Here is a 548,866-nt window from a genome sequence, read left to right as displayed (position 1 = left end):
ACTTCCCAATTTCTACGTGACTTTGTAACCGTAACAAATTCTACCATTTCCCCCCTCTGCTATTTAGATGTGATCAACCCATTTCCAGACAAGAGTAAAGTTATTTAAACAACTTTTTTTTTTTTTTTTCACAATGCTGTTGGTGTTCTGTAAATTAAACTTTTAAAATTAAGCTTGAGCAGAATAATTTAACGATTTGCGAAAAGACACGGTATTTAGAATCCTAAAATGACTGCGTTCAATACCAGCACAGTATGTCTGAGAGCTGCAGTTCTCATGCGAGTCCAATAAAGGGCAATGAAGCTGGTGAAGGGGCTGGAGAACAAGTCTGATGGGGAATAAGTCTGACGGAGAACTGGTCTGGAGGAGAACTGGTCTGGTGGAGAACTGGTCTGATGGAGAACAAGTCTGTTGGGAAGTGGCTGAGGGGCTGGGGCTGTTCAACTTGGAGAAAAGGAGGCTCAGGAGACACCTCAGGGGACACCTCATTGTACTTTACAATGACCTTCAAGGAGGTTATAGCAAGGTGGGGATTTGGTTGTTCTCCCAAGCACCAAGCGATAAGATGAGGGGAGATGGCCTCAAGTTGTGCCAGAGGAGGTTTAGGTTCAGTATTAGGAGAAATTTCTATACCGAACGGGTTGTGTGGCGTTGGAATAGGCTGCCCAGGGCAGTGGTTGAGTCACCATCCCTGGAGGTCTTCAAGAGACGTGAAGATGTAGAATTCAGTAGCATGGTTTAGTGGTGGACTTGTCAGTGCTAGGTTAAAGGTTGGACCAGATGATCTTAGAGGGCTTTTCCAGCCTGAGTGATTCTCTGATTCTCATACTCCTCCACAAAAATCAGAGGACTGATGAGACCATTACAAGTAAAAACCGAGGCACACAAGAGGGACCTCTTGTATCCATCCCTTCCTCATAATTCGAAGCATCTCTAAGTTTCACTGGATGAGGATCAGACACTACTTACTGCTGGAGACGATGAATGCAGAGTGTTGCAGCACTTAATCTGCAGGATTGTAACCCTGGTAGTGGTGGTACCAGCTCTGACTTTAAACACTTAAACTTCTTGTACTTGGCAGAGGGCACAGAGGAATCTCTGTAAGCGCCAGGTGCTTGAGGATGGGATTTCACAAAGGCCCAGCAGAGCAGGGGCAGTTCTGCTTGCCTCATCCGTCTCTCATGCCAGTGCTGCCACGGCCTCCTATGCGGAAGCTTTCAGAGCTGTGTGGCTACATCTGCAAAGATCTGCCTGAAAACTAGCAACACGGACCGAAAAATTTAATTTTCAGGCAGATGAACTCACAGATCTAGTTTAGAAGGAAGTTCATGTATAGGCTATAGCTATGCTCAAAATATCTGGAAGCAGAAACTGGAGTTTGCTTAAGGGCACTGGAATCTCCGAGTAACTCCTTTTTATCAGCAATAGCACCTCTGGAAATGTACAGCTTGTGAAAAGGCTAAAAAAAACCCTGTAGGACACCCAAGCTAATCAAGTAGGAAAGATTCCTCCTAAGTAGATCCCAGATTACATTCATGTATGTGGAGGAAGGAACTGAGGAATGACTTGCTGAAGCAGACGGAAGCAAGGGGAATTATCAATTGCCAATGCAGGAGGACCACCATTAGCCTTTATTAGAACAGCCCACATGAAGATAGCTAAATAGCTCAGATTATACTTCATGGCTAAAGACACTGCCAGCTAAGAAACCTAATAATGTTAGATTCAGTATCTGAAATGTGCCTGCTCCACTGAAAACATCCTGCATTGAATAGAAAGTAACTTATTGTACAGGATTTAAATAGTGACGATAAAACTTTGCTGTCTTCAGGCTGTAGAGAAAAATCTAGCTTCACTGAACTTGCAGGTTCTGTGTGTTCAAGGGCTTCTTGTTGGCAGTGATCCACAGGTTTCGTGATGTTGTACTGAAATTGCATACTTTTGTTTGGGGACAGGAGTCTCTATTGCTTGTGCATAAGAAGACAGGTGAATGACAGGGGTCAGCTTTTTCTATCCTGTTTTAGTGGTGAAGGTCCAAGTGGAAATTTGAGTGGACCCTATAGGAGAGAACAGGGACGTAGGTAACAGTTCTTAGGCGAAAATGATTTAAAAATGAAGATGCATTGTTTAAAAATAAAATATTATGACCTGAAATTTAAATGTGACTTTCACATAAGCTTAGGTTTTGGTTGATAAAGACATTAATTAGAGGAGATTTGCCTGCATCCTTGCTTCATGGCTGTCTTGCTGCATCTATTGAGTGACACTGATGTGGCTGATCTGGAGGGGCTCAGAATAAAGTTATGATGCAAACAAATCACTGTGTAATAGGAAAGAACAGTGTTGCCGCTCCCCAAAGCTTTTTGAAGCCTAGCTATCCAGTCAGCATTGCCAGTTAACAAAGCTCAATTCCAAGGCGGACCGAGGGATAAAGTCTAGGATCAAGTCCGTGTGCTTTTCACCTCTGAGCCTGTCAACTGTCCATACGTCATACAACCTATTTAATACTTCATCATCCTCTTGGAGCAGAATAACTTCCCTTTGAGATGGCTCTGTAGAAAATACATTAGGGTGTTTAAAAAAAAATAAAAAATGGAAAGAAAGTATATATGCTTCTGCATATTCTACAGTTCTAGGATCCTGAATTACTTCCAGAGTGATGAGTTAGTAGGGCTTGCTCCAGAAAGACAATGCTCTGATGTAGGGTGATAATACAACTGTGCTGATATTTTCACCAGATAGCACAGGAGTGTCTTCACGATAAGCAAAGCAAAGAGGTTGGGTGTGAAAATTTCCCGAGGTGGGTGTTTTACACGTGGAGGATGGTAAAGGGCAGCAGCAGAGATTTGGCTGAATACACTTGAGCTCTACTTACCAGCCAGGAAAGGAAAACATCAGGAAGGAGGGGATGAACTTGTTTCAACATACGCTGTCACAACTGATATATATTTATCTGTGCATATATATGTATGTATATATATGTATACATATACACACCATTTAAAGAATTAGAGATTGCTGGGAGCGCTAACACTGGTAGTTTTAAATTTAAAACAGAACTTTAATACTAATATTAAGTAAGAAAACACTGTGCTAGTAATTCTCACAATTGTAATCACTACAGATTAATTCTTGTACTTTATCAGTCATTATTGCTACATATACAAAGCGCTCAGTCCTTAACACTTCTTCCTAAATTATATGTGTGTACACAGTACTACAGAGCTGGCGCTGTAGAGTAAAGCATGACTTTGGGTATTGATAGTCATCAAGGTGGCCAAACTCAAGAAGTCTTCACCAGGGAGACCTGAATCACACATTTCTTTCTCTTTCCCTGACCTTGCTTAACTGTTTTGTTGTTTATAACCTTCCTGAGCTGATTCTTCCTGTGTTAAACAGCCTTTTTCCAGCTCTCAAGTTGCACTTTTTCAATAATTAGTAGTTGACCACAAGTTTGGGGAGGGACTCTTTGTCAGGGAGTGTAATGATAGGGCCAAGGGGGAATGGCTTTAAACTAAAAGGGGGTAGGTTTAGATTAGATATAAGGAAGAAATTCTTCACTCAGAGGGTGGAGAGGCTCTGGCACAGGCTGCCCAGAGAAGCTGTGGATGCCCCATCCCTGGAGGTGCTCAAGGCCAGGCTGGAGGAGCCTTGGGCAACCTGGGCTGGTGGGAGGTGTCCCTGCCCATGGCAGGGGGTTGGGACTAGATGGGCTTTAAGGTCCCTTCCAACCCAACCCATTCTGTGATTCTGTGAAGTTAGTAATGATTTGGGGGCCTCTTCTTTCAAGGCCTTTCCCATTATCCCACATTCAAACCTCACATAGCGTGACACCTGGTACCAAGTTCCAGTTCACACGGCAAGCTCTTGCACAAGTTGCACAGGTCTGACAAACTAGGATCAGGGCCTCTGGCCTGTTAGTGTTGCAGGACAGCAGTGTTTTCATCGGGCATTGGGTACGGAATTTCTATATATTTACGCTATAGTGGTATGCTTGTGTTTGGGGTCAGAAGAAGCTAGCATTGAAGTCAGCACAGTGATTGTTGTGAGGTTCTAGAAGACTGCATTATATTGTGAATCGACACCGGGGAAGCAAGAATAAGAAGTGTAAAATGGCAAAGTCTTATATCTGTGTCTTGAAGGCAGTGTTTTAAAACATGAAATAATACATGAGCTGGCCGCTCAGCCAGGTGTATGTCCTGCAGGTAGGGAAGTCATCTGCAAGAAGGAGAAAAGAGATGACTGCTTGCCTGAAAGCAAACAAACAAAAACCAAACCAAACAATAAATAAACACAATTCCCTGAGCCACCGAATATGCTTGGGAGATGCTGTAGCTGCCTAAAGGCAATCCCTGTGTCACGGTGAGAGGACCTAAAAGCAGATGAGCCCTTTTAGGTTGTCTTTCTTACCGCAGTCCACTTTAATCTCTCTACAGTTCCCTTTCTTTCCCTAGTAGAAGTTCATTATTTTTTTCTACTCTAAGCTGTTCAAACAATCCAAGTTGTTCACTGGCCCTGGGAGGATCCTCATTTGGCTCGACATGCCTCCATCTCCTGGTTTTAGCAATTAGCCACAGCAGTGAAGTTCAGGTTGTTTACCATCACGCCAACACCTTTACCCAAAGGGCCGAAGGCTTTCCTCCTTGAGAGAGGGAAGGAGCTGGCGGTTAATTGGGGTGCCCTGTGTTTGTTGAGGCACGTTTGGGTGCGGTTAACCAGGACAGTTATCCCCCCCACAACTGTTTTCCAATGGTGGTACCAGCTTTTCCTCTGTATGGTATGATTTTGATTTTACAGTTGCACTTACTGGGCTATATTGACACTAAGTCCAGGGCTTTTATTATTATTGTTGTTGTTATTATTAATATTATTATTTTATTTTGGGGGCAGGAGTGGATTTGACAAAGCAACTATTCACCATTAAATTGTTGTTGTCTTCTCCAACTTTGTTCATTAATAGTATCAGTACAGTATCTGCTTTTCTTATCCTCTTTCTGGAAACAACTTGTTCCTTAGCTGATTTTTTTTTGTGTGTGTGTGTTTTACCCTTTCTCATAACTGGGTTCAAACCCAAGAAATATTTCCAGGCCTGAGTCCATGGCTGTAGTGGGAAGTCCAGCTCAGAAACCTGCCTGGACAGGATGCTCGTTTGGGCTCACAACAAGAACAAAACTCTACTGCTACTTGCAGTGGTAATAATCAGCACACAGCACATCCCCAATAGGTGGTGCTGCATCTTTTTGATAGTTTTTAATTGCTGTAGTGTTTGCTCTGATCACCTACAAAAGTAAGTCCTTCTTGAGTCCTTCTTCACTTTTTTTTCTGATCTCGCTGTATATTTTTATTATGTAAAGCAAAATATATATATTATTATGAAAAGGACATAGAGTATGTGAGAAATCTAGTGAGCACACTCCAGAATAACAGCTTAAAGTCAGGCCAGGTGAGAGCTGGAATAATGTAAGCTTGAATTCCCTCAGTCAAGAATCAAATTTACATCTTTCTTCTCCGAGTAAATTTTTTTGCCATTTTATCATTCTTATAAATGACTAACAGAAATTATAAACTGGTTTTTAGATTAATTTAGTTTAAAAAGAGAAGGGTTGTGCTTAGTGAGATCGAAATATGTTCTCTCATCAAAAGAAAAGGCATATGTTCTGCCACTAGCTTATTTGTATATAAACTATTTACCCCCAATTACTTCTATTTATATAAATGATTCTTAAAAGCCATTCATAAATATTATCTTTACTTCAAAAAATATTAGAAAATGCAGTTTTTCCAAAACCAGTATTTCCTTCCTTGGGAGATACCAGTTCTAGGAAATTTCAGCTTGAAATCTAGCAGTTATGATAGGGTATTCTGTGCAACAGCCAGTCAATTTTTTTTTCTAAAGAAACCTGATTTTGAGCATTTCAGCAATTCTTAATAATACTTTGTAATTTTTAATACAGTTTATTAAGAGCATGTTGAAAAGAACGCTTTTATAGAGCTTTCAGACCAATCTGACCACAAATCTTTTCAAAAATAGAGGGTTTTCTTGTGTGTAAGGGGGAGTGAGGGGGTTGGTTTTTGGTTTTGCTTTTTTGGGGGATGGGGGGTGAAATTGCCCAGTAAAACATAACTAGGTTTCACTGTGCTCCAAAACATCATTTGTCAGTGACAGAAAGCATTAGAAGTAATGCAAGTGACGTGGACCAACCTGTGTGTGCCCTGTTACTACAAGAACAGGGGCAGACCAGAGCTGTAACTCTCCTCTCCTCAGTAACCCAGAAATCTTGCTGAGAGTGTACAGTAGCATGAAAACAGCCTGCAGGAACACCAGGATTCCTGCATGAAAGAAAAAAAACAGTGTTTAAATACAGCTATTTAACTGATTTACTATTTAACTGATTGTGCAAGTCCGCAGTCATGTATACACAGCGATAAGCCCTTTTGCTTATGAAGTTCTAAACCCACAAAAATCAGCTCGAAATCAATACAAGTATATTGCACTCTAGCCTGTTCCAGATATTAATTGCTGTTCTCCGGATCTATATTTTCCAGAGAATTTCTGAAATCAATTGCAGAGTGTTCTTCAGAACCCAAAAGTAGCATGGGATATGTCTTTACTGTCTTGTGAAACCTCCCCTAAATGTCAGCTATCTTCTGTTGCTTGGGAGCTTGTTAATTTCCAACTGATTGCTGAGTACCAAAATGAACTCTATTTTTTTTTCTTCTTTGGCAGCTGGGTGAGGTATCAGATGAAGTTTCATGTTGGCACATCCTTTCAGCATGCAAGCTTCAATGACTGTTGTTTTCAGTCCGGTATTTCACAAGCAGAATGATGTGGAAAGGTGAGATGGGATTATCTGTGTTTATGTATCCAACAGTCAGTCCGTTTGTTTTTTGTCCACCTACAGGACAGAGATGGTTCTTTCCTGGAAGTCTGGATTGAACTCATTCCACATGCCTACCAACACGAGGAGCTCTTCCTTCAGGTGGAAAAATATAACACAGTAATCATCGCTCCTGTCCTGTTCCTGTTCACGCTGCCAGCTCCAAACTCGTGAATGTCCTGATGGAGGAAAGCCTCAGTGCTAGTCAGGGTGATCAAATTAGACAAGAATAAATTACCAAAGCCTTTTGCAAATGTGTTGTGGGTTTTGGTGGTGGTGGAGGCTTTTAGGAAACCTATGCATGGATTATTTGTTCTCCCCCCCAAGCAGTTGTGTTTGGAGTTATAATTAGGCAGAGCTATTCTACTATATCCTGCAGTGGGGGGCTCCGAGGTCCTGTTTACCAAATCCTCTTAACCCGACATATAGCCCTCTTAACCTAAAATCTGTGTGTTGTGTGCTAGAATTTTTATAACATGAGAGCTGTTTCTCACAAAATACCTTTAAGTGCAGTCTTATGACTGAAATGTTTATGTTATCATTTTTGACTGAAGTATATAAGCTTTGCCAATTCTTTTGAGTACTAATGGACCTGGTATTAAAATGCTTGACATGCTATTGGTGATGTATGTTAACTACCACATCACATCAGGTGCCAGGGATTAAAAGTCACAGATTTTGAAATGCCTTCATTACTTGTGGCGATGGCTTATTTTCATCTTCTATTCCTTGTATAGCAAACATAAGCCATGTTATTTCTCTTGCTAGAACAGTAAACAAACTGCTCATATGATGGTAGCCCTACTACATTTTTTCCCCTGGCTCTTTCACGTGTAATTTTTAAACCTGAGTAGGCAATGGTAGGTGCCAAGACAGGCATGTAGCTACATTGTTCAGCTGGTGCTGATGTGAGGCAGTAAATCCAGACTTAGCTGGGTGAGATGAGGTGGTGGGTACTGGATGCTAACTTCTCCATAATCGCCCCTTTCAATGGACTTTTCTAGAAACCTATCTGTGTATTTTTATGTTCTCTTGTACTTAAATGCAGAAGGTCTAACAGGCACGGAGCTATGCATAATGTTAGCAGGAGTTATCCTCCTAATCAGATTGAAGAGATTGATTTAAATATAGTATCAAAAACTCAGATGCTGATATGGGGACTGCATGATTTCCCACTGTCACCTCAGCATTTAGCACTGTCTGATACAGCAGAAAGGTCAAAGTTGCCTCAGATAACTCTCTTCTGAGTCTGGTTTGGGGGGATTTTGTTTCCTGTTTTCAGCCTCACCTAACCTTATTTAGCATAAACCAATAAATTATGGGTATTTGTGCAAAAATATTACCAAATGCTCTTCACAGAGGGGACGGCAGCAACCCCTTTGCCAGCTCCCTTGGCAGACCATCTTCAAAGTCTCTCTTTATAATTGTGCTCCAGCCACTTGGCTTTTCTCTAGAAATAAATTTTACCCGTAACTTTGTCCTTTAATTGTTCATAGTTGCTGCTAAATCTTAACTTTCCAGCAACATGAGGAGCCTGGAATGCAGACAAATCCAAAATCACTCCAGTGGAAACTAGCGGTGACAAGGTTTTCAGGAACAGTACACTTGCAGTGACAGATGAGCAGTTAATAGCAATCCCTGAATATCTACCTACAAGTATGACCCAAAGGGGAGAGTAAACATCTAGCTGATGTAAATTTGGAATAGCTAAATGCTTCTATTATCACTTCAAATACAAACTGATGAAGGAGGATATTAAATGGTTTGAATAACTATACCAAGCAGTACATTCACCGTGTCCCCTAGCACGTAAAATTAACTGAAGGAATTTAGTTGACTTTGAAGGGGCTTGACTGTTCTGGGATGTGATTTTTTTTAAAAAGTCATCCACATCTAAATGGCGCCGCTGAAGGAAAGCATGGATCATAGCTGATGTAATGTAATTAATGTTTTCTGGTGGAAGTGAGATCATGCTTTAACTCAGTCTCCTTAGCAGGTTTGCTTTTTTTTTTTTTTTTTTTTCCTATTTTCTCCTCCTGAAAGGAAGAACCACCAATGAGGTAATTACCAAGGGATGAAAACTCCTCCAGGAATCATCACAGATCATCTCCTGGGCCTCAGTACATCACACTGACCAATATTATGCCTCTTTCACATTATGGCAATTGGTAATTTGCATTCTCCCGTACCAAACCTCATATACGTATGGCCAGGAATGATCTCATTTTGCAAGACAGTAAGGTACCACAACACAGCTGCGATTCCTAGATGGGACAAAAAGTGGATGTGGCATGGAGGTGTGAGGGAAGCGAGGTGACTGATCTGAGGTTTTCACAGCAGAGAGGGAGCCTGAAGTACTTTGCATTTTCCAAAGCCCTCTAACAGCCACCCTACACTTTATTTTTGCACAACTGACGATACCACACCTGCCTAAGCCAGAAGCTAAGGCAAAACACCCTTTGTTTCACCTTAGCGGCTCGCTTCGAGCCTTAGAAACGCTTCTCCTACAAACGCTCCGCGCCTGCTCGGCCACACCGGCAGGCGAAGAGCAAAGCCTGGCGGCATGGCTGAGGAAGAAATTCGTCAGGGGGGAGGAGGACGAGGAGGAAGAGGAGAAGGAGGAGGGGAATCGGCGGCCATTGGCGGCACGCAGCCGGCCCCAGAGCCGGGCCGCGGGGCCCCTCAGGCAGCGCCCGCCCCGCTTCCCGCTCGCCGCGGGGGCTGAGAGAGGGAGGCGGGCGGCAGGCGGGCGGCAGGCGGGGCGCCCCTTCCCCGTGACCCCGCGGCTCCTCCCTTCTCCCCGCTCCTCAGGGCCGCCGAGTAACCTGGTTTTAACGTGGGCCCTCCTCCTTTTTTTTTTTTTTTTTTTTTTTTTTTCCCCCCCTTTTCTTTTCCTCCTCCCTTTCCCCCCCACCCTCTCCTCCAGCGTTAACCGCGGCTCGGGCTGCTCCCTCCCTCCCTTTCCCTCCCCTCGGAGCCGCCGATCCGCCTCGCACGGAGACATGTACCCGGGAGCCACCTCCGCCGGACCCGGTGAGGCTCCGACCGCTTTCGCCTCCCTCTTGGGGCTTTCTGGGGCTTTCAGCTCGGGCTCGGTGCGTGCCTGAGGGACGGGGTCGAAGGGGAAGGAGGGGACGGCTGAGGGGAGGCGACCGCCGGCGCACGAGGCGCCCTCAGGCGCTCCCCCCTCCCTTCATTTTTTTACCCCCGACGGGGCCGTTTTGGGGGCTTTAGGCCCGGTTGGAGCCTCTGAGGCCGCGGGGAAGGAAGGGGCAAAGCCTCGGTGCGTGTCCTGAGGCCCCCGGAGGGGCGGCTCGGCCCCCTCTGCCGTCCCCTCCCGGCCGCCGTGAGGCGAGGGGGCGGCGGGGAGCCCCCCGGCTCGGTCCCGGGGTCGTTCCCCGGGGCTGGGTGAGCTCCGTGCCGCCTTCCTTCCCCCTCCAGGCCGGCTGTGCTGCCAGCTCAGCCTCCTGCTGGTAGCTCTGGGGTCTCCATTTCCTTCCCTCCCCGCTGCCGGCAGCGGGCCGCATCCTCCTGGCCTGCCCCGGGCTGAAGGAGGTCGGAGGGCGCCCGCTTGTCATGGGCCCTGCCTCATTTTTGGGTTTTAGGTGTTGGTAAAACCTGCCCAGACCCTACCCAGGCACCAGGTAGGGCTGGAAGAGGTTACTGGCTTCCTTAGGTGTCCTCAGGCTCCGTCGTGTAATGAGTGCCGTGAGCTGGAAGATAAATGTGGGCAGAAGAAAGGTTGCCAACTGCCTCAAGGACCCCCGATATTATTTAAGAGAAATACATTAATCATAGAAGCGTGTATTGTTACTATAGGACAATGCTTTTTTGAGTCTGGGCTGTTTCCGTGAGGCAGTTTCTATTTTAATGTAGGAACTACAGTGTTTGGATGGCTGGTGCCTCATAGTTGTTTTTTTTTTTTCTTTTTCCTAGAAAAGTTTCAGAACAAGTCGAACTTCCTGTATTTTAATTTACTGTTCCTAACAGCTTTGCATAACATCTCTCTCCCTTATTCTCAAATTCCTTAGCAAGGAACAGCACAGTGAAATACGGGACCTGTAGCTGAGATGTCTTTCCTGCTTCCCATGAACTGTAAGAGCGTTCTCATCCTGGGACCCGCGGCTGGGTGCTGGCTTCTTTTTTCTTTGATTTCCCCTTGAGGGGACGAGAATCAAGAAGGACAGCCAGGAGGATTGCTGCTGTGTTAGGAAAAGCAGAGGAGCTGTACTTCTTGCTTTTCTCCCTACGGTGCTGAAGGCCTTTACTAGAAGCCCTGGGAAGATAGGGCTCTGCAGCTGAGTGGGGTTCAAGGCTTTGGCTTTCGCACACTTCAGTACCAATAACTGTGGGTAAATGTTGATTTAATCATTTCCTTTGCTTCTAGCATCAGGTTCCCTTGTTTCCACGTTCAGTGTACAGGTATTCGTGGAGCTCAGACTGTGCTGTTGTTGCTAAGGCTGCTCACCTCCTGTCAATACATCTTGTTCAAAATTGGAGAGCCAAATTATTGAAAATATTGCCAGTGTACGGACTGAGAGTAGTTTCACGTATGTGGGGGATGATTGCTGGAGGTGACTTAGAAATTAAACTGGTACATCTTAAATAAAAGGTACGGCATTGAAGAGGCTTCCAGGGTGGAAGCTTTTTGTAGCTGCACTCTGTAGAAGTTCCCTAGGCCTCCGACCCTAAATGTTGGGGGGGAACAGGGGGAACTTGGTGTGCTGACTCCGAGAGGAGCCGTGCGGAGGGTGGAGCGGAGTGCAGGCACCGCGGCCAGGCTCTGTGATAAGATGGGAACTCGAAGGTACATCGGAACCGATAAGCTGCGTATTTGCTAGCCTGGGCCAACGGCCTGCCATGTTTTTGAGAAAACGCTGTCCTTTTGGTGAACTTTGGCCATTATAATATCATAATGATACCGAAACACACCTCCGTCCAAAAAGCTACATGTATCCAAGGTCTAACCATGCATCGCTGAGCTCGTGCTTTAAGTTCTTCTACCCTGTACCTTTAAAAGCAAGGTGAGAATGTTTCACACCAACTGTAGCACAGGTTTGTGTGCCTAGAGTCAGTCAATCTCCACGTGCAGGTAAAAAATGATAAAAATTAGCTTAAGGGAGAGAGGATGTTGGGGGAGATGCCATCGAGTAAGGGAAGATGTCTTCTGACAAGTTGGGCATCACTCCCAATTACTTTAACCTGTAACATAACAAGGTGGAAGTCCCTCTAACCTCCTTCCTTTGCTCTCTGGCCCTCCTGCTCTCCCTTTCACTCAGAGTGATCTTTCCCCAGCACCAGATTCGGTGTGTAAGGGTATTTTCCCCGCAGCAGCAGATCCCTTTCTGAGCCCCGGGCTTTTGGTACCACAAACACTACGCTTTTGCCGAGTCCCAGGTTGCTGTTCCCCTCCAGACATCACCGCTGTGTGTCGGGCTCCTGCTCCCTCCCACCAAGCTCATCTTCTGCCTTGTTTACTTCCGAGTTTATCTCGGAGGCTCAGCCCTTTCCCCCGTGCAGAGCTGGGCAGCAGCAGTGTCCGTCCTGGGGTACGAGCTGCGAGTTGTTCTCCACACCGTGAGGTTCTCTGCTTCCTTCCTGTGACCCCATCCCCAGCCAGGCTCCCAGCAGTCCCAAACATCTTCCCGCTCCCCATCAAACAGTCCGGCAGGGCATTTGGTTAGCGTTTTATATTTTAAGAGAGCAGTGAAGCGGCGTGGAAACGGGGACTGTCAGCGGGATGCTCGGCCGCCTTGCGCAAGGTGTTCCGTGCGGTCTGCTGCCGCCAGTGAAAGTTCCCTTCCACACGCTCAGCTGCTACCTGAGCACATGCTGAGATCCGGTTCAGAGGGATGAGCAAGAGCTGTGGTTTGCAAACATGCGCTGAGACGCAGCTGCTGCGAGTGCACGAGAGCTCCAGCCCCTACATGTCTGTCAGCACATCCTCGGCGCCGCGTAAATGCTCCATTCATGCGCCTCCTGACTTAGGTCTCGCTGCTGTTTGCTTCTCTCCAGCCCGTGGACGCATCCGAGCTACTTTACTCCTCCGGCTCCCCTTGCCAAAACTGGCCGCCGCCGCCAGCCCCGTTCTGTCGCGTTGGCCCCCTGCCAGCGAGCTGGCTCGATTTGCCCAGGGTTTGCTATTTTAATCTGAATTCTTTCTTTCTTTCTTTTTTTCCTGGAAAGGGTAGAAAGCAAGCTAGGAGGCCGTATCCGACTGATTTCACAAAATCGCTGCTGAACGTGGAAACTTTGTTCAAGCACGCTGTTACGTTGGGGGGAAGATGCTTTTAGTACGAGAGCGGGACTTCATAAAATCGCTGCTTCCATGTTGAGCCAAGCTGTGATCCCTGTTCCTTTTCCCCAAGTACTGACTTCTTGACTTAGCGTTTAATTTGCTGCGTTTTTCAATCCCGACGCTTTTTTGCCTTCAAGAAACTGTTAAGGGTAAGAAATGTGAATGTATGGGTGAGATTTTTGCTTTGCTTGTTTTAACACAAGAAGCTTGCATCTTGTGTTGTCTTTTCCAGGATGGAAAAATGTAGAAGTGGCATAAAAAGAAAATGTTTGGGGCTGGAAGGGACCCTTGAAGATCATGTAGTCCAACCCCTCTGCCTTGGGCAGGGTCATCGCAATAAAAACTCTGTCCTTATATCAATTTGGCTTGAAGAAGTGATTAAAACTTACATAAACTTCTGTAACTCCCACTGCAGAGCATTTCTCTATTTCTAATTTCTCACCTTGGCGTGCTGTAGGTTCCTTTCTGAGTCTTGGGAAGGGCGTTTGATTTTGTCTGCTACCTGAAGTCTTAATTTGTTGTCGAAGCAGCAGTTGTCTGAAAAACTGACTTTGTGAAGGGGGGTTTGGTTTCCGTGTGAAACCCAGGCTTTGTTTCTTGTGCTAGAAAAAAAGTTGGAGTTCTCTGTATCAAACCAGTGAAACTAAGGCTATTTTCTCAGTTGCTGTTTGGCTGAAAGTTCCCTCTCTAAAAGTTGTTAATAGACTTTTGAAACTCTTAAATCTTTCTTGAGTTTCAACGTGTGTGTGTACTCGTTTTTAGCCCCCCTATATTTCCTTGTTGACATGCCATGGTTGCATATTCTCTCTCTTTAGTCCCAAAACATGCAGGGAAGGGTGTGCTGCTGCCCCGCGCGGGGTGCTGGAAATGGCAGCACCTTCATCTTGTGGATCTGAACTCCACCTGCGTCCTCCCAGCATATGCCCTGAGGGCAGCAAGAACGCCCGGCACCTCCTGTCGCTGCTCTTTGCCTTTTGGAAAGGCTTTTTGTGTCCCGGGCCTGCTCTGAATGTGCCAGCTCGGCTGGTGGCACGGAGTTGTGTGGTTTCTTTGGCTTCATTTTAGACAGCAAGCTGTGTTGAAATCCATCGTAAGCTGCCGTACATAAAAGAGGAGATAATTTCATGTGCACCTTCAGCTCTGCCTTTCCGCATGAGAGTTTTCCTTTAAGCTTAAATTCCTTTCATCAACCGTACCCACAAAACACAGTGAGTTTTTTTTTTCAGGAGCAGCGTCACCACGGCCGGGGTGTCTTCCTAAAGAAGACGACTCCTTACTGTGTTGGCTGAGCCTGCTGCGTAATCGTAAGGTATCTTAAAGATGAGGCAGCGATTAGGTGCAGAGACAAGTGATGAATGAAACCTCCTCCTTTTCCTTAGCGAGCCAAAGTACACAAAGATTCACGATGTGGGACGTGGAAGTTGTTTTTCAGCAGTGGTTCTCTCATTGGCTGTGCAGAAACGTGGGGTTTAGTACGTACGATTTTCCTCCCTCTTGAAATATTTCATTTTGGCAAAAACGTCTCGTACTCGACTCCTCGGTGGTGTGTTGTAGCGCTCGCAGAAGGCCGTGTGGGACATCCAAACCTCCTCGCCTTCCAGGAAAGTCCCGCTGGCACGCGTCGTGCTGCGCTGCTGCCTCCAGGCTCGGCCCCTCCAGAATGGCTGCGAGTCACGTTCCCGAACGCCCCGAGAGTGAGTTTGGGTTCCTAAATCCTACTAAATTAGGTTACCGTATCACTGCCTGTCCTTCTACCCTCTTCAAACAGTCTAGGAGGGAATGTCCGTTCCCAAAAGCAGCCCTCCTGAGTTCTTCTGGCCCCCCCCAAAATTGTGGGGATCGGGCCGATGCGTGCAGTAAACGTCTCCGTGTTAAATTGGCGTCGCGAACGGCCGCGCTTCTTGCTAATTAGCAACTTCGCACGCGTAATGAGAGTCATCCCTGGGTGAGCTAAGCATGTGCCGACAAATAGCTTTGCAAAGCTTGCAAGACGTGTCAAAAAGGGTGTCGTGGGTTATCGCCTGCCTTACTGCAGGCCTTAGCGGAGCGCTTGGTTGTATTTTTAGTGGTGGGGTTTGTAGTGTTCAAACTACCAGAAAACGCTGCTGACTTTTAAATTTGATCTCTGGCTTCAGCGACGATCAAGAAAAGTCAGCCCTGAGTAGCTTACTGTTGGTACGTTAAGACACAAAGTAGCTGCTGGGAAATATTAAATCCATTTAGCTGTAGTGTCAGTGGGTAGGGATCCGCTCCGTGCATTATCGAGTGAATTTCCCTTACTGCCCTGCGTCCTTTCTGATGTACGCACAGAGCAGCCAGCTGCTACGAGGAGCCCTGTCCTGTTGACTGGGGAAGTACTGCACTTCTTAACTTAATGCAAGGTGGTTTTTTTCTTTTCCCGTTTATGTTAACGCCCAAAGATGGACTGAAACGTTTCCCTGTCAGCTTTATGCCCTCAAGATTAGGAAAGTAAAAGACAAATCCGAGTAGCGTCGTCCCCAGATACGTCACGCAAGTCCGGCCTTTCCCAAATCTTACACCAGAGCTGTAATTTGTTAGTGTGCTAATTTTTTAGTAGCCGTTTCTAAGAAGCAGAGCTCTGAAGAGACCTTTTAGAACCGTTCAGGAAGTGTTGCTGTGACCCCGAGGCAGAGCTGATGCCCCTATTTCTGTATACTCCCGGCTCTTTTGGTAGGTGGTGCCTTGCAGCGCGCTCAGTGAGCCTCAGAGGCTCAGAATAAAGTTCTCGTGTGAGCCTTTTTACAGGTTTCCGTGGTCTCTTGTTTCCCTGCATGAAGGAAGAGCACTTCTCGTAGATATCCTCACAGCGTTGCTGCAGCTGAGAAGCCAAGCGCTACCTGGTGACCGGGTGCTTTTTTTTTTTTTTTTTGTTAACTGTGGGACTTTACAAAATGACGCAGCCAAGGCAGTAGCAAACCATCGGCTCGGTGTGGTAATGACATAATTAAGTCCCTCATTAAGTTGGCTTTTTTTCCCCCCCCCCCCTCTGCTGCCGTTAGTGCTGTCTTTCGGATTCAGTTCTCACTGAGCTTTCCACAGAGCTGCCAAATCTTGGTCGCGTTTGGGTTGTGAAAGTGATTTTTAACCACAGTGCCGGCGAGAGCAGTTCGTTCTCTCCCCTTGCCGTTTGCTTCTCCTTTTCCGTTTTCGCCAGCGCTTCTCGGCCGCGTTTCGTCTCTGCTGCAGCTTTTAGTCGTCTTTCAGCCTTCGCCAAACAGGCACCCGAGAAACAAAGCTCCTCGTTGCTGAAAGCAGACTTAAAAGCTGCCCGGGTGCAAGCCAGTGAGTTTACCTACACCTCAAATTAATCCCGCAGTGCTGTGGAAGGAAACGGTCGTGCTGGCCCTAGCGTGGGAGGCTGCGCGGGGCACCGCAGGGCGAGCTGATCCAAACTGAAACCAAGGCTCCCTCGTTCGTTGCCTCCACCTCCTGCCTCGGGAAGTTCTTCCTGCTCCGCTCCTCTCCAGGAACGTGCACGATAACGCAGCCTTTGGGACCCCGGGCGGGCCGAGCAGCTCGGCCCCGCAGAGCTTTCTGGCCTAGCAGGGCTTTTTTTTTGTGCGGCTAGTTAACGCGAGAAAATAACGAAACCTGAATTTTAAGTTAGCTCTAGGAAGCGCGTGGACGGGCCGATTTTGATGTATTTAAAACAAGCTAATTTCAGAAGAATTCCCAAGAAGGGAGGTTTCGCTGGCTTAGCTGGATCAATCTAAGAATTGTTTGAAGTTAAACTTGTCATGTAGATGAACGAGGCTTTAAAACATAATTATTTCTGGGGCCTTGTTGTGCACCTTTTGAAACTTGTTTAGCAAGCGTTTGCTATTAAAGGACAGGCGTCTGTTCGTGCAGTAAACTCCTATCTAAATGTTTCTGGGTTCTTGGCTTCGCTTATCCTTCGATAATGAACTTATTTCATTGTCCTTTCATGCGACCGGGGGATTGCAGGGAATGCCCCCTTTTTTTGCTGTTTTTTTTTTAATATTTTTGTCTGTTGGTTGTCCTCTCCTGCCCCGTCATACTCCTGCATCGCTTCTGAAATCTTCATTTGCTCCCATGTGGAGGACAAGTCTGAGGATGTAGGAAGAGCAGGGGGTCTCTTGTTTGTGTGATTTGTGATTTATTTTTTTAACCGCTGGTGAAATAGGAGGTTTCTCAAACAATAGGATGTCTCACCTTCAGCTCTTCGGGCTTGCTAGCTTCCTCAGTAGTAAGATTAATGAGACATAGGTTTAAAAAAAAAATCAACCAAACCCACCAGCCCTCCAAACCCCAAACAAAACAAAAATAGACTGGAAGACGCTCGGATGCAGGTAGAGAAGCCAAGACAGAATGGATGTCGTGGTGAACCAAATGCATTTCTTCTGGAGAATCGTTTCGTCCTTTAGTGCAGGGCCACTCAGGAACGGTTTGTACTGATTCAGGCGGAGCAAGGGTGCGTTCCTCAGAAAGTGAGAGCTTCGCTCGCAAGGAGGAAACTTCAAAAAGGAGTTCCCGCTGGGGCGGGGAAGTCGGAGCTTGATTGTTTGGATTTTGTTGTGTGATTAGAATACAGTAGTGGTATTTTTTTTTTTTCCCCCCAACTGTTTCTAATTTGCAAATCCCCGGTAATGTAAAATTTCAGTGGAGGTATCGGCCTCCTGGTAGCACTTGTACTTACGCCTTTTCCTTTTTAACTTCTACGCTTTTTTTTTTTTTTACATTTACAGAATCCTTAGAAGAAAAGGACAGCCCCCAAATGGAAATTTGTAGGAAATTTATAAATATATATTTATAAAGATATATATATTTATAATTTATAGGACTGGGTGCGATGTTGAGTAAGGTTTTACTAGTGACACTGCGGGAGAAACTGAATAACTTCACTTTTCTGCCGGGATTTGGATCTCCCTGTAGTAAAATGCCATTATTCGTGGTCTCCTCCCTTGCTTTTGCTGTCACGGCTGGGGTGGCGCGGTGCCACGGCCGAGTCTGAATTTGTATTGACTGCTAGGAGAACTCGAGATGGTTACAGGAAGCAGGTAGAGGAAAAACAAGCTGTAACAGGGTGTGTGAGGGGGAATATCGTAGAGGCATCCTGCTTACAGCCTACACTCCTGTCACATCGCAATTCTTCCATTAGTACAAACCTGTATTTTACCACTCTCTCCAGCAGCGCTGAAAACCACAGCCCTATCTCTTGAAACCGCATTATATGCTGCTGGATCTCCTATTAAAGATGCTCCTGCAGCTGCTTTCACTACCAAAAATGATAAATTAACTGTGAATTTTCTGCTTTGAAACTAAGACATGAGTTGTTTTCTTAAGATTAATCTGGTGCGGGTTTGGGTGAAGATTTCTTTTCCAAGGAAGGCGTGACTGCTTCTGAGTTAGAGCTTAACAGCTGAGTTTTGTAAAGTAAAAAGATTTTAGGCATGAGAATAACTCTCAAATCCATATTTCTAGACTTTAGACTAAACTACTGCTATTCAAAGCGTGGGGTGGGTGCGAATGTACTTGCAAAAGGACAGAGCAAATGTGTCCATCCTGGACTATTTCTCTAATAAGCTGAGGACAAATCACTTCTGTGTTTCATTAAGTTGCACACAATGGGAATTACACTGGGGACGGAGGTTTGGGGCCTCCGTGGCACCAGTCTCCAGCTGGCGAGGCACAGCTCGCCACAAAGACGTGCCAGGGGCAAAAGCCTGAGCCTTTAGAGCTTGTTGGGCTGAGCGGCGCTCGTGTGCGTGCGGACACTGATGCCTCTGATAACACGCAGCAGGAGGGAAGGAGCCAGGATAACCAAGGCTCTAGATCTCTAACTGTTTATTCCAGGCAAAATCATACAACAGTGGACTTGAGAATTAACATAGTTCGAGTTCTTTTGCGGTGAGTGACGATTATTCCATAAAAGTTGCGTTTAAGTCTACTGAACGTAAGGAGATTGATTACAGGTTTGCAGGCGATGCTGTTTAACCAAGACGTTCTACTCTTCACCTGAGTACTGGATTCCGTACGACAGCTCTAAGAAATTAGAAGCAGTGTGGCCTGGTGGTGGCCCTGAAGTTCCCAATAATGTTCTACAAGGGTCTTAAAACGTGCCCAAATTTTCAGACAGCCCCTTCATTTTTGCTCGTCAGCATTGAAGCAGTCAGGGGCGTGAAGGCATCCCGTGGTAGGATCTGGGCACTTTCTGTGTGCTGAGAAGAAAGAAACGTAACGCATCCAGAGCGAGGAACGGAGCTCAGCAAAGTTTCTTCACGGCTTGGGTCCGAGTGGAGATGGAGACGTGGCGCCCCCTTTCTTTTTTTCCTGGGGGGACCTCTGGTAATCTGTTTGCCCTCCACCCACTTGAACACTTGCCCTAATTGCTGTAGCTAGGACAAGAAGTGGTTAAAGGAGCTACCCGAAGCAGTCCTAGACGTGCTTTATTTGCATAAAAGGCTAGGAAGAATTGGTTTTTACCCTTTGCTCCTTACCTGTTCCCATTCCTTCCAGATGCTTATCGGGTTGTTTGCCCCGCTGAGCCCTGCAAAGTGCTGCTTTCCAGAGGAGGTATCAGCAGAAAACCTCAGGAAATCTCGGGGCAATCACACCTTAGCGTGGGGCCTTCAGGAGGTGATATTTAAGATAATGCTGTCACGGATGCTGGATTCAAATCCGCCTGCATCATCTCGCCTACTTCCCTCCAGCACTTTCCTCGTGGTTTGCTGAATTCCTAGGGTTAAGGTTAAGCCCGTTACCTTCCCTCCTTGCCTATCCTCTACTCCAACAGCACCGTACCTTGACTGAGGAGCTTTCTGGACGCCAAAACACGCTCAGCGAGGAGCAGAGACAGACGTATAGATTCCTCTGCCCTCGTAGTATCAAGGGACTGTGAGCTGCAGCTTGGAGTTTTCCTTATCTCTTACAAAAGACTGCGAGCCTTTTCCCTATCTTCGTCTAGCGGTGCTTAACAGACAGTTTGAAAGTTGAGCTTCTCTCTAAAACACGGACTGTGAAACACTTGAAGGTGGTCCTAAGCCTTTTTAGTTGGTTTGGGGGGAAAAAGGAAAAAGCCAAAGCCCCTCTGACACACAAATACACGAGAAACTTACGAGTGAGGTGGTCTGCGGGTGCTGAAGGGGAAGAGCTGGGGAAGACAGGGCCAGACTTAGGGCAGGCGTACCAGAACGGGGCAAGAGGCAACGGACAGCAGCTGGAACGTTAATTACAAGGCAAGGTTATTTGGCCGTGAGGGTGATCAAATACTGGAATCAGCTGTTTTGGAAACTCTGTCCTTAAAGATACTCGAAACTCAACGGGACAAGGCCCTGAGCAAATGTAATCGGACTGCCTTTGAGAAGGGCAAACAAAACTCGGGTCTCCTCCAAGCTCCGTTATTCTCCGTCAGCTTTAGAAGCCTTTTTCATCCCTTCCACGTCTCCCCTTGTGCAAGGGATGGAGCCAGCCCACCTGGAGGCAGCAGAACTCGATTCAAGAAGTGATGTTTGCAGTCATAGGGTCTGTGCTGCCTGCAATGTGGGGTTGACAAGCAGGGCACATCAAACCAAGCGCTGCAGGGGAACCAAAATTAACATTAAATTGCAATTCTTTATGCAGGCTTTGAAACTTGGACTTCTTTTAATAAATACTTGGGTGTCAAGTAATTAGTTTATCTGATATCCTTAAAAAAAAAAAGTGTTTGTTGTGCCTCTTCTGTTGGTGCAGAAAGACATTAATTGTGTCTTCAGGTTAAGCTTTGTTGCCTGTAGCTCGCTTCGTTTCAAGTCCTGCTTAAGCTGAGTAAAACTGCACCAGAAAATGTTTTCGAAGGGCTTAAAGCATCCTCTTCAAACAGCAGCTTCAATAGCTGCAAACGCCCGTCCCAGCGATCCGGGGGAACTGCCCCCCCGACGTCTGCTATCAGCGACTTCGACCGAAAGCAGAGCTGCCAAACAAGGCTCCCGTGCTTCACGTGGGTTCCTGTGAGTTGTACGGAGGGGCTGTGTTTTTAGAAAAGTGGTTTGAGAGCCACTTCCTGTCGACAAACGTGGGCTACGGGAGCCCGACGCTAAAACATTTTTGAGTTGTGAAAGCATCACCTGATTATTAAAGATGTGTCAGGACTTGCTATGCCAGGAAACTTATTGATATAATTACGCTGGTCTAATTACGCTCAGACGATCTCCTGTGTCGACAAGCCCTCGGATGCAACCAGCTTGGCCCCTTCTTATTTAGTAACTCGTTAGGCCCTGATGTTATTACCAGGGCATAATTCGCTGCTGAAACTCTGTAATATCCAAGCTTGGCGCTGACCTGCGGGACCGAGCAGCCCGGCAGCGAAGCTTTACAGCATCAGGAAGGATGAAGGATGGTGCTGGAAGCCTGCAAAGTGGTTATAAATGAGCGAAATGGCCCCGAAAACTCAGTTCCACGACCGGCTGGATGTCAGAGCCACGTTCAGAAGCGCGGCTCATTCACCCCTTCTGTGCGCTGGGAGTGTCTTGGCCAGGTGGCTCCCTGAGTCACTCTTATCTCGGGGTTGGTCGGCGTTATTTGGATGGAGTGGGAGCTGCACGCAGGCGGCCTTGCGCTGCAGGCAGGTTGTAAATTTGCAAAAACACCTAACTTACACTAAAGTAGCATTTCTGTGCTCGTTCCTGCGTTGGTGTGTAGCTCCTCTGCTCCTCCTTCCTCCCGCTCTTCCCTTTTAACAGAGCAATGCTGCTCGAGGTTTACTTCCCTTCACGGGGATGTTATTTTTCTAATATCTGGCTTTTCCCAGGTTTCTTTCTTCTTGTAGAAATCACATTTCTTAAGAGTGATAACATTTGGTCCATGTAAATTGGATGGGTTATAAGAGGAAGTTACTTCGTAATTAAAATTAAGCCTCAAGATACTCTGTGTTGGCACCTCGCTACTGAATATCCTTACTCCAAACCTTTAAGACAGAGCGTGATATTTTCGTGACGGCCTCAATCATCATATCAAGGCTGAAACACCCTCGGTATTCAGGGTTTTGCGTAGCAAACGAGTGAGGAGCTTCTGATAGCTCTCTCTCGGATGTTTCACGTTTAATAACTCTCTCATCTTCCAGTTCATTCTCCCCCTGACAGCGCTTTAAGAGTAAGATCCAGGTATCCACGCGGAGTTCTTGAACGCTTTGCGGTGCTGCCTGTGCTAGGGAAGGAGCCTCTGGAAAAGCAGGAAAGGAGAAATAGAAAGAAAAAACCACGGCTGTGTTTGGAAAGCTGCCAGCGGTGGCCCTCTGGGCCCCAGTGGGTGGGTTTGGGCAGCTTTCCGTGGGCAGAGTCCAGCTGTATCCTCCGACACACCTCCCCACGCTCCAAAACGTCCCCGGCGGGAGCTCATACACGAAGAAGAGCCTTCCCCTGCTGGCACCTTTCCAAGGGTGCAGGGAATTACTCGGGAGCGCTGCAGCCGGGAGCTGGGGCAGCGTGTCGGGGCAGCTTTGAACACAGCAGCTACGTTTTACGATTCAGGTTCGTGGGTTTTCTTCAACGAAAAAGAGTAATAACGCTCTGAACTCAGCGTGTTGTGACTCCGAACTTCACAGATGGTCGCTGTAACGCGTTTCACACGAGGTTATCTTGCTGTTTCTTCGCATTCTTAATGTGAGGTGGTAGTCCCCACAGTGAGTTCACACCACCAGTTGTCATTTCTGGTTTAACTTCGGGTTTCCCCCCGCAGTGAAGTCGGCGTCCCTCAGTCCTCCAGCTGCAGCGTGTGGCCGCGATGGAGGCTGCCTGCTTATCGGGTCAGCGCTGCTGTTTAATAAACAGGACTTATCTCCTTGAAGCACCACCCTGCCCTAAATAAGTTGGACTTGGTGAGCTGAGCCAGAAATAGCTTTTTTTTTTTTTTTTTAATTGGATCATTAAAAAAAAAAGTTTAAAAATACACGGTGCAGGTGTGCTGTCAAACCGCCTTCGCATCTTGCCCAGCAGGCTGCGTTTTTCTCTCCTCCAGCCCTCTGAGCATCTCCGTGGCCTTCTTCTGGACCAGCTCCAACAGCCCCACGTCCTTCTTGTGCTGAGGGACCAAGACCTGGACGCAGGGCTCCAGGTGGGGCCTCACAAGGACAAAGCAGAAGGGGAAAACCCCCTCCCTCCCCTGCTGGCCACCCTTCTGTCCCACTTGGACTTGTTGAACCTCATGAGGTTCACGTGGGCCCACTTGTCCGGCCTGCCCAGGTCCCTTTGGATGGCGTCCCTTCCTCCCTCTGTGATGCTGATCCTTGGCTTGCCAAATCTTAAAAATTTGGAAGTACTTTTCAGAGAGATGAAAAATGCTGCATCAAATCTGGCACAGAAAAAAGGAAGGGCAGGGAAATAAGGCTGGGGCAGTAGATACAGAAATGTCAGAAAGCGTACAAATTGGGGGCGAAGAGAAGGGAAACGCTTAATATGGATGTGATAACAGTTGAACAGGTGCTAGTGGTAAGGCAGCGCATAATCCAGCTAGGATAGAGTGTGGGTAAAAAGAGCAGAAATGTTCAAAGACAAATGCCGGGAGCCCGGGCAGAAAATGGAAACGATTTTGGAATGGCTGCTGCTATGGAAATGATAGGGAACAACACAAAAAATACAGAATAATGTCAGTGCCCAGGCCACTGTGGTTGAACGGGGATGTTAGGGAAAAATGGAAATGAAAATAACGGCTTTAATGCAGTAATGAGGTGTAAGCAATAAAATGGCTGAAATCCTAGGTGGGAGCCAGATTTTTTGGGGGGAAAAGTTGGTAAAGGAGAACCTGTTGGAGGGGAGTTGAACGCTTGCTGCGGAGCCTTCTGGTGGGGTTTGGAGTTGAGTAGTAGAAAGCTTTGAAATGTTGCAGGTCTAAAAGATTGTGGGAGCAGTTTTCTCACCTGGTCCTGCAGAGGAGGGGGAATGACAGAGCAGCTTGGTGCCACGGTGAGCCCGCCACGAGCACGAAACCAAAGGCTGTCAGAAAGGGGCATCTTGCCCGCATCTATCCAGTTTGGCACTGGAGAATCACCGTTGTTAGTGGTGATGCTTACGGAAGGGAAGCAGGAAAGAAGACTGGACTTCAGTTGGACTTTAAAATAAGTAAGGAGAGACTGACAGGGGGAAACAGCCCTGGGGGTTGAAGGGTCAAGCGGAGAAATGATGCTGCTGGGGTCAGGAATGGTCTTGTTTGGGCAGAGATCATTTAGGAAATGATTGTTAGGGATAAGTGTGTGAAATTCCGTGATGTATGGGAAAGGGAGGACCTGAGTGTTGTGCAGAAGGCAGCAGGGTAATGAATACAGAGTAAAATCTGTGCAAAGAGAGGATCACACACCTGGGAGTGAGTAGGGAGCTGGGAGAGGATCCGTCATGAACAGCCGGGATGGATGTGAACATCGTGGCTGATCACTGGGTGCCTGGGATCACTGTAAGGCATAATGGGCAAAAGCAGCTTTGGGTTGAGTAGCACGACAACTCCAGCTGAGAGATGAAAGCTTTGGTGTGCTCACCCCAGCCCCTGATGGGACCTCGTGTAGAAAAGTAGTCTGTGGTGCTCGGGTCAGCCTCGTTCAGGGAAGGTGAACTGAAAATCCGTGTGCTTGAAAGGCTACGGGATGAGAATAAAGGCAGTTCTGTGAGATTAATAGAAAAAGAATAACGTAGGTTTGAGAAATAAATGGGTATTTGGTTTAAATCTGAAACCACAGTCGGTGCTGAATCTAAAAGGCAGCGAGAATAACCCGACAAGGACTAAATCAGCCAGAAAGCAGGAGGGTATTTCTGAGCGTTACCGTTCTGGGAGCACTTTCCAGCAGAGAAGGTGACGGACGTGCGGATGGAAGGACACGCGTTGTTGAGGACCGAGCTGGGTGATCCCGAAACCCCAGCTGGGTGCTCACACGTAGCGAGGAGCCCGCTGGGCTCTTTCACACCTGAGCATTTTGCTGCGAGTTACTGCAGCTCTAGACCTCGGGCAAACCGAGCACTGCTGTTTCAGGAGCTTTGGATGCTCAAATTGTTATCTTAGATCCTTTTTGGTGGATTTTTAATGGAATTCCTAGGTTAAAACAAGCAGCTATTGCGCTTCGGCTGTGCCTTGCCCGATCTATAGCAGACGGCTGTTGTTTGAGCTCAGTAACGCGGGACAACAGCCGGAGGCTATTTGCTCTGTTTGCTTCCCGCATAAAGGAAACAGCAGGGTATAGCTGAATTCTAACACGCCGTGTTTGCCAGAGAGCAGAGATGTGCAGGAACGACTCCTGGGCTTCGTTCCTGCTCTTGGCAGGCTGTGGTGATCAGAGCAAAATGCATACAGCTGAAATACGCCTGTGGTATTTGCTTTATGTGCATACAAGCCTTTCAGATACGACTTCAAAGGTGGCTGAAGTAGTGTAAACTCCATCTTACAGGTGTTTGCTCAAATAAAAGTGGTTAGGTGATTTGCTTCTGTATCTCTTTTGAAACTGTGATCTTCCCTGCAGGGAAGTAGTGATGCTCTAGTTCTCACTTTTCCAGCAGTGCGTGCTTAGCATCTCAAAATCCTGTCCAGGATAGGGAAATGTAACTGGTTTTAAGATTTTGGTCAGTAATCAGGACTAGGAAATACAGCGAATAATGAACCAGCATCGGAAGAAGAGATTCATGGACTCCTGTTGGCATATTTTTCTGTTTTGTTCTTAATTTGGGTTACCAATTTGAGTGTGCTCTACTTCATTGGTCAAATAACCTGTAAATTCGCTCAACGGTCAGTTGAATGTAGCTCACAGGGCTGAATTTTTTGCTCTTTTTTTTTTCCAGTGCTCGCGCCTCCTCCACCAATGCCACCACCAATACAGGGATATGCCTTCAAACCTCCTCCTCGCCCAGATTTCGGTACTTCTGGGAGAACAATCAAACTGCAGGCCAACTTCTTTGAAATGGACATTCCTAAAATAGATATCTACCATTATGAGTTGGACATAAAGCCAGAAAAATGCCCTAGAAGAGTTAACAGGTAATGGCGTGCTTTGCTTTTCCTCTGTTTGTTACATTCCTGCGGTGATTTGAAAATGCTGGAGCCGTGTGCTGGGTTTTGTGGACAGCTCAGAGGAGTTTTTCTATCTATTCATTTTCTGCACTGACAGCTTCTGGCTTTGCATGTTCATCAACAGGAGTTATTTCTGAGAGTTTTTCTTCCTTTCTTACCAACTCAGCGCTAGTGGTCCCTTATTTCGATGGAGCTTGCCAGCTTGTGATTAAAGCCACTGTGTTAACTCTAGAGGGGTCAGGTCAGTATAAACCAACTGGATAAATACGATTCTTGGTATTGCTTAAATATTGGAATGCAGCTGGCTGGCAAGCTCTTCAGCAAGAAGAGCTTCTTGTTTTCCTACCTTCCCCTGTGGAAAAAGAGAGGTAAAACCCATTTGTTTGTGCTGCTGTGAGAGGATCGCGGAGGGACTGAATTAGGTAAGAAATTATCCTTCATCAGGAGATTCTATATAAGGGAAAGATATGCTCCTGAAACAGATAGCGAGATGAAAACACGGATCAGTTGGCCAAGGAAACAGGCAATTAGGTCCCGCGTTTTGCATGTGTGCCCTATTAGTCACAGTGTGGCAACCTCATTAACTTGGAGGAGAGTGGTGTTGCCAGAAGTGAAACTGAGAACAAGACTTGGCACCGACTCGAAACCGCAAGTGTCTTCATCGTAACTACCTACACATCTTGACTGTAGAGGATCGGAATGGCGTGTTTATATATTCAAGAGCAAAAACTTTCCGCATTAAAAAAAGGTCACATGGGTGGAACATGCAGTCATGAGCGAAGTGTGAAGTCAAAAAAAGCCACCTGAAAGCCAAAGTTTTCCTAACATGAAGTAATAAACTGGAGTGTGCTACCCATCGTTACCCTGACGAGGCCACTAATGGTAGGATTTCCATAAAGCGGCACTGCTAACCTTTGCAATTCTGTTTTATTTTTTTTTCCCGTGGCTAGCTATTAGAAATTTAATTTTGAAGCTCGTTGAGAATTGGGTCTAGTTTTGAAAGCAAACACTCTTTGCTAAATTCTCTTCAGGAGCAGGTATAAACGTGCATGGACTAAATGCCTTTTGCAGTAACCAGGGCTGTCGTAAGCGCATTTCATGATGCTACAGTATGTGTTTCTGGTGCGGTGTGGGAAGAATACAAATGGGATTCCCTCAATGAAGGGTGTGTTTTACTTCTTTGAGCACTTATTCGTGCTTTTCTTACCCTGTAGATGTACATGCCTTTGCCCACGCCTGGGTTTTTGTTAGGCAGAACCTTTCAATCCTACGTGTGTACCTGTGTTTGTGTATGTATTTGGGTATATATGTAGGGTTTTGTGGGGTGCGTGTATAGTCCAGGACTAAACTGTACTTTTTTTTTTTTACAACTGCATTAATACATATATTTATAGTAAATAGCTTGTGTTACTTTATAATCCCTAGAAAAGATGGGGGGACATCTTATTTTCATTTACACTGCTCCCTCATCTGTCCTGGCTTCCTTCGTCAGTTTCGTTCTAGGATTTGCTATGGCTTCGACAGATACGTGTCCAGATCTATTTTGGCTGACGGTCAGGATGGGCAACGTGGCATTGGGTTCTGTGCCGTGGATGCCCTCAGTTTAAGTTGTGAGAATAGCTGGGGCTCACAGGGCTCAAAATGAGCTTCACTTCTGGTCAGCGGCCTCGAGTTCTTGTGTGCACGCATGGTCTCTGTGGAATAGTAGTCCCAGGGGGCTGAAGTTGGAGAATCAGTAAATAACTCTACTTTTAACTTCAGATGGAAAAAATGCTTTCACTTTTCATTTAGATGTCTCGACCCACCGCTGAGAAACACGGTTGCTAAATGTGGCTTAAAGTTTGAAAACCTTAATTAAGTAGAAGCGTTCATTTTCGTACAGAGTAGTTTACAATCAAAGCTTGCTTAGTAGGAGAATGGATTTTCTGTTACTCAAAACATTTAACTTAAGGTTGAAATATATTTTTCTCCTCCCAACCTTGAAGTATGTACTTGTTCAGTCAGATATTGCAGATCCAAGGCAGAAATTACTGGGCCAAGTTTCGTTCCTACTTCTCACAAGGTCAGACAAGTTTCTTTTAATGGTCTCATCTTGTCTTAAAGCCTTGGGACACAGCAAAGAAATTGTCAGCTAAAAGTCTTCATTGGTTACAGCACTTGAATGAACTCGGCGTTTCTTCTCAGAGCTTTGTGTCGCTCCAGTATCCAGCTAGGCTAATTACCTGTCCAAGAAACGGTGTTTAAAACAGCCGTCGCAGCCTCTCTGGGCTAGTTGACAGTGGTACTGAAGAAACAGCATCCCGTGGCTTTCCTTTCTGTGTCAGCTCCACTTCTTCATGCCCTTTTGCTCCCAGCCATGCGTTAAGGATCTTCTAGGCAGCGTGCTGCAGGCTGCTGATGGGTTTCTAATTTTCCAGCCGTGTGATACAGATGGCCCGAGGATGTCTTTTTGGGACGCTCGGACCAAAGGCTTTTGGCATCAAAGGGCGGTGTTATTCCACCAGGCTGCTCGTCTGCTGGTGGACTGCATGGCCAGTGTGTAACCACTGTGGTTTGACAAAAAGTTGGGGTGGTTGCTTCGTTCATACTAACAACCCATTCCAGCTATGCTTTATGAATGAAGATACATTTTTAATACGTGTGAGTCCCTGTGAACGCGAGTTTTGCTGCTTTTGTGGGGGAAAAAAAAGGCATTTAAGGCATCCTTCTTAGTGTTATGGAAAACGTTTGCTTACCACTGTCGTCGTAGGAATATCGTGCTGGTGCAACCCTAAGGCTGCAAGGTTGGATAGTGGTTCTTTGAAAGCTTCTCAGTCTGCTGGGCTTTTGGTCCACCATCCTCTGGTGACATGCAGAAAGAACTGTAGGACCGGGGAGCGGGAGCCCCAGAGAATACCATGCACCTTCTGTTTAGAGCCTGAGCTAGCACGTTCTTCTGGTCTGCCAGTTCTAGTAAATCACAGAAAACAGGAAGGAAAGCTTCAATCTGAAAACGCTAAAAATAGCTGCTTTGAGAAAACCGTTTAGTCTGTGAAAAGGTTGCTTTCGTTCAGGTCAGCTAAACAAATCGTAGCTTTAATGCCCAACGGTGGACATCCCTTTAATTTTCTTCATGCTTCTGCTCGTAAACGTTAATGTTCACTTGCTGCTTAACATCAAAAGTAAAAAGTTGAATTAACGTCATCTTTTTGTGTTTTCAGGGAAATAGTGGAGCATATGGTTCAGCACTTTAAAACACAGATCTTTGGGGATCGCAAGCCAGTGTTTGATGGAAGAAAAAACCTTTACACAGCTATGCCGCTTCCCATTGGAAGAGATAAAGTAAGTTTTAAAGAGAAGAGTTTCTAGCGGGTGATTCCAATGTAACATTTGCAGAGCCTTTCTAATAACTGATCGCAACTGTTTCGTGTGTGTGTGTAAATGTGTTCTGCTGCCTTTAGATGCCACTTTACTCAGGGTACGGTTTCGTAGAATCACGGAATGGTTTGGGTTGGAAGGGACCTTGAAGATCACCTGATTGCACCCCCCTGCCGTGGGACACCTCCCACCAGCCCAGGTTGCCCAAAGCCCCATCCAGCCTGGCCTTGAGCACCTCCAGGGATGGGGCATCCACAGCTTCTCTGGGCAGCCTGTGCCAGGGCCTCACCACCCTCTGAGTGAAGAATTTCCTCCTAACCTCTAATCTAAATCTCCCCTCTTGTAGTTTAAAACCGTTTCCCCTTGTCCTGTCATTGTCTGCCCGAGCAAAATTTGCTGGCCATCTTTTTTGTAATACTTTTTAAGTATTGAGAAGCTGCAGTTAAGGTCACCTCAGAGCTTTCTCTTCTCCAGGCTGAACATCCCCAGCTCTCTCAGCCTTTCTCCACAGGAGAGGTGCTCCAGCCCCCTGACCGTCCTCGTGGCCTCTTCTGGACCCACTCTAACAGCCCCACATCTGCCAGCTGTAGTGTCGGCTCATTTATGTCATCAAAGCCTACTGAGAGCTGATTATTATTATCCACTAATTGGAAGAAGCTCCTGCATCACTTGGTTGGCAGTATGGAACCTCTTCTCTTGTCTTTTGTGATGTGAGAGCCAAATTAGCTTTAATTGCCCAGGCAAAGACCTGCTAGCTGAGCACTGGGGCAGGCGAAGACCGCTCGAGTGTTTTGTTTGCCAGCTCTGTCCTGGGGAAAGTGACCTCTTCAGTCACTCTGGCTGTGTATACCCACTGATGACAAATCTATACCCACTGATGAATCGTTACGCAGGAAGAAAAGAAAAAGAACATGCTAACACACAGACCCTGTAAAATAATTTAGCCTACACTTGCTGTGGTCTGATACCAGATTGAATTTTCCGCGACCTTTTTTATTTATATGCTAAATACTTGAGGATAGAGTCATGCTCGTTATTCATTTGTGCTGCAGTAGTTTCTGGAGGCCATTCCACCCTTCTGCTGTGGGTGCAAGGTGAGGCATGTGCAATTAGGGACAAAGCCTGTTCTATCCTGTTGACTACAACAAAAGAAGACAAAGTAAAATGCAAATGAATTATAGAGGGATATGGAAACTTGCTGTGTGCTACAACTGGGAGCAGAGCTCAGGTCTTCCTGAATTTGGTAAGTGTGCTGTAACGCAGTTATACTGACCTTCTGTGTCTCCTGCTGTGTGCCTGGGCAGTGCTGGACGTGGTTGATAGTTCTACCCAAATCAAGCTCTTGCTCTCCTAGCTGCAATTTATATTTCCCCAAAGTGTGCTGAAGTGAGTACAATTCAGTAAAGGTCAGTCTCTGCTCCAGTCTTAGTTATTTTTCATTAACGGATAAACTGATGTCTAGGAAAACTATAAAGGAATCATTTAAGATTATTAGAGACTTTTTTTTTTTGGCCTTCACATATGGTGTCCAAGTTCCTACAGGTTTGATGCAGAAAGTTGCAAAGTATTTGCCAAAGCTAGAATGATATTTGGTGCGTGTCTCTGGGGGTGGTTAAACAGGTCCTGTGGACACACAGGCTGAGCTTGTAACTAAAATGCCATCTGAGCTGTGCATGAATAACTCTACACTTTATGACAAGCGTGAAGTACGGCATTTAAAAAGGAAAAGTAAATGAAAAATGGTCCTTCTGTGGAAGAGAAAGGAACGTGGGATCAAAGTAATCCTCTGATCTAGTGCGAGCGTGTGAGATGCAAGGTGACCTTCACTTGGCGCAACTGGGTGGGATGACCTCCAGCTGCTCTGCTCCTCTTTGTTGTGTGTCTGAGTATCTGCTTCCTGAGCACAACTCTGCTCGAGATGCTCTCGGATTTTAAAACCCACTTGTGCTAGATCATAGATCTAGCAGAGGAGAGGTGTTAATCTCCAAAAACAAACGAACAAACAAAAAAAAAGCCACAAAAATGGTTTAGATCGTTTTATTTGTGTGACTGGCTGACATTTAGGCTCAGTTCTAACAAACTGCTCTTTTTCCCTTTTTCCCAGCAGATACAGGACTTATGCAGTTATTAAAGTTATTACCCTGGAGGAAAGAGCTAATAGAGATAAACCTTCAGCTGGTTTAAATCAGGTGTTGGGAAATTTAGCTTAATGAGGGACATTTTTTACATGGACCTTAATTGGTTTAAGCATGGTTTAAACCAGTATAAAGCTTGTAGGTATTCAGACTTCCTCCAGGGCAATTAGATTAGGTTTCTTTTTTTTTTTTCTTTTGGCTGTTCTGTACAGAACAAACGCAGCAAGTTTACAGCATGTTTGATTTATATTTATGATCATGTTGAAAAAATTCATGAACGTACAATGATTAATAGATGGTCCTTCATCTAAATGGGCGAAGACCTTGATTAACTTTTGATGTATGTCGGTAACGGAAGAATTTCTGCTAACCAGAAGGCTGACACTAATTTCCCATCATCTTTCACCAGTTGCTCTTTAACTTAATTTACTGTTCTCATCTCTTGTCAGTGGTGTTTTTTACCTTTTTTTTCCCCTTGCTGATAACGTGCTTCTCTCATAACTTTCTCATGTACAAACACTTTTCATCTTTTCTGCTTGGCCTTCATGATAATTATACCTATTTTCATTCATTCCTTACACCACATTTTCATTCTTCCGTTCCTTTGTTTCTTTAGACCTTTCGGAACAGATAGGGAATAGGTAAGTGCTAACAGAATATTTTCTGAGTTTTTACTTACACATTCAGAAGCAAGAAATGTATAGGACACCATCAAGGCATAAAAATATAATAGCCTCCTGTTTGCCATAGGGTTCTAATAGTGAGCCCAGTTCACCTCTAACTTCTTGCTTTTGTCCTTTTGAAATATTGCTAACAACACTGTGTGTGATAGCTGACCTCTTTCGTGAATCCTTAGCTTGAATTTTCCAGCTGAGGCCCTGGGAGGTAGGCACCCAAGTATTTGATTGGAAACTGCCTATCTGTTTTCCTTGGAATCTGTGGGAAGGAAAAGCTGTAGATTAATAGATCATTATGCGATCTATTAATCTAGATTAATACGTCATATACTCAAAACATGACAAAATAATCACATAGTGATGCAAGTTTTATGGAAAAGAGAACAGAGAATTCCCCACAATTGTGTGGCTAGGTTTTAAGAGAGCAGCAACACCACGAAAATTAAATCCTGCTACGCCGATTTGTATGCATAAATCAGATGAGTACCTCAGCTACAAGCCCTGTTCTTTTTAAGAACGACTTTCCATTTTTCCACATCACTACAGTAACATCCCTTTCATTTGGGTTCTTAGCTGTCAAGTGAGGTTAACTGCTAACTGCAACACAGTGTCTCGAGCAGGACAGGTTAGTGATCGAGATTGTGAATTTTTATTTTCAGGCAGGTTATATTTGGAGAAACTGTAGGCAATCAGCTGTTAAATTCAGCTTTGCAATTTAGTAAGTTATGTAGCAAAATTCCCATGTAAAACTACTATTCTGAATTCCTCTACTTGAAATACTACTCTACTTCTCTGCTATGAAATACTACTCTGCAGTAGTATTTTATTCAGTTGAGATATTAGAGGAAGGAAACCTGGAATGATGGATTTAAACTTACTTGAGCAATGACTCTAAATTCAACTGTTTTGAGGAGGGTTTAGATCCAACAGCAAGAACTGGACTAAATTCAGCAGCGCAAATTCACTGTTAGGTCTAAACTAAGCGTGGTGGGTATTTGGCTCAGGTACTGCTCTGATCACTGGTAGGTTTGTCGAAGGTAGCTGAGCATATCTGTGTGTTAGGGTGTCGTTGCCAAAAAAGGGTAAAGTTCTTTCAAATTATGGATTATCTACTTTTAAAATTAAAGATTCGGAGAGTGGGACGGACACAAGCTTGTGGTCTAGTCATTGGCATAGAAATTCTTCAGTCCTGTGGCTTTTATATCCACTGGGGACATGGATACCTCAACATGAGTAGTCCAATTCTTTATCTTTTTCCATTTCATGGTGGTTAGGGAGCTTTGTAAACTGACATCAGGAAGGGGAAAAAAAAAATATATATATATATATATATTTAGATTAATGTACCAAAGCCACTACTAATCAGATTAGTTATGTTTTAACAGTGTCGGGAATAACAGAAATGATGGAACTTTATTTGGAGGAGAGAAGTTTACAAGAAAAATGCATCTCATCAGTCTTCTATCTGCTCTAAATGGTGTTGAAGACCTTTCGATGGCACAGTTTTTAAAGTAAAAACAAGCAAAAAGGCTTTATAGAAAGCTTCCAGCCTGTGTCAGGTGAAAACCTGTGCCTTTGTTTGCGTTTTTGGTGGAATAAATAGTCTTGGCCAGATTCAGACCAGTGATCTCTGCTTTCCATTGCTCTCTCGCGGCTGTATGGCTCCTTCCTCTACGCGAGTCTTCTGGTGAATAATGTTTGTACTGAAGGAGAGATGAGGCTGCAATTTTAATTGTGATTGTCTACTGTAAATTGTCAACTTGGGGTTTGGCTTATAGGGAGGCTTATTATTCGGGCTTTATCATTGCTTCCTATTTTTGACTGCAGAAGCTAAGCGCTGTGAAAGATCAGCTGATTGCATATATTAGCTCACTGTTACCCATGTATTGTCTTCTGTAGCCCGCTAATTACAGTTTGTCTGTAAGTGGATGCCTTTTGTAGTCAAAAAGTAAGCTCCCTAGGACAGGAAAATGCAACGTGTTTGTTTATAACCAGCACAAAGGATATTCTTCTGATCGTGTTATTTCTTGTAGTCACTCCCACAAGTCTTAATTTCAGACAAGCCTTAATCTTTGTTGGTTTAAGAATTGTGCTCAGACTTTTTCTTTTAATAAAGATGAGAAAACAGCGTTACAAAATACTCCACAGGTAGAGTAATTCACGATAATGTAGTTTGGTTTTGGATGTAAAATTCAAAGTAGAGCCTAACACAGCGAGGAAATGCGCCTGTTTCCCACATGCTAATATCACCAGTATAAGGAAGAGTACCTGAACTATGTGAATCTTGGCAGGTAATTGCAGACCGCGTTTTATTTTGGGCACGCAGAAGCTGACGTGCGTGTTGCTGCATTAGTTTGTGTTGGGTATCTGAAATCGAGTTATCAGATCTTCACGGAGACCTCCCTGTTTGTACACAAACACTTCCAAAATACAGTTTTGTCTCGGAGGTAGATAGATGCCAGTTGGGAAGGCTGCCAGTTTTCTGAAACACACCTTTGGAAAAATCTAGCCATAAAAAGAGGTTGTAGCTAATATAGGTCGTTTCTTCATCATTGCTCTTTGTCTTCTCCCATGTTTTACAACATTTTTCAGCGTGGTCCCTTGTAAGTCCCTCTCATTTTTCCCTGTCAATGGAAAGAATCATCTTGGTTTGTTGTTTGGCATTGTTGCAGGTGGAGCTGGAGGTCACGCTGCCAGGAGAAGGCAAGGACAGGATATTTAAGGTGGCAATCAAGTGGATGTCCTGTGTGAGTTTGCAGGCTTTACACGATGCTCTTTCTGGCCGGCTTCCGAGCGTCCCGTTTGAAACCATCCAGGCTCTGGACGTGGTGATGAGGCACTTGCCTTCCATGAGGTAAGCAGCAGACACTGGCATGGTTTAGAAAATTTGCCTTGTTGCTTAGGAAATTGCCTTATGGCTTAGGAAATTTGTCTGAATCACTTCAGCAGCTGTTTTGAGTAGGTGGACACAGATCAACCCAAATAATAGCTACCTATTGGGGCCAGGCAAGACGCAGTATGGCACTTTTCTGCTCATCAGGAGAAGGGAATAGCCTCAAGCCTGGATACAAGTCCCTTTCCTCACTGATTTTCAGCCTCATTCCCTGCTGGTGTGCTCTCTGGGGTGCCCTCCCATCTCAGCAGCGCCCTGTTTCTTTCTGGGCCTCAGAGAAGGAAGCCCCCTGAGCTGAAAGTCCTCGGAGGCTGGGAGACGTGTAAGGGCAGTTTTAAAACTTTTTGCCCTATTCCTGTGTTTTCTTTGGCAGATGTTAATTGCTGATTTTGTATATCACCGTGCTAGAGAGACATTAGTGTCACAAGTACAGCTATTTTTGTAGGAGAAAAAAAATTATCCTTCAAAATACTTCCCCAAGCCAGTGGGATCTATGGCGTTTGTAGTTAACGCGAGACGCTGCGTTTCTTTAAATCTGCTGCAATGAAAAGACTCGCTTAACAACACTGTTCAAATTAAATTCAGCTGGGAAGTAAAGAACAAAGCTTAATAGGGCTGAACTTTCCCATTTTAAAGGACTAAAGAGAGACAGTGAGAATTAAATTTATGCAAATATCTTTAAGCAGCCTTATATCGCGTTGACTTTATCCTCACATTAAGGATTAAAAAAAAATCACTTCAGTCAGCTTTTTCAGTAAATAAACCAGCCAAGACTAGTTATTCATGCATCTGTGTTCAGAGAAGCATATTAGCACTGGTGTTGATTAGTTTGATATTAAATATATTGTACCGAATTACCAGTGCAATGATTTTGATGCGGCTGAAAGATGTGTCAGAAATACTTAGATCGGTTGTTCACCTGCACAAAGTTTCCATGGATTTTAGAGGAAGCCATGCACAAATACAGGGAGAGATTATTACTGTGCTGTTTTAATAGTAGAGTTCTTTAATTATTCTCTTACTGAAGCATGTCTGAATTGTTAACAGAGTACGAAAAAGTTATTAATACCCACTAATTCAACCCACGAAGTATAAAAAGGGAGTATACTGAAAATAAATGTAAAAACCAACCTGACTAGTAGCCAATTGTTTAATATAACTAAATGGATTTTAAGAAGTATAACCTAGAGTCCTGACAGGGATTTCAGATTATTGTTTGAAACACTCATAGTTCTGTGCTTTCAAGTAGGAATTTTTATTAGTTATGTCTTTATTGCTGTTTTTTCCTTCTGCTTTAATTTTACGATCTGAATTTATTTTATTTCAGATATACTCCTGTGGGGCGATCTTTTTTTACAGCATCAGAAGGGTGCTCAAATCCATTAGGCGGTGGCAGAGAGGTTTGGTTTGGGTTCCATCAATCAGTCAGACCTTCCTTATGGAAAATGATGTTAAATATTGATGGTAGGTCGTGTACAAATTCCTTCTTCCTCCTTTTCTCTCTTTCAATGGGAAGGCCAAACTCTTATTCCCTCTGTTGGGTTTCTTTTAAAATTTCCTCAGTATTTTTGTAATACAACCTTACTGTTTTTGTCTACAGTATCTGCAACTGCATTTTACAAAGCACAGCCAGTTATTGAGTTTGTATGTGAAGTTTTGGACTTCAAAAGTATTGAAGAACAACAAAAACCTCTGACAGATTCCCAAAGGGTAAAGTTTACCAAAGAAATAAAAGGTAATAATTATATATAAAGCTGTTTTATTCTGTCTACTCATAGATTATCAACACACATTCAAAAGATTTTCCTTAGCAGTTGACTATTTGGGAGACAGATTATCATAACGAACAGTGAACATGCTTTTTGAGCAAACTAAGAGGCAAGAAACATTTTATTGCTTGCATATGTTTCAAGACTTTGACAGAGTTTCTTGAACTACAAGCAAAATTGGGTCAGTTCAGAAAAGTCTGTGGCTTCAGACGTGATTCAGTCGTGCGAAAGGTTAAGTGAGGTTTTTGTTTCATTTATTTTTGAAGCAGGAACATTTAGAGCTTGGGTATGTATAAGTAAATTATCATACATTTGAGAATATTCGGCAACTATACATGCATGTGCATTTAGCCTGTGGCAGAGAGAGTAATTTCAATTAGCTTTGTCCTTCATGAAAGTGCTGCAGTTAATCCATGAAGATGACAGATTTTAGTCTCTAAGTGTTGGGATGAACTCTTATCCTAACAGCAGATGGATTGTAACTTAATTACTGAGATCAGTTACTGGCTTGTATAAGCTTTTCCTCCTCCTTTAAGCGTAGGTTCTCTTGACATACCTTCCTTTTATCGTGCCTCACCACCACCCAGTCACTTGATCAAGTGTCAGGTCAAAGTTACTCGTGCGTGCAGACGTCTGAGAGCATCTCAGTGTAGAGGAACTGAGATCCTTTCAGTTTGTGCAGCACCATCCCTTATTATGTCAGTCTACTTAAAAAAAAAAAAAAAAAAGTTACCTTCTCAAATGAATTTTGCTTTTTCACCCTGTATTTAGAACTTAAATATTACTTTATGCTTTGCTCTTCTTAAAGTAGTTGCATCTCTAGAGTAAATGCAAGTTACAATTAGACATGCGGAAGTGTTGCGTTATTTTCTGTCTCTAATCCAGTCATTTCAAGTTGTTTGTAAAGACTGGGATTTCATGGTTTTCTTGTTTTTTGTTGTGTGGGTTTTTTTTAATTACTCAGTCTCATTTTTTTAGAGAGTGCTGCTGTAAAGATTTTCATATTCCAGCTTTTACTAATAAATCGGCAACGTGTTTTTGCATACTTAAGTGTAGTTCGTATGTATAATTTCCTGGAAGTAAGTTACAGTTATTCAAATAAGGAATGACTGAATCAAAGAGTAGGAGAGGGGAATCGTGCTGTTCGTGTTGTTCACTGAGTCCATACCCAGAATGTTTCTTCTGGAGAATCAGGCTCACTCTGTTGTGGTTTAACCTGGCAGGCGCTAAGCACCACACAGCTGTTCCTTCACTCCCTCTCATGTGGGATGGAGGAGAGAACTGGAAAAAAGTGACTTTGTGTAGACCTGTGGCTTGAGATAAAGGCAGTTTAATAGGAAAGAAAAGGGAGGAGGAAAAAAAGAAGAATAAACAAAACAAGTGACACATAACATACACCACCTGCCGACACATGCACAACCGCTCCCTGAGCAGCGGCAGCCCTCCACCCCAGCCATCTCCCCCCAGTTTTTTTATTGCTCAGCATAACGGTGTGTGGTGTGGGACATCCCTTTGGTCAGCCTGGGCCAGCTGTCCTGCTTCTGTCCCCTCGCAGCTCCCTGTGCACCCCCAGCCCCTCTCTGGCAGGGCAGTGTGTGAGAAGCTGAAAAGACCTTGACTTATTAGTGTGAGCACTGCTCTGCAATAATTAAACCCAGTTATCAGCATTATTCTCATCCTAAATCCAAAACACAGCACCATACCAGGCACTACGAAGAAAATTAACACTATCTTGGATGAAACCAGGACACCTTCCTTCATGATATGCTAGTTAAAAAGTAAGTTAGGCAAGAAAAACAAGCTGCATAAATGTGTTTTGTGGTGAAAGCAGCTTTAGGTCTTCTTTATTTCTACAAAATCATCTTGAAATTCATCATATATTTGCCCAATGAGAAGTTTGCAAGAAAAGTATAAATAATTTGAGTTTGTACCATTCGTAAGTGTTTTGGAAAAATAGCTAGCAATTCAGCACCTGGCTATTACTGTCATTCTTTTCCATGAGGATTTTCAGTCGTCAGGAAGTAATAGTTATCTCAATTTGCAGCAAAACTAGTTGTAAATTGGGGTACTGCAGTCAGTTGATCTCTTGATTAAAATGCTGCGATGCAGACTTCACAGATCCTTTTGAAAACTTGATATTTATTGATGGTTTCATAATAGATAGCACTTTGAGCTCCAGCAAATTACGTGGGAAGATGAGTTTGTTTGGCAAGCGAGTGCCTTTGACGGATAGGGTAAATATGTAGTGTTACTCAGCAGCAGCATGAGTTTATACACGTGTGCAGATATAGATGGAATTTGTATTTACAGCCCCCTCTTTCCTATTCCCACACATCCAACTTCCTAACTCTTAATTGTCCACCTACACCTGTTTCTGTCTGAACATGCAAGTAATACAAATAAAAATGCTGCATCCAAGCTTATATGCGATTGTAGTGGTAGATCCGAAATACTTCTGTGCAGGTAGCAATTTTGTGCTGATTTGGGGTGGGTAATTTATTCTTTAGGGATGCACAGAGCGAGGAGGGTTCCACTGTTACGGTGAGTTTTCTCTAAAAGTCGCTGGCTTTCAGGTAGGCTTAGTTTTTTGTGCAACTGGGGATTGCAACAGATGTTTGTCTTCAGTAAGAATAAAGCCCAGCAGCCTCATTCTCATGGGCTCCTGGAGGCTGTGTAGGTGTCTTTTGTTTCCAGATTCATTAGGTCAGGGTTGGTTGTGCTAGCTGGAGGTCTCACAGACACTGTGTGTTTAGACACAGAGTATAAACAAGCCTTTCATTTCATGCCCTTTTTGTCCTTCCACCACCCCTGGCTTCCTTAGAAGTACAGAACTAGAATTAATTGAGTATGTCCAGCTTTGTCTTTCAAGTCTTGGGCCTTTAAGGTTTTGCCTTGTACCTAAAAGTCTTTGTTGAACTTTGGCTGAAGGTCAGGGTTTTTGAATTTTAAAACTAGAAATTGTTTGAGTTCTAGCTGAGATAGGTATCGTCAGTGCTCTAAGAACACGCTAACCACTGATTAGCTCTACTATACAGAGTAGTCTTGTTTAGTAGCTGGGGGGGCTGACACCTTGTTTTTAAAGAAATGGTGGTACGTGTTTTCCAATTTTTAGGTCTGAAGGTGGAGATAACACACTGTGGACAAATGAAAAGAAAATACAGAGTGTGCAACGTCACCAGACGACCAGCAAGTCACCAAACGTAAAGTATTTTGCTTCTTAAGCATACGTTTAACTTTATGCTGGAAGAGTGACTTCCTTACTAAGCTAGGGAAAGTTATCTTGCAAAATGGCACTTTTCTTTGCTCAATACATTTAAAATACACCTCAAAGTATTTTCCCAATTTTGTTGTTTCTTTTGTTCTGTTTTTATGCTGTAATGAAATTCATAACATTTGAACTAGTCTTTTCATTTTAGATCTGTGTTTTTTTTTTTTTTCTTTTTCCTTCACGGATTTCTTCAGCATTAGAACCGAACACCCTATTGGTAGCATAATGCTTCCCAGAGCTGTTAAGCAGAGAAGTGAAGGCAACTGGGATAAGGTTCCTAATCCTGCTTATTGCCAATCCATTTTTAGCCTGGAAAAATATTCATTCATAATCACTGTTGAAGGTTTTTCAGATAGCTTAAATAGGCAGGTGTTTTACCCATTTTTAAGAAAGCAGTATAAGAAACAAAGCCGATACCAGCTTTTTTTTTTTCTTCAAGAAAATAACTCATTGATATTTAAATACAGTATTTAATTGACTTCATTTCCTACTCTTTCAATGACACGTTATATTAATGAAAGGACTGTTTGTGCCAGCTTGATATAAGCCTATGCAAATGTGCCTGCATATGTGGTAATATATTTGTAATACAAAGAGAAGTGCATTAGTGGAAACAATAGCTGGTTTTGTGTGCCTCACAATAAGCTTACAATCTTCTGTGCACGGCACATCCTGAAATGTAGTACTGCAGGTATCATAAACAAGCAAAAAACATTAGCTTTTGCCTCTAAGTACCCATTCTTAGGAAACAATCTGTAGCTTCAGGTGTCGAGAAAGTTATAGAAACAGCTTCTGTGGTACTACTGAAAGACACACGGTAGTGGCTGTGATGGACTCCTAATGGCAGAAGTACGCTTACATAGTTTAAACAAGATAGTTTAAATCTCCAGCGAGTGTAACTTGTGCCAAGAAGTGTATTGAGCAAGCGTGGGAAAGTAGTTTGCGTGAAGTAACGGCTTGTTTTCATGTTTGATTTCCAATAGATTCCCACTTCAGCAGGAGAATGGACAAACAGTTGAATGCACTGTAGCTCAGTATTTTAAGGATAGGCACAAATTAGTTTTACGCTATCCTCACCTCCCATGTTTACAAGTTGGACAGGAGCAGAAGCACACGTACCTTCCTCTGGAGGCAAGTAAACTTTTAGATAATACTGTATTCTGGGAGTGGGGGAAGGCAGGCAGAGGGAAAAAAAAAAAGAACTGCTGTCAAAATTATGAGTAGCCAACTTAGACATGTTGTTTTTCTTCCTGCTGCTTTACACACGGTTGCATTTTGTTTTTTAACTAGCTTTGTGTGCGGGTATTTTAGGTGTGCAACATAGTGGCAGGACAAAGATGCATAAAAAAACTCACTGACAATCAAACTTCCACTATGATTCGAGCAACTGCCAGATCAGCACCTGACCGTCAGGAAGAGATTAGCAAATTGGTAAGTGTTCTGTCAAAGTTGAGTCGAGTGTAGCAGAGGATTTATTTTTTCTCTTACCGTTAGCAGGTACTAAGTTGCTTGTGCACTACACACAGGTTGTAAACTTGTTTTTCTAAAACTTTCTTAACCATTAAGAAATGCATTCTCTCAACAGGTTTAAGGGTGGTTGTTTGGTTTTTGGTACTTTATTTTGAATTTGGAGGCATCCATGTATCCAAGAAGAATTAACTGAGGCTCTGAATGCTTGACTTCACCCACATATAAGGGATATATGCCCAGATACAGTTATATCAGAAAAGTTATCACCTTTCCTGAAAGACCTCTTTTTCTTCAAGTAATATCTCAATCCTTTTAATTTCAGATGCGGAGTGCAAGTTTCAATACTGACCCTTATGTTCGTGAATTTGGGATAATGGTCAAGGATGAAATGACAGATGTGACTGGTAGAGTCCTACAGCCTCCCTCAATCCTCTATGGAGGCAGGGTATGTTAAACATACGCTGTACAATTATGTGATTGCTTTGATTACTAGCTGTGGTAATTTTTGTGATATGCTTGCTTGAAATGAATGATGTTGGGCATAACGGGATGAAATCATCATAGGTACAATATTTAGCACTTAAATACTATTTTTAGAAGTCCTTCAATTCAGTGGCCATGTTGTGTGTGGCAATGCTTTCTTCAGCTCTCCCTTTTTCTTTCTGAAAGTAAAGCTAGCGTAAAATGCATTTGCATAAACCAGAGGAAGATGTTTGCAAGCTGTTTTTTTCTTTGACGTGCTGTTTTACTGTGTGTTGCAAGAAGAAACCTGCAAGTAGTGGTTCAAACCCGCATGTATTGAAAAGAACAGAGATAAGGAATGGTAATAACTGAAGTTATTTTTGCCTCCCTCACTAAAGCTAAACTTCTGGGTGGTTTTGAGTGTTCTGAGTAACGCAGCTCTGTTTAGGACAACTATATTAAGGTATTTTCTCTCTCTCTCAGCACGTTACTCTCTAGAGACTCCTCTTCCTGTTGCAGTATTTATTTGCAGGTTTTTCTTTACAATGGGTTCTCAGATGGCCTCTTTCTGACATAGTCATCCTACTTCATTGTCTTTCAAAAAAAAAAAAAGGTTAAAAGTGGCATTTTCTATCAATTATATAACGTTTTTCTGGAAGACGAAAGCCTTGATGTTTAGGATGACTTAATTTGTGGAGGCTTCTGATGAACCTTTCCTACATCATGCATCATTGGCTGCAGATAATTCTGTTCCAATGCACTGTTACCTGCCATAAACCCGAAATGGGCAAGGATCTCATGCCTTCTACCTAATGCTCTTCAGTCAAAATCAGACAGATTAGCTCAAACCTTTCTTCAGTGTCAAGTTAAGGTAACCCAGCTGCCTTTGGCTGATCTTGATGAGGGAGAGTGCTCTTAGGAACTATTCTGGTGCAAGAACAGAGGGGGAAGACAATGGCAGATGAATGATGAAGAGTCGGAGACGGGGAGGTGCTGCTTTCAGCAAATAAAATTCTTTGCAAAATGAATCATCAGATTTGTGTGTGTGTCTTGAAAAATGTTGGCCTTGTCTGCTCAGTGAGAAGGCAGATGTCGTGGTAACTTGTCTGAAACATCTACTAGATACTGACACTTATTAAGGTAATTAATGTTACCAGAATTAGTTTGTTGTCTTGTATCCATTATCCTCCATCCCTAATGGAGATAATCCATCACAGTAATATCCACTTGATGGGAGAAAATGGTTGCAGAGGTCAGAGTTCAATAACTAGTCATCATTTGTCATCTCTTTTAGGTCTTTTCTAGAGTTGAGTTGACACTGAACCACTATTTTCCTCTACTTAGTGATAAAATACTGATAGCACTTGGATCAAGTGCTTGGAAAGTTCACCCAGCAATTGTAAAGTTACTGTAGAAATGTACATTCCTGTTGATTTATATACCAACTGATAGTATCTGTCTTAATATCCATATGTAACTTCTGACTGTTGCTGATTTATCTAACCAAAGAAAACCATAAACAGTAGAAATGAACAATGCCTGCTTGATTTTTTTACAAGCCTTACTTTTCACCAGCCTAGCCAGCTGTCTCGTTAAAGTGATCGAATGATCTTTATAAGGTAGGATAGATGTTTAAACAGTAGAGAAGGACCTCAGACTATAAATAGTCTGCGGGTTGGAGGGAAGCACAAACGTAACTGATTTTTGTTACTGTGAATCATTCTCTACATTAGTGTTACTTTTTTTTTTTCTTTCCACTTCCAGAACAAAGCAATTGCTACCCCAGTTCAAGGAGTTTGGGACATGAGGAATAAACAGTTCCACACTGGAATTGAAATAAAGGTTTGGGCAATTGCTTGCTTTGCTCCCCAGCGCCAATGCACTGAAGTTCATCTTAAGTAAGTGTGCTGCATAAGATGGTGATTTTATTACTTACATGTATGGAAATATCACAGTTTAATTTATTTAGAACATATAGTTTGTTTAACACACGGCAGTACATCTTTAACAGTGCTTTTGAAGTTTTCTGCCTTAGTGTTTTGAATGATGACAATGTGATTTCACTGTTGGCATGATGAAATCCTCAAAATCAGACTTAGCAAAACCAACGCACATTGAATGGCAAGGTTCCTACCACAATGAGGCCTTAAGATTGAGTTTAAGATGATCAAAGTGATTTAATGAAGGGTGTTCAGGGCTAAGTATTTGTCAGGACTGAAAGCTAGCTTCTATGTTGTCTTAGTTTTTTTTCCTGGTTTTAATGGAGGAATTTGTGCAGAACTCATTCAAAGGAACATTTTAACGTTCAACATCTGAATTGACTTCTTGGATGTCGTTTCCCTACCTTTTGTCACAAACAAATGGAAGACTTGTTAAAAGTGACCTCAGCCGTTCTTAGATCAAGGAAAGCGTGCGTGCCTGTGTAGGTGGATTTGCCTAAGTCTTTTGTACGCTTTCCCTTCGTGCACGGGCAAGTGTGGCTCTCAGCTGCCCTGGCAGGTGACTCAGCTGCTCTTTGTCAGGTGAATGCAGGGCCGTGGTTATTCATCGCAGCGGTATTCCCGTAACAAGGCTCTTGTAGATAATTTGCCAAATAGCTTGGGAACGTTTCCCTAAGAAGTGGTGAGAAAACAGTGGAAATGTTACCTTTTAGTTCACATCCTATTTTTTAAAGCTAAGGAGTTGTTTTTTTCCCAGGCATGTGGCAGGAACTAAGCTGCCAGCAGATTTTCCCTTACACGCTGTTGCTTCTAGTGGAACTCCTGCGTAGGAGAACTCAGTTTTTGGGAGGGTATGAGACAGATTAGAGGGATTGGCAGGTTATTAAGATTATTACAGTTCAGATGGAGTTTGTCCTTGTTGTGAAAGGAATTTCCTTCATACTGGGAAAGTGGCTGCATCCAGTTGCATCTTGTTACATCTTCAGTTAATTGGAACTCAACTGCTGTAGATCCATCAGAATAAACACCTTTAAAAACCCTAAAGTCTTCAAAATCATCCTGTTTTTGCCTTTTGGGAATGGTGCGTGCGCCTTTCGTCTCAGGCGCCGTACCTACAGACAGAATTCTAAAATGAAAGGCTCAAAACCTGCAGCGGTGCAGACTTGCATGTTCTGCCACTGACTCTGCTTAGAGTGGCAAATACTCGTTTTGCCAGGGAAAATGCTTAACGTGCATATTTTCTGCAAGAAGTCACAAGCTGCAGGGCTGAACCTCACACTCCTTTTATGATTCATGAGACTAGCAACGGGTTTGGAAAAAATCTTTGTGCCCTCTGCGGGCGAGACAGTGTTATCTGGCACCTCTTGGTGAAGGGGAGCAATTTGTTGGGCACCTCTGGAGACATCCACTCCAAAATAATAAAGGTGGCTTCGTTGGTGTTGATGTCGGTTAACCTTTGCTACCTAGGATCATGTGTTACCAGTGCTTCAGCACGGAACGGACAGTCAGACCAGGTTACAGCTGCTCTGAAGAAAAATGATAGAAGCACATATAGTATGGCTGTTGGTCTCTCAGCACCAAACTCTCTGCTCTACAGATCTGCAGTGTCACCTCACTGCTTGCTCGTCTTGCCTTTGTTTGTGGGACTTACAGACTGTTGGCTCCAGGCATCAAACTAGGACGAGCTTGGACTTTGAACACGATTTCCAGACTCAGTGTGCTTTATGGAGCCCTGTACTCCCACACTGAAGTGCTTTCTGTTGTCTTGCTTGCAAGAGGCACAGTAAAAAACTTGGAGAAGGTTTGACTTCACCTCCAGGGTACACCATTTCTCTGGTGATCTAGCAAGGTGTTTTTTTGTGTGTTATTATTGATGTTAGATTAATTCTCCGAGATGCAATTGCTGGTAAATTCTGTTGGTCATTTTTCTTACCAGGACCAAAAAAAAAAAAAGTGTGTATCACTATATAAGTTACGGGAACGAGTTTGGTAGAGCGGGCTATCTGAGCTATCGTCCTTGTAGTCTGTTTTGCAAAAAGCAGCTCATGCTCTTTCTCCCACAGAAAGATCAAATACAGTGGAATAACTCATTTGCTTTGGAAGTCAAGTTTTCAGTAATGGCACACAGTCTACGCAGCGTATTTCCCTATCTTCCCCTATCTTTCCTTCAGTGACTGTGTAGGCAGAGTAAACTAAAGATGCGCTTGGGTTAAATTCCTAAATATTTTGGACAGTAAAGCTCTGCAAGTCTAGAGACCACTCCGTCAAAAATGAGAACAAAAGTTTTTTTCTAGCTGAGAATCTAATGCGTTTCCATCCTTGTAGGTCCTTTACGGAACAACTGAGGAAGATTTCCAGAGATGCAGGAATGCCAATCCAAGGGCAGCCGTGCTTCTGTAAATATGCCCAGGGAGCCGACAGCGTGGAGCCCATGTTCAGACATCTCAAGAACACTTACACCGGCCTGCAGCTTGTTGTAGTGATTTTGCCAGGAAAAACGCCCGTCTATGGTCAGTAAGCCAAACCCGTAAGCATGTTCTAGTCACAATTTCATGTAATTTTTTCTAAGCATTTGAAAAACAAATTTAATTCTGGTTTAATTGTATAAATTCAATTTAGAAATAGGCTATAAATTAAATTTATTCCTCTTCTTGTGCTGCCTGATGTTTTATATTAATACTTTAATTCACTTCATTATTTTTGGCTATGCTTTTAATTTGCTTTTGCATGTTCATCCTGTTGGGTTGCATTTGAGATGCATTTTTGTGAGTGAGGAAGCTAAAATCGGGGCTTTTGTGAAATTGATTAAAGTGTTATGTTGTGGATTAAAATGTACTTACTGTAATTGGTGTGCTAAAAGTTTCAAGGGGTCGAAGTAACGAACTCAGAAGCTGTGTAGCTTTTAGGATGTCTTTGCTTACTCATGCCATCAGCCTTTGGCAAAAGAAGTTGAATGAAGTAGAAAATTTCTGCCCTGTGGATTTTTCCTATTCCAATTTTTAACTCTTGAAACACGAGGGCACAAAACTTCAATTGATTTTGGAAGCAGGTTGACAAAAGGAGCATTTTACATAGCACATACACATAAGTTTTAATGTTTGAGACAAACCACGCGTCTTGTTTTTAACTAGCTCTTCCTATACACAGGACTGCTCTTCTTGCTGTCCTGCCTTCCTCCGTTTCTCACTTACCCTGCCTAATTGCAGCACCGTCCACTGTTTTTCTCCCATAACTTCAAGGACTCTCTTTTCTCACAGCCCTGATCTACCAAGCAGCTGCAGATTTGTTTTCCCCAAGCCATCTCTCACCAATTTAATACAGTAGAAAATAGGTTCCTAATTCTTTCTTTTCCCAAGATTATCTGATATAAACTAACAAGTGAGAGAGTTAAAAAAGTCTCCACAAAATAATACTTTTTTTTTTTCTTTTTTTGTTCAGCCTTGCAGAGAAAGCTGTTTGTCTCTAGGTTGTTCGGTACAAATCCAGTGCAAAATGACATCTTGCAGTTTTCTTGCTTGGCATTAAGAGGGGATTCTTTCCTCTCTCTAGCTACAGAGGGGATGTGGTATCACTCTCATCTGCTTTCCTTCTCATTATCTTCAATTATGGTTCTCTCTGCGCCCTCTAATTATCTCTTATTTTCTCCCTGTGCTCTTCCATCCTCTTGCACGTCTATACACACAGTCTTGTCTCTTCTCCTTCTCTCCCCCTGCTCCTCAGAAAGTCTCTTTCCCTCTCCCGATGCCAAATGGTGTTGCATCTTCTCCAAGAGTAGTATTGATTCCATTCCTTTGGGATAAATGGATATCTGCTGTCTTGGAGCCTACGTTTCTTCTCCTGAGTGTAAGATTACAGTTCCCTTAAAGCCTTTAAGTCTCAGTGTTGCTGTTAACAATAGGATTCGTTTTAACCTTTGAGGTGTGTGGCTCCTAATGAGTTTGTTTTGGAGCTTTTATGGGCCGTCCTTTGCTAAAATGGCTGCTTTTTATGCGAGTCAGGGCTAAAGCTAATGAGCTGATAAACTGGAATGACGTGACCATGATTGTCTCAATGTTATTTAGCACACTAATACTAATTTTGTGTTACTAGTCCAGTGTTTAATAATAAAACTGCTCATCATCCTAATATTACCCATGTTACCTGACTCCATTAGCCAAAGATTCTTCCATGCTGCTAAAACACTATAATTCTGAAATTACAATTAGTCTCATTTAAAATAATTTGTAGTTAAAATAAGCCAGCAGTGCCTTTAGTTATGTCTAGGACTGAGTACTGTGTTGTCAGCTGATGGGAGCAGTACAGAACTGGGAGCAGGATTTTTGGAGAGCACAGGAGGGAATTAAGGTTTTTTTTTTTTTCATTTTTTCTCTTTAAACAACCATTTTACTAAAACTCCAGGTGTCACTGAGTCAATGTCTCCTACATTATTTGATTTGTGATACACAAATATATATATATATATTTTTTCTTTGTTTTGCAGCGGAGGTGAAGCGTGTTGGTGACACCGTGCTGGGAATGGCAACGCAGTGTGTTCAGATGAAAAACGTGCAGAGAACAACACCACAAACTCTGTCGAACCTTTGCTTAAAAATAAACGTCAAATTAGGAGGTGTAAATAATATTTTACTGCCACAGGGAAGGTAAGCCATCTTTCACAGAGGAAGAGGGCATTGTATGGTAAAAAAAAAAAAAAACATATCATATAAGATAACTAAGTGCTTTTTTCAATAGTCAATAGCACTGTAATTTAAGTGAGTCTTTAGTCAGACTGTATTTTTTGGCTTCAAATGCAGTCTTGCAAAAGCTGGGTTACAGAGATTGTAGAGGAATACCTACTCCAGTTGAAATTTATTCAAAAAATATATATATATTGCAATCTGACCATTGAAATACACAGCTTTCATTTGAATTGGAAAAAAAAAAGCATAATATTTTGTTTGTTTTGAATTTTCAAACAAATAGAAATCATCTTAAATAATAGTGCCTTTTCCTTTACAGTTTAATTGTGGTCAAGATTCTTTATTTTGTTGTACATCTTAACTTCAACAGACATCTAAAAAAACAGAAGTTGGGAGCAAGGAACTAATTTATTTCCAGGGTTTACCTTGCAATTTCTTATTAGTATTACAGTGAGAAGCTTTAGTTCTGTAAACACACACAGACACTGTTACTAAGAGTAACTTTAGTCAAAATGAACAATTGGGTTTCTACTTCAGTGAAAACATGGCATTTTTTACAAACATTGCATTTCAAGTTATGGAGAGCCCACAGAGTAGCCTGCTACATCATTCTTGGGATCCTGTATCAAAGAAGCAAACGCTGTTTTGTGTAGATAAGCAAATTTTCACTTCATATTTAGGCTAGTCAGAGGGCAGCTGCTGAAAAATAATCCAAAAAGTATCTGGGGGGGGAGAGAAGGGGGCACATTATGAGAAGGGGTGGGATATATGTTTTGTTTATCTTGTCAAATTCTGTTTATTGCACTAAGTATATGAAGCCTTGGCAGTATGGACTCTCAATCAACCACTATTAAAGCAACAGAGAATCTTTGTATTACGGAGAATGCGTTTAAAAAGGCACGGTGGTTTTTAGAGCAGAGTTAAGATACTGCAGTGGAAACAAAACAGAAAGAGCAGCATAACATATAAGTAGGCTTCATAAACAAATTCTCTGTTAAGTGCATGTGTTAACAGCAATAATAAGCAATAATAAAAGTTGAATTCTGCTCCTCATACCAATAAACTGTGCATCCATGAACATGGAGTTAAATAAAGGGGAAAAGGCAAAGCAGCACAACTGCACACAGTGTCTAGATGCTCCAGAACAGTATGTTTTTGGAGTATTTGGAACAGACCGATTCCATAATTACTTTCTGCTGGTTGCAGGGGCAGGAATAGAACAGTTCTTTCTAGAATAGAACAATTCTCTAATTGCATTGTAGGTTACATTGTTATAATTGCCTTCAAATTCCTTTTTAGAGAATGTCTGAGAACAGTTGAGTCTGTCAACCTGCCTAACCATTCCTTCGTACATCCACAAGCACCAAAAGTACTGGTGGCCTAAAGTCTCCCATTTAAAATCCTTTTGTTAAGGAATAGAGCTGAAGCTTCGCATTTCGAGCACAGTGTTTTGGAGTTTTACTTCTGAGGCAGCAGACTAATACCTTAAGGGTTTAATTAGTCTTTGAAGCACAGCTTAAACATTCTAGTTTTAAAGCAATACCTCTGATAACCACATTTTTCCTTACCAGTGCTGTCTTTTCATTTGGAAACAAAATCATAAGCTTTTGCATGTGTGCAGTTGTTTAATTTTCTCTGATGCTGAAGAAGCAACTTTTAGTCCTTCTTTGTGGTTCGATTAATAGAGGTGGTGACTCTACAAGTTAGAAAAATCTTTTTTTCTCATTTTGAATGAAAATGAACCATCAGTTATGCTTTAAAAATACGCCCAAGTACTTTGTTTGTAGCATGAGAACCCTGATCAGGACCAAGTACCGTCTCATTACTTGTGACCACCTCTGATTAAGTTGAAATTATTGACTAATTCACGGCAAGAGAATAGAGTGCTATTTAGTTGGCTTCTAATGTGCTTTATTAGGCTTAAGCCATGCTGCTTTTACATACTTGCTTTCTCTTTACCAGACCGCCAGTATTTCAACAGCCTGTCATATTCCTTGGTGCAGATGTAACTCATCCTCCAGCTGGAGATGGGAAGAAGCCTTCCATTGCTGCAGTGAGTAAACTGTGTAGTTATCTTGAACCCCTGCTTTCTCCCACTGCTCAGTTCTGAAGCGTTTATTACTTGCAATTCTTTAGTGGTCTATTTCTTCTGATTGCCTAGTTACAGCATTACAAATTATTTTTCTGCAAAATTTAATGAAACTTCGGAGAGAAGGCTGATACTAATTACTTAAATGTGTGTATTGCTTTGTAAAATGCCCGAGATGCTAATGCACAGAGGAGTTTTCCTATTAGCTGATATTTATCAACCTGTAATAAGCTGGTGTGTGTCTAAATCTGCTTTTTAAGATCTTTTAAATCTGCAGTTAAGAATGTTAAGAATTTATCATTGTTGAATAGGAATTTGAGAGCTTCAGTTGTGTTTTTTTGGGGGGATTCAAGCTTTCTGATGACACTCATTGTGCAGTAATCTCCTTAAGTATAAGGAAAGGCATGACTTGCATTATGTCTGACACCTGTAATAGATGCTCTGGCTTATTTGATAATGAGAATCTTTGCAGGCAGTATGTGCAGTATTCATCTTAGACTTAACTCTGGTGCTAAATAAACAAGTATCTGTTTTAAAAAGCTGCACACGTGTCCTGGAAAGCCAGGTGGAGATGTGTTGTGATTTTTGATGTGTAGAGTTTTTGTTTGTTTATTTGTAACTCCAATGGCATTCTTAAAATGTTAACTTTAAGCTTAAATAAACAGAAAATTGCCTGTTTGAAAAGGCAGTTCAGTTATTTTTCATCAATTACCATTATTAAACTGCTCTTAAGTTTGGTGTGATGTTAAGCCTTTTTTCCACAGGTTGTAGGAAGCATGGATGCTCATCCTAATCGATACTGTGCCACTGTTCGGGTCCAGCAGCACCGCCAAGAAATCATCCAAGATTTGGCTGCCATGGTCAGGGAGTTGCTTATCCAGTTCTACAAATCAACCAGATTTAAACCAACTCGTATAATTTTCTACAGAGATGGCGTTTCCGAGGGACAGTTTCAACAGGTTACATTTTTTATTTTGAGGTTTTTATTCTGTCGGTTTCTGGTAGTGAATGTAGCTTTATGTGGATGGAGTTATGAAAAGCAGTGTACCCTCAACAAATTTGTTGCGTTCTGACCACGAGGAGCAGGGAAACAATTTCACTTCTTTCATGAGCTTTTTTTAATACCTGATCACCTTAAAATACTTAACCTTTGTAAAAATATAAGCAATAAAATACGGTTTTAGAACTCAAGTCTGTTCAACATCTGTGACCTACTCAAGATATGTTAGTCAATTTGGATCCCAGAGAACATGGACAGTAATGAAAACGTAAGCGTAAGCTCATTTTCCTGTTTTTAACCAGGTGTAATGACTTCTCTATTTTTACAGTCACTTTTCATTCATTCTGTATAAAATTCAACAAATGTATTTATTTTGTGCGCTTACAAATGCCATGCTTTATGAAATATTTTTCTTTATATTTTAAAGATATTTAATATGCTTTCCTTTCCGATATTCTTATGTGTAAACTTAAAGATATAGAACTTGGTCTACTTCTCGAAATCAAAGGGGAAGGAAGGAAAGGTCACTTAGTAAACATCAATTAATAAAACTCCTCTTTTCTTTTTTTCCATTTATCACTGTTTTTCATTGAATTTTTAGTTTATAATTAACATAAATCCCAAATTATTGTTCTGTTTACTGCATTTATCTTTCAGTTTTTGTTGATCCCTGTAGCCATGCTTTACAGAGCTGGGAAAGCACACGCAATTGAGCAATTCTGGATTTTTATCCCTTGTACTAGCCTAAAAAATAATGAGGCTGTTGTATGTTCAACAGCCTAATTAAATGTTCATTGGCAGTTGAAAAAGATTTTGACACGCAGCTGTAGTAGTCCAAGCCTCATGCTTGGAGCTCAACAAATATGGAACCAGCTCTGGCCTGGCTCAGGGAACTGGTGATCTAACTTGTTCTCATTAAGTGGAGAAATTAAGGTTTGATCCTGAAAGCTTTGACATCTCATTGCTCTGAGTGACAGTGCAAGACGGAACACGATATAAGAGTACTCTGTAAGCTGTCTTTCATATTCATCACCTATCTTTATTCTTATGATTCAGGTTCTCCATCATGAATTGCTGGCTATCAGAGAAGCATGCATTAAACTAGAAAAGGATTACCAGCCTGGAATTACATTCATAGTTGTGCAGAAAAGGCATCACACCAGACTCTTCTGTACGGATAAAAACGAACGGGTACGTTCTAACTGTGACCAACAAGTATCCAGCGCGCAGCCAAACTGCTTGGGTGCTATATGGAAAACTTGATATGTTTAAAGAGCTACATGATGTATTGGGTGACATATTTGTGCCTGGAAAGAAAGCTTTTGGATTTTATCCCATATAATAACTGGCAAGAAGATTTTATCAAACGGCAGCAGTATGCATCCTTGAACAAGTCTGTGCACCAATTTTTAAAGTTAATCGAATTGTTCGTGTTTCTTTTCAGTTTTTCTCCCGTCTGGAGATTCTTAAGGGTTGAGATTGACCTGAGTGCTGTAAGGCTTATGATGCAGATGTCTACCTCTGAAATAGTTCAGGCACTTTTTTTTTTGTAAACAGAGGTCTGATTGATATTTCCAACGCAGTTTAAGGTATTGCTTCCTCCGATTCTAAAGTAGTGTTAGCAAGTTCACTGATTTGATTCCTGTTGACTGTAGAGTGACTCTTAGGTAGGCAGCTGGGATGTAGACACGGAAATTGTTAGGTGAGATGAACTCTTTTCCTTTAACGCTGTGTGTAAGATGTCTTAGGTATCTAATGCCTTGGATACCTGGAATTTGGTTTGGGCATATGGTGTATCACAACACGTTATTTGTAGCAGTGTATATTTGTAGGTGTTATTTCTGGAAATGGAGACTTCTGAGCTGCAAACCTCTTTTCACAGACAGGGCTTTTCTTGTGTTTGTTTTCCTGCTGTCAAGCTGCTCTGTGTGAGCAGAGAATTACTTCTAAGTCTGACATGCAGGTGGTTTTGTATATTAATAATGTGATATGATTGCCCTTAAACTGCTTTTAGAGAGTATTTCTAAGTTCTGCTTTCAAGTAGAATATTTTTAAGGGAAGGTGAGGCCTGTCTTACAACCATGGGTTGTCCTCTTTCAGGTATAAACAAGAAAAGTCGCAGAGAAATAATCTGTCCTGGAATGGGGGGTGAAAAGAGATTGACAAATCAGTTGTGGGAAAGTCTTTTTGTATTAATCAGAAAAGCTAATTATTATACATAAACTCAAAGAAGGTTTTGCAGCTCATCTCTTCCTTTTTTTTTCCTTCATTGTAGAGACGCTCCAGGTTTTCATATGAACAGAATTTCAGTTGTACCTGGTCCTTTCTGGACTTTTTGTTTTTACAGATATTTTTAAATGTTTTCTTTTCTTCCTTACTGTACAGCTGGAAAGAGGAGGAAAAAAAAAGTTTGTGCACCTTAATATATTTACGTTTACTGTTTACACAGGTTGGAAAAAGTGGAAACATTCCAGCTGGCACCACAGTGGACACAAAAATCACGCATCCATCAGAGTTTGACTTTTACCTGTGTAGTCATGCTGGTATTCAGGTACAGCATTTTGTGTGGGATGAGAACTTTCAGTGATAACACTGGCTGTTGGTATTTCATGTGCTCTTTACACCGGAGACAAAGGACACAGCCTCCTTCTATGTGTTTCTGCTTTTTCCTGTGCTGTCTGTAATGCTCTTCCATCACTGTTAACATCTAGAAGAAATAATGAACCTAAACAGCCAGTAAGCACACGCTGTGCAATTAGTTTAATGTGTTTCTATCCTGCCTGTGTGCTGCTTTGAATGGTAGCGAGGTAGTTGGGCTGTTTTTCCGAGCTGCCTCATGCGTTAAATTCTCTTGAAACGCGTACAGGAAATCTCCAGTACGTTCAGACAGCACCATTATAGTTTCACTTTTTCTTGTGATTTCTTCTGAATCAGAAATGGAAACTATTAATCAACAATGGCACTGAAAATGTAATCCTCTTTAAAATTCAGTACTCCCTAAAAAGAAGTGTATGCAGTGAAGGCACGAGTTAGGTTACTGTTAGTTGTGAATGTTTTGCATAAAGCTACTTTGCCTGGCTTCTTTGTAAGATCTAACTTTCACAAGGTCAAAGTGCACTTCAGTACAATCATTTAATTTCAGTAGCGTGGATGAACTTCTAGGCAATGCAATCCTTTCCAAAAATGCAAAGGGATTTGTTACACAAGGAGCAAGGAGGGAGGTTCTTTGCCTTTTTAAAGGAAAAAATTGCTGAAGTCTAGAATTTCACGCGTGTAATTTTGGGGAAGTTGCAGTTCACCCGCAGAGGTGGAAATTTAAAGAGGTGTTTTTGAAGCGCTGACATCCTGTGTGATCTGCCTTCAGGGAACGAGCAGACCTTCTCATTACCACGTCCTCTGGGATGACAATCGCTTCTCTTCGGACGAACTGCAGATTCTCACCTACCAGTTGTGTCATACGTACGTACGCTGTACTCGTTCGGTTTCCATCCCTGCGCCTGCGTATTACGCGCACCTGGTTGCCTTCCGAGCCAGGTACCATCTGGTGGATAAAGAACACGATAGGTGAGTTGCATGGTTTTGAATTACTACCGTATTTCACAGGAAGGAAACGGGCTTGTTAATTCTGGGATCAGTGGCATCCTCGCTTAGCAGTTTGAGGGCAAGTTTGTTTGCTTTTTTCCCAGTGAATTACATTGTGGGTGGGGAAAAAATAAGGACAAACAAAAACAACAACAACAAAACAACCAAGCAAAAAAACCCACAAACCAAAAATAAACAAAAGAACCAAAGCCAACAACCAGAAGATCTGCCTGTATGCTTCTGTGCTGTTTTTCTGTTTCAGAACTTCAATAATATTTTAGGGGCAGTGAACTGTTTTGACTGTTCAGAAGAGATGAATGACATGAAAACCTTATATGCGAGGAGAGGCAGATTAAATAGGGTTTCTTTTCGCCCTCCCTTTTACCCCCCCCCTCCCTTCTCTTTCAGTGCCGAAGGCAGCCACACTTCGGGTCAGAGTAATGGCAGAGATCATCAAGCACTTGCTAAAGCAGTTCAAGTTCATCAGGACACGTTGCGCACTATGTACTTTGCTTGACATGTTTTAATGTTTAGCGACTCAGTACAATAGAGAGTTGGATTCACATGAGACCAGCTGCACTTAGACCAACAGTTGCCCAAGCTACAGTGACAGCCAGCAATGAGGGACGCATCTTAATTTCTTTCCCATTTGCAAGAAAGCCTTCCGTCCAGAATTTCAGACTTGATTGTGAACTGCATTCTTGTACAAAACCCCACGATTGTTGGAAATGTGGTTTGCCAAAATCTCTAAGCTGTCTGTTATAAAACAGACCCATATTTTATAATTGAATCAAGAGCTGCGATCTCAGGGCTTAGGGAAAAACAAAACAAAAAACAAAAACACAAACCTCTTCATTCAGTTTGCTATTCATTTAACTGCTTTTAATAATTTGGAGAGATCTAATTCATACTAAAGTTGGTGGGCAAAAATGCTGTGAATTAGCTTTTAATACAAAGGAAAAGCAAAGCGTTTTTTGGCTCTTTATGAAGCCTTGATTATTCTAGATGCATTTACAAATTTTTTATTTTCAAAAGAGTGACAAAATTCTGGTTTTCAACTGTCTTACAAAGATTGTTCTCTCTGTGTCTAAGGGCAAATGTATTTTCTGAAGCTTGTTCTTGAATGTTTTTTATTGTGCTGCATTTAAAAATGTTTTTCATAGACTAAAGAAGAATTTAAAAAAAAAAAAAAAAAAAAGGAACGAACTTGTACCTAAACTTTTAATAGGTCCAGTTAGATTGGCAAAAGAAGATGTGCCATTTTTAAGAAACAAATTGTAAAGGATTTTTTTAATCACACTGACAGCTAACTTTAGAATTTGTCATACAGGACTGTGACACTTACTTTCCAAAGTCTCTAAGGAATACGGGTCTGTGGTGATAAAATACAGTACAATCCTCTTTCACTGTTATGTTTGAATTTAATGTAAATTTTATATATGTTTCACAGTATTAATGTGATAGACTAGATGCTATTATTTATTTTTATTTACTAAGGAGTGCTCATTATGCTTCTGTTAACATATCAAGACTGCTTTGGATTTAGAAATTAAAACCTTATCGTGAGGATATTACTCTTCAAATGCAAAAAATATGCAACTGACTTTGTGAGAGCTCAGAGATACGTACAGAGTGTATTGTGGAGCTTGTAATTTGTAGAAAGGCTTTTCAAGCGTGCACGCAGCAGAGCAGGTTTTACCTGTGCCGTTCAGAGACGCACACGAGACCAACATTCTACATTTGCTCAAGCACAAAACACTTGTATTTTATTTATGTGTTGATTATTGGCGAAGCGGGCGCTCTGGTAGAGGAGAGTGGTTCACTGTTTGTAATTTAGACAGAAGTCAGAGAATCTATGCAGTAAAGATAAATCTTAGGAAACTGAAGTTTACTTTTGAAGGGAGGTGAAACTCTCTTCATTATGCATAAGGTCAATGGTAAATGTGAGAGTTTTGCCATTCTCTTAGGAGAAGCATTAATTAAAACTGATAATTGTTAGACAAACGCTTCTGTTAGTTTGCACACTGGGTTCATAAGAAAACCATAATACATATGTAAACCATTGCACTAATTACGATGCCACAAGCAGGTTTAGGAGAAAATGGTAAAAGCCCAGGAAATGTTTATGTTGACTTGATTTTGTTCGTTTTCATAGGATAACTTAAATACATGTTAAGAGGCAGGTTTTGAAAATGTCATTCTCTTCCATTTTGCGTTGTCTTTTTCCCTTTTCTCTTAGCAGAAGCTCAGTCACTGTTCTGAGTCCGTTTACCTCTAGCCACTGAGGCGGGCGCGTAGCTTTAACCCACGCGGAGGTCTGTGCCATATAGCAGAGGGACTATACCTGGTTGCTGTCGAATAAGCTAGAAAATGCCCAAGCTGTGCTGCAAAAAGAGCTGTAGGTACATAACTTTGTACACCTCGTAGCAGTGTGTTGATTGTCGGTGTTGTTTAGGTGAAATAATGTAAATCCTAGTAACAGATGAATGGTGTTTGTGTTGTTCTGATTCGTTGATTAGGCTGCTGGGTCAGATTTTCTTCTTGGTCAGTTTTGTAAATCTAGATTTTTTTTAAATGACGCTGGTGTAACAGAAAGCAAGTTCCAGGTCGCATCATCTGTCTTCCTGTTTCCCAGCCAGGTTGCACATACCTCCCTCGCAAGCACTGCTGAGCTGCAGGAGCTTTTCCGTAACGGACACGTTGCACTTCTCCGTGTGCTTGCTTGAGAAGTTTCAGATTTCAGCGAAGATTTTAATTTGGCAGAGTTTTATATAAGATTTATTTTTGTACGGATTATTCTTAACGAATAGGAGAGATCGAACATTTTAAATAAAACGCCAGTTATTTTGTTTGCTGTTCTTTATGCAGAGACCTCTTGGATGTGAATTTCATCCTCCTCTTCCCTATCCGTGCAGGTCTGGAATAAAGGACTTTATACAAGGACTTTATGGTGGTCAGGTCAGGCTAAGAGGGCAGAATCTGTCTTGACCCTCCAAATCTTATTTCTGAAGCAGACTGTGCGACTTCCCTGCACCCGATTTAGGATGCATTCTTTGGGCTGACATAGCAGTTGCAGAAGGGATATTAGGCAGACCCTTAATCTCAGCGTAGCTGTCATCTCTGTATCCTCTTGGAACGAACAGGAATTTTGTGTAGCTTTCCTTCCTTGAGGATGAAGAACTTGGGATGGTTGCATGCATTTCAGGCTAGGCACATTTCTACCTTCCACAGATTTTTAAGCCTCCAATGCCACTAAGTCGACAGCTTGATTTCTCCCTCCTTTCCACTGCTGCCCCTGCCCCAGTGGTGGATTAATGAATAATTTAAAGCATTTTTCTAAAAACTTTTGATGAAGTATTGTACTTTGAAAAGCAGCGTGCTATATAAGGCCAGAAGCTATCCTTCTGGCAATATTTTTAATACTCAAAACGTCTCCTGCCCCCCACAAAAAAGGGAGGGGGCGGACAGACACCTAAACCCCTACTCTTATTTTACCCTCCCACCTGTTTTGTGTTTTGTAAGAGCAGCAATATCTCAGGTAAACGCAACGCTCAAGACGTCTCCATCTCTCACGTACTCCTGCTGTCGAAGTTGTGGCTGAGGCAGGCAGTTATAACCACTAAGTCACTGTGCAGCTCAGGCCAGCAGTAACCAAAGGTGTTTTACCCTCTGGCAGTTGTTCCCTGAGGCCGTGCAGAGGAGTTGCGTGACTGCAGTTGCAAAAGGGCACTGGGCAGGACCTCTTCCATTGCATTCCTCTCGCTCTCCGTTATGTCCCTGGCAATGACCTTTTGCTTGAATTCAGCTGTTGGCGCAGGCTGTCCTGGCGCTCAGCGGGCTGAAAGCTGATCCTGATTGCACCCTGGTGACAAAAATATCTCCTTCCCCTTCCAGGCGTCGGCGCCGTTAGGGACAAACTGACCGGTGTCAGTACTGCAGTGTTTCTTTTGTTTCGGTGCAGCTCATCTTTAAAAGAGCGTGCTCAAGAGGTGAACAGGTATTATTGAGTTGCCTGCTATGGATTGCTTTTCTGGCTTTGTACTGAAATGGTAACACTATAGAAACAGAAATATCCAAATACCGAAGCGGGTTGTGAACCTCTGTCCTTGGAAAGGCTCCGATCTGCTGGACCTGCTTTGGGCAGGGAACTGGCGTTCCCAGAGAGCCCTTGCAAAGCGTGTGGTTCTGTGACAATCACAACATAGTAACAAAGATTAAAATACTTAAAAGTTGTCTTTTTTAATGTACTAGCTATAACACAGTATTGCCTGGTTTTAGAAATTTCTGCTCCGTTGGCTCAATCAGATAACGTCCGCTCTGCCTCTCCTTCAGTCAGTCCTTAGGAGGAGATGCCCCACTGTGAAACGTTGGAAGTAGGGGGATTTGTCCCAGCCTTACGTGAGTTTGGCCTTCCAGATAGCCCTATGCAACCGTAACTCTGCTGGTTTGACTGCGTGCACTGATCGCTTGTTTTTATTAGGGCTCCTCCTGGCTTGGTTCAAGTTAGGCTGCTTCAGTGTTTGGGTTGCTGACTTAAAATCAATGATCTTCCACGTTACAGCAGCTCTGGCATATTAATTTCCTTGGGTTTCGATCTGTCAGGTGGAAAGGTTTGGGATTAGTCGCTGACCTAAGCTGTTAGGGAAGGTCTTGTGTGTTAATCTGCCGCAGCCAGCACGGAAAATCTACAAGTACCTAAGTTTAAAGCAAGAAATCCATACTACACGTTTCTGATCTTCATCCAGGCATTACGTTCCCTGATTGTTAAAGCCAAAATGTTGCTAAGGTTTAGCTTGAATTCCGACTATCAATAACTCCTGCGGCCCCTGTCCGTTTTTATCATCTCCTGTTCAGACGTGAATAGACCACTTGTATAACTAAGGCAAGAGGTAACACCTCTGCAAGGATTTTGAGTAACTTTTGAAGGTCAGGTGTGGGCTCCTAGGTTCTTGCGTGCTCAGGTCACTTTATAAAAGATTGAGGTTTCTAATGGAGTTCAGATGCTTTTGAAGCTTTTATCAGCAGCCTGATGTGTACCTGCACAAAGAGGCTTTGTGCTGAGCAGCAGATCGTGCTGCCGAGTGCTGCCAACACTAGTCACTGCAGCGGCAGCCTCCTCAAACCCCAATCTTTCTCGTGCCGGTGAGCCTCTGAGATTTAACTGAGAGCAAGGGCAGAAGGAAGGCCTGCATTAGCACCCCCGTGCGTGTTTAGTGGGCTGCTGTAGGTTTCCCTGTATGTGCAGACTTTCTTTTTGAGGAAGAATGTTGTCGTTTTGAAGTGAGAACAGGTTGGCTCTGCAGCTCGGTCCAACACAAAAGGACACCTACTACAGGAACAGGACTGGGACTTGTGGAGACGCAGACGGGGACGTACGTGCCTCTAGATGTCATCCAGTAAGCATTTCTGGTGGCATAGGTAGCCCGTAAGGGATTGTTTTTTCTTTTAAATACCTTTTACACCCAAAAAAAAAGAACGTAAAAAAATTCTTGTTCTGTTTTTTACACTCAATACCAATGTAAGAAAATTACTTTTTTTCCTGTTTTTTTAATACTCTTTTACAGTAGCATCTGTTTTTGTGTTGTTTTTCCTGACAGTGTGGCTTCCTGTATTTCTAATACAGGACAGTACTTTTTTTTTTTTTTTTTAACTTTTATATACATTTGGCAACATGCTTCTTGTTGCATACATGCAGTCTTAAGGAAAACTTCAAGTAGAAGGTAATTGCACTGATTGTTTTTAAACTCCCTTTTTACTGTAAGACTTTTTTTTTCTTCCCTTCTGCCGTAGCTCTTTAAAAATACTGTAAATAGTGCTACGGATAGCAAATACTGCAATGCTGTGGATGCCATTCCTTGCTCTTACGTTGTAGGAATGCTGCCATATTTTACAGTGTTGAGGCACGAGCTTTGGTTCTAAATGTTGTTGTGCTTCGTTTGCGTTAGGGCGTGAATCCGAGGGCACAGTTGCTTTGTTAAGGTGCGTTTGTGTTTATAAAATATTTCCTCCCTCTCTCCTCTATGCACATTTCTCCCGCACCATAAAGATGCTAAGTCAGGTTTTTAAGCCACCACCGTGCTTGTTGTCCGTGCCACATTTAAATGCCGATCTTGGATTGAAGTTAGCTGATTAATTAATGCAGTATCTGTACTCTCAGCTCCAGTCGCCCCGCGTCTTCCTGGCTTCCTTCAGCATTTGATTCCCGTGTGGTATTGAGAAGAACCGGTCTGCGGGGCAGAATTAGTAGGGTAACAGGGATATGGGATGGAGTTTATGATGTCCTGTTCTCTGTCCCTCCGTGGCTGTGGGACAGTTGGGTGCAGTCGATGTTTTAGTGCTCTGAACTAAGAAGTGGTGTGTGATGCTCTGCGAAGCCATCAGCAACGGCCTTCTGTAACCATCGGGACAGGAGAGACCCAAACTCCAGCCCGTCGTGTATCATTAAGGTGCAAAACCCAAGTTTTGCCTCCGGCGGGTCAGTGACTGGAAAGGTGCATCCCTCCGAGATGTTGTGAATCCCAAGGAGCGGGGGCTTATTTTGTGTGTGCGTGGCACGTAACCAGTTTTATCTCGTTTTGTGTGTTTCAGTTGCTTGTTCCGTGTTGTTTCTTTGCCTGCAGTGTTAAGATGAATGTAATGGCTTGGCCAAATCACTACGGAAGGTGGTTGTGTAGTACCCGTTAGTTAGCAAGCAGATGCAGTTCAAGGCTACCTCCTCTATTCCTCCACAGATAAATTAATTTGTAAAGTGAGCCTACTACCTAAGCAGCCAAAACGCTCGCCGGTGAACTGTATTTTTGCTCTTTTGTTCCGTGCTGGAGAACCAGCGGTGCCATACTGTGATCCCGGACAGCTCCTTTTCGCTCCTTCTGTCTTCCAGAGGTGTCGGCGTGGCTCGTGCTCGTGCAAAGGTGGCTGTTGAGATTTCAGAAAGAGCTTGGCACGTCACGCCTGGCACGTTTGTTGTTGTGCGGGGTCACCTGGTAGCAGCAACTCCTGTGTCACCTCTCCGTTCACTTGCTGGGTTTGTATACCGTTGTTTCCAAATGAAACATCTCTTCATATTTCAGCTGTTGGCCGACAAATGTCGTGCTTTCATTGCAAGTGACATCAAGGTGCTTGGAATATATTTTGAATCTGAGGCAAAAAAAACCAACGTATTGGAATATTTTTAAACCTATTTTTTCGATAAGTTGATGTGAGACTGTAATGTTGAGTATATTAACTATCTTCCCTGCTCAGCCCATGACTGATAAACTTTAAAATGGATTAAAAAAAAAAATCTGGAGTATTTTTGTTGTGAATATTTCACGTGTCAGTTTTGCGTGAAGCCTTGGCCGTAACTCAGTCTTGAACTAAGCGCACGCCGACTAAAGGTGCTTTAAATGGCCTGAAGTGAAACTGTAGAAAACCACGTTAATTCCTTGTTTTGTTTACAGTGAATCCAAGCGAGCTTCCCTGTTTTATGCTTAGCCACTCTGCTGACAGAAATACTACCTGCCTAACCACGACGCGCTGGGGTGGCTTCATGGCACTGCGGTAGCTTTTGGTTTGGAAGTGACCGGGCTTTATGCTAGGAGCTGGCACCTCAGAGGCAAATCAGCCAGGATTATGTTATCTGCAATTTCATCACCTTACTCTTTGGCCGTAGACACTAAAGAAGCCTATCGATGGCAGGGATGAAGTTCTGGCTTTTTGGAAGAATTCTTGCTGAGCGATGGTGAGTGACTGAATAAATGAGCTCAGCAGTGATTGAACAGGGTAAAATCCTGAACATTTCGTTCAGTTCTTCATTCTAACTTCACAACCCGCCCCCCCCCGCCCCAAAGCATGAAGAATAGGATTTTGCTCTAGGGCAAATAGCTGCTTTTAGAAAATATTTCACTACATCCTGGTTTTATGGATCCATAGACACTATTGATGTTGCTGTGGCCTGGAAGAGGTTTCCCTGTGCAGGCAGGGGATTGTGAGCACATCCCCTTAAAATGATGAGAGTAACTAGGGAGGCAAGGTGAACCGTTTTTATCAGAAAACTGCCAAATAAGCACTTGTTGAGGCGACAGTAAGCAACATGTAGTTTTCCTTCTGGCTTCCTGCACAGCCCCACAGCCCCTGGCAGATCCTGCTGGCAACTTCCAGCCCCTGCCCCAAAAGGGAAGGCTGTTGGGCAGCTCCCCAAAGCTGCCTTCTGCTCTCGGCATCGCAGAGCACCTCGGATTTGGTCGGAGCGAGGACAGGGACGTTCGTTTGCAGGTGCGAGAGGCTGGTGGGAGCTGGTCCGGGGGTTTTGCACGTGGCAGCGCCAGAAATGTAAAAGATCCGCAGCATCTGGATGTGATGTGTTGCTGTACCAGGTTGCTTTAGTTTTGCTCTATTTTTTTTCCCCTTTAAGAACTGAAATACCTGCTGGAATAGCTGCTCTACCCAGCAGCAGCAGTTACAGATTCGGCTAACCTAGGAACGAGCCTATTAATAGTCCCTGAAGCATTAATTTAAACATTTCCGACCATTTTATGTCTGCGTGTGCTTGGCAAGCATGAATTGTGAAAAGGTCAGCAAGCAACCATGGGAGTTCCTACTCCCCTGGCTGGTCCTCTTTGCATTTACTTTGTTAGCTTACATTTCCTAGCAGGAAAATAAAAAACCCCACACCATATAATGGGGACTCTATTCTTTGCCTATCAGCTTTTCCTGTTTCTGCACCAACAGAGGAAGCTCCCCTCTTAGCAGCGCACGTAAAACTGCCTGGGTTTGCTTGGCTCCGAGCAGATCTGGTCATGCTGGGTGGGCACCCCAAAATCTCGGCTCTGCGGCGGACACTTGATCGTGTGCTGCGGGTAGGGTTGGGCCCGTCGTGTATCAGCAGAACGTGCAGAGAAGTTTGTTTCCAGGTTTCATTAACATTAATCCTGCATCAGCTGGGAGATGCTCAGAACCCCACTGTTTGTGCTATAAAAAGGTGGGATTGACCCTAATTTTTTTGTTCCTTGCTTTCTCCTGAGACTGACCCCTTAAACTCCTCATCTCATCTGCAAGTGACAATTGTGTCATCTTGTTTTGAAGTAAATACCGTGTTTCTAATTGCCTGGCCGACTTGAATCTTGAACTGACCTGAAATTGCCTCTCAGTGTTTAATCCCCAGAATGTCTCCAGCTTAAATGAAGATTGTTGCGTTTTCCCCATCCTTTATTACCGAGTTTGGGGCAGCAAAAATAGCGTTTGTTTTTTTGATTATATGGGGCTGAAGGGTAGGATAATATATGGATTCGCAGAAGGAAGATATACTTAAGGGGTGATTACTAGTGAGCATCTGGGAAAGCTGTGCATTTTTTTTATAGGGAGATGCAAAAAAAAAAAAAAAAGAGTAAGGCTTGAAATTATCTGTGAAAAATCATCAATTAGATGCAATGGCAAAGTATATCTGGCGAAGCTGTGGGTTATCCTGAAGTGCTGCCATTCAGTTTGTCATTTGTTGGCAATGGTGTGCGTGTGGACGTACACGTGCGTGCGTGCACGCGTTGGTGAAAGCGGAGTGCGACTGCTCAGACATGAAGGTGCGAAGGCAGAGCTTGGCTGGGAATAATAAGCACAATATGACTGGCTTCCGTAGTCCTTTGTTAGTTTGTACAATCACAAAACCTCAAGTTTTTGGGGCAGTTTGTAAATAGAGATCTCACCCCAGGTTTCTGTGTGGCAAAGTGGTTAACTTGGTCACGGAAGGGTGACGTGGAAAAGAGAATGTATTGATTAAATCCCCCCTCCCCCCTATTTTTTTCCTTAAGTTTGGTATATTGCAGATTTAACTGACATCTATTAAAATCCTTTCTTTGAATATTTTTGTTTCTTTATTTTTATAAAATAACTAAAAACCAACCAAAAAGGAACTCAGAAGTTTCCCGTTGTACATGCTCCCTCGAATCAAAATGTTTTTATGACCACGTAGAGTTTACTATTTTTGGAAGAAGAAGAAAAAAAAAAAAAAAGAAAAAGCTAAGATGTTAAGGGCTTCATTTCAAGTGGTACTAAGGGTGTGTTGGCGAGTTTGTGTGTTGCATCCGTATTAAAACGTCTCGTGCTTGCGATGTATAAGCGATGTAGTGCTGTTTGGGTAAGACTAGCACGTGTAACACAAAGCCCCCTTGACTGATTTTTAAACGCATCAGTGGCATCATAGAGTTGGTGGCGTAGATGAAGTGTTGCTTTATGTTCCCCAGAGCCGGCGGGGCTCCGTGTAGATGTGTGTAGGGTAAATGCTGTACCTTGCTTACGTAGCTTGATGTTTGCATGACGCTGTGTGGCAGCGCCACTTTAAATTAAGCCTTAACAAAAGAGATAAATTCGTCAGATTTTCTCAGAGTATGCAAAAATACTGTTTAACGAGAGTAGGATCTTCCTATAAAGCTAAACTCGTAAAAAGGAAGGCTCACCTGAGAACGAAAGGGAAAAACCTGTAGATCTCTATACTGTGACCGACCTCCTCGGGCGCTGGCGTCACCGTTGCTCTACAGAAGCCGGGCTCTCTTGCGTTTCTCAGGCAGTCTGCCCCAAAACGGGCTTTCTCAAATCTCAGCTCCTTGCGTTGGACGTGTTCTCCTCCCTCCCCCTGCTAGGAAATCTCTGCCTGAAGGAGGATCGCGACTTAGCGCTGAAATTTTACATTGAAAAATGAAAAAACAAACAAACAAACAAACCAAAACAACAACAAAAAAACACAACTGTTCTCGAGTTCTGTGCTTACTTCAGATAGTGCCATCATTTTCGCTTCTCCGACTGACATCTAATCCTTAAAACATTAGGAATAGGGGCAAATCACGTGGCGGGGACCCAGCTTTCTTTTTGGATTTGGATCTACCTCATTTCAACAGTTGGGTGCTATGAACGCAAATTGTCGACAAGATGGGCAAAAAGCGACCAAACTGCATGTGACGACTGACCTCGGCGGAGGCGGTCCTCTGCAAACCAAAACCTTTGGGTTTCTTGTTCGGAAACAACAATATTGTAGTTCAGTTTTATTCTTTGTGCCTTTGTGTTTTTTCCCAGTGCGTAACAATCAAAAGTCATGTTCTTGATTAAAAACAGCAAACGAATTTTAACCGCAGAGTTTAAAAAAGAAGAGAAAAGCAGCATATTTTTAGCAAATTTTAAAATATTTTTCGGTGTATCAAATCGTAAAGTGTACAGTATCAGAGCAGAACTAGGCAAAGAGAAATACCCAATAAAGAACTTTTTGAAATACGTAATCCCAACCCTAGATATATACATCTCTGTGTATCTATATATATGCATATATAACATACATACACATACAGAATACAGCTGTGTGTGTATATATGTGTGCATATATATATATATATATATATAAAACAAAGGGATACATGGGTAAGGGAATAAAATGTAATTGACTTTTCCACACAGTTTTGTATTTAACAGTTTACAACTATGTATAAGTTTTTCTACTACGCAAGCCTTTTTTACTTAAGAAGAAAAAATCCTTTTTGGAAAATTTAAGTTGTGATATACTATCATTTTTTGAAGTTAAAAAAAAAAAATAATAAATTGACTTTCTACCAATACTTAATACAGAGGGGGAAATCTTTTCTGTAGACTTGTATTTAGTTTAAATATTAAAAAAAATATATATGTATGTATGGAACTGTAAAAGTGCTGACAGTCCGGGGTGGCAGGACTTCAAAGCTGTTTCCTAAGGCTTTCAGCTGCAGAGAGACTCGAACAAAAGGAAGATGCCTCTGTTAGATGTTTTTATAAAACTGCTCCATCAGGTCTATACTTAAGCTATATTTTCTAAAGCCTCTACTCATCCTTTAATATGCTGCATATAAATTATCAGCATGGTTGCACTTTCTCAATAATAATGTATGCCCTGCAATTGGCTCGAGATAAGGACTTTAGTTTTATAACAAAACAGATAGTACTTTGGGCAGAAGGTAATATTTATATAGGTACCTCAAGAAAAAAAAAAGAGCCTGAATATGCTGCATTTTGTTCCTTTAACATTTTTCATGTAGCATTTGTTTGCTTTTATTTTTTTTTAGTAGATTACTAGCTACCTGTTTTGCTTCGGGGGACCCCAGTAGCATTTTAGACCGGTGTTTTCTGTTGAGCTCGTTAGGATGTAGTATCCGTCCTTGGTTTCATGCAGGAGTTCGGGGTGGGGTTTGCCCTGCATCGTGTACGCAACGGGGAGGGGGGACCACGAGGAAATTCGCTTTACGTAGACTATCAGGAAAAGGATACTATACTCCGAAAACAGACAATACGTGTTCCTAACCGTTGGCGTGCTCGTACCGCTTTCTTGACTCTTTTCTCAGTACGGATGGGGAGAGGGGCAGTGTGATGATAGAGGAAAACCAAAGGGACCAAACTTCCCCTGTTGGTCGATGTTTTGGGGGTGGCTTGGCCACGCTGTGTGCCGAGCTGCCCAAATTAAGGCTTGGTGAGCATCGGGCCCAGCACGGAGCAGGATCCGACCTGTTCCCCCGGCTCAGCCTCTTGCTGGTGCGGGTACGTCTTCCACTTCTGCCTTTCCGAGCCAGTGGAAACCGAAAAATGTGCAAAGATGGGGAATTTCTGTTGAGAACCGTTGAAGGAAGCTTCAAAGGCTGTGAAGTCGAGCATTTATTGTCGTGTTTTTAAGCTTAGGTCGGTCCTTTTCCAAGTTTGTTTTACAGCTTGCAAGGTAAAATAGTTTGCACTACTTTTGCAATAAACTCATGAAAAACCTAACAGTTTCTGTTTTGGTTTCTTACTGTATATATACAACTAATACTAAAGATTTAGCGTAGTGTTTCTCACCTCAAAACATAAGACTCGTAACAAGCTCAGAATGCTGTAATTCCTGACAAAATAATGATGTGAATGATATTTTATAAAGTTATTTTGTATGGTGTCAATTTTGTTTTGCCTCATAGTATGTCAATAAAATAAAATTCCTCATCTTTACAAGCTTGTTTGCTGTCTTTCTTTAATTTGACTCTTTTTTTTTCCCCAGTTACTTGTGCACTGTGAAATCTAAAACTATTGATTGCTGCAGTCTGTAACTCAGGTAAAGTCGTGGTGGCTGATTCAAGATCATACCAGAGCAGACATCCTTATAGTATACCTCACTGTGCTTTGCCAAATCATAATTCTGATTTAAATGTGCTGGTTTTGGGGCTTTTTTGTGAGAAGAGAGAATCCCTCTGTCGCCCGAGTGCTGTGAAGTTCTGGTCCGTGCTCTGCCATGTGCCCATTGGGCGCGTTTCCAGAGCCATTTTGTGCTGCTTTTCAAGAAAGTAACTTACAAGGGACTCTCAAATTATTTATGGCAGGTTGGCAGTTTGGAAACCACTTGCCTGAGATCCTGCCTTCTGTTCCTTTCTGTGTTTACACCTGCAGTTTTTAAGCAAAAGAAGCGAGCTCTTCATGCTTACCATAAAGCCTCAAGTCAAGGTGATATCAGAGAGGTACGGTGAGTTCCAGCCCTGCAGCCACAGACAGGTTTTACTCAATAGCATGAGATAAAGTCACAACTGTCCCTCCCCTTTGAGGCAGAAGTCACGTCCCTTGTAAGTCACATCCCTCGTTTTTGAAATACGATGTTGAATTGGGCACACTTGCTCTGTGACAAGCAAGATTTGGGGAAAACGAGTGCTAGTTACCAGTTTTGATGGCAACAAGCTTTGGTAGCTGCAAGGCCTGGAGTTGGTTCTGGCAAATTTTGGCAGCTCTGAGGTCTCCGGTTGAGGACTCCGAACACCCTTCTGGATTAATTCAACCAAGTTCTTGTGGCCTCACGAATTGCCTATGTTCATCGTCCCACGGGAAACTTCTAAGAGGGACGAAATGCGGTGATTTATGTGTGGTTACTGCAGTCTGTTTGTCATTTTTGTAAGCTTGGGGAGATGGGAGCTTCGTTTTCTTTGAGCAGCCTTGGCTTGGTGGGGAGGATCCCGCAAGATAATACTGTAGGAAGAAAACAAAGACATCTAACAACAGATTCGTCTTGGTAAGTTTGTCCACTGTGTGCTGCTGTCAAAAACCCCCGGCCATGGGCAGGGACACCTCCCACCAGCCCAGGTTGCCCAAAGCCCCATCCAGCCTGGCCTGGAACACCTCCATGGATGGGGCATCCTCAGCATTTTGCAGCCTGGCTGCGGGGAGCCAGCGGTGCTGGGGCCGGCACGAGGCCGTGGGTCGTTGCCAGCTCTGGTCCCAAGACTAATGACTTCTGCGGCAGGATTTCCTATCACAGCTCTCTCGAAAGTGACCCTCACAGAGCTGGCCAGCATCTAACACGGCCCCAGTGAACTTTTTTCCTTCAGTCCTAAAATACCAACGCTCCCCCAACGCTCCCTGCTCTGTCAGGATGGGTGCACAACTGTCTCATGGTGTTTTGGACATAGTGATTGTGCTGAGCCAGGCTCGCGATCCACTAGCCCGTAGAGCAGTGACTGATGAAAGCGGCGGGGATTTGTTTATTTGTGGTGTCTAAAAGCAGTGTTTCCGTGCCACTTCCCAGCTGCCAGCAGTAGCTCGCAGCTGACGAGCCGGGCAGCAGCTAGGCCGAAGTGCCAGAATCCAGCAACGCTCGGCTCCTGTCAGTGACGACTGGTGGGAGGTAGGTATGTGGGGCTGGGGTCGTTTTGGCACCTTTAATGAAGTCAGTGCTATCATCCTTTATAACATAGCCTGGCTCAAAAAACCCTTTTCAGCATTACAGACAGTTGGATCAGCTCCGAAGGCAGAACTGCTGATGGAAAACGCAATTCTAAAACTAAGCCCAATGGCAACTTCCATAAGCATGTATATGACCTAAAACTGATCACACCTGATGTCTTTACCTCAAAATACATCTGCCAGCACACAGCCCTCCTTGCTGAGGCTGTTTCGGAGCTGTCCATGCTTTAGTTGTGGCCTATCTGAGGTAACTGTGGGCCGGGTGGTGTTGGGCCTAACCATGGCTCCAGGGAGTTACCCTGAGGTGACAGCCTGGTGCCTTGTGACTCTTTAAGGTAACTCATGTGGTTTTGGGGTTCCCTAGTGATATATTTCATTGCCCTCTACCTAGTTTATGCTATAGAATGACCATTTTGTTTTTTTCTAGGCTGCAAGAGGCTTTTTTTTTTGTCCACCCCCACCCCCCCCCAAAGCAAGCAAGTACCAGACACACCAAGTGTTGCGCAAAACGCCCCACAGAATTCACACATCTTACTGTGGGCGACCCCTCCTACCCCAAACACACAGCGCCCAACCCCATTCCCACAGCTCTCCGTGCACTTTTAATAATTAAAAAATAAAATAAACTCACAACACTATAATTCTGTATGGACATTTGGGAATTTCTCTAGGGCTGAAGCATCCCTTCGCACTCACTGCAGCATTCCTGATACAATGCAATGTTTATGGCAATTTAAGGAAAACAGTTTATAGTGCACCAGTCTTTGATCTTTCAGAGTAAGAACATTTCTTTCATGGTTCAGCAGCTTAACTCTTCTGCCAGTCTCTGATCTTGGCTGTCTAACCCCTGTTTTTGCACTCTTAGAACAAAATCTGGAGTGTGCCAAATGATGGAGTAGCTGCAGCCTTGTGTTTCAATAGCCATTTAGTGTAGTTCTGCCTTCAACTTAAGACAAGCCATAAGTATCGTCATATAATCATAGAATATCCTGGGTTGGAAGGGAGCCACAAGGATCATCGAGTCCAACTCCTGGGTCCCCAGACAACCACCCAAAAATCAGACCCTGTGTCTGAAAGCATTGTCCAAACGCTTCTTGAACTCCAGCAGGCTCGGGGCCATAACCATGGCCCTGGGGAGCCTGTCCCAGTGCCCAACCACCTCTGGGTGCAGAACCTTTTCCTAACACCCAGCCTGACCCTCCCCTGTCCCAGCTCCATGCCATTCCCTCAGGTCCTGTCGCTGTCCCCAGAGAGCAGAGCTCAGCGCCTGCCCCTCCGCTCCCCTCATGAGGGAGCTGCAGGCCGCCATGAGGCCTCCCCTCGGCCTGCTCTGGGCTAAACAGACCAAGGGCCCTCAGCCACTTCTCATGTGTCTTTTTTCCCCTCCAGACCCTTCACCATCTTTGCAGCCCTCCTTTGGAGGCTTATAGTTTTATGTCCTTATATTTTGGTGCCCAAAATTGCCCTCAGTCCTTAAGGTGAGGCCACCCCTGCACAGAGCAGGACCACACCAGAAGTGTCTCTCCCTCTGAGCATGACTTAACACAATTCTATGGTTGTGCAAGTGTTAAGCTGTGTATCCTCAGAGACTGCTGGTTAACACAGCTAAGACTCCCACAGCAGGCTAAATCTAATTCACGTTACCTAGTGGGAATATTCAAAACATGCCTTTGCGCCTTTATTTTTTCCTTCCTGGAAGGATGAAGGGTGAGCACGCTAGGCTCGTACGTTAGTCATGCACACAACAGAAGCTGGAAAGAACTGTAGAAAGTCTCTGCATCAAGTGTCACTTTTCATTAAAAAAACATTTATTTTAAAAAGTTGCATATAAAGTTGTACACAGGAAAGTTATTTTTATAGTGTAAAAAAAAAAAAAACTAAATCCAGCTCTCACTTAAACGGTGAATGCGTTGTTCATTCCCAACAATCCACATTTAACAGACCTCAAACAACGCGCATTTTGTCAAACACCACAGACACACTGCAGATGTGGAGAGCTGAGTACAGAGCAAGGTTCTGGATGTACATATTTACATCATTATCTAACACCTACTTTGTTACCACCAGAGCCACCAAACCACATCAGCTATTGGAAGAGCTCTCATCCTCTCCCCGTTTCTGTGCAGGCATGCCCACGGAGGCTGCACTACAGCAGCAGTTTTACAGAACTCTTTTCAGATGGGCTTGGACCACTGCTACTGCCCTGGCGCTATCCCAGACAGCTGGGGGAGGGTTTGATCAGTTACTGGCTCCTAAGGAGACCAGGACAGCAGATATTTGAAGATACTGTATAAAACACCTCCCCTCCCCTCATTTGCCACTCTGAGGAGAGACACAAACTGGGGTAGAACCCCCTTCTAGAGAGGGGGTGAAACAGCTTTTGGACTGAAAGCTGCCCTGAAGGACTTTTAGATTTGGTAACGATTGTCCGAAGAAGTCACATTTTGGATCGCCTCAGCGAGTTCTGCCGTCAAATTTACATGAGCGCTTCTCTCCCCACCGTGTTTTCCGAGGGAAGAATTCCATTCTTCAGCAAGGACAAAGTTCAATTTTTAAACTTCTTAAAGCAAAACCAAATGGCTCAGTACATAAATATATCCAGCATCTGGAATCTCAGTCACAAAAATAACATCCTTTATACAACAGAAAACCGATCAACTATGAAGTAGCTCTCCTCTAGCCTTAAGATCCCACATCTTCACCAACAGCCCCATCTTCGTCATCTTCCTCCTCATCCTCTTCTTCACCTTCCCCCACTTCTCCATCTCGCTTCTCTTTTTCAAGCATTTTTAGGTATTTGCTGGCTAGGATCTTCTTTGGCAAGATATCTGGAAGGCAGAATTGCTTCTTTTATAGTCAGTTTGAAACTTGTTTCATTCATACTGTTGTATTCATACCACTAATTAAACAGCCAAAAAGAGGCCTTTTTTGTTTTACATCGTTATTTTAGTGAATAACCAGATGAATTAGTCTGACCTAAACAGCTATAATAAAAGAAGGGAATTACCCATGTGTGGTACAAGTAATGTTATTTGTTTGATGTAAAATGGAGTGCTCAATTACTCAGCCACTTCTGATGGATTCGCTAGGACAACTATCTTATTTATTTCCTATAGAAACAGGTTTTCTCCATTCAGGAGAGATATTCGGGACAATAAAAAGGGCCCTGAGAAAGCCCAGCCTAAGAATGTCTCATTCTCAATTTATATCCTATGCTGATAACTTTTCTGAGCCAAGTGTTACAACAAAATTGCAAGTTAAAAGTGTGCACGCGTGTGTATACCTTATACATACACATTAAAATAGGGAGAGGAACCATATGATGAGTCACTCTGCGAAACAGGACTCCCAGATTTAAAGGTGTAATTTCTGAGCCATATAATTTGTAACAAAGATGTACACCGATCTTGTTTTATAGGCTGAGTGCTTTCAAATGGAGCTGTGGAAGGCTTATGGCAATACGCTGAGCGCTAATTAGCCGTGTGTAAATTGGAAGCACCACAAAAATCTCTATTGCCAAAGAAGGGTTTTCAGTGACGTAGCTTATGAGTTCCATTTTAGTGTGATATAGAAGATAAACGACCAAGCAGGAGGCTTGTGCTCCCATTGAATTGTTTCTGTGAGGACAAGACTTCATTTTCCCAACTACATACTGGATTTACCGTCACTCCATAGATACCTGCAAGGAACTGAAAGGTTTCACACTCTTCTGCAGTATGCGACAGGTCACTGTAAGTTAGAGCATTCTTCTCCTTGCCTCGGCCATGTTTGTAGGAGTACGATGCCAAATATTGGACAAAAAGCTCCTAAAAAGTTAAAGTGAATAGTAAGAATTCAGATACAGAGCTGGCAGCAGTTTTCTTTAATCCCCAATCAAAGACAAAACCACCACATTTAACTGTACACAAACAGGGCACTCCATGCAAGATCCACTCATTTGAGAAGGGCTTGATACATTTCACAAAGTCAGGATATGGACTCATAGTATTGTTAAGGTTGGAAAAGACCTCCAAGATCATCTGGTCCAACCATCCCCCTACCACCAATGTCACCCACTAAACCATGTCCCCAGGCACCACGTCCAACCTTTCCCTGAACACCCCCAGGGACGGTGACTCCACCACCTCCCTGGGGAACCCGTCCCAATGCCTGACTGCTCTTTCCGAGAAGAAATGGCTCCTCATGTCCAACCTGAACCTCCCCTGGCACAACTTGAGGCCATTCCCTCTAGTCCTATCACTAGTTACCTGTGAGAAGAGGCCGACCCCCAGCTCCCCACACCTTCCTTTCAGGTAGCTGTAGAGAGCAATAAGGTCTCCCCTGAGCCTCCTCTTCTCCAGACTAAACAACCCCAGGTCCTCGCAGGACTTGTGCTCCAGGCCCTTCACCAGCTTCGTAGCCCTGCTCTGGACATGCTCCAGGGCCTCGATGTCCTTCTTGTAGTGAGGGGCCCAAAGCCGAACACAGCACTCGAGGTGTGGCCTCACCAGAGCAGAGTACAGGGGGACGATCACCTCCCTGCTCCTGCTGGCTGCACTATTCCTGATACAGACCAGGATGCCGGCAGCCATCCTGGCCACGCTGCCGGCATCTTCTTGGAGCACCGGCTGGGCTCCTGACACGCACCTCACCCTGTGCCGCCCCGCAGGGCCCTACCCAGCGGCCCTGAGGACCAGAAGGCAGCAGGCTACCACTCCCCCTGGGCTAATTTGAACCAGCTGACAGCGGTACAAGGCTGCAGGAGCCCCCAGAGCCCCAGGAGCCCAGCCGCAGGGAGGACACCGAGCCGTCCCTTGGCGCGGCGGGGCAGAAGCGCGGCGCCTCGCCTCACGGAGGAGGAGGAGGAGGAGGAGGAGGAGGAGCGGGCCCGGACGGCCGGGAGGGCACGGAGAGGGGGCAGCCGGTACCGTGGCCTTGGCGGTGAGGAAGAGCGCGTCCTGGTTGATGCTGGAGACCTCCGGCGAGCTCTTCATGATCACGCGGATGCGGGACAGGGGCAGCGACACCAGCCGGTTCTCCCCACCGCCGCCGCTCAACCTCGCCGCCATCTTATGCCCGCCCCGGCCGGCCCGGCGAAGAAATGGGAGGCCGCCGCCGCGCGGCCCCCTGGGAGTTGTAGTTTGTAACGGCCACTGGGGAGCGGCGCGGTGCCGGCAGCAGGCGCCGGAAGGACTACAACTCCCATGAGGCCGCATTGCTCTGCCCGCCTGCTCGCCGAGCGGCGGGAGGACTACAAGTCCCGTGGTGCACCGCGCTCCTCGGGGCTGCCGGCAGCGCTGAGGAGATGGCGGCGCCTCGCTGAGGAGGCCCGGGGATGGCGGACTCCCCCGCAGCTCCCTCAGCGCCTTGGGCGGGTTGCCCCGGACCTGAACTGGCCCCAGCACGGGCAGGAGCGGCCCCGGAATCCCCCTTGTCAGCTTCTCTGTGTGGGCCGCAATACAAGTGTGGGGAAGTTGTATTTAATGGCAAATAGGCTCATCCTGTGTATAACCCAATTACAGGCCAGTGGCTACACAATTATTAACCTAAACCGTAATTACAAGCCGCTAAACACCTCTTTAGCTGCTGGTGTACGGTAGTAGGGAATGCTGTCTGGTGATCCTGACACCTGTCAGAGCTGTGTTGGGGTGTGGAGGGCACCCACACACCACTAACTCATTACGGGGCAGTGGCTTAATTAATATTATTAACACATTCCCCACATGCACGGCATTCACCCTTGTGTTTCCTGAGTGTCCTGAAAGTTTTGCTTCTGATGCCATTGGAGCCAGGAGTCCCAATGGAAAAGAGCTGCTGTGCTCCCACTGAGTGGCAGAGCAGTTGGTTTCATTAATGGCTTTAATTAAGGGTTTCCAGTGTGCCTCACAAACGGTATGCCTGATCACTTGTGGTGAGAAGTCTGCTAAGACCACTAATTTGATCTCTACTTAGCATGAGAAGGATCCATGGGAGCTTATCCATAGCATGCAGTAATTGTTCACGTGGAATTTAGGCAGAAAGGGATGCACCTGCAAAGTATCATATAACATGGAAAATACAGGGAATTTTTTAACTTAATATTATGAGCTGATAGAGAATTTGGCAAGTACATAAGGACAGGGCTTTCATACAGACGACACTGGATTATTAATGGAAGGTAGCACCTTTAGCAGCTGCCAGCACCTCAGCGCAAGGCTGGTGCAGCGATGTGCTCGTTGGCACTGGTTCCAGCACTACTGTATTTGGAGACAACTACTACAGTTAGTCTGACAGTTACTGACAGTCAAAATCTCTTAGACTGCATAATTGCTTTGAGGTTACAACTTTGGTGAGGCTACTCTGTAACTTATACCTGAAGTGAAGCATAATGTACAGTGATGCTATATGGATAGCAGGCTCTGTTTGATCCTTATCGTCTTGTGACATCTTGTGGAAACAGCTGACATTACTATGACAGTGAATCTTTTACAAATACTAGTGGGCTGCCCACAGGCAGCAGCTCTTCAAGAACGGCTCCCACACTGCTCCGTCCCACGGGGTCCATCCATCCCCCAGGAGCAAACTGCTCCAGCACGGGTCCCCCATGGGTGGGCGGCAGCTCCCCCCAGACCCCCTGCTCCTGCGTGGGCTCCTCTCCATGGGCTGCAGCTCCGGCCCGGGGCCTGCTCCTGCGGGGGCTCTCCATGGGCCGCGGCCTCCTCCAGGCCACATCCACCTGCTCCACGGGGGGCTCCTCCACGGGCTGCAGCGTGGAGATCTGCTCCATGTGGGACCCATGGGCTGCAGGGGGACAGCCTGCTCCACCAGGGGCCTCTCCACAGGCCGCAGGGGAACTGCTGCTGCGTGCCTGGAGCACCTCCTGCCCTCCTGCTGCACTCACCTTGGGGGCTGCAGGGCTGCTTCTCACTCCTCACTCTCCTAGCTGCTGTGGCACAGAAAGTTTTTTTCCCCTTTCTTAAATCTGCTTGCACAGAGGTGCAACCGGCGCATATCCCTGGCCAGCAGAGGGTCCCTTTTGGAGATGGTTGTAACTGGCTCTTCTCTAACATGGGGCAACTTCTCACAGAGCCCCCCCACTACCAAAATCTTGGCACATAAACCCAGTACATTCCATCCTACACCTCTGTGAAAAACGTATTTATGAAAGAGAACTCTTTCTATAGCATCACCCTTTTAATGTGAGGCAGTGTGCATGAATTCCAGGTTACTGGTATGAACTGTTACTGCTCTGAACCTGAACTACCCTGGAACAAATTTATTCATGGGCTGAATCTGAAGTGGAACCTAACTGAGGAAATGTACTGATTTGATTCCCTAATTGACTGATTTTACTTGTACAGCTCTGTATTGAGTGGAGGTACATCAGCTGTAGCAGTAAGACTTGCTGCTCCAATAATAAATAGTTGGCTCAAATGGGGACAACTCATTGAAATGTAATGAGCTACCTGAAGGAAGAAAAGAATGTTGAATCATCAAAAAGTACTTCGCTGTATCGCACCTTTATAGCATGGCATAATATGGTAGAAGAAAAAATCATGATAAAGCTGATATAATCAGAATTCCCCAAGGAATGTATTCTGGAGAAAGTGTCTGTTCCCTCGATTACTAAGAGAAATTAGAGTACTATTAGAGAAAGAGCAAGAGCTTGAGGCACTTCTAGCTGCACTGAAGATCTTCCATTTATTCCAGAGAGAATATGATGAAGACTGTAAATTGTTTGGCAGAGCCAAAACAAAACAAAACAAATCCACCAACCAACCAAAAACCCAAAGGATAAATTTTCTTTATATGAAAATAGAGCACAGCTTAAAAAAAAAAAAGTCCATGCACATTTAAGAAGATAATAGACTAAAAATAGATAATAGATTTTTAATTATTTATACTCTGTAATCACACACACAAAAAAAAGAGTCTTGAAATTCACCATTATTGTATAAAGAACAGCGGTAAGTGCTGGACTGAGGAAACATCTGCCTGCATCAGCAGTCAAGGAGAGGAGCTGAAGTCAGTCTGACAAAGCATAAATGCAAGGTGTGGATAAGTAGCTGGCACTGACAATAAATGTAAGGTTATATTAAAAGAAAGAGGTGTTTAGCACAAGATGCATACTGTCACAGAGGAAAACAACTTCTGTAGTAGTGTCCTCTAAACTTGAAGCACAAATATAAAATACAATACAAAACAATAAAAAAGCAACATTTACAAACAATGGAAACAGACAAGTTCTTGATGAAGCAGCAGTACTGTCTTGTACAAGGCAAAAGAAGTATTCTGAAGGGATTTGATGAAATGTTACACAGTAAGGAAAAGAAGGTTGTGTTGTTCAAAATGTGAGATGAGTCTGAGCAGTTGGTAAATTAAATGCTAATACACAAATGCAAGCAGAAAATAACTGGATTGACAATGGTCATAGGATATATACATATTTGTATAAATATACGAAGTAAAACTTACAGAAGAGGAGTATGGTTACTGAGTGTTTATTTCTCTCCCCATAGCTGTAGATTACCAATGTGCAAACAAATTTGTAATATGTCCCTTGTGTTTTCACATGTATCTGTAAATCTAATAAATGCTGTGCATTTTAAATAGAGGCATCCAGCTGACAGCTCCATTTCTTTTTAGCAGAGGCTTCTGACCTGTCAATGAGAAATATATTGCTTACCAGGATATTAAAGTAATTATTCTCCTAAAATGAGTTAAGACCATTCATTTATCTACTTTTATATTTAATAATTGTGTGTTGGAGGTAGGTTTGTGATCGAGTGACCCTTCCCAAGCACTTTAATCTTTTCCCAGCAATGTACCTGTAACAAGTGAGCTTTGAGGGAGCTCACTATTATTTACCAGCTCAAAGCTGGTATTTGTTATCCCCCAAATTTTTGTGTGGGAACTAGTTTTAAAATTGTACATTTTAGGAAATTTAAAGACTTACACTTTCTAAACACAGAGGTAACACAACACATTTTCTTCAGTTTTCTTTTTGGGAAGAGTGCACTGCTTCCATTAATTGTTCATAAATGAGATGGCAACGCTCCTTGGGCTGCCCTCCTGAAGATTTTCCCCATATCAACAATGAATGCTTTATCAGACCACCTCAGTAATAGAAGCTCTCATAATTTAGTATCATAGTTAAATTGATTATCAGGGTTCTGGATTACAGAAAATCCCTCAGGGTGCAGTCACACACAGTGGATCTCAAATGGGAAGAGATGTAAATTCAGAGGCTTGGCATCACCTGAGAGGTTTCAGTTTGGAGAACAATTTGGGAAGGGAAGGCTGGTATTTGGGGCCAGAGGTGCCAAGTGGCAGGGAACTCCTGTCACCTCTTGCCTGAGTGGAAAACAGACAATTCTCTGGGAATTGGTCCTACAGATCTGCTGTAATGAGGTGTGCCAATGTTCTGCTTTCTTCACCAAACCTAGGAGCCAGTTTCAAACCTAGGATCTGGGGGTGTTGGTCAATGCTCGCCTGAACATTAGCCAGCAGTGTACCCAGGTGGCCAAGAAGGCCACCGGCATCCTGGCCTGTATCAGGAATAGTGCAGCCAGCAGGAGCAGGGAGGTGATCGTCCCCCTGTACTCTGCTCTGGTGAGGCCACACCTTGAGCGCTGTGTTCAGTTTTGGGCCCCTCATTACAAAAAGGACATCGAGGCCCTGGAGCGTGTCCAGAGAAGGGCTACGAAGCTGGTGAAGGGCCTGGAGCACAAGTCCTGTGAGGACCTGGGGTTGTTTAGTCTGGAGAAGAGGAGGCTCAGGGGAGACCTTATTGCTCTCTACAGCTACCTGAAAGGAAGGTGTGGGGAGCTGGGGGTCGGCCTCTTCTCACAGGTAACTAGTGATAGGACTAGAGGGAATGGCCTCAAGTTGTGCCAGGGGAGGTTCAGGTTGGACATGAGGAGCCATTTCTTCTCGGAAAGAGCAGTCAGGCATTGGGACGGGTTCCCCAGGGAGGTGGTGGAGTCACCGTCCCTGGGGGTGTTCAGGGAAAGGTTGGACGTGGTGCCTGGGGACATTGTTTAGTGGGTGACATTGGTAGTAGGGGGGTGGTTGGACCAGATGATCTTGGAGGTCTTTTCCAACCTTAACGATTCTACGAGTCTATGACAGCTGTTTTATTTTCTCAACGATGTCACAGCCTCTGTAGCTCTCAGTCACACAACAGGGACATCTACCAGCAGCTGTGATCCCCCTGCCAACCGACGAGGGCATCATTTGAACAACCCCCCCTTGGAAGACTCTCTCCTTTTTCCCTCCGCCACCACATCCTACGGGGAGAGCCGGGGCTGAGGCACCGGGGCTGAGGCGCCGCCACCTTCCCGCCGAGCCCTCGGCGCCTGCGCCGCCCTGCCCGGCTGGGGGCGGCCATTGCCGTCAGTTCCGTGCCGGCGGCAGGAGGCGGCGGGGGCGGCTCCCGGCCCGGCTGTGAGTGCCACCCCCCTCCCCCCCCCCCAAATCTCCTCAGCGCGGTGCCCCCCTCACAGAGCCGGCAGCTCCTCGGCACCCCCCCGTTACACTCTCAACCTCCAAAAAAAAAAACCAAAAAAAAAAAACCACAAAAGCTGTTTTCCGCCATCTGTTTTGCCTCAAAAGTCTTTTCTTTCCGGGTGTGTGTGTGCGGGGTCAGCCTGCTGCTTGGTTTTGGGGTGGGGGGGTGCTCGGGGGCAGAAAGTCCAGGCACAGAGGGGTTTGGGCCCCCCCCCCCCCCCCCCAGCGGAGGGTTTGGGGCTGTGCCTGCCTGTGAGACGCTGAAACTCATTTTAGGTGGCTTGGGGAGTGCTTAATGTTTACGTGCAAATCCAGAACTGATGGTGTGGTGTCCCCCCCCCCCCCCTTCCTGCGTGGGCTTTGAGAAAATGATGATTTTGCTTCATTCACCCAAATTTAGGAGTTCAGAGCTGATTGTCCTTGGCCTGGGCTGTGTCAAGGCAGTGCCAGGTTGGCTCATCCCCACCTGGGCCATCCCCACTCAGGTTCCACCCCAGACGATTCCCCGTGGTTCCCCTTGGTGTGAGGCTGGAGACAGAGGCCAGGAGAAAGCCGTGCGGAGGTGGTCGTGGTTCAGGAAACGTTTAATCCGCAGCCCTGGTGGTGGAGACCCTGCTGCCCCGAGCACGATGTTGGCTCGTGCAGCTTGCACCGTGTAGCTGCACCATGAACGGGACAGGGGAACAGAGCCAGGTGGAAAAAACCCTACAAGTATGCCTTTAAAGTAATGCACAGGGTGCAGAAGTGCTTAGGAGCAAAGTCCTGGTCTCATTCGGCAGCCGCGCGTGCTTCTGAATGTTAAAAGAAATAATGCACTTGTTTTTTTCTTTTCCTAGCCTGCAGTTGATGCAAAATGAGCGTCCCTGACTACATGCAGTGTGCCGAGGATCACCAGACTCTCCTGGTCGTGGTTCAGCCGGTCGGCATCGTACCCGAAGAGAGCTTTTTTAGGATCTACAAGCGAATTTCAGCAGTGAGTCAAGTTAACGTGCGCGACTCGCAGCGCGTGTTGTATATCCGTTATAGGCACCATTATCCCCCCGAGAACAACGAATGGGGGGATTTTCAGACACACCGGAAAGTTGTGGGCTTGATAACTATCACAGACTGTTCTTCTGCAAAGGACTGGCCTCAGACTTTTGAAAAATTCCATCTTCAAAAGGAAATGTACGGTTCCACGCTCTATGATTCCCGCTTGTTTGTCTTTGGCCTTCAAGGAGAGATTGCAGAGCAGCCCCGCACGGATGTGGCGTTTTATCCCAATTATGATGAATGTGAAACCGTGGAGAAGAGAATAGAAGATTTTATCGAATCCCTCTTCATTGTGCTGGAGTCTAAGCGGCTTGACAGAGCCACTGATAAGTCTGGAGACAAGATTCCGCTCCTCTGTGTTCCCTTTGAGAAGAAGGATTTTGTAGGTCTGGACACAGACAGTAGGTAAGCAGCTATTTTTGGCAGCTTGCAGGTCTTGAAAAATCTGTGCGGCAATTGCTAGCCTCTAGAATAAGACTATTAGAAAAAACAAAGCATGCTTTTTCACGACAAAGGTCGCGCCCCTATCTTCATGTGTGTGTCTGCTGTAGTTTAAGAGAATTTAATTAGTAGTCTGACCGTATTTGAGACTGTGAGTTTATATATATATATAAATCTTTAATTTATGAGGCAAATCAAGTAGCAGGAAGTATTCACAGGAGAGGTTTGGTAGATTTCACTGTAATGAGACATTTTGCTGGAAAGATTCAAATGATTTATAGATATACGGTGTTAAAAAACATTAAATTAACATCAATTAAAGTAATTCCATGTTATGTTGAGGAGTAGTAGACTAATCCTTATTTTTTTTCTAAGCCTCTGTTGTCTTTTTCATCCCACGAAATAGTGACCGTATTTTGGTGTCTAAGTTCAGTGTCTTTCCCTGTCTCTTTAATTATTTGATATTCCTGACCCATCTTGTTTTGCTGCTGTTCCCTTTTGTTTTGTCTGTTACTTTTTTTTTTTTTTAAATTTTCCTCCTCGCATTGCATCTTTCCTTCCTAACCACGTGCACGCGTAGCTTTCAGATTTGAGTGTTAAATATTTCTGGTGTTAGGAATTGGTAGTTGTGGCCTTTTAGCTGTAGACAGGTGCAAAGCCTGCTTGACTCGGCTGCTTGAACTCAAGTCCATCTTCCTTTATTCTTTCAGAAGATAGAAGTGTGGAAGTCCTATCAAAATACATAGAGTGCATGAAAATAACATCTTTCACATCCGTCTTGTACGACTAGGGATGCCAGTAGCGGTTCTTGCGTGTGGAAGCTGAAGCATCCAGGCCGGGCTGTCAGGAGCTGTACAGGCATGTTTGCGAAGCTTCCTTATCATGTTCAACAGGTCTGCCTGCCTGGGTCGTTAATCCCAGCCTTAGAATTTCTGTGTAAGAATGGGATGTACTAGGAGAAAGTGTTCTAAGTTTCTAAATAGTTAGAATTAAAATTATTAAGTTATCCCTGCTTGCTCTTTGGTGGTGCACAGCTGAACTTGCTCTGTCTTGAGTGTGCTGGTTAGCTCCTGCAGTACTCTGCTTTCATGGGCAGGAGAATTTATTTTACTGTTGTTTTTTTTTTGGATGTTCTGTGGGCAGTAAGGTTTTGTAGACTAGGTGAGCCCTTTTAGTATCTCGGCTTTGATTACTCGGTTTGGATGAATTGTGGATGAACGTAATCACCAAGATTTCCTGTGTCCAGTTAACTAAGAAAACTATGAGTTTTGGCCCCCAAAATCTTTGCCTTAATATCCAAATTAATTATGTTGATGGTGTCTTTTAAGTAACATCCTTCCATGTGGTGCTTGGGAAATCAACCCCTTGTTCACACCCATTACTTTTTTAGGAGCAGGGTGTGTGCGCAACCAATGGCCAAATAATTCCTGTGAGATTCTGACTAGGTGGGGAGCTCAGTAACAGGCAGGATGTTTATCCCTACCTGTCCAAGAGGTTACTTTATGCTGTTGGACTGAAAAGTTGCAGCAGACCTAGTGTTGTACCTGAATTCTTTGCAAAATGGAAGGTGTAGGAGCCTTACCCCCCAACCTGGTTCATTTAAAAAAAAAAAAAGTTCTAAAAATAGTTAAGCAGTGGTTTGAACACTAAATAGGTTTTCAGTGAGTCTAAGCTAATGGATATGCTTTAATTAAGTGCTTGCTGTGCTTTGCTGTTCAGAGAAAAGGTGATAAATGTTCTAATCTTTCCTCTTTGGTTCAGCAGTAAGAGCATTTTTCAGCTTTTATTTTGCTGCGGAGTTAGCGCTTCTCATTTGACGCACCAAGTTTTAAAACTTGGGATTTATTTATAAACAGGGCAAGCGAGCTGAATAAAGAGATCCTTCCAATCAGTTTGGTATTTTGTGAGACTGAGGAAAGTAAGGAGGTAGTTTAAATGCCTGGACTTTTTTTTTTTTTTTAAATATTTTTGAATTTTGTAACAGAAAGGAGAAATCTAGTCCCAAGTAAAGATCAGTTGTACTGACAAAGCACTACGGAAAAAGGGAGCTGCCCTTCGCTGAGTTCGAAGTAAAGGTGTGTGGTGTGCGTGAGCTGCTCTGCACAGGCACCTTTCATGCAGCAGGACAAATCTCAGCTTCTGTGTTCTCAGCAGAAATTCAAGACCGTGAAGTGTTTTTGAAGGTCAGTTTATTAAAGTAATATATTCTTGCCAGCGTAGGTTTTGAGCGGTGAAATGCTGGCGTATTTCATTTTATTACTTGGGTTGCAGTGAAGCGTTTTTATTTTATCACGTTCTGTTTTGCAGTGACAGATTCCACAATTAAGGGGAAAGTGTTGCGTGAGGCCCTGATAGGGGGATGCAGGTTTAGGAAGGACCTTCCTCACCTGAGTCCAGTTTCTGTTTGTGAGATGCCGTGCTGTCTAATTCTGTTGGGTGAGGGATGAAGGCTGTCTAAACGTGCAGGGTGTACGTGAGAGCATCTGGCAGAATAGCTTTCTCCACGCTGCTGGTTTTGAGTCTAAATAAAGAATTTAAAGAATGAAATAGAAATGAAAATTATTGAGGTAGACAAGCAAGTGAAACAGCTTTTGTTAGAGTAGGTGAAAATGGTTAAAGGGTTAGAGATAAAGGTTATCCCTCTTAGAGATAAAGGTTATCCCTCTATTTTCATCCTCTCCCCCTTCTTACTCTATTTATCCTGACCTACCAGCTGGTGTGTAACTGGTTAAAAACAACAACACAACAAATATTCTTTATTAAATTGATGGAAGCTAGCTTATAACAGAGAGAACATGTTTCTGCTGCTGTAGCTGAAGATGCCTACTTGGACTAAATAAGTATATATTTTCCTGCAACATCCAAATTTAAAGGTAAATTTCCCGGTGTGTAGCGAAGGTCTCGTTAGGGCTGGAGTGCAGCTGTAACACTCAGCTAACGAATGGGGCTGATATGTGGAGTGAAAATACATTAAGAAGTTACATGGGACATGCTAATTATGATGGCGTGGTTTGAAAACAAATTAAAACAACCAAACCCTTTTAGTCTCTTAAAGTAGACTCTCCTCCAGCAATTTATTGTGAAATATTAGGGTTAATACTTACGAGAAGGACTAGGTGGATAGGATCGATGTTCTCTCTTGCTCAGTTAGGTGACTAGCAGTAATACCAGGAATTAGTATTTGTCTCTAATTTGCAAAATAAGTGCAACATTGTCAGCTTGTTTTAAGAAGCAGAGTTCATAAATTAGGAACAGGGATTATTAGGCTGAACTTCAAGTAAAAGAATTCTCCGAAAAAGGGGAGCTGCTCTTTGTCTTCTGCAAGGTGCTTGTATGATGAAAAGATGAGACAAAGTGCCTGGGCTTTGTGCTGTGACCATAACACCCGGGAAAACTCGGTGTGGCTTGTGTAGGCTACCTTTTTTGGTTGGTAGAAAACTGTTTATATGGAAAATAGCGGGGTTAAGTCCTAAGAAGTCTTGAAGAAAGCTTGTCCTGTTACCTAGAACTGTAGGAGTGGGAGGCTGAAGTAGGTGTAATTCCTGGAGCAGCCAGCCAGCAGGTCATCGTGGCAAACCTGTTGATTTTTCCAGTTTCTCATCCGTAAATTAGGTAAAGTATTTGTGGTCTTGGAGCTACTAAGGATAACTGTAAAAGTTTCTGAAATGAGATGTACCTGATAGTTGTTTGTAAAGGTCGGGAGAGCGATCAAAGAGAATGGAATTGCAATTTCTCGTGGTGACACCGCAGTCCTACAAGCTTCAAGCAGGGAAACACTCATCAGAAACGCCAGAAAGCGTCTGTTTAATTTTCCTATTATTTTGCTATTTCCTGTTTCCAGCTAACAAATGAACCATGCTCATTTTAATGTATTTTATAGCAGTTTGTGTCTTAGGACCTTTTTTTGTGTTTCCTACTGGTAAGGCTTCCATGTAACACTGTCGAGCAGTGAGAAAGCAGGGCTCTATTTACAGATGTGCATTTCTCTGTACTGTAGTAGATGGGATCTGTTCACTGATTTGCCAGCCTCTGTGATATCTCGGGATGTGTATGTGGCTGTTAATTTTGTTTCTGTTCTCTGTCTTTCTAATTTTTGTTCTGTTCCTTTCTTTTTTTTTTTCCTTCTTCTCTCATACTGCCCTGTGAGTTTGTTATTGGGTCTAAAAAGGTAGGCTGTGATTGCGTCTCTTTAAAAGTAGTTAGCTTTCTTCCATGAACTGCCTTTCCACTCTGCATTCATTGCATAGTTTAGCGTTGCTTTTTTATATTTGTTTTTCAGTACACACAAAAATAATTGCTGCCTGGAGCCTCACTATCGTGCTTGACACTTTTGGGCACACTTGGCAATTATCTTTTGGTAGCAATGCTGAGTTTTTTTGTAGGGCACACATGATTTGCTTAGGCGGCTGCTGGCCTCTGGAACTTGCTTTCTTTTTTAAACCCCAAAGCCATGAAGCTGTTGCTGCCCGTGTTTCGTTTCCAAATTGAAAAGTCCTGGCAGATGATGAAATGCTGTAGCTGTTCCTTAAGTCCGGACACTGGTACGATTGGTGAAGTCTCTAGTTCTGCATGCTAACCGGAATCGGCGGAATTGGATGGAAATTTTCGTTGAAGCATTCTGCATGAATTTTGCAAATTCATTTTGCATGTTTCCTGTTCTTAAATTCAGCCGTTTCGAAACGCGGAGGATTCAGAAAGTCCTGCAAACTTGTTACTGGATGCTTTGTAGTGAAAATAAATTCTGTCTTGAAATGTATTACTCTGACTTTCCCATAAAATGATGCTGGTAGCCTAGAAAAGAGTTGAGGACGCAGGGGTAAAGCCTGCATCTTATATAGCAAATGGAGTAGAAAGGGACATGAGTAGGGCTTTCTGGGTCCCAGAACAGGTTCACTGCCTCCAGCTTGAAGCAGCAGTTATGGTTACTGGTGCTGATGCTGGTCAGTATTGTTCTGAAGAGCATGTGAAGAGCGTGTTAGGTACCAGCTTAACACAACCGAGCCACTTCAGAGAATAAGAATTTAAATTTTGTAGTGTTTTTTGTAGTAATTTGATTTTGTGTCCAGGAGAGGATCTTTGGAAGATGGGTTGGCTGCCCGCATGCTGCAGGATCCCACGTGCAGCCCTACGCTACGGGGTGTTACCTTCTCTGAGGGCATTTCCAAGTGTGTCACACGCTCCAGAAGAGCTTTTGGGGTGTTTGGGTGAGCCGTAGGTGTGTCTGGGGTGAGACTTCACGTCCTAAATTCTCCTCTCGAGGAAGAAAAGAGAAATGGCTCTTGGCAGCAGGGTACAAGAAGGACCTGACCTTGCAAAAATTGTCTTACTCTAGAAGAAGTACCAATTCTTGCTTGTGAACTTCCTGCCATCAAATAGAGTCAGTGGTGGAGAGCCGAAACAATTAACCAAAGCTCTAATCAAAATTAAATAAGGGAGAAAATATGCAGAAGCTTCTTGCTTTCAGCTACGTGGCCTGATTCTTCAGGTGAACCTGTGAAGCAAAGCCAGCTAAACGTTAGAATGAATAACCATAATGTTCTGCCGGGATAAATATGCATGTATATTTTTTTTCAATTAAATTTGCAATCCAGTGTGGATTGAAAAAAGTATCAGTCAGTCTCCTCATGCTTTTAATGACCTGATGTTGTAGACATGGGAGTTCGAAACCAGCTTCCCAAATATCAACTGAGTTGAGTTTTACTTTCTGTGGAGAGCGGGTTTAATTTTAATGTGATCTTTGCCTTTTATCTTTTTTGGACACACTTAAAGTAATTGAGAAATGGTCAGAAGTCCTTGTTGTTGATTGTGAGAGCTAAATGAAGTTGAATAAATTTGGATTTTTAATAAATAGTGGTATATTTCTTCATCGTCGGGAGTAAATTATCCTTTTTGTTTATAAACAGGAAGAGTTCCTAAAAGGGAAATGTTGTGAATGAGCAATGCTCGCTGACACCCAAGTTTGACTGTAATGAATAGATGCATTCACGTTTTGAATATATTGGTGTGCATACATTTCCAGCAAAATTAGGGGTTGGTCAGGAAGAGCTGTTGGTGAGGCAGTGCTGTCGAAATAATTTGGGTATTAGGCTCTGGCTTAGGAGTCTGGCAATATCCCTTTTGCTGTCTGACTCGTATTTGTGAAGTTAATAATAGGCAAGGTAGAAAATCTGGAAAAAAACACACCTTAAAACCTACAGTTTTGAGAGAATAGGGAGTGTGGTTTGTTCATAAAAGCACAGAACACTTGAAAATGTAGGGAGAGGAAATCAGAAGTGTTAGCATCTTCAAAAGGAATTGTAGCTCTGGAAAGAAACCGGTCCTTAATTCCACTACTTACTTGGTGTTAAAATTTAAAAATTATATGACACTGATGCTCTTTGTTTCGATCTGAAATGTAGAGACCAGTAAAACCCGACACTAATCAGGGTTGTGTATGAGAGTGTAAATTGTTTACGAGTTTACAAAGCACATTTTTGGCCACCTTATTTCTCTGTAACCTAAAGCTCAGGCTGACATCTTGCTAAGGTTTGATGTTCTTCCATAGTTTGTGCAGAGCACCTCTAGTTTTCTTCCTTTTTTGTCTTAAAGATGATGCTTGATGAAAAACGAAAAGATAAATACCTGAATTCCTTGACGTATTTGAAAGATGAAGAACAACCGTTGTATTTAGTCTTGTCTAATGTCACCTCCACATCAATTGTGAACATGACGTGACGGATGAGAAAAGTGGGATGTACGTTGATACTGAATTACCTTACAACATTTTAGTTGGAGAGGAGCAATAGAAGACAGACTTCTTGTCTCCTTTTAAAATTTCCACATTTTCTTCTAAACAGTGACACTGGTTCTGACTATTTTTCTGTTTGATTTTTATATGGACAGTGCACGTGTCCATATATCTTCTCTTTTTAGATTGCCGTTCTCCGTCCGTCCATCCAAATCAGTTACTTTCTTTGTCCTCTTGAACTTTTTCTTTTATTTTTGAACCAGCTACAAGGAGTAAGACATTGCTTGACGGCTGAATGCAGGGGCTATCCTTAGCACTTGATGGCTGTCTTTGGTATAAAAACAAACAACACACCCAAACCCTCAAAACAAAAACCCAGTAACTTGCGATTGTTCTTATTGTTCCCGTTTCTTCTAGCCTTTATACCTTAAAATCTGAAGGATATAAATTAATATGCCTCTTAGCCCTTCCCTTAGGCTTCATATATTCTTTTACTTTTTTCACATATCAGACTTCATAAAGACAGCAGTCTGTTGAAATCGCAGTGAGCGATTATCGCAGTCAGACGGTAACTCAGCTCCGGGAAGCTCTGCCTGGCAGGAAAGCACCGCCTCGAGCCCCATTTCATCGCCTAGTCGTGACGTTTCCTCGTATTTCAAGTGTGCTGTAGGGTATAAGAGAATGGATGTTACCTGTTCGGTTTCTGTTTCAAGTTGCTAGAGAGGTTCAAATATGCTAGGGAATTTTTTTAAAAAAAATATTCTGCTGGGCGTTTTTCAAAAGAAAAAAAAGTTTAATTACAACTATTATAAGATAAAAACGTAAAACCATGAGTCAGTCTGAGGTGGTCTTTTGTAGTTTTGGAAACCCGTGTCATCCAGATTCTTTGGCAAGCCGTCACGCATATAATGAAGAATTGACATCTACGGGAATGCTTTTAATTAAAGCTTCATTCTCAGATAATTTTATTTTAGTCGAGACAAAAAAAAATCTTGGTGTGAAGTTTGGAACGTCAAATATACCGTGTGTACGTAGGTATTTACATCTTCATATCCTTGGAAGGCATTGTTAGAACAGAAGGATACGCTATTGCAGTAATGTAGAGAAAATAATAAATTGCCTAAGCTGAAGTTCAGTTCTTTAGGAAAAAAGTGAGGTCGAGCAAGGCTCTTCTTGCTAGGGAATACTTCTGCAGAAGGGGAGATCTGAAGCATTGCTGACTAACTTGAGAGTAGCGTTGCCCTCAACCACGACTGATTTCTCTTGTCTTAAGCCATGGGGTGCTTTGGAGGTATTGCGTGTCTTACATTGCACCTGTTACGTTGCTTTAGCTGCCACTTAATAATAAATACAAAAAAGTAGGGTTAGTGTCTTTGTCATGCTGATTGATGTCCTGATTCCTTTCTAGTTCCACCTTGTCTATTGATTTTATTTGGGAAAGGAAAGAAACTATTGCTGGTGCTGTCTCAGCTTTTATTCAAATAACTAAAAAAGGGGTAGCAAGAGAAACCCAGTCAGTGCTTGCCTGAAGTGGCAGTGGTTTTGTTGGGTCTGTAAGCGTGGAGTAGGACAAAAATGGAAAGGAGATGAAGGCGTCATCAATTTCTTTCACTCACCATTGCTTTGAAAGAAAAATGTTCTGTTCTCATGAGCCATAACATTTCTGAACAGGTAGTATTTCTTTACAAGCGTAAGCAATTCTTTACTTTTTACAAGTGCGTGTTTATTTTCTTTCTTTTGTGGCAAGGCTGTTAAAGCACCCTGAAGGGCAGTCTCCTAACTTCACCTGACTCCATAAATTCTATCTAGCCCAAGTTTGCATTGTTTTTTTCAGTGTCTCCTCAAAATGTTGGTTCTTTTACATCTGCGTACTATGCTGGTTAGAATTCATACTGAGTATTTGCTCAGAGAAACAGAGTAAAGAAACGTTGATCTGCTATTAAGGAGGAAAGAGCATTGACTTTACCTCAGATAGTTGCTTCTTGGAAATAACTGCAAACTGCACTTTTTATTTTGCAGACACTACAAGAAGCGTTGCCAAGGCCGGATGCGGAAGCACGTTGGTGACCTGTGTTTACAAGCTGGGATGTTACAGGATTCCTTGGTGCACTACCACATGGCGGTGGAGCTGCTGCGGTCTGTAAATGATTTTCTGTGGCTCGGAGGTAGGATTAAGTGATGATAGTGAATCGAATAGTTAGTTGCTAAAATCCAGAAAATTAAAGTGTCTTCTATAACTTTCCTTCTGCATTATGAAAAGTAGGAGCAGCTTTGGCCAAAATCTGAATTTCAAGCGTGGCTAAGAATGAAGTCAATAAATTAGTAAGAAATGAGAAAGAAAGGTGTTTAAGAAAACCTGCAATACAAAATGTGTTACTGTAGTAAAAGGTTATTTATTTTTTTAAAGAAAAGTGTGACTTTTTAATACTTTTTTTTTGAAAATATTTCTTTTTTCAGTGGGTAGTACAGATGATTTTGAAATCTTTCCTGCAGGTATTACTGTCGACTGTTAGCAGAAGATTTTTGCCTTTACATCTACCAAAGCCACGAGTGTTTAACTTCCAGTGGCATATCTTCCTTCTGCTTTGAACTTTCCCATTCTACTTGGAAGTCCTTTTAGCTTCCTGTGTGCTTTGTGAATTACATACGAAAACTTTACCACCTTCTTCTTTCCTCCTTCTCTTGCAGAAGGTTAGGTGGCTCAGGATTCTTGAAGCACAAGAGAACTTTTCTACTTGTGCAGGGCATGAAGATATTTTAAGGCCCAACTGGTGGATTATAAGATTATACTCCTGGAAATTACAATAATTGAGGTTGGAAGTGACCTCTGGAGGTCCCCTGCTCTGACCTGCTCAAAGCAGCCCGGCAGTCCAGCCCGCTTTCTGCCTGCTTATTGCCCACCTCTCCACTTTGTATCTCATCAGTTTGGCTATAAAGATGCTATTGGGAGACTTGTCCTCATTGGAGGCAAGGAGGTTGCTGAGGACTGGTTTGTAAATCGATGTTTGCTGTTCCCAGACACCTTCTTGTTCTTCGTGGGCTTGAAAACTGCGTCCAGGATTTTTAATAGCCTCGTCAGGGAGCTGAGATTGCCCTGAGTGTAGACCCCAGTGCCTTCTTCTCGAAGACGGGTGTGATGTTTCCCTTTCTCTGGTCGTTAGAAACCTCCCCCTGCTCAAGGTGATAGAGGGCAGCTCCTCAGGTGCATCCTGTCTGGTTTTGTGGGTTTGTGGCCAGTTGGATTAAGTACTTCAGATGTCTTTCTTCCTGAACTGTGGGATAAGGCTCAATCCTACAGATTCCGCTGGTAGGCTTGGGGAAGCCTGAAGGCAAACCTTCCCACTGAAAACAGATAAAAAGGACGTTGAGCTTCTCAGCCTTTTCCGTGGCCTTTGTCACTCCTTTCCAATTAAAACATACTTTGTATTCATGTCAATAAACTCAGCTGCGTGGTACTTCAGTTCTTGAAAGTGTCTCTACTAATTTGCTTATTTTTTTTTTCTTTTATCTCTAGCTGCCCTCGAGGGGTTATGTTCAGCATCAGTCATCTATCATTACCCTGGTGGTACTGGAGGTAAAGTTGGATCTCGTAGGGCACAAGGAGGTTCTCTTTCTGCTGAGGCAGGCAACAGGCACAGACCAGGTAAGCACGGGATTTGGCTTTTATTCTGAGCCTCGGAGCCTGTTCCAGTTGTTGGCAGTTAGATATCCACACACAAATACGCACTACCCCCTTATCCCTCTATTTTTCCATGCTTGTTCCTCCTTAAACTGCTTCTGTCCCTCCTTCTCCCTGCCTTTGGTTCATCCCCTGTATCTCCCATAAGAAGTCTTGCGCTATCCCAAGATGTTTTTTTTCCTGTTGTCCTATAATCCGTACTCTGGTAGGCAGTAGCATCCCTTTGTCTGTTAAGGTGATGTGGAGAGCAGCTCATGAAACCCAGCGAGATGGGTTAACACCCCTGGACAGCTGTGTTGACTCCAGGTTATTGGGGTTCAGCTGTCATGGTTTCTCTGTGCTCTTTTGTGACTGTGGAGGTGAGCTTTTAATTGCATGACCTAACACTTAACAAATGCTGCTCAGGCTCCTGAAAGCTTCTGGGCCTTCCAGGAGAGGCTGGCTAGGGTCAGGAAAGCAAAAAAAAGAATGTAACAGTTACTGTAAAATATGTGAATACTGCCACTGGTTCACGTCTGAGCTATAAATTACTGAAATATCAAAAAAACTTGCTTTGTTTTTACACGCTTGATGAGAAATAGGATGGTAAACCAGCCAGGCCTTTGGTGTCAGCCAGCACAGCTGTTTGTGTGTGTGTTTAGCTTCTTACACAGTGCTGAAGCAAACAGAAGCTATGTTTACGGGCTGGTCTAAGTATTTGTGTGTGCAGTGTGATCAAAATTAAGTCCTTCTTTAAATAAAGAATAGTAACAAACCAAACTCCACCCAGTTTTATTCATCTGTAAATCACAATCTAGTAAACGTTTGCTTTGATTTACCTTTAATACGTACTGTGTGTCTTGACACCAGATGACCTGGATAATAAAAATACCTTATTTAAGGAGGGAATACTAGCTTTGCAGGAAATACCTAGTGGTTAAAATCTGTCCGTTTGGTCCCGTGACTTACGAGTGCATTTTATATATTGCCTGTTAGGGTAAAATTTCCTGCAGTTATTAATCTTTCTCCACTTTTAGACAAATATTTAACAGAAAGTATTGCAGTCCGTTCCTGAAGTAGGTAACAAATAAGCCACAGCTATCAGAGTAATCCAATAAAATACATTTGGGTATATTACTGCTGCTTTTGTGTAAGGTGTTTTATAGCTCATAGTCCTTCTGTCACTTCACGTGACTAGGTTTTTCAAAGGACTAGGAATCAAGCATTAGGGTCAAGAAAAACTGATTACGGACTTTTGGTTATCCCTTGCAGATGAAGGCGTTACTTCGTGGCCCCCTAGATCTTGTTCCCTATCACTAGTTACGATCTTTTAATGTTTTTGAGATCTGAAGCGCTAAACTCTGTCTAGGCAAACAGCTGCTGTTGTGATGCTTTTTTCCTCTACAGTTCTCTGAAAGTTTCTTTTCACTACCTTTTATTTGACCCTGCAGTGCCTTTCATTTAAAATCTCTGCAAACCACACCTTGGCTTATAATCTGCTTTATTTTAATTAATTTTTGGGGACAATGTTTAACGTGGAGAACTACTTCCAGTGTACCTGTCTGTAGGATCAGTCCAGATGCAAAACGGGTTTCCAAATTCTAGGCAAATCAAAAAAATAGCGTACGTGGAACGGGCATTCAACTTGTGGCTACTTTTGAGGGCTGTAGATCTGATAGGAACCTGTATTGCTTCCCGATGTGCCTGCCTGGCATCGCTCCTCTTCTTGTGCCCGTAGTTCAGCCTGGCCGCGACAGGGTTCCTTGGTACTGTCTTCGTGCCCAGACCTGGCCAAGAGAAGCATCTTTGTCTTGAATCTTGTGTGATTTCCACCATTTGTCCTTCTTAGGCTAAAATGCCAGATTTTGGCTGCTCAAAAAATGTTGTGGTGTTCCAAAAACAGCTCTGGAGAGAGAAGCATGAATATCTTCTCCTATAAAATAGAGCAAACGTTCAAGAGGGAGGTGACAGTGGCTTTTTTTCCTCTACTAAGCAGAGTTGAAGTATTTTTCGTACATAACTAGGAAGTGCTGTAGGCATCAGAATATCATCTGGCTGTTGGTGGTGCACCCTTCAACTTCTTTTGAAACTCTTTTGCTGGGAACAGTTCATTCAGAAGGGAGCTGGTCGGTAACAGAGGGTTTAAATGAAGTACTTGCCTGAGGGAGGGGGAGGGAAGTGGAGCCTTGGCTTTTCCAAAGGCAGCTTTTCTTCTGTGGTCCTTGTCTGAACCCCAGGGCTGCAGTATCTTGCTGGCTATGCAAAGGGAGCTGTGGCATTTCGATGAACTTGCCTGACTTTTAACATTCCCAGAACTTTTTGTTTGTAGCAGGGTGTGTGCACGGTGCTTTCGCACTGGTAGTAGCCAAGCATCACCACGCTGCTCTCACTCCCCCCCACCTCTGAAGGGCAGGAGGAGAAAATACGATGGAAAAAAGCTTGTAGGTTGTGGTAAGGGCAGGGAGATCGTCCACCAGTTACCATCATGGGCAGAACACTCAGCATAAGGGAGATTAATGTAATTTATCGCCTATTGCTAACAAGCTAGAACAGTGAGAACTAAAAACAAACTAAAACCACCTTCTCCCCATCCATCCTCTTCTACCTCCTCCCCCCGAGCAGCACAGGGGAATGGGGGCTGCGGTCAGTCCCTGACGCTTCATCTCCACAGCTCCTTCATGGCGTGGGCTGCCCACAGGCAGCAGCTCTTCAGGAACTGCTCCCACACGGCTCCGTCCCACAGGGTCCATCCATTCCCCAGGAGCAAACTGCTCCAGCACGGGTCCCCCACGGGCGGCAGCTCCCCCCAGACCTCCTGCTCCTGCGTGGGCTCCTCTCCACGGGCTGCAGCTCCGGCCCCGGGGCCTGCTCCTGCGGGGGCTCTCCATGGGCCGCAGCCTCCTCCAGGCCACATCCACCTGCTCCACGGGGGGCTCCTCCACGGGCTGCGGCGTGGAGATCTGCTCCATGTGGGACCCGTGGGCTGCAGGGGGACAGCCTGCTCCACCAGGGGCCTCTCCACAGGCCGCAGGGGAACTGCTGCTGTGTGCCTGGAGCACCTGGACTGTAAAAGCAGATTTTGAATTGCTTAGTTCCTTTGGCCAGGAACGTGGCCACATTCTGCGAGCTAGGCAATTTGTGTCTTCCATAACCGGACATTAGATTACTACTGTTTAGCTTATTGACTGTTTTGTTCTATTTTGTTTGAAGTACTAAGCTCTTAATTTTGTCGCCTGATCTTTGTTTCCCTAAGCAGAATTAATTAGGAAACTTCAGTGGAGTTTTGGAGTATCTTGTTGATCTGGCTCTAAATCTCTACTTCATCCTGAGACTGAGCAAATGAATTGGAGGGAGGTCCTTCCTCTCATAAAGCCTTGTTTTGAACCGCTTAACCCTCAGTCGTAATTTTACTGCTATGCTTAATCAGCAAGGTGTTGTCTGATAATCCTCGCTCCGTGCAGCAGTCTTGTCAGCTGTTTTATCAGAACAGCCTGGCTTGGTGGCTTTTCTGGCTTTACTCAGTTATTCAGACAATGTGCTGGAGTGAAATTATGGTAATCAAAACGGGATATGTTGGGTACAGCTCTTCGGAAATGTTATTACAGACTATTTTGTGAACTAAAGGAGCTCATACAGGGAGGTTTAAGCACTGCAGGACCTGAAATTAAAATACCAGTGGATTGAGACAGAAACTTGCCAACTAAAACAAGAATGGAGAAAAAATACGTGCCTTTAAACTGTACAATGAAAATTCTTCAATTCTTTACATGCTTTAGAATGAATTGTAAATTTACAGGATTTTTTACTTCGTTTTTTTTGACAAAATGAAATTTAACGTATTGTGACTACTTGAAGTATAATTGGTAGTCCTTCAAAATAGGAACGATGATTCTGATACGCTTTATAATTTTGTTCAAGCCTAATGATCGTTATAAAACATTATAAGAGCTTATTCTGTTGGCTTTATTGAAGGCTGAAAAAAAAATCATTTTTGTTCCTCCTTTTAGGGGCACAAGAAGTTCTCATTGATCCAGGTACATTATTTTCATGCATGTTTCCAAAGTATTTTCTTTTTATTACTTGCATTTGTTTTGTATTTGTATAACTAGCGGCTGCCACTTGCCAAAACTAGTCCTGATCCTCCTGCTTCAGGTTTTGACTCTAAATCTTGAGGGAGCAAAGAGATTGCGAAGGGTAACCGGTACAAAATAAACGATGGAATTCTATGGTTGTGTCCCTGGAAAGTCTGATCAAGAGTGTTCCTTCTCATGAGTAGTGAGGTTTTTAAAATTTTTACTGGCCTGAATGGTCCCGTTTAGTCTTACAGTGTCGTGGTACTCTGTCAATCATCACGAACAAAGATTTTGCAGATAGCTTCCATAAAACACCCTGAAGTTTTAAGTACAGGTGTCTGTGGTCTGATTCTTTTCAGTTTGACAGACATACAAAAAAGTTCTTTAGCATTTGAGGATATAAATAACATATCTCTGAACATACAGAGTGAGTAGAAAGTATATTTCACAGTTTTTAACAGTTCATTAAAAGTTAGGTCCAGCACTGAAACATGGAGATTTCTTTGCTGTCCTAGTAAAGAAGCCTCTCGGAGAAATAAATTACCGTATAAATGTAGGCGTGAAATCATCGAGATTAAATAATACGTAAGGAGATACAGAGTCTTTCTAAACCTTTGATGGATGTTTTCAATTTTATTGTTAACTCTGCAATAAAATTGAATTCTAGAAATAAAATCGTCATGTACTTATTAATACCCCAGATTTCCGTGGCTTCTACTTTAGATTCTTATCCCTTGTAGACGTGAAGATTCTCTCTGTCTCTTTCCTTCTTTCTTATATGAGAAAAGCAATTTCGTACTATTTTGCCTGAGCCTCAGGTAGTTTTCTGTTTTAATGTGGAAGGCTCAGATTGGGTGGCCTTCAGTTATGCTGCGGAAAGACTTGATTTTCTGGGATTGGACAAAGGGAAGAAAAACATTTATTTTAAATGATTGGAGGAGGAGATCTGTTCTAATCATTAGTTTATAGAAGAACTTGCACATTTTTTGTGTGTGCGCGTTAGAAATAAAATTTGTAAGTAAAACAGAGAAAAATTCAGATTAAATTTGCATATACGGATGTGGCTGTAATCTAATTTTAGCAACCTAATATTTTATTCATAGCCTAAATACTCGGATACTTAAAACTTTAAAAGATTGAATAATTAGGTTATTTCCCATTTGCTGATTTGTGATTGAATCCGTTTTTTTTGTTTGCCCTCTAACGTGACATAGTAAAACAGAGGCAGTATTTTCTAGGTAGGGCAAGTATTCTTTGTGTATGCTTTGGTCAAACCTAGAGCATATCCCATTTTTGTTGTTGTTGTTTTTCTTGAATATTTACTGCTTGCTAAACGTTCTTCTGCTCATTTCTTATCCTTGTCTGTTCTAGGTGCGCTGACTTCAAATGGTATAAATGCAGATACCAGTGCTGAAATCGGACGTGCCAAGAATTGCCTGAGCCCTGAAGACATCATAGATAAATATAAAGAAGCCATCTCTTACTATGGCAAGGTAATTCTATCTAGTTTTAAAATTTCACTGAAATTCCTGTGTATAATGAAGTGCTGTGGTTTTGGTTTGGGAGTATCTTCTAAAGCATTACAATTTTTAAAAATTGCGTTACAATTTTTAAAAGATATGATAATGGAAGCAGTAGTAATAATTTCTGCTCCTGCACTGAGTGCTTGGTTTAGAATCTGGCAAGATTCCGAAGAAGCTTGGTCAAAGATGACACGTGAAATAGCAGTGCACTGAGTGAAATATTTACTGTGACTGCTTGTACCTGGAGGTTTTGGATTAATTGTCTTACATTTTTAAAGCACTCTTAAGCAGAAGTATTGAATGTTGGGGAGGTTTGTTGACTGTTAGGTATGTTTATAGTTTTTATTACATACCTCAGCAACTTTATGGATGCTTTTGTGCATTGTGGGAGCTGAATGTGAGCTTATTTACTGTGCCTGCTGGAATGATCTCTGGGGAATTCAGGAGTTTATGAAGGGGTTGCTGATGATGTGATTTTACAGGACTGTTAAGGGAAGCTGGTATTTAAAGCGTGTGGTCATGAAGAAAGGACAAAGGAAAGGCCACGAGAAGGACAAACACTCATTTATGAGGATTTGGAAAATTAAATAGTTCTCAGCTCTACAGGAACTTTATTGGGGGATTTTTTGTGCAAATGTTCAGATCTTAAGGTAGTAAGGTAGCTTAATATTTGCATTGGTAGTATAGTATAGAGGGAAAAAATTGATTTCATACTGTGGTAAGAGCGGCTCAATATCCTCATCACCACTAAAGCTGAGTTTAATTGCATTACGATGTAGTTATATACGCTTTAATCACTTCTTCATTTCAGATAGTCTTTGATTTTAGAAGTATCTTTAACCATGAGATGTCATTCCCACACTTGTATTGAAGGGAGGCTCTCCAAATGAGACAAGATAAATCGTGTCCATGAGTTAATTTATGATCAGAAGCAAGAGAATGTGATCGTTTGGGGGGCAGTTTCATCAATATAGCAGGAATTCTCAAGCAGGCATTCAGCTTTTTATGTTACCTTAAGTTGCTCATCTAGAAAGGGTATGATTTCTTTAAATTTTGGACTTAGTTTTGGGGAGGTTATTTCTATTTTGATTATAATCATATCTGGTGCGCTCTCAGCAGGTAATAATAAGCTTCACTTGCAAATAACAAAGAACTTTGTCTAGGGACTGATCTGTGGCTGTTCAAGACAAGTACGTTTAGCTGTTGTCTAAGACCTACAGGCAGAATAGCTCTCAGCTGTAATGCCGAGGAAGCAGTACTTTGTACACATTTTTTGATGTCATCACTAAGCATAAAAAACTTTCACATCATCTTCTCAAATGGATTCGATCTCCCATACTTTGTTTTTGCTGATGTCTCAAGCACTTAGGAAAGGAAGATGGATCGGTGCTTCTCTGGAGTTATTTTTGCATTTCATTCGGGGCTTTATGTCCCCCATTAAGCTCCAAACATATAAGACTTTAAGTTAAGCAGGAGATTCAAACGTCCAATATCGGTATTGTTTGGGGAAATAACTAGATCAGATTGTTTGTCTGGAAGATTGCCTGTGATGCCTGAGCTCAAACAGATCAATGCACATCTGTGTTGTTTCTGGCCTTTCTTAGGCAAGCTGTGTAATGAAAATAAAACATTAATTTACAGAAAACGGTATCAGCTAGATATTAGAAAACTTGGAATGGTTTGTAATTCACCTGTGATCAATGATACTGGTTCAACTAAAGAGAAAATCGATGTAGTAAAACTACAGTTCTCTTGGTACGGCTTCCTGTGCTATATAATACGTTTTGTGATAAGTAGAATAGACAAAATAAATTCCCCATTTACCTTGTTAGAACAGTTTTAGGTGGTGAAGAATAATCGTAAAACTGACCTGCCTATTACCAGCCTTGAGCTTATATAGACATTATCCTGTGCAGGTCGAATTTATTACTTCGTTGTAGACATGCACCCGCACCCACCGTGTGTATGAGGTTGTCTAAAATGATGCTCGTATTCCCGACTTTTCTCCTCATCTGAACTCAAAGACTTGAAGCTCTGCGGTGTCTGAAAATAATAAACAGGAGTGAAGAGGATGAAAACGGTTGTTTTGCATAGTAACATTTCAGATGACACCTTAAGTGTCACTTGGGCACGTGCTGATAATTTAACAGTGTAGTCACTAGTGTTAGGGAATTGCTGGGGTCTGGAGGATGTGACAGCTGATTTACGTGTTAGGGAGAAATACTTATCAAATCTAACAGGTGCCATACTTAATATTATTTTAATTTTCTCTCTCCAAGTACAAGAATGCTGGTGTGATTGAACTGGAGGCCTGCGTGAAGGCAGTGAGAGTCCTTGCAATACAGAAAAGGAGCATGGAAGCCTCTGAATTCCTTCAGAATGCAGTTTATATCAATCTCCGTCAGGTATGTGCACAACGTCCCGTTACGTTTCTGTTCCTGTGTGAGAGATTACACTCAGATGTTAAAATTACTTAGATTTAGGAGACTCCAGTTTCTTTTCTGTATGTGGAAACCATCTACTACTTGCTTCTCACTAGGACTTCTGATGGTTTTCGCATCTCTGAGACTGCTTTAAGAAGGTATTCACAGCTCATTTAAAAATAGGAGGACTTAGTTTGAGATCAGAGACTCTAGCAGGTATTTTCTCTTGTGAAGACAAAATGTTCCATTGTTATTCTCTTGAGTTGTTGTGCTAGGGAAGAATAGCTGCTTAAGGCAGATCTCCTGCCTTGGTTTTTTTTCTTGATTGTATCTAGTTCAATGAAACAAGGAATGGCCTTTCACAGAGTGAGCTTAGAGTATAACTGGTATTGTTACTCAGTTGAATTTTTGTTGTGCAGTGCCGTGTCTGGGTGATGCCAAGTCAGAAGGGAATTCAGAGGGGGGGGGAAAAAAATATTTGGAACTGTGAGAAAAGTGGGGAACATGGGGAGGAGAAAACTAGGCATAGACCTTTTCACTTCAGGGAAGACTTGAAAATGTTCATTTGTAATCACAGACAATGTTTTAAATCGTTGCTGTACTTTATAGGCACATGTAACAGAATACTAGTGAAGCTTGTTAGCACTCGATGATACTCAATTCTAAGTTTTCAAAGTGGGGAATAAATCCTGTATTCATGTAGCTGCAAAATTGTCTCTGTACGCAATTCCTGCAGAGATTATCCAGAGCCCCTCTAGTCTGAAACGAAGATGGTGACTTCTGGTGATGTCACTCTCGAAGCTGGTGCTCTGTACCACCCCAGAACAAGATGTTATCAGTGTCTCATGCTTGGTGACACTGATTACCAGGAAAACCCGCAACAAAACCAAACCAAACTGGTGTGGTGCAAACGATTCATAAAAAGTTGTTACATTTCTTACCATTTTTCCTCTTTTGCTCCCTATGTCTCAGTAAAACCAGCAGTTGAAATCCACGCCACTGAGCTAAAGCCCAGATTGGGACAGCAAATTTATAAGGGGGGTAGAATAATTTCTTCAATTTGCAGATAGTCTGTTTTGCTTATTAATTCTGTACAGTGTCTCAATTTTTCTCACCAAAGAAGAATGAGAATTTAATTAGTTAATGAACTATCATATAAATAACCAATTTTGTCGCGGGGTGTCTTAACTGCTGCAATTTCTGGTTTTCCCTCAGTTTTCCAGTGGCTTACACTGGCAGCTCAGAAGCCTTTCATGCACGCTGCTGTGGCAGGATTTTTGTGAAGCTGCTGTGCCAGTAATTTTCCCTCGTTGTTGCGTTGTCATTTGCTCGGCCTGCAAACTCGAGTATTGCTGTTACCTTGTGTTGATTAAGGGAGCAATTATCATTAGGAGAATCACGTGTTCTCCTCCCCCTTCCCACTGATGCTGTAACTTGAAGTTTATATTAGAGGAAGAAAATAGGACTTATTTACTAAATGGCAAAGTATATAAGGCATTTAAATAGCTGCTAATAATTACCTTGTAATAAACATGCACGAAGCTCGGCAGCTGCTCAGGATGCAGCCCCTGTCCTGATCAAAGCTCGCACCAGCCGGCTCGGCAGTGTCACAAACAGAAACAACTCAGAGTTTGAGCAGGTCCTGATGAAAAGGACGTAGTGAGAAAGCATGGCAAGAAGGCATCATCGTTTCTGTCACCTGCTGCGATGGAGAGAACAATCAGAGAAGGGCATCCTGGAGGCCCCGCTGCTTATCTTACTAGCTAGCAGCTCTCTCCGTCTTTCTGCTTTATTTTTGCCCTAAAGTAACTTTGAACTTGATGTATGGCATCAGCTATTTGACCCCACAGATAAATCTCTGTGCATGTACACACTATCAGTGCCACATCTCCCACCCTCTGGGAAACCTTGAAATAAAAATTGAGAATACTGTGTATGTTTGTTGTAGCTCGGTCTGAATTTAGGGAGTTAATGCACGGAGTGTGTGCGTAATGTGGGAGATGAAGCAAGATGGTGATGGTACTCAGCAGGATATGTTCTAGGAGAGAAACAGGTTCAATTTTGATACTAAGGAGCATTATTATTATTTTTTCTTCTCAAGTGGTATTGGTATTCAGTGATTCTTTTGGAATCATGTTAGTTTGGGGTGGATCTTTTCCACTGTCTGTTCCTTTATGTCTGATGATCAGTTGGCCATCTCCTGATGTCAGCTGTCATATCGTGGTGATGCCAGTCTGGAAGTTCTGTATCTGGCTCGTTCTTCAACAACAACAACACCTCGCTGTGACAGTACTGGGCTGTCCGGTGCTGAGAACTACCCTTAAACTGCCTTGATTTCAATCAAGGATGACATAACTCACAATTCTTCATATGATCGTGTCTGCTATTTTGTCATTTTCTCAGGTGGAAGTGTTTCTGGAAAGCAGTATTAAGAGAAGAGTGAGTAACGGGATCTTCCCAGTGTTGGGGGGTCTGTTTTCCATATAGGATGGTGTGGCTGGGAATTATATTTCTGGCTCTTCAGGATTTATTGTGCACAGCACAGAAGCAGATAACAGTTGTACTTATAATTTGGGCAAACTTGAAGGAGGAGTCATCTTGTCGTAAGTTAGAGAAGCAAACCGGGGACTGTGTCTTTCTCTTGCAGGCAGGCAGAACATCAGTACAACTAACAGTAGGCAGCAGAAAAACACCTCACAGGATAAAGTGCGTGCCTCTGATGTGAAGGAAAACTGATTTCTTTCCACTTATATCCAGTCTCCTGAATTGTAAAAAATCAGGCCTGCCTGGTAGAGTTATGTAACTGGCGTTTGCTGATTACAGGAGAGCTCCAGGGTAGTAAGACTTATCTCTGCATCCAGTTGCGAGGAATAAATTGTAACTGCCAGTTACAAAGAAAGCGGGGTTACAGAAGCTTCTTTGAACGTAGTAAGGAATAATTAAAAATCATGTAAAAAAAGCTTCCCTCTTGAAAGCTTGTCTTCAGACTGTGGGCTCGGCTGCCTGGATAGCGAAGTACAGCCTTTCCAGTTGTGGTTGCTAACTCGGTTTGTTACAACAGTTAAATGAAGATTAACCAGGTTGAAAAGAAGCTGTGCCTCACGTGTTGGCTATCTCACATCCGTGCATTGTCTTTTACAAATCTGTAAGGCCAGGAAAGATGTTTGTGAGTGCTGCGCTGATAGTCTGCTGAACCCTGCTGCCATATTTCCCAAATTAATTATTTGTTGTGTCTGTGTGGGATTGTTTTCTTCTTTCTTTTAAGCCCCTAGGTGGTAACGCTGAACTATTTATGCTGAGGGAAAATGCAGCCTTGCTATCTTTGTTGCCAGGAGGAAACACAATTTCCTGCAACTGCAAGAAATGTTTGAGTAGCTTTATGGACACCCATTGAGCCACAAGCTAGGGACGTGTTAAAAACTTACTCAAACTGGACAAAAATGAAACTTCCAGAGAATTTGTTGTCTCTGGTAGCTGTTCCAGTTCGTGAGTGCTCATGTTCATCTAAAGAGCTATTGTGGCCCTTTTTCTTCCCATCTTAAACTTACTCTTAACTTAAAGACTTAACTTCCCAGCTTAAACTTACATCTTAAACTCTTGGTATGTGAACACGGACAGTATTTCATATTTGAGAAATCGTTTTGATAATTTATTTAAGCTTTTCTAACTGCAATACTTGATCTGCTCATGCCCCTTTCAACTCTACTGCCATTTTTTGATTTTCTATCTTTTAAAAATTATGTAAATAGGGAAAAGAAGAAGAAAAAAGTTGGAGTAGCTTCTTCTCGGCTAGAGTAGTTGAACTTAATGTAACACCTCGTGTTCTTTCCAGATGCTAGCTTTTGGGGATTCTGAAAAACTGTTTTTACATTGATCAGTGTCTTATTTTTGTGCCTTGTTTTCCTTCCGGCTGCATTTATTGATGGTGTTCAGCTTGGTGCAATTGCCTTTTCACAATTCCAGTTAAAGGATTGGTCTGTTATGTGGCCGGGCTTTGTTTTTGCATTGTGCATTGGCTCGTGTTGTCAGGTCTGAGGGAAATAGCAACTTCAGCTTCAAAAACTGGCTGAAACTGCCCCAAATCATTCGCTAGTCTGTCTGCATCTCTTAATCTTTTGACCTACTAGGATTTGAGCTATCAGATAAGGTCATGGTGTGTCCTGAAAACTCCAGGTCTCTTTGGGCCTTTTTTGGACCTATCCCTGTGCCCAAAATTAGTAGTGACTTGTGAAAACAGATCACGTTTTTGTAAGTATGTCAGGATTTACATGGCTAAAAATGTTTTGAAGCTTCATAAAACCTAATAATTTCTGCAAAATTTACTAGCGTGGCTAGTATTTTTCAACTTCACAAGTCTTGAAGTATCTGAAGATAAACACAATTCACCGACTGATGCTTTTGGTTTTGCAGTATGAGTGGCAGAAATGGTGTTTCTTGTCCATTAGTGCTATTTTTGTATGAACTTCATCACTGTACGTTCTTGTAAAGCTGATAACATATTTTGAGGAATAATTCTTCGTAATGGAAAATATTTTGTATTGCTTTTGGTTGTGCATGTTGGATGTTGTGCACTAGGTGTCAGCATGGATCCACTTTCAGGACTCATTAATGCTTGTTATCGGGATATAGACATGAAATAGTTGATAACTTTGAGACTCTTGCAGAAGTTTCTTCTTCTGCATAGAAGAAATACCGCACACCAGGGCGGAAGGAGTGATTACTTGGGACTTGTGCCAGCATATTTACGAGCTACAGTGCATGTTGGTAGTTCGTTACCAAGTTTGTTGGAACTTTAAGCTTAATGAGACTTAACCTTTCACTAAATTCTACCTCGCTAGTTGACAGTCTGCATTTGTATGGTATCATGGACTGCATATTTTGTGGTTTACAAGATTAGAGGCTCATAAAATCGAGGCGTTAAGTTTCTTTGCTTTCATAGCCTGAGATTTCAAGATCAGCTGCTAGGTTTTCTCTTAAACTGATGAAGACACTTCATTCGTTAAATCAGTTGAGTTTGGATGTGGTGTAGTTTGTGTTCTGACCATGCGCATGAGTATCATGCTAAATATCATCCATAAAATACGGAGCTGGTTAGGTATGTTTAACTGCTTTGACTACTTACTTGTTAGTACTAAATTAAGTTGATAAAGAAATGCATCTTCACTGTGCTTGGTAGCTGTTGAACTTGAAGCAAGTGTAAGTTTTCCTGGCAGTAGGAGCTGCCAGGACTGGCTGTATGCGAATTCGCTGGCCTTCTGGGGTGTTGGAGATGTCTGCTACATTTCCCCCTGCTTTTTCTTTTTTTTTTTTTTCCCGTTACTCAGATATATGCTTTCTTGATTAAACCCAATTCCTTCCTATTCTCCCCTTAAATTTCAGCTTTCAGAAGAAGAAAAAATCCAGCGTTACAGCATTCTTTCCGAGCTGTACGAACGTATTGGTTTTCACCGCAAATCTGCTTTTTTCAAGCGTATAGCAGCAATGCAGTGCGCTGCCCCGAGCATCCCAGAGCCTGGGTGGAGGGCGTGCTACAAACTGCTTTTGGAAACTCTCCCTGGCTATAGCTTATCACTGGATCCTAAAGATTTCAGCAAAGGTAAGTGTCTCTGGGAAAGTGTGTGTTTGCTTACTAGGTCGCTTAGTTGGATTTCTGTAACTAATTTCCTTGAGAGATTTCAAATAAACTCAAATCCTTTACCTATTTGTCACTAATTGTGGTGAATAACGCAGTTCTTTAAAGCAGCACCTTTACGTTTTGATGGTGTTGCTTTCAATAGTTCTGAATTTCTGAGAGCTGCTGTGTGTCTTGCTGAATTCCTCTGTTTGCAGCAAATGCATTTTATTAACGAGAGCTTCCCTTCTACTGTTTCAAAAATGTCTTGTGATGATACACTTCTCAGTACAAAAAAGGTCATATTTTATTTCTGAGTATTTTTTAATTAGCTGCCTTTGAAGACTTGTGTCTCAGAAATTGTATTCCTCGTGGTATTTGTTGTTGGCTTTTAATTAAAGAATGAAAGATTCTTTTACGTTTTTATATATAGACATGTACACATTATATACAGATATAATATAAAGTACATACATGCTTGTAATTATATATATATATATATATATCTGTATCAGTGTCACTTTCTTCCACAAGTTAAATTGGTGTGGTGTCATCTGTAAGACCAGCTTTTGGTTAAGACATTTAAGCAATTTTTAGATGCTATATATTTTTAAAGTTGCTATTTTTTTGCACTTATTTAAAAAAAAAACACACCCAAGCCATCCTGTAACAAGTGACTATTCTTGTTGCTGTTAAGTACTGTGTTCTGCAAGTTTTATTTACTGTCTGCTGCCCTTTTTTAGGTAAGCTATATTTGAACAGTTTTTAATTTGGCACCAACGTTATCCAAAGCTGTATATAAAGTAATCATTTTAAAAAATGTCTTTATTTTAATATACTGTGCTGCATTTCCCCTGTAAAAGAAGAGACAGCTAATATGCTGCTTGGGAACTTGGGAGTTTTGAGTAAACTTTCCTGGGTTTCCCGAAAACTTGAATTCTTTTTGTATAGTGGTGTTTTAGTGAACATTCACTAAATGATGTCGCTGCGGGAGTGGAGCAGCAAACAGTGGGCTGAACGTCAATGGAAAAGGCAGTGAGGTTCACCTGTAATAGGACTCTGAACTGGTTTAAATAAGAATAAATTGCAGCTGGAAGATTGTTCTCCCTTTTGTGAGAATGCATTGGCTATCTACTGTTGGGATTCCAGTTCGAAGACTGGCGTGGGACTGTGTTGGGAGGAGAGTTTGCAGAAGTTCTGCAAGAGCTGGCTGTTAAGGAAAAAAAAGATGATTGGCATTTATCTTTCATTTTTACCTTACCTTTATGTTGCACTGAAGTGCTTTGTCAGGTTTTACCCCTAAAAATTGTCAGATCTTACCCTGGCTCTTGCAGAGACACGGAAGGATCACTGTAAATTGTAAGCAGTGCTTGGTAAGAATGGCATTTCACGCGTGGAAAATAACCTCATGTTGATACCTGTGTGTGGGAAATATAAACTCCTTAACATTTGGTTCCAGGAATTGCTTCTGGAAAAGTTAGCCAACTGCTGAAGGGTAATACCAGGAAGAAGTCTGTTTAGAAGTTTATGAAGTATTGCACATCTTAGAATGTCTGTTATTTAACGATTACTGCTTTTGCTTGCTACTAATCGTAGAATCACAGAATGGGTTGGGTTGGAAGGGACCTTAAAGCCCATCTAATCCCAACCCCCTGCCATGGGCAGGGACACCTCCCACCAGCCCAGGTTGCCCAAGGCTCCTCCAGCCTGGCCTTGAGCACCTCCAGGGACGGGGCATCCACAGCTTCTCTGGGCAGCCTGTGCCAGGGCCTCACCACCCTCTGAGTGAAGAATTTCCTCCTTATATCTAATCTAAACCTACCCTTTTTAGTTTAAAACCATTACTCCTTGAATGACCTAAAAGCAGGTTAAGTTTCATAACGTGTACTGAATATTACATTTTCAAAAGAAAGCCTACATTACGATGCACTGTTTATTGTTCTGATAGAAACTTGGCAAATATGAAATAATTTGTAGTCTGAAACTTAGTTTTTAAAGACTAATAATAGTCAGGAGATATGCTTCGTGTCCTATAGTCTATTTCTTTTTTAACTGACTTTTAAAGGTGAGGAAAGTATCGGGAGAAAACATTTTGCTTGATCCTTGGAGAGATTTAAGAAGTACTGAATTTAGATGAAAGTGAAGTTTCTGTATAAAATCTTGAATGAATTTCTTGTTTGGAGAAGTTAAAAATTGTATATTGTATTATTTTTTCTTTATGAGAAGTGTTAACTTCGTTTTCTGAGTTCTAATGATAAATTTAGTCAATAGGCAAGCATATGAAACAAAAATTGCTTTACAGTCAAATATACAACAAACCCAAAGCCCCTATTTTTTCCACTGTTTTGAGTCCAAGCTTTGGGTTTTGTAATTATTGGTTCCGTTGGGTGATTTTAATCTAAGTATCATTAAATTACTGCTTAGAATATACAGAAAACCAAATTTGATCGTTTTTTGATGACTTCTAGCTTCAAAACATGTTTATTTTGTAGGAACTCATCGAGGATGGGCTGCAGTACAGATGCGTTTGCTTCATGAACTCGTGTATGCCTCCAGAAGAATGGGCAATCCTGCTCTGTCTGTCAGGCATCTGTCCTTCCTTCTCCAGACCATGCTGGATTTTCTTTCTGATCAAGGTATGATTTTAAAAAAGAGGAGAGTCATCTGCACTTTTTTCTGTCCTACAGTGAAATAACGTGACTTTGCTTTGAAGTATACTTAATTTGAGAAGTAGTGGAGAGGACAGAAGTTAGAGAATTGTGTGCACACTGGGTAGCTGTTTGATGGCAATCAATCAAGTATACAGCGTTATTAATTTTAAATATTGCAGTGTCCTGACCTTGATACGTAGTAGCTAAAATAAAACTTTCTTAAATGTTTTCCGTCTGCTGGTTGACTGCCTCAAGCCTAATGCTCAATTTCCTCTGTAAATTTTTGGTGTATGATTGGAGGGCTTAATTTGGGATGTGTGGATGCGGCGCTAGGGATGTAGCTTAGTGATGGGACTTGGTAGGTCAGCTTGTTGGTTAGACTGCGATGGTCTTTGAAGGTCCTTTCCAACCTAGAGGATTCTGTGGTAAAGAAGTCCTCTAAGGGAGTAGGCACAGTCCTTGTCCCTGTGTTTGTGACAATGAACTTGTAGCAGCTGAGCAAGATGGAATTTAATTCAGCAGTTGCTTTTCCTCCTTTCTTCTTTAGTAATGGGCAAATGTTGCTCTTTGGTGACTCCTGCAACCAACAATTTAGCTGGCAGGCTTCAGCTCTTTGCCTACTCACGAATTCCCTTGTTTGTTTAGTGGCTAAATCAGTAATGGAGGAAGGAGAGGAACAGAGAGGAGCTGGTATACTGGAATAAATAATCTGCCTCTCTGTAGGTCTTAGTTGCTGTCAGAAAGGTTTTCCAGATTTTTGGGTTTTCCAGGGCTCTTATGTGAAGCTTCATTGATTTACGTATGGAAAGCTTCACTGAAGAAAAAGCTTTGAGCTGTTCCACGTATGTCCACATGTTATTGCTAATCCCAAATCCTAAAAAGGTCCTAAAACCAACATATTTTTGTATTTGCCACTAGGTTTTGAATCTCCGTGAATGTTCTCTGTGTTTCAGTTTCCTCTGTATAAAAAAAATGAAAGCTGAAATTCTAGTCTTTCTTGTCTTCAAACCTTGTATGTCTGAGTAAAGCTTCCAGCATCATGAGACCTCTGATAACTCTGACGATTAGTGTCTTTGAAAAATTAAAACTCAGTGCTCTCCAAAGTGTTTGAAATGTAGCTGAATCTTTTTATCCATTTCTGCTGAAGGGGTCCAAAATAAAGCTCGCTATTGTGTTTGAAATCTTTTGCTGATAGTGTGTTGCTCAGACATGGTGAGTATTCCAAACTAGAGTACCAGTGAGTACTGGAAACTTATTTCTGAATTGTATTTTTTTTTCTTAATTCTTCTGAGGCTGTTCTTGTGTGCTCGTCTGCAAGGATTCGTTTAGCATAGAAAATTACTGCGCATTTATAGCGTTCTTTTTCCATTATTATCAGGAAAAATACAAACAAAGAACCCCCTTGAACCATGGATTGTGGTAAAGGACTAAAGCAAGATGCTTTGTATGTGTAAGGCTTTGCTACTTACTATTTATTTAAAGTCTGTGAACAGTTTCCATTATATTATGAACTTACAAAGTGTTATAATCTATTTGTAACTTCACACTTTTTAAGATATAACTAGTATTCTTCTCTGATAATCATGACTGAAACGTCAGGGTTTTCTTTACCAATAAGGGTTTCGTTATGAAATTGAAATAACACAGTAGCGCTGGAGTTTAAGAATGCTAAGATTTTATTATTATACTCTGTGGAAAGTTGCCACATTAGAAGTTAAGAGGTAGAGGAAAATTCACTCTTTTTAAAATAATTTTTTTACCCAGAACTATTTCTTTCTTAAATAAAGCACACTTCCTATTTTTAAAGCTTTTAATTGAGGATACATGTTAAATCCTGTGCTTATATTTAAAATTCAGACAGCTTGCAGGTCATCTTTAAAAATAAAACCAATGGAAGTGAAAACTCTAAACTGGAAGGAAGTTACCAGGCAAACTTTTGGTACTGGAACATAATCTAAGCCTTTTATGTCTCTGGATTTGCTTCTTGTAGACACAGAAAAGGAATATTGGCTCATTCTATCTTCTTAATCTAGTTCTGTTCATTTACTACTTCAGCTGAAGTTGAGGAACTCGGATTTCAGCAAACAGAAAAATTTGATTTTGCTTCAAGTCGAATTTAAGAGGATGAGATTTTGTATTTATAATGAAAAATCTAATTAGAAGCTCTTGCTCCTATTCACAGAACACAAAAGCATTGTCTAATAGTCTGTGTTTAAAACAAAACTTCCTTGTATTTGAATTAATTAAATGATGCTGATAATTATTTTAAGAACACAATTTTTGTGTATATGTACTGGAACTACAATTTCCAAACATGCAAAGCCAAATAACAGTGTCATCAAATACATGGGAGCTGTCAGTCGTCATTTTAATCAGAGTCTGATTTAAAATCAAGCTATTTAGTTACATAAATCTGTAAAATGCCATCTTCTGGTTAGCAAAAAGAGGTACCGAACTCTGCTTTAAAGCTCTGTGATCTCCAACCATTATGTTGTAATGTTAACAACCCCTCGAGAATCACTCCTCCTTTCAGAAAGAATTAAAATGCGCAAATACAAAGTTGCTTGGAATTAAATCCATCTCTTTTGCATAATACTTTTTGAAACATAACACTGCGTACAGCTCACGCTGAATTTAATTTGGGTAAGGTCAGATACTTGAAAAACAACATTTTTTTTTTATTGATAGTATCCATAGTTCTTAAAAGGACTGTAATTTATATTGCGAACAAATGATCCTGAGGGGGCTCATCTAGTAGGGCTTTTCTAAGCACAGAGTTACTTGAAAACAGCAGTTACTGGAGGGTGACCATCCGCACAGAACTGACTTTCAGAAAGCACGTGTGGCACCCCTGCACATTCGGGTTCTTCCAGATGTTCAGTGGGTTTTGAACTCCGTCACGCCTGATGCTTTGGTTACTTCCCTGGTGACAAGGATCTCGGTGCACAGAAGTGGCCTTTTCTCACTGTTCGTGGTATGGCATGAAACGAGGAATGCTTTGCTACTTCCTTGGACAAGTTCAGGTCATTAAATATTTTCCACGTTTGTCTCTTCAATTACTTGAGGAGATCATGTTCACCTTCCGGTGCTTCTTAGCGTCATTAAGATCTTCCTGCCCTCTGGCTGTTCTCCCGCTTTTCAGCGTTCTGATGAGGTGGTGGGCTGTACATCTGAGATCTCTGCTGATCCGCCTGTTGAGTCAGCAGTGTAATTACTCTGCCTTGCGTGAAACACGCAGAGGTTAGGCTTCGCCTGTTGACCAAGCATTCTGGATACCTTAATACTTAAGGTGAGTGACACGAGGTGAGAGAGAGAACAAGATCTGGAAGTGCTTCCTGAAACGTGCGAGGGTGCCTTTCTGTCATCCGTCTGCGTCACTGATTCTTCCTACATCATTGGATACAGCTGCAGCCTCCGCTGCCAAACTGCAGGACAGAGGTTGGTTCCCAAAGCAGCTCGAGATTGTGGTACTAAATATGAAGGTGCACGCTGACTTCTTGACACTAGTTCTATCTTCTGACCTTGGATAACCAGCAGGCAAAGGTAACAGGAGAAGTATTCCATATTTTCCTTCTGTCCATCGTAGTTACTGATTTTGGACACGGCCTGCGTGGCTGTCTGAGCCCTCTTGGTACCCTTTTGGTGCTTCTCTAGCCAACGGGATCGCCAGCACAGGTACACCTGCAGCGTTAGCATGGCCCTCAGTGTCTTAACGTGTCTGTTCTGCTGCTTTTACCCTCCCATAGATCAGCACGATAACTCTCTTCAGAAACAGAACAGTTTGAAAAATGATGGTGTGGCCTCATGTATGTATGTCGACCTTTCAACAGCAGCGAGAGAACAGTGGGCATCGTGCAATTCAGTCTTTCTGCGATGACCTTTGTCTTTAGTCTTTTCAGCAGCAGTGGTGACCAAAAATAAATAGGCTAACCTCCACAGCCATGGCCACAAAATGCCTGGCAGCCTGGCTGGTAAGATCCACTTGTCATTCCACTTCTGTTGATCTAGTTGTCAGGCTTTCTTTGCTCACTGCCTGTAAGATTTTGAACAATTTTGGCTTATTTATTTTTCTACTGAGTCATGACAAAATTTGTTTTAGCCCTAGCTAAACTACAAATGATACCCTGGGCTTCATTACAGATACGCTTTAGACGCAGGCGTGCCCTCTGCAGAGCACATCGTCATCACTCTAGCCACTGTCACTGATTCTCCGAAGGACATGAAATCTTCAGTGAAAAGAATGTTTTGACATTTCTCTTCACGCAGAGGTCAGACGAAGTCCTGCATGTGATGCAGGACTTTGGGGGGTCGCTCTTGCAGTGGCTGGGTGTTTTTTTTCTACAGAATCAAACCTTATTAACAGTTCTTCAGAGTCCTTTAAGAGGGGTTTTTGTGTGTGGAATTTCATTTGCAGTGTGAATGCTTTATACACCTTCCTACAGGCCTCGCACAGGAAATACCCCAGCATTGCTGAGATCATTCCTTGTTCAGACAGTGACTGCATGCCATGACTGCATCGGGTCAGTAGGATGAGCGAAACGTGGTTCTGTCTAAGGAAAAGGTCTTTGCTCTTTTCAGAGGTCCTCTGTTGATTTCCCAAAAATACCCTGAGTCATATAAATGTCACGGACATGACTCTGAGCCCCGAGGTGGCACGATTCTGTCCCTTCTGCAGGGCTGGCTGTTGCTTGCCACTTCAAAATCACACGGCATGTTAATCTGTGCCATTCAAACTTCAGGGTTTGCAAGCTCGGCTCCAGGCTGTTTTCTCATGCAGATAATTTCTCGCTGTCCAGAAGCTGCTTGTTCTCCGCCGGTGCTGAGATCATCCTCCTCGATGGGGAATTTCTGCCCAACCTTATGCTAAATGCTCTTTCAGTTCCCCTTGTCCTCTAGATGAGTCGTGACGGACTTGTCAGCGTTGGCTGGGCAGACGGCTTTGATAGCTTAGAGCTGGGGGTAGCTGGAGGACCACGGACTGCGTGACAATAATCTGAGATCACTTTCATACCCTTTTCTCTTCAGAATTTCTTTTCAGAACCTTTTCATGCTCCTTTCAACGCTGTCGTGTTCAGGAGATGGCTGGCATGTCAACTGCCAAGGGTGCGGTCTGTCCCTTTTTGCAAAGAAGCGATGGGCTTAATCTTGGAAAAAATCCCCAAACCTTGTTTACCTCTGGCAGTTGTGGTTAAACCTGGGTCGATCGTAATTTGAACATGTCAGACTCGGTATCTGACAGCTCTTAAAATACGCCTTTCTATCTCATAGCTTGAAAGAGGAAACTACGTAGTATTTTGCAGACATTTTTATTTATAGAACAACTTGCATATGCATCCGCTTGGCGATATTTAAATTTCAAATTGCTGTGTAGAAATACGGAAAAGAGTGAAGGATATTAAACCAAGCTCGTAAAAATTGACAGCTAGACCAAAACCAACTGTGCAAATGCCCTTAAGTGTGACCCTTCTGCCAAGCCTATATTGGCAGCAGTAGAGACCAGATTTAGTTTCTGGGGATCCTTACATAAAACATTGTCTTCAGTTTGCCCCTGAACGCTTGGGAAAGTTAAATCAAACTGCATCAGCACTTAGCGAATTATAGTTCCCCACACGGATTTGACTAATGGCATCTCACTGAAGAAAGGGATTCAGAATAACCTACAAACCTCTAAATAACTGCTGCTCCTCTTGAGCACGGGATAATTTAAAACCACCTTGTTTTGCGGGACTGTAGGAGCAACTTGTTAGTGTTTGTTCACCTCGCCGTGTCCTGTTCTCTTGTTTATGTCTTACTGTGATATTCTCACTCTTCCCTTTTTAGACTGCTTGTAGTAGGAGTTCTTAAGAGCTTCAGTTTGAGCCGGTTGTTTGCCATTTCCGCTGCCTGTTCCCAGTGTTCCTCTTTTTTTTCCCCTCCTCTCCATCATATTCAGGTCGTAAGCAGCAAGATGGTAAGTATTAGAAATAAAAATGAGGATAAACAAGAATGCTTGATTTTTAACAAAAACAGACAACCCTGTCAGTAGCATCGAGGAGCTACATAGAAGTAATGAAGCTAATTGGAAGAAATTGGGAGTGGTGTGCTTGCTGCTTGCATGGAGACCACTTAAAGATGTCATAGTAGATTCTCTGTAAGTGTATTCTCCCCCTTCTCCATTAAAACAAATCCAAAAATAGTGAAAAAGCAGGGCAAAATAAATACAAATGGAGAAAATTTACACTATAAAAGTGTATGTTGTGTCCAAACACAGAAAGTAAAGGGGAGCGCCGACTGTGACAAGTTAAATGGGGGGGGAAGGAGGGAATCATAAGCCCAAACCAGATTTTGTAGAGTAATTTGCTGAATGCTTGAAAGCTAGTAACTTCTTCAGATGCGCTGGAAACATGAAGCCTGCCTGAACTTTTGTAGAAATGAACCGTAACAGGCGTAAAACGACACCCTCAGGGAAGATGGAGCCATAGCAGAGAAGTTGATGAAGGTTTCCTTTTTAGGAAGGAAGATTTCAAGGCAAAGCCCTTCCTCTGCGGAGAGTAAACCTGATGAATTCTTTCAAAGAGTTAACTCGGAATGGTTTATGATGGGGAGTGATCTGACCTGTAAGATGAATAAAGTTCACCAGATAAAGTTCAAAGGTGCTAAAAGAATTTAAAAATTAAGTAATTGAACCTCTGACAGTTGCAATTAGTGGATTTCTTAAATGGTCCTTATTCTCCTTTCAAAATTGTAAGTGGCAAATGAATCTCTGCATCTTTTTTTTTTAGGACTTCATAGTTACTTCAGTAACTATCTTGAGAGTAGAAAGTAAGAGGTGCTGTACTGGAAACCTTCTCTGAGAAGGTCTGCTTACGCTGAAACTAGTCTCAAGTAATCCCCTGAAGTGTGTGTGGTGTAGGCACCAACTGATTCCCTCTATGGCCTCTCTCCTTTTGTGCTGTAGAACTTGCTAATACAGCCATGGCCTGTCAGCACTGTGCAGTGTTTTATAGCTATAGGGAACGTTGCTCCTCAATACTACCTTTCCATTAGGACAGCATTTCCCCATGGGTTCCCTACAGTACATAAATGAATTTTTAGAAGGATAGAAGCTACTGACTTCAAGGGCTCAGAAGAATGGAGCTTTAATCAGACTGAACAGAGAGTGTGGAAATTAAAATTAGATGCAAACTTCTGAGTTGAGGTGAGTTTTACTTAACTGACAGTACTGAACTGTTCTAATGCGCTGCGTTGTGTTTTGGTTGACAAAGTGCCTGCAAGGGGGTTTTGTGAAACCAGTAAATCTTTCAAACAGGAGCTACTCTGCTTGGGCTTGTAATGCTAAAATGAACCAATTTCTGGATGGAGACTGATCCAGTATAATTACAAAGGGAATATTTATAGCAGCATGGGAGGTTCTTAGCCATGGATTGGAAGCATTTTTACAGCTTCAGCGTAGTGCCATATCTTATCTATGTGTGTATATATAAAAGTGTGTGTGTATATACATATAAAAATATAATTGAGCAGGCTTAGCACCTTGTGTGTGTTAGAGGTGTAGTAGTGGCACAGTGTGTTTGAATATATTAAAAAAAAAAGCTTGAATGTAAATGCTTTCTGACATACTGTAATAAAAATCTTCTGAGTTTGGACTTGAAGTAGGAGGAAGTTTCTTAGAAGTCACTTAACTCATTCATCATGGTACTCTATATAATCAGATAAATGGAGAGGACCAGGAAATGCGCCATACACAAGCCCACTGGCTAAAGTTTTGTTTTCTTTTTCCTCCAACTCTTCCACCTCTCTTGCAGTACTGCAAAGAATGACGCTACATACTCATATTTAAGTTTTCCCGTACGAGGTTAATGTATAAAGGCATCAGTAACGTGGACGGTATTTAGGATTTGTAGATTTGGAGTTTAGATTTGAGTTTTGCTGCTTTTGTTCTAGTTCTCTTTTGTTCAGTTCTGTGCTATAAAACTTCAGCACAGTTACCTGCTCCTGTTGCTGGGAGTTGTTTATCTAAAACGCTCCTGCATATTTTAAAATCTTTTTTGCTTTCTTTTTATTATTATTATTTTTAATACAGAATAGTAGCAGCCAGGTAAAACTCTCTGGGTTTATAACATTCTTTTAAAACCTCACTTTGGAACTGGTGTTTTCTAGAGGAGCTGGCATGTTAAACAACTTCACTCTAAAACCACATTTAAAAAAAGACGTTGTTTATTTTCATGAAGTACATGTTTGGTAGACTATGCTGAAACTTAAGGTTGCTGAGAGGAAAACCAAAACGCTTATAGTTTACCTGTTTCAAATGGTGATCTGCTTATCCTTGTGTGGCTGGAGTAACTCTGGTTCAGCCTACAATTAGGTCAATTTATTAATTGTGGAGTAAATAAGTGAGATTGACTAAACTAGTAACAAAATCACCAACAGGAATGAGAGATTTAAATTCATTTGGATAACACAAGATATGAAGGCTAGCAGTTTGAGTCAGTGTTACATGAAAAAAAAAATGCTGTAATGTAAATAAAATGAACACTGACTCAAACTGCCTGGCATTACAAACAAAGCTGAATGTCTTTCACGCAATTTACCTTAGTTTAGACTTGTATTGGACTTGATGAGGCGCAGACAAAACCTCCAGCCTCTGCCTTATCCAAATTCTTATGTGAAACAGCAAATCCGGCATTAAAATAAAACGGTGCATTTCTTTATGACAGAAAGTTCTTACTAAGTTGTTTTAAAGTCATTCATGAATAAAATGAAATTTCCAAGCTGTACGTCAGAATTCCCATCATCATGTAGTTGCCTCTTGTTTTTTGAAGAAGCCTGATGTGATTGATTGAGAGAAGAGGTGTTCAAACGAAGACAACTTGCCAAGCTGTTGTTCCAGAAAAAAACTGCTTTGAGGAAGACATGCTTTAATTGACAATATGAAGACATGAAGAATTTGTGGTGTATTTGCTAATGTTTTGTGCTGAAGGAAGGTATTTTTATATTAACTATTTTACTAAAATCCAAATATATGGCCTTTATATGGCTTTAACAGACTCAGTGCCCTCCTAATCAAGGCTGCTACTGCAAGCAGCAGTTCATATGTAAATAGAAATACAGGTGTTTAAAAGATCATCCATCCGCTTTGGTGATCTCCCAGTATTATGTTCGTTTGAGTACGGTTGGGTGTGCTTTGAAAAGGACAAAAAGATTCAGGAGTGATACTGAAAAAATGCTTTTTCGAAAGGATTGGAAAACTCAAATATGTTAGCTGAGAGAGCTGGCATGTTTTCGTTATCAGTTTTCAGACAGTTGTCTTGTTCTTTAAACAATTAAACTGGCCTTTTCTCAGGCAAGAGGAGTCTCTTCTCTTTATTACCACTGATGGAAGCATCAAAACTCTGAATTATGTTAATTCTCTCTGGCCAAATTCCAGTGACTTTGCAGGACAGTATAGTGAGGAGAGAGCTCCTACAGAAATTACCATGATGTTCTTACCACCTTCTGTCTTTGTGTGCTTCCTCTACCCAAAACACCAAATCAGGTGTGTGTAACAGTGGGCCATTGTATCTGTACATTTTTTACAAAGCCTGCTTTGCTCAGAAGTGGCTTTGTAGGAGTTGTCTTTAACTTTTTTATTGTTTTGGAAGTTAGCTTTGCTTCGTTTGCTCCACTTTATGTAAAGATAGGTCTGCTGGTATTAACGTCAAAAATCATTAATATTGCTCAGTGGTTTACATACTGATTTTGTATGTACAAAATATATTTTGAAATGTTTTTCAGAGAACACAGACATCTGAAGTTAGCTCAGGTACAGTGGAGAACTAGATGCTGAAATTTTAACGGCGTTTTCCTGAACTCTCACTTCGGCTATCCCAATATTTTGAGATTCCATCTAAAAGTATTTCTGTGCTGGGTGTGAATTTCAGACTCACTGTGACATAATGTGTACACATTTTATATAATTGCTAAAAAATCTTGTAATAAAAGACCAAATTTCCAAAAAAACCCTTTGTGTGTTTAGGCAGTCTCTTTCCATTCTTTCTTTCTCTGTGGTGGTCTTCAGAAGCAGAGAGCATTATCCTGACACAGACAACTCCCCTATATTTCATCTATTTTGAAACCAGATATTTTCCTTTTCCCTCTACCCTGCAATGTTAGGAGTAAAGCCAATGATTGCTCTTTCAGAGATGAACTATAACTACTACACAGCAAATAACTGAATCCCCTCGTACTCATTGCCTCCTTGTAAGGATGGAGCCACTTTCTTTGCTGCTGTTCATAATGATCTATTCATGAAAGTGGGTCTTACTTATCAAGCTCTCTGGCTAGCACAGATAAATTATTTTCCTATCGTTCCTTCTCTTTTCCATCTCAAACTGTGAATTTTATTAGTTTTAGTCTCCGCTGTATTTATTTAGAGATTTATTTTGCTTGATTTCTCGAAGAAGCAGGGTTCATGTAATATAATGTCTGCCAGTCCTTTCTGGTTCTCCCCGTGAGAATATCTTTTAAGTCTATAGACAAAACGTGGTGTGGAGATGTTAAATTTGTTACGTTAAACGCGGAGATCAGAGATGTTAAGTTTGTTCCAGTTTCATGACACTTATTTATCCATAGAAAAGGTAAACGCTAACGGTGCCCTGAGAGACAAAGCAACTTGCTTGAGACCCATGAGCAGTTTGAAAGCAAGGTTAACTTGCTCCAAGTCTTTCTCTTCCAAAAAATATTAGAGGTGCAATTTACTACAAATGTAGAAAATGCTGTCATCGAATTCCTGCCAGACTTTATGTAATGGAAAAACTGGTGATGCTTGCCTGCAAATTAGAGGAGACCTGCTCTGTTCTGCTGAATTAAACAGCTGAAATACTGAATAAGTGGGTTGATCGGGCAAGTCTTGCTAAGACGCTTCGCTTACAACGTTAGCTTTCTTGTGGTAGTGGAGAGGGATGCACTGAATGTACAAATCGGATGCTTAACTGTCCCTCTGCATCTCTCCCAAACTAGAATTTGAGGGACTCTTTGAAAGGTCACGAAGAGCTCTGCACGCGAGCTGTAAGCTACGTGATTAACTTCAAGGTAAAAACAATTTGTAGCTGTTAGTTTATGAATACTCACTTACTGCTCCAGCTTTTGTTGAGGGTCTTAAAGTGTTTTGTGGCCTTTCTGAATTCCTTTTTTTCTTTGAAGGATGAACAGGATCTTGATGGCATGGTGGTGCAGGAGATCTCCACGGTAGCAAACACTTTCTATCTTCTCTAGTTGGAAGATGGCTCATCAAGCAATTTTCTATTTTGTGAAGGGAAAAGTTGATGTTTCCGGGTACAGAAATTACTGTTTCTCTTGCTTCTTCTGCTGTCAGACTGACTGTTTTCTGTCTTGTTACTAGTAATTTGTCAAGGAGATGTCTGACACTTTGTTCCTTAGAGAGCTGGGTGGGCCATCTGGCTGCCACTTGTTGGAGCTGACTGCTGCACGAGGTCTCCTCTGACTTCTCCTTCGCAGAGCCATTTGCTGTTTTCAAGGGGGAAGGAAAAGCTCAGCCAGTACAAACAACCCTGGGTACCAGCTTTTTTGTTAAACCTCTGATTCTGGGCTTACCACCAGGGGAAAATTGAAGTCAGAAGGCTTTTAGCTGTTTGTTTCCCTACTTTCTTTTTCAATATTTTAGCACATTGTGGAAGGAACCAGAAAGTCAGTTGTCTTTCAGTGCAACTGGCAGGTCGGACATAAACTGTTCCCTTTCCTCATTCTGCCTTGCTGCAGATTGCTCTGCAAGGGACAGAAAATCTTCATCAGTACAAGACCAACCATGTGCTTGCCAAAGAGCCAACACCGTATTTTTAATATTTGGCTCCTTTTTAAGGGGTAGTGACTGTGGCCGAGTATATTCTACATTTCTCGAGTTAAAGCAATTGTTTTCTTCTAATTTTCTCTGTTATCTGCCAAGGCATGAAATGCTGTTTGTGTGTTATGGTTAAACTGGTTACCAAAGTCCTTAAAAATGTTTCTATATAACCAACCTTCTTTCCTGCCCTGTTCAGATTTTTTCAGTGGCTCCATTATTGGGAAATGTTGCTTCACATTATTGTGAAACTGGCAAAAAGACTTTTTTTTTTTTTCCACATTCAGTGGCTTTCAGTCACAAATGGTTTCTAACTGTGCAACCGAAGCTTTCAGATTTTTGTGTTCTCATCTTAGAAAAAGGCTCCAAGCAGGCTTGGGACAAAACCCAAGTTTATTGTGTTGACATGAAGTAGTTAAGCAAAAAATTGCGAATAATATTGGCGGACTTGCAAAATTTTCAGTTATCAGAAGCAGCAAGAATATGGTAATGAAAATAATTCTGTATGAAATAGGGAAATTGTACTATGAGGGTATAATGAACAGACTGAGAAGCGTGTGCTCGAGTGGCAGTACTGACCGTGGCTTTGTGCAGCTTTATTTTGGTTGCAGCCATTTTATGACCCTGAGCTTTCAATGAGTCTGCAGAGAAATTGGAGAAAAAGATCGTGAATCGTTATTCCACATGAGAAAATAACCCGTCATTTCTCACTCAATAAATCAACCACCGTAAAACCTACACAAACCTACACAAGAGCATTCAGTTTCCAGATGCGGCGCGGGCTTTTAAAGCTGTTGAGGCTAATTCACAGGTCAAAGGATCAAGTGGCGATTGCTTTCCTGCTGACACACACAAGCATGAAGACGCTAGATGGGCAACGACCTCTAAGCGTAGCTGTTTTCCATCCCTTCTTTGCAAAGAGGAAGAAAACTGCAAATAGTACGTATCTTTCTCAGCCACAGATGCTCTTCTCAGTCAAGGTACTCAGTCAAGGAGGAGAGGCTCCAATGTTTGCTTTCAAAAGTGGCTCTCGGGAAAGATTGTGCAGCTCCTGCTCTTAAGTGGATGCTTCTCGCTGTGTCCTGTTGGTGGAGATTCCTTCTGCAGCTCAGCTGAGATGCAGTGCTGAGTGAAACGCAGTCGAGCTGCTGGCTCGGCTCAGCGTGTTACAAACTGCACTTCATACAGCAGCAGCGTGGAAAAACGTCTTGTTTTAGCCGTGCCTTTGCGGCAAGCACACCGAGCTTCTACTGTGAAATAAAAATGGGACTCTAAAATCCATAAACAGATCCCTTTTGCAAGTGGCAGCACGTTTGCTTTGAATGCAGTGATTGACAGCATTGCACACTAGGAAATAAAAGCTGGTGCTTCAGCATGACAGCCTTCACTCCTGGGCAGAATGAAGTGCGTGTTGTAGTGTCGTCTTCATCATTCTTGGTAGCTGTGATCCTTCCCATCTCAGCAGATTCAACGTTTATTATGTGCCCTTGCTCCTATAAAATGGCAAATAACATCCTGAATCCTATAGCCTGAAATTTTTATGAAAATAGTCTCGAACTGCTACAACTCCCGGCTCTGCTATGGCGTTCTGAGTGTCTGTGTATGTCTAAGACATGTTTTCTGGAATATTTCCTACTCCCCATTAAAACGTGGTGCGTGGCTTGAGACGGTTCAGTGGGACACAGACACAAGCAAGGCAATTTGTCAGGTGCATGAAAAAAAGCAAGCATGTGTATGGAATGGTATCAGTCATGTCAGCTGTAGCATCTCATTGCCTGGTCTGACAGGGAATAGACAATCTAGGAAATAAGTAATCAAATGTCTTCTAACAGTAAAAGGGGGTCCCACTGCTTGGTTCTCACTGGGATTTATGACTCTGCGTTGAAAAATCCTTGGATGAATCCTGAACCTTGACGTTGCCGAGCTGAGCGTGTGCTAGGGATCAGCTGTCTCACAGCAGCGCCTAGCGAGATGTGCTCTTCCAGAAACAGGTCCAGGACCTCCCTGGTAGTTTAACCTTAAAGGAGAAAATGATCTGATTCTCCCATTCCTCTTGTCACAGATGTATCCTTCAGCTTCTGATCTTTATTATTGAAAGTGCTGTTTGTAGTTACGGTGTTCCGCTGTTATTACAGGTCTTGAGAGAGATCAGGCAGGCAAAACCGAGCAAGTTAAAGAGTATTTCTTCCCTGCCATGCCCTGCTAAGGGAGAGCCCCCTGTTTACGTTGTGAAAGTTGGCGATTTTGTAGTTCCCGACAATTCGTGTTGGGCAGGAGCAGCCCAGAAGTCACGGTCTGTCCTGCCGTAAATCACCGCGTCGTTTTGCACAGCATCATAACTGGATCTGCATCCGTACAGGAGCAAAATTAACTGTTTGTAAATCTGTCAGCTCACCGTTGTTCTGTACTTAATGCTGAAATGAATAGTTCTGTATCCCAAGCTCCACGCTCCCTTTAAATGAAGCCCTCCTTTATCTTTTAGGGGGAAAAGATAAGAATAAGAGAATCCTTTGCATGATCTCCGTGGCGTATCTAGCTGCTTCTGGAAGTTGCTCTGATGCATTTTGCAATAAAAAGGACTGAAGTGGTAATAAATTGGAAGGAGAGTGAGGTGCTGATGGCCAGGAGGCAGCAGCAACCGTCTGAAATAACGGAATAGTAAAAATACCGCTCTGACTTCATCTCTGATGGTCACCTAGTCCAATTTAAGCCAGGACTGTCACCAGCTGCGGTTTTATTTAGCAGCATTTTGAAAACCTTCGGAGATGAAATTCTGCAGCCCCCGGGGCAGTTTCTCTGGCAGCTGCTCTTGCTCTGCTCTGCTGAACGTTTTCCTGATATCCAACGTGAGCCACCCAAGCTGCTGTCTGTGGCTGGTGCTCCTTGTTACACCAGCTGGCTCTGCAGGGAAAGGTTTGGATCCACCAGCTTCATGGTGGTGGTCATTAGTTTCCCCTGGGTTTATCTCATCATCGAACAAGGGCAGGTCTCTCAACCTCTCTTCATAGCCCACTTGCTTCAGATTACTGGTGGTAACCTTCCAGCCATGCCTAACTGCATCTGAAGCATCATTGTGCTTCTGCACCTGGGGATCTTTGGGACTTCTCATTGGGTTTGCCCCCGAAGGCACGCTGTGTTCCTCGTGGTGGCACAGAGGACGTGCTGCCCTGCTCGCGAGAAGCTCGTGGCTGATTCCCCAGCCTCCGTTTTCCATTCATACCGAGGTCATCAGCTGAAATTTTCATCCTTCAAAGCCGATTCTTGCTGGGGGAATGGGAGGGACCCAGTTTCGGAACGAGTCTGTCTTGAGTCATATCCCGAGGAGTGCTACAGCTAGCGAACAGCTAATGGCCCGAAACTGAGCAACAGTCAGTGGTTTCATGAAGCTACTTACAATACGAGAGAAAACTACAGGCAGTTCTTAAGAAATCATGAAACTTTGTCACTAAAATTTAAAACTTAAGCAATAATTATATCCAATCTTATGCCAGACCCTTCTTCTAAGTGTGCATGACTCTTTTTAGTGGTTTTGTTTAAACTTCCTAGTTGGTTTTTCACATCAATGTAAACAAACTGTAACTTTTTTTAACGTCCTAAGCAATTTTTTTTTGAAAGCAGTAACTGCCGTCACTCTCCCATTTTCTATTTTGTTTTCTCTTTGCGTATGTAGATCTCTGACTTATTTTCAAGAAATGATGTAGGTATTTAATAGTTATTTGTACTGCTAGCACATGTACAGAGGAACATGTACACTGTACCTTAAACCAAGGTAGGTCTCAGTCTTCAGCTACCTCATTCTTGCACACACTTTCAGGTTTGTTTCTGTTTGCAGACTCCGGTCTCAACAGACAAACACAATTTTGGACTCAGGCCACAAATATCCCAATAGACGTTTTTTTTTTTTTCTGGAGACGTATGAATTCTCGGAAATGACATGAAATTCAGAACCATTTATTATATATTATTGAAGGTGACATGCATAACGTATATTTGCTTGAATGTTCTTGTATTTTTATGTATAACAAAAGAAAAAAATCTTCCTGGCTGTTACGATTTAGCAGCATAGTGTAATAGTTTTAAAATTAGGGAGTTGTAACACAAGATAGTGTGAAAACTAATTTGTTTCTCCTTTGCCATTAGTATTGTTTCAGCTGGTGCTTCAGGACAGGGCTTCTTCACATAACATCATTATCAATGACCTTTAAGTGCTTGATGCCATTTGCTCTGAATGTTTAGATTTTCTATCTGAATTATAGAAATTGTTATCTTGACAATGAAAAAACTAACAAAGGGTAGGTATACGCTGATGCTTTAAAAATTCTGAAAGTCCATAAAACTATCTTGCTCATTAAAGACCATTTAAGTAGTTATGGACAAGAGACATCCGTTGAGGCTTTTGGTGCGTAATGTAAGCGTTGTAATGCAGACGTTTGCTGGCATTCCATTCGAGTTATTTTGTTAAAATGCAAAAAAAGCTAGTAAAACTTCAGGTTATAGCTTCATCTTTAACTTTTGTTGCATGCAAGTTGAAAGTATTTCTGACTCTATTTTAAACAAATTTATTTTCTAGAAAAGAAGGATGTCACGCAGAGCTTGGAAAGCTACACAGCAAAGTGCCCTGGCACAATGGAATTCATCACTCTGCCAGATGGTTTGAAGTTACCTCCTGTTCCGTTCACCAAATTGCCTATTGTGAGGTAAGACTCCAAAATGCAATCTTTAACTTTTCCACAGGACCTGTCAGATTTTAAAGGATACTGGAAGGATGTAGTCTTCTCAGTTTGCGTAAGCTGTTCACAATAACATGAAAAAATGTCAAAATGTCAAATTGTTTTGAGAAGTTCTTAAGCAAAAATAGAGCCTTTGAGTAGAAAATACTTTCTGTGGTCTTTAGTTTCAGAAGGAGAGAGATTTTTTTTTAAACTGTCATTCAAGAGTTTCTGACACAGTCTAAGAAAAAATATTGTATAATTGCAGCTGAGATTTAAGTTAGATACCCGACCACACTGAAAGTCCACTAGTTGGTTGCTGTCTCCATCCACGGAGCTTGGAATTTGGCTGGGACCGATGCCTTTTGTAGCTGTTCCTTTCCAGATGCATTTTAAGGCTGGGCCCTTCAGTGGCCTGTTCTAAATCCACATTGCATTTTGTGCCCGTGTTCCAAAGCCCATCACGCAGTCATTCCAGTGAATAACACCTGGTTTAGACTAAAGCCTGGTGTTCGAGAGAGACACAGAGAGGGAAGAAACAGCCATCTGGCATCACTAATAACAGAAAATCTTTGTCAAGAAGTGCCTTTTGGAAGGAAAGGTAATTGCTATTCAGAAAAAGTATGGGGGAAGTTCCTGAAAAGAGTTCTCGGAGAGATTTGAGTTCTCTGTGGGAAGTCATCAGTGTGTCACGAAGCAATGTTCTGGTATCACAAAAAGATAATAAAGTGTATAACCAAAAGCGTGAAAAGTATATTTATTTGCAGATTACATTCAGTAAATGTCTCTAAAATGAAATCAAGGTTTTACACCAAGACTGGTTTTCGTGCTGTAGCTAGTTTTACCAAATCCTCTCTAACTTCTTTACTGAAGAAAAACGTGCTAACTGTTTGCAGTTCATTTACGGTGATGTGTCTGCTCACACGAGCAATTTGCTGTGTGGGAGTTGCTCTCTGACAGCACAAATTTAACCCGAGCACGTACCTGAGGTTGGATGCACATGGGCAAAGCACCAGCGGTGTTCTTAAAAGTGCTTTGTCCCCTGCTGGGACCAAGTACAAAGCTGCGCATCGGTTTGCCACCTGGGCCATCCCACATTTCATGTCTGCTCCTGGGGGAAAAACGCAGCTTCTCCAAGGTCTTCCGGCTTTGTCCTCTCAGTGCCCGGGCAGGATTTGGTTGGCAGTGACCAGGTATCTGGGATGGCTTTGCAGGTAGCTGTGTGCTCAGTGGCACAGCACACGCTTCGGAGAGGCAGCTGGTACCAGCTTCTTTGCCACATAACACGCAGTGTGGACTTAGAATCCTAAACCTGTAACTGGCAGAACCACAGTTACACGTGAGAGTTGGGAAGTTGTACGATTAATTTATTTTCAGCTGACCTTGGGGTGGATTTAATTTCCCTGTAAATCTGTGGATAGTTCTAAACTAGTCATCCTGCATACTTGCAGTCATGAGGAAGGTGAGCACAGTTAGGTTTTTCTGCTCAAATTTAAATTCCTGCTTTAGGATGAGCTGAATTACTGAATCCCATTGCCTGTATTATTGGCTGGTTTTCCATTGACATTACAGATGTTTGATGGCAAGTTCAGGTACCTGTCTCTGTTAGACGATTTCCCTGTATACATTCTGAAAATATAAAATATATCCCTAAATACATCCTGAAGGAGAGTTTCTGAAGGCCAGTCAAAACTTTTGCCAACAGATTAACAATACTTCAGCGGGGAAAGACTCTGCCTTTCTCCCTTAAAGTGTTTTCTGCTCTGAGAGAAGCACATTTTCTATTTCGAGAACCACGTTACATTTCCTTGCTATTCCGATGCCTTGCATTAAGAAATTGCTCACCACCCAGGTACGGCGTTTAGTGTGAGCTTTTGCTGACCTGGCTGCAGTTGGAGTGCTGCTGCAAATAGTTCCTGCGGTTCTGCCACCGGGTGTGACACAGGCTGGGCTGAGGAGACAGACAGCAGGACTGCTTAACAGGGAATTGCTGATCGTTCTCCTCTTCCCCTGCCCCTTCTTCTTGTCTTCTGGAAGTCCTATAAAAGCCATAGTGATAAAAATCCGTTAGCTGACAAACTATTAAGTTGTATTTAAATATAAAGCCTCCAGTTACATCTACACAGCAGGGCTAACGTATTTTACAGCTGTCCAGCTTGTTGGAAAACAGCTCACTGCAGGACTGCAGCGCTCTTTGAGTTCAATCCTGCTAATTTTTGAGACACAAATGATAAATGTGTGGAAATGGGGTTTTGGCCATGGTTGAATAACCCAAGCTTATGATTCAATCTATGCTAGAGCCCTCTAGAAACAAACTTCTACTGATGCCGAGTTCTATTTACTGTTGGCATTTTGTAGTCTGTTAGTTTTTTATCCATTTATTGTGTGGTGCTTATTTTGGATGCAGATTTCTTGATCAAAATACTGTCAAGCATTGAAATGCCTTGGACAAGTCAGAACACAGTAGCACCGTTACCCTTTTCTCCCCCATACCTATAAAGCAATTGAAGAGATTTGGCTTGGAAAAGTCTTCATAGCTCATTATTCATGTTAGTTAGTATTTAAAGCCTAGAGCTGTCCTTTATTTAAGTATTTACTCCTGATATTCCATACAGTCAGATTCATTTCTATTTTTTCTGCCATGTCTTTTAACTGGAAACTTGGTGTATTATTGACAGACTTTAAATATGATAATATTTTTATATATTGTCTTGTAACCTTTGAACTTTTTTTTTTTTTTTTAACATTTCAAATGTTGTAGTGCAATATAGAAAGCTTTTTTTTTTGCATTTTTAATTGTTTTGATGAAGCTCCAGAAATTAAGAGCACACAGGATGGGAAAGTGTTCCATCGTAGCATACTATGAAATTATCACCTAGGATTTTTTCAAATACAAAATAGGAAAATTTAATGTTTTTCTATCGTAATAGATGCACTGTTTGCTTAGGTAGTGTGTTTTTAAAAGTATTTTCATTTCCCCTCTGAGCAAGTTTGTTTTCAATGAATACAGCTTTTTTCCAAATACAAGATTTTGTTCTTCTGGGTAGGTGTTGCAATTGTTTTGTAATTCCTAATTGTCACCCATCTGAATTCAGTAGGGCTGGGCCCAAGGCTAGAAAATGTACTTTATTCAAGCTTTTCACCCAAAGGAATTAAAAAAGTTGCTGTATTCTGTGTGTGACCTATGGGTTCTCCAACAGGTGGCTGAAGGACATTCCTTCCCCTGCTCTGCAGTAAGATAAAAAAAGCTTACCCAACGGTTTTTATGTAATAATGGTGGCTGAGACAAAGCATTTCTATATGGAAGATAAAATTTCTTTTTTAGCACTTTGTCAAATATAATGTTCATTTCCTCAACTAAGTATCATTCACATGTTTTGCTTTAAATTGCATTCTAATTTGAATTAAAATGCAATCCAAGAGGTATTGTGCTTGCTTCGAGGTGTGAAGTACTCAGCAATCTGTGATAGTTTCTCTTTATTCCCAAAGTCTGTTGTCTCTTATTTTGCATTTGACTGTGATGCTGACCCTAAGTGTTCCCAGCTGATAACGTGTATTACATTTCTTGTTCCAAAATACTTTTGCTGTTCTCCGGTAACTTCTTATCAGGCGTTCCGTATCACAGAGATAACCTGTCTTTGTAATATTCCTCTTAGAGCTTCGTCAGTTTTAGCAGTAGCACATCATCTAGGATGATTTGGGTTATTTTTAAAACAAATTGCTTTCTTGTATGTATGCACTTTTTTTTAGTGGGGATGTTGATTTGGTTGGTTGACGGAACCGTCCTTTGTTGTGCTGAGCTCCCAAACGTGCTGAGGACTTGAAGTAGTTTCGTGTTCTCAGTGGTAGATTATTGTTCTGAAATTCAGTGTAATTCTGTGACTGTGGTGGGTGACTTCAATTATCTTGTGTAAACGTTGCAAAATTGTTTTACATGTAAAAGAATGTGCTTTTCAAAATAAAGATGTTTGATTTTGTTTCTGTGACCTTTACAGCTGAGGATGGCAGATTTCTTTCGTAGTCCTCCAGTGCTAGTCGTTGTATTTGAAGAACTTTATAAAACACGAGAATGTAATCACATACAGCAACATTCATAACCTCTTGGGTTTATTATAGCATTATCAAAGACGTCCAGTGAGATAAATTTTACTGTGGCAGGTGAATGGGGGAAAGGAGGGAAGAGGGGAGCTCGTCTTTGAACAGGTTGGGGTTTTCTGGGATTCCTGTGCTTGGCTCCTCAACTGATTTCTGAAGTCTCCTAGGGTTTTGGCTGGGCTTTCTTCCTAGTCATGCCTTGGTACAAGCATACGATATCTTTAAGTACAGAATTGTACTTTAAAAGTTTACTGCTGGAAGGGTTTTTGAGGTTTTCACTTAATTCTTGGTTGTCTGCCTCACTGTGTTGGGATGCCTCTAGTAGTTAGCAAAAAAAATCAGTTTTATTTTATAGATTTTATTTAATTGGAAAACCAATTTTTTAGAAGTTGGAGATTAAATCCATGCATGATTATAAAGGGAGTATTATTGTCTCCTGTTGACTTTTTTTTTTTAAATTAAAAACACAAATACTTAAATTTTAACAGACTGTAGCAAAATAGCTGTTACAGTGAATGTTGTCTTTCTTCACCTTTTGTTTTTCCTTTCCTTGCTCCTTCCAGGCTCTAAGTAACAAGGAGTCGTATGGGCTCTTACGATGCTGCTACTTTTACTGAATATCCACTAACGTATTGCTTGTTCATATTTCTAATATTTAGTCTGTAATTTCCCATCAGCAGTGGAGGAGCAGTGGTTTCCTTGCTTAGTATCACAGGGATTTTGGTCTAGCAAAGAGATGGTCTAATAAATCACCCTCTTCCTGTCTATTTGTGATTGCTTTATGGGCCTTCAAGACCACTCCAATTCCTGTCAAATTTCCTTCCTTCCAGATGCGACTTGCACTTCGACTGTTTGAAAACCTGTTTTATTCACCTTGAGAAGTTCTTTACTTGTATTACATTGTCCACTGAAATTTTGTTTGGCTTCTGGCTCGGGTTTAAGTTAAATATTTGATTACTTTCTGCACTGGAGTTGTGGTGTATCTACCGCCATCAAGATGGTTTTCCTTTGGTATTGGTTTTCTGATACCTTTCTGAAGCCTTCCCTTTAGTTTTCTGGGATTGATGTTATTTTCCTTTTGTATTGTAGCTGTTTACTTCATGTTTTCCATTTTAGGTACTTTAATCACTATTTACTTAGTATGTCAAGGAATATTTATCAGCTCACTTTTAATACAACCTCCTATAAAATTATTTCTACTCAACAGATCTGTGAAGCTCTTGAACCTCCCCACCAGTCTCCGACCTCACAAAATGAAAAGTCTGCTGGGTCAGAATGTGTCAACCAAAAGCCCCTTCATATATTCTCCAATTATTGCTCACAATCGCGGGGAAGAACGAACTAAGAAAATAGGTAAGAGTAAGAATATTTTCCAGTATTTCTTATTGTTTTGGTAAATTGGAAATTCTTTCTTGGTCAGGGAAAGCAAACCTGAATTTTTATTTGATTTAATCAGCTTTTTTAGCCTGATGGGCTAAAGGAGCGAAGCTTTGTTCTCCCCAGTGATTTTGAGACTGTGGGACAGTTCAACCTAATTCAAAGTGGGGATCAAGTCACGTAGGTGACCAAATTCATTTTCAGAGGAGATAACTAGTTGTTTCCTTCTCAAATAAAAAAGAATTCAGACAAAGCTTAGTTCTGACAACGTTTTGTTTGGCAGTAGCCAGCTTGGCCAGTTATGTGTGTTGCCATGAACTAGCTGCAGAGTTGGGTTTTTCTCTTTTCTGATAAGGGCATCGAACACAATGACATTCAGATGAATAAGCTGCAGTTCTGGGGACAAAAAATGCAAATCAGCTGGACAGTGGTAGTTCATCACTCATATAATTTTTATTTTTGGTTAATAAATTGTTACTTTAATAAATAATTGATAATTGGGATTTTAAAATTGATTTTCAGCTTTTTTCTTTCAGGAGGAAAAGAGAGCATCCAGCTAATATCCTATTTTGATTTAACTTAAACACAGGACGCTTAACTGATTAGTCATTTTCTGCCAGAGGATTATTTAATTTATTATAAACAAACCCTTCAGTGCAGTAATTGTGTCACTGGAAGTAGATTAAACGGCTTGTTTCAAATCCTGGATTAAGTTACAAATATTGGTCGTCCTTTTTGTTGCTTTTGTGCATATCACAAATGCATGATAATTTTTAACACAGGCATTAGTGTCAGCAGAGGAGAGACTCGTGTGACTTTGGAATAGAACTGATTGTGAAAACCGGAATACAGAAATGTGCAGATGGGTGTTTATCTTAATTTTGGCTCATTATGATACTCTTTTCAGGACTGCGCAATCACAGTACTACTTTGATTTCAAAAAATTGCTAATAAAGGATAAGAAATTTTAAAAATGTCAATCAGAAGGTGCGTCTTATGTTATTTCTTTGGAAAACAGTTCGTATGATTTCTCTTAATTTGATTAAAAAATAGATTCAGATTTATATTTTCAACATTCAGTCTCATAAATATACCACTTTTTTTTTTCCATTCCTTTTATATAACATTTTATTGCTAATCCTGTCAAACAGGTGTTTTATGCAGTAGTCTTGTTCCTTGATGGATACAAAACAGAGCCTCCAGTTTTTGGTAGCAGTGCAGGTTGCTTTGTTCATGTGCTGTGGGTACCATAGGAGTGTTACATTATACAAAGTAGTTTCTCCTTTTAGTTTTTTATTTAGCGTAAGGAGATGTCTGAACTGCTCGTGATCCTGCAGAGCTTTTGTCTTTTGAAGTACATATGCAGTGCATTCACTTGTAAAAGCCTCTAACGTTTGGTTCTACAAACAAAAGAATACACAGAACAAAACCAGATACTTCTTCGTAAGAAGCAGAGGAATTTAATAAACTTTGAAAATAATTAAAATATTTTAAAGACATGTCTTTAATCTACTTGAATTACAAACAATGACAATAGCAAATGAACTGTTTTCTGTTACGGAAATAGGTAAGCCATATTTTGGATAAATCATTGTTACAGCAAAGGAAATCAAGTGGTGCTGACAAACCAAAGGGAAACAAAGCCCTTTTGAAAAGTCTTAAGGAAATGTGTTCAGCTTTTGAGCTTTCAGCCTGATAAGCTTTTCTGATTGGAAACAAGAAATTGGATTATTACATTCTGGTTAAATTGCTTTGATACTACACTAGTAATGAGAAATAAACCTCAAGATTTATGACATAAAGTATTTTTGTTGTGAAGTGCTGATAGTGTAAACAGTACTGCTTGTAGTATAACACAGTTCCAGTAGTAAATCTTGCAAGCAACCTGTCATACCTACATGAAGGTGGTTGAAATGCCGCTCTGAACCTAGGGCCATCTGCTGGGTTTTACCTGTCCTTTCAACAGCTTTTCCCCTAGGGAAGCAATTCTGTAGTGTTGTCCTGGTGTCTTTTAGGAAGATCTTCTGGAAAGCAAACCTGAGGTCGCTGGTGGGAGCCCTTGAAGTGGGGGCACCTTTTTGGTGCTGGTGGTGACCAGCGGGGTTTTTCTGCAGGAACAAGATCTCACAATGTGTCCTATTTGTTTGCCTGAAAATAATCAACAGTTTTGTAGGGAGGTAGCTCAGGGAGTATTTGAGGGGACAGATCTGCAAAAACAAAGAAACAAGCCTAGAATCCTTTCTCTTCTTTCTGGAGCGTGTCCAGAGAAGGGTGAAGGGCCTGGAGCACAAGTCCTGTGAGGAGCGGCTGAGGGAACTGGGGGTGTTTGGTCTGGGGAAGAGGAGGCTCAGGGGAGACCTCATTCTCTCTGCAACTGCCTGAAAGGAAGGTGTGGGGAGCTGGGGGTCGGCCTCTTCTCACAGGTAACCAGTGGTAGGACCAGAGGGAATGGCCTCAAGTTGTGCCAGGGGAGGTTCAGGTTGGAAATGAGGAGCCATTTCTTCTCAGAAAGAGCAGTCAGGCATTGGGACGGGTTCCCCAGGGAAGTGGTGGAGTCACCGTCCCTGGGGGTGTTCAAGGAAAGGTTGGATGTGGTGCGTGGGGACATGGTTCAGTGGGTGACATTGGTGGTAGGGTGATGGTTGGACCAGATCATCTTGAAGGTCTCTTCCAACCTTAATGATTATGTTATTCTATGATTCTCTTTGGAAGAAGGGAGAGATTAAAACATCAGACAAATTAATGGGTTTGTTAGTTTTGGGTACAACTTAGAAAGGTGAAATAATGAGTTTCCAACATATATACATTATATATATATATATATATATATAAAATTTATATATATGTATTTTTTTTGGTAACTGACCTTTTCAGAATCACTTTTTTAATGTGTTTGCATTGAATACATTTTCAAAAAAGGCATTCTGATTCTGTGGTAGCTCTAATTCAAAAATGACTGCAACTTCGAGGACCAAAGTGCCTCCTTCTGGTGATTGTAAACTGTAACGGGGGGTCAGTGCTCAAACATCTTTGCTGCTCTGTGCTCTTTGGGAGATTTCCTTTGGGGACTGCAAAATGCATAAGATTTTGGACACTCATAAGGAAGTTGATTAAAAAAAAATGTACAAAACATTCCATACAATTGTGCTTTTGAACATTTTGTTTTAATCGACTGTTTTACTTTGCAGGTTTCATAGTAATATAACCTGTTAATATCTCAGGATGTATGTTTTTAATTTCCCGTAGCATTAATTGGAGTTAGACATTTGCATTAAGTATGTGTCCCTCGAGCTATCTAATACTGCTTGCAAAATGTAATCAGATAGTGATTGTGAATGTGCAATTAGAGTACAGATGGTTTTAATTGTGAATTACAGTCTTAATAATCCTGTCTTTTTACAGGACTTTTTCTAATACCCTAGTAAAAAAGTGTTGAGATTGTGTTAAAATCACTGAGTAGACTAGTTAAAAGTTAATCAGTGTGTGTTATGGATTAGATTATGGTCATGATTTATTTAATCTGTGCAATGAATATTTGTTTGTGAGGACTGCAGGTCCTTGTATAGCAAATGTTGTCACATTCAGTGTAAGGTCTGAAGTGCATGTGGTTACTGCAAGAAATTTGGAAGGCAGACATGAGCACGTGGGCTGAAAAAAGTACAAAATGGTGGTGTAAAATAATCTTTCTTCATTGAGAAGCTCCTCAGAAATTGTATCTGTGCTGCTGACCTCACTTTGTTAAATTTCTCACCTCCTTAAACAGAATAAAACTCCCCAAAATTTCACACTTGGCAGGGTGAGATGTCTTTAAAGCCGAACCTCTGTTATCTGTAGTGCGATATAAACTGAAAGTGCAGCTTATTTCTTGGCCTGTTTACTGGTCATGTCTTTCCTAGGTATTTCCAGAGGTAGCTTAATAATTGGTGTTACTGCTTAAGAGTCTCCCTTTTGTGAACCTCAAAAAATAAATGAATAAAAATTGGTATCAAAGGATCCTCACGGTATCTTCCCCTCCTACAGCATTTCCCAAACTTCCATAGAAAATTAGGAGGAGGAAATGGAGGTGGCATCTTAGAATCCTAGAATCATTAGGGTTGGAAAAGACCTCCAAGATCATCTGGTCCAACCATCCCCCCTACCACCAACATCATCACTAAACCATGCCCCTAAGCACCACGTCCAACCTGTCCTTAAAGGAAATCATCTTGCTGGTGAGCAGATGCTTTCCCCATCCCTGGAGGTGCTCAAGGCCAGGCTGGATGGGGCTTTGGGCAACCTGGGCTGGTGGGAGGTGTCCCTGCCCATGGCAGGGGGCTGGGACTGGATGGGCTTTAAGGTCCCTTCCAACCCAACCCATTCTGTGATTCTATGATTCTCTGATTTCTTCTTAACGATCTTTTATTTATTCTTATTTATTTATTATATATCATCAGCTGTATGTAGATGAAGATTTGTTCCCGTTATTGTTAATATCTTTTTTCCCGTGGTGTTTATTTCTAATTTGGTTGCTTTTTAACCAAGTCTTGATGATGCACGGTGCTGCGTACCTTGTACCTGCCTCCAAGCATGGGAGCCTTTAAGCTTTCAAGTGGCTACCGTTAGGGATATGTTTAAGTACTGTTTTGAACTGATGCCTGAGTTAATTTTGTCGATGTAATGTTGGCATGCAGGGGCTCTGGAGCACTACTATTATTAATGCAATGAGTGTATTAACGAACACTTCCGGTCCTTTAACCCGTTGCTTTGCCTCTGATTTATGGCTTGTGTCCCTCGGTGCACTTGAACGGGACTTGGGCTGTGCAGATTATAGAGAGATGTTAATTTAGAACATAAAGCCAATATAACAACCTGACAGCTCAGCTGATGCTAATTTTTGTACCACTATGATTAGGCAATTCCTGCATTAATTTTGTAATCCTTTCTCATAGACTTCCAGTGGGTCCAGGGAGATGTATGTGAAGTTCAGTTGATGGTGTACAACCCTATGCCTTTTGAGCTCCGAGTAGAAAACATGGTATGTATCCTTCTGCTTATTTTTTCTCAGCTCTTTCCAAAGTCAGAGTTTCAAATATGGTTTTCTATAAGTCAAGTAGTTTAAAAACTGTTTAAGTCAATCCAACCTCAGTTTAACGGTGCGGTAGTGTCAGTTTTCTCATGTTTTGCAGTGATGATGAGGTATTGAAATGAAAATCTCTGCCACTTGAAGTGTTTAAATGCTTTACTGTTACTGATCTGTAAATTAATTCTGTATTTCTCTGCATTGACTAGAACCCATGCTAAAGACTTTACTGCTTTTCAAGTAATAATCATATCCTGAAACCTAATAATCAGTGTATTCTTCCTCCTGTTATTTAAAAAAAAAATGTATTTATCCTAGCTTTTTAAATTCCCACATTGATCACATCTTTTAAAAAATGAGGAATTAAAATAACTAGTTCCGGGAAGCTTTGATTTGTTAATAGAAGCTTCGGCTTATGGATCTGCTGTTCCCAGAGATGGATGTTATTTGAAAGCACCGGAAGCTAAAGCAATCAGAAGGGAGGACAAAAAAAAAAAAAGGCAAGAATACCAGAGAAGCATTTAAGGTTGGAAGGTTCAAGCCCAAGCTCTCTGCTATGTGATGCAACTGTATGATATTGTTTTTGTGGACTGCTTGCAGTGTGTACGAAACCAAGTGGATTGTTTTTTAGCCCCTTTATGCCAATTAACAGGAGTTTTTTCATTGTTATCCATTTAAAGGTTAAAACTCCTTTAACTGCTAAACCAGATTAATCTCCAGTCAGTCCTAATGCAGTGTTAGCCATTATGTTAAATATTTTCACCTTTTCTCCAGTCTTTAATATTGCATTAGGAAAGAAATCCTGTCTCACAGAGCCCACTGTTCTGTTGGGCTAAGTGAGTTAGGGTATATTTATTTGTTCTTTTTTAAATTATTATTATTATTATTATTATTAACAGGTCTCCTGCAGTGGCTAGTCAAACAATTTGACCTAAATTACTGGTAATATGCCATACATAAGATATTTTTTTCCACAGGAAACAAACACACCCAAAGGTTGTAGTTACAGTATAATAAAATTAATTCCTGGACACTAACACGCTTGGTTCCATCAGCAGCATTTTATCTAACACAGAAGTATTCCAGATTGTTAGGAATGAAAAAATAACTGTAAAGCTGTGCATCACAAAGGACTCTGTGTGGAAACCAATTTAAGAGCATTTTGATTTATAGTCTAATTTATATTGTGTAAGTAATGATGTAATTATATATTTCATTTTTTCGGATAATTTCTTAATGAGGAAATTTCTTGTGAGTGGTTGCATACCCTTAAGAACGTGGAATACAGTTATTTATAAGGGTGTGCGCTCCATCCATTCAGTGAGCAAACTAATTGTAGTAGCATGACTCCTTTTTTCCTGTTAGGATGATAGTTATGTTTTGAATTAATACTGAATTTCAGTTTTATTGGTAAGGATGAGAGGAAGGAGGCAAGCAGACTGGATGTTCAATAGAAACGACTAACGTAATTCTTTAGTCAGTGATCTATAAATGGATTGCTTTGAGATATTCTGCTGTGCACTGATGTCATCTCACCGGGGAGAGAATGTGGGATCTCCATCTCCTAAATCTGAGTGGACAGGAGAGTGAAAAACCTGCATGGACATGAAAGTTGGCACCGTTTTGAGCAGTGGGTTGGACACGAGGACCTCCAGCATCTCCTTCCAGCCTAACTTGCTCTGATTCTCTGATCTCGTCTGTGGGTTTTCTAGAGTGTGGGAATAATTGTTACTTTATCACAAGCATGAAATCTTTTGTTTTTATTTTAATAATTCAGGGTGTTTAATATTTTAAAGTATTTTATTTTATTATTAGTGATTTTTTTTATTATTAATGTGTACTTATGCCTCATGCCCCCTTTTTGTCTTTTTGCATGTCACATTCTTTCACATTATTTAACCTCAGAATCATTTGCATTTTGAGTGTATCTTTTTCTGTCATTTAATGTCAGTTTTAGCTCATCTGTCCCACAGCTTTTTTCCTTCGGACTCAGCACCTTACCCATGCAGTATGACTGCTCATTCAACCTTGTTTCCAACGCCTGGAAGTCCTTTGAGCTCTCCTTCACATGATTTCCTTTGGTCTTTCCCTTTATCATGGCTCACCATCGAAACGAAACTGTCTTGAAATCTATAGTCTCACTCCTTTTTTCTAATTTTCCCTTTCTGTCAACTGTCAGTTTAGTATCTTTTGTTCTTTTAGCTTACTCGCTGCATGTTAAATAAACCATGGAAGCATTGATCCAAACTTTTATCGGGATACTTTTCCTTGTGACATCAGGTAAACAACTTAGTATTGGATACAGCACAAGTTGTGAAGGAGCATGATTCTCCATTGAAAGGCTTCTCTAGCTTTTTTCATTATTTGAAGTATTAATGTAAAGTACATTTAGTTTATGAGACTGTGGAGGCATAACTTTGATCAGTATTATTCAGATGAAGCCTTGTGAGGTTGGAAAAGTTGATTTTTTTTGTTTTGTTCTTCAAAACTATTTGCCCATCTATCTTGTTCTTGCTGTTTATCCCCTGACATGCATATTCATGATTTGGGAATCTATTTAGATACCTATTTTTCATATTTTTCATATGTGTCCCATTTCTTCTTTCTTTCCTGTCTTCTGTATCCTGGTCTTCTTTTGGTCCATATAGTGGGAAGGCCAATCCAATGAAAGGTGCAATAGTGTTTGTGAAATGACAAATTAAAATGCTTACTCATGGAATATAGAGGTGGTTAGGTCCAACAACTGCATATTTTGGTCAGTAATGCAAAGTAGGAGAGATCAAAGGGATAATCAGAGGCAGTGTTTTTGTAAAACTTAGCAGGTACCTTAAATCAACATTGTGAGAGAGAAAAATGAGCCTAATTTCCTTTGTCAGCACTAGATTAGACAGAATATTTTTTGCCATCCTTGTGGTCTAACCCAAGTCAAGAGTAGATTTAATGTTCAGGTCTAAATAAGTATATACACCACTTTACTTTTTTCCGGGAATATCGATTTCTGTTTAGACTTGTTCAGGTACCTGAATGGTAGCCTTTATCTCTCGTACAGTTACCGAGCCCTTTTTCTATTCAGGAAAAAAATGACCTTTGGATTTCAGACCTTCAAATAAAAACCCACAAAACCAAGCTGGGAGATCTCTAGTGTATTTACTTCGTATCTTGGAAAAAAATGTTTAAAGCAGTGCGAAGTGTTTTAAGTCCTATAAGATTTTAACTACTTTTTCCTCTTTGTTTCTCAAGTTTCATTTTAAAAACAAATGTGCTGTCTTCACAGGCTGAGGATTGTTGTGGGAGTGTTATTTATTCAGTGAAAGCATCTTTTTACGTACTTTCTGTAGAAAATCTAGCCTTCTTACAACCACCATTGATACATACAGAGCAGTATAAGCTGTATTTTAGTAAGTCAGTATTGACAAACTGAAAAATACTGCCACAACACATAGGGTTAACATAATTTAGAGTATTTAAAGCTCATAACCCAAAAAGAAAGTCTTTATTCTATAGGTCTCATTCTGTTTGGAGCATTTAAAGACAATTTATGCATTTCAAGACAATTTAAGTATTTTGATTAATGACAGTATGGGAATAGCTTTTACTTTTTAATTTCTAAACTTCAAAACTATGGTATTACCAAGAACACTTTCTATGTTGATGTTTAAAAATAACATCTAAAATTTTGATCAATCTCTATGTATAATCAGTCCCTGAATTTAGCTCATGATCATTCAAAATATTTCCATGAACTGCTCTTCAGAGAGTTCATATCTTCGTACTCTCGAGAGAATATTTACTTACTGATAGGTTACATGTCATTGAAGCTGTATTGGGCAAGAAAATACACAGAAAAGGTTGGTGGAAGAAGGGTAAAAATGGTTGTGGTTGAAAATTTGTAGGTCTGCTTAAAACAGTCTCGATAGAAATACTGGGAGAAACTTCCTTTTAAATAAATATTTGGTAATTTTTGTGTAAAGTACTTGACAATGTTGTATAAAGTATGTTCAATGAGAAAACTAAGTTTGGCAGTGGTACTTGGGGGAAAAAAAACAGTGATTACGTATCAGGTTTGGTAAGTATAGCACTAAAAAGGCACTTACATACTCATAATGTTTTAACAGCATCCCCAAAAGCTACCATTTGCATACAAGTTGTTTTGTTTCTTTGAAACTAAATCTAGTTTGGAAGTGATTGAAGGGCAGGCTGTAGTAATAGCATACATATATGCTCTCTAAGACAGTTTAGATAGTTTTATAGGAATACAAGGAAGTAAAAATCTTTTTTCTTCTGATTCATATATTCCCTGGAGTAAGTCTTGCGTACGGATACATTTTTTCTATTTGGTCAAAAAGAGCAGTGATTACTAAATATTATTACTGAGATAAGGTACAAGACTCTAGGGAAAAGAAATCTGACACTTGCTTCCTTTTTCTTTTTCTTTTCTTCTTTCTCTGCATCAGATACCTTTAGGTAAAGGATATAACAGCACTTCAGCCTTGCTTTCATGTCTCTGTTAATTTAATTTTTTTTTAGGCACCAGAGGGCAATGTTGGGCAAATATTGCTGAATCCTGCATGTAGCACAACTGGAAATGTCTTTCAGATATTCTAGATACGTCACTGTCATGTAAAATTTATTTGTGTGGGTCAAGTTTTAAGAATAATTATCTTGATTTCAGTTTATGCCTGGAACACCGAAGACTTGTTGAGATTTATATTGCATTTTTTTTTTCATTTAATGAACTTTCATGCTTTCTTGATATCTTTATTCTTAACAGCTTGAAGTTTCACTGGAGAGTAAAACTCTCAGAATGAGAGAATTGAATTAATGATGTTTTCTCCTTCATGTGTTAATGGACTTGAGGCTCTTTAATTTTTAGCCCAGGAATGGTCTTTGCTTAGTGCAGATGTTTTGGCATTTCCATTGCATTTGTTCTCTAAAAATCTCTTCATTTTCATGTGTTTCTTTTTGTTTTTGTTGTTAAACAACAGATTGAGAATGCATTTGTAATCTATTATAAGAAAAATATATTGTGTTTTGCGTTATTGGTTATCCTGTGATCAATGTGGATAACATCAAAATTTTCCCCCTTTTTTCCCCCCATGGTTTCAATTTCTCCGTGCCTCAGCCAGAAAGGCAATTAGTTCCCTTTCCCCCTCGGCCCAGTGAAAACTGGGCTAATTAGGACCCTGTCTTAATGAGAAGCTTCCTGTATTTTGGAAAAGGGACTGGGCCATAGTTTTGCAATGGTGTTGTAGTTTCTTTGTGTTTATATGCATTTGGGGAGATAGCCAGGAGTGGAAGAATGCTGGTGTATTAATTGTTACAAGGTAGGTTCCGTGTAGTCATTAGGAGGAGGACTGAAGTGGGAAGGCTGCTGCGGCACTGCATTGTTTCCTAATCCCCTCCTAGAAAGTCCCAGTGAAGGAAATCCCAAAATACCCTGGACAAAGATGACAGGTTAATGTGGAGTTGGCTCTGCCTCAGAGCAGGGAGATGGATTAGGGAATAGTGAGGGGGCCCTGCCTCGTCTGTTTTATTTACTACAGCTGATACTAAACAAGACATTGGAGGGTTTTTTAATAATTGATTTTTTAGGATTTTAAGTCCCTGGATGAAAATATTTAGTTGAGGTGAATCCTAAATAATTCCTACCTATTTGAATATTTGGCCAAGCGATAGTTCAGTGCTTTGGAGACTGAAAAAATTTTTAAAATCCTTTTGTACCTGTTGTAAAGGTGAGTTCTGGAATGTGTGGGGGTCACCTTCACGTTGCAAGATTTGGTTCACTCAAAGCAAAAGCAGAATGATTGGGATGAAGAGCGAGCCTTAGTGTAAAGTGTAAATGTTCACCCCTCTTCTGGGATCTGAATCCCTCTGCAAGGATTCCTTCAATCAATTACGTTGCATCATATCAAAAATTAATTTGTATTGACTGGTTATTGCAACTATTATTTTATAAGCTTTATTATGAAATAGCGTAAAGAATACAGCAGAAAGGACTGCAAGCAAGGCCTGGTTACATTCCTAGCTATGTAAAAGCACCCTTTTGGAAAGCGGCGCTCACTCCTACGCTGATGAGGTGGGAATCACAAAGCATCGATGCTCTGCTAGACCAGCTGATGAAAGCATAGCGAGACAGAATTTGATTTCTGAGTTTTTTTTTTGTGGGGATTGTTTCTTAGGACATAATTCTATATGAGAAACTAGGGGAAAACTAAAATTCAGTAGAAATGAGGGTTCAACAGTATCTTCTTATAGCTCAAGTGAAATGATTAAATTGTGTGCAGTATCAGAGAAGGATACGGTTCTCTGAAGAACCCTTCCACAAAGCAAGGACAGCTTGGTTTGAAATAAGCTTTGTCCCACCAATGTATCGTCTACAAAGAAGTAATCGCTGGAATGAAGGATTTAAGCTTTTGGGTATATTAGGCAGTGTGTGAATCTTGGTTACTTGAGATGTTGAATGAAAAAAAATAATAATTGCCAAATCTGTTCAGCATGCTTTCTTAGGCTTTTAGCGTGTTGACAACTTCACTGTTAAGAATCTTAACTGCAAAGCTCTTCTTTAGCTTAACATAGTACATGCATTACATATGCACATTACATAATTGATAGTTAATTTTTCACATTTTCACTTTTTTTTTTAGTTAATTGATAGTTAATTTTTCACATGGCACACTGTCTTCTGAGGAGGGAAAAAATTCTGATAACAGGTTTTGGTTGAGTTCAGTTTTCCATTACTGGCTGGTTGGGTTTAGTTATTGTCCAGGAATTTCTCAGTGAAGACTTGGTGGTGGTTAGTCCCCGTGCAAGTCAGGTCATCGAGGACTAAAAGCAACAGGTCAAGACTCAGTCATTGGCTGGGTAATTCAGGTCGTGCCATTTTCATTTCCTTAAGGACGTATTGTATGAGTAGCAGTTAGGATAATTTCAAATTGAGAAAGAGAAACAGAAGAGTGCTAGTCTGCCTTTTACAGCAGCTGTGAACTGCAGAGGTACGCCATTCAAAAACCTATTGAACGAGAAAGTAGGCAATCAGATGTTTTCAAAGGAAAGCAATGCTAGTGCTCTGGCACTGTGCCCGTAACATTGCTGCTTCTTAACCTCCTTGTTTAGTCCGCAGTCTCTGTGTTTTTCTGTCTGAAAGTGCAAGTTTTTCATCTGTCTTTACAAAAGTAGCATCCACCTCTTATATAGACTCTTGACTTCCTATGAAGCATCTTAATGGAGTTGAAGTTTAATCTAGTTGTGCTTACTGCATTAATAGTTGGATATCATCACTTTTAATTAATAAATATACAGAAGCAGCCAGTAACTTAGACTCCTGTGTTTTACAGCAATATTTATATTACTTCTAAGTGCATACTGTGCTCAAGCATCTTAAAGTTGTTAACTGAGCTTAAAAAAAGCAATTAATTTACTCAGGAAAGTAATGCTGTGGTTCTTAGCACATTAAATAATTTTTTTTTGGTTGTACTTCTTATTTTGTCCCATGTTTTAATTATAAGGGTGCTCAGAGATTTCTCCATCATCAGACAGTCTAGCTGCAGGCACCTAGGCTTGATAGGTGGTCAACTGAAAGAGGTGAATGCCTTATTCTAACTCCTAATTTAGACTTTTAGGTTAGTTAATAAAACTAGACTTACTCTATTATCTGTAAATACTCCATTTGTTTCCTCCATATAGATAAGTCCTTTCTGGACAGGAACTTTAATTAAAGCTAAGCAAGCTATTGATGGTTGATTTCCACCGTCCAAAATGTATGTTGTGCAGGTGCAATTAAGTGTAGATAAAAAACAAAAACAAAACACCTTGCAGATAATATCACTTGTTCTTTTTACTTACTATTTATATTTCATGTATTTTTCCCACCTCAGAAAGATCCTGAAACACATTCATTTCTCTGTTGAAGACAAATGTTGCAGTAATACTCGAAGCATACTTAAGTCACTGGAACTTTAAACCAAAGCAACTGCTATGAGCAAATTTGAATAAACCATAAATGTTTGGATGATACAATGCAAGAGATTGTAAGTGTATATTATAAATGGATTTATCTGTGTAATGTGACTTTTTTTCAGGGTCTCTTGACTACAGGAGTAGAATTTGAATCTCTTCCTGCAGCCCTTTCTCTACCTGCGGAGTCTGGTCTCTATCCGGTAACTCTTGTTGGTGTTCCTCAAACCACTGGACAGATCACTGTCAATGGTAAGGGATGCATTTCATCACTCGCTTATTAGCAAAACAATACTTTATGTCTCTGTGAATTACATGTTTTTCTGGTCCACTTTAAATCGGTGTGCGTTATATATTTGCTACTCTGAATTCTCCTCAGTATGTAAAACAAACAAAAAGTCCCAAACAAATAGAGCTGTTTAATACACTAGACTTCATTAAAACCACAGCCTGTGATGCTGAAAATTCACTTGGTTGCGACAGCAGCAGTGAACACATGTTTTCAGTATCTCCAATATGAGAGGAAAAAGATAATGAACTCAAACTCCACCTTATTAATGTTTTCATTGGAAAGCTTCTGAGAAAAATGACGAACTTTTTCATGAGAATGCAGAAGATAATCTTGCAGCTCATTTTTCTTAATCGTGTTCATGTAAGATTACAGAAATTTTTGCAGATTGTTTGTGGAGAAACAATTTAGCTGATGTGTGTAGTCTGTTGCACTTGAGATGTCATTTCATTAATAAGCATAGAGAGAATTGTGTTCATAGTAAGTGGAGAGAATTAAAGAACTTTTTTTAGAAGACCAGCAGATCAGTCTCCTAGAAAAGGAGGAGATGATAGATTCAGAAAGCAGTAGTACTGAATCATATTAACAACATGCAATTTTAGGTACATGCTCCTGGAATATAGAATTTCAGGAAAAGAACTGTTTTAATAAAATCAAACACCAAAAGGAGATGTATTTGAACTTGAAGAAACTCTGTTCTCACTGTGTTTTCTGCTCATAAAAAGATTCTTCATTTCTGTTTTTTTTTTTTTTTTTTTCCTTCAGAAAGTATTTCAGTAAATACAGAATAGCATCAAAGCATTGAGGAACATTTGTGCTATAGTTGTCTGTTTTTATTTTCACATGCTAAAAATGTATTGCAAGTAGAGGAGTTGATTTCTGTATTTGGCCGTTACTTGGGTGTCAATGAATTAAATTTGCCTTCAGATACAAGTTGTATATATTGCTTGGCAAGGAATTGGTATTGAGGTATTTGCCTACTAAATCAAACTTTTAGAGGATGACCTGTGGACTTGTATGGCAGGGGCATACATATATACGTATTCAATAATGTATACATACCTGCAGTCTTTTATGGCAGCTGTATACATATGTAGATATTCAAAATTTTTTTTAAATCATCTGCTTTGGGATTTTTTTTAATAGCTTGTGGATACTGTCGATACTCTTTGCTATCTTTTTTTTGTTTTTGTTTTTGTTTTTTTGAAGAAATAAGGGACTCAACATATGTTGAAGGGTAGCAGGTTTATGTGCAGCGGTGGATTAGGTGATATGGTATTGTGAAATGTTGGTCTTTTTCATACAACTTGTAACATTGATCTTTTAAAGGATTCTACAGAATTTAACACAGTGCATAGTAGAAATTATGGAGTCTATTTTTTTATAGTTTTATATATCATAGATCCAAAGGCATAGATGCATGTTGTTTGTGTGATGTCATTTATTTTAAAAATGTATTATCTATAGGATACGGAAATCTTTTTTTAGCATATATTTTGTGTCCTGAGAAGATTCTTCTGTAGAGAAGGTGGTATTTTGCGTAGCAGAAACACTGGCAAGATCTGACTAGTAAGGTTAATGTATTAGAGATCTCAGAAAACAAAAAAAAACTTGTGCAATATTTGTGTTTTCTTCCAAAAATCAGGTTACCATACGTCAGTTTTTGGAGTCTTCAGTGATTGCCTTCTGGACAATCTGCCAGGAGTGAAGACCAATGGCTGTACTGTTGAAGTCATTCCAGCTTTGCCAAGGCTACAGATCAGTACCTCCCTTCCAAGGTGAGAAATTTAATAAAATCAGGATTTTATTTGGTTATATGTTAGTGTTCATAAATGTTTATGAAATGTTGAAGTAAAGAGGTAACCCATAGATTAATGTAAGTTGGAAGGGGGAGATCAGCTGGTCTAGGACCTTGGTTGAAGCAGGACCATCTTTGACAAGTGATACGTCTTTAATGTTAGACCAGGCTGCTCAGGGCATTATCTAGTTGACTGACCACACTCAGAAAAAGTTCCCTCTACCCTTCTCTTTTTCAAAACGAAACAAACAGCTTTGAACCTGTCCTGTGTCACGTTAGCCTCCTAATCATTTTGATATCCCTCTTCTGGACTTCCTCCAACGTGTCAATATTTCTGTTGTATGGGGAAGCTCCAAACTAGATACCATACTGCAAAAGCAACATGTTTAAGAGGTACAGGAAGGATTAATTAAAATAACTTCATTATACACTCACCAAACGTGTCACAATTGTTACATGAGGGCTAAGTGTTTTTTGGGGCGGGTTGTCGAGCATTTTTTTGGGTGAAGAATGAGACTGACTAATTCCATGTCTTTAGAGAAAGCTTGTAAGACACCAATTCAATTCATCTTTTGGAACTTTTCCAGGTTCAAGAGCATCCACGTTCCATTTTGCAAATAGTTATAAAATATAGAGTTTTGGTTTTCTTTTTAATATTCCTTTTAGCTATGGATCAGCAAACAGCCTTTTGTTTACTTATTTCTTTTGTTACCATGTTATTCAATATGGCTTAGCAATAAAAAAGGAACCAGTTTGGTTCTGATATTTCCATAAAGAATTCTACTTTTCTAAGGTGGAATAGCCTGTCTTGATGGCATTGTATTGCAAAGATATAAAAGAAATACCCTGGTGAAGACAGCAAACTAATGAAACACTATAGTTCAGTTGCATGTTGGTAAATTGTCTACAAAAATTTTGCTAGATAGGGAGTCTGGGTGGTTTTAGCTGTAATCAAAATTAGTATTTGGATAGCCAAAGTTATGAATATATTAAAGAATATGATGAGTTTGAAATACAGAGGGAATTGCAAATATTCTTAAATGAGCATAATATCTACTCTTTTTGGATATACGTTCTGCTGATAATGTGGAACAGTAACGAGATTTTCTTTGTATATTGGTGTGTTTTCCTTTTCATTGGTGTTAAATTTGCTCTTGGTTTCTCCAAATGCTTTAGTTTCAGAACTCAGTCTCAGTTCCTGTGACATCCTGGGAATTCAGATGCACTTCTGGCTACCTTTCAGTATGCCAGAGAGGCCCCTGATTACCATCACTTATTCCTTCTCCTGGCCTCTGTGATATCTGTAAATTGACTCCTGCAACTCCTGTCAACTCTGTTTTATCCTTTGGATCCTCTGGAGAATGATGTACTTTTAAAAGACGTGGTAAAGAAATGACAGAAAGAATACTCCTAATTTACAGGCAGCAGGATTAAATCTGAGTAATTTCTCTTCTTGCATCTTTACAATTTGTTTTACATTTATGTTTACAAGCCCTCTTCATAGGCTTGCCAAGCTGGTGAGAAGGGCTTTAAACAAGAGTAGCTGCAGGAGGGGAACCTGAATCCATCTGCCTCCTCCCAGTTTGATGCCAGTGTCAGTGGTAGATGTCCAGAGCCTAGAGAAAGGTCATGGGTCAGCAGGAGAGCACCTGAAGAACAGCCCAAAGGAATTCCAGGCAGTAATGCAGCTTTGTGAGAGGCCCAACTCAAAAGCCTTAATGGAAGAACCTGTGTTACAGCAAAAGATGTGCAAGCTGAATTAGCTGGATTTTGGTTTCATATGTACACTTGTACAGAAATTGAGAGTAGCCGTTATTTTGCTTTGTTAGTATGCAATTCCTACTTTTGTCTGAGTATGAGGAGGAAAAGAGATTAAGAAATTCTCGTTTTTATTTTCCTCCATTGCCACTCCAGATGCCCAAACTTCAGAGTGCTGCAGTGATAGCGATATATGTCTGTAGCATTTAAATGATCAAAAAGTGTGTTTTTCGTTGTCAAAGCTGCATTCTGAAAGACTAAAATCTGCTGTGATGTTTTTTTGTGGAGGCTGTTTATCTTGAATAAGGGAAAAATAGGGTATGAAGGAAGGATAGCAGAAATACTTGCCAAAAGAAGTTACTGACCGTGGGTTTACCAACAAATTTATCAGTCATTAATCTCGATAGCTTTTGCCCGCGTGTCCTTGATCCCTTCTGACCACTTTGCACTAGTGTGAAAAATGCAGTCAGAAACTAAACCTCTGCCCATCTGTCTTGTTCTGCAATGCTCCTTCCCTCGTTCACGTTCTAAAGAGTTCATTTATATTCACTATTTCACCTTTTGCTGAGTAAATTTCTTCCAGGATCCACTCCCATGAGGTTTGTGCTTCCTGCTGTCCACTAGAACTGCACTCTGCCAGCTCCCATATTACCTCTTCCTAGCAAAGTTCGAGGTTACTGCTCAATTCTGCTTTACCCATGTGTTGCCACAGCACTGTGAAATGTCTCCTATTTCGGTAATTGGCTGGTTTGCCACATCTGTTATTTTAAAATGGAATTTTTGATACTTGTGGAGATAAATTCTCATCCTTCTGAAGCTTTAGATATCTGTGCATTTTCTCTAGCACATATAATTGTGTAAAATAATTTTTGTTTGTATCATCTCTAAGTTATTTGTATGATATATTTTGCCGTTGAGTATATCTTACCTCATACTTCTGATACTGTTTATGATCCGTTAAGTAACCAGTTTCTATGGGCAATCAGCCGCTTAAAGCAGTCAGTGCTACTTAACTTCATCAAAGGTGTTTCTGTCTTCATATTGCACATGGATAATAAGTTGGTGAAGTTTGGGAATGCTTAACAGTGTAAGATAATGTATCCTCCCTTGTAAGTATAAAGGTTTCATCTCAGCTGAGGAATCTTCCTGGTTTATGGTTTTATTCTCATTTTGTAATTCTGATGGGCTGATCAGAAAGAGGTACGAACTTCAGGATCCTGCAGAGGAATTTCACCCTGGTATCTCCTATGTAGCATTCAACTTATTCTCCTTATTTATTTTTTTACATTTTAATTTTACATTCAGCTCTTGATACTCATTAGTATTCAACCCTAATGTTCAAGCTCTTGGTAGATCAGATGTCACTTTTTTCAAGTTTGCTCTTTCTGATGACCTGCTATTAGTTTTTTGCCCTGTTCCCTTCCTTATGATTTTTACAGCAATTTTTTAACAAGCTTTCAGTCAGGAATATATATCTCACATTGTTTGAAATCTGACTTGTATTATGCATAACATTAACGTTTGTCCTCAATGCTTGTTAAAAATGATCCTTGCTAAACTTAGAACGGAAACTTATGTCAAATATCTTCAGGATTTCAGAGGAGTGGTTTCTGAATCTTCAAAGAATCTTATATTCTGTTGAAGATTTATTGAATCTTCAAGATTCTATTGAAATCTTCAATAGAATATAATAACTTGGACAAGCTTTTACCATGTTTATTGTAATATTATGTTTTCATGTTTGTCACTTTTTGTAGGTCTGCTCATACACTTCAGCCTTCTTCAGGGGATGAAATCTCCACGAATGTATCTGTCCAGCTTTACAATGGAGAGACGCAACAGCTTATCATTAAGTTAGAAAACATTGGAACGGAACCACTGGAGACACTGGAGGTCACATCGAAAACAGTGAACACTAAGGGTATGTGTGCTGGTTTATATTTGGAAATAATCATGGCTTGTTCTTAGATAAAAGGGGGGTCTAGTTGTGGTATATTCATTTTAGGTCAGTTTAAAGTAAATATCATAATCCCCGCCAAAGAACTGGAATCATTCAGTTTGATTTTTTTTGTAGAAACGTAAAAACAAAAGAGAAAGTAAGAAAATGCAGAAAGAAAGTGAAAGAAATTGTAGTACCATCTGTGTGGCAAGGGATTGCCTGCTTTTTTGGACATCTAGGTTTCCTCTTTAAGTTCAGTGGAAAGCAAAATAAAATAAAAAAAAAGCAAAACAGAAGCAAAATAAAATAAAAAAAAGCAAAAAGAAGCAAAAAAAAAAAAAAGAAAAAAGAAAAAAAAGGCATGAATCATGGGTTTGAATTACTTTCTCCTTAGATATAAGTACAGTGATTAGTTAATTAAATAAATTGCCATTAGCAGTAATGTTCTGCTCCTTGAAAGAGTGGAAGTAAATAAGCCTACTTGTAGCTTACTCACTAATCAATAAGAAGAAGTGGGATAAAACACTAAAAAAAACACAACAACACAGCAATAGATGAAATGAGGTATTACGAATTAAAAGGTGGAATGGAAGGTACAAAAGAAATAAAGTACATCTCCTGCTTTCACTTACTTCTCCTAAAATGCTCCATACCTATTAATATTTAATAACTAGTCTGATAGGCGAATCTCACTTTTTCATGATGTGTTTTATTGTTTCTGGTTTTTCCTCTGGGGAAAAAACATTTCATCACTATCAAAATGATATTAACAGAAGAACTGCAGATGACAAGCAAGATAATCTTTACTTACAATAGAAATATCTTACTTGATTGTAGATCTTATTGTCAGTGCCAGAATATTAAAATGGAATGTGATTTTTACTCTTTTCAGTATTCAGGTTCTTTTTTTTTTTTTTTTCAATAGAATATCTTTTTCTCTGTAATCTGAGAGAAGAGGAGTTGCCAATCATCTAAGAATAGATTTTCTATCAGAGCCTTGTTACCAAGAATAATTTTAGAAGCTGAAGTAAAAGGACTTACTGTTCTCATTTCAGTAATTCCAAGGTGCTCCCACTGTGCTAGGTGCTATTTGTATGTTTTGGAAAGACCAAGTGGAGCATGTGTATTAAATGGTGGAGTTGTAGTGAAATGTACTCAGTGTTGGAATATATGGGCCTCTGAATCAAAGGTGTTTAGCAGACTCTCGGTATATAACATTGCGTGGTTAAAATAGTTCAAAATTAAAAAAAAATAGACTTGTCAACATTAAAACCTTCATAACATCACTGTTAGAACGTTTGTTAAAAACCTGGGGGGAAAAGGGGAAAAGTTGATGCGTTCAGCTGTGAGTTTTTACCCTGTTTCCTTACCTTCTGTTTCTGGGGCCACAACTTTTATAACAACAATCAGTGCTGTAAAGAGCTGCCATTCTCATTTTTTGGTGCAGTAGACAGGACGGAATTAGCTGTTGCAGTGCAATAACCGGACTTCCTTTTCCTTGTCTGCTGCAGCTGGTCACTTTTCCTGGGGAAGCCCTCTTCTCTGGCATTGTTTCTAATGGTGTCTTACTAATGAGAAGCTCTGGGGATCATATTTTCAAACTTGCTTCCTTCCGATTTCCTCTGTTTCTTTCAGCTGCATCTCTCTGACTTCCCCTCTCTAGCCCTTGGATTAAATGAGAAGAAGTTACAGCTCTCCCTGTGCAGTTCATAAAGGTCATCATAGGATTTTCGAGTCCTTTAGCAGCCACGCGTTCTGGAACAGATCCTGAGGCAAATCAGCAAAAGGGACTTGTCATACTGCCACAACGAACATGTCTGTCATTTCTTTTAATGTCTCATTGTACCAGTCTCGTCTACCAGGCTGTGGTATCTCTAAGTTGGACATCACACGCATCCCATCAAGGTCAACCGTGTGTCACCTCACGTTGTCCCTCACCATGTCAGATGGTCCGATACTTTTTTAGAATGATGACGTGCGAGGGGTTGCCTTTCCATCCTCCATCTCCAGCCAGCTCTTGTCAGAGCCTACATTGTGTCTGAGTTAGGGGGGTTCACTCTGAAAGCTTTGATAACTCAACTATTTAGTCCAAGCAGGGGTAAATGTGACCTTGATGTGTTTTTGAGGCTTGAAGCATTGAGAGGAGCGTGCCAGGTGTTCTCACCAGACTTGTAGGCTGTAGTAGTGAGCACCAGCTGCACGCACTGAATGAACCTGGATGATGAAGCAACAAATCCTCATTGGTCTTTCTTAGAAGTGATTGACCTCTGGAATTTAAACATAGAGAAATAAATTTACCTGTCTGGCTCTATTCTTTTCACTGTCTTTGAATGCATCTGCTTGTGGTCTCAGGTGTTTAACCATGCTAGACCACAAATGAGAAATCTACTCTGAGGTTCAGGTTTTAAGAACTGTGAGTATCCTAGAATAGATCTATTTACCTTTTTCCCAACCAAAACTGCAAAGTTTTTTGGATCTGGAGTTGTGCTATGGTCCTTGGAGAGCTGTGAATGTACACAGGCTTTCCACCAGTTAGTGCAAACGTCATTGCCAGGGAAGGAGAATGGGTGTTGGTAGTCCAGCCCCACTCTTATCTGCCAGGGTTTTACTATCAGGATTTCTCAGCTCAGGTCTCTTCCTTTCTGCCCACACTAGCTGACACAGATATTCAGGACTTTGTATGATTCTTACTAATAACTCTTTTTCTCCACTCATAGGATGAATGTCAAATGGTTCATGATTTTACAGCAAGTTTCGTCACCTTTTAAGGATACTTGTTAATAGCTCAGAAGAAGCTCTGCAAGATACATTTGCATTGTAAGGAATATAGCAACTCCTGCAAATCTATTTCTGTCTGCTAGGTCTGACTTCAAAATATTCTATTACTATCTCCTCAGTTTGAAAGGAGATGTTTTCCTCCAGTCTTAAAGGAAAATTAATAACAGTATTGGTTCTCTGCCTATAAGTGCATGAACTATTAGTATTTTTAACCCTGTAATTCTAATTTAAACACTCCACAGTTCCACGTTTTCATAAAAAACAGCAACTGATGCTGGTTACTCTGCAGTGGTAATACATGACTTCTATTTTTACTAGAATTTCAGGTTAATGTGTATGAATGCCAACGTCGATGCATTTCGAACTGATAGTTGCTTTGGGGTCCTGTGTATTCTGATGGGAATATATATCCCTCAACTGGTGAGGCATCAAGAAGCAGAGCTGCAGATTACCATAAAAGTCTGAAGAGTTTTGTTCCCTTGAAACAAAGATTTTTATCTTCAGGTGTCCGATCCTGCTTGTATTCAGTGTACCTTTGTGCATCTTGAGTTCTTATCAGAGCTATGGAGCACTTGTCTGACTCTTCTGTGCTAGCTGGTAAATGCTTTTGCATTTCCATTTCCTCTCAGCAGCTCAGCTTGAGGAGCAGCAGTTGTTCTGGCTGTGCTTTACCCAGGCTTCACCTTTCAGCTCTAGTCTGTTAGTTTTTTTCTTTGTACTTTGTTTTTCCTTTTTGTCCTTTAAACCTTTTCCTTGTCTGTTGCAAGTATTTTAATTAAATTGTCTGTGATGTTGTTAGGGACTCAATGGACCTCCAGGCTGAACTATATATTTTTATTCTGCCTTTTTTTTTTTTTTAATGAGTGTTTGTCAGGAATCCACAACTGTTCTCCACAATTCCACATACACTTTGATGCTTTAAGTTACTTGCAATTTCAAGGCTGTCTGCAGATCTTAAGGGTACAGTTAGTAGGGTTCAGTGCCCCCACCCACCTCCTTCTACCACAGAAAGACAGACAAAGGCATAAGAATTTAAGAAATGCCCTATTAGGGCTGATGGTCCAGCTAGCCAGGAATTCACAGGACTTTAGGAGATGCTGCTTAGAGAGAGAGCATGCAAGTCTGGCCATGGTTGTGTTTCTGTTGTGCTTGCTCAATATCCTTAGTTGCCCTACATCCCAAGGAACATCAGAGATGATCCTTTTTTAGTAGCCCATTATGGACTTGTCCATTAAGTTGTCTAATCACATTTTGAAGCCTCCTCTACTGCCTGCCTCTGTGGATTGGCATTTTATGGTTTTGTTAACTGGTTATAAGCAAATTATTTTGATAGAAATATTAGCAATCCTGATACAGGGTTTTTTAATATAGCACTGTGAACTTGTGGTGGTTGTAAGGTAAAAGCAGATAGATTATGACTCCTCGCAATGGCTTTAATATCCACTCAAATTTAGATGCCACCACCCAAAGTTAAATCATTTCAGTAAGGAATTTTATAGACATATTTGTCTGAAAAAAGTTATGGCAAAAAAACAGAATTGCCTGGGGGCTTAAGTTTGGAAAGAATTGAATCTCGAAAGACTTAGAATTGTATGGAGTTTGTGTAAAGTGCTAACATGGAATTGCTTCTACAGATCTTCAAATCAAAAGAACTTAGAGTGAACCCAAAATTAGATTGTGGGTGAACTGTTTTATGATATTTTTTATGATTTTAGTGATTTAGCCTCTAGTTAAAAGGTAAAACAAGTCATTAATTTATACTCTTTACTAGAAGTTGCTTGCAAATTCAATTGTTTGTTAAAGGCGAATTTTGGACTCTGGAAACAACTGAATGCAAGCCCCACACCAAGAGTTTTTACCACTCAGCTTAAAGGTTTGAATCCCCATGCAATAGTATAATTCATTGTAATAATGACTGCTAAACAAGGTAAAGAAAACAATATTAAACTATAAACAATGATATCTAAGTATTAACTTGATTTTTCTCTGCAGTTAAACTTCTAGCTTGAGCATTCAGACTTTGTCTTATAATTACAAATGTTAAATTAGAGAGGATCTGTTGGGTACCTTAATACCTGCAGGGGCTGTTTTCACTCAGAAAGTCTTTTCAGTCTAATATCTTCAGATAAATCTCCACCTTAATGAAAATACATTTTGGAAACAATTTGTTCATTACTCTAGAGATATACTGAAGTGCTTGGGATACGTCATTCTGCTTTGCTTACATTGGGGAAAAACATCCCTGTAGCACATTATGGTTTTACTTCTTTGAAAAGGGGGATAGAGATCGCTCTACTTGTTAAACTTCTTGAAAATAAAATCAGAACGATGATATGGTTACAACTAAATCATTAGATGAGGTGGAGGTGACTTTAAGGAAACAATTATTAGCAGAATTTTTTATTTTTTACCGTGTTGTTCTTATAGAGTGGTCTATAATATGGATTTGATGTGGGAAGAGAGAAGATCATTATCTCAAGCAAACCAACTATTGAAGTTGCAGTTAATAGAAAATATTTTTCTTCTAGATGCAGTCGTTTCCGGGCAAATTAATAATCTTTTGACTGGAATTGTAATTACTTTTCTTGCTAGATCCTTAATGCTAGGCTGTAGTTTATTGAGGCAGCCTTCCCACCCTGGTTTCTTGAAGATGAGTCTTAGAGGATGGTTTTGGAGAGGCTCTGAAGTGCTGACACCCTAACGTGCTGTTAGATACAGTAAGCTGGTATGAAGCAGAGATGAGCTCTGCGCCTTTCTGTGGTCCCCATGTTACCCAAAGCAGCACTCCAGTTGTTTTTAAATGAGCCTTTAGAAGAATTCTTCAGCGTACGTTGCAATGGTACGCATTGCTACGAATTGATAAGTATCTCTTTAGGATGCTCCCAATCAAACCATCATATTCATGTATTAATAGGCTTTTTTTTTTTGCAGTGCTTGTCATTGCATGGTCTTGCAAATGTCAATGAGGTTTTGGACGCGGTGGGTTGATCTCCGCTGGCAGCTGAGCCGCCACCCAGTCACTCACCTGCTCCCTCCTGCTGCTGCTACAGGATGGGGGAGAGAATTGCAGGGGCAAACCAGGAAACTCATGGCTTGGGATATTGTTTAATTAGAGAAGGAAAGAGGAAGGAAAAACAGGTGATGCAAAGGCAATCTCAACCTGCAACTGTGTTACTGTACCGTTCCAGTATTTAGTAACCTTTCCTGTCATTCTTAAAAAAAAAAAAAAATAAAAAAAAAATTCCCTACACAAACTTCATGGAGTAGCATGCATTGCTTTTGCTGAAGACGCTTAAAAGTCCATGACTTTATTTTTTGGCATACCGTGGAGCTTGAAATAGCACAACTTTACTCACCCCTCTTTCCGAAGTGGACTTGACTTCTGCTCTTCTTTCTTTCAAAATGGATCTTTGGATGTTACTGGAGCACTAAGGAGGCTGCAGAACTGGTTAATGGACCTCAATCTACTGATAAGCAATAAATAATATATTTTTTCCTCATATTATCCCTTCTGGCACTTCAGGCCTAGGACAGAGGAGCTAATAATGACGTATGTCGTATCTCATGTAGATCATTGGTAAATCATTTCTCAGATACATATGTTTTAAGGCAGGCTGTTCCTGCCTGGCAGCATCCTTAAGGTTTAGGTCTTGTGTACTTTATGTTTTTCAGTTTTGAGAAAGGACTTTGTTTTATAAATAACTGAAAGCCAGTGATCTTCCTAGTCTTCTCTATTGCTTGTTAAGTAATTGTATAATGATGTCACGGGTTCTTCAGAATGGTAACTGGTTTATTTTGGTGCAATATTTTGATGTGTTCTTGAGTATTCAAATTGTATATTTAATACTGCCTATTGTGCAATCTATATATTTTTTCTTGTTCTTCACCTAAGTTTTTATTTTCAGCTCTGTGATCTAAATGCTTTCAGGCCAGTCTCAGTAATCTCTCTGATGTCTTTCTAGCGCTATATTCACTTTTGATGCCTTAATTCTAAATATTTTAGAATTTAAACAGAAGATGGCAAATCAGTTAATACTCTGTACAACAGTTATAAAATAAAACGTTCTTAGTACAGTGGTTATGCTAATGAAATATTGGCTTTTTTTTAATACAGAGAAGCTGTATGGCGACTTCTTGAGTTGGAAGCTAGAAGATACTCTCTCCCAGTTTCCTCTAAAACCTGGGAAGATTGCAACTTTTACTGTAAACATCAAAGTGAAGCTGGACTTTTCATGCCAAGAAAACCTTCTGCAAGATCTCAGTGACGGTGAGTTCTTAATTTCTTCTTGCTTAAAAGGATTCTGTGAACTTCTGAGAAGCACTTATCCAGTTGCTGTACTGTTCTTTTTAAAATACTGTATGTGATGAGGCTACATGTTTTCATATTTGTGTCTTGTAATGCAAAGGCAACTCTTTAGTGAGGTGTATGGATTCAAGACTGAATTTTTGCGGCAATCAGTGACATGATAGTTTGACCAAACTTTTCTCATCGTGAGATATTATCTTGCTATCTTTTTAAATCTTTCTTGACAGGGATTGTTCTTGATGTCTCTTTGTATCCTGACCTTAAGAAAATAAAGAAAAATGGAGTTCGGAAACATCAGGCTTAGAGAGAAATGATCATCAAGTTGATTATTTCGTTATCTGAGCTTATAGAATTGTTTATAATGGCTGACTGCAGCTTTGCCAGAAGTGACGTACTATAATGTAGGGCATAATCCCTCTAATATTTTAGAGAAATCCCTCTCATATTTTAGAGAAAGTGTGCTTAAACTCATAGCTTCTTTTGAATCAAAAAAAAAAAAACACCACACCACAAAACAATGTTTGCTTGTATTAGAATTATCCACGATTACAAGTACCAGATACTTGTAATAAGGATTTCCTCTTTATGATGAACACAAAGTCTTACTGGAGTAATTGCTATTCTCTGTATTTTTTCAATTGCCTGATATATTTACACTAATTGAATTAACTTGCCAACACAAGATATTCCTGTATTTTAAAGAAAACCATATCATAATTATTATTTGGACTCTTTCCCGGGATTCACTTGCAGGTGTGCATTATTGGTGTAATTAAAATACAAATATTTTCAAAATAGAAAAAAAAGAACAAGAAGGTATGTATAGCTTACTCAAGGCTGAAGCGAGGTGGGGGTTGGTCTATTCTCCCACGTGCCTGGTGACAGGACGAGGGGGAAGGGGCTAAAGTTGTGCCAGGGGAGGTTTAGGTTGGATATTAGGAAGAACTTCTTTACTGAAAGGGTTGTCAGGCATTGGAATGGGCTGCCCAGGGAAGTGGTTCAGTTACCACCCCTGGAGGTCTTTAAGAGACGTTTAGATGTAGAGCTTAGTGATATGGTTTAGTGGAGGACTTGTTAGTGTTCGGTCAGAGGTTGGAATCGGTGATCTTGGAGGTCTTTTCCAACCTGGATGATTCCGTGATTCTGTGAAGGCAAAAGGGACTGAATTCTGAGTTACCTTGCAGATGCATTTAGACAGACATTTTATTGTGTTAATAAAGTTTAAAAGACTTCTTTGCTTTTAAACTTCCCTGGTGTAAAATGCATAAGTTAAAAAACAAAACAAAACAACAAAAAAACGCACACAAAAAATTAGGACTTATCAACACTATGGGTTTTGTGCAGTAACAATAAGATTTACTTTGTAGGACTCCGTTTTTTAATTATTTTTATGCTAAGGCTTTTGAAATGGTAAAGAAAATGGTATAGGCCAGTTGATTCAAAATTTTAACTGAACTTCAGAAACTTCAGTTTTATTTGTATTTGTCCTTCTAGCTGACATTAATAGGAAAGAAATCTGAGTCATGGAGATGAGAAGGAACTTGATCAATGTAATCAATATAATTAGAAAAATAATTATGAAAGTCAGTATCTTAAAAGGTAGACGTTATGCTCTTTAGTGCCAGTTCTGTTATTTCTCTTTAGTTTTGTAACTCTCAGAAAAAGAAAACAAAATCTGCCATTGACCCGATCTCCAAAATCTTTAAAGGCGTTGCAAAGCTACATGTTCCCAGCAGTTTTTTAGGTGAAATAATGTACAAATAAAATGTACTGTAGAAGGAGAGGGTAACATGCTTTCTTCTTGTTACTGACATCAAACAGTTGTGGAACAGTGGATTTGGGCGTCTTTTTTTTTAGGAAAAAAAAAAAAAGCATCTAACTTTTATGTGGCCAGCTATGAAAAAAATCTTGGAACAACATTATTACTTTGTTATTTCTGTCTACAGCTTCTTCACCTGGAAGAAATTCACCTGGAAGGAATTCAATGTTTTCTCATTCAGCAATGATAAAGGAGCAAGATCCATTGGTATTTGTTTAGGGCTCTGGTATCTTTGGGGGATGTGTACTGTGTGTCCATTAAAAGTATTATTAGAAATGCTAAGTACATTGACATTTTAACTTGCTACTGTATTTTTTCTGCATTTCTTGAACGAATATACATATATATTCATATTCTGAATGAATACTGTAATTTTTAAAGAAGCAGGTAGCATCCTGATATGAAGAACAATCGAGAGCTAAGAAAGTCAATGGCAACTCTGACGTGGCTTTTAATCATAGGGTAGCTATGGTACCTTTTTCTTTTGAGGACCAGATTTACAATGATGATCAAAATACTTCTGTCTTTTAAAAGTAATGTCCTTAGCAGGGCATCTGTTACTTTGATCTGTTTTCATTTGCTGCTGAAATTGTTTCCTTTTGTTTGTAATCTGAACATAGGACAGAAAGGATAAATTGCAGATGTTTGCGATGATACACTTATCCAATTGGAAAGTAAACTAAGTTATCAGTCAGAATTGCTGATCTAATTCTTGTGTGTTGATGGTATACTGTCTGGTAAAGAAAAATGTTAGATGTTCTTCTAGATTAAAGGAAGCAAAAACACATGAGATGCTGTACAGGATCAGATCAATGACCGTCTAGTCCAATATCCTGTCTGTGATAGTGGCTAAGAGCAGATGCCTGTAGGAGAATATAGGGAAAATTTTGAACATACATGCTCCTTTCCTTTAGGTGTTTGGTGCTGACTTGTTAGCTCTGGAACTTCCAGAGTCTGGCAGCAGTTTCTCTGTTTTCAGGCACTGTTACTCAGTCTCAGTGGGTTTCTTTGTCATAAAATTCCTTGCACTCTCTGCCAGGCTGGTACAACATGCTGTGCCGAGAAGATTCACAGTTAAATTACTTTTATCAGCTTTCAATCTACTGGTATCCTTCTGATATTACCTAGTGTCTGTATTGCAAGAAACAGCTAACAATCCATCTTCTAAACATCGTACCGACACTCGTGATGTTACACATTCTCCCAGTGTTATTTTCACAGTGGTCTTTTTCACAGTCTGAAGATTTCTATCTGGCTTAGCTGTCCTTGTCGTGGAAAGAGTGCCGTCTGTTTCTCAGTCTTGTCCCTTTTGAACACTGTCAGCTCTATATCCTTGAGGTAGTCTCTGTACACTATTTGAAAGGTGATCTCCGCACTTCTGTACTGACCTAATGATGCTCCTTACTTTGTTTTCTATTACTTGCCTTATAATAATGCAGTAATGCACGACTTAATTTTTTTTAAATTTTGCTCAATGTTGAATTGGTGGGTTCATGAATCTGTGAATCAGCTCCACGATCTTGCTTCTGTAAAATAATATTCACACTCAAGGTTAGGATTGTTTTTTGTTTTTGTTTTCCGTATATTTATACTGAATTTGATTTGACATTTATTGGCCAGTCACCAAGTTTTATAAGATCCTAGCTGTTAGTCAGGAACATGCCATTCTCTTTGTGTTGCATAGGCTTCCACTCTGAAAGTTGGGTTTGTGCAAATGCAGCCTAATAACACACAAGATTATAATGCAGAAGAATGTGCATCCCATTAAAACATGACATTTACGGTTCTTGTCACAATCTGGATTGTCTTGGCTTACTATCTTTGGAAATAATTACTTTGCAAACACTTTGAACAGCTGGGCAGATGTTCTAGAGACACTTGGGTTTGTTAATGAAGATTAAGAAGTCCAGGCTTATGTCTTGAAGGTACTTGCCCAAGATTTAAGGGTTCTCTGTAAGAATCCTGTTTGCTGCAAATACTAATGAAGTTTTGTCCCTGAGCTGGGTGTTTCAAGGTTCCTTCTATGTACATTCTTGGTTCTCTGGTCAAGAAATCTAGCATATGTATTTAATTTGATTCTAAGGTTGTTAGAATCGTAGAGTAAGACAGGAGGAAGCACAGCATTGCTTGGTACAGCCTGGCCTAAGGAGCTTCAGCAGTAAGGCCTCTCCCTGCTGCTAAATGAGAGAGGTCAACAGGATGTTCACATCATGAGGATAATTAATTCTTCCAAGTCATTATAGCGTAATTTCTGAAATCCATTTTTTCCCTGATGCTAAACAGGAAAAGAACAATAGCTGCTCTTTTTTGATTGTTTTATAATTGGTAGCTTGTTAGTGGGAAAGAGGCTTTAAAAAAAGCTTCTATCAAATGGGGATACTGTTTTGCAAGGTAAATTAATTAAACTGCAATGAGTGCTTCATTATGTAGAAATGTTAGTGTTCATTCGTTCTGTTTATAGGGAGCCTAAAGACAGATGCGAGAATATTTAAATTCATAAACTCATCAAAGGAACTAAGTAACTAGATGCTAAGAGAAGCAAAACTATGCCTTAAGTCTCTCCTTCCTTTCTCTGGGGGAGGAAGAATTGCAGACAAATAATAGCTTATTTCTAATGGCAGGGATCTTGAATGGTTTTAATATTGGTAGACAAGACCATTGTAAGTCTATTTCATAATTACTTTGTTGGTTTTCTGCTTAAATAAAATACTACAATTTCAAAGCTAGGTTTTATTCATTTAACATTCCTATGCTTATAGACAACATATTTCTTTGTTAGAACGATACCTGGTTATGAGTTTAAGTGGATTCTTGACAAGTCTGCAAACAACATAGCCTAGAGAATTCTATTAGGATGATATTTCTGATGATGATGGAAGTCCTCAGATATTTCAGTAGGATCCTTTGTGTTAGTACCTTTGGTTGCCTTTATTGCATTATATCATTCAGAATATTTTCTCATTTATTTCATTTCTAACTTTTTTGTCTTTACAGTTTGAAGATATCAGTTTTCATTTTAGTTGCACTGAGCTTTTTTTCTTTACCTACAAACTCTTCCGTCCTCCATAAATTAATCACCATGTTACTTTAAAAAAAGTTCTTATTTTTTTTTAGAATTTTTCTTACAGATTTCTTTTTGAATTCCAACTTTAGTGCTTACAGAAGGTGACTTTTTCTCTTCCAAATGTCTTTTAACCTGTCTTGTGTGATAATTTGACTGATAAGGATTTATTTTTTAAAATTATTTTTAACAATATATAAGCGCCATAGGACTTTAGCCTGGATCAGTTGTACTGGCTTCTACAGGAACATGTAGGAAGAAGTATTTTAGGCCTCAAATCTTTACAAAGTAAGTAGTAAGACAGACATGAGGCAAACAGTAATAGATTTATTATTGGGACTTACAGGCTATTTAACCCATCATCCTATTAAGTTTCCTGTTGTGCTGTTTCCTCGCTGAGGCTCTTTAATTTGGCATCTAATGTAGTGTGCATAAATAATCTCTAGTCTTTGACTACTTTTTTTTTTTTTTACACTTCACTTGCTTCCTTTGTCTGAGTTTAACTTTTTAGTACTAGTTCATCAACCTCAGGAATGTATCCTTACTTATACTACATTTTCTATTGTCAATTATTAGTAATAAACTCTTCAAATGCAGAGCTCACTCTGCTACGTGTCGTCTCTGCTCTGGCCCTGGGAGCCAGAGAGGTGATGCATTCCTAGTAGCATCACCTGGCGCACTGCTGTTGGCTCCCGTGCTTAGTTTTAAGCATATTTTTGAGAGAGGGAAGGAATAAGTACTCTTGTCTGCTCTTGAGTTATTGCCCTATTTGTTGTGGTTTAACCTCCATAGACAACCAATTGCCCCTCCACCCCCACCGAGTTGTTATTGTTGAGCACGATGCCGTATGGTATGAAATATCCCTTCGGTCATTTGGGGTTGCCTGTCATGGTTGTGTCCTCTTGTGCACCCCCAGCCTCCTTGCTGGCAGGGTGAAAAACAGAAAACACCTCGTGTGCATAAGCACTGCTCAGGAACAACTAAACCATCCATGTGTTGTCAACACTGTTTTCATCACAAATCCAAAACATAGCACCACAGGAGCTACTCTGAAGAGAATTAACTCTATTCTAGCCAAAAGCAGGACATCGTTGCAGTAGCCGGAGACAGCAAGGTCCTAGAGTTCTGCAGAATTTTCAATTCCAGCAGAATACAAGATCATTTGTTCTTTTTTTTTTTTCTAAGAAAAAAATGCACATTTGTGTTTGGCAAGCATTCTTTCTCTACCCTGTCATGAACTACTTCAGTCTTTTTTCTTTGTGCTGAAAGTACTCTGTAACTGTTACAATATTTTTAGGAGAGGCTTCTCGTACTGAAATTTCTATCAGACAATTGATAGACAAAATAAATACCTGGGTTCAGAGGACATTTAATTTTCATGTCTTATGTTTCAAGTTCAATACTTTTCAAGAATTCTGACAGATCCTCTTGGGTTATAATTTCATACTGCCAAAGCACACGTTAGAAAGTTGTTACTCTGTGTTTTTATAGTTTTTAATCTCTGGTGGGTTAACTTTGGCTAAGGGCCAAATATCCACCCAGCTACTTGTTTGCTGTTTTCCCTCAGCAGGATGGGGGACAAAAATAGGATGAAAAAGCTTCTGGGTTGTGATAAAGATTGGGAGATAACTTACTAATTACCAAAACGGGGAAAACAGACTTGACCTCAGGAAAATTAATTTAACTTATTGTCAATTCAAATAGATTTGGTTGGTGAGAACAAAAAATGAAAACGCCACCTTCTACCCCTTTCCCAGGCTGCAGCCCTTCAGGAACACCCTGCTCCCACTGGGGCTCCCCACGGCCGCAGCTCCCTCAGGAAATGTCCCCCTGCTGCGGCGTGGGCCCTCCCCGGGCTGCAGGGTGGAGATCTGCTCCAGCGGGGGCTCTGCAGGGCTGCCGGGGAATCCCTGCTGCCTGTGGGCCTGGAGCCCCTCCTGCCCTCCTCCTCCTGGGGCCTGGGCCCTCTGCTGCTTTTCCCTCGCCCTGGGCCTCCTCCTCGGCCTGTGCCTGCTCTGCCCTTTCCGAAATCTGTTTTCCTCGAGGTGCTGCCAGCCTGGGGCTGGGCTCAGTTGGGCCCTGCCCACAGAGGCCTTGCAGCCCTGCCAACACCTGCATACAGACACCCCATATGTTATTAAGTACCTTTCATGTATATTTAGAAAACAGCAGAAAGTGGGTTTGTGCTGCTATTGGGTTCCAAGTATTTCTTCTGCAGAGGAGAAGCGCTTTAACCAAAAATCTTGCTCTGGCTCATGTTTCACGTCACATTGTATTAGCAGTTACCTATAGACAGCCTTGGAATACCAACAGTAGTGTCCTGGCTTCAGTGGTAAGCCTGTTTAAGAGTTTCCTTGCAACAGAGTTTGCAGCTCCCATGGTTGTGATGTACCTGTTTAAAAGTCTTCGTATTTTTGTCACCTGGATCAGGCCAGTGATCACAGTACATTGCTGCATTGCCATGGGGCTGTGGATTTGAACAGGAGGGAAACTGCCCTGCGGCAGCTCGTTCTCTGGGTGCTTCAGTCACTGCCTTGTAAATTGAGAAGTAAAACCACCTTAGTAAACTTTCCCTCATTCAATTATAAGATTGTGTGGGATTTGTCTGCTCAGCGTACTGCGAAAGTGGCTAATGAAGTTAAATTGACAATTTACTTAACATTTGAGAGGAGAGAGGAAATGCTGGTAAGAGATTTTGCTCTGTTATGACAGAAACGACTGCGATGTTGGAAAAGCAAGCTGCTTTTTTGCAGTTACCATGGAAAAAGTGTTGGTCATGTGCTGTTACCATGGAAATGTTCAATGTGAATTCCAGAAATTAGAAAGATTTCTGGACCGAGTAGCAAGACAATTGTTCTTTTTATAGTGAAAGGCTGCTCAAGCTGCTTGACATTATGAATGTGGAGGATGTAGCATCTTTAAATCTCTAAACTTCATGAGAGAAAATAAAATGTATTTCCACTATGAAAACTCATAAAATATAAATATGAAGTAATTTAAAACTTCTGGTGAATTGCTTTAAAATTTTCAGTTTCCTTTTTTTCATCTGTAATCACCAAGTTCAGCAACCTACCAGTACTTTTGACAGAATTTCCCCATTCTGTGATGAGTGTTGAATGCATTGCAAAGGAGCACTTTGTGAAATAAGTAGCCAACTTTGCTGCCTGGTCAGACACCTGAAAAAGCTAAATAATCTAAAACAACTGGCTAGCAGCAGAACGTTAATTATTTTTTGTCTTCTGGCAGAGAAGTGTCCTTGTATAGTCAAAGTTGTGGAGGGGTGAGCCATTTAAAGTACAGTGCAGTGCCTTGTGCCGGACCCTGTTATACGCAATGCCACAGTGCCACGAACTAGAAACAAAAGTTTGAACACAGTGATGATTACCTTAGACTTTCCTTTTAGCCTGAAGCAGAATCAATGTTCTCTTTGATGTCTTACCTCCTTTTGCCCTGAGGTGCAATTTAGAGATAAAAAAAAAATCCACTTCCCCCTAGAAATGGTTTCAACTAACTTTTGTCATGACATTTTTCAAAGAAAATGAAAGTAAAATTATCTTTAGGAGACAAAATAGCTTAAAAAAGGCATTAGTTGCACGTCTATTGCATGTTTTAGGTATTATCTAGTCTTTTAACAAAGAAAGGAAACCTTGGGTCTTATATAAAAATGGAAGATAAGACGAGTGCTATGAGATATTTCATGTTTGGTTGTTTTCATGGTTTTGTGTGCAAATGTGTGCACCAGTCACCTTCACCTTCTGTTCTAAATATGTAACTGATGAAATTAATTCATCAGTTTGAAAAGAGTATTTTTCTTCAGGTAAAATTTCTTACTGCCATTGAAAAGGGGGGATTTCAAAGCTATCAAGTGTATTTATCATAAATGTTGCTGGAAAACTTAGAGTTATAGAATCATAGAATGGCTTGGGCTGGAAGGGACCTTAAAGATATCTACTTCCAACCCTTCTGCCAACTGACTTGAATGTTCTAGTGTATTATTGTCCCAAATCTTAGTCTAATAAGTAAATTTGCTTTGATATCACCTGGCTTTAAAGAGATGTTAAGAGCTGGTTTAGGATTGTTTTGTATCTTATTATTTCTTATACAAGTTAGAAATAAAAAACCTGTTAGCACATGCAAAATTCTTTCTTGTTTTCATGACCCTTCCTTTTCTCTGGTGTTCATGCGTTAGACTACTTCATGATGTAATGTAGCAATGTTATTAGAGGAAAGGATTTCTTTTGCTGTTGCTGAATATATATTTAAATACCGTTTAACTGATTCTGTTTTCAGTTTTCCAGGATTGTCATATAACAGCCCGTATGATTCTCTTCTCCATTTGTAGCTGTGCTAATCTGACTCACCCCTTCTGTTTTTTCATCAACTAGATGCTGCTGATTGATTTTCTGGAGTGGACCCATGTGGAACAAATATGTCTTTTAATTTGAGCATTTATAGAGATTAACAGAAGAATTCTAACAGTGAGGAAAACCAGGCTTATGGCGCATAAATTTCAAAGTAGTACAATGTGTTTTCCTTGCACTCTTGTTGCTTTGCCCACATGAAGAACGTCACTGCATGTGACATTTTTTTTCCTTTTGAGTATTTTCTCTCCCTTTAATAAAACAGACATAGATTTATTGGAATAAAATATAATATTTAAAGAGAAAATAATTTATTTTATTGTTTTTCTAGATGGAATCAGTGTCAGCGGACTTCCACTTTCCAGTCCTTTTCGGCAGGTTGTCAAACCAAGAGTAGAGGCTAAACCTGTTAATCCACAAGAAAGCAGCAAAGCTGGTGACTTCAGTCATGTGAAGGTAAGTAAGTGACATAAAAGTAAGTGAAAAATTTAGTTTTCATTATGCTACATTACGGTTTGTTCTGTGATTAAAAAGTAAAGGGTCAAAGGATCGAAGTATTACCTTACCACTTCCAGTACTTTGCCTTTTAGAGGTGCTCATATAAGTAACAGAATAACTGAGAGAGCCAAATGAAAAATAAATAAATGTAGCAGGATGAAAGAACAACTGTGTGGGTAGGAGCTGCACTGTGCTTACTGTGAGTCTTACCTGGAGTAAGCTACTGTTTGTTTTTCTTTTGAAAACAGAAGGTTCATACCTGTTCAAAATACAAACTTCTTGTTTTGAGCAGGGAAATAAGAACAGTTGCAGTTTACTGGCCTGGTTTGTAGGAGATATAATTTAAGACTAAGATAGCAAGGATTATAAAAAATGTAGCCTAGGACTTCATTGGTTTATTCCATAGTTTTGGTGCATGTTTTACATGCCATGTAGTATTTGATATGTTTCCTACATGGAACTGTGTTCTGCATTAGTTCATTCCCTCCGAATTTACCTCCAGTATTGTACACAGCAATTTTGGCTTGGCAAGTCTTTGACTGAGAAGCAAACCTGTTTTGCTTTTTTTCAATAACGCACTTTGCATCTGAATTTTACTTTTTTTTCCCAGTGAGGTTATTTACAGTTCTATTTGATGAATAAACAGGGGACACTATTAATTTATAAATATGTTTCTTTTGAACCATTAGTATACTAATTCGCTCTCATTTGGTTCTGCAGTACAAAAAGGATGATGACAGCATATGAGATGATTAAAAAAGCACACTAGTAAAGGCTTTCTTTGTATTTTTTTGACATAGTGAGGTACTTCCCAGTTGCTCATAAAGATAAATCACCATGATTGAGAAAACAGTTTGAAGCTAGTAAAATGTTCACCATTAATTTTCAAGCGTAGAAGTTTGTGTAAGAATTTATGTTCTGCAGAATACTTATGACTTATGCAAGCAAGGAGAATATTCTTTTGAAATGGGAATAAAAGTCCAGAAATGCAGAATTTCCATGTACCAAATACATGGAAGAATCCCTTTGGTGCACTTTCTGGTTGTCAGCCAGTTGTCCTGGCAACTGAGAAGTTGCAGGTTCACAGTGACCTTTGCGATGGTTTTGTAAGGACATTGGAGACCTGTAAAGCAAGAATGTGTTCTTTCAACAGTCTGGTGGGAATGCACGAATTTGATTCTATTGGTGAGCTTGTTGAATGCAGTTTGAATTTATTAATTGGTATTTTGTATGGAAGGACCTTGCAGGTAGCCAAAACTATGTTGAAAAGAGAACACAAATTCTGATAACATTACAGGGTTCCTTGCTTATTAAAGTTATCTGTGCATTGAGCCTGGTTTTTATATGACTGTAGTACAGCTCCCATAGCATGCTTCAAATTAACAATTTACTGTGTTAACATCTCTTCTAGAACTCTTTTAATGAGTGCATTTTTATGAAGTAAGTTTAGAAGAGATGATTTATGGAGAAGCAACAGGAAAAACAGAAAATCAGGTGTTAAAGTAGCCAACAGAATAAAATTCTGGAGGAAGTACAAAATTATGTCTAATTACCTAAATTATACCATTCTGATCATGTAATTGCAGGGGACATAAATGGGAGGAAAGATGTGATTTATATTTTTCCAAAATTTTTAAGAATGACATATTGTGGTTGAGGAGAGAGAAAACCACAGTAGGGTAACACCATCCATGGAGTGTATACTGACTGTCATGGCTAGTTCCATTTTAACTGATCACCATTTCTGTAACTTTCATTTGTATTTACCATGTTTTTATAAATAATGATAATATTATCTCAGCTTGTCCCTGTTAAGCCACTATAAATCAACCACTTGATCTACCTGGAGTAAAAACATCTATGTAGTTCAGAAGTATTTAGAATATCTCAGAAATATTTTTAGATTTGCCAGACTATCCACAAAATTAAGTCTCCGTGCATATGGACATACACAGGTATTGGACAGACAACCAGGAGAAATTATCTGTCACAACTGAATAGATTTGTGTCCCTCTGGATAGTTATGTTACATTTGTCACAGTCATTCTGTGATAAGGTGTTATATCCAGCTTTTTTCCAGCTGCCTACTACTTTTGTACGTTAGTGTTTACTTCTCTTTGCAGCAGCTCTCTACTTTGACAGAGTTCTTCAGCTGAAAAAAAATATTAATATCCACCCGTGGAAAATTCCAAATTAAAATATCAGGCAGTTATTTTTATTAATTGAGTCAATTAACTATTTTTATTTAAAAACATAATCAGAATGTATCTTGGCTGGGTTCTGAGGAATTTGCTGTATTTTTGTTTTTGACTTACTTGATTTCAGACAAGATATCTTTCAGAATACACAAATATAAGTTCATTGTCAAATGTAAAGGCTTTTCCTCGCTAGGAACATTGTTGTATACACTAGCAAGCTGGGGTATATAAAAGAGAGACGGTCCAAGATTCCCTTTGAACCGGAATCTTAAAAAATTTCATATTTCTGAATCTCTCTGAATGTCCTAGAACCTCCTTAGAAGGTACTTCAGGTTCTCTCAGTTGCTGCACAGCAGTTCAGTGCATGTGGGCTATGGCCACGTCCTGCACAGTGCCTTTCAGGACAATTGCTTGATTATGTTTTAAGGTTAATCTTGTAATAGTCTAGGCAATTAAAATGGTTTGACAAGGACTCTGGTAAGAAGCAAGTGGGAGCTTTTAAGTTAAGAAATAAGATAGATCTTAAAGAATTTGGATATGCTGTGGACGTACTCTGCTAGCATTTATTCATGATTTAGCAATAGGTGTCTGTTGTGAATATGCAGTAGCAGTAGTGATTTTTCAATCCTCTATGGCGTGCATTAACCAATCTTCATAAGACAGGTGAATTTTTGCAAATGAAAATTAATAGAAATCAATGCTTCTCAGGATGCTGTTTCTGAAATGTCATTGTTGGTATATTTAGAAGTCTTGATACTTAAATCTTCCCTTCGTATTTGACTTCCTTCCTTTTTTTTTTTTCTTCTGCTTCAATATTGGATATTGCCAGTATTGTGTTTGAACTTCTTTGCTATCTTCGTTTTCAATTTTGCTACAGGCTGTCTTCTAATAAACCAGTCACTGGCTTCTGGAAATGACTGTTATAATGATCTCATAAATTTCATACAAAAATTGCTTTATGATCTCATCATAAAGCTTGCTTACACCCTCAAGCTGAAAAGAGTATCACAGTATAATATTATGTCCAGATGTACACTTTCCTACTGTTCACCACTGAGTAATTTGGTAAGCATTGTCTTAAAATCCTTGGTCATTCTAGGGTGCATCTCTACTGCAGAGTGAGTTAGCTCATGCTTAGCTCTGCATTGCTGTGGTTATGCTGGTAGGTGAAATGGTCTGTTTTGTGGCTGGATCTGGTACTTTTTTGAATAACACTGCGGTTTGTTTAGATACTCAGCTGCTGAGTATCTAAACTGCAATTTAAAAATTAAAAGAAATATTGTCATCTCTCAGTAGAAAATGTGTTATTTTTAAACCAAGGAATTCTGTACTGGTTTTCTTGCTTGGAAGCTGAGATTATTTGGCCTAGACTGGTTCAGCTCAGTGATGGAAGAAGCACCCTCTTACTCAGCGCCACGTATTAGTGACCTGAGCTGTATACAGCAATCTGATCTGTGGAAGTTTGGTCCTTAAAGTCACAGTGATTACCATCAGGTAAAGATAATCCACTGGTAGTTCGTTTTTGTCACAAGGAGAAAATGAGAATTATCCATCAGGACATAGTAGTTCAACAGTGTCCCTGGTTTCTTTGGAAGAAATCTGGGATTAAGAAAGGCTACATGACCCTACTATTACAAAGGACTGAAACAGGAGCTGAAATGAAGTCTTAGTTGGGCAAAAGAAGACTTTGAATGCATTTTGTGGATTTTTTTTTCTTTAAAATCTTGATTTAAGCTGTTAATCATATACATCGATTAATGGTCAGTTGTATGGCAATCTGAGGACCACCTTATAATTTATAGAGCATTAGCTCACAGTTACTTATCTGTTTTGAAACTTGTATGTTCAGGAGGATTTGCTTCTGCAAACTGAACCTGAGCTGTAATTCTAGAGATTCAACTGCTGAGGTTTAAATAATCTAGATGTGTAATCTACTTAGTTCTTCCTGTACTGTCAGTAAATGGCACAAAGTGTTAAAATACGATATGTAGAGCTAATCTAATTTCATACACCATTTGTGGTGTCTCTTTTCTGATTTAGTCAGCGTGTATTAAAATAAGATACTGGACTAATTTTTCATGCCTTTCTCAGGCTATGTTCTTCGTTTTTAATGAAAGTATGCTGTTAATTGATATAAGGTTTATATTGTTAGTGCTTTAAGCTCAAAATCATTTTATGTATATACCTTGAAGCTATTCTAAGTTTAACCCTGTAAATAAAACTTTTGATTTTTCTCAGAATTTTTGAATAGTTCTAGACCCTGCTGAAATTAGTGGAGACGCTGAATCTGCAGAGCACTCTTAATATTTAGATTACTTCTTTCTATTTGCATAAAAGTGTATTTAGCAGTGTGATTTTAGGCACAAATGTATAACACAACTTAGATGTTCTACTTTAACATTGTCCTACATTGGAATTCAGTACTGTGCTTGTAAATTGTGTGCCTGTGAGTTCTCCTTTGGTATTACACACATCAGATCATACGAAGAAAAAAGAATGAAGGCACAAGTCTCTCTGTTTATTTGTCTAATAACTTTCAAGCCTGGTCAAAGCTCTTTCACTTCCCAAGTTAATTTGTATTAAAAAAAATATTTTTTGATTGGTTAATAGAAATTTGTGAGTTAAATACCAGAAAACAAGTCACATTTCCTGAAGTCTGCCCAGCAAGTAGCCATGGGCCAAATCAATGTTCCGCAGGTCAGCAGCATATTTTTTGTTTGCTTTCTGGCCAAGGATTGCCATTTCCCCTGAGATAAAGAGAATAATGACAGTAGATTTTTTCTGCAAAAATGAGTGAAATCTGAATTCTTGGTCATTGGTACATGGCTGACAAAAATCTAATTATGATCTAGGTTTGGATGAAAGCCTGCAGTTTTTGAGTAGTCTGGGTCTCATCACACTTAACTTTCCTTCCCTGCCCAGTTTGGCAATATTCCTTTGAGTGCTTTTCGTTTTATTAATAGTTGAATATTCAACACTATTTCTGCTCGCCAACTGTATTCTGTGAATAGTAACATCAAAAGATGAACACTGTTGGGCTCTAGAGAGGTTTGTACTTCAGAACACGGAGAAAGCATTTTACTAACGCTATTCTCTAGAGCCATGGGAGGAAAAAAAAAAAGCTACTCCCCCCTGGATTTGGATAAATTCAGTTCATTCATCTCATCTGGTGTTTTACATTCAGTATTGTCAGAGTAGTAGCTGCAACTTCAATTCAGAATGTTTTACAACTTTGTAAATGACTTCTGAATGTCTTATCTGAGAATGTGGAAGAGTCTTCCATTCTCGTCTAATTGGAGATGTTTTCAAGTATCTGATACCTAGATTTCAATTATAAAAAAACTTTTTAATAATTTCTTTAATTCTGAATATTATAGTAACTTTATGGCCAAATGTATTTCCACACCTTATCCTCACAAAAAATTATGCAGTATTTTCATGCATTAATTTATGGTTATTGATAAACATTTTGCTGTGATCATTTTCACTAGACTTGTCATTACAATTTCTAGCATTTTAGCTTAGCCAGAAGTGTGGAATTGGCTGGGAGGAAGGCAGCTGCTCTGGTGGGAAAATGTGGTGGCAGAAGCTAAAATGCACAAAAAAGTAGATTGGGAGAGACCAAGAAAGAGGACAGCTCTGATCTGCTAAAACTGTGAAGGTTCTCCAGTACCTAAATATACTTACCTAATATCCAGTGAAATTATTGTCATGGTTTTTTTAATCAAGATTTTAATTCAACCTATGTGAGCTTGAAATTAAATGTAGTGTGTTTCAAAATCCTATTGCCACTTAGTATGACACAAAATTGTCTCGTGTATGTGTTCTGTTTAGTAGCTTTCTATTTGTCAGTTGTTCTCTGTAATTTCACTTAAAATTCATGGCAGCTTTTTCATTTTCAGCTAGTTATTCAAATCTTAATCCGTTTAAGTGTGCTGTAATACAATCAGTATTCTAAGATCTTACTTGAACAATTTTTGTTTTACCGTAATTGAACTTCTGCAGTTCCAGAGGTGCCTTTACAACGCTAAGGGCCTTCTGTCTGCAGTTCTCTAGCTTGCCTTTCACCTACAGTTGAATTCATCTTTTTCTTCCTCCATTTCCTCTCTTATTACCTTGTAGCTTTTAGTTTATAACTCTATAATCAGATCTCTTCACCCTTGTCCTCATAGCTGTTAGTTTATAACTTCAGAGCCTGGTAAATAACATACTAGGCACATCACTTACGTACCAAATAAATACTACCTATATCTTATTTACTTCTTTCTATCTCTCTTCTTGTTCTGTCCTTAAAGTGAGGCAGACTTCTTTGTTACAAATCTGAAAAGCTCATACCTAGAGGAAATAATTTTTCTGACTTCTGAATAATTTAGTCAGAAAGGTAAGTTTACATGCAGCATCATGAACATGTTGTATTACCTATGACTTGGATACTAATAATGATGTTCTATTACTGCTATAAATCTTCCCTTAGAACAATTACAAACAGCCTACCTCAAAAAATCATTTTGATGTGTTAGGTGTAACCAAGTGAGCTTGTTAAACAATTGTTGAGGGTAAAAATGATGTGTTGTAATGATGAGTAGTTTTTGTAGAGCATGTCTTCTCTCTCACGTTACAACTGGAACAATTACTCCGTGAATGTAATGCATTCAACACCGCTAAGTGCTGGGTCCTGCACTTGGGTCATAACCACCTGATGCTGTGGTATAGGCTTGGGGAAGGCTTGTGAAAGAGTGACTGGAAAGTTGCCCAGCAGAAAAGGACCTGGAATCACAGAATAGGATCAAAGAAGATCCTGAGTTGGAAGGGACCCAACAAGGACCATTGAGTCCAATCCCTGGCTCCACACAGGACCACCCAAAAATCAGACCCTATGTTTGAGAGCGCTGTCCAAATGCTTCTTGAACTTCAGCAGGCCAGGTGCCGTGACCACTGCCCTGGGGAGCCTGTCCCAGTGCCCGACCACCTCTGGGTGCAGAACCTTTCCCTAACACCCAGCCTGACCCTCCCCTGTCCCAGCTCCATGCTGTGCCCTCGGGTCCTGTCGCTGTCCCCAGAGAGCAGAGCTCAGCGCCTGCCCCTCCGCTCCCCTCATGAGGGAGCTGCAGGCCGCCATGAGGCCTCCCCTGGGCCTGCTCTGCTCTGGGCTGAACAAATCAAGGCACCTCAGCTGCTCTTCATGCGTCTTCCCCTCTAGACCCTTCACCATCTTTGTTGACCTCCTTTGTACAGTCTCTAGCAGTTTTATGTCCTCCTTAGACTGTGGCGCCCCAAACTGTACACAGTTCTCAAGGTGAGGCCGCACCAGTGCCAAGTGGAGCGGGACAATCCTTTCCCTCAACCAGCTAGCTGTATGACCACAGTGCTGGTTCACATCCAACTGAACATGAACCAGCAGTGTGCCCAGGTGGCCAAGAAGGCCAATGGCATCATGGCCACCATCAGCATAGTGTGACATCAGGACTGGGGAAGGGATTGTCCCCTTGTACCCTGATGGGATCCCACCTGTAATACTATGTTCAGTTTTGGGTGCCTCACTAGAAGGATCTTGAGTTGCTTGAACGTGTGCAGAGAAGAGCAGCGATGCTGGTGAAGGGACTAGAAAACAAGACTTACGAGGAGTGACTGAGGGAACTGGGGTTGTTTAGTCTGGAGAAAAGGAGGCTGAGGGGAGACCTCATCACTCTCTGCAACTACTTAAATGGAGGTTGCAGTGAGAAGGGTGTCGGTCTCTTTTCTCAGGTGACAAGAGACAAGTCATGAGGAAACTGTCTAGAGGAGGCTTAGATTGGATATCTGGCAGAATTTCTTCACTGAAAGAGGGGTCAAGCATTGGAACAAGTTGTCCGGTGATGTGTTACAGTTACCGTCCCTGGAAGTATTTAAGAGACGTGTGAATGTGGCAGTAATGGACATGGTTTAGTGATGGGATTCAGCAGGTCAGGCTGAAGGGTGGGCTTTTGATGATCTTAAGGGTCTTTTCCAACCTAGATGATTCTGTAACACTTGGTACTGTGCAGGATTTGCATCCTGATTGTCTTACTTTACATCCCAAACTGCTTGTTTAGGCTTTCATTTCATTAATCACTACTGTTGGCAAGCAATGTCTGCATCCTAATTGTACTCATTTCTGTAGCTGCTGCTATTAGCACCTTTTTATTTACAGTTCTTCTTTGGAGCTTATTGCCAAGTGCCTTTAGCCTGTTTGAATGTAAGGAAGAAAAGGTGGAAAAGAAAGGGTAATCTTAGATTCTTTTCCCTGTCTTTGGAGCGTTCTTTTATGATCAGTAAAATTTATTTCTTACCTTATGAAATGGTCAAGTTCAAAATATAATAATCTAGAAATTTGCTGCTGAAGGTGTTTAAACCTCATGTTAGATTTTTGTTTAAATCTGAGCACATCTTGGAGATGATAATCTCTCTTTGCCAAATGGTCATTGGATCTTTTTTGAGATTTCATAAATGTTATCAATTTAGTCTTTTGCTGTGGTGTATTAACCGCAGCAACCCAGTGCATTGACAGATAATGAAGAAGAGCTTTTCTGAAGGCTGAGATAAATGCCATTTAAAATCCATGCAGGCCTTTCTTAGCCACATAGCCTTGATTAGTTTGAAATTGCTAAGGTTTTACTCTGTTCTTTTTTTAAAAATATAGATCAGTTTGCTTTTTCTCTGTTTGTGAATAAATAAATCTGCAAGCAAGTTCAGTTTCTTAAGCTTTGACATAACATTCTTCTAGAAATATTCTTGATATCTCCATCACAGGCGCAGATCATACTTATCCATGGAGGTCTGTGCTGTTTTTTGGCCAACTAACCAAAGGAGTTGAAGTGCATCTTAAGGGAAAAGTAGAACCTTCAGTTATACTGTTTGTTTCACTAAAACTTGCTTTCTTAATAGCTGTCTTACCCAGGAGTATGAGAAAAGGGAAAGAAGTTTAGTAATTTATCACTGTAGGGACTTCAAAAGAGTAGGTCAAATGCTGTAGCTTTCCGCAGAAAAAATTGGAAGCGCAGAATGTGATAGCTGTAATTGATGCTAAGCCATTTTTGAAAGGGCACATCAGAATCTACTTTACCAACTTTGTTTCACCTAGGGAAGCGACTGGGTAATCATCACAGCGAGCTCCACCTTTACTGCTTATGGAGCAATACAGGATTTAAATATCATACTTTGCAAGCTTTTAGCAAGATGCTTTGGATTAACATTCTAGTTGAGGGATTGCTTCACATAATTCCGTTTGTTTAAGTTTCTACTGCTATCAGTGAAAACAGGAATCAAACCAATAAATCCCAAGTTTTAATGCAGGCAATTATATCTTATTGCAGTGTAAGTACAATTATATGTCGGTATAGCACTAAGCATAACGTGTTAACTTTTATCATCAAGCAGTAAAGGCTGCCTTTGTTAGTGTGAAAGAGCAATTTTGGATTTAAAAGCCTTAAATTTCTGGGAAATGGAAAGGGTGTAAAATGTCCAGAAGTAGGGGAGAAGTTCTAGGACAAGAGGAAAAAAAGTGCCAAGTAAATGAATAAATGCATTTTTTAATGTGTTATATAAAATAGATCTGAATTATAACTCATGTTGTCAGCCACTGTATGAAACTGATTTCTCTGTGTTGTCATTAAACTGCTGTTTCTGCTGTGTACTGCAGTGACTGATGATGTGAGAGGAAACACAGTTAATGAAAAAAATTCTTATATGAAGAGGTGAAAGTGCAAGGATTTTGAGATGCTGTTTTGTTCTGGAATCAAATCACATTATTTCTTTGATTTTTTTCCCCACTACTGGTTTGGAACTAATTTTCCGTAGGTGTAAACTGATAATGTAATGGATTTCTAATGTTACCAGATTTAAATTGAATAAAAATCTTGTTCCCTGGTGGTGGAACACAGTGGAGAAGAACAGTATGACTACTGGTGTAGAAAAATTACTCCTTTGCACTGGTGCATGTTGCTTGTGCCTAGAATGTTTTTATGCCTCTTGACTTAGAGATCTGTGGTTTGATGATGTATTGGTATAAATATTACTGGTAACTGACTTGGCTGTGCATCAATTGTAGGCATTAAGTACAGAGAACACAATATATCATTCTCTGCAATTATATTTGTAAAAGTGGAAAACTCGTAACGACTAGCTAATTTTGAACCTGGGACTCTTAAAACATATTGATTTAGCTGAAATAGGACTGAGCAGCAGGAAAAGACAAATGGCAAGATGCAATTAAAATGCATGTTTTTTAATAGTCATTGTCAGGAGCAAGGAGGCTTCTAGATGACTTTGTAGCGGTAGCTAGTTTATATAAATTTTATGAAGTTTCCCTTCAGGTATGTTATATCTTCATATAAAACGACTAGCAAACTGGGCAGCACATTTCAAGTACTGTACAAGGAACTTTATTAGGATTAAGGCATTTCGTACAACTCCACTCATTTTTTGTTGGGCACTATGCAAATGCAAATAATAGACACTTTTATTACTATTGCTGTCATTTGACAGCAATATGCACCAGGGGAGGTTTAGGTTGGATATTAGGAAGAACTTCTTTACTGAAAGGGTTGTTAGGCATTGGAATGGGCTGCCCAGGGAAGTGATTGAGTCACCATCCCTGGAGGTCTTTAAGAGACGTTTAGATGTAGAGCTTAGTGATATGGTTTAGTGGAGGACTTGTTAGTGTTAGGTCAGAGGTTGGACTCGGTGATCTTGGAGGTCTCTTCCAACCTGGATGATTCTGTGATTGATACAGTGGCTGACAGACCAGAACAAGGAGTAAAGGACTTGCACAAGATCATACAAGGTGTGCAGTTAGGAATATTTCCATTATAACCACCGAATGTTCCTCACCATGAATAGGGTAAGAAATAGATGATGTAAGCCCATTTCTCAAGATATCCCCCCTCTTTTTACATCCTTAGAACAGTGGCATGCTCATATCCTTTATTTTACCACTAGTCTTGATTTGTTCACGTCCAGTTTCCACCATTGTGTTTTGAAGCAAGTAAAGGGCATCCTGTCCTAGGCATCTTTCTGCTACTTACTGTCAGGGAGTGTGTGTGAGACCAATAATTCTTATAGCCCTACTTGGAAATTCTGCATATGACGCAGATGTCATATCCAAAAAGAGGGAAAGCATTACCTTTCCAGCACTATTGTACAGCTCGTTGATGATTTTCCAAAAAGAACTATTTTTGCTATTTGGGTTACGTCTGTAAAATGACGAAACCAGTTTTACAAACTGTAATATATGTTTTTTTTTTTTTTTTTCCTGAATGTTGCAGTTTTGAAACTAACCTCTTGGGTTTCTCTTGTGTTGGTACTGTCCCAGAGGTATAAGGCATGATTTCCTTCTGATGATTTTTCTACTACAAAAGGAGTAAAGTGGTTGGATTATTGTAACTGTGCTTTGTACTTGATATCCAAGTGTGAGCTATTATCTCCCAGTGCAGATGGAAAGGAATTGGGAATGTTAGCTGCTAGTTAGATTTTTAACTGAAATAATAATAAAAAATACATACTTGTATTACCATATCCTGTGCCACTGAATTGGGTGTCATTCAGAGTGCTCGATAAGCCAGCAGAGAAGAAGAAATAGCTGTCCCCACATCTGAGCAGCTATAGCCCTGCGTTTAAGTGAATAATAACTTTGACTATGATTTCCACGCAGAGGAAAAAAAAACAAAACAATAATAAAAACACCCAGCCATCCCCAAACCAAGAGCCCTCAGATGATGTAGAAGCAGCTCTGCTTACCTTCCCTCTGTTTGGAAAGTCACTCACTCTGAGAAGTCCCTGCTGTGAAAGCCAGCTCCCGTGGGTATGTGAGTCACAGTTAACCAAGGGAGCCGTGTACCAGTGGGGGCTATTTCTCACACTTACCTCCGAGCGTTTTTTTTCAGTGCATATTTTTCAAGACATTTGAATTTAAAAGCGTGACTATGACTATATGGACATGGTCTCTGTATATACCATGTCTAGCCCAGGGGATCTTTTTTTCTTCTGAAAATTAAGGGGTGATGACATAACTGCCTGCAAAACAAGGCATAGCATCTCCGTGCACCGTGCAGTGCCAGGCAGAGTCCTGTTGGATCGCGTGTACATCACGTTAGGCTCTCCTGGCATCGGAGTTGTGTGTTGAATCCCCCCTGGACCAGCAAGGAATAAGATAAGGTATTTATGTTCCAGGAACAAAGTTTGAGGGGAAGATAAAAAAGGAGAAATCCAGACATCAGCTTGCTAATTTCACTCTGGGAGAAAAACACCTTCTGTGCATTCTGGACAAAATTTACAGGTGCTCCTCTAAGCGCTGGTGCAGTGATATCCAGCTCACAGCAGGGGCTGTGTCAGTGATGTGGGACCACCTTCCTCCACTTCGATACCTCCAGGTTTCTGTTCAGCACTTCATATACACCACTGCCTTCTACTTCCACTTGGCATTTTCCTCCTCTGTAGCACTAGGGCACATGCAACCATTTCTAGAATTGCTTATGCTGGGTAGGTTAGTATTTTGTAATTAAACTGGTTGTAGCTTTCGTAGCTTTTTGGCTTTTTTTTCCGCATCTCTCTTATAGTATTTTCTACTCACCAAAGTGCTTTGCCATGTACAAAATCCTGCCCTTCTTTTTCGGGAATCTTGCCATCTGTTTAGTACCTTGTAGTAGCCTAATGTGCAAAAGTTAGTAAGATTCAACTCGTGTTCTCTTTTCCTTGTTTGTTCAGCTTACAGGCTTGCCATCTTACTCAGAAAATCAAGCTGTATGAACATTAGGCTTTTTAAGGATATGTGAAAGAACATCAAATGGGAATAGAAGTCAGTCTGTAATTGAGATTGTTCTGCGTTTTCATTTTACATCTTAATTTTTGGCTTTCTTTCTAGGTTCAACAAAGTCTCCCTGCTTGTGTTTTTTTTTCTTTTATTTTTCCCAAAATGCTTGCAATGTGTACACTCCTAGACTACAACACAATGAGGCCATTCAGTCTGGGGTTGAAAATCAAAATTTTCTCATGTATTTGAACATGCTCAATTATAGTTGAAAATCACCTGAATAGGGGGTAAGCAAAAATGTACTTATTTAAACAAAAAAAATAAAAAAAGATTTAGATGAGCCAGCTTCTTAAAAATCTTTAGATGGACATCTAAATACTGCATATTTTTTCCTAGCTGGTGTAGCAGTGGTATAAAATATCTGATCTGGTGAATGTGGCGAATGTAATGCATTCTTATCAGGCTCATGTCCCTGCAAAAATGAACCCCAAAATAAAAACGTAGCTGGAATCTTCTCAGTGATTAAAAACGTGATTGACTTCACAAGAGTTAAAAAGCCATTTTTCATATCTCAGTGAAGAAAGAATCAGTTACTGTTCGTTGTGCTTTCCCTGCAGAAAATCTGAGATTTTTAAGAGTGAAACGTTCTTTTGGAAGCAGAAACCTTCAGGCCAGAGGATGAGGAAAACTGCGGAAAATGCTCTTTGTAAACGTGCTCTCTAAGACAAGAAGAGGGCTTTGAAGAGGGTGAAATTAACAACTCAGAATGCTGCAGAATGCGGAGCTGTTAGTGGTTTGTGCTCGAATGGTTGAAGCCTGCAGTGTAGTGAAACGCTTCATTACAATTTTGTCAGCCAGGCTGAAGTGTTAGTCTTGGACTAACCTAAACAAATGTGATGGATTGGCATATGAGTATCTTGCAATGCTACATCTCAACACAGTTTCACAGTTTCTCTAACCTTTTTTTTTTTCCTTTCCTTTTTTTTTCTTTCCTGCTGTATTCCTACTTTAAAGGAAGGGGTGTTTTATTTTGATCATTTAGTTCTTTTTTCCCACTTTTGGGTGACTACTTGTTAGGAGTTACAGACGACCTCTTAAGTTTCTGACCTAATATGCCTTGAATTTAGCTCATTTTACAGGATAACCTTGTTTTCCTACTTCTTTGTGTACATAGGTTGCTGGGTTTAGTTTTTATTGTTGTTTATGAATTAGAAAAACCTTGAAGAGCAGTAGCAGGTTCTGCAGAGATTTCTGTACCATCCTCTGTGTAACTGGAAATGCATTTCCTTGCACTTTTTCTGGGGGTTTTGTTCAGGGCTATATATGATGTTAAAGCAATTAAACAGAAGGTAGACATTGCAGTCTTCAAGTTAGTCTGCAGGTTTCTCTGCAGCGTTTTACTTCTGGAGTAGGTTTAGATCTGGAGGGGTTGGCTGCAGTGATGGCGAATATCAAATGTGGATTTTTAATATAGGGCATATGAAGCAGTGGGGTTTGGAGAGCTGAGGGTGTCTGGGGAAATCTGCACTGAAAGGAGTACGGGTTGAGTGAAGTCTGCCATTAAATGAATTCTAAGGTGAAGAATGAGGGATATCTTGTATGTCTTAATGAATGCTATACTCTATCTTGTGAGATTTTTTTTTTCAGTAGGAGAAACAGGAACTAAGATTGACAAGACAGGAAGGATAAGAAAGGGTTTTCGGGTTATTGTCATATTAAATAGGGTTATACCTTAAGTTTTGCTCCATATCTGACTCCAGTGTGTGCATGGTTACTAATTTGAGTAACATCTATGTATCATGAGACAAAGGTGCACCTTTTTTATTGAACTCGCAGTGTGGGGATGGTGCTTCCCATCTACTTGTTTTATTCAGTTCAGTTAATCTTTTGTTCTATGCTCATCCTTACTTTAGCCATGATTAACCCCGTAGCAATCGATTACAGTGTGGAAAATGATCACTGCAAAGCAAATAGAAAGGAAAAATACTGAAATCTGAATATTATTTGCCTTTTTCTTTTTATCCCACAGCAGTGTCCAAGTTCTTAGAATGACTGTGATCATTGCTCTTTCTCTTTCAGCAATTCCCCTACTTCCCTGCCACTGACATTTATTCAGGTCTTTCTTTCAGTTTATGTTCGTATAATCCATAGCAAATTGCTACCCTGCATCTTTATATTAAATATATTAATATTTAATATTTATATTTAATATATTAAATAAATATTTAGGGCAAAAAGTGAAAAGAAATCTCTGGTCTCCTAGAAAGAAGAAAGTTTATTGTGCAGCTAGAGGCTTTCATCTCTAATATAAACAAAATTAATTTAACTACAGATAAACATAACTGTGAATTGTCAACATTTCTCCTCCCTTTCCCCTGCATAATTTTGTTTGCTTTTTCTTGGGCAGGTTTTCATATTTCCTTCACTTTTTTGTTTAGGAACTTGAAGAGGTTGTGGCTCTGAAACTTACCTAGTTCTGTATCATTGTTGTGATAACAATGTCATGTTAAAAATACCAACGGTGTCAATACATGCTGGATAACTGTCTATTTATGTCACTGGCCTTTTGAAAGCAATCTAGTTAGAATTGATGTGTGTGTCAGTGCTCATTCTTGAAAATCCCTTGAAAAAGTGATGCACCTGCTCTGAAATTAATTCAAGAGGACATTTCAGTGTTATGGCAGTCCTGGCAAGTGTTAAATGCATTAATCCTTCTGCCGTACCAAAACTTGCATGCTATTTGGATAAAATTCAGCTTAAATTATCACAGCATCCCAGCAACTTCTGGTGTTTTTTTTTTTTTTTTTTTTTTTTTCTCTCCTGGAATCTGAGCCTCTTTTAAAGAAATCTTTTTGAAAATCAAGCCTCTTAGTATGTCCCCAAAATGCAATTTTCCCAAAGTTACCACAAAGTTAATAGTTTAATTGTTGACAGGCAGGGGGCAGGAATTAGATGGTCTTTGACATCCCAGCCAACCCAAACCATTCTGTGATTCTACACTTACACTTTGCAGGGAAAAAGCCCAGGGAAAACAAAGGTTTATAAGCATACAGTAGGAATACATGGGTAATTAAAATGCTTCGGTGTGTAGCAGTGATACTTGGACCTGCTGATATTTGGAGGGATATTCATGAAGGCTACCTGCTTAGTAAGCACAGATTATTGTTTGATGGAGTCTTCAGGATCTGTTGCTTTGTGCTTTTATTTTTGTCATATGCTTAGGTTGTGCATTCCCTGCAAAATCATGCTACTTTTAGTGAACGCATATAGCAGTGCCTTTGATGTTCTAACCTATGGCTGAGGTTTTGGGCCACAGAAGCTACAAATAATGTGAAAATTGCCAGATAAAGTGAATGAATTCAGCTTTATGAAACATACTTTAAAACTGATTAATGCCAGTTAAAATTGTATACAAGTAGGTAGATTTAAAATAAGAAAAATATAGCTAGCTTTTATAAATGAAACTGAAGATATTCCAGTCTTGTTTTATATTTAGAAAAAAATACTGAGTTCTACTACTTTCAGCTGTCACTTTTGTCAGTTCTTAATTTACTTCTTTCTGAGCGAGTTTACAAATTTGTTCATTTAAAATCGAAAGTTGGCTGCTGCTGTTTCTGTTTAACACATGCTTGAAAATGTGCTACTTTTGTAGATGCTTATTTAGGTGAAAGCTTTAGTCGAGCATTTTAATATGTTTATTTTCAGAAGTCTGTTTCAATTGTGTGCCTAACTAGGCCTGCCAGTGTTCCTATTTTCTAGTTTTAACTTGGTAGTGGAATTAAAAACAAATGAACAAACATCATTATTTGTTTAATGTGAATTTCGGGGACTGTTTTTTTTTTTACGGAGTAAGATAGTATGAAGTTTTACAGGTATATATTGTTGTACAGGTTATATATAGTTATGGATGGTTTCTACACACTTTGTACAGAGTAGAAGTATTGAGAACTGAATTTTGACCCTGTGCTTTTGTGTTGAGTGTTCAAAATCTGAGAGTTTACATGAGTCGTAGTCAGTGGTATGTGGCAGTAGCTTTGTGGTAAATTTCTTTTCTCAAAAGGGAGCTTTTTGTCTTAAGTTGACACCAATGCCTTGGTACAGTGAGTACGTTGGTAGTAATGGCAGTTGCTGGGAATGATTCGGTTTGAATTAAGCAGGAGAAGGATTTTGAATAGGTTTTCCCCTGCTATAAAAGTACTCTTCTGTAGGGTTGACTCAGCCAGTAGCTTCTGCTAATGGTGCTTTCTTTACACACATAGTTCTGGCGACAGCAGAAGACCCGTTGGCTTAACACCGTCAGCACAACAACAGGATCAAGAGTCTCACTTCCAAGACCATACTCACCCTGACTCAGGGCAGTACCCTCTTAGGAGGCCATTTTTCCATTTTAGTATGGGCTCCTACATGCCATGGCAATGCTACCAAGAATACCATAGGCCTTCTTAACGGCAAGGGCACCTTGATGGCTCATGTCCAGCTTGGTGCCCACCAAGCCCCCAAGTCCCTTCCTGCAGAGCTGCTTCCCAGCTGGGTGGCCCCAGCACATCCTGGTGCCTGGGGTTGTTCCTCCCCGGGTGTGGGACTTTGCGTTTCTTGCTGAACATGAGATTCTTGCCAGCCCACCTCTTCGGCCTGTCGAGGACCCTTGGGATGGCAGCACGGCCCTCTGGTGAATCAGCCACTCCACCAGCTTCATCTGCAGACTTTCCGAGGGTCTCTCAGCCCCTGAGCTGACTCTGCCCCGCCATCTTGATCATTAGTGAGGATGTTAAACAGGACTGGACCTGGTATTGACCCCTGGGTACACCGCTGCTCGCTGGCCTCCAACTAAACTTTGTGCAGCTGATCTTTGCCCTTGGGGCCTGGCTGTTCAGCCAGTTTTGGGTCCACCTCATTGTCAGCTCATTGTCTGCTCCTCTACCGCTTCTCTATGATGATCTTAATGGGCACAATGTTGAAAACCTCACTGAAGTCCAGATAGACAATATCTGCTGCTCTCCCCTTGTCTACCAAGCCTGCCATCTCCCCACAGAAGCTTATCAGGTTGGTCAAGCATCACTTCCCCTGGGCCTTGCAAACTCAGTGCAGTGCAGCAGAACTACAATTTCTGGCCCATTACCAGCCAAGGCAGTACGGTGGTCAGAGGACTCCACATTTACAGCGTAGATGAGATGAAGTTTATTGTAGGTAATCAGGACATGAAAGAGGTGGGCGTAGGTTCATCAATGTTCAATCAAGAGAATAGAAAATTATTCTCTGGCACTCTAGAATATTAACTTGAAAGAACAGATGAGTTGAATTAATATTCCTTCAGAAAGATGGGTTCTCCCCCCAATTCATCACGTAATTTTAGGATTACTAGGTTACATTACCCTTGAAAAACAAAACTTTTATCTTTGGGTGTGAACCATTTTCTAGAAAACATGAAACAATGTCAAAAAAATCAATAATTTGATTTACGGAAAGAAAATTTTATCAGAAATTACTGACCTGCATAGCATCCTCAAAATAATTCAACTTACTGGGTCAGTGTTTGGAAATTGAACAGCTCCTTGCACTGAAACCTTCAGAAGTAGTGGATTTTGTTTTTTTTTCAGAACAGCATTTCTGCATGACTGAGAATACTACTGAGAATTGAAGTAGTATTAATAACTGTAAGCACCAATGAAGCAAATTCATTTTGTAACTCATGAAGTACACACAGCTTGTTTCATACAAAGTTGAGATCTGATTATTATTAAAAAACTGAAATGTATTGTGTGGCATCTTTTTATACAAGAAGGAAGGAGAGAGAGAAATCTACTTGTATTTTTTGTTCAATAGCTATTGTCTTTTTCACATAACAGTTAACGATTGAAATGTTTCCCTTACTTGCCAATTAGGTATTTTTCTTGCAGCACATTTGTATTGTAGAAAAACACTTGAGGAAAAACATTACCGAGTATAACCAAGTATTTCCCTTCAAGGTCCTCTTTCATATACAGGTATGAAAGGACAAACGCAATATATTTTATACTCTTGTTGCTCATTCTGTTGTGGAAGGGGTGAAGTGTGAGTAACAATGGGAATATTTGTTGTGAGCTTGGGGAAGGGGACAAAACAGAGGTCAACACCAATATGAGAAGTCTTTCTCCCATGTTACTGTCTTCATCGAAGTGTCAGAACTGTACTCACAAGTTCTATAAATTGTTCTAAAAGAAATTAAATATATAATGAGCCTGGGAAGTCTATTTGATTTTGCATATGTGAACATAAACTGATCAATAAATGTTATTCTCATTAATCTTCACTAAGATTATTTATCTGCCGTAACTTTTTAAGTTAAAACTATGGTAATTTTAGCAATAGAACTTGAAAAGCAAGGTTCAGCAGTGTTTGTCCTTGCATAGCTGGCTCTTAGAGGCCAAATTCCAGGATATCTAAAGGATACCTTTCCATTTATCTCATTCTTGAGATCATGCTGTTCATTCTCATCAACAGAAACCTTATTATTTATAGCAATATTCATATGATTTAGTGGTTAATGTTTACTTTAACCATGTAGCGCACTATGTTCCACACTGTTAAGTTTTCAAGAATGTCCAAACTGGAAATTTTATACCTTTTGGGTTCATACAGAATTGCTTCTGTCCTCTCCTTCAGATAAAACTTAAGACAGGAGAGGTGTAGAGGATAACATAGGGTAATGGATGACAAGAGGTGGTTGGATGAGCCTAAAACATACCATCTATTTAAAATGTACGAGTATAAATAGTCACCAGATGGCACTGTGACTGAAATTTAAATCAGGCAACTGTAAATATAGTCAGCTAGATCTTGGAATAAATGTTAGCTGTTGTCTCTGAAGTTGTTTTATCGAATAGTGTTTTTGTTTTTTTTCCCTGTGTTGAACTTTAACTGTACTTTTTTTAGCTTCAGCAACTAGTGCTTAGGAACTGCTGGTTTATCCAAGCAAAACCATTTCTGTAAACTGAGCCATCCAATTGATACTTGCTGAGAATTAATTTGAGACTCTCTGATGAAATTATAATAAATTCAGAAAACTTCTGATCTTTTTCTTTTACTTCTCAGAGAATACACAGAAAAACCACTTGAGGAAAACACAGTCATTCTGCTCAGAGTCAAATGCTACTTGATCAAGGATTTATACCAGAACAGAGTCATACAGTAATATCGTAGTATTTGGTTTAAATTTGTGGCACAAGTTTAACTGGAACTTGTATCAAACCCTTTTTATCTCCATTGGAATAAAAGCATTATTGTAGTAGGCATTGAAGTTACGTGGAAAAGAAATTGCTTTATTTCACACACAGGTTTTGTCTAATTTTTATTGTACTTGTAAGACTGGGTTACCCAAATAATGTTTTAAAAGAAGGCTAGCAAGGTGTTGCTTATTCTAATGCCTTATTTTGTCATGATGTTTTCTGTTCGAAAAAATATCTAACCAGATCAGGCATTGCTTTCCTTCAGTCCTAAGCATCACACTTCGACTGGTTCAGGAAAAATCCTGGTGGCAGTAACGTCACTCGGCAGATACACAAATGTCCTAAACAGAGATGGAGTAGCAGTGTCAGTACTTGCATACATTTTCAGATGTTCAAAGTTGTAGTATACGCAATGTGTTGCAATTCCTCTGTGACAGATGCAGAAAAAAGATTGGAGGTGGTTTAGCTTTGAAGAGAGGACCAATGTAGAATTGATAATACAGTTGATAAAATCCATGTAGAAGTGTTAATGATATTTGCACCCTAAGTTTACTGCAATGATCAAGTTGATCTATATGCTTTATGAAAAAAGTAATTCTAATTATCCCAAGAGAGCAATCTCCTTGTCTGAATATTAGCCTCTTACTACAGTATAGCTTACTTTTCAGTATTTGAGTTTTCATGACAGGTTGTCTTACCAAAAATAAGGTTTTCAGAGGGACACAACTCATGGAAGTCATTCTGTGTAAACTGTAATTCATCCTCAAATAATCTTCAAAAAAGATGTAAAGAGTAATATAAACCTGCTCTAAAATATGTATTTCATTTTGGCTGAGAGATGCTTTTTCTTTCCTACTGTCTTGTTTTCAGTTGCATTTTTTGGAGTGTACATTGAAGGTGTAGCCTTTACCAATGAAGAAGACAAATTTAGTGGGCTTTCAACCTTGTTTAAATTTAATTTCTTATTTTGAATTTAGGTAACACCTGCTAAAACCCTATAGCTGAAACTTGATACTCAGGTAAACACTAAAATAAAATTAAATACTTACATATAAATTACTTACATAGCACTCCAGGCAATAGAGTTCAGTGCTTGTGAGACCATGGCTGGAGGACTGAGCCCACTTTTGGGTTCCCTGGTGCAAGAGAGACATGGACATGGCTGCAGTGATTCCAGTGGAGAGCACTGGAATCCATGAGACATGAAGAGAAAGATGGGTTGCTTCCATCTTCAGCGGTGAAGGGCATTGTGTGGTAGGTGAGTGTAGAGGTGAGGGATCCAGACTCCTCTCACAAATGCGAAAAAAAAAAAAGAGAGGATAGAAACAAGCTGGAACATAAGAAATTGCAGATGAATATTGGGAAGATTCTTATTCACAGTGAGAGCACTCGAACACAAAATGGTTGCTCAGAGATGCTGCGCAACCTCCATCTTCAGAGACGTGTTCAGACTTTCAGTGGCTGAGCCCCTCTAAACAGCTCTCATCTAACATAGCCCTGCTTTGAGCAGAGGCTTGCACCAGAAGACCTCCAGAGACGACTCCTCAGCTAAAATATTCTATGATATATGGCATTATGTACTCTGCAAACACGCTTTTATTTGTGGAAATCATCGTTTATTATTTTTTTTTTTGAACTTCAACACTCTCCAATGTACAGTTGCTCATGAGGAAATTAGCAGCCTCTGTTTTCATTTGATAATTTAAAGACATGTAAACATTTTCCTGAATACTAAAGGAAGCTTGTTTATTTTTTTTCATCAGCCCCATCATGATTTTGTTTTTATCAGCCCCCCTACACGGCCCCATTAGTATTACTGCACTGCTATCAACTGTGGGCACAAACATTTTATGGTAAGATGATTAAAACACTGAGAGGAGCAAACGAAAAATACCTTTTTTTTTTTTTTTTTTTGGACAATGCGTGTCTGACTTCATGACTACTGAATACAGAAATCTGTTTTCAGACAGTTTTCCCTGATTAATATTGAATGCTAGCTCATCCACTTGTTAGCAACAACTGTGTAACCATCATTTCCTTGTTGCAGTTATCTGGAAGTGTATGAGAACGAAGCCGAGCTCCAGCAGCTCCGACACGTGATTCGTGTGCAGTTGATTGCCACGTTTTTTTTTTTTTTTTTTATTTTTTCCCTTGTAAAATGTTTTTCGATTCTGCCCTAGCTTCGTGTGCTTTGAATTCTAGGCATTACTTCGTGTTTCGGAGCAGCCTTTTCAAGATTTCAGTGTGGTGCTTTTATTTGTAGCGTTACGGGGAGGAGGGAGGTCACGAAGTGTCATGCTGTCTGTCTCTTGTGTGCCACAGATGTTCATTTTCAGCTTCGTGCAGAAAAACATTGAAGTTCGCTCTGTGTGTGTGACAAAGTGTTTCTGAGGACAAGTGCTCAAATGCAATATTGTCAAGCTATTTTTAGCCAACTGCTGTCCCTATAGTGCTGTTTAAAGATTCAGCTCAGGCTGCTAATAGATATATTTATAACCATTCTGTCAACTGCCACAGCATGAGTGCTGTTACAGATGATAATTCTATTCTTGGAAGCAGCACCATGGTTACCATTCCCCTAGCCGCTCAAATAGAAGCTATACATCTGTATACGCTCAGTAACATTTCAATATACTAACACATTTTAACACGGCAAGGAAGAAGAAAGCTAGACATGATATTAAAAGAAATCATACATGCAGAAAAAGGCTCGAAAAAAAATGAAAATCAGTGTATTTACTTGTTTAGGCAAATACAATAGCTTCTTTCGTGTTACATGTTCTGAAGCCTGGGTATGGGAGGTACTCTATGAGGCTATGTTTGACCTGCATTTATTTTTAATGCCGGCGGTTTGGCTTTCCTGATTCTTGTTTCGTATCGGATTGCCAATGTATAGACACTGAACTGAATTATGAATGTGCATCCACACGCTGTCGGTTCTGTCGAAAGTGCTGCTGCTGAGGGTAGTGTTTTGCTTTCTAAGAAATTCAGAATCTTCCTAAATTTGAGGTCGGTGTGCTGAAAGGTGGAATTTGATATGCAGAGGTTCATATGGCTTTATCTTTGGGTGCTTTGTGTTTGGGAGGCGCTCTTCCCTCTGGACGCCTTCCGCGGTGGCTTGAGCGCGCCCAGGGGTTGAGCAAGCCCAGGGATCTCGCAGGACCCTTGGGTGCTCCTTTTGGACCTAAAACCCAAGCAGTCCAAGCTCCTGCAGCTTGCTTAGGGAAATATTTGCTGAGTGGCAACACAGTCTGGAACTCGACTGCGTTATTTGTTCTCTCTAAATACTGAAGAGGTGTTAAGTAAATACGACGGGAGCAATGGCATTAGGTCCCTGTTTGAACAAAGCTGTGTCCAGTGGCTGCGTGGTGATGTGCCTGCACCACGCCTGACAAAGACACTGGAGGAGAGAATGTAGAGCTCTATGGTAGGGGAGCTGCAAGGCTTTGGGTTAACTTGGCTTGGTTGGGTTTGGTTTTGCACATGGTTGGACCGTAGGGCCATAAATAGGAAGCAGTAAAAGGCTCCGAATAATGTCGGTGATACATTATGGGTTTGGGATGATGTGGTATCATCCACCCTGCTGGGAAAGAGATGGCTAGGTCTAGTTTTACTCTCTTACTTCTATGGAGCCGGGGAAAGAGCTTCTGTAATTCATGGACAGCAGCTGTGAATTTTTCTTTGCCCTTAAATTCGTTAAGTATGGATTGAAAAAAGCCATCTTGACTTTTATACGACTACTCTAATCGTACACGGATCAATATGGTTTTTAGTACGTCTTCATCGTCATTGAGCGCATCAGTTTTCTGCTAGGCATTGGCATGAATTACAGATCATTCCTGGCTGAAAAATTGAACATAAAGTGAACTTTGTAGGAAAATATGTGGAGAGATTAATATTTGGGGCTTTGAAAGAAGATAATATCAGCATTATCGATCTCTGTAGCTGGGGGAATTACCAGGTGAAGTTCTAAACAAACTTTGTTTTCATAATGTGCAGAATTTAAATTGTAAAATTCATTGCTACCAAATGGTAGGAAGGCAAGGAGAATAGACAGGTTCAACATGGAACAAGTGAAATGGAAAGCTAGATTTGATAGGCAGCTATTGTAAGGATCAGAGAAAGGCTCGGTTTGGAAGGAACCTTAAACATCATCTAGTTCCAGCCTCTAAGATGACCCTAATGCCATGTCTGTGTTAAAAACTTGGCTGAATATCGAGGAAGAAATGAGTAATGATCATTCTGTTGCCTTTCTTGTCACAATCTTACTTAAACAGGCATTGCTGCCCATTGCAGGATGCAGAGCTACTTGAATGTTGGGTTTGTTCCAGTAAGATAAGCCTCATATTAAGAAAAAGAGCGACAGGACTCTGTTGTAACAAATAGATGTTATTACAAAATAAGGAAAAGTTCACAAGATAGCCAGTAAATCTTAAAGCAGCTTATGATAGATATATCTTAGACACAAAAGCCGAGGTTGTTTGGTTTGGCTGCTTAGAGAAAACTTTCCATTTTTAAGGTTTTTCATAGTTTTACTTACTACTCGGTTAAGTGTTATTTGTCAAATCCAGTGAAGTTATTGAACAAGTTGAAAAAAAAAAGTCATGTGCTATGTTACTTAACATTTTTACTTTTTTCCACAAATTTAGTAGCACAGTTTTTCAGCTAAACGTTCAAAAAGTTTTGAAGTAATGTGGATGCTTTTACGGATGGTAACAGAACTATGTTTACCAGCGTTGTTGAGGATAACTTTTGTCATAATCAGTGCAGGCAAGTAGTCGGTGTCTTCTAATTGCGAAGTTGATGAGGAATGAACAAATACAAATCCAGATTCTTTTCACTGCTCAAATTTTGCACCAGAAATGTCAATCATACTGAAAATTGTCTTTCTAGTTTTATATTGGAATTGCGCTGTGCCTCATTGTGCACACAAATGAAGTAGTTATCCAGCTTATATTTGGGATGTAAATTAGTTCAGGGAAAATTATGTTTAAAAGAAAAGACTGAAATCCAGTCTGAGATACATTGAATATGGCTTGGTACGCTCAGAATGGTTACTCCTCACAATTTGTATGTGGTTTCTAGAATGTGCAATGCCCTGGGTAAGGCGTGTGAAAATCAAATAAGCAAACTGAGCACATAAGAACCTTATATCCTGTTTTTTGGACTTGCCTTCAGATGGAGGAAGAAGGAGCAGGAAAAATGTCCCGCCAGTGATTAATAGTGATTCTGCTTCGATGAAAAGAAAAAGTAATTGATTGGCAGGAGTAGAATTTTTGCAAGATGTATGTCTCAAAACATCTTACATCTGTGAGATTTACTACTCTTAATCATATAATGCCATCAAACCTATGTTATATATTAGAGTGAAGGTCACTGTGATTAAAGCTGCCCGTGTTCCAAAAGCGCTTGGAATAAAAGCATACAAGGATGTGCTGCAAAGTGAGGGGTCTGCGGGGCTGTAATGTCTGAACTGTATTGCAGACCTGCTGGGGCTTTTTAAATGAGGTGGGAATATAATAATGTGTTAACATCAATTAGTAGGACAGCAGGAAAGCTGGTATGAAGGAATGGTCAAAATGAACTTGATTGGACAGTGAAGAATGTCATTAGTTCTTGGCTTGTCATGCCCACAATTCTGAATGTATACATTACTGACTATATATACCTCTGTGTGTATGTGTGTACATAGGGATTTGGGTGTGCATGCACCTGTAAAGAAGTGGGAGAACTTGGTGTTTGGTCTTGGCACGTACAGAAAAAAAAAAAAAAGGAAAAATATCTGAAGTTATGGTAAAGACCAAAAAACTGTAAAGACAATGCCGAAAAGCATGAAAAATATGTTGGTAACGAGGAGAACTTTGAAGGAAAGAATTACTTTATTGTTGAATAACATTCTGTAGGTGGCATCCAGATGTGATTTTGAGGTGGCAGGCTGTTGGAGGACGTGGTGTTTTTCCTGTTAAAGGGACACAGAGAGAAACAAGATTGGCATTTCAAGAAGGTTCCTGATAACTGGAAGAGAATTAATGTGCCCCCCTAAAGGAAAGACGAGAAGCAGATTTGGGGTTTTGTAGGCTGTTTAGCCTCATTTCAGTTCCTGAGAAGATAACGGAGACTGTTCCAAGCACAGGAATGACAAGAAGCTAACTGAGCACAGTCAACATGGACTTATAAGTGCAGACCAAGACTGACCAACTTGATTGCCTTCTGGGATGAAATGGCTGGTTCTCTGATTCTAATGAGGCTGATAGTGTCCATTATCTAATCAGCAGTCCAGGTGGTGAAACAGAATCCATCCTCTGCAAATTTGGAGAGGTTGGGTGGATATTGTAAGGTGGAGATCAAGTTCTGAAGTATCTTGAGAAAATTCTTCTGATTTCTTCCTCAAATGATGTAGAAATCACACTGGTTTTACTGTTTAATAACATTGCGTTGATAATGGAAGATGTCGAGCACGAGTGCTGTGTGCAGTTTTGCTGGCCATAAGAGTTGGTGTTTGGTAGAGCCATGCTTTTTAATTATTCCCTTTTTATTCTCTCCCAGAAAACAGAGTTGTTTGAAGCAGTTGTTTCTTCTCTTCCAGAAGTTTTCCCGTGGAATTTTTGAGATTCCTGTCAACCTTGCCTTTCATGCGAGACTGCAAAGGAGATTGTGACAGATTGGTTTGCAGTTTCATCAATATGTTGCTAATACTCATTTTTACATCTCCTTTTCATGAAACACAGATGGTCAGGTTTTTTAGATGATCAGTGTGTGACTGAAATTGGGTTTTGGCTAAGAGTTTGTTGGCTAGAGCTCATCCTAACTGAAGCAGATGAAGCTAGTTGACTAGGGAAAAGATGAGAAGGTAGGAATTTGTTTCTTCAAGAAGGTGTAGCTGCCTTCAGTTGTTAAGGCATATGATGTTTGGCTTAGATTGCTTTTGCTTTTTTGGATATCAAGAAAGAAGAGGCATCCAATCATATTTCCTAATGTTCACTTAAAATGCAATTTTCTGCTTTAATTCTATGGACTAGATGCTGACTTTGATTACAACAAATCTCATATTTGTGGCTTTGTCTTCAGACGTATTGAATTCCAATGACTGAGAGTGTGTCTGTGATATGAAATGGATCTTCCTCTATTTAGTGTTCTGCATAGAACACATATAGCCTGTCAGAAAGAGCACTGTCTTTGAGATTTTTTTTCTGTTTGGAATCCTAAAAAAGCCTTCGTTTGTGTACCTCAGATAGAATTCTTAAGCTGTGCTTCACAGACTGAGGTGCTCTCATTCATCCTCTGCTTGGCATATTAGTTTCTTTCCATTTAAGAAATAATAATTTCCATAGCTCGGTTATTAGCAAATGTGGGTGGCAGACAACAGTGTTCTGACTCGCATTGTGCTGAGAGGTTCTGGTAGACGTAGTTTTTTTTGTAGCACTTAATTAAATGCCTACAAGTCTCTAGCAAATACCTGGGAGAATCCCTGGATTTGAATTAAAATTTAAAAGAGATATGAACTTATATAAAAAAAATAATAATCCCTGTAAGGCTAAAATCTCGTTTACTCTTTAAAATATGACTCACTTCATAAAGGGGTGTCCAGTTCCATTACTGGAGCTGCACATCAAAAATGCCACCTGTGTGTGCACAGCAATCATACATTTCCATGCAACTCTCACTTAAATGTGTTTTATATGTAATTAGACGAAGTAGAAATTTAATTTGCAAAATACTCCTTGGCAGGTGCCATCTAGTTTCTGTGGTGATTTTTTGGGATCTGTTTTAAAACCGATATACAACGTGCACAATTATGGACACAATTCTGACTTTCAAGAAACGACTTTTTAGTTCCTAACGATGGTTTTCTGGTCTTGTCTATTTAGAGATGGCCCATTCCACAAAAAATGCAACGTTGAGAAACGTCCACTGTATTCTAGCACTGAAGGAAAATTGGAGGGTGCTGTGGGGAACTGCAAGAGAGCGATAAAGGTGGGCAGGAGGATGCAGAGAGGTGATGTGGACAGCCAGCAAGTGCTAAGCAGTTGCAGTCGCCCTACACAGCCACAGCTTCCCTCTCGGGCTTCCATCGAGCAGGAAAGAAACAGGTTACATGTCCTTCAGATGAGAGAGAGATGTGTACTGTGAAGGGGTGAAGTGGCCTCTGCTGTCCTTTTCTCTGATTTGTATTATTTTAACAGCAGTTGGAATTTTTATTCTAACTGTAAATTGTATTGATATCTGTTAGCAATTATAGAGCGTATACAAATTTGAAAGCTTTCCTCTGTGAAAAATGCTGTTCTGGTAATCTGAATTGCTGATTTTTTTTCTGGTAGTCTGATTTTTTCTTTGTGATTTGATTTTTAAGAAAATATCAGTGGTGTAAGAGAAGACCGTTCTTTTTGTCTGTCTTTTTCAGAAAGTCTCTTTAAAGAGACTTTTTAATTTTTTTTTAATTTTATTTTTATTGTTATTCCGTAACGTAATGAATCATACACTAGTATTTATCACGGCCTTTCCTTTAAATTGGAACTGTAAGTCTTCTTCCAAGGGGCCAGATCACGTAAGTACCAGATGCTGCAGAGGAGGCTGCAAACCAATAACGCCCAGCCTTTGAAGAAGAAGAGCAAGGAGCAACAACTCTCACCCTGCAGGTATGGGCCATGCTCTTGGGTATTCTGCTCAATGTCCCAAAAGCCTTTCACTTTGTCCCGGTCTCCTAAAACAGACTGACAGACTGCCAGGTCAGATTTCTTTAAGGTCACTGCTTATTTAATGGTTTTTGTAAAACTTTTGACTGTACATCGCCTGATACGGACATTTACATTTTGACGTCCATATCCTCACTTCCAGAAACGTTGAGTTCCCTGCTACAGTGTTTTTCTTACAGAACTTGACGATGTTATCTAGCAAGAGAAATCCTGCAAAAGATCCGTTATCCCCCTGTCCCATGCTTGATAGTTTCAAGAATCCATCATTAGCAAGTTCTTGTCTGTCTGAAAATTTGTGGCCAATTCAGCATCTATCTGCTCCATCGATATTTAAGAGAAGATAATTGCTGCTAGGCTCCTTGTAAGGACTCATCATGGTTTTTTGACTGTCAGTTTTAGGATCATTAGCGGTAGCACTGGTGATGAAAGCTGAATGTTCCCTTATGAGAAAGAGGAGTAAGCTTCTGTGGAAAGCTGTGAGTCATAAGTACAAAGAACTAATTTTTATAGCCTTAACATAAGGACATCCATCTTTTTTTCTTGATAAAAGAGCTGCCAAGAATATCTATTCAGAAGTGCTGTGTAAGCAGATCAGTGCAAGAAGTATTTGTTTTACCAAGGTAAAAGTAATTTATTTGACAGAAAACAGTAGTGTTTTTTTCGGCAGACAAATTCTTACAAGGTTAGAGAAAGTAGGCCTGTCCACCACCTGTGTCAAAATACGATCCTTTTCGTACTCCAGAAATCTCTTGGGTTACTTGTGTAATTGTTTCCTTGCCAGCAGATGCTGGAAGTGTTTAGTCCTCCATCAGAAGAGAGACTGCAACTGGGAGACAGCTCGGCTTTGTCAGACAAGGCTTTGTCTACTCCTTGGTCAGGCAGGCTGTATTAAAACCTTCACATAACTCTAACTTGCAACTTTCTTTTGCTGCTCTGCCCTTTGCTGGCTGCTCATCCATTCTGTCTCATCCCATCTGTATCTGGGAAGGGGTTCTTGTTCCTCAAACACATCCTATGGCCGCAGAAGCTAAAGTCCAGCTGCCAAAGCCAGTTGTGCTGCTGCGTGGTGATCTGTTGGATCCCCTCCTGAGTGGCAGGATCCAGGGGAGCCCAAGTCCTATAACTGCCAGCGATCTCTGCTCTGACTCTCCCTTTGCAGCACAGTTTGTGCCCATGGAGAGGCAAACGTGGGGCACAGATTTAGCAGTACGTGAGCCTTAGCAATCTTTTTGGCATTCCCACTCAGGACCCTAAGCAAACACTCGGTTTCCAGGCTGATGGCTGCTTCTGTCCCTCACAACTACAAGTTCTGCCACCACGTGCACACTTAAAATCCAATAAAACCGGTTTGTTTCATTTACTAGGGTATCTAAAGCAGTCCTGCAGAGAGATGAGGGAGTTGCCATCTTGTGAATTGCCAAGCATGCCCTGAAGTACTCTCTCTGCACTTAGGTTGGGTATTTATTGGGTGCAGTAACAGATGACTGTATCTGTGAACAGTCAGTATGGAAGTTCATGTGGAACAAAAGGAGAAGCTGTGGAGGCTGCACACAGCAACCAGATTTCCAATTTAGAGATTATAATCTCGTTAGTATGGAAAATTTGTGGTAAGCAGTAACTTTTCAACAGCCTTTTCTTGCTCCTTGGTTTTCTAGGTTGGCAAGTAGTATACAAACACACACACACTTTATACAGTACTTTTTTAGGACTTGGTTTATGTCATTGGTGAGAATGTTAGGCATACCTTATTTAAATGTTACTTACTAGTTCATGTTTTATAAGAAAGTTTACACATCACAGAATCACAGAATGATTTAGGTTGGAAGAGACCTCCAAGATCACCGAGTCCAACCTCTGACCTAACACTAACAAGTCCTCCACTAAACCATATCACTAAGCTCTACATCTAAACGTCTCTTAAAGACCTCCAGGGATCGCGACTCAACCACTTCCCTGGGCAGCCCATTCCAATGCCTAACAACCCTTTCAGTAAAGAAGTTCTTCCTAATATCCAACCTAAACCTCCCTAGCGCAACTTTAGCCCATTCCCCCTCGTCCTGTCACCAGGCACGTGGGAGAACAGACCAACCCCCACCTCGCTACAGCCTCCTTTAAGGTACCTGTAGAGAGCGATAAGGTCGCCCCTGAGCCTCCTCTTCTCCAGGCTGAACAAGCCCAGCTCCCTCAGCCGCTCCTCGTAAGACTTGTTCTCCAGACCCCTCACCAGCTTCGTTGCCCTTCTCTGGACTCGCTCGAGCAGTTGATTATGCTATTGTTAAAACAGAAAATGGTAAACTAGAAGGAAATAACCATCCGTTTTCCCAGTTAATGAAGGCAAAACCACAAGAAAATGCTACTACCTGTGCAGCATTTTCAGGCTGGTTCCTTCCAGGGCTCTTTTTTTCATGCTAAGTTTTGGGGTTAGTAGAATTACTTAATTCTTAAATCATATATGAAGTTAAACTGAAGTTGGCAAGTTTTGAGAGGTCATTTTCTCCTGGGAAACATGACCATGAATTTCTAAAGACCAGTTTTTCAGAAAAAGCAGACATTCACGCCAAAGCATGGAGATTCAACTCTACTTTTATTTATCATTCCATATATCAGTCTGTTTGGTTGTTACCTACTGGTTTTGTGCTGTGAGTTGTGCATTGTCGCAAGATTACAAAAAAAGAAATTCTTTACTGCCATTATGTCACTTTTTTTTATTAATGGCTTGGCTTTTCTATGCCAAGCATCCTTGAAAAGAAGGTTGCTGTCAGGATGGTTCTGAAGAATGTTTAAGAACAGCTGGAATTAAGAAAACTCCACCTAGCTTGGCATTGCATCCTTAATACTGGCCACTAGTAATGTAAGTTATTCACAGAAAGCTTATGAAAAGCTGGGGAAAAAAAGGGATTATTTTCTGCTTCACTTTTTCAGGTTTCAGTGTTCAGTGGGCTGCTGGCTTCATTAAGCATAGGGTGTAGCCGATCAATCTTGTTTAAACCCTACCATTTTGGCTACATTGCTGTGAAAACTTCAAATCCCTTTTTGTTTTACAGCCTCTGAAGTATTCTGCTGAAATTGTTTTGTGTTGCAGGATCTGTTATCTGCCAAATAATTATATCAATTAGCCTCCTCCCCCCCCTCACCCCGCTCCCCAAACGGTAGCTTAGTCATTCCGTAGTCATTTTCTGCACACGGTTTATTATTTGACAGACTGCTTTCATACCGCGTCTCGATTGTCTCTGTCTACCTGAAGAGTCCCGGTCTGTTTAATTGCTCCTTTTGGAACTTGCTAGCTACCTAGTAGGTGTTTTCGGAGAGCTGCCCGCAATGATCAAGCTGTAATTTATAACCAGTAATTGTTTTTAAATACTTAATATATGTGTTACTATTTTCTACAGTAAGATGCTTTGCATTCATCATCACAGAATTTCCTCATTTGATTCATTCCTGATGTCATCAGTGGTGTTAGTTTCTCTTCTAAATGGCTGGTTTTCAGTTTATCTGTTGGGAATACTAAGCAACATCAACATATTATTGGTAAAACTTACACTTTTTGCAGCCCCGTTTTGTGACCACATGCCTGTATCGCACAGCATCCGATGACACAGGGCTGTCTTGACCCACACGGTTTTAAGAGGGCCTTTTTGCACCTACATGGAGTTCACTGTCTGTTGATCCAGGTTGCTGGGAGGAAAGCCTGTTCTCGTACCCCACATACCTTGGTTCCTTAAGTGCTTTTTAGGAAGCTATTGCAAAATTTGAACAGACTCATCCTTACTCATGTTGACAGTGACTTCTTTGGAGAACCAATTGGGCAGGCGTCATTTCTGCTCGCAGAAATAAGTTTGAGCATTTTTAGTATATCCCATTTCCAGTGTATTGCTTCGGTCCGTTCAGCTTGCATTTGGAGTCAATGACTTTTGGAGGTCCCTTCCAACTGGATTATTCCATCCTGTTCTATGCAACATTTGTCCACTGATTCTGTTTTCTGTTACGGTTCCTGCCCATTTGTCCAGTTAGAAGTTCTTTACGGATCTGTAATTTCCTTCATCATTTGCCCCCAAATCTCCTTCATTTAAAAAGAAAACAAAAAGGCACCTGGGCATCCTGTGTGGCAGATGGTTTATACTGGTAGGTCACCAGTTTGGAATGGGAGTTCATGTAGGATGTGAAGGAGTTGGACTCGATGATCTTTATGGGTCCCTTCCAACTCGGGATATTCTATGAACGTGGATTTGAATATCACGTAGGATATTCAAATGTGAATAACCACGGTGGCAATTTGTTACTGATCCCCTTATTTGTTCTAAATTTTCCAGTTCGGTTTGAAGGTAATTCTAAAGATTCATCCTTTGTAAAGGAAGCTGTATTTATCCTAATAAATAAATAAAAATGCTGCCCATCCACTGGGTGGTATGATACATTTATGTTGACAATCTTTCTTCCTATTTACCTTGGTGGAATATGAATGACTGCAAGAATGCTATTGAGTAATGTTTAAAGTGCTCTGTACTGGAAATGATAAAACCTTTTTGATTTGCAACTTGCTCAAAAACTGAGCTTAGAAATTGCAAATGTTATTGTGTTCTGGTTAGGCAGTGGCAAAAACTAAAGAGAAAAGGAGTATTTTTCAAACTTTTAAACATCCTCACGGATGCTTTGTGCTCAGAATTATCTGTAAAGAAGGTTATTTTCTGACCTAATTAAAAAGAAGGGAAATCACAGGAGCTAGTGAAAATTACTTTTTGCTTGCTTCTTCTTACATTTGTGTGTATCGCTCTACCTTTTAAGAGTATTTGTTTGCATACATTATTAGTAACAGCTATGGTAGTAGCACTTCTTTCAGGAAAGGCTGGAGGGAGAAATGCCACACTTGTCAGTGAATGATAAATGTATTGAATAAAGGTTAATTACTCTGCGAGTCACAGACCAGCTGAAAGCACAGATGAATGCACCATGGAGACAAACCTTAAAGTGAGATCAGAGCTGGCCTTAAATGCTGGAATGAAATGGTGAAAATGCAGTTTTTCTAGGCTAAGAACTAAGGTAACACTGCTGTGGTAACGTGCTGTTTGAAAAGCTCCCAATCTTTTGTATTCGAAGTAATATTTTTTGTCTCCTATTTGGGAACCTTTTGTGTGGGCCAACCAGCAGCTACATTTCTGTATTTATTAACAGCATTTTCATACTGCATCATCTTGAAAATTCTGTAATTTACTTTTCCACTGTGTAGGTTTTGATAGTAGAAATAATAAGACAGTGCTCCATATATATATATATATGTGTATTTATCTTTATACTGCTCAGAGCAATAATACATTACCCCCTTAGTCATTAAAATAATACCCATTTTGTGTATTTGATGAGAAAAACGTGCATGCTGGTTATATTAGGGTGGTTATATTAGTCATTCTCTGAGTGAAAGGTATAGGGCTGGTACGTAACACTATCAGTAACATCCAATTTTGCTGTTTAAATTTTAGATTCGCGAGATGTTTCCCGGTACTTGATGTTACTTTGATCTTATGAATGTTAAAGCACAGTAATGTATTCCAAGGTTAGAACTTGAAAAATTGCAGATTTCCTCACAAACAGTGGATTATTGATGTGGAGACTACTACTACAAAATGCTTCTCATTATACTTTACTCTGACTGTCTTCTTTCTTCTCCTGAAGAGGCAAGGTTATCTGCTCTGGAGCTGCTGAACGCATTGATGTTCTTTCCGTGGCTGACATCTGAAAGTCAGTAAAACCCAAATTATTTTAAAATTCCTGGTTAACAGAAAATGAATATGCTGTTCTTTTATCTGTGTGCCGTTAAAATAAAATAGCTTCAGTTATTAATGCTGCTTTATGATAAGGGCTTTTATAATCAGAACTGTTAAAAAAACCCTTCCTATTCTGTCTGAACAGAAAGTACATTTTTAGGAGAAAGTGGGATTTTAGTTAGCTTGTGCTCAGTTTTATTACTGACGTCTTAAATAAACATTCCAGTTGCAGATGATAAATTTTCCTGTCCATGTTTGTACAAGAAATGCTAAACAAATCGCAGAAAGGAGAGCTGGAAGGGGCTTTCAGAGAACATCTAGTCTCTACTTGCTGCCTCAAAGGTCAGGTTGCGGAGCAGCGATGTCTCGGCCATGCTGGAAGATGATCTACTGATGGAAATTCTGCAATCTATATTTAATCATCTCTAGCACTTTGCTGTCGTGGAAAGCTGTAGAAAAAAGACCTTAATTCTTTATTTCGGTGCTAACTCTTTTCAGTTTTCCTGTCCTCTGTGCAAAGTATTCCTATTCTTTGTGCATCAAACTTTTAATTACTTAAAAACTGTTGCTTGGTCTTTTCTGTCAAGTTTCTTAGAGTCTTGCTAATTAGTAGAAAAAGCCTATAAACAGGGAATAGCTAGAGTTTAATTCAAAGATGAATAACTACTTCATGTGATGACTTTTGGAGGGATGTCTCACTGTCATTTTGGGGAAGATCAGATTCTAGATGAAGATGCCTGCTCTGTCTGGCTGAGCACAGGTAGATTCATCTCCTGCAGTGGGGAGTGCTTCAGTTATAGTCACCAAGCTGTTTTCAGATGGAAAAAAACACTGAATTCTTAAGAAACAACGCTATAAATAAAAACTGAGGTCCATGGAAGGAGCAGGTTCAGAGTACTTCTATGGCCTAAAAAGCCTTAAACCAGCTTCTGGCATTCTGGAGGTGGATGGCTGATTCAGCAAGTTTTTCATGTCAGAATGATTTTAAGTTGAAACATATATAATTGTGTGCTTCTGTGCTGTTCCCTGTCAGCTGTAATGAACTTGTTGATGAAACTGTGGCAAAGTGATTTTAGCAATGGTAGCATTCTTTGTAAAATGCTTATAATTCCGGTGTTTCAGAAGCAGTAGCCATAAGAGAAATAGTCAATGTGCACTATGAGCATCCAGCTTGAGAGTGTGGGCAAACTCTTTGTTCGTCTGTGATGCAGAGTTTAGAATGGGTTTATTTTCTTGGATGCTATGTAGTTGCAATTTATTTTAAGGCTTTATTCAAAAGGCCATGTATTTGTTTTCTTTAGGCTTTTATAGACTGAAGTATCCTATGCCAGAAGGGTCACCAATCAGTAAAAGAACTGAGAGAATAAATACATGTTAAACTGAGTGGAGCTTACATAAAAATACATCATTTTCTTCTCTCCTTACTTTTAAAAAATTGTTTCACCAAACGGTGAGAGGTAGGAAATGTGGACTACTCTGCATAAAAACAAAACAAAATAAAAAACATGATAGACTGTGTTAATTACCTGGCGAAATAGCTCATAATGCTGATGTGCAATACTTGACAAGGATTGCACTGTGCATGTTTGAACTAAGAAGACTGATAACGGTATCGATTAGGGAATCTTAATTCAACATAGTGTCTTTTAAATATTTTGGTCTTGAATAGATGAATTATTTATTCAAAATTCCTTTTCATTCAGTGCTTTTTCTAACTTGCATGATCAGTTTCGACTGCATGAATTGTTTACAACTTGTAAAGCTCCAGAGCTAAACAGGGATATGAAGCTGAACAATACTTCCTCCCACTTTCCTTTCCCTTTCCCTTTCCCTTTCCCTTTCCCTTTCCCTTTCCCTTTCCCTTTCCCTTTCCCTTTCCCTTTCCCTTTCCCTTTCCCTTTCCCTTTCCCTTTCCCTTTCCCTTTCCCTTTCCCTTTCCCTTTCCCTTTCCCTTTCCCTTTCCCTTTCCCTTTCCCTTTCCCTTTCCCTTTCCTTTCTTTCTGAAGGTCCTAGGTATCATTAAAATGAAATGCTGAATGCACTGACTGTTACACAGAGCTGTTCCTTGCAGAGATGCAGGTGGCTAATAGGAATATACGTGATTCCTGTATATATTCGACTACCAATACTTTGAGCAAGGCCAAGTTAGAAGTGTTACATATACTGAAGATACGTGAAGGCGCAGGATTTGTTTTATTTATATGTGGTATATAAGTTTCCAAAATTGTTTTTTTTGCTACTTGTGAGAGATTTAATATACACTGAGCGCTGGTTCGGTTATTTTTGATAAAAATTGGCATATTGATGGAGACATTTTAATTCAAAGAAGACTGATTTTTTAAAATTTGAAGTAAGCGTGACACACATGGAGCTGGTTATTCAGTTTGCCTGAGCAGTTATCTTATTAAGCTGTCACCTTGGATGGAATATATTAAATGATTTGCTGCAAATGAAAACATTCTTTCATAATTACTGTTACAGTTATAAATATTTTAGAAGACACTATATGTTTGTTTTCTCTGTGGACCCGTGTACTCTGAACTAAAAGTGCCTTTGTAAGTCAGTTGTTTTTAAGTTGCAAAGATTGTGTATCGGTAGAGGATTTGAGGGGGACTGAAATAGAAAATGGGGTAATACATTCCTCAGCTTGAAACCTCTTGGTGAATTTGAAAACAGAGGAAGAAAAGTCAGTTGCTGTTTGTGAAGGCTTTGTCTGTTGCATATTGTCTTGCAGAGAAGAAAGAATTTACGTAATGCATCCTTTAGTGATGTTGAACTCCTCCAAGTATAACTGATGAGATCAGTGTTTCTGCGGAGTTTTGAGGCTAAGCTACGTATTTTGGTGTAGGTGCTAAGCCATTTACACGTTGTTAAACGTTTTTAACTTGGTTTGGGATTATATGAAGGCACTTACTGTCCTGTAAAGTCTCTAGGGTTGGTTGAAGTTACCATCCCAAACTTTAGCTGCCACCTGATTTGCTCATCAGTTCCTGATGTTCTCATGTATAGTTACACAAGATAACCTAGAAAAACCGAGAGTTTTTTCCTGTATGGTTATGTGTTTGCATTACATGCGCTGTAATATTAATGCAGCCTTCATTTGATATTCAGATGTAAAATGGTGATAGCTTGGCGGTTTCTAAGAACATATTTAGCTAGGTTTAGTGGACTCAGCTATAATACTGTGCTCATAATTGAGCAATGAGATTTTTCTTCTGGTTGCTGATATGATCAGGTAAACAGTTATTACCATGAAGAAGCAAAAAGTTGTTTTTTTTTTTTCCACTTATTTGCACGTGTAACAAATTGAAACTCTCTTGAGATTCTTGCTATTCTATAGAAAAAAATGATGAGGCTTTGAACAAAAAAGTGTAAATGCATATTTATAACGTGGGCTTCTAAGCACTGTGAAGTGCTCAAGGCTGGAGCCTTGTTTAGTCTAAGTAGTGTATAGAGACAATGAGACCCCATGTTCTTCCTGCTTGCATGCGTGGTATGTATCTGAGTGTTTTTATTCTTTGGGGCTTTGTACCTCTCAAAACAAATATTCAGGCCTTCTTTCGCTGAGGTTATTTTTGTTTGTTTGTTTGTTTTCTGAGACTGCATAGTAACGTACTATTTGCAGTGCAAGATTGCACGGTACTGCTAGGGTTCGTCCTGTAATATATTGCTTTAGGCTGTGACTTCTGCAAGGTACCATGACATGTCACAATTCTGCAACCTTAAACAGGTTTGGGACTTAGTTTACTCCAAGATTTCATTTTTTGGTAGACGTGAGAGGTCAAGCAAACACCAGATGTAAAATACAGGATTGGCAGTGGAAAAGCTCGAACCAAACTTGCTTTGAAGATGAATACCTTTAAAATAAGTGTGACAGAATGGCAGTATAATTTTGTTGAGTGAAGTAATTATAATTTTTCAGTAGCCTGCTTAATGATTAACTGTTACATCAATGATACTCCAGATATTGTTTTCTTTGCCTGAATTTTAAGTTTCCTAGCCATATTGGACTAGGAAATCCATCAGAAAGATGCTATGAAAGTGCCCACAGGCAGAAGATGAATTTCCTTCTGTCTTTATCAAAGCTCAGTGGCAAACACAAAACTGGTTTACAAAGTCCAGTGTTTTGTGAGCCTGTATCTGATTTTTGGAGTTGTACCTTTTTTTTTAATCAAGGTGAGCATCCCCAAATCATTTTGTGTTCATGTAAATATCCTATCAGAACGCACGAATTCCTTTCAAGACTTGAACAAAGCACTATAAAATTCATTTCTTTTCTAAGTGGTGCGTAGGTACTTCTTATGAGTCTCAGATGAATGAATTGCATTTACAGCAAATACGGCATTAGCATGCTTTTTAAAAATGGATATAATAAAAATGTAAAATGCTTATAATAAGAGATATATTGCAGAGCAATCAGTTTCGCTGTCATGCTGCAAATGTTTAATATAACTTGTTAGAAGTGTTAAGAGGGAGCTAAGAAATATATTCAAATTTTGTTTATAGTCTTTCTCTTTAACTCCTTCTTTACAAGTCAATCTAGTATGCCAGGAATAAAATGTGTTATTCATTTACTACTGAAATGTTTGACAGAATAAGGTGCTACTTACAGAAAATATAGGTAAGTTGTCGAAGGAAAAAGGTAAATCTTGTTTTTGATGGGGAGAGACCTTATCCAGCAAATAAAGATCAATTTTAGTGAAGTTCTTGAAAGGATGGCTTTATGTATGGGATGTCAAATGGAAGCGTAAATTTGAGGTGCATCGAGAATAGAGTACAGTCACAAAACAGAGAGATGATCTCTTCTCTACTAAAGGAAACCAACCTTTTGGAATATTACATTAGGTTTTAATTTATTCCAAAAGATAAACAGGACACCATCTTACTACTTCAAAGCGAACAACCTACCTCTAATACACCCTGGGATAAATGTATTAACTTCTCAGAGAGGGCTTTAGAAGCTTCTTCAGCAAAATGATTATAGCTTGAATAATGAGCATAGTGGGATGACAAGTACTGCAGCACTGGTTCAGTAGGTTACATGTGTTTTTCAGATGAGTGATGGGTTACTTTAGTAAGATATATCAACAATGGCAATGCAAGATGCAGCTTGAAAGTAATCTCAAGTAAACAAATTTATTAAGATTTTTTTTCTTATTCTCCTGGTGTACTCCCTACATGTCTTTTTCAGATATAGTATATCAAATCACTGATAATGTTAAGAATTGTGCTATAAGTTCTAAAATTTCCTGTTGTATTTCAAAAAGAGAAATTTGCTGTTACTTTAGTTCTTGCTTTTTTCTTTCCTTAATACAAATCCTAGTTTTGCCCTATTTATTTTAAACACTAAAAACATCCCTGTTCTGCTGCAGTGTTGATTTAAACTTATTGAATTCCTGATAGAAAAAATACCCGTGATGTGAAAATATTGCTTCCTATTTTGTCTCCCCTCAGATTTTTCTAATATGTCATTTTAACTTTGATATCATAATTTTAACTCTTCTGTGAAGCTAAACAGATTTTTTTTTCCCCGGTAGGTGTTAAGCAGCTGTGTTACTTTTAATTCAACGATTTTCAAGAATGTTCTATGTAATATTTTTCATTCTTGCTCCTGGTCAGTCTGTATAATTTTTTTTTTAAATGATTTGTCTTCTTTCCGTGAAAGAAGTGTAGTACTTCTCTGCTTGTAGTTTTTCTTGCAGTGCAAGGGAAATGGAAGAGAGATCCTTATTCCTGTCTCTTGTTTCTGAAAACAGAGATTATGCACATATAAGAGCATTTCCTTTGGCCAAACTGTAGAGGGCAACTACACTGGGAAGACAGCTTTTGTATCATGCGCTATTGTTAGTAAATAAATCCTGTAAAAGGAGCCACTGTCTAAACTAAAACTCAGATTTTCTGGGTTAATGAGTGCAGTCTACAGACTGTGCATAGGACTGATGGCAGGCATCTCATATACTTTTAAGCACTGTAAAAACATTGTCTTAGCTCTTCATTATTTTTTATTATCCTACACAAAATTGCTTTGCTGACACGTAAGATTGTCTGCCAGTCTATGGCTGTTATCTCAGTGACCTAGTTCCTTGTATTCTGGTCTCAGAGCTAAGGTGTAGCGTGATTTGTTTTGGTGACTCCTGGCCGTTTGAAATTACTGGAGTGGTTAGTTGGAATGTAATTATCCAAATGAAATTTGGCAAAAACATTAAAGTTAACACTTCTCTGTTTGTGAAAACTACCAGGTTTGAAGAGCAGGGGTCTGAGTTCCAGTTTTGTGTTTTCATCAGAAATAAAACGCTCAGCAATTCAGCAACGTGTTCACTTACTACATTAGGATATAAAACAAGTGCCTCGTCCAAAAGAAAGTGTGCTACCTTTTGAAAGATGGAGGATTTCCTTTCTTTAGACTGTATTTTACCGTTTAAACTATATACTATTTTTCCTGTATCTCAAATGCAATTCTAAAATCTTTCTGTGGCTTTGGCCCCTTTATACTTTTGTTTTCTGCCTCCTGCAAACTTCTGCTACTTGCAACGTGTAAAGCCTCCATTCCTAGCAAAAATATACAATGTCAATAGTTCCTTTAAAATTTGGAACAGGAAAAGGTGAGTACAATCCAAAGGCACATTTATTATGGCTCACCACCTCTATTTAACTGGGATTTGATGATGTTTTGGCCAAGCTGGTTGCCTTTAGATTGAGTCAGCAGGTCTCCATGAGGAAAGGGTCTGGAACAGGAGAACAAATGACCTGAAAAGGACAGAAAATAGAGGATCCAATGACAGAATATTAGGAAAGGCAGTCTAAATTAAATATTGGAAGCAATATTAATGTTAATTTTAATCCGTCAGTTTGAAATCTGTGAAGTACTGAATGCTTAACTTTTTTGTGGTCACATGGATACACAGCTGACTGGAATAAGCAATACTTTTGAAGATCCAAAAAGATTTAGTTCTTTATAATCTTTACAGTTACAAGAATACTGTTTTAATGGAGAGTTAAGGTTCTGCATGCTGTATTTTCTCGACCAGCCCTTTTGACTTCCTGTTGCCATTTTCAGTCAGAACTTCTCTGCTGGTTTTTCTGTTTTCTCCAGGATATACTTTATTAGTGAAGAAGTACTCAAGACTCTGTCAAGAATTGTTTAGAATTGTGACACCGAATGAATTTAATTCATAATATGAACAAATTAGGGGAGATAGAGAGTCTATAGCACAGTATTCTGAATTTCTGACTGCAAAGTTTTTATAAGGTCATTGTAAGAGAAAAACAAAATATCTTCTTTTTATGTCTGGGTGTCATGAAGATGTTCCTTTGGTTTCAGTCCCACTCCGGCGGGGGCTCCCCACGGCTGCAGCTCCCTCAGGAAATGTCCCCCTGCTGCGGCGTGGGCCCTCCCCGGGCTGCAGGGTGGAGATCTGCTCCAGCGGGGGCTCTGCAGGGCTGCCGGGGAATCCCTGCTGCCTGTGGGCCTGGAGCCCCTCCTGCCCTCCTCCTCCTGGGGCCTGGGCCCTCTGCTGCTTTTCCCTCGCCCTGGGCCTCCTCCTCGGCCTGTGCCTGCTCTGCCCTTTCGGAAATCTGTTTTCCCAGAGGCGCTGCCAGCTTAGGGCTGGGCTCAGCTGGGCCCTGCTGTGGGGCCGTGTCCAGCACGGGTCAGCCCTCTGGCACCTGGACATGGGCACAGCAAGCATCCAAAACCAGAAAAAGTAATGTAAAAGAACCTTCAGTCAGAACTTCCCCCCCAGTATTAGGTTTTCCTTCCCTCTCCCCCCTCATTGTTTGCTATTTTCTTGTCAGATCAGTCTGGTAACATTCCTGTCAGATTGAGCTGAGAGTACCACTGAAAAAATGGATCCTTTGGTAGATGACAGTGAAAAACATCAGAGGAACTCTACTAAATATGTGTGTAATTAAAACGTGAAAATATTGCTATGCAAAACACTTATTACAGTATCCATCATGATAATTCAAAGGAACTGCTATTTTAACAGCAGAACAAAATTTTACTTTCTGTAACTGTGAAATTAACAAGCAATTTGCTGTTGAAATATTAGGAAAATTTGAAAGGAGGACGTTTGCAGGTCGTATGTTGAATATTGGGCTTTTTATGAGAAAGAGGCTTTATCTTTAAATGGTACGATTTTTAAGTACTACACACAAAACCGAACTGCTGTCCTGTCTCTTGTTTCTGGTGCTCTCCTCCGTGTGGTGCTGTTTGTCTGCAGCAGTAGCAAGCTGGATTTTTTTGAGTAGCTTTTCTAATGCATTAAAACATTTGACACAGACTTCTCAGCTTGTTTGAAATAGAAGAAAATATTCTACATCTATAGAGAAATCAGCGACCTGGAACTTTGCATACATGAATTGTCTGTCACATCTCTTTATGTTTTGACTGATATAAGAGCTCATAAAAGTGCAGGTATATTTGTGGGTTCCATTAGTAACAAGTTTAAATGTATTAAGTTAATGATGTATTTGTGAGCTATTAATGTTGTTACAGGCTTATTGATGAACGCAGGTCAGATATTCCAGAAGTGAGGAGGAACAATCACTGTGCGGTGGTATTAGGAATTCTTTTAGCCAGGACTGCAGGTATTTGAGCTTTGAAGTCCAGTACTGCCCTGCACCAGATCATTCTCTTCAGCAGAACGTTACATATTTTGGTAGCATAATTTAAAATTTCTAAATATTTCCTCTGCATTACAGTGGTGGGCGCTTGAATGAATGCACAGTAGTTTTTTCTGATGGTGCTGTGGTGCTATGAATTAGGGAATGCTTTAAGCAAATGAGATTAGTGAATCAACAGTGCTGCTGAGTAACACGGAACTTTTTTGTCGGCAGCTGCAATGAATAGTATAGAATTCCAAGTCTGAATTTTCCATCCGAAGTAGGAAGAAGTTGTAGTGAATCAATACAGCAGACTGGCCAGCATGATGCTGATCTCAGGATCTTTGGCGAAATTAGGGAGGCTGCGAAGTTTGGATACAGCAGTAAGAGAACTGTAAGAGTTGCACTGGGACATGACAGACTAAATTCACAGACCTGTTGGTTTTATGGAGCAGCTGATTAGAAAGGCAGTGAGAGAAAGTTGGCCTTGACGTTTTCCTGGGGAGCATGTAGGACCCGGTTCAAAATGTTAAGTTGAAGTGCCGCCTGGAAGTGACTGTGGTACACTTGGCTACAGCAACAGCAGCTGATGAAATGGTGCACAGCTTAAAGTCATTCAAAGAGAATATTCAAGAAATGAGAAAAGTTGTTAAAAAGAAACAAAACAGCAACTGAGAGTTAAATATTAGTAGGTAGCCTGGAAAGCTTTGATGCCACCCTATCAGAAGCACAGAAAACAATATTTCTGTAAGAAAAGCCTTTTACCTCTCAGGAAAGACTTGAGAAGGGAGACAAAAGAAACTGCATGTCTGAACAGTAAGGCAAGGGAGCACATTAAAAGCAAGATGACATCTTTCGAAAGTGTCCTGGAAACATTTTTTGTTAGGATTTTCTCAGGTCCATTTTTTTTTGGAGAAAATAATGTGATAGGAATAAACAAAGTTAATAGTACTGTCAACAAGAGCGCCTTTGTGAACTGAAGGGTGTAATGGTTAAGTTGCCAACTGTAGTTTGTCACCTCCTGTTTCAAACCATCCTTGTGCTTGAGGATTGATAGATGGCAGATGTAACGCCAGTATATGAGTTCCAGATCGGAGGCACTGTGTACTGCTAAGCCTGATGTCTCTATTGGCCACTTGAATAGAAACTGTAATACAGAATTAGTGGATGCATGAGCATGTCTTATATACTGGGGACAAGGCTGTTTATTTTTCTTTTCAAGTCAGTGCTTCACAGTCCATATGCTTCGCATATTGGAGTTCTTTGAAGATGTGAAGAAACACTTGTATGAGAGAGACGGTAAAAGTTTTTCTGGATTCAGAGAAACATTGAGTAAGATCAAAGAAGAGAGGTTCAGTGCGGGTTACTAAACACATAAAATTCACCTTTGTTTCAAGGAATCTCATGCTATTTGTGACTGGGAGAGTAGGTTGGGAAGTACTTTGTGTGCTTCTTCTGTTTTGTAGGTGTCCTGTTTTGTTTACTGCATGGGGCTGCTCTTACTAGTATAAAGTCTTAACTTTTCTTTGCAGAGTGTTCCATCAATAACGTTGTGTCTTGGTTATGGTACAATTTGCATTTATATCAATTCAGTGAATTTCAGTAAATTCAGGTGAGCAGGTGTCCACCTAGGGAAAGCATGGGGTTTGCTACATAATGGTCTTGTTTAACTGAAAGAAGAATAAATAAGCGTTAAAAACACGCTATCTGAAATATTTTTTGAAGAAGATGTATCCTAGCAAGTACTGAGTGACAACCAGGAGCTGTTTTTTTTCTGATGCAAAAGATCTGCAATGGAAAAGTATCTACATTTTACATTATTGTACTGATCATTAACTTTTTAAAATGCATGTTTGTATCTGAACTGTTGGTGCAAACCAAGTTTTATTTGTGTTTTATATTTGAATGTTCACGCATTGGTTCTTGCATCAAACATTTCAAAGAAACACTTTAAAATGGGAGAGCACATATTACACGGTGTTAGAATTTTGAGAGAACCAGTGAAAACATACAGCTGCTTCTAGCACATTTGGTTGTTTAAGTTTATAATATTATCCCCATTATATGGAAAATGGCTAAAAAGCTACTTATTCTCTCTCTAGTTACCAAACTTAAGTTGTATATTGAACTGGCTTTTCTTTATGTTTTTAAACTAGCATATGAGAGAGTAAAACAACTTGATTTGTATGACATGGGAGATGAGAGAGCAAGGCCTGAAGCATCCGAGTAATGTGGATGGAGAGTGAGTAGCGTGTAATAACTCACCATATATTTGCTGCATAGAACAACGTTTTTTCTTGACGTCATTCATAAAGCTGTCATACCAACACCACAATAGAAAGATAGTTCCCTCTACAAATTTTATAATATCTTGCAGGCTTGTTTGACAGGGCACATGACAAGTCTATCAAAACTGGGAGTCTCCCGTGACAAGATTCAAGACAAGTGGCAATCCTGTAAATGGAGAAGGTGGAATTCTTGTATGTCAAAAGCAACCCCATTTTTATTTAAATTTCTGAGAGTCATCTTATCATTTTTCCTTCTCATTTTTCAGTGTATAGGATCTGAAATATTAAAATGAGAAACACTAAAATACTGCCTAGCTGTACCCTGCTTTTATGTAATCTTACTTGAACACTTCCTTCTCTTATCCTTAGATCTCTTCCTTTATCTTATGCTTAGATGTGGAGAATATATGTTTTGTTAGAAAGAAATAAACTAGAAGAGAGCAGAATTAAGACACAAAGAAAGTTTTCTGGTAACTTTTCCTCAAAATATGAGAGGCTTATGGTCAGTGAAACAGATGGCTCAAGCCTGACCTGCAGACTGCTGTGTACTGTCAAAGGCTTGCGAGTTCTCCAACCCGAGTGGGTGCCCTAATGAAGCTAACTAAAAAAGAGCAGAGAAGCAAAAGGCAGTGATGGACGAGGAATTCATAAATCAAGCACAAATGCTGTATTTCCCTGCCTGAGGACATGAACGATTTATTTTTATTAATTGAGGATATATTTAGAATGGTGCTGACTGTTTTCCGTGCCATTTTCATGGTGTAAAGTGGTGAGGTCGTAGCACATGTCATTTATAATCCTTAAAAATGCATAGTCATTTGCCTGTTTTACAAAACCCAGCACAAGTATATTCAGGTACGAGTAGCTGGAGATTTTATTGCTCTACAAGGGTCTGGCTGGGTCGGAGTGAAGAAGGTTAGAAGTGCCCTGCTTGCTGTGTCCTGCCTGCTGCGGGTTGGGTCGTCCTGAACTTTCTGGAGATGCAGAGGTTTTGTCCATCTGGGGAAGCCGGACAGAAGGCTTGAGACTGTTTTGAATCTGGTACTAAGGACTTGAATGGCTACTAGTAGATGGAATACGTCTTCCGATTTAGGTAACTGAAGCTCTGGATGACTTGTGGTCCCATCATAATTTCATGGTTAACTTTATCCATTGGCACTTTAAACCTAGGTATTTTCTTTTTAACGTTTTTAACATTTTGTGCCTACCGTGGTTGCATTTGCACAATTTTAGTACCAAATATTTTAAATATTACATATATCTATAGTAAACTGCATTTTTCAGAGCAACTCATTTGGACTTCTTATCTTCTTTGGAAAAGTTAATTTCAATTTTCTTTTTTAAATCCACGTAGCTTGATTTTTCTCTGATAAGTGTTGAATGCAGATAGGTTCCCTTAGGCGAACAACTACAAATCAACCCTCTAGCACAGTCCTTAGAGTAATTTACACTTTTCCGATATTAAAGCTGTGAGGCTTTTTATATTTAAACAGAGTTCTTTTGTGTCTTTATTTCAATAGGGAAAACTTACCCTCGTGTTACCTGGTAAAAATAGATTATAAATTGCCAAACAGATTGTTTACCATTTGGTGTGATAAAATTAAAATTTTAGAGATGGACAAGAAGGCCTCGATTCTTTATGATTTTATTATTTCTCAAAGCAGGGTGTGACACTTGTCTGGATGCAAGAACATGTAGTCCAGTAATTATGCTTCATGTTTGATTGACTTTGAAATCCAGTTTTGACCATAATTTATCTTCTATTAAAGAGAGAATAATACAGATTTATTGATAAATAATTCTTAACTTTAAATGTTAGAGGTTCTAACTGCATTCAGTAAAAACTTATGCATAATAGAGCATGGATGTGTAATATTCAGTGCTCATAATTCCTCTCAGTAGGCAATTTAAAGAAATGAGTCTCTGAATCAGAAGGGAGCAGGAGCCTATTTTTTAGCAAATATGAAATCGAACTACCATCTGATTTTAATCATTTAGCCTAAAAAAAAGGGATAGGGGCATAAGAGGACTTCTGACTAGCTGAAAATATATATTTTAGTACTCTAACCAAACCTAATTTTCATGTAATTATTCCTATATTTAAAAAAATATATATTATATATATATATTTTTTTCTTATTTGGTTTTGAATGAAATGAAGCACCATCATTCAGGTTGAATGAATTTGAATGATAAAAAAAATAAATCCCATTCATCACCATTCTCAGTCATAATTCTGTTATTTGCCACTTTTTATTTGTCTCAAAACTGGAATTGTTGGTTATTGGGTATGTTTTATACATTTTTAGAAGTATGGGGTAGTATCTGATCCTTTTGTCTAAAATTAATCCCTATGAATTTCCTTGCGTCACGTGCAGTAGTTTTGTCATTGCAGTGACAATCGGATGGATAGATGTTTAGATTTCTCCGATCGTGTGGTAATATTAATTTACATTTGTATGGTTTTACATTGTGCAAATATGAAGTTGCCTTTTGGTGAAACGATAACTAATGTTTCTGTATAAAAAACACACACAGTATTTTACCAAGATTTGGAAGGAAGAGGTTGAGGCGTTCTTGTTCATTTTACAGAACTCACTGTCTTTATAGTAATTACATATATTTTTAATACGGTTAAACTTTAAAAAGATGTTTCTTTTTTCATTTTGAGACCAAATAGGAACACTATGATGATATTTAGCAAGAAGCCATTAAACATTTATTCCAAATGAGCCAGCAGTGTGCCCTGGCAGCTAGGAGAGCCAACCACGTCCTGGGGCTAGGCCGTCAAGGGAAGGGATTGTCATGTACTGCTCTGCGCTGGTGCGGCCTCACCTCAAGTACTGTGTGCGGTTTTGGGTGCCACAATATAAGGAGGACATAAAACTGTTAGAGAGTGTCCAAAGGAGGACTGCAAAGATGGTGAAGGGTCTGGAGGGCAAGATGTATGAGGAGCAGCTGAGGTGCCTTGGTCTGTTCAGCCCAGAGCAGAGCAGGACGAGGGGAGGCCTCATGGCGGCCTGCAGCTCCCTCACGAGGGGAGCGGAGGGGCAGGCGCTGAGCTCTGCTCTTTGGGGACAGCGACAGGGCCCGAGGGACCGGCATGGAGCTGGGACAGGGGAGGGACAGGCTGGGTGTTAGGGAAAGGTTCTGCACCCAGAGGTGGTCGGGCATTGGGACGGGCTGCCCAGGGCACTGGTCACAGCACCGAGCTGCCAGAGTTCAAGAAGCGTTTGGACAATGCTCTCAGAAATATGGTCTGATTTTTGGGTGGTCCTGTGTGGACCAAGGAGTTGGACTTGTTGGTCCCTTCCAACTGGGATACTCTGTGATTCTAAATATCATACATCTATGAGAATATGTTGCTAGCTGGAAGATGTCAGTGCATTTTCTAACTAGGAACTACACAGGTTTGTCGAGCTGCACAATAAATAGATATGAATAGATTTCTATGGAGAAGAAACTTTAAGATTGTTGCATGTCCTCTGATCATGTTTCATTTTTCTCTTCTCTAGAGAAAAGTTGGTAAAATAATTTTTTCAGACCAGTCATTCAAAGTAAGTTGAAGACAAAATCCACCCACGCGTCAGTTGTAAGGGAAGGAATTATTTTCCAACGTATATTTATATGAAACAATCTTTCTATGTAAGCTGTTAAGAATTAGCAGTCATTTCCCAGTTACATGATTTTTGTTGCTTTTCCCAGAGGACTCTCATTTCTGTAGAACTTAATGGATGGTCAAGCAGAATTCACAGAAGCAGGATGATTTTGGCTTAGGATTTAATCAAGCATGACTAACAGTTGGAAATTTCATGATTATTTGTCCGTTTTAAACCTCTGAAGTTATGAGTCACTGTTGGGGAGTTTCCTGCTGCATATTTATGAAGTTCTCTGAGTGAGCTGAGTCAGTGTGTTTTTTAAATAAGCATTTGTAATCCTTTTAAGTGTATGCTAACCACTCAGATTGGAAATCAAGTTAGCGTCCCTAACAGAAACAAAATAATGATTTAAAGATCAGGCACCAGTTGCTTAAATATATATGTATTATATTTATACATTTTTAGTTGTATAGAATGTGAATATATAGGTTTTTTTTTTCAGGAAAACTTTTAAGTTTAAGAATTTGTTTAGGTCAGTTCACCACTGACCCTAGAGAAAGAAGTGCTATCCTGGCAGTGTTCTGCTGAATTTTTATATATGTGTGAGTAGTGCTTGGAAGGTGGAGGAGCGTATTTCTTTGAGTCTCTCAAAGAAAAAAAGAAAGGAGTGAAAGACTGATCTCTGCCTTTTCACACAGAAAGGAGACTTTCTGTTTCTTCTTCTCTTGGAAAGTGGAGACTTCTCCAGATTTGTTGGCGTATGATGGCTTTAGATGGTTTTACAGCTTAGATTCTAGAATTAGATTTGTCATATTTTCTTCAGGAAAGCTGTCTGATTCAGCTGATTAATTCTTTTGTTCACGGTGTTATTAAACCTACTTATAAAGACCTCCAGTTGACTTTGAGAAAGTATTTCTCAAAGAGGTAAAAAACCAAAAGCATCAACATACATTAAAACCTGTTTTTTATGTTATTTTCATAGGATATTCTATTACCTTTCAAGCATAACTGGACTGTGTGAATACAAATACGTAAATAGTGGCGGGTTGAAACAATGATGGTCCAGGTATTGTTTGAATTGCAAGATCATTCTCAGAAATCAGTAATAAACACATACTGCAGACTAGTCTGACACAGTGCTCAAATTGCTCGAAAAGGACCGTGGTGGTTTCACTCGGGTGGGCGGCCAAGCTCCACCACAACAGCTCTCTCACTCCCCCTCCTCAAAGAGGAACGGGGAGAAAATACGATGAAAAGGGCTCAAGGATTGAGATAAGGACGAGGAGATCGCGCAGTAATTATTGTGACGGGCAAAACAGACTCAGCATAGGGAGACAGTGAGATTTATTGCCTATTACTAACAAGCTAGAGAAGCGAGAAACAAAGGAAAGAAACCAAAAGCACCTTCCCCCCCATCCACCCTCTTCCACCTCCTCCCCCCGAGCGGCTCAGGGGAACGGGGGAATGGGGGTTATGGTCAGTCTATAGCGCTTCTTCGCCACCGCTCCTTCTCAGTCACTCTCATCCCCTGTGCTGTGGGGTCCCTCCCACGGGATGCAGTCCTTGCTGAACTGATCCAGCGTGGGCTGCCCACAGGCAGCAGCTCCTCAAGAACTGCTCCAGATACGGGTCTGTACTACGGGGTCCATCCCTCAGGAGCAAACTGCTCCAACCTGGGTCCCCCATGGGCAGCAGCTCCTGCCAGGTCACCTGCTCCTGCGTGGTCTCCTCTCCACGTACTACAGGTCCGGTCTGGAATCTGCTCCGGCAGGGGTCTTCCACAGGCCGCAGCCTCCGTCGGTGCAGGTCCACCTGCTCCACCGTGGTCTCCTCCACAGGCTGCAGGGTGGAATTCTGCTCCACCGTGGTACTCCATGGGCTGCAGGGGAACAGCCTGCTTCACCATGGTCCTCACCACAGGCTGCAGGGGACTTCTGCTCCGGCGCCTGGAGCACCTCACCCCCTCCTTCTTCACTGACCTTGGCGCCTGCAAGGCTGTTCCTCACTCCTCTCACTCTCCCAGCTGCTGTGTGGTGCAGCGTTTTTTTTTTTCCCTGTCTCAAATATGCTCTCACAGAGGCGCAAAACAACATCACTTATTGGCTCAGCTTTGGTCAGCAGTGGGGCCCTTACCTAACATGGGGCAGCTTCTAGATCCTTCTCACAGAAGCCACCCCTATGGCTCCCTGCTACCAAAACCTTGCCATGTAAACCCACTACACCAGTGACTAGCCCTTTATAAATCTGTGTTTCTGAGAAAACATTTTGTGATGCCTTTCATCTGCTTTAAGACCTTTGCCTTTGTAGAACTTTATTTCTGTTGTTGTACCATTCGCAGAATTTAAAGTTTGTGCTCAGCGTTCAGGAAGCTTTAGTGAAGATGGGACTTGGAGCGGGAAATGGTGCCGGAGCTCATTGGCCTCGACCCCGTTTACCTGGCTGAATTATGGCAAAATGGGATCAGTGAAGAGAGGAAATGAGTTTTAGTGTCATCTCTACTTCTGATTCATGTCTGCAATTATCTTCTAGTGTTTACTAAAGAGCTAAGTCCAAATGCCCTATATTGAAAAAAAAAAATGTGAGGAAGTCACGTAACACTGTGTTTGTTGAGAGAACTGTATGTTTTAATAATGTGAGTGAATGCTTGGTTGCTTGGCATATTAGCTGGAGGATAACATGCCCAGCAAAAGAAAGCAGATGGATTAGGATGGAAGGCATTGCCATTCTGCAACTCTGGGACCTGATTTCTAGCTAGAATATGGCATGTTTGATTTCTGAAGCTTTAATCTCTGAAAACAAGTTTCATTATGTTTTCATTTCGTTAGTTTTTACCACCGTATTAGAGTAGGAATTTGCAATATTCATTCCAGATAAAACTCATTAAATCAGTGATAAATTTAGCTCAATAAGTTTACAGATTTTGAAAATGATTGTGCTGCTAGAGCCTCTATTTCCAACCCGAGGAGCAGCTGAAAAATCTGAAGTACTCAGTCTTCCATATTTTTATGTTAATGGCTGTGCTGAATAAACAGATCTATTGATTAAGTTGTTCAAGCATTCCAGTTTTAAAATCTCTTTTTCACTTTTCCTACTTTTGAACAATCAATTAATTGGGCTTATCCCTCTTAATCACAGGAATTCCTGAAAAAATTGAAGATTGTTTATCACAAGCATACAGAAGAGCTCTCGTGGAAATCTGATCACTCAATTTCAAGGATCTTTTGTCGCAGAGTAGATTTTTTCTGATGTTCTAGATGTATGCATTCTTTTTAAGGTACTTCAGCAATTGCAGAAGCAATTTGGTTTGTCTTTCGAGGGTGTAGGTATCACTTTCATTTAGAGTACAATACAGCAATAGTCAGAATACAAAGTGAGTGTACGGATAGTGGATGGAGCTGGGTTCTTCAGACCATTCTGAGCAGCGAATGGATTTGACATCTTCAGGAAACCATTTGTACTTCTTGTGTGCTTTTTTATGGGGTGGATTTGTGTGTTGTAAAATAGAAACTCTAAATTTTGCTTGGACCTGTGTCAGGCCATATGCCCATAGGGGGATGCATGTAGCTATTCCTTCTTTGTCTGACATATTGTATTCATATCTAAGGTGTCTTGACAGTTTGTTAACTTGGAAAAGTTAAGTTTCATTGCATAGCAGCACATTTTATAATAATAAGGTATGTATGTTGGGATATTGTTAAGACATTTCCTTTGTGAAAAGCAGTACTGGTTATTGAATCTATCAGAATTCTTTGAAGCATAGGCTGAGCCCAAGAACAAAGGAAAAATTGTTGATTACTGCTTAGTTTGATTCCTAAAGTACCTAAAACCTCACAAAAGTCAGTTTGAGAGAAACAGATATTCTGTAAGGTAAAAGTGAAGGTCCCACCAGGAGTCAAGAGCTTGTTAAATAAATGGTCCATTTACTCACTAAGAAGTCGTCTCCAGCATGTTTCTAGGGATCATTATTTTGCCTTTGTCATTCAAATAATCTGGGTACTTTGGTGATGAGGATTTTATCACAGGTTATTAAGAGAAACATATATGAAAACTGACTTTTAAGGTTGCCAGGAGTATCCTGTGATAGAGGTGGGTTGTTAAAATTTGAGGTGAAGATCAATACTGATCCACATGTGCCTGGAGAAAATGCAATCTTAATCCAAATACACAATGATGGGCTCCAAGATAACCATTACCATTCAGGAAAGAGATCTTGGTGGGATGAGACAGTGTGAAAATGTGAATTTAATTTGTAATAGCAGTGGGAAAAGGTCTATGGAATATTAGGAATATCAGAAAGTAAAGGAATAGAGAGCAGAAGAAAAAGTGGCTTCAGAATGTACCCTGCTTCTTGTGCAGTCTAATTCCCATTTCTCACAAAGGACATGGTAGAAGTAGAAGGAACGGAGAAGGAGAAGGGATGGGCTAGTGTTGAGGAAGTGTGAAACAGTAGAAGTGTGCAGCTTGAAAAACTGAAAACTGCTTAACTTGGTAGCATTCCTCTGAGACTTGTGGGTGTTGCAGCCCAGGCGGGCTGGGTGGTGGCGTATCCATCCCCTGGCTGGTGGGAGGCTGGAGCTGCAACCCACACTTGTGAACAGTCGTACAACTTTCTAAAATTCTCATTTGCTTGGCCCAAAATCCACACTGAAAGTTAGTACTTGATGGCTGGGTCTGCAGAAGCAAGACGTGGTGGATGATAATTAAAAAAAAAAGCAAAGCGGCGTGCTTGGTCTCTGCGAAGTGAGAGGGAACTTGCTGGTGGGTGAGTAGCAGCTCAGATCAGATGTGTCACTCTTAACTAGGGCGTCAGTTGTGCAGCGCTTGTTTTCCTCCCGGTGCTGATGTTCTTTCTGGGGCTGGGAGTGTTTTTATCGCATCTTGTTATTTCACAGAATCACAGAATTGTAGGGGTTGGAAGGGACCTCGAGAGATCATCGGGTCCAACCCCCCTGCCAAAGCAGGTTCCTTAGGGCAGGTTGCCCAGGTAGGCGTCCAGACAGGCCTTGAATATCTCCAGAGATGGAGACTCCACAACCTCCCTGGGCAGCCTGTCCCAGTGCTCCGTCACCCTCACCGTGAAGAAGTTCTTTCGCATGTTGGTGCGGAACTTCTTGGGCTTCATTTTGTGGCCATTGCCCCTTGTCCTGTCCCCACAAACCACTGAAAAGAGGTTGGCCAAATCCCTCTGTCTCCCACACCTCAGGTATTTATACACATTGATGAGATCCCCTCTCAGTCTTCTTTTCTCCAGGCTGAACAGACCCAGGTCTCTCAGCCTTTCCTCATAGGAAGATGCTCCAGGCCCCGTATCATCTTTGTGGCCCTCCACTGGACTCTTTCCAGGAGATCCCTGTCTTTTTTTGTACCGGGCTCTTTCCAGGAGGAGTTCCCTGTCTTTTTTGTACCGTTTTATCCACCTCCCGTGGGTGTGTTCTTTCAGTGTGAAGTAGCTGCCGGCTTCTTGTACCTTTACATTTGGGGACCTGCTACAGGGCTTAATGGACAGGTTTCAGTCAGGAAATGCATTCGGTGATGTACTGTAGCTTCTTTACAGCAACTAACATCTTACATAGCCGTTGCTGGGAGAATCAGGCTGACTTGTGGGTCTTCAAATGAAAAGCATTTCCCTTTCAAAGGGTGTATGTGTGGGAAGCTGTTCGTCAGCATCCATCCCTGCACTTAACTCTCCTTTTGAACCTTCCTACTTTGTGTAAACACAAAACTCTCGGCGGGAGTGTTCCAAATAAAAATTATCCATATTTAAATTATTTCTAGTCTCTCCTCCACATCTGGACTGAGAAGGAGGCGCTGTGATAGTTGTGGTCAGTAGTCTTGTACCTAAGTTGACAGAGGTCAAACTTTTGAGGCAGTTGTGAACATGCATCAGCATTTGGCTGCCATTTTACTGCCCTGCAGGCCTGGCTGCAGGCCTCTTTAATTAAAGAGAACAGAATTCTGTGATTCATATTACAAGAAAAAGTAGGCATTATATTTCTTGAATGTTTCCAGAGGGCAACTGAGCTCTAGGAGGGAAGACTGTCCAGAGAAATAATGCTCTATGCTCCTATCTTTTTCCCGTCTTTTGGAAGTAACAACTCGTGTTTTCTAGCTAAAAATGCAGAGAAAATAACTTGGGGATGTGTAGCTGGAATAGGCAATTAGAAAGTGCACGTTTTAATGTGAGATGAATGCTCTTCAATAAAAGATGGTTGAGTATTATAGTTGGTCTGTCACTCTACGTATCTGTTTGTTAGGATGACCTTTGATTCACCCTATTAGTTAATGCAGAAAGGCTACAGTGTGCCTGCCTTTAAACTTCATATTATTCTGCTCACATCTCCATTCTCATTATAAACATGGCTATTTTTAGCTAGCACAGATTCAGAATATGCCTTGTAAGCTTAAGGGGGATTTATTGAGCTCCTGTGTGTATTCACCAGAGATTCCTTGCTGCAGTTTACTGATTTAGGATTGGGGAAGGGGAAAATGTACTGTTTAATTCCCGGCATGTGCCTGCAGGAGCTATATTTAGCTTCAGCTACTTGCTGTTGCCATTGTGCTATTTTTACAAAGGGATGCAGCAGTTTCATTGTTCAGGGGCTTAACTAGACATAAATGTAGATGGATGAGCTAGATAAACACTGGTGTACCGCAAAAATTGCTCCTGAAAGTCAGCGTGTATGCAGTAGGTGTACTTGAGTAAAACTGCACCAGAGCATGAACACAACAGGCAGCTTGTTTCATAGGCGAGCTGTGTAAATTCACCTGATTAACATGTGCAAAAAAAATTATACTTAATTTTCCTTTAGACTGAAAAAGTGATATAGCAGCAATAGCAATTTGGGCTGAGTTTGTATTTATACACATAAAGATCTGATTTACTGCAGTGGCGTAATTTGTTTCATTGCTTATCAGTTATTAAGAACTTTATCACCGCTTTCGTAATTGCCATGCATGTGCTTAATGGAATGCATGGAAAAAAATTAGTATGGAGACTGCTTGCTGCAGTTCAGTCCTACAGGCTGATTACATATGCACTACAAGATGATTACATATGCACATCCTTCTTATAATGCATGTATCAGGGATCTGGCTATCAGTTCTACTCGTTGGTGCTTTAAGGAACATCTCTTCTTCCCGTTTGGGGAAGATTAGGAATTCTGATTCGATCAAGTATTCCAGTAGGTTATGATTTGCTTTATCATTTACATTCAGAAAAATGGAGAGGTAGTTTCTTCCCTTTCATGGCTTTTTAATTTCTCCTTAAAGATACAGAATTTATTTATTTTTAGCTAAAAAAGGATAGTTTTTGTATCATCTAGAAAATACAGAAAAACATACAACAGCTATATTTTGTGTATCAGAAAATCAGACAGGTTCGACTAATATTCTCCAGAGAGAGAGCAAGCAATGAACAGAACTCTTGCTGCAAAGTTGCATGATATCACTGCACAGTCATCTCAGTGGTTATTTCAATTTAAAAATTCAATTTATGATAGAATGTAATTTCTGTGAACCATGGTACGGTGTTTTCTTCAGGTAGAAAGATTTCATATGTGGTTGTTAACGTATTCCATTAAGGATCTTCAGTTGTTCTCCTTGACCTTTCTCAGGTAGCCTCAGAATTGTGTTGCTGGCCTTGCTTCCTAAAGATATCAAGGAGGACTAACTTATTCCCAGTTTTGGAATAATACTCAGCTTGAAAGAAACCTTGTGAGGTAAAGGCTTAGTGCTCTCCGTATCACAAATAGCATACTCTACTTCTCCCCTCAAATTTCCTTTCAATTCCAGTATTTCAAGTAAAGGAAGATCTCAGTGGAGGGAATAATGTGGATTCCTGCATCGAAGAGGCTTTGAAGATACCAGCATCTGACCCCTTACTGTCTGCATCTTGCAGTAAGAGACAGGTCAAAATTGTGAGTGTTAAGAAGTGTATGTAGCTAAGAAATCATAAGGTATGTCACAAGAGCATTGAGGTTTCAGTAATGCCATTCTTTGCTTAGCTCCCATCGACAGAAATTAGCAGAAACACAACACAACTGACGTTCAGTTGGAGGGCTTCTTTTTTGATTTGATTTGAGATTGTTGTCCTGCCGATGAGAATTGCAGAATCTCACGGCTAGTCAGCACTCTGCTTTTCCTGTTTAGTGGTGTGCAGGTGAGTGTTTTTTTTTCCCCCTGAGTACAGGTGGGCAGGAGAATATTCAGCTTATGTACCTAAAGGCACCTGTCATTTCTCCCAACACTGCTGTTAAGTCTGACTTTTATACATTCTTAATCCTTTGCCAGGTTACCATGTGAAATCAGGGACTCAGTGATGGGAGAGAGAAACAAAAACTGACAAGTATTTGTCTTTTGTTAGACTACTGCAAATTAAAACTCAGAAAGTGCTAAGTTAGATTGATTCTGGTAATCAAATCAATACAGAGACAGAACTGGTATGCTTTCTGGGTGGCATCTAACTCGAGGGTTCCAGGACTGAATCTTTTCATCAGCCCAGGCCTAAACCTGGACATGGTGTTTGCATTCACCAACAGGTCCAAGGACTGGAAGCTTGATGTTTTTGGGTCCCATCTTACTTGGGTTCAGCTGCGTAGGCATCTACGCACCATTCCCTCCCAATGCTCACATTCTTGACTTTTCCTGAAAAAGATCCAACTGTGTTCAGTGTCTGCCTTTCTGTATGAATCGTGTTGGTGGAGCAGCATATCCCACGTGCTTGGATTCAGCAGCTAGTAGTCTCTGACTCTGTTTTCATCCAGTAATGCTTAGGCTAGGTAATTTTGATGGCAAAGATGGGAACGGTGCAGAAGAGGGCTTGAATGTGCGACTGGAAGCATGGAACCATAGAATCATTAAGGTTGGAAAAGACCTCCAAGACCATCTGGTCCGACCATCCCCTACCACCAACGTTACGCACTAAACCATGTCCCTAAGCACCACATCCAACCTTTCCTTGAACACCCCCAGGGATGGTGACGATCAGCAGCCTGAAGCACCACGGAGGCCCTGTGGGATGTGCAAGCATGACAGCCCCGAGGACCGCTCAGCCTCGCAGCCCAGAGCAAGGGCAAGCTCCAGGAGCTGCCCCCGGCTCTGCATCGCTGCCCTGGTGCAGTTGAGGACATGGGAACCGACTGTCAGCAGCGCTGCCCCCCCGAGCTTTCAGCTGGCCAGCTCTTTGCTCTTCCCACTTCATTCATTGCCAGGGACCTCTGCTGCTAGTGAAATGAGTGTAGTTAATTTGAGAAACTTGTTCTCTCTTTGTCACTGCCAGATCATTTAATTAGTTACACAATATTCTTAGGCAGCTGAAATTCCTGATACAACTCTGTTTAAGCAAAACCCAACAGAACAGAAAACAAAAGGCATCCAGGCAGCTGAGAAAAGGGGCTGAAAGTCGGGAAGAATGGCTAAGCAGTCGTGAATTCATCCTCTCCTTCTGGAGCATGTCCTGCTAATGCATTTGCTGATTTGGCTGAGATGCAGGAGATCAGGAGCATGATGGGATCCGGGAGGAAAACATGTTTACTGTTGTGCATGTAATTTGATTTAAGAGAGAGGAAGGTAGATTTGAAGATTGCACACCTAGAATATGTTACTTTTCAAATGTCAAGCCCTAATCCCGTGAGAAATTATACTCATTAGTAGGAGTTGTTTTCTATAATGAGTTCAGAAACCGAAATGGAAAGAAGATTATATTCTGAATTTAAATATTTTTAGTCTCCTCATGCTGCTTTTTTAAAATCTTAATGGGGAATCTGCGATGTTACATTCTGGTATTTCTTCACGGTTATTGCAGGCAGTATCTGCAGAGCCTCAGGAGCAAACTGCCTGTAGCTAAGTACTGGCATTTCATCTTGTATAAAATGTTAAGATCTGCGTCGTGTCATTTTTGCTATTCTAACGGAATTTAGAAAAGACCCGAAAATGCAGTGTATGTCAGCCTCTGTTATAAAGTTTGAGGTTTTGATTTAATTATGTAAAACATTGCTAATAAATATTTATAAAAAACATTAAGGTTCCAGTTTGGGAAAAAGAAAAAATTGACAAAATAGATCTTTGCTGTCTGAAACACAAAGTGCAGTATGTGTGGTGATGCAGTGCTGTGGTTAAGAAGTTATAAAACAGAATCCTCTGGTTCTTCTAGTAACAAGGTACAGGGGTAAAATCTGAGTTACTGCCATTGCTAGTAGAAGGGCTTAGGAATGAAGCTAAACGTTTGCTTACAAAAAGTGGGAAAGACAAAATCACGAAGCAATAGAGGTGATGGGAGATAGAAATCCAGGAGCTCCTGACCTGAACTGTTTCCAACTCTGTAAGTTTTACAAATCAAAATTTTACAGAATCAAAAATAAAGAATCATAAAAATGTTTTGCAACAGTGAGGAGGAAAGTATGTGAATTGTTTATTGATTGATTACTCATTGAAAATACATCACTATGGAATTGGGTTTCCTGACTACTCATTCACCTACTGCATATATCATTCTGATTATCGGTAATTTCCTTGTTGATTATATCTGCTGCTTCTGTTCAATAATGGTTCTTTTGTTAAAGGAAATGACTCTTTTAACATTTCTCATACCTTCAGGATTTTTCTTTAAACCAGACTAATTACGAGAGTTTCTAATACCAAGTTGTACTAATATTTTGTGGTCTTCTAGATAATACTTATTTTCATTCATGTGCAGCATGTAATGATTACATCTGCAAGTGGATTTTATGTCCTTGAGTTATATTTACCTTAACAAAGCCTTGGTCTGAGCTGATTTTTGAACTAAAGTAGTATTCTTCAGCTACATAGACCATGGAACACTTTTTTGGGTAAAACTTTTTGGTTTGGCTCTTTTTATCTTGAGTTAGTCAGTCTACCCCTCTCATGTGAGCTAGCATACAGAAGGATTCAGCACCATGTTTAGCTTCCCAGCACCGCAAATCCCTTTTATCCCTTCCCTTCCCTTCCCTTCCCTTCCCTTCCCTTCCCTTCCCTTCCCTTCCCTTCCCTTCCCTTCCCTTCCCTTCCCTTCCCTTCCCTTCCCTTCCCTTCCCTTCCCTTCCCTTCCCTTCCCTTCCCTTCCCTTCCCTTCCCTTCCCTTTCCTTTCCTTTCCTTCCCTTTCCTTTCCTTCCCTTCCCTTCCCTTCCCTTCCCTTCCCTTCCCTTCCCTTCCCTTCCCTTCCCTTCCCTTCCCTTCCCTTCCCTTCCCTTCCCTTCTTTTTATGGATCATCCAGGCAGAATTATGTGCATAGTGACACCCTGCCGTTCCCTGTTGGTTTGCAGCAATGCAGTTCAGAGAAATTGAATAAATTCTTTTATATTCATAAACTTTTAATAGGATCTGCAGCTCAGTCTGTTATCTGTGCAGGTTTGACAAGGCCGCTGGAGTAAGCATACAATGGTATTTAAATCTGTGGCTGTAGCGTTTAGTGCCTCCTTCTCTGGAGGTGCTGTGGGAGAGAATGGTAAATTGTTTTAAATTGGAGCTTTGTAAGCTTATGAAAGCGTAGGATTTTTTTTTTCTATCCTGGAGATAGAAAATCGATCTTTCATATTGTGTGTGGAGTTCTTTCCAAGCTGTGTGTACGTAGAGGAGTTTAAAGGAGATTTAAATTTTTTTTCTTTTACATCCTGTTGATATTATATGAATTCTAAGTATTAAAACTTTCTCGGATCACCTGAGGGCACCAGAAAAAAATGTTTTCCTCAGTCATGCTCCCCCTCTACACATCCATATACACCCCGGCCAGAGAGAGCAGGGGGTTCAGTGCTCTGAAGCTCTCCGAGAGACTCCAAATCTGTCGAGTGCCCCCACTTAGATCTTATATTTTGGGTGGGAAGAAATTCCTCCTGCTCTTGAGGTTGGTAGAAGACCTTTTGGTTCTTTTCCCTGTTCTCTAGCATGGGGTGTGAGACGCACCCAGGGTCACCAGCAAGGTTCTGCGACAAATTCCTCACTGCAGGAGGGACCGCGATGATGATAATGATGCCTTTGAACTCCTGTACTTACCGATGGCACATAATGGTTGTAATTTTTAGCCTTTTCTTGAGTGTTTTCAGTTGGTATGGGATGTTGGGAAGGGTTTTGCATGGGGAGTGGTAATACTCCGTGGCCTTTCAAACTAACCCTGTCTCTTTACCCAGTCTGATGTGGAATGAGCCATGGACCCAAACCATGGTAGCTTTCCAAAGCAGGATACTCTGAGTGTTACAGCAATAATACGGGGCTTTTTCAGAGAGTTTTCACAGAAGACTTCCTGATTAAACTTGAAGTCCATTCTTACATTACACTACTTACATCAGTAGTGTCAGATCCCTGTACCTGTGGACTGTAGGTCTGATCCGTAGGAAATAGTCCAGCTGGTTAATTGGAATGAAGCCTGTTTGAATGGGTTTGTGCTTTTTTTTTTTTTTTTAAATCTTTGTGTTTAATATTGATTAACTCTCCTGACATAACGTAAACTTGAGTTCATTAACTGCAAATTAGGAATTGACATAAACAGAGCAGACAGGTATGTCCAGAGTGCCCAGTGGATATTTTTGTTTGCGTTGTAAGGTGACTCTTGTGAATTTTAATCAAACTTAATTAGGAAGTAGAGTTAGTTCAAGTTACTTAAAAGCAAGCTGGAAACGTGCAAAACATTTCAGCCCTCGCGTGCCACAAAACATTGAATTCTTGATTTTGGTGTTCCTCAAACCACTGGATTATGGTTGTTTTAAGACAGTGATTGTGTTAGTGTTTCTGTTCCTTCAGCCAGGTTTAGAAATCCAGTTAACAGGTTTCATAAATGTTTAATAAATCTTCAATTGAAAGGGAAAGGATTTTTAACCATCTGAGGATTGATAGCATCTGGTAAATATGGTTTCCAGCAGAGCGTGTTGTCTTGGAGGGTTTGTTGGTGGTGGTTTTTGTGGGGTGTGTGTTTGTGTGTGTGTGTGTTCTATTTTTGTAAAAAACAAGCTAAGAGCTAACCAGGGAGGAGGTAGGCATTGTTCCTAAATCTTTTTTAGAAACTGCTGTCCTAGTTGACATAAACTTCAGCATGCCGTGGTAATGTCCGTGTTAGGTCTGTGCCCTTGCTCTGAGACTTGGCAATAGCAGCTGCCTGGGAACCAGAATAAGAGCAGGGAAAGAATCCAATGGCACTTTCCAAATTTTCGCCTTGCTTCAAGCAAGTTGTATTTCAGGAGTATAATAAAAGACGAGGTCATGTATGGTCCCCTCTGCATGAACCAAAGGTTTGTCCTGAGCTTGAGCCCTGAAGATGACATGGGGACTGGTATGCTGGTAAGCTTTACACATGCTGTTCATTAAGGAAAAAGACCCCAAAATAAAATTTAAGACACAGAAGAACTCAGTGCTAATGAGAGTAATGAGTACATAAGACTAACGATAGAGAATCATCCTTATTTTTTAACTTTGCTAACCAGTCGTTCTCTAAAATGAACATCATGGAAAGACGAGGTTCGTACGCTGCGTCAGGTCAATAGTTTTGTTGTAGGCTGTTACTTAGCGGAGATGAGTGAATGCTTACGTGTATTGAGAGCAGATGCTTTTAGTTTTGTGTAACTTCCCTCCATTTGTCTACAGTCAAAAACTTTACAAGTTACCCATTTGATTAAGAAGGTAATGAAGTGATGAATATTTTAAGGGTGTGAAAGAGCGGATCATTTAATAAACTCTAGGAGGAATTATGTCCAGCTGATTTTGTTCTGTACTTGTAAGCTTCTGAAAGGATTAAGGAAAAAAATCAACTTAGGGATGCAGTCATTTGTTTGATTGCCTTTTTTGGGTACAATAGAATGGGTGGATTAGGACGACAAATTCAAATTCTTGATGGCATAGAAACTTTGTTGCTATATCACTTCTATGGTGTAATTTAATTGTACTTTTGAAATGCTCAGCAGTGAAACATAGCTAATAAGTAATTTACTTATATTTTTCTAGACACTGGAAGCCATTCTGAATTTTAAATACTCTGGTGGACCAGGACACGTTGAAGGCTATTACAGGAACCTTTCACTGGGTCTTCATGTAGAAGTAGAGCCGTCTGTTTTCTTCACACGTGTCAGTACCCTTCCAGCAACAAGGTGAGCCTTTCTTTGACTCTTGTATATGAGACTTATCATCTCTTTTATGTTGGCTACAACTTAAAGGGCATGCTGGAAACTTGCAATGTCATCATCAACATGTGGGCAAAGAATTTTGTCAACCAGTTGTCAAAATTCCTCCACTTTAGGAATTTACCCTCATTTAACTGCAGACTGTGACCAAAGCACTCCATGGGAATTTGAAAATTTCTGATGTTCAAATGTTTTTTCAGTAATGTTTATTTTACCAACGACAGGATATTTCTTGTTTATTATAGTATCTGATGACTTCTTTCTGTATCTTTCCACTATTACAGTGTGGTCTGCATTACTGCATTACATAGTTTTGTGTTTGTCTGAGTCTTAAAAAAAAAAAAAAAAAAAAAAAAAAGTATGCATAAATGGTTGTCTTTAGATGTGAGGAATAAATTGCAATCATTCTCTCCTTCAGTGCTTTCTCTTGTAAACCACAGAGTAGTTTCACGTGTCCTGGTGAGTTTTCAAAAATTAAGGGTCAATTTACATGTTTGCATGTAAGTTCACACATGGTAGTCATTAAATACTCTAAAATCTTTAAATATTTGTGATGTATTAAAACTCTGGAAGTGCCAGAGATAGCTTTTGAATAGCTCTTGTTCAAAAGATGAATAACCAAGCTTGTTTTTTTTGGGAAGAAAGAAGAGTGGACTTTGTTTCAGTACATAGGTACTTCTGCGGTACAAGTATCGGTATGGAGTTAGTACATGAAGAATTTGTTGTATAGTGGACAAGAATGGCGTGAAGCAGCATTGGGGAGGGTCAGGCTGGGTGTTAGGGAAAGGTTCTTCACTGAGAAGGTGGTCGGGCACTGGGACAGGCTCCCCAGGGCAGTGGTCACGGCACTGAGCTGCTGGAGTTCAAGAAGTGTTTGGACATGCTCTCAGACACATGGTCTGATTTTTGTGTGGTGCTGTGTGGAGCCAGGGGTTGGACTTGATGGTCCTTGTTGGTCCCTTCCAACTCAGGATATTCTGTGATTCTGAGTTTGTTTGAGAAAACCTCTTCCAATATACCAAAGTAGCAGTACCATTGAAAAGCATGCCACCGTGCGTTGTAGAACTTCGTGTTTTAAAGTTTGAAATTATTTCAGTGCATTTATATAGTACTGCTTTAATGGTTGAGAGTGAACTTGATTGATCAAAGAGATTCATATTGGTCCCAGGACCTTTTTCATGACAGTCTTCAGAGAGAAACCCCAAAGGTAGGCAAGAAAGAACTACAAGTCTAGGAGATATTGGCGCCATATTTCATTTTTCCAAGCGGAGAAATGAGTCACCAGTATCATCCTAATGCAAAAATGTCAAAAGATGGATGGACTGCAACATAGCTTGCAAAACATGAAGTGTTTCTTTCATTCCTGTTTTGTTTTTCACAGGAGCAAAAGAAATGAAGTCTCAAGAAAAGTACTGAGTCTGGGTGGGGTTTTAACTTAGAGAAACTTGAAGCAAAAGTGGACAAGTTGGAGAAGGTGTAGAGCAAGAAGAGTAATAGGATGTGAATGCTAAACCATTGAAACTGTTGGTCTTAGTGGAGCTAAGGAGAAGGCTGAGTGTAGACTGAAATTTGTAATTATGTAAATGGCATTGCCAGCGGGATAGGTATCTGTTTTTCACAGCAGGTAGTAGAGTAAATAATGGGCTTTGCATGCAGCAAGGAAATTTTAGGTTAGACGAGGCTAAGGAAGCACTGAAATAGATTGTGCAAAGTATCATTAAAAATTAGACAAATGAGATTGTCTCAAACTGATTTTTTTTTTGACTAGATGTATTGCGTTCAGCTTTTGTGAAGGAGACCTAAAACTGCGTACCCTTACTGGTAATCAGGTCTGCCAAACATTTTGCTACTTGAAAATAGAGCACAATGGGCCTGAGTTTATTCCTTTAGGAACTGCTCTAGAAGAAGTAAATCTAATGCTACCTGCCAAGTCAGAGCATGGTATCTGGAGAATTCCAGGAGCTTTATTAATGACGGTCAGAGTTTTATACCTGCAGTGGCACACTGTTCAGTGTGCAAGGTTTTCAAGCGTTAATAAACGATCTCTGTACCATCCTGGAAGTATCACAGCGTCTACATTAAGTAGTTTTCAGGAAGATTCGGTATATAGGTTGAAATGCTTAGTTTACATTCATTATTTACATGAATAGTTTTTTTTTCATTCATTGTCAAAAATCTCCTTTGTACTCTGAGTATCCTATATACACTTTTATATGGACAACACGATGGCTCTTTGGGTCACTGCGCTTACTTTCCTTTAGTCACAGAGTAGGTTGGGTGTGAAGCTGTGAACCTTCCATAAAAGCCTGAAATACAACACGATGCTTTTATTTGAAACACCGTTGTCGGTAAGTCAGCTGCTTGTGCGAGGTGGCCCCAGCTGTGGTTTGTGTAAGACACCGTTATCCTCCCCCCTGCCCTGTCAGTCTCTTGTCAGGAATTTACTATGCTTGGAAAATGCTTAATCCCAAAATCTATAAAAATAGATTGAGGTCTTAATTCAAAGGTAGAGTTGCTGTGTTGTTCAGCTGTGTACGATTTCACTAGTCATGTAGCAGCAGTGCTATATATAGCAGCTCCACTTCAGCCAAATGCTGCAGCCCTTACTGTTTGCATTCACTTCATTCTTTGCCTGTCCGTCACACAGACCAGCATTTAAGTCAGTGGAAACTTTAAGTGATTTGCTGATTAGAGATGTGGTTAAAGATGTTATTGATTTTAATTCAGAATCCTCAAAGGTTTATTACTGTTTGGGGGCAAAATGCCTTAATGTTTAAATTTCTTTCGGAAATGTTTTATTGCAGGAGCTGTCAAATTGCCATTCAAAACTTTTTGTTGTTGCATAGGCATACACTGCCTTATCAGTCATGAATGCATTTTGTTTTTAAGTGCTTGTTATCTTGTGTTCTTGGTTTTAGTATACTAGTTTTAGGGAGCAGTAATGCTTTTCCTTCACTCTTCCAAGGAGGCTCTTGTCACTGCGTCCCAGCGGTGATTCTCCATCAGAAGTCAGGTACCGTTCAGTGTTATGCTGTAAAGTGACAAAGAGTAGAAGTGTCATCTTCCAAACTGCTGGGGATGAACGTTTATTATTAAATGAAACAAAGTTTCTTATTTGATTGTTGATCATCTCTGCCAATTTCTGAGACTCAGTGACAGCAAATTATAAGTCAAATTTTGTACTTTTCCTCGCTTTTAAAAACTTGAACCAAGTTTCCTCTTGAGTTGCAGCTGAGAAATCGTTGCTTAAATCCTTTTTGAGGCACTGAACTATTTTTGTTTAGTCATTATATGAGAAACTGTGTTTTATAACTTACCTTCTCAGCTGTCATTTCAGAATGAGTTAGCATTGTTTTCATTTTCTGGATTCGATTTTTTTTTCTTTTATGCTTTTGTTGTTGTTACGTTACATTTTACCTCAATAAAAATAAGAAACAATAGCTTAATAGCTGCTGGGCTTAAAATCAAAGTCAAATTTAAAACTTTAAAAATTGATTCTTCCCTTAGGCCTTCACTGGAAAAAAAAATCAACAGGAAAAATGTTAATGAAATCACTTTTTTCCCCCAATGTAACATAAAGATTATGGTTTATGTAAAAGTCTTCCAAACTCAGTTGGTATTCCTTTTATTTAGTTGCTTGAGCAGATATGCATAGGAGATATCACTGAAACAGATTTTTTCTTTTGTTTATTTTTGCCTTTTTTACTGTCTGTAGCCATAATTATGTCTTCTGCTCATGCACAGATTTGTGCTTTAGAGGGAGAAGTTTCATTAACTGCACCTTCACTATATCTTGAGATGCATTTAACTCTGACACAGCTCCTTTTAACCTCGACCTGTGCTAGTCCGTAGGGGCACCCCGGCTTAGCTTGGTGCAGCCCTCGATGTGCTGCAGTGTGCGATCTGTTGCCTACTTCTCGTGCAGATACCAGCCCTCCTCTCAGAAGGTGATGTTCTGTCCGTAAGCGGCCCTATTCTGCTCCAAGGATTTTCCCTGAGCATCTCAACCTCCGCTCACGGAGCTGCCTGCACCCAAAATGACTGGCGGGACGGCCTCGCGCTTGGAAATTGTATGCCTCTGGCCGTGTCACTTGTAATCCTTGATTCTGCTTGTTTGTCCTTGCCAGGAAGGGCTGGTCTTGTCATGCATAATGAAAAAATTAGGTGTTGGATGTAGCCCTGAAATAGGCTATGAGAATGTATTTATACCGAAAGTTTTCCCAGTATTTCCCACAGCTCACTTGAAGCCTTGAAGGGCTTCAGGGATCTCCTTGCTTGACACTATGTACCATAAAATTCTGGTAAATCTATATAATAATATTGTTTTCATTGTCTTCTGTAATCAGGTGTATCATGTGAATTGACTCCTTGTCAGGTCTTAGCCTCAAAACTACGAGGGTGATTCGAGGCCTCCAAAGAGCTCAGCTACCAGCAGGTTGTCTCCTAGACCGCCAGCAGAGCTGTGATGCTGATGGGTTAGAGTGAAGGAAATGTTTTGTTGCATGTGAAACACCTCTTCCTTTTCCCATCCTGGTAGCTCCAAAAAAGTCTGCTGTTGAAGCTTGTTCTAACTAGATTGTCTTGAACTATTCCTCGAAAGCGTTATCTGCCAGTTTTGGTGAGCACTGTATGTCCTCCCCTACCACCTTTGTCAAAAAACAACAAAGCTTGAAAAAAATGCTAGAAAAAATGCTGCTTTACTCCACGTGTTTGGTAAGAATTGAAATAAGGTATGCTCTGCATGCTGTGTAGGGTACTTCTTATTCTCTTTGCATCCCCTGCCATTGTGCCGCCTGTACGAAGATGTTTAAATAACAGCCATCTACAAAAACTGGAAACTCTTTGCCTTGCTTATTGCGAGGAGGCAAGCCACTCTGAATTTGTAGATGAAGTCAGTCCATAATGCAACAGGGATGCTGCAATTCCTTTGGAGCAAGGTCTGGAAATCTGGTATGTGAGAATATCCTTACCTTTCAATTCTACAAATTCACAATGATGAGCAAAGTGGTTTTTTTTTTTTTTTTAATTTTCTTGAGGCAGCCAAGTTTTCTTCCTGTCTTAAAACCACCTTACAACATCAGCTGCAGATCTTTTTTGGCAAGAGCAGAGGCTTAGACTCTCCTCTTGTAATTGAGTCAGAGAAGGAAAAATAAAAAAGGAACTTCAGCAGGTCTGAGACTGCTACTGTCCAGAAGTGCCAGTTCAGCTCACCGTAGGTTGAAGTCCATTTTCCTTTGTACTGTTAATGTATGTGATGTAATGAAATGTTTTAGTTCTGGAAACAAGGCATCAGCCTGCAGTGTGCTCCCTGGTCTAAGACCTATCGTTGCTTTGTGTGTCATGGTAGAATGCAGTTTTTCCAGCTTGGGTTTCACCTAAGTGTTGGGAGACAGAAAAAGGACAACCTTGACTATGTGTTGGGTTCTCAGGAGATCTCTGCTGGGTGGGTAGAGGTTTGGGTCTTAATGAAATCAGCCGTGGTTTTCAGAATTTCACTTCTGGTTTCCATGGTTGCCCACATTTTCAGTGCAATAAATGGCAACGCAGCCCCTTCAGCAGCCTGGTTTGGAGTAGAAAACCCTGATCCTTATTCACAAATGGCAGAGGGGGAGTGGCAAACAGTGTGGTTCTTTGGCCACGTTCTAACAAACGTTTTGGTCACGCAACAGAAAAGTTCTGTAGCATTTTCTGAAACACTTCTTGGTTTTCTGTAGCTGAATTTTTGAAGTAAATGTTCACACTTAGCACATTTCGAATGAGAATCAGCTACCTGCTGACAGGCAGCTGTTTCTGGTCTCGTGTTTCCCAGTATTTCAGTGCTCAAATGCCATGGATTCCTGAAGGGTGGAGGAAAACCTTTGAGTGGCTGCTTGAAGGGCAGTCATTTTAGTTCATTGGGAGGAAGGCCAGGATAAGACCTGGTTAAAAGGAATAGATGTCTCCACGGTGTTAAATTCACTCTTTTCTTAATGAAAAATAATAATAATAAAAAGTGGATGAAAGAGAAACCAGGCAAACTCAATTACACGTAAAGGTCTCCTTTTGATCAATTAGGCTGAATAACCATTTGTAAAACCTGTCAAGGAATGGATTTAGTAACTTTTTTTTAACGTTCTCAAGACTGGATGTCTTTGTAGAGTATATCCTTTCTTTATACATACTTTCTTTATACATACACCATTGAGTTCAGTATAGATTTCACTGAGGGAAGGCACATGGGAGGTTAGATCCAGTAGTTAAATCATCTCGCTAACCCCAAACTCTGCTAATCGTGTAATGTTGTAGTGGGTTCAGGGGAAGGGGGCAAGAAGGAGCTTACAGTTGGGGAGAATTGATTTTTGAGATCAAAATGTTAAATATGTATGGTTTGGCACATGAAGACGTGAGAACATAAATCTGCAAGTATTTATAGATGTGCTGGGAATATTTAGCATAATCGAAAAGGTTTACAACTAGGAGAAGTCAGATGAGGACAATTCGAGGAATATGTGAAAAAGGCCTTTTAACAGTGAGATGTGTAAACTTCTGAATTAATCATCTAGAGTTAGTTTGGAAAGCTTCATTTTTTCAAGGGAAAAAATCAAATGGAATTAAAGAAGCTCTATTCAAAACACAATAGTAATAGCAGCGATGCTGTAGATTATTGTTTTGCTGTACTGTATGAAGTGGTCACGTTCATCAGTGGATTTTGGAGAACTGAGTTGGCTTCTAGCATGCCACTGCCTGTCATCATTTCCAAGCGCTTCTCTTCACTTTCTGGTGTCTCGTTTTGAGCAGGGATGTTGGGTGTGCCTGGTTAAAGAAAGCATAAAAGAAGCAAACCAAAGTATAGGTGTGAAAACGCTCCTTGATGGGGAAACAGAGCTGAGTCAGGATGTGCATAACTTGCCAAACTCCCTCCAAGTGTTTCTTGTTTCATCTGATTTCAGAACAAAGCTAGAAACAGAACTGCAACACGATTATTCACTGAAGTGAGCTGTCATTAGAGCGTGATAGCTGCATCTGCTTTTTAATATTGTGTTAAATGTTACTGAAGTGCATCCTCTGATGTCATTTCAGAGTAGATTGCAATACCCCTGAAAGAAATTTCTAGATCACAGTATAATTGCCTCTTGTCTTAAGTTCCCACAGCCCCAGTTTTGTGACTATTTCTGTCATCAGAACAGACATTGGAAGGTTTTTAAAATACAGTTTGTCACTAACTTTTGTTTGTCTTACATCCTGGATTCTGTAATGGAGGATAACAGAAATTAATGTATGCAGTAAATCTCCAAGACACTGTAGAAATAACTCTTTTTTTCAATTAAAAAAAAAAAAAAAAAAGAATTCTTTTTTAGCATTTGAAATAAGTATTGACTTAATTTGGCATGTTACTCTGAGACCTTCAGATAATAAATCACCCAAGTGAAAATAACATCCTTTGTAATTCTAGTTTTGGCATGCACAGCCTCCTGAGCTACAGACTTTCATGTTAAATGTGAAAGAGAATCTTGAACCTGATATTCGTGATAGATTTTTCTAAAGGAAACACAATAGACAAACAAGGAAGGTAATTGAAATGGAAAATGTTTTCATGATGTGATTTTTAGTATTTTTCCACTTAGGCTCTGAAACTGTTTGTTTGACCCAGGCTTATTTCCTTTCCATTAGCAGTCCGAATGTTAGATGGAAACAAAAGTAAAATCCTTTCAAGCACTGATATTCTTTATCCTGGAGTCTATAGACAGTCCAGTCCAGCTTTAATTCATCTTTGTTTAATTTGGGCTTTTAACATAATGCAATAATTTGTATATCATTCTGTTCAGAAAAGATGCGTGTTGTATTTGCAGTGTCTGAGCGGCTTATTCGGGTTTTGCAGGAAAGGGAAGCTCTGTGCTCTTTTGTGCTGTTTTCCTACACTTTGGTATATTGTGCCCGTAAGTATATGGAATAAAACAAACCTAGATGAAGGTTTAATTGGGCGTGTTAATATGGGGTGATACCATGCTATCCATATAGATGTTCTGGAGGGAAAAAACAAGCAAAACCCAACAAAAGCATCCAAGCCCACCAAATGACTTGTAGATGTGTTTGACCCAAAGTTTAAGAAGTAATTAGTGTCAGCAGAATGATCCAAAACCTCTAGAAAGACTGGGACGCTACCAGTGACCCGTCAAGTTGTGTGACATCTTGCAAAGATGGTTCTCTCCCTTCTCTGGTAAGAAAGAAAGGTAACTCACCATTCTTAAGTAGATTTAGAGGACTCAAAGTAGCGAATTTTCTCCCAGTGACTCAGCCTGTACCTCCCTTCCTAATCCACTAACCTTTTAGCATAAACTACCATATGGTGGTACATGGTGGTGGATAGCTTGGAAAATGAAGAAGAAATTGGGTAAGTGTAGGATAATCTTTCCCAGGTCCAGGAAACATGGCATATGACTGTTTTTTCTCAGCCAAAAATTTCACTAGGCTACTATTGCCTGTAATTAAGTCATATTATATCATGTTTTTTGTTCTGTTTAAATTTTTTTATAAGCTTACAGACTTTTCTTTAAAAAATAAAATAAAAAAAGGGAGGCCATGGCTAATTTTCTCAATTGCCTTGAAATCCTTAAAACAATCTGACATTTGAAATTTCTCCTGTACAGAGCTCAGTTAAAGCAACAGATTACTGACTTGATTTTTATGTAGTAGTTCAGCAAATTCATGCTGAATTTCCTTTATCACACTTGCGTGAATACTATTTACTTCTAAAATCTCATTTACTGACACTGATACAGGTCCTTTAACTCCTGTCTTGCAGAGGACAGTCATCTCTAAGTTCACCTGTAGCAAAAATTGATATAAAGAATTAATTTGGCTTTCTTGCTACTTCTTTGTTTTTCTGAAACTTTCACCTTCACCCAGACTGTAGCTCAACATCATCAGTTCTTCTCCGTCCTACTGATTGTGACATGGTTAAAAAAAAATAAATTACACTTTTCAGGTCTTTAACAAATTGCTTTTTAACAACTTGTGTGTTTTTTTTCCCTTTGCTTTTCCTTTTTCACTTTATTATATCACATCTTATTTTCCAGAGTTTATGCTTTGTCCAGTATTTATTTTAGTTTTTTAGTTATTTATTAGTTTATCATTTTTCCAGTATTTGAAGCTTGCTGTTTCAATTCTTATATTTTTGTACCCTTAAATTGTCCTTGTTTTTTTTTTTGTAGTTGGTTTGGTACTGATACGTATTTACTCTGAACTTCTAATGCTATGTTTCCCTACCGTCTTAACGTTGCCTATAAGCTCTTTATACCTGTATCTTATTCTTATTTTTCAAATTACCATAATTATTCTGTAACTTTGATTTTTATTTTTATTTTATTAAAGATTTCCCTGGAGAGTTAACTCAAAGTCAACAAGGACATTCCCCTACGCACCAATTTTGTGTTGTGTTTGAAAAGGATGAAAAAAGTCTCAGGATGATGAATAATTTTCCCTGCATAATCTGAGTTCCTATTCAGAAATGTTAGTGTTAAGGGATGATGGTGTCCTGTTCTGAAGGACTGATGATCGTGTATAGAGCCTTTACATTCATAGCAATTGTTTTATTTACAAAACTTTGGTTCTCCTGCCAAAAATATCACACAGGGCTTGTCTGAGTGTTACTTCAGACAATTGTTTGATTTTTGCTATGGGGTAAATAAAGAATTCCTTCTGCATTGAACTTTGTAAACCTACTCAACCCTGGAAGTCTCCCTTGCAGGTTGTATCTTAGCATCTCCTCGAGAGGCAGAAGTTTCCTGCGTCTTTACAGGTCTCGTCCCACTCTCCCAGCAATGAGGTAGAAGCCAGGCTTCCTTTTCTCTCTTTTTCATGCCTGGCTGGTAACAGGTTAGCTACTGACTCGAATCCTGCCCTTCCAGTCATTTCTTTCTTGTGAGTTGTTAATTAAGGCAAGGAGTTTCTGCTGCGAGCTGGGGCTCCTTATCTGGTCGAAATTCTTGAGTTTTGATGTGTTTGCTTCAGGCACTCAGCTACCTTTGTGCATTCCTCTCTATACGCGGTATTCACTGGGGCTTTACCCCAAAAGAGTGAAAACCCTTAAAAATACTAAAAAAGCATCCCCCCCTTATATATACATATACATTTTTTTTTTTTTTGCTTTTGCTTAGAGGCACGGTACTGTCTGTTGGCAGCGTTTGCTTGCAATTGAGTGCCTGACTGCATGTGGGGCTTGTCAGAGGGCTGCTCCCATCTCAAGGGCTTGCCAGGCAGCAGCGCAGTTCCTCCTGTAGATGCTTTGGAAATGATCTCTTGATATTCACAAGAGAGTTGTGTTATGAACCGGAAAACCTGTAGAAAAGGAGATCACAGATCTTAAGATCTTAAGGTCTTGCACCTCTAGAGTTTAATTGCCTCTGGAATGACTGGTGTTGGGGTTGATTTGAAGTTATTATGCAGTAGCAGAAGTGTACGTGGTTACCTGAGACACACAACTGTGTCTTCTGGGGTTTGAGTACGTGTGTTCTTCTCAGAATGGCCATGACGGCTCTCACCTTACTGCTGTTTTCCTCTTTCTTTTTTTGGGGTAGCTCCTGAAGGACATGGAAGTATTAGGGCGAGTCCAGAAGAGGGCCTCAAAGAAGGCCTTCACCTCTTCTGTGAAGGCAGGCTGAGGGAGTTGGGGTTGTTCAGCCTGGAGAAGAGAAGGCCCTGGGGAGACCTTACAGCGGCCTGCCGGTACCTAAATGGGGCCTACAGGAGAGCTGGGGAGGGACTCTTTATCAGCGGGTGTAGGGATAGGACAAGGGGGAATGGCTTTAAACTAAAAGATTATAGATTTAGATTAGATATAAGGAGGAAATTCTTCACTCAGAGGGTGGTGAGGCCCTGGCACAGGCTGCCCAGAGAAGCTGTGGATGCCCCATCCCTGGAGGTGCTCAGGCCAGGCTGGATGGGGCTTTGGGCAACCTGGGCTGGTGGGAGGTGTCCCTGCCCATGGCAGGGGGGTTGGAACTGGATGGGTTTTAAGATCCCTTCCAACCCAACCCATTCTGTGATTCATGCGAACTCCCTCTCAAATTAAAGCTGCTGATGGCTTTTACTTCTGACATTCAATACAAGTTACTTTCCCCTACTTATTGATTCTGGTAGCAATTACATGGGTTGTGATGATCTGTAACCTTTGTGCAATGACTATACTACTTCATTCTGTAATTCCCAATGGCGAGTCACCTAATTCTGTTATACATGCATTTAAACTTCAGAGTCATTTATAGCTAAAGCTAAATTGTAGTGATGCTTAAGGCTACGATATTTCCCTGCTGTTAAATAGCTTCTGAGGAAGTTTTGAATTCAAGTGGTCTGATAAAACATTATTGGGGCTGTCTGGTTGTATTTGGCATTTTACTGTCTGGTTCTGTTCCTGATTTTTTTGTTGCATGTGTGTTATATTGTAATCTTCATTCAGAGCTGCTGTTTGTGTGTAGTTTCACAAGGAAGAACAGCTTACAAATAAGAATAAAAATTTTCAGCAAAGTTTATTTTCTGTAGCTTTGTTGGTATTATTTCCTAGGTTTACCAGAAACACGGTTGGTATATTCATAGTGAATGCTTCTAGGAAAATTTGGATTTGAAGGATGGTAACTGGTGAATATAAGAATTTCTGCTAAGCCTGCCTGTGTTTGCCTTTCCTACAAAAGGGACGAAGTTGTCTCTCTTGAAGTAGTTGGTGTAAGGGGGAGAGTACTTCAGTCACCAAAAAAGGGTTATTTCTAGTAAAAGAACAAGATACTCATGTAGTTGGAGTAGGGTATAAAATTTATGTATGTGAATATACGTATACTTATATGCATCTAAATTTTTATGTATACATGTTTATTCTGTTATATTGTGATATATATATATATATATATATATATATTGAAGTTGCAATATTCCTTTTTTCCCCCCCTGTCTGAACAGCACCCGGCAGTGTCATCTACTTCTGGACGTCTTCAATTCTACAGAGCACGAGTTGACCATTAGTGCTAGGAACAATGAAGATTTAATTCTGCATGCCGGGGAATGTCAGCGGTAAGTCCTTTCAGTATTAAAAGGGTCCTATTTGTAACAATACCATGTATTTCTACCCTAATGATGATATTTGGGGCCTGTTTTTCTTTGGAACATTGTGGAGCTGGCAAAGAATAAAACAATTAACAAATCAACTGGAAGGTATGCAACCGTGAAAAACAAATACAGAATATGTAATAGTACCAGCAATATCCTGACAAAGGGCAAAGTACATCAACTCAAAATAAGGCTGAATTTTTTCAGTTTTTATTTATCAAGGAATGGACAAAAATATCGGTAACATGCAGTTCTTGTTACTTTTTTTTTATTTTATTCAGAAAGAATCCGTTCTTTTCTTTTTCAAAATACAAGTTAAATACTCACCAAAATGTGCATATTTATTTTGTATCCTGTTTCCCATCATTTTTGTAGTTGGTAGACTGCTTGGAATTTGCTCCCAGTTTTTAGGATAGTATATAACAAACATAAATAGTGCTACAAATAAGGTTATAAAATTACTTTGCATCTCCTTGAATGAATTACTTGTTTTTTCCTATAGGCTTAATAATTGAAATTTAAATACCCTTAAATTTTTACATTGTAATGCATATAAACCTGTTCCATAAGTCTTTTGAAACAGTCATTTATCAATGTGGTTTTTGTAGCTTTTTCTTGCAAGGATAGTGAGTTTAATCTTAATGCAAAATATTTTACCATTTTATTCTTGCTTAGAAGTTGCACTGAGTTTTCTGTCACTTCTAAACTCATTTGTTATCTATTTCTTGAATGATAAGCACAGTTGTTACTATGTGTAACCGTGTATATAACTCCTGTCTTAGAGGTTTAATTTTTATTCGGATGGATCTGCTACAGTAACTTAGGTGGAACATACACTGAGCCTTAAAATTAGCAAACTATTTCTAGCAAAGGACTTTTATTAATCATGCAAAAAAAAAAGAAAGTAAATCAACGATCTTCCCTTTTTTTGGAGCAGTGGTTCAAGACTGGACTTGATGCTTAGGGACATGGTTTAGTGGGTGACATTGGTAGTAGGGTGATGGTTGGACCAGATGATCTTGGAGGTCTTTTCCAACCTTAATGATTCTATGATTCTGTCTTTCTTTTTAAACATAGAACTGTCATTCACAGGTGTTTGCTTTTGAACCAAGTTTTTTCAGTCCAGACGCACAATGTTTTTCCACAAGCCCTACTCTTATATTCTCTTTTTATCATTTTTTCCCAGCTTCTGACATTGATTTTTTGTTAATATTTGAGTAATATTTGAAGTGAGGCTGTTCAGACAAGTCCAGTTGTTTTTCCCCTTGCTTGTACCTTCTTGATACCTTCCTCATTCTTAATGCTTTCCCCATTCCACTTTTATTTAAATTGTAGCTTTTTCTCCAGCTCTTACTTTGGTCACTCACAGTTCCTTTTGTAATTTGCCATCCCTCCATTCATCACCATCATTTTGAAATCTCCTGTCCTGACAAAGTGTAGATAGCAGGAAATTGTTTTCTTCGTTCCTGTTCTCATTGCTAGAGCCTTTCATATTTTCTGCCAACAAACCCACAAAGAAGGATAATGCTGCATCCTGCTTACTGCTCGCCTCTTTGCTTCCCCCTTTGTATGTTTAGAAAGTAAAATAACTCGGAAGCCTTTGTTGTGTTGTTTCTGCTTTCTGTATTATGGAGCGGTCACTGTAGGATATAAGATTTGCACTCCTGTGCCTAGTGGGAAGGAATTTGCAGGGAATTCTCTTATATTTGCTATTGGAAAGTTCAGCTTTCTAGACCAGTGGAGCCTCCCAGCTGCAAAGCTGTTTCTTCAAGTAGTCGACTGCACACTGGTGATGGAGCTTTGCTGTAAATTAGAAATGTTTTCAATGCAATCAGCAGTAAAACTGAACTTGTTTATCAGGGTGATGTGGCATTCAGAAATGAAACCTAAAGAATATAGCAGGCAGCTCTGGGAGGGAATTGTATCAGGTACGTTAACAAAAAACTGTTGCCAGTAGCAGTGATTTTAATTTATTGAAAACCTTAGGTATGGTAATTATTGTGTTTCTTACTTGATTATCAAACCATTAAAATTAAATTTCATGACAACCCTCATTTATGCGTAAATCACTTCATAATTTATGGTAATAGATGTTATCTCGTTATGTGCCTCAGGATATCTCATTTTGCACAACATCCCCTGCATTACCTTTGCATTTCCATTCTGTGCACAGTATGTCTGGCAGTCCGGAATGGCAAACATCATCATCAGCGTGAGATTTATCAAGGTGATGGTCTGAGTTAGATGAATCCTCTCATATATCTTTGTGGTGCAACACAACGGAGGTTTGAGAGACTTTTATGTACATGCGACTCCACAGTTGGAGGCCACAGATATAACACATTTAGATGTTGGAGGTTTTGGATGGCTTTGGCCTTGGTGTGAGGGCTGTGAGTATTAAGGCTTTGAACTGCAGGGGAGTAGGACTGGGTGAGGAGTTGAGAAGTGAAGAACAAACAGCACCTGGGTAAGAACAGGCTGGGAAAAAAGGGTCAAACACTGCCAGTGATGGAGGAGCTGCAAAGGATCAGGCAACAGAACGAAATCCAAAAGTTTTTGAGACCTGTATTTCCTTGTGAATAGGAAATACCCCTTGAAGCTGTCGGATAGATGTATCACTGCTACAGGCCATCATAAATGAGGGCATCCTCGTATTGGTCATCCAAGTAGCAGAGAAATACTACAGCAGCAAAGTCAATAATCAGAAATTAAGAATTGCAAACCAGACTTCTTTTTGTGTAGCCAGTTCATGCCCTTTAGCAGGGCTATAGGGCTAAATGAGTGAGCTTTTGTGTAAATACTCACTAAAGTCAAGCAGGACTTTTATCAATTTTGATGAATGAACTTTTGTATGTATTGACTCAGCTATTTTTAAAAACTTTTTTTGTTAAATTCTATTGACAATCAAAAAATAAAAACGATTTTTATTTGTATACCCGTCATCATACAGTATGGTGGTTTTTGTCCATGAAAAATACGGTTATGTAAAAAATTCTTTGTGTGCATACTTAATGAGCATTGGCCATTGACTACTGCTTAGTTAAATACGTTGGTTAATTGAGCTGTGAAGTCTGTGAATATCTGATTAGACCTAATTCGCTAAATGTTGAGTTTGAGGAAGTGGCATTACTCTGGAAACGGGTTATCAGACTGGTGTTAAATACTTGCTGTCTTTTTTAGAACTGTTTATAATAAATGTGAACTAAGTTATCAATGTTTCAATGAAACCTTTCAGTTGAATGGAAGTGTTGTATATTGCATTTTCGGTAGAAAACATTTGGAAATAAGTCTTCTTCCAAAGGGTAGGAGAATTTAAAAATTCTTACCATTTCTAACCCGTCAGTAAGTTCCCTTAATAGATGTATTGTCTATGTGTAAGTAAATCATGCTTGTTATTACTCACAGCTGCTAAGTCAATGTTTAATTTGTGCTTTTGATTGTGACAGGGCATGTTTGTCTGTATGAGAGATTAATTATGTCTTCCTTATGTTGCTGTTATAGTTTGTTTTTTAAGGACAAAGCCACTATGATTAAGGCCTTGCTGTCATCAAGGGAAGCTAAAACTTCACAGCAGTTTCCCCAGCTCTTCACATTAAAAACAAGGCAAGCTGGAAGTTTTTGAGGACGCTTCAAGCTGATTTTAAAAAATACCAAAGGTTGTAATAGCCAAAACATAAAAAATCACCTACTGTTTTCAGGGTAATAGTTTTTGTTTCCTTGACAGTTGTGAAATACATAGTTAAGATGGTTAAGGCTTGCAATTTTTGTTTATTTATTTTTACTAATACCAAATATTAACTTGGGTAGGGAGCGGTGATGTGTTTAGCACTGCTCAGATCAATATCATGGTCCACTTTTAATGTTTATATTTATTTCAAAGCACAAAAATTGGAGATTTTACATAAAAGATCTGCAAAAATGATAGGTTGGCAAATAATAAGGAAATACAGAGAAATAAAGGGCATAATAAAGAGAAACTTAAATTTGGGTTGCTTTATGGTTAAAGCACTGAAGAAATCCCTTCTGTGAACGGGACCTGCTTCTCTGGTAAGGTGTGAGGGTGTGGTGGGTGATATCACACGATGGTTGCGAGTCCTCCATGGTGCTGCAAAAAAACAAATGTGATCAGAAAACAGAACAGGCAAATATAAATATGGAACCATAGTTGATAATTACAACATTTCTGGCCACACCTATGTAAGAAAGATGAGATCACTTAGAAGATGCAGGTAACTGGTCGAAGTGATGTAGACCTAGAATTCAGTTTGATAAAAGCAGTAAAAGTTAAAAGGCTTTATTAATGTGTTCTGCGAATCTGGGGACAAATACGGGCTTTCTTTTAAATGTCAGGGGAGGTGAGAACACCAGGAAAAACTTGGCTTTGAGCTATCTATGAATAAAGCTAGAAATGAAGAGACTTCCAAGCCTCAGACATCAGATCATCAACCAGTTTTCCTTGCTGAGAAGTAGAGGCAAAGGACCTGGCTTTGTCTAAGGTGTCCTCAGCTGAATGGCTAAAGACCTGCCTGCAATTGCTGCACCTTCCAACAGGAAGACTTTTTCAAGTGCTGTGTTCCCGTAATTGTCGATGAGAAAACATCGACATCTCTTTCTTAGGATCAACATTTGAATTTAGCATTTCTGTTTTTGTCAAAACCGCAATAATTTGGAACACAGATAAACCCCCTCTTGTCTAGTTGTTACCGAGAGAGGTACCTTTAGGTAGTCTTTCTTATATTTGTCTACTCCAAGGCTGTTTTCTTCCTTCAGCCTCATTTGAAAATCTCATTGTATTGACTTCAGCAACTGGAGGATGCTATGCTGGGTAGGCAACTGTTTCGGTGTTGTATGACTCCTCATAAGGTCTTTTTGCTATTCCCACTTTCTCAAAAGTAGGTGTAAGCGATTTGACTGCTTTTCTAAGTGAGCGACAAACCAGCTGTATCTAGCCTGCATGGCAGTTTTTCTAACATCTTTGAACATTGACTTGACCTTAAGAGACCAAATTTACGCTGTTTCTAATATTTTGTGTGTACTCAGCTAGGGGAACAGGAGGTTTGTGAGTGCAGGCTAAGTTTGTCTCTGACAGGATTTATTAACTTTAATATGGTATAGCATAAACATGGTTAGATAGGTTGGCCACTATACAAAATATCACTCAGGTATTGTATGAGTTTTTTATCCTAGTTTTAGATGATCTGTAAATTAATCCAAATCTGATATTTATCGTTATTTATGCCTTAAATCATAAGTAGGGCACTGGTTGTAGGAAACGAGGGTTCAGAAAAATCTCTCTTGAAAAAAGAACAATTGATTTCAGAATTCAGGTTTAGATTTTTATTTTTTATTTTTTTTGGTAAAGGAGCATTTTTGTAGGAGAAGCCAGGGTTTTTCCTGTCTTCGTTTCATCAATACTTGGGAAAAACCCTTCATTTATTGAAATTTGTGGATGCTAGATGCTTAGAGAGGGAAACAGAATTTGGTCCTTAGTAACTAGCATCTAAGTGGAGGCATCAAACAAAGTACATGTGTATGAAGAAAAAGACTGAAGTGCTAGTACTTTTTCATTTATTTTTCATTTTTGTGCAAGATATGTGGGGAGAAAAGGGAAGAATGCAAGAAAATTCGTAATTCGAAGTACTTCTTTTGGTAGATAAGAATGGATCAAAAAGCTAAACAGGAGAAAAATACTGCTTCCTGTAAATCAAATTGTGCTTGCTCTTAATTCGCACATGTTGATGCCTATAGGTTTGTATTGTGGTTTTAGAAAGACCATGTTTCAGCACTGAGGGATGATGGAAAAAAGTGGAATTGAAGGCTGACCATTATGAGCCTTTCACTAGAAATTAGTCCGCTCATTAAATGAAAAACAGCAATATCCATGGGAAGGAATGAATCCATGGAAAAAAACTGGGTTGTCTATTCTTGTTTTTTAGTGGATTTTCTACTTGAAGGAGAAGGGTCAGTAGTGTTAACAAACATTGTTTTTTCTACCAAAGTTTGTCACTAATTCTGTGAGATGGAAAGTTAATCAAAATTTGTATTTTGTCCTGAACCTACTCAGTAGTGAGCACAACTCAGATAGGTCGTTGCTGTCTCTCACCCTATAGTTCTGTGTTTTCACGCATCAAATTTTCATGCGTGTATTTATGTACTATTACAGTGAAGTCCAAGTTAGAAACCTAGGTGTGAAAGAAATGATGATAGACAACCATTAAGAAAAAAGAGACGCCATCTGGACGAGCCCTGATGGGTAGGGAGGTATGTATCTGCAGCTCTACTAATGTAGTTCACACAACCCCAAATCCTGTCAGATTTACCTTATGGAGTAAACTCAAGGTAGGCTGCAAATGTTGTTATTGAAGAGATTATTTCTTGATTCTTTCCAACCTAGTTGAACACAACACTACCTAAGCTATGATGGGCAAAGGAAACAGCCTGGATCAGAGCAGGTTTGTAAAAAAAAATAAGTATTTCTTGTATGCTGTTGGGCTGCAGACGTGAATCTTGTGGCCGATTTCCAGGTTAGCTGTGCTTTGAGTGAGGGTTTGAACCGCTTGTCCTCCAGAGGTCCCTTCCAACCTAAAATATTCTTCGATTTGAAAATCTGCCTGCTCATTGGAAACTTGCTTGTTCTTCCCAAAGCCAACAGTGTTATGTTGTTCCTGCCAGGCAAGCGCCCATATGACTTGGTTCCTCTATAACTTTCTCTTGTCCTCTACGACTTTGTCTTACCAACATTTGGCCTATTCTGTCATTATTATTATTGCTTCCAGAGGATTAATCCCTTTCCTTACCCTTTCTTCCTTTATTTTTCATCTGTAACAGAAGGCATAGTGCCAGTTTACATTTAAAGCTCTTGGCCTCCAGACCAGTATTACTTTAAGTAGTCTGTTATTGAAAGTAGCGTGCGTTTACACGGTCCTGCTTTGTATGTCTGATTACTTCTTATTTTATTTGGAGACTTGGAAATACAGAGGGAAGGATATCTTGATGTAGAACCTTTATAGGTTGTAGGTTCAAGCTGTGAAGGGAACTGAATAGTTTTTGTCCATTTCCTAATTAACCATCATATCCATTTTTAGGGGAAAACACATTTCAGGACATTTTTATTCTTGCTGCCAGTAGAGGAGGGAGCATTTGGGTGCAGGTACAGCTCTAGGTCACACCTAGCTCCAGGTCACATCGATGTCTATAGTTAAATAGATGAATTTAGCCTATGGCACTGCCTGTATTTAGGAGCACTTGCTGTGTTTTGTGGCAGTGGTGACATGGTGACTGCGTTAATGGGATGAAAGAAGATTGTCTTGAATGGCTGCCAGTTAGTCTGGTTTAACAGCCAAAGGATTTATTAAAGTTGCACTTCAGTGTTGCACTGATTTGGCTTTCTGCCTGCTCTCTGATCTTCTGCAAAAGATCACGATGGTATGGCATAGGCTTCCTGAAGTTGGAAATGAAAATACCCAATTCCTATTAATTTATTTTAGATGATCAAAAGTGTAATTAAAATAGCTGTTTTATGAGTCTTTCCTTCAAAGAGAAAAGTCAATCAGAATTAGTGCCTCAGTAGTTTGAATTTATTCTTCAGTCTTGACATCCATTTCCTTCATCCTTCATTATCTGGAGCCAAAAGCTAAAATAATAATCTGAAGAAGTCTGAAAGATGCTGTGTAAATGCTCTGTTGTATAAAGCCTCTTTTTTACGATGTTTCCATTTTCCTGTCATAGAGGTGTTTTCAGAACTTTGAAACAGAGTCTTTATTTTCTCTTTTTTTATCCTTTTAATGCAATTTTTACCCTTCAGAAAGTTAGAACAATCCTTTCTCACCCCACTGAAAAATACCCAGTGCTTTAAGAAAGAAGGCCAAAATAAGATCATGCAAGACAAAATAGCTGTCATGTTGTATCACAATATTTGCTTATGCTGATACTTCCACAAGTGAATTTGATTAAATAGCAGTAACAAAACCTGATTTCTTGGCTAAGAGTTTCAAATGCATTCATTTCAGGTACCGTCAGCTTCAGTATTAATCTGTCTGTAAGATTGCCGTCCCTGGCAGTCACTGGAGAAGCTACGTGAAGTCTTGGCAGGCAGCGGCGTGTGAAGTCCAATATCTTCCCTTATTTTTGTTCACTTAGTCTCTCCACTCCAGCTCACCCTTTCAGTGGCTGGGTCTTCCCAAGGGAGATGTCCCTCTTGGTGGCTTGGTACGCTCTCAGTCAACAACGTGGCCTTCAAAGCACATTTGCTCAGTTTTGGAAAATGCATACTGCTTCTAATTTGTTTCCTTACAGTTGGAAAGGGCAGTAAAAATGAAAAATTCTGCTCTAGCTTTGGATTTTTAAAGAGTAATAGTCGGTTCTCAAATTAAATCACTGGAGTAGTTTAATTTTCTGTCCCTCAGAAGGAGCGTTACTGAAGGTAGAGTAACTCTAAATCAGAATCCCGTGGTGCTGTCATTTCTGTCTAGTGCTGTAGGTGTGTTTAAAGCCTCCATATCTGCACTTTTAAAATTACTCCTTGTCTTACATAGTGCTTTCGGGCTATGAAAGATGGCAACATTTTGGAAACACTCCAGATTTGACGTGTTGAGTCGTGAGTACGTACCCTCGGGGAACTTGTAAAGAAGGTTAATTACAGGTTTCTTTCCATTTTTTCTGTGTACATCTGCACTGGATAAGTGTGCTGAATTGGAAAAGAGTAAACATGTTTTTAAGCATGGAAGTTGTAGCTCATAAATCCATTTAAGTTCTGTTAAGGCATTAACAAGCTTGTGGGTAAGAAAGATCTAATTAATGTAACTGTTGGCATATGACAACGTTCCTCACCAAAGGCTGATAGAGAATCTGAGCTGCTGTGAGATAAGAAATGAGAGTTATTAATTGGTTAAGAGAAAGGTGACAGAGGAGTGAATAATCGTTTTGTTAATTGTAGAAGTAAAGTCATCGTTGGAGTCCTTCTGCGATCCATGCTGGGCCCTGTGCTGCTCAGCCTTCGTGGAAACTGAGTGGGAAAAGGAGCGAGCATGGGGCTGGGAAGTGCCCTGCGAGTAAATCGTGGGCTGTAGAGTGGGAGGCCAGCTGCAAGGAATTACAGAAGGATGAGGTGATAAAATAGCAGATGAAACTCAGAGTTAATAAATCCAAAGTGATGAGCAGGGTGGAAAAAGAATCCAAACTTTAAATAGTGAATAGCTTCAAATAGCCCAGATGAGCTGTCTTTCACCTCTTAGGAACTGGATGTGGATTTTAATACATACATCTATGAAAACCTCTGCTCAGCATTCAGTAGGAGTTGAATACAAACCAACCATCCTTTTAAACAGACATTGTATCAGCACGTGCTAGGGTATTGTCACTTCTCTGGGAAATTATTTCCCACTGAAATTATATTTTTTAAATCCAGAATGCCTTTGTGTCGCACATAAATATTTCATCACCATTTGGAATAGAATTTTTTCTTGGGGGTTGACAACTCATGAACTGTACTGTATTTTTTTGGTTCCTTTCTTTAAAGTTTATAATCCTTCCAGTGTTAAGAAGCATTATCACATTGTCTCATTCAAGTATAAAAGCAATTCTTCAGCAGCTTCATTTCGTACTTTGGGAAGATTAAACTTTCTAAAAATTGTACTTCTTTCTGAAAATTGAATTTCACTCTAGGCCAGTTGTTCTTAATTTGAAAAGAAACATGGCTGAAAGCATTCATTGTATCTGTAATTTGACCTTGTTTTCTACACATTCTGCAATATTGTACCATATTCTGAGACTGTATGGTGATGATTGTCTTTTTGAAATTCTGTTTTCCTGGTATGAGTACACTAATCCTCTAACGTGTTTATTTATAAATAAAAACCTTTAATATACCTAAATGTTGGGTTTATAAAATAGGAATGTCCAGTCAAAGAGTTTAAACTAAATATTCATGCTTTTCTTTATCAATACCTCTTTTTGTAGTCTTTTCTTTATTCTAACATTTAATACCTCTTTCTTTCTGTTCTACTGATACCTCCGCTATTGGCATCTTAATAGTTCTTGTTTAATGCTATTTACAACTAGTGGATTGAAATGGGTGGAAATTACACATAGTCCCATGCTTATCTCAGGTTGCTGAGTATATTCGGGTGGATTAACCTGGTCGTTCCTTGGACTGGGACGTCCATCATCCATGCAGCAGAGGAGCACATCTGAGAAAGCTCACTGAAGTTAATGTTAACAAGTTCTTCGCCAGACTGCGTGGTAGGAAGAGCATAGAGAAGTGTAGATGCTATTAGACTTGAGAACAAAATAAAAAATAAAGCAAGCTGGCACACATCAGAAATGGAAGAATGAATTATAAAAGTTAATTCAAACTCAATACCGTGAAACAATTGGTAGTTTTTTTATTTTTAATTTTTACAATTGTGGGATTGAGGTTTTTCTGTCAGCTGTAACTGTTGGTAAGGTGGTTAAGTGGAAACTGGTTTAATGATTCTTACTCTCACAAACTAAATTATGTCTTGGTGAAGGTTTTGCTGTGTCACCAGATCTCTTCCTGACTTCTGCTCTGAAGCTTTCCGGAGCATTCTGACACATGCAGTTGATTCCAGATTTGCACTGCTGAAGTGCAGCTTTAAGGAGAGGAGCGGGGAGTGGGTTGGAGCGTATTTATATGAGATTATTTGGGGATGGAATAGAGATTTTTCTCACTGATGGCAGATATGCTTTCAGATTTTTCAAATATTCTAAGGTATTTCTGGTCCCCAGTTGTCTATTCTCTTCTTTCAGAGTCACCTTTGCCATGAAATGTGCTGTTGCCAGTCAGCTATTCACAAGTCTGTCCTTCAAGTGAGAGGGGAAAAGCAGTGTACAAACAGGAACAGCAACCTTTAACATTTTTTTGAATCGGTTGAAAGTATTACAGGTTACATGACAAAACTAAAAATTGCAGTTTGGATAAATTCAGGTATGTCTTGAAACTAGATCCACCTGGTATAACAGAATAGAGTTTGACCAGAGATTTAGTTTGGCTGCATGCCACAATTAAAATACAATTAAAATCATTTTTCCTCTATGTAAGTCTTCAGGAACGAATTTGGTTTTGGAAAGAATCTACTGAGTCATTGTTTGCAAGAGGTATTTTTTTTTTCTCTCTAAATTGTTTCAGCTTAACCGTTTACCAGGTCATTTGTATTTTTTTCTGAAATGTTTATTCTTTGACTATTTTTTTTTTCAGTTCCAATTGCAATGTATGTCAACTCCACAGAGCGCATGGCAGTATGTTAATTCTCTTAATAGGTTCTGTGAAGCACGTGTTATAAAATCCTGGCCATGGATGCATCTCAGCTAGAATCTTTCCCTTTGATTAATGAGGCCCCAGCATCTCAGGTGATCACCAAACTTTCCTTCCAGGTTTACATGCATCAGAGAACCTTTGTTGTCAGCCTTATCTTTTATATCAAAAAGGTGTTAACGAGTTTTACGTCTCCCAGTGAGTTGGCAGAGCTTTGGCAGCTTCAAGGAGGTCTAACACCTGCTAATGCCAGTGCAAAAGCTTGGCAGGACCACATTTAACCTACTTGAATCCCGTACTGCCTTTGATCAGTTCGTTGTACTGTGTCTTGAGTGCTTAATTTTAGGAGATTTATTACTTAAAGATTTTAGTATTTAATTCAAAATGTATAAAATGAAAGCTGCCTGTTTGGGATTGATAAATGATCAAGTACAGTTTGATAATGATAATTATGATGATAATGATAATTCACGGCACTTTCTGAGCTCTGAAAGAAGACCCTTGTAATAGGATTCTTCAGGTTGGTGTGAACGAAACCAGACTGGATCAAGAAGAAGCTTCAAATGGTGTAGAGAACAAGGTTTCAGGGAACATACCTGCATTGAAAGTGGGGTAAGAGCAGTAAATGACAGTTTGTATAAACCAGCTGCATCCGTGTGATCCTGGCGTAGCTGAAATACCTCTTTCAGCTGGACCAGGTTTTGAGAATGGTAGCGTATTAGAACAAGCCTTTCCATCCAATCCTGTAGTTAGTGATGCTAAATCAAGGAGTTGCGGCTGCACACACTTTGCTATTTCTCACAATCCTGAAAAATAAACTATTAGGATGATTTACTATGTTTTAAGGCCCTGATGCGAACTGTATTATTCCACGGGTGTTATAGTGCCAAGTTAGTGGAGGCTTGTCTTTAAGAAAGGAGTATGTGGTGGCAGTGACAGTCCACGTTTGTGATGGTTTTTCATACATACTGGAAGTGGAAGTGGACTTTGTGTATAAAATAGAGAAACCTCTGGTTTTAAAGCTGTTCACGCTGAACCCTTGTTTGTGTGTATTTGGAGAAAATACCAAAACTACATCTGAAATAATTTCCAACTATATTCTGTAAAAATAACAGATGAACAGTGTTAACAAAGCAGGCAGATTTTAATGAATGTATGTCTTAGTTTCACAACGCCTGTCTCTTGCAGACAATGGAACTGTATTTTTTAATTGTAGGGCCTGTGACTGTATCTTTGGGGTACCTGCGTGAAGCGTTTCACATCTTGCTGCTTTGTACACGTTGCGAGCGAAGTTTATTTTGCAAAAAGTAGGCAAAATGTGGGTTACGGCTGTAAATGCAATCTGTTCAGTTTGAATAAAGCTTACATTGAGGTCTTAACAGTTCAGTGACTGGAGGAGTGGTAAGAGAATACAAAATTAGAAAATTACACATAATAAAGCTACTTGAGTAGTAGTTTATTTTCCTGCTGCTCTTTGAAGAAAAGGGGGCAGGGAGGAAAACAGTATCTTTAAACAGCCTGCCAGGCTGCTGCTGCATCTAGTTCCTTGTGTGACAGATACTGCATTTCTCATTAATGGTACCTTGCAAGTGCCTCTGGTTGCCATAGGAACTATCTCTGAGCCCTATACATTAAATTTATCCTGACAAAGGTTATTGTGGCACTTCTTACTAATTGGCTTTTTTTTTTTTTTCCTGCTATTTTTAACTCGTCGCCTCCCTGTGTGTTTCAGTTACACATCCTAAATGAAATGAATGGGCAGAAGGGCTGCAGGTGAGGAAATGCTGTGCAGGGCAGGGCTAATGTGGCAGCCAAGCTCCGGGTTTTGGTCTTCAGTGCTTGGTCAGAAAAATCTAAATCACAACTTGCAGTGGGAAATCAAATGTTATCTGTTTTGTCCTTCAAATGGTTTGGTATAAAATAATCTAGCCGCTCTTGAAACATGGTTTTGGTGCGTGCAGGCTGCTAATATTGTTTATCACCAAATATTAGTCATGTTGTTTATTACCAGCTATTACGACCAGCAGAAATACAAGAAAGTAAGCCATATCCTGAAGAGCTGAAAAGCTAATTTAAAGTAAGACTCCAATAAACAGAAGATAGCCCAATAAGGGGAATTAGCCTTGTGCTATATTGGCACCTGGGACAGGTCCTATATTAGTACAAACGCAGTTACCTGGCGTATGCTGGTACAGCAGGTTGAATTAAAAGTTATACATAGACTGATGATATCATTGTTTAATTTCCTGTACGTGTTTTAGAAGACTACTGCTACAACGTTTTCAATGGCTAGGTACTCTCAAATTTAATTGCGTGATTGACTTCAGTTACATTTTCCAGGCTCAGTATTGAGACAGCAAAGAAGTGACTTGATGAGCAGTCCCACAGTATGCATTTAACGGGTACAGAGCATCAGAGAAGAAAAGTTGTAGGTAAAATTGGGGGGTTGTTAAGCACCGTGACTTTTTACAGTGTGGAAAGAATAGTCCAATTCTGCTGATCAGCAAGAAGTGTGATTACAGCTGTGATAAGATACAAAAACGTGGCCATAAAGAAGGCAACATGACAGGAGTGGATCACACCGTGCCATTAGAGGAAGGGGAGGGAGGGGCAGAGGATTCTAAACCCTTCAGTAAGGTGAAGGAGACGGATGCACATTCAGCCCACTTTTACACTCGACCGATTTCTGGGGCAGAGTTCACCCAGAGGAGCAGGCAGCAGTCATTTCACTGCCCGCTTTCTTTCCAGCCATATGAGAAGGAGAAACGTGCTTAAAGCTGCCCAGCCTTTAAACACTGAACTTTCTGGTGTTAATACATTTCAATACTGATGTAGACCAGAATTTGAGCTTAGGGCGCAGCAAACTTAAAAAGAGTTAGAAACGCAGAAGTTAGAAATGTTTGTTTACAATTGATTACTTCTGAAACATTAAGAGTAGTGCATTTAATTGCCTTGAAGCCCAGAAATACATCCACCTTTTAGAAACTTTAGAACTTCTTAGAAAGTTTTCTTTCTATGCTTTGTCAGAATGAATTTACAAGGACTATAAATTCATGTCTGGGAATGGGAATTTGCTACAAGAGCTAGTAAAGTCCCCATGGAAATCTGAAGGAAATGGAAGGACATTTGGGAATTATATCACAGAATCACAGAATCGTCTAGGTTGGAAGAGACCTCCAAGATCATCTAGTTCAACCTCTGTCCTAACACTAACAAGACCTCCACTAAACCATATCACTAAGGACTACACCTACTATAGGACTACACTACTATATACCTCATCAAGTGCTATGCAGGAGTATGTTTCATTCAGTATTGCTTTTTGTGATGTGTAACTTTGACCAGAAGCTTCTTGTTCCATATAAAAGCAAAATGGAAAGCTCTAGAAGATCGGCATTGACTTTCTTTTTTTTTTTTTTTTTTTAGTTTTCCTCCTTCAGCTTGAAGGAGAAGGTGGAAGACAAACCTCATTCTCCTAGGTGTTTGGTGCTACAATTCCTAACACTGTTGAATTTTCTAGATTTTCCTTTGTTCATCGCTTGGTCTGTCTGCACAGACTTCAGAACTGATATCTGCTGGTTTTCGGAAACTTCAGTCATTCAATGTAACAGGTAGTGAACTGAAGTAACAAAGTCTGTCTCACGTGTTTTTTTTTATCCATATGCTAAAGTACATTACAAAAGAGGTGTGTGTTGTGATTTGGGGCCCGAGAGACAGAACAGTAAGCGTTTTTCTGGCTGTCACTCAGCAGGAAAGTGCCAAGAGCAGAAACACAATCTGCCTTGCTGGGTTTGCTGTAGCCGTTGCTTTTCAGTGCTGAGTGCCCTGGCAGCAGCTGAGCATCTAATACCTACCTGAATATACGTATGCAGCGATTCCAAGCGCTGGGATGTATAAAGAGCAGCTTGAAGATTTTCAGAACTTTTTAGATGAAATACATCAGCACTAGTGGGCTGAAATGTAAATTGTAATTTTCTACGTGACTGTAAATCATAACAGCGGTAAAGACTTTTTTTTTCCCCTCTCCTGTGGTCAGCCTTGAAAATGCCAGAGCCCTACTGGAAATCTAAAATTAAATACGGAGGGAAGAAAACAGCATTCAAATGCTGTTATAATGTCTCAAGATTTTGAGGCATTTAAACCTAAATTTTATGTAGCAAATTACACTCATTTGCTGCGTAATTGAATTTCTAGCTGAACACCTACTGAAGAGTTTTTCTTCCCATGTTGACTTCTCTGTTGTGTTGACCATTAACCATAATTGTTGTTCCATCTCTTCTCAGTTCTACCCAGCAATTTTATATCTTTGTGTTGTTTATAAATTCATCGACAATGGGCTGTCTTTTTCCTGTGCGCATGTTCTCCCCAACACAAAGTGATTCTCATCAGTAATTAAGATTTATACTTGCTGCTGCAGGAATTACAAAAAATTAAGGAATAATACAGAATTAGGCAAAAAGAAGAAAAATATTAATTTAAGTTGCAGCAGTACATGTGTTCTCAGATCTTTCACTTTGGCATACCGAATGTATCTAATACAGCATAGATTTTTCATTATTGCAGGGGGGACTATAAAATATATTTCTGATCCTGTGGTAGAATATTTTATTGAATTTTGAATCACAGAATAATAGAATGGTTTGGGTTGGAAGGGACTTAAAGACCATCTAGTCCCAACCCCCTGCCATGGGCAGGGACACCTTCCACCAGCCCAGGTTGCCCAAAGCCCCATCCAGCCTAACCTTGAACACCTCCAGGGATGGGGCATCCACAGCTTCTCTTTTCTTCAGGAAAGACTGTTTCATCCTAAGATCACAGTCAGTGACTCGTGAAATACCACAGAAAAGAAGGAAATGAGAGAAACAAAAAGTTATCCATAGTAGTAATCTAGACTCTGGACTGGTTCCAGAAACGTGGCACAGTTTTGAAAGTACTGCTCTTTTCTTGACCAAGTAGGGGCTGGAGTATCTTAACTGGTGTACATACAAAACAGTGTTGGAGTTTGGATGTAGGGGGAGAGATTTTTAGCAAGAGTTGTGATACCACAACAGAAGACTGGGCTAGAGTGGAAACCTCATGAGACTACTTTTTACAAGAACATGGACCAAATTTTTGACAAGCTGAGGTGCTGCAGGTGGTGAAGAAAAATCTAAGGTAACAGCGAGTTTCAGTGGAGGTTAGTCATTTACCTGATTTTTAAAAGAATTTACATTTTAAAGAATTTAATTTTTTCAAAATCTGCCTTGCAGAGTGTATTAAATCTAAGTTCCAGATAACTAAGTGGACTTAGAAGCTGAGTGGATTACTCATGCAGTTAACACATTTCTCTGCCTTCTTGCCATCTGAATCCAATTTATGAGTGATTCACCATAAGAGGTTTGTGACAGCTCATGGAGGGTAATGGTCCAATAAAATCTGCCACCAAAAATAATTTGTTTGAAGTGACATTAAATTTTATCTTCATGCATTAAAATATAAATCACAATCTCATGACAGCTTGAGCCTTTCAATTTTTTTTTCCTTTGTATTATTAATGACAATAGAAATGGCTCAAATAATCAGGAAATTCATTTCAGACCATTTTGGGTTGGATGTTATTGCTCCATCAGAAATTTTCATGAAATATGTTTTCATGGAATCACAGGGTCCTTTAGGTTGGAAGGGATCTCTTGAGATCAGATAGTCCAACCCTACTGCTCAAGGAGGGCCACCCGAAACAGGTGCCCAGGATCGTGTCTAGTTGGCTTTTGAATATCTTTGAGGATGGAGATTGAACGACCTCCCTGGTTAACCTGTTCCAGTGCTTGGCTATCCTCAAACTGGGAGAAAATAAATAAATAAATGTTTTCTCATGTTCAGATGGAATTTCACATTTTTTAATGTGTCCAGTGCCTCATCCTGTTGCTGGGCACTAGTCGGAGGAGTCTGCCTTCCTCATCTTCATTTCGTTTTATCATGTATTTATACATGTTCGTGAGATTCTACCTGAACCTTCTCTTCTCCAGGCAGAACAGTCCCAGCTTCCTCAGCCCTTTCTTCATGTGAATGATGCTTCAGCCCCATGATCATCTTAGTAGCTCCATGCTGGACTTACTCCAGTAAGTCCGTATCTTTCTTGTACTGGGGAGCCCAGCAGCAGACCCAGTGCTGCAGATCCTTCTCAGCAGTGTTGAGTAAAGGGGAAGGATCATGTCCCTTGACCAGCTAACATGGAATTTGGGTTCATTTTCTCTACAGTTTTGTCATGCCACTGGGGAGAGAGCTCCTGTGACATATTGTGTGTTACGGCCTCTCCAAAGCACCTAAGTGGTGGGAAGAAAATCATGGATCTGGCCACCTCCAAAACACTTTACAAACCAACAGAATCAAGACTCAAGACTTAAATTAAAATTAGATCCAATTATTTTACTAAGAATTACCTAAATTCTGTAAAAGATAAGTAACTTTATGTGCTGTGAAGCAACACACGTGATTTTTTTTTTTCCTTCAGAAAGTTGAAAAATATTTCCAATATTATATTCAGTTTCTTTAAGCTGTTCTTCATCACTTTTTAAAGATGGCTTTGCTGGCTGTGCTGATAGGATATGAAATCTAGCCAGTCTTCCTGCCCAGATCCAGAAAATCAGGATTTCCTTTGCTTTTATCATGGCATTCATCTTAGTCACAGGTTTTCTTCACGCTAGCAAAGACACCTTACTGTTTTTCATCATCTAACGGGAAATTTTCATTGCGGTCATTTTTTCTAAAAATTTGTATTGGCATCTCGTGCAATTCTCCTTAATCCATTCTGTTCAGATCTGACCTGTCAGAGATTTGTACCTCACTGATTTGTAGATAATATGTGTATCACTTGGAGGTATGCTGGAGAATCGTAGAATCATTGAATGGGTTGGGTTGGAAGGGACCTTAAAGATCACCTAATTCCAACCCCCCTGCCATGGGCAGGGACACCTCCCACCAGCCCAGGTTGCCCAAAGCCCCATCCAGCCTGGCCTTGAGCACCTCCAGGGATGGGGCATCCACAGCTTCTCTGGGCAGCCTGTGCCAGAGCCTCTCCACAAATTTCCTCCTAATATTTAATCTAAATCTATCCTCCTTTAGTTTAAATCCATTCCCCCTTGTCCTATCCTCCCTGACAAAGAGTCCCTCCCCAGCTTTCCTGTAGCCCCCTTTATGCACTGGCAGGCTGCTGTAAGGTCTCCCCAGGGCCTTCTCTTCTCCAGGCTGAACAACCCCAACTCCCTCAGCCTGCCTTCACAAGAGAAATAGGAGAAAAAATCAGAAGTTAGTTGTTCAGTTCCGATTTTTTTTTAATGCTATACGGTAATCAGAAACTAATTAGAGGTTCGTAACTGAGAGATTTATTAAACGTGCATACATTTGTAATTTTCAGATAGTGGCTGCATTTGCGATTGATGTATGATCTGTGAGATCAAAAGTTATTAGGGTTTAAACTCTTTAAATTCTAGGAGATATTTTCCCTGCCTCAGTACTGTTAAAACAAAATTTGCTTTGGATTTAAATGGTTTTGTACCCTCTTCTCAGGAAAAATATTTTGCTTTGTTTTGTTGAAGAAAAATTACAAATAGCTTATGTCCATCTGTTCATGCATGAAGACTGAATAGATGCTGATCAAGAGTAGAATACATGGATCTAAAAGAAGTTAACAGGTTTTCAAAAACGCCTTGTTTGCTAGAAGATATTTGTGTTGCTTCCAAATTACAGCTAAGCCTTAAGGTCAGGATACTAGAGGAAATGCGAGCATTGGAGGTATATTTCCCTTTAGTGGTGGTAAAATAATACTTAAACATTACACAGTACCGGAGTGATCAATTCTGCATACCCATTTCTGAAGCAGAGGCATCTGTGCAACTAATTTGCTTCATTGCAACCCTACATACAGTCTGAAAATCAGTCCATCCGTGTTCTTGATCATAGGCAACTGCAAGAGGTTGTTTCGCAGGTGTACGTAGTTGAAATATGTATATCAGTATATAAAGTGGTTGGCTGGCTGCTTTTCCAACAGGAGGCAACCCTGTTTTTCTTCCACATCTGTCAAGATAAGGATCCTGATAATTAATGTTTTCCAGATGTGACTTCCCGACAACGTCAGCACGTTTCAGTCATGCGTGGCATTGCGTGAGGGTCTCTGAGTCGGTCACACATTTGATTTTCTTGGAAGATTGAATTCTGTACATCATAAGTTCATCACAAGAGTATGTATGTAAAGGTTTTACAGCTGTTTGTTACAAATACCTGAGTAATTACAGCAGTGTTACTAGCATGTGATTAAACCTGCTGACTTAAACTCATTAAATATGCTTAAACCCATTCAATTTGTTTCAGGTTACAATAGAGGTGAGCCCTTGATGCTTTGTCCAGTCTCTACAATATAACACAGGTTTTGCTTATGCAGCCTGTACTAAAATACATTTGACTTGGGGGAACAAGAAGCAGGTTTTAATATTTTAAAATCTTAATATTTAATTTTCTTCGTAAGTTTAAAAATAGTAAGTTTTTGCTTGATTTGGAACCTCTTGGTTATTTTAAGACCATTCAGATAAAGAGGTAGAAACTGCATGACAGATGATGAATTAATTAAATGAATTTCAGACGTTAAGACATAATAGAAATAAAACTTCTCTTGCACTTTATCCTTACTTGGGTGTGGAGAACTGTGAAAAGGTTCATAAGCAAAATGGTAGAAGCTGTAGGAATTATTCCAGGGACATGGGATTCTCTTCTTAACATTAGAAAATTGAGCCCAAACAGGTATTCTCGGTTGTACTTAAGTTAAAATAATGGCATATATAATGAAAAGTAAAAGGGTAGAAGATAGAATGTAATTTTTGTCAGCTCTTAGCTGTGTAAGATCCCCCCAGTAGCAGCAGTGTGCTTGGGCAGCTTTAGGAATTTAATGTGTGCTGACATCTCCCTTCATGTTCAGAAGAGGAAGAGGTTCTGCAGTCTGGATCTCCGTGCTGTCTTTTGGTGAAAGATTCAGCCTTGGCACCTCTTCTGCATGTCTCACAGAAACGACCAGGTCAGGTCCAATTAAATGCTGGTCTAGCCAATGTCCTGTGTCTAACTAAAGCCAGTAGGAAAATGCCTCAGTAGCATTTATAGCAGCACAGGGCATGCACCGAATCTGAGAAAAAGTTGAAGCTTTCTATTACCAGATGTTATTCTGATGAGCTAACTGAACAGTTAGATGGAAGCATGTTTAGCTTTGATTTAGGCTCCCAAAACTTATCAGTAAATGGCAAACCTAACAAGGGATCAGCAATGCCTTGCAGACCCCATGTGGGCTGCCTGTGGCATGTCATAGTTTCTCTTTTTATGTACTATCAACAACATTAATGCAGTGAAAAAGCACATAGTTGCAATTACGTGGTTGAAAATTCACAGCATTAAAGACTAACAGTGAATCAGATATTTTTTTCCGAATCTGTACTGCAAAACGTGCTGAGAGCTAATCACTTGCAAAGTCATCATTTTTCACACCTGGTTCAGGTCATACGAAGCAAACCTATTCACATTTAAGCTTAGTGTCTAATATATTTACACAGATGGAATGATTTAACACAAAAATAATCATTACAGGGTTTTAAAATCATTTGAAGTAAATAATATATGTTATGACAGTATTCCGTTGCTGTTTTCAGATTTTTTAAAGCACCATTATGCATATTTCAGTGCACTTTTTTTGTTTTTGCTTGCTTTAATTCAGAAACGCCTAGCAAGTTTCTGAACCCATACTTGTTCTATTAGTGTTGGTAGCAAACCTGTAAAGGTTTTGAATGACGTGTAGAACATGCTGATGAAGCAAATGATAGAAACTAGGAGAAACAATACTTCCAGAAGCAGTTTTAGAGAAGAGTAGCAACATGCACAAGACACAAAAGCAGTGATGTGCTCAGCCCAAGTTCTCTGACGAGCAGTACTGGAGCCTCAGCTGTCACCCAACTGCTTTGTACCAGCCAGGTAGGCGAAGATGGTACAGAACTGCCTTTGGCTAGCAGATGAGTAATGGCCTATTTTAAGAAATCCTAAGCAGACAGTGTCATCTCTGGGGTATTGTATCTGGGTGATAGATTAAAGGTAGATTAAAACCAATTTTTCATCCCAGTAGAAAGCTGAGATTAAGCAAGTGCCTGATCCAGAAGGGTGTTCAGGGCTGCTGGGCCTGATATTTAGAGAATCAGAGAACTGAAATGGTCTGCAGGCGTAGGAATGGGGGGTGAGTGTGGCCAGAAGCAGAGCTGAAGGCAGGAGCCCGGGAGGTTCATGCTGGAAGTTTGTGACAAGAGCAAGGACAGAGTTTGACTAGGTTGGGTGGCCAGATCAGAAGTAGAAACTGGAACTGGGACCAAACAAACAAGGCAAAAGTGTGACAAAAAACAAAGATGCTGCAAATTGGGCATTTTCTAATAGGAATTAAGCCCTGTTCTCTTGATTGCAATGTAAATAAAAAGGAGCAAGGGTCAGCTGGGTCAAACACAGCACAAATACGATAGATGATAATGATGTGGCCATACAGATTTGATCTCGATGAGGTATTTGTAATCCTTGTTAAGACTGTGAAATGGAAGAAACAGGGATTAGGTTGGAGAGCATCAAAAACTGACTGAAGGAAATGAATTTGAAATAATAAGTTGAGATTACATTCAGTGATTTCAGACCTAGGCATAGAGATTGTGTTTGGGGACAGAGAATATAAAGAGCGGGGATTTCTTGGGCTGCAAAAAATACATTGTAAGGAAAGAATGTAATAAACTAGAGAGGAAAATGAGAGAAAGTAGGAAAAGAAGTTGAGAAGGTGGGAAAAGAAGGATATGAAACAGGAAGGTAAGTGCTGGTGGAACAGCTAGAAGGTATCGGAGGAGTGGAGGATTCAGGCAAGAAGAGTTAATCTTTGTGTATAAAAACCCAAGACTCTGATTTCATAGTGTGTGTTGGTAAGGAAGAGAACCAAGAGGAGAATTATGCTCCTAGCCTCTCCAGTTCTCAATAGTAAAAGCAGTCTCTCCTGGCTGCAGATGCCCCTCTGACACCCAGCCTTTGTCTGTGCGGCTTGTGTTTGTCTGCTTCCTTAGACTCTGTGTTCCTCGGGGTAAGTCTGAGTCATCTTCAAGACCTTGGTCTGCTAAAGCAATAAAACAGCTTTCTTGTCTATAAAATAAAGGTCCAATTTTGCATGGTGTGCCAGAAGAGAGATTATATTTGACAGTTTCAATATTTTGATTTCACACCGTGCCCCATTTTGAATTGCATCTGTCAAGGTAAAGGAAAGGTTTGCTCTTACAGGGACTGTTGTCTATAAGGCATGATAGTCTTATTATGCTGCTCAGAAAATTTGGGTATTTGTCTTCGGCTTTGTCTTCAGAGGGCGAAGAATCAGTTTCACTTTGGGTATATTAAAAAAAGAAAGAATCAATAAGGAATTAAATAGTCATAAGTCAGATAGAAGCTGATTATGATGGAGAGCTGTAGTACAGGTTGCTAACTTTTTTTTCCTAGATAATAACATGAAAGTGCAAGAATTGGAAGTAAAAGTTACTGAATATAAATAATAACAAATTCCCAAATGAGCTGAATTATAGTGATTTGATGTTTGGGGTACGAGGCCTGTCATTAGTTCTGTGTTTTCTGCTTGCGTTCGCTAGCAGTAATTAATTTTAAAATAACTTGTTTTGAGAATATCGGCATAACCTTAGAAAATTGTTTCAATTGTTTTGCTAATTTGCTCCTTATTTGTATGATTTTAGGCATTTACATTGGAGAACACTTATTAATACATAACATAGTGCCTTTGAGATAAAAGCAATAATGTGACAGGTCAGGGACATGGTAGCCATGGCAAAGGCAGGACACTAATTAATTACTGTGACATTATTTAGACTCTTCAAACCTCTTCAAACCAATATAGACTCTTTCGAGTTATTGTGGAGTCTCTTCAAGATGCTGCTGGTTTGTCAGGAGCGTGTTAATGAAGGTCTTCTGGCCTGGTAATCCAGCAGGAGTGCTGCTGAGGAAGGAGCCCCAGGGCTTCTTTGCTACACATGGGTGTAGCAGGAGATGGACAAGGAGCATCAGGTACCATAACATGCACACCTTCATCTGATTTAAGTGCTGAGAGTACCAATGAACAGATGGGCACACTAAAAAATCTGCTTTTATGACTAATCTTTGAAATGTTTCAAACTGAGGAAAGTTGTATGAAGGAAAATGAAGTTAATGGAAACAAGAAGTGTAAAAATTGAGAAATGGTCTATTTTTTAAAAAAGATTTACAGCCATTTAATGTCATCCTGAAATATGTATCATTTCCATAATAATAGAATCTCGGATAGTTGCTCTTATGTCATGAAGCATTATCAAGACAAGCTTTATAGCTGGAGACTTTGAATTTCACTGAGAATCTGTGAAACTGTGGTTGAGGGCAAATGCAGTGATCATTGTCAATATTTTTGTGTTGCTAGAGTAAGATATGTGTTTAGGTCTCAAAAAGAGAACGTAAGAATGAGAAGCTTTACGATTGTGATGGTGGAAGGCTGTCTGTTAATGCAGAATGAATGGATATGACACACAATGTATTATTTTAAATTCATTTAAGTGTCTTATAAGCACTGCATGGTGATCTGTTGCATAGTAATGAGAAGTTTGAGGGAATAATCCAAGATTTTTTTTTTCTGAATCAAGCAAAAAGTCATCCCTGAGCCCCAGTTCAGGACCGTGCTGAGTCCTGAGTCTTAGCAATTCGAGATGCTCCTGGAAGATAAATGATGCTGAGCTTGGATGCACTAACTTCTATTCTTTTTTTATTTGAGAAGGTCATAGGACTTTTACTGTTATAGCAAATTGTTCATCTATCTGAAATTTAATGATGCGTGTTTCAGCTGAGCTATCTTGCTGTACTGTGGCTAGTTTTAGCCATGTCTCTGAACCATTCCCTCCTCCTCCTGGTGTGATACTAGCACTTAAGAGGTTCCCACTAGTTTCTTGGCATTATGTGCTCTGTAAATACCATTTAGTGTTGCTACAGAAAGTCGTTGAGTAAATGGGCAACCTTAAACAAAACTTGTCTTCATGTTACCTGTTTATTAGTCCCTGGATGTTAAAGTGCTGATTTCTGCAGCCTGTGTCCATCAGATGGACCTGGGGTACATCTTCAGGTGTTCACCTGGAATGTGCATTATGTCTGCCCCGTATCGCCCCTGGGTGCATGTATAGCCATGTATAAATGTCAGCATTATAAAATCCCTTACGGGTTCTCTTTCGCGTCTTGCTCCCCTTCTTTGTCTCACTTATTCCCATCTACTGTCCTTCTCCCTCTTCTTCTTAAACCCCTCCCACCTCAAATGAACAAATTTCTGAAGCAAAACAAGATTTTGCCTTTTTTCCCTCCCTCCCTTCAGGCAATATTTTCTGTAGAAGTTGATAACCAAAGGTTGGAGATTTCCTTACGGTGAATCCAGTTTTGTGAAATGAGTTGAAACAACGATACGAAATGTCTGTACAAGGAAACTTTCAATTTTTGTGCGGGCAGAGATAATGAGCAGATGATCCCACAGGTTCTTGTGTACAATTCTCCTCTGGTGCGTGAACATGTTTTCTGAGCTAACTATGCCTTATGTAAGCAATCTTTCAAGTACTTGAATATAAAAAAAAAAACAAAAGCAAACCACCCCAGCTCTGCGTAACTTCACCTGATAAGCAGAAATGCTTTTCTTCTGCATATGACATAAACATTTATTTCTGTAGAGCAATGTTTTGGTCTGTGTTTTTCAGACATTGATGTTTGAGAATATTTATTTATTATCAATTGAAATTTTTTCCCCTTTGCTTCCCAATTATTTATTAGTAAGCCTAACCTGGAAGCAGGAACTATTAGAGGACTGACATTCTGGAATAGCCTTCAGACAGGCTTTTTGCCCTTTCGGTCTTCCTAAATAGCCTGAAGACAGAATTAGATAATTTTATGAATAAGTTTGCAGAACCATGCACATCATCACGCTCTGCACAGAGACTGCACAGTCTCTCTAACAGCCTGTTCTGGTGTTTGACCACCCTCACAGTAAAAAAGGCTTCTGCTATATTTAGCTGGATTTTCTTGTGTGTTGTTCTGTGCCCATTGCCTCTCGACTTGTACAGGATGCCACTGAGAAGAGCCTGGCTCCACCTTCTCTCCCTACGCCCAGGTATTTAGGCACATGGTAAGATCCCCCTGAGCTTTCTCTTTGCCAGGCTGAGCAGTTCCAGCTCTCTCACCCTCTCCTCACATGACAGTCCAATCCCTTAATCATCCTCATGGCCTTGGACTGGGCTCTCCCCACTATGCCCAGGTCTCTCTTGCTTTGGAGAGCCTGCGACTGGTCCCAGTGCTCTCGACGTGCGTCACTGGTGCTGAGCAGAGAGGAAGGATCACCCCTCTCCACCTGCTGGTTGTACTTTACCAAATTCACCCAATTTTACCAACTTCAGAGGTTCTGTTTGCCTCCTTCTCTGCAAGAACACGCTGCTGGCTCACATGCAACTTCTCCACCAGGACCCCAGTGCCTTTTCTGCAAAGCTGCCTTCCAGCCTGACCCAGCCCCTGCTGGTGCCTGGGTTATTCCTCTTCTGGGGTAGGACTTTCCCTTACATAATAGACTGGTTTTTGCAGCTGGAAGCTGGACTCCATGCCCCTGAAGAATTTTTCCAGCAATAGGTTTTAATTAGGTTAAGGAAAAGAGTAATGTTCATATCTGCTTATTGTTTTTTTTCCTCTAGGAGTTTAAACTGAACCTGTTGCTTAAGGATTTTCTCCAAACACATAGGATGCAGTGGATCCACAGAAGCACACATTTTTGCATCTTGGGAAATAGTAGTGCAATAGGTCTTAATTTCAAAATCCCACTGTATTTACATTAGAGAAGGAATACAAAATACTGCACTTTTTGCAATGTGGTTTCCTTTATTTTGGTGCTTTTTTATTATTTTCAATGAAAAAATGAAAAATTGGTTGTTGATTTGAGATACCAGCTCAAACCTCATTCCTTTTTTTTCCTAGTCCTTGATACAGATCTTATTTTTTATAGGTCTAGTTATAGATATCATGTTTTTAAGAGCCTCTCATTAGAACATGACCGAGTATCTCCTTATCATGAATGTAATGATAGTCATCTCAAAACTATTTGCAGGGAGTTATTCACATTTCAGTTAAAGTTTCCAACTTAGAAGAACATCTTGACTTGCAGGAAGCACCGGGGAATTCGGACAATGTTTTCTGTATAGGTAATTCAGCTGCAGTTGGAAAGTGCTTTAAAGCTTGTCTGCGGGGTGCTGCAACTTACATTTTCTTCTCAGAGGCGATATTGTTTAAATTTTTCCTTTGTCCTGACTCCTGGTAGCATCGCTTTGATCTCACCTGATGTTTGATGAGTCTTTTCCCAATGAAGAAAACAAATGGAAATTTGACATCTTTTGGAAAGAGTTTCTTTCTGAGTTTCAGCTAGTGGTAAATCAATTCAGCTTTCTTGCTCTTGTCCCTAATTAGATAAGTATTCTACAGAGCAGAAGCCATTTATCTCTATTGAATCAAGAAAATAGATTTATTTGAAAGTGTATTTGCTCTTTTCAATATTTTGTTAAGATTTCCACCCACGTAAATATATGAATTTTCATATTTTTAATAAAGAGTCAGGCATTTTCCTTGAAACACTATCCTGACCAGTAACGAAAAAGTAATAATTTGTATCAGGTGTTATTAGGTGGGTGCTGCAGACGCTTTCTTCCCTGAAATGTGCTGGAAGAATTTTGTTATCTTACAGCAAAAAAACTAATTTATTTTGACATGCATCGATGTTTGACTGCATTGTCTTTCTTCAAAGTTGTACCCGCCAAGTTCCTCTCATTTAATGTAATACATGATTTTTAAAGCGTTTCATAATTTCTCCCAGGAAGCTATTCATCTGTCCAGTTGAAAAGAGATTCTTAAAACAGGGGGAAAGAAGCTGTTTTAGTGCTCATGACTTCTTTTAGGTTGTATTACCCAAACTTAATAAATCTTATCAGTAACAGTGAAACTGAAAATCAAATAGAACTGTTGAGGAAAGTAGGCTTTCTGCTCAATAGTTTTAGCTAAAAACACGAAAGAACCTCAGGACGCCATGGTGGTGAATCTATTTTTAAAAGAGAGCATTGCTATTTAATGAAATGCTGACCCCAGGGAATGCAGCAAAGAATAATCAGAGGCACTCATCACCTTTGACAGGCTACAGTATTTCTTATGGCTTTGTTGCAGCCTATGCCGTCTTTGTTTGGTAATCAAATACCTTCTGTACCAATTTCTAGGGAAAACATTAGTATTTAAGAAGAGCACAGTAAGAAAAAGAAGTATAACTGGACGTGTTGGGCAAATGCCTGAAACATCAGATTTGAAATATTTACGCTCCTTAAACCAGAGGTTCAGATCCCAGGAGGGTTGGCTTCGTCTTCTCATCTCTTTTCATCTTTCATCTTTTGCAAGTTAGGTAAAGTCAACTCGATGTGGAATCATTGAAGTCCCTAAATTGTCATATCAGTGAATCACTTCACTGCTGTTCAGAGTGATATTGATAGTCTAAGACTGTTCCTTAAGGGCTACAAATAGGAGCTTTCTGTCTTGTGATATGATATTCTACCAGGTGTAGACCTACCAAAGCCAAAACCAAGAAAAAACCTCAAGGAAATGTGAGCCCCAGTCATTGTTGCTATTTCCATTATACTTTTTAACTCTGAGAAACGTGAAGTATGTGAGAGTATAGGCTGTTGTGTGCTAAGGCTGATTTGACTTTCACCAAGGTCTTCTCTCCATGGAAAAGTGAAATTTTGTTTGGTTTCCTAGTAAGTAGCAGTGTGGATTGAGGTGTAGCAGACATGTGCATTGCAAGTTAACCAGGATTTGGGCAAGAATCATTAGAAAACCCACATGGACAAGGTTTCTGGTGTAGTGTGGTCAACATAGTTCATGCTATCTGCATTCATAGTGATGGGGCACGCTGGACTACGCTGAGTTGTTGAAAATGACTCCTTAATGCAGCTCAAATACATCTGTCTTTATTCTCCTTTAGTACATAATTAATAAAGAACAGAAAGGACACACACCAGAGTTTAATTTCAATGAAAGTTCAAGTAAGTATGCTCTGAACACCTGTTAAGTGGTTCGTTGGTGAGAACTGTATATTTGGGCTTACTTCCTACATCTCAAGTCATTTTAGCCTGAGGATAGCTCAACATAAATTGATGCTGAAGAACCGTATAGAAATAGCTGTGAGCTGCTGGCAACACCTTCACTTCTGTCAATAGTATTTTCTTTACTGAGAACTCTTTGTAGAGCCTCAGTTCTTTGTGGTTTGGAGCATAATTTTCTACTTTGACCTTGTGGCTAGGCAGCTTAAAGTTTTTTTTAGACCATTTGTGAGCATATTTATGTGACACTGACTTTTTAAAATTTGAAAAGCCAGGTAGCTTTTTATAGCATTGTTAAAGAGGCGGTGGTCATGGCTCAGTAGTTAAAGTTGAATTCTGTTTTGCACTTAAAAGCTGAGACTTATCCTTTTAAGCCCTATGCTGGCTTAATGATTCAATACAACTGTATGCTTGGCTTTTCTGGGAAGTGGTTTCTGGCTGCTTTGCTCTGGCTGTGTGGATTTCTGCCTTAAAAAGGACAGGTATGGCTTGTACTGTGAGTCTTCTTTATACCAGCTTTTCCTGTTTTAATGGATATTCATTGCTGACATTGCATTCGTTTTCAGAAATATCTACAATTTCAAGATAAAGCTAAACCCACAGCTATTCTTTAAATAGCTTAAAATTGGAATGAACAGATCAGCAACTTAAACCAGGAAAAAAAAAAAGATATCTTTATTATCCCCACATTAAACACTACAGTATTAAATAAATTCACAGTTAAAACTTAGCCCAGGGAAAGATTGATGTGTTGGGTAGTGGAACTCAATAGCAGCTTCACCATGCAATGACTTGCATTTTGTCTTATTATATATATTTATGTGTATATATATATATATATATATATTTTTTTTGCCTTGATGGAATGAGAGAAGCTTGTCTTGGAATCTCATCAAATAGCTTGCTTCTTCTGCACATGTTATTTGATCAAAGTCTAAGATCCTCTGGTATTTTTCTGCTAATGAAACCTGGCCATGGAAATAGTGCTATATAGCAACTATGTCTGTTCTCTTTGTGTACTGTTTGCTTTTGATGTACTTTTTTGTTAAAAAACTTTTTTTTTTCTTTGAGTGGTTGCACCACGTACACTTTCCAACAAGGATCTGTGCATTTCCAATAGCTTGTCAGCAAATACTTCAAGTTCTGTACATCAGGAATGAATTAAAGCACTTAAAATTTGTTTGTACCTCCTGAAGGAGGCTTCATCCACCTGTGTCACTTTTAGCATAACATTTCAGTTGCATTTTGTAGGTTTCCTTGCCATCACTTTCAGCATAGTTCTTTGCACAAAACACTAATAGGCAATTTTCAATTTTGGATGGGGACTTTGAAGCGACTGGGCTTTGAGGGTCTCACTTCTTTCAACCTGTTTCTTCCACTTGAGTAAATCTCGATTTTTGATGTCTGATCGTGCAGCACGTAGGTTTTATTTTCTTGATTTCCTCTTTTCTACTGAAAACAGAAAAAACAGCTTCAGAATACTGACTGTTCCATCTAGAGAAGGATCATTGGTTTGTACGCTGTCATGAATAGCAGAATTACGTCCTCTGTTGCCTAATAGCCACAGCATCTGCTCTGGTTGTGCCCAAGGCCACGAGCATTTCAGCCCTTGATCCCTTACTGCAAGCCTCTGTCGGGCCCTGGCGTTCATCAGTGAGCCACACGTTGCACAGTTCCAGGGAAATTTGTCTTTTCTGGAGCCTCCACAGCATTCAAGCGTCCAGGCCATCCCAGGAAAATCTTGGCAACTTCTTGTTGGTACTGCAGCTACCTTAATAGAGGTATGTGATCCGTCTGCCCCCCTGAGATGCCTGGCATTACTCCCATCCGTGACAAGCTGTTGGATATACCCACTGTTACAGTCCGTGTGCTGAATTAAGGCAACCTTTGTCATTACTTGTCACAGGCTGAGGCGATGAGCCTGTCTTGCAGCTCAGATACTATTTTCTCAGAAGCTTAAGAGATAAAGTGCTCTGTTGGCAAGGAACCATGCTGTGGAAGAGCTGGAGAACAGGGGAACGCAGTTCCCTGTGCTCAGAGGGTGCCTTTGAGGCTTGAACTGGCTTTACAGAGCTGTTGTTTGTTCTGGGATGCCTTAATCGAGCTCCAGAGAGGAGCTTTATCATGACAAGGGAGGGGAATTGAATCTCCCTTGCCTGCTTTGCCTGCAGTTATTGATAGACGCCAATAATTATCATCCTCATGGCATCCCAGATCTTCATGAAGGGCCCACTCTTTGTCTTTTCTGTTTAGAGTGATGGGAGTTCAGACATCTGTGCGGAGAGCAGTAGAGGTTTCCTTATTCTGAAGTACTTCCCACCTGTAGTTCCCTTGCCAGTAAGAATGACTTCTCTGCCCACCCACCTTTCTCCGTATTTTTTAGGATCATTCCTCATGCAAGCCTGCTTAGAAACACTACTAAATGCCTTCCCCACTAGCTTTCCTCTGATTTTAGAAGAGTGGAGCTTTACAGCAGCTGTTTTCTGACAATAAAGAGAAATAGAGGACAAACATTTTGAAATTCGGAAAATGGAGAACAGCTTTTGTGGTTCAAATTAAATATGGTAACTACAGCTGAAATAGAATTCTGTCATTTCATGAGGAAAACGATTTTGCTTCTGTCCATCTTCCAGGGGTGTGCTTTTCATATTTTACATATGTTTATTTAAAAATCAATTTGTTACAGGTCAAGAGTGCTGTCAGTGAAAGGATGCCAAGCCTGGATTCTCAGGAGCTTTAAGGCCTTTCCTGGGGTTCTGTGTACCCGTAGATGTGTACGCTTCCAGTAAAGTAGAGCTATTTTTTGTCATTTCCAAAGAGGTACAAAGATGCCTAGAGATGATTGTGCAGCTATTTCGCTCACTAGAGTTAATTTGAGCCATGCTTTTTGTCTGATGAGATGTGGCCAGCATCTATGGAGAGCAGCCTTTCATCTTCAGCCCCTGCCCTGTTATGTCTGGTCCCGGCTGGGGCACGAAGTCTCGGATGCGTGTAAGTGCACCGGAGCTCTGGGCTTCGTTTATATCAGCAGTGCTCGTGTTGCAGGTGCTGATGCTTACTAATGGGGCTGTGTGATATGTAGTCAGGAAATTAGCGTAAAACGATGCACAAAGGGTTTCGATTTGAGTAGTCTATCATGTCTGACTTCTGAATAAAGAGCAACATCAAAGATAATTTCTTTCAGTCAATTTTCAGCACCGAACATGCCAGGAATTTCATTTGTGTTGGGTACGAACAAGAGATGTGACTCTGCAGTGGGTGCTGCGCTCACCCAGATCAGATGATGTGTGTTCCTAAGTCACTGGTTGTAACTAACAGTGGATGCTTTTCCCCAGTTCCATATCTTACTGAACATATCTTAGGAAGAAGGCATTGAATTGTAATTATATTCATATTATAATCATTATGTTTCCAAGTGCTGCTTGTTTTTTTGAGTTATAAAATTGTCCCAAAGCTTAGGTCAAACATCTGTGGTCTAGGGAGCATGTCTGCACTTAACTGAGTACCTCACTGCACTACAGTGGGGTTACCCTAAACCAGCTAGACATATGTTCATTGATGGCAGGAAAAGACAAAATTTGTCTCTTCTCAAGGGTGGTGGAAAGGCCAGAGACTAATTTAACATGGAGTTGATTGCAAACTCTTTAAGACCTGCAGGTTAAAAAGTCAGCTGATGTTTTCCTTTTATCAGTCTCATTTTTGATGTTGAAGTGAGTCTGGACATTGAGGGAAACTCAAGGAGGTGAGGGAAGCACGCCGTCCTTTTTGGGCCATTTTCAAGGAGCAGGTGAATGGTTCAAGGCAGCAGCGAGCTGATAAGGCCAAGGCTAAAAAAAGTATCCCACGTCATGAAGGTGAGCGCAACCACTACATAAATACTCAAGCGGAGCAAGACATCATAAAAGAGCTTCCAATTTTTGGTGAATAATCTTCCTTTTCCATATCTGTTAATATTTAACACTATTTAGCCACTGGAGTGGAAGAGCATGATAAAGGGTTTCATTATTGTCTGGACCGTATATTAATCTACAGAAATGTTAACTGAATTCTAATTACTTGGCCAAATTCTGACCTTCCTTTGCACTTCAGTCTCTTCCAAGCATAGCAGAGACTTTGAAAAAGCTTGTTAGTGATAGTGATGAATGGGACAAAGATTATGAACATTAATAATCTGCGTGTTGGGGATTAGAAGAGTGGAAGGGGGGAATTAAACAATAAACTAAAATATGATTTGGAGTTACTGACCCCCCAAAAAACAGGATAATTTTTTAGAATATAAGTGCACATTAAACAAAGGATTATTATCCCCCAGGTTAACTTAGTTTAGGTAATGAGGATTTATAGACAGGGCTAAGGTTCTGTCTGAAGATTTGTCTCTATTGCTGAGAAAACTTACCTGTTACAAAAAATCAGCTATTAATACAACTGAGATGGAGAATAGATTGCTTCTTCACTGAAATAAGGAGGATACAGCGAAACACAGAATGTTGTTGCATCTTGAGATCGCTGAAGCTGCATCTCCTAAAGCCATCACACAACAGAATAATCTCTTTTTTTAATGAAAGGTTTATGACAATAAAAATCATGAAACAATAAACATTTTCAGCCTTAGAAAAGAAAGTGCATTATTCGGTCTTCTGAACTTTGGAAGACATGGGAGTAAAAGAATGCAGTAGCACATGCAGATGTAGTGAATATTTTATAAATATTACTTTCTTTTTGCAGCAAAGAACATATAATTAAAAACTTCAATGCACTTGCAAATTTTTTTTTTTTTTAACCATTATGGTTGTAAGTGTTGACCTTTTAGTTTCTTGTTTAGATCTCACTGTTCTGGACCAGAACATGAATGCAACTATTTAGTTGCGTTTCCCCTCCTGAATTCACTTTTCCTGGGCATTACATGATACATTGTACACTACTCATTATTCACTGCAAGGAAGAAACAAAGTACATAAAATGAAAATTACTGAGCTTCTAAAGCTAAAAGTTAAGAAGTTCAGAAACATTCATTTAATGATAGGAGAGCACATGCACCATGCTTGAAGTCGGAAGCTGAAGTCCTGTAGTTTTTCATTTGAATTTCTACCTGTAACTACTAAAGTAAACTTAGAAAATGAAGTTTGTCTTAAGTCATTGAGATGTTTTTAAAAGTATCCGTGGGCTTAAATAATGGTCTGTGCTATGTTGTACAAATAATGCTCTAAAATACTTATTAATAACGTGGTTTATATTAATCATGAGGAGCCTTTACCCAATCTCACCCTACAGCAGCTCTGCCATGCCCAAAGGCATCACGCACAATATTGTATCATACTTTACCAGGATTTCCCTTTTTTTCCCCATGAGTCTGTTGATGGAAAGCTTATTTTAAGGTGGCCATCACTAGCAGCTTGTTTCAGCTGTTGCTTATATTCCTTCTGAACGCACAGTGACTCGAGGAGGATGGGATTTACTAAGGAATATTCAGACTTGTGACCTCTTCAGTTTGAAATGGAGAACTGCACGAAGGAAACTTCGGGAGTGATTTACAAGCCCTGATAAAATGATGACAACAAAAGGGCAGTTAACAGGCAATAACTGCATATACACAGGCTTAATCATGGAATTTATATCTAGATGAGGAGCATGCTTACGTCAGTGCTCCTCGCTGTTTGTTTCCCAGGCTATTCTGTGTGTTCAAGTCCACTTCTTTCTTGTATTCACTCTTGTATTTTTATGTTAGGTCTCCTTTTCTGGAAAGAGCTGGTCTTCTGTAATTTCGAAAAAGAGTTTCTTGTCTATTATCTGGGAGTGTGTGCAGGCTGGACTCCTGTACAATGATATTTTCAAGCACACAGTGACATTAGACAGTTGGTTTCGCCTGTACTGCTTGTTCTGAATACATGCTCACCAAAACAAGCCCTGGTTTTTGTCTTTAGTATCACTGCTTGCTGTTTCAGGACTGCCGTCAACTACACAAACTCATTTACTTTTGAGCCTTTGTACACAAGCACTGATTTATACAAATAAGTAACATTTAAAAAATATTAGATTTTTTTAAAGTAAGCTGTTTCTTCTTGTGATATAAAGAGTTTTTTTTTCTTTTTTTTTCTTTTTTTTTTTTTGTAAACCATGTGGCTATGCTGTTTCTGCATTTCCATTTCAATTGAGAAAGCAAATCGCATTATTTCCATTCCAACTCTTCCAGGTTAGTTTATGTACATTTAAAAAATGTTCAATAAATGGTTTGGCGTTTCCAGTAACGAAATAATGGTAATGATTTAATCAGGGTTTCTAAGCCTGCTAGGCAAATGAATTCCAATTGGACAAGAACTTTCTCAGGACAGAAGGTCACAGATTTGCTATTAAAACGGTATTGTCTGAAGAAATATAAAAAGAGAGAGAGTGAGTTACTGGGAATTACTTGAAGGAAAATACTGATTTTATGGTATGGAGGCTGTCCCAGGTTTCTGAAAGCATTTGCCCACTCATTTGCAGAGGGATTACAGAATTAATTTAGTTCCAAAAAAGCAATTTGTGCTTAGAGGTGTTAATCCACATCTGAAATCATGATTATCAGTTTTATAAACAATTACTGGCTTAAATCAACTAAATCCTACTGGATTGTTCTCAAAATGGAGTGATGATGCCATAGTTTTTGACAGGTTGAGACAATTTTCAGGAAGAGAGAGGTTGGGAAAACACCATGGGAAAAAGTAAGTGTTGCTTCTCCTCTTCCTCTGGCTTCCCTAACCCTGGAGATTCACTCGTATGGCCCTCTGGAGTATGTTTTGATCCCAAGCTGGATTCCAACTCCTGAAATATCTGCGAAGGGCTGGACAAAGTACCTGTGCAGTAGCATGAGAGGACGGAGCAGCGGGTATTAGTTTGCTCAGCTCTGAGAATGGCTCGAGAGGAAGAGCCCAAAGCCTTGCAAATGAGAATTGATTGCACTGTTGGTTTCCCCCCTCCCCTCCCAGTGTTACTCGTTTTGATGGCGTTTGTGATTACGAGCCAAAACTATCATCCCTTTTTATTGTCACTCACATTACAGCCTGCAGTTACGGTGGTGATTTGATTTAGTGATTTCCTGCATTCTGTGTCGGTGTATGGGCTTCTGCAAGAGAACGGTCCGACCGACAAAATGTGTGTAGATAGCTAATTGAACAATATAATAGCTAGGAAATAAAAATAAAAATAAAAAATTAATAATAATAATAATAAATAAAAACAAACAAACCAAAAAAAAAAAACAAAAAAAACCAAGAACAAACCTCCTCTTTTATGACTTTATACTCAATTATTCATCATTAGAGTCTGGGATATATAGGAATGGAGGCTGCCATTTAGCACATTTCCTAACACCTGGAAGTAACTTGATTTACAATTAAGAAAACTGCTTTTTTTTTAGTAATGCCAAAACTCTTAATGTGCTATTTTAGTGACATGTCGTACAATGTGTCATGTGCTGATTAAAGTGAATTTTTGTCCTTTTTGGGATATTATTCTAATGTAGTCTAGTCAAAGAATTTCATTTAATTACATGTGTAATACAACTTTCTGCCTTTTACTTAATTGGTCTCGCCTACGTTGTTTCTGCCTATTAGATGATAATTTAGCAATTTCCAATTTGTATATCCCTGAGGGAGGCTCAATGGGAATAAATGGGAATAAAAAATCTCTGCAGCTTTCTTCCTCAATTTACTGCTTGATGGCATCTCCTTTCTAGTTGTATGGGAGAAGCAAAATGGGGAATAGTAAGCAATAAAAAAGGAAATCCTCTGTATAGAAAGCTTTGTATAAAGAACTTGCTTTCAGAACAAAGGAGATTATGTAATATTTCACACATTTTTTATATACCAGTATTATCCATATTTACTATTTTCCAAGAGGATAGAGGGCAAATTTCCAAGCAATTTCCATGCAATGCTGCATCTGAATGGCAGGCTTGGGCACGCTTTTACTTATAATAATGGGGCAGTTCTTACGTGTAGTCACCCAGTGAAAAGCAAATGCTAAATCTAAATGGTGCTGAACGCTGTGTTTGTTTACAGTATTAGACACTTAGTATAGTATATATAAACCCAATTTTAATTATATATACATATAAACTGTATAATTGAGTAACTGAGGGTAAATTAGTGCATCAGAAGTGTCAGGACTTCTCAGCTGTGAATGGGAAGGTTCGAAAAACTACACAATTCTGGGGTACAGTTGGTCTGGTAGTACTGGCCTGGTGTTTTGGGATTTGCTATGTTAAATGGTTGTTGGTAGATGGGGATAAATTTATATTTTTCATTTATTTATTTGTCCTAACATTGTGTGTGTGAGTGTCTGTGGCCTTCTATGTATTTGGTGTTTTTGGCTTCTTTACAGGATGGGGGAGCAAGGTGGGACATGATGGTTTAAGAAATAAAAATGTTGGTTGTATATATATACACAAGTGAATTTCAGCCCTCCAATTGAAAAGAATTGAAAACAATAATATATATATATATTTTTTTTCTGAACATGTAAGATGAGACTATGATTCCTGAACTGGGATTTAGTTTCAAATTGATGCCTGAATCTAGATATGCCTCCATATGTTTTTATTATATTCAGCAAAATCTTGTCAACAAGGGGAAAGTATATGCACTTTCCATAAAAGCGATCTTCAGTCATTTTTTTCTGTTTCAAAACCTTCGAATTTTACCTTGCAGTTTGCCTTTTTTTTTTTTTTTAAAGGAAAAATCTCTTGAAGAAATTTAAATAACATCTGCTTCTCAGCTTTTATCGTCTGTAAAGGAATATTACAAAGAAACAGAGATTCATGTAATTTTGATTAGAATGTGTTCTTAGTTCATAAAATTAAGATTAGACAAATGAAAAGACTTTGTAAACTTCTAGGTGAAAAGTAATGCTGAAAAAAAAATTACTTCAACATTTACATAATTTTTAAAATGTTACCAAAACTTCTAAATAACACCAAGATTATTTTTACTTGAAATAATTCTTTTTCAGTTTATGAAACATTGAAAAGATTAACCTAAAAATATACATATTTAAAGCTAGTCGTTTTTGAAAAATAAGTTGAAATGGACATGAATGAAATACTTAGATGGAAAACTCCATTATTTCTTAATCCCGATACTGTATTCCTCAGTTTAGGAAGAATACTTTCTCTTAAAAACTAATTAAATTTTTGAAAAAGCTTAATAGTGTACATAAAATGATGCCTTCTAATGAACTTTTAGTTGAAATTTTTTTGGTCTTTTGTTTCAAATTTGGAATTGTTCCTCATTGAAGGGCACTGCGCTGGCCATGGTAACATGGACGCTCTGGACGTAAAGAAGTTCTTCCTTAGGTTGGATATTAGGAATAACTTCTTTACTGAAAGGGTTGTTAGGCATTGGAATGGGCTGCCCAGGGAAGTGGTTCAGTCACCATCCCTGGAGGTCTTTAAAAGATGTTTAGATGTAGAGCTTAGTGATATGGTTTAGTGGAGGACTTGTTAGTGTTAGGTCAGAGGTTGGACTCGGTGATCTTGGAGGTCTCTTCCAACCTAGATGATTCCGTGATTCTGTGACGTCCGTCGAACCTGAAGGGCCCTCACATCCAACACCACGACTTGACCGTTCTCGACTTCGAAGTTGTGCTTTCCATTCCCTCCAATTCCTTAGTGAAGAAATCTGTTGTTATCTAAGAAATGTGTGCACCTGCAAATGGTCCCAAACATTGGTGTCGCTGCCCTTTCCCTTGGGGGCTGCAGCTCACGGCTCCCTGGATCAGAGGGCACCCGGCCGGGCGGTTTGATGGGATGCGGCGATTTCCCAATAGGAACTCACACTGGTTGAGTTTGGGCTAAAATAACAAAGATCTTCAGATCTGTGCTCATTTTCTGAGGTGCTAATAAGGCAAATCAGGTGACTTGTACCACACAGCAACGTGTGGGGCAAAATGCTCAAAGGCAGCTCGATACCAACATGTTGAGATACAAGGGAAGACAATCCCAGCTCTGGATCCAGGGCTGCTTGAGGCTGAGCGATATTAGCAATAGAAGCGGCGCCTTGCCTTATAAAACCTTAACTGCTGGGCAGAGGGGAAGCGCTTTGAGGCTCTGACATAAGCATTCATTAAGGATTTAAGTGTTGACAAGACTTGGTAAGGCCAGTGCGGTCTTCCAGGCTGTTGCAGTGCTCAGCGGTTGATGTTATTTTTTGAAAATAGCCTTCCTTCGAAGCCTGCTTCTAAATGCATGCGTAGGTGTTTCTGGGGGAGGAAACGTGGAAGGAAATTCTGATATATGCATTGTTTTCTGGTGGAAAAATACCGTTCATGTGCAAAGTGTGTGTGAGAGAGGGAGATGGGCATGCTTTTAATAGTGCTGAGCAATTGGCTGCCATGGCTTGCAGATCTACCCAGGTGAAACTTATTCGTGGGGAAGTAAGATTTAGGGATTTTGTGATCATAGAACCTGGCAGTAGTTATAAAATAAGCTCTGTAGGTCAAAACTCATAGACCTACAGTGTGAGATGTTCTCTATAGTACTGGTGGTTTGTATTCCGAAACTGGGTATGTGCTGATTTGTCCAACTTTTCTTTTTGGCAGGCTAGTGTAAGGATGGTGTCACCAGGAGACTTGTTTCTGGAACCTGAGAGTCTTTAATAAAATCGGTACAACTCCTTTATGTATCAAAAGAATCAACGAGGCTGTGGCAAAAGAAACATTTTGAAGTCCATAGTCTGGGCTGCCTTGCTTAGAAGAGTCTTCAAGGAGCTAACAGAGGAGTGCTCTGAAGAGCTGTTGTTGGTTTGTAAGAAATCCTGAAAATGTGCAGGCCACGCCTGTGATCGAAGTATGCAGGTTATAGATCTGTAAAGGGAAATGGCTTGGGAAAAACAGACTTGGAAAAGAATTTGGTTATCAGAGCAAATCATCCCAAGGTGAACTTTTATTGCAATGCTCTGCGAAAAAGGGCAAATGATAGCTTTGTATATTAATAAAAAAAAGACGAGAGTTGAATATAAATGAATAATTTACTATAAATGTGGAGTCTAGTTGTATCTTGAAGTGATAGTCCACGTCAAAATGTGTACACTTGCATGCTGAGCATTCATGCATCCTATCACTTTACCCCACAAATGTTTGAATCAGTTCCTTTATGAAAATCTGGCATGTAAAGCCATGCATCATTTCATTTCCTCTTATGTGTCACTGAGACGGACTGCTTCATGTGTGAGTGATTTCTCTATCGGTTTTCTGGTGTTCTGAGCACTCGGTTTCTCTCGGAGTTTGGTTTTGACTGGCGTCTCAGTATCTTCTCTGAAGACGACCTTTCAGGTGTGCAATGTGTTATGGTCACGTTCCTTTAGAAGAGGAATAATGCCGGCTGTTGTGTGACTTGCTGGGAACTTTTAAGCCTTTTCTCTGAAGAGAAAGTGAGTTGATGATCCAGTTACATCATGTGCAGGTGGCCCCGAGACTCCTCCGAATGTCTTGGTGTCCTGCACAGGTCCTACACCACCGTGTACCTGTGCTATGCCCTGGGACCAGCAACAACCATCAGTGTGGGGACAGGGCAGAAAGCAGGCTGTGAAGTGATCTGCTGGTGATTCCTGCTCACAGTACTTCTTACCAGTGTTGCTGGTTTCTTTGAGGTGTTCCAGAAGGAGAGACACCTGGCATTTTTGTCCCTTGTTCCTTATTGCTAGGTTTGTGCAGTGCTGGTAGGAAGACAAAGCTCGGAGCAGGTGAGTACCTGTACTCTGCAGTACTGCAAAACTCTCCTCTGCTTCAGGCTACAGGGAAAAGATGCTCTAAACATTACAGATACTTGCCTTATGCTAGTGTATTTTTTGCTTTACTTTTTGGAGTGGCCAATCTTCTTGATCTCCTGGGAGGAGAGAGGGAGCTGGAATGAGAAGTGGGCGCAATTGTAGAATTTTCTGGTCTCATGCGTTCTATCTGGCACAAAATTACATGCTTTTAAATTTACACCTTCTCTTTTAAGCCTTCTGCCCCAAAACAGCAGTACTGAATTATACAAATGAGTGACTGAATGTGAAAATACACCTTTTGAAATGTATTTCTCTGATTATTAATATTCCACTGTGAGAGATGTAGGAGGTACAGTATGATATTATTTTGGATAATGATAGGATGACAATCCATGCTTAGTTCAGATTTGATTAAAAAAAAAAAAGGAAGAATATTCAACCCAGTCTTTAAGCATTATCATGGTTACACTTTTCTAGATTACTTAACTGAGTAAATGGCTATCGATTATCAGTCTCTAATGCCCCCTCTGGAAGTTGGTGTATTTATAGAGCATGCTATTACCATTATTGTTATTCTAAATTTCTTATTTCATTACGTACCTAACAGTTTTGCTGCGTGGCGATTGCCACAGAAATCCAAATCATTTAAATGGGCAAGTGAAAAAAAAAAAAAAAGATGCAAGTTGAAGCTAATTGTTATGCCTCTTCATTTCCAGGTTATGGTTTTCAAATTCAGAGTTAGGAATTGAAAAGTGAGATTTGCAGCATGCACAGAATAATCTCATTAAAACAGAAGATTTATGTAGCTAACTCTCTCTTAACACTGTTCTATTTTCAAACATTAAATTATATACAGAGGAACTGTTCTTTGCCAGTTTAACTTTTTATCATCTGAAATGTTGTGGATCAGATAAGTATAAGCTGTTGAATTTTACAGACTTCAGCACTATAGTTTGACTTTCATCTCCTCTTCAATTATTTTAAATAAATATTTAAGTTCTAAATGCAAATTTTTTAATTTAATTGACCTTTCAAAGATTAATGGAAAAATTTATCTTTTGCTCTGCATAGTTCAGATATTAAAGCAATCCTTTTTCTTTATGAAGTCAGTTTTAGGCCAAGAGGAGAGATCATTACTTATGGGTCGCTTGAGCTACTTAGTTTTACAGTTGTATTTTATCATAACGTATGAAATATAGATGGCACTTGTAAAGCATTGAGATATTTAGAAGTAAACACAAGATATATGTTAATTTGGGTTACTTTCTCATGTTCAGCTGGTGATACATATGTATTAATTTCACGAGAGATTTGATACTTGAGGTCCCTCTTAGCCCATATCTTATTGTATACTGGGGTGTCACTACTCTGCCTTTCTTTATATAGAATAGAACATAGAATGGGTTGGGTTGGAAGGGACCCTTAAGGATCATCCAGTTCCAACCCCCTGCCATGGGCAGGGACACCTCCCACCAGCCCAGGTTGCCCAAAGCCCCATCCAGCCCGGCCTTAAACTCTTCCAGAGTAACACAAGAACACTAACATGCTTTAAACCTCCTTGAGCACATAACAGTACCATCAGCATGTGATGTACTAAGCAGAGAATGAATATTCCCTCTTTACTATAAAAAAGTGATGTTTTTTATTAAAAGAGGTGACTGTCAAACATCAAGATAAGGAGAACTGACTGTCCCTCTGACACATTAATTTCTAGGGTACCGTTACCTGTATACATGATCCAGTCAAAAACTGTCAAGCATTTGGCTGTAATTTTGATATGATATATACCACATTTGACTGCCTAGCTAAAACCAGGGATTTTTCTACATCATGCATAGGGTAAAAGTAAAAAAAAAAAAAAGAACTAATGTCAGCTAATAATAAATAATAATAATAAACTCCTAATATCTGCTGCAGTACTTTTATTTAGGGTGGAATTATGTACTCCTGAAACATGATGTTATAAAAACTGTTTTACTGAGATTGTACAATGGTAGAATCCTTTTTTGTTGTTGTTTGTTTGTTTTTGTTAAGATTTTTTGTTTGTTTTTGTTTTTTAATTTTCTCTTGAAAGTGAGAAGCAGTAGTATCATCCTTACTTGTACCTTTTCCTGAAATTTAAGGTCAGTGACAATAGAGGGACTATTCACATACCTATATATATATTCACATACTATATATATATAAATATATGTATGTATGTATAGAAGCATTTTGAGTAAGTAATAGTAATCTGGCGTGTCTCTGTGTCCCTACTGTCTCCTTTAAAAGTAAGGAGAATGAGCAGGAAGCATAATACTGAATAAGGTCTCTGACTGCCTCCTTTCAGCTTCATCACTGAAACAGCTTGCAAACTCATCTGTGGGCGCTACTATTTAAATAGGTAGTTAGCCACGAAGAAGAGTTTTTGTGTTCCTGTTACATCCTTTCTTCCTAAAGATAATTGAATAAGGGCTATCTCTAGATTTTTATTCTTCCAACCTCAGCAGCGATATTTTATTTATTTAATGGAAGCTGAAATCTAGTTACAGTACCAGATTGCTGCATTTCTTTTAATTCCCTATCTGCTTTTAACCCTGTTTTATTTGGTGAGCATGACAGATGTAATTTCACTTCAGATACTCGTCCTCTTACAAGAGATGAGGACATCAGCTCTGCTAGGCATCATCACTGCGGGTAGGGGACGGCTGGGACAGACCTCCATGGGGCAGGGGTCTGCAGCACTGCAGGCAACGCTCCCTTGCTGACTTCCCCACCTCTTAATTTCATCTGCTGCTTCTCTGAAACTGGGGGGGTTCCTTAATTTTAACGAGGGATGGATGTGTGCAGCACTGGCTCCGGAGTAGGCACGGTGGCGTTTGCAGGAAGTTTTCTTCTTTATATAAAGTCCTTTTTTGGTGTGCATTTTATCATCAGGACGGGGTAGTATTTCCAGTAAAGTTGTAACTCAGGATATGAGAAGTGGTGAAATGAACTGTCCGGTGCCTTTAGCAGCTCTGTGCTGGTGCTTTACGAAGACTTGGGATAACTGTCATTGAAATGGCTGCTGCGTATGGAAGGTTTGTCATTTTTCCCCGGTAAGTCATCCTGACAGGTGACGTGAGATGATACGGAGCAGACGTATCATCAGCATTGCCAATGAGCTGACCTTTTCCTCTTCGTTCGCTTAATTTGTATTTGAAAAATTTGCATCCCTGTAAGGATGCTTCCTTGTCTGAGTAGCTGTCACAACGGCTTGGGCTCGTTTCATGACAAGACCCAGTAGTTTCAAACCACGATTGTTTCATTATTCATGAAAACTTCGGTTATTTTATCCCTCCTCCCGCACCAGCAAGGTTAGCCAGAGAGAAACAAAACCTGATTTGCATTGCAGGATTGCCTATTAAATATTTCGATATAACGCAGTGTTTTTATACAAATAGCTCATGATTTATTTAAAACTCTCCTTGTAGAAAATGGGGATAGCTACCCATGAGGCAAAGCAGCTTAAAATGAAACTCCAGTCCCTTTTCCCAAAGCAAGTATATGTTTAAGCTTTTGGGTTTTAAGATCTTGTAAGTTTTCCCTCACACCTAATTACTGTGAAGGGCAAGGTACTGGGTATGCAATTACCCTTGCACAGTGTGAGCAATCGTTGTCATAGTTGTTGACAATAAATTGAATGCCTGTTTCAATCTCAATTGTCTTTTTTTTACTTTTCTCTGTAGAATCTCTAGGTTCTTGTACATTGCAGCAAGCAAGGACAAATATGGGGAGAAAAGAGGTGCAAAGAATTCTTGAAACATAGATTGTAGAGAACTGAAGACAGAAGTGAGAAAAGACTTTTACAGCTAAAATACGTTTTAGTTTCATTATTTTGATGCACACAGCACAGTGACAAAGTTGGATGATGTTCAAGACGTTGCCTTTCACTGCCTTCTGCTGCATTTGGGTTAAAACCCATGTGATCTCTACAGATCACTTAAAAATGAAAAAAAAAATCTTTTCTTATTTGGTGATCGTAACCCAATGTCCAGCTTATCTGTTTCTCCTTCAGTCAGCTGTCTTCAGGCATTGTTCATCCCTTCGTTCCTACTTCACCTGCATCTTCTCATAGGAGGAATCATCATATTAAAAGTGAAGAAGCTGGGTTTGTGTAGGGGTAAAGATTTTGGGATGAGTGACTGATTTAGGTTAAGGTATTTATTTTTTGTTTTGATTTTTAGGTAAAGCCTTCCAACTTATTACACATTCCATAGGCTGAGGAATAAATACTTGACACAAAATTCAGAGACAAAGCTCCATATGAATATTTTTTAGGGAAGAAGGAGAATACCAATTGTGAAAGGTGCATATGCTTAAGAAATAGTTAGGATATAATTTTGTCATGCTGCACCTTAAGCATAACCTTACTCTTGAAAAATGTTATAATTTCTGTTTATTGTTTTCATATATTCTGCCTACAGCTGTATTTGTAATATTGTTTAGTGTGATATTTTCTGTCTGTAGTTCTCTTTTACTCAGACCTCTCGCTTTCCAGCAGGCGGGTATGTTGGGGGCATTCTGCTATTTTTTTAAGTGACGTGAGATGTCACTGTGTTAAAACACTATACAAGGTATAAATAAAAACATGGTTTTTAACAAAAACATTGAGGAATTAGTTCTAAGTACTAGGGGCCCTATTTACTTAAGTTACCGTACCTTTGAGCTTAATACAAGCTATTTCAGAGCTTACAATGAAGTGTTATTAAGAAAAACCTAGCCTGTGTTCCTGAAGCTGATGTGAATTTGTTGTAGACTGTCGGGGCAAAAAGTGCTTACATGCATATTTCATTTCCAGAGAAAAAAAAATCCATAGTGCCAGTAATGATTCATTAACGGAAAAATGCAATCTCAATGTCTTCAATTAAATATTATTGGGCAGAAATGTTTTTCTAGTATACTATGCACTTAAAAGTGCAGCACAGTAAATAAATGAGCTGTTCTCCAGGTCCATCGGCTGATGCATTCTAAATATGGTTGACTGTTCTGAAACTATGATAATTTGTTGCTGAAATGCGAATATTGGTAACTACCTATGAGTATTTATGTAAGAATTTAAGCAATGCCGTATATGTAATAGAAATTAAGTGCTGGATTTGCATCTGGTCATTTACCACCAAGTGACAAAGTAATATCAGAAACAAATTTCCAGTTGGATCTCCATTTTCCACATGCATTGCCCATGCAAAACCCAGGAAACTCCACCAGCATTTTCAGATTCATATCATGCTTAAAAACAGTAAGAATTGTTGTTGTTTTCAGGTCTGATTTTTTTTTTTTTTTAAATGCACGCTACAGATTGTGTCTAGGTGTTTTTCATTACATTCTTTATTTCTGGCTTGATTCCTGCAGTTACTGTGATATACTTTTGGCAGCTCATTTTAGCTTTTTTTTTTTATATATGCCCAGCACTTGATGGTCTTTGCATGCAAATGAAGAATTCTCAATGATCTCTTGCTGGAGAAAAAATAGCCAAGACAAAAACACCCCTTAGAGGGGAATAGATTAATTCCTCTGACTTCTTTGATTTTTAAATGCAAAGATGAGCAAAGACACAGTCTGCAGAGGAGGTAGCTTATAGAAAGTAATTGTGCCACCTTCGTCTCAGTGCTGTATTTGTACTTTTTAATGATGAAGGTAGAGGAACATGAATGTCTTCTCCTGAGATGTCAGTTTTTGCTCAGGGTGAAGCATGATGGGCCTATTTTATTTCATCTTTCCACAGTAAACCTGATAAGCTTTAGATTATTCCTTGTTTTTTGTAATTACTGTATCTTTTCTCACTTTTTTTTTTTTTTTTAAGGTCAGCAGTCTCTTAAATTAATGCTAATTATAGAAAATCTCTTCTGGTCTGGTGGGATTTCAAAGTCCTTTCATGATGATTTCTGTGACTAGTGTTTTCCTTTTGGCGACATTTGGAATTTGTTTCCATCTTTGATATCTGCAGAAATAGAGAAAAGGAGTAATAATAACCCTGGGTGTTTTGTAAAATGCCCTTCTCATACCCCTTCTTTGATAGTAGTTGAATTTCCTCATGAATGGTTTTAAAAAGTAGTTGCTTGGTCTTGTGTTTTCCTTAAGAGCAAAGTCATCTCAAGAGCAATATATTTTAATTCTTCCCTAATTATTTTTCTATTTCAGATGATTCAGGAAATTAAAGCTGTTTTGGCAGCACAGTATATTAGATCCGCTATAACCACATTTCATGTGATGTGAGCTGCTCTAAATTCCCTTTTATATTAGATTAGTGATTCTAGTTTAACATATAAGTATTTAGTATGCATTATAGCATAATATATTTAATTTAATTTGCTTTTATGCCTCACCATACATTTAATAAAGCAATTATTTAACTATTTGCTACTGATGAATTAGACTACGATATTGAAATCAATATTGCCTATAATTCATTAACATAGATTAAGCAGGATTCAAGTATCTTCTCAAAGGAAAAGATAACGGTCATATTTGAGCCCTAGTACTGACACCATTTGGTCATTCCTTCCTGAGTTTTGTAACGAAAAATTCCAAGGAAAAATGGAGGAAATGGGCTTGTAAAACCAGTGAAGTGCACATGGCTTTCTAAGCGTGTCAATTTTCATGTCAGGACACACTTCTATATAGAATCATAGAATCATTGAGGTTAGAAGAGATCATGAGGTCTCCATGATCTTGTGGTCCAACCATCCCCCTACCACCAATGTCACCCACTAAACCATGTCCCTAAGCACCACGTCCAACCTTTCCTTGAACACCCCCAGGGACGGTGACTCCACCACCTCCCTGGGCAACCCGTCCCAATGCCTGACTGCTCCTTCCGAGAAGAAATGTCTCCTCATTTCCAACCTGAACCTCCCCTGGTGCAACTTGAGGCCATTCCCTCTAGTCCTATCACTAGTTACCTGTGAGAAGAGGCCGACCCCCAGCTCCCCACACCTTCCTTTCAGGTAGTTGCAGAGAGCAATAAGGTCTCCCCTGAGCCTCCTCTTCTTCAGACTAAACAACCCCAGCTCCCTCAGCCGCTCCTCACAGGACTTGTGTCCCAGGCCCTTCACCAGCTTCGTAGCCCTGCTCTGGGCATGCTCCAGGGTCTCGATGTCCTTCTTGTACTGAGGGGCCCAAAACTGAACACAGTACTTGGCTTGTGTGTAACTTTTAATAGTACATTCATCAGCATTTGGCGCAATTTTGTTATTTTTTTTTAGCAACTGTTAAGCACACCAGGAGCATTTACACACCAAGAGTAAAGGCAGATGGACACTTGCACAGCCACAGTGAGGTCAACTAGTTGCAACAGCAAGGCAGATACCTTCTGCACTACTCACAAAGGCATTAAGATGCTAATTGATGATTTTTTTAATCTTATGATCTTGAGTGGACGGACTTCTATTTTCAGTAGCATAAATCATGCAGGTTATTTATCAGTATATAGACCACATGCCCGTGAGACAAATACAGTATAATATTGTAGTGCTTGGTTTTACAACGCTCTGCCTTTTCTGCACAAGTAATATTTGTAAAATTGTCATAGTGAAACTCCTTTTTTCTCCTCTTTCTTTTCCTTTTGTTACAGTATGGCTATCCAAGTTGACAAGTTCAATTTTGAGAGCTTCCCAGAATCCCCTGCTGATGGGACACAGTTTGCGAACGAAAAGCAGCTGGAAGAAGAAAGACAACAGGCAAAAGGTCTGGAGATTAACAGCAAGCTGGATATTTGCTGGAAAATTATATCCTTTCATAAATACTTGCTTTAAAAATACATAAATAGATGCCCTATGACATTTTATTTTATAATTCAACTCACTTTGTAGCAGTGTTACTGAAAAGAAAAGTAATTAGAATGATGAAGCTTGTGATAATTATAGACTGTTTAAGGTTAATTGTGCTGTATATTATTTAGATGATGTTTGGGTCTTACTATAATGGCTTTGTCTGAATCATTGAGCCTGCCACAAACCCTGTGTGTTTCTCCCAACATTTAGGGAACTGAGGAAGCATAGTTAGGGTTGATGAGTAGTAGTTTCATAGGGTCAAATTTTTCTATTCTCTTCCCCACACCATGTAAGCGAATCATAAAGAGAGATGTGAAGCTGGTTTTAAGAGTTTTCATATGTTTAATTAAATTTGAGCAAATCAGAACATATTAGAATATTTTAGTTCCAAGTCCTTTTAATAGATGCCGTTGTATATCTTATCTTGGGTAGCTGTTTTAAGGCTTAGAAAGGACTTCAGTGATGACTTAGTCATCCTAAACATCAAATCCTCTTAATTGTTCTAAATGCAGTAGAATATTCCCTCATTATTAATAATAAGAATTTACATTAAGAAGCTTTCATATACATTCAGTTTATAGTGAGAATAAACCAATGGTGTTTCTGTAAATTATATTACTTCCCTAACTCTTAATGCTTTGCTTGTCGGAAATACGCTTTTTCATGATTGCCATCAGGGAAACATTCTCTGCAGCCAACAGCCCCCCCAGCCATGTGTTGATACTCGGCATCCTTCAGGAGATTTATGTTTTTCACTCAGATCATCCTCACATTAGTGTGGTAATGGTTGGCAGGAAATGAGAGAAGAGTGGCAGTCAAATCATGGTTTATCTTTAGAGATGTCTTTTTGTGCTTTTAATTGTACTTTTATCTAGTGATCTGCAATGATTTTTTTCTATTCCTCATTATTAAGGCTGCACAAAGCTGTACAGGATTAGTCAAAGGCAAAACTTGAGATATAAATGAGATTCCTAGTGCCTAGTTCCATCCAGGCTCCCTAAGCAACATTTCAGAAAGAATTCCATTTATGCAAAAATGTCAATAGTTAATCAGAACTCACTTAGAAAATTTCCCTGTTACAGAAAGATATAAATATCCTTTGATAGCATAGTTGAATTCTTATGTTGGAATTGAGTGCATAGTTTTAATAATTTTGTCAGGGTGTAAAACTACATTCTCATTAATTTCTGTTGCTGAGCAACACTGTTTACATCCATGCCGTGTTCTGTATTTGAACCCAGCTTTCGATACCCAAACCGTCATGGCTGGCATGTAAATCTGCCATGTAAATGCGTGAACTCTGTGTGTTGAATTCAGTGCAAGCTTTACTTTCTGTGCTCTTAAGATTTATTATGAATGTTTACTTTGTTCCTAGAACCAAAGCTATTCTAACCTAAGGTACTGAATTACACACAGGTCTATGCTTAAAAATTCTTGAAGAAACTTGTGTTTTTTTCATAGAATTACAGAATGGTTTGGGTTGGAAGGGACCTTATAGCCCATCTAGATCCAACCCCCTGCCATGGGCAGGGACACCTCCCACCAGCCCAGGTTGCCCAAAGCCCCATCCAGCCTGGCCTTGAGCACCTCCAGGGATGGGGCATCCACAGCTTCTCTGGGCAACCTGTGCCAGGGCCTCACCACCCTCTGAGTGAAGAATTTCCTTCTAATCTCTAATCTAAATCTCCTCTCTTTTAGTTTAAAACCATCCCCTTTGTCCTGTCATTATCTTTCTGAGCAAAAAGTTGCTCTCCGTTTTTATTATAAGCCCCCTTTAAGTATTGAAAAGCTGCAGTAAGATCACCCTGGAGCCTTCTCTTCTTTAGGCTATACATCCTCAGCTCTCTCAGCCTTTCTTCACAGGAGAGGTGCTCCAGCTGTCTGACAAACCTTGTGGCCCTCCTCTGGACCCTCTCTTAGCACATCCACATCCTTCTTGTGCTGGGGTCCCCAGACCTGGATGCAGTGCTCCAGGTGGGGCCTCACAAGGGCAGGGCAGAGAGGGACAATCACCTCCCTCCCCTGCTGCCCACCCCTCTGGTGATGCAGCCCAGGATGCAGTTGGCCTTCTGGGCTGCAAGCACACACTGCTGGCTCATGTCGAGCCTTTCGTCCACCAAACCCCCGCAAGACCTTCTCTGCAGGGCTGCTCTCAATGAGTTCTTCTCCCAGTCTGTCCTCCTGTCTGGGATTGCCCTGACCCAGGTACAGCACCTTGCACTTGGACTTGTTGAACCTCATGAGGTTCATGTGGGGCCACTTCCCCAGCCTGTCCAGGTCCCTTTGAATGGCATCCCTTCCTTCTGGCTTATCAACTGCACCACTCAACTTGGTGTCATCTGCAAACTTGCTGAGGGTGCACTCCCTCCCACTCTCCATGTCATTGATAAAGATATTAAACAGTACTCGTCCCAGAACAGACCCCTGAGGGACACCACTCATCCCCACCTCCACCTGGACATGGAGTCATTGACCACCGCTCTCTGGGTGTGACCTTCAAGCCAATTCCTTATCCACTGTATGGTCCACCCATCAAATCCATCTCTCTCCAATTTGAGATCAGGATGCTGTGTGGGACCTTGTCAAAGGCCTTACAGGAGTCCAGGTGGATGACATCAGTTGGTCTTCCCTTGTCAACTGATGCAGTGTTCTAGATTTCATGTCCCAGGTAGAATCAATCTTTCTGATCATTTTATTTCTTATGGCAACATTTAGGTGCAAACAGGTGAAAAAAAGAAAAAAAAAAAAAGAAAGCAACAAACAGTTCTCCTCTCACTTCTGCTAAGTTTGAGAAACTTAATTTCTCACATTTCTGAGACAGCTGTCCTTCCACCAGACTAATTTGATACTGGCCAGCAGATTTTATTTCAGACACACTTGTGGAAAGATACGCTGAGAAATGGACAGATAGCTTAACTGTGTAAGCTTTGTTTTCCTTCAGAGGCCTGCAGCCAAGAGATAAAAAGAATTTGCAGAAATGCAAAGGGATATAGTTGCTTTTATTCCTTACTAGAGAAGGAATTTTTGCAAAAGCCTTTAGAAAGGTAAGAAAAAGCAATCTCTTTGGTATCTGCCGTTATTGAACCATGTTGAGCTCTCCAGCTAATCTTTCTGTGCTAAATATATGCATGAGAATATATGTATGCTTTAGGGAACAGAGTTCAGACATTTTTTTTTACAAGCAGTCTTGTATTGTTTACGAGGGAAGGGGTATATTATTTAATTTATTAGAAATAAATAAAAACTGATGTGTGCTTCTGTGAATACAGCAAAGTGGAAAAATGAGTTGTCATGGTTAGAATTTGAGAGATTCAGTGTTCATAAGTAACCACAGAAAAGTTGGTAAGTGTCTCCTGCGTCAAGTGTTTTTATATTTAAAATATAATTTGATATGTGGTAGAAACAGTGTAGAAGGAGAGTAACTCAATTTCTTACACTTTTTAAGGAAACTAACGTGTTGGTAAGAAGCTTACAATTCCTTAAATTATTACAGCATTTGGTTGATGTTACATGAAATCATCACACAAACAAAGGTTTCAGATTTAAGTGTGTGGATGCCATTGAAAAGAGCAGAATAGCTCAGTTGGAAGGGACCTACAAAGATCATCAAGTCCAGCTGCCCTGGTGCAGCTTTCTGTCATTCTCACGTGTCCAACTTTGTTGCCCTCCTCTAGTTGCTTTCAAGGACCTTTTGTTCAGGATGTAGCGAAAAATTATACAGAACCCCTGCAGGACCAAAAATAGTTCCTAAATAATGAGGATTTCAAGTTGTGTCTGAATGTCTTGAGGAGCATCAGGAATATCTTCCAGTACGAAAAGCACATTTTATTCATTGAAATATTCATTGAAATATTTTATTCATTGAAATATGAAATACATTTTATTCATTGAAATATTCAGGGTTTCAAGTGATGTTTTTTTTTCAGTGCTTCATTTGTGAAAGTATTGTAACGCTTGATCAATTTTCATATACTTTTGGAGGGCTGAAGGCAGGAGGTAAAGACAACACAGTATATTATTCACTGTAACCTCTGTACATTTTTGATAGAATGAAAATTAGTAGGAAAATAGACCTTCTTCTGTGAAAGCTTGCTGCCATGCTGTTTCAATTAAGAAAAATTCTGAAGTAATTTAATGTAGAGTGTCATTGAGATTATAGGTGTATTGAGATAATTTAAATTAAGAACACGCTGTCTTGTTTTTTAGCATCTGGTAGATGGCATCTGGTATCAGCTTAACAACCAAGGTTTGTTGTTTTAACACAGGATTTGAACAGATGGAGCACATGTAGTATTAAGGTGGCTAATATTTTCAACTTATGCTTCTCTTCATGTTTTCTAAATATTTTTAAACAAAATTTATGTTTTCTGCAAGGAACTTCTATGCATTCTGTCTTGTGGATCAAGGCATCTGTACTAAGTGTTCTTTAAAGTTTTTAGTGTGCTGTGTCTGTTGCTTAGTGCTCTGTCTTTTTGTGTTTATACCGCTACTCTGTACCTGGTTTCTTCAAACCCCTGAGCGAAGAAATATCACATCTGCCCACGTGGAAGATGAAGGGTAGGTTAAATTTCTCTTTGTGCTCTTTACACAGTCCTTGTTAGACCCACCATAGATTACTGCTTGTCAGAATATTCAATTAATCTCTACCATCTACATTTTGACTGAAGAAATTCAGATATGTTCAGACTCATTTCAGAGAATTTGGTCATTTTCAAGTGATCCTTGTTTTTAGAAAAATATGCAAGGATTTATCAACGTTCAGCTGACTGAAGGGATTTTTCATTGGGATCACAGAAAGGTTTGGCTTGGGATAGCATCAAGGAGTTATTTATGCTTTAGTTTTATATCTAGTGTTTTTTGGCATAACTTGCTGCTGTTTTTTGAGTGGTCTATCTCCATCCTGTAGCTCTGGGTGCCCCTTTTTAACCCTCCTGATCAAGTGAGGTAAGAACACCTTTGTCAGCAGACTGGCTAGTCTACTGAGTCTGGATTTAAGCTTGGTACTTCAGAGGATGGACAGCAAAGTCTCTAAAGTAGTGGGAGAACAACAGAAAAGAAACAAGCATGTGTGGGAGAATGTGGATGCCTGAATTGCAGAGACGTGGAAATACCTTGGAGGGCACGGATGTCATTCAGAGCGTTCTTGACAAGGTGGAGAAATCGATTGGAGCAACCAAACTGATTTCAACAACAACAACAACAAAGGAAATTCTTGCACCTGGAGTGGAGCTGTTTTGTGCATCAATATAGGCTAGAAACTAGATGGCTAGAAAAAAATAACATTGGGTTCTGCTGGACATCATCATATGTGGCTCAGTGTTGCACCCATGTGTTGATGAAGGTTCTCTCTGTTCCGTCTTGCACAGATGAGAGTATAGCCAACAAGTCAAGAGAAATGACTGTTATCATCCCCTTGGCACTTCTGTGTCTGCAGCTGGAATACTTTGTACTGTTTTGATGTCTCAGTGTGATGGAGATACTGAAAATACGATGTAGGAGGGCACCAGCATGATGAGGGGGCTGCAGCACACGATATGTGAGAAGAAGCTGAGAAAAACAGACTCTTTGGCCTTTGGTTTCCAGAGAAGCTAAGACTGTGTTGGGATATGATTGTTTTCTTCAGGCACCCAGGGGATGGTTGTGGAGAAGACCGAAGCAGACCCTGCGAGATGCCCAGTGCAAGGATGAAATGACTGCAGCAAGTCGCAGCCAGAGAAATTCCAGTTAGGTACCAGGAAGAAATCTTTTCACAGTGGTGGCAGTCCAGCAGTACAATGGGTTGTCCAGAAGTGCTGTGGAATTGCTGTTTTTGACGATACTGAAAAACTCAGGACAAGGCCTTGAACAACCTGATGTAATTTTGATGTTTTCCACCCTTTGAGCATAGGCTTGGACAGTGACCTCGAAAACTGGCTTCCATTGTGTGATTTGTGCAGCCATGCAGTAGAAAATTCCTCTTCCTCCCCCTGTCTCCTGCTCCTCCCAGGTTTGTTTTCAAATGGAGAAAATTTCTGATCTTCCTGTGAAAAAAACACTATTTCAGTGAAATGAGACGGTAAGGTTTTGGATTCATATTCATGAAAACATTTGGAACCTCACCCTAACAGCCTATACAAATGAAACTTCCAGTGCTACCTTAAATATCAAGCTCCATTTTAGCTTCTCTAATAGTTAGACTTTTTTTTTCTTTTTTTTTTTTTACTTCAGCATTAATTTCTGTGATTTATATGAAGCCTGTCCTATTTTAAATGTTTTCTTACAGGTTTTGAAATTGCAGCCTATGTCTCCTCTGATTTTTCTTTTCTATATTTAAACCTAATTGCCAGCTTTTTTTTTTTCTTTCTTCAAACCACATTTTCTTTCAGTCATATTGCAATGTTTTTCTCAATACATGGAATCCAAAGCTGGAAGCAATACTTCAGGTGAGGTTTCTCATGAAATAAAAGCTACATCTTCCATGTTTCAGATATGATGCTTACTCTGAGAACAATATTTATCTTCTTTTCCAAGTGTCCTATATCTGATTGATTTTGAGCATATAGTCCAGCATAACCAGCTGAATAATTATCCCAACTTTCTTTTAAGAATTTGTTGATTCCTTCTAGTTGATACTTGGAAATTTTCTTCGTTTAATTTCATCTAATGGATTTTTGTAAGTTCCACTCATTCATTAGGTTTCTGAACACTGACGTCTTTTCCAAATACATAAATTTTATGAATGTTTTTGTATTTCATCATCTAAGTAGCCAATCAAAATTTTGAAATGGTTATGTATTGGACAGAAACTTGAGTCATCTCATTTGATATGCTGTCTGGGTTTGACAGCAAACCACTGGTAACTGTTACTGAAATTTACTTTTCTATTTGTCTGTTCAGCTTTTGATGACTTGATCATAATTATGAATTGCCAGTTATGAGAATATTGCATGTTGTGGCATTTTTAAATCATTATAGATAGATTTCCTAAGAAATACTTTATTTGGATGGAGCTTTACGTTCCCATACAGCTTCTTAGCATCAGCAATTGTTTGCAATAGTAACTTTTAAATTTAGGAACCTTAATAGCTGCATGTAATTAGTTTTAGTAATAAAGTACCACAATAATAGTAAAACAGCTTAAAATATGACTAAGGCTACTGCTGTAAGTAAACTGTGTTCATTAATCATTTAAATCTGTTTTTCATTAGTATAGTCTTATTTATGAACATGTGCTAATTTGTTTATGATTGTGAGCATGCTTCCACCTGTATTTATTTGCAAAAGAACTCAGAAATATGTTAGTGAAAATAAATCTTTGTAGAAGGATGCAAGGTGTGGAATGCTGCATAGCAGAGAAAAAAAAATCAGTAATTTTAATACGGAAATTGTTTTTAAAACTCTCTTTTATTTTTAAGCTGCAGGTTTTAGGTAACAATGTGGAGTTACAAATGTAGGCACCCAACTGCACATTAGGCAACCAAGTTGGTGTAAAAACCTAAGGTTTTCTTAGGGAAATAACTAATTCATTTGATTGTCATTCAGGTTTTTAGTATGAAACAATATAAATTTCATATGAATAGTATGAATCATAAATATAAAATTATATTTATTTAATATATATTTATAAATATAAATGTAGTATGAATCATATACAGTCTGTTTCTAAAAAAAAAGTGAAATAAAGGTATCTACTCTGTAAAATTATTATTATTATTTTTTCTCAATAGTATCTGGTAGCTGTGTATTCATTACATCCGAGGCCCGCATTGAAACTCATTTTATTGTCCAATAGACAAGGTCTTGAATTGCCAAGCGTGAGTAGTTGCAGTAGAAACTGGAAGTCATCTATTTAATTCCAGACTGATGCATGTGCTGTTAAAAACAAAGAATTTGCTCTTAGAATTGAGGCCTGGGTGAATGGTGAACGGAGGCTTTTCAAAATGGGACTTCTATGGAACAGCAGGTTTGTGATCGCGGTGGCAGGTCGTGAAAATGTGTGGAGGTTTATTTTGGGAGATTTAATCTACAAAGTCAGATTTGTGGCTCTTTGTGACCACTAGGCGTGCTCAGACCATCCCACCACACCGAGTTTCTCTGTGATTCTTTGGTGATTTTTGACTTTGAGGCTACCTGGCAGCAGAGTTTTACCTGGTCTGGATGCTTAGGGAACTTTGTGGGCAGTATCTTAAGTGCCTGCTAAAAACCAAGCACTTTGGGGATTTGCTGCCAAGGGAAAGCACGTTTTCTGAACCAGTCCGTGCAACTTGGACATCAATATTGTATTTGAGTCTATTTTGTCCTGAAGACGGTGAGGTTGCATGGATTATGGAGTAATTGAGGTTGGAAGGAACCTCTCCAGGTCTGGTAGAACACCCTGCCCTGCACCTTGTGTCTGTTGCCCCTCTTCACGCTACTGTGTTCCTCCAAGAAGAGTCTGGCTCCATCTTCTCTATACTCTCCTACTATGGCAGAGAGCAGTAAAATTTCTTCTTAGGCTTTCTTCTCTTCTGGAGACCAAACAAACCCCGTTCTCTCAGCTTTTTATGCTGTGTGCTTCAGCACTCCAATCATCCGGGAACTCAAGGGAACTTGATCCAGTAGTTTGGTGTCTTGTAGGTGTCTTGTACCCAGGAGCAAAAACAGGATGTGGAACTTAAAAAGTGTGGAAAGGTAATTTTTATTAGTTGATCTGCATATATATATTTAAATCACTGTAAACATTTGCCATAGGGTGGGAATAATGGCTTAAATATAGACTTTCTTCTGAATATTGTACTCACTTGGAGGAACTTGCCATATTTTTATTAGTGGTCTGTTGCAGGAGTATCACGTGCATAGCAAAATATTCTGCATCAAGTTTAACAGGTCGTTGGCTATAGAAATAATCTGTGGATGTGTTGAATTTGAAATTGCAAAAATGTGTTTTCTTTATGAATACATGGATCTGTTTTGATAGCATTTACCAATAATAAACTTTGGAGAATCACCTTTTTTATAGTCATTTTATAACGGTATCTGAGGCATTAAGCTTTCCATGGAGCTTTAAGCAGTAAAAATTTGTAATATTCCAGGCACCACTGTGAGCCAGTTGTAAGTAAATTACAGTTAAGTTAGCTTAACATTACGGGTAATGGCAACCGCTCTGTTTTAAAACTTCTTTAAAATACTGCCTTTTTATTAGTGCTTTCTCTCGCTTATATTCCTTAGATTAAAGATGTGATGACAGAATTATTTATCTGCTGTGTCTATAAAGCACTCCAAATATGTATTCTCTATCTTGGAGTTTGGTTTTTGGCAATTATTCTGTTGTGCTGGTGTCCTGGCTTTTATTTTTCAGCAGCAATGTTTTTCTGAGGTGGCAGTCTGCTGTCCTGAATTTTCCAAATAGGTGGGTTTCTGTAATGTTGTTTATGGCTTTCAGATTCGTTAGGGTTTGTGATTTCTTCATTCGTAGTACTTTTAGGGAAATTAAGGCTATTTAATACATTTTTTTCAGGCCATAATGAGGATTATTGAAAAAATTTTTGTGAGAATGCTATAAATTATTGATTTCCTCATTTATCATCTCCTTGAGCTCTCGAGTCTCAGCTATTAGCTGTTTTTAGTCTGAGGTTTCAAGATTTTTTTTTAAACCCTCTGAAGAATACATAAAATTATGTCCTGTGGTAGAAATTAGTTGTTTTCAGTACCTGTTAATTTTCTTTTAAATGACTCAGATGAGAACGTACTTCATCAGTCTGATGATGTGCCTCCCTTTTCAGAGTTTTGCAGAAAAAGAACTGATGGCTTTAAGGAGTTGTTTATAAAAACTCATAGATTCGTCTATCTTTGTTTATCTGTTTCTGGGAAAGATGGCTCCAGTTCTTTTTGGAGTAGTTGGATAATGCCTCGAGGAATCTTCCTGGGAGTTCAGCCTGTAACTATGTTGGGACAGCACTCCACCTGTGCTTATGATGTTTGAAGATTAAGAAGTTGAATAAGGAGAATTTTTGAGAAGCTCATGTGCTGAGCCCTGCTTGCTCCACGTCCGCCTCTTCCTGAAGGTGAAATACCTGAAGGGGGGGCACAAAGAAGATGGAGCCAGGCTATTGTCAGTGGTGCCCAGTGCCAGGACCAGAGGCAATGGGCACAAACTGGAGCTCTGGAGGTTCCCTCTGGACATCAGGCAGCACTTCTGTGCTGTGTGAGGTGATTGAGTGCTGGCACAGGTTGCCCAGAGAGGTTGTGGGGTCTCCTCCTTGGAGACCTTCAAAAGCCACCTGGAAGTGGTTATGGGCACATAGATGGTCCCTTCCAACCTCAACCACTCCGTGATGCCTCTCAACCTACCTGAGAGAGGAGCTTCTTGCAGTACAAAATTGTGCCAAAGCCAGTCAGTGCAACTTTGGAAAAATATGAAGAGGTTCTAATATCTGTATGTCCTTCAAAGCCCTTTGAATTCAGTGCTCTTCTGAAATCAGAGAATTAGAAAAAAGAAATCCAGTGCTCTTCAACAAAGACATGTTTCCTGATGCATCTCACATTACTGTTAATATTTACATTATATATCATTTTAATATATTATTTATAATTATTATTATGATTTTTTTTAAATGGAAAGTGATGTTTTTGTGTTCCATTGGATATTGCCTAACCTTTTATGTCAGTGCTTGTGTAACTTGTTTTGAAGCCCTTTAAACATAGAGATTCTGTTTTTCCCAACAGTTGATTTCAGTTCTCTGCTATCCTTAGAGTAAGAATATTTTTTCTCATTTCAGTCTGAGCTTGTCACTGAGTTCACACAGGACTGAGTAGAAGGGAAGCCTGCAGGTTACATGCCCATGCGATTCTGGTTTGATGTTTGCCCTTCATAGAATCATTGACTGGCTCGGGTTGGAAGGGACCTTAAAGATCAAATAATGACATGGTCACTAAATTCTCTACCATTCCTTGTATGTCCACCGAACTTGCACCAAGCCAATATTCAAAACTAACCTACCTCACATTTGTTCTGGTTTGTATTTTATCTCTTTTTGTTTCCAGATTGTCATTTTGAATTGTGATCCTGCACCACATACTTACAGATTCTGCATTTTTTCCAGATTTTTTCCCCTTGTGCTGTACTATTATTTAGACACTTTTTACCTTTGCATATTTATATTTAATGCTCCTCAGTGGAATTAAATTTTTATATTCCGGAGATACAAATTGCTCTAATTATTATTGTTAGCCAATTTACTGACTAATAAAACTTGAACCTTTAATGAATCTTGAAGTTGCAGTTTTGATTTGCAGTAATAAAATTCGTGTGTGCTACATGCTCTTTTTCTCTCTGAATCAAAGTTTTCCTTAATTCTAATTTACCCTTCCTTGAAGCGTGAAGGAGAAGCAAGTGTGGAAGGCGTTCTCAATCAACTGGTCCTGGAGCATCTACAGCTGGCTCCTCTCCAGTGGGGTGAGTAATGTCAAAATCTACTGATGATCTCTTCTGAGGACGTACTGGTTTGTAATTTCTGGCAGCATGAGAATGGTAATGTTTTCATTTACTGGTACTCTGTGATACAGAAGAATCTGCTAGGATTTTTTTTTCCCTTTAGATATTTTGCTTAGCTGAATATAAAAGTAAAATTTATATCAATTTTATTTTAAGTATCGCTGTTCAGTGATGGTATATATGAAACCTGAGTATGCACTTTTTCCTGTAATTTGCGGTCCGAGTTGTTTTGCAGGAGAGGTGGCTGCTGCTTAAATTTTCTCTTTGCCTGACAGTGCGTGTTTTTAAAGTAATTTCTCTAAAACGTTTTTATACAGAATTGCAATATTATTTGTGGTATATTTCTCATCATAATCTAGACATTTGCATTAGTATCTTTTTTAGTAATCTTAGTAAATCTTAACTTTGCATTTAGAGTGATGTTCCAACATTTTAATATTTAATTGATTTAATTTTGAAGAAGTGTGATAATTTGACTTGTGCCTGAGGTTCTTGACAAGGCTTGTGTAGAGGTTTTGGAAAGTGGGGTATTTTATCCCCAACCCTTCTATTGCAGTGATCGGTTACAGAAGTGCCATGTTTGTAAGAAAACTGTTTTCAAAGTCTTTGTTGTAAAAGCAAATTTAACTCTATGCTCCTTGTTCTAATTAATTTGATAACTCAGAGGGGACCACTTTTAAGGAGCAATGGTCCATCAGCGTTGTCTGAGTTAATTATTTAAACTTAAAAGACCGCAAATGCTATTATTTGCATACGTTTATTCTTTCAAATGTGTTTTTTTTTCAAGCATACAGACCATTGTCAACTCATATGCCAAAATGTGTATGCACCTGATCTATAGATGAGAAGGCTAAAACTGGTAGTATTTTGAATCTGTTGTGTTGTAAACATGTCGAACTTTAAACATCTGTCTCTGAAACCATGCTTACCTGGCAGCTGTTCTTCAGAGGATTCAAAGATTTGGTAGCACTTGCTTGAATGTCTGTCTTTGGCAATTTGGTCCTCATCAGTAAAACAGGCAGCTTGTGTCAGATGGGTGTTGTCAGCTCAGGTCACTTGGGAGTCATTTTAGCTCTACTGAGTGCCATTGACCTTCAACAGGTTTGTAGCCTGGGCTCTGGGCTTGGAAATCTTTCCTTGGCATTTTTGCATGGGAGATCATCTTAAGGATGAATTCTTATTCTTCTTAATTATTTCTTTTTTAATTTTCTTGGTTTTCTTTTTTGGTTTTCAGTTAACTGCCAAAGTCCACCTTACAGCGTCTAAGTAAAAGAGACTTTTAGAGGCATAGGGCTGCATTCGCTAATCCTGCCTAAATGGTGATTTTCATTGATATTTTGATGCATTATTCAGAAATCATGAATGTAGCACCGATTTACAATAAAATCCAATTGCCTGTGCAGTTGGTAATTTCTCATGTTGTCGCTTAACTCAGAGTTGCAGTTGCTGTAGTTGTCAGAACATATGAACACCAACCAACACTCTGTGATGTTCTCTGCCTCATACCTGTAAATTCTTCCGATTTTACTTGAAAACAAAGGCAAAAATGAAAATAAAAGGCAATGGAGAAATTTCAGTTTCTTTTAATCAGCTATAACTTTGAGTATTCAGTAGCTGAATCTTTGCTACCTGGTTTCACCACCGCATGGCCAGGTGAAGCTACCTGCAGTCATCTTGAGGAAGCTACTGGGGTCCTTCAGAAAGACCATGGCAGTGGCAGGCTAATTTTGATTTTATTAGTGTATGAAGGAGGAATTAAAAGATTGTCTTTCAGTTTGGTAGGTGGGAATAACAAGGATTTGTTGGAATGTCTGGACAATCAAGAATGAGTGTATGTGTACACATCTTTAGGCAGTGTGACACATTGTCCTTCAGACTCTAAATTTTAGCCAGATTGTTTCCTACTCAGCTGTTATAGGCAGAGTAAATAAAATGTTATGTTTCAAATCATCTAAGATGTAATGCACATTCTGTTTTCCTGTGTTTTTTTTCCTGTTGCTTTGAAGTGATAGAAACAGTGTTTGTGCTTGTGTATGGTTTATTATAGACCTTAACTATCTTGTACAAATCAGCTTTTTTTAGTGATGGTGGTCTGTACTGAATACCAATATTGAGATAATCTTATGCAAGCTATCTTAAACATTCTTTGACCGTTACCATTTCTACTTAAAGAACTGTCATCTTAATATGTATAATTAACAAGGCAGTATTTTACAAATGTTCTTTTATCATCCCGCCTCTCTTAATTTTTTTTGATGTTATTGATAAGTTACTTTTAAGAATAATGTAATATGGCAGTGTCGGCCACTTGAGTTTTTTTCCTCTTAATCATCATAATGTTTGTAGTCAGAACCTTGCTTTGCTTTGAGCTTTGCTTCTCTGTAAGAAAGATGAACTATCATTTAAATATGAACATTCTTTATATTAGCCATCATTGTAATACAACCTTTGAATATATTGGCTAAGAAATGTTGCCTTAGTGTTGTATAACAAAATTGATCCTATGATTATTCAAAGCTTTTCCTATATTGATGGTTACACTGAAGGGTTTACTTTATTATAAGGGCTCACATTGAAACACGAATGAATATTTAACATGGTTTTGATTTAAAAAAATGACTGGCTCTTGTTCAAAATTATAAAAGCCGGACTTCAAAATTTATTTTAAATTTGACATAATTTATATTAGAGTTAATACTGCATTTCTAAAATTATAAAAGCCTATTGAAATAATTTTTCATGTAAACTTGACAATCCTGTCTTTGTTTCACCAAATGCAAGGCAAAGTGTAGAATTAAAAGTTAGTGGCAGTGAAGTTTTGGTCTAAGGGTCAGAAGTCAGCTCTGAGGGTTGTCAGATGGAGGAAAAAAGTGGCTCTTAGTGGACACTGTGGGTTGTGATTTCATATGATTAAATGACCGGGGAAAGGAAAAGTGTTTAAAACACAAGGAATCGTAAAAAAGAAAATATGTCAAAGGCTAGAGAGGGAGAGTTCTTAATGTGTTGTTAAAATTGATTTTAAGATTTAGGACATCTCTGTAAAATGAAGTTGTCTATTAGCGAGGTTAGTAAATCATACGTAATTGAAAAACATGATCTTGCTCAACACCAGCAAGTTCAATGTTCTCTAAAATTTATGACATATTTTCTTTTTATTGCTGGGCAACAAACCAAGTGTAGGAATAGATGTGGTTTTAAGGTGCATATATTAATATGATCAAATCAAGGAAACATAGCCTGAAAAGTTTAATGAGAAGAACCAAGACTCCTCCAAGGCGTACATATGTCATGCAAGTCATGTGGTTTGATTTGAAAACGATCAGATGGAGGCAATTGTAATTGCTTGCAGTGAGATATTTTTTCAATCTTTATTTGATTTATGTTGCTAAGTTTTGCAAGCAAGCAAAATTTGGAGACCAAATACTTATCAGTTTGATGGTACTCTTCTGCATTTTATAGCAAAATAATCATAGGTACAAATGCCATGCACAAAATGCTGTTACCGAAGTTGAAATAGACTGAGTTTGAAATGGGCTTTTGATTGAACCTGGAATAGGTTGGACCCAGGATATTCCTACATGCAAATTTGAGAACTAAATCTAAAGGGAGAGGTTCCCAACTTTTTGCATGCTGTACATAAATTTCACAACAGAACGTTTTTTGAAATTAACGTCCTTTGTAAAGCAAAAGAAACTTAACTTCTGTTGCTGGCTGCAACCACAGGGTGAAGATGTTTTTCCTGCTGGTCCTTGTACATGTTAGAGTGAAGATTTATTGGAGAAGTTTGATTTAGGAATTTAGAATTGTAGACAAATATTGAAGTGCTGAATGTCATAATATATAGGGCAAACATTTAGCTTTTCCTTTCCTGTAGAAAATGGTTGAATAACTGAAAACCAGTGATTATACATAAACTCTAAAGACAGTATTTGCAATAATATTGTAGGAACCATACGATGATCAAGCATCACCACAGGCAAAGTCCAGGAATACCTTTCGCTTTCATTCATCCTTTTATTTCATTTACTCATTTCATTCATTTTTCACTTCTTACTTTCTAATAGATAGGAATTTCAAGACAGCTGATAACAATTACTTTAATTTTAGATACCTTTTCACAGTGCAATATATTTCATTTTCATGTTATTGAAGGGAAGACTAACAATATTGCTGTTAAATGTTTCCAGATCAGCATTAAGGAAAGTGATGGTTGATAGCCAAAGTTTTAGTTATTTACATATAGGTAGAGTATCCTACATTTCATTGTGAGTCCACAATAAATTGTTGGTCTACTTGCATCATGCGGGCATGTTGAGCTTACAGAAAACTCAAAACTTCAGAACTGAAAGGTGGTTTTAAATTTGCCCTTGCAGGTAGTCAGCATCAAGAGGAGGTAGATTTAAAAGTATTTTGTTGTGTTTTATGAGGATGCAATCCATGCCAGCTTGTTTGGAAGTTCTGTCTGGTTATGTTTCACAAAACATCTTACAAAGTATTACTTTTTAAAGAAATTATCTCAATAACATATCATTTATTTTAAAGAACATCAAATTAGAATAATTTTTCACAGCTTATATATTTCATGGATCTTAAAATTAATTACTGAAACTACTCGCCCATTTTATTTTGTATTTTCCAGTCTGACCTTAGACCATAATTAAATCTTCCTTTCCACAGTTTATGTGATTAACTCAGAGATTGCAGCAGTGTCAAATCACCATGTCCTGAATACAGAGGAAAATATTTTAAAGTATTTGTCAGTGAGTAGATGAGGAAGTCGTACATCTCTAAGCCTGTGTCCTGGATGCTATCTTGACACCCTGACAGCTTGTCCCCCCTCCAAGGCCTCACTTACAAAGAGCCAGATCTCTGCAGACGTGATCACTGCTAACAGTTTGGGTTTAGTTGGGGCAGTCCTACAGTGCTGCTCATCCTCCATCTTTGAATCACATCTTGGTATTTGTTAAAAGAATAGTTTTAAGAGGGAACTGCAAGGAAGCAGTTTTAATTTCTTTTTTAATACACAAATCACAGGATCATATGGATTATATAGGGATAAATTTGGGAATATGGAGAGATTGGGTGGGTATATCAGGGTATGTCCTTCAAAAATATAACAAATATTATTCTAGTCATTTATCAAACTAAAATACTCTTAAATGTTTTGTATTTCAGAATTACAGTAGACTGGCTATTACCATCAGAAGTTAAATTGAAACCAAGAAAATGATAGCCAGAAAATTTGAAGAGAAAGTTGTCTGTGAGATAGAGAATCACAGTCTGATTCATAGCAAGACAGAAACCGAGAAACAGTTGGGTGGTAAATGAATTTCACTAGGTAACCAACCTTTCTCATCCATTTAGAAAAACCTTCAGGTTTTTCATTTTTATTTTTAAGAATTAAGAGAGGTGGGAACACTTTCGTATCTTAACAGCTTGTGTGCAGGCTGTTTTGGAGGATATTTTGGCAATGTCAAATAAGCAACATGCTTTAGTTACTGGGAGGTGTTAAGGGACTGGGGTAGTACATTGAAAAAAAAGGACTAACTTGATGAAACTAGGGCATCTGGCACAAAAGTAACATTCTCACATGTCAAAACATGCTATTGTGTGAAATGCTTGGAATCAGCTGTTGCTTCTAATTCTTACCAAAGCCTTGGTTACTCTAAACTGAGGGGAAAAACTTGCAGGGAAAGGGTTTCAGACATAACTAGACTAGTAGCGATTTCAAAGAAAAGGTACCAAGAATAAAGAGAGCACCAAAAAGTGAAGATAAATGAACAAAACCTCCTAGATTAGGTAGAGAGCCAGTGGTTATGTCCTCGGATTTCTGAAAGAACAGGTAGCTGAAGCTGCAGGCCCAGCATTTCTATCAAAGCAGTGGGAAGAGGCTGGAGGGAAAAAGGAGTAATAAATACTAATGGAGTTGTGTAAGCATTGGTCTAGGACCATTCTTTTACGATCTTGCCAGTGTGAACTGATAGTGATTTTTGCTTTAAAAAAAAAGAAAAAGAAAAAAAAAAAGAGGAGGAAGAAGAACATACTGATGAAATATGCTGTTGGCTCAAAGACAAGCACCACAGTCTCTTCAAAAAGATCTGACTACCACACAGGAATCAATAGATAATCTCAAAAATCAAAGTACCATAAGCGAAATGGATGAAATGTAAGTCCAGAAAGGAAGATTATCTGTTCTGAGCCTAATAACACAGAAATCTACCAGAAGTTCAGCTGTCTGAAGTGACTGGAGAGGGATTGATTAAGTGTTGCTCTGAGCTACCGGTGTGATTCAGCTGTGAAGAAAGGTGCATGGGATGTCTGCACAATGTCTCTAATGAAACCTCCCATGGGGAGCTTCTTACGGAGGAGCTCTAATCAAACCAGAGTAGGAAAAAGTAAAGTTTTGGAGGTGATCAGCTAATGAAGACTTATTGTTGAGTTTACGTTTACGGGGTTATGTTACCACGCTGAATAAAATCTGCTCAGATACCGAGTTGAGTAAATCTAGCAGGTGGATTCTGTGTTCACTACTCAAACATCTGAGACAGTCTCTCTTGCTTTGAACTACACTTTCTCTGATACAGATTTCTTTAATTTAACAAAATCAGGGCATAGGAAATAAGTTGACTTATTGCTGGAAATCTGTCAGAGGACCAGTTTGTAAGAAGGGGAAGAAATTGCTTAAATCGGGCAACTTTTGGCATAAGAACATACTGAATAGTACCCGTCTGTTAATAAATGCAGTTTATTTTTTTATTTTTAAGGATTTTAATACAATCTTAGAGCAGGAATACTGGCGGAAACTACCACATGATGGTATTTGATCAGATATGAAAAGGAGGAAGAAACCCAGAACTTTGTGGTAGCAGGACAATTAACTCATTCAAGTTTGAATCAGGCATGTGCACCTAATACCTTTTGTTACGGTGAGTTAAGTGACTTACTTTGTTTTCGGTATTTTATTTTACAAAACTTTATTCTCTTTTTAAAGAAAAAAAGGCATATATAGGTTACTTCTTTGTGGGAATATTGCTTATGAGATTGCAGTTACGCCATAACTGGTGATTGGGGAACACTGTAAGGATGATAAATTGTTGCACAGTCAGAGCAAGGTGCTTAATTTTCTAGGTACTGTTAGAAGCAAATTGAATAATAGATTAATTGAACATCCAAATTAAAAAACGAAAAGCTATTGAAATAATCAAGAAAATGGGTTACATTTCCAAAAAGAGGTTCAAAGGCAATTGTAAGGAAGAAGATTGAAAAGACAAAGAAGCTGTCTTGTAAAGCAGTCAGTGAAAAGTATCACCGAATCTGCAGAGAAATAGATTTCTATTACTTTGATGGACACAGAAGATACCGTTTGAATAAAATTCAGAAAAATATAGTTCAGCTTGTGGACAATTTTTTTTGTGGGAAGCTTTGTGGAAAAAAAGATCAGAAGATGTATGTATGAACAAGAGAGGCAAGAAAGATGCTTTGATCAGACAGGATTTTAATTACCCAGCAATTAAATGAATTGTACAGTTAAGTGTGCAGAGAATGAGAAATGAAAAATAAGCTGATTCTACAATCAGGAATATTCTGAATAGCCTATGTAGGACAGGTTCATTGGTTTCGGGCAGTAAGCAGGAAAGGAGGCCTTGTTCCAGAAGGCATACGCTCAGCTTTCCTTATCTAGCTTCTGCTTTTATTCAGCTTTTATTTCTCTTTAAAAAATAAGTCATACACTTGGAACTGAATGGCATGAGTGCTGTAAAATGAAAGCAGTCTTTTCACTGACTACCCTGGACTTCGGATGAGACTCTTTTACGGAAAAAGGGTGTCCTTTGACTGGATTATGACATCTTCTGAGGAGAAGCGCATCTATACTCAGCTGTAGTTTAGAAGTTCGTAGTTGAACAAATTCAATGGAAGCTTTTTCTTTTATTTTTATCTTTTGCTAAAAGCAAAATAAAACTCCCATAAAACCCCCAAATAAAACCAAAATAAAAAAAATTGTGTGTGGGCACTCACCCCCACACCCTTAATGTGTTTTGACCCTTCACTTAAGGGCAGCTTGGTCTATGATCAGTAGAAATTTTCTGGGGAACAGACGATCTGGGGGGAGGCAAGGTGGTTTAATTTGCAGTGTTCGTTCTGAAGCAGTCCCTCATTTCATCAAGGAAGCAGAAGTGAATTAATGACTATAAAGAACATAAATCCACCTCAGTAAGCCTTGTAATGCTGAAATTAATAGCTTCCAACTGTCAAAACCTCAACAGTACGAGCATAAGACTAGAACAGACAGATTTGTATGAGGAAATACAAGCTTTGACTGAAGTCCCCTCTTTTTCATTTTCTCTCTTTTTCTCATTTTTAGTGTTTTTTTTTTCTCTCTCTCTCTCAAAATCAGCTGCTAATTGGCTATTTTCTAGCTTAAGAGATTTATTTTTCCATTTCCTTTTTTCTCCATTTCTTTCTTAGCCTGTTCCTTCTCCCCATTGTCTCTTTGCTAAAATGCTGTTGAAACTTCTTGATTTTACTTTTGTTTTTATTTTATATACCTGACCTTTGTATTAAGTGATCATAATGTGTTTATATATATATATATAAATAAATATATTATTAAATATATTGTTTATTATAAATAATTATAATTATTACTTATTATAAATGTATTATTAAATATTATATATATATATATATATATATATATATATATATATATATATATATAAAAGAGATATTAAAGTTTTAGACCAGGAAGAGGTTAATTTGATTTGATTGATTTGAATAATTAATTTGATTTTTACAAAGGAAGCCAGTCAAACAGAAAAACCTTCCCAAGCTATGATTGTATACTCAGTAGTGATCTTATTTTACTATGCGTTTTCCTTATCAAGCAGAAATTCAGACTCACTTCAGTATCATGTTTGATTGATTACCTTTGGATACATTAGTAAAAGTTACAGAAGGAGATGGGCTTTTTTTGTTGCTGTTTTTAATCTTACAGTATAAAAGAGCTGAGCAAATGTATTTTGAAGTATGGGTGCAGTAAGAGCTTTCATCAAAAGACACTGTATTTTTCTGTTACTCATTACATTTTGAGTGGTGTCATAGAAAGTTGTGGCTCAGTAGTGTCAGATGTACAGAGCTGTTATAGAACTTTCATATCAAGGCCAGAGACAAGAGAAGAAATAAGGAAGAATCTTAATTAAAAATGTTAGTAGTATATAGAAAGGGTAAAATGGCTCAGCAGTGTCTGGAATTACATAGAGAGAAATAATTGGTTGCCTCATGTGAAAACTTCAGGGAAAAAAAAGGCGGCAGCAGCAGCAATCCTCAATAATTAAAAGAAGTGTCAAGGGATAATTACATTTCTGTGCTTTGATAAACAGTCAAGTGTCAGTTATCTGAATCAATTATCTTGGGTTATTCAAGCTAAAGGAAAAGTGCAGGTATTAAAAGCATTGGAAACCTTAAGTAAAAAAACTTCAGAGCAGAAACAGAGGCCACCAGCCCCAAATGTTTCTGCCTGGGAGCCTTTGAACAGCACTCCCAAGCTGTGGGAGCAGTTAGTGAATTTATTATAGTGGGACTTGAGGGCTCAGAGCTGCAACCAAGCTCCAGTCAAGCACTGCTGAGTTGGGGACATCGGCAGCCCAGGGCTACCCAGCGGGGTCTTTGCCTTCCTCACACTCGGATGGGTAGGTGGGGTAAAATATGATGTTAGAACTGTATATTCCATCATTTGGATTCATTGGCCCTCCCAATTACTGCATCCCTACTTGCTTTTCTGTCACACTTTTCCCCATATATCCTTCACCTGCAGAAGGAAAACACGTTTTTTTGTCACTTACAGAATTGCAAACTAGTGGTTGTGAAACAAAGAAAATGGAAAATGAGTGATAAATGTAGTCAAAGGTTTGAGATTAGATGGAAATAAGACCAGTAAACAGCAGTCAATTGGAGTGAACATCCTGAACTTTGTCCGCTTAAAAAGGCAAAATGACTGCTTCTGGTTTCCCAGTGTCTATAATTTCTTATAACTTGTTGGAGCAACCAGTGAGTTTGTGAACGTCTGTTCCTAATGAAGGTATTAATCAGCAGTGCTCTCACTATTTGCTATTTACGAACTATTCTTGTTAACAGCTAGGATGTATTTGAAGGAAATTATTTCTGTTTATGGGTACTTAACAGATAGGGATTTGTATTGCCTGCATGTTTTTTAAATTAATATCATAACATGAAATACACATCTCGATGTTATTTAATTCAGAAGTAGATTGCAGAAAGTGTCTCAATGTAATGTTGTTTGGAGAGCCTTTTATAAACTTATCGAGCTGCATCTCAGAACCATACTGTGAGTAGGAATTTCAAGATTAAATTTATTTGTGACTCATTTCCAGCCCTTTTGTTCTCATGTCAATAATGTTCTTTAGTTTAAATAGCTTTTCTCAGTCTCTGAAGTTTGCCCTTTTTTACTCTAGCTTTTTATTTGGTTCATTTCAAGACAGCAGTCAGGGCTACCTCTCCTAGTCTCCTTGATAGCATAGTGCTATTTTATTGCCTGTCTCATGGTCATTTCAGTAGCCTTTATCTGTGTCTGTTGCAAAATATTTTTTTTTTCTGAGATCTGCATGACAAGACTAGCTCTTCAGAAGGATTATTCCTGACATGGATCCTCAATGATCTCTACCTTAAAAAAGTAAATCTGTGCTTTCCTTTTCAAGATTATCTATCGTTATCTCCTATTAGTCACTGGAATTGTAATGAATATTTAGTATTTCACAGAACATGATGTAGGCTATCAGACCAACATTGCCTCCCTCACAAATGTTAGTTTGAAATTGGTGAAGATGGAGCAAATCCAGCCTGTTAAACCTTCTGGCACTTTTCAAAGTTTATGTACTAAGACCAATGTGAATTTTGTTGATATCCAGCTACAACACAGTGATCAGCAAGTGGCTGCAGTCCCCTCTAGCCTAACAGGATCTTCAATGTTAAAGATGGATGATAATGTAATTCCTCTGAGTAAATACAAAATAATTAAACCGACAAAACTTTCAGATGAACATTTTAATTCCATTTCACGCTTTGGCTACTTAACTTCCTAACCAGTGCTATAGTAAAGCAGTATCTGGACTTATTTCTGTCAGAGATGAATGTAATGCTACAAAAAAAGTGTCTATATTTCAGACATTTTAAGGTTTATGAATTGATTTCAGATTCTCTTGTCACCAGCATTTTTCACCCCTTAGTCTTCCTTAGCAAACACAGGCAGATGCTCCATAGCTGACTAGTGAGAGCTGGATTGATGCCTGCAGCTCCACTGCTAAAGAGTCAGATATATAACAACTTCTTTCCTATTATCTTGGCTAGTGTTCCAAGTGACAAAATGGCATTTGTCTATCCAGGTGACTTGTGTTGTCCTTAAAAGCGTGGAATCAACACATGTTTCATGCAGTGTTCCTTCCCAAGCGCTTGGTGTTGCTAGCTGGAAGTTCAGCCATTGTTAGGAAACCCACATATACAGAGGAGTTTCAAGTAATAGGTTAGTTTTCGTTATAAGATAATTAAGGTTTTTATCACATTCATATGCCAAATCTTAGAAATCCAAATATATAGGATGTCCATGTCCAGGTGTTGGCAGGGGGGCTGCAGGGCTGCCGTGGACAGAGGCTGGGTACGGTCCCATGGCAGGGAGGAGGCCCAGGGCGAGGGAGAAGCAGCAGAGGGCCCAGGCCCCAGGAGGAGGAGGGCAGGAGGGGCTCCAGCCCCACAGGCAGCAGGGATTCCCCGGCAGCCCTGCAGAGCCCCCGCTGGAGCAGATCTCCACCCTGCAGCCCGGGGAGGGCCCACGCCGCAAAAGGGGGACATTTCCTGAGGGAGCTGCGGCCGTGGGGAGCCCCCGCGGGAGCAGGGTGTTCCTGAAGGGCTGCAGCCTGGGGCAGGGCCCCCGCTGGAGCAGGGCCCTGGGTGAGGAGGAAGGGGCGGCCGAGAGGGGCTGGGAGGGCTGAGCACAGCCCCCATCCCATCCCATCCCATCCCATCCCATCCCATCCCATCCCATCCCATCCCATCCCATCCCATCCCATTCCCTGCACCACTGGGGGCAACAGGTCAGATGAAGGGGGACGTTGGGACTGGGAAAGATGGCAGGTGGAAAGTGGTATTCTGTCTTGTTTCTTGCTGCCCAAATCTACTTCAATTGGTAAAAAACAAAATCACTTTTCCCCAAGTGGTTCATTTTACTCATGACAGTGATTGATGTCCCTACCTTTATCTCAACCCACAAGATTTTTCATCCTTTTTTCTCCCCCTGTCCTGTTGAGGAGGGGCAGGGAGACAGTGGCTGCGGGACATCTGGCAGCTGGCCACCAGCAGCCCACCAAAGCGTTACTTCAATTTCTCCTTCAATTTTTGCCTTTTTGAGAGGCAGTAGTGCAGTCCATGCAGTTCTTTGGAGCCAGTAATACTCAGATATCTCTGCAGAAGAAGTAAACACCAGACAAAGGTTTAAAAAAGAATGCTAGCTTGATGCAAGACAAGGAATGAAAACGAGAAGTTTGTGACTGTTTACTTGTGAGAAATATTTTGGCTTTCTGGCTGTCACAGCGCATAGTTTTGGTGCAGGACGTCCATTCAGAAAGCTGCACACAATTCAGCCAAGTAAAAACGGGAGGAGGCGGATGAGCCCTGTCCTGTGTGGCGATGCCTGCCTGCTAGGGAAGGCAGCTTGTAGCAGAGGTTAGAGATGATAATCTGGAAGCTGTTCTTCAAAAGGCAGAGTGGCACACAATGAAATTCTGTTATTTTGAGTGTTTGAAAAAAATCAGCTACTTGATTGTCAGGCAGGACAAAACCTTCCCAGGTTTTCTTCTGTTATTGTAATAAATTGTTTTGAAAACAATGTATTGTGTGAGATTAAGAACAGCTCTGAAGTGCTGTATAGCATCTTTCTTAACAAGAATGATTAATTCTAAAGTATCTTTTGCATTGGTGCTGGCAATTTGGTAATAATCCAGTAGCATTACCTAATTTATGGAAAGGCCACAGACAGCATTTACCCTTATCCTGTACCTGGAGTTTTAGTCTGCAGAGCTGTGGATGCCATACACTGTGCCATCAGTGAACCTTTAAGCAAATTAAGTTGGATAGTCCTATGGTATGAACTCACTATGGAGTTGCTGCATGGGTAAATTTAAAGATGAAGGGATCAACATTGTGCAGAAACCCACGTATTTCATTTGTCTGAGGAACTATGTTTTATTTACATCCCATTCTCTGTAGATACGAACTAAAATACAGCCCCATTGGATTTTTTAAACACATTGTCTGTTCCTTCAATTATCTCATACTGTTATTTTTTCTTCAAATTTGAAACTCAGAGTATTCTACACAGGATAGTGAATAGTTCTTAATGGCAGAAATTCTAGATGTGATCCTTGATCGATGCTATTTATTTATTTATTTATGTAGGTATTTTCATGAAAGTTCAAGCTAGCAGCATGTATATTCCCAGTATGCAAGTACCTTCTGGATATCATTGGGTAGTACTGTTTATACTGAACCTTGCAGTGATGAAGTCTTTGAACTAACTTGGGGAAGAAGCTTTAAACTCAAATACCGTAGTGATGACTCCTATACTTTTCGTGACATGCTAAAATCTAGAGAGGAGGCTGTAACGTAGGGCTGTTATATAGATAATGCTAAAGGAACAGGAGATATAAATGCAGGTTCAAATATTTTCAGTGCTGAAGTGGAATTGCCCTGAGCATTTCTCTAGAAATTAAATCTCAGTACATAGTATCTGGCAATTAATAGCAAATCAAAACTGTTTTATATGCGGTGATTAGTCAGTCTTTAATTGTCATTACTTCATATTCTGATGGCAAACTGAGTTTATTCAAGTTTGTAAACACTGAAATAAATAGAAGTAAATATTTTGTTCAGTAAAAATTTTACTGGTATATAATAATGTCTAGGTGAAAAGTCACTTGGGATTCTTTGTATTTTGAAAATGAATCCGAGTCATCTTGCTATTCATTAAGCAGTGCTCTCCTGCTCCATCATAAATAATAAAGGCTTTGATGGGAAGACTCATCACTTGTTAGTGAAATTTGAATATCAGCAAGTAAGTTAATGGATACAAATAAAAAGCAAGCTAATGTCATCACAAAATATCTTAAAACGTTTCTAAAGCTGTAGCATGAATGTCAGTCTTGGATACCATCTTCTGCCTAGGAAAGTGGAAATTAATCAAGATTATCTAGAGCTGTTTCCTGTTTTTATCTGTTCCCCATTCGAACGAGGCATAATTGGCATGAATGTAGAATATTTAATTTTATGTGCTTGCCCATGAAACCAGGTGATTTTCAAATGTTTGGAGAAGCTTATTCTGTAAGATCCCATGATGTCAGAAATAGCTTCATAGTTCTTCCCTTCAACCGTTGTTAGGAGTGGATCTTCATTATGGAAGGCTGAGGCGTTATATGTAGATGTCCCTCGTTACCACCACCATCCCCACAAAACCCAAACCCCATCCCTCACCATAACACCCCCCACAACCTCCCCTGCATTCTCTACCCCCATTTCTGGGGTCGGATATCTTAGAACATTTATGGGAGATAATGGGAATTGAAAAAGGTGCTCTAAGCAGAAATGCATCTTTCATTCTCCTTTCTCCCCATCCTCTCTAAGTCAGTGTTCCATGTGAGGAGGTCTCTTCCTGAAGATAAATCATGTTTGTGAATTTATGTGGATTAAAATATTTCCAAGATGTGTACAGTTAAAATATTATAGGCTCTGTTGGATGCCTGAAAGTAACAACCACACTAGGAAATTTATATTTTACCCCGCTAATTGTTGGAAAATATGAACCCTTGATTGGTATGCAATTAGAAGTGTAACATTCTGTTAAACATATCACACGGCATATGGCATGTTAGTAGCAAATCCTCTAATTTGAAATGAAAAAACTATGTAGTTCTGCATATTAGAAGTTTTTGTTGGGGATCAAAATTTGCCATTTGTCTAAATATCAGAGGGGAGACATACCTCCTTAGTTATTTTTGTCATCTATATTTGGTTTGTTGTATTAAATTTCTGTCCTCTAACAATAAACAAATATCAAAGTGGGAAACCCACAAAGTATTTAAATGTGCCATTAGTTCCAACTAAATCAAACTATGCCTTTTATTAAATAAATAAATACCAAATTACCTTATGATGTGTGCTTTAATGCAAACCAGTTAGAAATGCTGAGGCAAAAACATCTTTGCACGGCCACAGAATTAAAATTCAAAGGACTGGAGGTAGAGTTTATTGGGATGCATCGATAGCGATCCAGTGGTGCACTGTTTTGTCAGTTGAAGTCGTACAAGAGGTCCATAGATGGTCACAGAATCACAGATAAACCTCAGTGGTCTGAAGGCTTGATATATGAACATATAGTCTTTCGATATATATATTCTCTTATCCCTCTTTCTTGGTGTTGTGTTTTGGGGCCATTTGGGATAACATTGTCAACAAGTTGCCGCAAGCGAACCTTCCGGTAGTGGCTAAAGTCCTCGTATGGTTCCAGAACTAGCACTTAGAAAATGTTAGGCCGTTTGTAAGGCTAATTGTAAATGATGCTAATTGTAGGCATGGTTTATTGACAGATGGCTTGGGAGTGCAGGTTAGGGTGGGAGCAAGTAAACCACATCCAAGAACAGAATAGTTTCCTTTCCCTGTGCTTGTGCGGGGTTACTGTGTGTTTTCAGGTGCCGTTAATCTCGGAGGGGATTGCATTTCATTGATTGACTGCTTATACACCCCAATTTTAGTGCGTGTCGGGGGAGTTGAAGAGATCTTTGGATCCTTCAGAAGTGTTTTTGTTAACAGGGTACTTGACAAGCTTGTTATCTCTAAGAATTGGAAGTGCTAAATTTATGTCACGATTAGCAAGTAATATTTACCTTCTTCCTCAAAATTTCTGGCTTCCTCGTCAGTCTTTCTCTGTTGCTACGTTAGGATAACTCATCATTTAACAAATGTGCCTTCTTTCTTCGTTAATTTACATCTTGTCTCTGGTCTCTTTCCCATGGCATAGTATTTGTGAGACATCGGTCTGATGGTGTAAGTGCCAGCACATCTCAAAGTAACCTCCTAACGCCGGCTTTATTAAGTGTTTATCCCCAAATGGTGAGTAGGATCCCCATTCTGCTCGTCTCCTTGCCCCTGCCTTTGTCACTCTCCTCCTTCAGTCACCGAGATGACTCTTACCGAAACGTAGCTGAGTGCTGCAGCCCAGCCTTGTGAGAATTCGTGTCCCTATCTCAAATTGGGCAGGAAAGAAAATTTTTCTGCTCTAACAGATGACTGATCATTTGTTATGCTCAAGTACTGACATCGGCTTTGTTGTGACTTTGTGCTTCATTTTGACATTGCATTATACAGTCAATTTGGCATTGAACTGGAGAAAATGAGAATACTAGGAAGCAGATTCCTCAAAATATTAATTTTGTATCACAGACAGCTCTCCAAAATGTTGCATGGGGAAGAGAGAGCTCTTCTTCTTTCTGCTTTACTGACCAAATTACAGTTACTTTGGAAATCTTCAATCTAGTACATTTAAAATCAGTTTGTGCTACAAAGCCTGAGGTTTGGTATCGGTTGTTCCTGTTGTGTGTTGTAGTCACTAATCCTTTTAATGAAGAGCTTTTAGCATTGAAGAGATTCTATTTATAGTAAAACCATTAGAGCATAAAGCTCCTCATTGCTATTCTGCAGCATGTAGCTGTAATGTTTGTCAGCGGAGAAAAGATATTTTTAGCTGCAGCATTCAAAACAGAGGCTGAAAGGTCAAGAATCCTCGCGGGGATATGTTCTGCTACATCAGTGCTATCACACAGCTGCTGTTTACTGTCTTATCGTTCTTCAGTAATAAGAAGATTTCTTTATTGTGACACTAAAGGTATAAAGCATCAAAAGGATTTTGTGCATGAAATGAATACTCGGGGAAGGATGATGTATCCAATCACATTAAATGTTCTACTTCTCCTTAAGTGAATGATTTTATTTTCCCGAAGACTATCTCAATACCTATTCATCAAAAGATTCATTCTAGGAAAGTTTTTTATTAAAGGGGATAAGACCTAATGCAAGCAAAAGGCAATCTGCTGAAATAGGGAAGAATTTCAAGCACACGCTATTCGGCCTGACATCTCCACCATTCATTTTCTGAGCAGCGTACTGCATGAGCCGAAGACATAATATCAACGTGTAGTTTGCCAAGGGAAAAAAAGGAGTCTGGAGATTTCTATTGGTAATTTGAGGAGCAGAATTGTGGGTGGCGGTGATTATATCTGCTACAGGACAGCTCGGCGCGCGCTGGGTAGGAACTCGGCGAGCACAAAAAGCTCGCGTGGTCCTATTGAAGCAGGTGTAAAAGGGAGGTGTAAAAGGGAGAAGGGAGAAAAGAGGAGGGGAAAAAAGGGGTAATTATAGGAATACAAGGCTTGCATGTATCAGCTGAGTGTACAACGAGCAGCCTTCAGAAGGCTTTCTAATAGCTTTATAGAAAAATCGGGGGAAAGATTAATTGCCGCACTGAGAAAATTAGGGCTGTGTGATCAAAGGAGAGGCAGAGAAGAAATGGCCTGTTGACAGATGGCTTAGGGAAATGAAAAGATTTTTCAGAGCATCTGAGTGGAGCTTTTTGCTGCTTGGGAAGACACAAGCGGTGTCATATTTTAATAATAATAAGCTGCTGTGTAACCCTTTTTATTCAGAAAACATTAGGTAGCATAAGAAAAGCATGAGTAAAATAATACGCTGATAGGTACACTTTCTTCTCAGGGTATAATAAAATTAATTGTGCTTTTTCTCTAGGAATTTCTTCTAGGTCTTGCCGCTGGAGGTTGTTCTTATCTTCTGACACATAGAGGCCATTATCCCACACCTTTTAAAACAGGTTCTTTCATATCAGGAAATTATTTTAATTCTGCTCTTTTTGCATACCCCAAACAGTTTCTAATACCATTTTTCTGAGCTTTCTCTCTGGCTAGCAGTTGACTTAGTCCACGTGGGTATAGCTGAGCACGCGTTAGTAGGCTGCTCCTGTCTCCAGGATCTCGTAACATAAACCAAAAATTGAAAGATTGTCAAAAAGAAGAGGAAGGAGAAACCAAAAACATCTAAATTCTATATTTTTTTCTGTTGTAATTGAATGAGATTTAGGTAAATGGGCACTGGCTGAAGGGAAGGACAGACGAAGGGAGGCTATGGGTGTATTAAAAGACTCGTAGGGCATTAATGGCTTGTTCCTACCACAACCGAGCGCTGGTCCTTAGTCCTGTTATCTCCTTATCTCTCACTCCTATGTGAAAGAAATTCATGTGTTTCTGGCTCTGTCACCCACTTCAAGGCACAGTGACTCAGTTCAATTCACTAAAATAGCAGAAAAGAAACCTGGGGTAGGGGGGAAGTGTTTTTTGTTTTGTTTTGTTTTGTTTTGGCCAGATTAGCGAGCTGAATCAGCGTGCCTTCTAACTGGGATGAGGAGCCAGAGGTGGGCAAAAGGGCAGGGCGGGTGGGCGAGTCTGGGTCCCCCTCCCTTGTGTGGGGTGCTGAGCTTCTGATGGAATTTCTCTCCTATGAAATCCAGGAACAAGTCAGAAGGAGGTTTTAAGGTAAGGGGAGAGAGGCTGAGTTATGCAGGAGGAGTCGTGTGAGCAGCCAGTCCCCATGTGGAAGAGAACACCCTAAGAGGGGCTGTCAGAAGCCATCCTAATGCCATCCAAAGGCTCGTCCCATCCCTGCTCTAAGTCTTCAAACCCATGTTGGTGTCTGCTCCTTATAGCTCCAGGTCCCGCAGTGCCCAGAGATGTTTCTTTCTGTTGATTTGTTACCTACAAACATGCTCAGCTTGGAAAAAGGAGGGCATTACCTGGGGCTTCATGCTGACATGGGAGGTGGTTGCTTGTAGGGGTAAGAGGTACACGCGTATGGGTCTGGTGGCTCTGGCTATGAGAGGTGCACCAGCAAGGGCCATCTGTGCTTAGCCTCCTGGATTCTGAGTCCTGGAGTATTTGCTGAAGCTATTTCTGCGGTGTGGTTATCTGAACACAGAACCTGAGCTTCATCTTCCAGCTCACAGAGGGAAAACAACAGTACAAAGAAAAAGAAAAAAACTTAGAATAGAATCTATATGGGATGAAGGAATTTATCCTTAATTCTTCACTTCATTATGGATGTATACACACTTTCTTAATGAAAGAGGAACTTTATAAACATCAGTGATAGATTTAAGATAGTGGGAGAACAAGAAATGCCTGGGATTTTGATGGTAGAGGAAAGAATTCGGGATGTTTTTTCTTTCTATAACTGCTTGACTTGCAGAAGGGATCATCAGAGAGTATGATTAAAAATGATGTAAAATCATAATCAGTGATCTTAACTGCAAATCAAGAAGTTAGTTGTTCATAGCTTTTATAGCCTACAGAGGTGGTCAGGGTGTTGGTGGGAAAAAAAGTTCTTAGATCACAAACGGATAAAAGTCATCATTGAATTGAAATCCTGATGTATACCCTAGTTTTCCTCACCTTCCCTAGTTAATCTTGATGCTTTTTATACTGACTAGCCATGTGAAATCCTGTGTAGGTTTGCTGTCTGTATTCTGTCTTGCTTTTTCAGGCTGTTTAATTCTTATTTGGGCTCAGCCCAGCTGCAATTACTTTAATGGTGGTATCTTTGTTGCAATTTTGCAATCACTGTGACATCTATTTTTTTTGCAGCTGCTTTTTTTTTACAGTTAGCTGTTCACATACGACCTAGTTTGCTTTATTAGCTAAGCATTCTTGGGAGAAACAGAGGGTTTTTTGGTGTTTGTTGTTGTTGTTTGGTTATTTCTCTTGTTTTTTGTTTCGTTTTGTGTTTCTCTGGTGGCTTTTGTTATCATCTGTCACTGATGTTTATAAAGCTTCTCTTTCATTAAGAAGGTATATGTATAATGAAGTGAAGAACTAAGCTGAAGGTCAGTCGTGCGTTGGCTGGGGGTTGAAGACTAGTACATTTTGCTATTGATTGACATTCAACTTTGCTGTTAATTTGTAAAATTCGGAGCTAATCAGTTCCTAGAACTTTTTGTTTCCATTAAATTCTCCCATAGATCTCCTCTGTGGGCAGAGAGAGGTTAAAAATAATTGCAAAGTAGACTTGCATACCCTTACTGACATACATTCAATGAACACACAGCAACTGACAGTTGCCATTTACTAGTTTCATATTTTCACTTTAAATACATAGTTTCTGCGAGAGAGTGGAAATGTCAAAGCTGTATCGGTAGTGAAGACAAAAATACTTGCCTGTAATTACTGTTCTCTGAAAATGTACTTTGCGAGGGGTTTTATTTGTTCTCCTTTCTGCTGCATCTGAGACTTGTCTACCCTTTTCTTGATTTGCTTATTAAGCAAGGGGAATTTTCTTATTCTCCGGTGGTTTGAGATTTATTGTGTGATTGCCTGTAATTTGAAACTTGGCAAATTTTATAAAGTATGGAAATGTGACCCAGTTCTGACCTCATCTACCTCTGCTGCATTTTGTAGCGATGCCCCTAGCACGTTTGATGGCCCTGCAAGTCCTTTTATTTGCAATCTGTCATCATAAAATGTATTTGGCTCCTGGTTGCTGTATAAAAGGATTAACAATCCCTGACATGGCTGAAGTTTCAGTTTCGGAATCTCAGTGTAAATCTCCTCGCAACAACAGAAATATCAAGGGCTGTTGTTTGAGAAAGATTGAGTTGCTTTGAGAGATGTGTGGAGACTCGTATGGACATCAGAGCATCTCATCGCTGTAACTGCAGCTTCTCCAGCTGCTGCAGAGCGGTATCTGGAGAGTTCAGTTTATCTACTCGAGCTAATCCCTGCCTTCAGTTTATTGTATATACAGAGCCTACGCTGCAGATCCAGTCCAAATTAAAACGAAGCACTGGGTCTTAGCGGTTCACCTGAAGCAGTGGTTGTCTGATGGTAGCACTTCTGCAAATAAAGCTGCAGGCGGTGGCGAGCATTTTAATGGCCCTGTCCTTTAAGTTTGCTCAGCACAGGACTCTTGTCAATGCTAATGCTGCCTCTGTAATGCAAAGTTAGGATGACTTGTGATTCCAGACCTATTTGGGAAGTGGATGTATTTTCTGTCTAACTGGTGACTTGCTGTAGTGTCTGCTGGATGTGTAACTACTGACTTGTTTCCTTGTCTATTTAAAGCTCTCCAAGAGTCCTAAGACACATTTTTGCCCTGGTTTCCTACTCGTGGTTGGGTTCCTTGCAAGATTTGTAAGGAGTTAACAGTTGTAGGTAACCCTGTCATCTACATCTCTTTCTATATGCCATTGCAGCACTTGGATCCTGTGCAATTTTGTGTTAACAAAATCCTAACTTGGGGAACTCATGGGCAGAGTGTTCGTGGAAATGCACTTTGTTGTTCTTGCTGTCAGTTAAATGACTAGGTCTGAGCGTAAAATCGCCCTTTCCCGATTCTGTTCACGATTCTGACTTGTCTGCTGCTGACATGCTGGAAACACCGATGCGATAAAAGGTACTGTTATTATTGCCTGCCCACATGTTCCGTGTTTGCCACAGAAATACTCTTACAGGCTTTTTCCATACAGAAGTCTAAGTAACCACACAGAAACATATATTTGCTGTCTTAGTTCACTGGATTCTTCTATGATATGCATAGAACAATATACATAAACATAGATAAATAAGCCAAGACTTCATCAGAGAAAACCACATTTCTGCCAAATTGCATTATATTAGGCCAAAAAATTTCTTTCCAAAACATCCCTGGACACTTGTGAAGGGAATACCTCACGCAGTGCATGTGACTTCTAAAATCATCAGTCTGTTCTTAGGGAGTAAAAGCTGAAAAGTGAAAGAATAATTTTGCCTTTTCACCCAGTAATCTCTAATCTAGGACCTGGAATATAAATAATCTGAACTGGATTTAAACATTTGGAAAGAGAATGGTGTGGGGTAGCCAAGGCCTGTGAAGATGTCTAATTTGGCCATCGTGCACTGCGGCTAAGAACAAAGTGAAATAAGAGCTAGAAACATGACTACATAAGCAGATAGCCTCTTTAATAGCTTGTTTCTAACTAGTTCCCAGAAGAAAATGTTGCAAAATTATCATGCGGAGCTTCCAGAGCTCTTCTTTCAAACTGTGTGTATCTGAGGAAACATTGCATTGTTGGTCACTGAAACTGTATCACCCACCACGACTCCGGCAGCCTTTTAATAAAGAAAAGAGCAGGTCTGTTTAACTAAAGAAAGCAAATCCTACCTTCGTCAATTTATCTGTTTCTTTCCCTGGCCTCTTTCTCACATCAGCTTTCCAACTCAGCATGTGCCAATACGCTCTGCGGTGGCTCCTTCACTCTTCTTGGCTTCTGTTGTCCTCAAGCTGGCGGAGCTCAACTCTTGCTGATGCTGTTCCTGAGGGTTCACAGGATGACGTGGAAGATCTCATCCCTTCGGGCTCTAGATCAGAACTCCTGAAGAAATCAAGGGCCCCTCTTCCTCTGAGGGCAGAATGAGCTTCTGACTTCTCTGTTTATAAGGATGGAGGCTGACTTGGGAAGCTAATATAAATTATTTTTGAAAGAAAAACCTTGGAGGGCTCAGTACCTGAGGATGGTATATCTGTAGGTAAAAAGTTTGTTGTAGCTTTTTAAGTTGCCCAGCTGCACTGGTACGGGAAGGCAGTTGTTTTCACTGTTGCTTACCTCTCGTGAATTTATGATGCTATTTTTCTGAGAACTCTGAAATGCTTCTTATCATCAGTGAGCGGATCATATCCCTGTGAGAAGCATAATGTGCATATTACATATAGACAGGCTGAGAAAAGATCATTATTCTGCCTCAGGCTCCAGAATAAGACAGTAACGTAGTGGGAAGCTCGGTGTTTCAGCCTCTTGGTTTAACCAGTGAATGACTCATTTATGAAACTTCCCCAAAACACGCTAGGAACGGATGAGGGTGAATAAAGCTTGGAAAATGGTTGGTCTGAACCATGTCCCCTTTTGGGGTTTAATAACTTGTGACTTCCACACCAGTTTTGAAATTAAGCTAAAAATGTGAGACTCTGTTTTGCTTCTGGCAATATCCCTGATTAATAAGCAAAGCAAATGTTTTTCTACACTGAATTACTTCCAGTATCTTTATTTACACATCAGTGTGTCAGAATAGTCATTTCACTTGTAATTTGGCTGTTTTGCCAAACTTTTTTATTATTCCCTTTAGCTGCCACTGGCTTGGCAATGAGGTGGCTTATGTTCTTGTGAGCACAAAGCCTTCCAGATATCTTCCCCAGCGTCCCAGCAATATTTCTGTCCAAAGACCTTCCTTGTAATTGCAGGTATGGCATCCACAAATCTACGCTCAGCGTGTTCCAAGTGTGGTATCAAGGCTCAAAGGGACTTCAGGTGGGGTTTCAAATCTGTAGTGTCCTGGTCCTGCACCTCAGGGCTTTCCTTCTCCTTCGTCAATGTTTGGTTTAAAGATAGAGACACTAAAGCAAAATGGAGTTAGAAGGAAGAAATGAATTTATGATAAAAGGGGTTGCAATGCTCACAGTGAGAGAGCCATGAAAGGTTCAAAGCCCTCGAAAAGCACCAAACAGGACAGTATGGAATCAAGTCAATTTAGCTGGACCAGACCTCTGCCATCGTCTGGTCCAGACCCCACTCAGAGCAGGGCCAACCATAATATTGAATGAACTGCAAAGTCAGGGCAGGTGTGAGGGCTGTTGGCATCACTCTGCAAGTTCCCCTAGGGCACATGGGGATGTACTGGCAGATTTGCCCATGCCCTTCCACCCCAACTCCGTCTTCTGGTTAACTTGCTTATAAATTGCTGCAAAGGCCTCTTATGTGCACTGTAATTTTTCTTCAGTAATTATGTTAATTCGATTTAGAATTTAAGGTGAGATGAAGGACACAGGGATGTGATGAGGAAAAGGAAAACAAATTGGGAAGGTTGAGTAGCTTTACTAGAAGGGGAACCCTGAATCTGTTGCCTCAGATAAGATGTGAATAACGTGCAAGATTAATACAGAAAATCTTGTTGGCAGGTAACTGTTTTCTGTCCGTGTCATCTTTTCTTCTAAAAGAACGTGTTTAAAGTTGTGACTGGTTGAGCTTCTTAGCGTTTCTGTTCATCTAGATAAAGTATACGATATCGTCTTTGTTTGAAATGTTTTAGCGTGATCTTTTTCCTATAAAACCAAACAGAAAACCAACCACCAAATCAGCATGTATGTATATGCAATGCTTAATGCTCTGATCAGTGCAATGTGGAAGTAATCCAGATCTGCCTAAGCATGTTGGGAAGACTTGTGGTATTTACCAGTTACATGCTTGTATTTTTCTTCTCTTCCCCAAACTTTAGGATGGATTACGCTATTACAAGTAGGGTTTATTAATATGTATAAATAAACCACTGCTGCAAGTGAAAACCCTGGAAGATGCAAGTAAAACGCTGCAAGAAAGTTGCTCTCCATTCAGTTCTTGTGTTCTGCCAAAGATCGGATCCCATTGGGGTTAAAACACCTAGAATTGTTATTATTAAAGTGTCATTATTAAACTTCCATATGCTAGTATGATATGCTCAGGTTTGATAGCACTGACTCTTCGGATTCCTCAGTTTTATTCCTCTGTTTTATCTCATATATGATAAAACACAATAATTTTTCATGCATTTTCATTTATTTTTTTTTCCTGGGCACCCCAAGAATATTTCCTATCTCCATCTTGGAAATTTTAATGCTTTTTTCTAACATCTTTCTTTAGAGAGAAGGTTCTTTTCTGGAAGCTTGTTGCCAAGCTAATTTCATTATGCTATTATTATTTAGTGCTTTTTCTCCTCTAAAGAACAGCAGAACTTCTAAGAACTTAATTTTGGGATAGTGGCTGACCTTTAGTGGTCTTCAAAACCCACACACTTTCTTTGGGAAGATGGTTATATTTTATCTGTAGGACATCAGTCTGGAAAGAGACTGCTTGAAGAGAACTTATTTCAGCTACTTTTCTGTACTGATGCCTAAAATAAAATTGGTAATAATTACCAATGCCTCTTCACATGGCTTAATAATAGAACCTATGATATAACATCCTATCAGCTGAACATTTTAGATATCATTTCAAGAGATAACAGACGTGGATTTTAACAGCCTCAGGCCTTGTCAAAAAAGGTGATTTTGAAAACTTTAATTTTCTGTCGAAGATGGTTCATTTGCTTCAGAAATAGCAATATTTGGGTCACTGACTTGTGCATACAGCTGACTGTTCAAGTTGTTTGCAGTCAGTTCTTATTCTGAACCAACAGATACTCAGCCACTTAGTTGTTAGCTAGAGTTGAGTGGATAAAGTCATCTGAAGAGGGCTTTTGCCTCCCAAGTACGTACATTCTTCCATACTTTCCTGCAAAAATCATTTTTGGAATTGTTTATGCCCACCTTGTCCAGGAACATACTTCTTTTGTGTCTGTCCGGAGAAGGTGAAAACAAAGCGTGAGCCCAATGGGTATTGGACTTCCTTGGAAAAACAGGATTTTACTACATAATGAACAATTTATTGATACTAGTATTGCCCGTAATTGTCAGTTTGCAGCACAGATTTCTATTTCTGCCAGCTAAATCAGAGTGACCAAGGGAAAGGGAGTTAAATTGGGTATTTGCAGGATTTAGTGGTCTTTGCTCCTTCATACAAATCATCTTGGTATTCGTTCAAAGATGTTCTTATTTTTAGTCTCAGCGTTCACATTTTTTCTCCAAAATGTGTTTGTTGCTGTTGCTATTTCTAGACCCAGCTTTATGTGTTGATACAGCTAGCGTTTCTGCACACGTGTGTTTATGTGCATGTGCAAAGAGGGTGCCGAGGCTGTGTGAGGGTCACTCCGGTTTACACGATGAGCGATTCTGCCAAAATACAACATTTGCAGGAGAAAAGACAAATGGACAAGATTATGAAATTCAGGCTACAGCAACTTGCTAATTCGGTCTTTGAAGGCACAAGTGATATTTTCACCCTGGATCCACTTGCCGAATGTTCCACAAATAGACTTTATTCATATCCCTCTAGGACAGACGTGGCTGCAGTTTATGGAAACCTCATCATGCTTCATGAAAAAGCTGAATGCTGCAGTTTTAACCAAAGCACACTGGTTCATAAATGTTGCAATGCTAGGAGCAGTAGAAAAGCATGCTTTTTTTTTTTTTTTTTTTTTTTTCTGGCAGGCGATAAGATTTTATTGCTTGAAGTTGATTCCTACGGAGTTCAAAGAGGAAATAAATGATCTCAATAAATTTTGGAAAGAATTTGATGCCGGCTAGCAAAAAAAGGTTTTCAAAATAATCTCACAAGCCTCATTGGCAAGTGGACCATGTGCTTCTGTTTGTGCTTTGACCTGCATACAGTGTCACACTGTCCTCCTTACTTGCTTTGCCCATCAAGAACTGGTGTTCAGAGGGAAACCTGTGCTGGACGGCTGCAAACCCATGAGCTTTCCCATGCTAGTGGTGGTAGAAAAAAATGATCAATAGAAAAGCACCGTGCTGTGCAGTGACGCTTTCTTTTTCTGAAGATGAAAGCTGTTAGTCACAACAAATAATATTCTTGCCTTTTACCAACAAGTGCATGCATGCTGAGCAGAAATACTACCATGGCGAAACTGGTGCTTTTATTGTCCCTGCAGTGTCCTTGGCAAAGTGCTTGATGGATTACCAAGGGAGAGGCTCTATTATACAGATTAGGGGCCTCGTTCTTCATAGTAACTACTGATTATGTTGCATTGTTATTTACCATGCCCTGCATTCAAAATTGAAGTTTTAATGTAATCATATTAAATCCATATATTATAAAAAAAGGGAAAAAAAAAAAAAAAAGAATGAGATGGATTCACTGTAGTTCAAACTTGCTAAATTTTGAGTTTTGTGCAGCAGCCCCAGCTCTCTGGTGGGACCACAGCTCAGTACCTTTGGAGACCTGGAGGGACACTGAGGAGTCTCAGTAGCTCTCAGCTACTCGTGGCTCAGCTTTTCTGTATCTAGGTGTAAATGCCCCTATGTAAAGTAGACGTGAGAGTACAGATGGAGTACAGGGTTTAGCCTAATAAAGGCTATACCCTAAATTGGTTACAGCCTGTAACTGTCTTCCCTTATTCATATGACCTGACTCCCACCTCTGTTCCTTTCCGAGCTGAAAATAGCATTATGTACTCACTGCAAAGAAAACACGATGGTGTTGAATTTGGGCTTCTCACTAAACAGAACAGTCCAGACTATCAGGAAGATGTAAGGAAGCCCTAGAAAGCCCTAAAGAAATATTGAAATGAACAAAGATTTCAAAGGAAGAAACTTTTTTTAATAATTATGAATCACAAAGTTTTTGGTTACTCTGCACTAAGCAAATCCTTTAGGGATGAAAATGTGCTCTAACTGGCTGCTTTGCAAATGTCTAAAATTCACAGTGTGTTTGATTCCAACTTCTGTATTGCTTACTTAAGCTTTTCATTGAATTTTACCAACATTTCATAATGAGTAGTTCATAAATCTTATAAGGTATGCTTACAGGCTGTCAAACTCTGATGTAAGCACTGTTAAGAATTAAAAAAAGGAAGAAGAAAAAAAAAGTGTTCAAAACATAATAGGAATTTAGAAATACAGTAAGTAAATAATTGTCTTTTCTGTATTACTCAGACTATGGACAATGCCAGGACTTGATATTTTTGCTTAGAATTCCCTTGTAAATTTGATGTTTCACATACTCTGAAGAATTCTAGAGATGTCTAACAAATGATGAATGGGAAAGCAATGCAGAAAATAGAGCAAAATTATGGAGCTTCGGTTCTAAATTGGCAACAGACTGTTGAAAGGATTTCTACTTGTTTTACTTTAATATTTTTAAAATAGCAGATTTGGGGCAAATTTATTTTCCTTTCCTGAGAACCTTTAATAGGCTCACCATAAAATAAAGATTTTTTTCCTAGTTGTGAATCTGTGGGTGAAAAAACCAATGTGATCCTCTCAGTACAAACACAAATAAAGCCTGCAAATTAGCTTATACATTTTTCTGCTGAGTACATGAATTGCATAATAAATAGAGTTTTTAATCAAATCTTAACTAAAATGAGTTTATCTAAATAGTACAGGTGCTGCAAATGCTCTTTATCTACTGTTTTTCAATAAGTATCTGCTTCTTCAGTGATCATCTGTATGACACCTGAAGTACTCTTCTTGCCTCTTTCCTTGCTGAATTTTATTGTATTCCCTAGCAAGTTTCCAACTCCGAAATAGAAAAGGGCCATAATGACATTATTGCTGTGGCTTTTGTTGCTGAAATTTTCTCAAAGCCCTTGAGCAAAGTGAAACTGAACCAAAATTGGTGGCATTCATCAGCACACAGTGAACAGCCAGGATCACTCTTCGCATCAGAAAGAAGGATCGCTCTTCATGTCAGAAAGAATTTCTGTTCCATTGCAATCCATAATTATGTATCTGCTCTTTCCTCTTCTCCCTCTCCCCAACTTATTTACTTGGGCATTCATAATATTGACATTTATGCTGACCTCTGTTCCTGAAGATTATTTTCTAGGTCTTTAATTCCATTTTCCAGAGTGCCCTGAGGCGAGAGTTTTTGCGGTTCCCTTCAATGGCAAAGGCTGTTAGAAACACCAGCTAGTCTCCGTGTAGCCTTTATCTCAAAATTCAGTTCAGAAATCTTCAAGAAGAAGAAACGCTGAACAGAAAAAAAGGGAGGGTTGTATGAAACACAATCTATAATGTTTCAGTGCAAGAGAAAGAAAAATCAATTGGAGGTTTTCATGTGTTGCGATACCTGGAATCTGAGGTGGTGCAGAAAAAAATCACAAGTTCTATTTTGAGGAGATAGTTGCTCTTGTAAATCATACAAAGAAAGAAGGTTGACTTCCATAGTCATAAAGTCCCTGACAAAGTAGCAAATAAAATAAAAATCAATCTGCTTGCATTTCAAATTAAATTAAAAAGAGTAAAAGAGATGGACTTGAACCCAATCAAGCTTTTAGAAGTTTTTGAAAATCTTTGTAGTTAATTTTGATCATTTAGCATACTAATTCTACACTTTGATTATAATACAATCATCATATTTGATAAAATAAGGTGGTAGAAATACAGCAATTAATTTTTTATTCCCAAATGATGGTGTATTGATGGCCTGCAGGGTACTCCAAAGTGTCAAGGAGAAAAAGAGAAAAAAAAGTTTTTTGTTTTTCTCTTTCCCTGTTCAAAATGAATCATGGCCCTCCTCGCACACTGCCGAGCGCAGCACTTAGGGCAGCTGCTTCTGGTTTTCACTTCGGTGAATCAGAGCAAATTACATTTGGAAGCTCCAAACCTTACGTTCTTAATATAATTTAATGTGTGGTTCTCCTTTTGAGCCAAAGTATGACGAACAACAGCGCCGTGAGGACTTGCAAATTCAGGAAAGTTATGATGCAGATTTATGAAATATTTCTTCCACCCCAAGAGGATCACTATAGCTGCTTATTTCAAGTTACACTTAAAAATCTGCAGAAGCTGATGTTTGCCCAGCCACTTGATCACAGATTACAGCTAGAACATTCAAGACCTTTTAGGCTTACAAGTTTTTTTTTATTCTATGGCTATCAGCCTAAATAAAATCCGTCCATGAGAACAATTACCAGTTTCAAGCTATAGGGTACGTTTTATTTTAAGGTAAGCTGAGAGAGGCTTTAAACCCAAACTTTTCTTTTTTTCAGTTTTATGGTGATGCACAGAAGCTTGAAAAGAGGTTTATGCTAGTCAAGACATACATGCTTTCTTGACTGTAGCCTTTCAAGGCAATTTTAACTTTGTGTGATGCCTGCAGAACACCTTGCCTAGCACATCTCTTCTGGTCAGGAAACGAGGGATGAACTTGGTACTTGGGATTAGCAGACACCAGGTACGAAGAGTGATCTGGGCAGGCAGATCACCTGCAAAACCAGCACCAGTCTGATTTTAGTTGAGAAATGGCGGGTTATTCTTAACTTTAGAAACTGTGGTATTTTGATATTGTGGAAATTTGTTTTCATGTGTTCATACTTTTCTCCTTATGGTTCTATTTCAGCTGCACATTGCAGCTTTATGAGTTAACAAGTGTTAGTAGAAGAATGTGGAAAGCTATTAGCAATATGTGCCCATTTTTGGAACATTATCAATGATAATATATATTATCGATGATAATATATATTGGAATAATCCATTTTCTGTGTGTTAATTTTAAAAATCCATCTGAATTTAACTGTTTTTTTATTCCAGTTTGGTGATGCATCTGTATGTGATGGCACAAGTGTTTTTGAAAAGAAAATCAAATTGATTAACAAGCATTTAATCCAAGGGAGATAGTTTTCTGAACACTTTTTTATTTAAGTGATAGCTGTCAGTATTTTAACAGCTGTTCTCTTTGAGTGAAATATGTATGTTCTTGCTCTTAGTGAATCTCCAAAAAATAATTTTACAGTGCTATTTTTACAAAATCAAAATATACAGGGTTGCACGTAAGTATAGAAAGTGAAAATATTCCTTAAATTATGACATTGGAAAAGGGAGTTTGAGTAGATCATCACCCATTGCCAAAATTATTTTAAAATAAATATATATTTTCTTTTCTTAATGTGCTTTCTCCAAAAAATTTCAAGGCAAGGCTTCTCTAAGCACATGCTTTGAAGGTTTAATGCAGTTTATAGTTACGACCTAGTGTTTTGGCTATTCAGTGTTTCTAACGAATTTTATTTGTCACTGCTTTTGGTTATATATTCCAATTTAGTATCATTGAGCCTTGTTTTAGAAGAGCAGGTTAACTGCAATTTTCCCCGCTCACTATGTACTTTATATTTAACTTTCAACTAATTCTGGTTGAGTGAGTGGGCACTGCTGTTTGTTACAGTTCGATGTGTGGGTACAGGAAAGTAAGAAATGTAAAACTAAATTCAGCAAAGTAATTCTCAAGGAACACAATTTTTGAAAAGTGCATTAAAAACAAGGTGTGAAGTGATACGTGTACTGAGACAAACTGTTCCTCCTTGTCTTCACCTGCAACCTTCCTCCTCCAATGTTTTGTTCCTTTCCGTGGTTACTGTCCTACCGAAGAGGGAAGGCCATATAAAGCTGTTTTTCCTCAAAATACTTCCCCAGGCTAGACGTGGTCCTGGGCACCCTGCTGGAGGTGGTCCTGCTTGAGCAGTGCTGGACCAGATGGACCCAGAGGTCCCTTCCCACCTCAGCCAGTCAATAAGTTGCCAAACTCTTGTCTTTTTGTTTCTGCCTCCATAAACTTCTGCTCCATTGAATATCCGTGCACGTGCCTTACTGCCTGGTTGCTCAGGGCTTTTAGCACGACCTGGCAAAGGCCTTTTGACTCCTGACTGCCTATTAAGCAATAAAACCATCTTTTGTCTCTGCTCTGGGAGAAATGCAGTGAAGGTCTCTTCAGCAAAGGTGGATGCACTTTGACAGGGTGCCCTTCATGATGCAGCAGTTTTCGTGGTAAGAACTATTTAATAATTGCACAGCATCAGCCCCGTGCCATCAGAGAGTCTTTAGGTTGCACAGTGTCTTGGTGGGGCTCTTAAATAAAACAGGGGTAGCCAGACCCCAGTCCTCCTGGGGTTCTGCCGGTGTTTGTAACGGAGAATCCCAAGTTGGTGTGGCAGAAACTTCCCAAGAAATCAGGAGCACAGTAATAAAGTCTTTGTCTTCCGGCTCCTCCTTCTATGCCTTTTCCTGCAAGGCCAGCCCTTCTCTCGTTTTATTGGAAAAAATGCTTTTGCCCTTATATTTCTTGCAGGACAATTGACCTTTATGAAGTCTCCCACTGCTTGCCCGATTTATATATCGCTGTTTGACAGCGTAGTTCTTTCTGCTGCCTGCAGAAATGGGAAGGAAGTGGAGAGAGACCCCGAAGGGAACCTGATTCTTCTTTCTTAGGGATGCTCATTCAGGCATCTTACCCTGGTGCATGTGGAGCTGTTCTATGGCTGGTGTTGGCTTGGACGTCTTCGTAGGCTGCCTGTAGTCTGTCACTCTGCAGCAAAACTATCACGAAAAGTATTACTTTAAGCTGCTCATTTTCTATTTACCATTGCTTTCTGTGTCAATAGTAAAATAATTTCTGGGTTTAAATTTTTGACTGTTCTTCCTCCTATGGAAAGTCAGTTGACAGAAGTTGAGAGTGGAAATATGCATAATATCAAGAATCAGTTCTTCTTAAAATATGTTAGAAACAATACTGACTGCTTGGGTGTAGGGGTCGTAGGCTTGCAAAGAGCAGGAAGCAGTGGTCTGTGCCCTTCCCCACTGCCTGCAGGAGTGAGACAGTGGATAACCACGTCCAAACCTTAGTTTCTAGCCCAGTCTTGCTTCCTTTGGCATTTTTTCTGCTTTAGTCTTTGTCATCTGCTTCTCAAATGAAGTTCAGAGTAGCGGTTTAGTGCAGAGCTTAGATGTAGGCACCTGCCTAACGTGGGAAACTGGGGACAACAAAACCCGATTTATTATCTAAACGCTTCATGGGCAATAAGTTACTCTTTTTTCAGTTTCACATTCTGTTCTTTTCCCAATTTTTGAGTTAAACCAATAGCCTCCCAGATCCTGCTCCAGAACAAAGCAGTTCAGAAACCTCTTACTGCTGTTGAGAACCTTGAGGAGTGACCTCCGCTTCCTCCTGGCGTTGCCCGATGCACCCAAATCCGATGTTCAGGCACCGGCGAAATGGTCAGTCACTGAAAGCCCTGCAATGCCATGTGCTCGCGATGCCTGTACAAGCATAATGCTTTCAGGTTTTAACGTAAATGAAGGAAATGCAGGGGAATTACGGGGGGAATTTGTTGTTGACTCAGTCTTTATAACATATTTCTAAATGAAAAAAGTATATTGTAATAAAACAAGCTGTCGTAGAAACTGATGCCTATATTCAAATTGCAAGCTGGGATGTTCACTTCTCTGAGGGAAAGTGGGGCTGCCCAGACTTCAGATTTCATAATGTAGTTGGCAACTTCAAAATTAAGAGGGCTGCAAGCAAAGATGCCAGTTCACAGGGAATTAAGCAGTCCTAGAGGTGATGCTGGCTTTAGTATAGGTTCAGGATTTCCTAAAGTGGGGCCGGTATGTGGCTCTACTATGAAGTTACTTGTAGTATTGGTTGTAGGCTCCATTTGGTGAAGAGATTTTGCTGGACAGCAATGTGGAGCAGAAAGATGACTTCTCTTTGGGCAAGACCAGGTTCAATTTAGAGACTTTCCTCTTGCAGAGGGGAGCAGGGGACTCTCCTCTGGAAAGAAAGGACAAGCTCAAGCAGCCCCTATGGCTCGGATGGGAACCAAATCTGGTGGCTATCAGAGAAGAGCGATAAAAAGAGAAAACTTGGGAAAGAAGAGCAATTGGAGAAGGCAGCAAGACTTATTTTAAACTCTGTTTCCATTCTTTCTCATTTGGTCATTCCAAGCGAGCTCTATTTAAACTAATTTCTAGTCCTACTGTAGGAAAACGTGTTGGTGGTAATTGGACCAGAAATTCTGGGGGCTCAGGGTTGTGTCCTGTCTGGCTGCAGGGATGCATTTGCAGTTGTGTTCCTGCTTGCTTTCCCTGCCAGCTCTTATGGCAAGTTATGCTTGTATTCCTACAACATGTTCTTGCAAGCTTACAATTTTCTATAGTAATATTTTATCCATGACAAGAGATTTAACCTAAAGAGGCTTTTAGGAAAAACAAAGCAAAAAAACAGTTTCTCCTCTCTCCTGTACCCTTGTGGGTCTGTGTTCAGTCCATGTACAAAACTTTACATTAGCAACGGATTTAAGTGATATCTCTTATCTCGGTTTAATTACCATGGCAAATCTACAAAAGCATCCATCTGTTGTTCTCCAGTTACTTCTTACCCTCTTTCAAAAATGCCTTTGGTAGTGGCTCAATTTGTTGTTTTTTTGTCAAAACGTTGGGTGCTGAATTTTCCAGGCGGTCATCTTGTCCTGCTTCTTGCAGTAACATGCAGTGCAACGTGCGGGGGACTGCGGAGATGTTTTTTTCTTGCCGTCAAGTGACCGTCTCATTCTGGTTTGTTAGGAGCAATTCTGTACCCAGAAAAAAGGTACAAAAATACTGGAAACCATTAAAAACTGGCCGTATCTCAAACAGCGTATGTGTAGTCTGAGTGGCCGCTTGACAGTGTTGACAAATAGCATGTTTTTTTTTGCCAGGCTTTCTCTTCAAAATTGACGGTAGCAGCCCTGCGTGCAGCTGTGGCACGGATGTGTGCTTCGAAACTCAGCCGCGCCGGTGGCGTGCTTATGGCTTCAGCCCATGGCTCCCCATCGGAGCATCCCTCAGCTGTGAGATTGAGCTGTGATTATTGCCATACACCTGTGATTTACTGGTCCTTGCTCGTGGTGCTTGGCCTTCCTCAGACAATGTGAAAAATACAGGGATTTTCATAAAATATATATATAAATATATATAAATATATATATTTGGTTTAAACAAGCCTGACCATCAGAGAGCATGACACCATTCCCTGATCCATTGTCATGCTAGGGACATGCTAATACAACGTGTACGATGCTCTTTGGCAATGTCTGCAAAAATAGTTTGAGGATTTTCTTTAAAATTCAGAAATTTCCCCAATATTTGTGAGGTCAGCTTCAGATTGCTGTGCTGCACTGGCTAGCTTCCCTCATTCCTAGATTTATATGCTAGAAATCACCAGTATTAAAGGAAATTTTAGTTTTCAGAATTGGATTTGAATGTTCACGGTTTGTTAACGATAAGTGTGTGATATTTTATTTCAGAAAATAAAAACATTACTTGGAGTAAGTGTCAGTAGTAGTAAAAACGATGGTCCTACAAAGTCAAGGGAGGGGGGCTTGGTTTGTTCTCTGTTTAATGCATTCATTAAGCTTGTTTTAAGAGGCATCAAACAAAGGGTTACCAAAGCAAATGCCAAAATATTCCTGTATATAAAATATAAATAAGTCATAAATATGGTTTTGTACTCATCCCCATGAATGTTCCATTACATTATAAGAGTTCATCCATATTTTATTATTTATATCTTATATTTGTCAGTGTATTTGCTCCCAGGAAACATATGCTCTTGAAAGAGGAAAAAGAAAAAAAAATACGTTTTTATTCCAAAGTTCAAACATTGATGGCAAATAGAAATGGATGAGATGCCCATTAGTAATGGAAATAGTTTTTATTCAGCTGTTTCAGACCATGCTTCAGACCACCAATGAATTTACCAAGGATTTTGGTAACAACAGCAGTGGATAGTTCTGGAGCTGCACAACGTTGCTGGGGGCTCTGATGTAAGTAGAGAGATCTGGAGACACAAAGCAGGTGGTTCTTGTATGCATTAATTCAGTCTTTTACAAGCTACACGACAACTCATCAGCTCAGGGCTTGGTGACTAGATGAGATGGACCAGGGTTGCTGGGACTGCCCCTGGCTTTGAAGTAAATATCAGGTACTGACACTATTGTAAATATAGTAATTGCAGAAAAAAATTGTATCCATTTATCAGTATGGGGTGTCCCAGTGAACCTGCATTTGCTTTCTCATTTAAAAAATCAATTTTCAGAAGACCTGAAAGAATATCCTGTAATTTCAGCTTGTTTTCTGAACTATGAATTTGTATCAGTATTTTTAATTATGGGGAATTTTTACTGACAGCCTGTTACAGCCTGACAATGCTGGTGCCTGTTTCCCCTGGCGATAAGAATTCTTCTGGGAAAACAAGTGGTTCTGCACATTTTTCAGGTCATTTGGTAGTCTCACCTCCTGGAAGTCGTTAGTTAGCCTGGGTCAACTGGGTGTGCAGACAAAGGCAAGGTTAAATATGATGGTCTGTTATGTGTGTGGGTGAAGCCTAATCGCTTGTAACATACCCACATAGCCTCACTTGCAATAATCCCTCAGCAATTTCCAGGATCCCGAACCAGTGACTTGAAGTTGTCGTTTATAGGTACGATGAGAATGAGCTTAATCTGTAATTTTTATTTTACAAATGCTCATTTAGTATCACAAATTCATATTGGAAAAAAAAAAAGAAAATGTTGAATTGAGAATTTCCTAAGGTGGAAAAACAGGTTGGGGTTAGAAATATGGGCACTTTGTGTTTAGTGCCCATGAAAATATTATTGTTAACCTACTATAGGATGTCGAAGGAAGAAATCTCCAGTCTGCAAAGGGTATCTATCTAATACATTGGCAGAAAGGTCGCCATCAATCACAGTAGAAGGGAAATTATCAACGGAAAGTTCTGTAAGGTTTCTTTCCCAAATTCAAACAGAATGTTGGCAAATGTGAGCTCACTTTCAAGCTCTGCTTTCAGAAAAATGTGCCTGCTAGTTGTAGGCTGCTATTGTAACGAGCAGTATTGCATTTTCTTTAAGACTGCTTTAAAAATGTCCAGATTGCATTCATTTAGTAAAATAGCTTAGCTAAGTGAATTTATTTTGAAGTGTTTATCATAGTTCATAGCGATATGGGTCTAAATAAATGGGACTTTATCATGCTGAAATGACAAATGAAATGCAAATTAAATTTTTATTTTTTTTAGAGGCAGAAGAGATCATTGTAGTTAAATATGTTGATAATAAATACTTAAAAAGAGCCCCCAAATGAGTATGCAAGATGTATTGTTGATAACTACCAGAAGGTACCTAGTTAGTGCTCATTTCTGCACAGGAGGAGACAGCTGGCAGGAGGCTGGCAGAGGAAAACTTTCAAGTCCCATATTTCGTGTCTCTTTTTTTCTGTTGGTTGTAACGTGGAAGCTTCAACGTAGATTTACAAAGAAGATATTGTAGTATTGAGATGTTGATTTTTAAAATACCATAAGGAAGTATTTTTTTTTTCCTTTTGCTTTTTTTCAAAATATTCCTTTTCTGTTTCAGTTTAGTCCTGTGTGAGAAGAGTAAAACTGAACACCAAAGTTACCGGCCCCTATAAGCAGGACTTGCAGTGTTTCAGATCTGAACAGACTCTGCTATCTCCCACTTTTTTTTCAGTTTGCATGTTAGAAAACAAAACCAAAAGCCCACAACAGCTTTCATTTGCAGTCACGTAAAGTTACATTTGCTTTATCTTACAGCATGAAGCCGGAGTGCTCTGCACAAACAGTAAGGAGATGTCTCCTCTGGCCTATGTCTTAACATCACACAGGAACAAAATCCAGGTTTTTGGGATGAAATGCAGGTATTTGGCAGGGTGAGGCAGAGTGGAAGAGGTCTGGGACCCCGGTACTGTAAGGAACAAACTTCTCTGAATGTTGGGAGCCCAGCGAAACATTATGGTTCAAGTATGGTGCTGAAAGTAATTCTTAGTGAAATCTGCTTGCCAAAAATACAGTATGTATTTTGTTGACATGCATAAACCAACTTCTTTGGCCAGTTTTCTCAGGTTCATCATTCCCTGTCACATATATTGACTATTCTGGTATGGATCTGAGAGATATTGCACTCATTCTCCTTACTTGGGCGCAAAGGCAAGGGCAGAAGAACAGAATAAAGGCATTTTTCCCTGCCTGTGGCCTCCTAAAAAACCGTGCTGCATCTCTGCCCTGTGTTATCCCTTTCCAGACTCTGACCCTGCTGTTTCATTACCTACATTTATGTCATTCATTCACATCACCACAGCTATGACAAGAAAAGAAGTGTGGTCTGCTATTGAGTTTGAGGAGCTTAAATTAAAAAAGGAGAAAAAGGGGGACAAAAAAAAAAAAGGTGAATGATCCAGCTGAGCTGTTTTTAACTTTTTACCTTTTTGTATTAGCATTGTGAATTTGTTTTTTGAAACATCGACCAGCCAAATTTCTCAAATTTGGTTGAAATAATAAAAAAATACTAAAAAAAAATAATACTAGAAAGGGGACAAGTAAATATGGAGAGTGTGTTGAATAAACTTTATTTATTAAGAAACCTGGTACATGTGAGCAAGCCTGAGCCAGATGCACTGGGATTTTTGCCTTCCTTCTCTGCAAGCATTGTCATCAAACTCAAACTTAGCTGGATTGTCTCCATATTTTCCTTCAGCCAATCAATTAACAGAAACATTAATTTTTTATAAATGCCACACTGTTATGAAATTACCTTGTGTCAGTTGTTTTTCCCCTGGAACTAATTTTTGTAGCGCAGGGAGAAGTACTAAAGTACAATTTTTTGGATCCGAACAAGATTTGTTATAGGAGGATAATAACCGTATGCTTTTAAACAGATGGGGTATGATTTATTTTCTTTGGACCTGCTTTCTTTCATCACAAACATTTCATGAAAAACGCGACTGTTTATCACTAAAGGCTCTTTTCCCACCCACCCTGATGAGATCTCACCATCAGGTATGAGAATCGCATCCCTGTCACGGGTCATCCTGAGCAAGTCTCGAGGGATAAAATTGTCTGTATTCTTGCTAATCCAAGGCAGGATTGGTGTTAGGGCTTTAATGGTCTTTCAGCGTGTTAAGCTAATGTTACTTCTATTCTGCTGCAATTTCAGCTTTGGGTAACGGGAAGAAATGGGAGTAGAAAGGAAGGTATCTAAAGACGGGTCCTTAAGGCTGACTTCAGGAGATCTTTATCCACAAGTGACAAGTTTCGAGTTTTAACCTCTGAGATTCCAGCCAACATATTTAGCATTTTCTTATGGCTACAGTGAAATGTACTGATCTTCCTTACACCGTACCTAAATTCTTGTCAATTTTTACTGTTGCAAGGAGAAGGTGTTAAGAAGGTTACTGCTTTGCAGCCCTCTGGACTAAGTATGAGGACTAATACGCAAGTCTTGTAGACTAGGGAAGTGTGTTGCTTCCGTCAGAAACACTTGCCTTGAAGACAGACTTTCTTAGCAGCTTGCTCAGTATTCACTTACAAATGCTAAAGTTTCTTTTCGTCTTGGGTTTGCAAATCCTGTTGAGTGAGCTGTGTTATAGCAGACCTGTGCTTGTGATGTAAAACTATGAGTATTCCTGTTCTCTCACCTCTTAAATGTTTGGAAAAAGCAGGGAAAAATCTTTTACTTCTCATTTTTGTCATGTTTTTCTATCTCAGGAAGGAGACTGCACTTTCTAAAATCTCTGCTTATGGAGACGACCTGTAGATAGGCAGTAAGAAGAAAGTTCTGAATAATTCTGCTGTAACATTTCCAGTTTCTCTTTAATATTCTCATGCAAATTTTGCTCTACAGTGAATGTAGAGCTACACTCAAGATTTTTTTCTGACAATGGGGCAAAAGGGATCCCAGTTTTTGAACTAGAGCATGCTTACCTGTTTGCTTTCCTCCTGGTTCTCATCTCTTTGATTTTCTGTTTCAAACCAAGCAGCTAAAAGGCGTTGGATACTTGTGACTGAGAAGCTGGTAAAGATTAGAAAAAAAGTAGCGTTTCAAGAATGCTTAGCTGCTGTCCTGGTGCATATTTGCCTTCAGATAAGATAGCTGTATTTTGTTGTTATTGTTTGTTTAGAAAACATAAATCTGTATCCTTTTATATAGCAGTTTGTTCAGATATGGTGTATCGTGTTCTTTCTTTACGACAGCTATATCAACTTCGGCTTTTGGGAGGGTACATAATTGGAAAAGTAGGCTGTTAATTGTGCACTCAGTGGGTTTGATCTACAGTCATTGGCAGACAAGAAACATTGACTCACAGAAATACCAATGTTCCTACAAAGCCATTTATTACCACCTTTTCAAAAGAGACTCTTATCACAGAGCCATAATGCAGAGGCAGATGTAAATCTGAAGTCCACCAGGAATGAATGCTGTGCTCAAACTTTAAGGTGGTCAACAACTTATTTTCTGTGACTGAGTTGGAAAGAACATGATGTGTGCCATTTGTCTGCTCTTTACAACAGCAAATTTTCCTAGTGGAGTTGTTTGGCACTTCAAGTGAGTTTTGAATGCATGCTGCTCATCAGACTGATAGTGCTGATATATTGCTATATCCACTTCATCACTTGGAACTATTACAGATTATTATCCTTATTATTTATTATCCTTTAGAATTAAAGGAAAAAAAATCAAAGGCAGTAACATCCTCAAATGAGCAGATAAAGATCAATCAACAGGAACCAGTCAAAAAGAAATGGTGTCAAACCAATCTGATTTTTCAATGAGAAAGTGGCAAGACTTAATGAGAGAGAATTATTGGTGGCTGACATGTTTTGGGGTGTTTAGTAAGGTCTTGGACTTTCCTTCTCGTGACACTTCAAGCTGAATAAAGGTAGTTTAGGTCATAGTGCTATATGGTGAATACACAGCTCATTGGAAAACCATTTTCAGAGAGCAGTTATGAGTGGCTTGTTGTGAGACTGGGAGGATGTCGAATGGAGTTCAGCAAATACTTTTGCTGATTAGTTGTTATTACCAGCCCAGATGGTGGACTAGGAGGGATTCTTGTTAAACATGCAGATGTGAGGAAGGTGGGAGAGGTTGCGACTGTGTCAGAACACAGAACTAAAATTCCAAATTACTTCAAGAAATGAACTGAAAAAGTAAGATTTTTTATATGAAGAGCAGGCAGGAGGACTTTGTTAGTGCTCTGGTATGCCTTTCCAGCAGGGTGCAGATTCGTAATAGAGAATTCGAAGTACGTTCAAGATGTCATGGTTATGACATCTACACAGCACGATCTGAGGGAATAATGAGAGATTTGGGGTTACTTAACCTGAGAGTACACCAGGAGGAATACAACAGATCTCTGTTATGTCTGCTGTAAAAGACAAGAACAAAAAATAAGACTTTTTATGTTTCTGGTTAAAACAAATGCTGAAATAAAGTTGCAGGAAAAGAGATGTATGCAGGGTATTTGGAATAATAGTGACTTATTGCAAAATTATGGAAGAGATTGTAAAGTGAGGACCTGGTAGTTCTGCCGTGGAAGCCTGGGAGACCAAACGAAGCAGAAATGCCTCAGGAATGATTAGGTGTAGCAAGAGCCTCTCGTGGGAAAAGGAGATGGAGCAGATGTCTTCTTCAGGATCAAGATCTTCTAATTTTCATGACAGTCTCACAAGGTTGCCATATGTGGTACACCAGAAATTTATGTGATCATCCATCCTCACCATTTTAATTGGTGTGTGTGTGTTCAGGCATATAAACTTGTCAAACTATATCCTCCATTGCTGATGAGTGAATAAATTAGATCTTTTATTTTTACATTTATGAGACTATAAAGGCTTCCCTTGCCTATCAAAACAGAAACTTACACATTTACTAATGGCTTGTAGGAAGCAAATGAAGCTTGAATTCAGTTCTTTTCATTTTGACAACTGTTATTGATATGAAGTGTAATGAAAACAGCCTGTCTGTTGTTAGGCTTTTAGTTATTTGGTATGCTGTTTCCAGTCTTTAATTTACAAGGATGAAATAATTGACCTTGTATCCTTACAGGGCTGACTGGGAATTACCAACTACAGTTATATTTTATTTAACCAGTAGCGCTGTGCCATTGAGAATAAATAGACGTGTGTCTTTGGTAAACATCGAGGGAGGTCTGGTTCAGTGTTCTCCTAGAGATTGTTGGTACTTCATAGACTTCTGACTGCACAAATATGGGCTGAAAAAACCTTCTGGATGATAAGCAGTGATACATTCAAAGGCAATGAAGCAGAAAATATACATTAATATCACTACTGCTGAGTTTTCTCGTGGCAAATGTAGAATATTCTGCTTTACTCACCTACAATGAGCCCCAAGGTACCTGGGAAGTAGCATGCTATTTGGTTCAATAATTAGAATTATTTTAATGTAATTATTTCTTCCTGCAGCTGGATCTGATTACCACAAAAGTTGAAACAAATCGATTCTTGTTTTTTACATCATAGAAGTAAATATCCTTTTGAAATGAGTTTTAGGAGAGCTAATGAAAATAAGTAAGCATTGCAAAGCTCCGGAGTCCACATCCACGGCATCACAGCTAGTTACTGGTGTTTTTTTTACTGCAATTAGGGTCAATTCTGTCAGTGTAAGAAACTGTCATTGCATGTCAGTTGAATCACAGCTAAATTTTGGTGAGAAGATTACACGAGCTCCGTGATTGACGTAGTGAAGGGTCTGACCTGGAGAATTTGAGAGATCGTAAAAGGCAATAGCTTGACACCTCCACCTCCTCTGTACATTCAGAGCTGTGCCCCATCCTACTGCTCTGATGCACGTATCATATTTGGGTATGTCTAATCAGAATTTGTAATTATTTTTAATTATTAATTTAGAGAGTTACGTAAAGAACAGGTTTTCCTGAATGAGAAAGGTTATTGGTAACTGTCAGCAAAGAGTTTTGCTAAATTTGCTACCAAGAAAGCCTACTTTTTCACTTGGAAAGGAATAAACTAACGTAGATTAAAAGCCTAAAGATTTTGACTGGAAGCACCAAATTGGTTTTTGCTGTTTTATTACACCAGCATTTTCATACAGCTCTTTTATTTTGACTTGATATAAACCATGCCAAACTGTTCACCCTACAAGAGTTTACTTTCCTGTTTGAACAAGCGAAGTCGTATCAACAAATGTGTTGGTAGTTGTCTGCTGAAACTTCTTTTCCCATCTACTTCCCATGCATCCACTCTTCCTCTTGCTTCAAGTCTGCCTGGTCCCTTACATCCTTGCATAGTTTTGCAAACAGATTTATTGTTGAAAGTATATTATTAGTACGGTGCCGAACACAGAGCCTCTGGGTGGCACCACGACATGAATAATGATAATTATAATGAGTTGAGTCAGCCATTAAATCACTTCACCTTCAAATCTTGGCTACGTGTGGAAGCCTTTTTTATTTCTAGAGCTGACTTCTTCCAAATCTAAAATTCATTACTCTGTGCATTTTTCATCTCCACAGACGTGCTGCTGCTCAGTGAAAATTAGGCTGCAAAAAGAAACCGCAAAAGCTTTAATTAAAAAGCAAATAGCATTTTTCAGCAGGGAAAAGCGGTGGTGAGATCTCCCCCAGGCTTTTCTTACTAAAAAAAGACTTCTATTTCTGTTTCACTTGCCTTTTAAAATCCCCCACCTACCTTATTTGTTCATCCCCGCTTGGAGTTTACTGATCCAGTTGTAAGAGAGGTATTCAGAATTAGCAGCTGTGCTGTGGCAGCCTTGAGGAGTATGTGGCTTTCTTCTGTAAAACAGAAGTTGCAGCCACCGCACATTACCTGCACAGCGACTCAGCCAGGGGGATAAAGCTCTAATAGTGTCAGTATCTTTTATTTTCAATAGTTAATTGCCCCGTGTTTAAAAACAGATTATATTTGACAGTAAGTTAAGCAGGTAATACATGCTTTTTCACTTTGCAGAATAGACCAGGTTGGTTGGAGATGGCAAAGTGAAATGCTGTCATTATCACCCAATTTCTCATTTTCACAATTCCATTTAGTGTGCTATGAGTTAGCAATTGCACTGTTGAGGCTTTTGGGCACAATTAATACCTTTAGCATACGTATCTTTTACAATATCATTTGCTTTTTTGAATAAATACTGTGCTCACTACGTTTGCAAATCTTGCAGTTGGGCTGAATGGTGGTAGAGCTACTCGGAAAGCTTCTGTAGGCAGTTTATTCTTTTGTATTCAAAATCAAAGTGATGAAAGCCCTTTACAATATATTAGCTATCTGATGACCACTTTGAAATCAACTATGATCTTATTTTGTGCTGCACAAGAGCATATCTTGTTCTGTTGCATTTAGTTGTAATTGGCATCTTTATTGGCAGTCTTAAGAAGATGAGATGGTGAGTTTGGCCCTGGGAGCTGGTTAAACACTTTTAATTACTGAATATTTGTACTCCTGGGAGACACCAGAGGTAGCTGTGGTGAAGGGGAACTTTACCCTGCTGCTCCTTCATATCAGCTGCTCCTCACTGTCCTTCATATCAGTAAAACACGAGAATTATTTTCTTAAAATGAAACCATTCTGATTTCCTTTCAAATGTTGGCCGGTGTATTTCTAAGTGCTTCTGCAGCTGCTGGATGTTTCTGTGCACTGGAACATGTCTCCCATCCCATGGGGAGGTTTGATCTTCCCAAGGATGAAATTCTGGTTTTATTTTAGTTGGTGAGAGTTGGGTTTTTCGTTGGGTTGGCCATGTTAAGATGGCCTTGACATCACGCTGTGGTGAGTTGATGAAATGGTGTTTCCTGGATTTAGGGAATAAGATGTCTTTTCTTAATTGCCATCTAAAATTGTTAATGTTATACTGTTGAAAAGTACTATTCAGAAAATGTGTAAAACGTGCTTATTCTTGTAATGTGGGAGTTGCTCTGAACTATACTGACAGCATTACATACTTCTCTGAAACTGCCGTTGGTGAAGTTCAGAAGTGACATATAAATATTGACTGTAAAATGACTACAAGCTACAGCCTAATTGTTCAGAAAACTAAAGTGCTTTTCAAATAATGTTTGGGACTTAGAGGATTTTGTCATTAATAGGCACAATTTGGTGTCTGTGGCCTGTAGGAAACCTCTGCTCTCCACATGAATGTTTTAAATCGCTCTGTACTCAGTCTCTCAAGATTAGATTTGCCTGGTGGATTGTGCATCTTTAAGGTGTATTGAAATGGAGAATTCGCACATTTACATTTTCAAAGTGGCATGGACATTTGCGTATGAAAACTCCATTTTTTGTGTAGCATAAACACGAATCAATCAATTAATATTTGCTTCTACCTCAGGGCTTTTCTTCATCCTCCTAACTAAGAACTGACTTGATCCTGATGCTAACTCAGCAGATGCAGTATGATAAAAAGGCAGCTGGAGGTGATTTGACAGTCTATTTATTTTAATATCTTTTTAACTTCATTACTTATGATAGTCATATGTAAGAGACCTTCTTCTCTTTTGTCAGGGTGTAGGTATTAGGCAGTAATCCTTCAGAGCAGTCTCTATATATCTGGCTAGCTTGCATTTGAGGGAGTATAAAACCATGAAAGTTTGCAACTGTTTTTAACCTTCTGCCATCAGATGTATGCATAAAACTTTAAGACTTGTGTTTTAAAATCTTTCACTAGTATAAAACCTTTTGAAGTCATCAATTTTATTATAGACTTCTAGGTACCTGTTAACTCTTCTGAGAGACATTACCTTCCCCTTGTCTGGCATTCCTAAGTACCTCTTCATCTAGTCCTTTAGTACATAGTTATTAGTGGTTGCAATGAAATTTACGTTGTGATTGATCTTATTAAAGACTGCCAAAAAATGAACTCTGAAATTGTGTGATGAACAATAGCGACCCAACTAACCCAAGTTGGAAGCTATACGTAGAATTGTTGTAGTATTGGAAAATAGATACTTCAAAAAGTCATTTTTCTTAACCATGTTCTAAGTTGGTTGACCTTATTACCATATAAATATGCTGGTACAGAATACTTTGAATGATAGTGGGATTTTTATGAATAGAAGTAGATTTGCTATGTTACTAAGCTTAAATATTTGAAATTTCACACTTTTAAACACTTAGTGGAATTCTTTTGCAGTGAACTAGAACTTTGAAAGACTGTCTCAGCTTGAATCATGGTTATCTTCAGATGATTGGTTTTAGGTTTACAGGTGCCTATGATTTTCCTCCTTTTCGTTTTACTGCCTTATAGTTTATATTTTCTGGCTATATTATTTTTTCCTCATGCATCTAGGAACAGACTGTTGCATATCCTCTGATTTTTTGAGTCCCTTTGTTCTTAGTTTTTTGGGCAATGTCCATTGCCTTTGTTATATCAAGTTTCGCACCATTGTTGTTTTTTCCTTCAGATCCTTTCAGAAAATATATTTCCATTAGGATGCCAACAAAATTGTAAATAAATGCTAATAATGCATTTTAAAGGCATTTAATAAAAACAGAAGCATAACCACACTGACACACAGATATGGTACCATTATCCCTACTTCTTTTTTGTTATTTACCTTCTAAATTTGCACATTAATTACAAAGAAAAAAAAAGGGGGATTTGAGCAGTCTCCAAGTAACTGTCCTTTAATTGTCATCCTTCTGAAGTAGTTACCTACAAATTACCTACAGATTGTTTCAGCATCTGTGCTTAACTGCTACATCAGAAACAAATCCTGAAATCATCTGTAGAATATTGTCTGCAGACCTATTAGACATTAGCATAACTTTAAGATTTGAAAACTGATACTTTGAAATTGGCTTCCGTAATTAAAATACTATTAAAGAAAGAGAGGGGAACAAAATACTGTCAACAGAAGTTAATGACGTGTAAGGTGTCCATGTTACTGAATGTGTCTCACAGTTCTTACATTTACTTGGAAACTGGTTCCTGAAGGTGTCACAATGAAAGTGCAAAGCACCACAATGTTATAGCAATAGTTTAAAAAAGTATTTTTGACTTGTTGGGAACAGTGATGGTCTCTTATAGGTTTCAGCTGTTAGAGTTGGAGACTAATAACAGCATTTCTTCCCCATGATGAATGACCACTTAGATTTTCCTTTCAGTTAAAATTACTTTGGTGTAAAATGCTGTAAATTTTAAATTGGGAGAGGAGACTATTTATCCAGCCTTCACTATTTGTTATATTTATCCTTTAATATTGCATGGAAAAATGATCCCTCTACACAGAAACAGATTGTAAGCATTAGACAATTTGGTATCATAAACTATATTTCTACCCTTAAATATACTGTTGGGAAAGAAGAAGTGACCGTCTGGAGTTCTCCAGGAGGGGGAAGATATATCTGTGATATCTGAACTTCAGTAAATTGAATAGGAAAGTAAAGGGATTGTGCTGCACTTGAGTATTAAACTAGAAGGAACTCTGTGCTAACTACAAAGTATATCAAGTCAGGTTCTCCTTTGCAGGAGAACGGAGTGGGAAGGGGGATGGCAGTTTGTGTATTGTATCCTTTCCATTTTTCAGTAAATTGTGTTCCCCTTAGGATGCTCTTGTCTACCTTCTCTGTGGCTGCGACCTACATCAGGCATTTGCTCACCTGCACAGGCAAGCGATAGGAGCAGCCGTGCAGGACATGGACTTGTCTGGCCCACAAGTTGTCTTCTAAAATGGCTGGTGGCTGGGGAAGGAGTGCAAGGAGCCATTAAAGTCATCCTTCCCATATACATGTCCTGGATTTACATTCCTAGCTTCTGGGAACAAGCAGGACTTTCTCAGCTGCAGCTACAATGAGCTATTAATAGCTGCTAATGGTGTAATCCTACACAAATCAAGGTAAACTCCTTTTTAGCTCCTGTGCTCCCCTGCAGTATCCTGTGGTGGAAAGTCCTGCAGCTGGGCTTTCTGTGGTTTGCTTTACATTTCTTGCTTGGTACCTTTATTCGTGCCCCAGTTGTGTTGTGTGGAACTGTGAAAAAATTGTTCCCTCCTCATCTTTACCTTATAATTCATGATATTATACTTCTGTGTCAGATGCTTTTGTTGTCTTATTTTACCAACTGCAGTATCAAAATACTGTTTTTTTTTTCTCCTGTTAGATGTGCCATATTTCATCTTTTTTGTCACCCATTTTTCTCTTGTTCAGCTCTATTTGAGCTGGTATTGTCTGCAGAGCCTGAGATATGGGCACACCATGGAGTTCTGTGTAGTGACACACCAGTATTTTCTCTCTTGCTCTCAATCCCATTTGTTATTAATGTTTTACGTGCTGTTTTCTTTTGGTATTTCTTGCACTTCTCATAGAGCTGTCTAGTGTATATCTGAGATCTCTTTCTTGGGTGGTAATGACTAAGAACCTGTCATTTCTTACATTATATTTAATACCTATTTTCTTTCCTTTGAATTTCAGCTGCCATTTTATCACCCCGTCATCACTAAATTATGCAACACTACAATTTTTCCACAATAAGCTTTTGATTTTCATTATTCTGAAAAAAAACATTACGATGTCAGCCAGGCTCATCCCTACTCTAGTCAGGCCTTTCCCAAATATTGCGTTGCTCTTTTCAACTGCACAGGTCCCGTGTGTTTTTCTGCTGAGGAAACTGGTGAGCTGTACTTTGAACAATCTTAGTGTTTTTTTTTTTTTTTTTTTCCCCTACAGTATCCCAAAGTCATTCTATTTTAGAAGCATTTCAGTGATCTGTAGGTAAAGAATTTGTTCATTTTCTGTCACACCCATGAGGAGATCAGGGCCTTGATCAGGGGCTGAAGATGAAGACCTCCCTTCCCCTGCTGTAGGCTTCATCTTGGTTAGGCTCTATGAGGCCGCAGGTTGTGAGAGGTTTGTGTGGCCGTGGCCTGTCTGGTCCCTCTTTTGTGGATTTAATGAGGATTTAATGATGAATAGCCATCGGCCTTGAGATATCGCTCATAAATGCAAATTGACATTTTTAAGGAAAGTTTATGAAGCTGTGCAATGATTTTTTTTTTGCTGCAGACATTACTGTTATGAATCATTAGACAGAAAAATAGCAAACAAGTAACTATTGATCATCTGATATTCCCCATATTTAGATGCACATAAGAGCAATTTCCCTTTGTCGATTTGCTCTGTGGCCCTAGTCTGGCTATCAGAATGAAGTAATGGTGACATGTTTCAGTTTTATGATCCTTTTTTCAAAGCTAAAACTTTGCCTGATCAATGCTGCTGTATTTAATGTCCTTTGCTGTATTTCCTTAAGTAGGACAATAGTCCATGCTACTGTGGCAGAATAAAACTATAGATAATGTATCAAAAGTTCATATTGAAATAATTTTTAGTAGTATTCCAGCAACGGATTTTAATGGCTGTGGTGCAAGCTGTTTACCAGATACATCAACATAATTAGATTGCTATTTTATTTTTTTTAACAGAACAGCAAAATCTGTCAATCTGAGGAGGATTTGTATAGCAGTGCTCGTAGAAAGGGTAGGGTGTCCTCTCCTCTGAAACAGTGCTGCTTTGTAAGTGTGCCTGCTGTATGATACTTGCATTTTAAAAGGACAAAAAACTACTAGAATGTCCAAAGAAGGGCTACGAAGATGGTGAAGGGTCTGGAGGACAAGATAGATGAGAAGCAGCTGAGGTCCCTTGGTTTGTTCAGCCCAGAGCAGAGCAGGCCCAGGGGAGGCCTCATGGCGGCCTGCAGCTCCCTCACGAGGGGAGCGGAGGGGCAGGTGCTGAGCTCTGCTCTCTGGGGACAGCGACAGGACCCGAGGGCACGGCATGGAGCTGGGACAGGGGAGGGTCAGGCTGGGTGTTAGGGAAAGGTTCTGCACCCAGAGGTGGTCGGGCACTGGGACAGGCTCCCCAGGGCAGTGGTCACAGCATGGAGGCTGCCAGAGTTGAAGAAGTGTTTGGACAACGCTCTCAGACACATGGTCTGATTTTGGGTGGTCCTGTGTGGAGCCAGGAGTTGGACTTGATGGTCCTTGTGTGTCCCTTCCAACCTTCCCCATGATTCTTTAAGCTACCCACATACATTTTAAGTAAATACCTCATAATTTTTCTTAGCATTCCTACAAACTCTTAAAAAAAACCCACAATTTTGAATGAATGCTTTTCTATTACCAGGCAGAGTTTAGTATGACTCTGTAGGTGACCATGAGGAATATGCTGTTTAGAGCTAGACAGAGGTGTTCGTAGTACTTTAGGCTTATTTTTGTTAATTTCTGTGAAGCTTTGATAGGTGACAACAACAGGGGGAAGGTCCAGGTAGCCTTCATTTCAGTACAGGCTATCAAATGAATTCACACAGGCTTGCTACAGAGCTGGAGTTTGAAGCTTTGCTGGCCCTGCCTTTGCTTGCTGCTGTTACCCTTCCTTGCCAAACTACAAATTTACTGAATACAAGACGCTTCAGTAGTCCTGATAGATCAGGTGCAGTGTAGCAGTTACTCAGCAAGTTCTTTGCAAGCTAAGATACAGAAATGTATGGCAGCTATTTAATAATGTGTAGTTAAATTTAAGGAATCTCACTGAATATGTGAAGTTTGGCTGCCTGTGCTGGCTTTTCTTTTGTCGTTTCCTTTTTGTGCTAGGAAGATTTAGGTGGAACCCCTGGAGGTTCCACTTATTAGTTTTAGGACTTGAATTTATGTCATCTTGGAAGTAGTTAAAAGCAAAAATAACAAAAGTTGAGTGCTTGAAATATTGCTTATGCAAAAGATTGTTTCGTATGGCTATTCATTAGAGAAAAATCCACATTAATTTTGAAGGCTGGTACGTTTTTTAGGATTCTGGCACAGAGGAACTCCAGTGTGGAAACAGGTATTTTAATGTTTCACAGAATCACAGAATTGTCTAGGTTGGAAGAGACCTCCAAGATCACCCAGTCCAACCTCTGACCTAACACTAACAAGTCCTCCACTAAACCATATCACTAAGCTGTTTACGAAGGTAATACATCGTACCTAAATTTAGAGAGCTTTTCTGTAATGCATGATGACATAGAGTACTTAGTGGCTGTATGTTGAAATTTTTGGGGAAGTCTGATCTTAGTCGCATGCAGCTGTCGCATGCATGCACTTCTGGAAAATCCCAACTGGTATTCATGTTTCTAGCAAGGGTGTGTTGTTGTTAGCTTCTAGTAAGTACTTCTTACATTTACTAGCACTTAATTTTGGTTTGCTAATATACTTGGATGCTCTCACCAGCACTGTAGGTTAGAACTGTGGCATATTGAGTAAACTTGGTAGGGTTTTTGGGCTGATGAGCTGTAAAGAAGATTTTGCAGAACAATTTTGAATCCAGGTGGGCTTTATTCCACTATTTTATCTTCCTCTGGTACTGATGCTAGTTCAGTCCTCTCTCTTCTGGAAGCTCTGAGCTCCCAGCTCTATAGAGCTTCTGAATGAAGGGCCCATGCTGGTTTTGAGGAGGAAGAGTTTCAGCAGTACACCAAGAAAAAAGTAAACCTGTACACAAAGACAAGATTCCCTTTAAAGGTTAAATAGGAAGAGAGTGCAAACGTTGTATTTTTTTAAACATACATTAAAATTAAGACATAAATGTCTTATTAGAGAGGTGCAGAGACAAATTAGAAATTAGAACATTTCTGGCTCGGTAACGGTTGTCGCTTTGTAATGAATGATTGTAAGATTTATAGCTTTTAGAGCTCTTCGTTACTGTATAGACGAGACTTGTGAACTCGTGCTACAGGTCAGGCAGACGTGTTGCTGTGGCTGTGATTCCTGTTACAAATGCAGTTTGCACTTTCTTCCCGGTCCTATTAGCAGTTAGTTTCCAGCAGTTTCACTCTTCTGTTTACTCAGTTACTGGTAGCAGAGTTGGCAGCTCTCATTTCCCAGGACCCAGTGCAGCATTACGTGACTGCAGGATTTATTTCAGACTGACTTTCAGATGCTTTCAAGTCTTTTTTTTTTCTTTTTTTTTTTTTTTCTCACCAGTTGTCTTGCAGAGCCATGGTTAACAAACCTCACTGCAGATATGCCTGGCAAGTAGTCTTGTACTGAGAACAGCAGCAGTGAGGGAAGGGAGGATGGCCCTTGCTGGTTATACCTATTAATATATTTTTTTCCTCAGGTGGAAGACTGCTTGGAGTGATTTCAACACTTCTGGGGGAGGTTACTTATTTCTGGGTACTGCAGAATAATTCCTAAAGTGAACAGGATGGCAGGGAAGCATGCAATTTTCCAGAAAATGGCTTTTGAAAAACCCTTTGGCATGATCCAGATTGCACACAACATGGAAGAGGAAGAGGAGAGGAATGGAGGGGATCCTACTGTAGTTCCTTTCCCATCCTACAAATTACAAAAAATGAGTATTGAGCTGTGCAGTAACACACCACAAATATTTCCCATACACTGTGTCTCATATGCATTTGTTTGCAGAGCAGGTCCATAGCACTTTCTGTATGCAATGTGTTGGGCTTCTGGGGTACGAGATGCTGGCTAATTAAATGGGAGGTGATACAAAGTTTCCTTCTGTGAAACCCTGGTAAAAACATCGCTGTTGTGACATATTGTCGTTCCATAGCTGTAATGTACAAAGCAGTGTTTAAAAAACCCATGTATAACAATTAAGACCAGCTTTTTGAGATCTATGGTTAGCTTAGTGCCTGAATAAACCAATATTTAGGTACCTAAATAAACAAACAGGTTTCAGTGATGCTAAATTCCAGTGGTTTCCATTGATTCAATAATGGTTTGGGCTAAATTAAGCGGCCTGTAGAGAGCTCCATGTCATTGCAGATGACTCGGACCCCTTAATTCATTAAACACCAAACCTCAGGGAAGATTCGGCACTTAATAACATATTTGCAGGGCTGGATGAAATTAGTTGGCACTTGCGTTTTATTTTTTTTTTCCTAGTAATTCAGAAATTAGTAAGTATGACATATCCAAAGACCCTCAGGAGAAAGTATCCTGAGGAATAGAGCTTTACAGCACGGGATGTTCTTACTTAGTTTCTCGCTTGTAGTGTATTCAATGGTGGTTTTCTCAGAACTTTCTAGGCCTTTGCAGCCAGGCTGTAGGTACTAGAGATAGTTTTTTGAATTATGAGAAGTCTGCAAAGAGCAGAGGGAGTTTTCATGAATTTTATCAGAATGAATATGCATTTAGATGTAGATATTAGAGTCAGTGCTTGCAGAAACCTGCTAAATTTGCCAAGAAGCATTACCAATTAACGTAGTTAATTAACAAGAAGCTATGTTAAAATTAGTTTGGGGTTGGAAGAGGGGAGAGGGAGTGAATTGTAATTAGAAAAAGAAATCACAGCTGCTATTTAGAGAACTGGTGGGGAAGTTTGCAGGTCGAGCTGTCGGAAGAAGCACTGCATTGCGGCTGTGCCTCATTCATTCATTCATTCATTCCATTCTCAGTTTTCTAGGAAAGAGCTACTTTGGTATTATGTATCACAATTTCCAAGCAATATTGATTACCCTAATCAAATTTAACTTTCTGCAGGCGAACATAATAATAATAATAAAAAAAAAGGTCTAATTTTTCACAGTTTCTCAGAAAGGTGAGACTCTCAGTGTTTCTTGAGCATCTAATGTTCAAGAAATTATGCTGATTTTCTCCAGTTAAGGATTTGGCTCCTGCTGAGTAGAATTTGCTCAAAGAAAAATGCAGGCTTTCCCAGCTTGTATTACCCTGCATGTTGTTACTAAGCAAAGAGGAAAAATCAAAGCATTCATCTTTGCAAATTGAAACAAGTTTCACACTAGAAATATATGAAAGTTACCCATGAAGTAGTGAATGTCTCACGTATGTCACTTTATTTTCTCAATGAAAAATTAACTGCAACTTATTTAATGGATTCATGAATAGGTCTGCTGTTAGCTGAGGGAATTTTCAGACCCTTTTTGAATATATTTCTTTATTTTAAAATTGGGGTTGGGCATATGGATTAGGATGAGTGAAGCAAGATTGAATCTTTTCATCATGGTACAATGAGACCAAAGGCAGACTACAAAGGTTTCAGCAGGATGGCTGCTCCCATCATGGTATAGAGGAGATAGAGTTTATGCTATAAAAATTGTTAATAATTAGACAACCAGTATTCTGATTTCTCCACTTGTTGGCGTTTTGACTGTCTCAAGGTGAGATAGTCTGGTTTTAGGTGGTCGGGACTTTCAGGGTGCCTTTCTCATTTGCCAGTCATTGTTAGTGTTCAGGTAAATCTGAGTCTTGTTCTCATTTTGTTGTGGATGCATACTCTGACCCCTACTGCCTCACTTTACCTGTACTGAAGTTTGTCCAGTCTGTGAGTACACCTGAACTGTACTGAAAGTCAAGAAAAAATCATTGCTTAATGACCAGCTTGAAATTCAGATGGACAAAAGCAACATCTCTACTATTTCCCCATTTAAAAGTTTTTCTGGAGGGCTTTTTATCACTGGAGGGTCACCAGGTGAGGCAGGTGTTTGTGCCAGTAGAAGCCCAGGGCAGACTATACACTGGGTTAGCCGAGTTACTGATTAATATTTCATAAAGACAGGCTGGCAAAAGTTCTGTAAAGTCACACATTTTGGCTTTATTTAAATAGATGTAACCTGGCCACAAAGGAATGGGACCTTCTGTTTACACCCAGTCAGTTTATAAATAACAACTGCGAGGAACTCTGTTGTAGATCTGGTGTGTGTCTTTGCACAGATGGTATTTGTGAAGAGCTCTGGTTACTTTTTTATATCTAAAGAACGTGTGAGGCATTGTCTGATGGCGCTGTAGCTTTTGCAAAGTGCATTCATGGGTAAGAAAACCAGCTTGGTGTCTTCTAAACACCTCACATCATTCCTTATTGCTCTGGTTGTGTCCAAGAACAGTTAGAAGAGAGAATATTTTTATTCTTTCTTTAAAAGATTTGCTTTTTGGCTCAACATAACATTTCTTTGACTTTTTAATGCAGTCAGTACATCCTGAGAAGGGCTGTATGTACAAGCAGTTCTATTTAAGGATTATTGGGAATGACATTAGTAGCAAATCTGGTAGCTTCTGCTTCCCATTCTCCATTAGAAATCATGATCCTTTGTTTTTGCTGACATAATTATCTGCATATGAGCCAGTTCTAACAAGGCAGAATTAAGAGTTCACTTTATAAATGAGCAGCAGGACCAGATGGACTGAGAAAATAGGTTTCATGCAAATGTCAATAAAGGTGATTAGCAAAGCAATAAAAGCATTTGGCATGCGTGTTCCTTCATACTAATAAAGAGGGCCTAACTCGAAAGGTTTGGAGGCCGTTTGGAGATCTGGAGAGTTTTAGATGCTCTGCTTCCACACATTACAAAGCCTTGGTTTGTGAGAAGAAGGCACTGCCATGAGCGATGTCTCACTGCCAGGCCCAATCTTCAGATCCGTCATTTTAGCAGATTTGTACAGCTTAAGGGCTGAAAGCTTTACATTTCATCCAGTCCACCAGATACTGAGCTGACGAGCTTGAATTTGATTAAAGCAACGCTGTGGCCAGGTAAAGCAGAACCTCTGAGGTTTGCCCTGCATTTTCTCTTGTTCCTTTAACTGCCAGAGACAGAGAGCAGCAGAGCTTCTGACAACGTAGCAGGTAAGAGAGAGCTCTAATACATATCAGGTAGATGCGTAGCACATGCCTGCATCTTCCTGCCCGGGATTTGTTGGAGAAAAACCTGTCCTACATTGTGTAGCACCTGCTTGTTGACTCATCAGAGCATCAACACAGACATTTGGGCGATATTAGTTGGAATTGTAGCCCATGGACGTGATGCACACGTGCACCGTGGGTTGAGTTTCTGGATAGCCCAATGGAGTCAGGAGCTCAGACTTCTCTGTCGACTTGTCAAACACCTGGAAACATGTCAGAAGTCCTCAGAGCTTGTCAGAACATTACTTCCTGACAGAAATACCTGGGGAAACCTAGCCTCCCTCTTCTTCTCACATGCTCACTAAGAATCGTGCCAAGGTGGTCATCTATTTCATGTCAGGCATACTATGTATGTGTATAAAAGCTATATTTATTCTGAGAACACAAATGATTTCCCAGTCATGTAAAGTGCACTGTGTAGAAAGGCATCCGTCTTAAACTGGAATATACAACAGTGATTTTGTTCTTGCAAACTAATGAATGAACACTTGGAATAAAATAATTCTTCCCTTAAAATTCAGTTAGATAACTTCTTTCAGTAATAAATACAGGAAATGTGTTTTTCTCCAAGTAAGTCCTTAGGGAGGTGAATACAGTGAGATCTCCGGCAATGGGTTTTTCAGTTGTATTTTTCAGGTTCGCCTTCCTGGAAGAAAATCTCTCTTGACTCTCCCCAACTCTTGTAGATGTTTCTGACTTTTAAGTGGTTTGTTACAAATTCAGAGATGCTTTTGACAAAGAATATTACAGAGTATTTGCATGTGGTAGATCTCTTATCTTTGAATTTGGTCTTAATAATATTTTGTGTCCTTGGCATAAATAATGGATACAAAGCCTTGACCGTAACCTTGGTTTTCTTAGTTTTGCTGTAAGCATTAAGCCTGAGCCCACTCTCATTTTTTTCTGTGGTCTGCTCTGGGAGGACAAGAGAGCTTTCTCAGCGAGAACCAAAGCTTCATGCATTTCACTTAGCTTGTGATCAATTTTGTTGCTCTCGCTGTTGGTACTGTACTGAAGTTGTATTTTTATTGTTTTAAGCTCCTATGTGCTGTGGTGGTTGGCAATCTAGAAATGTGTTAAATAATATTGATCTCCTTTTTTTTCCCACTTGGCAAGCATTTTATTTTACTCTGTCTCTAATACTATTTTAAGTATCATGTACTGGTTTTATTTTCTTTCTTATTTATGACTTGGCATATCGTAGAGCAAGGGGTCTTAGCAGTGCCTGGAGAAAAGTCCCGAGACAGAGGATGCTCATGAGAATATACTTCCCAATTCTCTACCTTTAAATAATGGGAAGAGCTTGCATATTACATTCTGATGTCATAGTTAAATAGTAGTTTTGCATTTTTGCTTCAGAAAAATAATAAAAAAATGATTTTTGTTGCAGTATATGTAAGCTGTCAGGTAATCACCCCAAATGGAGGTTTTTGATGAATCAACTTCCTGAAAACATGCTCCCTGCACCTCCAAGAGCCAGCAAGGTGATATAAGAAATCCACTGTCTGTGTCTGGCATCTTTCATAATAAATACATGCATTCATGTGGTTTTCACTCCAGGATAAAATGTGGGGTCCACTCTATCAACACTGACTCCTTCTGAGTTCTCTTTATTTGTCAGATAAAGCTACTGGGGAAATGTTTTCAGAAACTGGCTGTCCTTCACTAGGGGAAAATAAGGATTTTCTCTGAAATGCCCGGAGTTAGAGGAGTTGTTACTGCATCTTAGAGAGCTCCACAACTTTCTTGTGGTTTCACCTTGAGCTGGAAACCTCTGCTGAGCCATAAGGCACGCAGAGGAGAATAGGTACAGAAAACAGCTGGGTGATAAAGTTGCGGTTTCCAGCAGTGGTTTTCATTGCAGCTATTAAAGGAGCACAGTGGCCTTTTCAGATATGGTAATTGTCTGCTTCTGTTGAGACTTCTCTTGAAATAATAACGGGAGGCTAGTCTTTAAACCAAAAGAGGTATTGTGGTGGCTTATCGTCACCGTTTAGCTATTTCACTTTTACTCTGTAGAGATTCGCAAAGCTCTGAGTTGTTCCTGATGTTGAAGATGGATATTGTTACTTTAAAAAATAGTGCTTCCATCCAAATTTTGCACAACTTCTGAAATATTTCATTTGGGAGGAAAAATTTTTGTAGACCTCAGGTCAGGCTGTTATAGCATCTTCTCTAAAGCCTTGTATGTGCTTATGGGGAAGAGGTTAACTGTTTATTTATTTTCCTAATTTAGTTATTTAAAAATTCTGAACATTTATTTTTTTTCCGGAGAAATTCCAAAATTGTGGAAAACTATTAACAGTTCTTTTTTCCTTTGGAAAAGTTGGTATCGTGTTGTATGAAAAAGATTAAAAAGAGAAGCAATTCATCAGCTTCCAGTTAATTCATTTTCTTTCTAAGAAAAAGTTGAAAAGGGTAAATTAGAGAATGCTTGGAAACCCCTCTATGGGAATGAACACTCGCGTTTTTCACTTTTTTTCCCTTTGTGAAGACTCAGGAAGCTTGACGTTGAACCCAGTTCTCCATAATTCGACATCCTAGTTAGGCGAACAGGTGGATTTCCACGGGAATGGTACAATTTGCATCTTCCCTATGGGCAAAAATGAAACACCCCTTATCTGCGAGGTCAAGAATTTATTGCTGGTGTGTCTGAAATCTTAACAGGTTGTTTGAAGAATGTTGGTCTCAAAACAGTATCATAGTTCATAATGTTAATACATTAAATGTTTTTTCTCGTTTGTTTTTTTGTATTTATTATTATTTTTATGAGTTCCTTATGGCTGTCCCCTGGGTATCAGCCTTTTCCTTCCATGCCTGTCCTCCTGTGCCCCATGTCCCAGCTTCCAAAGGCCTCTGCTGTCATACCAGGCTCGTATTCCTCTGTGCTATGTCATTATCTGAGAGTCATAAATACTTCATTGTAGTCCAAATAATTACTTGTTACTGCTATTATGTAGAAATTATGGTTATAACGTACAAAGATAAGTGAAACAAATGAAGCATAGCCACCTGCTCATTAGTAAATTTGCTGCTAAAATAAAGAAGCTCAAACAAAGCTTCGTGCAGCCCAAGACGAGTTGAGACCGCCTTGCCTCGCCATTGCATTGGGCTGCAGCACTGTGATGGTCTTGGTAGAGTCTGAACAGCGACAAGAATTTACGTTTGCATAGAAAATTTCTCTAGAAAAAAGAGTTTTTCCAGGCTAGTTTGGTTGGGAATCAGCATTAATGGCTGGACGTCATCGGTGGCAGCAGCAGCTCTTGGTGTTTTTCAGAGTGTGGAGCACTTTGGGCCATATTTCCATGGGTGATTGTACCTAAAAATTCCAATTATTGTTCGTATAATAAAGACGGTGGAAAAGTGAAGTGAGAAAAGAGCAAGGCCATTTCTCCTCTGACAGCCCTGTCCAGCATTGACTGTAGACACAGGGATATGGCCAGTTGTTCAGGGAAGCAAAGCCAGGGGCACTAAAAAACCCAACCGTGACCATCCCAGAGGATGTGGAGCGCCTGCTGTGCTGCGAACGAGGAGACTTGGGGTCTCTCCAAACCCAGCAGTTTTTGTGTCACAGTCCTTCGTCTGCCTTTCCTGCCCTGGAATAAGATAATCCTTGTCCCGTCAGCCTTAGAGTGGCTGTACTCTGAGGCTTACGCTTGTTGGGAAGCCTTGAAGCGGTGCCGCCTGAATCTGTTGGCAGCTTTTATCCCTTTGGACTACTGAGGTTGATGTTTGTTTTTTTTTTTTTCTTTAAAGCACGTGCAGTTTCGCTACACTTCTGTACATAGGCACCTTGTCAGGTCTCCAGGCTGCTTTATGCATTTGGAAATGAAGGAGGCATTTGTGCTTCCCTCTGGGATAGCCAGTGGCACCACGACCGTTAAATGTAAGTGAATGCCAGCTGATTTATAACTGTACCTCCTGCATCCAATCTTCACCTCCTTGTCTTGTAAAATCTGCATTACCTCACGACACAGAAACATTCTGTATTTTTTTGCATAGGCTAGCATTAGTCGGTGTGTTACAAATTGATCTCAATCATCTGAGCAATAAAACAGACATTTCCTGCCAAATATCTCTTTCTGCTGGACACTGTATTATATCTTATTGAGCCCTAGTGTTATCTTCAGTTGACTGATGCCAAGGCACTGCTTGGAGAAGTTTGTAGCATCTCATCTGTGTAACTTACCTTCTAGTTACATTGATATCCCTACGTCTCTCTCCTTTTTACTAACATAAAGGCAGCTTTCTTCTCAGATCCCCGACATAGCTCATTTGCAGTGTTAGTGAAGGCACGTCAGAGGAGTTAATATTTGGAGATAATGTTCATACAATGTATTATTTATCTGTCTAACACCGCAAGAGTATGTGTGAAAACTTGCAGATGAAATAAGAGGTGAGTCTTGATTCATCTCCAACCTAAGCTGAAGACAAGGCAGGGTACGGCACTGGGGCAGTAAGCAAAGGGCGATGGCAAAGCGATGATGGGGTTGCAATAGTATAATACTGTGAAAAAGCCCTATTTCTGGTGTCTGCTTCGATTTTAGTGACCTGTGTTTCCAAACCAGGTCTGCCCCTGGTTTGGGGGCAGCCAACTCCAAATGTCAGCGACTCCCAACATCTGGAAAAGTCTTTATTTTAGAATCTATTTGATAACCTAATTCTCCACACTCAATTGATTTCTGACCTGACTTTCATTCTTGATTCAAATGGTTTTCTTAATAGCTTAGCTAACTACAGTTACCAGTAATTGATCCTTATTAACTATTTTTTTTAACGTATCTCAGCATTTTTGCCACCCATCTGCTTTTAAACTGCCCATTTGTATGGATTCTTTGCATAAATATTTTGTGGCTCATTTGATTCTCTGCATAATTAATTAATTGCTTCTCATTTAGTTTTCTGCATAACTAATCTACTGCCACATAATTAACAAACTCTTTAATTCCTTATTAATTATTTACTGTTCTTTTGAATATATGAATTAATTGACTGTTTAAATTTGCTGCTGTGCTGATTTGACATCTAGTTAATTGTTTTGATTAATCAATTAATTAGCTGCTTAATCTCTGCTTAAAAGTATAACCCCGTGACTGCCTTGTACATGTTCTAGCACCTTGCTTTTTTTGCTCAGCACTATCATCACCTCACCAACATCTGGATGCCCAGCTCATTGTCCAGGCACACATGGACCTCTTGGGCTTACATATATCCCTCCCGTGAAGCCATCTCTGTAACTCCAGCGATGCTCCTCATATGTTTTTCTCCCTCTAAATGTGTTTTTTTTTTATCCACACGTCACACTCCTCATGCACTTGAACCTCAACAGGGCTTTAACTCTGTTTAATTTTGCCAAAATGAAAAGGGCAGAGTCGGGAAGAAGGGCATCAAAATACTTGCGAATGGAAATCCAGCAGGTAAATGGGATATGAGAACAGATCGGGAGAATTATGCGTTTTTATGGCATACAGGGAGAGGGTGTTTCAGATGCAATTTAACTACTGCAGATGTTTGTGGTAAATTGATGTAGCTGATAAAATTTGGGAAACTTTTCAGAAAGCTTTGTAATTATGTATAGCTCTTCCAATGGACTTGTTGAGGCTGTTTTTCTCTGTTTTTTCAGTGCAGAAGAATTTTAGTAGAAAAGAACCTTTTTTCACACTTTGCTTTATTTATGTGCTAATCCAGTACTGAAGTTTTCACAACTGGTTGCTGTAGAAACTGTGTTCTTGTGTTCTCTTTGGGGAGGAGGCCTTTGAAAGAGGTGCTGCCTTAAAAACTAGTTTGCCGTTGTATACCGCAAATAAACTAACAGAAACCATGACCGCTGTGATGAAAACTTCCTTGGAATGTTTTTTTAAAGTTTTCCACAAGGTGTCAGCTGCTCTTCGAAGGTATTAAACTGTGGCTTCTTATGCAAGGGGAAGTTTGAGAAGTGAAGCGGCTTTGTCAAGCACGCAGCATGAAACGTGCAAGGGTACGTTTACTTTTTTAGAGGAAGGTGCTAAGCCAAATATTGCATTTAATAGCAAGAGAATAACCAGGTCAGAACCAAAATTGGTCAGACTGGCTCTTATTTTTGATGGGTGCTCTGCTGATTTATTGTGTGATGCTGATCAATCTACAGACTTCATAGTGACGGTCATTGCCAGATGTTTCTTGGATCATACAAAATGTATGAAAACTATATTGCCAATGAAAAGTTTCAAAGACATGGTATGATAGGTTATACTGTTAAAATATGTATTAAAAATTACAGTATAGATAATATGCATGTTTTAATTTATCTTAAAAGGACCACTTGGCATAAGCATGTGTCTGCTGGACCATAACAGACAGTAAAAGGCAGGAGCTGGTAGAGTATTCACTGGGTCTGAGCCATCGACTACAGCAGCTCAATCTCCATTCCCCGGCACAGGTCCGTAAATACCAAGTGCACGTGGACATACACACGTGCAGCTGACTCAGTGTAGATGTCTTGATCTTGAGCTGAATCCTCCCCCAAGTATTTTTGGTGAAACATGTTGGTAGGAAGGCTCCAGCTGGTCCATGAAAAGTCACCTGTAGCAGTGAGCTAATGCCCATATCTTTGGGACTCGCTTCTCTGGAGAAGAACACTGGAAAATATGCAAAAGTTGTTAATATTTCAACAGAGTGGATGGAAGTCTGCTAATCTTTTTTATCTTTGATTTCTATGAAACCGATTATCATGAACAATTGCCATGAAAAAGTGCTAGGCAGCATGCACAACCTACTTGCTTGTCTTTTTGCTGCGAGTGCAGTGGTGAAGAATTTAAAATAGTTTGCTTTCCTTTGTTTACCTTAGGCGAATTAACTTGAGGCTTTTTTGGGGCTATTTTACAATATTGAGTCTAAATAAGGAATCTGGAAGAATTAGATTCAGTGAACATGTAGCGAATACTAATGACACAAAAAAAATGTTGTTGTTGTTTCCTCTGATGCTACTTTAATTAATCTGAGATGCAGTAAGGGTGCTGCAAGGTATGGATCATCTCTTAGTCTATATGTATCTCTGAACAACGAGGCTTTGCTCTTAAGGTTTCCAGGCACTGCTTGATACAAAAGCTATTAATAAGTATGACTAGCATTAAGCATGTATTACATTTCAGGGAGAGTATTCATATGATTAAAATTAAGCATTAAAGTTAGATAACTCAGTGAACCAAAGCCCTAATAATATTCACACTGGAGATGTGCCATTGCAGAAATTTATTTTAAAAAGAGGTACAATCTGAATGAAGAATGAACTGTTCAAAAATTAAAAAATAGCAGGAAATGTCTTGTAAGGTGATGTAGAAGAAATATGTAAGGAGGTGATATAGGTGGGGAGAAACACAAATTTTTATCTCCAGGAAATATATATTTATTGTCAGTATTTCTTAATAATGAGGAAAATATATGTCAACAATCCAACGGCCTATAGGAATTATTAGTGGTGGTGAAATAGCTGAACCTGCAGGAATATAGTTCCCATTCAGCTCTGTCTCATTGCATTTTTTTATCAGCATAAATCCACTGACTCAGTGAAATTCAACCCACACCTCATAATGTCTGTGTCTAACTGAAACTGTGCAAACAGCAGCTCCTACATTTTAGAGTTCTTGTTTTATTTACTGCTGGGACAGCATTATGCCAGTGTGGTACACAAGAAAACATGCTTATCTTTTTAGTGTTTTTTTTTTTTTTTTTTTTTTTTTTAAAGGAGAAACAGCATCCCTGCCTGTCCATATGTTTGGTAGCTCGCTGCCAAATTTTAAGTCAACTTTCACAATAATTTATTTGAATTAAATGTCAGTATTCCTTTTCTTTAGCTTTGTTTCTTAAACTTAGAAGAATTGCATACTAAAGCAGGATGCTTTTTTTTGTTTAAAAATCTGTCCCAGTCAGGCATGACGTTGCTGCTGGTTTCATCGGTAGACTTAGGAGGCAAGGTTTCAAGCAACACACTGGCTTCACATGTATGTAGAAATGTTGAATACTGAATGATCTCTTTTTTTTGGGGTGTTTACCTATTTTTTAATGGAAGCAAAATGTTACAAACCTAGGAAAAATATAGAAGGTAATGTAACTGTTTTTGCAGGATTAGACATAATACTTGGTGATTGAGGAGCTGTGGTTGACTAAAAGGATGGAGGCAGAATACCAGAAACCATTGATTTGTCGTGGGCTTGTGTTGTATCTCCACGTCAGTATTTCTGAGTTTTAATGGTTATATGTACTTGCTAACCTTTGAGAGCTGTAAGAGAGGAAGCAGTATTTATCAGATATCAGCCTAAAATTGGCATTGTTTTAGCGAAACTGTAGAAAAATAACTGTAAGTGCAGTCTAAGGAAAGCTGGCTTCTTTTGCTGCTTTCTCTTCAGTTTAAAAAAGCTGTGTGCATTGTTTGAAAATATGATTTTGAGAGAAGTTTAATTTTCAAGAATGTAATGCTTTAATTACCCACTATTAAGTTTTGCTTAATTAGAAAAGAGCATATAGAACTTTTTGACATATCAGCAAAACATATCAGCAGCTTCCTTTTGAAATCTAAAAATCCACAGGAAAATTAGGTGCTGAGCCATTTTGCACTGCTCAGTCATTTTACAAAACTAATTTTTTTTACAAGACAATGGAGTACTTTAATGGATTAATTAAAAATCATTTCAACATACATTTAATTCAACTATTATTTAACTTATTTAAGAAGCTGAACAGCAAATTATTTTTATGTCTGTGTACCTGTCTCAATACTTAAAAAAAATAAATAACAAGTCTTTCTTTGAATTTGACTTGAAGTTGCATGGTGGTGTCTTACAGCTTTTCAGTTGCCTGTAAAGGCAACCCAGCATCCTCTGCTCTGCTGCACTTGACTGTTTGAATGAGGTAAACCTAACAAATAGGTTTAAACATTTTAAAAATTAAATATTTAAACGTTAAGACTGCTGTCTAGAGACTCAAATCGTCTAGAATTTCTTCCTAATGTCTAATCTAAGTCTACCCTTTTTCAGTTTAAAGCCGTTGCCCCTTGTCCTGCACTCCCTGGAAATCATTTATTTTCCTTACGTTTACAGCTTAACAACTCCCAGTAATTCATTGGTTGTCTAGTATGGACACAGAGGAGATAGGTGGGTTTCAAATCTGTGAAATAATACAAAAAATTACCTTGTAATCTTAATGTTTTGGTAGATTTGTGGTTTAAGCTCGCTCATCTATTTCATACTGGATGTCAGGCTAGACCTCTAGGTTACTTGTATAGGAGATGTAATATCGTGTTTGACTAAGAAGGTTCCAGAGTAACACTTATTAGTATCTGTGAAATTCAAGAAGTGGAGAAATCCTTTTCCCTTTAATTCCTCTTTCCTGTTGTCACCTGGGGGCCACAGAAATTGGAACCAGGTTGGTATCCAAAGGCAGCATCAACCCTAACTCCCAGCTCCCTACTTTTCCTGAGCTTATTTATAACAGAGATTTTCAGAGGCTGCAGAATGACAACATTGCACACTTCAGCTACATGTAAGCAATGTTAATGACAATTTTGGTTCTGTTGCTGCAGAAAAAAAGAAACACAGCATGGAGCAAAACTCCCTACCACGATGCTCAGCAGTTGCACCCTGCTCCTTCTTCGCGTTGGCAGCAGCCGGACTGGGAAAAGGTGTGGGAAACAATTTAGGACAGAAGTGTGGATTGAGGATGCTTTTGAAGGGGAGAGGAAAGAACATCCTTTGGGGAAGGTGAAGGACATAAGGAATTAGGAGTTGTTTTCACAACTTGAATGTGTGCTTTATGTTACCTTTCAGAAACAGATTTTCTTCTTAAATAGTTCTGCTATCCAAAGCACGTTGCAAAAGCTTAAATTCCCTTTGATGGTAACATCCAGCCCTCTGATCATTGCCCTGTTTTTCAATAATTGGAATTTGAGCCCAGAGCACAGGGATGCAGCCAAGTCTTGGTAGCAACAACTTGTTCCTTGTCCGAGGCAGCCTTCGTGCTTCGGCAGAGTCCTGGGCTGCCAGATGTTGTCTTCGATCGGAATCGTTGACTTTGTCCTTAACAAATCCTTGAGGGTAGCACCATGCCCCCAAGCCAGCGAGTGCCAGCTTGTTTGCGAGGCATGTATCGAGTGACTAAATTGAATTTAGGAGGATCAGAAACATAATCTTGTCCTTCTCATGTGTTAAAAATAAATTGGATCTAATTAATTTTGGTCTTTTAGATGAAAACAGTATTTTGGGAGCAGCTTGCTTGAAGTAATCCAAAAGTGGACCTTTAATCTGGCCTCATTTACATGTGGCAACCAGATATCAAGATTATCTCTGTAAACACCACCAAACCTTGTCTTTTTTTTTTCTTGCTTCTGTTCCTCTTCTGTATGTCTATAGTTTCCAGGTTCTGATAGTATAGCAAAGTCCATAAATCAAAATATAGGAAGTGATGGTAAGTGTATTGCTTATAGATTATTTCATTTTATAAAGATTGCTTATAATAAGATAAAACCACTCTACATCTACTTCTAAAAGCATTAAGTTCAATTTAATGCACTGTTAAGAATCTAGAAAGATTTTTCAGATAGTTCTTATTTGGAGAGATGTTTCATGCCACAAATTTCTGTTGCTAGGACAGCCCGATTTTGGGAGTGGAGGAGGAAAGCAGCAGCTGGGAGGCAGCGACCACCTGCACGCTCAGTGCCTCTCCTGAAGGGCAGCGTTGTCCGAAAGGGTAGTGAGAAAGTAGAGATTTATTTCACAAAGCCCTGAAAAGCAAAGATGCAGAAAGGTCTGAAAGCAGCACATGAGGCAATGCTGTCTCTTAGTATTGCTGGAAAATGAAAATTAAAGCTGTAAAAATAGAGGGGAAATGGAAGACGTCTTAGTGGGGAAAATATGCAGTCAAAAACTGAGAACTGGTGATGCCACAGAAAGGACTTCCTTGGCTTCCTTCCTGGCGTGTAAACCAAGTGGTTTTCTTTACTTTTGACTCAAATAACCTTCCTGAAATATACCTTAATTAAGGTTTTCGTTAAACCTTCATATTGTATGTTACGGTACAAATCATGCAACCAGACAATGCTAGAAATGCTGTCCTAGTTTCTCACGTCTGCATCTTGGTGAGCTGCGGCTCAAGAAAGCTCAGCTGCTGTTTGGCTTTCAGTTCCCCATGTGATCTGAATGTCAGTTCTTGCTCTCTTGGGGTTAGAAATAATCACTGCTAAATAAACTCTGCGATGATGAATTTATTTAATGACTTTCTGGAAGTTGATGGAATCAAAATGGGATTTGTTTAACTTTCCGTGCCTTTATTCTTTATTGATTCCTTATATGATGAAAACAAAAGAAAGTCAAAAGGCCTTTATTTTGTTAAATTAGTGAAATACGGAGATATAAAACATAGTACATAAGATACCTTCTCATTTAACAAACAAGAAGCTCTTCTGAACTTTGTCACATGATTATGAAAACTCTCATTACAGTCCTCCTGAGCGAACACCATTTTATTAGGAGATATCTGGCTTTTTCAACCTCTTCAAATAGTTTGAAAAACAGGTAGATATTAACAGTGTGTCTGCTGCATACAGAAAGAGATGGGGTTTTTACTCTTATTCAGATAAATAGTATTTGGCAGGAATATCATCCAGAAAGATGTTGGTTTTGACGTTGGCCATTAGGATGATCAAACTGAGTTTTTTAAAAGATTGTAGTTTTTCTCAAAATACCTTTTCCGTCCTTGAGTGACTTCTTGAACCATGATGATTTTAAATGGAAGCGGCACAGCAAAGCCGCTGCTGTTCCAGCTCACTGATAAATATTCAAAATCTGCCTTTTGTAGCTGCTATGTACAATTGGAATAAACTGAAGCACGAGGGTTTAATGCTGTTAGGAGCTGTTCCTTTGCTTTGTACTCACTGTACTAGCAATTTCTGATCGTTTTTTGCTCTCCTTCCAATAGGTGTCCTCACATGAGTTCTTGGCCAAAATATCTCCTAGGGTGCTGTTACCCAGTAGATATTTTCTTCATAGGCAAGTTGACCTGAGTAATGGGAACCCTGGTTCCTTTCCTGTATGCTTCTTTCTGGTTTTGCATTTTAGTAACACCCAGGCTGTGTGTAATGGCAAGTAGCTCAGTACCATTGTCTTTCCTACTGCACTCTTAAGTGCCTGCAGAGTTGCTGAACATGAATGTCTTCGTTTTCAGTTGTTAATTAACAGTAGGAGCAGGACATGTGCTAAACTGCATGGATTTAACATCTCATCTGGAGGTGGTGAAGTTGTTTCGGTTTCTGAAAGATTGGAGAAGGAGCAATAGAAAGTCTTTATTTTTACTCTTTCTTCAGAAACCACATGCTAAGGTTACAGGAAAGCATCTATGGATCAATGAGAGAGAACAGGAAAACAAAACTGCTAAGCCTGGTGTTGGAATTTGGCAACCCGAGGGCTTTTCAGAAGGCCGTGGGTTTTAGAAGCTCTTTCCAATAATGGTTTAAGACTTGCTGGGAGCAAAAACCCTACATCTCTGGAAGCTTGTGTTTGAGTAACAGATGAGGATTTAGAAGGTTGCTAAGCATTTAATGGTCTTACGTGTTAACACTTGTTTATATTTTTGGTTAAAGTAAGCTAACTGCTGATATCTAACCTATAAAACCAAGATAAGGTGGTGAGAGGATTCCAGGGAGAATGGGGAATCGAGAGGCGGCTCCCAGTACTGACGTGGATGGCCATGAACAGGAGCCTGTGGCTCCCTGCAAGACTCAAGGACTTCTGGATTGGTGCTGCACATGTGAGCCTCGGGAAGGGAAACAGCCCTGATGCCTATGCGTCAGAAAAAAATGGGGTTTGCTTTTCAGACATTGGAGATTATTCTCTAGCTCCTGGAAATGTTTCTTTCAAAGCTCACAGTCTTGACTTGGAGCCCTAGTCGGTTTGGAGCATCTTGTAAAAGTCACATCAGTTTAATTCCTTGTTCTTTAATTCCTTGTTCTTTAATTCCTTGTGTGCATGCACCAGCAAACTAGCTTTTTAAATCACTGAGTGGAGTTCAGAGACTCCGTGAAAATGTTAGGGGTAGGTACTTGAGTGTGTTTTATTCACTCTTTGCATTACTTGTAAGGTTAAGGCCTCTAAGAGGTTATTCAGCCCTTCTGAGCTGAAGAAGGGCTACTTATTTTATACCAAGATCAACTTATTACACTGTGTTAATATATGTGTGGGAGTGTGTTTGTACAGCAAATAAACCAGCTTCATTCAGTATTGTTTTCCTTTTCTCTTCTTGTTGATCTGAAGCTTTGCAATCCTTGCTGTTTCAAAAGCAGAGAGCAACTAGATGAATCTCACATTCTTTGAAATTTTTTTTAAAAAGAAGAAGAAAGAGGAGCTTGTAAACTTGTCTGCTTGCAAAGAGTTCAGGCTATGTACTTTGCAAAAAATCTATTCCTTGTTTGAAAGCTGAGTTTTCCTAAAGGCCTGAGAGCTGTTATTCTCATTTCCCTCAACCAGGACCAGATTTAAAATCCCAAAAAGATGTCATGAAAGAATTCTGATTTTTGTTTTTTTTCAGGGGGGAGAAGGCTCCAGCTCCTTTGGAGGTGCTGGAGTCCCAGCTCTCCTGCAGAAGGTAAAAGCTGCTGGAGGCAGACCAGCTGCCAGCCTCCTGGAAGGGTTGGTTCCAGCTGTGATGCTGACCCCCTGTTACCCTTTGGTTGCCTTTGTCAAGCTATGCAATATTTTAAGATGACTGTTAAAATTAAGGCTACTATTATTATTATTATTTTCTAACTGAAATTTTTGCATTTGGGGAAGAACCCAACTCCAATCATCATACGATCTCATTTGCCTTGCTTACTACATGTGCTCTTGCACTGGATATTCCAGAAAATGCATCTGTCTTGCATCTTGTTAACATCACTAGGTATGAAAACACAGGTCAGGTGTCAGAAATGGAGTGAAGGTCCCCTTTCTGCTCTTCATCCAGAGATGAAAATCCCTCTAGCGCCATGTGCTGGGGTGCATTCACAAATTCCTTCTGCACCGCGCAGGTGCACAGGAGATGCTCTGCACCAGCATCTTCTACAACAGCTTCTACTGTTGATTTCAAACTTTCCAAAAAGTAACTTAAAAAAAAAAATCAGTTTCAAGTCTTGATGGTTTGAAAGAAAATGTAGGTTTCTGAGTGTTTTTGTCTTTCCATCTAGACTTTGCAGACTTGCAGTGTAGTAAATCAAACTTTTGTTTGTATTTAAGATTCCTTCATTTTCCTGCCACCTCATAAAGCTAAATACAAGAACAGTTTTAATAAGTAGAATACATTACTGGTACATTAGGAGTGCTTGTGCAGGTGTTTTCCAGGTAGGTGTGAAAACAATATTCTGGGCTTGGGGTTTTCAGGGTGAAGGACCCTGGAGGGACCAGACGTCGGAGCCTTTCTTCCATCAGGTGGCACAGTATTATTTTATCCTTCCTGCTTTTTGTTGCTGATACCTATTGGCTGTTCTGAACAGTTCCCAGAGCTGCCTGGTACAGCATGTAACAAAAGCATCTCTTCATTAGCCCTCGATTTTAAGTCTTGCCCCCTTGGTATATTAAAATGATCATACTTGCACCAGGACATCAAGTTTGCACAGCGTGTGGGTGTCAAGTATCTGTCGGGTGAGAAGCCAAAAAGCAGTTCGCTTGCAATGAAATGTTTTGGTATTGAACTCTGTCTTCTCACCGCTGGAAAAATCTCTCTCTGGTTGGTCACTCGTTTTTTTTAATGGTACAAAAGGCCACACTCAGACAGCACTTCTGCTTTGGACATAGAAGAGGAGCTCTTGGCTATCTGCTCTTGCTGAAGCCATGCTCCGATCCTGCCGAGGAGATGCGGGTGAAGCAGCCCATGTGGCCAGCTTGGGCACTGGTAAGCTGGAAGCTAGCTTTGGTGTGTGTATATTTCTATAGGTTGTTCTTCTGGGCTGGTGGCATCGCCTTTCAGTATGAAATAAAGCCGTGGCAGCCTAGTGTTAAGCACGATTCACAAGAGTTTGGGTACATGGCTTGCTCTGCGGGCTGGAGGAGCAGGTGTTTTTCCATGGGAATGGAGCTCTCTGTCTCTACAGGAACTATCTTTGCTTGTACATCTCCTATAAATATCTTCTGAAGAGACAGTTTAATGACCCGAACGTGCATCTCATATCCTACCTAGCCTAAATGAGATCTGAAGATTGAAAATCCTGTATTTTTGATGTTTCGCTCTTGAATAGCATTTCGGTCTTCAAAATAACGCTGAGACTTTGTAGAGGTGGTGCTCTCAATATCTGGGATGCAGCTGCTCCATAGAGGACTGCTGGGAAAACAGGCACATTAGCCCCAAACTGAAAAATATAGAGAGCTGGCACCAACTTCAGGATTCGAGAATTGCCCCTTTCTTCCTCTGTTCTCCATAAGGCGGAGAGGGAGAAAAACATTTGCTTTTGTGTGATAGGCTGGATATTTTTGGGCTATGTGAAATGTGGTTCCTTCCAGAGCTGTGTGATTACCAGAACGATAATGAAAGATGGAAGTTTTGTTTAACTCTCAGCAGGTGGATGTTGAGTGCCCCAAAAAAGTAAATCACCTTGAAATCACAGAGTTAGGCAAGCACAGTCAGCACACTGCTGTCACGGACTGTACTCTCAGAAATGGGAAACAAAATGATAACTCTCCTTGGTTCAAAGCTGAGGCTCAAACTCTGAATGTTTCAAGGACTTCGTATGAATTTGCAAATCTTTTATGTGCAAGGTAGTTAGGGATGCTTGACACTTCATAAAGGCACACTGCAATGCCTGAAATATTCAGCCCCTAAGCTAGAAGGAAGTTATAATAGAAATGCCACAAAACTCAGGTTCTTGTCCAAAAAATTAAAGTGGACAACATGAGGAAAGGAGGTGGAACAGGCTGAATTAATAATGTGGATTGCTAATGTTAGCTTGTTCCTCATGCAGGCTGCCACTTTGAATATCAGGGACTCACTACAACATTGTAGAGGATGCTTTCCTCCTGCCTAGAGGTACAGGAACTGCCATCGAGCCTGGTCTGGGCAGGACTTTAGCGATAAGGATCCTTCAGATTCTGGAATCACATAGGAATTCCCCATAGTTCACTGTCTGACCTTGCACAACAATGAAAGACCAAGTAAGACTCTGTTGAAGAGGCCAGCAAGTTTTCTCTTCATCTACTCCTCTGAAAACAGTGAACTCTTTTAATGGTAGCATTTTTCAGAACCTGAAGAAGGTTTTTTTTTGTTGTTCTTTCCATGTGTGTGGAGTGTGTTTTAAGGGTTCTCCTTGTAGAGTTGCAGGGTGTACCTACATCAGCTGCAGCGAAGAGAAGGATGGTGTTGGTGCTGTGCTTGCTGGTGGTGGCAACGATGGCTGTTCTAAGCCATATGAGCTTTGCTATCTCTGCTCTGTATTAAATAGTGAACTTATTAGGTAGGTCTGAGAGTATTCAATTTCATTATAAACTCTATTTCTAACTGGTTGCATCCATTTATAGCAAACCATGTTATATATCAAACCATGTTTATACCAAACCACTGTTACAGTGGGATGGAGTGGCCCCAATCATTGTTCTTTTGATGGAGACAGCATGAGTGCTTCTCCATGGGCACAGAGCTCCCTGCCATTTATGCATATAAAAAATATCCATGCTGATTTTGGCCCCTGTGATAGCAGGGAGTTAGTTCTGTGCCTTACTTAAAACTAATAACCTAAATCACTATTTCTTGTTTTCTTGCTTTAACTCTGCCTCTTTGCTCTTCTTCATCCACTCTCAGGAAGATCCGTGGGTCCTCCCAGTGGAAGTGATGCAAGAAAAATTCCTCCTGCTGATGTTTCAGGGTGGTGCCTGCAAGTCACACTCTGGAGATCCTGATCCCCTCTACCGTGATATAGAGGGACACTGGCATAGCTCCTCGGCTGCATCATCCTTCACATATAATGTTTTTACTTGCTGGTGCATTTTATCTAATGATCTTGAGCTGAAATAGATTTTATTTAGTCTTTAAAACCTAAAAGAGCAAAAAAGTCTCAAAGCCAAGCAGCCAGCCAGTGGAAATGTTAACTATGCTTGTCTTACAGAAAGAAGCAGGTTCCTGAGGGTTGATAGTTCCTTGCTTATGGTCAAAGTGAATCGACAACAGATCCCAAACCAGGCCCCAGAAACATGGTTTCAAGGCTGGAAAGGGAATAGTTGTCTTAAGCTATTCTATTGCCTTGCATCTTTGACCTGAAACGAGTCAAGAAAAATCAATATTTTCCATAGACTTCTGGAGATGGCTTTGTGGGTGGATGAGGATAGTCTGCTTTATTTAATGAAGCTGGTGGCAGGAAGTAAATACTGTCACCGAGTTTGTCGCCACACATTGGAGGGAGAGCAATGATTTCTAAAGAGGCTGCTATTTGCACATTCATTGATCTTTTGGTGCAGCTGTAGTTACCAATACTTCTGTGATGCCAGGTTATTTTATCAGTGATACATCATGTGTTTCCTCCTTAATTCATTTATATTCCCTTCAGCCGCTGGCACGGCGTGGCAAAGCAGTCTCAGTTTTCTGGCAGAAAGTGGCCTTTTCCTTCCATGTTGGAGCAGTCCCCCTCTATCATTACTGCGCTAAAAATGTCTAATAATTAAGAACTAATGCCATTTTGGTTATAAAGAGCCAATGTGCTCTGACTGCAGCCTTTCAGGTTGTTGCTTTATGTGCTGTGTGTCTACCAGAAAAAAGAGAGAGTCCGATGAAGCAAACGCTTCCCCATTGTACACTTGGGGGAACCCAGTAAGTCCCGAAAGGCTGAAGAAGAGAATCTGAATCGCTGGTCTTGACAGCAATAAAAGAGAACTTATGATGTGTTTTGGCTCATGAATTTAAACACCAGTGAAATTATGAAAGCCTCGTAGAGTGTTACCAGAACGATGATTGCCAGTTGCAAATTACAGGGCTTTTTAGATCTGCTTACTGTGCGCTTCGAAGTCTCCTACAGAAAGCTTGGCTTCGTGGTGTATTCTAATACTGTTAAAGTGCTGCATGCACCATGTAATGAGTCCCTAACCTTGTTTGATAGAAGGGAATCAAGCAAATTTGTTAAAAGTCCTTAAAGTCTCATATGTTTAAAAATGATTTTAAAAATAGAGTCTAATTGAGGTATGTATTGCCATTCCTATTGCTTCATGCTCCACAAAGCCAATTAATTCCCTCAGCAAACCAGAATGTGTGACAAGGAGGAGCTGAGAACAGCCCAAGGGTACACGTATCTTTGAAGGTTTATTTCTGCCTGGGATGCAGATAAGAAACTTTTGAGCCCGTGAAATGGCGGAAGTGTCTACGTAGTCGTGAAGGCGCCGAATGCCACCAATGGCTGAAATGGGGACGGTGCCCAGAAGGGGAATCTGAGAGGCTGGGTTGGCATCACACCTGGTGCTGGTGGGTGTTGTAGGGTGTTGGAAGGTGGCCACCACTGCAGATGTTGTTGTTTATAAGGTCATATATTCTTGCAAAATCAGCTTTTTATCTTAAGCAAGCAAATGCGGGGGTTTTATGTGCCACACTTCTTTTAAGGGGGCTTGGAGAGACACAACCCAGATTTTTGTTTTCTTTGAGAGTTTCTCAGAGGGTTGTCAAATCAGCAAGAACTTGCTTCCTTTGGAGACAAATTCTTTAGTTTATTTTTAATATTTTAATACTCATAACTTCCAGATAGCTTAGGTCAGTGCTCCTAACTCAGAGCAGAGACAAATAAAATCTCCGCAGTGGCGCATTAATGGCTTGTGGCTTCTAGTTAAGCCTTTTCCTCTTCTGCAGTTTCAGTTTTTAAATACCCAAGTCCCATAAAACATTCGGCTTGTGCTCGGTTAATTAGCTGACTTCAACAATGGTTTGCTAATAAATATTTGCTTTCAGTTCCTCTGTGTCTGTTACTTGTGGATATTTGCATCTAAAACGGGAAACTGGGCTTCTTACAGCTCGCAGGATAATTTGTTTCCTACCTTGCAAAAAAATATGAATCTTTTAAAGTAGAATAAAAGAACCAGTTGCTTCTCTCCCCTCTGGTGCCCTTTAATCAGTTTACCGTCCTGTTTTCTACCCACGATTTTCTTAGTACTACCAGTCTGATACTCTGAAGATGGATTTTTTTATTTTTTTTTTGCTAGCGTGTCTGTAAAGAGCCTTGAGCACAAAGTCATTATCCGAGAGCTACAAACTAGAATTGATCTGTTTCAGGCTTAGCATAATTTCCATGTCTGGGCTGACCCGAGTGTTATTGTCCAACAGGTTTCTGAAAATGTCAAGAGCCAGAGGGGAGGTCCTGATGAAATTGAAGTTCTTCCTTCTCTCAGAGTAACTGAATTGTAAAGTCCCCAAGCCCTGTAAATAAAAGGGAAAAATTGGTAATGAGAAGAGGAATTAATAGGATAGTCTCTCACATGATTTATATAGCTTTCAAAAACTGTTGCATTATTGTGTTTAAAAGTGCTGGTCTACAGCACTTTCACACTAGGAAGATAAGATTAAAAACTGGAAGGGGCAGCTCTGGGAATTAGAAGCTAAAAGAGCTGATGGATTTGAAATGAAATAAAAGCTGCAATTGGGGAAAATTTATTTTGAGGCTAAAATAGTGTTGCTGCCAATAAGGTATTCAGAGGACTCACGTGTTTACCTTGATATAGATGTCACGTTTCAATTTACTAGCCAAGTACTTTTTTTTTTGCAGTTACTGTTGTCATTATGGAAATCGGCTGAGTGAATCCCTGCCATGTAATACATTATACACTAAATTGGAATCTGAGGCAAAATTACCGCTCTGCAGATGTGATGTCCCGTTCAGACGGGTGTGCAAAGTCATGTCATTGCAACCCCCCGGAATATACTGAACTTGGACAGGGAAATGGTCAGCCAGAAGTTTCAATGGTCTTTTAATTAGAAGGGAGAAAAATGAACAGGCACTGATGCGTCTGCAGAGCATCTGTCTTTATAAAATATTTCTTTTTTGGTGAAGCTATTTATTTTGAACTCTTAGTGTTGATAATGAAATACATCTTCGCAGCGAACCTTATTTTAGTGAGACAAGGACATAGGTTATAGTATCAGAAGGTGACATTCACTTCTAATGCATTAATTTATAATATATTTCTGTACATTTCTAAACTGTGCTCTTCTTCCTCAAATATGTATATGTTAACTTTATTCTTGCTGCAAAAATGTCTGAATTTGTAGGTATAAGCATAGAAGTGTTGTCTTACTCATAGTGGTACTGCGTAGTTAAAGCATTCAGGATGAGATTAAATTGATTGCTTCTGAAGTAAGATACCATTAGAGCCATCCAAGTTCCTACGGCTTTCCATTTCTTTACCAGAAAGTCTTCGCTTTAAACACAGTTCTTGCAAAACAAACAAAATCTTCAGTACTTTTGCAAATCAGTTGCATCTCTGTTCTAAGTCTTTGGCTGATAAGAAATGGTGTTTCTCTGTTGATCTGAAAAAAAAAGGTGGTACACCAAAACCTGGCTTCATGGAATATGATCATTTAGGTGCATATATATAGATACTCATTTAAATCATGTTTAAACGCTAGTGTTTGAATACTTTGATGATAATTTCCTTGATGAAAACTCATGCAAAAGTGGTCAGTGTTGCTGAAGTAACGATGGGGAAGCTAATTATTGTTTAATTACCATTTTTAATAGTTTTTTCCCCTGCAATTTGCTATAGAGAGATTTTGCTAAGAATTTCCGTCCCTTCATATTGTTGAGTTGTCTATCATACTTTTCTCTTCCCTTGAAAGTGCTTTAGAAGTTTCCTAGGCAAACAAATTGATTGTTACACTGCAGTGTAGGAGGATTTAGTGCTGCATTTGTTTGAAAATGTTATTGCTCCTGGAGCTTCGTTGTTAAACTGACAAACTTCTGTAGTCCCTGCTCTGTTTTCTGCTCCACTTGCACCTTTTTTTATTTTTATTTTTTTCAGACTGCATGGAAATAATCTACAGTAGTGTTAAAAGGAAGTTAATGAACATAAAATAAGAGTGCTGTAGGAATTAACGGAACTGAATAGGAAATGCATATTCTTAGAAGAATTTTTGTGTCAGCAGAAGCCAGGATCACAGGACGAATTATTTCTTTTCTTTTTTCTTTGTTCTCCGGCTATTTATCTACAGGATTTAGTACAAAAAGAAAGAGAATGAAGTTTCTACCAGTATTTCCAGGAAAAAAAAAGAGAAGTTTTATTTTTTTTTTGCCTATTTGGAAACAAACTGAAGCAAAGGCAGATCGTGACTAAATATTTTTAAAAGTTATCTTTTTCTAGTATATAATTGCTATGCTGTTTACTAGTAGTTAGCCTATTAAGATGATATAGCGTAATTACACGTTAGAAAGACATGTCTGTAGGTATGCCAGACAGCTAACAACTCTGTAGATGCTGTGGATGACATAAAATAAATGCTTTGCAAAACCCTGCATACCTGAACATGACTTCCATCTGCTAACAGTGGTCATCCAGAGACCTCAGCTGCATCCCTTGCTGTGGATTTCTTGCAGTGGACGAAATGTCTTGTGGAGGTTGGGGTTGGAGGGAAGATGAGGCTGGCACAGCAGGATGTGATCACAGACCATCGGCCAGGCCAGAGCCCTCTCGTTACCGGGAGAATAACTATAACACCAATGTTTCCTTACTCATGATTCCCAAGAGGGTTCCACAAAATACCTAAACCTGGGTGCTAAAATTCTTAAGAGCTGATGAAAGCAAAGGTTTCTCTGAGATACTGGTTTTAGGGCCCATTCCAGTCATGAGTAGAGGGTGCTTTTTGTTACAAAAGTAGCGACAAATCCTAAAATCATAGAATGGTTTGGTTTGGAAGGGACCTTAAAGACCACCTAACTTCAACCCCCTGCCATGGGCAGGGACACCTCCCACCAGCCCAGGTTGCCCAAAGCCCCATCCAGCCTGGCCTTGAGCACCTCCAGGGATGGGGCATCCACAGCTTCTCTGGGCAGCCTGTGCCAGGGCCTCACCACCCTCTGAGTGAAGAATTTCCTCCTAATGTCTAATCTAAATCTACCTTCTTTTAGTTTAAGACCATTCCCCCTTGCCCTATCATTATCTACCCGAGTAAAGAGTCCCACTCCATCATTTCTATAAGCCCCCTTTAAGTACTGGAAGGCCTCAGTGAGGTCTCCCCAGAGCCTTCTCTTCTTTAGGCTGTACATCCCCATCTCTCTCAGCCTTTCTCATAGGAGAGGAATGTAAGGAAATAATGGTCACTTCTTCAGGCGACCCTACATACAGCAATAGGTTGTTCTTTCTATTGAACTGATGCTGCCTCCTATGCATTTATAACACGCACAAGTTATTCGCTTAGCCAAGCAACTGATCCAGCTTAGGAAGGGATTTGACTAAACTAGCATGGACCATAGGCATATGAGCAGGTCACCCGTACTTCAAATGGCGTAAGAGTATTTAAGTAAATAAAGTTGTTGCATATTAGGGTTTCTGGTGGCATAGAGGTCTGATATCTTTCTCTGATTCACCTAATTATTCAAGTGGCACTTTTAACTTAACTCCAAAATATGACCATGATGCCGTAACTTGTTTTAGATGATTCATCTGCTCGGGGTAGTCAAATGGACAGAGATCTTTTGCTCTTTAAAATCCATGCTCTTTAAGGCTGTAGAAACCATAAACTAAAGGACCACTTTGTCCTTTTCAAGAACTTTTTGGCATTTTATTTGCTTGTTTTTATTTTAGCAAGGTAAGAGGGACCAGCCTAGTGACCCAGGGTGCCAAGTAAGAACCCAGAGAAGTTTGATATCCTTCCAGAACTTCCCATAAGGAACAGCTTTCTTCTTCTCTCTGTCTGGGTTTATTATCTTTGCTAATATGAAAATAACATAGACTTGGTGTAAGAGTTGTAGTTCTGTCATTCCAAGTTTGGGCATCATTCCCATAATCCGTGGTGCTGGAGGACTGTTCTGGGCTGGTGTCCTTGGCAGCTGAGGAGGAGCAGTGTAGTTGCACAGTGTTGCTCATGTATATATATCTCCATGAGCTGCTGTTTTTACAAAGGCAATGTTTGCTTGAATAGTTTCAAGCAAAATCCATTTAAGATATACTTTTAGGGGTCAAGTTTAGGATTGTTACTGCCTATCGCCTCGTCTTAAATAAAGAAATTTGCAGATGGCAATAACCCCTAGAACCTCCATTTGTACATGGACTGCATAATGTTTTTTGACAGTTGAGTACATTTTAGGTTGGATGAGGGGAAATGGTCTCAAGTTGCTCCAGGGGAAGTTCAGGTTAGATATGAGGAAAAATTTCTTTACTGAAGGAGTTGTGCGGCATTGGAATAGGCTGCCCAGGGAAGCGGTTGAGTCACTTTCCCTGGAGGTCTTCAAGAGATGTGGAGGTCTAAAGATTGGACCAGATGATTTTAGAGGTCTTTTCCAACCTGAATGATTCTATGATTTTATTGCTGAGATTTTTCCTTTTTCTTTTTTTTTTTTTTTTTTTAAGTTTAAATGTTGATCTTATTGTGTTGTTTTTTGTTCCCCCCCCCCCCCCCATCCCAATTTTCAAATTCGGAATGTGGCCCCAAACCAACTTTAAATTTCAGAAAGATAAAAAATAATGTGTTGATCACAAAGATTTCACTCATCACATTGTTTTCATTGTTTTTTTATTTTTAGATTTATTAATAAATTTATGTAAAAAATATTACCAATATGGCAGTGCTAAATGATCAGTAGTAAAAATTCTATGTATGATGAGTTGCCCAAGGATTTAAAAAATCAAAACAAAAACCCCAACCTCTTCTCCTGAATTCATATCGAAATGATGACTGTCACAGTGCCAAACAATGTTTTGTGACTTGCTGGATGCTCAGGTCTTCAGAATATCAGGCCATTTATCTGGATGCTTAACTATAACACCAAAGCCTTTTTTTTTTCCCTTTGAATTTTATTAGAAAAACTTGGAATTTGTCTGCACGGCAATCGAGAGTGAGACAGTTAAAAGCTGCTCAAATATCCAGAGGAGCGGGACATTCTCTTCTAAACCCACCTAGGAATTTCCTCCTCTCTTCCGCAACCACCATTTTATACCAGCGACTGAAGGAGGGAAGCAGGCTTTGCTTTAACTCCCTTGTGGACACAGGGAAGCTCCCAAGAGAATATGACCGTGTCTCTTCTTCACAGGCAGGTAGCTGTCATCTACATGCTGAATGCAAGTCTTCAAATTCGGTGCATCACCTCTTGATCGCATGGCTTATGCAACAGAATAGCCCTGGCTCTCCTTTTAAAGGTGGTGCTTTGCTAGTATGAAGGGAAGGCCAGAGTTTGCTTTATAGTTTGTGCAGTTTGCAGTGCTTAAAGAGCTTCAGAACCTGTTCCAGGAAAAGTCCCCATAAATTTTAAGAACGCTGTCATTAATTGCTTTGTCAATAGCCTGAGAAAATGGTAAAGAAGAGAAAGAGTACTTATCTGATGGCATTTACACCTGAAGAGGCAAGAGGCCAAACTGATTATTTTCTGTTTTCAAGACCTGAAGACCTGGAATTCAGCAAAACCCAATTTCAGAGAAAATTAGTAGCTGTACAAAGTCTGAAGAAGTAGGAGGAAGGCACGTGTAGACACAACATTATGTTCCTGCAAACCTGGCTGGGCATCTTTGTGAAGCTCATTTATTTGTACCACAGAGATGTTAACCCAGAAAATCTGCCTTTATGATAACTTCTAGAGAATCAGGGTGGTTGTGCGAGACAGGAAACGAAAAGCCAACATGGATTGTCATAGTTAGAAACAGGGATAAATGGTCTGGTACGTTTCATGCTACTGTGGCATGCATAACTCTGAATTACTGTGATGAGATAAGGAGGGTATTTATTGTCTAAGCACAGGTGAAGTGTTCATCTGAGCACATTACCCTCAAAGCATTGCTGTCATCTGACTGTCAAATGCTATGTGCATCCCGGCGTTTCTCCAAACAGTGAGTGCCTTACAAATGATATCATTAACGACATGGAGGCTTCCCTGGTGAAGGGATCACAAAAGAACTGATAAGAGGAGTTTCCCAGGAGAAAATTGGTTTCATGGAGAATCTCACTTTGCCAGAGCTGGGACAGAAGGGCCAATCATATCTTAAATTTACTACTTCCTTTACTGCTTTCTTTAATTTACTACTTCCCAGAATGAGGTGGAAAACTGTATGGCATCTTGATGATGTGACACTCATAGGTGATGCATGCATACAAGGTAAATGCTAAGTGCGGTACTTGCACTCGTATCTTGCAGAGTTGCTTTCTTACTATTCAGTTTTACAGCGGAACAGTAGAAAACATATTTAGATTCAGAATAAGTCAGAACACACTTTATAAAAAATGTTTTTCTGGGTAGCAAAAAAAATCTGGGTAGCAAATCTGGGTGTTCTGGGTAGCAAAAGTAAGCATTAGGGCTACAAAAAAAAAAAAGAAAAAAGTTACACCTAAGGCTGTCAAGCGAGCTGTGCTCTTCAACCCTTCCTGCCATGAACATACTCTGTATTTGAAGCCCCAGGCATCAATCTAATCCCCAGAAATTGTTCTCATGTCCTGAAATCTTGAGTCCTTGCTGCCCGGAGGAGCTGGCATTCAAGAGCGGAGGATGATTGCTGTGCCTAGATTGTTTAGTTTAGTTTTCAGTCTTACGTATTTTGTGCTGCGTGGCAGCAGAAATAATTAGTTGATAGCACAAATGCAGCTATCACTGCTTGTTTTTCCAGCAGTAAACCTGCAGCAGAGTATTTCCTCTCTCTAAACAGACTGTCCTCTGATTCCCACCTCCCTTCTTGTAGAGATGGGTAGGATCCTACCATGATGCCATCCCATTTTCCCTTCTCTTGGTCTTCTTCCAAATGAAGTTCAGATGTTTCACTCCTGAAATCTTCCCTCCTTCTTCCCTTGCTACTTTTTATGGGGATTGTGCCTAAAGTTGTTTTGGTAGTTTGGGTTTTCCTTCTCTCATTTAACGAGAAGAGCAGAGTTCAAAGTCCCCGTGGGTATATCTGCGGGGTTTCAGATCGGCAGAAAATAATCAGGTTTGTGAGCTCTGGGGACCGCAGTAGCACTGCTGCCCACCAGACACTGCAAAACAAGCATGGCTAAGAAGAACTTAAGTTTTTTTTTAAGCACAGCAGCAGGGAGCACAGCAGCACGCAAGTGGGCGACGTGGCCCTTAGCGATGATTTCCCAGGCATCTCAAAAGTTTCCCAATTACTGAACTTTGCAAACCTTGGGTCTCCATAAAAAGCAAATGCAGGTTTAGTGTTTGTCTCACAAACGCTGTCAGATTGGAAAGTCAATAGGGGGATAGTTCACTTCAGAGATGTTATTGTCCCAAAATATTAAAACTTGAAATTTCCAAGTTCCTTGCATTATTTGAAGCACCGTGATATGCTAAGGATGATAAAGGAAACCTGCTAACTAAAAACTGAGGTGATCTCCCAGGCTTTGCACAGTGTAGTCTGTATAGAGTAACTCTGCTACGTGGCCTAGTAATAATAGCAAAACGTAAGCACAGATTTTGGAAAGAAAAGGTCTTATTAGTGAACTCATCCTAGAGACACGGTGATGGACCTGCACCTTCTCCGACAGGAGAGCAGCTTGGCTGGTCCCTGGAAATGAGCCTGCACGCACGATGTGTCCCTGGCTGTGTTGGAAAAATGCTTGATCTGGATGTGGTGGGTTTTAAATAAGTGATTGTATGAAAATAGCTTTTTTTTTTTTTTTTTTATAAATGAAACTAAAGCTTTAATTAGCTTTAGCAGAAAACAAAGGCCCCAGCATATGTATTCTGAAAACGCACAAGGGAAATAAAATGCCTGTCATGGAAAGAAACAAGAGAATCATTTTCCTTTAGTTAATACAGTAAAAATTGAAAAAAACCTGTCTATGGATGATTTTTTTTTAATCTACCCTTGATAATTTCAGATTTGAACAGCTGGATGAACTGTGTATCAAGCTAACGGTAGTGTTAATCTGCCAAATCAATACAGAAAATGCTTTGCTTGGATAGCAGAAATGTCTCAGTTGTGACATTCGGGAAAGAAAATGAAATTAACCATTTCCTTTCCTAACATTTTGAAAGGAACATTTGTCTAAGATGATTTATGGGGGAAGGGGTTTCAGGTAGTGTCAAATCTTTAGGCAGTTATCTTGGCTGAGAGCAAAATCCAATTTTTGCAAGTCGGTACAATGAATTCGGATGCTATTCACTGCATTTATTTGTATTTTTAGGCTGGCTTCTGTGCTCGTGCTTATCTCTATCACCCCTACTAACTTTTTAACCTTTTGGACAACCTAAACCAAATTTAAAAGACTGGGAGGATGCTTAAATGTCATTTAAATTTCTACCAGTTCTACAAGAAGCAGGAGAGAGTGAGAGCCCAAAGGTTAGTGAGCTCAGGAAGAGGCCAGAGGATTTGGCTATTGTTGTGTTTGGCAGCAGCTAATTTAAAAGCCCAAATTAACCCCAGCACTTGCTCCTTTTGCTAGGTGGTGGTGACCTTGTGATGGAGAGGAGACAGCAGCAGAGCTCAGTGTCCTTGGGGAACCAGGCTTTAGCATGTCCGCTCTTTGCTCTGGTGGTTTTTGGCACTGCTTTGGCTCGGTAGCTTCAGACATGCTTTGGCCAAACCAGCACGAGACATGGAGGACGACTGGTAGGGACACTTGACGTGCATCGAGGGCAGCGGCACCCTGCCCGAGTGCAGAGTGAGCAAGCCCATGGTTATGCTGTATTTTCTCCTCAAAGTCTGATTTTTAAACCAGTTCACCATGCCGTTGCTGTTTTACTTCATGATATTTTTGCTTCTGTTGTTCAACATAAAGGCGAGTTATTGTTGTGGATTATTATTGGGAAAAAAAACCACTCTCTTAAGCTTGAACAATAGTAGCAAACTGAAGTCTCTCTGTGAAGTGTCTTTAAGAACCTTCTATACTCTACTTAAAAATTGGGTAAAAGAGTGTAATTTCCATGATGTGTGGGTTCATGCCAAGAAATGTCTTTTTCAGTGCCACCCTTCAGTGCAGACTGAACTACCTGGCTTTGCTTCCTCGTGCTCCTTTGTACTAGGAGAAGGACTGTGCTTGCTCCCTGCCCTCCAGTCCATTGGGAAGGGGACATCTCCCTTACAACCCAGTACAAGATGATCGACCCTGCTTCAAAGAGCGCAGCATCCGAAAGATAATTTTAGCAGGAAGGTGAGGTGAGCAAAGGGTTTGTTGTGGTGGACATCCAGTACATGGTAACAAAAGGTATCTGCACTTAGCGAAAACAGTTAAATCTTATCGTTTGCTAAATGCTGCCTTTAAAAGAAAAAACAAATAAATCTCAAACCCTTAGCAGTTATTTTGAATTTTGGTAATCGAATTCAAGCTTCTACCGAGATCACAGTAAGCTGTGCTGGGCTGGTGATTTACATTAATTTCTTGGCTGGTGTAATGAGGCATAGAGTTCTCACGCGGGGTCACTCTGGGCGTAGGAAATCGTGCCAGTCGGAAGTGATAACTTGCATTCTGTCCTGCCCAGGTGGAATCACAAAGATTTGGCTGCACGAGCCCAGGCTGTAGCCAAGAGCTCATCATGCATGCAGAAACTTGAAAGATCAGATGGTGCCTTATGTGAATGGCGGGGGAACAGAGACTAGGCAGGAGCAGATACAGTTCGTATGTCAGCATATTTTATTTTATTCTTGACTTCATAATTCAACTCCATTGATATCTATTGTGCCGTCTTCTGCTTATTTCTTTAGCTTATTTGACTAAATTTTAAACATCATTGGTATTGCAGTCCTTTCACTGCTGTGCTCTTGAAACACGCTGAGGATGCATCATTTAGCATGATCCTGCTTTGCTTTGTTCAATGAAATGACGGCAGCGGGATGATGTATGCTGTACTAAATATATCCTCGGGGTTTAAAAATGGCATTTGGGTGGACATATGGGGCAGTGCTGAACAGCATCAAAAGTCATACTTAAAAAGGTTGCTTTTTCATAAAAACTGTATGTTTTTGACAGTTCTCAAGGTGTGTTGTATAGCCAATTATTCTTGTTACTGATGTGTTCTTCACAACATGTTTCTTTGGGGTCTGACCTACACTGTCATATGTGATAAAAAGATGTTCCAACCCATATGTCTAATGCTGGAAGGATGTTCACATAATCTGCAAGAGCTCTTTATAAATGAAAAAGAGCTTCAACAGCAAAGCAGAATATTTTTTTTTTAAATACCCATTTAAAAACTCAGTCAACAGTTAACTAAAGGACCAGAAATCTCTGATTTTTAGGGTTGCTTTATTTTTCTTGCCTGATTGGCCAGATGACTTTGAGCTGTCATTGAAGGGCTTCTTTGCTGGAACCAGTGACGTAGTGAGACGGAGTGCAATATGTGTAACTTCGTTTAGCATCGAAACGTAAAGAATTGTTCTTGTCACTTTTCACAGCGGAGTAAAAAGTATTGCTGTTATTTCAAAGACATCTTGCATTATTGATGGCTAATCGCAAATAACTTTTTCGAATTAAAAAAGAAATTTATACGAAAAAACAACCTGTAAGCAATCTGCCTGTAAAATCCAGATTTAAGCTTTTGAGAAGAGGCTTCCTCTCTCGGGCTGCACACAACTAATACCAGCTCCTGTTGAAAAGAAATAACATTTTTCTGATATCGTATATGATTGTATTTGCTTATGACTGGTTTAACATTAAATGCAATCAGGGGGAGCAGGATATCTGTCATGTCGGGATATGACAGATTGTCAGCATGTGCAAAGTTATCTGGAAATACTATTTTGGCCTTTAGTTGGGTGACTGAGCAGTGAGGAAAAGGGAAGGGAAAGAAAAAAAAAATTTTTCCTTGGGTAATCCAGAATCCTTGATCCCTTTATGATGATGGTGGTAGTAGCTGCGGGTCTTGCTGCTGTGTGTGTGCAGCCTCCAGGATGCCACTAGAGGAGCAACACGGTTCCTATTTCAGCTTTGGCATGGTTCGATCACCATCTTCCCCGGTTTTAGATGCTAACACACACAGCAGGGACTTGATCTGCCCAGCTGGCAGATAGACACATACTTCAGCTCCAGAGACTATGTCGACATTTTTATTTGAAGGGGACCCATCTATCCACCCTGTTTCTTTAAAGCCAACTTTAAACATTGTGTGCTGCTCCTTTAGTTTTTGTATCCACAGCTGTTCTGCAACCTGCTGAAAGCATACCATGTAACATCTGGGGCTTTATTATCCCTGAGAACATAATATGGCATACCTGAATTGCAAGGGCATTGAGCCAAATACAAACACTCTTGGGTGCCTACATGAGGAGGACAAAGGCACAATGAAAACGATGAACATATATATATATATATATATATATATATATATATATATATATATCTTCTGTTTTTATTTAACTTGAAATAGCAGAAATGAGTTAGGACAGTGGTTCAGGGAAGATACTCTGGTGGACTGGTTGGTTGGTTGGTTGGTTGGTTGGTTGAGTGTAGCTGACATGATGGGTTCATTTTAAGAAGAAACAATCACAGCAATGGGCTGTGAATAGAATTAAGTTGTTCTTGGCTTGGTAGCTCTCATTTGAGACCTACATTTGAGACCTCCAAAATTCAGCAAAGAGGTGGTATCTGGTGGCTACCAGGTGAGTGGCATGTAGCACCTAGCGTGGCTCTTGGTGATTTGTTTTCACCCAAAGACCTCTCCTTGAAAGAGATGCCTGTGCCCAGCTGATTGCCCCAAACACCGGACTGAAGAGAGAAATATCTATTTCTCTCTCCTTCCCCTTCCTCTGCAGTGCCACTCATATTAGAAATACTTGTGTAAGGATTTTTCCATTTTTAATTTCTGCCTCTTGAAGCAGATACGATAGATTGTTATTTCATGTGCAGAGAGCAGGTCAGCGTTTTGCCTGAGCTGCTTTGTCTTCCATTCACGTGGAACAGGGAGAGTGCAAATGCAGGCAGGTTTATCCGTATCTAACAATAGAAACTATGGTCCCGTGATGAACTGATAAATTGTTCAGTCAAACTTTCATCTGATGGTTTTTCCTGTGATTTGTTATGCTTAAGGGCTGGGGGAAGAGGAAACAGGAAGGCTGTAGTGCATGGACTAAACTTAATTTGTGCATTCTTAAAAATGGGGAAAAAGTTCTCTGTCAGCCTTTTTGTGGGAAGTTAGAGAAACCCCTGGCATGTTAAGCAAGCTGTTGAGATTATGTAGTAATGAATAATACATGTGTACCAGTGGAGAGATCTCACTGCTGATTATTTAAGTGGATTTCTTTTGTGGCCAAACTACTTGTAAAATATGCAGAGAATTTCTTATTGTTAGCAGAAGAGAGATAATGAAGATTGGACAAAGCTGTTGAAGGATTTGAAGTGGTGTGATTGGTTATAGGAAGTGGTTAACCACACTAGTTGCATGATCTTTGGAAGATGGGCCACGTGTATTTGCTAGCAAAGTTGTGAGCATGACCCACAATGTCAATTTGTCCACGTACCTGGCTTTGAAGAACTCATCTAGAAGGTATTACCAATGTTCTCCTGAGCCCAGGATGTGGCTTATGGCCATGCTGCCTCCTAGCCCATATCCAGGGGGGTTTATGAGCCAGTGAAATACAGATCCAGGCAGCTCAGGTAGCAGGAAGGTTTTAAACATCTTTGGAGCAAGGCTGCAAGTCAAGTGCTTCTGCCGTCTTTGCCTCACGGTGTCCTCAGCCATCACAGCCAATTTCACTGACAATTTCACTTTTCCGTTGAGTAACTGATAGTGTTCTGATGCAAAAATATGGAATAACAGGAAAAAATTGGGGCTCCCGACGCGGAGTTTGTGTGCTGGAGGCAGTGCAAGAGACAGATTCCCACGTTTTGGGAGTACCCAAGTGATTTGATGAAGGAAGGTGGAAGCAGTGCTTCATCTTGTGGCCATTTCTTTAGGAAGGTTGACACTTGCACTTCACTCAGAGACAAATCGGGATTGTGGCTTTCAGGGAAACAAAACTGCTTCCCTGCTGTTTGAAAGGATTTTGCTCTCAGCGAGAGGCAAGACGTAAAGATGCACCTGTCACCTGCACGTTTCCTCCCGGCTGAGCTTGAAGTCTCCTCCAAAGCTTGCTTGGATCTGCGGAGTCCATCTGACAGCAACTTATCTGCCCCAGTGCCCTTCACACTTCGGAAGCTGGGTATGTGGCTTCAGCTAAACTGAATGATGAGAGGGAATATTTTAACATCTAGTTCTCTTTGTGAAGGCAGCTGTAGCTGCCTTCTAGTACTACAGCAAACAACAGGGCTGGCATCTGCCCTGTGTCTTGTTTTCTGAATATATTTGGGCTTCTTTTAAAATGAAATGTGCATACTAAAATGAATAATCAGTTGAAATCAAATATTTTAATATGCTGTGGGTAGAGTTATATGCTGTCTTACTTGCTGGGTCTCTTTTTGACTCATGTATCTCTTATGGAAAGGAGAAAAAATCTACTTAAGGCCTCTTAAATAAGATCTTGAAGCTCATTTATAAATGTGTTGCATGCACAGTGTTTGCATCAGACATCAACTTGTACCGGTAGCTGATGACTTACTCTGGTAAACGGTGATCTTATTGCTAAGAATTAAGTCTAAAATACATTGCATGTGATTTTTCTCACTCTTCACAATAATGACCCAATTCTTCCTACAGTTGCATCATGAAACTATGACAGTGACCAGGAGCTGGAAGTGCAGTTCTCTGCAGAGATATGGTACTTTGGTGCTCGTCATGTTTATTTGCCATCACATATCATTGATAATGAAATAAAGAGATGTGGCAATTGGCGGCCGTCTCGGTCATAGTGGCCGTGAAGTGGTTGAGTTTAGAATTTATGGTGACAGGAGGAAAACTCTCACCAAAACTTCAGCCCTGGATGTGGGGAAAGCAGACTTCAGGCTGCTCAGGGAACTAGTCAGCAAGGTCCCCTGGGAAACTGCTTTTGAAGGTATTGGTGTCCATCAGTGCTGGTCAATCTTTAAGCACTGCCTCCTAAAAGCACAAGATCAGGCGATTCCAAAATATCGGAAGTCAGGCAAGTGGGGCAGAAGGCCGGCCTGGCTGACCAAGGATCTTCTACTGGAGCTTAGGCAAAAAAAGAAAGTGTACGGCTGCTGGAAGGAGGGTCAGGCGACGAGGAAGGAATACAGGGATGCTGTTCGTGTTTGTAGGGAGAAAATTCGTGTGGCCAAAGCCCAACTAGAGTTGAAGCTGGCCGTGTCTGTGGGAGACAATAAAAAAGGTTTTTTTAGATATGTGAACAGAAAAAGGAGAACCAAAGAAAACATAGGTCCGCTACTAGATGGGGAGGGTCTCCTCGCAGACAATGACATAGGCAAAGCAGAGATGTTTAACGCCTTCTTTGCCTCTGTCTTCAACGCTGATGATGAGCTTCGGGACCCAGGGTACCCTGAGCTGGAGGACCATGACGGTGGGAATGACAAACTCCCAACCGACCCTGAACGTGTGCTGAATTTAAGAAGAGATTAGACTGTGCACTTAGTCACATGGTCTAAACTTTTGGGCAGACCTGTACGGTGCCAGGAGTTGGACTTGATGATCCTTGTGGGTCCCTTTCAACTCGGGATATTCTATGATTCTATGAAAGGCCGCCTTGGTTTGCCATAGCTCCTACCAACACTGGCTTCTTTGATTTCCATTTTTTCTTCCATATATATGAAAAATATTGTGCAAGTAAAAGCACTTTTTAAATAGAATGAAGTGGAGATAATTAGTGGGACTACGGGAAGAGTTTTCAGTATTCTTGTGACTTGGTTCATTGGTGACTACTAGATTTTAGCTCAAGAAAAATAATTTTAACAAGCATCTTTGCAATCTCTGCCCGTTGCTGCTTGCCCCAGGAAATACATTTTTACTCCAGAGCTTTCATGTGCTCATCTGTGTCTCGCTTTTGGGGGACTTAATGGAATTTACCCTGTAATTTCATTAAGCAGATATATTGCTTTTCTGTCTTATTTAGGTTACATGAAAGAATTGAGGAAGAAAAAAAAGCTGTGCAACTTTGTTGGTAACAGCAATTGTTAAAGGCACAAATGTTCTTAGAATTATATCATCATAATAGCTTATTTAAAATAATGTGTCAATTATAATGGAACCATGATAATATTGGATGCTGATTTTTGTTTTATATGCTGGCACATCATTTAGAGTTGCAAGTTTGTGAGTTGTTCAGAAATACACTGTAGAGAGATGGAGACATCACCATCAGCTCAGCCTTTAACAGGTCTAACTGTGGCTGGCCAGAAGGATGAACTGAAATTAAGCCTTCAGATGAGATTTAGGCATGAACATAGAGGGGGGGAAAAAAAAAAAAGAGTACGTTTGTGAACAGTAATGACAGAACCAAAAGACCTGCCTGATCAATCTCCTCTGGGTTTTACTGCTTGCATTGTCCTCCTGACCTTCCATGTTACGTGTTGGTGTGTTTAGAGCAACCTTTCATGTAGGGCTGGAAGAAGTACTTTGTTTGTATCATCCTTTTATAGCTGAATAGATGAATTTTTATATACTTTTGAATTTTTATAGATGAATTTTTATATACTTTTATAGATGAATATCTGAAACCAGCAATGATTGTATGTCCATATAACATAGTTCAAGCTTCCATAGAGTCACAGAAATTTTGCTTGGCCTCTGGTGGTCATCTGGACCTGGCACTTAGGGACATAGTTTAGTGGGTGACATTGGTAGTAGGGTGATGGTTGGACCAGATGATCTTGGAGGTCTTTTCCAACCCTAATGATTCTATGATTCTATGGTCCCACCTCCCCTTCAGAGAGGGGCTGTTGCCAGCAGTAGGTCATGTCAGGTGTCAGTGGTCTACCAGGATGTAAAAAGTCTCCAAGGACGGAGATTGCACCGACCCTGTGGGTGACCTGTTCCAGACCAAGGTTACCCTGATATTCAGTCTAAACCTTGACCTGCAAACCCTGCCAATGACCAATCTCTGACCCTTTTAAAAAGATCGTTGGATTATCTGTTCTCTAATTGCTAACCACTGACTGATGTGTTAATGGCAGCCTGCACGAGGCCAGCTCTGTCATCTGAATTTTCAGCATTTCAGCTCTTGGAAGGCCAGGCAGTGTGTAGCAGGCAAAAGTAATAAACATCAAGTGTCACTACTGCCAAGATTGGCGCACTAGAAAGGAATTGATACAGCTGAGAAAGAACCAGATCATTCGAAGAGACAAATTAAATCCTATGCTAAAAAAAAAAAAAAAAAAGTGATAACAGGAATCCAAACACTAAAGCTCTTCCTTGCAAAAAGTTCCTTGGTTCTTGCCGCATTAGAAAGTCTGACACATGATCCTGTGTACAGTGTAGCCAATGGCTAGAATGCTCCCATGCAACAAATTATTTTTTTTTTCAGTACAAAGCTCTATTTTATGTTGAGTTGATTTACTCTATGCAGTATCCCAGTCTTGCTCTTGACATGCAACCCTTCAGACTGCAACTGTCCAGCATCATCCAAGAGAAAGTTGCTCATCTCTACTGTAAGACCAGGACAATGGCAGTCAGGTCCCAGTTTTAGAATTTGCCATAACATAGCAAGGGTTATGTGGATCCACATACAACTCAGCATCATCAGCTGTAACGGGAAGCCCAGGGACAGTCAGCTTGCCTTGACCTTGAGAGCAGAACATGCTGGCTCCAAGAGGAGACAGCAAAGCTGTGTAGGGATGAGGATGTGTTACTGAAGGGGTTATTCTCAGGGAGCTGTACCTTCAACGCTGTGGCTATCTGACAGCTAGGCTATACTTAGGAGAAAGCAACTGGTTTTTCTCAAAGTAACATACTCCAGGATTACTGGAAAACCTATTTTGCATTAGGTGAACATTCCTTGGCTGCTGGTGGAACGTGCTTACACTTTGGGGGTTGGAGTTAGATGATCTTTAAGGTCTCTTCCAACCCAAGCCATTCTGTGTTTACCTTGACAGGTAGGGAAAGTCATCATTTTTAGCTGCAGCAAGCTGGCAGCATCCCATTGACTTGGAAGAGGTAGACTTTGCAAGCCGAATCCTTCAGTGCTGCCTGCTCCCCTATGCCACAGTTAACCCAGGGCTGGTCACGCTGTGGACTGAGATGCTTGGAGGTCATAGCTGCGGTCTTCTGCAAGGCAGCCACAGGTTGTGGTTAGAGAAATAAATTTTCTTCTAACAATAGGCAACAAAGTGAAACACCCCTTGCAAAGCCCTCTGTGATCTGTAAGCACCCTGCTTGTTCGTGCTGCTGGTTTTGTCGTGGTACGCATAGGAGGCAGCGCTTGAGATTTTAATTTTGTGCTATCAGGTGAGTGCAGTCTGAACCGGCTTGGCCAAAGCGAAAAATTATGATGAACCTGTGACTGCTGGACTGAGACTGAGAAGAAACAATTGTTAATATTTTTAGATCCGTGTATATTTAGAATCTGCATAAGCTAAATCCAAGATGAAGGATTACAGCAGACCTTTCAGATGGAACATTGCGACAGTCATTTTTGAAGAGATAAAGAAATCTTATTTCTGATAAGGTCTGCATGAGGAGCCCTTGAATCCTAATACTGTTGCAAATGAAAACTCAGCTTATAGGGAAAGAGACAAGGGTAATGTAAAAAACACTCCCTATGTCATGAACCTCGAGAGCAAAACATTTTCGTAGCCATTCACAGCATTCAAAGCACTACATGTGGTATTTGTAAGTTGTCTTGAAGCTGGGAAAGATTAATCTGTGCAGCTCTTGACCGTGCCCGACTCATTGGACAGACGTCAGAGTTTTCCACTGACTTCATTTCTCCCTGTCTGTACTTTTGATGTTTTCATTTCCTTTAAGGTACACGGCAAGTCTGAATTTCCTGACTTCCTAATATTTGGTTTTAATTTGGTTTATCATTACAGAGTATTAAAATTACTGAAGTTACCAAAGTGTGCCTTCAGGCTTCACTTCCTCTTAGGTTTTATATGCAAGCATGTAGCATATTACGCTGCATCCTCATGGTACTATAAAATTCAACTTCTAGCAAACAGTGTAAGCTTTTATTTGTAAACATCTCACTGAAATGACAACACGAAGAGTGAAAATTTTGAGTACCACTTGAACTTTCACTGTAATTTTGTGAGAAATGGATGAGACTAGGGAAAATAATAGGTATTAAGAATTACCTCTGTCAGATTTTCCCCAGAAAATCTCCTTGCTTTGCATGTTTTTGAAGGGAAGAATGAGAATTTCTTTTCCTGTCCCTAGTCCGTATCATTTAATCATTGCTTGTTGTGTGCTGGCTGTTAGAGTATCAGTTATAGTTCAATAGCTTTTGTCTAGAGCTCATTATCTGTAATTGAATGTATGCACCAAGCTGAATATGTTTGTTTGTAACTTGATAATTAAGCTGCTGCAGACACTTATTCTGGGAGAAGGGAAGAAAGCAGACAGACAGCCTGTTATCCCGCAGACACCGCGCTGGCCTGAGATGGAAAACAACTGCCACGTGCTCCAAGGTGATCAAAGTCCACGTCTCCGCATTCACAACCACTGTTTAAATTTCACTGGGGTTACTCGTTTGTTTGTTCATTTTGCTGTCTCCAAACAAAGCGGGCATTGAGGAAGAGCAGTTTTATAGTGCTTTTTATAGCCTGTGTTGACCCAGATGTTGCTTCAAACCGCTGTCGTGAGGTTGTTTGAGACTGCTGCTGCCCAATCCTTACCATGGCAACTCCAGATTTTAAGGAGTGAAGGTTAAGAAGTGGTACTTCACTAGTTTGTAGGCAAAGGAACTTCCCAAATGGGCCAGGTGGGCGACAGCACCTTTCTGGTTTTGCAGCCAAAGTTTGAGAAGGTTCTCTTTTTGAAATATTAAGAAGTTTGATGGGAGATTATTACTTTCTGGTAATTTACTTTTTGGTAAATTACTTTTTTTTCTCGGTGATGAAAATGAGAGCCTACTGATGTCTGGTAGCCATGGTTGCTAACATTTCAGGAAGCAGAAAGCCAGGGATGAATGTAAAAGTCTGTCTTTTCCAGTTCCTAATTCCTTTCCTATGCGGTTTTGAGCAGATCAGACATATACCACCACCTTAATTTCTTCTAAATATATCTCGATTTGATAATGCTTTCTCAGAGCAGACCTGAGATGACATCGCAGAACATAACTGCTTTGTTTTTGCTCTAGTTATCCTTATGCATTTTTTAAAGTAGAGCATGTTCAGTTGAATTTTTATTTTCTGTCAAATGTAAGAGCCAGTACTCCATTATGTCCCATTAATCATGTTTTAAAAATAAGCCCAGATCCTGAGAGGAAAATCACTCCGTTCACTGATTGACTCTTTAGGTAACAAAATAGGAAAAATGCATATAACTTTCAGAAGAGTTATAGTTCTGCAAGGTCCTAATCTTGCTGTACTCTGGCAGGGTGCTCAGGGTATGTTTAATGCCCGTGCTTAAGTTGTCCTAAAGCCATTGGGATCAGAGCTTTTATGAACCTGAAAAAAGAAGAGAGAAGCAACTCTTTGAAGGAACATGGTGCAGGAGAGATGGGCCTTGCTGTTGCTGAATTTGAAGCCATCCTTTTACACAGGGGAATGATTAATTCAAAGAATGAAATTCTATCTCGTGGTTAAAGACCTTGATAAACTCCTGCTTGAGGTCAGTTGAGTTGATTGGGTTTGCTTTACCAAGCAGTCAAGTTCAGTGTCCTCATACAAAGTTAAAACTTATCAGAGATGAGTATTTTAAAATGGGGGCCTGATGACTGAAGTCTCACAGCCAGGTTGTAAAATCACCACTGGTGATTTCAGAGCATGTGACAGAATTTGGTAGGATTTTTGCCTATCAGTTATGACATGCATGAATAAATACACAGACGCACAAAGATACCCCACTTTTTTACCCCAAAGCAGGATTTGTTATGTGGGTTGGGTTTATGTACTGGTTCGTTTGGGGAAGGTTGAGGTGTTGGGTACACCCCCAGTTGTGTGAGCTTTTCCATATACCTTTCTCATCTCTTGGATACTTCAGCTATCTGTGGTGATACCCTTTGTCCTCCAAGTTTTAATGACAGGATGGCTTTCTCCCTTCAGTAACAGTCCTATGGGGATGGTATCCTTGTGCCTTGATGTAGGATCACAGCTTAGGGAGGGTTGTTTTTGTATCTTGCCAATTTTTCTAGTAATTTCTTTAGTTTTTGAGAAACAATGTACCCAAAAGCCACTCTGAATCAGCACATCTTTACAGACATAAGTACAAAGAGCAGTTGTATGAGGCTGCATATGGTGTGGTGGTTTAATTTCTTCACCTTTTTCTGACACTGTTATTAGAGACACAAGAAATAGGTATTACTGTTACATTTCTGCATTTATAATTCCTTAGAACTAGTGTTGTATTCTGGAATAAAATGGAACATAAGGGAGAAATTGCTGCCTCCAAATTCTGTTTCTTGCTTGAAGCTATGTAAGTTGAGTCTCCGTCTGGAGCTGTGTTTGAAGACCATTAGAATCACCCATTTGATACGATCTTGGGAAAGGTCTTTTAACTCTGAAAGGTTGCCGTAGTGCAAATAGATGAGCTTAATATATAAAATGAGGAAAACTGCATGTGTAGAATCTTTGAGCGTTACAGAAATTTTCTTAGAGTGACCAGTGCATCATACTGCTATAAATTATTCAAGCCTATTGGAAGATGTGTTCTCGGTAGGGATTTACCACCCTCACTTCATCCTATAATGTACTCAGTTCTTTTCCACAGAATAATTTCAGCTTGAAGGGAGAGGATCTCTGGAGTTCGTATCGCCCACCCTCTGCCCATACAAGCTAACCAATCTTCAAATATATTAATGCATAATAAAGGTATCATTTCGGTTTAAAAGATACTTTAGATACTAAAGATACTTTAAAAGATTTTTCTTACACCTCGATTTCCTCAATTTTGTTTTTGCTAATCGGTGAAATTTCTCGATGAAATACGTTTGTGGCTTTCTTCTGTGCTTCTGACATTCCCCTCATGTAAAACTGTTTTGAAGGTTAATTCTCTGATCGTTTCAGTGTAACCTGAACTGTGGCTGTGGCTCTGCTTTTTAGTATTCTTTTCTGCTTGGAAGTGGGCAACAGTTAGGATTTATTTGTGGGTGGGAGGATCTTGGTAGTTAGCTGTGGTGGATTTATTTTGTCTGTTTGAATGCAATGAACAATAATTCACGGAGGGATTGCTGGGTGCTCAGAGAAAAAAAATAATTAAACCTTTTGAATATTTCATTTCTTTTCACAAGAATACTGTTCTAAAGACAGAGATAAAATGATGCAAACAGCCTCTAAAAGCAGCCCCAACCCTTGCAGCATCTAAAGCTGAAAGCCAGCCGTGCTAGATGGTCTGTGCTGTCTCTCTCTATACATATATACACATATATGTGTGTTTATTTGAAATTGTGTAATTCACGTATCTGCTTTCTCAGTCTCATTTCTTATTCTATCCCTTGTATTTATGATTTATAGCATAACATTACTTTAAGTGCCAACACACACTATAGATTACATGGTGATCTCTGATGTGGTGGGAAGTCAGTGGAGCAACTGTGTTCAGCATGATCTATCATCTTTTATTATAAAAATCCAAGAGTATCCCTGAGCAGCGTTGTTTACCATGTTTTCTTTTATTGTTAGCTCTGCAAGGAGAGGTGGTAAAGCTGCCTTTGGGGTAGATTTTCTGATGAGGAGGCCTTATTCTGTAGTCCTTTCTGTTTGGGAAGGAAGCCGAGCATGCCACAGCTATGGCCTTCAAACTTGTGTGTTCTCTGGCAAATGTCCTTCTGCTAAAAAAACAACAACATTGATTGAGACAGTTTCTAAATTAGTTATGTTTTGAGAACATGACACAGCAAACTTGAGTGAAGTTATCCAGAGAAGTGCTATGAAGCTGGTGAAAGGCCTGGAGCACAAGTCCTGTGAGGAGCAGCTGAGGGAACTGGGGTTGTTTAGTGTGGAGAAGAGGAGGCTCAGGGGAGACCTTATTGCTCTCTACAGCTACCTGAAAGGAAGGTGTGGAGAGCTGGGGGTCGGCCTCTTCTTGCAGATAGTGATAGGACTAGAGGGAATGGCCTCAAGTTGCTCCAGGGGAGGTTCAGGTTGGAAATGAGGAGAAATTTCTTCTGGGAAAGAGCAGTCAGGCATTGGGACGGGTTGCCCAGGGAGGTGGTGGAGTCACCGTCCCTGGGGGTGTTCAGGGAAAGGTTGGATGTAGTGCCTGGGGACATGGTTTAGTGGGTGACTTTGGTGGTAGGGGGATGGTTGGACCAGATGGTCTTGGAGATCTTTTCTGACCTTAATGATTCTATGATTCTATCAGGCAAAATACTTGAGCAGTGGCTTTATATACATCTCATAGCCAAAGACCTGTGTAAAAACTGTGGGTTTGGTATTTTTTTTACTTCTGTCCCACATGTGTGCACTAGTTTGTCTGCTTACTGCCTTTTAAGTCCCAGACTTATTAATTCTGTGCAAACATAAACTGATAGCAATTGAGCTAGTTTTTAGTTCTCGTAATTACACTGAATAGTAATGAAAAGTTGGAACTATTTTATGATGCCTGAATGGGCATTTTTGGCTTGAATACTGTGCCTGTGATTTCCATACTGACTGCTGGTGATTAAAAAAAAAAACACAAAAGAAACACAAAAATCAAGTAAACAAAAAAACGTTAGGTCCTGTTTGGGCCATTTTGGTCATAAATTATGCAAAGGACTTTTAGTGTCTCTTGCTGTGTATTATGGCAGTTAGCAGAACAAGGTGCTCCATGTTGACCTGAGTGGATGGATGTTGCAAGCTGGGACGTGGCTGAACAATGTTTTCAAATGGGGGAGAATAGCAATTTCCAAATTCTCTGAGCAAAGTTGGGGTTCCTCCTGAGCTTCTGACAAACTGCTAATGCCTTCCCTGTCTGCCTAAGTTTGGACGTCTTTGATAGGTTTGCACATACCAGAGTTTACAACACATTTTCCAGTCCTTTTGGAGCAACTGTCTGGATTTGTCTTCTTGCTTGAAATGCAAATGTTAAGATGTATTTGTTGCCAACTGACAGAAAGGAAGAAAAATTATTTTAGGAGAAAGAAATCAAGCAAGCAAGCATAGCCATTCATTATTTAAATGACGGTGTTTCATGGCAATTTTGTCTTGAAATAACCTTCTGGTTTTGTAAATTGTGCAGCGCTGTTTATCAGTAGCCAAAAATCTTTGTCACTCACTCAAAACCCTTTGTGATACATGCATTACTATCTCAGTAATGGAAAGGTGAGAGCAGATAATTGGCAAATAGCAATAACCAGCAGTTCGTTCCAGTGAGTGCAATGAATCAGTGCTTAGCTTGGTTAATACACGTTGGTATCCAAGCAATTTGGCAACCCTTTAGATTTGACCTGAGAAAATAACTAGAAGAGGATTCTTTTTTGTCCAGCATCAGTATCCCAGAGACATTGTTCCCATCCTGCTCTTCCACCCAGATATGTGGAATTGAGAGGTTGTTCCATTCTAAAAGAGGATTTTGTTGGCTTTGTCTGTCTCATTAGGGTGCCCAAATAATGTGGACATTCTCTGGGAGTATCAGTCCCTGAGCTGAAGGCACGGGATGTGCCAATTTGTGGGGCTGCCAGCGTGTTACGGGAGATACGTTAGAAAGTGACCATGTTGCACATTCAGTATTTTTTCTTTGCTATCTGCCTGAAAGAAGTATCTTTAAGTAGATTTGATTCAGGGAAGAAATTGCAGTCATTGTTTCCAAATGCCCCATTTTGTGCAATTTGTTTGTCTCAAAGATACGGCCCTTTACAGCTTCTCTATTAGAGATCTTTGGTTTCATCTGTTCTCCTTTTTACTACCCCAACAATATCGCATGGGTCTCTAATGTAAGAATGGAAGAGTATTTAAAGGTAGGTCTAATTTTGACTAGACCTAGACAGTTGATCACTCTCTAATTTAATTTGTTGGATGCTGACTGGAAGTCACTGCCATGGGAGCCGGTGATGACACAAAAGGTGTTGATTCTCCCGGACCTATTTGTATTAGAAAAGAATTACTATCCAAAAACTATGCCAACAACCCTACATGCCGCCGTCTAAACACTGCATTTGTTCAGGTTTTGAGCCCATCTGGCTTTTAAAGCCACTTCTGGATAACAAAATAATTGCCTTAGGCATCTCGTTCTCTTCTCAGATGATGTTCTTCTGCTATACCTGGAGGAAACTTTTATTTTGTTCATAACTCAGCTGTTTTGTGGCCTGGGTGATTTTTCTCTGTGGCCCTTCGGCTTGCAGCAAGTTGCCATGTGTGTTATTAGTAAATTCTTTCCGACAGTAATCTCTGTACCTGTTCATGATATGGATGAGCCCTACAAATGCTCTCATAAAAGCTCTCATAAACCCTCACCATGTGAGAGTACAGGGCTCCAGGCTAGGGCTCAGTTAAATGCCCACGTTGCATATCTCATGAGCTGGTTTTCAGCCTCTGAGTTCAGGAATTAATTTTATTGTATCTCTGGCATGAACAACAACAAAAAAATTGTCACCGGCTATTATTTTATTTCTTTAAGTAGGCATTTATTTTCATACTTTAAATTTGGAGGGGAGGAAAAAAGCTGTGATAGAGCCTGTGTTAGAGCCCCCAGTTATCTGTGATAACTTGAATGCTGATGTCTGCTGGCACAGTCCTTACTCATCGCTGTTCCCTATAAAATCAGCCTCATTTTAATGGGTTATATTAGACATTGAGTCAAAGAACTTGCCATGACTCAGCTGTTGAGGAGGAGGAACCGCAGCTGCCCCTGGCCCTTCCCAGGCTTGGGCACGGGAGCCTCCACTTGGTGCACAATGTTGGAGCCACGCAGGAGCATTTGCCCCCACAAAATAATAATAAATAGGGTTTGTACTGTACTTTCCTGTCTTCAGCAATGCAACTCTTTGGCTTCAAGTAATATTGTAACTATAAAATTTAGCTACCATGATTTTTATATGTCAGGATAGGGCTATGCAGAATCATAAATGAAGGAGGCACATTGAAGAAAGGGAAGGAGATGTCCTTTAGCAGAAGCCACACTAGTGCTGTTGGTAGCAAGCACCTCAAATCACAGCTACACAAATGTCATCGATAGGGTCTCTACGTATGGTCACCATTAAAAAATTAAATAATTTTCATTGGTCAGTATGTCAGTCTTATTAAATCAGCGTTTCATGACCCTATACTACAAAACCTACTGTTGTCTGCTGACAGGTGGGCTGCATTTTAGACCTAAAAAGGGAAATGAAGTTCATGAATTAGTGATGATATCCAATTTTATGTTGTCTATTTCTTTGTTTTGACCTGGTGCCGATGCTACGTCACACGCAGGTGCGTCAGAAAGCACCTGGTGCAGCAGCTTAACGAAGTGCGTCCTTAATGTTCCACAACAACATGTGACTAAGGCAGGCCATGAAAAAAGATTAGCCCGTTATTGGCAAAGATTATACAGACAAAAAGCATTTCCTTCATGCGGCGGGAAGGAAAAACGCCAGCAAGGATGATGAAGACTTTCTTAATAAGATTTCTGTTTTCAAATATTCCGCTTCAGACCTCTTAATAAAATGAATGCGTTAGATGCACAGGGCTAAGATCACTGCTGAAAATGAGATTATGCTCTTGTCCATTTAATAATGATGCAGTTGTAGCTTTTCCCCCTACCTTTTCTTATAACTTCCAATATTTAGCAATGAGCAAATTTTGCTTGGATTTAAGTGGGATTATTTATGTATTTTTTTCTAAATAACCTTTTGATTTATGTAATCTGAATAGTCCCTGATCTCATAAAAGGCTAAACGTATTTTTTTCTAATCATCTTGTGGCTTCAGTGTGTCTGTTTACTGCAGAGGCCACATGGACAGGAGCCTTTTTAGAACAGCATTTGAAAATTGAATTTAAAGAGAGCATTTTGGTTTAATTTGCTGGGTCAATTTGTTTAAACAGGCAATAATGTCATATTTGTCCCTGTGAGACCTTGGACAGAGAGTACATTTGGGCGTCAGTTTTGTTGCTCTAGAATATATTCCTTTGGTAATAATTGATGGTAAACTGATACATTTATGTATTTTTACTTGGAATGACTGATTTTTGGCTTATGTATTATTTGTGATTGACTGCAGGTTGTCTATTCATTTTCTTTCTGGCTGTGCTATGGAAAGAGGAATTACTCTTTCTCCTTCCTTCCTTACTCCCCTCTGTTCTCAGCCGCCTCCCCAAGAGATCAGCTCCAATCTCGGCACCGCGTGACAGTTAGCAGTTGTGACAGGCTAGCCTATTTTTGGAAGTCTGTCCCCACTCTTTCCCCGCTGGAAAAGAAAAGCAAGTTATCTTTAAAAATTAATCCATCTGGAAGAGGAGGAGAAAGCTTCACGAGGCACTCGCCACTCAGTGCTTGGACTGCGGGTTTGCTAATTATTTGTTCAGCTTATGGCACGGGACTGGGGCAGTTTGCACTTCGCCTGGCATTGATCACCTGCCCTTAAGCTCTGCAAGAGCCCTTCTGTTCTGCACGGAAAATGAGACAGACTAAAATACAGCATGGAGCTGCATGGATGTTGTCCAGTCATGTCTTATATTTCACACATTTCTGAGCTGCTTCTGCAAAACCAGAAATACTACTGCTTGTCTCCAAGGAGCAGAAACAGAAGTTCAGAATTTGGCAGTTAGGGTGGAAAGATATATTTTTTTTCTCATTTATTTTGCCCCTTCTTTAGACTCTGCAGGCTGTACATGTAGTAAAATAAATGCGTTAAATCATACTCGCAACAGGGGTAGCATCCAGGATGCTGTTCCACGTGAAGAAATAACTGCTGTGTGCTAAGCGATTGCATCTCTTATTTTGATATGGTCTCCTTGTACCCAAACTGCTACATCTCTGTGCATTGCAAACCCAGCCCAAATAAGGCAGATGCAGTCCTGGAGCTTTCTCAGGATTCTGAATTAAAAAATATAAAGCAAATGTCTGGTGGGGAAAGCTTGGCAACAGAATTAAGCTATCAATGGAGAGTTTGTATTGTATCGAGAAAGGTAGACTTCCGCGTATGTGAAACTATGACCAAAATGGCTTTTAAATTTTTGTTCTGTTTTGTCGGTGTCCCTAAAGCTCAGGAACACACTGGACAGCTGGTTTGAGTTTTCATCTCCCGAAGCACTATTATTTTGTTTTCTCATAGGTGGTTATTATTGGAACTTTAAAAATAGACTCTGCTGTCTGTCTAATCTAGTCGTTTAATCTTGTTCTAGATGCTTCACTTTATTTCCTTAGATATATGATGTGAATGCCTCTGTGCCTACCCTTTATATACCTGTCATCGCTAGAATATCAGAACACCTTTCCCCAGCAAGTCAGTGCTGAGTCATCTTCAGAAAGTGCTCGTCTTCCCCACATCAGCTTGGTATACAAGAAATTAAGTGTTCAAAATATTGTTGATATAAGGAGCACAAAAGGCATGGGAATCACTTGGCCATCAGTGGTTGAGCCGATCTTTTCGAGGTCTGTGGAAGCCGTGTCCTTTCAGGCTCCCGAGCCACGATGTACAGATTTATACGTTAATGGGCTGATGATGCCATAAAAATTCCCCAATTTGAAGACAAAACTGTGATACCGGATCATGATACTCTGTTTACATGGATAACATTTCCTGAATATGGCTTTTTCCTTCTCACCTTTAAATAATGATATTGTATGGCTGTTTCTGTCGCCTATACCCACTGAAACTCCACATGAACATAGGCTTGTCTGGGTAGAACAGGTTGAATTGAAAGTGAGGCAGTAAATTAATTTACAGCTCCAATAAAGGTTGTATTGATTCCTCCAACTCTACCACTTTCCTTCTTCTTTCTTCCTCTCAAAGAAATAAATGCATATGTTACACAGTTTAATCCTTCAGGTTAAGACCTTCTAGAGTAATACAGCTCAGCTGATTATATTCTAACCTAGAGGCATTTTATTATTATTATTGTGCTGCATTAAATTCATGCATCTCTCTCATCTAGGCCTTTGTTGCCAGAAGGAGATGCCCACGCACGTACAGGTACACGCCATGTTTATGTTGATCCCTATTGACAAGCATCCTGCAAGTCGATAATCTACATAAACATAGCCTTGCACGACCAGCAGGCCAACTGAAAAATGGCAAACGTCGGGTGTGCACACTGTGGTATCTGCGGCATCAACCGCGTGTGTGGGATTCTGTCTGGTTTTGGGAGATGTTAGCATGCCAGTTAGATGTTTTTACGGGACAGTCTAATCAGGAAAGACAGTATGGGAGAGGAGAAAAACATTTTAGGATTATCTGGGGTGTGTGCATGCATCTTTGTCACCTCTTGTCTCTGAAGGTGGATCTGTAAGGGGAAATTTACCTTGGGTGTTGCATCGAGGCCCTGGAGCATGTCCAGAGAAGGGCTACGAAGGGCCTGGAGCACAAGTCCTGTGAAGAGCAGCTGAGGGAACTGGGGTTGTTTAGTGTGGAGAAGAGGAGGCTCAGGAGAGACCTTATTGCTCCCTACAGCTACCTGAAAGGAAGGTGTGGGGAGCTGGGGGTTGGCCTCTTCTCACAGGTAACTAGTGATAGGACTAGAGGGAACGGCCTCAAGTTGTGCCAGGGGAGGTTTAGATTGGAAATGAGGAGCCATTTCTTCTGGGAAAGAGCAGTCAGGCATTGGGACGGGTTGCCCAGGGAGGTGGTGGAGTCCCCGTCCCTGGGGGTGTTCAAGGAAAGGTTGGACGTGGTGCGTGGGGACATGGTTTAGTGGGTGACATTGGTGGTAGGGGGATGGTTGGACCAGATGATCTTGGAGGGCTTTTCCAACCTTAATGATTCTAGGATTCTATGAGTCCTTCTGTACTGTTTTGCACAAGGAGGGAAATGTTTCCATAATTCTTTCCTTCATCTTACGGCTTCTAGATATGAGCATATATTCTGGGTAGGCATAATTAGGCCCATAAATTGGTTGCTCTTTCATATCCATCACCGCTAGAATGCAGCATTTTTTAAAATAGTTGTTTAAAGTACATGTGGACAATGAAGTAATGTAGGGGCTGTGCCTCTGGACTTTGTCTTTTCATGTGCTGGGCACTAATAGTTAATCAGCATCGGTATGTGGTACAACATCGGATAACCAGACCAAAAATATCCATCTGCTTCTCCTGAAGTGAATCACCATTCTAGTGTCCTTACTCAATATCTTCTGTAGAAGAAAAATGAAGCAAACTTCTTTGAGCATAAAAAGTGTTTGCTTATTCCAAGTAAATGTCTAAGAGGAGTGGAAAAAGAATCGAAGTGATACATGTATGTATTTTTATAAGGCTGGCTGATCTGTAATGTTTTCTCTGCATCATTTCTATCAGTCCACCAAAATCAAATGTGCTTCTCTGCACAGCGGCTTGCCTGGGCACGTGGGGAAGCATCCGTCCCTTGAAGGTACACTGCTCTGAATTTGTATCTGAGGCAGAGACTCCAGTCATCCTATCTTTCTAGTTTGTATACTTTCTTTTTTTTTTCTCAAACGTGAGTTAATTTAATGTAGTTATATATATAACAGTTAATAGTTTTCTGTGCACGGTGAGCGGCAAATCATTCCTTCCTTTTTTTGCTGCATGTGTAAATTTTATCTTTTTATCAGCTTTTCTCCAAACATAGCTGTGGTCTGAATTTCTGAAATCAGTTCTGTGGCTATAAAATATTATGACAAATTTCGAGTAAGTCTATATTTGGACACAGAGAGCGAGTTCCGTGAAGTTGCTCTGAACTATCCACATGTTCAAACTCTTGTCCTCTGCTTACAAAAGGCATTCTTCCTGGAAAAGGTGAGGGCATTTGCAGCTGCTTTGAGAATGTGCCGTGTGTTTTCTGTGCTTGGTGCTCCTTTTGATTTTTTAGATAATTAAGACATGACTGAAATAGCTCCGGTTCTTTGTTACTGAATGCCAGTGAAACCTATCCAGATGTTTCTAACAGTCAATAGAAACTTTCCTGCAGAAATGGTTATGCAGTACAGGCTTTTGCATGTCATTAAGATATTTAAGAGATGTTTTGTACTTAGTGAAGGTATATCAGTAGTGATAAATTATGCATGTGCTGTGGTCATCACATAGGACCGCGGTCAGCTGGATTAGATTGCTAAGCAAAACGGTGGTTGGAGGAGTCCCTGGCTAGCTTGCACAACCTCCTAGGGGAAGTTTGGGGAAAATTGCAGAAAAAGGAGGCAAAGTGTTTATGCAAGGATGTAGGTTTGACTTTGATCATTGAGATCAGTGCAAAGAGATGTATACTGTGCCTCTGTAGTCAACTAAAAATGTGTGATTACCACTTGGAGTGAGTGAGAAAGTCTACCCAAAACATCTAGCAGGAGGGAGTCAGGTTTCCTCCCCTTCCTCACAACTTATCGGTCTTCTGCAGTGTCGTATGCCTGGGTTCCTTGCCACAATGAGGACAAATTTCCTCACTCTCAGTCCTGCTACTGAATCAGGAGTCCACACTGCATTTGATAATACAGGGGAAATCTCACTTCTGCCAGCCGGGTGTTAATTCTCTCTTTGGGCAGAGCTTGTTTCTGTCCACAGACGCGGTTGTGTGGTTTGAGTGTCACTAACTTCCCACTTCATTTGTTCTCTTTTGGTTCGTTGTAGTCTCATTTAGGTATAAGGCAATGTATGCCTTTTTTCCCCTCCCTCCAAATTCTGCTACTAAAGTGGCTTTCCAAGGGCTGCTTCTGCATATAATTGTAATTCTGTAAATCATATGTGTCGCTGAGAATCCAAAGCATGCAAACTTAAGTGCTTTCATACAGCCACCTTGGCTTTAGTGCTTTGTTAATCAGTAGAGGAAGAGGTCTAGCTGGGTTATTTATTTATTGGTGCATGAACATCCATCTGTTGTATGATTGCCTTCATCTCCATGGTTTGGCATTCTCGGTCTTTACACTGGCAGTTATCTGATTGTAAAAAATGCTTCCTTATAGATTTGGTTGCTACAGTTGTTTCTCTTTGATTACCAGCTTGCAAGCTGGTCAGTGTCAAAAAGCTTCCATAATATTTATTACAACACAGCGTAAATCAATATCTGTGTAATGGAACAAGAATATATCCATTAAGGTTGTGAATTATGGTGGTGTCTCAGATATGGCTTAGTGTTTCTGGACTCTGGCCTTTCAGATGTCTTCAAAGGCTGGGATGATGCAGACTGGCAAAAATATAAAAGATGTAGAAAAGCTGGTTCACAAAACGCTGACAAACTTCTTAACCTGGACACCCAGGTAAAGAGACCTATTTGCTGTTCATGTCACTTGTTAGCAGGGTACTTTACACTCTCATGTCTAGAGCTACCTGTGTAAGTAGTTTATTTTTCATCTAACTCAGAAGAATACTCCATTTTTCCCTCCTATTGATTTAAAAGCATCCATGTTTGCATGTCCATGAAACTCAACGAAACACAATTGAAAGCACTAATTTCTAATAGCTAAATGTCACAGTGGTAACGTGCTTTGTTTTCTGCCCTACAGATTAATGGTGACGAAAACTGGAATGACATTGGCACACTTACGTAGTAGTGTGGCGAGTGTTAACTACTGTTTAAGGTAGCTGGAGTTACCATATCGGACATAAGAAGAAGAATCAGACACCTGATTTCACCCAGTTACCTAGAAAGGAACTTTATTCTGCCCTTAAAAGCTTCCTCATGGCTCTGCTTTTCTCCCGGTTACATCTTCTGGTGCTGCTTATTGCTCAGGGCCCTGGAAACCAGATCACCAGAGACAGCCAACCATTGCCTGTGCATCGCCATCATGGGGTTTTTACATCCACGTTAACGGGACTGTGTCATGGTTGTTGAAAAATGTGTTGTGTTCCCAAGAGAAAATTGGAGTAAGGGAATAGAGGAATTAGTTGAATAATTTATTAACACACTACATTGTCATTAGCAAAGGCAAAGCTGAAGAAGTTCACCTGTATTTGGAAAGGGAGGATATGGCTTGTGGCATCTAGTATTTCTTTTAGCCTTGGACCAATCCTCTCCCAGGGCTATTTTCTCCTTGCTCTGTTGTATCTGAGGAGTGGATTTCTTCCCCCAAACTGGTGGTCTTTGGTGATGTTTTGGACATCTTGACTGAAAATCACTTAGAGGCATTGAGAACTGTAGGACTGTGTGATGTGACGCATAGAGAGTTGAGTTTCTGAGGTCTTTATTCTTGGTGATGATGTGTGAGGAGATTGTTACACGGGCTGGCTTTTGGATCGAGAAGGGGGAAAGCAGAACTGGTGCTTGAAAAACAAATGCATTAAGCATGGCATTACAGATACTTAGCATGGAAAGTTATAATCCTGTTTTTCTAGGATTTTTTTCAGAGCAGAATCTTTTTCTCTTCTCCAGTGTCCTTCATATTGTGTAGTTTTGCTAGATACTCAAATTACAAGATCCCTACCCAGCTAATTTGGTCTCCGATCTTTCAAAGATTTTCTTACATCCTTATGTTTATTCATGTGAGCTGCTCATTTGACTAGTCTGGTTGCAGGAGAAGAGATGCATAAATAGTGCATTTTGAGTTTATTACACAAAGTTCAGGAAGATAGGGGAAAGAGTGTATATGTCATTGCAAACTCATTTATTTCAGTGTACTGTACGGAACACGCCAGCATGGTCTACGATGAAATTTATCCTTGTGCTGCTGGTGGTACAGAGGAGTGAATAAAATACATTTGTTATAACATAATAAATCATATTAATACCAAATAAAATAGCATAGGGATCTTGTTATAGATACTGTGGCAGTAGTATAACCCAGGGCAACACGCGAATAAGTAACATTTATTATTAAGTGTAGTTCTCACGCTGCTTTGAAAGTGACAAACATTTGACATGTTCAGTTAATAGGTTTAATTAAAATTCAGGATTAATTATGAAGATGAGTAACTCTCCTTCATTACCTTGTAGGAACAAAAGATACTTACATTTCAAGAAAGAAAAGATGATTAACCCAGTAACGTATCAGAAGGATTGCAAATACTCCCTTACAGGAGCAGGGATCATAAATATTAAATTCTGCATCCCCCAGCAAAGAGGGAATGAGATTCAAAGCAAATTGGGTTTGCAGAACTGCTGGATTTCGAAAAATGGATTTTAAAATCACTGTAAGTGCACTTGTCAAAGAGGTAAACCGTTGCTTCAGACAGATCAGAGATGATGAGAACAGGGGAAGGTGTTGGAGGCTAGCTCTGAATTTCAGCACTCTGTTGAGGTATAACTCGGATGTAAAGCACTGGATGTGGGATTGCTTTGTTGGGTTTAAGTTTTCAATCCCATGGCCATGTAAAACACTTGAAAGAGGGTATTAGACAACTATCCTAATTTCTTCCACGGGTTCCAAGAAAGTGGCAACACCAGCTGATGCATTGTAATGCGGTATATTTATAGGTCAATTTAGCAGCTTTTTCTATTAAATCTTGTCAGGCTCTGTGATTTATATGATATTTGTTCAGCATGCCTGTAGCAGATACGACTGGTAATTTGAAATATGAAATGTGTTAACCTCTGAGTTAAGCTAATGATAAAGTTGAATTAGGCTAATAACAGTTTAAAAAAGCCATATGTTTCCTTTCAACTTTATAGACTTTCAATCTTAGATACGTTTTTACTTGTATCAAATTACAAAACGTTATTTCTTTGTAAGTACACCATGTTGTTCTGAAGGGTCACCTCTAGGTCTTTTTTTACAAGGAGGAGAAAAAAGATTTTATTTTTAATATGTTCTGAATTTCCTGCTTTTGAAAGATGCCTGCTTCTGGTGTTTCCTGTGTCAATCATCAGTACTTCAGCTAAGATGTTTAACCAACTGTGAAATCTCACCACCGATTGAAAACCACCAGTAGGGTCGTTTCATCTCCACGGCCTTTTTTACTGGTCCTTTAAATTAGCTCAAAGTAAGCTATGAGCACTGCAGCCCTCATGTCATTTTATGGATTTGATGTAAAAACAGAGTATTACTGTAGAAGCTCTCGGACCTCGTCTGATGAGAGAAGAGCACCTTTTGATCAGGATTCAGCTCCTTACTATCAAACTCGACAAGCAGCTTCAGCTTTCCAAAGCTGCCTTTGCTTCAGTGCCATCTTAGGTGCTTGGTGTGTCCAGTCTGCTAGTGTGTGCTGCAGCTGAACTATTTTAAATGTAAAATACTATCGAGTGCCTTTTTCAAAAATGGAGTACTATTTTTTGCTCATAAATCACAAAAATCAATTTTTCCGAGTAACATTTGTGTCAGTGTTGGGCCCTGAAGGTCGCAGCTTGTTTAATGAAGTCTCATCATTTCTATTCCTTTTATCCCAGTGTTCCCATTTGTGCATCCCAGTTCCTCCAGTTTACATATGAATTCCTAGGGACACCCAGATTAAGGGTTCACTTAGACTTTGCTTCATCCTTGAACAGAAAAAGTTGATGTCTGGCAATGTGGAGGTACTAGACAGGGACAGGGCAAGATGCAGATCTGAAATAGGCTCCTTTTTTTTACAGCTTTAGAAATTCTCATTCAAATTAGGAAGGTTGTCCATGCAGGCGACTCCTCGAGCTGCTGTACAAGTATCCAGATACTAGAAGTCAAGCTTTTTGTGTCACTCCAAATAAGCAGTATCGATTAGAAGTTGTCTCTTCTCCCAAGCACCAAGTGATAAGACAAGAAGAAGTGGCCTTAAGTTGTGCCAGGGGAGGTTTAGGTTGGATATTAGGAAAAATTTCTTCACTGAAAGGGTTGTGGAGTATTGGAACAGACTGCTCAGGGTAGGAGTTGAGTCACCATCCCTGGAGGTATTCAAGAGACGTGGAGATGTGGTACTTAGTGACATGGTTTAATGGTGGGCTCGGCAGTGCTAGGTTAAAGGTTGGACCAGATGATCTTAGAGGTCTTTTCCAACCTCAATGCTTCTATGATTATAAGTAGAAAACTCAGAAAATCCCCTCCTATTGTTCTCTTTCCAACAGTGAATTTATATGCAAAATTAACCTTCTTTGTGTCTTCTTGGTGGACAGCCATTTCATGCTTTTATGCCCAGTAGTTTTGCAGGCAAGTTTTTATATTTAGGTCTGGATGCGCTCATTATGTCCAGCCCTGCTCCCAGCACCGAGAGTCCAAGGCACGTGGTTGTGAAGATTGGCTGTGATATCTGGTATCGAGGCCATAGAACATAATTAAGTTCCTGCAGAAAAAGAATCGCCGCTGTTAGCTGACTCATCTAACGCCTAGAGGTAGCCCTTAAAATCATACATATTTGTGCCGTGTAAATGGTGCCGATCAAAACGCTTCTGTCGAGGGGATGTGGGTTTTTTATGTGGACAAGATTACTGCTTGGGCGCGTCAGCAGAGAGCTGTGCTTTGCCATAGGCAGTGCAATAAACTTCCAGATCTTGACTGTCACAGCAGAGGTACCGATGTAGGGTGAATTTAGATTACTTTTCAACGCGTGGTGCTGAGATCAGACTGGAAAAGCCCAGGAAAATCTTTAGATGGGGTGGATTCGAATGAAACAAAATTATCTGCAGCGCAAATAAAAACAAAATGGAAACCCGCTGGTTGGACACAGCTTAGCTGCAGGTTGTTGAGACACTTTGTGTGGTGTTTTGCCCACTTCTGTCCAACGTAACATCACACACAGCAGGTGTAATGGTCCCTTGATGTCTTGTGTCTATTCAGGCCCTCATGAATGTAGAGGTTTCCCAGCTTTTTGCCAGCGATGATTTGGAAGTTCTCTTAGTGATAGTGGCTCTGCAATGGGATCCTTCAGCCAAAACGAAAATGATTGGTGTAGTCTCTTATTTTTTTGCCAAAAAAAGTGCTTCCGTTGTTTTCTTGAAAAACATAAGTCCTAGCCTCGTGTCGTTGTAAGGCACCAGTTTGAGAAAATGTAGATTGCCAACCTGTAAGGATCACCTTAGCCTTGAGGAAACCTTCCCAGTGCAGATGGTGAGAACCTTCTGCACTTTCTGGAACCTCAATAAAAGCTGCATCCTCAGTGTCTCTCAATGAGGCCAGTCCTGTTGCTCACGGGATCATTTTTGCTCTTTGTCTGCTTTTTCTTTAGGATCTGAATAAGAGCTTTAGATGTCTGTGTCAGACAGTTACAGTAGGTGGTCTAGCAGAAGTGATTACCTCTTCTAGAAAACCTGCCCTAATCAAAAAATTATTTCCAAGATTGAGAGAGGCCCAGCTGTTGTGGGAAGCTGTCGCCCTATGCTGGAAGTTCAGTCAGAGAAAAAATAAGAAGGAAAAATCTTGAGTAATTCATTTGCAGGTATGTGTGATGCAATTTGCAGTGTTTTGAGGAAGAAACAGAAAACTCGTATGGTTTTTTTCCAGTGTAGATGATTTTGGGCTGAACAGGGGAAATTGCAAGGTTACGTGATTAGACAGATGTTTTGAGGAGGGATGACAAATAATGGCTTTTACACACCATTCTTCTGTAGATATCTTTTGGTGTTAGGTAACAAACACATTTAAACCCCAAGCACGTCTGGATTTTTTTTTTTTTGAGTGCCTTAAAACACAGAGCTAGGCTACATTTCAGTCGCTGCAATGCATGGTCCAGAAAGTTGGCTACTATGACAGATGGTGTTAAAATACGCTTTTAGCTCTGAGGATTTCTCAGAACGTGGCACAAAGAAAGTTTTCAGAGATGGAAGGAGCTGATCCCTTTCACATTTGAGAAGTTCATAGTCTATCAGCAAGGAAAAAAACAAAACTCGTCTGTGCATTTCAGTCCCTCCAAAGAGCGTCTATAGGGAGAGAACTCTTCCATGTTTATTTTTCGCTTTTCCTCTGAAGGCACTGCAAAAGAAGAGTTTTTATCCCATTTGGGTTATTGTAGATTTCTTAGTAAGATTTTTATGTACTTTTTTAAAATATACTTTTCCAGGAAGGTTTGGCACAGAAAGAGTTGAGTCACATCTCCCTTAAAGCTGTTGGTTAGTAGGGAGCTATGAGAAGATCACAACTTCTCATATTTGAGTAGAGATCCAAAGGCACCTTGGAAAGTAAGTGGGTTTTAATTTATTATCTAGTCACAGTGATCTGAATTTTTCAGAACTGAGATGCTCTTCTGCCATTCTTGTGCTCTGTCTGGTGCCTACCTATAAATAAGAAGCAATTTTCTCTTTTCCGGTTGGAATTCTCAGTAGCATCCCATTGTGTCTGAGCTGGCGGGACATCGCATCTCAAAAATCTCACCTGTAGCCTCCTGTTTTCCCATCCAGCAGGTCTAAGGCCCTCATACAAATCAGAAACAGGTGCCCATAAGTCACAATGAAAAGTAAATTCTCTCATAGGACACTTCGATATTTCCCTTCTCTTCAATTACCAGTGTTTGGTGGAAGGGGTCAAGAAAGACTAAACCCTACCAAGAACTGTTTTAGAAGGGACCAGAGGTCCTGTTCTAACCCAGCATCCTCCTGACACTAGCCACTGGCAGAGAGACTCTTTTTTAGGGAATGAAACATCAGGTCTAAAAAACACTTTCCCCAGCGTGCCCTTCTAGTTTTGGAAAAGAGCATCCCAGGCACTTTTTGAGCCAGAGCTTGTATCCACAGCTTTGTGTCTATTAGGTCACGCTGAACTTTCTTTGATGGATTTATCTAATTAATCTTTGAAAGTGTTTGTACTTTTCAGTGCCTATATCACAGGGAGTCATTTTTTATGCGTGTTTTATAGCAGCTTAAAGGACCTCCTACGATTACCTACAGTTTGTTTGTCTACCATAAATCCTTTCCTGGGTGCATAAATCCAATTAGCATGCCTTTTATTCTATCTGTTGACATTTAGGTAAACATCACTGCATCAACATTTTTATCAACAGGTTTATGTAATAAGCCATTATTCCAGTCTCTAAATATTACAAATATGCTTTCTTAGTTGTAGGAGAAATAAATATTTTTAACTTTGCCAAATTTTGTTAAATAAATCAACTAATAATGATTTAAAACTAATTTAAAGCATGTAAAATTCAGATATAAACTCATATACAATGGGATTATCCAGCCTTACCCTCCCTTCTTCTTACTGAAGCTGGTGTCCGTCCACAAGATAGTTGGTTGTCTTTTGTGTGAAGGATGTATATCTGTTCCACATAATCATTTATGAGACATGTCCAAAAACTTTTACTGTTTATTCTGAACTAGTTATCAGATTTTTCTCGCTATTCCTAATGAATTGACTGACCTTATTGTCCATTTTTTCCTTAAGGTTAGGATCCTATTATTTGTTCTACGTTGTCTCCTGCTGTTCAAGAGATGCGGTTTCTCTCTCACTTCACTCTTTTCTTTAAAAAGTTTTAGATCTAATTGTGCTTTAACTCCCGGGCTAATGAGATCTTGTCAGATAGTTTTCAATCCTTGGTTTTTAGGATTGGAAACTTTATCAATTAAAGGTGCTTTTCATCACAGCTATGCCAGCATCCAGTTGTGTTTTTATGTGCTTCTTTATCTTTTTCTCTTAGTTCTGAAAAACCTGTTCATATTTTTTAAATGGCACCAAATAAAGGTGTTCGGAATCTCAAAGAATATTACTTGTTTTATTTTTTTTTAGTTTTATTTTTTATTTTTATTTCCAGCCTCTTCACCTGCAATTGGTGGGCGATCTTGTATCTACAGTGTTCAGTGCATTTCTTACTATCCAGAAATGAATAAAGGCTTGCTTTAATGCTAGTCAGGATCTCTCCTCTGGAAGCTGTATAACTCTATGTTGCTTTTTCATGATTTTCTTATCCTCCTCGTTCTCTGCAGGACACTTTTTTTTTTTTTTTTTTAAACAATGGTCTTTATTTTACTGTCTTGTCTTAGTTGTAGCTTTTAAAATGTATGTATCGATAGCTCATAGATTGTACTTCCAGTTCCTCCTGTCTGCTGTGTTCAGTTTGGGAGATGCAACTCTGAGCTCAGCTCTCTGGGGACCTCTCTCCTTTCAGGGGCTCTTTGATATCTCCTCTCTTCTGTCCTGTATATTCACTTTCCCACTCGAGCAACCATATTTTATTTGCGAAATTCCACGTGGTATCCAGAGCTGTGATACTCCCTCAGAATTTCTTCTGGGAAATAGCATTTGTAATTGCTCCCCTCCATAGAGTATCAGTTTCATAACCAGGCAGGGAGTTAACAGGCCAAGGTAGGAGTGGTATTTTTGGAAGATTTTGATATTTCCCCCTACAAACGCCAGCATTAAGCGGCGACACTGCAAACTCCAGGCCTCTTAGTGTTTCTTTTCCTTTTTCTAATTTTTGCAAGTATAGCAACAAGGTGATTTCACAGATTTCAAAACTGTGGATTTGGATGCTACCAACAGTTACTGTTATTACGAAGGTGTAAAAGATGAAGAGGGGAGTGTGTGTGTGTGTGTGTGTGTGTTACAGATTTTACAGCACCTGAACTTGCTTCTAAGTTGTTGGCCATGTTGCCTGTGTTCCTAAGGATCAATTCTAGATGCCAAAAACAATACCAACAGCAACAAAGGAAGTATTAAAAGTTGAGCAGTTAATGAATTCAGCAAGGAAGAAAATTGGGAAGAGTTTTTGGAAGCCAATATTGGTTCTTGTTCTAAACACAAGTTTTAAGGTTATAATGTGATAAGTGTTCCCACTTTTTTATTTAAAGTACTTTGCCTGGAAATTCTTGAGCTTGCTATATAATGAAAAGTCCTTTAACAAAAACCTTGGGGTAAGGGACAACAATGATGGGAACAATAAGTGGGGAGAAAATAATGGGTGTAGGTTTGGTTGATTAAAGAATGAGCACGGGAAGAGTAAGAATTTTCTTGTTCTCTTCTCCTCACCGTAAGAAATGAAATCCAAGTTGCAAGGGAAGGATCTCTACAGGGTCGGGAGTGTGCACATGCTGTTAGACGTGGCGTGTTGGGTGGGAGGGGAGGGCAATAAAAGCTTATGTGTATCTTGGGAGGAAAGGAAGGATGTTTCCAGACTATCAGACTAGGAAGATAATTTTAGCAGCTGCGATTTGAACAGGCTGGGAAGGAAGGAAGCAGGTGGGAATAGGACAGCAGGTAGGAAGGATTGCAGTAATTGAGGCAGGAGATGATCAGGGTAAGGATGAACGATTTAGCTGGGCTGATAGGAGGAGCGTTTGATCCTCAGTAAATTGCAGGGCCGGGAAGCGATGTGACCTGCTGAGCACCCAGATGCCGCGCCGAGGGCAAAGCAGGCAGCCGAGCGGATGGCGGGCTGCAGGGCTGCTTGGGCACGAGGTTGGGAGCGGTGTCCTCAGACGCGGAAGGAGGAGATGTGGGAGGGAAAATAATTCACCCGCTGCTTGCATGCAATTTGCCCTCCTGGCCGTGAGGTCTGGCGGCTGCGCTAGGAGACGAGGCAGCGGTATTTCTGTTGAATTTGCAGGTTAGCTGCACCGCCGTTCTTGCAAGCCCATGAATGAGTGAGCAAGGAGCGAAACGTGGATTGGAGAACTTATGCACACAGGCACTTTGTGGGTGGGAGAGTGCCATGAGAGAGATGTCAAACAAGCGCTCAGAGAGGAGGGTAACATTTACCAAAACTTATAATTACACTATTACCCCACGCTGGAGCAAAGAAAGAAGCTTTTTAGTGACATCTAATAATTTTTTTTTTCTCCAGCGGGTTTTGATTTTGTCACAAAGCAACCGTATGCTGTGTTTTCAGCTGGAGGGAAGTGACATATGGTGTTGTTTAATAATTGAATTTATTTTAGAGCATCATGTAACATAATCGCCCTGGAAGTACTGTACATACTGCTTAGCTGCCTCCGAGAACGAAGAACCGTGCTCATTTCTTGCCTGCAACTGTGCTGTTGCGCTGGTAGGTGGCTGTGAACATCAACAAGTCAAAAAGTGATGTTGAATTATGGAACAGATTGTAGGACCTCTTCTACTTGGGGAGGTCAGAGATTATTCCTGGCCTTCTCTCTGCTTTTTTTTTGTCGACTGATTGAGGCCCTTTGACAGGTATGTTGAGACCAAGCTAAGGCACCAAGTTGTCACAGGCTACATATGCAGTAGGTGTGTAAGCACATTTTATTCTTGACCCTTTTTTGTCCATCACTACTTTTATTTCTGAAAATAGATGGAAAAATGCCATTTGCTCTGCTTTTCCTTCTGTATCTACACATTTTTGGGGGCATTTTTGCCTTAGCATCCTCCCTTTATTGGGGCTGGGTTGGCAAATGCTGGGTTAGCACGTAGGAAGGCATTTGTAGAACTGTCTTGGGTAGTGATGTGGTGGAAGAAATGCTTGCACAGCAAGGCTCCTGCCCACCTCTTTTATCTGTCATTAAAAGACCTTATGCAATGGGAAGAATCTTCCACTTTATTCCCAAAGGGAGTGAAATCTCTGGGAACACTGGGACGCTCCTAATGCGAGTCCCTGATGACATTTTTTGGTCCTGGAGAGAAAAACATTTGTTGTAATTGGGCTGTGCTAGTGTGTTACTCATGAATAAGTTTTTAAAAATCTTCATTCTGTCTCTTCATAAGATTGAATGTGAGCCAGAAACAGCAGGATTGATATTCTGCCTTGGTTAGATGTACATGTTTTATCATATTAGTGATTTTGTTGTCATACTGCTTTTCACTTTCATTAGTACTAGGCGTTCCAATTTTTGTTTTTCTTTTGAGTTATCTGAAGTAAATTACTATTCAATAAATGTAAATAGCTGCATAAAAACAACATTAGGACTGAGGGGGGAGAAAAATAAGAAATAATGGTTACAGAGGTAAAGATCGTGGTTTCTCTCCTCCTCTTGCTCCCACAGGGTCCCAAAATAGACATTCCCACTGCAGACTCTGTGCTTCATTTTTTTTTCCATGTAAGAAATTTCCCTGTGGAAGTGATGGCCACAACACAATCCTTCTTCACACTGCTCTGAACCGAGTAGGGACATTATGCTGTCCATCTAGTGATTTCCCACCTTCCTGGATGTTTGTCTTGTCTGGATTTATCTGAATTACATATTATTAATGCTGTTGGCTACAGCAAAAAGGTTCATTCTTAGCCTTCTACATTGTGTTGAGGTCCACAGATCCATAGAAATGTAATTCACCTTTTTGGGGGACCATAGTGGAGTGCAAATTTGGGTCTTTGCAGCCTCCATTAGTTCTCGCAGCTCTCCTGGCTTCTAGTCTTTCTCTTTTGGAGGGAAATTCCTAACTATATTTGAATCTGCTGAATAATTATTTCTGGATAACCATTTGGCTCCATAGCGAGTTTGTCCAGTTCTGAATGACATCTGCAATTGCACTTGTTTTGGGGGGGAGAGAGTGCTTTTGCTGAGCTTTCTCAGAAAAGTGTTTTTACCAGCAGATGTTTCAGGAAGAAACGCCAGAAAATCAAAGGCATCAGTCTCTCTGTCCATTATGAGTCCATTACCCCAGTGTTACATTGGGTTACAATTTTAGTTTCTTGGTTGATAAAAGAGGCAAATAAGAGAACTGGAGCAGCTGGCTCCTGCTGAGGAATTTTCCCTTTCTGTTCTTCCTTTCCATTTTATTCAACAGAAAATGAGAAGGGCTATCTGAAAGATAATACCTGTATCTGTAAAGATTTCACCAGCAGTACCTACAGACGTGTCCGGCTGTCAGTAACACACCATGCATATTGTCAGTCTTGGAGAGTGATGTGACTAAGGACCTGCTTGCAATAGGCACTGTGGATGATGCTATTCTCTTTTGGGAAGGATGAGAGTTTAACCATGTGTATGTGAGACTTGTCATGGCTCTTACCTGCCTGGTCCATGTATTAAAGGCAAAAAAGTTTAGCCTTGGAGGCCTTCAGGGCTCCTTTAGCAAATAAATCTCCAACACCTTCCAGGAGAGACTCATACGTGGCCTCTTGAGAAGGGAAGACCATAAACCCCATCTCCAGACTCCCGTGCAGGGAGGCTCATGGATGAGCACAAATGACTGGAGTGTCGGTAGGAGAAATAAATGAAATTGTATGTCCTAGGAAATACGGGAGGTCAGAGAAGAAAATAAAATGTTCCCTCTTGGTTGTAATGTCTATGAATCAGGGACAAACTCCCAAAGGACACATTAATAAATCTGAACTAGTTCCTCTATCAATTTATTTTAAGCCAAACTGACAGGTTGGTGGTGCCTCTTTGCATCACGAACGGCAGCAAAGTCCCTTCTCTCCACTTGATGCATAGGAACTTGAAATATCAGTTATCTTTTCAAAAATGATGCATGTTTCTGCCTGGTATTTTCCCACTGATCTGCGTGGCTACATAAAAAGCCATCAAAGAAGAGAGGCCATGCATATAATTTCTTTCTTACTGCTATTACTTACTGCTATTTCCCTGTCCCCTCCTTCCCAACAACAAAAAAAAAAACAAAACTCCCTTAAAACTGAACCACTATTTGTCATCAGAGTCCTAAAAGAGAGTTACTGGATGAAAGGCATATCACTGCTACAGGCTCGAGGCAGAATGCACAAATCAACATTTTTTTTTCCATTCAAAATATAGTTTGTGATTTGAGCAGTTAAGAAGCCAGTAAATAATAATGCATTCATTTGAGAGACGTCTCATTTGTGTGGGTAAGCATCCAAGGGAAATGATTTTTTTTTTTTTTCAAATTATCTCAGGTAATATTCACTAAAAACGAAGATGTATTCAAACAGAAATGATTAGGACTAGATTCATGTTACTTAGTGTAGATGTCTGTGATCCTGTTGTGTTAGGCTACCCTTATACCGAAGGGATAAAAATACAGTAATAGGTGCTTGAAAATTTGGGGTTGTTTGGTATACACAATTGTCTAGGTCAGGCTCAGAAAATGCCAATTTCTCTCCATTGAACAACAAGGGAACACAAGGAGATGTAAAACAGGTGAAAAACAGCTACATTTGTTCAGTAGTTTAGAAAAAAACTCTTTTTTTTTCTAGCTCTGTGGGTTACAGAATACAACCTTGGAACAGCACCAACCACACAGCATGCTTTAGTATGATGTATGGATAAAATCTTTAGAGTTATTAAGAAGTCAGTTAATGTTTGCACTACCAATCCAAATGTTGCTTTACATCCTGCTAATAGTCATTGGCATGTATGCCATGCCTGAGCAACACCAGTATATAAATATTTAAATGTTAAAGGAAATACGGAAGCATTGTGCATATAAGCTATAAATGGGATAAGATCGATAATACCTAAAGGCAATATCATTTGAAGAAATCTATTTAAATAGTTGCTTTGTAAATTAAACTCATTTGGGGAAAATTTATTGTCACAGACAGAATTTCACAATGGAATCTGCTTCTAGGAAGCCTTGAACGTTGTGTAATATTCCACAGTACTTCTGGAGGCAGAATATAAGGGACACGCAGTTAGACTATTAAACGCTGAAATGTGAACTTGCTCTTGATTCACAATTTTGTGAGTAGGAAGGGCAGAACACACATTCGTTTTGTAAAGTTATCTTTAAAACTCTGGCGTGCTGCATTTAAAGGATATTTGAAGGACGCAGGTTAGTTTTCTTGGATGAGACCCAAGCCAGATGGGTTGCTTAATACTCAAGATTGAGAGAAGGAAAAGATTTCCAGCGTGTCTTGAAATCTGACAGCACAACTACTGTAGTTTGTTCGGGGAATATTAAAAAGTTAATTTATTCGATTAAAATGTAGATTAAATGAGAATGGCAGATAAACTATTGATTTTTCTTTGCTTTTCTTTGTCCTCTTGAGGTTTGATTTTTCAAGGTGTTGGTGCTATTCCAGGTTTGAAGTTGAGTAATCTTTGTGATAATTTGTTTTAAACACAGAAATTAGATGCTACTCAGAGAAAGATACTTTCCGAAACAGATGAGGTCTCCTCAGTTGAAGCCTCTGTTGACAGCCCTGTAGGGCTCTTGCTGGAGCACTGCAGAAAGTAGCAGTAATGTATGATACTGAATTTCTGTAAATACAGTAAGTAAAAATTTCTGCTTTCAGTTTGTCTGTAATACCTACTTCTTGTTCTTGCTACATTGCTTTTCTGCATTATGTGCAGAAACATTGTTATGTGATGCCAAGGAATATAAATCAGAGCAAAAGGAAAATTCCTCCTTTTCGGAAACCTTTTTGGATGAGGCTATGTGGCAGCTCTTCTTCCAACAGGAGTTGTCCTATCAGTTGTCCTATCACTGCAGGGCCTTTGTGGCTACTTAGAAAAAAACAAACAAACAAAAAAACAGGAAAATATGGACTAGCTCTTTTGTTTCATATGCCTGAACATTTCAGCCTAGTTCCCAAAATGAAATATTCAGCTAAAAGTGTCCCGTTCTCACAAATTGTATTCTTGCTTATAGTTTCTCAGCATGGCATTCTTTGAAGAATGTCAGATGGAGTGTGACTTAATAAAGTGTTTTTCTCCTTAATTCCTAAGATTTTTTTTTATTTTTTTTTTGGTTGGGAGTTAGCGTGTGTCTGTGTTTTACTGAGCTTAAAATTACTCTCTTTTAAAAATTAATTCAGTGAACAGTCCTTGCAATGTATACCAATTGTAAAGAAAGTGTTCATTGTCAATAATGACCTATCTCTAATGTATAGAAACAATTTCAGATATAATATTAAGATTTCATATTTTCAATTTAAAAGAGAGTAGATAAATGACAAGAAAGGTAAAATATAGTATCTGATTTTTGAAAGAGTAGAGTTAATGAGTGCAAGTATGGGAAAGTAAATTAGGAAACATGATCCATGAAAAATAGCAAAATGACTTATTTATTTTCCCAAAGTCCTAATAAGTTAATTATTATCTATTATTTATGTTAGTGTAGAACCTATAAATCCTGCTAATGCTGCTGACTAACAGGTGCATTGCAAGCAACGGGACAAAACAAGAGACCTTGTCCAGAAATACCCATCCATGTAAAAGATGAAATAAATAACTGAATGAGCTGAGGAGGGTTCGGTGAAAAGAGGAGATGCTGTGGTTCAGCGATAGGCAGTGATCTCTAACAAGTCCACAGCATCACCCCTTGTGAAGCCTTGTAGGCATCACACCAAGGAAATGTTTCAAGGAAGGAGGAATGCAACATAACTCTTCCAAGAGCCAATGGGCAGCATAAGCAACAGCTTGAGAAAAAGCCTTATTTAAAATCAAACAGGTGGACAATGGATGTTTCCCCATGCCTCGTAGAGGTGAGCTCAGCCATCCAGAGCAGAAAAAGGGAGGAAAATAGAGGGGAGGATAGGCTGCAGGAAAGGCTGAGAGCAACAAAATGTGACAGGCATTGCATTTCTATACTATGATTACTCTTCTTATGTGATGGTATGAAGTCAGAATTCATTAAAGCCTTTTTATAGGCACAGTAGCAACACCATATGGAATATTTCTGTGTTGGCCATGGCCACATGATAGTCTCTTAAGAATACCATGTGTACTCAGTATATAGTCTGTAACACAGTGGATGTGTGTGGAAGGAATATATGCACAGAAATCAATTTATCTAGTAGTCAACTAATGTATAAATTATATTCTTACTATTTAGAGAAATCCACAGGTAATTATTTCCTTAGAGGGTGGAGAAGGTTGACCTTAGCTGGCTGCCAGAGGCCCCCCCCAGTTGCTGTCTCACTGCCCCTGCTCAACAGGATGGGGGCAGAAAATGGGATGCCCGAGCCTCTGGGTTGCGTTGAAAACAGGGTGATGATCTACCAATTATCCTCATGGGCAACAAAGGCCTGCTTGGGGAAAATTAATTCACTTCATTGACAATTAAAGTCTGCTCTAGCGGGGGCTCCGCAGGGCAGCCGGGGAATCCCTGCTGCCTGTGGGCCTGGAGCCCCTCCTGCCCTCCTCCTCCTGGGGCCTGGGCCCTCTGCTGCTTCTCCCTCACCCTGGGCCTCCTCCTCGGCCTGTGCCTGCTCTGCCCTTTCCGAAATCTGTTTTTCCCCAAGGCACTGCCAGCCTGGGGCTGGGCTCAGCTGGGCCCTGCCATGGGGCTGTGTATGGCACCGGGCAACCCCAGCCAGCACCTGGGCATGGGCACTCAATACAAGGGGGCATGTAAAAGGTCCCAATTAAACACAGAGTTTTAACTATATTTCATAATTGGGTGCTACTGCTATGTTGCTAAATAAAGACAGCACAAATCACAGGAATTTCTACCTCCAAGTTTGCACTTACCTGTGAGAACTTGGAGAATTGCACAGCAGGGCATCGCCAGTGTCACCTTGTATGTATTTTATCCATGGAGGGATGAATGTGAGACTTTCTAATTGCTTTAATTCAAGAAGAGGCTGCTGAACAGCATACCGTTAAGCTACAGAATGGGTTTCCTTTCTATTTGTCCTAAATATTTATTTTTGGTATATGATAGCAAGCTCCTTCGGTAAAGTTTGTTTCTGAAGTGAGAACAAGCAGGCCACGTTGCCGCTGTCTTGTTAACAGATCTATGCAACTTCCAAAAAAATACATATTGCATGTGATGTTCCCTTCCCAAAATATTCCCTTACCAAATACCCACTCCAGGGAGGCGAGAAGCGACAGGGAAGCCGTTCTATATTATATGCTATATTCTATATATAGTGGTTGCACTGCCGGTGTCAGGTCTGTTGGATCCCATTGGTGAATTAACCTCTTCAGTCTAAACAGGATTTAAGAGCTTGGAGAAGGCTAAAACTCCTGTTCTCAATTTCATCTCTCTAAATAGACAAAAGAACTATCTGCCTAAACATCAATAAACATAGGAATGTAAATCAACAAACATGTCAGCGGTGGGTTTATTACTGCAATTGTTAATAAATATTGAAATACTCAAATTCTACCAAACTAAGGAGTGTTTGCAGTTCTTGATCATGTGAAGCTCGTTTCGGAGTGTAAGATAAAATAAGCATGCTGATGCAAATCTTGGTGCAGATTGCAGATCTGGGGCTGAAACCATTTCCATTTTCAGTTTAGCTAATTGGTTTCCAATTGCCTCTTTCATTTCACTGCACCCAAATGCTCATTTTCAAATCTGGAAGCAACTGTATTACTAACTCCATAAAACGAAAATATTTTTGCTTGGCTTGTTGATTATCTTAAGCATTTTTCTGGTATCAGTGAACTTCAAGCTACTTATGATGCTGGTAACTAGAGTTACTTGACTTATGTTACTTCCATGAAACATAAACTTAGCAAGGATCAAGTTGATTCCTACTTTCCTGTTGTATCCGTGTCATGGATAAGTTCATTACTTCTTCCTATCACTGAGGCAGGACAAATGTTTTTGTGTCAGAAACGTTTCAGATTTTAAAGAAAATTGCATTGAAAGTTGTAGGTTTTGTAGGATGTCTAAGCCCAAATGGCATGGCACATGTATGTCCACTGTCTATCTTTGATACACACGTTGTATTCAGCTAACCCTTGCCAGCCCCAAATAAGAATAATTGGCAGATTAATTATGGTAGACTGTGGTCATTTTTATTTCTTTCTTAAATGTTTTCATGCTAAGGAAGACTTTGTGATTTGGTCCAGAGGTTTACCCCCGTCTGTGTGTTCAGTATGATGGGCTGAGCTGCTCTATGCCCATACTGCATGTTGTGGATGGTGCATGCACCGTTGATCTGAGCATGAACGTCAAGAGTTTGTACTTCTTGAACCTGTCAGTTGCTGACTCCATTTTCAGTAACATCTTGGATGATAAAAAGCATCAATTAAGCTTGATATATTTCATGTGAAGCAAAGTTTAGCACTGGTAATATCCAAGGTGGCATTAATCACAAAAATAAGAACAACACTAATACAGTTTGCGAGTTGAAAATTGTTAATGTTTCCCTGAAGAAATTTTCAATTTTTTGTTTGCCTGATTTGTGATGCTCTCCTCTGTCATTTTAATATTGCAGGTTTCTCTCTTACTTGTCTACTTGGAGAATGTTTGAGAAACCCCTTCGTGTTTATTTCAGCATTTAGAAGAATTAATGCTGGTTTACTCCTCTCAAAGATAATTACATTTTACAATTAGCTAGATTTTATTTTAGTTCTTCTGCCTAATTGTGTAGATGGCAGCAATAATAAAATTGTCATGGTCTTTCATATCTCCTCTTCTCTGAGTTGGCCCACGTTCATTGCAAAGAAGCCTTTGGGAAGATATTAACCAGCAAAATTTCCCTGTTTAAAGGCAGCACACATCAACTACAGTGCATTTAATTGAGTCATTTTCCAGTTCTTATATAACAGCAATATGGAAATCCTGATAAAATCTGAATGTAGCGATGTAAATATATATATATATATATATATATATATATATACTCTTTACACATTTTCATTTGTAAGTTATTTTTGTTTTTCCTTTTTTTGTAAAGTAATACTTTTATTTTAAAGATCTAAAAATGTTGCGTTAAATATATACTGGTTCTAAACATATGAACAGGCTTTGATGTACTTGTATCTTCAGACCATCATGGTTACACCATCTCTGTTGTTATAAAGGAAGATAGCTATGATTTTAAAAAATTGGATGAGAATTTGGAATGCTCAGAGGACTAGAAAAATATGTTGAAAGGACTGAGAGCTTAGTGTATTTTAGTTTTAAGACAGGGTTATGAGATATCGATCACAATCTATGCATATCTATTTGAGGAACAAAAAGCTGGTGATGGAAAGAAAAACCTGGTAGCTGGAATTTGAAGCTAGATGCCGTCAGACTGGAACCGGGTAGCTTTTCTGAACAGGGAGAATAACTCAACAACCACAAAAGCACTAGTGAAGTGTGCTGGATTCACCACTGCTCAGCACGTGGTGTTCTTCTGAAAGCCATTCCCGTGTGAACACAGATGAATTGGGGCAGTCTGGTGGCATGTGTCGTATGGGTCACACTGCAGGGTCTGAGACGACCTCTTTTTTAGCTAGAGCTAACGTGGGTGAAGATGTTGAGGTGGTGCAACCTGGAGAGGTGATGGTCTGTGGATGGGAGTATTTGGTTGCAGTATTGTCAGGTCTCCTCAGCACTGCGATTGTTGTCTGTGAACTTCAGTGTTTTCCTAACTTTACTAATGCCTATAATTCCTTTCTAGAGAGACTGACAGGATCAGGACTGCCTTTATCATGAGAAGATGATGAAGTTCAGTTAGAGGGATGAAGTGTGTGTTCTTGTTCTCCTTTTCATTACTAAGTAATGATCTTGGTATGACATGATTGTAGCCAGCATACACGGGTAATCATTTCTCCAAGTGACAAGCTTTTATGCTTCCCGCTCAGGCACATGATTCATCCCTTTGCATGACTTAGACTGAAAATAAGCATGCTACAGTGTGTGTTTTTTTTTTTCAATGCAAGCTTAATGCCGTAAACTGAGTTCTCCAGAGGAGGTTGAAAAAGTCAGGGCTTATCGATGGTAAGAATTATGCCTACTGTGTCGAGGCCCTTTGTAAATACAGATTTGATTTAGTCCTTCTATTTTATTTTCTTTCTAAACTGAGATCTTCTTCTATGCAAGTCTGCAGTGATCAAAGTGGAGTATGTAGGATTGCTTTAAAACTTTGTTATTTGCACCTCAGTGGAGCTAGTAGAATATTGGAAGAACATCATAAAAATTCAGACTCTCAACTGGTTATTGATTGTTTCCATGCTAACCTGCTTTTCTTAAAACTTTGCTGTGACTGTGCGTTTAATTTTTGTTAATTGCTGGGAAGTATCCAGAGATCAGGATGAATAAGATGGAATATTACCTATTTAAAAGGAAATCATAGGAATTTAAGTCATGCTTTTCTTTATTACTAGTGCACAACTGGTCAGAAAGAGAAATGTTGGTTTTGGACACAAAAAGCTCAGAGATTCTTCTAGGTAGATGACTGTGTACGTGATAGTTTTTTATGTGAATAAAAATGATGTTACTGCTCTGAGAAACAGTACTTCTGTTTCACGTGTGGGATCTCGGCTCTGCAAGCAAGAACCTGTGGCAGTGACGCACACGTGTAAATAAATCCATATTTGTGCCTGTGAATGAACTTGAAAGTGTTCTGGTGTATGCATGTTATACTGCTATATAAAATTATATTAAATATGAAAATCATTACTGACCAATGAATCATAGTAAAATACGTATTTACTAATCTTTGCTAGTCAGAGGTACGTGAGATACTGTTTTGTCTGTACATTGTGTTCTCTGTTCTAAGAATATCTCAGGTACTGCCGTGTTACAAAGTCCAATATTGACTTTAATAAAACGAACACTTCAAAAAAATTATAGCAGTATTTCTACCTTCAAATCCCACACCTGGGCTACCCGTGATCAGCTTGCTATCATTGAGCGTTAAACAAGAAATCCCAACTACACTCCGGAGACAAGAGGTTGGCAAGTGGTGGCTGGCTTCCAGGCTCACTGGAGAGGGGAAAATCATCTTTTTGCAGAGATACAGGGAGGAAAGTTTGATCTGATTTTTAACAGCTTCTTCTCTTTTTCAAACCCTAGTTAATATTAGTAGTTACTATCCTCTTGCATATCTCTTTGGTCTGTTATACCTGTATACATTTGCCTTATAGTCCAGGTGGAAGGGTGAACCCAAGAGTAGGAGCTGATAGCTGTGTCAATTAGAAGATACACTGAAGTTGGCATTGATCTTTTTGGAGGAGAAATACTCTAACAGTTTGTGTATTCTTAGATTTCTGCTTCGAAGTGCTAAGTCATACTGATCAGCAAGGGCTTATTGCATTATTTCACCAGTGGAGATAATTAAATGAATGATGACTAAAAGAGGACGTTTATATGACATTCAATTATTTAACGATGTAAACTGACAAAGTGTTTTATTCCAAGATTCTAAAAGCTGAATTTAGAAGCCAATCCAGTGGAGTCTTTGGAACTGAATTTTTCATTAGGTTTAATGGCTTTTTTTCAATGGTTATGGTATGGATCATCTGCAAAACGCAGTAATTAATGCGCTGGCGGTAATTGTAACTTACAGAACATAACTGAAGCTGAGTTTGAGTGTAATGTCTATCTTTATGCCACAGGACCAGACCAAAGGCAGGTATGCATACTTTGTTTTCAGTTACCATGCCTTCCTTTCTGTGCTGGGAGCCATTGGGAAATAATTGTTCAGAAACTGTGAATACTTTCCACCAATAATATTCAAGTTTCTCTTAATTTTTGCCTTGTCAGATTTAAAGTAAGCTCATAGTTGCTAATATCAGAAGTGTGTTTCTGTGCCAGATACTCCTTTCTCTCAGGCCTTGCACATTCCTTACATACACATCTTGCACACATTCCCAAGCATTTGACCATTAACAGATGTGTGAAAAAGAGTAGATGCCCGTTTTCCCTTAGGGCCTTAACCCTCGCTTACTCTTCAATCTTGCCTTTAAAGGGTATAAATATCTGAACATGCTATAGAGCTCCTTACCTCAAGGAAATTCATATATGCCTTTTGATTCTACAGACTTCAGTGATAAAGGTTAATTGATAACCCTCAAAATATGTTTTAGTTTTGACCCAATTTATTGTATATACATCCTTAGTACTGGAGGACAGTCCAATGGATAGGGTGCTAGACTAAGTGTCAGGAGACCTTGTTTCCCAACTTATCTCTAATTTATTGGATGAACTCTTTTCTATCTGTAAAAGAAGGGGACATCTTCCCCCAGAGGTGCTTTGAGTCTGGCAATGGAAAAGAAAAAAAAAAAAGGCCTTTTAAATTACTGTTTTAATTTGGACTTTTTGCAAAGCAATGCACCTACCATCTTCTTAAATATACTCTTAAGTTGATTTTGTTCTCTGCCATTCATCTGTTTACAGCTGGAAGAGTCACTTAATGGTACGTCCATTGGTTTATGTCTGTAGACCAGGGGAGGTGATCCTGCACGACTGTGTGTCACGTATTTCTTGATGAATTTACTGACGGATTTTAGGTAGAGATGGTCATAATTAGTGTGCATTAAATGCCCTTCAACATAGTGTCAAGGTGCTCATCAGGGAATTAAAATTGAGAACAGTGTTGCCCCTACTGGAATAACTCTTAGTTTCTGGGGGCAAAATGTCCATTTCAGCATTGACTACAGTGGCAGAAAAAAGGGGAAGAAGAGGTCGTTTCTGGTGTTATGTGCTCCTGGCCTGGAGCTTTGCAGAGGAGTCCTGGAAGTGACTTATCAATTGAGGTGATAAGGTAATTAACCCAATTGTCCTGCTTAAAGATGCTTTGAGAGCCATGAATATGCATAGTGTTCCCTTCCAGGGGTTAACCAGAAAATGCAAAGGTATGTAACATGCCCAGAGGATAGAATAGGGAAGGCTAAATGCAGCTGACATCATTTTTTTTTTTCATTCATTTTTTCTTTCTAACATCTTGAAAAACGGATGAGATGTGTGTTGTTTGTTTCATTAGTGTGCACAAGTTATAAATGTCCTAGCTTTGGGGGGGTTCCTCAGGAAATGCAGTTATTGTTTTTTTTTGTTTGTTTTGTTTTTTTCCTGGGTTTTGAATAATCTGTTAAAGTCACAGGTCCTTGTTTACAAATCAAGATCCCATATGCGAAAGAGAATTGCAATTTCTTGGATGTTACTCTTATTTTTGTTCACATTTTAATGAAGCACTCTGGGCTCAGCGAAGGGGATTATTATACTTCAGGGTTGGTTTTTTTGTTTGTTTGTTTTTGTTTTTGTTTTTTGTACTATGTGGCTTCCAGAGTAAGTGTGAACTTTTTCCTGGGAAAGCATATTTTGAGTTTATAATAAAAAGGGATTTAAAGTTTGCAGATGTTCCAGTTTTGGAAGCAGGCCAGCCTAGAACTGCAAACTTGGTTTTATACCCTATAAGGGTAAAGAGATTGGAGAGTTTTTACCAAGAATACTTTACTCACAGATTACACATTGATTGGGCTTCACTTCAAAGAAAGCTGCCAATTAAAAAACTCCCTCCAATACTTATCTGTGTATTTTGCTTATAAAAGGCAGAAATTGTGGGCAGAAGTCGAGTCCTGTTCCTGATGACGTTAAGAGGATTTGCCTTTCATCAGTGAGTAGCATTGGGGTTGGGAGAAGCATCTCCTTCTGCCTGTGTGTCCCTAAGCTGCCAGGAGCCCACTGAAGGTCGGGCTGAAAGCCTACCTCAAGCAAAAGTATTAAGCGAGCTGGAGGAATGACTATTTCATATGGGAATCCTTAGGATAGAAAGTGATTTGTAGTCAATGAAGGGAATTTGACTCCTCGTGAACTGCTCACCCAGGGAGAAATGAATCCTTCCTGTCTGCTCTCGCAAATGTAATGTCCACAGACCTTTAAAACGCCAGCTCCGTGCCACTGTGAGGTGATTGCTGGCTTCTTTCTGCCGGTTGGGAAGGAGTGCTTTGGTGCACAGGAACATTCATTACATTTCAGGGAAAGCTGAGTGGTAGTCTAAGAAACCATGAGAAATTGTAAGAAAATGGGTAAAGATACGTAAAATTGCTACTTGCCTCACGTTTCTTAGACTTTCTGTGAAGGAGCTTCCAAAAGTTGTGGAACCATTTTCCAGCCATCTATTAGAAATTGCAAGTTTTGTTAAGCATCATGTTTCTTGAGGCCAAAGCAAAAGAATTACAAGATATATATATATATTTTTTCCCCTCTCTTTCGCAGTACCAGAAGGCAAAGCTCTTTGCCTTCCTTCTAAAGCCTCTGGTGCAGAGGCAGCATCAGACCAGGCCAAGTCTTGTGTGCGGTTTGGCACAGTGATTTCCTCAAAACTAAACTACCGTGTAATTACATCACAGATCTATCTGAATAGATCAAAAAGCATCCCATCTTTATGATGTTTAAGAAAGGTACAAACCCTTAGCAGGTGTCATTTAAATTTAGGACCACTGGCTGCTCCTGACGTAGTGGATGGGAGGAGGCGGCAGTCGCAACGTCTCCCATTTCACGGCACTGACGTGTAGCAGGGCTGGGTCTGAGCTGTTAGCAGCTGATACACAGGCCTTGGTAAGGACTCCATGAAAGGATGAAAATAACCATCGCAGCGCCAGCATCGCTTACCAAACCTGGCCAGTATTTTGAGCCTTCTGGGTTCCCCCGGTAACTAATGGAAATGCTGTTTTGGTGGTAATAGTAAGTTTTGACAACAGCAGCCTCTATTCACATACTAAAATAATAGATTTCTTCAGACAAGGGATGTGAAGATGAGTTGAATTGGGGGTTTCTGAGTCATACTGGGGGGAGGTTGTCAGCTTTTCCTGTCTTTACCTGGCAGAAGAGATTTTTAAAGAACCAGCTGAGAGCTCCAGTTGAGGTGTTTTTTGCTTGGGTAATGATAGGTTCAACCCTACCCTGCAGCCTAGAGCTCCTTTTATTTTTTTTTTTGTTGGCCTGAATTGCTGTCAGGAGATAAAAAAGAGCATAAGTAGCCTTGTGACTAGTGTCCCCAGCGGAGACTGCCTTGGGCAATCTGTCTTCATCTAAGCTGTGACCAAGTCCTCCTCTGGAAGAGCAGCAAGAAGTTCCCAAGACAGAGCTCAAGCAAACAAGGGCTGGAAGTGTGAATCAGGGTGCTCACCCTACTCTGCTCCACGAAGTCACTGGCATGTATGCCAAAAAGGATGAATAACAACAGAGTTTTGTGAAAGTCTGCCGAAGGTTATTTTGAGTAGAAAAAACCCCTATCCCCAAATGCCCTTCTGTTCCTGTGTCCGTAGTTGAAAGAAGAGTTGTTTGGCCGCCAAGTTCTCAGATGAAGAAGTTTGAGGTGTAATTGGAACCTCAGTTCTTTGGGATGATTTTCTCGTCTGTAAGTACAAACTGGCAAAAGTCAGGGTTTGAAGTCTTTGACATCTGAAAACTGTTTTCACTTGATATTTGGAACTGCCTTTGAGCAAAGGTAGTATTTGTGTTCCCATTTAAATGTATAGATTTAGATATTCAGTTTCTTAATTTACAAGGTAAATTTGCTCTGCAGTTATAACTGCGTTAAATCTATCTGCTAAATGATTTTACTTGCTTTCAGACTGTTCTTTAGAGATTTTTTTTTTTTGAGAGAATGATGATCGAGTTTATGACTGTGTTCTCTATAGCAACATCAATTATTCCAATAAAGGCCAAATAAAAAGAGCTATTTACTTGTTTTCTCAGACAAAGACTTGCTGGGACTTTCAACTAGCTCAGATGTCTGTATCACAGCAAGCCTCTGTAGCACAATGAATTCTCCTGCTGCCTTCACATGTGCTCCTGCACTATTCAGTAGAGAGGTCCATGAAAAGGCACTTGTCGATACCTTAGAGACTGGCTTGTTATCATGCTTTTTTTAGACCATTTCCCCAAATAATGCAGTTCAATGCAATCGAACTTAAAATAGGAGTCAACAGTGTTGGAAATGGTTTGGGTCTTGCATTGAGTGAATGGCCCTTTAGCAGGAGCCTGCCTTTGGTCTGCTGGACTGAAATAACTTCGGTGCTGTTGAATGAACAACTAGGAAGCTCCCTGCTGTTTATTTTGCAGCAACAAAGGTTGTTGTTGTCTTTCTGTTGGAGTCGGCCCTATCCTTGTACAGAACAGAGGGGCACAAAGCGAAGTGTGTTTAAAGGACGGAGAAATCTCCGCTCCTGTTCCTACAAGGCAACTGTGTTCTGCCTGAAGAAAGGGAGCAGAGGTCTGGTCCTGTGCACGTGCCAAGTGAATCATAGAGCTGCTTTGCTTGGGCTCTGCAAAGTTATTGCTCTTGATCTGTTCACTGCACAGCCAGTTGCTTGGCATCAGTTACAAGTGAAATTTCTCAGATGTCCCTTCTTAAAAAGATGAGAAGAATGAAAATTACCATGGGATATGTTTGGATTTTTTTTCCCCTAAGAAACTTCATTTTCATTAAGTCTTTCTCCCTTACTCTGGCCATGATTTCCCTTAGCCTAAAACAAAGAGAAACGATCTCCCCAATTTAATATTTTCCTTTGATTAAAATTGTTTAACTCATGCTGAGAGTAGTATCACGTTGCTTTTACAGTTATTTTCTTTATCAGTACCACTTGAAGGGCTCCATAACGAGGCAGGTGGTATTAACACCATTTTGCAGATAAGAAATTGAAACAGAGAGAAGGAAATGCCTTCGCTAAGATTTCAATCAAGCAGACCGGTGTCCTCGGTGACAATTTGTCTTTTGTCTTTTTACAGCCTTTTGTCTGTAAATAAGTCAGCTGAGTACTGTTGAATCAGATTGTTTCGTGCTTCAGCTCTGTCTTTGGTGGTTTAGCAGTTTGCTGGCGTAGTCTTGCTTTGCAGACAGTGTGGGCTGTGACACGCTAGCAGCCCTAATGCTGGGTCTGGTAAGAGAAATACGTTGGTACTTAATTTTGAGCTTTTTTTTCCTACCTGTGATTGTAACAGAAAACCACATCTTTCTAGAAAAAAAATCACGCTACACAAAGCTGTACAGCAGCCTGGGGAGGGGAGCTGCTAAAGTGTCTCAAAGTTCGGCTTCAATGCTGGGGCATTACAGATGAAGACACAAGGCTAGCAAATTTTGAGAGGAAAAGCTGTCATCTGGAAAAACACCTACAGAAATGACACATGGGAACATGGACATCCAGCAGTACCCTTGGCAGCACCACAGATTTCTGTAGCCACCTTTCCACTGTCTCCTCATAATGGTGGAAATTGAGGTATCGTAGTTGTACTGACGGCTTTAGGTCTGGTCTGGAGCTTGCTGCTGGATGCTGCTCAGTGTTTCTACTTGATTGCCAGTCATGCACTACTTCATGCTGGGAAAATGTATTCACCCACAGTGTCTTTCAAAACACCAAGATAAAGCTTGAGTTTGTCTAGCTGCATTCTTTTCTGGAAGTAGAAAGTGAAAACTTTGAGCGAGCAGTACAAGAGTACATAATGAGTAGCCCAACTCCTTTCAACTTGGATGAGTTTCTGTTCATAGGCAGCTGCGTGAAGAATGATCAACTGCATAAGATGGCTTGCAAAAGAGGACGACATTTTACAAGTTTTCAAAGGCAACACTTATTGTTGACTCCCAAACTCCATATCCAGGTTTGATTAAAAAAAAAAACAAAAACAAACAAAAAAAACCACCTTCCTATTTGCTTGTACTAACATGAAAAAAAAAGTTCATCATAACTTTGTTGTACCCTGATAGCCTAAGGACATAAACGAGCTGAAGTTTGTCGGAAGAGGTCGTCTCTTCTACTGCTTCTCTCTCCACACCCTTCACTCTCATTAATATGCATTCCTGATCCCTCTACTATAGCAAACATAATCATGCACCAAAATGATTGTTCCCTTTGAGCTTTGTCACCCCAGGCTTTACAATGTTATTTCGTTGAGGTTCTCATTTAAGAAATTATTCAAGTACTGTTTCTAAAAGAGGTTTGGAATGTTAATTAGGTCCATTAGGTCTATGCTGAGGCCATCAAATTAATTTTGCGTCTGTCTTATGTAGATATGAATCTCGGCTTCCTGAAATGAAAAGGCCATTATATACAAAAGGAACTTCTCTGTGCTGCGTTTATAGTACTTATCTGCCCCAAAGAAGTAGTTCTGCTCGTTCAGGATGAGTTTAAAACACCAACTTTGCAGCAGAATGTAGTCTCCTCTGCCACTTTTTACGTCTCATTTGTGGCAAACTTCTGACTGAAGTTAAACTGAAAAAGTATGACTTTATTTAAGCCATAGGACATTTAGCATACAATGAATAGGAAATTCTGCATCCTTCATTCTAGTAGCAGTACTTATTGTATGTGGAGTCCTGCATATTAACTGCACGTAAAATACTTGGTGAAGTTGAACAGCAGCAGATTGAAGGCAAATTCATGTTCTTGATTTTTTTGAGGGAGGCAGGACTTGGGACATCGGTGTCCCAAGTCTATTCCAATCCTACCAGAGAGGTAGGTATGATATTAGAGCTACTAAAAGATGTTATGACAGGTTTGCATCTGCCCAAGGTTGAAAATGATGATAACCATGAAGGACTTATTAAAGCAAGCATGCTGGCCAGAAAAACGCGCATTAAAAATGTTACCCATTACATAAATGATTGTAATTATGAATTTCAGCCGTTATTGCAACTTGCCTTGTAAAAGAAATCTGGAACGCTGGGCTTTTGTGCATATTATGCTATTGGCAGGATTCAATTTTGTCTCAGGACTCCTTTGGTTCACTTTTCCACCATGCCTTTGGCTGTGTACCTCAGGTGCTCACCTCCTTTGTGATCCAGCTCATGCTTCCTATCTGTCTGCTTTGCATGAGGCTCACAAGTACCTCACATGCCTGCTCAGGAAACCAAATTTATTTCTAAAAGCAACATCAGTTGGGAAGAACAGATTTGAAATCTTCCTTTTGAACATAAAAATTATCTGTCCCTGTCCTCAATTTGGGATTTACTAAGGGGAGATAAGCAGTAATAGCTTGATGACACTGGGGGTTCTTACAGATTAATTAATAACTGTAGATGCACTGAGAATATCTGATAAAAGAGACTGGAGATGTGGATAGCATACTTGTTTAAACATCTCATTGCAAGGATCCTTACTTCAAATAAATATCCCAGAGATAATATAATTGTCATGATAGTCAATTAGAAGTCCGTGTGGTTCCCCTCAAATTCTTTTTTCTCTTCTAATTGTTACCTTAGGAAGAAATTATTCCAGTTACATTTTGCACAGCCAAGCTGTACACTGAGTTCAGCTTAAAGGCAGCTAATAAAGGAATGCAGTTAGAGGATGCGGTTTTATGCATGATGTCAGGAAATATAAATAGTATAATAAGGATTTTTGTCTCAGAGGGAGGAAAAATAAAAAATGCCGGTCCAGGGCACAAAAAAAAGGGGGGGCGGGGGGGGAAATTCCATTTCTGATACTTCAAATGAGGAAAAGATTAAAAAAAAAATCTAAGATGGAAGCCCTTTACTGAGCCCTACGCTGTGGACCCATGTTGTCCGGTGATCAGAGATGGAAATGAGAGCTTGTCACTGATGTATTCTCTGGCCTTTAGCAAGCCATTGAGCTGTGCCTTGATTTCTTCATCAGCAAAATGAAATTAGGGATTGACATTTGGGTTCAGAATATTGTGATGAACATAGGTGAATAAATTTGAATAGTTTTCTAAACATATTTGCTAGCGAGCTGAATTTAACCAACCAGATAATTGCAGCTGATATGGGTAGTATGTTAAATCAATTATATTTCATATATTTTCCTTTAAGCAATCAAAACTAAAACAATGTACTATTTGATTTAATGTCCTTGAAATTCTCCTTGGGGACACAATAGTATTTTGAGCCCACAACGTGCCCTCCTATTCTGCAAAAGGAATCAAAGCTCTTGATTCCCACAAAGTTTACATGGTAAACACAGTGGCGAAGTCAGCAGGTACGTACATATTTTGATTTCCTATGTACCTTTTCCCCACGACCTTTGATGTTAATTCTGAAAACAAATTTTTAGAGTTTCTTTGGGGGATTCGGGGCTCTGAGGCTCAATTTTCCCAACAGCAGATGGATTTTCATTTCTTTGTTCCATTTAATTCGTTGTTCTTATTAACCTGATCCCTGAAGGTATGCAGCAGTCAAGAATGCACCGTTCCTTATTGCTTTCCTTTCCTGGTGATGAAGTAGCCAAATACATCTTCACTAAAAGTTGTTTTTAAACGGTAAGAATCCAGGGAGAGTTAAACATTACTGGAGTGACCGGAGATGGATAGATTTCATTCCCTTTGTGTATGTTATGACGTTAGAAGTCTAAGATGGCATACTGCTGTGTCATGAGCTCGGTCAGCATTCAGCAGATGAATGCATCTGTCACTGGTATTGTGATTAAAAAGCACAAAATGGCATAAATCCAATAAATTATTCCAGAAGTTTGTGAGGATTTTTGCATCTTTTAAATGTGAAAGCTTATGGTGACAGGGGTTAAGAAATATCTCAGCGAACTACAGAGTAATAGATTCTCTACTTAAAAATTATGATCCATATCATAATGAATATATGGCAAAAAAACAAACAAACAAACAAAAAAAAAAACATGGCAGTACAGGAAGAAGGCCAAATCCGTGGCGAAAAACCTGAAAACATGCCCATTAATATATCCAAAACAGTACGTGAATTATCGGAACTAGAGCATAAAAACTGAACTGGCATTAAAGAAAGTAAATTGGTTGCTTGAAGTAATAGCAAGGACTTGGGTAAATGAATGCTTTGAGATAAAGCTGTGCTGCTATGCCACATCCGTCTGTGCCCACACTGCCACCAGTGATTTGTATTTTGACTTTTTGCTGACGGCGCTTGTAAAGGCTTCCCAGCGGAAAGAAATGTTGAATATTCTTCAAAAGTTCAAACTCTGAGTGTTCAGGAGACTTTGGGACTGCTGTCAGCTGCCGCTGGTATTACTACAAACCCCTCATGCAGTAAGAAGGCCTTGACCGTAGTTACATCATTAAATATACCTTTGCCCAGAAATAAGTAGAGATATTTATTTCTGGTTTTCTTAGACGATATGAATGCAATATGGATTTTACCATTTTTTTTTTTTCATACGTGATGAAGTTGGGATGTCCCATCTCTGTAGAAGGGGTGTCTGGAGTGGAAAAGAGAGCAAGTGCAGCATGGATTAGTTATTTGGGTGGTTTGGGCTCCTGACAAATTGCTATTTAGCAAATAATAAATTTCAAATGCACACCTAATTGTCAAAATTAAGGCATTTGAGCCTTGTAAAAATAATGTCATTGCTATAATGGGGGGTCAAGAGGTGCTGGTTAAGAATTACGCACAGTCTGAGCTGTGGTGCTAGAGGACTGCATGTATGTGTTTTACGAGGTCTGGTGACTGAAATACGTGTGGGAAGATGATGAGGAACGCCTCTGTCTAGTCAATGTGTGATTTTTAAAGAAATATATACACTATGGTGTTTGGCCGTTACAGGGTTTTACATATCCGAGGCATTGTTAAGTGATTAAGGGATCCTCACGACCTGTCTGTGAATGAAGAATAATTACCAAAAAATTCATGCTCCGTGGCATAAATGCTTTCGTTTTTGAGAAAACGCCCTTCTCTCTGTTGTCAAGTCGATGGCAGACCATGGTTTTAAGTCAGGTGTGTTACATGTGCAGAATCTACTTACTTGTGTATGTCAAGCTGTGTATGTCGAGGAGCCACAGAAACCTAACTGACACCAAGGAAAAAAGAAAAAATGATAAGTTAATAAGCCCCAAGGCAACATCCCTGCATGTTCATTGCTGCAAAAGTAAGTGTGTTAAGCAATAATCCTCTTTTTTTCTCTCTTGTTTTCATTATCCTGGATACCCTCAGATCTTCCTTCTGTGTTGAATGCCTCGCTTCAAGGGGTGTATCTGCTGCAGTCTGTTAAGGATGTGAGAAGGAAGCAGGGTGAAAGCTTATTGGGACCATCTCCAGTGCAATTCCAACATCTTCCATTCTGAAATCTAGAAAAAAAATGTCCCAGAAATATCGAACCATGTAGCAGAATGGTATGGCATTTTATTTTTTACTGTTTCTTTGGCAAATGAAGGTAGTTATCATCACCCCTCAAGTGAATTTTCTAAATCTCTTTTCTGTTTCTATCCCAAAGGAGCATATATATTTGTCGTGTGGGGGAACAGGTTGTTTAATGCCTTGGAAACCTTGCGTGATTTGATTATTTTAATTTAGTGTCACTGCTCCAAAGGCAACCCCACAGGCACTGCTCCTTACCCTCTCCTCCACGTCTGCTCCATGTAACTCCAAGGTCTTGAACCTCATCATGTCTGAGCTGCTGGTCACAGACAACATCTCCAGCACTGCTGGCAGACCCAGGAAATTTATATGCTGAAATTGAGGCCAACAAAGAGCATTGTGTTTAATGTCACCTGCACCTTGCAGTATTGCTGCCTGTGGCTGGTGAAGGGTGGTTACCTGCCTTGTGCCTGAAGATCCTGATTTTTTTTGTAATACCTTTGAGGAGTCACACCTTCAACATATGTTGTTTTGTCTTCTCACTGCCATGACAATGTTTTCAGGGCTCAGCTTTAATGAAACCAAATGCTACTCAGTTGGAACAAACCTGTCCCCTATATATATTTGGGATATACATTGTATATATATATATATATATAAATAATATATGTGTGTATCTCGCAAATATACATATATATATATATATATATGGGATACGCATACATCTTTATTACATATATATATATGTATTTTTGTCAACTGACCAGATCAGTCATGTACTCTGTTAGTCAGGAGGAGCATTTGGTTAGTACTTTTCTTCAATGATTTTCTTGAATTCCTCCAGAAACACTTTTTGAGGGGGAGGGCAGTGTCCCACAGAAAGCATGTGGCTTCTTAGGGATTTAGATAGAAATTCTGTTGCTAGGAAGCCTGTAAAGAAATATGTAGTATGAATATCCTGAATACATCCAGTCGTCCTCAAATAGCGCTTATATCCATCTGTCACATGTCAACATTTGTTTATGGATACATCCTTTCCCAAATCTCAGTCTACTCCATTCAAAACTTTGTGAGTTTGCTGTTAAATCATCATCTTCACCTATCCGGATAAATCCAAATAACTCTTCTGGAAATAATTAGCTTTGACCTCAAGCAAAGCACTTTTATTGTTGAGTTGCTGCATTTCTCCTTTAGCTTTCACTCCCTTTGCTCAGCTATAGGTGTAATTTATTCTTTATTTAAGCTTTTTTTTCTGGTACAGATTTCATAATTGCAATGTAAGCATTACACTAGGACAGGGCAAAGATTAATTTGATTTTAATTCATTTTTTAATTGCAGTTTTCTCCAAAGCTTGAATTACATTTCTCAGTACACTTAGAGTGGCTACATTGGTCTAACATAAATATTAACCCACTTAAAGCTACGTATTACTTTTGATCTTAGAAAAATTGTTCCTTAAGTTTAGCAAGACATTTCAGCTCCTTTCACCATGAAATTGCCACAAGCGAGCAAGAACAGAGCTGTGCTATTAATTCCACGTGCGTGGCATCACATTATTCTTTAAAGCCTGTGTAAATTAGCCTTTGAATGGGGAATCAAGTTCTCAAAGACATTTATGGATTTACAGTTATCTGATCTCAGAGATGTGTCTGAATTTTCCATGTTCTGTATCTGGACTAATGTTTGTCTGGGCAAGGGCTATCTGCTGCCGCTGAGGTCGCAAGAAAAGATTTAACATTTGTGCTAGAAAGAAAAATAGACCAGAGCATCTGGAGTCATTGTCATCCCCAACATATCCCACTGTCCTGATGCACTTTGCAACTCAAAAAACATTTGTGAGTTTACAGCAGGATCTACATCCTTGTCACCAGGTACCTCGCGTTAAAGAAAAAGCTCTTGTGCTCTGTGGATTAATCTCGTTTCTGGCACACTGACGGGTTGATCATATGTTGGTGATGGTCCTTAAAAAGCTTCTGGTTTTGTGTTCCGACCCGTTGTGTTCTTAGATAAAAGATGTCCCCATTGCACATTGTTTTCTTTCCTGGAAAGCTAGTTTGGCCTGGGTAGATAGCAGTGCCATTACCCTCACCCCACGAAAAAGGCTTGATAGATCAGTGCTTTACTTCTAAATTTGTCTGAAGAATTCAAACAGCAAAATGATAGTCTGTTACAATTAGTTATGCCATCTTGGAGTTTTGTGGCTGCAAGTGTCTCTGATTTGGGGCATGGTGCACGTGGGACATGTGTGTACCTCTCGCACACACCAGAGGACCACCAGGAATATGCACCTTTTCTTTCTTATTTTAGCAATTGTGCAGCTCTTAAGAATAACAATTCAAGCAAATAAATGCCTGCTCCAAGCACAGGCAATGTTTAATGTTACCTCCCGAGGTCTGTGGTCTCATTAAATGAGATCACTTTGAAGGAAAAGACTACATCCGTCAGCCCTTAATCATGTAACCAGGCTCCAGCTGCTGTGTCACATCCCAAGCCCGACGATACATGTTCCTTGGCTTTGTTTTGTTTTTAGTAGCAGCTTTCCAGGAAGACTTGTGAGCATTTCAATGTCCTCTTGATGAGAAGCGAGAGAAGAGATGCTCCAGAGGTCAGGGGGCAGTGGCAGCCCTCGGCTCCTCTGCGTGGGGATGGGTGACGGCGAAGCACATCCGGATGCTGAGCAGTGGGGTGGCAAGTCAGGATGGGGTCTGGAGCCTCTGCTCAGTGCCACACACAGCCCAGGGATCATCCAGGGAGGTTCAGGGTCATGCTAGTGGGTCTGGGACACTTGGATGGAGGAGGCAGGAGACTGGATGCAGACGTAGCTGCTGCACAGATTCAGTTTGAAATCAGTTCTGACGTTTTTTTTTATTTTTTTTTTGCTTGCTTTCCCCCCCTTTCACCACCTCCCTTTCCTGCAAAGCACATCTCTCAGCATGCTGGCAGTGCCATGCCCCTCTCTATACACACATATTTGCCAAGCGTGTAGTCTACAGTGGAGCATCAAAGATCGTAGCTCCAAAAATGAACTTACAGGAACTTCAGACACATCATTTGAATGGATTTACTGCGTTATTTAGCTGTTGAGAAGAATCTTAGGACTGCATCTCTTCCCTGGCATGTTAAGAGCCATTTATGAAGGTGTCACTCAAGTTTCTTGCTTGTAAAATGTCACCTAAGCACTGGCCCTGCATGTGGAGTTTCCTATTTGGTGGCAATGATGAAGCATTCTAATGTTGTTGGGAATTAGAATATGTATTCATGCTTTTATTTAAGTACCATTGTAGTTCCTGTAATTTTTCGATGGATTATATGTGGGTACTGGCAGCTTCAGTGGTTTTATGGCCAGTTTGTGCTGCCACTATGACATTAAAACATTTGGAAGGATTTTTGGTGAAGCTTTGCTCGGTGCCATGTCCTCCTTTTTCAGAAAAGCTTTTGTTGGTCTAGATGAAGAAATAATGAAGGAATCTGTGATTTCCATATTTATTTGAAATACAAATATATTTTTGTCAAGCAGGTAATCAGAAGACATACGAAGAGGTCATCTCAATGAACTTTCCCTTTCTAGATGAGGAGGCCTTCCATCATGTGGTAATAGATAACGTTGCAGAGCTGCCCCTCCAGTAAATGTCACTTCAAGCCTGCCAGTGTTTTAATGAGGTAACCAGGAACTACTAGGTTTTTACAGTGTTTTCCAGGTGTGTTTTGAACAAGAGAGGTGAAATAGGTAAGGACTTGATCCCATTAATAAAACTTCCTCAACATAAGGGAGCACTTTACTGTAGGGGTGATGGAGCGCTGGAACTGGTTTCCAGAGGGGTTGTGGAGTCTCCTCCTTGGAGACCTTCGAAAGCCACCAAGACATGAGCCTGGGCACCCTGCTAGAGGTGGCTCTGCTTCAGCAGGGGCTGGACCAGATGGACCCGGAGGTCCCTTCCCACCCCGACCAGTCTGTGAGTCAGAAACCTGACCAGAAAGTGCTGGTGACGTGCAGCGTGGATACGCACCGGCCTGGCCTATTCTGAATTTCCTCATCTTCATATTTAGGCGTCAGCAGTGAGTTGGTGTTTCAGGTTCCACATTAACAATAACATGGAGCTTTGTCTAAAGTTTCTGTGAACGAGCTCAGCAACCTGTATTTCTGGTAGTCGAACAGAGATCCAAAACAGGAGGATGAGCATAAAGGATTTGGGGAGGGCGGTTTGGGTCTGTGCATTCGACTCCTTGTGCGTGCTGAAGTGATTTTTTCACTTCTTTCCAGTGCTTTGCTTCCATGCTTCTGGTCATGGATCTTCTTTTAGTGAGGTGTTGAGGGCTGGGTGTATGAAAGGTGTACGTCTCCTCCAAAATCCTTACGATCCGTATTTTTTGCTGTACTCCTTGAACCTTCTGTGCGCTCATGTGTGCTTGTTCTGGAAAGATGACAAAGACTTCTAGTAAGAATGGGGTGATAAATCAGGACTGTACTTTAACTGAGGTAATTGCAGTCCTGAATTTGCTCAAGTGTGTAGCTTTCCATACTACTTTATTCTAAACTTAGAGGTGATTTGAATGTTGGTTATTCAGCAACCAGGATGAGTGGAAATACTTACGTAGGTGGCTGGCTACGGGGTTTTATCGCGTCTCTGAAATAGAAGCAATATTCCTTTTCATTTGTGTGGAGACTTTTGCCTGAGGATGTTAATGCAACTTTATAACATTCTTGGGAAGAAGAACATGATTAAATCTAGTCTGCCAGTAGAGTAGATTTAGTCACACGCCAGCAGAGAGGGTGTACCCCAGTGGGGAGCAGAACCATATTTTCCCCATCTCCTGAGTTTAGAGCCTATATTGGCCAAAATCACATGCTCATGGTGGCAGATATGTTTTTATTTGTAGATGAATAAGTCCTTCACAGTATCCATTCTTTCTTATCGGTATGGTCCTTCAAATCACAGCAAACTGTTTGCTGATGATTGGGATCAAACTGGGGCTGATGTACGCGAGTCTTTACTATCCTAACACAGCATTTCTCCACATTTTACGTAGCGATGAAATCTGACTTACGTTGGGGATGTCTTTTGTATGTTATGAATAAAAAGAAAACAGCATAGCACTTCCATTTGAAACTCTGAGAAACATATAGTCATGAGCCAAAGCTCATGGCAATCCATTGCCAAAGGAAAACACAGGCTCTCTTAAGAAGTTTCAAGAGCCTCAACAGAGTTTATCTTTGGCAATCATGAAATAGAAATTAGCACTCTCAGCTAATGTTAGCTGGTTGATGCTGTGGGTAATTCCCTTACAAAAATACATTTCTTTTTCTTCCTTTGAAATACTTTTTCCTCCTCCCCCTTGTTCTTCCTCTGCTTATTTTTCCTGTTTGGCACATGAAGAGTGATGGAATTTTGTTGATGAGGCACTGAGATGCTGCTGCTTATTTGGAAAATTGGTCCTGGTGGCTCAGTGAAACTCCCCTTTCCTCAGTGCTCTTGTCCTTTGTCCTCCTTTGGAGATATATTGGTTATTTTTGATGGAGGAGAGGGTCCTAGCTTTGTCCCCATCAGTCTTCTCAGTGGTCTAGTAACTGCTTCTGTGAGTATGATCAGGTGAAGCATATAACGAAGCTGGAGGAACACAAGCTATTTAAGGCATTTACTGAAGACAATGAAGAAAGAGCATGTGGAAATTTACGGTCTTAAGGTGTTGCCTGAGCTTTTGCAGGACTGACAATACCAAGAAAATAAAGTGACTGCAAGGAAACGCTGCAGAGAGGGGCTGGAGAGCACGGCGGGAGGAAGCCAGGCAGGTTCAGCGCTACCGTGCTTCAAAGCACTTGGCCGTGTGCTCACTCCATCAGGGCAGCCAAAATAGCCTCCTTCATCTTCTTCACGGTCTCTGCTTTCTGGAAACTTCACACCAAGTACCTGCCTTAGAAACGCCTCGTTTTTTGCGGGCAGGATTTATAAATAGATGCGTTTATGTGGTGGTTGATTAAAAAAAATAAAAATCCCAGTAACAGAGTTACTGTGTGATGAATTCTCCATGCTTGCCTAAGGAATCGATACCCTCCTTGATTCTCACAGTATGGATTCAATTTATATGTGCTGAGGGAAGCAGGAATGCACTTTTCTAAAGGAAACAAAATGATTCTTTAAGTTGTTTATATAGAGTATTTTATTTGCAGATGAAGAATATCATGTGCAAGTGTAATAGATCTGTCAGTTGCAAATGATTTCTATGTATATAAAAAGAGATCAAAGATATAACCTTCCCAAAATAGACCTCTTTATGTAATCATTGTAAAGTACTACCACAGGCAAGATAAATAGAGGCTCATCATGGTTGTAATGTATTTAGAAAGTGGAGTTCAAGCCTAATAAGGAAATTATTTTGATATTATTGCCGTTCATATATTTTAATCATTTATGAGCATAATATCAAGAACAAGAGAAAGGTTTTATAGGCTGAAGCATTAGAAAGCAGGTATCTTGTTCCTTTTTCTTTCTTAAAGATTTGGACCAATATAATTTTGTGCAAGAAGTGTTTTTTTTTTTTTTTCTTTCTCTCTTTTCTGGGCTATCTAATGTCAGTTCAAAGTGGAAAGGAAATGAGAATAATATAACAGAGGTTTGAATATCTGACTCGAGTGAAAGGAAACCAACAACTAAATTATTTTAAGGCATAAAACATCATTTCGGTTGCTTTTGCTAGGGAAATAAGGTATGTGCTCCTAGTTTGTGTTTTATGAGCAGCTTTATAAATCCCTTACATTTTTTCAGCAGAGATGAAGAGATCAGAGTCAGGATCCTGGAAGCATTTTTTGCAGAAACCTTAACTAGGATGTGTATAAGCAGAGAGCTGGTGTGGTTTATAAATGTTTCCAGGGCTAGGGCCTAGAAGGAGAAAAGAATTAGCGGAGCTTTTAGTTCACCCCATTGCCAGCACAGAAATGTGCAGCAGAAGAGGGGAGCCAGCAGCTAGAGGCACTTCTGCTGGTTCCTGGAGGCCCCCCCGAACAAAGCAGTCTGTTTTGTCTTGTCTTTTTTTTTTCTTATTTCTTTTTTTCCAGTAGTCATTTAGTTATTATTTGGCCAAGCTGTGCTCACTGCAGTATCTTTCATACTAATTTAGGCACTCCAGCTTTTGAATGATTAATGTTGCCTGCGCTCAGAAATCTCATCGAACCTTTCCAGCGCTGAGCTGGGTTGAAGTGTATGGGCTGGGTTTGATGTGAACTGCACTGCGCTGTACAGGAATAACTAACTCGTGTCTGGAGTAGGCTAATATATATATTTATATCCTGTAAGCAACCAGCTGACCTTGCTGTCTTGGCCAGCAGTAAGCCCGTGTCTCAGTTACCGTCTGTTGCTTCTCTGGGGACTCACTGGTGTTGCTGCTTTCAAGGCTTTTCTCTTCTTTCCTCTCAAATATCTGTTTGCTGTTATTCCCCCCCACATGTAATACTGCCTGTATTTCTAATTCCACCCCCCCCCCCCCCCCATATTCATACCCATATTTTGGCCTCTTTCATTTTGACAGTATTGGCAGCAGGCACTAATGACATGTATGAGACCGTCTCATTTTAACTAAATCCAGGTCCAGCATTTGCCTGACAGCCCTCGTTTTTATTCAACAGCCCACTGCCACCTACCATCACCACTTCTTATCTGCCCTTTGACGATTTTTGTTTATAAATAAAAAATGGAATAAATGTTTCATTTTGAGTCTAGCAGTCAGCAGCAGTGAGTGCTTTCCTGGAGTTCAGTCAGTCAGATGCAGCGCGTGTGAAGTGCGGTAGTGAATGCTCTTCATTCACTAATTCGGGTAGGTTCATCAAAATTGCTTTCTGCATGAAATGAAATACCCTGGGGGAGAGGATGTTTTGAAGGCTGCGTGGCAAGAAATGTTCATATAGAAATTAATATTCAGTGCCGAAGAGAAGTTGGCTGTTAATTTTCACAAGTGTTTTATGATGGCAGTAGTACTTTAATACAGAAAGCACTTCATAGCTAGAGAAAATAGATAACTCTATTATCTGTAAACAACAATAGAAACTATACATCAAGTTGTTTATGTAGCCATCCCATTTTTAAGATTTAGTGAGGCTTACTTTTAATTTTTGTTTCTACCAAGCCTTCCTGATTTATCACTTCAATGTCTCTCGGTTTATTGTAGAGCTGAACTGAGCACGGTCTCCCCTCCGTAAATAAACACGCCCCATTATTGTAGTGTCTGTTAGCACAAAACTCAAAAGTAATATTTAGGTGATAAACTTGCATAAAATTTGGTTGTTGTCTCCTCTGATTTGTTCTGTCTTCTCATTAGCAGATCTACTTGACAGTAGATGACTGCCTAATAGAACAGGAACAAAAAAAAATCTGTCTTACCAGCTCAGGCTCTCGCGACCCACTGTTCCTTCTCCAGGACCAGGCTGTCCCAGGTACTTTGGGGAAAGAAGAATGGACTTCTGAGAGCAGGTATTTCATCAAATGCTCACCAAGAGACAAAAAGTCTTCGTAACCCTCCCACAGTCTCACCTGTTCCCCAAGAGATGAAAATGTACATCTCTGCCACGTCTTTATTCATTTCCATAAAATCTGTTGCTTTGGTGGGGAAGAGAATCTTTTATAAAATCTCGCTGAGCTATTGGCCTTACTCGTGCTTTGGAGAAATGAGTTTAAAATATTTAGATGAAGTTGCCTTTTGATTTTAGTCCATCTAAAATACCAGTCAGATAATTGGTATCAACATCAGCTGTTTTCATCTGTGTAAAATTTGCATTTGGAATTTTAAATTTTCTTTTGAAATCCAACACAGTTATTGAATGGCTGCAGAAAAGGCAGAGGCCACTGTACGCTTGGACTTATTTTAATTACTTAATGATCAGCTTTTAACTTTCAAGTGTACTATACAGCCCTCATAGCAGACTAACTTAAATGGCAAGTGGGAGGTTGAGGGGAGGGCAAAGCCCACTAAAAGGATTTGAGAGAGAAAGAAAGGCACAAATGAGTACTTGTGCTGCCCTCCCACACACCCGCACACTTTCTGCTGATAATTTTTGCCCTGAGGCAGGGCACATCCATCAGTTTAGGGAATTTGATTTAAGCTATGTTTCTGCTCCTTAACCTTTGGAGAACCGGTGAGGTCAAGCCCAGAGGAATTGTCCTGGGCCTGGTGGGAACCCATCAGTGGCACAGCACCACGGAGGTGAGCTGAGTGTGATGGCTTGTATTGTCACATACAGGCTGGTGTTTCTCAGAATTGAGGAAAGAGCCTGGTGGTGTAAATGAAAGTGGATTATTTGTTCAGGGAAGTGAATTTGTGGTTGGAAATTTTTAGGAATCATTTCTACAAACTGTCATGGCTGTGCGTCTTTGTCTCCAGTTAGATAGAATTATCGGACCATTAAGGTTGGAAAAGACCGCCAAGATTATCTGGTTCAACCGTCCTCCCTACCACCAATATCACCACTAAACCATGTCCCTATCCTTGCAAGATACTTGCAAGGGCCAGAATTAAAAGATAATCCAGCTCTTTTATCACCCTTACACATTTTGGTTGCTGTGTCTGCTGATGGCAGCATAATGACAGTCTCTCCTCAACCCCAAACATTGGTCCTAGTCTTCCATCTCATCTTCCTTTCTAAATACTCTGGAGCAATACCACAATACATTGCCACTTGGTAGGTTGATGTTTCAGACCTTATCCTTGGGAATGAGCAAAGCCTCGTGTCAGCAGCGGTGGAGGCCGGGCACTTCCTCACATGTCCTGAGAAGGCTGGGGAGAGGGCAGGTGATGTGCACCCATAGACCTGCAGGCTTGTCTATGGCTCCTTGGAGAGTCCACCTCGATCATCTCAACAGAAACGTTCTCCTGAGGGACCAGGAGGTGACATTATTCCATTTGTGTTTTCACCAAGCCTGTTGAACATCTGCTGGGGGAGGCAGAAAGGTGGGAAAAGCCAGACGTATCAGACAGTAAGGCTGGGGAGGCTTCGTGTGAGAAACTAATTTTTCAAGAGGAAACATTCTATTTGAATCGTAACTGAAGATGATTTTTATTAACACTTGCCTAGACAGAACCATAAAAAAAAAAAGACAAAAAGTGTTGATCCAGCTTGTATGGTCCTCAAAAGAACAATAAAAAAAGTTATGGCCTCAAAAATGTTATGGAGGTAAAAGTAAGGCTGTCTTATGTTAAAGAATATTCGGTGGCACATGGGATTAAATGCAGATGCACTCACCGAGTGCGTGCCCTAGCCCTTGTGCTTGTGCATGTACAAAGTGTGGAGGCTGCTGTAGGCAGCACCTGGCAGAGGTTTGTTTCAGGTCACCCCCTGGGCAAGAGGCTGGCGCTCTTGTGGAGACTGGGAGAGTAATGGAAATCCCAAATTTGTGTGGATAGAGAGTGGATATTAAGGTTGGTAATTATATTTGGAGAACTATTAATTTATGACAACTGAAATTTTGAGACTCTGAAACAAAAGAGTCCAACCCCTCTGTGGAGAGTGGACTTCTTTCTCAGTATTTATTTTTAATGTGCTCCTAAGATCCAGCAACTGGATTTCTACCACTTCCTCAACTGGTAGTTTTGGGGAGGCTCTCTTATTTTCAAGATACGTTTGACAGGACCTGGAATGGTACTTGTAACTCTCCTATTCTTCCATGTCTTTAATTCAAGTTATAGCTAAAAGTTTCAATGGTAATCACAGAGGTTCTGAAAAAGCAGAAAGAATGCTTTTTTAAAGCAGCTGGGCTAGAAAATACCCATGAAAGGAAAGAGTGAGGAAATTATCAATATTTTATTTGAAATAATGGAGAATGTCCCTGTTAATGATGGTAAAATGTCCATATTTGCACTCAGTTGATGACTGTTCATTTTAGAATTCATAAAACATGAAAATATTTAGATTTCTCTTGTAATTTGTGTAAACTTTGGACTGAACAGCATTTGGCAATGGCCCTTCAGTTACCGTGAATGTTTTTCTCGGTCCTCCCTTGAGAGAAATAAAACCACATTAGGAAAAGCTGCGGGTACTCATGTTCTTCCTAGCCAAGCACTAAAGCATTCAGCCTCGTAGCTAGCTCCGGAGGTGGACCAAGCTATAAAGTGTAGTTACCAAGTTGTGCTGTAAAGCACTTTATATCCTACCGGCACGATGTCCTATTTTGCAAAGCAGTTTATGGGACTGTTCAAGCCCGGCCAGGGAAAGCACATCACCTCCTTTCAGGTGAGAGCCACGTCTTAAAGCATGTCAGTCGGGACAGTTTTGAATCCTGCTGTAATGAGAGCCTTCTGTACGTAGCAGAGAGATGCTCAACGTATCTAGAGCGTGAGGTGAGTCTTTTCTGTAGTCTAGGGAGGTGGTGTTTGATGGAATTGCATCTGTACTTCCTCGTGTTATTTATATCCGGTGATACTGCCTTCTCTGCCTGATGTAATCTCTGTTATCTCTAGTACATATAGCTTCCCTCAGGCTTCTTATGAAAATGAGGCATTTATGATTTCCCTGGAAAATTAGATTTTACCTAAATACATCCACACTGATTACAAAAAGCGTTACAAAAATCTTCACATTTAAGCTTGCATGAATGTTTCCATCCAAATTCCTTGACTGCAATATTAAACCTTTCCGATTTTTTCCTCCAAGGGGAGTTTTTTTTTCCCTTCTTTATTTCTGCCTGAAGACTAATATATGTTTTCTGAACTTTGAGTAAAAGTTGATCATCTGCTCTTGAGCAAAAAGGTAGACAGAAAAGTTCTTATTATTAAGCAAAAGCAAATGAATCTTGCAGCTCAGGTTATATACAACACCAAGAGCTTGAATACTTTCAGAGTCTTTAAGGTGTAATTCAGGTGTGAACAATTTACCCACGGTGTTATGGTAGCTGCTCCTTGTTGCAGCTTTTGCAGTTCCCCTAAAGAAAGCTTGCTGATGGCAAAAGGGAAAGCATATACATTTTTAACCATGTATTATCTAAAATGTGACTGCATGTGAAAGAAAAAGGCTTCAGGGTAAAACTTTCAGTAGTTTAGCTGCGACTTGGTATAAAATAATGTCACCGATAGTCCTTTTAGCCCACAACATAATAATTAGAAGGCAACCTGTTAGTCCTGTCGCAGCAAAGGCATTTCCAGCTCTCCTGCTCTCCTGACCCATCCCTGCTCTGTCTCAGACATCCTTGAAGTGCTACAGAGTGCAAGTGCTCTAAAAGAAAATGATTCATGATATAAAATTGCTTCTGTGAAAACACCATTGGGAAATTATTAATCTGTATAATTTTCTCTCATGATGGCTGTCAGTGCATTAGGGGACAACAAGTGGGACAAGCTTCCCCGTGGCTAATGCTTGTGTGTTTTTCTCCTTTGTTGTTCAAACTTAAGCTTTCTTTGACCAAAATGCTTTCTAATCATGTTGAAATCTTTGCAAAGTCAGCCAAGGAAAGCTTTTTGATTTGAACTACTGAGCTGAGATTAGTCAGCCTGTTTTACCTGCATTAAAGTGCCACCTTAGGGGAACACAGAGAGGGGCTTGTTTTAGGATTTTGTTTTGTTGTGTGTCATAATAAATGCACCACATCACTGCAGCACAGAACTGGGGTAGGTACTTAGAGCAGCAGCAGCTGAGATTTCTAATAGGAAACCATTTGGGTTTGATCACTGGCAGGGTGCTCAAAATTGACAAAATGCTTGGAAGTTACAGGATTCGTCTGAATTTGTAGTGCTTTGCTCTGCAGAAAAGGGGCCAGCAAGGAGATTTCTCCTTGTTTCCACATAAGGAGGAAAAAGCACATTTGGCCAGGCGAGATGACTGGTGATTGCTACTAAAAGGAGGCACGCACGCCAATGTCCCATTCCTCATGTTTGTTAAAATGCAAGTGAACAAATTATTATTTCACTTCTTCTAAATCAGCAGTAGCACATGAAGTCTTAAAGAGGGGATGTATTTTGAGTTTTGGCAGATATGGACAGGGAAGGAAATTGTTTGCCAAATTTATATTATCTGCCGTGGTTCAACCTTTCAGATTTTTTCCTATTTAGCTCTTGAGAAGAAAAACAACCTTTAAAAATAAGTAAGTGCAGTAATGACAAATACAAGGGTGGAAGAGAAAGGAGGAGAGAATAGTTTAAAGAAAGACTTGGCAATCATACAGGAACATCCTTAAGCAAAAATGTAGAAATTTTATGTAAATCAGACCCGTGCATTTAAAAACTCTTGAAGCAGAGTCTACAGCCCAAGCAACTGAAACTTGTTTTTTATTTTTAATGATTACCGTTCTGAAATTTACTGAGCCGACTATGCATAGCCTTTGCTTTTCAAAAGCAGTATCTACTTCATCCTTAGTATATGGTCAAAAACTTCTCTATGCCTACTAAGAGAGAGATACAGCAGTGGTGCTTGTTGCTGAGATGCTTCTAATCTTCTGATGCTTGCAGCATCTCCAGGGGATCCCAGATGTGTGATCACCCCTGGGATGCCTTTTCCTTTGGCTTGAGGAACCCCCATGCTTACAGATGCCTACCTAGTCCTTCATGAGGCATTCATGGGGTCCGAAATAATTCCCTAATGAGAACCAAGCTAAAACCTATGACTGGCAGTCTACTGTTTAATACCATTGAGATGACTAACTGAGCTGGGGTGTGCTCAGAGTTGGCATACCCCCTGTTGTGTTCCGTATACCAAACGAAAAGTGCTTTTTGAAGTTGGTTAACTTCTCCTAGGTAGTTTTGCCTATTCTGAAGACTTCGGTGGACACAGTACAGAGGTAATGAACCAGCAGTGTAAGAGACAAAAGAACTGAGAGTGCTTAGGAAACAGTATGGTATATTTGTTCCCTGTGACACTGTCATCAGCATGCCTGGGCAGAGATTTACAGTGTAGGCACTCGTCACTTTGGAAGTAGGCAAAGGCCACTATATTACACGAGGAAGCAAGCTGGAAGGCTGTGGATTTTATTCTTTAGATCAGTGGTTTTAGTTATTGCAGAGCAAAGAAAAAACGCCTGAAGCCTGTAATTGAAGCCTTTGCACTTCTGAAGTACACCAGCTTGTATTACTTTTGAAACTTGTCCCATTATTGTTAATGGAACCTGTTCGTAAAATCTGTTTCCCCAAATGCTTACCAGAATGAAAGCATCGCACAACAAAATTTAGAATTATAGAGAGATGTCTCTTTTCTCTTTTGTACTTCTTATTTTATTTGTACTTTCTCTATTATATAGAAACATACGGAGGAGAATAAATAGAAAAAAAACATACGATAGGGGGAAGGTAGAAAAATTAGGAGACATAGGCAAAAGAGAACAAATGTGTTGTCACGTATGCCATTCCCATCACTACAATATATCAAATTATCTTATAATCTGTTTCCTTGTTTATCGGAGTATCAGAGTCTTGGCCAAAAGATGACAGGCTGAAGCAGGGGCACTCGAACTGAAAGGCCGAATCTGTGCCTCGCACTGGTGAGCTCCCTGCCGCTGCTGAGATGCTCCAGATGGTTTTTAGGATTCTGTCCCGAATGGCGTGCAAACCACACGCTGAGTGGAGCGGTCTGTGGTGAAAGGTTGTTGTTTTAACACAAGATTTTATGCTGTATCCAGTGACAGCATATTCCTGAATCTTTGTGGCTTGCAATTTGACCATCAGCACAAGTTTGCTTTCTGAAGATTTTGCAGATTGAGAACAAAGGCTAAAAGAAATGTGAGGAGAAGAAAGATGAGGTATTTTTGTAGCCAAGAAATAAAGTACCTGCTCAGCACTGAGTTTTCCTGGCAAGCCAGGCCTGGTCAGTCTAAATCTCTGGGAAATTAAAATACCTCTTCGTGACTGACATGGATTTATAGCTCTCCCTCAGTTCTGTTTTAGCTTATAAATATATTCTATAAAAACACTTACGAAGACACCTACTTTGCATAAAATTGGGCAAATAATGAAATATGTCAAATATGTAGATAAATTAGAGCTTCTTCATTTAGTTGCTCTGCACTGCTGAAGGACAGTGGCAACCAAGAGAATATAAACAGGTCGAAGAGAAATCCAGAAGCAAGTTTTTATATCTTCCTTGTCAAATATAGAAACTCCTGTAATATTGATCCCTCGGTATGTATTAGTTTACATGGCAGAAAGGCCCCTTATGAAAATTTATGAAAGCCCTTTGGAAATATCTCGTCAGTTTTCAGGACTCGGCTATCAGGTTGTTGTTACCATTGATTAGACTTTAAAATGACTCATCTGCGTTGCTGTATGTTAAGGCATGAGCTCTCTTCATTTCGTACATGGATCCACTTCCCAGCTTGCAGTTGATGAAATACAGACCCTTTGCCTTAAGAATAAAGAGGCGGCGCGAAGCATTGAGCACTAGCTGCAAAAAATAGCTTCTGTGCTGTTGTGTTTAGGGCTGGCTTTGTGAAAAATTGTTTCTTTTCACTGCAATTTTGCTATGGTACAAAGAGGAAAGATAGCGGCACATCAAGCTCTAGCAGGGCAGTCTGTTAGAAAATTCTGTCTTTGATCAGAGTAAATGCATAACTAATTGCACCGTCTCTTGCCACCCAATGGATCGAGACACTTCACTTTCCAGTGGTGTCTGTCCTTTTGAGTCGTGGTGCGACCTGATAGAGATCCTTTCACTTCTAATAAGTGAGAGAATCTTCCCAATTAGCAGTTGGGAATTGCCACCTGTAAAATGGCAGTGATAATTGTTACCTAGCCAGGAGGAGTGTTATGACTCTAATTAGTGAGTGTTTTAGTGTTCAATGGGAAAAAAAAATGTACAAACTCTGCTTTGATTTTTCTCTTTTAAGGCTGTATCTATTAATTCTGCTATTGTGGAATTGTTTGGAGTGCTTTCAGGTATGAGACTGGTAATCCAACAGGGCTTTGCCATTCTGTAATACCGTGGTTCTTGACCAGCCTGAGGTAAAAAGGGTTTTTCTCACAGATGTATGGAAAATAATGGTTCAGAACTCTTCGCTTCCTTTCAATAGCATGTTCTAAAGGGAAACTATTTTGAATAGAAATGCAAAGCAAATCATAGGACTTCAATAACATTTTCATCTTGCTGCTGATTAAGGACATGAGTAACTTGGCACTTGTGAGTTTTCCTATAAGTTTGCAAGGGCTGCTTGAGCACAGTTGTTTCCAGGACAGACAATGTTACCTGCCTTTCTGACAAGCTTTGATGATTCTGTCTGATCTGTCTTCCGTGTGTTTTGGTTTCATTTTTATTTTTTAATTTAAGTTTCTTTTTTTGTCAATATTTCAGCACTTCCTGGGTAAATTACCACAGCAAGTCTCCCAGTAGACTTCCTGGACCCAGTAGACTTCTTCTGAATGGTTTTCTCCATACATATATAGAAATATGCTCATTAAAGTACTTAGTTACCTAAAGTATGGGGATGCTTCTCAAAAAAACAACCAACCAGTATAACATAGTGTAATGTCAGAAGACCTTCCTACCACATCTTGACTTCGGGATTTTGTTCACAGAAAACATATGCTGTTGTCCACTATTTTGTCTACCTGCACATTTCTGGCTAAGTGTGTCTCTCTTGTACCGTGTCTTACTGAAATGGAGACCTTGCAAGGACGTCTTGAAGTTCAGTAAGGTGATTATGGTTCCAATTTAATTGCTAGACAGGCCATAATATTGCTATTATTTAATTATATAATTAAATTTCATTAATTTTTTAAACCATTAAGGAAAAAAAGCGTGCTTAAATATTTGACCATTATTTTGACAGACTAATCCTTGCCTGGAGCAAGGGCTTCTCTTAGCTGTTCTGACATTCTAAGATTATGCAAGCTCCACCTTATTTTTAATTTTACACTTGATTAATTCTATTTTGTTTATGAATTCGTTATTTGCGGCTGACTCCCCAGGATGCTAATTGCTACTGTAAACTACAGATACTGCTGAGCTAATGTATTCTGAAAATATCAGGAAAGGAAAGGATGTCATGACTGCACAGTTCAAAAATGAGCCACCGATTTGTAATTTTGAGTTCTATGCAAAATAAAAAAATCCCTTATTCTTTGCTTCTTTTGGAGAAAATGCCCTTCCCCTCTGTATTTATATCTCTGAAAGGTGACAATGAATCTGGCAAAAAGAGAACTTTTTCTGTACTTGGTTTTGTATTTGATGTGTTTTATTCCATAGTTATTAAGAAGACCATGCATGACCTCCCATATTCCAGCGTAAGGTTCTTCTGAATATAATATTTGGGAATTACATCCTGAATAAAGTCTTAATCTAACTGAAAGTGATACAATGGTGGCATCAGAATTTTAAACTCCTTGCATTGTTCTTTCCTAAATAAATGGAAGTGACATGATCAGTGGCGTGCAGAGTAACTATAAAAACCATAAAGCAAGACATAGACACCGGTCATTTCACATGTAGAGTTGTCCTGGTGGGTACGTGGGGAGCTGGGTAGGGAGCAGAAAACCTTCTTGTTCCTACATTGATCTTCCATTTGGGGACCAAGGCTGAGACAGGAGCAGTTTTTCATGCAGAGATTGGCTTTTGGCAGAGGTCTTTGCATGGATTTCCAAATGTTGTGAAACTTTTGAATGGCCTGAGGCAAACCAGTTTAATGAGTTGGACTTGAATTTCTCATCTTAATAAATATAGATATTTATGTTTATCCACTGCTACAGGATGTCTCAGGGCTCTCCCCTTCCCTGCCAAAGGTCAGAGAGCTTTTCAAAGGTTTTCCCTATTTCTCTTAGGTGTTAAGGTGGCACCTCATTTTCTCGGTTTGGGATGGATTTTGCCTGCCTTCTCCACGTTTCCCCAAAATACGACTCATCCTTTATTGCACCCTCAGCCAGAGCATTAGATTCATCCACTGGGCAATACTGAGATTTTATTTCCTCCTTTCTAGTGGCAGAGCAGTGGTCTACTCCGTGTCAGTGGGAGGCACGTGGTAGCATTTTCCCTTCTTCAGTCTTCATTAAGTACCTTAATTAACATGTCTCTGGCTTCAGGCTGCCTATTTTATTTGAAGCCTACTGAAGAAACACTGGTAGTACTTTATATGTCAGATTACCTGAAATATTTAGACACGCTTGTCTTCAGTGTATGACTGTTTTCTCTACGTGAATGCCGATTAAAGAAAAAAAGGTGCTTAGACCAAGTGCAAGATCTTCCTCCCTGATAATTCCTCTGATACAGGATGAGTTTTACTCTGGTTCTTTACAGGACTTCTCTTCCACCCACACTTTGAGAGCATTTTAAGATCAGCAAGCAGTTAACGACTAAAAGCATGGTGTTCCTTCTTCATGGGGAACACGGAAATTAGTCATAAATAAATGGAGATCCTTACAGGAGCTGCTAGATAGCCCTGGCTTTCCCCAGAGTGAGGTATAGAGTCTGACAGTCAAGATGGACAAATATTTGGCTGCAGGAGCAGACAGACCTGTCCAACTGCAGGAATTTCTTTTACAGCCCGAAAGAGCTGTGCCGGGCCGGGTTTTATCAGTGAGTAACTATAGCAGAGGTGCTAATTGCTCACTGTACTGAAGATTCTTGCTGTTGTCTCCAGAGAAAGTCTGCAGAAATGTGATGTTTAGCTGGAAAGGCATCGCTGGCCACTCTGGATTTTCAGCAGTTTCTGCCATACCGAAGCAGAATATTATTTGTGCTGTTTGTCTAGCAGCAAGGGCTGTACACTGTATTTTTGTGTTTCATTTGGGCTGAGACTTTGAATTTTCATTGGAAAGCATTAACATGCTGTAACATCCCGAGGATGAAGCGATTACTTTAATAGATGCTTCTGTCTTATTGTGTGGTCTAGAGCGCGTTCCTTGCCATCCCTTTCTCAGTGTTGCCTTCTAGAAAATGAAAAATTTACCAGCAGACTCCTGCAGTCTTCAAAATGGTGAAAAAGTATTGCATTGCATATTAATGTAGCATAATAGTGGAAGTCAGAGTAGAGGCTGACTTAGTCTGTGCAGGGAAAAAAAAAAGTTATTTCATTACCTTTTTATTTAATCTTGCAAGTGCCAAGTCCAAACGTGTCTGTGTGGGCTAACATTCATCTCTCAGCCTCTGGGTTTTATCTTTAACTTGGGTGCAAATGAGCTCAATTTTAGACCCTTGCTAGCTCATCCTTCATTTTTATGATACTGGACTCTTGTGGCCTCTGTCCTCCTCTCATTTGACACCATGTAGTACTTTGAAGCTCAGTTCTAAGAGCCAAACGTGGAGCTTATACGTACTGAAATCAAAGCAAACATTAAATCAGGATGTTTGACTTGATCAGCATTTCAACTGCGTAGGGAACCTGAAAAGTTCTTGATAGGTACAAGATAAGGCTGTGCAGTGGCAGCAAAAGATACTACTTGTTTAATGTCAGCACTAAATAATGTTATGTTGATACTGTTGTCAAATGTCAATTTTCATTGCTATTTTCAGTGTGGCTTGATTGCTGGAAAATTAATACATCAATGTTTTAGAAATACTTAGAGCTTTTCCATGAAAAAAAAAAAGAGTGAGTATTCCAAAGAAAAAAGATGATTTCGCTCCACACACCAAATTTTAAAATTCATACTCAGGTTTTATTCATTAAGGTCAATGGAGGGGAGAAACCTCAGATTTTCAGATTTTAAGTTACAATTTTTTAAATCTTATGATCTGAGACTGCTTCATAGGAAAGAAAAGCAGCTTTCTGCTTTACTTGATTAGTGAAGTATCAAGCTTCTCATATGAATAATATCCTGGCTTAATTTAAAAGTATTTAACCAAATATTTAAATCAGAGCAAAAGTAGGAAAAATAGCATCCTGGTTTAATTAGAAAGCAGTTAAGAAAGATTTATGTAACTACAAGTCTGAGAGGTGAATGAAGTATTAGAAAGTATGGGCTCCCATCTTAGACGTGTCAGAGCTTTGAGAGAGGCTGTCACAGAATACTAGTGACTGTAGTCAATAGGCATCCTTGTCTTCTGTTCCCACCACCACCAGAAGTCTCTCTCTTTGTACGTCAAGCACATACGATATATTTTGTCTGAAAAGAAACCCAAACACTACTTCCTCTGGTTGCAGTCTTGCTTTAACGTGTTTGTGCAGTTTTTTGTGTACATCAATTATAAATATCTCTTCAACATCTTTTATTCTGACATAATTCAATGGCTTTCTTTTAAAGTAAAAGTATTAGTCTACTAAATTGCATTAGTACTCAGGAACTCTCTTTGGTAGTTTTTCTTAGTCATTAAATGTACCAAAGCAGTCTAAAACTGTGTTTCACTTAAGCATAGCTAAGAAGTCTTTATTCTCTGTAGTGGATCCTCAGCTGTAATGTGACCACATCCCTTTCTGCAGATGGAAGGAGTGTTTCAGTTTCTTATATTCCAGACACTTTCAAGGTGAGGCCAGATCTGTGAGAGTTTCATGGTCAGCTTGTCTCTGGAGCATTGTTAAAACATGTTGGTGATGAGACACCCAGAAGCCATTTTGCTGCTGGATTCGGTGTGTGGCCCTATCATTTCTGAAGATGACGCTGAAAGAATCTTAAGTTAGGAAAGTTAAGACTGAATTGTAGAGTCAAATCCTCAAGGAGTTAGGAAATGTAAAAGTTAAGGCTTCTTCTGTGACTTTGAATCGTGATGGACATTCAAACCTTTCACAGGCCCCAATTATTCAATGACTCAAAGTACTAACATGGAGCATGCCATGGCTTCATAATAATTCTTATTATTTCACACCTTCAAAGTCCTTTACAGGCAGGAACTGTGGAGGTCACCTGTAAAAAAGCTCAGCAAAACCATTACCTGGCATGCTGCATTTTTTTTTCAACTCCCTAGTAAGCTTTACATAACATGACATGTTTTGCTTGTGATGTCCTTGGTTCTCTTTCATTTCTTCAGATGTTGACTTTATGTTGAAAACCACTCGACGTGAGACTGACAAGGGCTCCTGGGCATCCTTACTGTGACTAATTGTGTGTGTAAGTGTGGGAAAGCACATAAAGGAGGAATGGACATGCCTGACAGTCATCCTGCTTTCTTTCCACTCCTCTGACATTGCCGAGACCTTGTCTACAAGCGTCCTTTTCCCTTTTGTAATGCACACACCACAGATTTGGTCCTGAAGAGAGGCTTGGATGTTAAATATTTTCACTTCCCAGAGCATTGCATGGGATTGTCCTATTTATTTGTGCTGTGGAGATGCTGTGTAGGTCTGCTAATTGCTTTTATCCCTCCCAAAGTCATCTTGACAAAAAACAGCGTACTTCCCTTCTGCTTGAGCTTGTGAAAAAGAGAGGAGCGGAGAACGAGTGAATTCGAGGTTCCTGCTGACTTGCATGGCAACAGCGATCTCCTTCCAGTTGGAATTAATCAATTATGTAGCTGAGTGAATCAATTTGTCTGCAAAATTGATTTCATGCAACCAATGCAGTTGACTTATTATTAAGGAAGTGAAAATGAGTGCTAAATAATCACTTTGAGCAGACAACTGAAAGGGTTAACTGCAGGCTTGGTAGTCATAGAAATAAAATTGTGGGAGAGAGGAGTCTTGTTGACATGCCACACAGTTCGGTGTGGGATGCACTAATGGGCCAGTTGGCCATGGTGCAGAGCTACTCGCCATCAATGCTAGGATATTTTTCTCCAACTTTGAAGAATTTTATGGCTCTAAGTGAATTCCAGGAGAATAGGTTGACGTACATCTCTGAGCAGCTTGGGGTTGGATGTTAGGCAACGCATTTGAAGGAAAGCATGCAAAACCAAGAACGACTGGGGACAGAAAGGGAACAGAGGTTGGAAGTGACCATTGCATTTGTACAAGGCAGTGTTTTTCTACATCACGTTGTGAAGCTGCAAAAGTTTATTGGGAAATCTGGAGGTCAGTGGGACTAGCCAAATGGTCAGCATTGGTCAGTGAACCAAAACTGGGGGGACGTTCTGTAGGGTCCACCTGTTCCTACGTGGACAGCATGGCTTGGTGGTTGGCACTCCAATACCATGGTGAGAGGTGCCTTAGCAGTGCTGTAGAAAAAACAAACAAACAAACAAGCTTGTACTATGAATGAGCAGGTCATGACATTTTGTTATTTTTCTTATTTTGGTTTCGCTCAGTGAATTGTACAACAGGGCACTTTTTCTAAACTTTTTTTTTTTTCCCTCCAAGTTTTCCTTCCCTTTGAGACTGATTTTAGAAAATAACTTCTCACCTGGTACCTTGAATAGTTTCAGTCTGCGTCTCTCTCTACAAGGAGGATAAACAAAATAAAGAAATGCAACGTAGGCACTAGAAAGACATTAATGATGTCTGAAGGAAGACTCGTAATTTCATAGAGTCATGTGGGAAAATGCTCTATAGCTGCCATTACCAAGGCATTCCCCTTCTTGATTCAGGGATATATTTCTCTTCAGGGTGTACCGGAAGGCTTCCCGCTTATCCCAAGGTAGTATATTAAAACTTGTTTCATAATTTCAGGGATAAGTTCTTAGAAAAGCAGCATTTGTGATTTAGAAATAGAAACTGGATGGATCATCACAAAATCTCTTGTGAGGATTCAGTCAGTCAGATGATTCAGAAGTTTTGTTAATAATGGGAGAAATCTCTGGTCTTAAACGTTGAAAATGACACAGTAGAGGAAAATCAGCCTTTCGGAACATATAGAAGGAAATCAAAGACTCCCCACCCCCACAATGTTTTCCACAACATGAAGTTATGCAATGTAGGGACTCTTCCTCCAACAGTTTATCATTCCTCCTTTAAAACATAATAATTGTAATCAAGTGTCTGTGACATTAACGGTACAGAGAATTTTTTCGTGCATGCCGATAATTCACCAGAGCTGGCAGGAAACCTATTATGCTGTATCAATCACAGTAAGTATAATATCATCAAAGGCTGGGTAATGAAAAAGAAGGGGAACTTGAAGAGAAATTGGAGACAACAAAAACTCATTACTACTTCTCAACTTAGCATGTATGATTTTTTGTTTAGAAAGGGCAGTGCTACCAGGAGGGAACTACAGATTGGCCTTTTTTCTATTCTTTATGTATTTAGAGAAAGATGTTTTATATTCAAATATCCAAACCATGGCACTGCTCCATATTCTGACACTACAGGAGCTTGCTGAGCAAATGGTATCCGTATAGCATCACAAGGTGATGGTCTCCTCTGATTTTAACAGTGGCTGTACCGATGCCTTCAAGAGAAAACCCCACTGAGACTGATCCCAAATATTACATCCTGCATTTGAACTGGCACCTTTTCTAGTTAATTAAAAATGTTGTATCATAAAAGGTTATGTGTCTCTGCTAGCAGGTACTGCCTGTATGTAGGATATGGGGCAGTGTTTATGTTGTGAGAGTGAGCTAAAAATCTGTGAACCCTTCTCCCAGCCTCAAGCAGCCTGACACTGTGCCTAAGGTTTCTTTGCTAGCTTATCATTGATCAAACGTGTTTTTTTCCCGTCTTGTGTATATGCGATTCTACAGAGAGCTAACCTGCTCTAGCTGCTGCTAACCAAAAGCAAAGTCTTACATTGAAAAGAATATAACAACTGTTAAGATATCAGGGCTATCAGACAAACACTCTGGCAGAGATTGTTTGCAGATATATATGAAATAGCCAAAATGAAAAAAAAAAATAATGAAAGCCCCAAAACATTGCTAAGATAAATTCCATGTTTGTTTTTGACTACAGAAGGTTAAAAGTCCAACAGGCATGTGATTAAAAAGTGAAGGACACAAAACCACTCTAATACCTTCACGGCTGGCATGTAGCGTATGAGATTAAATTTCAACGGTGAAGAGCAGATATAAAAATACTTAACTGTCCCTCCGTTTTGATCTCCGGTTGCTGGGGCTATCCTTCAGCAATTGAAAAAAAGCAGATTGGTTATGATATATTGATGGTTTACAGAATGTAATTTGTGATCTTTTTTTTTCTTCTTTTTTTTTTTTTTTTCTGTTTCATCCAAGTGAGTCACAGAAGAGTTGAGATTACACTTGGTTTGCTTTAGGTATGAAATACTGAGATAGCTTGCATTACACTTAGGTGGGAAAATGATTTATAGTTTAGAGAACAATACGAATTTTGGTACCAAAACTGTATGAAATCATTTCGTTTATTTTTATCCTCTCTTAAGTTCTTGTTTCTTTTGTGCTAAATAAATCAGATTAGTTTGGAAGTTCAACTTATATTTCCTGGACTCCTTTCAGCCAATTTTTCCTTTAATAACTGAGCATCTTCAGGAATTAATGAGCATGTTTGGCTGTATTCAAGATGTTTATCTGTATTTAGGACAGTTCATGAGAATGTGCTGAAATCAAAGTGCCCCTAGATTTTTATTGTTTCATAGTGATTTAATCAATCTCTACATTTAGCATGTGTTTAAGCATTGTTTTAAATACAAACTGAATTTACACTTTTAAGATTTGACTTTTTAGAGCGTGGTTATGTCTGAACAGCCCCGAATTTTTGGCTGGCAGTGCTCTCCTAAATTAGGGAGGGACTTTTATCTCTGCTGTGCAGCTGAGAAGCAAGGGGAGACAATTCACGGTGTGTCTCAAGGTGTGCAAGAGTACTGTGGCAGAGCAGGGAATGAAGCCTGGCTATCCCAGGTCCTTGACTACAACAAAGTCATTAAATCTTGAAACTGTGAACTGCCTTCTTGATTCATTTCTTTTCACGCAGCAGCTCAGTCCCACTTGGACCAAGGAGTGAGAACTGATTTTAGGTATGAGCATTTACTCCTCTACTCTGAGTGATTAAGGGCAGGCTGGAAGTCTATGGCGAGTATGAACAATTGCAGCCAGCATTGAAACCACTTCTTGTCTCTGCGCTGGAAGGAATTGAGCTATGGCTGGCTGGTACTGCTTTTTCTTAAGCTTTATAATCCCCATTGAACTCAGTGTCTGAGTTCCCTGGGCTAACATCTGTTAGCCCAACACTAGGCTAAACTATCCCTTTTCTCCAATTATAGGCCTTGGCTTTGGTGGTTTTTATAAATCATCTTCTTCAACAATTTTTTTCCCCATGGATAAGGTTGGGATATTGAATGACTACCTTTCTGTAAGCTAATCTAATAACACAATGATTTTCAGACTCTTAGGTACAAAACGAGAGAAAAGCCTCTTCAGACTTCCTGCTTAATAAGATTTATGGTGTATTCTATTAACCACAGACATGGTTTCATTCCTAGCTCAGAGTATGCTCACTTCACGGGCAGGCTTTCTAAATGAATGACTGATTCTTTTTCCAGGAGTTCATCTCTTTTAATTGGCACCACTCGCAGGCCACCCTTGCCACATCGTACCGCCTCCGCTCCAGCTCTGTCCGGGCGCTGCTCCCGCGGCTCATCCGTTCACCTCAGTTCTTCCATCTGTCCTTCAGCCCTCCCCATCACTTCCTACCTGCCCTGCCTTCATTTGGCGATCTGAGACTTTCAGAGCTCCTCCTAGCCTTTTTCATGCACTCTGATATCTGAGAAATGGCTTTTGTTGTTCAATTTCCTTTGTTTAAGAGAAAATACCTTAGAAAAGACAAGCAAGGTCCAACAGTCTCTTATTTCAGGTAAACCTTTGGTCTTTTTGCAGCTTTTAGGATATCAAGTGTTGAAATTAGAGCCTTAAAGGCAACCTCACATTGTTAAATTTTGAACTTCTGTTTCCTGCAAGCAGAAGATTTACCTACAGGAAAAACAGCAGGTGTGTGACCTTTATTTTGAATGATGTAATAAAAATGGCATAAATTTATGATATATATTTCAATACTTAAATTTTCATATATAAAAGTATTTGTTTTAGAGCAGATTCTAATTATTATTAATAATAATCAGCACACACCTACTCCACTTTTCTTCATCTAAGTAATTGATAGTGCTCTCCAGCGTAAAGCCTATGGTCTGTTTACTTCCATTTTACGTATCACCTGTGTTTTAAATGAGTTCTTTAGACTTTATTCCAGTTTATTTTATGTTCCACTGCCTTAACTACATTGACTTCAACAGAGTTAACCATAATCTTCATTTACGTAGGAGGTAAATTGTGCACATTTAGCTAATTCTCTAGGTGTCTGGGCTGGAAATGGAGTGTAATAGATCTTAGTCACTGTTATGTTTTCATGCAAACTGTTAAAACAACACTTTATTTGCAGAATTTCCCAAACCAATGGAAAATAAAGAAGTTCTTGAACATGCTTTTAGCTTAAGAAGTTCAAATCTAAAATGTGCTGATTTCGCAGTGGGAGAAATGGAGGAGTTATAGTAGGATCAGGGAAACTCCAAAATATCAATTGCCAGCAAACCTTTCCAGCTGTGACTCCTAACTAAATATTTTCTTAGTATTTTATTAATGTAGTCTTTCCTACTCTAATTTTTGTTTTCAGTTTGAAGCTTATGTAAGTTGAGCATGGTGCCTGGAAAGGCAGTCAGGAAGCAGCAGAGTGAATAGGGAAGATAAACCAGAACACTTTGTCACTCTTATTTTAATATAAAACATAGAACAAACACATAAGCATTGCAAAAGCTTCAGACAGAAGGATATAAACTAACAATGAGGCAGCTGGGAGCTGATGGGTTGGGGTCAGAGGACAGACCAATGCAGTCAATGATGTGGTGGGATTCCCCCTACTAACTTCCAGTTTAGGAAGAAATAGATGAGACCATCTTCAGAAAGCTGTAAGAAGCCTCACATTTGCAAGTGATGGTCCTTGTGAGGGACTTTAATCACCCCAATAACTGCTGGGGGGACAAAAGAGTTAGGCACAAGAAATTCAGGAAGCTTCTAGAGTGCATTAATGACAACTTTCAGACATAGATGATCGAGGAGGATGTAATCTGCTTGGACCTAACACTTTAAACAAGGAAGAACTGGACTTAGATGTTAAGGTCAGGGGCCTTGGCTGCAGTGAGCATGGGATGATGGAGTTCAGATCCTGAGGAGGTGAGAGAAGCAGTAGGATCACTACCCTGAATTTCATGAGCACATTTTTTGACACCATTTCCATAACATTCCCATAGACAACCTGATGAAGTCTGGCTGGAAAAATGGAAAGTGAGGTGGACTGGAAACTGTCAGAAATGCCAGGCTTGAGTGATTGTGATCAGTGGCACAAATTCCAGATGGAGGCCAGTCACTGGTAGTTTACTTCAGGGATTGATCCTGTGGCCAACACTGCTTTACCTCTTCAGTAGTGACCTGGATGATGGGATGGAAGCACCCTCCACAACTTTGCAGTTCATATGAAACTGGGAGGAGTGGCCGGCATCATTCAAAGGGATCTTGACAGGCTGAAGGATAAGGCTGACAAAAACCTCCTGGAATTCAACAAAGGGAAGCATGAAATCTGCCTGGAGAGTAATAAGAGAAGCATGAAACGACTCCCTGAGGAGTAATAACCCCACACACCAGCACAGGCCTGCGGCCAGCTGTCTGGAAAGCAACTGTGCAGACAAGGACCTTAGGGTCCTGGTGGCAACATGCCCTTGTGGCAAAGATGACCAGCAGTGTCCTGGGCTGCTTTGGGCAGAGCATTCCCAGCAGAAGGAGGTGCTCCTTCCCCTCTGCTCACCACTGGGGAGACCCATCTGGGGCGCTGGGCCTAGTGCTGGCCTCCCCAGGACACGAGAGACGTGGGCTTAGGAAGTGAGCTGGGACTGCTTACCCCAGGGATGAGGTTCAGGGGATTTTGTCCATGCTTGTAGATACCTGGAGAGGTGGGACTAAAGAAGATGGAGTTAGACTGCTTGGTGGAGCCTGCTGACAGGACAAGCAGCAATGAGCACAGAGTGAAACGTGAAGTTCCATCTGGACGGAAACCAGCACTTTTTCACTCAGGGTGGTTGAGCACTGGCACAGGTTGCCCAGAGAGGCTGTGGAGCCTTTGTCCTCAGAGATACTCAGCTACTGGGTATGGTCCTGAGCGACTTGCCCTAGCTGTCCCTGCCTTGGGCACGAGCTGGTTTCCAGAGATCCCTGCCAACCTCAGAGACTCTGAGGCCAGGATCTGACAGTCTCCGGTTGACACACCAAAGTCTCAGAAAGCTTAATGGTCCCCTCAGTGCCTCTGCTCTTGTCACTGTCACTTGTATTGGTCACTGCTAAGGAAGAAACTAGGGAAAGGACTCTTGTGTTATCCAGTTACCCCTGCCCACTGCTGAGCTGTTTACAGAAATTCATCAAAGGTGCATGGGCAGCTGTAACTCCACACAATATAACTGCATTGGAAAAGAGAAAATGAAGAAAATAGCTGATAGTGAAATCTCTTGGTCCACAGACCAGCCTGCTCAGAGATGCACTGGATGTAGTTATTTAAAATGACAAAAACCAATATTGGAAACATAGCATGGTAATAGAATAAGAGGATGTAATTTAAGTTTCACTTAGTAGCGGCAGCAGCAGTGCCTTCAGACCCACGCTCTGCTTGCAAGAGGCGCAAACTGTTTTCGACTTTTGCCTCCTGCGTGAACTAGAGATGAGCGTACTGCTTTTTCCTTCCAAGAGAAAGCACCTCTGTTCTGTAGCACAAGTTCAGAGTAGTCATATCCATCCTGGCTTCCACATCAGCTCTGTCTTCATCCTGCCCTCCCTCCTTTCTATAACTCCCATTTGTTTTTCGATGCTGCCTTCTTTCTTGGTAATGAATATTTTTGTATTCTTCTATTTGTTTTGAAGAAGTCTAGATGAGGTGTTTGCCATTCCATTCTCACACGGTCTTATATGAGCGAACATCCATCGTTCCCTGTTTACCAGCTTTTGTTTCTGCTGTACAGGCATTGTTGAATTGAAATAGCCTTTTGGGGAAACTAGTCTGCCAAATGAGTAAATATGTGAGATAGTGAGCAGTGAATCAGTTTTATGAAAACCTCCGAGTCTGAGAAAATGGAAAAACTCCTAGTTCTTGCAGACATCTGATTCGATCTCTCCTCCCTTTTATATTAAATACAAGCAAATATATGTATGTGGTGTCTCCTTATAAAGCCATACATTTAAGCAAAATCTTTGGGAAGTGATCTCCTTTTCTGTAGACAACTCTTTGTTAATGACTATTTTGACCCAATAAAATTAGATCCCTGCCAGAGACTTCCTGCTTTTCCAAAACAACTCAGTTGTCATCTATTTTATATCTATGATATCTAGAAAAGCTATAATTTCTGTTTTTGTTTTATGCTTAATGTTTTGTCTTTGTCTTCCCTGTCTTCCACGGACATCTTTATGAGTATGCGTTACCCCAGCCTCCTGTCCTCCCCTGCTGTTTATCTGCAGAAGGTGACTGAGGAGTAGGAAAGCACTGAGAGCCATGAGGGATTGAATCCATACCTCAAGCCAGGGGTTGTTTCCTCTTATCCCCCGGTTTACCTGAGCCACGCCAGTGAAAGCCACTCTCGTCATTCCCAATTTCTCTCCCACTAACCACTGCAAGTAGATATCCGTGAGTCCACGGGATTTATAAACATCTTATCGAAAAGATACCACTCAGCCTGATCTGTGGGAACTTCCATGTCACTCCTTGCTAAAACATTGTGCTCAGCAACTTGATTTTGATTACAGCAAGGCACCAGTCTTTACATGAAGAGCTCGGATAGGAGTAATCCCCCTCTTCCCTGCCTGGTCTGTGGCACTGCTTGACCCACTCTCCCAGCTTTGTTCCTAATCTGAACTTCTCCTGCTCCAGCTTCCAGTCTTTGTTACTAATCTAAATTGTTTCTCCACTAAATTAAAAGAGTCCTTTATTACTCTTCATTTTCACTCCATAGAGATACTTACACACTAATCAAGTAATTTTTCAATCTTTTTATAAGCTAAATAGTTTAAGCTTTTTAAGTTTGTCACTGAAAAATATTTAGTTGAGCCTTCAGTTATTTTTCCCCCTTTTCTACGTCCCCATCGTTCTGCATTACCTCTCAGAAGGGGACACCAGAACTGCATACTGGTTACAAGGTTAGTCTTACCAACGGCAAATACAAAAGGAAATTTTTTATTTCTTTTTGCCAGTTTATGTGGTTGCAAATTTTTTAGCGCAACATATCAGTAGAAGCAAGAGTTTATTGTCTTTTGTGTCATTTATCATGAAGGACGTACAAAGGCCATTTCAGGGTTAGATTAACGATCCCTCTGGTCCAGGATTCTGTCTCTGACAGTGCTCAGCAGTAGACCCTGGGGAATGGTACACGAATCAAGTCAACACAGCACTTCCTAGCAATTTTCATAGCAGTTGAAGGCTCACCCAAGAAGGAGCAGTGCTGTATTTAATAGATCTCGCTGAATCTCTCTTCCAATCCTTTTGTCCAATCGCTTTTTTTGAATTCGAGGAAGCCTTTTGCATTGATAACTTATCTTGGCTTAACTGCGATTGTGTGGTGAGGCATATCCTTTCTTTGTTTTCAGTGTGCCATCTGCTACTTTTGTTTGACTTTCTCCGTGGCTTCTGGTAGAGGAGCTGGTTCCCTGTTCACCTACTCCATGTCACTCATGATTTTATAGATCTCTATCGTAACCCTCCTACATCAGTTTCTAAACTACTGATTTTCATGACAGGTCTTCCACTCTCTAAGAATAGCCTTTGTTACTTGAATAAATACAGATGCATTCATTTGTATGTATTCTAATGAAAATACATGCTTTTGGGAAGAGCCCATCTCTGACGGGTCTGTGTTGTCCTTAGCAGTTCCCTGGCCCTCGTATTTATTGTTATGTCAGTTTGCTAAGAAGTAGAAGGGGTATACTATTATTTCTGTTTAATATTTCCTTTGTGAACCTCTTTTTAAATCTCTGACATTTGGTCTTTTTTATATTATTTCTCCAAGACAGGTTGACAGTAACCGTAGCTCAGTAAAAGTAATGGCACCTAATTAATTCCAGCATGCAATCTTAGATACTTACACAGGAATTGCCAAACAAAATAGATCTATTTGTGATTTTTTGGGGGTCAGTTTACTTACAGATTTTTACTGTAAAGGTTTGCTATACCTAATACTTACTTTAAAACTATTAATTCTCTTTTAGAGAAGGTGATTAGGAAGCCTTTAATGTAACTCTGTAAGGCATTGGGTAAACTTAACCCTCTGATATGCTATTGCTGCATTTTTTTTCTTTTGCATTCTTAAAATGCATTCTTATTCATATAAAATATCAAGGATTCACTTTTACATGGTAAGAGCAGCTAGTCAGTAGCATGAATCTTTGCAAATGCTGACTTGTATGGAGAGGATCAGATATGAACTTATTGTTGAAAAAAAAAAAAAAAGAAAATAAAATCTTGTCTGTTCTTGCCTGCGTCATACACTGGCACAAAGACAACCTCCCGAATGAGTAGCCTGTTCCATATGCTTAGTCTTCTAAGCCAACAGCATTGCATAAAAGTTTTTTTTTTCTTTTTTGAATTATGCTGATGCTAATTTGAAAGAAACCAACCTGCTTTTTCATAGCCCTAAAAGAGTCTTGCAGTGAAAATCAGGTTCCTTCAGGCCGATACTCTACTACAACAAAAAAAGTCTGATGAAGCTAGGAACATTAGGAAATAACGGGTAACTGCTTCATAGTGGTCTTTTAAAAAGTGCTCAAACTGTAATGTTGAATTCAGCTTCCCAAGAAATTGGATGGGGACATTAGAGAACAGATTTGGAGAGAAGCAGGTTTTTGCAGTCTTGAAGAGGCAACATCCTGACCTGGTAATGACAACAATTTCTGTGTAAAAATAATAAAAAGCATTAAAAATACTTCAGGTGTCTTTTCAGGTACTCACAAGAGTTAGTCATGCCTAATGGTAGCCGCCTTTTCCCAGCTGTTTCTAATGGACTTCATTCTCACAAATTATGATGTTATTCGTGGCTCTGGGGATTTTATCTTTAAAAATAGTGCATTTAGGAACCATATTAGAACCATATCACTTCTCAACCAGCTCGCCCATTCAGAGGAGAGCTGGTAATTCAGTGCTCTTGGGACAGCTTCAGGATTTACATTATCGAGAAGCTATCCAGAAGCAATGAAGACATACTTAAATGGGCTGTTGGCTTCAATACCTGTGAGTAGTGGAACTAGGACTTTACCAAAGCGTAATGCAGGCCTCGTGCTGTTTGCCCCTTGTTATGCTACTGATACAAATAGGACTAGATGCCTCTAACGAGAACCTGTACAAAAACAGGAAGAAACATATGTAGAAGCTTGGAGCAATCTCTGCAATATACTCAAAACATGTCTAGACCCTGACCATAGCTCGCTGCCAGAGAGATGAGTCTCTCAGATACTTGTGGGAGATATTTGAGGGAGAAAAAGGTTTAGCAGTACTAGCAGGGATGGTAAAATGTGAGTGAAGCCACAAAGTTTGGTATTTCAGCAGTCACGTCAGATCTGTATTTACTTACAAACCTCGCAGAATTTTCAGAGCCATATATCTAAAGACTGTGTACTCTGTAAAACATCATTTAACCATGGGCTACATCAGCATAATTTTATGAATCTAAAAGGAGGATGGGAGGTCCAGATGGATCATGGGACTCAATACCATTACTATCTCAAATAGTTACTTTTGTTATGATACTGAGATGATTTCACTTCTCTGCACAACAGAATAACACCTTTTTAGAATTATTTGAATCATTGGAAAAAACAATTGGTCTGTTGATCCAAGATCGATCTGTTGATCCAAAATCATAAGCCAATTTGAGAATGAGAAAAGACTTGTGTGAGTGATACTCCACGGCAAAAATATATGATGTGAGAATTAAATTCATGGTTAACTATTCACAGTATAAAATGTTTTCTGCATTGAACCATGCAGGGAGTATTTTCAAGTTCCTTTGTGCAACTAGATGCATATCAGTGTAGTACGAGGGACTCAGAGTGTTCTTCCACTTTTCTCTTAGGTCCTGTACTTCTCTTTTACCAGGGGAAAGAAAAAGCAGAATACTCATGTGAGCTCTCTGTTTAAATTTCTATAAATTAGGGCTGAAAATAAGTGATGAAATATTCTTTTTCCATCTTTTCCTTTCCTGTCACATACATATACATTCGTACTCTCAGAAATAGCATGCTCCTTATGCAAAGGCTCCCTTCTTTTGAAATAATACCAGTATAGTTTTTAAACATTTCATATGCATTTCATAAGCAGCAGGGAAATCGATTACCTCATGCTCCTAAATTCAGCTGTTAATTATTTATTTGGAAGTGTTGGGTGGGCTACCACAATTAGCTTTGACATATTAAATAAATAGGTTTTTTTAATGCTAATTGGTGGTTCATACCATGCTGCTTAGAATAGGTTTCAATATTTTGTGGCTGTCTTAGAGCTAGCTGTAATTTTTAATTTCGTAAAACACTTTAAGACACCGTAAGAAAAAAATAATCGTATTAGAAGTGAGAAGTATTGAGTAAATTCATTTTAGAAAAATGCATCCGTTATAAATTTAGCCCTTAATTGGTAGCATTACAAAGTGCTGAGATGGAAAACAAACAGGAGGAAACCTAATAATCTGTCACGTCAGGAGTCTGCACCTGCAGCTCGGTCGTGGTCTGCTTGCCAGTTTGGGTACAGGCTGTTGAAGAGGTAGAGGCTTTTAGTAGTAAGACAAAAAAATCTTCATATACCCTGTGCCTGTGGTGGAAAGGTGTCCAGCTGAGGAAACAACAGGTAGGCGATGACCTTTCGGTTCTTATTTACTTTTATAGTCTCAGCCAAAGGGCTTCCCTGTGCTGTCGCTTCCAAGGCAGCAGGGCAAGTCATTGGTTCCCCGGGTTTGCTTTCTGCTAGGCTGCACGCTCTCCATGGGCAAATGGCTTCTGCATTTCATCTGGTCTGGTGTTTGCTTTCAGCTCTAGGCAGGCAGCTCGGGCTTCTTGCATCACCCTCAACTGGATGGACAGAAGGCCTCAGGTCTGGCTGTGCGGTGATACAGTTGGGCTGGGCAGATGCACAGATCTGCCTCTGTAATCTCTTCTGGCTGACTGGAAGCTGTCCAAGCTCAAAGACGCCTTCTCCTCTTGCTCCAAGGCTCCTGACAGAACAAGGGAATAGCAGGATTTGGTTTTGCATAACAAGGCTACCCATCCAGGAGCTCACTTGGCATTCCTTAGTCTGCTGCTCTCCTTCCGTAACTGCCAGGTAGCGTGTACCTTGAAAGATGCACAAGAATGATAAAGGGCACTTGGAGAGCTGTACTTGACTGCATGCTTTCATACCTCCAAAGGGGTAGGACGTTGTCAATATATCTTAGCTGATATGTTTTTCAGGGAGCTTCAGCACTTCGGTTCTTCCTCTTCTCCCTGGGATACATCATCTTCAGAGACTTCTTTCAGTTTAGATGTGAGTTCATAATATACCATTGTCTGTTGTGGTGAGCCCTTCCAGTAGCAGGTTGCTTCTGATCCTTTTATTCCATGTTTGGGTCCAAGTTGCAGATACATCATCCAGTTTGAAGAATAGTTTTGTCTTCTGAAGTTCTCCAACCTGTCTTTCTCCAGGGGGCTACCGGTTGCCATCTGTGGATGTTATTTGGGCAACTGGCTGCAAGCTTCTGTAATGAAAGGTGCTGAGGTGCAGTTAAAAGTCCCAGAACAATCATTTTGTACTGAAAGTCTGTAAGTCACAGAGAGCTGATCATATTTCTCTGCTTATGGGAAGATGCATTTCAAAGGCAGCTGTGAGAAAAAGGGTACACTCCACAGTGCTGGAGGGCTGCTGGGTGCACATTTCCGAATGTTGAACTTTGGGCAAGGCGATCTGTGTTCTCAGCGTGCTTAGAGACCACTTCTTCTTCATTACCATCCCTGAGTACTTGGCATTAGGGCAGCATTTGTAGCCTTGTCTTCCTTTCCCTACCAATCAGAATTTTGTTTCATTTTGCAAAAGCGTAATAATTTCTCTGCACAGCAAAAGCGATTGCCCTTGTTGCATTTAAGTCTTTAATATAAAAATATTCTGAGAGGCTGAGAACAGAGGCAGTCTTATTTTTTTCCCTAATATCACATTTGCTCTGCAGTGCCTTCTGTTAAACTTCTGTCTTCATTAAAACCTTCTTCAAGAAATGGTAACCACAAGCATATCTTATAAAAAGCAGCCAGATTTTGGGGTGGTGGTGTGTGGATGGGTGGGGGAACTATATATATAATAGAATGGGGGACTATATCAATTCTCCTTGGAGTAATGAACGTCTTGACTTTCCAGAAGGCCTACAGTTTACTTTTTTTCATTGTCCTGTAAGAGGTAAGGAGTTTTGGAGGAAGAAATATGTCAATATGAGTGATGTGGTGAACCGTGGTAGACTTTGCTGCTTATTCTGCACTTCCACGGGGATAATGGCTAACCTGGAAAGATTCCTCTTACTGTAAATCCCTGCTGCACCCCTGATCTGTGATAGTATTGCTGTAAACCATTGCTTATGCAGTGGAGGGGACAAGAAGAATCCTACTTTATTTCCTCTTTAGATTTTCTGAGTCAATTATTTTGGCCTCTTACATTGAGTTGTTTCTTTTCCTCTGCTCCCTTTGCATGCTAAGCTGCCCTTTTCAACAGGATGAACTTTTTATGAGATAGACTTGTGAATTGACTCTGACAGACCATTGTTTTCTAATACTGGAGGAGATAAGCCTTTTTTAGCCTTTATCTGTTCCTTTAGGCATCTGTATAAATTCAGACAGTTGTGTTCAGTGTCAAGATTGGTTGAAATTTTGTAGAAGTTTGAATTGTATCTGAATAAAACTTCTATAGCAGCAAATAAGGGCAGTTGCATGTACAGGTCAGGAAGCTGAAGTCATCTGTCCATTCGTGCAGGTGATGAACTAACTTCTGCCCAGTGCTCAGTGAATATATTTCCTTCCTATATGGAATCAGTTATGTAAATACTTATTTCTCCTTTTGAATATTCTATAATGCACATGAGGTAACATTGTTAACTTACGTAGTGGACGAGTGTCTAACTGAAAAACATCTACTACTTCTGAATGACTTTGGTAACCCAGCGCCAGCTGGTTTTGTATACCCAAACTCCTATACTAGCAGTAATTATGGGCTATAGTGCAATGCTTAGTGTAAGTTTTAATCAAGTTGTCACATTCAAACAAGTTTTCTGGTGTTATTACTGTCGAGCTCCCAGACCCATTGCAGTAGACAGAGCATACGTGTGTAACAGAGAAGACACAGTGAGCCTATCATCTAAATACCAAAAAGAGACTCCAGTTGGTTAAAATAAAGCTGAGAGGGGAGATGACAAAGATGAGCATAATCTGCTCTTTTGCTGTGTGCTCATGGCCTGGCACGGGCATTTGGGTGAGAAATCTCTGAGACTACTGCTGTGAATGGGGACAGCTGTCACAGTACAGGTTTGCAAGACTGCTTAGTTTTAATTCAAAGAGGAACTGAAATATGAATGAATTTCATAACAAGCTGATATAATCCATCTCTGGTGTCTTATATCTATTATCTTTCCACTTTTCTGTAACCATTTGGGAATGAATTTCCCAGTGGGCTAATTAAAATCCTCCTGTGACATCCTGTTCTCTCACCAAACTCCTGCCTCTCTTTTCAGTGATTTGATACTGTCACTGGGAGGATAAATTTGGATTGTGTGGACTATATGGGATAAACATGTATTCTTCTTCTTTTATCTTGGTCTGGTTTTGACAGGATGTGACTGTATTGATGGGCTTTAAGAATGTGTCTGAAAGGAAAGCAATGGAAAACTGATAGCAGCAAAATTTACTTAAATCAGAAGAACAAAGTGCAATGTCTGTGACTACCCAAAGAGAAGGACTTTAACTAAACCCCAGCACGTCAATGAGAATTGAAGCAATGTTCCTTATTCATTTCTGAACCGGATTCTGCAAACTCCTTTGCATTCTAGCTTTCTGCACAGAACACAGAACTGCATTCATTTAACTGAGTGTTGAAGTATCCCCAGGTAGAAAGAATGATACATTATTTTTTTTCATTAAATTGTCTTCTGTCTTTTTTTTTTTTTTTTTTTTTTAATAGGGGGTACTGTTTTGGGGTAGGGAAGGCAAAAGTTTCTACAGGAAATCAGGGGAGCTTATTTTGCACATTCAGTTATTCCTATGGCGTGTTGCATTTATCTTAATGTGCTAAAAGTTAGGCTGGTGGTCTCAAATAATAAAAACAACTAGGAATTTTTCTTCCTTTAGGTATACTGTGATTGTCAGGTTTCCTGTTTCCAGTAGAGCATTGGTCCTTTTGGGAGAGGAGAAGTCATTAGTATGTTGTCAAGAGCTCTTAAGAAATTCTGGTGTCACTTTCCAGGCCTCCTCACTGGTGAGGTGTATTTGTGTGGCAGTCATCTTTGTCTGATGGGGAGCAATTCCAGAGTAAAACTGACACTTTAAAACATTGTGCAGATTGCTTGCATTTTCAACGTCTATATGATGAACAGGCAACTTTACGCCCCCAAAATCATCTTGGAGTAGCCCGAGAGCATAGCCCTTTCTTTCAGAATGCTATTACATGTATTGAAGTATATTGTATGTGAAGAAGGCCTGGTTTTCTGTAGGAATGCGTTGTTTTTTGGAGCCTTAATCTCATGGATCACTTTTATGATTTTCCATTTATGTCCTTTTTCCATAGTTTAAACAATAAGTCTTGTTATCCACAGGCGATTTGTGTTGCTTCCTTGGGGTTCCCATTCTGGGGATTGCTTTTTACTGTGTTTTATCCTGCAGTAAAAAAGAAGATAAAATAAAGTGTCCAGATGAGGCTTTAAAGATCTGAACTGTGGAGATGTACAACCTAAACATGCGGTGAATAGTTTCTGGTAATCCTGCAGCGTTGTAGGGGAAGTACATGTTCTTTGTGCTTATTTTCTACCTCAGAAGCAAGGTATGACAGAAAATTCTGTCATAACATCATCATTGTTGTTTTCATTTGATCCAAATCTAGGCCTATGGAAAGAGTGAAGGTAAAAGAAATTTAACAGCACAGGTTTAGGCCAGAGATAGGACCTCCTGATCCGGACAGCCAAGAAATCACCATGGTCCCTGTCCTGGGTTGTTGAATCTTCATATCTGCTGAGGTGATACTGAAGGGGTTTATGTAAGGAGAGTTTCTATGGTGGTTCACGTGGAACAGCATGAAAACATCCTCAGTATTTTCACAATGGTTCCTGGAGTTGCCTGACAGTGTTTTTAAGTTGGTCATTTAAAAGACCAAGATTTTTAAGTTGGTCATTTAAAGACTGAAGTCTGCTTATTATCATTACTAAGCTTCCAGATACCCAACTCTTCTCTGACAATCTTTGTATGTATATTTATGCCTTAAAATTTCACCTTTTAAAATGCTTCCTGACTAATTAAGAGTTAATATATCACGATTGTCACAAAGCTGTAATCTACGTTTCTCAGGAATACAATTAACTTGCAAAAAGAGAGGGAGCCATGGTGTGCTCACAGGACCCTGGTTGGGGTTTATGGGGAGCAGGACTCTGGAGCAGAGCACCTTTGTCCATCAGCCAGAACATAATCAAGATGCACATCGAAAAACTAGGCCATATAATTCATATTATGGGTGCAGGGTGACATTCCTTTCAAAATATAATACAGAAGCAAAATCTAGTGGAACAGCACTTATGTCACAGAGAGCAAAGCTGAGCCTTATGTTTTGCTAGAAACCTAAACTGTGTAATTCTTCAAAAGCTGTTTAATTTACACTAGAACATTTCTTAATGCAAGGAAATGTCTCTTTGTATTAGTAGTGTATTCTCCTAAGTGCTAAAAATCTTGCTTTGCAGTAAGTACATCAAGGGTTTTAAGTACAGTATGTGTTTGAAACGATAACAGAAAAAGTGTAGATTTTATTAATCATGTCAGGTCACAGATTGAAAACCCTAAAATTTGTTGCCTAAGTTCAAACTTTTGACAATTGTTTACAAAATCACATAGATGCAGAGATCTACAACTTAAAGTCTGAAGTTGGTTTTATTATCAAAAGGGATAGAGGTTCCGCAACAATGTTAACATAAAGGTACAGTACAAATAATACACAGGCATTCAGCAGGTATTTTGGCTGAATCTTGATTTTACTGAATCTGATGGGATATTCAAGAAACAACCTCACATTGGCGCTATCATTTTTGCCATTGGTAAGATTGCATAGGTCAGTAGAGGCACTGTTGTAATCTCTTTATTATTGGAGACTTCTTAAAAAGATATTAAAGAATATGTAAATACTTAAATACTACTTAGCATCGTGACTCGAGCAATTACACTTTTGTTCTCACTACCTTTTTTGCTCTTTCATTATCATAATATAATCTAATAACAGGAGTTATACTGCAAACATACTCTTATGCACAGCCTTAACCCAGGGCTCTATTTTTCATAAAATGGCTGAAGGGCCCTTCTTTTGAGTCCCTTGCCCCAAAACGTCAGTCTAGCATTTAAAGGGATTCAAAATTTCCTACCTGGTGTTGCTTTTTTTATGAAAGAAATTAATCTTCTGCATGGGACTAGCATGTGCCCCTATAAAGAGAGAGAGCATTAAGAACTCTACTGTTCATCTGTCTGGAAGATGACTTCATTTTGTGAGTATAAGAGCACTTTTAAGTGCTAGCATTTGTCATACATCATTTAGTTTTATTTCCTGCAAATTTGGGCTCTTTTGGGCTCTTCTGTATTTCAAACCCACGTTTATGCATTCATATCAGAATTGCATCATGGCTAATGTTGTAGAATTTTGATAAGGATAACAATATATTGCCTTATTTTTGCTCCAGTATGCTTGACCAATCAATTAAGCATCTGATGTGTGGCCCTCACAGCAGAGCGATCTAAGTCATTCATTTGTTGAGCGGTGCAAATCCTTGCATAACTCTTGTATAGGATGGGTGCATTGCTCACAGGATCATTTATCTCGTGGATTTTAATGTCTGTCAATAAACTATTCTCAGCTACGCTGATGTAAAGTTGAATAGTAAATAATAAATGAAATTCCCAGTGTGATGGGTGAGGGGAGAGCAGTGGATGTTGTCTTCCTGGGCTTCAGTAAGGCCTTTGACACTGTCCCACGTAAGATTTTCATAGGGAAGCTGTTGAAGCATGGGCTGGATGAACAGACAGTGGTGTGGATCAAAAACTGGCTGATCAGCTGGGCTCAGAGTACCATAGGGGTCAATACTGGTTCCAGTCCTGTGTAACATCTTTATGACATCACTAATGACATGGATGAGGGGTAAAGCGCACCTTCGGTAAATTCTCAGTTGACACAAAACTGGGTGGAGTGGCTGACACACCGGAGGGCCGTGCTGTCATCCAGAGGGACCTCAACAGGCCGGAGAGGTGGGCTGGTGAGAATCTCGTGTTCAACAAGGAGAAGTGTGAAGTTCTGCACGTGGTGGCGAACAACCTCAGGCACCAGGACATGCTGGGGGACACCCAGCATGGTGGGAAGCGGTGCTGCAGGAAGGGACCTGGGGTCCTGGTGGGCACCAGGCTGAACATGAGCCAGCAAGGTGCCCTTGCCACAAAGAAGGCCTATGGTATTCTTGGCTGCATTAGGTAAAGCATCACCTGCTGGTTGAGAGAGGTGCTCTTTCCCCTCTACTCAGCATTGGTGAGGCCGCACCTGGAGTGCTGGGTCCAGTTCTGGGCTCCCTAGTACAAGAGGCCTGGACCTACTGGAGAGAGTCCAGCATAGGACCACCAAGATGAACAAGGGGCTGGAGCAGCTCTCCAGTAAGGAAAGGCTGAGAGAGCTGGGACTGTTCAGCCTGGAGAAGAGGAGGCTCGAGGGGATCTCATCAATGTGCACAAACACCTGAAGGGAGGCTGCAGAGGGGATAGAGCCAGGCTCTTGTCAGTGGTGCAGGACAAGAGGCAATGAGCGCAAACTGAAGCTCAGGAGGTTCCCTCTGAATATCAGGCAGCATGTCTGTGCTGTGCAGGTGACAGAGCACTGGCACAGGTTGCCCAGAGAGGTTGTGGAGTCTCCTCCTTGGAGACCTTCAAAAGCTACCAGGGCATGGGCCTGCACACCCTGCTGGAGGTGGCCCTGCTTGAGCAGGGGCTGGACCAGATGGACCCAGAGTTCCCTTCCCACCTCAACCAGTCTGTGAAAATAATGTTAATTGGAGAAGTTAGTAAGTGATTTTTACTGAAATTGCCACTATATCTATGCTCAATTACATAGAGAGAGAGCTGTTATGGGCAGATCCTGTCATAAGGTGCATTCGTGCAGTTCTTATTCCAATGCTGATTTAAAGGGGCCTGAAATAATCTTCTTCAAGTTTATTTTACAGTCTGGTCAAAAGGTTGAGAGCTAAAGCTTATACCGATAATCTGCAAATGAATCTTCACTCATTATATCCCACCATTTGTTAGGTAGAATATAAAGCTGTATTGGAAAGACATATCTAAAATAAGGAGAAAAAAGGTTGTTAGAAACAAAAAAAAAATGTAAAAATTCTAATGAGTCGAGAACTAACTCTTTACCAAATGTTCACTGAGTGTGTAAGAGCATGAGGAAGAGGAAGATGACCTTTTCCTATGCCTATTACCTCTCCTCAGCCATCCCTTTGGCAATCTGACGAGGAATCTGGCTTTGTAGGGACTGTATCAGCAGGCTGGCTGGGCAGTACCCGTTGCACCACGCGATGCTTTACCTTTCCAGTGCACTCGGATGAGAGGAGCTGTGTTGCCAGGCAAGATGTGCTGCAGGGAACCACAGCAGCCTCGGGGTTCATAACTCTTGTTTTCTTCCCGAGCCCAGTGCTCCTGTGCTACGGAGCAACATGAGCAAAGAAATTGGAGAAATTTACCATCCTGCTGTCTCCACGGATCCATTTTATGAGCACGCAGGGTGGTAAATTCTCCCCATTTCCTTTCCTGCTTCTCTTCCCTGGCTGTCCCAGTGATTTGTGGGAATTAATTATTTTTTAAGTTATCTTTTAAAAAAGTCATTTTTAACTTGACAGTCTTCCTGTCAAGCACACTTGAGCAGAAGGGACCACACAAGGCACTTGCTACTACCCAACAGATCAGAAAAGATGAAAGGAGGGAGTTAGAAATCTTGTATGTTAAAGACCTTGGGGTTTTGCATTGTTGTTTTTCCAGATGATTTATTTTTTATATAAAGTCCCTGACAAAAGCAGTGTTCCAATGTCAAAGTCTTATTTTTTTCCCCTTAAAATGTTTTAAAAATAGTAAGCAGTGTTCTGCTTGTCTCTTAATCTTTGTAAGGGTCTTCATCAGAAGTAAAGATACATAAGAAATGCAGCCTGATTGAATATAGTTAATTTGGTGTCTTTTGCAAATGGCAGCACAAAATTTGTAGATGAACAGGACTTTCAAATTTGCTGTGTCCTGCAGAAGGGAAGTAACCATTGTTAGGTGAGAAAGAGCATATCCAAATCCTCACTTCAGGAAAAATGAGGACAAGAAAGAAAATAGTACCATCTCTTCTTCTTCTTCTTCTTCTTCTTCTTCTTCTTCTTTTTTTTTTTTAAATGTTCTTTTTCTTTTCATTAGAGGTGGATGGGATCAGCATATTCTTTCACAGCGACATTAAATGATGTTCCCAGCCTATTGTCAAATTTAGTGCTTGGTCATGGAGCTTCTCCCATTTCATTCAGGAATCCCTAATTAAATTCTAGTTTATATTAATAATGATTTTCTCTTTGACAAAGTGTGCAGTACTCAAAGAAATCCACGCTTGTTTTCTTTTACCATGTAAGAGCCAGTTTCCTGAAGCACTGGTAGAAAGGACTCTATAAATATCTGTGGCCTTTGGAAATAAGAGACCCTTTTCTGCAGCTTATATATCCTCAAAGTATGTACAGAAACAGAAGTGCCTCCATTTTGGAGAGTTTTGCTCATTGCACATTTCCCTTCCCGTTTAGCAAGATATTAAAAAGATATCCTTGAGGGAAGGCAGTGAAATGTAACAGCTGAAAGGTCACCCAAAGAGCGAGAAGATGGCCACTGAAGAGCTAAATCTGCAGGAAATACAGAAGAGAAAAATTCGCTTTCTAAAATTTCATTTCAAGAATAAGAGCTTTTATTTTTTGCTAATTTTTTTTTTTTCAACCTAGCACTGTCAGTTTTTCCCCTTGCGTAGCTTAGCAGCTGCTCTGGTCTTACGATTTTAGGATACTTTTCTTCATGTTGTGGATACTTTATAAGGGCCCAGAGCACTATGGATTAAAGTTTTGTCCACTGCATCTGCTGTTGGGTTGTACTTGAAAGGCCTGTTTTAGCTTGTGGAAAAATTAATAGGCCTCTGTTTTCTTGAAATGTCATTACTTTTTATAGCTTTGAAATAAACTGTCCTGTCTGATTGTGTCAGTAAGAGGATGAGTCTTTCTAACTCAGAAATAAAGGGGTTTCAACAAGGACTGCATGTGTAACTGGCATCGGCTGGAGTATTAAGATTAATGGTGGCTTGTTTGCCCTCACAAATCCTTTCTTCTTAGGAACGAATACTTGTTCCATGGTGGTGTTAATCCTTCAATTTAAAGGAAATCCATCAGACTTCTTTGTATATTGGTAGAGGAAGGAAAACAGTGCACAGGAGAAGGAATCACATCTGTGCCTTCAGGCTTTTTTAATTGCTTTGGTTCAACAAAGCATTTTAAAGATATTATTGGTGCTACGGCATCAGTGGTTCAGAACTTCATGTCTAATTTTAATCTAAAAGTTTTAGAGGAGGTCACTGAAAATGTTTGTTATCTTTCTTCCTAAATTTCCAGCTCTCTTTGATACTACTGTGTCCTATTAGGGAGATGATTTACTGGAAATGTCTTTCCACAGATGAAAAATTAAAGAATTTCTTTGGTCTGAATGAAAGCTTTGGGTCCTTGTGTTCCTCAGAAAATGAGGGGAAAAGTGTAAGGGAGAAATTCAATAGAGGAGTTAATACATCATTTACCAGAAAAAGTGAAAAACGGAAATTAAGCTTTTTTGATGGTCCAAGCAGATTAGTCAATCAAACAATGACACTTCTCTGACTCACCACTTAAAATTAGTAAAGGAGTTATCATAGATTGTGTATATACAGTGATAAAAAAAAGGAAGCCTTTCATTTCATTTTTACACTTTGATTTTTCCTTCTGTTTTCTGTTACCTGTATAGAAATAGCAATCCTTGGGGTGCTGTTGAAGTGCTCTGTTATTATGAAGAAGTTGTGCTTGTGTCCTTATTGCTGTTTTCAGGCTGCCTCTTCAGGAGTTTTTTACTAGACATTTGTGCGTCGAAGACCTGTATATGTGATGCTTTATGGCCAAAATTCAGTAAAGGTTCCAGCTGCTAAATTTGTATCCAAAAATAAACACATTTAGGTCCACATCTCTGCTAAAGGTCTATCTTTCATAAAAATGGGACATGTTTCATGATCCCAGCATGAAAGATATTACAAAGAAATGACCAACTCTTAATTCAGCTGCTTCTTACTTCACTTCAAGTTTTGAGGATGGATGCTGCAAGGTACTAAAACTGGTGTTTTTATTTTATTTTCATTTTCTGAATTGGCATTCATAGATCACATTAATGCCTCAGAAACTTCTTCAAAGCCCAGAATAAAATGAGATGTGCTGTTCCTATGGTACATAGTGGCGGTCTGATGAAAAAAAGGAAAAGTAATTATATTTTTGCCACCCAAAATTATTGTCCCACTAAGTAGTGTTAGGAGAAGGTGCGCAAATACTTACAGAGTTATGTTTCCTTTGTTACTCCACTGTCCTGATTAGCATACACTACTTCCCACTACTCAGTGGCTATTTCCACAGCAGCTTTGCTGTTCTCTTTTTTTTTGTGTGTGTTTTTTTTTTTTTTTTAATCTAGCTCCAGGTAGTCCAAATTCAGGAAAACTTTATCATTTTCCTATGTATAAGTTCTCTGCTAAGACTTTGTTGAGGTCATTAAGATATGAATATTACTGAGACAGAATTTTGAAAATACATTATCATGAAAACATTTTTCCTTTTCATGTTCTGTTGCTATTAGAGTAAATCTTCTTTGTCAAAAGGTTGTTGACTCAGCAAAGCTTGTACTTATGCAGATGCTGAATTAATTAAATTTAAAAGTACAATACAGGAAATCTTGTCTCACCTATAATACAGTTTAGAGCTGTTTTTCCCCAGCCTAGCCTTTAGTGAAATTGTTCATCTGGAATAACTAGGCAAAACTACCATACTGCTTTGTGTTTGTGATCAGGTTTGGGTCCCTGTTCTTCGTAACACCTTCTGTCATTAGCCGTAAGTCCTGGAATCTGTCACCATTACCTAGAAAAAAAAAAAAAAAAAAAAAAAGTTATTCGATCTCTACTTCTTCAACTTGAAAAGCAGGAGTGATTTTCTAGAATTGTTTGGCTACTAAAACGAGATTGCTGTACGATGAGCTTACAGTGTGCAGCAGGATGCATAGCAGGGGTGCTAGTTTCCAAAATGATCTAAGCATGACGGTGAAATAGAGGCATGGTTGTTGTTATGAAGAACAGGAGGTTTACCATTCTCCCTGTGCTTGCTTGAGAATATTGCCCTCTGTATTTTCTTATTTCCCCCAAAGCAAAAGCTGGCAACCAAGCCACTACAGATCAGCTGCTTTTGGTCACCCCGAGATCCCCCGGCTGCGTGGAAGCTGAGGACACACTTTCTTCTTTAAGTCCAGCAGAAACAGGGAAGCTGCCTTCTCTCTCCTCTAATGCACAGTCAATTGTGGGTTTCCTCCCAGCTTCCAGCACTGGGGTGGTTAAAGATGTGGATAACTGGTGCCAAGTGTAAGACGTACCACTGTCTCGTTCTCCTTGAAACGTAGTGATGGAGGGCTGACTCCTTTTTCTGCTGTTTCCTGTAACAGCCATCACAAATAAATAAATAAATAAATAAATAAGTAACTAACTAACTAACTAACTAACTAAGTACTGCAGTACATACAAAATTTCTGGTTGGAAGGAGCTTCTGGAAGCCATCTAGTCCCATCTCCTTCTCACATGAAGGCTGACCACCAAGTTAGGCCGGATCACTCAGAACTGCCTCCAGCAAGTCATGAGGGGATGGATGGAGAGTCCACAGTTTCTCCTACTGTGGATATTTTTCCCTTGTCTCCGAACAGGATCTCCCTCACTACAGTTTGTAACCATTGCCTCTTGTCCTTCTACTGTGCACCTCCAAAAAACAATCTGGCCCTGTCTTCTCTGTAAGCTCCCTTCATGTGGGGTTATTGGCAATGAGAAGGCCTGAGCCTCCTCTCCCACTTCGTTTAGTCTTTCCACGTGTATTATGTGCTTCAGCCCTGAACCATGTGAATTCGTTCTTGTTTGTCAACATCTCCCTTGTACTGGGTGCTTCCCAAAACTGGACACAGAGCCCCAAGTGCAGAGGGGAAGAATCAATTCCAGATGCCTCTGCTGAGGTTGCTCTATACCGACTGCAGGGCTTTGCTTGTACGTTTTCTGGAAGCCCGTTCCTCTAGCTCCTGGACGTAGCTCTGACCAGCAAAACTCAGCGTCCTGATGCAGAAAAGCATCTTGACAGCTCTCCCTCCATGATCTGAGGTCATTACAAATCTGTCAAGAGCACATTGCATCCCATCAGCCAGGTCAAGATGGGAAATAATATCAGCTCCAGTACTGACCCCTGAGAAACATCCCTGGTAACCTCTTCTGAAACGTTCAAACTCAGTACTAGTACTCTTTGGCTACAGTAAAATATATATATATGTATTTTATGCATGGCAAAAGAAAATGGCTATAGCAAGCAGGAGCTCTTTTTCCTTTGAAATAAGGAAGATCGGTTCTTAATGTCAGTTTTCTCTTTGAATGAGAACATTTTTCACTGCTTTTTATGGCGATGTAGTAGGACGGAATTAGTACATTAAAATATCAGAAAAGGATCATTCTTGTATTATTTTTGTATGCAATGTAACATTCAATTTTGTCCTAATAGGCTTACTGTTGCCCCTCATCTATTTCAGTTCAGCTGCAAAAAGTCAAAGGCCCTACTGCAGATATTCTAGGCAACATGCCCTTTTGAAAACCAGCTTATCACTCACCATAACCAGTGGTACGGAACTGCCAATTCCCCTCCTGCTCTGCATAATATTGATGTATCCCTATGCCTGTGGAAGATGAGCATGCTGAACCTCGGATGAGTTTGGCTGCCGAAAGGTTATGTGCGCTGAGTTGAAGCTTTTGGGGGAAAAATAAGGGGGACTTCTTCAGCATGCACTTGCGGTCTGGAGAACAGCCCTCACACCATCACAGCCTCGGTCCCCTGTGATTTTTTTTCACTTACATCAGTGCAATAAACTGACAGGTACAAATTTCTGTGGCTGTCAGCACGGCACAGCCGATATGAGAGCGAAGCATCGAGCCGTATGCCTGCTCTGCTTGCCGTGTCAGTTGTATTCCAGGGCTCCTCGGTGTGGGATGAGGCTGGATGCCAGCGGGGAAGAGGTCGCCAGCTGATTTTCTGGTGCAGGCTGAGCTACCTGAAATACCTTGTTTTGATCCGTAAACTGAGCAAGCCGAGGATGAGACCCGCTGGGTCTCTGAAGCCATGTAATGCCATGGCCATTCATGGCTTTGATATGTAATGAGAGTGCTTCTCCCTTTCTTTTATAAAAAGCTCTTCCAAGTAGACCCAAGTTGACTTTTTCTCCTCCCTAACGCCACCTCCCCAAACAGCTGAGTTTTCCCAGGAGCATCACTGTTTGTTGGGGATTACATCCAGAGGAAATCCTCCTCCCCATGTCCATCCCCACAAGCAATACTGTCTTCTCTGGGGTAAGCAAGTGTGTCTGTCCAGCTCCCCTCCTGGGACCTGACTCAAGGAGGGAATTGGCTGCCTGGATTTCTGTGGATGCTGCTGCGCAGTTGTGTTCCAGCATCTAAGCCCAACATTCGACTTTTTCATTTTTATTTTTTTTAATGCAATTGAAGGTGCTAAATAACAGTGCTTTGCCTCTGAGGAGTGCCCGGAGATCATGTTAGCTTTAGCCTAGGCTGGTTAATCATTGATGGAGAGGCAATAGTTCCCGGCCTGTCTTCTCCTTCCTTCCCTTGCTTTCATTCTCTCTTCCCAATATGAAGCTCAATTAATATGCTACATTATTTCAGGATAATACCTGAACTTAAAATATGCAAAAATAAAGTTTTCAATTTTATGTCTTCAGTCACCTTGGCAGGGGGTATTTTTAGCCTGATTTCCACATGAATATTATATTATAAAAGGGCTGATTAAAACAAGGTAACACGACAGGATTGGCTCATAGTGAATGGATATATTATTTGTCCTGTTGAAAGGGCATCGCTGTAACCTTGCCTGCAATCCTGCAGAGTGGTTCCCCATAAGTTATGTGTCATCTAACCTTCCCTGAAATTTATTCTTAACAATTGACATCAATGCAACAAAAGTATTTTATATTCTCTTTGGAGCAGGGGGTGGCAAGTAACCAACCTTTCAAAGAAAAATCCAAAGCTCCCATTGATAAAACTGGAGATAGACAATTTAGATTTTTTTTAATTCTGGATTTCATCAGAGGAGTAAAAGAAAAGCATTGAAAGAATTTGGCAGTCAGAAAAGTGAGCTTTTTGTTCTCATTTCAAAGGGTTTTGCCTTCACTTGAGTAAGGTATTTCATTTTTAAAGCAGATACTTGTTATAATGGGAGCCTATTATTTTAGAAAAATTACAGTGTTATCTTTTATATTGAAGATTTACAATTAACCGATGAAAAAGTCTCCTGGGTTAATAATAGCATCACTTTAGTAGAACATTCTTCAGCAGTAGATCTTGAAGTAGATATTGAAACCGAAGACATCAGGGTCATTTTTTGCACTTCATGGATGGGGAAACCAAGGCACAGAGCGAGCCACTGATTTTCTGAGCATGCCAGTGGCATGGCACTAATCCAAACGCAGGTGTCCTGAATCCTGCTCCAATGCTGTCTGCTCAATAGCATCCCTGCTTTGCATGCAGAGGGACAAGGGAAATCTGCAATTGGTTGTCTACTGTTTTGAAAAAGCGTCAAGGAAATACTGGAAATACAAGCTGCATGTGAAATCTCTTTGGACAACCTGGTGCCAGAGGCTTTCACCAGAACAGCTCCCACCTTTAAGGAATCCTGTTTCTCTTCCCTCCCTTCTTTTCACAGAGCTTGTGATTGAAAGGTCTGAAGGAGAATTGCTGTGGTCACCCTATCATTAATTATCACAGATGCTAGGACTTCGCTTCCTAATTTCTGCACTGATCCCTGTAAATTCCAGTTGAAGAATTGCGGGATTTTCAGAAAGTTACAAGATTTACCTTAGAATTTTCCACATTCTTTAAAAATCAACCAGCCCTATGATCCATTTTTTTATTTCCCATTCTAATTTCTGTAGGTTTAACCTCCACCACTGGATGTCATTCTGCCTTTGCTGGAGTGGAACACCTTCCAATATCAAATAAATTAAAGTAGCCTCCAATATTGGTTCTCTGAGCGGATCTGGTGACCCAGGTGGTGCTTCATTTTTTTCTGCTTTTCAGTTCGTGCTCAGTGCCCAAGAACAGTGGAGATAAGGACACAACCCTTTTACGTTTTCAGTGTTAAAAGACTTTGAGAAAGTTGCTTCTCTGCCCCAGCGTACTGAACCTTTCCTGAAAAATGTGACTTCTTTCTGTACTGATTTGAGGATTAAAAAAAGGCCAAAGGATATTTGCAGTCCTAACGACATGTAGAAAAAGTGGATGTTTTGCACTGATGCTATCAGCCGCTGTTACGGTAAGGATTGATGTGATTGAGGCTTTGACTAGTTTCTTTAGCTCAGGCACAAATTAGGACTGCTGTAGACAGAGCTAGAGAGCTGAGGTTAAATATCTGTGTTGTGCTCATGAGATGTGGGGAGTTAGGAACGGGGACTTCTGTCCGGCAATTTGGGCAGGAAGCTACTTTCTAGCTTTAAGAAAATCGGGATTCTGCTATACTTCTGCACATCCTCCTGCCCCCTGTAATTGTACAAGATGGTGGCCAATTTCAACAGCATTTTAAGAAGGACAAAAAGGTACAAAATCATTACAATCCTACACGTCAGCTCAGGTGAAGATCTCAAAAGACCAGACAGAGATGGCTTTTTGCCCCTTCAGGGATCACAAGAGACAGAGCAGGATCTGGGGCGATTTGCAGGAGCGATGGTGTGGGACATGGGACAGTGAGCACAGCTTTTGCAGGAAATTGGCCTTTTTTTCTTCTGCTGCTTACAGGAAAAGCTACTTTTTGTGTACTCCTGGGGGCATCGTACAAGGGAATGGCTGCAGCTGCACAGCGCGTCGGGGTCACTGCAGAGGGAGAGAGGAGGATGAATTCCCTGACCACATCCTGTGGTTTTGAAGAGGTTGTGGCAGGCTTGTTGGCTGGGGCTTGGTGGGAGAGAAAGATTTAAGCCCTTCAGCCTACATGACAATAGGACACAATTTAAAGTTTGGTTCAAATTTTTGTTTTGCTGTTGATTGCTTTCATTCTCTGAAGGAAAAAGTGTTTGCAGCAAAGGATTTGTTTAATGCAAGGTTTGTAGCTGATGAAGCCAGATCATCCTTGGGCTAACGAAGGCTGAGGCCCCTGGTCAGGCAATAGTGTGTGGTTTCTTTTGGCACAATTATTTTTGCTCGTTTGGTTCCACATGCAGGAAATGGAAGTGAGTGCCAAAGAGACGGTTAGGACAAGCTGTTTGTATCTGGTTTTAAATAGGAAACAGTTTCTCCATCCTTGATTTCTTTCTCACTTTATTTGAGCTATATTAAGTGAATGTTATGCACAAGCTATTTTCAGAAAGTGGTAATTATATTAAATTTTCTTCTTCCGGTATTCTTTCATTTTCTAATGTATTCAAATGCTGGTAAGATATTGTCCAGACAAGATGATGATAAAATCTGATCATCTGTTACTGTTTGGCAATGAAGGCAAAATTGGAAGATTGTGTAGCAACTTTAAAAAGCGTACTTTGACAGTTTTTATTTTATTGAAGTTGTTCTAGTCTATTATTTAACAAACCATCTCTTTATTGCTTAAAGAAGTGATTGCAATATTTCACAAGGAGCTCATTTTTCTTCAATTTCTATTCACTTGTGCAGCGTTCTTCTGATAGCTTTGTGCTCTGCTTCTCATGCTAATTCCTTTTACAGCAGCTGCTAGAGCATCTTAATGATATTTGGCATTTCAGCCCCCTTCACTGCCTGCCATATACAGTGCAGCAGCACAACCTGGTCGAGCATATGTGTAACCTCTTCGGCACAGGCTGGTGGTAAATCTGGCCACTCAGCTCCTGAGCCTGCAAAACTTTGCTCTAATATACTTTATTTATACGCATACCCCTTTTTAAGTCACAGTGTGTAGTGCAAATGTGATAGCATCGTTTTAAGACCAAATTGGTGTTGGTCCAGCGATGGCCAAAGCAAAATGTTTGTAGCAGAGGAAGGATGAATAATGCAACTAGAGTTTAGTGGTGGTAGGCCATTGTTCCAGCTGTTTGACCAAAGATGACAGTCAGTTTGCTCTCTGACGTTTTAAATCTAGTGAGCGATATGGTGAAAACTGTATTAATTCACATGAAAATCTGCCTTGATGTGAAACTCTTGGCGGGGAGTTCCACGGGTTAATGGAGTAGAGTCTGCATGTGCTGCTTTATCCTATCAATTTTTATCTTTTAGTTTTATGGATAGATCTTCTGCTTGTATAGTCAGGAGAAAACGAACACGAGAGTCCAACCAACTTTCTCGTTCTTTTTCTGCTGTTCAATTATCTAATGAAAGAATCTAATGAAACTGTTTTCTATGTCCCTGCAAACAACAGCAGGCAAATTTCATTTAGGCTTCAAAGGTCTGTTAGGTCTAGCTCCAACCCTGCAACTGTTTATCTCCTTTTCTTTACACATATAGATATGGTGATCGTCCCCCTCTGCTCTGCCCTCGTGAGGCCCCACCTGGAGTCCTGTGTCCAGCTGTGGGGCCCCCAGCACAAGAAGGATGTGGGGCTGTTGGAGCGAGTCCACAGGAGGGCCACGAATAGGATCAAGGGGCTGGAGCACCTCTCCTGTGAAGAAAGGCTGAGAGAGCTGAGGATGTTCAGCCTAAAGAAGAGAAGGCTCCAGGGTGACCTTATTGCAGCTTTTCAATACTTAAAGGGGGCTTATAATAAAAACGGAGAGCAACTTTTTGCTCAGTCAGATAATGACAGGACAAAGGGGGGATGGATTTAAACTAAAAGAGGGGAGATTTATATTAGAGGTTAGGAGGAAATTCTTCACTCAGAGGGTGGTGAGGCCCTGGCACAGGCTGCCCAGAGAAGCTGTGGATGCCCCATCCCTGGAGGTGCTCAAGGCCAGGCTGGATGGGGCTTTGGGCAACCTGGGCTGGTGGGAGGTGTCCCTGCCCATGGCAGGGGGTTGGATCTGGATGGGCTTTAAAGTCCCTTCCAACCTAAACCATTTTGTGATTCTTTGAAGTTTTGGAATTTTACAGTTGCTAATTTAGGGTGTAACAACTTGTATTTGCTTCCCAAGCTGTCAAAGGAACTTGTATATAGGCTAGAAAAGGAAGATAAGGAGTTGTCCTCTCTTAGTACGTCCTGTTTTTGTCTGTGGAGGGCATCTCTTATGAAAGGATTCTCCTCTTTATATCCTTCTACGTTGCCCTAGGAAAGTCAGTCCTGAACAGAGGCTGGCAGTCAGTAGTTGTACACAAGGAAAGCTGAGCTGTATTTCCTCAACCACCTTGTTTATTCTCAAGCTGGCTTGAAGACTGCTACCAAAGAGCCATTTTACACTCAGTGCCCCGTTCACTTGTCTGAAAGACAAACCCAGTGCACAGGGCATTTTGTCTGCCTACTTCCTGCTCTGATGTTGCTGTATGCTTCTCTTGGCTGTCCATTCTGAGATTCTGGCTTTATACAAACTAAAAAAATGAAATTTCTGTTACATACTGTGGTCTGGGTGATCCACAGGTTGGTGTATCATTGGATTATATTTGTTCTCACAGCCGCAAGCCTTCTGATATTTCTTTTCACTATAGCTCTATATTAAGTTTCCCGTTACTATTACTATTTTTAATATTGGTGCTGATGCTGTATTTGTCAGGTGGTCTCTATGCAAGATGCTTTTCCCAGTACCTTACTGTACCTTACAATTTCCATGTCATCACCACACATTCAGAGCCAGATTTTACTCGTGCCAGATTTTAATGCCCAGTGCTTTACTTCAGGTAGGCAGCAATATGTTTAAGGTTTGGAGTGTTCAAAACTGTGTTACAGAGATGAGATTTTCCTGCCCTGGCCCAAAGGTGACTTTGGGAGGGGGGAATCATGCTCCAAGCCCTCCTCGCCTCTTCCAGACCTGCTGCTCAAGGTGTGGGGGGTCCATTTCCAAGCAGAGCCTGAGCAATACATGCAGTGTTGTGATATTGCCATGATGCTCACTAGCATTTCTTGTGGATGGTAAAAGGCAATTTCAATAAAAAAGTACTTTTTTTTTCCGCATGCTTTTTTGAGGGTTGCCACTGGGGTAATCGCTCTAGTGGAACCAGAAAGGTGTCGTGCTGCAGTTGTTTTCATATTTATGGGCTGCTCTCTTTGGCTATTATTTTACTTTTACTGGGTCCACTATTGTATTTCCCAATTGGAGCTAAACACTCCCGAGCCCTGGGGATTTTTGCAATTATTGCTACTGACAGAGCAAACAGGAGCAAGGAATCTGAGCCGTTGCTATAGAGGCTGTATATAACACAATACCCGTGGAGCACTGGGCATAATAACCGTAACATGAAAAATGAGCTATTGATTCTCTGCCCACTTCGAGGGAATGAAAAATTTCCTCCCAGTCCGTGAGGCAGTGCGCTGACAGCATCCTCCTCCTAAGTGCTTGTCCGCCGAGGTCTGACTCCGTCCTCTGGTCACCATTTAGTTTAGGCTAATGAAAATGCATGTGCATTTGAGGAGAAAACTTGTCATGCGCTTATTTTGCAGTTGTACAGCGTTACCTGTGCAAAGGTTTCGTGGCACTTCGCAGGCATGCAAGGCTCTGTCTCGACTTCATCGGGTACCGGTCCTGCCGTATGTCTCGGGGAGGAGCGAGGGCTGAATCACAGAAAGCGTCAAGAGGCAATTCTGGCATCCTTACTCATTCAGAGCATTGCTTCAATCTCTGCACGGTCCCACTGTGCATAAACGTACTACTTGATGTGAGCAAAGATGTCACGGGTTTAGCAATTGTAGCGTAATCACACAGGAAATCTTCGGGAAAGAGTAGCCCCCGAGCCTGTGTCATAAGGAGAGACAACAGCAGAAGTGATCTCTCCCCTCCTCACGAGCTAAAATTCAGCTGTTTCTTTTGAAGTGATCAACTATTTACTCAGGCTTGAAGTGTTGCTTTTGTTCTCATTATTGGGATTCTCGGCAGTGCCCTGTGCAGTTTTGCTCCAGTGTCTTCCACGTGTGGCCTGGGGGCAATGGCCCACGGACACATCTGCCACCAGAACCGATAGCAGTTTTCCCTTCCTTCATATCCCCTCTCGCTGGTTTTAGGCACCAAGTATAGGGCAAAGAGCCTGTACAAGGCAGCATTAGCTCTTTGTGGGCAGCTGAAAGCCGTGTGTATATCAGTAAAACTTGGCTGCTCGCTTTGCCGGCGCTGGTGCCAGCGTTTTCTTTGGTTTGCTCCATGCAGATTTGGGACCTTGTGTTTCATTTGGAATTTTGCTCGGGACTGAACCCAAGTTCAGGAAACAACGCTGCCAAGTTTTCTCCGGTTTTGTGTCAAGAGCAACTTTGGATTAAAGCTGGCACTGAACCAGGCACGTGATCTAACTCCCATACTGTCTCGTATATTGAGGAAAGCTTGCCTCGTCTAGCCAAAATGGAGTCAGACAGAGGGTGTTATATATTCCTGGTGTAAAACCAAAATAGCTGCCCTGGATGTTTTTACCCTCTCTTCTACTCTTGTTCAGCAAACATCTCACAGAAAAACATTCGTGGAACAAGCCTTCAATGTGAAGGTTGTGTATGGCTTTTTCTTTCTCTCTTTCCATTTCTGAAGTAGCATGTTGAAAGATGACTCTGCCCTTTTCGAGTGTGTGGTTGAAGGAAATAAATACAAGAGAAGTAGATGAAGCCCAGTGTGCCAGGTGTCTGGAGCTGCTACATAGACTTGGGGACGGGTTCCCAAAAGATGCCTTTGATCCCCTCTTTGGAAAGCTTAAACTGCTCTGCTGGGCGCTGTGCTGTAGGCTGTCACCTGAGGGTAATATATAAGAAGCCACTGGAAGTGTTTGATGTGTCAGCATTTCTGTTAGTACAAATTATTAACAAGAAGATTGATTTTTGGACTGAATTCCTTTTTCCCTCTCAGGGAGAGAGATAATCTCACTAAAGGTATCTCGCTCTTTATTTAGGTATTTCAGCACTCTTTGTCACATACCAAAAGAGGCATCTCTAAAGAGGATTGGGATGGCATTTTTAAATGTGTCATCAATGAAATCGATAGTGTGAGACTCACAAACATGAGCAGTGGGTCTATGCAACCCCACAAACACTAAGGAGGAATGGGTACATGACCACTCTGTATCTGCAAACACTTTGTGTCCTGCTGTTACCTCCCCTAAATGATATATCTGTACAGCAACTCATGCCAAAGCATCCATGTGCCACCACGCTGAACATGTGTGCCCAGAAGCTGGATCTCCAAAACTGGAGAACCTCTTCCATGGTCTTCTGTTGAGCATTGCGCAGAGAGGAGACCTTGGGCACGGGCTGTTAGGTTTTATGGTCCCGGCTGTAGTGCCTGTCATAGCAGCTCATGCAAAATATCCCTGCTATTGGCAGGAATGAATTTGCCAAAATCAGGATCACAGAGACAGATGTTGCAGGGTGTATTTTTGTTTTGGATGGAGATCCGACTCCCACATATAACCAGCAAGTTTTATTTTTAGCATTTGGATGCAGAGTGATAAACAGGCAAGAAAAAATAACAACCTCAAGCTCCATTTTCAAATGTATATACCACGATATTTCATAGAGTTTCTGCTCTCTCTTGTCCTGTCGGTGTGTGTCCCTGAGCTTGGTGCTGAAACCTTTTGCTTTCTCTCTTGGGCTGCTCAAACCACACCTGAGTGATGCTGATCAGCAGGGAGAACTGCGGTGTGTGACCTACCCGCTTCACTTAGAGCAAACCAGGTTCCCAGAGTTTTCAGAGTCCTCAGGCACAGTCCTCAGGCTATTTTTAGTCTGATTTCTCTGTTAGGATCCCGGAACTCTGTGCTCGCTTCATCTGGAGTACAACAGAAGTCTTTTGATTAATTTCAGAGGCAAAGCTCTTTGGAATAAAATTTGGATTAATAATGGAAATGCATTAAAAAATTTATACGAGAAACAGGAATTTATGTCTCTCTGGGAACTTAAATTTAAATACAGTCTACCTGAAACAGACACTCAGAATGTAATAAACGCAAGTTTCACGTTGAATGTATGTGCCCTGTTGAGTTTTCCAACTTTTTGCTTAAAAATGTTCCTACATAGTAGTTGGTTACCATGATTCTCTCTCACAGCCTTTTCTATTTTCTGGCGTAAATAAACCCACTCCCTGCAGGTTTTTCATTGGTTAGGTGGAAGTCCCTTTACCTTTCTTGTTACCATCTTCTGACCTTTTTTTTTTTGTTGACCAGTTGGCCTGTGCTGAGTCTTGAAGTTTGGGCCCAAACCAAACTTGCTGTTCATGCCAAATGTTGCTGAATGCAATGGAGCAATTTTAAGTTGCATGGTTGTAATCCTGAGTAGCTCCTTCCAGCTTGAATTACTTTTCCTTTACTTTCTAGATTTTTTTTTTTTCATGGAATTGTTTTGTCAGTGAAAATATTTTCTGGACATCCAGTCTCACCCTCATGGGAGAGGTCTTTGAAATATTCTGAAATATTTTTGGCAAAAGGCACCGGATTATCAATGATCAATCTCTCTGAATACAGATTTCCAATGATCTTTGAATCACATGTGCCACATACAGTTTTAGGCCTCAAATGGAAAGGTAGCTAATGAGCTGCTATGGCAAAGGCTGTCGTTGCTGTTCTTCTAGCCCAGCTGGAACCAGGAAACGCTGGGATTATCAATAAGTATCTTCTGGTTCAGCCCTATTTTGTAGCCAGCCTTTGAGCTCAGAGCAATGATTTAAGAGAAGCTAACCCACAAAAATTGTGTATCTGTGACGATATGAAACCCTGAGGTAGTATATATTTTAAAGTTGGGTGTAAGAAAGTGAAAACAGGTGATGTGATTTAATTCTGGGGTATAAACATGGCCAAATCAAGAGCTTGAGAGCGTCAGAGCCGGCTCAGTGACTCGGCATTGCAAAGGGGAAATTGTGTTCTGGATCAATATGTATGTTGTTTTGTTTTGTTTTTAAAAAAGGGGTTTGTGTGGGCCAAATGCACTAATTTACCACTGGGAAGGCATAGCATTTTTTGAATTTCATTGTGCCTATGCAAGTTGAAATGGAAACTATCATTTTAATGTTAAGCAGTACCTTTTTTGTTGCACTGCAAGATCTAGTTTCTGCATGCTTTTCCAGTAAGTGCTGGACTTAAATCAGATTTGAATCTTACATATCAATCTTGTTCCTTCTTCCAACTATCTTTCATTCCAGTTTGCTTCTTGCCTTTTACATCGCTCCCAAAATCTATTTAGTTTTTGTGCTCTGCTTAATATACTCTCCCAATATTTAATTTGTTGGAGGTTAACAGCATTCTGATTGAAACTTCCATCAGCTCAGAAATTGTATCAAAGGAGAAAATGATAGACAAGGGAAATCTAAGGTATTTTTAAATCTAAAAGGCTAATTCAGACTAAATGCAAAATGGATGTGAACAAGTGCCCTAGTATTTTCACAATAGCCAACCAGACACCATCGGAAGAAAAAGTACTAATATCTTCATTTCTTTTTGTGTGACAACATCGGCAGGTACTGATATAGGAGGCAAACTAACTCATTTGAACTAAATTGGGTAGTTCAAACCGAACAAAAGACATTCAGCTGCAGTTTCATAATACATGGTACAGAGACCCTGGGATCCTGAACAGCAGTGTGTGAAATTGCCTCGGAACCGCATGTGTCTGTCAAATTATTGTGGTTTTTTTTTTTTTTTTTTTTTTTTTTCTGCAAATACCACCCACTTTTGAGTTTGTTTTCACTGAGATTTTCTGTCCGAGTTTCCTCTCACTTCCAGTGTGCAGACTGGAGTGATTGCATCTAAAATCTAGCAGCACAGGACTGGGAATAAGGAGTGCAGTGCCGTCTGCACTGAGCAACCACTCAAAAGAGCTCATTTGACGTATATATGAAAAGTCACAGCTAAAAGCTTTGAATATTTGCCCAGAGATAAATTTGTGGGTTTGCCATTGCCATGGCGGTAAGAAATTTGGTCTCCTTGAAAACCCTGGAGATTAAATTCCTCTATAGATGTGCTTGTCATCACAGGAATGAGACTACAAGATTTTCTATAGAAATGAGTGAGAAATCTTTGAGTACCAAGAGTGCCTTTTCTCTGATATATTTTTAGCATTGATCGCTATCTGTTAAGAACAGAAGTGAAACATCGGTAGGATATACCAACATGTTTTTATTTTCACAAGGTATTAACTTCTTCCTCTTTATTTCTTGGAGAGAAGCTGCACGGAGCAGAAAGCCAGCTGGGATTTCTATGCCTTATGAATACATTGTGTATGTAGCTAAAGGTTCCTGCACTGCTCAGCTAAAATCCTCTCCAAGGACCAGTCCTTACACCACTTATGTTGTAGTCACTTGTCAGCTTGTCTCTGTTTTTCCCCCATAATATATCCACCCCCAGCTCCACATCCTCCTCGAAGTGCTCATCCTCTTGCTAAGAGCCCAGCCTGTTGCCCAGTTTGGTCCCTGGATGGGCAGGCATGGTGAATGAGAGGCCTGATTCAGCCCTGCTAATTCATTAACTACACAGGTGTGAAGAAGTTGCACAAGTACATCAAGACCCAAGCCTCCATAAAAGCCATCCCTTCCCCAGTAATTGGAAGACTCAGTCAATGTATGCAATTAGTCGATTCCATCAATAGATATCTGAGGTCACAGCCTGAAATTTAGTATCAGGAAAATTCACACGTATGAACTTCCTGCAAGTTCAGTCCCTTTCTCATCTCAGGGTTTGATCCTAGCCTCTTTCTTAAAGAAAACTTAATTGGTTAGTACAATCACACTGAGGATGTTGAGCATTAATTGTCTTTGTCCATGAGCTTTTTTGATCTGCAAAATGCCTTTGCAAGAAACATCACAAGAAGCACACACACACACACAAAAAAAAAAAGGCTCTAAGAAATCAAAAGAAGAAGGAAAAAAAGAGCCCACTGTGCGGTCTTTGAGATTGTCTTTTGTGGCGTGATTTATTGGTCTCTCAGTTTTGTTTCAGGCCCCAGCTCAGAGACAGCAGCTTACAGAACGACCAAGTAGGCTGGCTTGACAGAGATGCATGTTGGACCTGTAATACAGAGAAAACTGGAAGGAGAGGTGGCTGAGAGTTTAGGGAAATACGGCAGCCTTTTCTCTCTCTTTCTCTCTTTCTCTCTTTTTTTTTTTTTTTTTTTAAGGCATGAATGTATAACATCAGGTATTTGCTAAACACTTTCCATAGGTCCTTTGAGTGACAAAGGTTAGATCTGCTTGTCCTCATTATTTTTCCTGCGTTGCTTACTACTTATACAGAAGTTTAACTTTATGTCATTGGTTTATTTTAATGACCAATGGACCATAAATCAGCAGCAAGATAAACAACTTCCAGTGGTATCTCCATGAAGTGGTATTTATCTTTACAGTGGATGTGAAACAAGATGAATTACAGAAACGCCACCTACGCTTGCAACACCTACATGTTTCCCAACTGTTTTTATGCCCGTGCTATCTGAAAGTGGATTTGGCATTACAAATGTGCCTTCAAAATATTGATAACAATAGAAAGGCATCCCACTGAATTGCTGCAAAGTTGTGACTGTAGGAGTTAGTGCATAATTATCTCTCTTGTGTACTGTAGGTGATATTTATCTCCCTTAACTTGAGTTGCCTGAAAGTCCTGGCTTTGTCCACCGTCAGCAGAGATGAGTAGTCCCAGCACAATTCTCCCTGCCCTACACGACCTGCCCAAGACAGGAGGATCATGTTCACCTTTGGAGGTTTATTTTTCTCCGCGAGCTTAGAGAGGATCTTGCTTTCACATGTCTCTGGTTTGAGGAGATGAATTCTTGTTGATGGGAATTGCTGTGTTAATGCTGTGTAGTGCCTCATGTGTAGGGGACACTGTAACAGTACTTGTTCTGTGGGGCAGGTATGAGGAAGAAGTGTATTGTACCCGATTAAAGAACTCTTCCGTGTAGAAATGCAGATACAGATTCAATAGAAATTAAGGACAGATCATTGACTCTTTTTGTCACAGGCCATTAACTGCCATTCAACTACACCATTACCAGCCTGGAGGCATTAGGGATGTACGTTTCAGTCTTCTAAAAATTCAGCTGTGGGTTTCAGGCAGGAAAAGAAGTGAGAAAAATCCTAGTGCCCTTGGCCCACGTTGAATCACTGTGTACGTGTAGTTCCATCAGAAGGCCCTGTAGGTGCTCCATGCCCTGCCTTCCAGAGAAAGCTGAAAAATCCCAATGGATGGGTCGTTCAGTCTCTGCTCCAGCATCGCTGTATTTAAAAAATAGCGATAGCTGTATCACACGGTGCCCTTCTGCCCCTCTTCCTCGTGTTTGCTGTTAAAATGCAGAACTTGTTGTTGCCTTCCAAGCTGCTTGCTGTGACGCCCCTTTGAGGAGGATCTGCGGTTGTTCTGTGTCTCCCTCGTCCCTCTTGGTATTCCTAGCATGCCTTGTATGGGATGAACAAGTCGGGGAGGCAATTCAACTGGAGTTGTTTGAAGCAACGGATGATTATGATTTTCCACAGCGAATGTAAGTCTTGGCATTGTCAGACAATAACTCATCCTGGGTTCTTCTGATAAATTGGCTCGATCATGGCTGATGAGCACTGTATAGCCACAGTGGCTGTGGCAGCGAATCTTTCAGAATCATTGCAAATGTGTTCAGCTCTGAATAAAGCGACAGAGGCATTTTTTTTCAGGGAAACCTTTGTGACTGATGCCACAGACTGGTTTGGCATGACTAAAAATCCGCTCTGTCCATTTTCATTCAATATCTGCTATTCAGGCTCACAATGTCCCTTTAATGAAACCATTTAGGAAAATGATTCTATTTTGTGGTAATACTGGCAGGCCGGGGAAGTTCATGCTTGTTAAGCAAACTGGCTCATACACTGACCAAATCACTGCTGCAATACTCGCTTTGAGAAGGCATTTACCGCTAAGTGTTTGTTAGCACAGAGAAAGCCCAAGCTGTTTCTAAACCTTTGCAAATCTAATACAGAGAAGTCTTATCCTGGAATATCTTTTTAGCAGGTGAACTCAGGAGCTATTAGGAGGCCAGGGTATTGTTAGCAGAGAGGAGAAAATAAAATACACGCTGAAAAGAGAACATAAGATTAAAGATAATAGTTCTGCTGTAGGGGCCCCTTTAGGCAATCAGGAGAAATAGAATAAAGTTTGTAATATTCCTCTCTTTCTCTCATAGCCTAGAGAAGTCTTCGTGTGCAAAATATTTTTAATCTCGTTTTCTATTTCAAGACTCTGTTTCACGAAGTCATTTTTATACATCCCAGCATAAACACTGCAGCAGATTTAAGAGGGATTTTGTGTCTGTCAAAATTAAGTGCATCAGTCTGTGTGCGAGGCTGGGAAATGTTAGGAGGCAATCACAGTGAAAAACAAACATACAAAAAAGGCAAACATCAAGTATGGAATAGTTTTATGTTTCAGATAAGTGACTTTATTCCCAAGGCTGACTAATGACGGAGGAAAGAGAGGTTATTCAGTGGTTATCACAGCCGATGGATGATTGGGGCTTTGGGGTTCTTTTGCCTTGCTGACTCATTTTCTGGCCTTTAATGAGTCAAACTCTGTGTCATTCTAGCCTGTAAAAATGGGTGTAATAAGGATGTGTGTCCCAGAAGCATTCTGAGTCTTAATTGACGTTGGTAAAATATTCTGATATATTTGTTTGAGGATGCTAAAATGCAAATAGTATTGCTAGCAGCAGCACCAAGTCTTCTCATGTGAACATTTCTGCACAGAACCATATTCCTGTGGACCTAAATCTTTTGGATTTTCTTGCTTTCCCGTAGTTTTTATGCTTCACGAATCGTGCAAACAGCTGAATGTTTCCACCAGTGCATTCAGCAGTGACATTCAGTAGCACGTGAATCTAACGTTCAGGTCTCTCTGTTTCTCTTCCTTTCTCCAGCATGGACACTTTTGTATTGTAATGTCAGATTTATCCAGAGTGAGCTTTCTTCCTGACAGTTGTCATAGCTCGGCTCTTTTACGCGCTGCCAGGTCTTTGGGAGTGTAGGTGTGCTGTGTCCCTCTCCCATGAAAGTCCAGGACAAGATTCCATTGATTTTCAGTAGGGCAGGATCAGATTCAATATTAAGAAAACTCCATTTCCTGCTAATGGTCTATTTTGGTCTCCAGACAATTTGCAGTGTTGCCTTTAAAGCAGATGTCTAAATCTGATGGTCTGCTTGTTTTGTTCTCTCTAAATAACCTGGAAAAAATTACATTTATTAAGTTCAGCCCTGCAGATGCTTATCAACGCTGTTGCTACTCATTCAAAGGTGACCCTTTTATGAATAAGGATTACTTCTAAGAACAGAGGCTGGCAGGATCAAGCCCTAAAATTCTCCCAGCCATTTGTATTTCAGACCAAATTTCATGTCAGTCAGCTGACTGCATTTGCTTTGACTTCAGCGAAGCCTGGTAAATAGAAAGCAGACAAATGAATTAATAGTGAACTCAACTAAAACAGGAAAGGCTGAAGGGATGTTTAAAAAGAAAAAAAAAAAGTCTTAGGCAAGTAGAGAACATGATTTGAATGAGAGGCTGTAGCTGTCGTGTTGGAGGGCACTTGGATTACACGGTCAAGAATACAGCAACACCAGCCCCGTTCTACGCAGTAGTCCGTAAATTTTATTAAGTAGAATATAAACAAGATCTACGAGTGATTTCCAAAAACGGATTATGTAATGCAAATTAAGAGAAGTACTAATAACGAGGGAAAGAAATTGTGAGGCAGAGGCGCGGTGATGGTACGGATTACAGGAAAGAGTCTTTGCTGCGAGGCTGAAGTGCTGAGCTTCTCTTGCAGCATCCTTGATGAGATTTTGAGAGGTTCAGAGCTGGGCAAACACAAATCATAGGAGAAAAATTGGCAGAGCTGCAGGGCCACATTCAGACTGTTTTTCTACCGAAACCTATCTTTAGCATCTGAATTTGAGAAAGTGATCAGTGATTCAGGCCACCTACAATCCAGTGCTGCCAGACCCGGCTGTCTGCACCGTCAGTGGAGGAAAGCAGCCGTGATACCTAAATTAGCTGCTGGGAGCAGATTATTCTGAATACACCCCTGAATTTAGGCGTGGAAATAAGTTTTTGCAATGTTTAGCTAAAGATAGCTGTTGAAGCAACTGGGGACCTAATAGGACAAAAGTGTCTGTATCACTTGGCTCTGATTTCCTAATTTTGTAACTATGGAGGAATACTGAAATTCGGGTTTATTTTAAGGTAAAATTTAGGGGAGTGGGAGGAGAAAATAACATTGGTTTCTCCAGTGCCCCTTTAGGTTTTGAGCGTGGATTGAAAGTAGTGCAGAATGGGAAAATTTTAGGTATTCAGTGAGGAACCTTAAAATGGAAGAAGTGCAATGAATGAACAGGGCAGCACCACAGCCTTTAGCAAAAAACAAAACAAAACAAAACAAACAAAAAAAAAAAAACAACAACACATGTAATTGCAAGTAGGATTGTGCATAGCTGATTCAGTGGTTCCAGCAAATATATTTATCAGGAGCCACGTATTCACTATTTCTGCTTATCTTTTTAATACGGTTGCACATTATCAAGGTGCTTTTGCATTGTTTTGCTTTTTGTAGCGCTATTTTAGTTTTAACTCATTGGCACATTGTAAAATTTTAGCACTAATAATAATTACAGACAGATTTTAGTTTTCTCATGTGGGTCTATTATGCTTACTTTTCCTTGTTCCTTTTTTTTTTTTTTCCTGATTTATCTGGTATGTTGTGCTTAGAGTTGTGTACAATAACGCCTAATGAATTTCATGGCTTAAAAAAAACCACAACTCATGCAAATGAGAGGAGGAGACAGGGAATAGAGAAAAGGGGGAAAATGAGGATACTTCAGCTCAGAAGTGCAGGAAAATATAAGAAAATTGCAGAATAAAGCTTGTATTACACAATCCTCTTACCTACCTCTGACAAAGATAGTATTAGCCTCCTCATTTAAATATAATAAGAAAAAAATGGAAGTCAGTGGGTGGCTTTTCTAATGGCTCAGTGGGTTTTGGCTGACTAATGCTCTCAGTCTTCAACAATGTGAGCAAAACAGGGAGGACCTGACATGTGCCTAGGAATTAGGCATGGTTAGGGTGGCATTTGCTTAGCTTGATGTTGGGGGGTTATGTCTGAGCCCTGGGCTTGTGCTAAACACAGAGAAAACCATCTCTTATTTTTTTTTTTCCTTGAGTGGGGCACCTGAGGTCAAGAAAATGAACGCTGCCCATCTCTCGATCTCATGATACTTCAGATAGATGCAAAAGATCTGTACATTTTTTAATGATGTAACCTACCGAGACTCCTCCTGGTTCTCTGCGCTGTAAGTGGAAGGAGTGGGGTGGATCAGAAAGCCCCGGCCACGCTCAGCTCTGGGTGAGGGATTTGAGACCGTAGAGAACCTCTGGAACAAGCCCCCAGGTGCATGGTGTGTATCCGAGCCTTGATCATCGCTAGGAAATTGTGCTGAACTTCTCTCGAAACAAGGAAATATATGAACAGCACTCACAGTGCTGCTGCTCTCCCTTTCCGGGCAGAAAGAAAAAAACAACAATCGTGTCAAGTAGCAAAACCAAGGAAGATCAAAAGAGTAAATGGACAAAAGCTCAAATTAAAAGTCTTTTTTTTTTTTTCTTTCTCATTTTGAGTTGTTATCAAGAAGGAGATTGCTGCCAAGAAACCCTAAGGACTTCGGGTATTGATTTTACATGAAAGGTTTGGGGAGTTTTTGGTGAAGGGTGATAGTAAGTAAAATAAAATGCATTTTATGATAGATGGAGCAAGAGCTCGGAAGATTCACCAGAGTCCTGTTTGCCTTCTTTTCCTTACCCACTGGGCCAGCATCCCTCTCTGGGAGTGTAAAATGGACAGCTGATCTCCTCCAGGCAAACCCAAACCATCTTTTTGTAGGCACTGGGTGTAACAGCTGGTGCTTCAGGGTGTAGGTGCACGTTGTGTGAGGTGGGAAGTGTGGAAAAGAACAATTAAATATGTGATGTATTAAGAAAGATTTTCAGATTCTCTTGTTAACTTCCCAACATGGGCAGCTGAACTCACTGGCTGAAAATGCTGGTACTTGTGATGCTTGGTAACGTCTGTCCCTCGGCACATTTATATGCTAACTTGGGTTTCAGCATTGGCGTCTTGGAGAGCCTGACATTGCAACTCGCTTTCTCAACTCAGTCAATGCATTAGGAGAAATACCACTCAGAGGTCATAACACGCTGTTCCATCTGCTCTGTCCTGGCCTATATCCTCAGCTGGATTTGCAAATCAGGTCATGGACAGAAACGTTATGTGGGAGCCAGAGCGCAGGAATTACAGCACCAGGGCAGAGCACTTGTCTGCCTCGTCTGGGATTACGGCTGGTGGAGTTGGCACCGTGTGCCTCGGGAAAAGGAGCGTGCTGGAAAAATCAGCCCCTACGTGTGTTGTTGGGAAGATGGATGGTGGTTTTGTGCCTTCCTATCTCTGGGTTAAGGACGTCCTGAAAAGGACAGGAATTCCTGCGTGCACGGGGCTGTGATGATCTTCCCTGGGGCATAACTTTGTGAGAGCAAAACCAAAAATACTTACTCGTTTTACTCTGCTTTCCCATTTTTAAAAAAGTGTGTGATCACTCCTCCGTGGAAAGAGAGAAAGAGTGTATTTGCATCACTGACTTTGTCTGTCTTTTCTCTGTCTTTTCTCCCTGCATTTCTCTCAATTCTTTTGAATTTACTCACCATTTTCTTATGCAATTTGATAAAGAGGTAGAGAGCTTTGTGAATTCGTATGAATTTGTTGAATTATGGCAGAGATTGCAGAATCATAGAATATCCCGAGTTGGAAGGGACCCACAAGGATCATCGAGTCCAACTCCTGGGTCCCCAAAGGACCACTCAAAAAATCAGACCATGTGTCTGACAGCATTATACAAATGCTTCTTGAACTTTTTAAAGATACTTTAAATTAGGGAAAAGCACTAAAAAGCAGACTGCAGTCTGGGCACTGATTTTTTCAGGCACTGCCAAATCCATGTCATAGAAGTTGGAAATGTCCCTGGGCAGGGGCTGCTGGAGGCCTCCTGCTGAAGGGACCAAAGTAAATTAGGGCAGCTTTGCCTGGGCTGAGTCTCAAATGCCTCTAAGGATGGAAGAGGTATTTCAACAACCTGAAATACCTCAACAACCACCCTGGATGACCATTTCCAGTGCAGTACTACTCTGCAAGTGAAGAATCTTTTCCTAATGTCCAGTCTGACTTTGGGGCCATCTGTGTTTTTCAAGATTGAGAAGCGTTTGGCTCCATCACCTTTTACAACTCCTGTTCAGGTAGAGGTAGACTGAGACTGGATTCCCCCCTAATCTGCTCTTTACAAAATCAAACAAGCTGATGCTGAGTTAATTAACCAAAAAAAAAAAAAAAGTTGTAGGTAACCAGTACCCTTAGAATTACTTTTCATTTTATAAATGAGAAGATGGAGGGATGAGAATTAGATGTTTCTGCTTTTCCTACAGAAATGTATAAATGCAGCCCTGCAATGTATTGATCACTACTTCTTCCTATAGTCTTTGAAGAATAACAGCTATTGCTGCAAGAACACTTATGAGTGCTTTCTCTCTAAACAAATGATAAAGTATCTTATGTTATGTCAGCATTAAGGAACTGAAATCAATTGTCTATCTGCCAGCATTATGTATTTCATGAAAAGTTCAGACACTCTTCTCTCTCATGCGGTTTCAAATCAGTACCTCATTTACAGAATTCATGTAATGCCTCATTGGTCTACCATAGTGCTCCCTTAATGTTTTCTAGTTTGCATTTCATACCTGGGTTTTAAATAATTTCAAAATTACAAACATTGTTTTGCTATTTCCCCACTTTGCCTTTCAAAAAAATCACTAAAACATTTCCGTTTTATCTTTCCGTAAAGAATTGTAATGGCTGTCAGTAACACAAGAAAACCAAGGCATCAAGAAAACAGGATAATGTGAAAGGAATTCAGAGATTTGCAGTATTTACCAGTAAATGTCAATGTACATCATTTCAGCCAGTGAGAGGCTAGGATTTAGCATCTCATTGTATTGAGGATTTAGTATCTCATTGCAACCTAAGAAGTTCCACTTGATAGCTTGTGTATTTTTTATCCATAAAGTTGTACTCTCTACTTCCACAAAAAAGATGCTGTGAACACGAGCTGACATGGTTCACAGCATTCATCAGGCCTGTAGTAAATTGGCAAAGTGAGAGCAGCTAACAGAGGCAGCCAACAAACTGGCGGTTTCTGTGCTTTGCTTTGAGATCTTGGCACTTCTGGGGCTGGTGGAGGACTCCTGGGAACTTACCGAAGAAGTCCAGGGTGCCAGCTGTGGCTGGGAGAAGACAGCTTCAGGAGGCCCTGACTTCTAGAAGACTCTAGCGGGAGTCTTCTCAGTGGGAGCAACGTGGTGGTGGGTGTCTGCTGCAGTCGGCCAGGTGAAGAAGAAGTAAGTGAGGCCTCCTTCAGAGAGCTGGAAGAAACCAGCATGGAGAAGAGACATCTCCCCTGAGGAAAGGCTGAGAGACCTGGGTCTGTTCAGCCTGGAGAAAAGAAGACTGAGAGGGGATCTCATCAATGTGTATAAATACCTGAGGTGTGGGAGACAGAGGGATTTGGCCAACCTCTTTTCAGTGGTTTGTGGGGACAGGACAAGGGCAATGGCCACAAAATGAAGCCCAAGAAGTTCCGCACCAACATGCGAAAGAACTTCTTCACGGTGAGGGTGACGGAGCACTGGGACAGGCTGCCCAGGGAGGTTGTGGAGTCTCCATCTCTGGAGATATTCAAGGCCCGTCTGGACGCCTACCTGGGCAACCTGCTCTAGGGAACCTGCTTTGGCAGGGGGGTTGGACCCGATGATCGCTTGAGGTCCCTTCCAACTCTTACAATTCTTTGATTCTGTGATCTCAGAATCATTTATCATTTATCCATGTGTGTAAATATCCAAGGGGAAGATGTAGAGATAGAGCCAGACAATTCTCAGTAGTATTCAGCGAAAGGCCAAGAGGCAATGGGCACAAACTGAAATATAGGAAATGTCATTTAAACATAAGAAAGCTTTTTTTTCTCTCTTTTTTTTTTTTTTTTTCCTTCTGTGACGGTGTCTGAAGGCTGGAACAGCTTGCCCAGGGAGCGGGAGCATCTCCACCCCTGAAGGTATTCACACTGAGCTGGACGTGGTCCTGAGCCCCCTGCTTTGAGCAGGGGTTGGAGCAGGTGATCCTCAGAGGCCCTTCCCAGCCTTGGCGATTCTGCAGCCCTAAGGAACCACCTTCATTCTTCTTCTTTACGTCAAAGCAGCCCGAAGGAGTGAGAATAAGGGCCCTGATTTCCGGGGATGTGCTTGGAGTTTGCTGAAAAAGACAACAAGTGGGAATGGTTGGCAGCACAGCTTCCTCAGGGCGTATTTGCTTAGAGCAATGCGAATTTTCATGAGTGAAATAATTCACCTTGAATTGCTTAATTATTGGCAATAAAAGAAACCACAAGGCTGACCTGCAAATTACAGGGCTAAAAAACTAAGTGCAGGTTTAGACTTCAGCGAAGCTTTGTTGGAACTCTGTAGGTATTCCGAGTGTATGTTTAAGAATGTCAAATGAATAAATAACAGCTACTTGAGCCATCTACTCTCTTTAACTGCAATTAGTGGTACACTACAATCTGCTTTCTGAAAGAACTGGAAATTTTCCAAAGAAGAAATAGGCCACAGGATTTTGGTAGAGTTGGTAGAGGTGAAGTGATGTGATGTCCTTGCAGGTTGGAGGAATGAAAGCCAGAAGAGAATGACCAGGCAGATGCTGAATGGTAAATGTTGGGATTTCGGCTCGAGCTGGACAAGGGAAAAGATTTCACAGGCTCACAGTCGGAGAATAGCTGGTGTTACTCATAATGCAACACTGTGAAGAGATCTTGAACATCTCTTCTGAAAAGAGCAGCATAAAATGAATAACAAATTGGTGTCTTTCAATAGCAAATGATATTCAATATACGTCATTTGCTAAGTGCTCGATTCCAGTAATTCATACACTGTGAGTGATTAAATATCGCTAACGACAGGTAGATTTAGCACAGAGACCACTCAAGTAAAGTAGGAAAAGAAGCTGTCTGGGTAGAGCAGAAATGGTAACGAAGGGAAAGTCAGCATGTTGCACAGTAAACTTGGTTAACTGAGGGAAGGCGGCATGTTTTGGACTGAGGACAGCCCTGGAAACAGAGTCTCTTTAGATCCAGAAATTCATCCAACCTACCTGCAGTCAGTCAGAAGCATGTTGCCTGGTAGTTTAGGTGGCCCAAAGACTCGGCCAGAGCAGCTGTAATAGAAAAAGTGTTTGCCAAGCTCTTTAGAGCTGCCCTACAGATAAATAAGGTCAGTTCCCTGTTGCTGTGCCAAAGGAGGAGGTCTGTTCCCATGTTCTGCCTTGGGGCTCCGGATCACCAGCAACGGAGAAGTGATATGAAATTGTGTACTGCAGCCATGGTGGGTGCTGTTAACATTAAGCCAGCCCGCAGCAAAGCTCTAGCTAGCACTGCCCAGCACGCCGGTCTGTGCCCTCCTCCTGCGGTGCACATAGTGCAAATTGCTGCTGTGTAAATCGCGACTCGTCCCTAAAGCCTCTCTCCTACCTCTTGTTTCTCCAGCATGCAAGATCTAGCCAGTGTTGAGGTAAAGACGGGCAAGGTCTCCTTCTTTGCTTATTTTTCATTCTTCCACTACTGTGTCACTGGCAGAGGTGCATCACTTACTTTTTCCCTCTGCTCTCCGTACCTGCCTCTTTGGCCTACATTTGCAAGGTAATTTCAGGGTCTTGCACCTTCTCTGTTCCCTCTCTTCACCTTGATGTCAAGATTTCATATCCTTCTCTTTTTCTTTTTGTCAGACTCATTTCATGAAGTCTGCTTTGCGCAGGGATGCATTTCCTTCCTTCCACTTTGTTGATTCCTAGAAAATGCATTCATATTTATTATTGTGTTGCTTTGAAAGTTAGTCGTAAAAATAGATACACTATGAAACTGCAGCTATTTGCAGGCACATAGCAAATAATATCCTAAACCTATGCCAAACACCTCTACTACAATACACCCTTCCCTATTAAAGGGGAGAGGAGAATTGTCTGTGTACCTAATGCCAGTGCAGGAGAAAGCAAGCAACTTCAAAGGAGTGATGAGTCTGTTGGTTGCAGTGAACAAAATGAAAACAAACCTGGAAAGGTGACATTTGCCTGCAGAAAACCAAATAAAATTGCTGTGCCTGGCTGCAAGTGAAATAATTCTTTTGCTTTTGTGAAATTTGGAAACAGTTTTTTTCTTACATGTTGTGGAAACGAATTTGTTTCTAGAGACTGCATCGCTGTGAGCAGGGCTGAGGAGTTCAAGGTCCTGTTCCCACCTCTGTCATATAGTATAATTGTGAGCAAGATGTTTCACCTCTCTGTGCCTGTTTCTCACTATTAAATAGGGCTAATGACGCTCACTGTCTTTGTACAGTGGTTTCAGTCTGAGTGTGGAGAGCCAAGCTATGAAAGGTATGTAGCGTTGCTGTATTACACAGGAAAATATCTTGAAGGCTTCTTTTAAAATTTGGGGGAGGACATGTCTGTAAATCCAAGATCAGTGTGAAGCATTATGCCTGTAATATTAGGACTAGGAATCCAAATGAACTAGAGTTTGGTGCCCAATGTATATTTGTGTGCTTTATGTTGCTGGTTGTTCGTATGCATAAGAGGATATTTCTTCTATTACCTAACATCCTTCTTTCTCTGCTTAGAGCTTTTTGAATTGCCAAGAATAGAAATGAGTACATAAATGGATGTATTTCTAAACCACCTTCCCCTTCGTACAGAATTTCAAATGAGGAGGATATTTCTGCTATGCTGTAAAACGTGGAGTTGCACTGGCTTTGAGAGCCTTCACCGCCGTGAGCTTTTCAGTTGGTTTAAGGAATATGGTTCTGTTACTGGGACACTACAGCATCAGCCAAAAATAATGAAACATACTCCCTTTATTTCTCCAAGGCATTGTATTTGTATTACAGTACAGAGTGATGCGATCTGATTACTTCAAAGGCAGTCTAGCTGCGAGCTCCTTGTGTTCATAACCATTTGGTCATCACACGTTGGTCTCTCTGCAGGTCTTGTAAAGATGTTGCCATCAGAGCTTTTATCCCTGGGTTAACTATTTTAGGGAATTCATTCAGAGCAGCTCTGCTGCAGCGACAGCATTGACTATTTTCCCTTTTTTGCCTTACTGTTTGCTTTCTGAGCTAACTGTGTTTTGAGAGAAATTCTGTATGTTTCTAAACAAAAGGCTTGGTCACGGTGAATGTATGTAGGAAGAATCAGATCTGCAAGAAAGGAAGACTTTGCAACGTGACTTCTTTATTTTGAGACAGTCCTTGGGGAGATAAATGGTGGGTAGATGTAAAATGCTTCTCAGTACATTGACTTTCTGGAGGGGCTGTAGGTCAGCCTGACTAAGCCTGGGGTCTATTGAAAAAGGAAGGATCTATTGGTAAGGAAGAATATTTCAGGTGATTTTGTTGAAAGGGCCTGTGTGACTCTCAGCACTGAAATCAGCTGTTAATCGTTGCTTAAGCTATCAGTTCATATTCAATGCAGATATGCTATGTGTTGTCTTCTGAATAATGGTTGAAAACTTCTGTCCTGGTTATCCACGTGATGTCTACACCCTCTTTGGTTGCCATTTTAGCAGAGAGAATAATACTTCAGTATACACAAATGCACCCTTCTGAGAGTTAACGTGAGCGTCAAATCCAAATTCATGTCCATGCAACTAGGACTAATAGTGATCCCATTCCTCCTTGTGATGCAGACAATAGTCGTTAAGGGATTCAAATCAAAAACTCATCTATAATTTGAAAAAGTGCCTTGGGATGTGTTTTCATCTTCAAATTGAATCTGCCTAATCAGAGAAATCCTTTACACGATTGTCCAAGGCATGAGTTTTGGGTCTAGGACAGGGGCCTGCAATCCCACATTGGGCTGATTCTTTGCTAGGGCGTGCAGTAATGTTTTGTTTGTTTGTTTGTTGTTTTAAACCTTTATGTTGACACAGTAATCAATGAAATACATATGAAAAAAAAAGTACTTTAAATGGCTCTTCTGAAGAAGTGAGGCTTGGTGCTTTCCCAGTCACCTTCTCTCTCCAACAGGTAAAATAAAAGTTAAAATTCTTAACATGAAGTGTGCGATGGACCAATATTATTGGTCAAATAGGGGACAGTTTAGGAAAGAGAGAGAAGGTTAGGAGATTTGTAGTCTAGTCATGCTAATTGCTTTCAGTTGTATTATAAATCTGTCTGGAAGCAAAGAAGTTGCAGAGCTGCTTCTTACATTGGGTTGCATCCGTCAGAGATGAGATAAAGTAGCTGGAAAGCATACACGTGTCCTTTGTCAAGCAGGGAAGTGTCAGTGTCTCTTCTTGTCGTGGGCTGGACAGCCCTTGTGACTTTGTTGCTGGAGTTCTTCTGGAAAATGTAATTTTTGCAGCTTAAGTAGATGCAATTGTCAAAAGGTGATTGCAACTTGCATGTTGAGGTTTCAAAATTAGGAAAAGCGGGATTGAAAAATGCATCCCTTACCTTGTTCATGGAAGTAACAGCCCTGAATGTAATGCTACTAGACAATGGGTTAGGAATGACACAGCTTCTCCTGATTGTTAGTAGAACAGGTATTGGTTAGGACAGAAGGATTTGGGCAGGCGTGCAGTCATCAGGGCAAAGGTCTGGGACAAGAAGATGCACTAGCACAGTTACTTAAAGCCTCTCTTGGCTCTTGTCCCTCCCTTCCCTCCTCAAATTAAGGGACATGAAGCCATCTCCATGGCTTTCCATAACCATACCATTCCTTGGTATTTTACTCTTTTAATTGAAGGATTATCATGTGTCTTTGGGGGTAGCTGGTGGAGTCCGGAGTCCTGAGACAAAGGGGAGACAAGGGGAGAAACCCTCCGTACCTTGCAACGCTGGAAATGGGACTGCTCAGTAAAGGGAACACAGAGGGAGCGTGAATAAAAAGTCTTGACTGCAAGTACACAGGCATTATTTTGCAAAGCTTATAATTTGCATGAATTTGGGTTAAGCAGCAAAAGTATCATGCTTAACATGCAGGCAACTGCACCTCACCAGCCAAATTACAGACCCTAGCTATATATAATGCCTGAAAACGCTAGAGCTGCTCAGGAAAAAAAAAAAAAAAAAAAGCTGTGCAAATTCTAAGCTGATATTAGAAACTTTTGAGTCATACTAGAAGCTACGCTAAAAAAAAACCTGCTGTAATTGTGCCCGAACTAATTCATCTCAATGGTGAAAGACAGAACTGGCATCTTTGGTCAATATTTATCCAGGAATATTGAAAAGAAAGCTCTCGGCTGTCACTCAGACCACTGTATTATCAGAAGAAATCTGTGGCAGCATTCAGAAAGCAAAAATTAACCAAAATATCATTCTCCTTTTGGAGAAAAGCAATTTAGCATTTAATAAAAAAAGTAACTTGACTCAAGGGGGGTGAACCCACAGCCTATCAAGCCTGCCATATCATTTTAAAATTTATAACTCTCATGATTAGAAAATGTCAAGATAATCAAAATACAGGGGAAATTACAGCTGCAATTGTAAATGAATACTCTGAAAGCACTCAGATTGTGTGGTGCTATAATATCCACATCGCAATCCCAACTTCTAAAACACTTTTGTCACACAGTTTTTTTGCTTGTGCACTGCTTGAAGATAGCGAAGGCTTGGGTATGATTTCATTGTTGATCTTAAGAGCGAGTTATTAAATCCCTTACATGTGATACACCGCTCAGATAACGAACCTGCGCCGCAGAGAAAGTGTCAAAAAGTTTAATTTCTTTTGTGCTCCAACCCTCCCCGTAAATCTGCGTGGGTAATGAAAAAGGCATCGCGTATTCACACCCCTTTGCAAAATAAATGTAACGATGCGTCGTATTCCCTCGGCACCACATCTCCCAGGTCCTTCAGGGACTTTTATAAACGCGAATTAGGACTCGCACCTCTGCGCCCATCTCCGTCATGGTTTGGTGAAGGCACTGCCACATCTCCTTCGCTCTGCAGCCACCTTCTGATGGCTTCAGTTTACCCACGGGTAAACTGAGGCAGAGAGGTTAAATCCCTAAAATTAAATGATGAAGTTCTGGCAGCACATTGGTGGGTGAGGTGGGGGCTGCAATTAGGGGAGCTTCGTTTTCCACTTCCCTGGTGTCGCCACCAGGCTTACTTCCTATGGGGACTCGGGAGGATTTGCGGCGATTTAAATCGGTTGCCGTGTTGGAAGGGATTTAATTTGTGGCATTAATAGGTGTAGGGTTGTTAATGTGTTGTCGCTTGGTATCTCTGGAGGGCAAACGTGTGACAGCGGGGCAGCCACGAGGCGTCCCGTGGCACCCATTAGGGGCTCTTTTCCCATAATAAACTATAACAGACGAGCAGAAGCTGTGCTTTGTTATGGTGGGGCTATGGCTCATTTATGACAGGATGACTAAACCCCTTCTGTTGGTCCTTTCCTTGCGATGTGCTACTTTTGCCTCATTTTCCAGTCAAGAGAATTGTACCTTCCACTCCTGGAAGCAGCCTTTCTCTCCCCTCTTGCCAAGGGCTGTTTTATTAACTCCCGGATGACTTCTGTTTCCTGTCATTTTCTGCTGCTTTTCCATCTGAAGGAAGACAGTGGTCACGTCATAATTATTTTCTTTAGTAATTGCCACAAAGATGCTGAGTGGTTTCTAATTAGATCAGGCAGCGCTCACGGTGAAAACCTCAGAGATGCTGTCCGAGGACGTGAGTTTCCTTCAGATCTGGGTAATTGAGTTGTACAGCCCGTGCTGGTGCAGCCTGAGCACACCAGAGGGCTGGGAATAGCGTTATTTAAAGAGAAAGAGCAAAAAAAGAGCTTCCTTGGGGAAGTAAAATGCTGGGATTTTTTCCCCCCTTTCTTTAAGTACGCCTTAGCGTGGAAATGTAGTCAATTATATCTCATCGCATTTACATTTTACGTATAGCAAACTGGGGCTAAAATACTTTGGTATAGGAGGGGATCTGCTAAAAAAGAAGACTTTTGAATTGTTGAGGCTGATAGATAAAACTCGAAAAGCTATTTTTCAAACGCACTGCTATTTTGATGCTAAATGATTTTGCAAAATGTTCTAAATAGTGCCTTATTTTGCTGTTAGAGGGCTGTAAGGCAGTAGATCGTTGCACTGTAGATGAGATGTTAATTTGGAGGACTTCATGAGCGATACAGAAATGCAGGATATGTTCAGTGTGCTGCTTTCTTTCTTATTCATTAGTCAAAATGAACAAAAAGGTGGTCAGCATTTGGGAGGACCCACAGAGAGGATATGCCACTGGCAGGATTAAAATTCAAGGTAAATGCCAGAAGCAATGGGAGCGATGGGGAAATGCCCTCCCTGGGGGGAGGACCATTCCCTTTGCCCTCCCCTTTGCGTTAAGAGCACCTCCCTTCCCAATTCTGTTTAACAGAGAGGAACGGGGCATTTATCCCGAGCTGGGAATGGGAAGTTTATGTAGAGATAAACCAACAGGGCACTGGGGAGCTGGGATTTTGTCCTCCCTGTGACCACTGTTGTGCATTTCCACTGCCATTTCGGCACATGGGATGCTGAATTGAATCATCCACTGAGCAAGCATCACCACAAAGCCAAGTGGGAGACAAGGTGAAGCTTGCTCTGTCCAGCTCTAGGTAGAGGTAGACATATCTACCACTCCTCAGCTCTGGGTTTCCCTTGAAAATTGTGCTTTTAATATTAGGTTCTGGAAAATAATTGCAGTGGGTCAGCATCCTGGATTCATGTCTCACATGTCAAACCTGCAGGGACACTGTGCCCAGGTGTTTCTGGGGAAAAAAGGGCACCTCTATGCCTGCAGCACAATGCTTCTTCAAGCTTTCCCCATTGCAAGCTGGCCAGAGCAGCTTGGCTTGTGACTCTGACAGAGCTTTCAACTCCCCTGGGCTAAAAATGAATTTACTGCATAGAAGAGAGGGTTAAAAATCAACAGAGTCACTTAAACCAGGAGTGTGAAGTGTGTTGTGGGGTTTGTTTGCTGGCAGGTAAAATGCTGGAGGAAAGGTTAGGCAGGAAGAGAATTCAGTTTTATGTCAATAGCGGTGTTTAATAATAGTTACGCCAGATTATACTTTTCTGCTTTGATGATAAAAAGACAAAAACAAAACAAAAAGCATCAAACAACAAAAGGCAACAACAAAGAATGGCCTGGAGTGATGGCTAGATACCTTACTCATCATGGATACTAAACCCCTCTTTTGATGAGCTACTTAGTGTAAGTGCTTGCATGTAACATCAGAAAATGACTCTCAGACAGCCAGAGCAGGGCCAGTTATTCTGCGAAAGAGAAAGAAAACGTAACCATCTCCTGGAAATAGAGGCAAAAAGATAGTAGAAAGGCACGGACCATCTGCTTCTCTCCTATCAGTACCTGTGGTCTAATGTTTAATGATAGAAAATGCTACTGAAGGAGACAGAAGCAAAGGAACCTTTGCTTTATCCGGCAGGTAACAGAAAATGTTGCTGTCATTTCCAGGGCCTAGTGGATTCATCATGTTTACCAAAATTTCAGCCTGATGCTGCGGATACAATACAATAAAGGAGGAAGGCTGTTGCACCCTATGCGAGGAAGAGACACGTATCAGCAGCACCGTTCTGCTTTGGTCTGTTGGCAATGCGATTCAGTCATCCCAAGAAAGATTAGGAACGAATTCAAGAAACATGCTACATCTCACAGGCAGAAGCCACAGTGATATATAGGATGGCAGAATTTCTGCGTATTAGCAGGGCTTTTTTTTTATTATTATTATTTTCTCCAGATAGAATTCACATAAATAATTCAACAATACAAAACCTGGTTCAACCTGGCCGTCCAGCAGAAGAGAAGATAAATATTTGCAAGGTTCTAAAATATATTGTTATAAAACAGACTCGGGGCTGGATTCTTCCCAATGTTTTGTGGTCTCTTTGCCATTCCCAACTGTTTTTGCCAATTAGATTCTCCCCAGTGGCTGTAATATCATACGCATGTTTGAGGCTTTTAAGTTCTCACCTTGATATGAAGATAGCAATCACTTAACTAGGAGTGACAAAAAAACTCAGCTTTAGGATGTGTCCCTGCAGTGTGTGGCAACACTGAATACAGCTTTATAAACACAGCCCATGACTCAGGATGCTGTTTGCAAAATCGGAATCAAAAGAGTTGAAATTGCCATCAAAATTATGCCGGTCGGACCTGTTTTAAGGGTTTGTTGCAAAAATAATTGCCCCACATTAAAATTCAGAAAGCAGAACCGATTCCTTTGTGTTTCCAAACATCGGTGAGCATCTGAACCCATGTTTGGGACATACATTTCCAGCTGTGGTCTGTCAGATCTACCTTGAAATAAAGAACTCTTTTTTTTAAAAAAAAAAAAAGATATTCTGGACACTCTAGGCTTTGATCATGATGAATAAAAGGATTTTTCTTTATTCAGAATCCATCATATCTCTCTCATTGCAGTCTCCGAGCAGAGGTTGTCGTAATTGCTGCAGTAGACGCTAGTTTTTCATAAGAAGCAGAATATTGTTATTCAAGTGCTTGCGGCTCATGGCATCCTAAAACCAAATGCCAAAGAAATGACCACCTTAAACCAGGGGCTGAGGAAGCACAAAGCAAAACATGATGGCTAGACGATCTTGTCTAGTCCCTGATTTTACCATGAGAGGTTGGACCAGATGCCCTCTTCGGTCCCCTCCAATCTGATTTTTTCTTTGATTCTATGATCTTTTCCCTAGACTCTAGATATTGTATTGTGGTTCAGAGGTGGGTTTTTCTCTAGTCTTTAGGAACAGGTTAAGCCATTACATTACACATTTTGAGCATTTAGAAAATGAAACTGGAATGTGTGAGTTGGACACAGGAAGGATGTAAGGTCCAACTCAGAGCTCGAAGCCTGTTGTGCCTCACGTTTTCCAGAGCCAAGGCAAATGGGAAGACCTGAACTCAGCCTGGCTTCCTTTGTGCCTTGTGAACAAAATGAAAGCATCCTTACTGGAATCATTTATGTATGTCAGCAAATGTCTCTCATACAACAGGCCTGAAGAGTCTGGTAATAAAATAAAGCAATTTAGCAAAGAGACAAGGCATGTTGGTTTTTTCCCCTACTGGGTAACAATGGCTGTAGTTTTTCCTACTTTACTCAAGTTGCTAAGGAACTTTATTTCCTCTTGAATCTATTTTTAATTGACCCAACAAGGAGGAGTTTTGTTGCAAGAAAATGCCTTCTTCACTTTAGATATGTGAATCAAGATGATTCAAAGAAATAGAGTTTATTCTAGACCGAGATGCCTGATATTTGCAGAGCCACTTTTCAGTCCTTACGCCAAATGTGCACATGCAGACTGTAACAGACTGAAGCCTGTTTGATATTTTGGGGATTAACTGGGGTTTATTGTTTAAAAAGTTTTGGAACAACTTTATTTTGCTCCTTCCTTGAGGGTCTTCTGTTCGAGTAGTGAAATGACTTGTGTCTTGAGCTACTTCAGGCCTACTCACAAAGAAAACAAAAAGAAAACCTAACTGAAGTGGGGCCACTGGTGATCACGTTCACACTACATGTCCTGACTTTTGCAGCATATGTTTAAGTTTATATTCCCTTTAAAATAACTTTCCCAAGACTTCCAGGTTTGAGATTTTGATGTATTGCTGTTTCATTTAGACCATCTGTCTTCTGATACCCTGAAATGGTATTTTGTGTAACACAGTTCCTATCAGAGTTGTGGTATTATTAAAAATCAAATTTCATCTTTTTTTTTTTTTTTTTTTTCCCAGGCAAAGCTGCTTGGCATCAACACTGTTGGTAAACAAATACAATCAAATATTCTTCCAGTACTGCATTCCCATGTGTGTTTGTTGAAACTGCAGCTCAAATGAGGTTGGATGCAGCAGTTCTACCTGACTGCAGACAGGCACAGCAATTTTTCCCTTTGTACTCAGTTTGAAGGAGGCACAGTCTTGACAGGCAACTTGAGTTATGCCCTGTCCAAGATTTTCACACTGGGGATAAGCGTGCTGTAAGATGAAGGCCATCATTTTCTTCAGAGAAAGAAATGAATTTGATTTTCAAAAATAAAAATTAGCACACCTCAAGCTGCTGCTGCATTAGCATTTTGAGACACATTGCATAAAGGCCAAGAAATTATAAATTAAAGAAGATATGCAAGATTCTTCGTGACCTTTTGGCTTAGATCAAATTTAATATCAGATTAATTTAAGACATCCTGCATTCAGGGACTCATTCAGTAATCTAATAGGCCTTCTCCATTTTTAACTGCTCTAATTGTATTTATTTTTAAATTATCTGGCATTCATTCTTTTTTTTTTCTGACAATTTTAATTTAGTATATTTTTCTAATGTCTCCCTATGCCAAGGGTAGTGGAAGCTAGAAGTTTTAGAAGGATACCAACCCCATATGGGAGTGGAATTATTTCAAGGCTAGAATAAAGGTTATAACTAAGAGTAATGGGATAAAATCAAGATGGGAACATTTAGACTGAGACTTAAGGAGCCTTGACAGTAAGATCTATTGAACTGTGGAGTTATTTCCTAAAGGATATGGCTAAAGCCTCATCATTTTGAACAGTTGCAACTGGACTGGATAAATTAGGAGATTTACTATGCATGGAGCAATCTCAGACTTATAGATTAACTCTCTTTTCAGTGTAAATTTTGGGCTATTTCTCCTCCTTTGCTTTTTCTTGCTCCTTGAGGAAAGAACTTCAGTATAAGAAAATATGCTGTATTTGAATATAGGATTACCTGAGAAAGCTATACAGTATGAGACAGCTGTAGTGGAAGCAGCCTTTTCCAATGGAGCCAAGAAGCCAGCAAAGCTCTGATTTTTTTTCTGTCTCTGCCTACTGGTGAGAGGACTGCTGTGGCTGTTCTTTGCAAGGACCTGGTAAGACTAGTTTTCATTCTTAATATTTTTGAAATGAAAAATTCAGAATGCAGAATAAAAGATCTCTTCCTTGAATGCCTATGATGGCATCAATAATATGGCAAAAATGAATTTTGATAGTTAATTTCAGAGTTGTGCCTTTCCGAAGTGCTGAGTTGAATTCTCACTGCAGACTTGTATTATGAAGATGAAAGTATAATGCAGTGGTGTGTGGCTGTGGTGGCATCTGAGCACCTGCTCTGCTCTAGTATGAAAGTGCCTCCAAAGGCCATAAAAAGAAATAGTAGTCATTTCCTCTGGTCATCTCCAAAGTCACTGTCTCCTATTAGCATCACCAAAAGTTCTGTGCTGGAAGCGCCATGGGAAGTAAGGTCATGTTGCTACCCAGAGGTCTCATTTGGAGAGACCATCACATGGCTAATTGGCATTTTAGGGAAAGGCTGGAGACGAAAGATCGAGGCTGTGGTCATGAGTGGAGATAGGGACACAGCTCAAAGGGCTGCCAGACGTAGCAGCTGGAACTTCTTTTGCAGTGGAGAATATGCGGCCAGGAGTGGGATCCAAAGAAAGTGTAATATGACCAAATGATGGCCCAGGAAATAAAGCCAGGCTATTTTGTCACTTTGGATAAGCACTTCAGAATCTTTTTCTTTGAGCCTATTAACTGTCTAGCCTGTGTAGTGATCACTGATTTTTGGTATGTTAGATAAAGTGTGTCAGCTTAAAGTAGGAAAACCATTTCTGAGGCATCTGCCAATTTAACAGAACTGTGGCAGTGAGGTACTGAAGATAAAGGAGGGAAATATAAGAGAAACCAGCCAGACAAGTAAACACATTTTCAATTTTTTGGATTTTTGGAAGGGAGTTGTTTGAGTCCCCCCAGCTCAAATGATCTTTGTGAATAATACCAATTTTGGAAGTATTAGGACTCATTTCCTATAATCACCGTTATCTCCTTTGCTACGGGTCTCTTTCTGCAAGGCGCTGCGGTAACTTGAAAAGCGACAATCATAATACTAGCTCGGCTCATTAGTATAAACAACCTGCAGACAAACTTGAGCTATTTTATTAATTAACAGCTGTATTGTTCTCCCTTGAAACTCCCAACAGAAAGGCCATTCATGGGGCTGCCCAGCAGAAATTGCTCAGCTGTCGGAGCCAAAGATGGCAGGTGGTTTATCAGGGCTCTCAATAAAGTCTGTGTCATACTTTTATTCTTCCCAGGGCTCGGCGAGTGGGTAGTCAGGGAAATGGCGTTTGCTGGCTTCGATGGCAATTCACACTATGGCCAAGTAATAAAGAGCCTCGCCTGCAGATGATCCAAGAGAAGATCCCAGTCCCAGACAATACATATTCTCATACAGAATTCAAATACTTAGGATTGTTTTGATAGGATGAAAAGTCTAGGTAAGGTAAATTGTTTCTCAATATTATTAACATTAACAGGCAACGCAGATCACAGAACAAAGATCCATGTAAATATTTCAGTGGATTGCAAGGAATTGAACCTCCCACTAATCTCAGATGGATTTGCCAAAGTGATTCTGCCACAATATCTTTCAAATACTTAGATTTATCGTTGGGGTTATTGTGACTCCATGGATTCGCAATGCACAAGAAAATACGTGCATGAAATATTCCTGTGTTTGCTGGGGAAAGGCTGACTGAGCAAATGTAGGCTTTTTTCCATCTCAATGTCAAATAGAAATATTCCAGATATAACTAGCCCTCATACTTTTGGGCATAGAAAAGCTGTTGCTGGCAGAGGATGGTGTCTTTTTGGACAGGCATAATTTGGGAGAAAATTCTATACTTAGTGAGTTGTGGACAGGGATGGACAAGGGATATATGAAAGTGCACAAGATTTGAGATGTTGTAATGACTCTCAGTTGGGCAAAAGAAGCTGACATGGTAAAAAATGTATCATGTAGCTGTATGTATAGATAGCTGCTAGCAAGTAATAGTTTTATCAACCTGTTCTATGGTACCTGGAGTAAGCACTTACATATATTTCTCTATAAACCCAGAGATGTATGCATGGATAAAGATACATATCATGAGTTTAGCAAGCTCTTAATACCAAATTTAAATAAATGCAGGAGGCCTGAATGCCAAAGCAATACAGAAAGAGTGTACAGGTCATATGTATTAATTGCAGTATGTTGTGTCTCATAAAGCTGGAAGAGGCTTACATTCTAGACCATTGGACTGTAGGCAGGACAGAAATTCATTAGAAATTATCCTCATGGATCCCCATCAGAAAGTATCCCCATGAATTTTTGACCAAGTTAATTACTGTTTGCTCACAGAAGACATAACTACAGCTTATATTTTATTAACCAAACTACAGCTTACATTTTACGAACCACTGGCAAGTTCCTAGGTTGGAAAGAGGTTGACTGCTCCGTTAAAATTTTTCCTCATTCTCCCTTCTCTGACCTTTTTAATCATGTTTTCTCATTAGCAGAGTATACTTGATTAACTCACTAGTTTAATGAGGTGCTTTGGGATGGTAAAGACAGCAGTACATTCTGCGGAACGACTTTGAGAAGTTAAAAAATAAATAAAACTGCACCAATAGATCTCCAGTTAGCCTAGTAGTTCTTTGATGTCAGAGAGCTAGTATCCCCTGTCAGCAAGTCAATTTTCAGATTGTCATTAATAACGAGTTTGGCATACTTAGCTGATACTGACTTCTTTACTTAGATAAACATTTTAAGTAAGAGTAGGTCAAGATCGCATGGTTTTCAAGTAATTAACAACTTTATTGTTTTCTATTGTACTTTTTAGAGAACACACTTTAAAGCGGTATTCATTTAAACCGGATCTCAAAGAAAAGTGTCAGAGCAAATGGACCTTGATCTTACAAAGCAGTTTTCCAGGAGGCTGCCATGTGCCAAAATGGAAAAAAGGTTATAAATAAAATTTGGAAAACAACAGGATGGATGCTACCGTTGGGTTTTGTATGATTCAGGTTATTAAGGACAGCTGGAATTAATCTTGCCTGTCAGACAATTCTCCACTATTTTTTCTAGGATTTTTTGGTGCTCTATGAGTTGTCACTTCTGTACTTGTATAAGAAACTGGAGAATACTATTAATTCTGCTGCAATTTACAGTAACAAGGATCTTGGCCCAGCATTTTTAAGACAGGGAGCCACAAATTCCATTTTTACTGAAAGGTCAACTGTATGGAGTTTGGTGTGCTCAACATCTGCATATCACTTCAACAGCTGGCAAACTCCTGGAACATCTGTTTTGTATTACAGATACTTTTAATTGAGGCAAATTGAGTCTGGCAGCTGAAAGGGCTCTTTGGATATGTGTAGATTTCGCTGGTCATTACATGACAAAATGATTACTTAAGGACAGAGATTTTGCCTGTTTTTGTGTTCATACAGTGCCTGGTATATCACTGTCAGGAGTAAATGCAAATGTGAGGTTAAAAAGTAACCAGGATCATGGTGGGTAGAGAGGACAGCAGTGAAGAAAAGAGAGTTCTGCTACATCTGTAGATATTAATGACTTTCTAAAAATGGTTAAAACTTAACTTTATAGATTGTGAATATTTTTATAGTTTTGAATGAGATGCTTCACGTTAACAGATCCTACTGTCATAGAGGTTTAAGACTGATGCTATATTTAGAAAACTTTCAACGTCAATCCTTCCGTGAAGCTGAATAATGTTTTACCTCTGATTTTTGTTTTGTTCTGTTTGTTTTGATCATGGGTACTCTATAGACCAATTTGGTATCTAAATCTCATTAAATCTCATCATGTTTCTACAATATTAGACTGTTCCTATGTGCTCTTATCTCTAGATGTGACTCAGGAACTCAGTGATACCTTTATGGAAGAAGTAATAACTTGGATTTGGCCAGTGATCTTTCCAGATTACAATCTTATGCTGCCCGTCATTGCTGAAAAAAGGATTTTGAGAGATTCTTATTGAGTAGGCTCAAGCCAGAAATCTGTTCAGAAAAAATAATGCGTAGGAATGGTAATAGAGGTCATGATATAGCTATGGACAATAGGCTGAAGACACCTGCACTGATACTGTATTATATTGATAACATCTGACACTACGGATCAGGACATTTTGTAGACTCATACTAATATCTGTGAAGGTTGGATGCACTTCTTCCCTTCCGTAAAAGCATCTCTTCTCTGACTTTCCTGTGCGGGATCAGGCTGGATGTCCTGTTTTTACCCACGAACGTAGTTAGAATCATAGAATCATAAAATGGCTTGTGTTGGAAGGGACCTTGAAGATCATCGAGTTCCAACCCCCCCGACTCCAAAAGTTAGAGTGGATGTCTCCTCCTTGTCCCATCCTTATGTAGGTAGGATGTCTTTTCTTCTCAGACCATCTGGGAATAGCAACTTTCTTTGGGAACTGAAGTAAGAGTGCTCTGGATGCACACAAATGCACACTGGCAGGCTCTGGCACCGTGACCTGCTGAGCCCGGTGCCAGCGTTGGGTCCCCTCTCAAATGGGCTTGTGTCACAAGTGCTTGGCCAGTGAACCTCTGGGGAAATAAGATGCATGACTGAAGTTCCTTAAAGCTCAGCTCTGCTCTCTGTGACTATGAAGATCTAGGAAATGACTGCAAGTTGTTTTCTTCTTCCTCCCATCCTGATATTTGCCGTTCATTCTGACAATGTAAGCCGGAATGGCATCGCCTCTGTTCTCCGAGTGAGCTGAATTGTACGCCCTGCTTTACAAGGGGGACTATAAAATCTGTTCAGGACCTTTATGGAAAAATAGTTCAATTCTATTGTTGCTTTTAACTGCTTCCTCATAGCTGTTTATCCAGTTGTCATGTTCTCCTGTGGTCTTGCCACTAATGCCATTAATGGAAATGGATGAAAGAGAACTTCATTTGTTTTAGAGAGTTTTCCAGGAGAGGGCAGCCATAGTTACTTCTGGGTCAGTTCATGTAATACAACGTGAATATAGATTACTGGCAGTGTTTGGCTGTGATGCTCCATTGCCCAGCATGGTTTGTGTGCTTAGTTCTTTTAATTTGTTCTTTTGTTTGGATTGCAAGTGCTTAAAAGATAGACTTTTTCACAAATTAATGTTGGAAAAGACAAACCACATAATACAGTGGTTAACTCTCAAAGTCCTGCGCTTGCTGAGATTGCAAATGCTCTTGGGAATACTTTCCATTATATGTCACTGTTTGCTTTATATATTTTCCAACCAGCTTCACTCTCTTTCTTCAAAAATATTTATGGAAAGCGTAGCCCAAACTCTTGCTAGGGACCTAAACATTTCTGGAAAAAAAAATCCCTTGCACTGAAAGCTTCTTTTACTTCTTCAGGAGCTTAGAAAGGATCAAGATAAAATGATCCTCTCTCCTCCCCTGTTTTACATGATGAGGCAACATACAAAACCTCTCCGAGTCTGGATGTAAGGATGATAAATTAGCGTTAAGGGACATACCCTGTATCCACAGTTTGGAGGCTGTTCTTATCCAGACAGCAGGAACAATTTAGTTGGCAGCAGGGGACAAGTTCAAGACAGCAAAAGCAGTTTTTCTTCTTTGAACCTTTTTTTTTTTTTTTTTTTAAACTCATGTCCCTGGACCAACAAATAAAAACCTCCATGATAAACCTTTTGCCAGATCTTTAGATAATTTGAATCCATGGATTTTTACAAAGTTAAAAATCTGGTCCCTGCAGATACAAATGTGGTGGAGACTGGGACGATTTTTTTTGTTTGTGTATTGTAAGAGGGAACAAGATGCAGTCAGCATCACTTCACATGTAAATCCTCAAAATGACATTATTTCAGAAGTACAACTAGGGAAGACATGCAGTTGTTCGATACGTTGTGTTTTGAAGATTCTTAGCTTCTATTTTCTTCAAGTTTGTCAACTTCCTATGCTTTACAACCTCTCTTGATTTCCTAGCAGTTCCACTGCTGTGTGTCAAACACAAAATCTCAAACTACATAAACCAATGAAAGGTTGCACCAGTCAGACCTTGTCAGACCTTGTTGCTTTGGCTGCTGTGGTGGATGAGGAGTTAATAGCTGTTCTCTGCTTATGTGTCTGCAGGTCTCTGGAAGGTAGAGCAGGCACAATACTGTTTCTGTAGATGAGCTGATAGCTCTGGACCGTCTGCTCGCAGAGCCTTGTGCAAATAATTCTTAGAAAAGAGACCTAATCAGCTGCCACACTACACTGATTTGCACATAATTGTATCTGTCTTTTAAAAGCTGAAGATAAAAGGACAGAATTTGACACCTGCTCATTGCTCATTTTTCCAGCAGCTCTGCAGGCTAGAACAGGGTTGCAAGTTTTGAGCAAGGAATGGTTTTGCCACCCAAATGGCCAATTAAAAGGAGGGGGGGGTTGCAGGAATGCTTTGCACTACTTGACAGGTGAAGCTCAAGGCATAGCTCGCAGCCTTGGGTGTGGGGAAGATTTAATTTTTCAGTCTCTCTATCTGGGCTCAATGTTCCTTTGTTCCTTTTTTTTTTTTTTTTTCTTTTTCCCATCCTGATATATTTCACTTTTAGTTTTATTTAAACCCAAAGTTTTCATCTTCTCTGCATTTCACTCTGGTGATATCGGATGTCTCCATTCCTTCAAAATGCAGTGATGGGGAAGAAAGGGTTTCTAGGCTCTTACTTTAACTCTCTTATCAAAGAGTTATTCTTTAAGTAGCACTACTTTTCTTTCTTTTTTTTTTTTCCTTATGTCTGGCTTTCCTTTTAGCCTCGTCCTTCCTCTGTGTCCTACAAATTCTCAGGTTTTACCTTCAGTTTAGTGTTAAGACTCATTCCTGTAAGGAGTTGGTGGACCAAAACACATCCCGATGAGCCAGCATAGGGATTTTGAAAGCTTACAATTCGGATTTTTTTCTCTGTCCTCTGGAAATCACCTTCCCCTCTTGCTCCTGCTGGGTAGCTTATGCTTTTATCTGCTAAGTAAAAACTCCCAACTACTCCTCACAGGTTAACTCATTCCTAAAATGTCCCAGTGTCCTGTTTGGAAAACTGTTGCACTGCTCACATACATACACACATACATTCATGTGTGTGTGTATATATATATATAATTTCAGGTGATTTCCTTTATTGTTTCTATGTCTCTAGTAGTACTGGTTGGACGTCCCAAGAAAACAGGTCTGCATAGTTCTAGGTGCCGTACAAATTGTACTGCTGAGCAAGAGCATAGAAAATGTTCTTGCAAGAGCAAGAACAGGAGTATCACTGTCCCTAGGAGCTTGTAGTCTAGTACTACATATATACATACGTATGCATGTATATATATGTATTATCTATATGTTACAGAAGTATATGTGTTTTATAGTAAAAAAGGTTAGCAGGAAAGAAGAATGGGGAAAATAGTGTGACTGTATAACAGGAGAGCAGTAGTTTTGCCTGCTAGTTGTAGCCCGTAAGTAGCGGTGGGCACAATTTGCCACCCCTGTAGCAATTAGCAAATGTCACATTTCTGTGTGTATTACAGTGGTGTCACGTTGTGGTGAAGGAGCTGAGGAAGGTCAAGGTGAAGCTTTGTAGGTCCTACCACAGGAGGAGCCCAGTGGGGGAAAACTTGGATCTGGATGTGGATGTTGTTGGCCTGGCAGCCTTTCACAGAATCATAGAATCATTAAGGTTGGAAGAGACCTTCAAGATCATCTGTTCCAACCATCACCCTACTACCAATGTCACCCACTAAACCATGTCCCTAAGCACCATGTCCAACCTTTCCTTGAACACCCCCAGGGACATTGACACCACCACCTCCCTGGGCAACCCATTCCAATGCCTGACTGCTCTTTCTGAGAAGAAAAGACTTTAAGACTGCCTTTGTTGGTTGGCATAGGGTGTATGGGATTTAGTCATGGGAGGGCTAAGCTGTAGAAGGGATTCAAGATCAGAACAAGAAATTAGAGTATGGAGAACTTGGAGAGAGAAGAGATGTCTACAGCAGGCCTGAAAACCTGCAGTAGGCCTTTTGTACGGTAGCTGAACTTAAGCAAGGCCTGACATCAGGAGCAGAGTTCTGCTTAGGTTCAAGTTGCCCAGGAAGAGCTGGATCTGTAGGTGGGGATTTAGCCTGGGCAGAGATCTGCTTCTGTAGCTAGAGAGAAGACGAGCCATTCAAGGTGCCCTATGGACATAACCAGGCTGTAGATATGGTCTTTGAAGCAAGGAGCTCAGTAGACAAGAAGGCACTAGTTCGGAGGTGTGTCAAAAGGAGAGAAGAGATTTTAATTGTTAACGCTCACAGTTTAATTAGATCTGAAGCAAGGCTTTGGCAATGTGGGCAGTGCGAAAAGGTCAAATTTGAAGAAGTTTTGTAGGAAGTGGCATCAGGATTTAATCACAGACCGGAGGTGTGAGTCATGAGAGGAAAGCACGTCAAAGAGGAAGCTGAGACTGGCAGGAAAGGTTCTCGTTTTATTTCTGAAGTTAAGGTAGGTAAGGAAAGGAAAGGGCTTCAGGAAAAATTCAGGAGCTTGGCTTTGAGCATGATAAGTTTTAGCAGATGGTAGATTACTAACAGAAAGACCTGAGAGAGGCCAACATTTTGGGGGGTTGATGACTCTAGGCTTAAAGATTTCTTGTTTTCTGTACATTTGATTGTCTTTTTGTGTTATGTCTAACTAGAAATAATATAGATTTGTGTCACAGAGGGTGACTCAAAACTTCTAAGTACATATATCTATTAGTATGGTTCTTGTTAAGGGACTTAAAATGGATTTTGAGACAGGCCATGATGCAGAAGAAGGATGTGATCAGAGTTAAGATGTTACAGTACCACGGTAGGGCTTGGTAGTTTCCAAGTCATATCTACCCAGATTGCTGTCTCATGTCGTAATCCACAAGTGACAGAATGAACTAACCATACCCAGGGGAATTAGTAAAAGTTTAACTCAAAGACTCAATTCAAAGAAACTTCATTAAGACTATGTCCATTTTAACATGCTCCTCTGCTTTTGAGCAACTGTGGTCTGTAGACATTAGCCACATGTAGTCTAGTAACCACACGTCACACCTTCCCTGTACATAAAGTGCTGCGATACAGCATTTGTACCTGCAGTTGTTTAATATCTCATATTTAGCTCAGCTCATTGCGTTTCAATCGTGGTTGGGCTGAAGGAGGCCCATGAGGCTCAGTGTCCTAGTGCTTGTATTTACACAGTGACTGAAATGTGGTAAATCATCTACCTGCCTGTTAATAGGGGGTTATATATTATCTTGTGCCAGGCTTTGGCTGCTCTATGAGGATATACAACTCTTATGGCCTGGACATCTCCTCTAATATTTCACGGTTCCTTTTTAAGACAAGCATGGAAAATGGGTCATGTACCCATCATTTTTTTTTAAATAATGAGTATCACTTTTTTTTTTTTCCTTTCTTTCTTAAAGCATTCTGCCCCTAAGTCTCTATACATCTGGGGATGGAGATACCTGCTGTCTTGCCTCTCTTCTCCTCTTTGTTTGAATTCCTTCTTGCTTCAGACAGCACACAGCATATTTCATCCTACAGGAACCCCAAATTCTCAGATATGACAGTTATATTTCACATAGGAATAATTTAACTAGGAATTGAAAAAATAGCAAGGTATATGAAAAAATAGTTAGGTGCGATCCCTTATATGGGATATATATAGGTATGATCTCCCTATAGAGGAGTCCAGAGCACCATTATATGCCTGTTGACCAAATAATGCAGAAAATGCTGCTTCTACTTGATATTGGCATATTCAATGAGAGTTTGGGTAAGTAGATTGTTTGGTGGAATCCACATATTTGACTTTGAGTCAGGCACCAAACTTGCTATGAGATCAGACAGGCTCCCATACCAGCAGACGAGGCCTCCAGACTCTTTATTTTTTCTTTTTCTTTTGTTTCTTTCTTTCTTTCTTTCTTTCTTTCTTTTTTTTTTTTACCATTAACTTTTCAGCTGCAAGTCAGAAACTCTCACAAAGATTGCTGGAGACCTTTAAAAATCCCCGCTGCAGAGAGGTTTGTCTCACATCCATCATTGCAGGGTGGCAGAAAGAGGAGGAAATTTTAAGTCTCATTATGCAACCAGTGAGGAATAAGGTGGTTTTCTTTCGGTAAGCTGTAGGTTAAGCCACGTTATTCATCACCTGCAGCAGTTTTGCACAAAGCTGCTAGTGTACAAAAATAGTGTAATGTGATATATCCTGATAGGGATTAGTTTTCTTTAAAGATAGTATAGGAGTTTTCTTCCCTTTGTTCTGTTCTTTGTTTTTTTGGCAAGGCAGGGGAAGAATGCTCTGAAAGTAGTCCTGCCACAAACAAGCTGTAGAAATAAAGTTTTTAATAACCAAAAATAACATGCAAATCCTGGCGTAGTGAATTTTCAAAATACAGGCATACAGCGTATGCCAGCCTGACCTTCTGGCGGTGTAGCAGATAATCAAAAGAAGTCTTCTGCAAGCCGGCTTGTGATGAATAGATAAAAAGGGGTTGGCCCACATTCAGTAATGAGACTATTTAAGCAAACTGGAGCTACGTCATGGAACATTTTCAAATAAGTCAAAAGGAGCTCAGGCGCACTGGAAAGCACAAAGCTTTGAGAATTTTAAAATTTCAGGGGTCTGCCTTTGAGTATTTAGATTAGGACCGGACACAAGCAATACAAATGCTGAAGTGAATTTCACTTTGATAGCAATTTGGGCAGATGACCAAATGATGAATTATCTTGGCTGCCAGAGGAGAAGTGAGACAAGCAGGTGCAATCCACGTGCCAGCAATTTCACAGGGCAGGAGAAAAGTCTATTGTAAGAGACAAGTGCAGAATAAAATAACTCCCACCAACACCAGAGAGGTTAAACTGAACAACTCGTTTCTTAACTAGATCTGTGGTTAATGTGCATTCAGATTTGCAGTTTTAAGATCCCAAGTAAAAGTTGGAGGCAGCCAAACCCCAGAGCACCGGTCATGTTAGTGCGTCTCTTTTCAGTGAGTGCAACCCTGGTATTTAGAGTTAATTGAAGAAGATTGTACTACATCTGAATGTTTACAGCCAAGATCGAGTAGGATCAAAACTGAATGCTGATCACATACCTGCCGAGGATAGATTTGGGGATTAAAATTGGACATAAACACTGCACTGATCTGGAGGAGGAAAGCTGACTCACTCCAGATGAACAAGGTTGAAAAATTCCTTTTGCCAGCGGTTCCTAGGGGATGCTGCAGCATCCTCAGTCCGTTGTCATCACAGAGTTAAGAGCAGACACAAACTCAAAACGATTTGGCAAGAACGGTAGTCAGACCAGTCGGGATCTGTCATCAGCATACTGGCCACCGCAAAAGAGTGATTAAATAGGAAGACACAGACAATTATCTAAGACTAATTGCTTATTGTTGCTAGAACTATATTTTAAATGTGTTTTTCTTTTTAATTGCTTTTGGAGCGAATAAAGTGTCCTTAATTCAATTGTAAAATGTTTGGGAATGGGAAGCCTGCCAGGAATTGAGCAGCTCAGAGGTCTTGTGAAAGCAATTGCCTCTTTCAGTAGCCTGTATTCATGTTCAGTCATCCCAGCCTCTGCCAACTTTCCTGTTTTCAGGTCCGTACCCCTGTGTTAGGTGTGAGTCTCTGCCTTGTTGGGACTTGCAGGGAGCTGCCCTAGTTTATGCATACGCTTTCCTGTATTTTTATTCATCCCTGTCCAAGGATCTTGACCCAAATTGGAGCTGAACTCTTCAGGTCTGTGGGGGGTTTGAATCAGCAGGCTCTGAGTTCACTGGGCACTTTCCAGGACGGGACTAGCAGTGGTAGACAGGGTGAAATATTTGTGTTATTTGAACCTGTTACAATACAAACATCTGTATACCTCTGTGCTCTCTTGCTTTTGACTGCTATGAAATTATGGAGGGGATGGATTTGGCTCCGCATCGTGTCAGAATAACAATGAATGAACATGAGGCTGCTATTCTAAGCAAAGATGCTGAGGTTTGGTGCGAGGAGCAGATCCAAACCAAATCCAGAAGATTTTATGCAAATAGCTAAAAGGCTCTCATGTTATTAAGTAACCAGTCAGCTTTTTCATGATGAGAGTCACAGGGAACACAGTTTTTATATTCATAGAAATATCGTTTATATGGATGTATTCAGCTCTGAAAATACTGCAGGACCTCGTAATGGACAAGCAAATGTAACCAATGCTATATCTCTGTGTGTAAATAATTTGCATGAATGGTTTGGAAAATGAAAGGGAACTGGTCTACGTGACTGAGAACAAATGGGAACAGGGGAAACAGAGTTTAGGTTCATTTATTGGAGGAGATACGTTAACAAAATAATCAAGGAGCCTGTTGTCTTAAAAGAATGCCACATGTTGTCTGCCAGCTCCTCTAAGCAGCTGAACCCTGAATAAAAGGCTGCCAAAACTGCTGCTGACCTGATAAGCACATGAGAGGAGGGACAGGGATAATTTGGAGACAGGTGGGATCAGCTTGCTCTGTACACAGATTTGGCCTGTCGTACAGATTTTTTACCCCATTCTGATCTTTCTTCCATCTACATTATATATAAAATCAGAAATGCACAAAGTTGTTCAGCCTATTTTTTAAATGAATGGTTTTATATTTATTTTAATTCCTCTTTGCATTCTTACATTCTTTGCAAAATCCTGGGCAAACATGCTTGCAGAAGAGGACAGGATACAGAAAGAAGCAGCTCCAGACAGCATCGCAGGACCTTTCATTGCTCTTTTAGGACAATTGGAAGCAAAGCTGGCCTGGGCAGACATTTTAATCAGCACTTTAGGTTTGGTGAACACAGAATAAGTGAATCACTCTGCGAGACTTTCCCTGCAGCAGCTCTGGCTTGGGCTTGTGGTCTTTGGCTTTGCTCCATCAAAGTGTCTGACGGACAATATCTAGAGACATCGGCGTTGCTGCAGCTCATCTCCCCTCCTTCTTACACCACGTCTCTCTCTCCTAGTACACTGACCAGGATGAGTAAAACTGGTATTTTGGAACACTTCTAACAGCATAAAAAATGCCCGATTGACTGAAATTCCCCGAAGTATCACAGTATGGCTGAGCAACGCTTGCTTTGCTGGGCTCGAAGATCTCTTTTACCACTCGTGTGAAATTTATTTACTCATTTAGGCATCTCTTGCCTTGAGTTTTGTTCACTGAGTTGTTTGGGCAAAGCCGTGCCTCTGCGAGGTGTTTGCAGGAAGCCTTGAGCCAGGTTCCCAGCTGCAGTGAAGGGAAGAGGCCGGTGCCTGTCTGGGGATTCAGCATCCTGTTTAAAAGCAAGCATTGAACAGGAATTTCTTCCTCTAAAGATGAGCGTAGACACCTCTGCAGCCCATTTTCTTAGAATCAACTCAAACTTGAGCAAGGAGCATAAGCACTGCTGGAATACGTGTTTCCGTTGAGATTAAGCATGTATTTGTGTGCGGCTTTCCAAAATTAAACTTTCAGAGTGTCAAATGGGGAATTGGGTGTGGAAATGCAATTAGCTCTGACTCAGGACTCTTCACGTACAGGTGGGCCAATGTGTGCGGGCGCTCACATGGAAACTGAACCGAGTAGCAAGAACAACTTACTGTGTGTTAAAATGAGCAGAGTAAATAACGCAAAATGTTAATAATGTTTGTTATTTATTTCCAAGCTGCTCCTTTGGGTGATGCAGACAGAAGCGCGCCTGGCAGGTGATGCTAAATGATTTTTTTCATGTGGAATAGTGGCTGTCTTCCCTTTAGGAGCACTCATGCCCTTTGCTGAGAGTTTTGAGACCCTGCAGGAAAGATGTAGGAAGAATTCTGATGCATTATTTTCATATAACTGTCTTCCAGCCTTCCTGTGATGCCAATAAGCACTGTCTATCAGGTGGGCCATGAAATAGTTTTTTCAACAGAAAGGTGAGTTCACAGAGATCTTAAAAGGTTTGGTGAAGGCTTTTCTTTCTTCAGTGGCTTTCAGGCATTGCAGGGTGACGTTGACACCCAAGGATGCTTCTCATAGGGGACATATGTAGGTAAATAGGCAGGAGAGAGAAAAGAGGGGGAGAGGAAAAAAGAAGCAGCATTCTGTTGGCTTATTAAAATACTTGAAAGGACTTAGCTTTTAATTAGAAGGAGATTGCTTGCTCTTTGCTTTTTTTTTTTTTAATTTTTATTTTTCCAGGACTGCCGGAGTTTCAGCTTCCACCTTTTTTACGCAATTTATTTGTGCTGTTTGCAGTACAATTGTTCCTCCTAATTTTCTGAACTAGTGTTTTTCTTTGCGTCTGAATCCGGGGAAGGCGGAGATACGGCCACCACTGTCTTCCGTGCTAGCGACTGTATCTTCTGCTTCAGAGCTACTGTATAGTGAAGCCAATAATGATTCACTCTCACAGCAGTGGTGTGAGCAGTCTCAGCTTTTACATGCCATCTGTGTTACTGAGCTGAATCTGCAGAAATGGGACCCTGTGCACATGGCTTTTCCTCTGTTCATGGATGAAAATATTAAAGCAAATCCGTATGGTCCATGAGATGTTTTCTGTGTCAGGAAGGGAGTAAAACTGCCTGTCAAACCAAGCTGTTCCCTCTGATGAAAGGAGACTGTTTTTAAACACTCCTTTCCATAGTATTATGCACGCCAGCCATGTGTGTTTTCTCATCTGACATCTCATTGAGATCCTTGGCTGCGGTACTGCAAGAGGGAAGGGTGTGCTGGGAGGGAGGGAAGCAATCCTGCAATATGTACACAAGCGCGTGTGCGCACATACTCTTAAATCAATCCTAAATGAATTGATTTTTTTTAGGAATATGATAGAAAATTAATCTGGTTGAGTCAGGCTTAATTGCTTCCCTTTTGTTTGGATTTTCTATTTTTGCATGAACATGTTGGGAAGCAGTGCTCTGAGCTATTATTAGACACAAAGGTGGAGACAGAGGGCAAAGGGTTCATTTATAATTCCTACAGCAGAGCATTGAATTTTAAAGCTAAAAGGTGAGTTGATGAGCAGCTTGAGAACACAGATTCATCCACTTAGCTCACTGAGTATTTCTGAAGGCTCATGCTGGTCCTGGGAGCTAACCGTTCTCGCAGCTGTAAGACCTGCTGGCTGGAGGAACCAGAAAAAAAGACACGTATTCTTGAATGAAAGCACTTACTTTGCAGGGAGAAGCTTGAAAATATAAACTAATCTAAGCTCAGAAACTGATATAAATGCATTATTTTGAAAGAAGCAACTGGACTTTGCTGCTGGAGCAGGATGCTGGGAAGCACAGGTTATATAGACACATACACACATTTTTGTGTTTAAAAACATTCAAGTCTGTTAAGTCTCAAGCATTCCCTGGTTAATGGGATACCATCATAGCCACCACCTCCCCTCCTTGATCCTAGGTCAGTCCTGCAAGAAGCAGTCTGATCACGTTGGGCAGGACAGCCCACAGCATTAGGGTGTGCTGTTGCAAAACAAACCCAACCCTAAGGAGATTTTCCAGCCCTTCCCTAAAATGATTAACTTCCTTTCCTTCTTGTCATCATAAACCGGGCATCTCCTTTGGAAAAGGGAAAGTTTTGGCACGGAGACTGTTCCAACTGGGACACCGGCGTGCGTTTTGGATGGCTGCAGCTCGAGCTTTGTAGGGTTTCCTCGTGCTTGCTCTGCCGAGCCTCTTGAATCCAGGACGTGCTGCTGCATTGGGATGACTTTGGTTTTCATCTGGGGAGCTCAGCTTTGCAGCCCCGACCTCTGGAATTAATCTCCCTTTCTGAAGTAGTTTCTTCTTTGGCACTAGCTTTTTTTTTTTTCAGTTGCTGTTTGCCAGGCTAAAGGGCATCACGAGAACATGCATCATTTTGTAGGTTTTCTTCTAAGGCAACAAAACAAAAATAAGTTAAAAAAAAATAGTAATCACCTTGGTGTAAAATATTTTTCCCTCTGAAAGTTCCTGAAGCGTAAAAAGAGTGTCTTTTCCTGAAAAGGGGATATTCCTAATGTAGATGCGGTGCTGTTGGCAGAGGAACAGTGTGCTGCATCGTAAGGCAAGCGACCGAGGAGGAGCTGGAATGATCGAAATGTCTCATGGGCACGTGAGATTGCGGGGATAGGTATTCACACAGAGGACTCTTTCTTACGTGTGCCCAGGGCTTTCTCTTATCTCTGAACATGAACCCACAGTGAAATAGAAATGTTCCTGTATTAATAGTGCGTTGGAGATAACCCTCATCTGAAAAATACAGTAATACTGCACAACTGGGAGCCCTTTCAGAGCAGGGAATTGGACTAGCAATTTCATAGTGGGTTAGTAATGAAACATTTTGGTTCTGTATGAGCAAATGGGCAAGGTTAGTGGACACATTACTCCAGCTGTCATTGTCCCAGCAGTAACCAATTTAGAGCTTTACATTTTTCTGCTATCCCAGTAAGAGAAAGAAAAGTAGAAAGTTAAAAATAGAAATCTCAGAATGAATTAAAGCACAAAGAGTGAACATGCTTGTAGTACTGCTGTATAATTTTAAAATCCCTTTTTTCCTTATTAGCTGGGCCATTCTATGTGTATTACATTGAATATTCTGGCAGTGTCTGTCCTGCTCTGAAAGGTCACCTCCATACAGGAGGATTTATTTCTGGCTGTAACACGTGAATATGAGCATCCAGCCCCAAACCTCTCCCGTGTGAATACGGGCATCCAGCCCCAAATCTCTCTAGCCATGACTTGTACTGATGACTCCTGTTTGGAGTTCCCTTCACCTGATGCTGCTGATGTGCAGGAGAAGCAAGAAAAGGTGTCTGTGGCTTTGGCCTGCTAAGGAAGAGATTAAAAGGAGCTAGCTGGTTAAATAGATACCTTCTGGTGCCTGTGTGTAGAGCATAGTCATTTTTTTCCATAGCTCTCTCAACAGCTATGGACAGATATCAGACCTTCATGAACTGGTTGTCGCAAGTAGCTTCCTAATAATCAGGATTAATACATTTTTTTTAAAAAAACAGGATTAATGCAGTTTTTAAAGCAGAAGCCCAACGTAACGTAGAATTGTTTTCTTGCTTTGCAGATATCCTTGTCGACGGCAAGCTTTGCGACTGTGATGTCGTGGTGGACTGCCAAGTGGGCGACCCCGTCCCGCTGGAGGTGAAGCTGACCAACTGGAGCAAGCACAGCGTGGGGCCCTTCGCTCTCACCGTGACGCCCTACCAGGATTACCAAAATGGGGTGCACAACTATGAGCTGCAAGATGCTATCACTTTTGTGGGATCCAACACCTTCTACATTGATTCTGTAAGCTCTTCTATCAAGTGTGTCACGGTTCTGGATGATGTGCATTTCGATAGAAGGGCTTCATTTTTCACTTATTTTAAGGCAGATTACTTTTTGGAAAATGCCATTATTATGGTAGCAATTGCTAAAGGTGCTGCTGGGCTTGGGGATGTAGAATCATCTCTCTGAGATGGGTTAAGACTGTAATTTCCTGTAATGTAAGCCACTAGCAAACTCCTGTAGCCAGTAACTTTTGGTCACTCCAGATCTGATGACATGTGAATGGGTAACCTAGATAAAATGTTTAATACCACATTGCCAGTCCCTTGAGCCATCCGGTGCAGCCTGCAGGAATGGATTTTAAGTAACTTTTTCTCTTTAGTGCATGAGAAAAGTTCCCCAGGCTGAGCCAGGGAACTCAGCAAATCAGTTTTAGTTAGATCCTGAGGAAAGACAAAAGGAAATGCTAAACATTAATGACCAATATGATGATCTGGTTCATTTCCTAGTCTCTTGGCATACTCTTATAAAAATAAAGAAAAATAGAAAGATAAAAACCCTGCTTAAAATGGGACAAAGAAGTCCCTTTTTAGAATAATTGAATTTTTGAATTTTGCCTCAAATTATTTTTTAGAAATTTCAAGTCCAGGAGCTTTTTACTTCTAAGGCAGGCACTGGAAAGACTTCCCGAATATAACTACTCTCTCCCACATCCTTCCCCGAAAAAGAGCAACAACGAAAAATCAGAGGAATGAAAAACATATGGACAATATTGCCGAGTGGAATAGACAGTATTTCTGGTAACTTATAAAATAAACATGAAGAAGAGGATGAATGTTTGGGATAGCGCCTAGGACCTTTGCTTAGGTCAGCTCTTCAGACAGATAATAAAATGTACCTGTCAAAACTGAATATTTAAGTGAACCTCAGTAAGAAAGAAATTAAAGGTTAACCACAGGGACAGTCACCATGCATATTTTTCAATTGCGCATCATAGGAAGAAAATATTTCCAAAAGATAATGAGCACAGAATAAACCATCGACTTGAATTTTAATGGGTACTAACTATATTCTGAGCTGAATAATTTAGATATGTCAACAGAAATAATCGAGAGACGGCTTTCTTTGAATCCCTTCCTGACTATGTGGATTTTTTAATGTGAGTGGCAGTGTTCAGATACCCAACTGCCAAAGGGCTGACCCTTCAGGCTAATGAGGAAAAAGGGAGATGACAGCGTGATGTATTCTTACCTTCTGATTGAGTCTCCTATGGGGCAAGAAGTCAGGAGGTCACATCTCTTGTGCCTGCCTGGGCAGCCTTCTCATACATTACAGTCCATGCTTTTGCCCCGTTATTCAGTATTTAGCCATTTTTTTCTGAAAACGCAGTCCCCCAAAAGTTAAAAATAGAGTTGTTTTCTGGCATTTGTCCTCCTTTTTATCCAAAAGGGTGAAATGAAAAAAAAATGTTTACTCCTAGACAAGAAGTGCTGTATTTCACAATATGTAGCATTGATACACGTCCTACACAGGGTCCCAGAGAAAATGCTTAGTCATTTTTCTTTCAGGCATAGAGCCCTGATCATGGAAGAAAATTCTTCAAACAGTGTATCTAATGCTGTCAGAGGCCCTTTCATCCCACGTAATAACTAATTCAGTAATGGAAAATGATTTCAGAAAGCAGCACCTGTTTTGGGGACAAGAATAAAGTCCTGGTTTGTGCAGTTGATGCTTCAGGGAGGAACGAACATACTCAGAATTGTGTTCATGCTCTGAATTTGGCAGAAACAACAAACGCTGGTTAAGAAACTGAAGAAGCTCGTGGTTGGGTGAGATGAAAGAGATTCATAGTGTCTCTTTTTTAGAAATTAAAGCTGAGACACTGGACAAGATTCCCAGCTGGTGTAGCTCCGTGCTGCTCTCAAAGCTATTAAACATGTGTTCATTATTTTTGTAAACTGAGGTCACGGGCACACAATTATTTCTCTTGTTTAATGGAGGTGCCTTGAGATGCTGCCATTTCGCAGTTGCTTGTTTCTGCCCCTCTGCAGAAAGACGCTCCCCTCTTCTGCAGCAGACCGTGCAGGAGAGATGGCGTATTTGTTTCTGTGCAAAGTTGGCCAGTTTAGATCAAACTACGTTCGTCAGCACTTTGAGCTAATTGGGCTGACATTACACTGACACTAGCAAGGAGGTGGTGACATGATTTATTGCACTGCTGAGCTGGGTGGGAGAGAGGACGGAGAACTAGAGCATGGTTGGCGTATCAGTAGCGTATGGTCAAGAACAAGTGGGAGCATCAGGTGCTACAGCACGAAAAGATGCTTCTCATGCCTTGAAAATCTGGTCTGTTGTCACGATGATGCCACGTTACTTGTGCTCAGTTGAATGTGATCTCTCTGGAAGAGCAAACCAAAACAACCCTCGGCTTTCTTAAGCGTTAACTTCTTATTAAACCTAATGAGTACATGCTCAGCTAATCACAATTATTTGATTTCAGACTACATAATTTAAAGTGCATGGAAATATCTCATTATCCGCTAAAGTGTTCAGTAAAAAAATGTTGCTTTTAAAGGTAGTACATCCCAGCAGTGATCTTTGGACACAAATCCAGACTGGTGCATTGAATTGAAAGGGGAGCACAGAAAGGTGAATAAGGTTCTGTTACCTCCAAGACAAATCATCTAACTTCAACTTCAAGCCATAAGAAAGAGGAAAACAGGATCCTACAACTTTTACCCTTTAAACATTTTTTGTTCATTCTGTGAAGCCATGTGCGCATGCTGAAAACTCCTGTATATATTCCCTGTCTTCCAGATACATGCAGAAACTGATTTGAAACTTTGTAAAGTCTTTATTTTTAAGATTAACTTTTAATTTGATTAACCTTACCTTTCTATGACAATAGTTAACAGAAAAAGTGACTTCCTCAGTTATCAGTTAGATAGAAGATAAAAGTGTGGGGTTTTGAAACATGAGGTAACCTGGCAGACCTCTACCAATTAAAATACCTTTGCATTTATTTCTTATCTCACTTCACAACCTGAAGTTTAGCTTTAATCATATTATTAAAGATTCTTAGTTCTTACCAGTGTTTTGACTAATTAGTTGATCAGACAGAGCTGCTTCTAGCCAAATTAAAAACAAAAAATTATCTGCCATGGAGATTCCTGTAACTATCAACAATTCATCTTTCCTTGTTGTTCTTGCTTTTGTCATTACTATTCTCAAGCAGGTTTTTCTTTTTCCTGGGTGTGTTATCACTCACTGGCTCAAATGATTGGTAGCGGAAGATGAGGAGAAATTCATTAGGAGATGGTCATTTTGAATCAGCCTAGAAGCTATGATGAACGTTTGCTCACTTCTGGCAGGTCCTCTGTGGCCCATCTGGAACAAATTAGTTTTCTTGGCACTTGTACTCGCACTGTAAACTCTTTGGGGCAGCGTACAGTAGCTGGCACTAGCCCTAATCTCTGACTGAGCTCCCTAAATACTACAGCAGTATAAATAAGTAGTAATTAGTTCTCAGGAATCGCAGTCCCACATGGTAGCCTGAATCAAGGAACGATTAGGATGAAGCTAGAAACTTAATTTTTCTTCTCTCTCGGAGGAATGGAGGAGTAATGTGGGCATTTTTTTTTCTTGAATCTTCAGTCCTGTTTTCCTGGGGTGGAAGCTTCCTGCCTTTGGTCTCCATGCAAAGGAACTGGTGTGATTTTAGTAAAACCTCTTCCGACTCTGTAGCTAGACTGAGCTACATGTGTGCAACATCACTCTGGATTGGGACAACATACAAACATGTGTCCAGGCAGTGAGACTACCAGACCTATTTGCTGCTTGATCAAACATCAGTACAAATTTGGTCTGCATCAGGCATGAGTAGGTCATAGAATCATAGAGTATCCCCAGTTGGAAGGGACCCACAAGGATCATCGAGTCCAACTCCTAAAGAGTTGGATTTCATGTTTATCTTCATGTTTGTTTCAGATTAGCTGGATCATGTATTGCAGTCACTGGGATGGCATATGCCAGGTACGGTGGGGTACATCTGACTTGTATACACATCCGAACAAGTCATACTGCGTTCCCTTCACAGCCAGTGAAGAGTGAGTCATCGGGGCTGATGGAGTTTAAGGAATATTTTACTTCATTCTCCATCCGACACCTACATTTGATCACATGAATCCTTTTGTTGAACAGCTGGCTCAGATGTAGACATCCACTTTACAGAGATTTGGGTTGATAGAGTTCCAGACTGAGACATCTGAACGAGTAGGTGTCTCCATTGATGCTGGCCAGCTAAGCTCTTGTGAGACAACAGAGATGTAGTCTGCTGCCCTTGAGGCCTGACTCACCCTAACATAGACACCAGGGATGAGATCCAGTTTCCTAAACGTAGGTGTCTCCCATCATTAGGTGCCATGGGCGTACCTCCATTTACTGCTTCAGAAATCCTCCTGTAAATCCTGTGCCGCATCTGCCAGCCCTGTGTAGATGTCTCAGTGCCTTAGGTCATCCCAAATGTCACAAGATGCCTGTGGTTAGATAGCTGTGTCCTGCCTCTTTAGGCCGTCCATGTAGATCATTTTGTTAACTCCACTGCATTGACTAGATGTCTGCTTACTGTAGTAGGAGCTTTGGTACCGAGTGTGCATAGGAAGACCTAAAAGTAGGTTGTTTAACCTCAAAATGAGTCCTGTGCCTGGTATACCAATTGGTTTGGATCTGGCCCTCTACTGACTTCTGCTGATGATGTCGTTGTGGTCTTCTGGGAATGCCGTACTCCGCAGTCAAGTCATTGCTTTGGAAGAAACTTCTAACTTCTGCAGGGCCACTTGCATCTCAGCAGTGGAAAGGTTTAAGGCTAGTTTTGCTTCCTTGTTTCCTCCCCAGACCACAAGTGCTGATGAGAGTAGCGGCTGTACAAGTGACAGTGATGATGTGGATAGTCCCCAGGGTTGTTGGGAAGGTTGTTGGTGAGGGCATACTGTGCTGTGGGCAGATCTGGACGCACACTACTACCTGCCTTCCTGGCTCTTCTCCCATATGACGAAGGAAAGGATGAGTGCTGCAGAGACTTGTGGAATAAAGGCAGGGAGAGCTCCTACATAGGCAGAACTTCAAACAAGAAAAGTCTGTGTTGAAGCTGATGTGCCTAATGTCACCTTTCTACTTGTCAAGAGCTTTGATAAATGCTATTTTAGATGTTTCTCCGTGGTGCAGCTAGGTTAGGGAGAAATGAACGGGGGCTTCACTTGCTGCTCACCTCCACCCATCACTTGCATCAGTGCCTGCCTCTGTCCTTCTCTGGATGTAAGTACGCCTCGGTTGGAGTTAAGCAAAAATAAGGCAGGCAGCCCAGGGAGGGGGTGAGGAAGCAAGAGGGGAGGCTGCTTAATGTTGTTCTGCATGTCCAGACGCAGCGCCGGAGGGCAGGAACTTGTACCCAGTGAGGAGGGGAGATGCCAAGGACACGGGTCAGGAGAACAGCTGTGACCGCTCTGAGCGCTCACGTGGATGACACGATGCTGACACAAGTTTGCTGGAGGTCAGCAGAAGTGATCAGCACCAAAGCCAAAGGGAGCCTGGGCTCTGCCAGCTCTGGTGATGTTGCTGCTTGTGAAAAGCCAGGCTCCTGGGCAGGAGCAGCAATTCAGGCAGGTTCAGCAAAGAAGCCCGGTACCCCCGGGGGCTCTAAGAGGTGTGTGCCTGCTGGCTAACGGACCCAGCAGTGAAAGTCCAAAAAAAAAAAACAAAAAAAATGGTATAGAAGAAAACAGAAACAAACAGCTCATTCCCCTCACATCTGATGGGTACAGAGAGCTTTCCTCACCAGAGGTGTTGGCAGCTCAGGCAATTTTCAGATCTTTGGCATATTCTTGAGGTGCCCTACACCCCTGCAAACCTTTTCCAGTGTTTCACCTCCCCAGTCCCCCCTGCCATGGGCTAGTCATCATGTTTGTTCCCATCTTATGACCTAATTCTTCACAGCAAGCAAGAATCCTCCTGGTCCTTGACCATGTTTGTAACCCATATTGGAGCCCTAACCTCATCCCTTCACTGTTCTGGGTGGTAATGTCCCATCATTTCTCAGGGATATCCTTTGCAAACATTTTTCTTCCCCTGAATCCAATCAAGTCCTGTACCTTTGGGCAGCTTGGTGCTTCTGGTTGTAACACCAGAGTTTCCTTTGTGGTTATGTTTGGGTCTCAGCTTGGTGACCAGTGCTGTGTTTTGCTGTCGTTTGGAGTCAGCTCTGGGCTCTGTACCATGATGGACACTGAGGTGTTTGGGGACAACCAAGAAAAGGCCCATTACCAGTTAATGTTAAATAAAAAAGAAAACACGTGGGTACAAGCCTACCTGTGAGAGTAGGGATGGCCCCATGAGGATATCTTGAGAAGATGGTTTCAGGGTCTCCAGAGAACAAAAGGGAACTGGTAAGATGGTCTTGATGGAAGGAGGACCTGTACTGAGGAGCATCAGGTGCCCTTTGTTGGGTCTGTTCTGGGACTGGAGTTGACTCCACGATTTTTCAAATAAATTCCATCCAATGGTAAGGCTTTGTGTTGATTCGGTGTTTTGCATCTGCAGTGACTTTAACCCAGATGTAGATGCTGTAGAAATGGATTTATCATCTTGTGGAAGCAGACATTTATTCAAACATTAGCACATGTTGAATAGTGATAAGACTGTTGAAGTTAAAAATTACTTGAGTGTCTCGCTGAAATGGTAGAGCAAGATATTTGTTGTAAAGATATGGATCATAAATGGTTCAGTGATGAAGGGAGATATATAAATGTAGAAACAATGCAAATCCTCTGTTTGATTTGGACAGGTTAAATCCCACTTTTCATAGGATGTTTCTTGCTAAATTTAATTATTTCAGTGAGAGTGAATATTAAAGATTCCTGATTAGAATTTGCAGTCAGATTGTGTCTGAATAAAGTGGGGATGAATTTAGTTATTGCTAAGTTGTTAAATGGTGTTCAACCATGCATTTAACAAGAGTTCACAGCCATGATTTAGACCTTTAATATAGATGTTGATAAATGCAGTCTAAGGGAAGATGTTCCTGGTTATTCAGGACATCGTGTGGGACTTTTGCCTTAAACCAAATCTGTTCTGAAATCAGTGACTGCTGAAGATCTGTCTTCCGGTTTGAGCTGTGCCACAGCTTTGCTGCATGACAGAATAACACAGAATTTCATTTTCAGTGCTCCCATTTTACCACTGCTAGAATAGGGACAAAAAATTTAATTATGGGAAGGTAATATTGAGATGTTTAATTTCTGAATATTTCTGGAGTACTTTGAGATCATTTCGAGGAGCTACTGAATTGCAAAGTGCAATTATTTTGTTTTGTTGCTTGTTTAATTTTACTGATTTTCACATTCTCTTTTGCAGGTGAAGCCGACCAAAGACTCTGTGTACTTTGGAGCACTTCTTTTCCTCTACACAGGCGATTTCTATCTGAATATCAAATTCCATGAAGACAACTGCAGCAGGGAGCTGCCTCTCTCCTGGTTCTGCCTTCCTAGTGTCCACATCCGTGCTATGGAGCCTGTGGCTGGAACTAAGCTGTAAATGCACTGTGCGCTATTTGATTAACAACAGTGCACAAAAATGCTTGGCACATCCTCTGCTTGACCCCAGCTTGTTTCTGTCCAACCCCAGGCCACAGTCCCTACTTTGGAGGAACAGCTGAACGCTCTCTGAATTGGCTGATAGTCATTTGGGCAGCTGCTTTAGCTAATTTCAGAGAGAGAGACAGATTATAACTATGCTCGAGTTTTCCTCTGTTTCCAAAAAACCTTTGAAACTGCTAATATATGCATCATACTTTCATACACCCCATTGATACCAGTGGATTTGAAAGGGACTTGAGGGCTGAATTTAAGGGGGCTGAACTTAACCATGCATTTGAAGGCCTCAACTCCAACTTGAATAGTCTCTTTTTAGCATTTCAACACAAGTTGAAATTTCTGAATGAAATTCCTCCTGGCTTAGGCTGGACCTGTGGCATGTAGCCTTGAGGTGTAGGTTCTCTGTTAGAATTGTTCCCAGGCTTGGTCTTTTTCACTTGTTTGCTTAGTATTTGGTGTCTTTGGTGGTAAATAGCAATAGAGATGCTTTTTCTTGTGTTACTGAAAGTAAGAATAGCAAACGTGCCTCCAGTTATTCTGTTCCTCCCCTGAGTCCAGTGCCACATGCTCCTGGTAGGGTCACGCTGCCTTTACTTTGGTAGATCTGTGAACAAACGAAAAAAGGCAATGAAAAGCTTAAAGAGTTCTGTCCTTGAGAAAGGAAATAAGTCAACTTCTGGGTTGCCTGTGGCTTGCCTGTGAATTTGGGCTTTCGTAGTTCTCTTTAATACAATCACAACCGATTGAAATGTTTGCAGACACTTAAAGAGCCACCAGAATTAATCAGCTGGCCATTATTATCCCTTTGCATCAGTTTTTGCAAGCTCTTCTCATCAGGTTTTTCATGCTAATAGACTGGGTTTGATTATGTGGTTGTTTTGTTCTTTTCTCTCTCTCTTTTTTTTTTTGTTTCTTTATTTTTTTGATTTGTTTTGTTGGAATGAGTAAGCTTAATTATTAGGCAATTAAGAGCATGGAATTCCCGACCATAAAATACCTGATGAACATATTGGAAATTTAATCTGTTGTCTTTCAGAATTTATTTTTTTTTGCATAAAGAAACCTGAATCTACCCCATGTAACGCAGGGAGATATCTGACATGTATGATTAATACAGGTTTCAAACCTGTCTGAATCTTTTCTTAAATTTACATCCTGTAGCTCTTCAAGTTCATGGTAGAATAATTTCAGGGATGAATATGCCAAAATGCAGTAGGGGCACTCACGTTAGCTCTATATGTGTTAAACCTACATGCACAACCTCTTTGCAGATTTTTTTTGTGTAGGGTTCATCCAAAAGTGGACGCACTTGCCCTGGTCCATCCTGCTCATGCTGTGGAGCAGTAGATTGGATAGCCACTCGTTCTGGCTCTCTGCACTGTGCTCATTTGTACTTTTAGATGTGACTGGTGTTTTCCTTAGGAACGTGACACTGCTCAAAACTCAGTCCATTGCATGTTTGGAAATTACTGTAATGTATTCATCCTACATATGTTATTTTTAAATTTAGGAGACCTATAGCTATTGCATGATAACTGTATTTCCAGCACATCCAGGGTATTATCTCTAAAACCGTATTGTGGTAATGCTATCAGTGTTTGTTCTGGGGCTGTGTCTCTGTACACAGCTTCCACACAGAGTGGAAGTCTTCAGACGTAACGTGATGGAAATCTGAGACCGACTGAAGATTTACTTGCAGTGATGTACTGCTCTGCCAGCTGCCAGCACACAGTGTCCACTAACAAAACTGCTCCTTTGATTGCACAGTGGCTCTGGGCCAGAGGCACCCTTGGAAAGAGGGGCAAAAGCAGCTGAGCTGGGCATGTTTTTTATGTCATTGGAGGCCGGTTCTATGCTATAAGGCTGAATTCTCTGTCACTAGATAGACATATACACAGAAAAATAAGATCCCAGGAGAGCAGGAATTAAACCAGTTAATCTGCTCCATAAAAGCTTGCTTTTGGCATGTGTCTCTGTACTATGTTACACAACACTGTTGCAGCAAAATCCAAATTGGGTTTTATTCAGTATTCCCAGCAGGTAATCTGCAGATGCGAGGCATACAGCTAAGGCTTTGTAGGGACCACACTGCATCCGAAACAAAAATATTGTGAAGCAGAAGCTGTTGTAGTGAGGATCCTTCAGCTTACCTGGCTACGGGATCATTTCCTAGTATGTATTTGAGAGTATTCTCTGAGAACAGAGGGAATAGTTCCTGTGAAGCCTATGCTGAGGTGCAACGCTGCCCTTCACTTACAAAGGGGGGTGATTCCTAGCCTGCTGAAGCTGCTGGAATGGGAACAGGTTTTATTATAGCAAAAGATAGCTGCATATTTCCTAGGTTTCCAATATGCCATTATAAATCTGCCATATGTGCTCATAAATATAAGTTTTATGTGTGAGCTGACCCTTAATGGTCTATCTGTTCATTATACAGTATACCACTCTGTCCCTTGTCAACTTTGATGCTTAGTTGCTTTTGGCATTTATGATACCTTTCCCAATTTTCTTACACTTCTACTTGTCTTGGAGAGAGAGATGGAACACAAGAAATTCTTCCTTCTGGGGATCATTTGTGACATGTCCAGAAGGAGAATGTTTAAGTGTCAGTGTAATTTGGCAAAGGGGGAGGGGATGGCACTTGAAATGAGAATACTGCATCACTTTTGGTTTTCTTTTTAATGGAAGCTTTCACTGGTATTGCTGTCAGCTTTGGTCCTTGCAATGGCTTTAATAAAGGATGATACTTTTCTGATCTGCTCTCCTTTTCTGGAACTGAAAACTTGTTTTTCTCTTTCCAAACCACCCAGCTATTATTTTGAACATGAAGAGCCAAACTGTGCGTTGTTACACAGCTGTAAATCTGATATGATCCTACTTGGTTGAATTAAATCATTCCTAATTTAAATCACCGTTGCTGAGAGCAGAAGTTGGTCCAATATATGTATGCATTGAAGAAACATACGTTGTGTAAATTTAACTATCTGAATAAATACTTATTCTGTGTTATTTACACCTCTGCCTGTCTCCTCTGCCTATGATTTGTGACAGTGTTGTGTGTTTTTACTGGTAATGATAATGTGTCCCTCGACGCTGCATTCTGTCTCTGAAAGGAGAATGTGTTTGTGGCACTGAAACTTCAGCTTTGTTCAAATTTTCTCTTCCTAAATGAACTCAGAGCTGATGAAAGATAAATGCTGTATAGTGTGGCTCCTGTGTCCTGTCCTGGGTCAGTCTCCATTGACTGTCAACTGAGGGGAGAAGGGTGCACTCACGTGAAAGACTACTTATGCCTCAATATCCTTCCATCCTCCGCAGAAACAGCACAAAGGCAGGACAGAGGACCAGCTATGGAGGCAGTATGTTTAGGAAGACTGGTTGGAGGCACTCGTTTTGTGCACGCAGTCAGATATCCAGCCCTATTAGAGTTCCTTCTGCCAACGGTCCCGAGGCTTCCACGTCTCGGTTGGCGACCTAGAAGCTCTTATGCTTTCCTTAGCGAAAGCCAGGTGCACTCTTCCCCTGGCTCCCTTTCTGGATGTGGACACTTTGTTTCTTACTTACAAAAAAGAGACTGTGCATCCATCCGACTTGCACCACACACAGCAGAGCAGTGCTATCTGCCAGGCCCCAGGATGTTAAGCGTGCCCTGTAGTGCTTTGGGCTTGCAGTTCAGCTCTTTGGGCTGGGATGGGATTTGAGGGATTTCCTAGAGAAACATGCTTTGCTGCAGAGGTTTGTAAACCGGGCACGAACCTATGGATAACACTAGTGCTCTTTGCTAGGTACAGAAAAAACGTGGATGTGGACAGTTTTCATGTTCAGTGTTCAATGATACATTTACCTCTGTGGTTTAGACCATTCTGGGACTTAGCTCAAGGTCCTTGGGTTGTCCGACATCTTTTTATTTTAGTTCTTGGATTCTCATCTCTCTCTCCTCATCCTTCCCACCAAATCCTCTAGTCGCTGCTTTTCTGCTTTCGTTTGGTCCCAACAGAAAAGATTCACGTAGCCTTTTCTTTTTCTCTCTCCTTCTGCTGCATTCCCATCAGACCCCACCTAACACTTGGATCATTTTCAGGCAATTTTTTTTTTTCTTCAAACCATATTTCAGTTGTTAAACTGGAGTTTGGCTCTCACATTCTGTCTTAAAGCATCTTGAGATCCTTCATTTGAATGGGACCTTATCTATTTTATAACCATCTGGTTGCTTGTTGGAGTTATACTTAGGTTACTACTTTCATGATGCATCAATTCTGCAACACCAATGAAACTCATGCTGTATGTAGGTGAGACGTCATTTAACATACATTCATTTTGTCTCTATGTTCCTGAGTCAGCAAGACATTTAAACACATGCTTAATTTGAAGTACATGAATAGACCCACTGATTGCAGCTAATTCAGAGTCACACATCTGCCTGGAGAGCTTGCTAAACCTGTGCCCAGATGCACAATCTGTATCTGAACCTGTAAATTTGAGATCAAGGCCTCTGTTTCATTATGTTGTACAGACCATCATATTCTTGCATCACCACTGGCTCCCAGAAGCTGTGGTCCGTATAGAAGATATCAAAATTGGACACCATCATGTTAATGCTAGGTATATACAATGAGTCTGGGAATGCAGAAGAAACTTCTGAGACAGTATGTGCTCAATGCATTCCTGTACCAAACACAGTAAGGAGCCTTTAAAGCATAAATCATACGAACAGACCACCTTGGGAAATCATGTTATACCCAAAGGCTGTGCCCAGTAGCTGCATAGTAGGTGAGAGTGCTCCTCAACCTCCTGCTTGCAGTTGTGCATCCAAGGGCTTCTCTCCCAGGGGCCGGTACCAACCCAGGCTGCGTCCACGTCCTCTCTGCCTCTCCATCTCTGCATCCACAGGAAATCTTCCCTGTTCAGAAGCTACTTGGCATAGGGGCAGGTATATGTTAACAATGAGGACACACAGCTAAGAGGGAGTGCTGGGTCCTCTGAAGAGGATTCCTTACAACCCCGTGTTCTCTGATATCAGGAGTGAATTAGGGCAATTTCTACCCCTTTTCGGCATGTGGTTGATTTGAACAAAACAACACTGCCAGAAAGAAACTAGGGCAGCTATTGAAATGGTTTAACAATGAGTATCTTGAAATGGCTATGAGGATGCCATTGCTCATCTGTGTCAGAAGCAGGGCCCTTGGGCCACCCAACGTCTGCCCACGTACTTACAGAACGGTCCAGGCCTATGGCTGAAGTCATGCCGTGCTACTGATGCTTTGGTATAGGCTTCTGCCTTGCAACTCCTTTCCCAACAGCTCAAATCCAGAGCATGGATGCCATGCTGTAGCCCCTCTAAGTGCGGCATTTCCAGTGAGGACCTAGGCTGGGGCCGTAGCTGCTTGAGGCTGTGGGGAGTTAAACATCTCTGGGACCAACCCAAGATCTGCATCACCCTCTACAGGAGCATATTTTGGACACATTCCTAATTCAGGATACCACTCATGTTGCTTTTCTATCTGGTGCGTGGTCATAGAATCATAGACTCGTAGAATCATTAAGGTTGGAAAAGACATCCAAGATCATCTGGTCCAACCATCCCCCTGCCACCAATGTCACCCACTGAACCCTGTCCCTAAGCACCACGTCCAACCTTTCCTTGAACACCCCCAGGGATGGTGACTCCACCACCTCCCTGGGCAACCCGTCCCAATGCCTGACTGCTCTTTCTGAGAAGAAATGTCTCCTCATTTCCAACCTGAACCTCCCCTGGTGCAACTTGAACCCATTCTCTCTAGTCCTAGACCCACTCCTCCCAATCCCTTTGCCAGATTTGCCTCTCTGTGTGGCTGCACCAGGTTGAATCCATGAAATGATTTGGGTTGGCAAATGTGTGTGTGTGCATATGTACATGTGTGAGGGTTACTAGTATGCAACTTGATCATTGCACAGACTGTGGAACCTTTCAAGGGCACACCATCCCTCGCAGACATGTATGCAGTGCTCTTTGGGCAGCAGTGGGGTAAAGAAGGAGTGGGAGGCAAGGAG

The 548,866-nt window shown here is 40.3% G+C and overlaps 3 protein-coding genes across 12 annotated transcripts; 2 read left to right on the top strand and 1 right to left on the bottom strand.

Annotated features, from left to right (window-relative positions):
• Window positions 1-9,291: 9,291 nt before the first annotated feature.
• On the top strand, window positions 9,292-56,699 carry AGO2 (argonaute RISC catalytic component 2). 3 transcript variants are annotated; one of them, XM_040547355.1, is made up of 19 exons: window positions 9,292-9,911; window positions 25,947-26,142; window positions 29,376-29,496; window positions 35,014-35,198; window positions 36,565-36,701; window positions 36,838-36,972; window positions 40,119-40,206; window positions 41,258-41,405; window positions 41,586-41,705; window positions 42,067-42,189; window positions 43,971-44,104; window positions 46,472-46,656; window positions 48,627-48,786; window positions 50,788-50,878; window positions 51,679-51,873; window positions 52,971-53,105; window positions 54,364-54,465; window positions 55,279-55,478; window positions 55,905-56,699. In XM_040547355.1, exons 1-19 carry the CDS (start codon window positions 9,881-9,883, stop codon window positions 56,011-56,013), a joined length of 2,595 nt encoding a protein of 864 aa, XP_040403289.1. In that variant the 5' UTR covers window positions 9,292-9,880; the 3' UTR covers window positions 56,014-56,699. The 3 variants fall into 3 exon arrangements, with proteins under 3 accessions (XP_040403289.1, XP_040403288.1, XP_040403290.1); XM_040547354.1 differs by having other exon boundaries at window positions 9,355-9,911; window positions 35,017-35,198; XM_040547356.1 differs by lacking the exon at window positions 9,292-9,911 and adding an exon at window positions 10,952-10,973.
• Window positions 56,700-71,968: 15,269 nt separating this feature from the next.
• Window positions 71,969-75,262, bottom strand: CHRAC1 (chromatin accessibility complex subunit 1). Its single transcript, XM_040547352.1, has 3 exons — window positions 75,080-75,262; window positions 73,852-73,978; window positions 71,969-73,000 (listed from the first exon to the last, which is right to left on the bottom strand). Exons 1-3 carry the CDS (start codon window positions 75,218-75,220, stop codon window positions 72,855-72,857), a joined length of 414 nt encoding a protein of 137 aa, XP_040403286.1. The 5' UTR covers window positions 75,221-75,262; the 3' UTR covers window positions 71,969-72,854.
• A 5,230-nt stretch (window positions 75,263-80,492) lies between these two features.
• TRAPPC9 (trafficking protein particle complex subunit 9) lies at window positions 80,493-545,849 on the top strand. 8 transcript variants are annotated; one of them, XM_040547344.1, is made up of 23 exons: window positions 80,493-80,576; window positions 81,476-82,076; window positions 90,859-91,004; window positions 92,354-92,482; window positions 96,505-96,531; window positions 97,942-98,063; window positions 100,373-100,498; window positions 105,896-106,112; window positions 108,620-108,763; window positions 125,164-125,290; window positions 130,605-130,750; window positions 135,703-135,788; window positions 143,912-144,038; window positions 145,721-145,853; window positions 149,389-149,552; window positions 156,463-156,615; window positions 166,227-166,351; window positions 229,451-229,593; window positions 241,555-241,665; window positions 289,519-289,672; window positions 301,040-301,130; window positions 534,988-535,211; window positions 542,598-545,849. In XM_040547344.1, exons 2-23 carry the CDS (start codon window positions 81,493-81,495, stop codon window positions 542,775-542,777), a joined length of 3,459 nt encoding a protein of 1,152 aa, XP_040403278.1. In that variant the 5' UTR covers window positions 80,493-80,576; window positions 81,476-81,492; the 3' UTR covers window positions 542,778-545,849. The 8 variants fall into 8 exon arrangements, with proteins under 8 accessions (XP_040403278.1, XP_040403280.1, XP_040403283.1 ...); XM_040547345.1 differs by lacking the exon at window positions 80,493-80,576 and adding an exon at window positions 80,900-81,350; XM_040547346.1 differs by lacking the exon at window positions 96,505-96,531.
• Window positions 545,850-548,866: the final 3,017 nt, after the last annotated feature.

The sequence above is a fragment of the Cygnus olor genome, chromosome 2 (assembly GCF_009769625.2).
Source record: "Cygnus olor isolate bCygOlo1 chromosome 2, bCygOlo1.pri.v2, whole genome shotgun sequence".
NCBI lineage: Eukaryota > Metazoa > Chordata > Aves > Anseriformes > Anatidae > Cygnus > Cygnus olor.
The sequence above is the reverse complement of the archived record's forward strand: the minus strand, read 5'-3'. Positions and strand labels throughout refer to the sequence as shown.

Bases quoted from the DNA above. Each gene is read 5' to 3' on its own strand.
- AGO2 (XM_040547355.1), top strand. From the start codon at position 9,881: ATGTACCCGGGAGCCACCTCCGCCGGACCCG. The intron at 41,406-41,585 runs GCAAGTAAACTT...CGGGTATTTTAG, and splicing joins ACACGTACCTTCCTCTGGAG to GTGTGCAACATAGTGGCAGG. The intron at 42,190-43,970 runs GTATGTTAAACA...TTCCACTTCCAG, and splicing joins CAATCCTCTATGGAGGCAGG to AACAAAGCAATTGCTACCCC.
- TRAPPC9 (XM_040547344.1), top strand. From the start codon at position 81,493: ATGAGCGTCCCTGACTACATGCAGTGTGCCGAGGATCACCAGACTCTC. The intron at 125,291-130,604 runs GTAAGACTCCAA...TCTACTCAACAG, and splicing joins ACCAAATTGCCTATTGTGAG to ATCTGTGAAGCTCTTGAACC. The intron at 229,594-241,554 runs GTGAGCCTTTCT...CTGTCTGAACAG, and splicing joins AGTACCCTTCCAGCAACAAG to CACCCGGCAGTGTCATCTAC.
- CHRAC1 (XM_040547352.1), bottom strand. From the start codon at position 75,220: ATGGCGGCGAGGTTGAGCGGCGGCGGTGGGGAGAACCGGCTGGTGTCG. The intron at 73,979-75,079 runs GTACCGGCTGCC...TTAACTTTTTAG, and splicing joins TCCTCACCGCCAAGGCCACG to GAGCTTTTTGTCCAATATTT. The intron at 73,001-73,851 runs GTATCTATGGAG...TCTGCCTTCCAG, and splicing joins AACCTTTCAGTTCCTTGCAG to ATATCTTGCCAAAGAAGATC.